This window comes from Schistocerca cancellata, chromosome 9 (genome assembly GCF_023864275.1).
Source record: "Schistocerca cancellata isolate TAMUIC-IGC-003103 chromosome 9, iqSchCanc2.1, whole genome shotgun sequence".
In the NCBI taxonomy this organism is placed as follows: Eukaryota; Metazoa; Arthropoda; class Insecta; order Orthoptera; family Acrididae; genus Schistocerca; species Schistocerca cancellata.
In genome coordinates, this window is record NC_064634.1 from 336,618,904 (window position 1) to 337,057,964 (window position 439,061).

Genomic DNA, 439,061 nt, shown 5'->3' on the forward strand with positions numbered 1-439,061 from the left:
ATGATCATTATAGACTGAAAGCTGCAATTTCTCAACAAAATATTTGTGACCATAGACGTAAATTAAAGGAAAGTTATTGTATATACGGGTCACTGTTTTATTCGCGACAATGTCGCAGCTTGTTAAAAACATACGGTAAAAATTTCAACAGTTTGCCACGATTGTAAATTATAGAAGTGGCTATCCCTACAACTGGTACTTTTCGTACCCAAAACTCGCAGTTTTTCGAGGTTTTCTCAGAAACCACCCCTGAACAAATCGTGTTGTTATAACCTGCCGCCGCGTGGGATTAGCCGAGCGGCCTAAGTCGCTGCAGTCATGGACTGTGCGGCTGGTCCCTGCGGGGGTTCGAGTCCTCCCTCGGGCATCGGTGTGTGTGTTTGTCCTTAGGGACTGATGACCTTAGCAGTTAAGTCCCATAAGATTCCACACACATTTGAACATATAACCTGCCTAATGTCAACCCTGGACAACGTCTAATGCAAAACAAGCAAGCGATTTGCTCAAATCGCCTCGACCGGAGGAAGAGTGTAACGTTTAAGTTTTGATCTTGTGCTGCAGGATAGCTACAGTATGTCATTCTTCCGATAGATATACAGATGGTCGCTAGGGCAAGGGCTGTCCTAAACACTTGCATCATTATCTCCGTGATCAATTGGACCCGAGATATGACCCCTGAAAAATCGCATTTCCGTGCATGGTTTTACGGGATATATTGGATCGTGCACGACAGGTGCACGGACCGATGGTAAGGAAAAGAAAGATATCACTGGTATACACATAAGTAAGTAAGTACAGAGATCTAACACACGTAAACAGTTTCACTGTAATACCCCACTCACTACACCCACCAACACCTAAGAAACAAACAATAGGATTGAAAGTATGCTTACGGGACAGATCTCCTTCTCCGTGGGCAAGTACAATTAACACAACAAAAATTAGCACATGAATTTGTGTGAGTACCTATTGTTGTATTCTCATCTTCTCTGCAGTAACAACCAAAGTTTATGCAACCAGTTCTGCCATTAAACAGCAATACATGCTGAAGATTTCTGCATCTCTCCCATCTAACGTGTCCGAAACAACAGATAAATGAGAAGGTAACGAACATCATTTTTTATGAGTAAAATATAAAGATCGGCTGCAGAGAATTTCTTTTAAATTTGTTATGTTAGGCCGGTATGAGGCCAGACGCCCGTCTTCAGTGGCACACTGTAATAACTGATGTCACCTGAACAGTATCTACAACGTGATGCCCAACATGACAATGCGACACAACACTGATTTGCCATAATAAATTTAAATTTATAATTAGTTTGATATTATATCTCTAAAATAATAAATCTAATGTAGCCAATGTCGACAGTCATCCGATATTGCAGTGTCTGTGTTGTTCCGAATTACGATGCAATGTCGTGGTTATTTGCCGACACCGGACAAGCGACTTTCAAGTAAAATACCCCGCCTGTGCGGGAATAAACATAATGGATGTACGAGTAAAGATTGTAGACATATGGTTGACGATATATGGAAGTCTGAGGCTGGCTATGAGTCTTGCACGGGTAGCCTAATTGTAAGGCGACCGCTTGCGATAAGAGGGCAATCCGGGTTCCAGTTTCCGGCCGTCACAAACTTCACTGTCGTCATTCCGTTACAGAACTGATAGTTGACCGTATTCGCAATTACGAATACATTTCATGTATTCTGGATTCTCTTTCCCTTGCCTCCTATCGGTGGATACTGCCACAGTTAGGTCAATTGGTAGAAAATAAATTACATCACGGGTAGCTGAAAATTTTAAATTTCAGCTCAGTTGGGTGCTATGTCATTAAACAATATGCAAAGGGGTTGGACAGGTGTGTGCGCTCGCAATGCCACTATCGGGAACAATAAATTGATCGACGGGAAATTTGAAGAAATGATTGGGTTTTTAAAGCATTATAGAATTCCCAAAAGGGTTCCCCCACCTTTGGTAGAGATCACGTCTGCACCCCTCCCCCCACCCCCTGCTTACCACATGACATAATGGAATGAAGTGTGGTAAAGTAGCCACCGACTGGGGTCTCCTGCATGTATGCCAATCGTCACGGCGCCACCGCAAATTTCAAAAGCGCCCAATAGCCAGATTATAAGATAACTTTAATAAATAACACTGACCACAGACTGGACATCGACTGCTTTTATCTCATAATCTCCAAACAAAGCTTCAAATAGCGACGTTCTGTCAAGGAAATTCCGGACTCGCTTCCTGTCTCTGTCTCTCTCAAGAGGCCACTTCCCATTTGTCTGGGTGAACCACAAAGCGAGGTGGTGCAGTGGTCAGCACACTGGACTTGCATTCGGGAGGATGACAGTTCAAACCTGTATATGGCCATACTGATTTAGGTTTTCCGTGATTTCCCTAAGTCGCTTCAGGCAAATGCGGGGATGGTTCCTTTGAAATGGCACCGCCGATTTCCTTCCCTATGCTTTCCTAAACCGAGATTGTGCTCACTCTCTAATGACCTCGTTGTCGATGGGACGTTAAACACTGATCTCCTCCTCCTGGCACTTTTATAATTGTAGCCGTGGATAGGTCTCCATCGGGAAATTTCCAACTGTTTTTTAAGAACTTCGATTCTTTGTTGTGCTATCTCTCAGACAGAGGAAACCAAATTATTGTTTGTGGGGATTTCAATCTAGATTTTCTGAAAGATTCCGATAGAAACATTGACCTTTAAGTATTACTTGGTTCTTTCAATTTGATATCAGTTATTGATTTTCCTAATTGAGTGGTATAGGAAAGCAGCACATTAATAAATAATGTTGTCGTAGACCAAGATAAATTTAATCAAATAAAAACTTTACCTGTTAAGAATGGTTTGTATGATCATTATGCACAGCTAGCTACAGTATGTGACATAGCTCCATATAATAATGCAAAACAGTCCTCCAAAATAATGCATTCAATTAACCATTTAACAATTCAAACTTTTAGGGAAAGCATGCAAAATTTAGACTGGGATTAGGTGTACAGGGATGATGCTAATTTAAAATTTAACCTATTTCATGATACCTTTGTGAGTATATTTGAAAACAGTTTCCCTAAGAAAACAGTGAAATATAATTTTAAGAAACCATCTAAAAAGCCATGGCATACTAAAGGGATAAAAATATCTTATAAACAGAAAAGGGAGTATCTTATAGTTACGAGGAGTGATGATCCCAAAACAGTGAAACATTATAAAAACTATTGCACTGTGTTAAGGAAAGTTATTAAAAAGTCGAAAAGTATGTGCATTATACCTGAGATTAGCACATATGATAATAAAATTAAAAAGTTTGGAACATTGTGGAAAGGGAAACAGGGCAACTGAGAGCACAAGAAAACTGTATTTCTATCATACACAATGAAAAGTTTAACAAGAAATCAGACGTAGAAAACATTTTTAATAATCATTTTTAAGGGTTGTAGTGAAAATATGATCCAGTTATTTATTAGAAAATGCAAGGCAGTATATGGAAGAGGCAGTAACTATGCAATTTGATAAAAATTGAAATTCAACCCACCTCTCCTACTGAAATTAGTAAAATAATAAATTCACTCACATGGAATTGGTGGCATTTCTAACAGAGAAGTAAAAGCTTGTTCCTAACAAATAAGTAGGAGTCTCAGCCACATACATAATTGCTCACTGAAACAGGGCATTTTCCCAGATAGACTGATATACACTATTGTTAATCCATTGGCAAAAAACGGGGGGGGGGGGGGGGTAGGTCTGATGTTAACAACTACTGCCCAGTCTCACTTCTCGCAGCTTTATCCAAATTTCTTGAAAAAGTAATGTATTCAAGAGTAATATCACATATTTGTAAAAATGAATTACCAACAAAATGCCAGTTTGGTTTTCAGACAGGCTTCTCAACAGAAAATGCTATATATGCTTTCACTGCTCAAATATTAAATGCATTGAATAACCGAACATCACTCATTGGGATATTTTGTGATCTCTCATAGGCTTTTGACTGTGTGAATCATGAAATTCTCCTAGATAAGCTTAAGTATTGTGGTATGAGTGGGACAGTGCACAAATGGTTTAATTCATACCTAACTGGAAGAATGCAGAAGGTTGAAATTAATGGTACAGATAGTCTGCAAAAATCAGCAGAGTCCTCTAACAGGGGAGGTATCAAGAATAGTGTCCCACAGGGTTCAGTCTTGGGTCCCTTATTGTTATTAATATACAGGGTGTTACAAAAAGGTACGGCTAAACTTTCACGAAACATTCCTCACACACAAAGAAAGAAAATATGTTATATGGACATGTGTCTGGAAACGCTTACTTTCCATGTTAGAGCTCATTTTATTACTTCTGTTCAAATCACATTAATCATGGAATGGAAACACACAGCAACAGAACGTCCCAGCGTGACTTCAAACACTTTGTTACAGGAAATGTTCAAAATGTCCTCCGTTAGCGAGGATACATGCATCCACCTTCCGTCGCATGGAATCCCTGATGCGCTGATGCAGCCCTGGAGAATGGCGTATTGTATCACAGCCGTCCACAATACGAGCACGAAGTGTCTCTACATACGGTACCAGGGTTGCGTAGACAAGAGCTTTCAAATGCCCCCATAAATGAAAGTCAAGAGGGTTGAGGTCAGGAGAGCATGGAGGCCATGGAATTGGTCCGCCTCTACCAATCCATCGGTCACCGAATCTGTTGTTGAGAAGCGTACGAACACTTCGACTGAAATGTGCAGGAGCTCCATCGTTCATGAACCACATGGTGTGTCGTACTTGTAAAGGCACATGTTCTAGCAGCACAGGTAGAGTATCCCGTATGAAATCATGATAACGTACTCCATTGAGCGTAGGTGGAAGAACATGGGGCCCAATTAAGACATCACCAACAATGCCTGCCCAAACGTTCACAGAAAATCTGTTGATGACGTGATTGCACAACTGCGTGCGGATTCTCGTCAGCCCACACATGTTGATTGTGGAAATTTACAACTTGATCACGTTGGAATGAAGCCTCATCCGTAAAGAGAACATTTGCACTGAAACGAGGATTGACACATTGTTGGATTAACCATTCGCAGAAGTGTACCCGTGGAGGCCAATCAGCTGCTGATAGTGCCTGCACACGCTGTACATGGTACGGAAACAACTGGTTCTCCCGTAGGACTCTCCATACAGTGACTTGGTCAACGTTACCTTGTACAGCAGCAACTTCTCTGGCGCTGACATTAGGGTTATCGTCAACTGCACCAAGAATTGCCTCGTCCATTGCATGTGTCCTCGTCGTTCTAGGTCTTCCCCAGTCACGAGTCATAGGCTGGAATGTTCCGTGCTCCCTATGACGCCGATCAATTGCTTCGAACGTCTTACTGTCGGGACACCTTCGTTCTGGAAATCTGTCTCGATACAAACGTACCACGCCACAGCTATTGCCCCGTGCTAATCCATACATCAAATGGGCATCTGCCAACTCCGCATTTGTAAACATTGCACTGACTGCAAAACCACGTTCGTGATGAACACTAACCTGTTGATGTTACGTACTGATGTGCTTGAGGCTAGTACTGTAGAGCAATGAGTCTCATGTCAACACAAGCACTGAAGTCAACATTATCTTCCTTCAATTGGGCCGACTGGCGGTGAACCGAGGAAGTACAGTACATACTGACGAAACTAAAATGAGCTCTAACATGGAAATTAACCATTTCCTGACACATGTCCACATAACATCTTTTCTTTGTGTGTGAGGAATGTTTCCCGAAAGTTTGGCCGTACCTTTTTGTAACACCCTGTATATTAACGACTTGCCGCTCTATTTTTGATAATGATACAAATATAGTAATCACACTCAACAAGCAAGAATCAGCTGAGGAAATTGCAAATAATGTCTTTCAGAAAATTATTAAGTGGTTCTCTGCAAAAGAACTCACACTAAATTTTGGGAAAACACAGTTTATTCGATTCTGTACAGTAAATGGCGTAACACCATTGATATATACAGACTATGAAAAGAAGTCTGTTGCTAACGCAGAATACTCGAAATTTCTGGGTGTGTGCAATGATGAGAAATTGAATTGGAAGAAACACATCGATGATCTACAGAAACAATTAGTTAGTTATGCTATTAGGGTTATTGCAAATTTTGGTGCTAAACATATCAGTGAATTAGCCTAATATGCCTATATTTTCATTCACTGCTTTTATATGGCACTATATTTTGGGCAATTAGTCATTAAGAGAGAAAGTATGCATTGCACAAAAGCGTGTAATCAGAATAATAGCTGGAGCCCACCTAAGATCACCTTCCAGACATTTATTGAAGAAACTTGGGATATTCGTAGTGCCTTTGCAGTACATATATTCACTTATGAAATTTCTCATTAATAACCCATCCCCATTCAGAAATAATAGTTAAGTGCACAGCTACAACACTAGAAGAAAGGATGATATACACTATTCTGGATTAAATCTCACTTTGGCACAGAAAGGGATGAATTATGCTGCCACAAAAATCTTTGGTCATTTGCAGAATACTATTATCAGTCTGACAGATAGCCAGCCATCATTTAAAAGCAAATTAAAAGAATTTCTGAATGACAGATCCTTCTACTCAATAGATGAATTAGGTTTTTTTTTGTCTCTCCTCAGAATATTGTATCCCTATTTGCTATCGCTGGAGACAAAGGGAAAGATCAAAAGTAGAATGAAATAACCTATTTGCACTACCCTACCAAATTAATTGTTTAAAAATTCACATGTGTCAAATAGATTGCTTAAAAGACTCACATCCACCTTACAATAATCCTTCTTAGCAATAAAACGTATTTTCAACGTATGAGTATCACATGCAAACACAGTGCAAATCAACTAATGGAACTTCCGCCACAAATAAATCGCAGCGCTAAATATATCCAAGATCTTGGAGAGAACAAACACTCTCCTCCATCACAATTTTTCCACAAAACATATCAGGTGAAAAAAATCCAATCGATCACATAAACTCGCGATTGTGAAGAGCGCGCCATCCGCCAATTGCAAGGAGCTGTGGTCCCACCAACCGGAGTATAGCGCCGTCTCGCAAGCGACAATGAGGAGAGACCCACACATGCATCGGCTATGCCGGTAGATCCACGTGCATCCCACAGCTTCCACACACCTGCCATACCGAAATGATCAGAGGTCAGAGAGAGACTGTCACCAAGCAGTCAACCAATCAATTTACACAGGGTGTAACACACGTCAGCACACGTCTGCTTCTATCGCCACTCATGCAGCACGCAGCACGCTGATCATTTCATTAGCCCCGCCGTCACAGGCAAGAGCAGACAGGTTGGTGCATTCCTTGTACCTAACTGCCCATCACAATCTGAGCTAATTCTTTACTTCCAGCCTTTAACTCCTCATAACCACTCCTGCTGCAGCACACTGTGAGTAGAAAAGCAGCAGCTTGAATGTATACAATAGTTCTAACAAGTTTCGCCCTGACATACTCCCCCCCCCCCCCCCCCCACCCTCCAGTTCAAAATTCCACGTTTTCCAATTCGAGACAGCGATGTTGTTGACCCTGCAACTGGAATTTCACACACAAAATGAAGATTTCTTCCCTTTTATACATTTTAGAAGACAGAAAAAAACGGGACATACATGCGTTTTCAAATCACTAAAGTATCATTACTTGTGAAAATCCTTAACAGTGTGGCATAGTCTATATTTCCTCTACGTATTCTTTCACCAGGTAAAAAAATCTGTTCTAATCAGCTTAATATCTGTTACTTCCTGTATCACATGACTAGAATATTAAACTCATTTTAGCTCATGATTGAGTGCTAAAATCTCCCTCTGTCACAGGACACCCCTTCACTTTTAAACTCTCTTAAAGTAACCAAATGCTTAGCTGCATATGAAGTCTCTTAAGGTAACAGCACAGAGAAGTTGTAAATATCATATTTATATTACGCATCACTATAAATTAGGTAATACACTACTGGTCATTAAAATTGCTACACCAAGAAGAAATGCAAATGATAAACAGGTATTCATTGGACAAATATATTATACTACAACTGACATGTGATTACATTTTCACGCAATTTGGGTGCATAGATCCTGAGAAACCAGTACCCAAAACAACCACCTTTTGCCGTAATAACGGCCTTGATACGCCTGGGCATTAAGTCAAACAGAGCTTGGATGGCGTGTACAGGTACAGCTGCCCATGCAGCTTCAACACGATACCAAAGTTCATCAAGAGTAGTGACTGGCATATTGTGACGAGCCAGTTGCTCGGCCACCATTGACCAGACGTTTTCAATTGGTGAGAGATCTGGAGAATGTGCTGGTCAGGGCAGCAGTCGAACATTTTCTGTATCCAGAAAGGCCCGTACAGGACCTGCAACATGCGGTCGTGCATTATCCTGCTGAAATGTAGGATTTGGCAGGGATCGAATGAAGGGTAGATCCACGGGTCGTAACACATCTGAAATGTAACGTCCACAATTCAAAGTGCCGTCAATGCGAACAAGAGGTGTAACCAATGGCACCCCATACCATCACATTGGCCGATACGCCAGTATGGCGATGACGAATACACACTTCCAATGTGCGTTCACCGCGATGTCGCCAAACACGGATGCGACCATCAGGATGCTGGAAACAGAACCTGGATTCATTCGAAAAAATGACGTTTAGCCATTCGTGCACTCAGGTTCGTCGTTGAGTACACCATCGCAGGCGCTCCTGTCTGTGATGCAGCGTCAAGGGTAACCGCAGCCATGGTCTCCGAGCTGATAGTCCATGCTGCTGCAAACGTCGTCGAACTGTTCGTGCAGATGGTTGTCGTCTTGCAAACGTCTCCATCTGTTGACTCAGGGATCGAGACGTGGCTGCACGATCCGTTACAGCCATGCGGATAAGATGCCTGTCATCTCGACTGCTAGAGACACGAGGCCGTTGGGATCCAGCACGGCGTTCCGTATTACCCTCCTGAACCCACCGATTCCATATTCTGCTATCAGTCATTGGATCTCGTCCGACGCGAGCAGCAATGTCGCGATACGATAAACCGTAATCGCGATAGGCTACAATCCGACCTTTATCAAAGTCGGAAACGTGATGGTACGCATTTCTCCTCCTTACACGAGGCATCACAACAAAGTTTCACCAGGCAACACCGGTCAATTGCTGTTTGTGTAGGAGAAATCGGTTTGAAACTTTCCTGATGCCAGCACGTTGTAGCTGTCGCCACTGGCGCCAGCCTTGTGTGAATGCTCTCAAAAGCTAATCATTTACATGTCACAGCATCTTCTTCCTGTCGGTTAAATTTCGCGTCTGTACCACGTCATCTTTGTGGTGTAGCAATTTTAATGGCCAGTAGTGTACATTCGATTTTATTTCGATGGTTGTCTCCCCCCACATAAGGGAGAGATCACCACTCCCACTACTGAATCATATCCACGGTACCCTAGCCCTCACTTTCTCCTGCAAAACGAGGTAGTAAAAAAGATAGTATGAGCAGTTACTGTGGTGTATCTTATTGGGAAAATAAGACAGACTCCACATCACAGGGGAACTAGGAGGAGAACAGGTACTGCAGTCTGAAGTCTCTCAGAATGCATTCATGTCTGTCACCTATACATTCTCTTCCTCCTCGTTATTTTGTACCATCAAACAGAGAATAACTACAAAAGCTCTGCTAAAGTCACCCAGTAGAGAACTCGATCAGATATTAGCATGTCCTTGTCTTCCGATATATCGAAAACAAATACCGTCTGCGTGCTGGCACTGAGTATATGTGGCGATCCTATTAAATATACAGGTATTGGTCCGTTCGAGCAGGTGGTCTTAGATCGAAGTTATGTCCATAAACCAGTGTAAAGGTTTCTTTTTCTTTTTGCTTTAACACAACCGAGCAGTGTATGACTACAGCTTTGCACACCTGTATACATTTTGTTTTTCCACAATGACTTCACCGTCTGCGTCAGGTGCTAAACTCACATTAGCACATTTGGAGCCATTGGATATCACATAAAATCGCAGGATGTATACTATACTGCTCTTGCAACACACAGGATGATGGAAATAAAAGACAGAGGCTGTATTTATTATTGACAAAACTGTAGAAGACATCATGACATTTGGAAACTGGAAGAGTTTACAGTATTGTGGGGCATTTCCAAACAGCTGCCTGAAGGTGATTGAAGATCTCTCCATTTAAACTCATCTTCCACATTGGCATGGTAGCCGACGTTTAGGTGTCTCATTTCGATTGACTCCTCATATTGCAGTCAAGTATGCGATCACTGTACACTGTACCAATAGATAGATGGGATGGAAAAGACACCCTTGATATGGGTGCACCAGAGTTGATAGTGCAATCAATTTTAGTAACTTTACCATTTTTTCTGTAATTTAAATGCTGACCAATGACATGACAGCATGGTTCCCAATTTCTGTATCATCACTAAACCGTGCTCAAACATATACACCAAAGTATATCAGACAATGCCCTATAAAGATGCAGTTAGGTTATCTATATACACTCCTGGAAATGGAAAAAAGAACACGTTGACACCGGTGTGTCAGACCCACCATACTTGCTCCGGACACTGCGAGAGGGCTGTACAAGCAATGATCACACGCACGGCACAGCGGACACACCAGGAACCGCGGTGTTGGCCGTCGAATGGCGCTAGCTGCGCAGCATTTGTGCACCGCCGCCGTCAGTGTCAACCAGTTTGCCGTGGCATACGGAGCTCCATCGCAGTCTTTAACACTGGTAGCATGCCGCGACAGCGTGGACGTGAACCGTATGTGCAGTTGACGGACTTTGAGCGAGGGCGTATAGTGGGCATGCGGGAGGCCGGGTGGACGTACCGCCGAATTGCTCAACACGTGGGGCGTGAGGTCTCCACAGTACATCGATGTTGTCGCCAGTGGTCGGCGGAAGGTGCACGTGCCCGTCGACCTGGGACCGGACCGCAGCGACGCACGGATGCACGCCAAGACCGTAGGATCCTACGCAGTGCCGTAGGGGACCGCACCGCCACTTCCCAGCAAATTGGGGACACTGTTGCTCCTGGGGTATCGGCGAGGACCATTCGCAACCGTCTCCATGAAGCTGGGCTACGGTCCCGCACACCGTTAGGCCGTCTTCCGCTCACGCCCCAACATCGTGCAGCCCGCCTCCAGTGGTGTCGCGACAGGCGTGAATGGAGGGACGAATGGAGACGTGTCGTCTTCAGCGATGAGAGTCGCTTCTGCCTTGGTGCTAATGATGGTCGTATGCGTATTTGGCGCCGTGCAGGTGAGCGCCACAATCAGGACTGCATACGACCGAGGCACACAGGGCCAACACCCGGCATCATGGTGTGGGGAGCGATTTCCTACACTGGCCGTACACCACTGGTGATCGTCGAGGGGACACTGAATAGTGCACGGTACATCCAAACCGTCATCGAACCCATCGTTCTACCATTCCTAGACCGGCAAGGGAACTTGCTGTTCCAACAGGACAATGCACGTCCGCATGTATCCCGTGCCACCCAACGTGCTCTAGAAGGTGTAAGTCAACTACCCTGGCCAGCAAGATCTCCGGATCTGTCCCCCATTGAGCATGTTTGGGACTGGATGAAGCGTCGTCTCACGCGGTCTGCACGTCCAGCACGAACGCTGGTCCAACTGAGGCGCCAGGTGGAAATGGCATGGCAAGCCGTTCCACAGGACTACATCCAGCATCTCTACGATCGTCTCCATGGGAGAATAGCAGCCTGCATTGCTGCGAAAGGTGGATATACACTGTACTAGTGCCGACATTGTGCATGCTCTGTTGCCTGTGTCTATGTGCCTGTGGTTCTGTCAGTGTGATCATGTGATGTATCTGACCCCAGGAATGTGTCAATAAAGTTTCCCCTTCCTGGGACAATGAATTCACGGTGTTCTTATTTCAATTTCCAGGAGTGTATTTGCAGCACCTTGGTCATAGTGCATAATTTACGATTACGTTTGTCCATCTTTCCCTATATGGATGGGAACCATAGAGTATTCTCGCTTTGTTAGGATAAAGTTGGAAACTGAGAGATCTTCCCACATCGTCTGTGACCAACCCCACTACAACACTATCTCCGATTTAATTTGCAGATGATCAGAAGAAGGAGGGTACTTTGCCCACTGCATTCCACATCTGATGAAGGAACAGAGTTCGCTGAGTCAATAACAGCTGTTCCACACCAGTCGTACTCACAGCATCCATGCAAGTGCACGAGCTCCCTCCAGATGCATTCATGTTGAGGAGGTTAGCTCCCTTATCGGTGTATAGTCGGTATGAGAATTTTGTGATGGTATAACACATAGTTAAGAAGAAATGTGTGGTTTATGCATGATGGAGCTCCAGACATAAGTAGTTTGAAACATTTTACTTAAATCAACTGTGCTATCAATTCGGAACCATTGTTCTCCACAGTTCTGCGCATAAACATACTATAATGCTAGAGTGGTGTGGTTTCTGACCTCTTAGTCATGTGGAACCCAATGCTGTTGATATTCCAATGTAAGAAATATATTTCCAGCACATGATCTACATTCTCCCTGCAAGTTTATCTATGATAAACTATGTTGACAAATTGTAAAGTGATAAAACAACTAGCTTGCACACCAAGGAAACCATATGCGCAGGTGGCTCAGGGTCTTCAAAAGTGATGTGTCCATCAGTGGCTATGCACCTGTGTCTGAGGGGTGCCCACTTGGGCCTAGCAACAGACAGACCAGATGTCGCACTACTCCCCCAACAAAAGCATCAGGTGGCGCTAACCCTTTTATACTTGATACCCAAGATATTCCTCTTGAGAGTGCATATGAAGAAGCAGTGACACCTCACAACGAAATAAAAGTCATGATCAGTAGCGAGAGGATACGTCACTGTCTTATCGCAGTTTACCACAGCTGCCGGATATCTTCCTCTTGCACACAGCATGGTCCCCATGTTAGGCTATACTGCAAATGTACAGGATAATATTGCCATTTTTCCTTGACAACACGAGAGTAGGGGGGCAAGGCCGACCCAAGCACAATGTTAGTGCAGGTTGCCTACATTGAGGGGCAAGCATACATTCAAGGGCAAACCTGTCAATCTCCTTTGACCGACAGGCACTTGATCTATTGTTCTGCTGAGAGGATTATGAACCCCTGAGGATAATCCTTCCTTTTGATTGACAAGTCCTTAATGTATTGCTCCCCACACTTCCCCTCCCCCCTCCTCATCCTCCACCCCCTCCTACTCCTTCTGCTCCTTCCCTCTGGAAACTCCCCTCGCCAATACAAGCTCACTATTGATATCAGTTTGATTGAATAGTTAATTAAATCGATAAATTAATTGAACCCTCTTCCCTCTGCTGAAACCCCAAACCTGGTAGGAAAAAGACTCAGTGCTGGAGAGGAAGGATCTCATGACATGAAATTAAAATCAAAGTCTTTAATATATTGATAAATATTCTTTATTTAATCAGTTCACAGGAGACATGGCTCCCCCACTTTGGTAGACGTCCTGCTGCACCCCCTCCCCCATCCTTGCTCACCATCACATAACAACTGAAATCACCATGCAATGGAATGTAGTGTGGTATAGTAGCCACTATTTGGGGTGTTCCACATGTGTGTCTATCGTCAGGGCTCCGCCACAAAGGTCAGAACAACCCAATGTCCTAATTACAGATCACTTTACTAAATACCACCGACCATGGACCAGATACCAGCCGCCGCCAAACACGACAACATCAAGTGGCGGCATTCTGTTGATTGGCAAATTCCAGACTCGCTTCCTGTCTCTGTGTCTCTCAAGAGGCCACTCCCCCCCCCCCCCCCTGCGGGTCTGGGGGTTAGAATAGGCCCAAGGTATTCCTGCCTGTCGTAAGAGGCGACTAAAAGGAGCATCCTGCCCGAGGGGCTCCCTGTTAGCAACCACCTCAATCTTGTCTGCCTCAATACTGGCGCCCCTACTTTTCTTTCGGACACATCTCACACCTATTCCCATTTAGACCTCTCTATGTGTACTACCCAACTTGCACGCCGGTTTGAGTGGTATGCACTGTCTGATACATATTCGAGCGACCACTTCCTGTGTGTTATCCATCTCCTGCATCGTACCCCTTCTCCATGCTCAACTAGCTGGAACATCTCCAAAGCAGACTGTGGGCTCTTCTCTTCCAGGGCGACCTTTCAGGATCAAACCTTCGCAAGCTGCGATAGTCAGGTCGCACACCTCACGGAAGTCATTCTCACTGCTGCCGAATATTCCATCCCTCACACTACTTCTTCTCCACGTCGCGTACCGGTCCCCTGGTGGACCGCAGCATGCTCGTCGACGTGCTTTACGCACCTTTAAACGCCCTACGGTGGCGAATTGTATCAATTATAAACGATTACGTGCGCAGTGTCGTCGTGTTAATAAAGAAAGCAAGAAAACCAGCTGGGCTGCTTTCACAAGCACCTTCAACAGTTTTACTCCTTCTTCTGTTGTCTGGGGTAGCCTGCGCCGGCTATCTGGCACTAAGGTCCACTCACCAGTTTCTGGCTTGACGGTCGCGAATGACGTCCTTGTGGCCCCTGAGGATGTCTCCAATGCCTTCGGCCGCTTTTTCGCAGAGGTTTCGAGCTCCGCTCATTACCACCCTGCCTTCCTTCCCCGAAAACAGGCAGAGGAGGCTAGGCCACCTAACTTCCACTCCTCGAATCGTGAAAGTTATAATGCCCCATTCAGCATGCGGGAACTCGAAAACGCACTTGCCCGGTCACGGTCCTCCGCTCCAGGGCCTGATTCTATTCATATTCAGACGCTGAAGAACCTTTCTCCTGCGGGTAAAGGTTTTCTTCTTCGTACTTATAATCGCATCTGGATTGAGGGTCATGTTCCCACACGCTGGCGCGAGTCTATTGTTGTCCCGATTCTTAAGCCAGGGAAGGATAAGCACTTGCCTTCCAGTTATCGACCCATCTCGCTTACCAGCTGTGTCTGTAAGGTGATGGAGCGAATGGTTAACTCTCGTTTGGTTTGGCTGCTCGAATCTCGACGCCTACTTACCAATGTACAATGTGGATTTCGTAGGCACCGCTCTGCTGTTGACCATCTGGTTACCTTGTCGACCTTCATTATGAATAACTTCTTGCGGCAGCGCCCGACCGCGGCTGTGTTCTTTGATTTGGAGAAGGCTTACGACACCTTTTGGAGGGTGGGCATTCTCTGCACCAAACATGGGGCCTTCGCGGTCGCCTCCCTCTTTTTATTCGTGCCTTTTTAATGGATCGACGGTTCAGGGTACGTGTGGGTTCTGTCCTGTCCGACGCCTTTCGCTCGGAGAATGGGGTGCCACAGGGCTCAGTTTTAAGCGTCACTTTCTTCACCATAGCGATCAATCCAATAATGGATTGCCTCCCAGCTGATGTATCAGGCTCCCTTTTCGTGGACGATTTTACCATCTATTGCAGCGCGCAGCGTACATGTTTCCTGGAGCGCTGTCTTCAGCGTTGTCTTGACCGTCTTTACTCCTGGAGTGTCGCCAATGGCTTCCGTTTTTCTGCCGAGAAGACGGTCTGTATTAACTTCTGGCGCTACAAAGAGTTTCTCCCACTGTCCTTACGACTCGGTCCCGTTTGCTCTCCCATTCGTGGAGACAACAAAATTTTTAAGTCTTACATTTGACAGGAAACTTAGCTGGTCTCCACATGTGTCATATTTGGCTGCCCGTTGTACCCGTTCTCTAAATGTCCTCCGTGTTCTCAGTGGTATGTCGTCGGGAGCGGATCGAACCGTCCTACTTCGCCTATATCGGTCGATCGTCCGATCCAAGCTGGATTATGGCAGCTTCGTATACTCCTCTGCACGGCCGTCCATCTTACGCCGCCATACAACATCGAGGTTTACGTCTTGCGATCGGAGCGTTCTATACTAGTCCCGTCGAGAGTCTTCATGCTGAAGCCGGTGAATTGCCACAAACCTACCGGCGCGATATACTGCTTTGTCGGTATGCCTGTCGGCTATTGTCGATGCCTGACCACCCATCTTATCGTTCCTTTTTTGACGACTCTCTCGACCGTCAATACGGGTTGTATTTCTCTGCCCTGCAACCCCCTGGAGTTCGCTTTCGTCGCCTCCTTCAGCACCTTGATTTTTCACTCCCTGCAACCTTTGGAGTGGGTGAGAGCCAAACGTCACCTTGGCTCCAGGCTCAGGTTCGCATTCACCTTGACCTCAGCTCGCTCCCAAAGGGGGTTACCCCCGGTTCAGTATACCGCTACCGTTTTGTCGAACTTCGTTCGAAGTTCATTAATATGATATCCATTTATACAGATGGCCCTAAGACCAATGACGGTGTCGGGTGTTCTTTTATTGTCGGGGCACACAGTTTCAAATACTGGCTCCATGGCCATTGTTCGCTCTTCACAGCTGAGCTATTTGCCCTCTACCAGGCTGTTCTTTACATCTGCCGCCACCGACGTTCTGCTTATGTCATCTGCTCCGATTCCCTGAGCGCCATCCAGAGCCTCAGTGATCCGTATCTGGTTCACCCTTTCGTGCACCGGATCCAACGCTCTCTTCAGCAGCTGGTGGACGACGGTTGTCCGGTTACCTTTACGCGGGTTCCTGGCCATGTCGGTATCTCTGGGAACGAAGCTGCAGGTGCCGTGGCCAAGGCTACGGTCCTCCAGCCTCGGACAGCTTCTTGTTCTGTCCCTTCATCAGATTGTAGCAGAGTCATTTGTCACCGCATTTTATCGCTGTGGCATGCCGATTGGGCTGCACTTACGGACAACAAGCTTCGGGCCTTGAAACCTCTTCCCGCGGCTTGGACGACCTCTTCACGCCCTTCTCGGCGGGAGGAGGTCGTTTTGGCCCGGTTACGAATTGGACACTGCCGGTTCAGCCATCGCCATCTGCTGACGTCTGCGCCGGCGCCGTTCTGCACATGTGGGCAATTGCTGACGGTACGCCACATTTTAACGTCCTGTCCGAATTATTAATACACTGCGCGTTGATCTTGGCCTGCCATGTACTCTGGATGCCATTTTAGCGGATGACCCAGGAGCAGCTGCTCGCGTTCTTCGTTTTATCAACTTGACAAACCTGTCTAAGGACATTATGCAGTTTTTTAATCCTCTGCCTCTCTGTCTTTTATAGTATTGTCCCTTTTAGTTGCTGTTTTCACCTTGTGCCTCACGGTGCATTCCTAACTTAGTCTGGGTGTTAATGACCATTGTAGTTGTGCGCCCTAAAACTACAAAAAAAAAGAGGCAACTCTCTGTTAGTCTGTATGAACCAATGTCTCCAGACACGTAAATGGGATTTTCATCTCTCCTCAGGATACTCTCTTCCTATTGGATAATGTTGGAAACAATGGAAACGCTGACACAATTACCATATCAAAAATAAAGTGAAATAATCCCATTGCACTACACTGTCACATTAATTGTTTAACAACTGACAGGGGTCTAATAGACACTCACTTCAACCTAACGATGACCTTCTTCATATATAACAGATTTTCAACTTTTGAGTATCACGTGCCAACATTATGCAAATCCAGTAATGAAATCACTTAATAAAGGCAAGGCCTCCGGTCGAGATTGTATACCAGTCAGGTTCCTCTCAGAGTATGCTGATAAAATAGCTCCATATTTAGCAATAATATACAACCAGTCGCTCACAGAAAGATCCGAACCTAAAGACTGGAAAATTGCTCAAGTCACACCTATACCGAAAAAGGAAAGTAGGAGTAATCCGCTGAATTACAGGCGTATATCACTAACGTCAATCTGCAGTAGAGTTTTGGAACATATAGTGTATTCGAACATTATGAAGTACCTCGAAGAAAACGATTTATTGACACATAGTCAACACGGTTTCAGAAAATATCGTTCTAGTGAAACAAACTGGCTCTTTATACTCATGAAGTGATAAGTGCTATCGACAGGGGATGTTAAATTGATTTCATATTTTCAGATTTCCAGAAGGCTTTAGACACCGTTTCTCACAAGCGTCTTCTAACCAAACTGCGTGCCTACAGAGTATCGCCTCAGTTGTGCGACTGGATTCGTGATTTCCTGCCAGAAAGGTCACAGTTCGTAGTAATAGACGGAAAGTCATCGAGTAAAACAGAAATAATATCCGGCGTTCCCCAAGGACGTGTTATAGGCCCTCTATTGTTCCTGATCTGTATTAACGACATAGGAGACAATCTGAGTAGCCGCCTTAGACTGTTTGCCGTCTTGTAAAGTCATCAGATGATCAAAACGACTTTCAAAATGGTTTATATAAGTTATCTGTATGCTGTGAAAAGTGGCAATTGACCCTGAATAAGGAAAAGTGTGAAGTTATTTACATGAGTACTAAAAGAAATCAGCTAAATTTCGATTACGCGGAGTTGTTGTTGTTGTTGTTGTTGTTGTGGTCTTCAGTCCTGAGACTGGTTTGATGCGGCTCTCCATGCTACTCTAACCTGTGCAAGCTTCTTCATCTCCCAGTACGTACTGCAGCCTACATCCTTCTGAATCTGCTTAATGTATTCATCTCTTGGTCTCCCTCTACGGTTTTTTACCCTCCACACCGCCCTCCAGTACTAAATTGGTGATCCTTTGATGCCTCAGAACATGTCCTACCAACCGATCCCTTCTTCTAGTCAAGTTGTGCCACAAACTCCTCTTCTCCCCAATCCTATTCAATACCTCCTCATTAGTTATGTGATCTACCCATCTAATCTTCAGCACTCTTCTGTAGCACCACATTTCGAAAGCTTCTATTCTCTTCTTGACCAAACTGTTTATCGTCCACGTTTCACTTCCATACATGGCTACACTCCATACGAATACTTTCAGAAACGACTTCCTGACACTTAAATCTATACTCGATGTTAACAAATTTCTCTTCTTCAGAAACGCTTTCCTTGCCACTGCCAGTCTACATTTTATATCTTCGCTACTTCGACCATCATCGGTTATTTTGCTCCCCAAATAACAAAACTCCTTTACTACTTTAAGTGTCTCATTTCCTAATCTAATTCACTCAGTATCACCCGACTTAATTCGACTACATTCCATTATCCTCGTTTTGCTTTAGTTGATGTTCATTTTATACCCTACTTCCAGGACGCTGTCCATTCCGTTCAACTGCTCTTCCAAGTCCTGTGCTGTCTCTGACAGAACTACAATGTCATCGGCGAACCTCAAAGTTTTTATTTCTTCTCCATGAATTTTAATACCTACTCCGAACTTTTCTTTTGTTTCCTTTACTGCTTGCTCAATATACAGATTGAATAGCATCGGGGAGAGGCTACAACCCTGTCTCACGCCCTTCCCAACCACTGCTTCCCTTTCATACCCCTCGACTCTTATAAATGCCATCTGGTTTCTGTACAAATTGTAAATAGCCATTCGCTCCCTGTATTTTACCCCTGCCAGCTTTAGAATTTGAAAGAAAGTATTCCAGTCAACATTGTCAAACGCTTTCTCCAAGTCTACAAATGCTAGAAACGTAGGTTTGCCTTTTCTTAGTCTAGCTTCAAAGATAAGTCGTAGGTACAGTATTGCCTCACGTGTTCCCATATTTCTACGGAATCCAAACTGGTCTTCCCCGAGGTCGGCTTCTACTAGTTTTTCCATTCGTCCGTAAAGAATTCGCGTTAGTATTTTGCAGCCGTGACTTATTAAACTGATAGTTCGGTAATTTTCACATCTGTCAACGCCTGCTTTCTTTGGGATTGGAATTATTATATTCTTCTTGAAGTCTGAGGGTATTTCGCCTGTCTCATACATTTTCCTCACCAGATGGTAGAGTTTTGTTAGGACTGGCTCTCCCAAGGCCGTCAGTATTTCTAATGGAGTGTTGTCTACTCCTGGGGCCTTGTTTCGACTTAGGTCTTTCAGTGCTCTGTCAAACTCTTCGTGCAGTATCGTATCTCCCATTTCATCTTCATCTACATTCTCTTCCCTTTCTATAAAATTGCCCTCAAGTACATCGCCCTTGTATAGTCCTTCTATATACTCCTTTCACCTTTCTGCTTTCCCTTCTTTGCTTAGAACTGGGTTTCCATCTGAGCTCTTGATATTCATGCAAGTGGTTCTCTTTTCTGCAAAGGTCTCTTTAATTTTCCTGTAGGCAGTATCTATCTTACCCCTAGTGAGATAAGGTTCTACATCTTTACATTTGTCCTCTAGCCATGCCTGCTTGGCCATTTTGCACTTCCTGTCAATCTCATTTTTGAGACGTTTGTATTCCTTTCTGCCTGCTTCATTTACTGCATGTTTGTATTTTCTCCTTTCATCAATTAAATTCAATATTTCTTCTGTTACCCATGGGTTTCTACTAGCCCTCGTCTTTTTACCTATTTGATCCTCTGCTGCCTTCACTATTTCATCCCTCAAAGCTACCCATTCTTCTTCTACTGTATTTCCTTCCCCCATTACTGTCAATTGTTCCCTTATGCTCTCCCTGAAATCCTGTACAACCTCTGGTTTAGTCATTTTATCCAGGTCCCATCTCCTTAAATTCCCACCTTTTTGCAGTTTCTTTAGTTTTAATCTACAGTTCATAACCAATAGATTGTGGTCAGAGTCCACATCTGCCCCTGGAAATGTCCCACAATTTTAAATCTGGTTCATAAATCTCTGCCTTATCATTATATAATCTATCTGATACCTTCCAGTAACTCCAGGCTTCTTCCATGTATGCAACCTTCTTTTATGATTCTTGAACCAAGTGTTAGCTATGGTTAATTTATGCTCTGTGCAAAATTCTACAAGGCGGCTTCCTCTTTCATTTCTTCCCCCCAATCCATATTCACCTACTACGTTTCGTTCTCTCCCTTTTCCTACTATCGAATTCCAGTCACCAATGACTATTAAATTTTCGTCTCCCTTCACTACCTGAATAATTTCTTTTATCTCATCATAAATTTCTTCAATTTCTTCGTCATCTGCAGAGCTAGTTGGCATGTGGACTTGTACTACTGTGGTAAGCGTGGGCTTCGTGTCTATCTTGGCCACAATAATGCGTTCACTGTGTTGTTTGTAGTAGCTTACGTGAACTATTTTTTTATTCATTATTAAATCTACTCCTGCATTACCCCTATTTGATTTTGTATTTATAACCCTGTATTCACCTGACCAAAAGTCTTGTTCCTTCTTCCACCGAACTTCGCTAATTCCCACTATATCTAACTTCCCTTTTTAAATTCTCTAATCTACCTGCCCGACTAAGGGATCTGATATTCCACGCTCCGATCCGTAGGATGCCAGTTTTCTTTCTCCTGATAACGACGTCCTCTTGAGTAGTCCCGGCCCGGAGATCCGAATGGGGGACTATTTTACCTCCGGAATATTTTACCCAAGAGGACGGTATCATCATTTATCCATCCAGTAAAGTTGTATGCCCTCGGGAAAAATTACGGCCGTAGTTTCCCCTTGCTTTCATCCGTTCACAGTACCAGCACAGCAAGGCGGTTTTGGTTAGTGTTACAAGGCCAGATCAGTCAATCATCCAGACTGTTGCCCCTGCAACTACTGAAAAGGCTGCTGCTCCTCTTCAGGAACCATACGTTTGTCTGGCCTCTCAACAGTCATTACGCGATAAGTCACACAAATCTGAAGGCTGTAAATTCAGGTAAATACTTAGGGATTACAATTACAAATAACCTAAATTGGAACGATCACACAGATAATATTGTGGGTAGAGCAAACCAAAGACTGCGATTCATTGGTAGAACACTTAGAAGGTGCAACATGTCTACCAAAGAGAGTGCTTACACTACGATTGTCCGCCCTATTCTGGAGTATTGCTGTTCGTTATGGGATCCGCATCAGGTGGCTCTGACGGATGACATCTAAAAACTACAAAGAAGGGCAGTTCGTTTTGTATTATCGCGAAATATGGGAGATAGTGTCACAGACATGATACGTGAATTGGAGTGGCAATCATTAAAACAAAGGCGTTTTTCGTTGCGACGGGATCTTCTCATGAAATTTCAATCACCAGTTTTCTCCTCCGATTGCGAAAACATTCTGTTGGCACCCACCTACATAGGGAGAAATGATCATCACGATAAAATTAGAGAAATCAGGGCTTGAACAGAAAAATTTAAGCGCTCGTTTTCCCGCGGGCCGTTCGAGAGTGAAACGGTAGACAGACAGCTTGAAGGTGGTTCATTCAACCCTCTGCCAGGCACTTTAATGTGAATAGCACAGTAATCACGCAGATATAGATGTAGAAATTTCCGTCACAAAAAGATCGTAGTGTTAAATATATCTGAGGTTTAGTATGCACCGACGTTTGAGAGCATAAACACCCTCCTCCACCGCAATGTTTCCTCTAAACATATCGTCAAAAAGAATCCTGGCGATCACAAAGCGCGCAATCCGCCGTCATCAGGGTACCTCCATTTGCACCAGCTGGGAGAGACAGACCGACAGCCGCGCCGGCCTTGCCCGCCTGTACCGAACACATGCGTGCACGTCCTATAACTATCGGAAACAATAAATCCATCAGTCGTGAAATTTTACGTCACGACTGGGTTTTTAACGTACTATAGGCTTGCTAAATTTGTTCTCTCCGCTACATTCGGAAGAAGGAGGTGGAGGAGAGTTCCACTACGTGATAGGATAGAGATAATAACAAATACCACTGCAAGACAGAGTCCACGACGATGTATTGAGAATTGTTAAACACGACACACTCAAACCACGATCGAATCCGTAGTAGTAATAGTTGTCGTGGCTACATGTCGGAGATTGTAGTCAATAGGGGAATTGGCGTCGCGACTAGATTTTTAAAGCACCATAGAATTCCTGAATTGGTTCTAAAATGGTTCAAATGGCTCTGAGCACTATGGGGCTTAACTGCTGAGGTCATCAGTCCTCTAGAACTTAGAACTACTTAAACGGAGTGGCCGAGCGGTTCTAGGCGCTACAGTCTGGAGCCACGCGACCGCTACGGTAGCAGGTTCGAATCCTGCCTCGGGCATGGATGTGTGTGATGTCCTTAGGTTAGTTAGGTTTGAGTAGTTCTAAGTTCTAGGGGACTGATGACCTGGAAAGTTAAGTACCATAGTGCTCAGAGCCATTTGAACCATTTTTGAACTACTTAAACCTAACTAACCTAATGACAACACACATCCATGCCCGAGGCATGATTCGAACCTGCGCGCGGCTCCAGACTGTAGCGCCTAGAACCGCTCGGCCACTCCGGCCGGCGAATTGGTTCTCTTCGCTACATTCGGAAGAAGGGTAGCTCTATTGCGTGAAAGGACAGACACAACAACAATACCACTGCAAGTCAGAGTCCACTGCGATGTATTCAGGAGCGCTAAACACGACACACTTAAACCACGGCCGAATCCGTAGCAGTAGTTGCCGTGGGTTCATGTCAGAGAACTCTGAAACACTCGCACATACGACGCACTCACCTCCCTGACAATCACACACGACGCGCCCGTCCACTCAAACACCGCCAACGCTGATGTTCAGGGACCTGAGGAAACTACAGCTGCGGCCACAGCCGTATTTGTGAATGGGTATTTATGAATCGTTCCAACGAAAAAAACGCCAAGTCAATAATCATATCTGTGGTGCCCTACCCATCACCTCCAGCCGCCAGGTGTCATGTCACTGATATCAAATGGATAGGGTAATTAATTAAATTGATCATGAAAGTCACTTCGCATGTCGCGAAATTTTTCTTCTACAGTAGTCGAATTACGTTCACCACGTAGTTCAAATGGGTCTTTTCGAAGAACACTTTATATGTCGCATGAAACCAGGGTTATCGGCAACAGCCTTATAAATTTTTATAAAGTGTCCTTAGCTACAATCTGAACTCCTTCCGCACAGGCCATGAAGGCCCAAAGGGACCGACCGGCCGCCATGTCATCCTCAGGCCATAGGCGTCACTGGCTGCTGATATGGAGGGGCATGTGGTCAGCACACCGCTCTCCCGGCCGTATGTCAGTTTACGAGACCGGAGCCGCTACTTCTCAATCCTTAACTAAAGAGCGTTGTATTATTGGCAGGGGTGATTGCAGTATACAGCTACAGAATGGATCGCGTGTTTGACCCTGTGCAAGACTGTTTAGGTGCTTTAAACCCTAACAAACAGTACAATGTGCTTCTCTGTACTCTCCGTCAATCACAACCTTGGGTATCAGCTAACAAACATTTTCTATAAGGAAACATTCTACTCTATGTCCATTTAGGTAATAATGATACATGCAAGATGACTGCTGTCTTCTACTTTCCTGGAAAAGAGATCCACCTGCCTCTAAACTTTCATGGATCTGCGTTAAAGGACGATAGGAAGTAGATGATCAGTTGAGAGGGAGAGAAGAAGGTATTGCTGCAGGTCATTTATCATGCATTTAACCATTTTTTCCATTGTTCTCTCGGGGTGCATTAGTTGTGATCGACTCGTATTCAACTACGCGTTCTGTGTGTGAATTAAAGCCTATCTATATGCGTAACAGCAAACCTATCTAAACCATTGTCATCAAAAGACTTCCAACTTCTGTGTGATGAAACATTTCCATCGATGGAAAAGCTGTTTCGGTACCTTTCTCTAGACAAACGAAGTTCTACGCAACACACTCCTTTTTTCTGCCACATCTTGGGCATCAAATCGAGTTTATTTCATAACTACGGTGATTCTAAGTTAACAACAGGTGTTTATGAGGCTGCAATCCCCGTGTATACATCTTCTTGACAGGTGTCCTGTCAATGGAGTTAGTGGCGGCATGACGTGTAATTTCACATGTCAAATACCGCTATTATGCGTTTGTCTCTTTCCTTACAAGAGACATTCTCTGTTACTAACAATCATTTTATAGGAAGTGATGCGAGCATACTATAATTTCTGAACCGTGATCGGATGTGAATAGTGTGCACTATGCAGAACCATGTAGCCTTAGGAGTGCATGTGTGTATGTTCTCTCTTACCAATACCTTCTTGCTACTGAGCCCAGACACTAGAACTATACTTTAGAATTGATAGCGCAATTGATTTAGGTACGATTCTTCAAACTCCATCCGTCTGGAGCTCCATCATACATGAAAACCACACTTTTCTTCTTCGTAAAAGTCTGTTGTATCACCACAATTCTTTCACGTCTACTGTACACCGATAAGGGATGCTAACCTCCTCAACATGCGCGCATCTGGAGAAATACTGTGCACTTGGATGGGTGCCATGAGTAAAATTGGTGCGGAACAGCAGTTACAGACTCAGCTCGCTCTGCCCCTTCACAAAACGTAGAATGTAGCGGTCTGCTTCTGGTCAGCTGCAGATTAAATCGGTGATTATACTTTTTTAATTTAATCGAATGGCTAGGGCTCCACATCGGGCAGACCGTTCGCCGAGTGCTGGTTTTCAATTTGACGCCACTTCGACGACTTGCAACCGATGAGGATGACAACACAGCACCCAGTCCCTGGGCGGGAAAAATTCCCCGACACAGCCGGGAATCGAACCCGGGCCCAGAGGATTGACAATCCGTCAAGCTGACCATTCAGCAACCGGGGGCGGACTTGATTATACTAAGAATGAGAGAATGCTCTGTGACTCCCATCCATATAGGGAAAGACGGACAATTGTAATAATAAATTACGCACTATGACCAAAGTGGTAAAAATATGTACACAGCTGTCTGGTATTCTTTGGCATAAATTTTAGAGAATTAACACTAAATGGATGTACTGCACAGTCATCTATCTGCGTTAGCAGTGGTACTCGCAAAGTAGTGGAGGGGCGGTTTAGCGAAGATACAGAAACCGGGAACTATGCTGCCATGACACTGGTTAGCGTTGAAATTAGAGAAAAAAACTGTCAAAGTTGCTAAAACTGTTTGCACTATCAGCTATGATTCTTATTACAGTACATCGACAGTGTCTTTTACATCCCATCCATGCACTGCTATGCTGTAGATTACTGCGTAATGATTGACTGACATCACTTGTTTGAGATGGGGAAAGAGTCTGTGTGGAGGTGCAACACCTTCTGGGGATGGCTAGCACCGAATTTGTGATCGCATACACGAGTGCAATATTATGAATCAATCTAAGTGGAACACCGAGCCGTCTTCTACCCTGTCACTGTGAAAGACGAGTTTAAATATAGAGGTCATCAATCAACTTAGTGTTTGGAAACGCTCCACAAAGTCGCAAAACTCTTCCAGTTTCCTTATGCTGTGACTGTATTTTATTCCAATCGTGTGTTGTGGAAGCAGCAGCGTAATTTACAACGTGCAATGTCCAGCTTTCAGTTAGATCCAATGGATCTAAACGTGTTAATGTCAGTTTAATACCTGACACAGACATCCAGGTTGTGGTGGAAAAAACAAAAAGTATGGTGGTGTAAAAGCTGTAGTCATACGCTGCTTGGACGTGTTACAGCAGAAAAAAAGCATGTCAAGCAACAACACAGGCACCCTATCTTGCGATTGAGTGTCTGTGGGATATGGTCCTCCTACAGTACAGGCGATGACACTTTACTCTGGTCTGTGCAAGTGACTTGGATCATGGGTGGATAAATACCTGTATATTTAATGGGGTCGGCGCATATGCTCGATGCCAGCATGCAGATGGTATTTGTTTTCGACATATATACCGGAAGACAGGGACGCAGTAACATCTTATCAAGTCTCTGTCAGATGACATTAATGGAGCTTTTATTGTTCGTAGTTTTTTATTCTCTGTTGGATGGCACAAAATAACGATAATAGAGAGAATGTTTGGGTGACACTCATGAATGCATCCTGAGAGATGCAGATTTGCTTCGAATTTTAGTAGCTGTATGTAGTTTGGAGATGCACAGCAATGCAGTAGCAAAATCCCCATCTTTCTTTCAGTTCCCATACTGTCTTTTTCTACTACTACCTCGTGTTGTAGGAGAAAACTGCGTTTTGGCTCTGGCCTTACACATCATACACCGCTGGAGGAGCTACAACAAAATATCTGCATTTACACCAAGTGGTCAGAAAAGAGGGTCCTGTCGCATTAACTCAACTCAACCTGTGTCTACATGGGATGCAGAAGGAGGTAGATATAGCGCTTTGCGTCTTTTGTTCAGTTCCAACTTAAATTGGAACGGTCATATGGACGAAGCTGCAGGGATGGTGGGCAGAGACTGAGGGACAATTACAAGATGCATAGGGACTGTCTAAAGCCACATTCCAGATATGTCAGAAAAAGGTTCGAGATATGAGAGTGCCACGAATATGACTCACTAGTGGCTGCAGTGATTGAAAGAGATCTCCATAGGATCCAACGCAGATAGATACATAAATGGAAAGACTTCATCCCAAATCGCTGACAGCATTTCTATAAAAAATCGTAACGCTATCGGCGACTCGTGTGTGTGAATGTAGAGCATGACCACTTTTTATTCAGGGTGACCTTAATATAGTGGTTGTGATTGTGTTTTTTAGCACTGTCCTTACGCAAAATGTACGTTGCTGGCGATAGAATACTTCTGTGGTCAACTTCAAATGTCAGATATCAGTAGTTTTCCTCAACAACAACAAAATCGTCTTTCCTCCAGGAATTCCCCTTTAAACTGCCTGGTGATTGCAATCCAACTACTGAAAGCCGGCCGTTGTGGCGGAGCGGTTCTAGGCGCTTCAGTCCGGAACCGCGCTGCTGCTACGGTCGCAGGTTCGAATCCTGCCTCGGGCATGGATGTTGTAATCTCCGTAGGGTAGTTAGGTTTAACTAGTTCTAAGTCCTAGGGGACTGATGGACTCAGATGTCCCATAGTGCTCAGAGCCATTTAAACCATCCGACCACTGAAAACGAAAATTTTGGCGCCATGCGAAGTGTCTCTTATGATCAATTTAATTAATTAGTCTATCAATATGATATCAGTGACATGCCACCTGGCGATTGAGGTGATGGCTGGGACACAATGGATATGATTCTTGACTTGGGGATTTTTACCTTGTGGCGATATCTTTTAACGATATTTGAATCTCTCACCTACAGAGGGAGAGACGACCATGGTCATAAAATCAGATGTACTATCGATTTTATAAAGTGATACGTAGGGTAAACCTTATATTTATACAACTTCTCTGTGCTGTTACCTGAGGGTCTGAAAGTGAGGAGGCGTCCTGTGAGAGTGGTAGATCTTAGTGCTCCATCATGAGCCAAAAATGAGTTGAATATTCTAGTCCTGTGATGCAGCACATGACAGACAGGAAAATATATTTTTCTGCCTGACGAGAGAATACTTAGTGGGGATATACCCTATGCTGCAGTCCTGTACAGAATTTTCGCAACAATAGCAATATGGAAATACGTGTCTGGTCCGATTTTTTCTACCTTCGAAAATGGCTCGTGTAAAAGGGATAAATCTACATTTTGCGTGATAAGTTCGAGGTGTATGGTCAGTAACATCACTGCCTCCGATTGGGTGAAGTAGATATTTTAACATGGTCGGTCTATGTTTGGGTGGAATTGCTTAGAACTGCTGTGTACGTTCAAGCTGCAGCTGCCTGTTTCGCGGCTGGCTGAAGCGGCGGTCACGAGCAGTCCGGAGCTGGAAGTAACGGAGTAGTACAGCCTGGGCCGGGTACAAAGTATGTGCCGCCCTGTCTCATCTGCCTCTGGCAGCAATGGCTGATGAAGTGACCAGTGGGCTAGGCGAGTGTGACAGAGGCAGAAGTGCGTGTGCTGCGTGAGAGAAGATTCAAAATGATGGATGTTTGCGCTGGGTGTATTTGATAACATCCAAATTTCTACCACTCCAATCATCTCTGGATGCCCTCCATGGCCAGGAATGGTGCATTCTGGCATACGCACGGGTCCATGACTGCGGCTGCGACAGTGGCTGCAATTTCTTCATGCAATAATTTACCAACAGCGGTATGTATTGTAGATATTTATTTTATTTTATGAACTTCTATGTGCTACCAGTTTCGGCATTACATTGATGCCATCTGCACGCCCCACTCGTCATAGTCGTAAAATCGCTATACACGGAAGGAGCCATATAAATGGATCCGTGAATCAAATCGTCCCGCAACAGCTCTTGGTGGCCAGGCGACACTGAGGGGGTGAGAGGGGGGGAGAGAGAGAGAGAGAGAGAGAGAGAGAGAGAGAGCACGTTTTAGAGAGAAATTTCCCAGGTATCAAGTATCAAAGAGCTGCCGCCAACTGATGCTTTGTTCAGGGATTAGCAGGACATTCAGTCTGTCACTCATGGGGCCCAAGCGGATGCCTCTTCGCCACCAGCACATGGCACGACCTCTGGCGGACACGTCGCTTTAGGAGACCCAGAGCCACCTGCACATACAGTGGCGGAAGCCACCACTGGCTGCAGGATGATGGACAGTGTGTTCTTCAAGATCGAAAGATTTTTTACGCTCTAATTACGTGTCATGGGTATTTCATGGTGGTATTCCTTGCGCAATCGGGATAAAAAAATAGCGATCGATTTAATTACTTCTTTTTAATGTATTTTACAAGTCCTGCAGCTTCCCAAACGATAATAATGAGCAAGAGAGATGCAACACCTACAAAATGATTTTTTTTATAAATAAACAATATACATTATGTGATCAAAAGTATCCGGACACCCCCAAAAACATACGTTTTTCATACTGGGTGCATTGTGCTGCCACCTACTGCCAGGTACTCCATATCAGCGACCACAGTAGTCATTAGACGTTGTGAGAGAGCAGAAGGGGTGCTCTGCAAAACTCAGACTTTGAACGTGGTCAGGTGATTGGGTCTGTACGCGAGATTTTCACACTCCTAAACATCCCTATGTCCACTGTTTCCGATGGGATAGTGAAGTGGAAACGTGAAGGGGCATGTACAGCACAAAAGCGTACAGGCCGACCTCGTCTGTTGACTGACAGAGACCGCCGACAGTTGAAAAGGGTCGTGATGTGTAATAGGCAGACATCTATCCAGACCATCACACAGGAATTCCACACTGCATCAGGATCCACTGCAAGTACTATAACAGTTAGGTAGGAGGTGAGAAAACTTTGATTTCATGGTCGAGTGACTGCTCATAAGCCACACATCACACCGATAATGCCACACGACGCCTCGCTTGGTATAAGGAGTGCAAACACTGGACGATTGCACAATGGAAAAACGTTACGTGGAGTGACGAATCACAGTACACAATGTGTGGCGATCGGATGGCGGGGTGTGGGTATGGCGAATGACCAGTAAACAGCATCTGCAAGCGTGTGTAGTGCCAACAGTAAAATTCGGAGGCAGTGATGTTATGGTGTGGTCGTGTTTTCCATGGAGGGGGCTTGCACCCCTTGTTGTTTTGCGTGGCACTATCACAGCACAGGCCTACATTGATGTTTTAAGCACCTTGTTACTTCCCACTGTTGAAGTGCAATTTGGGGATGGCTATTGCATCTTCCAACACCTGTGTCGGAGTGGTTACACGACAATAACATCCCTGTAGTGGATTGGCCTGCACAGAGTGCTGACCTGAATCCTATAGAACACCTTTGGGATGTTTTGGAACGTGGACTTCGTTCCAGGCATCACTGGCCGACATTAATACATCTCCTCAGTGCAGCATTCCGTGAAGAATGGGCTGCCATTTCCCAAGAAACCTTCCAGCACCTGATTGAACGTATGCCTGCGAGAGTGGAGGCTGTCATCAAGGTTAAGCATGGGCCACTACCATACTGAATACCAGCACTGCCGATGGGGGGCGCTGTGAAATTGTAAGTCATCTTTCAGCCAGGTGCCTGAATACTTTTGATCACATAGTGTACCTTCTGCTTTGTAGTTGAATTTCCTGTTATGAGATCCTTCCCCTCCAGCACAGAGCCGCAAATTTCCAGATACTGAAAAGGGAGAGAGGAGGGAAGGGTTGGGAGTTTACCAGTGGTAGGAAGTGTTAATTGATAGATTTAATTAAGCAGTCAATGAAATTGATATCAAAAGTGAGCTAGTATTAGCGAGGTGAGTTCCCAGAGGGATGAAGGTTTTGTGAAGGCTCCCAAACCCAAGATCCTCGGCGGTACTTTTGAGGCAGCCACCACAAATTTTATAAAGCGTAAGTAGTGACCAGGATGTAGCTATGTCTGTCGGCGGAAAAATAATTAATGACAAGAATTGCGCCAGCTAGAATGAAGAGATAACTTATCTTTATTTCTGATGAAATGTGCACCAGCAATACAAGTCCAAGTAATATCCAAGAGTAATCCGTGTACTGAGCCTAGTCAAATACAATAGCAAATATCATACTGCAATGACTCTGCTATAAACTCCACAAAAGGCCAGCAATAGACAATCGACAATAGACTGTCCATTTCAGGGCCAGTGCTCCTCCTTACATGCAAAAGGCAGAGGGCGCTGCAGACCCGAGCTCAGCCATGGCGCGACCTCTTCCGTCGGTGGTCACACCCTGAGACGCCGACGGCCGCGACAGGAATTGTCGCCAGCGACAGGAACTGTGGCCAGCAACGTCACGGTCAGGGCGTGCGTGCGCGAGTTGGTTGGTTGGTTGGTTGGTTGGTTGGGTCCATGGATACAACAGGAGCAGCATGAGGGGGAGCGGAGGAGAATGGGGAGGGGGATGTGTGGGAAAAAATAGCTTAAGGACCTATTAATCAAAAGGGAGAGTTATCCCCAGGGGCTCATAATCCTCTTGGCAGAATAATAGGTTGAAGACCTGTCAATGAAAGGATAATGATAGGTTTGCCCCTGTATGTTTGCTTGCCCCTGAATGTAGGCAACCTGCACTAACAAATTGTGCTTGTGTCGGCCTTTTCCCCCCTACTCGCATCTCTGGAATGCCTCCCCTTTCCGCTATTAAAGTGTATTCATATAGCATGAGTCTACTCTCCTCTTAAAGGAGATCCAATTTTATTGATTTCGCTCAGTACTAATTTAACTGTATTTTTCTCTAATTCTATGTATTCTCAATCAATTTTCATAATTTTATTATGTTTTTCGCTATATTACATGTTTCATTGTGCTCCCCCTCAATTTTTACGTATTTCACATTAATTTTTCGTTATTATACCAGATTTTCCTCTAATTTAACCGATTTTATTTCGTTTTTCGTATTTTTGCACAGTTTTCCATATTTATATGGTCATACTGCTCACATACCCATGTGATGTTTCATTTTTTACGAGAATATTTGCGCATGTTATACATTAGTCTACTAAAAAATTCTAGGACTTGCCCACTCCCTGATGATCCACAGCCATACATTTTGGATAGGATGATCATGGAAAGTATAGTAACAGCCACTTCATACCTATGTGAAACTAATGACTCTATGTCCAAGATGACAGAGAAATGAAGTACTTCACGTACATCATCATTCATCTAGAGGAGGGTGATGAAATAGGTTTTCCATCAATGAACATGATTCATCACACATGCATTGGAAACCCTCTGTTTGCAGCAGTGTGGAGATGTTTGCTGGTCCCGGCCGCCTACGGTGGACTGGATGGCCGAGCGGTGACCTCTCCAGTTGTGAGGATGCTAGGAAATGACTGTGGAGGCGTCAGAAACGCCAAAGAAACATTATTAATTCATAATACCTTTATTCCTGGCGAGTACAATGTGGCCTGGTGATATCAACGACCTTCCCGAGTCCTCGCTGACTCATAGCAATGACACCAGCTCCGGGCTGCACAGTCTCGCTAGCGCAGCGCCGCGTCCTGTGACGTAGCGAAGGAATGCCCTTACTTCGGCCGCGTGTGGCTGGCAGCATCTGGCTGGCCAGCCGGCTTGGTGGCGGACAGCAAGCTGCTGCATATGGAGGCTCCGGGTTGGAGTCCCGGCGCTGTCAGCACGAGAGGCGTTCTCGTAGTGCGGAGTGTATCCCACCCCATCTTCTTCCCTGCTCTTCCCGGTGGCTCGTCCGCGGTGGACGGGCGGAACGGGCTGCAATCCCCCAGCGTCGTCGGCTCACCCGGTTGTGACGGCGGATGCACAGGGCCTAGGCCCCGCACGATCTCGATGATGGCTCACTGATGTGGTCAGCATTGGCGGCGAGCGAGTCTGCCACGATGTCTGCTAATCCTGGGTTGATGATTGACAGCAGCAGCAGAGAGGACCAGAGCTGGTACTGTCCCCTCACGTCTGCTGCTGGATGGGCCGCCCTTACTGCAACATCTCCTTAATAAAGATTAACATGTCTATCACAGAGCTGAGCGCTACGCAGCGACCCAGTACACATCTAACCGCAACTCTAACTGCGAGTGACTTGTTGCTATCAAAGCTGGCGTATTTAAAGGAAGCACGAGCGACGTCATGACGTCATGCTCGTTTGTAATGAAAGCATTCGTTCCACTTATACTGCTGATACATCTGTCGTTTTCGCCCCTTAGGTGTTCTTACGACAGAGTTACGTGCTGTTACAGCAGACTTACGTGAAGTTGTGAAATGCAGTACAGCTGATGCTATACCTCTGTCTTGCACTCTACAAAAGGCTCCGTCTAACATAAACCTGCGTGCTAAGCAATCCTCTCTCACCTGTTGTGTGTAACCAGGCCATTACCCCTGCGTGACGACACATTCCAATATATGTGCAATCCTCTTACCCCTTGGGCTAACCTACTGCCTCTGGCTCTCGGCATAGGCAACGAAACTTTGACAATATTCCACGTTTCCAACTCTTTACTATTCCACAACACTATAGTAGATAGCGCTATAAGTCACACACAGAATTGTATACAAGTCGATCACAAATGTTACCACACGACTGATGCACCCAAAGAGAACAACGGAAAAAAGTGATTAAATTCGTGATAAATGATGTGCAGAATCGTGTCCCTCTCTCTAGAACGCATCATCAGTCCACCATTAAATCATACCTTGTTACAACCCGTCTCAACCGATCATTCCATCTACTTTCTGTCGTCCTTTAACGCAGATCCATGTCAATTTAGAGACAGATGTTTCTCTTTTCTAGGAAATCATCAAAGACAGCAGTCAACTGGCATGTATCACTATTATCTCAATAGACATACAGTAGAACGTTGTTTAAAAAATGTAGAAACTGTTCTGTGAGGTATTTATAATCTGATACCTCGTGATTGCGATTGGTAGAGAGTACAAAGAAACACATTGTAATTACCAATTGTAAGGGTTTAAAACACCTAAACAGTCTTTCGCAGAGTCAAACATGCAATCCATTCTGTAGCTGTATACTGCAGTCACCCCAGCCGATAATACAATGCTCTTTAGCTAAGGACACTTTATAAACATTTGTAACGCAGTTGCCAATAACTTTGGTCTCCACCTGGGCTTGTGATGCAACATACATAAATTTATTACTCTACATTTGATGGTCATCCTCATTAACCATTCTGTTCCAACAGTCTTATCGCTGTTGACAAAAATGACAGTTTCCCTAGTTCCCAGTGCTTCCATGTCACCCATTTCTCGTATTTTTTATACTGTCACATACTCATTCCCAAGTACATGAATTTTCTTGTACCAAGCAGAAGATACGAAAATACTCCCTCGTTCACCCTCAACTTCCCCCACGTTTTGGGGAATTTCCCCTCAGTTTATACGTATTTTCAATTTTTTGTAGTTTCGTCAATTTATGTCATTTCTGACCATGCGATCGTGGCATCACTCCTTGGCACTTATCCTAAAATTGCTTGTAAATGTAGTACAATTCTCAACATCTAGCGCAAATGTAGGTAATGTATTAGCTAAGCCTGTGACGGGTAGTTACGATTAAAGAATGTGATGACCTGTCTGCTCTTGCCTGTGGCATCGAGGCTAGTGAAATGTCCAGTATGCTGGGTGAATGGCGATAGAAGCAGACGTGTGTGTTGCGTTAGAAGATTAAAAAGGGCAGCTGTTTGTGTTGTGCAAATTGATCGGTTGACTGCTTGCTCACAGTCTCTCTCCAACCTCTGAGCATTTGGTACAGCAAGTGTGTGGAGGCTGGCGGATGCACATGCATCTGCCGGCATAGCTGATACATGTGTGGGTCTCTCCTCACAGTCGCTTGTAAGATGACGCGATGTCCCTGCTGTGGGGATGACGCGACTGTAGTTCCAGGCAGTCGGCAATTGGTGCGCTCTTAACAATGGCGATTTTATGTGATTGGCTGGAGTTTTTCATCTGATATGTTTAGTGGGAACATTGTGGTGGAGAAGGGTGTTTGTGCTCTCATACATTGGTGTATACATGGCCTCGGAAATATTTAGCACTACAATCTATTTGTGGCGCAAATTTCATTCTTGATTTGCATAATGTTTGCATGTGATGCTCAAACGTTGAAAATAAGTTTTATTGCGAAGAAGGATCATTGTAAGATAGAGATGAGTGTTTTAAGCAATCTACTTGACTCCCATAAATTTTTAAACAATTAATTTGATATGGAAGTGCAAATGGACTGTTACACTCGGTTTTTGATATGGAAATTGCTTGAGCTCTCCAGTATTAGCCAGTAGGAACACAGTGTTCTGAGAAGAGAAGGAAACCTCCGTCTGTGTGTTTAGAGACGTTGGTTCACACAGACAAACAATTAGTGGCATCTTGAGAAAGACAGAGACAGGAAGCGAGTCTGGAATTTCCTGAAAGTTGCTACTTGATGCTTTGTTTGGGGATCATGAGATCAAAGGAGGGTCTTGTACAGTCCATAGTCAGTGATGTTTAGTAAAGTGATGTGTTACTAGGATATTTGGAGGTTTTGGCAATCACAGTTGTGCTCTGACGATAGACATACAAGCAGATGACACCAAATGATGGCTACTGTACCGCACTTCACTCCATATCTCGATAATTACAGTTATTATATCATGGAAAGTGGGGGTGGAATGCAGACATGAGCTCCCCCCCAAGTAGGGGAGTTTCTTTAGCAATTCTATAGTGCTTTAGAAACCCAACCAATTTCAGATTGATCAATTTATTGTTTCTGATAGTGCAAGCACACACACCAGTCCAATCCCTCTGCATATTGTTTAAAGACATAGCTTGCAACTGAGCTGAAATTTAAAATTTTCAGCTACCTCCAACTTAATGGGTTTCCTATCAAATGACCTAACTGTGCCAGCACCCACTGACAGAAGGCAAGGGAGAAAAAATCCAGTGGGATTTGGAAACTGGGTGGTTGCCAGATCGAATCCCACCAATATTTCAATCCCAGTACCCATCAATAAGAAACAAGGGGAAATGTGATAAATGTGGCCACTTGAGATAGATAGAGAGAGAGAGAGAGAGAGAGAGAGAGAGAGAGAGAGAGAGAGAGAGAGAGAGAGCATGTGCTGTCACTTGTGCAGCCACTGACAGACATGTCGCATTGTGGGACCCCGAGCAGTCTATGCCTGCTTTGCCATCAAAAGATTTTTGACAGTGTAATTACACATTATGGGTTATGTCGATGGTATTCCTTGCCCAATCAGAATATAAAGAAAGCAATCGAATTAATTAATTCTTTTCGATCTATTTTACAAGATCTGCATCTTCCCAAGCAGCAGAGAATGATGAGGGAGAGAGATCCAACCTCTGAAAAAAATTTATAAGTAAACAATATATCCTTTGCTATATAATTGAATTTCCTGTCATGAGATCCATCCTCTCATGCACAGACCTGTGAATTTCCAGATGGTGGGAGGGGAGGGCTTTGGGATTTACCAGAGAAGAAGGGGTTAATTAATTCATCAATTTAATTGATTAGTCAATCAAATTGACGGAGTGGGAGGGAGCTATTCAAATAACTGAGGCCTGATAGTTAACTTGTATCAGCAAGAGGGAGGAAGGGGTTGGAGGTTTCTAGAGAGCATGGGAGGAGGAATGTGGGGGAGAGGGAGGGGTGGAGGGAGGTTTCTCATAAGGATGTATTATCTGCAGAAAGTCATAATCCACTACCCAAACAATAAGTCAAGGGCTGTCAATCAAAAGAAAACAATAGGTTTGCCCCTGAATGTATACTTGCCCCTGATGTGGGCAACTTGCACTATCAAAACGCGCTGTTTCCTGCTTTGCTCTACTACTCTGATTGCTACCACAGGTCCTCTGGAAGTCCAGGTGAATGACCCTCATAGAACATTAGTGTTCCACTAGCCTGTGTCTATTGCAGGATACATGTTTAGAACAGCAGTTCCCTGTATGATGGTGTATCCTGGTATGAATATCGACCTGGTGTAGCAAGGAACATAATTCATCTGAACGGGCGACAAGTTTCCATTGATCCAAGATACAATTTGATTATACCATGCCTGCTAGAATCATAACTGACGACGTCGTTGGGTTAACATGCGAACACATGGTCTTTGTCTGTCATGAAGCTCCATATTGAACAGTGTGTACTGAACGGTATGCTCCAAAGCACTGCATTGTACTCAGTCCTCACATCAGATGTTCAGCGTGCAAGAGAATCAAGTCAAATAAGAAATATTTGAGAAAAACAGGCATAAATCTTTTGCTCAGTAATTAATTAGAGGAAAATGTTCCCATCACTTTAAACACTTGAATCATGAAGATATTTTGTATAATGTATTCTCATATTGAATATGGATAAATTTAAGTGCTGGTACAGGCTACTGTGGATAGAAAAGTTAAAGTTTGGTGTTGATTGTTTTGTGCATTAAATGTATTGTACCTTCATTGTAGTCCTCACGTTTTGTTGTTGTTGTTTTTGTTGTTGTTGTTGTTGTGGTCTTCAGTCCAGAGACTGGTTTGATGCAGCTCTGCATGTTACTCTATCCTGTGCAAGCTTATTCATCTCCCAGTACCTACAGCAACCTACATCCTTCTGAATCTGCTTAGTGTATTCGTCTCTTGGTCTCCCTCTACGATCCTTACCCTTCACGCTGCCCTCCAATACTAAATTGGTGATCCCTTTATGCCTCAGACCATGTCCTACCAACCGATCCCTTATTCTAGTCAAGTTGTGCCACAAATTTCTCTTCTCCCTAATATTATCCAATAACTCCTCATTTAGTTATGTGATCTACCCATCTAATCTTCAGCATTCTTCTGTAACACCACATTTAGAAAGCTTGCATTCTCTCCTTGTCCAAATTATTTATCGTCCACGTTTCACTTCCATACATGGCCACATTCCAGTCAAATACTTTCAGAAACGACTTCCTGACACTTAAATCTATACTCAATGTTAACAAATTTCTCTTCTTCAGAAACGCTTTCCTTGCCACTGCCAGTTTACATTTTATATCCTCTCTACTTCGACCATGATCAGTTATTTTGCTCCGCAAATACCAAAACTCATTTACTATAAGTGTCTCATTTCCTAATCTAATACCCTCAGCATCACCCAATTTAATTCGACTACATTCAATTATCCTAGTTTTTATTTTGCTGTTGTTCGTCTTATAACATCATTTCAGGACACTGTCCATTCCGTTCAACTGCTCTTCCAGCTTCTTTGCTGACTCTGACAGATTACAATGTCATCGGCGAACCTCAAAGTTTTTATTTCTTCTCCATGGATTTTAATACCTACTCCGAATTTTTCTTTTGTTTCCTTTACTGCTTGCTGAATATACAGCTTGAGTAACATTGCAGATTGGCTACAACCCTGTCTTACTCACTTCCAAACCACTCTTTCCCTTTCAAGCCCCTGGATCTTATAGCTGCCATCTGGTTTCTGTACAAATTGTAAATAGCCTTTGGCTCCCTGTGCTTTACTCCTGCCACCTTCAGAGTTTGAAAGAGAGCATTCCAGTCAACATTGTCAAGAGCTTTCTCTTAGTCTACAAATGCTAGAAATGTAGGTTTGCCTTTCCTTAATCTATTTTCTAAGATAAGTCGTAGGGTCAGTATTTCCTCAAATGTTCCAACATTTCTACGGAATCCAAACAGATCTTCCCCAAGGTCGGATTCTACCAGTTTTTCCATTGTTGGTAAAGAATTCGTGTTAGTATTTTGCAGCCGTGGCTTATTAAACTGATACTCCGGTAATTTTCACATCTGTCAATACCTGCTTTCTTTGGGATTGGAATTATTATATTCTTCTTGACGTCTGAGGGTATTTCGTCGGTCTCATACATCTTGCTCGCCAGATGCTAGAGTTTTGTCAGGGCTGGCCCTCCTAAGGCTATCAGAAGTTCTAATGGAATGTTGTCTACTCCTGGGGCCTTGTTTTGGCTTAGGTCTTTCAGTGCTCTGTCAAACTCTTTACACAGTATCATATCTCCCATTTCATCTTCATCTACATCCTGTTTCATTTCCATAATATTGTCCTGAAGTACATCGCCCTTGTATAGACCCTCTATATACTCCATCCACTTTTCTGCTTTCCCTTCTTTGCTTAGAACTGGGTTTCCATCTGAGCTCTTGATATTCATGCAAGTGGTTCTCTTTTCTCCAAAGGTCTCTTTAATTTTCCTGTAGGCAGTATCTATCTTATCCCTAGTGAGATATGCCTCTACATCCTTACATTTATCCTCTAGCCATCCCTGCGTAGCCATTTTGTACTTCCTATCGATCTCATTTTTGAGACGTTTGTAATCCTTTTTGCCTACTTCATTTACTGCATTTTTATATATTCTCCTTTCATCAGTTAAATTCAATATATCTTCTGTTACCCACGGATTTCTACTAGCTCGTCTTTTTACCTACTTGATCATCTGTCGCCCACACTATTTCGTCCCTCAAAGCTACCCATTCTTCTTCTACTCTATTTCTTTACCCCATTCCTGTCTATCGTTCCCTAATGCTCTCCCTGAAACACTCTACAATCTCTGGTTCTGTCAGTTTATCCAGACCCCATCTCCTTAAAATCCCACCTTTTGCAGTTTCTTCAGTTTTAATCTACAGTTCATAACCAATAGATTGTGGTCAGAGTCCACGTCTGCCCCTGGAAATGTCTTGCAATTTAAAACCTGGTTCCTGAATCTCTGACTTACCATTATATAATATATCTGAAACCTACAAGTGTCTCCAGACCTCTTCCGTATATACAACCTTCTTTTATGATTCTTGAACCAAGTGTTAGCTATGATTAAGTTATGCTCCATGCAAAATTCTACCAGGCGACTTCCTCTTTCATTTCTTACCCCTATTCCATATTCACCTACTACGTTTCATTCTCTTCCTTTTCCTACTACCGATTTCCAGTCACCCATGACTATCAAATTTTCGTCTCCCTTCACTAACTGAATAATTTCTTTTATCTCATCATACATTGTATTAATCTTTTCGTCAGCTGTGGAGCTATTTGGCATATAAACTTGTGGTAGGCGTGGGTTTCGTGTCATCTTGGCTACAATAATGCGTTCACTATGCTGTTTGTAGTAGACCACCCACACTCCTATTTTTTTATTCATTACTATACCTACTACTGCATTAACCCTAATTGATTTTATATTTATAATCCTGTATTCACCTGACCAGAAGTCTTGTTCCTCCTGCCACCGAACTTCAGTAATGCCCACTATATCTAACTTTAAGCTATCTATTTTCATTTTTAAAATTTCTATCCTACCTGCCCGATTAATGGATCTGACATTCCTCGCTCCGACCCGTAGAACGCCAGTTTTCGTTCTCCTGATAACGTCCTGAGTAGTCCCTGCTCGGATATCCGAATGGGGGACTATTTTACCTCCGGAATATTTTACCCAAGAGAACGGCATCGTCATTTAACCATTTAGGCTGTAGTTCCCCCTTGCTTTCAGCCGTTCGCTGTACAGCACAGAAAGGCCGTTTTGGTTAGTGTTTCAAGGCCAGATCAGTCAATTGCCCCTGCAACTATTAAAAAGGCTGCTACCTTCTTCAGGAACCACACGTTTGTCTGGCCTCTCAACAGATACCCCTCCATTGTGGTTGCACCTACGGTAAGGCTATCTATATCGCTGAGGCACGTGAGCCTCCCCACCAATGGCAAAGGTCCATGGTTCATGGGAGGGGCACGTTTTACTACAGGAAGAGTAAAGAAATAATTTTTTTTAAATGCATAATTATAATTTTATTCCTTGTGTTTGCTTGTAACAAATATTTCCAAACAGGAATCTATGCATTTAAAATTGAAAGAAAAATGCATTTGGTTTCATCTGCTTGCTCTTGAAAAGCTGACGAAGTTCTTGTGGCAGTGTCACAGAGTAGGTTCTTGAAAAAATTGTGATATGCACGTGGAATGCATAGGAGTGAATCCTCCGTGTCCTTTTTCTTCATTTTTGTTACTGCACGACGTTGTCTATAAAGAGAGCCTTTCTGGATTTTGCAAAAGTATATCATGCACTTCTTTTTTAAGTCAACGTCGTCAAATTGCTCATGATCATTCAGAGTCTACTTAAACACTGGGGCAATAGCAAATTCTAATATCATAATGTAACCATCTCTTAATCAGCCAGCTGATGCCATAACCTTCAACCATTTCTTTTCTTAATAACTGGATTCTCCAAGTTTCTGGAGGATAAGAAGCCTGATAATTCCATTTCAATGACTGGGGAACGTTTTCTTTGCTTGCCTAACATATCCATCCACTCATTTGGTGCGTAAATGTAAGAAATTTTCCTACTGGCTTTCTCCACGAAACCAAAATCATTATCATTACGTATGGAAGAATGTCCTGATACCAATAACTTGGATCAGTGGCTGAAACTTCACACTTGGATCTTGACATGACGTCGTGGTAGACAACGATATTTTAATATTCTTGTTTTGGTCGGCACAATAGTGAATATAAAATTATTTTATTGTGACTAGACGCTTCACACCCTTACAGATCTCACTCCAAACCTCAAGAAGTATTTAAAGCTAGCGTCTTTGGAATTTTTTGGAACCAACTATTTTCCGAGATCTCATAATCACACATGACTAAACAAGTCATTTAACCAACCATTGTCACCAAGTTTCCAGAAGGAATTGAATATGATTTTTCTCTTCTTCTTTAATCCTATTGTGACATTGTAATTTGCAGAAGGAGGCGTTAGCAAGAAGGTTTTTATCACAAACACTCACACACGTCCTCATGGTATACCAGTGCTCACTTATCTGCTACCGTTGCCTGATACCCTTGTTCAATTTCTAAGGACGTCGCGAACTTCTTCTTCCTCTGCTCTCTGTTCCTCCTTGATTACAGACGTTATTGTCATCTCCTACAGAAGCCCCACCTTCCTCAGTATGTGTGTCCTCTCCTGCAAAAAAAAAAAAAAGAAAAATATGCTGAATATCATTCTATGGCTGTGAAAATGCTGTAAAATATTGTTACCATACTTTTAAGCTCAAAATCCCAGTCTGGTTGTTAAACCTCGTGTATCAAATTCACAAAGTAATTATTAGTTTACCTGAGCTGATATTCCGATGCATTGCCTTCAATATCCACAGATAAATCACCCACAATCATCAGTATGTCGTAATTAAGAGTTCACACTCTGACTAAACAAACAATGCAAACTGTGACAATGAACGTGTACCCATCGTGCTCTGAAGAAAAGACTGCTTCCATCAATGCACAAGCGTTGCCGACAACAGAGCAGTTATTTACATCATCAGGTTATGGCTGTTTTATTCTCTGCAAGCAGTTTCACAAAAAATACTTAAAAGTGGAGTGAATCTAAATTGACCAAAAATGGACCTGATTCCCTTCTGCTCTGAACACCCCATATCTGCCATAGAACTCAGCCTATCCTGCTTTACAGAGAGGACTAACCTCTCATGTTCTCTCGTCAGGCGTGTATGTCGAAGTCCTTGTCACTTACTCCAGTCGCTTTCCGTAGATGCTCACAATAGCATGCGAACATCCGAACAGCTTCGACTTTTCCGAGATGCTCATTTCCAGAGGCCAGAACTTAACAATCTGTCCTCTGTTAAAGTCCCTTACGTCAATTGATTTCTCTAGTTGCAGTGCATATCGTGTGTAAAATGTTTCCCCAGGCGTTTCTGCTCATCTTATGTACTTTCGTTACGAAGTCACGTGGCTGCAACGCGATTTGGCATCGATTACTCTCAACCTGAGCGGTGGTCATAATTTTCTGCCACATCGCAGTTCATAAACACATCTGATCAAAAGTATTCGAGCATCTGCTAGTGGACATTAATATAGGATGTGTCCATGATGGCTTGAACACTACTGAAACACTTTCTATGAGGTGTCTGAGTATCTGTTGAGGAATGGCAGCTCATTCTTCGTCAAAAACCATAACCAGAGAGGGTAGCGATACTGGACACTGGGGTCTGAAGCGAAGTCAACGTTCCATCTCATCCCAAAGGTGTTCCATTGGGTCCAGGCAGGAACTCCAGGCAGGCCATTTCAGGAATAGCGGATGGGTGTGTGTGTGTGTGTGTGTGTGTGTGTGTGTGTGTGTGTGTGTTGCTCTTAGCATAAGTTAGTTTAAGTAGTGTGTAAGTCTAGGGACCGGTGACCTCAGCAGTTTGGTCGCTTAGGAATTCACACACGTTTGAACATTTGTTCATATCCTTCCGCATCCAGTGTTTTTTTAAGCGCAATAAGGGAACTACACGTCTCTATTGTACACAGTACACAATGGTGTAGAATATGCTCGTATCCTTCCGCATACAGTGTTTTCCTAAGCGCAATAAGGGCATCAAACGCTTGCCATGGAAATACCTCCTCTGTACCTCGCTGTTGACGCTACACATTATGGCAGGTAACATCCTACAGTCATTCGCCAAACCCAAACGCTCCTGTCGGATTGCCACAGGCCATACAGTGTCAGCACTCCAAATCATTCGATTCCTATCATTCACTGTCCAGTAGAGTCCCACATTACACTCCCTCAAGCCTTTTTAACAGCTGGTCTGCTGGCACCCATTTGGAACTCACAAGTGATCCTTTCCGCCGATTTCGTGGATTTTTTTTCAACTCACTGTTGGCCGAGAAAGCGCGGTGGGACCAAACGCAGAGCGGCCTGCGAACAAACAAACGAACGGAAATGACGGAACAGAGACAACCAAACGAATCCAAGGCGTCCACTAGTAATGAAAACAAACAATGGGAGACACTATGTCTGTTGTCGAGGCGATATGTCAAGACGCACGCAACGATTAGACTCACTGGCTGAGCGAGAGGCAGGCGCTTAAATACACGATGGGAGGGAGCCGCTAATGGCCGCTGTGACCACGTGTTCCACTGTGGCGCCCTCACACAAAATACGAGCCAGAGGCGCGCCGCCACGGCTTACGGAGCGATGGTGCAGAGACCTCAATGGGTCTTCGACATTCATGATGTCTGGCGCGGATTCAAATTCCGCGGCGGGCGGTACCAGACCCACACTTCGCAATGATCGACGGTCCCTGCCCACCAGTACACGAGATCTGCATGGTATTGCTTTATCTATGGTTGTTCCTTCGCGTTTCCACTTCACAAGCACATCTCCAACAGTTGACTTGGGCAGTTTTGTGAACAAGTGTTGGAATGTCCCTGATGGACATATAATGGACAGTCCATTTTCGAAATCGGTGAGCTCTCCTGAGCGACCCAATCTCTCGTTTCTGCTTCTCTACTGAGAACCCAATACTCCCCCCTCGTTTTAGGCGGCCAGGTTTATGTCTCGTTACATCTAGTAACCATAGGGGTGTCTGGATACTTTTCATCACATAGTGTATGATCTGATGTATAATATCGCAAGCCGCATGAACCTGTTCTCAGTTGTTACGGTTTCATCTGGGAGGGTCGCAACGCTGGAAAATTGTGCGAAAGTCAGGCTGCCCTACAGAGAATCGACAGTAGGCCCCGTGACTGACAATTAACTCGCACATAAATACGCATAATTTGTTGTACTTAAATATACAGTAAGTGTATTACTGTTCTATAACCGTATTTAAACAGCAATAATCATTAAATACCTATGCAGCTCCTCGCAGTCGGCGCATTTTTCTCTTAGTTTACTTTCTGACTGTTTCACACTAACGACGCCTCTAGGCTTCCAGAACATTCATATGAGAATTATTGGCATGTAATTGTTAGAACAGACTGCTTCGATACATACTACAGAACATGTGGCCAAATTTGACTCGGTGGACAATATTAATTGCAATTTCATTAATTTGCATCCTGGAGATAACTGTAAAAGCTTAATAACGCTTCCGGGATGGAACCTGAACACATCAACTTAGCTCCTCGCCCTTGACATCATCGTTGACTAATTTCAAAAACTGCAAGGAGACGTGATGTCAGGATGATGAAATAAATTAAACATTTCAGGATCAAAATGCCTCCATATTTATTCCTTTATTGAAATTGTTCCTACATTGCAAACAAACGCCAAATATGTGCCACTAAAGTGCTTGTGAATCGTTTTAGACACTTAGTTTGGTAACCCTTTGTTTTATATGGCGCTTGTGCTCAGTACAACGCTCTGCAACAGTGCGAATTGTTTGTCGGATATACATGCTGCCTCATTCACAGGGTACACCATACGAGATATATTGCGCTCTGTTAAAGACATCATTGCTCTTCGAGTGTCCGGTGTGTATGGTGTACCCTGTACAAAGGGAGCTTGACAAGTCGGCCATAGCGGAGCATTGCCTAGAAAACGGACATAAAATACAGTTTGAAAATACAAAGTGTTGGCTTATGCGTCTACATATTGGGACTCTGTTATAGAGGAAGCGGCCTAGATTCGTTTAAACAACTTCAACAGAGACCAGGGGTACACACTCAGCAGGGCATGGGGACGGGCGTTGGACATCAAAAGAAAGCAGAGACAGATACGCGACGTGGGAGCGGCAGTCTCAAACATGGCCCCTACCCCTGGCGCCACCTGACGTCAACGGTGCTGCCACGGGCAATAGCTGCACTAACTGCCCGGGTCGACTTAACGCGCATGTGCGCCACATTGAGTGTATCTGATTGGCTGCTGATGTCATCATGCCTATATAAGCGAGAAACCGTAGCGGCCTGGCAGTCGGTGAACTCCTGACGATGGTGAAGATGGCCATCAAAAGCTCGAGGATTTTATTCGAATTGACGTGGCTTGAAAATCGAGAACGTTTTATTCAGATATTGCATTGTAAGGCGTAATCAGGAGCAGATATAGACTCCTAATTTACAATTTAATAATGACTGAAAAGCAGGATCATATTTAGAAACTAGTCAGAAAGAATCAATGATCAAATAAGTGGAATACGGAAGCACTAGGGATTGAAGAGATGGAGCAGCTCGCTTCATCTTATCTGACGCTATAGATACTGCGATAATGAACAGCCCAGTAGGCGGTTCAGAGAAGAGGAATGGATATCTCTAGAAAGGATAATCACAGAAGTTGGAAAGAAAACCGTAGGTACAAGGAAGGCAACTGTGAAGAAACCATGGCTAACAGATGGAAATACTCCAGCTGATTGACAAAAGAAGGAAGTACAAAAATGTTCAGGAAAACACAGTAATGCAGAAATACAAGTCACTTAGGAATGAAACAAATAGAAATTCAGGGAATCAATGGTGAAATGGCTACATGAAAACTCGGTAACATTAATAATGCAATGGTAATTTCTCTGTCAAATACAGAGAAGTGAACGGCTAGGTAGAAAGAGTAAATGAAGGATTTTGTGGTGGGGACCACTTGCCTGATGACGTGACGGAAGTAGAAACAGGTGCCGACAGGGAAAAGATAGGAGATCCAGTAATAAAATCAAAATTTAAGAGAGCTTTGGACGACTTGACATCCAGTAAGGCGTAATGGATAGGTACTATTGCATCGGAATTCCTAAAATGATTGGGGGAAATGGCAACGAAACGACTATTCACGCTGGTGTGTAGAATGTATGAGACTAGTGATATACGACCATCAGACTTTCGGAAAAACACCATCCACCTAATTCCCAAGATCGTACGAGACGACGCAAATTATCGCACAATCAGCTTAACGTTTCAGATGTCAGATGGTGCAAGGTGTTCGAAATACTGAGGCAAACAGGGGTGAGCTATAGGGAGAAACGGGTAATATACAATATGTAAAAGGAGCAAGGGGGAACAGTAACACTGGAAGAACGAAGTGCTCTGATTAAAAAGGGTGTAAGATAGTGATGCAGTCTTTCGCCCCTAGTGTTCAATCTACATGTCGAAGAAGCAATTACGGGAATAAAAGAGTCAAGAGTTGAATTACAATTCAAGGTGACTGGATATCAATGACAAGGTTCGTTGATGACGTTGCTATCCTCAGTGAAAGTGAAGAGGAGTTACAGGATCTGCCGAAAGGAATGATCAGCTTAATGGGTACAGAATATTGACTGAGAATAAATCGAAAAAGTTACAGGTATTGATAAGTAGCAGAAATGAAAATAGGGAGAAACATAATATCAGAATTGTGACTCACGAAGTAGATGAAGTTAAGGAATTCTGCTATCTTGGAAGCAAAATAACCCATGATGGATGGAGCAAGGAGGGCATGAAAAACGGTGCTGGAAAAAGGACTTTTCTGGCCAAAAGAAGTCCACTAATATCAAACAAAGGGTCTCAATTTGAGGTTAAATTTCTAGAATCCATTGTTTAGAAATGAAATTTTTATTGCAGGAAAACAGGAAACGAAGAGGGTCAAAGCATTTGAAACATGGTGTTACAAAAGGATGCTGAAAATTAGGTTGATTGATAAGGTAAGGAATGGGCAGGTTTTCCTCACAATCAACGAGGAAAGGAACGTATGGAAAACGCTGACAAGGAGAAGCGACAGGATCATAGGACATCTTTTAAGACATCAGGAAATAACTTCCACAGTACTAGGCGGAGCTGTAGAGGCTAAAAACTGTAGAGGAAGAAAGAAATTGGAATACGCACAACAGATAATTGAGGAAGTAGATTGCATTTGCTATTCTGAGATGAAAATGTTGAGACAGGAGAGGAATTAGTGGTCGGCCGAATAAAACAAGTCAGAAGATGAATCATAATAATAATAATAAACCCCATGGAGGCCCGGGAAAAGAATAGGCCTTCGGTATGTTCAGCCAGACGTAAAAGGCGACGAAAAGAACAAACCACTAATAGGGCTAACCCCCCCTTTTAGTGTGATTAGTTGGTTCAGGACAGAACTAATGAAGCCTCGGACAAGTGCTGTCATGGTCGGGGATGACGCTTGAACCCTATGCTCGTCCACAATGGTAACGGCACTGCTAGCCACACGGAAAATGATTTAAATCCAAATAGAGGTGTTTTGCAGGATACGCTTCCTGCAACCACTCTAGAAGGAAAACAAAGACAGATGATGAGATGGTTAGACGAAGTTAACCGACACCTCATGTTCTGTTATTACAAAGCAACAAACTTAAGAACCAACACAACTGGATACAATTCACAATTATACACAACATTTATTATCAGATACCCAGAATTAAAATTTTTAACAGAACAACGACTACCTGATCAGATCCGTATAATAATAAAAAATAACAGGATACCCCAGTCAGAATTAGAAAACAAACAACAATACAACAAAAACTGGAACAAAAAATGTGCAATCAGAAGAAGAAGAAAATACAGTAATGGACTCAAAAATCCCAGAGCAAACAAACAAAGAACAACACGCATCAATTAAACAATCAGAGGAAAACGAAAGCTTAATACAGGCACCAGAACAAGCACAAATAGAACACGAAGTGACACAAGTGTTAGATATAGAAGAAAAATTTCAGCTGACATATATAGAATACAAAGACACAAATACAGACATTCTTGCATAGACCACCAAATCACCCACAAGTCGAAACAATAATAACAACTATCAACACAATCATACACAACAAAATAAATGAAAATACAACTATGGAGGAGTTACAACTACTGGTTTATATAGGAGCACTCACTACACTAAATATACACACTAGACAGAGATCAGAACCAACCAACACACAGAAGAAACCCACAAAACCAGCATGGCAACACAGGCTACAGATCAGAATAGAAAAACTGAGAAAAGACATTGGACAGCTAACACAATTTATAAGAAATGAAATATCAGACAAAAAACGAAAAACGTTAGGTAAAATCTCACAACAAGAAGCAATAGAGCAATTAGATGAAAAGAAGCAGAAATTACAGGCATTGGCTAAACGACTTAGAAGATACAGAAAAAGTGAAAATAGAAGGAAACAAAACCAAACATTCAACACAAACCAAAAGAAATTTTACCAGACAATAGATAACACACACATTAAAATAGACAATCCACCAAACATAACACACATGGAACACTTCTGGAGCAACACATGGTCAAACCCGGTACAACATAACAGGCATGCACGGTGGATACAGGCAGAAACAGACATATACAAGGTGATACCACAAATGCCTGAAGTGATAATTTTACAACATTAAGTCACCCGAGCAATTAATTCCACGCACAATTGGAAAGCCCCTGGAAAAGGTAAAATTACAAATTTATGGCTAAAGAAGTTCACCTCAACACATTTACATCTAACTAAATTATTTAACAGTTACATTGCAGACCCATACACATTCCCTGATACACTCACACATGGAATAACTTATCTGAAACCTAAAGATCAAGCAGACACAGCAAACCCAGCAAAATATCGCCCCATAACATGCCTACCAACAATATACAAAATATTAACTTCAGTCATTACACAGAAATTAATGACACGTACAACACAGAACAAAATTATAAATGAAGAACAAAAAGGCTATTGCAAAGAAGCACGAGGATGTAAAGAACAACTGATAATAGATGCAGAGGTGACATATCAAGCTAAAACTAAACAAAGGTCGCTACACAACGCATACATTGATTACCAAAAAGCTTTTGATAGTGTACCCCACTCACGGTTACTACAAATATTGGAAATATACAAAGTAGATCCTAAATTGATATGGTTCCTAAAGATAGTAATGAAAAATTGGAAAACAACACTCAATATCCAAACAAATTCAAATAATGTCACAACCAAGCCAATACAGATTAAGTGTGGAATATACCAAGGAAACTCATAAAGTCCTTTTTGGTTCTGCCTTGCTCTGAACCCACTATCCAACATGCTAAATAATACAAATTATGGATACAATATTACTGGAACATACCAACACAAAATCACACATTTGCTATACATAGATGATCTAAAACTACTGGCAGCAACAAATCAACAACTCAACCAATTACTAAAGATAACAGAAATATTCATCAATGATATAAATATGGCTTTTGGAACAGACAAATGTAAGAAAAATAGCATAGTCAAGGGAAAACACATTAAACAAGAAGATTACATATTGGATAACCACAGCGACTGCATAGAAGCGATGGAAAAAAAAGATGCCTATAAATATCTAGGATACAGACAAAAAATAGGAATAGATAATACAAATATTAAAGAAGAACTAAAAGAAAAGTATAGACAAAGACTAACAAAAATACTGAAAACAGAATTGACAGAAAGAAACAAGACAAAAGCTATAAATACTTACGCTACCCAATGTTGACCTACTCATTTAGAGTAGTGAAATGGAGTAACACAGACCTAGAAGCACTCAATACACTTACACGATCACAATGCCACAAATATAGAATACATCACATACATTCAGCAACAGAAAGATTCACATTAAGCAGAAAGGAAGGAGGAGGAGGAGGATTTATCGACATAAAAAACCTACATTATGGACAGGTACAAAATTTAAGAAAATTCTTTATAGAATGAGCAGAAACCAGCAAAATACGCAAAGCAATCTGTCATATAAATACATCAGCTACACCACTGCAATTTCATAACCACCTCTACAACCCTTTAGATCACATAACATCAACAGATACAAAGAAAGTAAATTGGAAAAAGAAAACACTACATGGCAAGCACCCGTATCATCTAACACAGCCACACATAGATCAAGACGCATCCAACACACAGCTAAGAAAAGGCAACATATACAGTGAGATGGAAGGATTCATGATTGCAATACAGGATCAAACGATAAACACCAGATATTACAGCAAGCATATTATTAAAGATCCCAATACCACAACAGATAAATGCAGACTTTGTAAACAACAAACAGAAACAGTAGATCACATCACAAGCGGATGTACAATACTAGCAAATACAGAGTACCCCAGAAGACATGACAATGTAGCAAAAATAATACACCAACTACTTGCCATACAACATAAAATAATAAAACAACACGTTCCCACATACAAGTATGCACCACAAAATGTACTGGAGAATGATGAATACAAATTATACTGGGACAGAACCATTATAACAGATAAAACACCACCACATAACAAACCTGACATCATACTAACCAATAAAAAGAAGAAATTAACACAACTAATCGAAATATCCATACTCAATACAACAAATACACAGAAGAAAACAGGAGAAAAAATTGAAAAATACATCCAACTGGATGAGGAAGTGAAGGACATGTGGCATCAGGATAAAGTTGACATTATACCAATTATACTATCAACTACAGGAGTAATACCACACAATATCCACCAGTACATCAACGCAATACAGCTACATCCAAACGTATATATACAACTACAGAAACCTGTAATTATTGATACATGTTCTATTACCCGAAAGTTCCTAAATGCAATGTAACATGCACAGTTAAAAGGAAGTCACGCTTGATCGAGGTCCACGTCACTCACCATTTTTAACCAGACAAAACGTCTGAGAAAGGAAAGAACTAATAATAATAATAATAATAATAATAATAATAATAATAATTATAATAATGCTTTGTCGCAGCTTGGGACGACATCATCCCACAATTCTGGATTACTCATCATCAAGCCGATCTCCCGTATGGAGCACAAATAACATAAGAAAAACAACTGAACAAGAAACAATAGAACATCTACCCCCTGTAGAGAAGCTGTTCCGAACGTCCCCATAGAGTCAAATTTAAATTTCCTATGGGTTAAATTGAAAGTATCTGATCGTGTTTCGATCACGAAAATAAATTATTATTAAAAGTTGATTACTATTCCTACTATTTCCAAACAAAGTAATACTGATTACATAAAATACCAATAATTAATTTTTTTTGCATGCAAGTATAGATAAGCGACACAATGTGATCGAGTATGCAGTTTGTGAAGCGAATGTATGAACATCGTCCTCCAGTAACCCACCCACCACACACACACTTTGTACCATGCATCTATGACAGTAAAACTGAGACATACACATCACAGTTTAAATGATCCCGAAAATGCCTGCTCTCGATTGTAGATAGTCTCAGAATAAAGGAGAAATTGCTTCACTATTCACTTCGCCATAGATAAACGAATTACTTGACACCACATCACAATGGTAACGATGTAATTATTAGCATTATTAATTTTTTTTTTATTGCGAATAGGCCATCTGAGGACCAAGTTCCAATTTCATTTCTTCGTTCTTTGTTCTTTTCTTTTCTTCTAGTATGTCTTTAACTTTTCACTATGTTTCTTCTATCTGTCTTTAGACCATTATGAACCACTCATTTTAGGTACCCTGCCTTGAAATCCTTCCATTTTCAACACTTTTTCCGAAAAGCTTCTCCGTTGTTTATATTGTTTCTTCGTAAATCCTTTTTAACTTCGTCGACCCAGCTTGTTGTGGGCTTCTTACCTCACAAATCTTAGTAGTTAATCTACTGTCTTGCATTTGAAATATATGTCCAAGAAACAAGAGTCTTCTTTTTCTCATTATATTTGAAATATTTTCTATATTTTGATATATTTCAGCATTGCTTTGTAATTTCCAACGTAGTGCTTTCTTTTGTGGTCCTAATATTTGCATTGAAATTCGCCTCTCTAGTACTTATATCTACGAGATTATATTTTAGAGGCAGGCATTCGCTTGCATATAAGCATTCCGGCTTCTCTAATGTTTTGTAATGCTTTATTTTTGCATTTTTAATGGCGACCTTTTACTGTAGAGATCTTTGGTGATACCATACTCTCTCTCCATTTTTAAGCAAACTTTCCTCTATTCCAGATTTTTCCATAGCATTTTCTTAGATTATCTCCCCTAAATACTTGAATTTTCTTAATCTCTCTATTTGGCCAATATTTGTTTTCAGAAATTTTGGAGCATCCTTAACATTTATTACAATTTTTTTCTGCAGAAATTTTTAAGGCAGTTTGCTGTTTATTTCTTCCAGGAGATTTATTTGTGTTACTGGAGATGCCACATTTTCGGAAAGTATAGCAAAATCATCTGCAAATGCAAGACAGTTCATTTCGGTTTTTTTTTCTTTTTTTTCCTTCCTCTTCATAACATTGTAGGTGGCATGTTGAGTTCAATAAGTTTTCTTTCCTAATTCTTTCTATTTTCTCTAACATACTATTAATAATAATTGGGTATAGGCCGTCACCTTCATGTAGGCCTGTTTTTTATTGAAAATCCGAAACATTTCTCCCATAAATTTTACTTTACAGTTGTAACTGTAAATGTTTCAGGGATTAGGTTTGCCAATTTAGACTTTATGCCAAATACTTGAATTATTTTATCGATAGTTTCTCTGCCAACAAACTCAAAAGCCTTTTTGAAATCTACATACGTAACTAAAATATCCTTTAAGTAATTTGTGGCGCATTACTGACTTAAGATTAAATTTTTATTCTGAGAATGAACGTCCTTTCCTAAAACCATTTTGATATTCACCTAAATGATGTCTAGTGGTTTTTTTCCCATCCTGTTTAGTAAAATCTTGGGAAATACTTTATATGCTACTGGCAGCAAAGAGACTCCTCTGTAATTTTTTCCATTTATTACCTTTTTTGTAGAGTGGGTGTATCAAGGCAACTTTCCCTTCCTCTGAGATTTTTTCTGTTTTACAGATTTCTGCAAAGAGTAAATTTAGCTCCTTTCCTGTATTGGCAGGGAACACTTCAAAAGTTCAGCTGTAATAGAAGCTTCTCCACCGGCTTTGATGTTTTTGAGAGTCTTAATTACTTCTTGAATTTCTTCTATAGTTGGTGGAATATCATCTCCCCAGTAATATCTGAGAATTCGATTTTATAACTTCATTTAGGACATTTCAGGAGCTGATGAAAATATCTAGCTAGTGTTTCACAATTTTCAGTATTGCTTAACCCAATTTGCTGTTTTCGTTTTTGAAGTCTTCGGAGTTTGTAACTCCCTTAATATGTTCTTAAAAGTTTGATAAAAGAATGAGGATTATATCTTACAAAATCTTTGTCTGTTTCCAAAAGTTTCTCCTTCTCAAAGGCTTATTTGGTTTTCTGATTAAGCTGGCTATTTCCTATCTTTGTTGTTTAAGTTGATCATAATCTTCAACTTTTTTAGCATTTTCATTTTTCCCATTTTTTAATCCTCTCTGCTATGGCTTCTTCTCATATTTCATTCCACCGCATTTTCCCTTTATTTTAATTGACACAAATATTTTCTGTAGAGCATTATTAATTGCTTTGGTTATTTCATGCCAGTTGCCATTTACCCACTTCAATTTTTTCTTGGCAGTTTTTAACTGATTAAGCCTGTCTGTAGTATATTTTATTAACCCTTGTGACTTTCTTTGTTCTTTATCAGATAGGACTTTGACTTTAATCTTAGAGAGGTAATGATCAGAATCAAATTCACCATTCCTTACTACTTCCATATTCATAATTTCCATCGTACTTTTTTGCAAAGTAGCCACATGATCAACCTGAAATTTACTTAACATTGGTTTGGGAGAGATCCACGTTTTACCTTTTCTTGGGAATTTCCTAAAGAAAGTTGACATTAGTTTCAGGTGAGGGCTTTGACACAAGGTGATTAGTCTCAAACCAACTGCATTGGTTCTTCTATAAGCTGGGTAGTGTCCCACTACATTTCTAAATTTCTTTTCTCTGCATATTTGGCCACTGAAGTCGCCTAATAGTAATATGGTGTTCCTCTTTGGAAATTTGAATATTTCCGTTTCTAAAAGATCCCTGAATTCCTCTGTTTTTCCGTGCTGTCTTCATTTATTGGTGCATGGAGATTAACAAGTGTGTATATCTTATGTTTGCATTTTACTAATAGGGAAGATACTCTCTCTGAGGTGGATTTAAATTCCATAATTCCATAATATTTCCTATTATCCTCTTATGAACATAGAAAGCTGTACCCAATAATGGAATCTGATTCATAATTTTGATTGCTGGTTTGCCTTTGAAGATTCTATAGTTCCAAGTATCTGCTACATTTTCGTCTAGGAACCTCGTTTCTTGAACTACTAAAATCTGAATTTTGCTTTTATCTAAAAGTATTTCTAGTTCCTTTTTTACCAGTCTTGATTGGAGAATTTACATTTAAAGTGCCAAGAAAGAATTTGTTTTTGAATTTTATTTTAGAAAGATTTCAAGGTTGCTCTGATTCTACCTTCTGACTGCAGTTGTTGGGACTCCCCAGAACCCTTGGCCCAGTGCACTCCGTGATGCAATGGTGGATTTCTCTCTCAAGTTATCACCTGGGGTAGAGCATTGATTTTGCGGGCTTTCCATACTGCAATTGAAACTGTATTACATTCAAAGTAAGGAATTATACTCCAAGATACATCCCACTGTTAGTCCGAAATTTGATTTTTTGTTAGTGGTTCACTCCACTAGGGTCTTCCGTTCTCTCCACCATTGGAAATTAAATCAGACTTCCTCTTCCACCACCGAGGCCATTGACGGTATATCATCAGGAACTCTAAGCATGGGTCCTCACAGAATACTAACATCCAGACCCAGATGGACTCAGGATTTGTAATGAGTTTGCTACTCCTCCCCTGCTCCTCCCCTGTCACTTGCTAGATGGGGCTCCGGGCTTGGTAGCGGTAATAGAGGAGTTCATTATTATTATTTCTTTCCTTTCTCAGACGTCATGTCTGGTTAAAAATGGAAAGTGACGTGGACCTTGATCAAGTGTGACTTCCTTTTAAATGTGTGGCATATGTTTCATTGCATTTAGGAACTTTCAGGTAATTGAACATGTATCAATAATTACAGATTTCTGTAGTTGTATATATACGTTTGGATGTAGCTGTATTGCGTTGATGTACTGGTGGATATTGTGTGGAATGACTCCTGTAGTTAATAGTATAATTGGTATAATGTCAACTTTATCCTGATGCCACATGTCCTTGACTTCCTCAGCCAGTTGGATGTATTTTTCAATTTTTTCTCCTGTTTTCTTCTGTATATTTGTTGTATTGGGTATGGATATTTCTATTAGTTGTGTTGTATTGGTGAGTATGATGTCAGGTTTGTTATGTGGTGTTGTTTTATCTCTTATAATGGTTCTGTTCCAGTATAATTTGTATTCATCATTCTCCATTATATTTTGTGGTGCATAATTGTATGTGGGAACGTGTTGTTTTATTATTTTATGTTGTATGGCAAGTTGTTGATGTATTATTTTTTGCTACATTGTCATGGCTTCTGGTGTATTCTGTATTTGCTAGTATTGTACATCCGCTTGTGATGTGATCTACTGTTTCTATTTGTTGTCTGCAAAGTCTGCATTTATCTGTTGTGGTATTGGGATCTTTAATAATATGCTTGCTGTAATATCTGGTGTTTATTGTTTGATCCTGTATTGCAATAATGAATCCTTCCGTCTCGCTGTATATATTGCTTTTTCTTAGCCATGTATTATTATTATTATTATTATTAGTGGCAGCCGTCAGACACAAAGCACTGGCAACTTGAAGTTCTTCAGTTTCTTTCAGTACGGAAGTAAGAATTCCGGGAACCAAGTGATTTACAAACAATAAGTAAAACACACGCAATTTAACTTGGTTGAATCAGTATGATGCAATGTGTGGGTGAATCAGTCGTCGCTAGGGAAGCAAGATTAGGGATTAAAGTCTCGTTGATACAGAAGACATAAGAGACAGAGCAGAATCTTTGATTAAAAACCAATAAAAACAGTCTCGGTCATAATTTCAGATATTTTGTTTCTTATTTGTTGGCACTGCAGTGACAACCGTACTTCTACATACCTCGCTCCGTTTAACGGCCACCAGCAGTCATAATGGCAGTGTAAGCTTGAAGATGGTCTGAGGAAAGAGCCGAAAACTGTTGCCAACAAATAAGAAATAAAAAATCTAATAAAGCAATCGAGACAGTTTTTATTGATTTTTAACATTTTATACCGATCGCTGCTTCCTAAAATTTTAGAACCTCTGATTGTTTCAAGGATGGGGAAGGAAATCAGCTGTGCCCTTTCAAAGAACGATCTGGTATTTACCTGGAAAATCGTGCAAAACCTAAATCTGGATGCCTGGATGCAGACATGAGCTATACCCCTCCCAAATGCGAGACTATCGTGCCAACCTCTGCGCTCTGCAAGACATTCCTCCTGCATCTCTGTTTCGACGAATATAGGCTCCTTGACAAGTAAACAGCAATTAACACCCTACTGCATGTGCGGACGATACAGTAACTAAATTCCGCCCGTCACCTCGTAGTCATTAAGACACAACACGTGAAAAAAGTCCTCTTATAGCGAATTACAACAGGCCATACGAAACGTCGACTCAGCAGATTGGTCCCAGGACCAGTTTAACGTTTCAAAACCAGAGCCCATCTAACGCAACGGCAAAGGAATTCCTGTCTCACTATCACGATGTGTTCGTTGTGTGTACAAATGGGTCCATCTCTAGTGATGGCGCTGATTGTGCCCCGAAACTAATGACGAGCCCTACACATGCTGGGCCCAAACTCCACTGTTAAGACAGCCGAGCTGATTGCCTTTTTGGAAGCCCTGATACTCGCACAAGCGACCACAGCAGAAACAACAGTTATAATACCTGATCATATGTCAGCCCTACAACTGATTAGAAACCATCGTAACAGTAGTACAACCCCATAGTTGCTGCAGTTATAAACATTGTGTTTCCAATGCAGAGCAACTATCACATCATCATGATGCTGTGGCCAAAATGCCACTCTGCGATACCTGGAAATGAACAAGTGGGTGGCCTGGCAAAGCAAGCATCCTTCATGGAGCTGTTAAATATGAAAAACTCCCTCTCAGCTCTGAAAGCTGATGTCATTGGTCTGGTAAGAGGAATAACAAACCCCTCTATCGGCTCACCCTATGCACCACCGCTCTGTGTTTGCAGAAAGGAAAGAGATCCAAACCATATACTTAACACATACGACATCAGTGTGTGTGTGTGTGTGTGTGTGTGTGTGTGTGTGTGTGTGTGTGTGTGTGTGTAATCTAATGCTCTTGGTAATTAGAATGCTAGGATTAGAGCAAACCACACTTAATTAACTATATTTCCACATGCTACTCAACTGGATGTGGAATGTTCAGCCTATAACTGTATGTCACCATGTACCTCATACATGTATGTGACTGAATACTGGTGTATCAATAGGTATGGCCCCCTTACCCAAGTCTGGTTACTGTATGTCCGCAGCTCGTGGTCGTGCGGTAGCGTTCTCGCTTCTCGCGCCCGGGTTCCAGGGTTCGATTCCCGGCGGGGTCAGGGATTTTCTCTGCCTCGTGATGACTGGGTGTTGTGTGATGTCCTTGGTTAGTTAGGTTTAAGTAGTTCTAAATTCTAGGGGACTGCTGACCATAGATGTTAAGTCCCATAGTGCTCAAAGCCATTTTTTTTTTTTGTTACTGTATATTGTTTTCATGTTCTATATAGATGGTACATATAGACCTGCACAAATGTTCAGTTATCTACCTGCAGCTTTCGAAACAATTCTTGAAGGACATACAAAAGAACATTTTATTGTTAATTAGGATACTTACAAGGGAATGGTCAGACTTGTCATGTCGAAACCTGTGTTGCTTTTTTTACCACTGTGAGTTAACATTGCAAGAAGTCTGTATGCAGAATTTTAGCTGCTGACATGACCTGGAAGTCTGTAAACAATTTTATGAAGTAAGACATTATTGTCGCATGGTTTCCGCGCTTATAACTGCCTCTTGTACAACCCTGACGTCTCTCGCTACGTTATACCAACGCCATCTAGGGACAAGGTGGCGTTAGCTACGCGCCGCTCTCTTGCCACAGCATTGAGAGAGCTGATTCCCCAGTGAAAGCGATCGTATGATAATTCAACATTCGTTGACAAATATGGCTGATATGTTATCTACGACATTCTTTCCAAATAGCAATGAAATAGACACAAATAAATATACGGTTTAGAACACGTCCAAATTTTATTTCTTGTAATTACCGCAAAAATGCGAAATATTGATACAATGTTCAAAACCTAGGTTTTTTGTGCACCAAGAATATGCAAGCAAAGACGACCCTGCAAATCACAGACGTTGTTAGATGTCCGCAGACAAAACTGGGCTGGTGTTAGGAATGAATCAGGCCTAGTATCAGTATATTTCGAGGAGTGCCACGCATATTTAATCAAATTTTGAAACCGTGGGGAGGAAAATTGATAATGTACTACTGATTACGGCTTTAGAATATTGTTACGGTGATAGACAGGAAACTGCAGTGATCTGCACACAATAATTTTCTGTTAGTTTTCTGTAAAATGCCTTCCACTGACGGAAAAATTCTCTGTCTAAAGGTTGAATTACGTTCGTCGTGCCGGGTGGAATCTGAAGTATCTCTACTTCTTTGTCAGGGTGCGCTCGAAATACACCTTTAATGAATCAGACCTTTTATGACCTGACCACGAATCTAGGAGAAGAGATTTGTTCCCGCAGATCGGAATAAAAGCATGACGCATGAAAAGTGTAACGTTTTCATTTCCCATTTTTCCAGACTTCGATGCATCTACCGCAAGATTGTTTGCGTAGAACATTGTTCTTTTGACACGTGGTCCAAAACGTCCAGTTGCTTCTTGAAGACTCACATACACACTCCTGGAAATTGAAATAAGAACACCGTGAATTCATTGTCCCAGGAAGGGGAAACTTTATTGACACATTCCTGGGGTCAGATACATCACATGATCACACTGACAGAACCACAGGCACATAGACACAGGCAACAGAGCATGCACAATGTCGGCACTAGTACTGTGTATATCCACCTTTCGCAGCAATGCAGGCTGCTATTCTCCCATGGAGACGATCGTAGAGATGCTGGATGTAGTCCTGTGGAACGGCTTGCCATGCCATTTCCACTTGGCGCCTCAGTTGGACCAGCGTTCGTGCTGGACGTGCAGACCGCGTGAGACGACGCTTCATCCAGTCCCAAACATGCTCAATGGGGGACAGATCCGGAGATCTTGCTGGCCAGGGTAGTTGACTTACACCTTCTAGAGCACGTTGGGTGGCACGGGATACATGCGGACGTGCATTGTCCTGTTGGAACAGCAAGTTCCCTTGCCGGTCTAGGAATGGTAGAACGATGGGTTCGATGACGGTTTGGATGTACCGTGCACTATTCAGTGTCCCCTCGACGATCAGCAGTGGTGTACGGCCAGTGTAGGAGATCGCTCCCCACACCATGATGCCGGGTGTTGGCCCTGTGTGCCTCGGTCGTATGCAGTCCTGATTGTGGCGCTCACCTGCACGGCGCCAAACACGCATACGACCATCATTGGCACCAAAGCAGAAGCGACTCTCATCGCTGAAGACGACACGTCTCCATTCGTCCCTCCATTCACGCCTGTCGCGACACCACTGGAGGCGGGCTGCACGATGTTGGGGCGTGAGCGGAAGACGGCCTAACGGTGTGCGGGACCGTAGCCCAGCTTCATGGAGACGGTTGCGAATGGTCCTCGCCGATACCCCAGGAGCAACAGTGTCCCTAATTTGCTGGGAAGTGGCGGTGCGGTCCCCTACGGCACTGCGTAGGATCCTACGGTCTTGGCGTGCATCCGTGCGTCGCTGCGGTCCGGTCCCAGGTCGACGGGCACGTGCACCTTCCGCCGACCACTGGCGACAACATCGATGTACTGTGGAGACCTCACGCCCCACGTGTTGAGCAATTCGGCGGTACGTCCACCCGGCCTCCCGCATGCCCACTATACGCCCTCGCTCAAAGTCCGTCAACTGCACATACGGTTCACGTCCACGCTGTCGCGGCATGCTACCAGTGTTAAAGACTGCGATGGAGCTCCGTATGCCACGGTAAACTGGCTGACACTGACGGCGGCGGTGCACAAATGCTGCGCAGCTAGCGCCATTCGACGGCCAACACCGCGGTTCCTGGTGTGTCCGCTGTGCCGTGCGTGTGATCATTGCTTGTACAGCCCTCTCGCAGTGTCCGGAGCAAGTATGGTGGGTCTGACACACCGGTGTCAATGTGTTCTTTTTTCCATTTCCAGGAGTGTAGTTTAGGCAGCAATGAACCATCCAGACCAATTATGGACATTATAGTGTATGAATGGGTGAGTGAAGTCGTGGACTGCGCAATCGCCTCAATATGTTTTTCCCCTTTGAATGACAGTGTTCTTTTCGTACGCATTTCTTTTTGAAAACCTGACTGATCTGCATTGTACACGTACGATTCACTAAAACTAGCGATCTTCCTTTCTTGCATTCGTAAGAAAAGCTTCTATCATTTCGATTTTTGTCACTCCATTTTCCGACCTGTTTCTCGATACAAATTTTGTTATTTTTCGTGCCACAATTTTATGTGATCTTTTGAAGCGACTAATCCAACTTTGAGAAGCTGTAAATTCTTTAGCGCCTATCGCGTTGGCAAACTCTAACGCCCAATTACGCAAAGTTGTATTGCTGACACTAAATGACTGTTGTCTGGCATCGGTAAATAGCTCAAAAAGTCGCGCATTTATCTCCGTCGCAATTTCCAGTCGACTATTACGTCGTCGAGCGACTTCCTTTTTCCATCTATACAATTCACGTTCAGAACGGACAAAGCGATACTTATTTTGAACAGTACTGACACGTAGGCGTTTCTTACCACTTTTGTTCAATCAGTACGTCACCGCTTTTTCTTTGTCTGATAAGGTAATTGTAGTTGCTGGTGTTAATTTAGGAGATAATTGATTATGGTACGTGGCGCTATCACTAGAAGAGTCTTCATGAGTGCAACTTTCGTCGGTGTCTTCGCCGTCTGTAGATTCACAGTCTGCAATATCGAGTTTTTCAGTTGTTTCTAGCCACATGTCTGCGCCATTTACATGCTCGTCTAGAAGTTTAACAACTATGTCGCACAACACATAGTCTTCACGCGTGTTTTCTGTTGATTGCTTCATTTGGCGTCTGTGGTATATCTCCATGGCAAGCAGCAAACCATTTACAAGGTTCGCCATCACCTGTGAGGGGAGATTGAATGGTCACCGTAAAGTGGCTTGCGGAGTATAGATGAACATGTACAGAACATCTTTCACATCTCTAACCAGTTTCAGGACGGTATGTTTCGAAATACGTACCAGAAATTAAAAGGACGTACATGCCACAGAAGCGAATATTCGTTTCCCCTTCCCACCAAAACCGTGCAGCGATATTCCTCTTTAGTGAACGCCGCGATAAGACGGCCGCACTTGCCGACCATGCGCACAACGCTCGCGACTCGCCATTTCCAGGGGTGGCCAGCCGTCACTGCAAGCGCCAAGCAGGAAACACATCCATGTTCGTGATTTTTTTTAGGTGACTTCCAGTTCATGTCAGCAGCTACAATTTTGCATACGGACCTTTTTGCACAGTTAAATAACAGTGCTAAAAAAAGCAATACATGTTTCGGCATGACAAGTCTGACCATTCCCTTGTTAGTCATTAATATGGATTGAATTTGGAATATTCCGAATATGTACCAGTGATGTTTTATCATTTTTATCGTGATGCCAGTATGATTTTAAAAGCATACACCACTGCGTATCCTTGTTACATTTTGGTCTTGTTTACTCTTTTTAGTATACTGTGGATATAAAATTTGTTTTATGTCGGAATTTGTCCTTTATTAAGACTATTTAACTTCGTATCAGGGTACAACTCAATCTAATGTATGCTCTGGATTGTCAAAACAAACTTTAGAATCACAGAAGAGACAGAAGAGGAGTGGCGCAAATTTTAAAATTAAAAGTGTTCAAAGATAATTCTTTTTCATTCTAAAGTGTAGTTAGGTACTAGCAACGTGATTGCTCTCAGGGGCAATGGTCCGAGAAAGGTTAGGAACCACTGCAGTAGAGTCTTATAGGCCTACAGTAAAACTTGATGAACTGCCAGAAGTAATGCACAGCATGATTGGCCATGAGGAAAACTAGGTGCAAATACAACCGTTCCATCTGAGCGAACGCGTTGTGCTGTCACTTCACGTAATTACGGCAGGCGAAGCAGGCAAGTGCATACTACCGCTGTGCAACCGAAATTCTATTGGAGAGAGTTTGCAAAAGATTATACTCCGTTCATCATAAGAATAAACCTGATGTAAACATTGCACTACGTGTTCTCCAGCGTTTGCTGGAACCTCATTGGATTTCCGTTTCACGTAGGCCTGCAGCCAAGCTGTCTCGAGTACTGTCAAGTATGGTAATAAGGGTACGTTTTGTGATACGCGTTACGCGCACATCGACTTGGCAACAGTACGGAACAACAGCTTTACCGGCGCATTTAACTTGGACAGCACCGGCCGGTCAGCTGGTACAGCTAGACTGCAGTGACGTGGCCAACTGCAGTTTACACGTAAAAAGAGACGAGCAGAGGAGCAATACCACTTCGAATGGCATTTAATTTTTAAGCAAAATGAAATAATACACATTAAATCTCCCACAATAGGCTCCTTAGACGACTAGACGAAAACCGCAAGACGTTATCGTTTTTATCTAACGAACTATTGTAATTAAAAACAAGAATGATGAAAATTCCTGTCTTAACCACAGCGTAATTTTTCTGCATAAGCTGTATGTAGCGTAACAGAGTATTGAAGGATTCCACCATATACACTCCTGGAAATGGAAAAAAGAACACATTGACACCGGTGTGTCAGACCCACCATACTTGCTCCGGACACTGCGAGAGGGCTGTACAAGCAATGATCACACGCACGGCACAGCGGACACGCCAGGAACCGCGGTGTTGGCCGTCGAATGGCGCTAGCTGCGCAGCATTTGTGCACCGCCGCCGTCAGTGTCAGCCAGTTTGCCGTGGCATACGGAGCTCCATCGCAGTCTTTAACACTGGTAGCATGCCGCGACAGCGTGGACGTGAACCGTATGTGCAGTTGACGGACTTTGAGCGAGGGCGTATAGTGGGCATGCGGGAGGCCGGGTGGACGTACCGCCGAATTGCTCAACACGTGGGGCGTGAGGTCTCCACAGTACATCGATGTTGTCGCCAGTGGTCGGCGGAAGGTGCACGTGCCCGTCGACCTGGGACCGGACCGCAGCGACGCACGGATGCACGCCAAGACCGTAGGATCCTACGCAGTGCCGTAGGGGACCGCACCGCCACTTCCCAGCAAATTAGGGACACTGTTGCTCCTGGGGTATCGGCGAGGACCATTCGCAACCGTCTCCATGAAGCTGGGCTACGGTCCCGCACACCGTTAGGCCGTCTTCCGCTCACGCCCCAACATCGTGCAGCCCGCCTCCAGTGGTGTCGCGACAGGCGTGAATGGAGGGACGAATGGAGACGTGTCGTCTTCAGCGATGAGAGTCGCTTCTGCTTTGGTGCCAATGATGGTCGTATGCGTGTTTGGCGCCGTGCAGGTGAGCGCCACAATCAGGACTGCATACGACCGAGGCACACAGGGCCAACACCCGGCATCATGGTGTGGGGAGCGATCTCCTACACTGGCCGTACACCACTGCTGATCGTCGAGGGGACACTGAATAGTGCACGGTACATCCAAACCGTCATCGAACCCATCGTTCTACCATTCCTAGACCGGCAAGGGAACTTGCTGTTCCAACAGGACAATGCACGTCCGCATGTATCCCGTGCCACCCAACGTGCTCTAGAAGGTGTAAGTCAACTACCCTCGCCAGCAAGATCTCCGGATCTGTCCCCCATTGAGCATGTTTGGGACTGGATGAAGCGTCGTCTCACGCGGTCTGCACGTCCAGCACGAACGCTGGTCCAACTGAGGCGCCAAGTGGAAATGGCATGGCAAGCCGTTCCACAGGACTACATCCAGCATCTCTACGATCGTCTCCATGGGAGAATAGCAGCCTGCATTGCTGCGAAAGGTGGATATACACTGTACTAGTGCCGACATTGTGCATGCTCTGTTGCCTGTGTCTATGTGCCTGTGGTTCTGTCAGTGTGATCATGTGATGTATCTGACCCCAGGAATGTGTCAATAAAGTTTCCCCTTCCTGGGACAATGAATTCACGGTGTTCTTATTTCAATTTCCAGGGGTGTAGTTAAATACTGAATCCACTGATGGTATTACTTACACAAGTCAGTCGTCTGGTAATTTTTAGCTCCTTCCTTATCCGAATCCGAGAAATACATTTCAGTTGTGGAAGTGTTACCTGCTACGTTGATAACGAGCCTATCAACAACAAAACCCATGAAGCCAACCACGCGCAGCATTTTCTCTTCTCTTATGACGAGCCATTCTATATCCCGCCAGCGTTTGGCAGTAACGTGACAAAAAGCTGCGTGCGTTAGTTCCAGTACGTCTAGCAGCTTAACAGTCTTGTTACTTCTCGGGCCAAATCCCGCAGCTTGGCTCCAGATCAGTTCTGTTGGGTTCATATTGTAATGGTACAGTAGCAAATGTAAAAAATGTATCATTTGTATGACGTGCTCGATGCTGTGAAAATGATTGTTTTTCGTGTTTCTGCAATAGTTATCTATCTATGTGGTATAAAACGATGGACATGGTCCAAATAAAGAGGATTTGGTTTCTCATTTTTGCCTTAAAGAATTAACTGTTATGTTTTCTTAATTTAAACAACTTTTATGAACAGTCATTCATAAAACATCGATAATTAAGAATTTGTATTTGAAATGGAAACAGAAATTTCGCGTCCAATACGTAATTAGAAACAAGAAGACGTGAATTATTCATAAAAAAATTATGATGAGTTTTATAATTACGGGATGTATGTATTTCAAATTGAACGAGAAATAAATAGTAACATTGGGGAGACTTGAACCAACGAACGAATTACCAGGTTGTCGTACACATTCCATTACGCTACCGACTGCGCTATACGTTCAACACGACATGTCTCCCTCAATTGCAATATACTTACAGGTCTCGGAAAATTTCAGAGCCGAATATCTCCGTAAATTTATTAAATACACTAAGAACAGCCTATTTCTCGGCAATTTTTAACTGTGTTCCACGTACGTGTCTCACTACGGAACAGAAAGCAGCCTCAGTCATTTTCAGCATTAACAGCGCGACAGCCAGAGCACAACCATGCAGAGGCTGTGACTGTACAAGATTTTTGAAATAAAAACTACGTAGCTGAAGCGTGATTAAGAAAAAAGTTGATGGCTGTTAATACATTTGAATATCTTAAAGTTTCATTTAAAGTAACTTAGTAATAAGAAACCTCTTACATAAGTAGAACCCATTTCCAAGAGCGTAACAACACCAGTGTACGTGTGCTATGGCTTCTGACTAATCAAAGCGTTTGTGTTTGTTTAAATCAGGTTTATCCTAATGATGAACGGATTATATTTTCAAAGTAATGGAAAAAAAATCACGTTGAATATGACGACGCCAACTTGCGCCCTATCCCTTAGCGGGATGACGGGAGAGTGGAGGAGGAAAGATGTCCCGGTGTTTAAGTTGGACACCATGTGGTGGCCCTAGTAAAACTTCTCCCCCCATCTGAGGACAAGACTGAATGCAACATTACGTAATCTTGAGGCTTTCTTATTTTAACTGATATTAAAATTAATCTACCCCCATACTTAGGCAACACATTGGTAGTCTTGGCAAATTAATAATATAAGGTAAATTTGCTAATTAAGTCTTTCAACTTGTTAATTACGTAATTACACAAGTGGTCTGTAGTTATTAATTTTATCCTCTGTATTAATTTGTGATTTTAAACATTGTTTATTAAGTAATTAATCACAACATTATTCGCTGCATCAAACAATCAACAGATGATGACTAATCTGCTGTGGCACATGAAACACTAAGGATGTTATATTGCACATCAACTGTTAGTTGCCATTGCTTTAACTTGGGCTCAATGTCAGCTAGCATGCCTGTAACTTGAATAATATCAATAACAGCTCCTATTAAAACATTGCTCAGCGTCATGTAGCAGTGTCCTTACTATAATAGTTTATTATGGTATCATGAGGAATTCTTCGAGTTGATCTAGTTTGTATCTCCCCAGCAGGAGATAAGCGTGTCCATAAGAAAAAGTCTTTTACAAGTTTTTGACATCTGCACATGACACTGATCCCAAACGAAATCGCCGGCCGCGGTGGCCGAGCAGTTCTAGGCGCGTCAGTCTGGAACCGCGCGACCGCTACGGTCGGAGGTTCGAATCCTGCCTTGGGCATGGATGTGTGTGATGTCCTTAGGTTAGTTAGGTTTAAGTAGTTCTAAGTTCTAGGGGACTGATGACCTCAAAAGTTATGTCCCATAGTGCTCAGAACCATTTGAACCATTTTTGAACCAAACGAAATCGACCCCCCTTCCTGCTCACCCTATGAAAGTGCTTCCTTGAAACATGCGTTAATACTTGGTCTCTTCAACACTCATCTTCAACTATCAGCTGGAGTCAGAAAAATCCTGCACTCATCGGTGAAGAGAACCTGACAACATTGATACGGTTTGCATTGCTGATGTTCCATTACCCACCTTCTCCATGCACCACAGTGCTGGGGCCTTTGTGCTGTTGTTTGCAGCAGACGGCTAGGTGCTTCATATGTCGTATGGAGATGGTTGTCTACATTCTGCGTCGAATAACCCCCAAAGGGCAGTGTGCAGATCTGTTGCATTCTCCTTGAGGGTCCTATGAGCTATAACACACACATCAACGAAAGTGTTGTATCACCACGATATGCTGTGCAGCTGTGTTGCTATTGTGACTGTTTCTGTACCTATCAGGAAGATTGTCCCTGACGTTGTTTGTAACCATACACTCAGTTATAATGCGTGCTACTTACGGTACTGCACTCGAATGGACTCCAGCATTTCAGTTGAAAGTAAAGCACCAGTGGACATGTGGAAAAGTCTGTGGAACAGTAGAGTGCACATGGATCATTACACGAAGGACAGTTGTAACCAATGATCAGGGCTGCATCATCAAGTTACGTGCAGAAGGCTTGTCAACCAGGGAAGTTGCTCGACATGTTCTCTGGAGTCAAAGTGATGGGGTGCGGACACGAATTCGGTTCAAAATGACAAATGGTGTTGAAGACTTACACTGCAAAGGCTGTCCATCTTCGACAGGTGCACAGGATGATCGATATATACGACATTTGAGTCAAAGGAACCGTGGACCGACTGCTCCAGAACTAAATCCAACATTCTAAGAGGCTACAGGAAATCACGTATCGCATCAAACTGTTAGAAAACGACTGCATGATGTAAATCTCCATTCCCTACGACCACCATGTCGTATACCAGAACACCACGGACTTCGTTACAGATGGACATGAAATCATGCTGAATTGATGCCCCAAGATTGGCGTAAGTTGCTATTCATGGACGAAAGTCGGATCTGTTGTAACCTGCAGACAATCTCTGTAGAGACTATCTGCTAATATCTACAGCTTCCAGCACTATGTGTCACATCTAAAACAAAGTGGTGATGGAGTTATGTTCTGGTGTAGCATTACATGAGGCCACTGTACAGCTCTCGTGGTTGTTGATGGCAATCTCACTTTCTGCAGTGCAGGTATGAGATTCTGCAGCCAACAGTGGGATTGAGTCACTAACAGTTTGGTGAGAATTTCAGCTTGATGAACTGTAGCTCGCGCACTGCTTTCGTGGAAACAGTCCTTCAGCCCGCTGGTATCACCAGAATTGAGTGTGCTGCCTGTTTGCTGAGCATGAACCCAATCGAACATGATGCGTGAATATCGACAACAACCACATATTGTGTGCGACTTATACATAAGTGCATTGAGGAGTGGGACAATTGGGACAGGGCTTGATGACTTCAGTGATGGCTTGTCGTGAAGGATTCAAACCTGCATCTCGGCAAGGGGAAGTTCTACCACATATTGATGTTGCTCACGAGTCCCCTATGGAAACAGACGATTTTGTCAATACAAAAATGCTTGTTCTTTTGATTTGGTGATCTGTACACATTAAGAAATAATATAGGCACATGCCTCGGTGCTGGTTTTTTTGTTTTATACCGTGAATTTCGAAATAAAGTTCTGATGCAAAACTTTTGTTGATATGTGTATATAGGTAGAGTGTATCAATTGGTGTTGTGGACCACGAGCGATCTCTACAAGGAAGATCTTCAATATTTGGTGTCAGGTGAATTTTCAAGTGGCGTCAAATATAGAATACTCAATTCACTGTGTGCATAATTATTCCCATGTCGAAATCGTCCCTACACAGCAAACAAACGCCAAATATTGACCACTATGAGAATGACCTTCAGTGTTTAGTCTCCAACAATAGCAGCTGAATGTTCAGATGATGTCAATGTGGAGTACACTAATATGGTGTGCAGCTTCCCACGCTGACAAATCTCATTACTATAAAGGCTGATGGCCACATGGCATAATCTCAAACTCAGCCACTGAGACATGATGACAAACTAACTAGTGAACATAAGCCACATTGTCCCATTCACTACTGGAAACAGCACATACACTACTGCACTGCACTGATAATGCAGCATTAGTTTCACTGCCAAAACACAATTTGGCTGTTCATAGTGGTTTCTTTTAGTCAAACTACGTTGATAAAGAGGTGTCCAATTAAAAAAATAACCTTTGAAGGTGATGTATAAGTCTTTCTGTGTGATTTATATACATTATTTTTGTACCGTCGCCAAAATCTCCCTCATAAAAACTCCATACAATTCTATCACTTCATCAGACAAATCCTCGGTCTTGTAGAAGTCTTCATTGTACTCTTTCCAACTAACTGCTCTTTCCTTTCTGTTGAACAGTGAAACTCCGACTGCAATCTTGGGGTATGTTCATGCTGCAGACTTTCTACTGACACTTCACTGCTCACTGCCAGCACATTGCACCTCTCTGCTCACCAGGAGCCTTGTTACACTTAACGCTCCAGCCTGACTGCTCACTGATAATAATTACCCTGTAGCCTTTTATGTAGCTATCTGAATGCTTGCAGAATCAAACATGGCACTGCTGGAGTGACCTTGAAGCAGCCAATTATGACCTAAGTTTCAGACCATGCAGCGATGGTCACGGCGCAAAATAACAAACAAGCCGGATATCACCGTCTGGTGAAAATTGTAGGGAGCAGTTGGGCAAGCAGCAATAGATTGTTTTGACTTTTATATACGCCGAATCAGTCGTTGTTCTGTCGACCATTTCTTTTATGAAATCTTCACATTTTTCTTGCATTGATTGTGGCTTGACTTCCCCACACGTCCTATTTATTACATTCCTTAGTGACTCACATCGCTATATTTCTGTCTTTTGTTGGACGTCTTTGTACTTTGTTTTGTCAAGCAGTTTAATTAATTCTTCTGTTACCCAAGGTTTCTTCATAGTCACTTTCCATGTACCTGTGTTTGTCAGTCTAGCTTCTGTGATTATGTACAAAATTTTTTAATTGGATAGGTAAAAAATTACTCACCAAGCTGGTGCCGTTTGGTGAGTAGATTTTTTATCCAACCAATTAAATAATTTTGTCAATAATTATTTGTTTATGTGATTATGTGTGTTAGCGATGTCTTTTCCTCTTCAGCTTAACTGCCCAGTGTGATACTCATTAGGACAATATCTACAGCCTTAGAGACCTTCAAATACATCTCATTATTCCTTGGTATTACAATATCTCACATCTTCCCACATTGATTCTTCTGGAAGATTATTTTAAATTTCAGTTTACTGTTCATCATTACCAAGTTGTGATCTGAGTCTATATCTGCTGCTGGTTATGCCTTACAGTATAATATATGACTCTGGAATGTCCATCTGAGCATGATGCAATCTAAGTGTAATCTTCTCATTCCTCGTTCGCCATTCAGCATGCATAACTGAGCTATTGTTGTTGGTGTAGATTTTCTGTTGATTCTGATAAGAGCAACTCTTATCATCTTTCATATTAACTCACTCTGTGCCCGCCCCAGTTATATCATCTTCTGCTTCTGTTGGTATTACCTTATATTTGGATGAGCAGTACGTACTATATTCTTTCCATATCACTTCACTTATCCTCACAATATCTAGATTGACCTCTGCATTTGCCTCTTCGGACTTTCTAACTTTCCTGCCATCTGACAGTCCACACTCTGACATGTAGAATGAAAATTTTCGTTGCTTATTCAATCTTTTCTTCATGTTTTCCTCCCACTTGATTGTCCTCTCCCAGAGATCTGAATTGGGGACTAATCCAGAATCATTTGCCCATGGGAAGACTATCATGACACTTTTTCAATTACCAATACAGGTTACATGTCCAGTGAATACACACAATGTGGCTTTAGTACATTGATTCCAATTGCCTTCTGTATCCCCATGCTGTTGTTCATTGCTGATACTTCCACCTTTCAAGAGTAGTTTACTGCCCAAAATTTAAGCAGTGTCTGGAATCTAACCTCAGAAGTTTCAATTACTTGTCAAACACATTCCACCTTTTTTTAAATTTTCTGTATTTTTTTCCTTCCATAACTAAACTAATCCATCCCTATCTTCTGTCACATAATGTATTCAAACAGGGAGTAACACAAAGTGTTCTCGTAGACATCCCAGAAGAAGAGGTTTTGAATGAGATATGTTCCCCAGTAACAGTCCTTAATGTGAGAAGACTCTCAGAATGGTCTTACGAGAAAACAAAAAATAATGAAACTACAAACAAGTGTGTTAACCTTCTACTCTCAAACTCTCCTGCAATATGTATATTTATTTGGTACAAGATGTGAGGTGTCACATCAAGTATCACAAACGGTAATCCACCTCCATTTAGGGAAACAAAGATGAGTATAATAGACACACATTCTCAGACTTAGTTTCCACATATCAATGGCAGTGTGGCGACGTTCACAGAAGTAGTTAAACATCGACCGTCACCAGCTACGAAGGTTTGATTTCTCTTTGCCATGTTCTTTGGAGTGTCAAGCGTAGACCCACGTCTTGGCGCCCTTTCCTTAGTCTATGTGCTGTATACATTGTGCCATCAAGTACAACAAATCAGTGTTTTTAGTAATATGTGTATTATTTGGTATTATAGTACCTACTTATACCCCATATTGGTGACCCCGAGTTCGTTTTCCACCTTTTCGCACGAGTTAAGTGTTCGGGACTACCGCATCGTGAAAAACGCTATTTACATCCATCGACTCAACCTCATCACGGAGACCATGGCCACGGGCAACACACACCTGGAGTTCAGCGTCGACCAGCACAATGAAGAAAGAGTGTTTAACCCGCTGGATTTCCAACACCCTGCTACAGTGAAATCAGCTCACGCCACTTCGAGTACATAACCTAGAGAACAATCCGAGAGACTCTGGTTTTGTGACGCCATGCTTCCCCCACGTTACACCAAAATATGAATCCCACCAGCGGAACAACCCCTTCACATTTCCTACACCTACAGCAGTGCAACGAAACATTAATTACAGTGTGCAAGCAGACAGCATTAATTCCGTAGATGGCCCTGCTTCTGTCCCATATAGACTTCAACAGTATCCTTCCGTGAATGTGACACAGCAACAAGTTGCACAGTTCACGAACGCCCTTGTCGACTTATCAGGCAGTTACTCTAATAATGCGAGTGTTACCATACCTTCGCCAGTGAACGTACCTCAGTACTTTTTCGTACTAGTTCATGGAACCTCTTTTTATACGTGCCATGTGAACATTGTAAACGATGCACTGTGGTCACGTAGTACCGCACCACTCCAGTCGAGCACAGTGAACTATTCCGCCAGGGGACCAGGTAACATCAATTGTGAACGCTGGCCTAATGTTCAGCCATGTACCACAACACGTGTTGTGACAGCTGCGTCGATTGACTGCTTCGTTGCGCCAGGCTACCCTACCGCCCAACAGTGCCACCGAGCACGCCAGCCGCGCCACGGAGTCTAGAAGATACAGCAAACCCCCCCACATGGCACCTGACATCCGCGCCCGCACCTAACCTATCGGCCGCTTCCAAACCGCTGCCACCCAAGAGGCTACCGAAACTACCAGCGTTCACACTAGAGCACCCTGAATTCTGGTTCGCTCTCGCAGAACAAACTTTTCAGTACTATTCGCTCAATGATGACTCAAGATTCATCTGTCTGCTGACCAACCTCCACGACCGTGTAGACCTGATCCATGATTTAGTATGCACATCCCCACAGGTAGACAAATACACAACTACCAAGGAGATAATATTGGAAAGTGTCATCCAGACGTCAATGGAAAAGGTGCAGAACCTCATCTACAAGGAGCACCTCGGTGACAAAACTCCGTCTCAGATGTGGCAACACCTATGACTCCTCGTCAACAAGCGGGCCCTGCCCAATGACACCCTCATGTCGATATGCATCGAGAAACTGCCTCTCTCCATCCAAACTGCCATCGCCAGCAACGAAGATCAATCAACTGAAGAACGCATCCGCGCTGCTGCCCGAGCGCACTCCGCTCTCCAGCGCGAACGCCACGCGCAGCAACCCCCCCCCCTCCCCCTCGCGCTACAACCTTCCACCCCCCCCCCCCTAACGGCAGGCCGCAGACGACGCCACAACTTAGACGCTGGGCACAACTCACCAGGCCAGCCAAACCAACTACAAACCGCACAAACAGCAGTGACTACACCACCTCCGTCCCTTCCCCCTAGTCTCAACACTTCCGATGATCCAGAGCCCCAAGAGCACCCACAACACTACCCATTCTGCTACTACCATACCAAGTTCGATCGGGCGCTAAGAGATGCAGCCCTCCTTGCTACCACCCAAACGCACTGCGCAGGTCAGTCTAGGCGCCGCCACCTGCAACGAAAAAGCCAGGTGCCAGCTGTCCCTCCACTCAGTAGAGGAGCCACTCCCTAAGTGCACTCCCACGTACATCAGAGACTGTGTAATAGGCATTCGTTTCCTCATCGACACGGGCGCAGACGTGTCTTCGCTACCACTGTCGATGAAACCAGCAAACATCCGACCACACCGCACACAGCTACGAGCGGTCAACACTACGTGTCTAAAGTGTGTAGGCTCGATGTCATTTTCCGTACACCTTTCCCCCAAGTGCGTGCTTAAGTGGACTTTTCTTGTGGCAGACATTCCAGAACCGATTCTGGGTACTGACTTTCCTAAACACCATGTGCTTTCGCCTAACATAGGGTGCGATACTGTTTTTCACGAACTCTCGTGCAAACATTTCCAGTGCGCCACTACGAGTGTGTGTGATACCGACTTGAGTTCATACTACCACCTAATAAATTTGTGTGACTCGCTCTCAACCACTTTACAACAAACTACTGACAAACTGTTCGCCAAGACAGACGAGAGGACATGTTTACAACAGGAACAGCACAAGATCAAACGTCACATGGAAAAGGTTACACTCAAGCTTACGGCCACCAGACACCACATCGAGACGCTACAGGAATGCATCACAGAGGACGATACTAAGGTTAGTGCCAGTACCTCGATTTAGTGTGCGAACAGTGATTCTCCACCCACACACAGTGCTAATCTTCCCTCGGCAGACTCCGCACAGCTGCAACCCACAGACACAGATATTTGTAAACTTTCAGGTGTTACCATGACAACCGCGTGCACAAACAGTGATGTCTTGCGCACAGCAGTTGTCCCATCGCCACTAGCGCCAGTTTCCAACACCGCAGTTGAGGCTCGCACTCCCTCACCGCCAGCGACGCCTTCTGTGCCGGACCCGCTAACTAAAGACAAGGCCGCCACTACACACAAGCATAACGCATTTTTTTCGCCGACTCCAGAAGCGTTTGTCACCCCTGTGTGGCAGGCATCTTCCCTAGAAATGCCCGTCGCGCCACCAACTCAGATTATGGCCACACAGCACACTACGGCAGCAAGGACACAAACAGCTGACCCGAAGACAACCTAACAGCACCCTCGGAATACTTTGGACCTGCCGAACCACACCAGGCGCGTTGACCTCGCGCCACTCCAACAGACTGCTGCACAACACACGAGTACTCACAAGTACACAGTCGCACGCATCGACCAACAGTCTCAGTAGCTACAAACGGAACCATCGACAAACTGCTACTAACTGATGGACCTCCAATCTCTTGTAGAACTAGACGCTTAAAACCTGAACTCGTGCAGACCGCGAAGGAGCAAATTACTGAGCTTTTACAAGCCAAAGTCCTGGAGCCCTCCTCCAGCGCGTGGTCTATGCCGATACGTTTCGTAGATAAGAAAGATGGTAACAAGAGAATGTGCAGATGCTACAGACTACTCAACACCTGCACTATTCTTGACAAGTACCCTGTACCCAACATAGCAGATTTTGCACACGCACTTCCCGGCTGTAGTTATTTTTCGGTCATTGACTGCAAACGTGCGTATCATCAGATACCTATGGCACCCGAAGACGTTGAAAAGACGGCCATTGATGTCCTTAGGTTAGTTAGGTTTAATTAGTTCTAAGTTCTAGGCGACTGATGACCTCAGAAGTTAAGTCGCATAGTGCTCAGAGCCATTTGAATCAAAGACGGCCATTACCACACCTTTTGGCCTCTTTGCACACCGTTACATGCCTTTCAGTCTTCGTAACGCAGCCCAGACTTGGCAGCAATTCATAAATGAGGTTCTCTTTCACCTCTATTTCTGTTTCACCTATTTAGACGACATCATCGTGTTCAGCCCTTCACTAGAGGACAACAAGACCCATGTACAAACTGTACTCGATACCTTGCAGCCAGCAGGTATCGAAACTAACAGTAAGAAGCTGCAGTTGCACCTGACCTCCATCGACTTCATAGGGTTCGTGGTGTCATCAGCGGGCAGTGCAACCAGTGTTAGAGATGCAACGCCCGACTACTTACAAGGAATTGCGCCATTCCTTAGCAACAATAAACTATTACAGGAAGCACCTACCTGCCGCGGCAGGTCCAGGCTCCACTTACGGACGCGCTCGCAGGACGGTTAACCTTAGGCACACGACCCTCCCTTGGACAGAAGAAATGAACTCCGCTTTCGAGAAATTAAAAAAACTTTTGGCCTCAGCGGTTACCATAGCACACCCTCACACGGAGGCAGAACTATTCATAACTACAGACGCTAGCGAAAACGCAGTAGGCGCCGTCCTGAGCCAAACGGTCGGCGACTCTACCTCCCCCCTGAGTTTCTTCTCGAAGAAATTGAACAACGCGCAGAAGTAGTACTCCGCTTTCGTTCGTGAACTATTAGTGGTCTAAGATGCCATCAAACATTTTCGTCCAGAGATCGAGGGCTGAGGACTATATACTCATGGACCACAAACTGTTAGCTGATGCCATACAGAACCCCCCGAAAGACCCGCCCCCACGCCGTTTTCGATATTTCGACTTCATATCACAGTTAACCACTGATGTGCGGTATATCAGGGGCGCCAACAAGGTCGTTGCAGACTTCCTCGACCATTCAACCCACGTGCTTACAGCGCGAAGTGTTTCTCAAGCTCCACAATTTAGCACACCCTAGCATTCGCGCATCCACATGACTCATAGTGGAACGTTTTGTTTGGCACAACATGAAGCGTAACTGCCAAGAGTGGGCCCGCAACTGTACACCATGCCAACAGAATAAAATATCACGCCACTCCATACCCCCCACTGCATAGTTTCCCTACACCCACAAGCCGGTTTCAACATGTCCACATAGTGGGTCCCCTCACCCCCTCCGACGGCTACAGGTACATCCAGTAATTGACAGGACAACACGGTGGATGGAAGCACCACCCCTGCTGAACATTACCGCAGAGACTGTAGCACAAGAATTCTTCTCTGTGTGGACCGCTCGTTTTGGTTCCCCTGCCACTGTCACCACCGACCAAGTTCGCCAGTTCGATTCCACATTGTTCATCTCGCTCTGCACTCTTTGCAGTGTTGCCCGTGTTCACACCACAGCCTACCACCCCCAATCCAATGGATTAGTTGAGCGATGGCACAGGACGCTAAAGACTGCAATTCGATGCCACGGAAAGCTATGGACAGAGGCACTGCCATTCATACTGCTTGGCCTCCGTGCCACCTACAAGGAAGACTTGAAGGGCACAACTGCTGAGTTAGTGTACGGACAGACACTCGTCTTACCTGGTGAACTGGTCAATCTCTCACCTGAACCCATCCTCTCCGAGCTACCCACCTTACTTGAATGCATCAAACTGCATTGCTCTAAACTCCTACCACCCCACCCACCCCCCTCCAGCCACACTCCCCCGCACACATACATCCTGCGAACACTGGAAACCTGCACACACGTAATGCTCCATGTGACACAGTGTGGACTCCCCTAAAGCCTCCCTAAACTGGCCCACATAAAATTATTAAACGCAAAGACCAGACATTAGACATCAAGGTCAAAGGCAGCCCAGTCCACTTCACCGGGTAAAACCAGCATACGTGGAGCCGACGTCCACGCCCCCTCCTGTCGAGGATGCAATTCCTCTAATCACATTCACAGCTCACAATCGAGCTCCCTTATTTTGCCCCCAGCCGCTCCCACTTCTAGGCCCCCTGCAACTTGCAGCACTCCTGGCTCACCCTTCCGGGATTTCTCGCTCCGACCTTCACTGTCCAACTCATCCCAAGCCGAGTCCAGTGACACCAACAGCTCTCCATCAAGCTCTTTACCCCCCTCTCAGACCTCTCCCCCCACGCCGGGAACATCAAGGTACTCCCAACCAAGCACATATTATCCCCACACTCCCGTGCCCTCCTCGCCGGGTCAGCACAAACCACTAACCCCTCCCAGCTCGCTATTCCAAGGCTTCTCAGCACCCCTATCTAGAACTGATCAGGGCCTTCCAGCAGAGACCCACATGATTGAACTGCAGGTGGACATTTCCCCGGGGGATATCACGAACCTCTCTATCACCATCCTAGGTGATTCTGCTTACGTACTGTTATGAGTAAAACCGAGTGTGTCGCCCCCTACTTCCACACTAGCCACTTCAGTAGTGCGATGATTCCCACTCCCACCCTCCACATCTGTTGACTATCAGAGCATTCGTGTGCCCTAACGGGTTCGTGTTCCTGCGTGTTCCATGTGCGTCACAGATCTCCTCACCACACCCACACTCCAGGGCTGGCCAGCACCTTTGCTACCCTCAGAGATTCTACAACTACACCGTCCAGTGCCCCCCCCCCCCCCTCTAGCTGCGAGCACAGCCATCACCGCCGATCCCAGACGACGTCGAAGAGTTATCAATCACACATCTGCCTGTTGGCCCGCTGCCCCTGCCCACCGCACCGACGAGTACTCCATACACCAAGAATGGAGGGTGGGCTATGTGGCGATGTTCACAGAAGTAGTTAAACATTGACTGTCACCAGCTATGAAGGTTTGATTTCTCTTTGCCATGTTCTTTGGAGCGTCAAGCAGAGACCCACATCTTGGCACCCTTTCCTTAGTCTTTGTGCTGTATACACTGTGCCATCAAGTACAATAAATCAATGTTTTAGGTAATGGGTGTATTATTCAGTATTATAGTACCTACTTATACCCCATAGCAGCACCTCAAGCAAATCTTCTGAAGTCATCCATTGCATCACCAACAGATCAACAGTTACTACAGCACAAATAGTCAACATAATTTTGGATGAACAAAAAAATGGAATTCAAATACAAAAATAAATTCTTCCAAGTGTAACAAGAATCCACATAGACACACAATACAGTAGTTAGGATTTGATGCAAGAGGATTAACTGGACCTCATATTGGATATAATCCTTTTCAAGTTCAACATACTTCCCAAGATGATAATGAATCTTTATTAAACAACTCATTGCCAGATAAAATGTTGCGTTTCATTCTTTGTGTTATAGATCAGCTGTGGAAAAATGAACCAGCAGATACATAGCCCTTTAGAACCAGACTGCTTAAACTGATATAAGGAAGCTAACAAGGTCGCTACATGCAAAATCAGGAATTTTAGAGTTTTGCAATGGAATGTTAGAGCTGCTATGTCCAACAAAATCAGCCTGTAAAATGAATTTCATCGACAGAAGATTATGATAGCCTGCATGGTTCCAGTCTTCCTTACCTGTAACTTTCAAAGGATGTTCTTTGACAAGTTCTGACAGATTAGATGGAAAAGCTGGTGTGGCAATTTTGGTTCACAGTGGTATATCATATACTAATGTAAATCTACAGTCACACAATTCAAATTTACATGCATTAGCTTTTACTATTTCTTGTATCACATCTACCTTCTTTATAGTATCTGTTTATAATCCACTAAGAAATAAAACAGAAGCTGGGACATGGAATCGGATAAATATGCCAGTCACAGTATGTGGTGATTTCAACTCCCACTGTAAGAGTTTGGGGCAGTGATTACACAGACAGAGCAGGAAACAACTTATTGACAGCAATAGAAGATAGCCAAGAAACTAACCAACAAACTGTAACGAATGGTGGCCCACCCACCTTCATTCATCATCTGTTTGAAAAACAGTTCACCCCAGACATTATGCTGTATTCTCCTAGCATCGCCAATATTTCCAACTGGGAACTTTTAAGCGACCCACTAGGTTCAGACTTTGACAATCAAAAATTTATTTACATTTTTTGTGTGTAGACCATCCAGCTGATGACTTTTGCAAATGTCTTGCATAGGTTTAGCTAACACTTACATACAGTAGTAGTACATACATTCATCTTAATACCGAGCAAGGTGGCGCAGTGGTAGCACACTGGACTCGCATTCGGGAGGACCACGGTTCAATCCCGTCTCCAGCCATCCTGATTTAGGTTTTCCGTGATTTCTCTAAATCGTTTCAGGCAAATGCCGGGATGGTTTCTTTGAAAGGGCACAGCCGATTTCCTTCCCAATCCTTCCCTAACCCGAGCTTGCGCTCCGTCTCTAATGACCTCATTGTCGACGGGACGTTAAACATTAACCTAACCTAACTAATTCATCTTAATATTCTAATTATATTACTTGTTACAGAAGAGGGCAAGTAGATTAGAATTTACTGAGCGAATATAAACATTTATTCACTAAGATGGATTTTAACTACTTGTGGAACAGCTTTAGTTCACAAGTTTGCATAGCATGCGGCAGCTTGTTGAACCATATCTGCTCATTAATAAAATGACTATTGTCAGTTATTTTTAATTTTGTCCTCCACCTGAAGTAGTTACTCTTACTTCTAGTATCATAATTATGTGAATCACTGCATTTAGTTACTTTGTTTTTACAATTCATAAAAATATAGGAAGTTTATACAAATACAAGGAATATACTGTTAGATATTTGCATTCGACAAAGGTTTCACTGCAGACCTCTCTGGACTTTAGTCCATGCATTAATCTAATTGTTCTTTTCTGTAATACTAATATTCTACTCAGGTGCAGGTCTGCTGCACTATCCCACAACTCAATACCATAATTAAGAAATGGATAAACTTTTCCACAGTAAACAATTTTTAGTGTTTGGCTTGGGACTGTTTTTGCCAGCTGATTTATCAGACATAGACTACTGCTGATTTTCTCACATACAGAAGTAATGTGGTTTACCCAACCCAGATTTTTGTCAGGGAGGACGCCAAGAAATTTAATGTTATCTGTTTCTGCCTCATGAGAACCAGTTGTTTTAAATGTTAGTGGCTGGGATTTACTGATGGTATTTAGCCCCTGGTGTAGAAAATATGTGGCTACTTCCATTACATCCTTAGTTGCAGCTGAGTCTAATGTCTCCACATCTTTTTCATAAAATAAGCATAGGGTACTAGATGTGAGTTGAAGAGTTGTGTCACGTCATTGACATAAACCAAGAAGAGAAAGTACCAAGTATCGATCCCTGGGTTACTGTATCTCTAGAAGACTTGAAATCTGTAACCTTATTATCTATTTTACATGAAAGTTTAGTACACTGTTTGTAATTTGTCAAGTATGTAGTCAGTAATCACATAAATGAGAGTTTGATGTTGTAAGCCTTCAATTTCGTAATGAGCTATTCATGGTTGATTGAGTTGAAAGCTTTGGAAAGATCTAAGAATACGCCTGCTGTCTTCAGGCCTTGGTCTAGGAGGGTGTACACTAAATGGAGAAATTCAGCAACTGCAGTAGTTGTGCACCGATCTTTCCTAAAGCCATACTGGGTTTCTGTTAACAATTTGTTCTTTGTAACATAAGCAGGGATCTGAGAAAGGGTAACCATTTCAAAAACCTTACTAAACCTCACTGAGTGGTAGTTTCAAGTCTCTTTTTTATTCCCCTTCTTATGCTCTGGTTTAACAATGCTTATTTTTAGGCTACTAGGATAAGTGTTTTCTCCAACACTATAGTTCATGAGGTACATGAGTGGTGTAACTATTTGTTTTATGCATTTTTAACTGCTACTAAATTGCCAGTAACCATTAAAAACTAGGTTTTAGATAAAGCAGGGGTCAAACAGAGTTTGAAAGACTCTTTGATAGGCAACTCCTTCTTCTCTGTAGATTTATATCTTAACAGAGACAGTTAAGGGTATATGGAATGAGTTTTCGATGAAAAAATCGATTTTTGGGTAAATTCATTTTCGAAAAATTTAGACTCTCCCGCTTAATACCATGTATAAAATGTTTGTATGACGTGAATAGAACTATTTTAAATACTGTAATTTTTTAAAATAATTTCGACACACGATGTTCCGCACCTTGTATATGAGACACAACATATACCTGATATAGACAGCCTTGCCAGAGATATAATTGAGCACAAGAGAGTTAGCTTTTCTGTTGGTTACACTGCTAGACAGTTGACAACAGATTCTGCACCATTTGTATTGTTTCCTTTGTGAGTACATCCATGCCATTGTTGTGAAAGTCGTATGTGGAGAAGTCATTGAGTTTTCTTTCCTTCAACATGCCAAGACCTAGTCTGAAGGTATTTAGAAAGCGTGTACATTGGTGCAAGAAAGTAAAGTGTACTAAAAATTCGTCTGATTCATCTTCATCAGTATCTGATGTCCCAGTAGCGACTAACCTCAACACTGGTAGTGATACATTGAGTGATGCTGCTGCCACTACACCTGAAAGTGCTTCAAGAAGAAAACTAGCTGGAATTGAAGAAGAATACAAGAAACTAAATGCTGGGACTACAAAATATGAGGTAATTAACGTCTCTTTATTGTCAGACGTTTTGGAGAACAATATGTGCTGCAAACAACGTGGAAAATGTGGTGTTTCATTGAAAACAAACTTACATGTAGGACTTGCTTGTGAATTAGAGTTGATGTGCAGTTATTGCAAACACAGTGTTACTTTCTTCAATTCCTCACATGTTACTGCAGATACAGGTAAACTATACGATATAAACATTAGACTGGTTTATGGATTATGGTGTATAGGAAAGGGCAGGGCTGCAGGTGCCATGTTGTGTTGTGTGATGAACCTCCCTCCTCCACCTTCAAAATTTAACAAACACGTAATTGCAATAGGCTCTGCTGTAGAAGATGTGCCACAGGAAATCATGAAAGATGCTGTTGAGGAAGCAGTTGTTGAAAATAATAATAGCAGAGACCTGTCCATAGCTTTTGATGGAAGCTGGCAGAAGAGAGGCCACACATCTCTGAATGGTGTAGTAACAGCTACAAGTGTGGACACTTGTAAGGTAGTTGATGTGGCAATACTTTCCAAGCATTGCAGATGCAAGGAGAAAATGAAAAATAAACATGAAGAAGAGTGCATGGCAAATTACTATGGGTCAAGTGGTGGTATGGAAGTTGCTGGTGTAAGAAGTATTTATCAACGCTCAGTAAAATGGTACAACATTAGATACATAAATTATCTTGGAGATGGTGACTCAAAGGCTTTCAAAGAAATTGAGGAACTGAGACCCTATGGTAACGATGTGAACATTTCCAAACTGGAGTGTGTTGGCCATGTTCAGAAAAGGATGGGATCAAGACTTCGACGGCTCAAAGCTAGCATGAAAGGCAAGAAATTGAGCGATGGAAAAACTTTAGATGGGAAAAATAGACTGACAGATGCTACAATAGATCATATTCAGAAGTGCTATGGTCTAGCAATAAGACAGAATACAGCAGATGCAGAATTAATGAGAAGAGCAGTCTGTGCTCTGTTTTTTCATACAGCTTCAAACAATGAGAATCCCCAACATGGGCTATGTCCAAAAGGAGACGATAGTTGGTGCAAGTACAAGAGAGGCAAGGTAACTAAGAAACAACACAATCACCCTCATCACTTGCCACCTGCCATAATGGATGAAATAAAACCAATATTCAGAGACCTCGCAGTTATTAGTCTACTAAAGAAATGTCTTCATGGCCGGACTCAAAATCCAAATGAGTGTGTGAACCATGTGATATGGAATAGACTACCTAAAACTGTGTTTGTGGGTATAAACGCACTTCACTTTGGCGTTTACGATGCTGTCTCATCATTCAATCAGGGCAATATAACAAAGTGCAAAGTTCTGCAGAAGTTGGGGCTCTGTGTAGGACTACGAACTACTGCAGCTATGCTTTGTTTGGACAAGGAACAGCTCAGGTCTTCAGATAATGCCATAAAAGTATATTCAAATATGGCTAGACATCATAGCAGAGCCATCAAGAGAAGCTGTGGGACGATTCTAATGATACAAGCTATGGAGCAGGCTTGTACTGAAGTAAAAACTTTGAAGCTAATTTCCTGTAACTTTAGTTTTTTTGTGCATAAGGTACATTTTCTCAGGGGCTATTTATAGTAGAAAGATGAAATTTTCTGTAGTTGTTCCTTAATACCTTCTAATATATCTGAATTAAAAGATATGTGGAATTATTTTGTATTAATGGATGTAAATTTTAAAATACTTGTTAAAATGTATAACTTTTTTAACATTTACAAAAAATAAAATATCTGAAAAACTACACATTATTTTTTCAAAATTAATAATTCAGCATAAAAGCAGAACATATCTCTGTGTTCTGTGAAAAAATCAAGAGTATCGTCCAAATAACAAATGAGAAAATGTTCCTAACTTTTAGCTCAATTTAACATTGTAAGCATAGGGCGTTCTGTATACCCTTAAGCCAGGTTAAGTAAAAATGTTTTTTAGATTTCAGTTCTGATAGCAGTTGGTCACAACAGTCAATGGTGGTGGTGGTGGTGTGTTGGTGCTTATGGGTGCTCAACATCGAGGTCATCAGCGCCCTGACACACATTAAAAGGAACGAATGTGGACAGACCTAAGGAAACTAAAGCACACACTCAAAGAAAGCAGGAAAAGAAGAAAAATGCTACATAAGAAAGTAAAACCTAAGGAAAGGGGAAACATAGCAACAAGAATGTCACAGGAAATTGTTATTGGCTGGCCACTTACATAAAATATGGGCGAGCTTGGAGAAAGGGGAATTGTAGGCCTCAGAACTGTTCGACTGAAAGTCCAAGGTCGCTCTTTCGACAGTCCCACGGTAGCGATGAAACGCTGGATCCTGATTTGCAGTGGCAGTACTTTGTGCAAAATGCTCTGCCAGCGTCTGAGCAATGGCTCTGGGTGTCGTTTGGAGGCATCCCTGGTTCAGGACAGCAGCTATTGGTAAACGGCTATGTTTAGCGGAAATCCTCCGGATGGCTTCCCATACTTTTGTGGAACAAGTGGAACGGTTGATGGAGTCCAGGAACTCCTGCCATGACCTTTTCTTGCTCTCTTTAATGACACGGCGTGCCCTGGCTCTCGCGATTCGAAACGTGGTAAGATTGACCGCTCACAACAGTCAATAGTAGGTATTTTGTGTATGATAAATTTATTAATAGTGCATAACAATGTTTCACCCTGACTAGTGTGTTAAATCTGCAAATATTAGCTGTTTCAGTTTACTGTGAGGGAAATGTTCAGGTTAGTTACACCGAACAACCCCCATTTAGCAGTAGTTCATTTATTCACCCAAACACAAGCAAGGCTCACAAAGAACTGATATGGCAGAACAGGCCAAAGATAATCTTAGCTTAGTTCAAAGATGGATGCATTGATGTTGGTGTTGATTTCATCAGCGCCACATAGACCCCCCCCTCTCCGCCCCCCCCCCCCCGCAATATGGAGTACTCTTGAGAGGCTGGGGGGGGGGCACTATGGCGTCAGCAGGAGTGGTCTGCAGGAGCCGGACCACGGTCAGCTCGACAGTGTCATCAGGGAGCTGTGTGGGTAGATGTTGTGAAGGAAGGTTTGGCCACTGAACCTGGAAGTCATAAAAGTGAACTGGGCGTCGTACTGGGTGTGCAGTGACAGGTAGGTCGATGACAATGTCTCTGGTGGGCGTGGCGAACACACGAAGCATGTCTAGGTCAAGGAAGGGTGGGAGGGAAACACAAAGTGAACAGGGTATAATCGCACAGTATTATTGAGATGTCATGGATTATGTCCAGGGGTACAGGCGCAAACACCTCGAGCGAGGGCAAGATGGGTGGGGGGAGGGGGCATGAGAAACCTCGACAGGGCGAGGCAGGCGACGGTGGAGAGCTTGAAGAGACCGACGAAGGGCCCAGCGGCGAGGGTGTGATCATAGGTAAGCTCGACGTGGGGAGCATATGGTCACTCAATGGATTGCATGAGACCGGAGTAGAGGGCAAGGTCGGAGGAGAGCTCGATGATTGGAGCTGGAAGTCATTTGACTGAGTGTGTAAGTCCAACGTGGAGGGAGTGGTCGGAGCGTTGTGAGCCACGACAGTGAGTGGCGTGGTAGTGGCCTGAAGGGGGTAGAAGAAGGCTCGACATGAGCAGGCTTAAGTTTGTTGGGAGAGACTGTAACAGCTGAACCTTCATCTGGATGTCGTGTTGGCTGAACGCTGGAGAACTCGGAACGGGCTGGTATATGGAGGTTGGAAGGGAGCACGAACAGTGTCATCTCGGAGCATGAAGTACTCGCAATTGTCCAGAGATTTTGGGACGTGAACCTTAGGGCGGGAGTGGCTGGCAGGCGGAGGGATATGGTGGTTGATGAAAAGGCGTCTGACGTGGTCCACTAAGGAAGGTAAGTCAGACTGAGGGAAAGAAGCGGAAGGACTCACAACTTCGCCAGGGAGAACAATGTTCTAGCCATATACAAACTCGGCTATTGTGTCTTTGAGGTCTTCCTTATAGATCGCACAAATGCTGAGTAGCACAAGGGGAAGGGCCTCCATCCATAGAGAGTCATGGCATCGAAGAGCCGTCTTGAAAGTGCGGTGCCAGCGCTCAACTACCCCGTTGCTTTGCAGGTGATATGCTGTGGTATGGATGCGCCAGATGCCGCAAATGTTACAAATCTCGTTGAACAGGGCAGACTCAAACTGTCTGCCCTGGTCAGTTGTGATGATAGCTGGACATCCAAAACGCGATACCCATGACTAGACGAAAGCTCGAGCAACAGTTTCTGGCGCAATATTGAGGAGTGGGCAGCCTTGACCGAGCAAGGGGGAGGGGGGGCAACAATGTCAATATGAATATACTGGAAACGCCCAGGAGGGATCGAAAAGGCACTGAGAGGGGGGGGGGGTGAAGTGTGCTTGTATACTTTGCAGCGTTGACATGCGATGCAGAGAATACCCATTGCTGGCAGTCCTTGTTGACATTTCTCCACATGAAGCCCTCAGCTACGAGGCGGGCGGGCAGATGCACGAACACTGGGGTGGGCTAAATTATGCAATGCGTAACGTGCCTGTACTGTTGTCGCACAAGATCTCACCAGAAATGCCAGGGAAGGTGGTGCGGACGAAGTATAGTGAAGAGGTAGAATCTGAAATTAGGTTTTATGTTTCCCCGTCGGTGGGTTGGAGGTTTGGCAGTTCAGAGAGGTCTAACAGTGAATGGACTGCGTCGACTCGTGAAAGGAAATCTGCAAATATATTGTCAGCACCCTTTATGTGTCTGACATCGGTGGTGAACTGAGATATGAAATCCATGTATCTGAAGTGGCGAGGAGGCGGATCAGCTGGCGGGTTTGTAATGGCCACAGCCAGGGGTTTGTGGTCCGTTAAAACATAGAAAGGGCGTCCCTCAACGTCAGTCTTAAAATGCTTGATCGCTTCATAGACTGCGAGCAACTCCCTGTCAAACGCGGAATATTTCCGTTGTGCATTGGTGTGGTGAGCTTGCGCAAGAACAACTGCAGAGGCGAAGTTTGGCCGTCGATTGTCTGGATAAGGACAGCGCCGATGGCAGTATCGCTCATGACTGTGGTGATGAAAAGCTGCACATTGGGATGAGGATGTGCGATGGTGCAGGCCTCGGCAAGAAAATTTTTGAGGGCAGTGAAAGAGTTAGTCCTAGCAGGGGTCCATGGAATGGGCCGAGATCCAGAAATGTTGGTGCCTGCCAAGGCATCCGTCAGTGGAGCCTGAATCTCCACAGCCCGAGGTAGATGTTGGCTATAATAATTAACCGTCCCCAGATAGTGCTGGAGCTCTTTGAATGACGAAGGTCTGGGTAGGTTTAGTATTGTTTGTACTTTCTCAGGGGCGGTGAAATGCTGTCGGCAGAGACCCGAAAACCAAGAAAAGTGACAGCAGGCTGGTGTAGCTGCAATTTGTCCTGGTTGGTCTCAATGCCTGCTGCCGTGAGAGTGTTCATAACAGTTTACACATGTCGAATGTAGTCTTCAACAGAGGAGCTGAACACAATAATGTCATCAAGATATGCAAAGCAGAATTTTAGGTCGAATTGCACTTTGTTGATGAAGCATTGCCATGTCTGGGTTGCATTTCTCAGGCCGAAGGGCATGAATCGAAACTGAAATAACCCAATTGTGGTGGTGATTGCTGTCTTCTTGATGTCTTCAGGTGCCATGGGGATCTGGTGGTAGGCCCATTTGCAATCAATGACAGAGAATGTGGTCGCACCTGCGAGGGAACTGGTAAAGTCGGCAATGTTGGGTATGGGATAGGTGTCCATAATTGTTCATGTGTTTAGTTGACAGTAGTCTCCACACATGTGCCAGGACCCGTCTTTCTTGGGTGTCATATGAATGGTGGTAGACCAGCTACTGGCAGAGGGTTCAATGACGCTGGAGTCCGCCGTTCGTGGTCTCGCGGTAGCGTTCTCGCTTCCCGAGCACGGGGTCCCGGGTTCGATTCCCGGCGGGGTCAGGGATTTTCACCTGCCTCGAGATGACTGGGTGTTTGTGTTGTCCTCATCATTTCATCATCATCCAGGAAAGTGGCGAAATTGGACTGAGCAATGATTGGGTAATTGTACGGGCGCTGATAACCACGCCGTTGAGCGCCCCACAAACCAAACATCATCATCAATGACGCCGGAGCTTAGTAGTTCAGAAATCTGATTTTTAAGGTCAGAGAGGCGCTCGGGACAAAGTCGATGTGATTTACTGGAGATTGGGGGACCTGGCGTGAGGTGAAGCTTGTGAACCGTGCCATTGGTGACGACGGAAATGTTGCCGGCAGTGCGGGAGGCGGTTTGTTTACAATGTGTGGCAGGCGGGGCGGGCGAGGCATGGTTGTGGTGTTTGGAGCCACTTCGCGAGTCCGACAGGAGCCGAGGCAGCAAAGTGTGCCAGGAGTCAACGCGACAAGATGGCCCCCGGCCCGCAGCAGTGGCACTGTGGTTGGGTGAGCTCGGTAGAGGTTGTGAGCCGTTAGTGAGTCCATTGTCCGAGGGCGTGGCCTGTGTCAGCACGGTCGCGGGCGAAACGCTTGGCGTGAGTGCACTGTTTGTGTTGTCAGTGGTGGTCGCACGGCGGCGCGCCGGAGCCGAAGTTGCATAGTTTGAGGTGCCGTCCGCGAGGGGCAGGGTAGGAGCCGTCAATTCCGGAACACGTGATGCTCGTCATGCATGCGCACTTGTGTCCAGCCGAGTGTCAAACGCTGCTATGTTAGGATGGTGTGGCCCTGCGGAGCTGTCAGTACATGTTATGGCGGTCTTGATAGTACAGTTGCGAGGGGTACCGGGAGGTAAACACACAGAGGCCCGATTGCTGGGACTGCAAGCAGATTCGGCGCACTTATTGACCTTGCTTTGTCCTTGCTGTAGTGTCTGTAACTCCTTTGCTGCATTGGAGAGCTGGAGCTGAGATTCGTGGAGCCAGAGGGAGAGCTCAAAGTTTTCTTTGCGTAGGCGAGCGACGTTTTCAAGCTCGACAAGACACCTTTGCGTTGTTTCTTGTAACATCGTCGACAGAGATGAGCATGTACGGATGAGATGAGCCCGGACCGATGTGTCACAGGGGAGTTTGCTCGATGGAGCACAGGGGAAGTGAGTCTTGGACGGGTAATGAAACACGGTGTTTCGCACTAGGTCTGGTGAAAGTTTGTGGTGTCGCAAGAAGTCAATGCCTAGTATAGGTTCATCAATTTCGCACACTAAAAAGTCCACTCGATTTTGCGGTTTATCTGACCAGATGGCGAGGAGAGCTGTGTCAGAGAGTAGATCGGCGCTGACCAGGGCATGTAGCCGTCTCCAGAGCTGGAAAGGTTTGTCGTTGCCTAGTTGCTCGACGTGGAGCACTTGCTTTGTTGCTGCCTCAGTTGAGCGTGCAAGCCGACGTAGAACTGTCTTTTTGGCTAGAGTGTACCCGGTAGATGAGTCTGGGGCGTCGACCAGGTCAGCAATCAAGTCCTCCTGGTCGTGCAGGTGGGTGAGGAGACACAGAAACCTCGTTGATTCGTCGAGTTTGTAATGGTCGAACACTTCGTCCGCAATTTTGAACAAGGTTGTAGCTCTGTCGGGATTAAACGGCGGCAGCGTCGATAAGCATTGTAGAATGTTTGGGATGACAGGTAGAGTTGGTCAGGACACTGCCTGAAACGAGCTGTTGTTGCTGTAGTATTCCAGGAGAGTGTGCCTCCGGGGGATGTGGCAACGATGGCTGTTTGGGTGGCAGCGTGAAGGTGACACGTCGTGGTTGAGCGTGATCCGTCGTGATGCGGAAGGCCGACGCGGGTGAGACACCGTAATGTGTCAATTGCAGTTGTGGAAGCTCAACACGTTGCAGCTGTGTTCGGATTGACGTGTCGTGGAAGACCGACGCAGATGAGGCACCGAGATGTTCCGAGAACGGTAGCGGAAGCTCGACTGGACCCGGCGCGGGGGCAACAGGTGAGAAAAAGTTCAAAGTTTGAGAACGCGTGTTAGTCCGCGGAATGCTCGACGAATGATCAGAGCTGGGGCCACCGGTGTTGCAGGGAGGCTACGGAGGTGTGGGCTGTCCGAATGATCAGAGCTGGGGCCACTGGTGTTGCAGGGAGGCTACGGAGGTGTGGGCTGTCCAGAAGCACAGTGTGGGAAATGATGTCGAACGTGGGATGGAATGTGTGAATGTTCACTGTTCTTAGTCACTCCACTCAAAATGGTGTGCGGATAAGGTGAATGCCGTAGCACAAAACACTGAGGTGTAGCAGTGGGACGGAAGTGGAGGTCAGGCACAGATAACAAGTTATTGTTCCTGTTGCAGGCCGAGGTATCGAAGTAGGAAGGCATGTGCTGATGCTGAACCAAGGCAGGCGTGGGCATGGTCGAATGCTGAGGAGGTTGACCTGTGAACAAAGCAGTTCTGGCCACATGGCAGGTGTCCATGTGGTATTGCACGGATTGGGGCGTGGCAAATCGTTGTCCTGACGGCCGTAGGTTGTCCAACGAAGCATTTGCAGAAATCGGCATTGGTCCCGCACTGTACGGAAATCCGTAAGAGGTAACTGCACAGTCGATGAGGGAGGGCACATGTGGTGGAAACAAAGGCGTTTGATAGCCAGAGTCATGCACACTCGTAACCTCACTAATTGTTGCAGGCTCGAAAACGCCAAGCGAAATGGGCGCAATCGTCGAGAGAGAGGCATCGTGTTTCAGTCCTGGCAGGTGTACATCGCCCGCAACACGATGCATGTCGATCAAAAAATCCGGCGTTAGGCGCTGGGCCTAAATCATTGTTCGAATGCTGTGTCGATGTAATACAAGCGAAAATAAGCGACGTGGAGGTCGTGGACACAGTAAAACGGCGAAAACGGAAGACATTACAACTCGGTGTCACCAGTGAGGGAAATGTTTGGGTTAGTTACACCAAACAACCCCCATTTAGCAGTAGTTCATTTATTCACCCAAACGCAAGCAAGGCTCACAAAGATCTGACATGGCGGAATAGGCCAAAGATAATCTTAGTTTAGTTCAAAGATGGATGCATCGATGTTGGTGTCGATTTCATCGGCGCCACAACTGCACAGTATTCACCTATTTCTACAATCTCCTGGCAAATGATCAGGGTATATGTATTATATTCAAATACACAATTGTTTAGGCTTTCGTGGCCACTTGTTGACAAACTGCCTATTGGCTTCTGTCTCGGGTTCTTCGGCCGACGTTCATCTAATGATTTTTCTGACGTTTCGCCAGCACGAGTGGCTGGCATTGTCAAAGCTTCACCCTCCATTGCCGGTGGTGAACTGGAGGCGAGCTCGCGGCCGCAGGCTATATGTACCTGGCGCGCCAACGTCCGAGGGCTTCTCCGCGGTCATTTCCGGTGCGTTTCTCCTCTTGCTACCTGCGACGGTCGTTCGCTGCAGTACGGGAAGCCAGGATCCGTTTACCTTAAGGCTTTCCTCTTTCTTGTTCAAACTGTTCGCGTGTTTTTGGATTTCTACAGCTTCTCTGAACAAGCGCGTGTGATAGTGCTTCTCTACAGACAGAACTTCCGTGTCGGCGAATTTTATTACGTGGTCGGTCTCATTCAGTGCGTGCTCTGCCACGGCCGATTTCTCCACCTGCCCCAACCTGCAATGTCGCTTATGCTCTTTGATCCTGGTGTTAATTGATCGTCCAGTCATTCCGACATAAACTTTTCCGCATGTGCAAAGTATACGGTATATTACCGACATTGCAAGTGGGTCTCTTTTCTCCTTCGCCGATCTAAGACACTCTTTGATCTTCCTTGTCGGTTTGAAAATCGTCTTTACGCCGTGTTTGCGCAATATACGGCCGATTCTGTCCGTCACTCTGGGAATGTATGGCAGAAAGGCCGTACCCGACATTTCTTTTTCTGGTTCCTTACTTCGCCGAGTGTTTGGCTCTGTTACACTTCTAATGTAATTTGTGGAGTACCCATTGCTCCTCAGAACAGTTTACAGGTGTTGCATTTCTCGTTTGAGGTGTTGAGGCTCACATATTCGTCCTGCTCTCGTTAAGAGCGTACTAATCATGCCTCTTTTCTGGCTCGGGTGGTGGTTTGACAGTTTGTGCAGGTATCGGTCCGTGTGTGTCGGTTTTCGATACACGCTGTGTCCCAGGTTTTCGCCGTCCCTTGTGACCAGCACATCTAGAAATGGCAGTTTCTTGTCCTTTTCTACTTCCATGGTAAATGTTATGTTGGCATGGAGGCTGTTCAAGTGTCTCAGGAATTCACCGAGCTGTTCTTCACTATGGCTCCACACCACGAAAGTATCATCGACGTACCTGTACCACACCTTAGGTTTGCAAGTCGCCGAGTCCAGTGCCTGTGCTTCGAATTGTTCCATGAAGAAGTTGACCACCACTGGACTGAGAGGACTACCCATGGCGACGCCTTCCAGCTGTTCGTAGAAATCGCCATTCCACGTGAAATAGCTCGTGGTGAGACATGCATGGAAGAGCTTTTTGATGTCTTGCGGGAACATGGAACCGATGTGCTCCAGAGCGTCGCTGAGTAGCACTTTCGTAAATAACGAAACAACATCAAAACTGACCAGGATGTCGTTTGGCGCAAGTTTCAGTTTCTTCAGCTTCTCAATGAAATGTCCTGAGTCCTTAATGTATGTGTCGGTCTTTCCCACGTGTGGCTGGAGCAGAGAGGCCAAGTGTTTCGCCAGTTGATACGTTGGTGAGCCAGGAGCGCTAACGATCGGTCTCAGTGGAACGTTGTTCTTATGGATCTTGGGTAATCCATACAGCCGAGGTGGTAGGGCTTCTGTGTTGCGCAGGTTTCTCTGTATGTCCGCCGGCAGAGAAGATGCCTTGATTAATCGATTCGTATTCCGAGTGATACGCTGCGTCGGATCTGCGCTTAGTTTTCGGTACGTCGTCGGATCTAATAGGTCTCGGATCTTTTGCTCATAATCTTCGGTCTTCATTACGACGGTCGCATTCCCCTTATCGGCAGGCAGTACCAATATACTCTTGTCGGCGTTGAGATTCTTAATGGCTTGTACCTCTTCTTCCTTCAGGTTGCAAGCTGGTGGTTTTGCTCGGCGCAGTATCCTGGCTGTTTCAGTGCGTATTTCCTCTGCCCTTTCACAAGGAAGGGTCCGAATGGCTGCTTCGGTGTTGGCAATGATGTCCTCCATAGGTATAGTTCTCGGGATGATAGCGAAATTCCCTCCTTTTTGAAGAACAGACACTTCCTCTTCGGTCAATTGTCGTTCAGTGAGGTTGACCACTGTGTGTGACATGTCGGGAATCGCCTTGTCGGTCTGCTCCAGGCATCTTTCAAACTTCAAAAAAGCTCTGTCTAGATAATCTTCAATATTGTTGTCTTGGGATATGTATATAAGGAATGCAATCCACAGCCATAAATGCATTGTTGGCTGAAGCAGTAGGAAAGCCCCTTTCAGAAAGAAGGCTTCAAATAACAAAGAAGATCTTACAATGGAAGAGACAAGACTCAGGTCTTACTTCACATCGTCTCCTACACCAATTACAATCACTGGATGTGTCAGTGGTTCAAATTCAAATCAGTCTCACAACTGTAATCTTACCCTCCCACACATCACCATTAAAATTCACCATCGGTTCATTATTTTCAAAAGCTTCATGAGGCATAAGATTCACAAAAGAAAACCTTTTTAATAATCTTCATTATCTCGGTGTTGATGGTACCAAGTCTTGAGTGTAGGGTACGTTCTTGAGGCTGAAATTTTTATAACGTTGCGGGTTCTAGTTGAACTGAATAACTGATGAAAATTTGCTATGAATATCTTTATTTTATCCCATTCTTTTATATCACACCGACTTTAGAATTCCACTTCAGAACATGAATTCACTTTGTTGTTGACAAGATTAGAAATTCGTCTACTTCCATCAGAGGCATGCCCACTACTACTACATTTTGCAGTACTCACACTATTCCAAAGAGTTTACAAAGGAAAAGATGTTATGTATTGTTTTGAAAAAAGAAGAATCGTCACCAAGATATAACATTATTTTATAAATTAATCCAGAAATAAATTTAATAATTAGCATAAGATTGTGCAATTAATAATATGAATTTTAAATGTGCCAGAAATTTTGTAATTTCAAATATTTTTAAAACAAGAGTAATTTTAACTGTATGTACAGAGAAATAACAAATTAATGTCTTTTTACATATTTTAGCCCAAAACACAACACATCACATACCAAATCATTTGAAGTTCATTCAGTTAGACAGCAGATACAATGTTCACCTATACAATAAATCGAGAGAATACATAGCATAGGATATTTCTATAAAAAAAAAGGGTAATGTTAGAGGAGAGTGACCCATTACACAACCTCTCCTTTTATTAGCAGCCATTCAAGAGGTCCAATTAAATTTCCATTCAGTCGGCAGTTGAGTAATGCTACAACTTTTTATTGTAACCTGACAAGGTGCTCTTCTTATAAATGGAACAAGGATGCCATGAATTCAATTTTTGAAGTTTCTTCTAAGGCGCTGTTAATATTTACAGATGGGTCAAAAAGGAGATTCAGTGGTTCTGTTGGCTGTGCTTTCTTATACCCGTAAATAGAACTTTCCAAACAATTTATCCTTTCAATACATTCTTCCATCTACGTATATCACCGAAAAAATAGCCATGAAGGAGGCACTATTACTAGGTAGACAAACAGGATATGGCAACATTTCAGTTATTTCAGATTCAAAAAGTGTTATTCTAACCAACAAAAATTCATAATGGAACTATGATACAAACTTACATACAGCTGAAATTATTCACATGGTGATGCAAAGCAATGATAAAGGAATTCTATCTTCTTTCATTTGTATTCTCAGACTTTCAGACATCATAGAAAATGAATACGCAGATCAGGATTCAAGTCAGTAGGAATTTTATATCACTCAAGAGTTTCTAAATCCGACCTGAGTCCATGGATCAAGGAAAAAATTATTATTTATTCAAACGAATGTTGGAAGCCATCTGTAGCCAATAAGGACAGCTTATATGCATTAATACAAGAATCTGTCTCACATAAACCTTGATTCCAGGACAGAAATCTTTAAAGGAAATTAATAACTACTGTAATTTAGATGTGGTTCAATCACTGATATTTTCCAGCCCAAATTCACCAAATTGGAGTCTTGGATTCTCCTTATTGTGACAGTGACAATATCTCCTTGACAGCTCAAACCACATTTCCTTTGCTTGGCCAAAACACAGTATGCCCACTACCTTGTGGCTGCAAGACAATATTTAAATTTGTGACTTCAATTCAAATTACGGCATAGATACTTAGACGTTCAAGAAAGTACCATTGAAAATATATTATTTAATGATTAAAATTTTCAGTACATTATTTATGTAATATTAGTGGTTATGTGGTACTATTTACCAAGAGGTAAAGAAAACAAAAAACTAAAAAAAACCTTGTATTTTACTTTAGATAAAAACAAACATAGAATCATTTATTCCACATAATATTACAGATTTACGCAGAAATAAAGCAGAATGGAACAACGTACTGACAGCGCAACTCAAAGAGTGCGGTACACACAAGTACTCACAATCAGAAAACAATGCAATGAATCAAGAATTTCTGAATCTGACCTGTGACATGTTACGTCACAAAATTTTTAAGTTTTGACACATGCTATTCCACTCGATAATTGTCACAGAATCAAAATTGCGGTATTGGGTTTTAGAAATAAATAATTTTACAGTTAAATGGTGACCATGACAGCATGTACAAAATATTGCGTGACTGAACGTCAACTACGGGAAGTTGATTTATTTATTTATTTATTTCGAGTTCTATATATCCATATGAGAATATATCTCTGGATATAGAACGAGTCTGATTTTTACAAATTATTGTTTAGTGTACAAGTACATTGTTCTCATCATATAAATAATAGGAACAGAATAGTTAACATATAACATTATGTATGAGTTACCGTACTTGACTTTTGAATGAATATACAGTTCTACATACAGATATACATACATTTCAGTTTTCAAATTACACTGTAGATAGATTAAGAATGATAAAGAAATATAAATGCCGCAAAAAAAGCATACTCAGGAAGTATTATGCATTTTGGCTTAGAAATTCGTCTATACTGTAAAAAGATCCATCTAGAAGGAACTGCCTCAGCTTTTCTTTAAAGTGGGGTATGTTTCCAACCAGTTCTTCAATTATTGGAGGAAGGACATTAAAAATCTGGGTGCCACCATCTAAAGCCCCCCTCTGCACGATGCTCTTTGCTTTTAAATCACAATGAATATCAAGTTTTCTTCTGGTGATATAATTACGGTACAGACTATTGGATTTAAATAAATTGCTATTTTTTTTAAACAAAGCACATCAGGGAAAAATATATTGAGCAGTTGTTGTAAAGATTTGATCTCTAAATAAATTTCTGCATGAGTGCCTAGGAAGTACTCTGCACATAATTCTTATGGCTCGCTTCTGTGCATGGAACAATTTTCTTGTCGACAATTGATTTCCCCAAATATTACACTGTAGGCCATAAGCTTATGGAAATAGCAAAAGTATTCTGTTTCTGTTGTGGTCACCTCCCTACTGTCTGATGTGATTCTCAAGGCAAATGTTATTGAGTTTAACCTTTTCCACAGATCTTGAATATGGTAGGGCCACTTAAGTTTGCTGCCTATATGCAGACCCAAGAATTTGGAGGACTCAACCTTTGTATTAGAGGAAAAAAGAACACAATTTGTCTTTATTAGATTGATGGCAAGACCATTAGTCTCGAACCACTTGTCATATCTGCAAAAGCCTTATTTACTATCTCATTTTATACATTCCCCAAGGGATTATTAACTGCTATGGTAGTGTCATAAACGAACATGGTGAGTTTCCCATGTTCTGTGCATAGTGGTAGATCATTTATAAATATCAGAAAAAGAAGTGGGCCCAATACTGAGGCTTGAGGTACTCCAGTGGCAATGGAACCCCAGTTGGAATACACCATGCAGTACTTCCATGATTACTTTCTGGTTTTTACCACATAGACAGGATTCAAGCCATTTGCCTACTGTTCCACTCATTCCTAGGGTGTTGGCTTTATTCAGGAGAAAATGGTGACTTACACTGTCAAAAGCTTTTGACAGGTCACAAAATATTTGAACTGTCAGCATATTATTATTTATAGATTCTAAAACATTGTCAACAAATGCATCCCCAGTTGATACCCTTTTTGAAAGCCAAACTGGCAACTGCTGGGGGTGCAATATTTACTAAGATGCTCAACTACTCTGTTGTGCACCAATTTCTCTAGCACCTTAGGAAAAACTGAGAGTAATGAAATGGGTCGATAATTTGTAGCATCGATCTTTTCCCCCTTTCTATAAATTGGTCGTATAAGTCCACATTCTAGCATGTCAGGGAATACGCCTTCCTCCAGTGACATATTACAAATATGGCTGAGGACTGTACTTTTTCACTACCATAATATTTCTGTAATGTGGTTGAAATGTTATCAACTCCAACAGAGTTTTTACTTTTTAAAGACAGAATTACTTTTTCTATTTCTTTCACTGCCATTTTCCAAACATTTTGTTACTTAAGGTGTATCTTTATTTACAGTACCCAGGCACACCATTTGTTTTGTGACTGTATTGCACCCATTTCTTAAACTAGTAATTTCTTTGGCAGTTGATATTTTCCCAGTCTCACGTCTCACATATTTCCATATGGTTTTCATTTTGTTAACCGATTTATCAATTTTCTCTTTTAAGTGCATGCTTTTTGATTTCTGTATCACTTTCCTTAACATCTTAGAGTCCACTTACCTTACCTCTTCATGTCAGTATTGTTAGACAGTCTGGCTGACCTATAGAATTCTCTTTTTGTTTTACATGTGTACTCCATGACTTAAATGTAGTGTTAAACTTGTTTTCTGTGACTCTTTTCTTTGGCAACACTTCTTCAAAAAGACTTGTTATTTGATTAATAAAGACAATACATTTTGAGTTAACTTTTGTTGAATTATATATTTCAAACCAGGCTACTACTTGTTGCTCCTACCTATATGTCTACATTGTTTCTTTATTTTCTGGTCTCAGAGTTTTTCAGATAGGTTGTAGTTTTATCGTAAGATCTAACTGAGGGACAGTAAGAAGTACAACATCATGGTCTGACAGCCCACTTAAGTTAAGACTTGACTGACTGACAAGCTGCTGTGTCTAGACTTATTAACAAAACCATTATCAATAAGAGTACTTGAATGGTCAGGTAACCTAGTGGGAAATTCTACTATTTGCACTAAGTTGTAAGCACTCATCAATTGCTCTAATTCTATTCTATCACTTCTTTCAGTCAAGAGATTTAAATTAAAGTCACCTATTAATATGACTGAAATGTGTTTTTATACAATTTTGACAAAAGTGCTTCATTCTGTTTGAGAAAGATTCCGAGATCCCCTGTAGTTACTCTGTAAATTAACAATATCACAACTGGTCTCTTATTTGCTGTCAGCTCTATACACACACTCCAAAGTGTTGCTTAGTACAAATCAAGATTTCTCTAATATGTTACTTTGCAAGGTCACAAAACTTTTGTTTCCAGGCACGCAGTTTACTGCTAAAGTAAGACGCCCACTCGTAAAATATAAATGAAATATAGTGTCATCTACATCGTGTATTTAGTATTAAAAATACTGATTTTGGCGCCATATTTTCTTATATTCAAAGTTCACCGCCATACCACTAGGAGCGCTGCTGTCATTCTGTTTCCGTAGCGTTGTACTACTTATATTTTGATGTTCTGTGTCGTAGTGTCAGACTCCGTCAGAATGAGCAGATATTTGGTCTGCATCTTATTTATTATAGAGTTTATTTCAGTCAGAATGAAAATAAATTGTATTTAATGTCATAAAGACCTTTCGCAGGTTGATGTTTTATTTGAAAATTAATATCTTTGATGGGTTACGCCTATCATTGATTGGTGCTGTTTCGCTTTCATCAGAGGTGGAAGTGTATTGTGGATTTGGAGTATGGGAGTAAATACGTTTTATGTGGGTGTTGATGAGGATAACACGTACCCTCTTAATGATATTGAAGTGCAACGACAGCGAAAGTAAAGGAAGTGAAATGTTTGTACTGCGATTTAGGCTATACTTGTTTTTATGTAGCTTTCACAGTAGGTGCCTATGTGCTGCAGAAAATTACAAAAAAATACACATTGATAGGAATGGTTTCGTGAGATGGCATACGTCAACGTAGCGGAATGGAAACCTGAGCAAGTAACAGAATGGTTGAAAGGTGTGTAAAAACTTCAATTATCAGTAGAAATTAAATTTGTGTATAAACAACAGGTGTGTGTTTATGGTTCTACTGTGATCAGTAAATCTTTATTATTGGTGATCGTAGGACTCGACAACGCAGTTTTACCATATATCCATTCCTTTTTGAACAATGAAGTCAGCGGGCAGCAGCTATTGAACCTGAGACCTGACGATCTTGACCACTTGGGTGTACACAAACTTGGTCACCAGGAACTTATTTTGGAAGCTGTCGAACATTTAAGAGATTTTGTAAGTCCAGGGTTGAATTGTTTATTAAATACTAAAGCGGTTTAGTTATTGTATTGTAATATTTGATGTAAACCTCTTCAAATAGTGCGATTAGTAACACTGTAACAGATCTTCATTATTAAAAACTTTTCACTGCTGCTGTATTCAGTCACTTAATGAAATTTCTAGTGTGTAGATCGCATTCAGTAAAGTAAATAATGTGCAAACCATCACATGAATCTTGTGTGTTCAGTTATTATCCTCTCTTTCAACACTAATGAAAGGATGTATATTTGTATCTGGGTTGGTTTTTTTTTCTTATATGGTGTAATATACTGAGTAATAGCTCATTGAAACAGCACTGTCATTTAATATTTTTTGTAGCACTATGAACTCGACAGAGAAAACTTGCAGTTGCTTGCACTGCGTTTGTCCTGCTCTGCTAACAGCCTATACAAGGAACTATTGCAGAATACTGTCTCACTTCCAGTCAGTACTCAGACACTGGCAGATGTAGCCAATGTAATTAGTGCTGTGAAGCCACTTGTTTGCTGGCTTGACAGGTATGTTTGATTTTACATTCATTTTATTATTTTCAAAGGTGTTTAGAGCTATGTGTATTTATGGTAATTTTGATCCTAAATGTAAATAAAAAGAATCTTACCTGTTGCTCCTCATTGTTTATGTTCTGTCTTTCTTTACCTTATGTCTATATTTTTGGACTGGTGTTCCTGAACACTTGATGCATTTTGCCTTCCTGTTTTTGTCACCATATTTCTTTAACTTCTGAATATCAACATTATGCTTCTAAAGAGTTAAAAATTGTACTGACTTTCTCAAGTTGCTTCAGAATTTTTTTAGTTTCAACATTATGTAGTAGTTTTCTCTGTTTAAGGTACCACTGAATTTGTTTTTCTTTAAGGTATTAAAATAGTGCATACCACTTGAAACATCACTATAGTGGGATAAGGTTAAATTAAATGTACAGTATAGCAGAAAGAAAGAGCAATTTCTGTAGGGAACACACATATGGCTTTTAAGTTTAATTGCTTATCCATACATTTTTGTTTCTTACAGTTTTTTCCTTACCAACCTGACACCTGCCCTCCCCCCCCCCCCCTCCCATCCTGTGCCACCTCTCTCTGAACACAAGCAGAGTAAAGTCCAGATCAGTGCCAGTGTCAGTCACTGTGGAGCTTACATACAGCTCATAGGTTGGCAACATATCAGTTTTGTGTAACCAACATGAGGTGAGAACATGGACAATGTATTTCTAGCTGTGAAATTGAAACCATTGTCTTGTTTGCTTTTTATAAATCATCCTTCTTGGCAATCCTCCCATTATTTGATTTAAAAATAACATTAATCCTGCTATCTCCTCCCACGATTTAATGGTTTAATTAAAAACATTGATCCACCTATCTCCTCTCTTGAGTAAATTAAAAAAAAATTGATCCCCTTACTCTTTGTGCTTGGGCAGATCGATTACGTAGCAACATAGAACAGAGAAATATTTCATTGTTTTTCGAATACATCATGGGTTGGGACTAGTCCTTGCATTATGTTTATAATCTCATTTACAGCAATGCCCTTCTGAATGTATTCAAAGCACATCATCTGTTTGTTGCTCACTCATTGGCTATGTAACACAAACAGCTGACACCCTTTTGTTCCCATCATACTTCATGGCATGTGCTGTCAACATTCCTGTGCAAAACATGGAAGTACCCCACTGGCCCTGTTTAGACATTCACCACACAGGCCACCTCATACATAAATTCGATCTCCAGTGAGAAGAGCCAGTATTGTACACTGCAGATATGAGAAGGCGACCATGGTTTATCTGGGGATTTGCTTTCTATTTTGGTTGACAGCATTGGAGGTATAGAGCGTATTGTAAAATTTCTTGTAAAATCTACCCACATACTAAACAACCCACTAGCAGTGCAAGGCAGAGGGTGCTTCATACCACCAGTAGCAACTAACTCCCTGGCCTATTACTCTCATGAATATGCTATGAGGAACTAGGATTTTTACAGTGCCTCTTTACAGGTTTAATATAGGTCTAGAGAAGACAGTAGGGTCATTCCATGTAAAAAGACCCTCTGTACACAAAACTGAAGCAGTTCAAGATAAATGTAATAGAAACTTTTTACAGCAAAAGATCCCTCCTGACAATTAAACAACTTATTTTTTTAAAAAATAGTGCAGTATTTTATTTCTATAGATATTTCAGTTTCATCGTTGTAGAACTGTCCAGTAAAGGGAAATGATTTTATTTATATTATAGCAAAAGTAATGAAATTATCAGTTTGAAAGCTTCTGAAAGTGAGGTGTGTGAATGGGTTGCACTTTTCTAGAACAAATTTTCTTTATAGCTTGATTCTTTTGTGCCTAAAATTATGTTGGGTGTGTGACACTGCTTTACCGCATCATATTAATTTTTCCAATTCAGTGTTACACAGACTGATGACCATAGATGTTAAGTCCCATAGTGTTCAGAGCTCAATGTTACACAGTATGCAAACTAAAAATTTACTTAGTTATTTGCTTCTGAGGTGTCTAAACTATGTCTCAGTTTAAGAAAGTCATCTGCTGAGAGAGTACATGTGTTTAGCAAAAAACTTGAACAGGATCCAGTCAAGTATGCAGAATATCAATCGAAAGAGTGTGAAAGGTTTTAATTACGAAGGATGAAAGAAAACAAGCACTTCAAACTGATAGAAAGGAGTTAAAACTCATGTGTTAGCAAGATTGGGTAAGGCAGAATCAGCAGAGAAAAAGCTGAAATCATTAGACAAGACAGACAAAGCATCTCCACTAAAGGATTCATATAACAGTTGCAGATCATTAGGGAAAGCAGTTGCTAAGGTGAAGAGAAGTTGCCAAACAGCTCAAGGAAACTTTGAAAAGAACTGTGTGGGGAATGGTGAAATCGTATCAAGAGATATTACTTGCCTTATGAATTCTAGAAATGTGCAAAACAGAATTTAAAAAGGTGTAACACAACTGCACAGGAAATTAAAGCATCATTGTCATTTCAGGACGGACACTGGAAAAATCTACAGCCAATTCCATCCCTTCGTAAAGTTCATTGTGTGACAACCTGTAGTAAATAAGGAGTGTTGAAAGTATCTGTAACCTCTGAACAAGAGGAATCTTGAACAGAATGAACACCTCAATGTCAACCAGTATGGATTCTGAAAACATTAATCATGTGAAACCCAACTTGCACTTTTCTCACATTACGTACTGAAAGCTTTGGATCAAGGCAATCATATCAGTGCACTATTTCTTAGTTTCCGAAAAGCATTTGACTCAGTACCACATCCACATGTATTGTCAAAAGTACGCTCACATGGGGTAGCAAGTGAAATTTTCGACTGGATTGAGGGCTTTTTGATAGGAATGACACAGCATGTTAACTTGGATGGAGGGTCATTGTCAGATGTAGAAGTAACTTCAGGTTGCCCCAGGAAGTGTGTTGGGACACTTGCTGTTGATGCTGTATGTTAATGACCTTGCAGACAATATTAATTGTGGCATTGGGCTTTTTGCAGATGATGCAATTATCTATAATGAAGTACTGTCTGAAAGAAGCTGCATAAATATTAAGTCAGAACTTGATAAGAATTCAAAGTTGTGCAAAGATTGACAACTTGCTCTCAATGTTGAGAAATATAAAATTGTGCACTTCACAAAATGAAAAACTGTAGATCCTATGGCTACACTATCAATGAGTTATTTTTGGAATCACCAGGTCATAATAAATATCTGCGTATGACAATGTAGGAATATGAAATGGAGTGATCACATAGGCGCAGTCGTGGGTGAAGCAATTGGTAGACTGGTTTATTGGTAGGATACTGGGGAAGTGCAGTTGGTCTACAAAGAACACTGCTTACAAATCACTTGTGCAACCAGTTCTAGAATATTGCTCAAGTGTGTGGAACCCACATATTGAGTTATACAGGGAAGTGCAACTCAATTGGTAATAGGTATACTTAACTTGTCAGAGTCACCGAGATACTAAAGGAACTGAACTGGAAAACTCATGAAGCTAGATGTATACTATCCCAAGATAGTCTATTAACAAAGTTTTTAGAACTGGCTATAAATGATGACTGTAGGAATATACAACAGTCCCCTACATATCACTACATAGGGATCGTGAAGAAAAGATTACAATAATTACTGCAGGCACTGAGGCATTCAAATATTTGTTCTTCCCATACTCCATATGTGAAAGGAACAAGAAGAAACGGTAATAACTGGTACAATGGGATGTACCCTGTGCAATGCAACTAACCGTGGTTTGCAGAGTATAGATGTAGAGTCAGTGACAGTTTAGTTGTATCCCCAAGGAGGGGAAGCAGAAGAGGAAGAAGAAATGAAGGAAAAGTCCTCATCCAACAAAGAAAACAGTAACATTAAGCCAGGAGATTTTGTACTAGTGCTAGGAGGAAGCAGGACTGTTTTGCAGAAGTGAAGGAATATGAGGAAAATCTAACCAAGTCTTACTCAATGACGTGCATTCCAATGGGGAGTATTGTTTTTGCTCATTAAATGAAAACAAGTAGAGGGAAGACATATGAGTAAATGTGAAGACAGTACAAACTCCTAACCTGGTCAATAATAGAGGTAAGTTTGTGTTTAAGTTATAAATGCACATTTGCACACCTGTTTTCCCTTCTTTTGTATTGCCTATATTGATTTGTATGATTGTTAATTTCAATTGTTAGTTCCCATTTGTTTCTTTTTGTTCATACTATCATATATATATATATATATATATATATATATATATATATATATATATATATATATATATATATATATAAATAAAAACAAAGTGATGTGACTTACCAAATGAAAGTGCTGGCAGGTCGACAGACACACAAACGAACACAAACATACACACAAAATTCAAGCTTTCGCAACAAACTGTTGCCTCATCAGGAAAGAGGGAAGGAGAGGGAAAGACGAAAGGATTTGGGTTTTAAGGGAGAGGGTAAGGAGTCATTCCAATCCCGGGAGCGGAAAGACTTACCTTAGGGGGAAAAAAGGACAGGTATACACTTGCACACAACCACACACACATCCATCCACATATACACAGACACAAGCAGACATTTGTAAAGGCAAAGAGTTTGGGCAGAGATGTCAGTCGAGGCGGAAGTACAGAGGCAAAGATGTTGTTGAGAGACAGGTGAGGTATGAGCGGTGGCAAATTGAAATTAGAAATTAGCGGAGATTGAGGTATGGCGGATAGCGAGAAGAGAGGATATGCTGAAGGGCAAGTTCCCATCTCCGGAGTTCTGACAGGTTGGTGTTAGTGGGAAGTATCCAGATAACCCGGACGGTGTAACACTGTGCCAAGATGTGCTGGCCGTGCACCAAGGCATGTTTAGCCACAGGATGATCCTCATTACCAACAAACACTGTCTGCCTGTGTCCATTCATGCGAATGGACAGTTTGTTGCTGGTCATTCCCACATAGAACGCTTCACAGTGTAGGCAGGTCAGTTGGTAAATCACGTGGGTGCTTTCACACGTGGCTCTGCCTTTGATCGTGTACACCTTCCGGGTTACAGGACTGGAATAGGTGGTGGTGGGAGGGTGCATGGGACAGGTTTTACACCGGGGGTGGTTACAAGGGTAGGAGCCAGAGGGTAGGGAAGGTGGTTTGGGGATTTCATAGGGATGAGCTAAGAGGTTACGAAGGTTAGGTGGACGGCGGAGAGACACTAGGTGGAGTGGGGAGGATTTCATGAAGGATGGATCTCATTTCAGGGCAGTATTTGAGGAAGTAGTATCCCTGCTACAGAGCCACATTCAGAATCTGATCCAGTCCCGGAAAGTATCCTGTCACAAGTTGGGCACTTTTGGGGTTCTTCTGTGGAAGGTTCCGGGTTTGAGGAGATGAGGAAGTGGCTCTGGTTATTTGCTTCTGTACCAGGTCGGGAGGGTAGTTACGGGATGCAAAAGCTGTTTTCAGGTTGTTGGTGTAATGGTTCAAGGATTCCGGACTGGAGCAGATTCTTTTGCCACGAAGACCTAGGCTGTAGGGAAGGGACCGTTTGATGTGGAATGGGTGGCAGCTGTCATAATGGAGGTACTGTTGCTTGTTGGTGGGTTTGATGTGGATGGACGTGTGAAGCTGGCCATTGGACAGGTGGAGGTCAACGTCAAGGAAAGTGGCATGGGATTTAGAGTAGGACTAGATGAATCTGATGGAACCAAAGGAGTCGAGATTGGAGAGGAAATTCTGGAGTTCTTCTTCACTGTGAGTCCAGGTCATGAAAATGTCATCAATAAATCTGTACCAAACTTTGGGTTGGCAGGCCTGGGTAACCAAGAAGGCTTCCTCTAAGCGACCCATGAATAGGTTGGCGTACGAGGGGGCCATCCTGGTACCCATGGCTGTTCCCTTTAATTGTTGGTATGTCTGGCCTTCGAAAGTGAAGAAGTTGTGGGTCAGGATGAAGCTGGCTAAGGTAATGAGGAAAGAGGTTTTAGGTAGGGTGGCAGGTGATCGGCGTGAAAGGAAGTGCTCCATCACAGCGAGGCCCTGGACATGCGGAATATTTGTGTATAAGGAAGTGGCATCAATGGTTACGAGGATGGTTTCCGGGGGTAACAGACTGGGTAGGGATTCCAGGCGTTCGAGAAAGTGGTTGGTGTCTTTGATGAAGGATGGGAGACTGCATGTAATGGGTTGAAGGTGTTGATCTACATAGGCAGAGATGCGTTCTGTGGGGACTTGGTAACCAGCTACAATGGGACGGCCGGGATGATTGGGTTTGTGAATTTTAGGAAGAAGGTAGAAGGTAGGGGTGCGGGGTGTTGGTGGGGTCAGGAGGTTGATGGAGTCAGGTGAAAGGTTTTGTAGGGGGCCTAAGGTTCTGAGGATTCCTTGAAGCTCCGCCTGGACATCAGGAATGGGATTACCTTGGCAAACTTTGTAAGTAGTGTTGTCTGAAAGCTGACGCAGTCCCTCAGCCACATGCTCCCGACGATCAAGTACCACAGTCCGCCGGAAGAATGACGATGGATTGGTCAGCCTTCAGATCACGGATAGCCTGGGCTTCAGCAGTGGTGATGTTGGGAGTAGGATTAAGGGTTTTTAAGGATTGAGAGGCAAGGCTGGAAGTCAGAAATTCCTGGAAGGTTAGGAGAGGGTGATTTTGAGGAAGAGGAGGTGGGTCCCACTGTGACGGAGGACGGAACTATTCCAGGCATGGTTCAATTTGGATAGTGTCTTGGGGAGTTGGATCATTAGGAGTAGGATTAGGATCATTTTTCTTCGTGGCAAAGTGATATTTCCAGCAGAGAGTACGGGTGTAGGACAGTAAATCATTGACGAGGGCTGTTTGGTTAAATCTGGGAGTGGGGCTGAAGGTGAGGCCTTTGCATAGGACAGAGGTTTCAAATTGGGAGAGAGGTTTGGAGGAAAGGTTAACTACTGAATTGGGGTGTTGTGGTTCCAGATTGAAGGCTGACCAATCCATCGTCATTCTTCCGGCGGACAAGGGTTCCACAACTGTGGTACTTGATCGTCGGGAGTATGTGGCTGAGGAACTGCGTCAGCTTTCAGACAACACTACTTACATAGTTTGCCAAGGTAATCCCATTCCTGATGTCCAGGCGGAGCTTCAAGGAATCCTCAGAACCTTAGGCCCCCTACAAAACATTTCACCTGACTCCATCAACCTCCTGACCCCACCAACACCCCGCACCCCTACCTTCTACCTTCTTCCTAAAATTCACAAACCCAATCATCCCGGCCGTCCCATTGTAGCTGGTTACCAAGCCCCCACAGAATGCATCTCTGCCTACGTAGATCAACACCTTCAACCCATTACATGCAGTCTCCCATTCTTCATCAAAGACACCAACCACTTTCTCGAACGCCTGGAATCCCTACCCAGTCTGTTACCCCCGGAAACCATCCTCGTAACCATTGATGCCAATTCCTTATACACAAATATTCCGCATGTCCAGAGCCTCGCTGCGATGGAGCACTTCCTTTCACGCCGATCACCTGCCACCCTACCTAAAACCTCTTTCCTCATTACCTTAGCCAGCTTCATCCTGACCCACAACTTCTTCACTTTCGAAGGCCAGACATACCAACAATTAAAGGGAACATCAATGGGTACCAGGATGGCCCCCTCGTACGCCAACCTATTCATGGGTCGCTTAGAGGAAGCCTTCTTGGTTACCCAGGCCTGCCAACCCAAAGTTTGGTACAGATTTATTGATGACATTTTCATGATCTGGACTCACAGTGAAGAAGAACTCCAGAATTTCCTCTCCTACCTCAACTCCTTTGGTTCCATCAGATTCACCTGGTCCTACTCTAAATCCTATGCCACTTTCCTTGACGTTGACCTCCACCTGTCCTGTGGCCAGCTTCACACGTCTATCCACATCAAACCCACCAACAAGCAACAGTACCTCCATTATGACAGCTGCCACCCATTCCACATCAAACGGTCCCTTCCCTACAGCCTAGGTCTTCATGGCAAACGAATCTGCTCCAGTCTGGAATCCTTGAACCATTACACCAACAACTTGAAAACAGCTTTTGCATCCCGTAACTACCCTTCCGACCTGGTACAGAAGCAAATAACCAGAGCCACTTCCTCATCTCCTCAAACCCGGAACCTTCCACAGAAGAACCCCAAAAGTGCCCCACTTGTGACAGGATACTTTCCGGGACTGGATCAGATTCTGAATGTGGCTCTCCAGCAGGGATACGACTTCCTCAAATACTGCCCTGAAATGAGATCCATCCTTCATGAAATGCTCCCCACTCCACCTAGAGTGTCTTTTCGCCATCCACCTACCCTTCTAAACTCTTAGTTCATCCCTATGAAATCCCCAAACCACCTTCCCTACCCTCTGGCTCCTACCCTTGTAACCACCCCCGGTGTAAAACCTGTCCCATGCACCCTCCCACCACCACCTATTCCAGTCCTGTAACCCGGAAGGTGTACACGATCAAAGGCAGAGCCACGTGTGAAAGCACCCACGTGATTTACCAACTGACCTGCCTACACTGTGAAGCGTTCTATGTGGGAATGACCAGCAACAAACTGTCCATTCGCATGAATGGACACAGGCAGACAGTGTTTGTTGGTAATGAGGATCATCCTGTGGCTAAACATGCCTTGGTGCACGGCCAGCACATCTTGGCACAGTGTTACACCGTCCGGGTTATCTGGATACTTCCCACTAACACCAACCTGTCAGAACTCCGGAGATAGGAACTTGCCCTTCAGCATATCCTCTCTTCTCGCTATCCGCCAGGCCTCAATCTCCGCTAATTTCTAATTTCAATTTGCCGCCGCTCATACCTCACGTGTCTTTCAACAACATCTTTGCCTCTGTACTTCCGCCTCGACTGACATCTCTGCCCAAACTATTTGCCTTTACAAATGTCTGCTTGTGTCTGTGTATATGCGGATGGATATGTGTGTGTGTGCGAGTGTATACCTGTCCTTTTTTCCCCCTAAGGTAAGTCTTTCCGCTCCCGGGATTGGAATGACTCCTTACCCTCTCCCTTAAAACCCAAATCCTTTCGTCTTTCCCTCTCCTTCCCTCTTTCCTGATGAGGCAACCGTTGGTTGCGAAAGCTTGAATTTTGTGTGTATGTTTGTGTTTGTTTGTGTGTCTATCGACCTGCCAGCGCTTTTGTTTGGTAAGTCTCATCATCTTTCTTTTTAGATATATTTTTCCCACGTGGAATGTTTCCCTCTATTATATATATATAATCTGCACACATTTTCAAACTAAAATTTAGATGTGATGTATGTGTTTGAGAGGAATTTCCATAATGTTTGGGCACTGATGACATTGCTGTGAGCACCCTATACATACCACTATCATGATCTATTCTGTTGTCTCACGAGAAATTAATTTACAATAAAACAGTGTTTCAGTGAAACTTATGAGCCAAGAGAATGGAATTTTAACAAAATATCAACATGTCTGGATAAGAAATGTTCCCATTTGTGACACAGACAACAAAAATTTCAATTTGGTTCCATTATCTGTATTTATCTTAGCTAACTGGATCAAACTTGTTGCCTGACTTACTTAAGATGCAGTCTACTGTAATGTAAGAAATTAAAAGTTTTACCAAGTAAGGCATGATGCTTTTTTAAATGTATTTGTTTTTAAAATGTCATGCATGCAACCATGGAATGACCCAGTACACACACTTCCAAACCTCCCTTATTTCTGTGAAGGTCTCACCATTAGTTTGTTTTCTCTTTTTTAATAATGCTTTCATGTTGTTGGTAACAGCTTTCGAGGCTCAGCTGTCCACCATATTGATGATTTCAACATCGGCTGTCCTTTGGTTCAATATGTTAAGGCATTGTGTCATGTACTTCAGGTGTTGGAAACTGTTCTCTCTGCTAATGATTCCAGTTAAGCTATCTTAGCACACCAGACACATTAATAAATGCCGTATCTACCACATTAAGAGTTTATCAGCACATTTCTGAATTCTCTCAACAACTTCAGTGAGGTTGACTGCAGTCTAATAATGGGCTTCACCAACAGATCATTGCTGCATTCATCTTTTCCATCCTAGATTTCAGATGGTCACTCCACCTCGTATCACATCATAGTATCAGTCCCAAATAACCAAAATCGTTACAGACTTCTGAATACCCTCACTGGTGGTAAAATTTAATGTTATTTGGTTCATTCTCCAACCTCCTTCCCAAATTTATGAGAATTCCACGTTAGTTTTTTTTTCCATGCTTATATGCTAATGGCAGCTAGAGTGTAATATCGGAATCCCTTCCTTGAAATCTTGTTTGGGATGATAGACTGATTTTCAGCATAGCCCAAAGTTCAGGTTAGATCTGAAGGTGACAATTTGGTGCCAGTGAATGTGACTGAATGTTTACATTTTCACTGTGTTTGACTCACTGTGCTTCTCACTATAAAAATTAAAATGGCAATGCAGTTCAAAAAACCATATTACATAAACATGGACAAGTGGCCAGTAAGTGCTTTGATTCATATTATATACATATATTGTACATATACCACAACAATGCAAGGGAGGTCCATGAAGTAACTTGTACCCTAATGACAGCATAGAAATGTGCCCTTAATCAAAAAGTGACAACAAATCTGGAGATATATTTACTTTTGTACCTGCATATGTTGTGCAGACATATCTGGTGTTATTACATACATGTAGCAGAGTTCAGATATGACAACATACGAGGGTGAGTCAAATGAAAACCTTAAAATTTTTTTTTTAATATTATTTATTTATATGTTATTCAACATAATCTCCCTCACACTCAATGCAGTCGGCCGCGGTGGTCTCGCGGTTCTAGGCGCGCAGTCCGGAACCGCGCGACTGCTACGGTTGCAGGTTCGAATCCTGCCTCGGGCGTGGATGTGTGTGATGTCCTTAGGTTAGTTAGGTTTAAGTAGTTCTAAGTTCTAGGGGACTGATAATCACAGCTGTTAAGTCCCATAGTGCTCAGAGCCATTTGAACCATTTTTTTTTTAACACTCAATGCAAGTCCTCCAGCACTTAAAAAGTGCATAAATTCCGTTAGAAAAAATTTCCTTTGGTAGTCTGCGCAACCACTCGTGCACCACGTGGTGTACCTCTTCATCAGAACGGAACTTCTTTCCTCCCATTGCATCTCTGAGTGGTCCAAAAATATGGAAATCACTTGGGGCAAGGTCTTGGTGAGTATGGTGGATGAGGAAGACACTCAAAATGCAGGTCTGTGATTGTCGCAACTGTTGTATAGGCAGTGTGTGGCCTTGCATTGTCATGTTGCAAAAGGACACCTGCTGACAGCAATCCACGTCACTTTTATTTGATTGCAGGCAGCAGATGATTTTTTGGAGATCTGTGTATGATGCACTGGTGACAGTGATCCCTCTAGGCATGTATGGTCCAAAATAACGCCTTTTTCGTCCCTCAAAAGAGAGTCAGCATAACCTTCCCTGCTGATGGTTCGGTTCAAAACTTCTTTGGTTTTGGTGATGTGAAATGGTACCATTCCTTGCTCGCTCTCTTCGTTTCCTTTTGGTGGAAGTGAACCCAGGTTTCGTCCCCAGTAACGATTCTTGCAAGGAAGCCATCACCTTCTCGTTCAAAGTGCCAAAGAAGTTGTTCACAAGCATCAACACATCATTCTCTCATTTCAGGAGTCAGCTGCCGTGGCACCCAACTTGCAGACACTTTGTGAAACTAGAGCACAGCATGCACAATGTGGTGTGCTGACCCATGACTAATCTGTAAGCATGCTGCAATGTCATTCAGTGGTTTTCCTTCACTATGGCTTCAACTGCTAGGCAACAGCCTTGCTGCAGTGGATACACCAGTTCCTGTGAGATCACCAAAGTTAAACGCTGTCGGGCGTAGTCGGCACTTGGGCACTTGGATGGGTGAGCATCCAGGCTGCCATGCGCTGTTGCCATTTTTCGGGGTGCACTCAGTCTTGTGATGCCAATTGAGGAGCTACTCGACCGAATAGTAGCAGTTTCAGTCAAGAATACCATCATAACGCTTCGGGAGAGCGGTGCGCTGACCCCACGCCCCTCCTATCCACATAGAGGAGCATCTTCCACTGAAGTAACACCATTTGCGAACTTCTTACTCCATTCGTAGGCTTGCTACTGTGACAGACATGCATCACCGTACTGAACCTTCGTTTGTCGATGACTTTCAATAGGTTTCACACCTTCACTATGCAGAACCCGAATAACAGAACACTGTTGTTCTTCCCTGCTGAAAGTCGCAAGTGGGGCAGCCATCTTTATACTGATAATGCGACGGTATATGTGCATCTTCACTATCCTGCCACCTACAGGCCATTCTGCACTCTACTTGTTGCATGCTTACCAACTTACAGGATAACGGCCCGAAATTTCGCTTTGTCATTACAAATTTAAGGTTTTTATTTAACTCACCCTCGTAGCACCCCAGGAGTGCCAGAAGGTATTTAGTGGACACGGTACAGGAAAGTATTGTTGAAATTTAGCTTATCTTTCTGTTTTGGTTTCCATTTTTGAAATTTGTAACATACACTTTTTAGAGATGTTGCTGTAAGTGATTAGCCGTAAAATAAAGGAAAGCCACTCACCTACAGCAGATCAATGCGTGGAACATAGAAACACATAGCAGAAACCAGCATCCGCAATAGCTTTTGAACAATGACTCTTTTTCTAGCAAAAGCACACATTCACTTACACACATACGCACACACACATACTCCTGGGGCCACGCCAAGACTGAATAAACTAAGCTTTGTGAAGTTGCACTCTTATAATAGCCTGCAACTTTTTTGTGTGTTTAGTGTCTTTGAGAAGGAGTGCCCTAATCAACTGTCCATAACACGTTAGGTTTCTCCAGTGACAACTACAGTGCAATGTTGTATAACAGTTAGCACACTGGACTCACATTTGGGAGGGTTGTGGATCAAATCCGTACCCAGCCTTTCATATTTAGGTGTTATGTGGTGTCCATCACGCCTGCGTGTGTTCTGTTTATTTTGTTTGTTTGTTTGTTTGTTTGTTTGTTTGTTCATTTTCATTCATCTCAGTGCAGCACTGTCACCCTATGTCCTCAATTATTTCAGTATCTTCCTGCCTGTACAGTTTTTACTCTTTACAGCTCCCTGTAGTACCATGAAGCTTATTCTCTGATGCTTAAACATATGTTCTTAATCCTGTTCCTTTTTATTTTCAGTGTTTCCCATGTGTTCCTTTCTTCATTGATTCTGTGGGAAACCTCCCCATTCCTTTATATTACCAGTCCAATAATTTTCAACTTTCTTTTGTGACCCCATATGTTAAATGCTTAAATTCCCTTCTGTTTCAGTTTTCCCACTGCCCATGATTCACTACCATACAATGTTGTGCTCCAAATGTACATTCCCAGTAATTTCCTCCTCAAATTAAGGCATATATTTGACACCAGTAGACTTCCAATGCTAGGAACACACACTGTGCCTGTGTTTGTCTGTTTTTGTTTTCTGATTTCTTCGTCTGTAATAGGTTTCTTTTGCATCCAAAGTAGCAGAATTCTTTAACTTCATTTACTTTGTGACAGTTCATTTTGACATTAAGTTTCTAGTAAGTCACATTTATGTTAATCCTCATTACTATTGTCCTTTGGCAGTTTACTCTCATTCCATATTTTGCACTCATAAGACTGTTCATCCCATTCAACAGATTCTGTATTCTTCTTCACTTTCATTGAGGATAGAAAAGTCGTCAGTGAATCTTATCGATATTGTTTCACCCTGTACTTTTATCCCACTCTTGAAACTTTCTTTTATTTGCATAATTGCTTCTTCTGTGCATAGATTGGACAATAGGAATGGAAGACTAAATCCCTGTCTTACACCCTATTTAATCTAAGAGTTCTGCTCTTTCCTCTGCATAATCATCTTGAAAATTCGGGACCTTTGTTTTGATTTCTTTTTGGATGAATGTGTCTCCACAGGTTCTCTTTGATGTGGATCCCCTCTGAAATATCTGATATCCCATTTACATTACTTGGCCCAAAACTACTTGGTAGTATGCAGGTTGCACCCAAAACAACTGCCCAGCACATTTTAGTGTGTTGGACAATTGACCTCACATTAGAACATATTTTTCAACCATATACCATCATGTGAAGAAAAACAAGCCACTCGGAGTATACACACACTTGTATCTCAAATTTTCTGTTGTCTTTTCCTGTTGTCCTGTTTATTTGCAACTTCTGCCATTGAATGTCTGGTTTGCTACATGTCAGTGAATGTAATTTAAGATGCTCTTCAATCCTGCAAGAATTTGCAACAGTCTGTTTGTTACTTCCAGGCAGGTTGATGTCAGGTAAAATTTTTCATGACATTGACATTCAAGATTAATGATGGGATAATTACATGTCCTCAAAAAATTCCAACATTAAACCTGTAGCAAGCGGAAGCGTAGCTACTCTGTACACATATAAAGAAAACTGTGTTTGTGTTACCAAGGTAAACCAGTATGAGCAAAATCACAGTGTAATCTTAGTTTAATTAATTATATGAGCTCAATCACTGTTTTAATTAAATAATAACAAAAAACTTTCTTTATATCACTTTATTGCCACATACAAGTGTTACCACACAGTATGAAGCACTCTTAAGTATTAAACAGTGCTGTTGCATCAGATCCCAGCCAACCACTTGCATGATTACTAATTATGTTGTTGACACATTGTGCTGCTAGCTCATAACTAGGTCATTTTCTTACATGAATAATCAGTTTTTCTCACCTATGTCACTGTTTTATATTACTGACGCTCACATGGACATATGACAGCACAACTTATCACTGTGTAGCTGAAGGAATAGATATAGGCTCACAATTGTAAAATGGCAAGAAACAGTATGAGACAATATTCTTTGTGGTTGGCACACTTTGTACAGAGGCTCAAGGGTTAACATTAAATCTTAATTGAAGAAAAAAATATATACAACTTTTTGGATTTTACACATAGCTATGAAAATACACATAGTCACTCCTAACAACACTGTAAGTAGTGTCTAGTGAATGCTTATTGCCAGAAATTTGGAATCCACTGCATATTGGAAAAAACTGGGCATGTACACAGTCTGAAGTAACTTTTTACAAATTTCTGCAGAACTGATACATTGTGTTGACATGCTCTGCTTGCTAATGAATGACCAGCAATTCAAAATGACATTTGTGAAGAAAACATCTAAATTGTATTGTTGAACATTTCATTGTCTGCTAGCATTACCTCATCAGTTACTATCTTATTAACTCTAGACAACAGTTGTTTATCACCACTGCCACAGTAGGTAACAGATTTTCCTGTTACTTAACCTGGTGTGGTGTTAAACTGATAAATCTTATCAGTTGTACTGTGTGTAGGATATTTGATTCATATTTTGATGAAATAGGTTTAAAGTTCTTTTCCATTCATTCTACCAGGTTTCCCAAGATTTTCCTAGAATGGTGGCATGAGCCCATGAAAAAAAAGTCTTGAATGATTTCCTGCGCCATCTTGTCCAATAGAAGCTTGTGCTTTCACTGATATTGATAAGATAATAAACTCAAAATTACCTTACATCCAGGCTGTTGATTTCTTAATGTGTATTCTGAACCACAGTGCTGTTGACATGGTTTCTTAAAAAACTTGAGGAACTTGGCTCAGTAATTACAGCATTGGACTCACCTCTGGAAGAAACAGGCTTTAGATGTCTGTCTAGCCATCCAGATGTACACTGTTTGTAGGGTCCATAAATCACATAAAGAATATGGCAAGGTTGTTCCATTGTCAAGGGCATATCCAACCAATATCCTGCTTCATCCTTCTCCAATCTGACCATTAGCTCGTCTGTAATGACCTTGATGTCAACAGGTGTTAAGTCCAAAAAATGTCAGGAACCAATCAGGAATTGAGCCTCTGGCCCTTGGGCATCTGACATTTATCCATGGAACTACAAAAGTAACATCAGCACATCAACATTCCTCAAGTGTGTATTCGCTTAACTTGGGTTTTGAACACTTACAGTAAGGATACAATTTATCTTCAGGCACCAGTATGCTGTTCATTTCAGATAGCTTGACAGAAGAAAGGGAACATTGAATTGGAACAGGTACTGGTGATTTAGATTATCGTCTTGGCTACTGATACAAAATCAACAGTCTTTTATTAAGTTCCCTTAATAGTTGTGTAGCCTGTGTCTAAAAAAAAATTGCTCTAAGTTACTCAAGAAAAACTACTTGGCCCTCCATGCCCATAAATTAAAAGAGTAATTGCTCTAATAAAATTCATAATGAATAAGTTCCATAACCTGCTTAGGCAAGTAGTCCCATTCCAATACAAATTTTGTTAATGTAGGTAAGAAAACAAGTCCTGTATAAGTAAGTAATTACAGTATATCAGATTCAAGTAAATGATTCAGCGAGTAACATAAATTAAAACTGAGTGTATGAAGTAAGCAGTAGTCACCAAAAAGTCATACACGTTTCATTAACACACCTCATGCATCTTGAGCTTAGTATTTGAACTTAACAAATAAATCAACTGTACACCATGTTCTTCCTCTTCTCTTTGGATATTAGGTTCCAAGGGCGTGATACTATCTGAAACCCATGAAGAGTTCTGTGCAGTCTGCTCGAATGCTCAGTCGGCTACGAAGTAGCAACACAGTAGCAGGAAGTCAAAGAGCATCTCCTAATGGCTGTGATACAAATTGGCAAGTCTGCAGAACCCTCATTAGGCATCAAAATAGCGCCAGAAAAGTCGCATTAATTTTTCGTTGTTGGTGTATGTATAAGGATACGAGTTTTTTGACTGGAAATTCAAGTAGTGCTGTACCTATACCACTGTAAGCTATGTTTTTCCATATGCATTGTAACACTAACACCATTGATATAACCTCTTAGTCAACTAAAATCCTGATGTATTGGCCATGTCAGTTGGTTTTTAAGAAAAGTGAGTAGTAGTTTACACATAATTTCTAATCTAGCTTTTGTTATTGCTTTGACAATTTATCTCCTGTACAAAATACATTTGTACAGAGACTCCTATTTCTTGTGGTCCACTTCTCATTCCTAACCTTTGTAATGATGAGTCAGTCATTGGACAACAGAACTAACACTATGTTTAAGGGTCTTAACAATATCTTTAACACACTGAATTTTCACTGTCAGTGAATACTTCTGCCAAGGTCAACAGGCCTGATCTTACTGGCAATCCAGCCAGCTATTCTCTACCCTTTATTTCAGGCACTATATCAGAACATTGGTCAGTCATGACCAATTTTAGGTATACATTGGCCTTCTTAAGATTCTGAAGTGTGTAAAACATCATTTAATACATTAACCCTTTTCTCCACAGACAGACTGCTGTTTTCTCCTAATCCTGTTCTTGCTAGCTTGAGTTCTACCACTGTCCTTGTTGAGGCAGGTGCTATTGATAGAACATCACTGTACAACAATATTCCAAATGTAAATTGCTTGTATGCTCTGGAGAAAGCCCAAGCAATTGTTTGGATTAATATTTATTTAACTTTTGAGATCAGAAGAATAGCCTTGGGAATCAAAAAGGCTCTCTACTTTGACAGCCTCTTCAACAGGTTACGTGAAAGAGAATTTCTTGGGCCCTCAGAACTGGTATGGATAAAGTTCATATGAGACACTTTTGCCGTCTATATTCTTTTTCAGACTCAATACATTTGCTACATTTTGTTTTACTCTTTTTACAGATAGTTTTTTACTGTGAATACCCTTGTAGATCATGAACTTCAAATTATCTTTCTCCAAATTCCATAATATTTTTGTCAGTGTTGATATCCATGTGTATGATTATCTCCTCCTCCCTTTACTTTAGAAAAAATCCACCAGCAAGCAGCAGTGGCTTCCCTTTCACAGTAATCAGTCCCCTCACTTTAACTCTTGGGCTTTAGGGTAAACATCTGTCCTGATGCAAGCTCTTTCAGTAACCCATAGCTTAAAAAGTATGTTGGTATTTATTTGAATTTTTAAATATGTCCTGTTATTTTATTGTACTTTGTGTCACAATGTCTTATTTGTGTCATATTAAACTGAAGTGCATTATATATCTTTGCGTATGTATCAGTGAAACACCATTTTACTTTCACTGCTACGGTGTTAACATGGAATGTTAAGGAAGACTATTTCATTACAGGTCACCGTTTACAGGACAGCTTGAGTATCATGAACGCAAGGTTTCATTGCTGCGACTAAGTTTAAAGATAGCTACATGTGCCCATCTTGATCGGTTTGCTGAAAGACCTATAGAAGAGATTCGCTCTTCATGTCAGGAACTAGGAAAATTGGCAGATGGGATAATACAAGATATTGTGGATCCATTAGTTCTTCAACCAGCATCACTTGATCTTGCCACCCTGAGGAAAAGGCCTGGTGATGACCTTGTGAGTATTAGAAAGTATAGAAAAAAATGTGTGCTACCTGTAAACTCTATCTATAGTGATCATCTCTCCAGCTCTGAATCAGCAGAATTTTGAAGGTATTGGGCCACTAGTATTTTGTCTCTGGCCTTAGCAGTCAAACAATACTGTATGCATTAACTTTGTAGTAGTTATTTGTGCATTTGTTGCTTTTGAGAACTGATATGTATTTTATAGCAATAAGAACTATTATTTAGCATGCCAATAAGTCACTTTCCACTTTGGTGACATGAAACATCTACTATTTATTACCTGCGCATATCATTTCCACTTTCTTATATGGTCATTGCAGATAACAGGGTTTGCAGCTGCACTATGTGAAAAAGACAAAGCATGCCCCTCCTGCACAGCACCTTTCCCTGCTAACTTACATTACATCCACTCATTGCTGCCAGTTGTAGCAAACAACACAAATTCACCGTATTGATTGTTACTTAACTTTACTTCAGCAATGTCCCAATGGAGCTAACATCATTATTCGATCAATCTGTTGTGCCTCATTTTGCATTACACTCAAATTTAGATCCTGAACTTGTAATTGATTAACCCATTCCCAAGACAAAAAAACTCCTAACAGTGGCATATTTAGCTTTTTATGGCTTTTGTATGACCCCATTCAACAGTCCATGTGGCAAATCTGAAAAAAAAATATTAAAATTATACAAAGTAGACAGTTTCAGTGACCTAGTTTCATAATTGGCTACTCGTGAACTGGTTTTATTCTGTCAATGTAATTTCCTTCTTGTGTTAGCTGTCTCCATATAATTACTATTAGCACTGTTATAAAAATTTAACTAATAGCACACTTCCATATGTTGCTCATTGTCAGGTCTCAGCCTTTCATATTTTGCTCATGTGTATCCTGTCAGTTGTAATTCATTCTGCATTAGTTCGATTCCCATTCCTGCCACTGTGTGACATTCCAAATATTTTTCCAAATAGTGTTGCGAATATTTAATTTCTCATTGATGTTACCATTGTTTACTTACTATTATTGTTTAGCCATAAAGTTTTGGGAAAAGTCATGCAAGCAACTACTTTTCTAAAAAATTATCTTCATGTCTTGTCTAGATATAATGTGCACTAGTGCATCCTCTTAAACCACTTAATAAAGTGTCCTTGATATACTGCCATGGGAAGGCTGTTAAGGAGGTGAAGTCAGTTCCATCAACTTGTGGTACCAAAGAGGGATGCGGATAGTTGCTTTTTCTTTAAAAAAATGGTAAAAAGATATCATATCAATCCATACAGACAGATACACAGCTACAGCTATTTTTGTTTGATAGTTTTGAAAACAAACAAAAAGTAGAGGCATACTCCAACACTCCAATAACAGGAGTACAGCGAGTATGGTGGCAGCTACAACATTTTCTGAAAACAAAACCCATTTTCTTCGATAGCAGCTACTGATGGACCTCTGGATATACGTGTATCATAAAGAGCATTTTGGATCCCATGAATAAATTTAAAAAAAATTGTTACTGTGGAATGAGAATAATCCCAAGATGCAAAATGGGACTTGCTGTGGCCGCTTTACCCCGTTTTAAAAATGTAAATATCAGTTGTTCAGATGCTATCCTATTTCTAGTGTAAGAATATGTTCATGAAATTGCTATTCAAACTAACCTTGTTTCCAGTTATCCTCGCCCTCAGGATGTCTGAAGAAATACCTGAACATTGTGATATTATGTTTCTGTGTAGGATTAATCATGCTCACAATATTTTAATTCAGTGAGCACTTTAGTAAAAGCTGAGATCAATAGTAAACTTGTGCCACTACAACTGACACATGAACTTAAATTTACGTTAATTTTATATGTGCCTCTGAAGTATGTTTTTGTTATTGATGCTGCTGTCACCACTACCACCACCACTACTGTCCCTGCTGTTACTAACAAGGGGAGGATTTGGGACAGGGCCCATTGATTTGGCTCAAACTATGAGAGTGGAAGCAGACAGTAACCCGTTTCAAGTTCCTTGTGTATCTCACCATATGCCATAGGAAAAGATAAAATGAGCTCTCAAATTTTTCAGGTAGTTAGTGAGGGAATTTTGAACAATCAATTTCAAGTCAGTGTTGTGGCGCAGTGGTTTAGCACATTGATTGTCGGCTTGCTGCCTGGGTGTAGTTCCCACTGTTACCATGAATTATTATTATTCCTCGTGATGTTAAACTATTAATTATAAAATTTAAATTTATTTTAACACTTTAATTTATATATGTAAAATTAATATGTTCTATGTAGTTATGACTGATTAAATTAATTAATATATTTAAAAAATTAATTTACATAATTTGGTGGAGTTCTGAATGAATAAAATTTCTGAAAATTCTGGCAATTAATTATCTGCTTTTTATTTATTATTAGAAGTTACATTACATTTTGTAGAGTGATAATTGTCAGAGAAACACTTAAAACTTAAATATCATTCACGCTATGCACCTTTTTTGACAAATTTTTTTGAGCAAGAACATTATTTGAATTATGCCTTAGGGGAAAGCATAGTTCATTCTGGTTTTTAAATTAAGATTTTCTTATGTCATTTTTTATGCATACTGAATTACTGGGGTGAAAACAGGAGCACTGAATTGATGCTGCATGATTGAATGTATTTTAACTGCATGATAATTCTTGTTTCTGTTGTAGCAGCTCAGGAACACTTCGTAGTCTTTTAATTAACAATGTAAGAAAAAGATAGATTGCTACTTTCTATCTTTTTGTTACATGGTTGACGTTCCCACCTGGAATTTCCATTGTTTGATTTATGTTTTAATGAGATTTTTGACTTAACGATAGAAACATACATCACAGGGTTGAGGAGGAGGAGTACATTTGGGTGGAATTATCTTCACAGTACACATTAGTTTGCCTTCCTCATTGATGAATGTCTCATCATACAATGTCAGATCTGCTTGGTCACCTCAAAAATCCATCAACAGAAGGAATTTGTTGTTAGCAACATATGGTTTTAATGTTGTTTCCAAAAATTTTACGTAAAGCTCTTTTATTAGTTTCCCTGACTTGGAGCAAGTAATGACAACATTCTTATATCCTTCTTATTTCTTGACGGTACTGGCAACTCAAGGACCAAATTTATTGGCAGGCTCTTGCATACATAAAAATACACATATAGTCTGGGAGACGAGTCTTTGGTATTGACAGCTCGGTAGCGTCTTTCCATTGCCTAGCGACCGCAGGCAGGCAGCCAATGACGGCCTGACTTTGAGCGGGTAGCAAGGGCCACGTTGCCGCTCTGATACCTGGTCACGCGCGCTTATGAAACTTACCAGTGTCTCGCGTGCAGGCGGTGTGGTCGTTCGTCGTTTGTCTGAAGTTGAATTCGCAGTTTATTTCGTTTTTGTTGTTTTTAGTGTTTCTTTGTTTATGTTTCGTTGTAAACAATGTCTAGTGCGGCGGGTAGTACCAGCCCAACACAAGAAATGAAACGGAGGAAGAAAAGTGTGCTACACACCTAGGCCCGTGAATTCGTGTGCTCTGTGAGGGATTACTTTGAGAAAGAAAAGGACAAAGGTGGGCCCTTAATTCCTGTTGTTCAGGTTGTGAAGAGAACTGTAGCAGCATTGAAAATACGTAAGAACACTGTTGTAAAGATAGGGAAATAACAGTATAGTGTAGATTGTGACGAGAGTGGCACAACAAAGCTGCACACACCAGGAAAGAAGCGACCGAGAAATAAGCAGGTGACAGCTTTGGGCGATTTTCAGAAAGACGCTATTCATCGTCATATATACAGCTATTATAAGAGAAGGGAACATCCCACTCTATCTAAATTACTGGTGTCGCTTCAGAAAGACAGTCTTTTTAAAGGGAGCAAATTTTCATTGCGTACAGTGTTGAAAGACATAGGCTTCAGCTATTCACTGTTTAACGGACGCAAAATATTAATGGAAAGGACAGATGTAGTTGCATGGCGGTGCAGATTTCTGCGCAGGATCATGGGTGTGGAATTTGAAAGTATAGTGTGGTTAGATGAAACTTGGGGTCAATGCCAGCCATTCTTTACGTAGAGGCTGGAATGATGGAACGCCTGAGGGGACAATGGCAGTGCCTGTTGGCAAAGGAGGGCGTATTATTGTCTTACAAGCAGGAACATCGAAAGGTTTTGTGCCAAACTGCTTGAAAATGTTTCAGTCAAAAAAGACGGGAGATTACCATGAAGAAATGAACACTGTAGTATTTCAAGAATGGTTCGACACATCGCTTATGACGAATCTGACAAGTCCATCAGTGATTGTTATGGACAATGCGCCTTATCATTCCGTTGTACACGATAAGGCACCAACCTTGGCAACAAAAAAAGACTATATCATTCAGTGGTTGAAACGGCGAAAAGTAGATTTCAGAGAAGATTTAAGGAAGGCGGAACTGCTCGAAATTGTGGCACAAAAGAAACCCCAATTTCCAACATATGTAATTGACGAGATTGCTAAAAGGCACGGGCATGAAATCGTTCGGCTTCCTCCATACCACTGTCACTTCAATGCAATTGAAGGAGTGTGGGTGCAGATAAAAAATTACATTGCTGCAAACAATAAAAAATTCACGATCTCTGAAGTGGAAACTCTCCTTCCAGCAGCTATCAATAAAGTGACAAGCGAGACGTGGGCTAAAATGGTAAACAGCACTGCAAGTGCCATCAGAGAGGCAGCCGAAACCGAAGGGGTTGTGGAAGAATGCATCGAAAATTTAATTATACATCTGGGAGAGAGCAGTGATAGTTCGAGTAGTGCTGAGGAAGACAATGTCAAATCAGATTCTGACAGTGATGTGAGTGGTGTTTTTCCATTACAGTAACTACAACGTATTCAGGAATGTAAGGAGGAGTTTGCTATCGATCTACAACCAGATCATCGTATTGTGAGTACTTTCTTCAGATTATAACTCTTAATACACTGACCAATTATTCTGTAGCTTGTAGTAGAACAAATTAATAATGCTAATACTTAACAATGGAAACCAAAACTGCTAATGTTCAACAACTTGCGAAAATAGTTTTCATTTCTGTTGTGAAGTTTAACAAAAACTTTATTATGTTTCAGCATCTTAGATACTTGTACTAAATAGCTCGTATCAGTTTTCGAGTTAATATATTTCAAGCATCAACTTGAAATAAATTCACGCGTATCAATACGACTTGTATTTTGTCTCGCTTTTATTTCTGCTGCTAGAGAATGCGTGTACCAGACAGGGCGCCGCGTGCTGTGAGCCACGTTCGGCAACAGCGCCGTCTGCCCGCCAGAACTGTCAGTACCAATCACTCGTCTCACGGACTATAGGAACAGTTTCCCTGAAGCAGTTCAACTGTACTGAGCTGTATAAGAGTGGGTGGTTTTGGACAGATTGGGCTTTTTGCCAAAACAATCTTTGCCAATTGTCCTGTTATATGTTGATTCACACTGGCATCCATTCGATACACTGTTAATTATATAATCAGGGTTGAAGTTAGACTTAATGTGTCTCATATGTATACAAATGTAATCTGCTTCTTCCAGCGTTTCTTCCATGTTGCAGTTTTGTTGACAGTTGATGATTTTTCGCTGTCTTCTTGAATGTTGATATTCGAAACTTTTTATCCAGGTATCATTAGCAATAAACTGAAAATTTTCTGACAAATATGGAATGCGATCACCATTGCCCATTGTTGTAATGTTCTCATTGTCACTTGTTCGTAACACGTTGTTTATTCTGAAATCTTCCCATGTTTCAGTGTTGATGTCAGTGTTGGTGACTGCAATTTTGTCGTTACTAGTGCCACCTTTTTCTATTTCTTTCTTTCTTCTTATCAGCCAAGACATGTAAGTATGAGAGGGATATTTGTTAGGATTGTAATCAACATTAAAGCTGTACTTGAAGAAAGAACCTGTTACAAGTTAAATAGGATTGCATAGAGTAAAAGTGTGTGTGTGTGTGTGTGTGTGTGTGTGTGAGAGAGAGAGAGAGAGAGAGAGAGAGAGAGAGAGAGAGAGAGAGAGAGAGAGAGAGGGGGGGGGGGGTTAGTTTTGATACTTTCACCAGTCACTTCACTGGTAGAAAATTCTTGTTGGGTTTCCATTTCCCAATAAAATAAGAAGAGTCCCCCCAAGAAAATCGTGCATACATTTGGTGAGACGCTGTTCACTACTGTAGAGACCAGTACAGAATGTCTGGGAACTATTGAAATCACAATCTGTCAGAAATGTACCATTTAAGCAATTCCTTTTTAACTGTATTAATTAGTGAAATTAAAGTTGTTATAAATAAACTACATATATTTACTTTGCATATACAAATCAAACTGTTTAAATACATTCAGATTTTATAATTATCAGTTTAACATTGTGAGGAATAAAATAAAATTAAGGAAAAATAAAATAAAGATGCTGTAACTTACCAATCGAAAGCATTGGTATGTTGATAGGAGGCAATAAAAAACACACAAACACACACACAAATTTCGAGCTTTCACAACCCAAGGTTGCTTCATCAGCAAAGAGGGAAGGAGAGGGAAAGACGAAAGGATTTGGGTTTGCACGCCCCCCCCCCCCCCCCCCCACACACACACACACACATCCATTCGCACATATGCAGACACAGGCAGACATATGTAAATGCAAAGAGGTTGGGTAGAGATGTCAGTCGAGGCGGAAGTACAGAGGCAAAGATGTTGTTGAGTGACAGGTGAGGTACGAGGGGCGGCAACTTGAAATTAGCGGAGGTTGAGGCCTGGTGGGTAACGGGAGGAGAGAATATATTGAAGGGCAAGTTCCCATCTCCGGAGTTCGGATAAGTTGGTGCCAGTGGGAAGTATTCAGATAACCCGGATGGTGTAACACTGTGCCAAGATGTGCTGGCCATGCACCAAGGCATGTTTAGCCACAGGGTGATCCTCATTACCAACAAACACTGTCTGCCTGTGTCCGTTCATGCGAATGGACAGTTTGTTGCTGATCATTCCCACATATAATGCTTCACAGTGTAGGCATGTCAGTTGGTAAATCACGTGGGTGCTTTCACACGTAGCTCTGCCTTTGATCATGTTCACCTTCTGGGTTACAGGACTGGAGATTAGATACAGGCTCCCAAGTAGATGCTATTTTTCTTGACTTCCGGAAGGCGTTCGATACAGTTCCGCACTGTCACCTGATAAACAAAGTAAGAGCCTACGGAATATCAGACCAGCTGTGTGGCTGGATTGATGAGTTTTTAGCAAACATAACACAGCATGTTGTTATCGATGGAGAGACTTCTACAGACATTAAGGTAACCTCTGGCGTGCCACAGGGGAGTGTTATGGGACCATTGCTTTTCACAATATATATAAATGACCTAGTAGATAGTGTCGGAAGTTCCATGCGGCTTTTCGCGTATGATGCTGTAGTATACAGAGAAGTTGCAGCATTAGAAAATTGTAGCAAAATGCAGGAAGATCTGCAGCTGATAGGCACTTGGTGCAGGGAGTGGCAACTGACCCTTAACATAGATAAATGTAATGTATTGCGAATACATAGAAAGAAGGATCCTTTATTGTATGATTATATGATAGCGGAACAAACACTAGTAGCAGTTACTTCTGTAAAATATCTGGGAGTATGCGTGCGGAACGATTTGAAGTGGAATGATCACATAAAATTAATTGTTGGTAAGGCGGGTACCAGGTTGAGATTCATTGGGAGAGTCCTTAGAAAATGTAGTCCATCAACAAAGGAGGTGGCTTACAAAACACTCGTTCAACCTATACTTGAGTATTGCTCATCAGTGTGGGATCCGTACCAGATCGGGTTGACGGAGGAGATACAGAAGATCCAAAGAAGAGCGGCGCGTTTCGTCACAGGGTTATTTGGTAACCGTGATAGTGTTGCGGAGATGTTTAGCAAACTCAAGTGGCAGACTCTGCAAGAGAGGCGCTGTGCATCGCGGTGTAGCTTGCTCGCCAGGTTTCGAGAGGGTGCGTTTCTGGATGAGGTATTGAATATATAGCTTCCCCCTACTTATACCTCCCGAGGAAATCACGAATGTAAAATTAGAGAGATTCGAGCGCACACGGAGGCTTTCAGACAGTTGTTCTTCCCGCGAACCGTATGCGACTGGAACAGAAAAGGGAGGTAATGACAGTGGCACGTAAAGTGCCCTCCGCCACACACCGTTGGGTGGCTTGCGGAGTATAAATGTAGATGTAGAGTAGGTGGTGGTGATGGGAGAGTGCATGGGACAGGTTTTACACCGGGGGCGGTTACAAGGGTAGGAGCCATGGCTCTTATCAGAACTCCGGAGATGGGAACTTGCCCTTCAGTATATTCTCTTTTCCTGTTACCCACCAGGCCTCAACCTCCGCTAATTTTAAGTTGCCGCCCCTCATACATCACCTGTCATACAACAACATCTTTGCCTCTGTACTTCTGCCTCATCTGACATCTCTGCCCAACCTCTTTGTATTTACGTATGTCTGCCTGTGTCTGTATATGTGCAGATGGGTGTGTGTGTGTGTGTGTGTGTGTGTGTGTGTGTGTGTGTGTGTGTGTACCTGTCCTTTTTTTCCCCCTAAGTTAAGTCTTTCCGCTCCCGGAATTGGAATGACTCCTTACCCTCTCCCTTAAAACCCACATCCTTTTGTCTTTCTCTCTCCTTCCCTCTTCCCTGATGAAGCAACCTTAGGTTGCGAAAAATCGAAATTTGTATGTGTTTGTTCGTGTGTTTTTTACTGTCTCCTATCAACATACCAACGCTTTCATTTGGTATATAATGGTAGATAGGTAGCAGCAGGAATCAAACTTCAACCAGCAAATTGCCGATGCACCACACTACTGATTTGGTGACTATTCCCAAAAAATCCTTGCACTCTATTTGAAAAACTTTTGAGAACATTTTACGTTTACTATGGCCTACTCAGGTGACATATTCTGAGAACTTGAAAGGGGCATCTACCTGCTTATACTCACACACACAGTTTGAGGCAAATCGGGGAGCCCAGTACCAAGGTGTTTTCTTGTAAGTTGAGGATAAGTTTTCAGTGTGTAAATGAAGGCCGAATGCTCTCATTGGGATAAATGCTGTTATACAAAGTTGATGTAATCACCTACTGTATTGTTATTGTAGAAGTCCACAATTGTACGACATTGATAGCTCGTTCCAATTTTCATCAGAGCCTCTGCGGATGTCTGGCAGGTGCCCTCGTGTCATACTTATAGAAAACAACTAGTGGCTGCACTGCTGATGATTAGCATCATCTCTTTGTGGATATATAAAATTTTAATTAGTACAATTGATATGAATCTTTTACTTTTATGTGTATAATGCTCTCTCTCTCTCTCTTTCTCTCTCTCTCTCTCTGCTACTGTTGTATATGTATATGGTGAGGACTGTTTAATTTATTACTGGACTTGGAGAGCTTATTTTCTTTTCAGGGCTTTTTCCTGGTGCCTTCTTTTCATGGTATTCATCAAATAGGCGAGATTAAATTTAGCTCACCTGCACATCAATGTGGAAAGATTGAGGAAGGTGATGAAGTAGTTCAGGTCAACTATCAGACTGTGGTGAGTTGTGATTAGCTCATGTGAACACTTCTTCCACATGCCACTTTTGTGTTACAAATGACAATTGTTGGATTACAAAGTTATTTTAAAGAAAACATTTTAATAATCTGAATGTGTGTTGAAGACTAAATTCACTTTCAGCTCTACAAAAGTAATTTTTACCTCATGAGTTTGTTTTCAAATTGTGTTACAGAAATAACACAAGATATTTTTTATGATTGCATGTTCCATATATCCTGTAGAAGTCCTGTGTTTATATGTAGTACATTCTAATTACATTTGTTCGCATAGTGTGGTTTATGAAGACTGTATCTTATTCAATGCGCCACTACGCTTTAGAGAACCTAACAACTTTTATGACATACATTTGATTTTTGGTGCAGTATGGATAATTTCCTCCAACACCCCTCCCTTGTCCTCTACCCAACCCCTCTTTTTCACACTCATATTGTAATGCTTTTCATTCTGTGCAATCAATTATACATTTATGAAGGAAACATTGCTAATTTATTTTATTACATTCTAAAACAAGATAAAATGTCATTACCTGTTCCCTGACTCCATTTGTGTCAAAGAAAATTAAGTGAAAGTAGATCTTAGTTCATCAAAATCATGTTTTCTTATTAATATCATGTTTGGTCCAATGGGTCTGCAATTTCATTTCAGTGCTTATCAGCAACTGGCAGATGATATCATTTTATTGTATTCATTGATAGTTCCAATATCATCTTGTTCTCAGGTTATTTTTGTTTGCTTTAATAATGTAGTGGATGTATGTAATGCCTTTTTTAATAATTATAATAGAGACTAAGAAAGAAAATCCAATTATTATTGGCAAATCAGATATTTTGCAGCTTTTTGAAGAAGTATTTAATGCTAACCATTCCAGTATAGACATAGAAAGTAATGATGTTGAGGTTGACATTCGAAGGTCACAATTGGCAACTTCCTAAGAAACAGATGAAGACTTTGCAGACAATGAATGTTCAATAATGCTTTACTTCACAAAGAAATAGTTTCAAGAAGTATCATATACTACAAAATATTATGTTGTGAATTTTTTATTTTTTGTAATTTTTACTTTTTATGTTATATTTTGTATCTCAGTGAATGATGGTAATGAGACAACATTTAACAAACGTGTGGCCTTTGAACCATGAATAGTAAACTAAACTAAAGTGATGTTTTTAATTTGTGTGTCTTTTGTCTCATTAGCAACCTAATGTTCCAAATTGATACATGACATTCAACATTAAAAAAGCAACACACTAATGAAGATACTGGGTTATTCTATGATGACTTTATGCATTTTCAGGGATGATGAAATCCGCCGAAGCAATATGGTGGAGGCCATTTAATTTTTAGGTTTGGATCTTCATTTTTGTGTGGTGTTTTTCTTTCCATTCCTTTTTCCACATGCCTTGTTTAGATGTCTCCTATTCTTTCCATTGGGACTGACATATAGTCGTTCCCCTTGTCTCTGTGTTTGCTTTCTATTGTTTTGACTTAGGCACGTATGACCTCAGTTGTTATTTGGCCCTACAGTATTAGTACAGTAGTACTGGTACATGTATTACACTGTCAGAGATACCAAAAAGATTGCCATTTATAACTTTAGACTCATTTGTTTCCGGACCAGGATACAGTACTTCAAATTGATACTTTTACTCTCTTTCTATCTTTCCTGAAAGTTCGTAACACCACCACGCAATAACCTGCCTCCGTGACTGAGGTTGCTAACGCATGCTTGTGCAGTGGCCCTCAACGTGAGGGTGAACCAGTTCGAATCCCGGCAGCGGAAAAAATTTTCGCTGCCAATATTTGGCCGGCAAGTGAGAGGTGGTGACGTAAAGTTTCTGATACCAGACTTCACACCATTGTCCTGGTTTAAATACCAAAACTCTCCACGCTGTCTCATGAAGTGCGTCTGACACTGTTTGATGGTGATCCATCACTCGGATGGGGTCATTAAGCTCGGCAGCCCCCTTGATGCTATTTGTGAGTAGTATCCTATGTGTGGGCACTGGGCTTCACGCTCTCCCTTCTCTCAGCCTCATAATCACCATAAACATTCAACACAAACACATTACATTACACTCGATTCCTCCTCCCCCTCCCCCCCCCCCCCTCACTAAGTGCCTGAAACCAATTAAGAAATTAAATTTATTTTATGCAACTGGTTGCTAATTCTTTTGATATGTACAACCACAGATGCTGAAGGTGGATAAAATGCCATATTTTATTTCTATAAATAGGTAGGGTGGCAAGCAAAAAAAGTCATGATACTGTTCGAAGAGAGCCCTACAGATGTATTTTTGACTCTGAAGAAGCGCCCTCGGCATACGAAAGTATATGGGCAAATTTATATGAAGCCGTACAGATTGCCAAGTAAAAAACGTGCTGCACCATATTCTCGCTGGAATGATAATTTGCCATCACCAAGACCTGAGCTGCTTACAATTCCAGATTTTGAAATGCCATTGCCGAGGTAAGTGTCTATTTTTCCTTTGTACTACTTAACATGTTATTTCCTAACAGAACACAATTTTATGAAAACCACAAATTAGAGATATTTTAAATTTGACAAATTACTTGTGAAGTCTGCCTTTTGTATGTTTCCAGTGTCTCAAAAGTATGTTTTGATGAATAAATTTGTGATGGGTGGCATCACTGGATGCAACAAAGAACTCCTCTGTGAGAAAGGAATATTATTGATGTTTTTCATAGATTGCCCAATGAAAATGTGCTTTAATGTTGTGCAGCATTTAGTCTAGTTTAAAATGTTGGGTGGTTGCTACTGGTAGTTGCTGTACTATGTTGCAAACAGTTCTTAAAGTACCTTTTTTTTTAAAATAGATTATCTCATATAAGTGTAGAGTACTGCCCTCTGTGTTTAGTGAGCAATAACCACAAGAATTATTCAGAATTTTTCAGTTCTAATCTCCTCCTCTTGTTTTGAACTTATTTTAGTTTATAAACAACCGTGAAAACTAAAGAACCCCAGAGACATGAGGGTATTGTTAATACTGCCCGCAGATGGCACAGCGTCTTACAGGCAGCACTCTGTTTCTCAGATAGCATAATATATCTCAAAAGATTTTGATATTCTCAGTAATGTTGCAAGACCTCTCAAACTAATCTACATATCATCAATATTGTTGCTGATCTGGAAATATTGAGCAATAATATTGACCATCTAGAGGAATTAAACATTGAAGGGGGTAAATAATAAATTCAGTTGGAGCCATTAACTTGGTGGGAGTGCCAGTGGAGGGGGGGGAGTGTAGAGTGAGTGAAGGACGTATGAGATTGGACTCAAATAGAGAGAGATAAGATGGAGGAATATTAAGGAATATAAGCTCACTAGATGAAATGTTAGTAACCCTTAAAAGAGCACAATTACTTTGGAGCACTAAAGGTATTACTCTGGATACGGGCTGGTGCAGTAAGTGTAGACTACCTGCCAGTTGGCCTTATGATGCACATTCTGCATATTCTTGAGCCATGTGGTCACCTGTGCGTGTAGTCATTCAGCTAGGGCACTATGATCATGACAGCTTCATCACGAGTACCTGACTGTGCATCAGCAGTTTGCCCATTTTTATTTTTGTAACATCCCAGCACCTGAGACTGAGACATTTTATTTAATATCTGTTTAGGAAGCCGATCCACTTATGGGTTCAGTGAACTCTCTATTGTTTTAATGATAAATTTTGAAATATGGCTATGTGCCACTTTCCACCTGCGAGAGAGATATTTTTACCCTTTGGACTGTAGCTGATCCATGGATAGCAAAAAGCAGAAATAGATGACACCTTCTGTTGTATCCTAAGATTGTGATGCAGATTGACCAGCAAACATCACAAACCAACGGTCCTGAAGAAGCCTTGCACATACATTTACTCTTGGAAATGCACAGTTTATAAAATGAAACATGTTTAAATACCTTTTCAACACTGTATTATACCCTTGAGGAAAATTACAGTCTCTTCCCTTCAATACTTTTGACACATTTGTCACAATAGCAAAGTAAAATAAAATTGGTTTTAATGGTGGACAACAATGGCTCACAACTCTGTTCAAGATTTGTATATGTCGATACTCGATCTCATACCATAACAGTGTGTGTCACCCATCTCTGCTTCTTGCTGTAGATTTAGCTCTCTAAGGAACAACGCTAATAACATCACTGTTGAGCACCCGTAAGCAAGGAACACGCATCCAGGAAGTAACTACAGTCCAAAGAGGAAATGCATCTCCCTCGCAGGTGGAATGTGGTACATTTCAGAATTTATTGTTAAAACATTAGATAGTTCATTGAACCAACAGCTGATCGGGTTCCTAAACAGATATCAAATAAAACATTGTACGCTAGTGCACTCTTGGAAGCTGGGATACTCGGTCCTGCCAACAGCTACCTGTACAGGAAAACTCATGTTAGAACAGCGCTGGGTTGGGGTATTGCTGATAGAGATCAACATGTTAAATCCACATACACACCATAATATACCATGTGTTACCATAGTGATTATAATTATTGATACTGTGGCCTCTGCCATTTCATTTTAACATAGCAAATATATGTTACGGGCACACAGATACATATGTGTTATGAATACGGAAGTGAACTAGAGAGATTCTGCACAGTCTGGATAATGTTTCATGAAACTATTATGTCGCTACACATTATTATGTAAAAAATGCAGTTCAACTGAATTTAATAATGTATAAATAACTGAATAACTAAACGACAGTTAACAAAATAAAATAATAATAAACTTAAGCAATCTAGACATGTGCAGGAGATGTAACTCATATCTCTCATTACTGACACATTTAGGTGACAAAAGTCACAGTATAACTTCTAATATTGTTTCGGACCTCCTTTTGCCTGGCATAGTGCAACAGCCTCATGTGCCATGGACTCAACAAATCGTTGGAAATCCCCTACAGAAATATTGAGCCAGGCTGCCTCTATAGCCATTCATTATTGCAGAAGCGTTGGCAGTGCAGGATGTTGTGCCCGAACTGACCTCTCAGTTATGTCTCGTAAATGTTCAATGGGATTCATATCGGGCAATCATTCACTTTATTTGTCCAGTATGTTCTTCAAACCAAGCGTGAAGTATTGTGGCCGGTGATATGGCACATTATTATCCATAAAAATTGCATCATTGTTTAGGAACATGAAGTTCATGAATGGTTGCAAATGGCCTCCATGTAGCTGAATATAACCATTTCCAGTCAATGATCAGTTGAGTTGGACCAGAGAACCCAGTCCATTCCATTAAACAAAATCCACACCATTATGGAGTCACCACCAGCTTGCACAGTGCCTTGTTGACAACATGGGTCCATGGTTTTGCAGGATCTGCACCACACTCGAACCCTACCATCAGCTCTTACCAACTGAAATAGGGACTCGTCTGACCAGGCCATGGATATTGTCTTGAGCCCAGGAGAGGCACTGTAGGCGATTCCGTGCTGTTAGCAAAGGCACACATATCGGTCATCTGCTGCTGTAGCCCATTAATGCCACATTTTGCCACACTGTCCTAACGGATATGTATGTCCCACATTGATTTCTGCACTTATTTCACACAGTATTACCTGTCTGTTGGTAATGACAACTCTATGCAAATGCCACTGCTCTCAGTCATTGTCTGAAGGCCGTTGACCACTGCGATGTCAGTGGTGAGAGATAATGCCTGAAATTTGATATTCTTGGCTTCCTCTTGACACTGTGGATCTCAAAATATTGAATGCCATAATTTCCAAAATGAAATCTCCCATGCATGTAGCTCCAATTACCATTCCGTGTTCGAAGTCTGTTAATTCCTGTCATGCGACCATAATCTCATCGGGAAACTTTGCACATGTATCAGCTGAGTACAAATGACGGCTTCACCAATGTGCCGCCCTTTTATACCTTATGTACGCGATACTACACTGTCTGTATATGTGTACATTGCTGTCACATGACTTTTGTCACCTCAGTGTGTAAGTCTTGGCAGTGAAGTGAGGCGTGTGAGCCAATTGGTTGTATGGAATCAGCACAGTAAGATGGGTCAACTTGGATATGTGAAAGGATGACAGAAGAGAGCTATCTTGTTTGGAAGTGCCCATCACCTCACAATGAACGAAATTGTCCTATTTGTTGCTATATCAGTGCAGACTGCCCAACATGTCTACAAGGAATGGTGTATCACTCACAGCCATTTAATGCAGTGGAAGAACCATTGTAAAAACATCTTAACTGGCAGGGACTGGAGGCGAGTGTCATGCCTGTCAGTTATCCATCAGTTTCAGACCCAACAGAAATTGCTTCTCCTAGTGAATGCTGGTTCATATCAAACAGTTTGTGAACAAACATTATGAAGGAAACTGTATGCAATGTCCATTTGGAGTCTGGCACTTCAAAAGGCCATTGCTAACAGTAGCACATGAAACTATGCATCTTCTATTGGCCAAATAACACAGAAACTGGACAGTAGCTGACCAGAGGCACATGTGGTCTGATGAGTTTTGATTTTGCCTCTTTCCAAATGATGCGATATGTCAAGTGCACTGATGGCTCAATGAGGTGTTTTAACCTGCAGTGTGTGTAGAGTATAGGTAGACCAGAACTTGCTTTATAACGTTTTGGAGGATTTTTCATGATTTGACCCCATTTGTTTACATTAACGCGAACATGAATCATTAGCCTCATTCCACTCAGTCTTAACCGAACAGAAAATTTTTAGGACTAATTTGGAGAAGCCATTGAAACTTATCAATATCACCAGAATATGGTAGTTTTACCAGATATAATTATCAGTGAGTGGCTTTGGCTGGATATGGCATACCTGAAGAACCTTGTGGACTCTGTACCTCACTAAACTGTGATCATTATCAGGGCCAAGGCCAGAGATTGTGTTGCACAATATTAGTGTCATGTCTTTTGGGAATGACTTAATTTTTTGTCTGGTGTGCTTTTGTGCTTATGAGATGGAAAGTTGTAACATAATGGAGGTAAGAATAGGAAAGGAAGCAAGCAATTACTGCCATGAGCAATCACTAGTTATTCTTCATCCTGCATAAAAGTTGATGCACAACTAGGACTGGTAACGTACTGATCAAAATAATAAAATGTTCACAGGGATGCTTGGCACACACAATATTAAAAATGGATTGATGCCTAAGAAAAGAAATATTACAGCTGACCCAGTGTAGTTTGTATGCACACAATCATAGGTATTCAGTTTGTCAGTTCTCTATCTGTTTGTCCATATTGTATCTATCTGTTTTGGAACCTTTGTGCATCTATAACTTTTTTCTTTTATGTATTAATATTTTATACATATTTTCTTTTGCTTTTTTTTTCTTATCCTACATGAATGTGTTCAACCTTCATACATACAATTTTCAAATCATTTAATTTGTTCTATAAGTGACATGTCTGGATTTACAATGAAAAGATATTTTAACAAAAACAAAAAAGCTATACACCAGAGAAAATAATCAACTGGCAGCTGGGTAAAACACACAGTGACTCCTTCTGGCAGAATTGTTGAAGTGGAAGGAGGGGGAGGAAGGGAAGGAAGAGGGGTTAAGTAAAAGGACTGGCGAGGCTCAGGAAATGGGGAGAGTTCAAAAAATTTTCCAAGAACCACAAGTCAGATGAGATTTACTGGATGGGATGAAAAGGAAAGACTGATTGTTGCACTACACTGGACAAGATTTGAAAGCCTGATAACGTAAAGGTGGAAGATACGGCAATAAACAAGACAATTGCTGACAAAACATCATGCAAAGAAAAGAAATAGTTACTGGAAAGAAATGCAGAGACCAGAGAAATTAATGCTGATACCATAGAAATTAACTTAAATTTAGGCCAGATGGGTGGTGAGAACCAAGGACATATTGTAATGTCAGTTCCCACACAGAGTTCTGAAAAACTAGTGTCAGAGAGGGGAGGAGGGGGGTAAGATTGAGATGGCACATGCGGTGAATCGGGCACCAAAGTCTGACTCTCATGTTGTAGAGCATGCTTTGCAAAAAGTTGTTATGGGTTGCCAGTATACACCGTCTGTCTAATCCTATTCATCAAGACTGATAACTTGGTGATAGTCATACAAATGAAGAGGGCTGAACAGTGTTTACATAACACTTGTAAACACTGTTTGGCCTTCTGCATTGGTGTTGTTATCGAGTTATCAATTAGGGTGAATGGGAATAGACAGAGAGTGTACCGTATTTACTCGAATCTAAGCCGCACTCGAATCTAAGCCGCACCTGCAAAATGAGACTCAAAATAAAGGGGAAAAAAAAAAATCCCGAATCTAAGCCGCACCTGAAATTTGAGACTCGAAATTCAAGAGGAGAGAAAAGTTTTAGGCCGCACCTCCAAATCGAAACAAAGTTGGTCCATTGTAATAAGATGCACAATTTAGGTCGAATGAATGACGATACAGTTACAGTAGTTTGGTTCGAGTGGTAAGCTTAGCAGTTAAGCTTTACCAGGTAGCCATTGCTATGCGTCAGGCACTCCGTCCGTATTTACACAGGTACCCTTCCTTTTTCACGTGCTTCGTCTGGTTTGAATCGATTGCTTATTTTGCTTTGATCTGATAAAGTGCCGTTCTCTTTGTTATAGGTGTTTACGTCACTCGAAGCTGAAAATGCATTACTATACTGTGTCATGCATTGTTTGTCGCATTCTTATAGTGCGTGTTTACCGCCTGTTGCCGCTCACGGCATGGCTTGCTTTTGTGCGCGCTACCGCCGCCTACAATTTTATAAAAATAAAAAAAAAAAAAGGCGAAACAATGACAAGAGACTGCTATTTGCTGTTACTTACACTGCTGCTTTCTTTGATAATGATCAAGAACTAAATAATAGACTGCGTATGATAGAACATGTTCTGAACGAGAATTAGGCGAAAATTTTTCTCCGTTTGAAAATCTTTGCGGCCGCTTCTTTAGTACATCAAATTCTGCACAGAAATTAGTCATCTTAGATTTAAAAATCTAGTCAGTTGCCGTGCTTCGTTTCTGACTGTATCACTATTAGGCATAAGAATAATACAAATATAAACATGACACGATACGTATATTCTTCCGCGTTTGCCGTTGTCTCAATCTAGTTTCGTAGTTTATTAGGCAGACGGGATTTAAATGAGATAGCAGCAAACACGAAAGAATACATGACAAAATGTTTACATTCATATTATTCTTATGGTGAAGAGAATACTGCATGTGATTCACATTTCATCAGGTTCCTATTAGCAACCATCTCTTCTCACAGGTAGGAAAAAATTCAGAACGTAAGAGTTGGCCATATTGACAAACATCCTGAACAGTCTTGCCAGTCGGATTTTCGTAGTACATTGAAATTCTGCTACATTCGAAGATGAACAATACGGAATTTGTATTTACTTCGTTGGATAATGTATGAAAATGCATTTGTCGAAACTCGGGGCGGAGAAAAAAAAGCTCGTCTTCCACCCTTTTTTTAAAATTTATTTACTGGCGCAGAGGTTTTGGCACCAGTAATTTATCTTTGTGCCTACAAAGCGTGCCTGTGTAGCGCTACATATGTTCGACGGCAGAAGTTAGTTGTGGCGGCATCTACCAACATTTTTCAGAACTTCCGCTTGCTTTGCACTCGATCCTAAGCCGCAGGCGGTTTTTTGGATTACAAAAACCAGAAAAAAAGTGCGGCTTAGATTTGAGTAAATACTACTGGCAATGCACAATATCTTGTTGCAGAGCATGTTCTACTACAGAACAGTCATGACCTCGGAGTCCGTTCCACCACATGGCCATCTCAATTCTCCCCGTTGACGCCAACGCCATGCCTCTGTTTGCGTGTCACAATCCTTCCTCTGGTCCCTACACATGACAATATCCTGTCCTTTGCAGAACTCGAGGCTCTTCATTTCCTAAAAACTCCATCATTATCCTCCCAGCAGACAAGGGATCTATGACTGTGCTACTTGACCAATGGGACTGTATAAGTGAGGGTCTATGCCAGCTGCACATCTCTGTGCAGCATATGCCATTGAGGCCCCACCTCTTACCTCCTTCCTAACATTCACAAACCCAGTCGCACTGTCCATCCCATAGTTGCTGCCTTCAAAGCACCCACCGAACACACATCTGCCTTAGTTGATCAACACCTGCAACCTACAACACAAAGACTTCCCTCCTACAATAAAGGCACCAACCATTTCTTAGATCAACTTAAATCTGTGCCCGTCTCACTCCTAACACACGCCTTGCTCATCACCATTGATGCCACTTCCCTGTATATTGACATCCCCCACGTACATGGTCTCTCTCTGCTGCTGAACGTTTCCTCAGTCTGTCCCCCTCGACTCGACATGGACGCAACAAGTCATTGGTAGTTGCCTGCAGAAATATGCTATCTCTATAGTCGTCCATAATTGAAAAGTGTTGCCGGTGCGGGATTTTGTGTGCCAGCTGACCTCTTGATTATGTCCATAATTGTTCAGTGGGATTCATGTTGGGTGATCTGGGTGGCAAAATCATTTACTTGAATTGTCCAGAATGATCTTCAAACAATAGCCGAACATAACCATTTCCAGTTGGTGATGTGTTCAATTGGACCAGAGGACCCAGACCATTCCATGTACACACAGGGCACTCCATAAGGGAGCCAGCACCAGCTTGCACAGTGTCTTGTTGACAACTTGGGCCCATCGCTTCGTAGGGTCTGCACCACACTCAAACTCTACCATCAGCTCTTACCAAATGAAATCGGCTCTTACCTGATCAGGCCATGGTTTTCCAGCCATCTAGGGTCCAGCCAATGAGTCTAGGAGAGGCACTGCAGGTGATGTCATACTATTAGCAAAGGCACTCACTTTGGTTGTTTGTTGCCATAGCCTTTGAATGCCAGTTTTAACCACACTGGCCTAATAGACACTGTCATCGTATGTCACACATTGATTTCTGGGGTTTATTTCATGCACTGTAGCTTGTTTGTTATCTCTGACAATCCTACACCAATGCTGCTGCTCTTGGTCATTAACCGAAAGCAATAGAACAATGTGTTTTCCTTGGTAACAGGTAATGGCTGGAATTTGATGTTCTCAGCTTGACACCATGGATCTCAGAATATTGAATTCCCTAATTATTTCCAAAATGAAATTCCCCATTTGTCTAGCTTCAACTACCACTCCACATTCAGAGTCTGTTACTTCCCATCATGTGGTCTTAAATGTGTAGATACCTTTTCACATGAATCACCTGAGTACAAATGACAGCTCTGTCATTGCACTGTCCTTTTATACCGTGTGTATGCGATACTACTGCCTTCTGTATATGTGTATCTCACTATCCCATGACTTTTGGCATCTCTATGCAATTTAAAATAATTTTTTTTTTCAGTCTCGGCATTTCTTCGCTCTCTTGTAGTTTCCTGTATCTTTTATTTCCTGTCTATTCCCCCCCCCCCCCCCCCACACACACACACACACACACACACACATCTACCACATACAATGCCCTTAGCTTTCTGCTCTTACTAACTCATGCATAATGTTTTGTCACTAATCTCTGTCTTGTTACTGTAACTTCCACCGTTAGCCTCTCAGGTTACCAAATCTCATCTGGTGCAGTCCGCAACAATCAGTCTTTCCTTCTCATCCCGTCCACTAAGTCTCCCCCGACCCAGGGTTCTGGGTGACATTTCCTAACTCTCCCCATTTCCTAAACCTCACCATTCCTTTTCCATAACCCCTCTTCCTTCCCCTTCAATTCTTGTGCCAGAAGAAGAGATCTACTATATAATGTGTGCGTAATTTAAGAATAGACGTAAGAGTTGTTGACAGGCAGATAATCAAGACTGAAGATGTTAATAGCTTTGTGATGACTCCTTTTTTGAGCTACAAACAAGCGCGCGCACGCCCACACACACACACACACACACACACACACACACACACACACACACACACACACACACACACACACACAAGGTGCAATCTTGTAACTGGTCTGTGTGTGTGCGTGCGCGTGTGCGTGCGCGTGTGTAAAACATTTATGTGAAAGCCATATGCTTAACATCATTAACGAGTTTGAGACTGGTTCTTTGAGAATCTTAAAAAAAAAAGGCTTCATAGGCAGTTTAGTTCAAGTATTCTATAGTTTATATATGCTGAAATTTAATCCCATCCCGCCCCCCTTTTCTTTTGTAAAGGAACTGCAATTACATGTGCAGATTAGTTGTGATAGAATATGTCTCTGAAATCAGCCGTGACTCACATCTTGCACTACTTACGTGATTTGAAGAGCAACATTAATATTTCTCCTTTCTCCAGTGAAACTTGAATCAGTTAAAAATTTCAGGCAGTCAGAAGTTATTTAGGTGAAACAAGAACCATAGTCTCAGTTTAAATTGTTGAATTCATTTATCTAAATTGAATTCACTTATTTAAATTGTTGAATTCACTTATTTAAATTGTTGAATTCACTTATTTAAATTGTTGAATTCACTTATTTAAATTGTTGAATTCACTTTATTACAATAGCCATTTCAGCCTTCGAAAGGATTATGCTGGGATTGACAGAGTTAGAGGCACTGAAACTTCCGCCTTCCAATTGTGGTATTGAGGAGTTGCTGTAACATTTCAAGCTCATAACAAGATCATAGTTTTTTCCCTAAATTCAACATTAAATCAGTATGTTTATAATAATACTCTCCTTGATTTTAAGTAAGTTATTTTCTACTTCTTATGAGACTTTGACATGCGGATTCTACCTCGGCCCAACCAGGTAATTGAAATTTTTAGTGCTTCTAAGCAGTCATATTTTTGAAGTACTGAACATGTAAGCTGTGTAAACATTGTAAGTGTTTTTTCTTCTGTCAACTTATTATTAAACTCTTTTGGGATATTTATGAAGGTTTCCCCTGACTCTTTCCTGGTGTCAGTCAAGTGTTCAGATGGAACAGCCTCTGAAAGAAATTTATACAAGAAGTATTATCTGACTATGTAACTTTATTTGACTACTAGTCAAAATCAAATGATGACAAATCTGTGATGGAATAAGAACAGGATATGGATAAATTGCTACTCACCACATAAATGAGTCATTGAGTGGCAGACAAGCTCATTGGGAAGACTACTAAAAGTTACAAGACTAATACATATTATCAGCTATCGGACTAATGTGGCCGTGTGTGTGTGTGTGTGTGTGTGTGTGTGTGTGTGTGTGTGTTTACAGTATTATGGAAAGATAGTTGCTACTCACCATATAGCAGAGATGCTGAGTCGCAGATAGGCACAACAAAAAGACCTCTCAGAAAGTGAGCTTGATCAGAAATAGACAAAACACACACACACACACACACACACACACACACACACAAATGCAAAAGCTACTCACCACGTAGAGGCAATATTGATCGTTGAGTAGCAGACAGGCACGTTGAAAAGACTGCTAGATATTAGCTATCAGACTAATGTGGCCATTTGTGTATGTATGTGTGTGTTAAAAGGATTCGCACAAAAGTTAGAAAAGTTGTTTGTTTAGTTTGTGTGCCTTTTGACAACTCAGTGCCTCAACTACTACCTGTACTCCGCTAAATCTGTAAATGCTCTGTCCATCCAACCATACATTCTTTATAAGTACTTTAGACCTACAATTACATGATGTACATCCCTTTGGTGTAACTGTTGCTGCTGGTGAAAATCAACTTTCATTCCCTTCCAGATCTTCACCAAAGCAACAGTCTAGAGAAGCAGAGGAACAGCCAGAAGCTGGCTTGGATTCTGATGTGGATGAGGATGATGATGACGACGATGATGAAACGTTTCTACCTGGCTCTGCTGATGACGATGGTGGACAGGCATCACCGACATCTGCTAGACTGTATTTGCCAAAACAAAGGTCATCTGTACAAAGAAGAGCCACTGTTACTGGGGCAAGTCCTACAAGCAAGAGGTCACCAGTGAAATTAGAGGAGGTATGACTCCCTAAATTCTTTCACAGGATTACATACATATAAACTGTTCACAGCATTCAGAGTTTGCATGAAACTCATGGAGTCACATCTACTCCCTTTATCAGCCTTAAACTTAACTGTTGCTGTAATTGTGTACAGGTTGCAAAAGACTAAGAGGAAAGCCATGTAAGATCATTAAAAACCCCCTTTTAGGGTTTCATAGCTCAATCATTAAAAATAGGTCTGAGGTCTATGTCCTTTGGTGATGTAGAGAAGTTAAGTTTCTAAGACATTGCAATCAGAAAATATGGCCATTTATGTCATATATTTTGATATTCCCAAACTCACTTATCAAAACCCGTAGAATACTTCCCGTTGAAGTAGAATCATGAAATTTGGCAAGAAGCAAGGTTTCACAGTACAAGTAAAGAAAAAGAATCAGAAAATTGTGGTCACTTAAAACTTCCAGTCTATTAGGCCATGGTCGATGTTTAAAACTTTATCCTAACGTGCCCTCTCCGACTGCAGGAGACATCTTCAGAGGTAAAATGGCGAACTGCAAACAGAACTCAAGGGAGTGCCGAATATATAGGCAGTGTAGAGGGCACAACAGTCTTATTATGTGATGTGGCCTAAGAGATTATTGCTGGTAATGCCAACATTCGTGATTGAAAGTAATTGATGTCATTTGTACGTTGCAATGTTGACATCCAAATTTTATCTAATGTAAAATCTTCCTCTTTTCTGTTAAAATTATTACAGTGTTTATAAATCTCAGTTGCCTCTCAATACATATGCACATATAATGCAATGTTTTTGGTGTGACACTTGTCTCGGTGAACTTTATATCACAATCACCATCTTGGTAAAGATATTCCACTATGGCACAATTTATCCATGTGTCCCAAATGGCAATCCTCTTGTGTTCTATGAGACAGGTGTTAACACTTCTTTTTATGGTACTAATATAAAACAGTCCACAACTACAAGGAATTTTATATATACCTGGTGTAGCCAAAGGATGTCCTATATCTTTTGCCAATCTTAAACATGTTTTATTTCCTTGGTGGATCTGGAGGTAGTTTCCACACAGTACTTTCTCATACTTTCCCAATACAATCTGTAATCATACAGGTAAATGGAAGGAAAACTTTCCCTTTGGCCAGCAGTCATTCCTCATCAGTCTTGATTCTCTCCCTTGGGTGAAGTGCTCTATCTATGTATCTATCTCCGTGTTAGAATAAACATTCTTCTTGAATGTCAACCATAGGTGTTCAAAGTCATCTTTTAATTAAGTCGGTTCACAAATTTTGTGCACCCTATCTACCAAGTTTTTGATCACTCCTCTTTTTTTTTGTCTGGGGTGGTGGGTAGGATCTTTATACAGGTAACAGTCAGTATGCATTGCATTTCTGTGTATTCTGTGGCCCAATGTCCCGTCGCCTCACTTGATAGCAAACACATCCAAGAAATTCAGCTGGCCAGTATTCTCCGTCTCCATAGTAAATTGTATTTTCTGGATTGAGAGATGTATCAAGAAGGCATCCAATTTCTCTGCTCTGTGTGTCCATACTGTGAAAATATCATCGCATCGACATAGTGGTACTACCTGGCTGGTCTTTTCTGGTACTACCTGGCTGGTCTTTTCCTGGCAGTCTGCAATGCCTGTTGTTCAAAGTTCTCTGTAAACAAATTGAAAACACCTGGACTAAGAGGACTACCCTAGCCACTCCGTCAATCTGTTCATAAAAATCGTTATTATGTTGAAAATAGGTCATGGTGAGGCAGTGTCTGAATAACTCCAAGGTATCTGCTGGAAAAATATCCGCTATACATGAGATAGCTTTATTCACTGGAATCATGGTAAATAATGGCACATCAAAAGTAACTAGGATATCGCCTTGGCCCAAGTGCATTTCTTTTAATTTGTCAATGAAATGATATGAATTTTTAATAAAACTATTAATTCCACCAGCATGAGGTTGCAGCAGTGAGGCAAGGTGTCTAGCTAATTCGTGGGTGGGAGACCCTATAGCACTCACAATAGGCCTCAAAAGAATCTGTGATTTTTGCACCTTGGGTGATTCATAGAGCCTATCTGGGTATGGGTCTGTTTTGCAGAGTAGCTTCTTATCGTCAGAGGAGAGTGAAGATGCTTTCACCAGTTGATTAGTGATTTTAAAAATCTTTGTAGTTGGGTAATTCTTAAGTTTTTATAGTTGGTCAGATCCAATATATTGTTGGTCTTTTCATGGTAGTCCTCACTCCTCATTGGGATTACCAAAGATATGTTCTTGTGTCAGTCTTACTTCCAATCCTTTGCTACTGCTACATGGATCGTATCTGTATGATTCCCTAAGATGTAGAGACCTTATCCATGCACTAACCTCGCACATCAACTCCAGGCCATCAAAGGCATTTCCTACTCTATCAGAGGCAGGACTATGTAATATTTCTTCATTCCAGCCGTTCGTTCCACATTGCACCATACGAGAAACAACTTCCCTGGGAATGATATTTGTATGGATTTTACCTTCTTGTGATAGTTCTTTCTTAGATTAGTCTGTATGTTGGATGTTGTGAACTAATTTTTCTGCCAGGTTCAATGACAACCTCTTTTTCATACATCTAAAATATTGACATTGGACTGATCTTTTTATAATGTTCTTTATGTATTTTATTTTATTTTTTTAATCTAAAGTGTCTTGTGCATTTTCAACTTTTCATGGCATAATGAATAGTCCATTAAATTTCGGGCGTACAGCCATGCAAATAAAATTTCTTCCACTGATATTTCGGCTGCATACCATTCGGCCATCCTCAGAGTGACGCACAAGATTGACGTCAAGGTGCGAAGCATGGCCTTATATGCTTCACTGCCGTGGTATGCTTCTGCAAGTTACAGACAGACACTGGTCAGCAGCAAAGAGATACGATTACACATGCGCCACCTGTGGTGAAGGCGTACAGACGTTCGATTCGCTTATTGATGTACAAGGCCTGTCTAAAGGCATCAGACTGTTGGCCAGAAAAAATATTTCAAATACCTGATGAGGTTGGGACCCTAATCCCCTTCAAAGTAGGCCCCTTGTGCTTGCACACACTTAGCCCACCGAATCTTCCACTGCCAAAACACCTCTGAAAGTCTTCTTTTAGAATGGTGTTTAGCTCCGTTGTCGTGTTCTGCATTCTCTCTTCTCTACTCTTAAAATGGGATCCTTTCAGTGGCGTCTTCAATTTTGGAAACAACCAGAAGTCGTAAGGAGCCATGTCTGGAGAGTAGGGAGGTTGGCGAATGGCTGTAATTCTGTTTGGCCAGAAATTTTGGATCAAGTGAGATGAATGTGCCGGAGCACTGTAGTGATGTTGTTGCCAGTTTTTCGCCGTCCACTTGTCTTACCTTCTGTGCTGAACTGCATCACGGAGTCGCCGGAGAACATCTTGATAGTACTCCTTTGTCACTGTTTGTCCTTCTGGTGCGTATTCCTGATGACACCAAGGAAGACAGTCAGCATCACCTTGATTTTGCTTCACATCTGCCGCACTTTCTTCAGCCTTGGAGATTCAGGATGCTTCCATTGCGATGACTGTCTTTTTGTTTCTGGGTCATACCCATACACCCAAGACCCCTTCATAATACCTGGTTCAGGCCTTCCAGTTGACTCAGAACCAGGTGACCACGTTCAGTTCCAGGGATAATTCTACAGATTGTGGGCTTCATTGAAATTCCATGAGCAATTCTGGTCTACTCACCTTCTGGAATGAAGAGAAGTCCTCAAGGGTGGGATGCATTTTTTGAAACAATCTACATGGTGATATAGCTTAGGGTCCCAGGTATAATACCTTGCAGCCATTCGCCCTGGTGGGCCCTCCTTTGCGAGTGATCAATGAAAGAAAAAAAAATAATTTTGAGTGATGCACTAGAGTTTGAAAAATATAAGCTGTGCACAGACTGCTGGTGTAGTCTATTGATTAAGGTACATTCTTCATAAGCAGAAGGTTATGATTTTGTTGTTGACTATAATGAAGTACTCTCTGAAAAAAGCTGCACACATACTCAGTCAGATCTTGAAAAGATTCGGTTCTAGGAGCTACAGTCTGGAACCGCGTGACCGCTACGGTCGCAGGTTCGAATCCTGCCTTGGGCATGGATGTGTGTGATGTCCTTAGGTTAGTTAGGGTTAAGTAGTTCTAAGTTCTTGGGGACTGATGACCTCCGAAGTTAAGTCCCATAGTGCTAAGAGCCATTTTTGAACCATTTGAAAAGATTTCAAAGTTGTGCAGATACTGGCATCTGAGCTACCCAGCACGACTCACGACCTGTCCTCACAGCTTCAATTTTGCCACTACCTCGTCTCCTACCTTCCAAACTTTACAGAAGCTCTTCTGCAAACCTTGCAGAAATAACACTTCTGGAACAAAGAATATTGTGGAGACGTGGCTTAGCCGCAGCCTGGGGGATGTTTCCAGAATGAGATTTTCACTCTACAGTAGAGTGTGCACTGATATCTGTTAGTTACAGTCAGAATTAATCAGCACATACAAATACCTGGGTTAAAAATTTGTATGGCTATGATAACATTGGTTCAGTTGTAAAGCAGATGGCAGACTTTTCTCCTCATTTTTAGTTTTGTTATGTTTTGTTCCTTAAAAAAAAAAATTCTTGTCCTCCTCCCCCCCCCCCCCCCCCCTGCTCCTTACCCCTTACCACTCCATAGTGTTGAGACTTCATCTCTTAATGGAATAGTTCATGGCTGAATTGTTTTGATATTGTTGCAGAAGAAGCTGAGTAGCACCGTGGTGTAGTGGTTATGATACTAAACTGTTGCATGAAGGGTCGTAAGTTCAAAACTCAGCTGGACTGTACAATTTTAATTTCTATATTTGGTTCAAGTACATTCTAGAGGTATCCACAAATGTCGAGAATCATTGTACTGGAATGTTCTGTAGCTGTATATATACTGTATGTGTTCTGGCCGGAGGCAGTTCGCTCCACGCTCTTGTATGTGCAAGTGCTGAATATACCTTCATTAAGTGAAGTTTGTGTTAATCATTCATCTAATTACACCTTCTTCTACGTGACATTATTCTGGTGGAGACGCCAAGTATTAGAACTTGTGATAGCGCACATTATCGACGATACAGTGGCTTGGCTGTTGATATACTTTCCGGGATGTGAGGTCGTGGTCCAAGAACTTTTCTGCTCCTTACGTTTCGTCCAGGACTGTGCTGGACTTCCTCAGATGCGCTGCTCCGCTGAGTCTTGCCGACGAAACGTAAGGAGCAGAAAAGTTCTTGGACCACGACCTCACATCCCGGAAAGTATATCAACAGCCATGTCAACCGGTCGTGAAAGCCTTCATTCTACGATAAAGTGGCTCCCATCGGGCCACGACAGAGCCACCGTTTACGTGTCAAGAAACCTGAGTTCGAGCTATATTCAACAGATCACAATCTATCGGAGACAGAAGAAGAGGAGGATGTTACGATGACAGCAACTGTGTGCCACCACATGAGACATCCTTCCGGGTTCATTGGTGACGATGACCAAGATCCAAACAATTCGCTGAAGGTATATGAGTGTATAGGTAAATTTAACAAATGGGATGACACCGCGTGTTTGGCTAACATATTTTTCTACTTGGAGGGCACTGCCAAGCAATGGTATGAGAACAACGAGGAGAAGTTCACAAGCTGGGAAGTATTCCAGGCGGAACTGCGCAATTATTTCGGCAACACACACACGACAAAAGTGCAAGGCTGAAGATAAACTAAAGTGCAGGGCACAGTGTCCTACATTCAAGACGTCATGGAGCTGTGTAAAATAGTGGATCCTAGAATGAAGGAGGAAGATAAGGTTGCACATCTCATGAAGGGTGTTGCTGAGGACATGTATCAAACCCTACTCCTGAAGGAGGTTTCGACAGCAAACGACTTCATAAAATGTTGCCGGTATATCAAGACAATGCATCAAAAAATAATTACATGCAAGTAGTTTGAAAGGCTTCCAAACGTCATATCAATGTCTGTGATGGAGGAAGCAACTAATTTCACAAGTGGTCATCTTCAGACAGTGAGAGAGGAAGTTCAGAAGGCACTTGGATCGTCCTTAATTTCCTTTTAAAGCGGTGAAAAAGTCAAGACCCAGGCGGAGTTACTTTCCTACAATGCTGCATGCGGAATTTGTTTGGGCACCAAAGAAGACTGACATCTGGAGGACCCAGGATAACCAACCAGTATGTTTCCATTGTGGACGACCGGGACATGTGGTGCGCTATTGTGAAGAAAGGTGCGCGAGAAAACAGCAGACCAATCCTAGCCATCGCCAACTCCAGAATGACGAAGATGAAAAAGATGATGTGGGTGCAGAACGACGTAGGTCACCATCGCCACAAGCTAGCCGCTGTAGAGGACACTCCCCAACACGCCGATCAAGGTCGCCATTGCCGTTTAGAAGCTCCAGCTGATCACCTAGCCGCTGCAACCTGGAAAGCTAAAGGGTGCAGCCTTCCTTGGAGGTGAGGCCGCCGAATAGAAAAATCTTCTGCCGTCGATCACTACAAAAATGATAGGAAATTACGTTGGTATCCTCATGGATGGCCGACCAGCCCAATCTCTTGTATATGCTGGAGCATCATATTCAGTCATTTCGGAGGAATACTGTCGCCAGTTGCAGAAAATGGTTTTTCTCAACCATGGTCATGTAGTTGGGGTACTGGCAAATCAAAGTGGATGAGGCTGATAGTGAGAAAACTGCATTCGTCACCCCTGAGGGCCTGTATGAGTTTAAGGTAATGCCGTTTGATTTGTGTGACGCACCAGCAACTTTTGAACGTGTGATGGATAATTTTCTAAGGCACCTGAAGTGGATGATGTGTCTTTGTTATTTAGATGGCATTATAGTGTTCTCACAGACATTTGATGAGCATATAAGAAGACAGAGGGCCGTTCTTAAGGGTCTCCAACAAGGCGGACTAAAACTTAATCCAAGAAAGTGTCTCTTTGGAGCAAAAGAAATCAAAGTACTTGGACACCTTGTGTCAAATGAAGGTATGGGGCCAGACCCAGAAAAGGTGAGATCTATAACAGAATTTCTTGTGTCTAAAAGTATTAGAGATGTGAGAAGCTTCCTTGGATTATGTTCTTATTACCATTGTTTTACCAAAGATTTTTGTATCAAAGCCATGCCACTCCAAGGGTTGTTAAAAGCTGATGCTAAATTTACCTGGGGTGGTGCTCAACAAGATTCTTTCAATGTGCTGCGAAAAGCTCTGATGACTGACCCTGTACTTGGTCTGTATGATGAGAGAGCACCTATAGAACTACACACTGATGCCAGCGGGTATGGGATCAGTGCTGTTCTGGTGCAGATTTCGGATGAAAAAGAGAAAGGATACTTACAATAGCCGAGAGAAACTACTCAACTACAGAAAGAGAATGTCTTGCTGTGATCTGGACCATGTGCAGGTTCGGCAGTATCTCTATGGAAGGCCATTCACAGTTGTTACAGACCATCATTCACTTTGTCGGTTGACAGGTCTTAAGGATCCAACAGTACGACTTGCCAGGTGGGCACTATATCTTCAAGAGTATGACATTACCATAGTGTACAAAAGTGGAAGAAAACACCAAGATGCCGACTGTCTCTCAAGAAACCCTGTGCAAGACCATCAAGACTTTGATGAAGATGGTGACTGTCTTGCTGTACTCCAGGAACTCTCTGCCGAGCAGAAGGAGGATGCCAAGATATCTCAAATTATGCTTGCCTTAAATCAATCAGAGGATGTGAAAGGACAATTTAAGGTAGTTAATGGATTATTTTGTGAGAAAAACTTTGATCCTATTGGAAAGAGGTGGCTACTAGTGATTCCTAAACACATTCGCTTAGGTGTTCTACAGAAATTTCATGACACACCTGAGGCCAGACATTTAGGATTTATTAAGACATACGATAGGATCCGCAAGAGAATTTTCTGGCCTGGTTTATTTAGGAGTGTACGTCACTGTGTGTCCCACTGTCGAGAGTGCCAGAGGAGAAAGGCGGTTCCTCAGAAACCACCTGGCCGACTCATACCACTTCCACCAGCCAAAATGCCTTTCCACTGTGTTATGATTGACTTCCTTGGACGATTTCCAATGTCTGCTAGTGGCAGTAGATGGATTATTGTTTGCACTGATTACCTGACATGCTATGCATTTACAAAAGCCATGAAAACAGCCAAAGCATCCGAGGTAGCCAAATTCATCGTGAAAGACATTGTATTAAAACATGGTGCCCCAAGGTCGATATTACGGATCGAGGGAATGTTTTTAAATTGAATCTTGTGACAGAGATAAACCGTCGGTGCAACATTATTCATCACATGACAGCTGTCTACCATCCGCAAACTAACGGGCTTTCTGAACCCCTCAATAAGATCTTGGCTGACATGCTATTAATGTTCATCAATGTTGAGCAGAGCAACTGGGATGATGTTTGCCTACAACACCGCCAAACAAGACACCACAGGATTTTACCCCATTTTTCCTGGTGCATGGGTGTGACGCGATTACGATGATGGACACTTGTGTTTCCATTACATCCTGAAAACATGGACGATGACTACAATGGCCAAGTGTTAACCAGAGCTGAGGAAGCTCAGCAGTTCGCTCGACTCCGCACACTGCAGGTTCAAGAAAACGATCACCGAAGGTATGACGAGAGCCACCGCCCTGTTGCCTACCAACCTGGTGACCTCGTCTGGATCTTCACTCTTGTTTGGAAGGTTGGTCTCTCTGAGAAGCTCCTCAGGTGCTACTTTGGGCCTTATGAGGTTGTAAGACAGTTGTCTGATGTTACTAATGAAGTTGAAGATTTCGACCCCGACACAAGATGATGAAAGATCAGAGATACGGTCCACATCCTTCGAATGAAGCCCTATAAGGGTCCTGCAATCCAGGGTAAATTCAAAGCTTCAATGACAGGCAACAAGCGGAAATGTGGTGAAGAGTGTAGCGGCAAAAGAAGCTCTAAAAAGATCATCGCCAGGGTGAGAATCAGTCATCGGGAGTCGGAGTACGCAGGACTGATGACTCGGTCCCGGACCAAGACGACGCAACACCGAGATGCTGTTCTTGTAAGGAGGGAGCAATGTTGCAGAAGAAACTGAGTAGCATTGTAGTGTAGTGGTTATGATACTAACTGTTGCATGAAGGGTAGTGAGTTCAAAATTCACCTGGACTGTAAAATATTAATTTCTATATTTGGTTTAAGTACATTCTAGAAGTATCCACAAATGACAAGAACCATTGTACTGAAATGTTTTGTAGCTGTATATAGGCCTATAGTGTGTGTGTTCTGGCCGGAGGCAGTTCGCTCCACGCTCTTGTATGTGCAAGTGCTGAATAAATCTTCATTAAGTGAAGTTAGTGTTTGTCATTCATCTAATTACACCTTCTTGTATGTGACAGTATGCGGTATGCTGGGAGAAGCTGAATAATGAATTCATCCTTGGTTAGCTGTTCCTCAATTTCTGATTAAGCATGTGCCCTCTTCCCCACAACAAAATAAAACTTTCAAAAATTGAGCTGTTGTTATTTATTAGTTTCCATACTATCATGTCCTGATGTGATTTTCTTAACTTTGTGATCTCATTAGCATTTATTCCCCCTCCCCCCACCTCTCTCTCTCTCTCTCTCTCTCTCTCTCTTTCTATATCTCTCTTTCATTTAACTGTTATCATTTAGTCTTGCTGTGGAAGAAAGAATCTGTGGGCAGATAATGTAGTGATTTGCTATGCTATTATTTATATGTACCGAGCACTGTTTCCACTTGGCGCTCGAATATATACCGTATATACTCGAGTAATCCATGCTCTCGAATAATCCGTGCACCCCAATTTTGAGGAAGAGGAAAAAAAATATATTTTTTGCTTTAATTTGTTTTATTTACAAAAAAAAAAAAAAAAAAAAAAAAAATGTTCCAACATTATGATGTGTTCAAAAGTATGTATAATAACTACTGGTTTGAAGCAACGCTGCTGTACAGGTTGATACATTGTTGAAACACAACCAATTCAGCGGCGTGCAGCTGGCCATCCAGTGGGCGGGCAGCCATCGGCGTGCAGCTGGCCGGCTGGCCCATTAGACGGGCGGGTGGCTGGGGAACATTATCACCGCCAGCCGGGGCTCTACGCGTACCTACAATAGCTAAAAAAGACATGTGAATTATCTTGCTTAAGAATTTGTTAATATAGTATGTGCAATAAAATGTTTTAGTCAATACCGGTATGTTTCCTCTCTTACCACTCTATTCATCACTTTCATCATCATTGTCATCATCATCACTAGCAGGAGAATCATTGTCGTCTTCACCATCTTCCTATAGAGCGTCGTCCTCTGTTCCATCCAGTGAATTTGTGATTCCACATTTTTTGAAGTATTTTTCCACCTGTGGTTGTGGAATGGAGTCCCATGCACTTTTCACCCATTCACAAATCTGGGACAAATCCGGCCATTTGATTTTTCCACTAGGTGTGAACTTGCATATATCGCTGTTTAAGTGCAGCTTTGAATGGCCTATTTTTACACACATCTAGTGGTTGTAGGATGGATGTTGGCCTCCAGGGATAATGACCAAGTCAGTTTTCCCTTTTTGTAATTTGTCTCGCACTTTCTTAGTTGTATGTCTGTGGAAGCTGTCCAGGACCAACATGTTCCATAAATTCAGTAGCGCACCAGGACGACGTTGTCAAACGTGTGTCACCCAGTTAATTATAAGTTCATTGTCCATCCACCCTTTCGGATTCGCTCTCACTAATACCGGTATGCCTTTTACTGATATTTTCAAAATAGTTTTCCTTATAAATATCACATAAGGTAGTAGCTTTCATCTATTACCAGTTACACACATCACTGTACATCTATGTTTCTTACTGCTGCCAGTTCGTATCATGATGCTGGATTCTCCTTTCCTGTTCACTGTGTTGTCGAGCGGCATCTCAAAATAGACTGGCATTTGATCCGCATTACCAATTTGCGATAATATATAGGACTGTTTACAGTGCAGATTTATCACATAACGATGAAAATTCACTATTTTTTTCCTCATAACCGCCTGGAAGCTGCTGAGCGATATTAGTTTTCCTCTGGAATCCTAAACCATTTCGGTTGAAAAATCTTGATAGCCAGCCCCGGCTAGCTTTGAAACTGGTAATGCCTAGTTCTTTGGCTAAAGACAATGCTTTATAAGTTGGCACATTTCACTCATCACCGTGCATCTGTATTGTTTCTTCTCATCTACCTAATCGCAGAGCCTTTTCTTGAGGTCCAGATGCTTCGCTTTTCGGCTGCGAAATGCCCGGCGATTACTATTAGTTTCTTGAAGCTGCGTTTTATTTTTTCGCCAGTCGCGAATACAACTCTCACTCATGTTGTACTTTCTTCCTGCTGCATGGTTTCCAATATTCTTGGCTTCTTCAATAATTTTCACTTTTTCTTTAGCAGTGTACGAGTGATAACGAGGACTTGTAGCCATAATTAACAAGTTTGAAGACGTTAATACTTCACTCCTAACATGCTACTGATTCATCACAGACTGAGGTCACAACAATGCAATAGTATAATGGGATGTATTATTGGAGGCAGAGCAGTACCAACAATGTTTAGAATAATCTGTGCACCCCAGTTTTTCGTCCTAAAATTCGGGAAAAACATGTGTGGATTATTCAAGTATATACGGTAATTGTTAGCCTTTATGTAGTTCTGATTTTTCTTTTGTCCTTATTTTCATTTTTAACCAGTCAGTTATTAAATTTGTTTGCAGCTGCTTCGTGGTCTTCCACAAGAAGGACGCGTTCTGCGAGACAAATCAGCAAGTGTTGGCCATGGGTTGTCATCTGGATCATCTCGTCCAGCAACATGCCTTGGTATAGAAGGCCGTAAGTCAGGAACACGGGGGATCCTGGATAAGAGTCACAGTACTCCTGCATATGATCTGACAGACTCAAGAAGTGTTGTCGTGAGGGATGCTGTTATTGTTGACAGTGGTGGACCTCCAGACATCACAGTGATCCAGGCAGTCAACTTACCTCTTGTACAGGCAAATGTTTCTATGGATGTTCAGAAGTAAGCAAGTCCTCATCATGTAACAATGAGCACCACTATTTTAAGATTTGATTGCAATTAGGTAGTAAAACACTCTAACGGTCTAGCTAATAACATGGAACACACACATGAAAGAGGGATAGTAACAACAATAATTAGAAGGTAGCAGTGACAACAGGATGGGTGAGGAGTGTGGGGAGATGTAAACTAGGAAGCCAGTGGTTCAGGTTTAAAGCTGAGTAAAGAAAGCTATGGGAATAATTGTAAGGTGCATAGAAGGTATATTTTAAACTATGGAAGTAGGCAGTGCAGAAGGATGAGATGAAACTATACAAACAAAGTGGAGAGGAATGAAAATTAGGAGTGGCTGAGAATGACACTGAATTTTGTGAGAACAGTGTGTTCGCATATTTCTGAGAACTATATTTTATCCGTCAATAGAAAACTGTACTTTGGTTGCTTGAACAAGAGCATGTCTGGCAGTAGCAACCTTTTTTTGACAGTACGCTGTTTGCAGCAATTCAGTCAGTTTTATTCATAGTTGTCTGGAATTTTTCAAAGGTTTGTTGTCCATAGTATCAAAAATTTATCTCACTGAAAACACTACCTGTATGAAATTCTTGTGATGTAGTATGAGGATAAACGGGAAAATAATAAAGTGATATGCAAAGGACACATGTATTTGCAGCTCACTTTAGCATGCACGCCTTATTCAGGGAATGGATTGAAATTGTAAAGAGTTCATATTTATATAATTTGAGGGCTTTTGTTTATTATTCTCAATGATGATGGTGATGGTGATGGTGATGGTGATGGTGATGATGTGAAAGAAAGTAATTTTATTGTAAAACACTAATACAATTTTAAAAAATTTCCTTCCACAAAACTTTAAATACTCTATTAAAGAATTCCCATTTTCTTTTACAACCACACACTTATACATTTCATTTCTTCTTCTAAATGTGTTGTATTCTGCAATGTACATCATCATCTGCAGCATCAGGAAGAGCTTCCAGCCCCTGACCAGGGTCTTCCTCTGTCTTTCACCACTATTCGGTAACTATCCTGTTAAAGTCCTGACCTCGTTTCCCAATTTCTCTTCAACTTCTCTCAGCCAGCTGTCCCCTGGCCTTCCTCTCACAAGGGAATGGTCCAATAAGACATGTCTAAACCTACCTGGGAATTTTTTACACAGGAAGAAGGCGACTAAAGAAATGCACTGCCAGAATTTTAGCTGCTAAGACACACTGAAAGTATTTTGTTAAAAATGTTGAAGTTACACATTTTTGCCATGCAAAGAACAGCTTAGAACAACTGTTTGTACAGCCCTGCCCGCCTGGCTCATGACTCAGTGAATCACTCATGCAGCACCGCATAGCGGAATTATCTGGAGTTCACAGATGCCAATTTCAGGCACCTAAATCCTGATTTACAATAGAGCAAATGGAAGCAAACACATAAGAATGAGTATTTGCAGAAAATTTATTACCATTCACTTGTATATGGGTATAATCGTTTATACTAGAGGGAACCGGAGAGAACATGAGGTAGCGAACATGAATGCTGTGTTTTTAGTTTTTGGAGCTAATATTCAGCATACAGGATACAACTCTATCTTGTTAGAGCCACAATGCCAAACTTTGCTATTCAGTGAGGATTATTTTGCATGGCAAGTACACTGTTCTTGACGGAGTATGCAAAATAGTGCAAGGAAGGAAGAATTTAAGTGTCTCAATTTGTATGAAAGCGTGACATGCGTGGAGATCGTGCACTTCACATGAAATTGCATCTCCATCTCTCCTTAGCAGTGGTACAAAATTCTCCTTGTATGTCGGCTGACATTTCTCCCTGGCTTCTCATTATCATTAAGGGGAAATTTATAAACAGGACACTAATTACCAGTGTCAAGCATCATCTCAAGAGGCAACACAGCTAGCATTTCCACTATGTGTAAGGTAAAATGGTCATAATCTTCTTTTCTACAACAAAAATGGTGTAGTGGAAAAGCACATGCTTTGTGATCCAGACAGTGCGGGATCAAATCCCGTTCAGACCACAACTTTTTCACTGTGATTTTTAACTGAGCATTCGCTTCTCACAGATGTTGGAGTGGCCACGAAAGACATATGGTTTGGATTCCACATTAAACTACATGTCTCCATTTTCTGATTAGGTAAATGGGGAGGGTTAGGGACACATAAGTAGCTGCAGTGGTGTTCAGTCCAGACCTGCAAGAGGCCTACTGGGTACGCCTGACAGAATTCTCTTTTGAAACTTCCTGGCAGATTAAAACTGTGTGCCGGAGTGAGGCTCGAATTCGGGACCTTTGCCTTTTGTGGGCCAGTGCTCTACCATCTGAGCTACCCAAGCACGACTCACGCCCCATCCTCACAGCTTTACTTCCGCCAATACCTCATCTCCTACCTTCCAAACTTCATAGAAGCTTTCCTGTGATGCTGCAGAATTGTCTTTTGCTCATGCTTGTTAGCTTGTTTGCTCCTGTGAAACCCTGGCGTAACAATACAAACATTTTATTGAATAACTTCATATCGACAGTTCAGTTCTTGCACATATATTACTGCTAAAAGTGGCTAGCAGAGAAAATAAAATCATGGCAGTGTTTGATGTCAGAGATGACGTCCATCAGTGAGGATTTTTAATTTGTTGAAATGAAATGTGTCTTAAGGTACTACATTTTATAACAGTTCCTGTCTGCCATTCCTTATAAAAATGTTTGAATGTTGTACGGAATATAATAGAGGGAAACATTCCACGTGGGAAAAAATATATCTAAAAACAAAGATTATGTGACTTACCAAACGAAAGCGCTGGCACGTCGATAGACACACAAACAAACACAAACATACACACAAAATTCTAGCTTTCGCAACCAACGGTTGCCTCGTCAGGAAAGAGGGAAAGAGAGGGAAAGACGAAAGGATTTGGGTTTTAAGGGAGAGGGTAAGGAGTCATTCCAATCCCGGGAGCGGAAAGACTTACCTTAGGGGGGAAAAGGATGGGTATACACTCGCGCGCACACACACACATATCCATCCACACATATACAGACACAAGCAGACCTTTGCCTCTGTATATGTCCGCTTGTCTGTATATGTGTGGGTGGATATGTGTGTGTGTACGAGTGTATACCCATCCTTTTTTCCCCCTAAGGTAAGTCTTTCCGCTCCCGGGATTGGAATGACTCCTTACCCTCTCCCTTAAAACCCAAATCCTTTCGTCTTTCCCTCTCCTTCCCTCTTTCCTGACGAGGCAACCGTTGGTTGCGAAAGCTAGATTTTTGTGTGTATGTTTGTGTTTGTTTGTGTGTCTATCGACATGCCAGCGCTTTCGTTTGGTAAGTCACATAATCTTTGTTTTTAGATATATTTGCATGTTGTACGTTTGACTATCAGTGAAACAGTTTTCTGTTTATTCTCTATAGTTGTCACAAAAATGCGAAGTGTATTGAATGACAAAAACAAACATTTTTCTCGCTCCAGGCACACTGGACAAAGGAAAAATTGATGCAGTCAGGCACTTTGCAGGAAGCATTAGTTTTATTTAGACAGAACTGGAATGGAGTCGGAAACAGTCCTGTCTGTTGTTCCACATATTGCACTGCATACCAGGCATATGTGATCAAATTTGTAAATCGTGGTGGAGAAAACTGGTAATGCACAAATAGCTAGAGCTTAAGAATACTGATCCAGTGACAAATATGAAATGAGAGATGGGTATTGGAAATTATGTTGTCTGATAATTTCCCGAAAAATGTTTTTATGAGTCACACTAGTAGTTCCAGGCAGAATCCACATTACATCTACAGATTTTTTTGTCATTCTCCCCAGTAACAGAGGTGGTGCTATGTCCGGACCATGACTCCAACAAAAGCAATGAATTAGTTTCTGCAGCTGGTGGGAATATGTTTCGAACAAAATGTTGAAAAATATTCTTCCCCACTTTTCCAGATTTTGATATGTCGATTACAAGATTTTTGTAACTAAACAGTCCATTTTTTTATTTTTGATCCACATTTGCCTTGCAGTTCTTGAAGATAGATATATAGCTGCAAAAACAGTAAACCACTCGTACTTATCGCTGGCATTATCTTACGTGAATGTGTCAGTGCATTCATTCATTGGGCGGCCGACTCCGTCTTTTTTTCACCCCGAAATGGTGAGGTGCAGTGTGCGTGCAATTCTTTCACAAAATCTGACAGATCAGCTGTGTGGATAAAAGCAAGTCTCGTCTTTCTGTCAGCTATGAATTGCTCTGTACCATTGTCTATCACTGGCAGCTGCTCTACATGTTTATGTGACGTAAACTTCATAATTTTGCGACTTCCTATTCTGTAGATTTCTTGAACCTAGGTAGCCAGGTCGACAAGGCCTGAAAATTAGCAATGTTCATGTCAGATGCAATTCGGAGGGCCTAGTCTCGTAGATCTCCATCGGAAACGATGCATAGCCTCTCACGAACAGTTCTAAATCTTCATCAGGTTACCTTCCATTCAGAAGGCTGTTGCACGCAGCGACTGTTATATTGACTTGTAAAGAATAGATTTCAGCTATCAGTCGTCCTTTTGAAATTTTATTGGCAGATCTAGATTTCAACTGAAACTAGCCATTCGCAGTGCACTATCATTTTTGATCAATGCATGTACTGCCTGTTGGTCGGGCTTCATCCAAAGTTCATTTAATACTAAATCTTTCAAACAGCTTTTCATTCAGATGGTTTCGGATTTCTGTTTGGCGCATATTTCTTACTGCATGTAATTCATTCTTCCATTTGTACAGTTCATGCTCAGATTTTATGAAGCAAAAATGCCTTTGCACTCTGAATAACTTCAAGCATTTTTTCCCTCTTTCATTTAACCAATATTTCACACATTTTCTTTGTCGTTGAAAGCTATTGCAGAACATGGTTTTTTTTTAAGGCTTGGACGGTATTCTTCTTCAGAACTGTTACTGGCACAACTAATGTCATCCGAACCATGATTCATGGAATCGTCACAGTTTTTTCTTATTTCTTCTAACATATCCACAATTTCAAACAAAATATCGATATTCGATTGAATGTCAAGGAAATAAATTAACAAATGACACACATGTACGTCCTTTGGAGAAATAGGTGATTTCGGCTGGGAACCACATTCTTCATATTTCATAATTGCTAACTTGAGAATGTTAATTGAATTCCACATTACCGGAAAACTGGAAGAAGAAAAAGTACTATTAGCAGGCGTGCCTTATGAAAGCACAATAAATATTGTAGTAACACTGTTCACGTTACGTCGCACTTCACTTAGCGTAGACCGGGACTGTGTCCTAGGCATGCCCGATGTTGACTGACTGCGCACGGCCTGTCCTGCCGGAGTTGTTGTTGTTGTTCTTGTTGTTACGCCGGCAGAGGTTGCGTCCGAATTCTCGCGTGCCCTCTGGTGGATGGGACTCTACTGGCGGCGACCACCGTTCGTGACGCGCCGTGCCAATGTGCGCCTCCCGCGAACTTTCTGGTGGCTACTACACTCCTCCTCCTTCGGGGGGTGAAGCCACTGTGATCCACTGCGTCGGAAGGTGGAGCGTCGGGCAGGAGCGATGACCTCCACATCCATTGGATGGCCGGAGTCAAGGGGATCTGCCAACCCTCGAGCCGGAACCTTCGAATACGGCTGGAAGTGACCCACACGAAGAGGCCCCCGTCGTCCCACAACCGGAGCCCGGGACAGCACAGGCGACAAGCTGTCGAAGTCTGGATCCTGTTCCACCTCAGGAGGGGCAAGACCTAGTGGCGGGGACGAAGGGGAAGGGACGACCACAGGGGAACAAGCCCCCTGCGAAACCGGGCCAGCTAGGGGGGCCGGCTCTCGCTGGGGCATCTCGAATGACGGCGATGCCGGTGCTGGAGCCACTGGAGGCTGCCAAGGCTGAGAACCATCGCAGTGTGGCAGAGTCACAGCGGGGAGAGGAGGTAACGTCCCCTGTGAAACCAATACAGGTGCCGGCAATGGGGAAGCCGGTGTCCGAGAGGTCGGAGGGTGGGTGCCCGAACGTGGACGGAGCTGATTTTGGTGATGACGTACCACCCGGTCCCTCGCCTGCAAGGTATAGAGCCGGCGGCCATGGCGGTGCAGGACCACCGCCGGTATCCAATGTGGATTGCGACCAAACCCACGGGCCCAGACTGACATACCCAGTGGAAAGCCAGGTACTCCGTTTTGTGAAGACTGGCGAGGACCAGGCTGGAGGAGGTGCAGCAGAGTCCTAGGGTGACGCCCATGGAGGAGCTCTGCGGGGCTGCGGTCTCCCATTGGTGTGGTCCGGTATGCCGTCAGGAAAAACGTCAACGCCTCCTCCGCAGGAAATTCGTGCACATACTTTTTCATCTGTGTCTTAAAGGTGCGCACCATGCGCTCAGCTTCCCCATTCGATTGTGGATGGAAGGGGGGAGAGCAAACGTGCCGAATACCGAAGCGCCTACAAAAATCCTGGAAGGTCTGCGAAAGAAACTGCGGTCCATTGTCCGAGACCAGGGTGATTGGCAGACCTTCCACAGAAAAGATTTTTGCTAGTGCCTGGATTGCAACTTCTGAAGTGGTTGAGGAGCAGCGAACCACATATGGGAATCGGGAATAAGCATCAATGACAATGAGCCAAAAGCCATTGAGAAACGGGCCCGCAAAATCGATGTGAACACGTTCCCATGCCTGGGTTGCCGGCGGCCATGAAGAGAACGCTGCCCTGGGAGATGCTTGTTGACTCGCACACTGGGAACAGGCGGCCACCAAGTGCTCAATTTCTCTGTCAATACCGGGCCAGTACACATGTCTGCGAGCCAAGGTTTTAGTACGGGAAACACCCCAGTGCCCCGCATGTAATAACTTGAGGACCTCCCTTCGTAAACTTGCAGGAACAACCACGCGAGGAGCTGTATCATCGGTAGCCAGAAGGAGAACTCCTTCCAAGACCGAGAGACGGTCTCGTAGAAGAAAATAATTACGAAGAGGGTCCGAGGCCCGGCCCGGAGGGCGGGACGACCACCCCTGCTGAATGAGGCGAACTACTTGCCGGAGAACCAGGTCAGCCGCCGTTTCCCTGGCGACTCGAGAACTAGTGATCGGGAAGCCATCAACCGCTTGGCAGGACGCCACATCCAAATGAAAACACATAATCTCCTCTCGATCAAATGTAGGGTCCGGGCCCATCGGAAGACGGGAAAGAGCGTCGGCGTTGGCATGCTGGCCTGTAGGGCGAAAACGAATGTCATAATGGTATTTAGAGAGGAACAAGGCCCAGCGCTGGAGTCTGTGGGCTGCCCTATCCGGAATCTGAGAGGCGGGGCCAAATAACGATATTAACGGCTTATGGTCAGTGATTAACTGAAACTTCGTGCCATACAAGAAAGGGTGAAACTTGGTAACAGCGTAGACAATGGCCAAAGCCTCTTTTTCCACCTGGGAGTAATGGGCCTGCGCGGGACTAAGCATTTTCGACGCAAACGCCAGTGGTTGCTCGGATCCATCTGCGTTGCGATGGGCCAGGACCGCCCCCACCCCATACTGCGAAGCATCCGTAGCCAGGACCAACGGCTTATGGGGATCAAAAGTAGCCAAACAAGGGGCTGACGTGAGGAGGCCCTTCAACGAGGTGAACGCTCGCTCGCATGCAGGCGACCAATCAAAAGGAACACCCTTGTGCAGAAGGCAGTACAGGGGGTGGGCTATAGTGGAAGCCCTGGGAATGAACCGGTGGTAATAGGCTATCTTGCCTAAAAAAGCTTGTAACTCCTTCAGCGAAGTGGGCCGAGGAAGGTTGACGATACCTTGGACCAAACTTCCTAGTGGCTGGATGCCGTGCCGAGAGATGGTGTAGCCCACATACTCAATGGACGGTTGGAAGAAGGTTGACTTATGCAGGTTGCAACGCAAGCCCACAGACCTGAATTTGAGAAAGAGGGTGCGAAGGTTGTGCAAGTGGTCCGTCGTGCTGCGGCCCGTGACAATGATGTCATCCAGGTAATTAGTACAATGAGGGATTGTCGACGTGACATGCTCAAGATAACGCTGGAATATCGCCGGGGCACTGGATATCCCAAAAGCCAACCGCTGGTATTGGTAAAGGCCAAACGGGGTGTTGACGACTGCCAGCCGTTTGGAGTCCTCATCAAGTGGTATCTGATGATAAGCCTCTGACAGATCGATTTTCGAAAAATAGTGGCCTCCCGCCACGGCGGAGAACAATTCATCAGCACGAGGCAAAGGATAGGTGTCCACCACCAATTGGGAATTAATGGTGGCCTTAAAATCGCCACAAAGACGTAATTTTCCCGAGGGCTTCTTGACAATAACGAGGGGCGAAGCCCACTCACTGGAAGAAATGGGAAGAACGACCCCTAGGGCTGTCAGCCGGTCGAGCTCTTCCTTTACCTGAGGGCGGAGAGCCAAGGGGATCTGCCTCGCGCGTAGAAAACGCGGGCGAGCAGACGCCTTCAACGTTAAGTGAGCTTCAAAATCTGAAACACGCCCCAGGCCCTCCTCAAAAATATCTGGAAAGTCTGAGATCAAAGATTCCAATGAGGGATAGGGAACGTCTTCGGAGACTAACTGTATGGTGTCAGCGATAGAAAAACCGAAAGCTTGAAAGGCATCCAGGCCAAAAAGGTTGGCGGAGCTCGCATCACTGACAACAATAAAAGTAATAGGCCGAGTGACTGATTTGTAAGTCACGTCGGTAGTGAATTGACCCAGGAGGGGAATGAACTGTTTACCATAACCGCGTAGACGCCGGTAAACTGGCGCCAACGGGGGCGATCCAAGGTCGGAATACGTTTGTGCATTCAACAACGAAACTGCCGCGCCCGTATCTACCTGCAGTTGATACCGGCGCGACCGAACCGACACCTCAATAAAGAGTTTGCGTGCCGATGCGTCGGGAGCCTGGCCCGATGAAACTTCCTGAATGTCAACGTCCATGTCCTCTGTACTTGCTTCCTTCGATTCCTTTGAGGCTGAGCGGCAAACTTTAGCAATGTGACCGTTTTTATGACATTTGCGACAAACGGCCCAACGCTGGGGGCACTTTGACCGATCGTGATGTATATAGCACGACGCACAGGACGGCAACAGGGGCCGGCGGCCGGAATTCTGTTTACGCGCCGCGCGGGAGCGGCCGTAACGGCCGGATTGTACCGCTCGCACGTCGTCCACCCCGGACACAGTGGACGCGGCCGCGCTGCCCTGAACCTCCGCGACGTCGCACCACGCCTCCAGCTGTTGACCTGCTGCGTGAGAGACTTCATACGATTGAGCAATGGACAGGACTTCCTCGAGGGAAGGGTCTTCTAACTGCAGGGCCCGTTGCCGGACCTCCCGATCAGGGGCCGAACGAACAATGATGTCGTGGACCATAACATGGGCATACGACTCCCGCGACTGCTCCGTGACAAAATGACACTTGCGACTAAGACCGTGCAGGGTAGCGGCCCACGCCCGGTAAGACTGATGGGGCTGTTTCTTGCATTGATAGAACTTGACCCTAGCCGCCACAACATGCGTGCGGTGCCGATAATATGAAGACAGCAATGAACACAATGCGTCAAACGACAGGGACGAGGGTTCCTGCAACGGCGCTAGCTGCCGCAAAACTTGATACAGCGAGGGAGATATCCAAGACAAGAAGAGAGCACGACATACCTCCGCCTCGGCAACATGAAACGCCTGGAAATGCTGCCGAAGGCGATGTTCATATGCGTCCCAATCCTCTGCCGTCTCGTCATACGGGGGAAAGGGAGGAGGAAACTGCGCCGGAGCAGACGGCGTGGAGAGCAACGCCGGAAGCACTTGTTTCATGGTGGCCATGAGCTCCGTCTGCTGCGCAACCGCGATCTTTCTGGTGGCTACTACAAATATTAATTCAGCTTTATCTGCATTCTCAATACTTACCAATACTGCAAAAAGCAACTGATAATTTGTAATAGGTGTTACTTGAGTGGCTAATTCGAGAAAACCGTAACTGTGAACCGTAGTGTCAGAGAAACTATCAACGAATGGTAACCTGAAACATATAAATGTCTGTACCATCTGAGCCTTGCTGATTCTATCCATTACTGTAAGGACTTCACTATTTTCCTGATCTCTTAATTGTGCTATCCATTGATGGTAGTCCTACTCTGCTTCTGTAAAATTTCATACATTGTAGGATAGCTATATTATTCCCTTGATCTTATGTGGAACATTTTATTCCACACCAAGCTACTGATATTTCTCGAAGATGTTATTGCTTACCACACCATCTTGTTCATCATTTCTACCACTTGTTTCACAATATCTGAATCTGTTAACTTTTTACTTCTGTTTCCCCATCAGTGTGGGTCCTGGAGTATTCCTCCTCCTCCTACTCCTCCTCCTCCTCCTCCTCCTCCTCCTGCACTCACTCTTGCTCACATAAAATTTTGTAACCATATTAATCCAGTCAGTTTTATCCATGCATCTGTTTGCTGTAGCACTTCATTTTGTTTTTCTCAGATCCTTAGATCAGCAGCAAAGACCATTAACTTATCATTGTCCTCTCCAACTCTTTGAATCATGAAAACAGGCATGCAGCAAGGTTTTACAGTTCAAGTAAAGTGAAAGATTCAAAAATTGTTAATTTGTAATTATGTCACATAAAATATACAGGGTGTTACAAAAAGGTATGGCCAAACTTTCAGGAAGCATTCCTCACACACAAAGAAAGAAAATATGTTATGCGGACATGTGTCCGGAAACACTTACTTTCCATGTTAGAGCTCATTTTATTACTTCTCTTCAGATCACATTAACCATGTAATGGAAACACACAGCAACAGAACGTACTAGCGTGACTTCAAACACTTTGTTACAGGAAATGTTCAAAATGTCCTCCGTTAGCGAGGATACATACACCCACCCTCCGTCGCATGGGATCCCTGATGCGCTGATGCAGCCGTGGAGAATGGCGTATTGTATCACAGCCGTCCACAATACGAGCACGAAGAGTCTCTACATTTGGTACCGGGGTTGCGTAGACAAGAGTTTTCAAATGCCCCCATAAATGAAAGTCAAGAGGGTTGAGGTCAGGAGAGCGTGGAGGCCATGGAATTGGTCCGCCTCTACCAATCCATCGGTCACTGAATCTGTTGTCGAGAAGCGTATGAACACTTCGACTGAAATGTGCAGGAGCTCCATCGTGCATGAACCACATGTTGTGTCATACTTGTAAAGGCACATGTTCTAGCAGCACAGGTAAAGTATCCCGTATTAAATCATGATAACGTGCTCCATTGAGTGCAGGTGGACGAAACTAAAATGAGCTCTAACATTACACATGTCCACATAACATCTTTTCTTTATTTGTGTGTGAGGAATGTTTCCTGAAAGTTTGGCCGTACCTTTTTGTAACACCTTGTATATCTGTTTCTCTGGTAATCTGATGGAGTCACAGTCATTTACTTTTTCATGCAGTTTTTGGAGAAAAAACGCATAGTTTAAGTTTTGCTTTTATTTGTATTAGTTTGTCTTTGTGCAGCTACTGCGCAGGCTTATCAACCATTGTCATTTTTTCACTTTTCACCTTTTCTGCTTTGGGTTCAGTCGTTACAAGAGTTGTATCATCAGCATACATTACCCACTTTTTGTAGGGTGTAGACGTATGCAGATCATTCATATATATTGAGAAAAGAGTAGACAAAATGGGAATAATTGACAGGATATTTGATTTATGATTATTTACTGTAACGGCTGGTTACCTGTCCAACAGGTATGGTTTGAGTAATGGTAGTTCATTGTTGTCAAGACTACTTTGTTCCAATTTAGATATTAGGATACTATATGATTACAGAGCCAAATACTTTGCTTAGATCAAGGTGTGTTGCACAGGCAAAAAATTGGTTTCAAAACATCTGAGAATATCTTTCAACTAGATATTTCACAGCTTCAGTGGTGGATAGGCTGGACTCAAAGCCACACAGCAAAGAAAGGATAAGTTCATTGTTCTCCAAGTAGCTGCATAGTTGCTCTTTCATGCTGTGTTCAATGACTTTAGATATTATGGGAATAAGGGCTGTTGATCTTTAGTTATGAATGTTTTAATCTACCTTCTTATAAATTGGGACAACAGTTGCATCAAATTTTGCCTCTAGTGGGGTTGAGCGTTGCGCCTTGCAACACTTTTCACACTTTTGCTTCTAGTCAGCTCAGTAACAGAAGTGTAATCTATTTCCTTATTCCATATTTAAAAGATAGCATTCTCATTTTGAGTGCTCTAGTCATTTTTCTGAAATTACAAAAAACATTCTATAAAAGTATAGTTTTTCCAAATGTGAAAAAATGTTCCACATTACAAGATGGTCATGTACCTTGAAAGAGAGTTTAACAGTCTATCTTCTACCTTATTAGGTACTCTGCTGCATACCAATAATCTATATGTGAAATTGAATTAAGTAGAAGTTTCTCAAAAACCAGTTATAAATTGCATATGTTTTGAAATAGGAACTCTTGTAAACTAACATAAATTTCAATTTTCAATACTGATAATATTGTTAAGACATTAAAGGACATCAGTTCATTTACAGATATCACATTTTCCATATTAGAAAACCTCCTTCTGTTTCAAGATGAAAGATTGTACCAAACCAACAGTTTGTGGCTTAATGTCCTCAGCTTGTTTAACTAGTTTTAAAAATATACAGAATTTTACTCACCATAAAATACTGTAGCTGAAGAATTAACGATTATCTTACTTATAGCTGTAATGTATTATATAGCACTTAAAAATGTAGAACGTAAAATATTTGCAATTGCTGTGCAAAACACAATTTAATGTCCCACAACCATAAAAACAATAGAAAATGCTGTAAAACACACATGGCCATCTCTGTGTGCATTGGTTCTTGAGATTGTAAAATTGGTCACTAGATTGAAACACCCAAACACCATGTGTTCCTAGGTTCACTATCCTCAAAGTGCATACTCTGCCCTACCATGGAAGTTGTTGCCCAAGTCTTAACGCACAGCCTATCATCCCGTCCCTTTTTCTGTCTGTGTTTTCCAAATTTTTCTTTTTTCACCAGTCCTGCGGAGAATTTCCTTGTGTATCGTGCTACTAGTGTATGTGGATGTGAGTGCTCAGAGTGCAGTGTCGCCGCATGAGTGTACTTAAATCAGCCACCAACTGTATCAGTGTGGGCTGACCATTAGAAGCTGCCTGTAGGAAGCATGCACATGGCGTGGTCTTTCCCACGCTGTCTTTTGGTGGCTCGCACATATACATGTGTGGAGCAGCACTTACTTGTACTCACTATGTTCTTTTAGTTTGTAGTTTACGTTTTTATTCAGCGATTTGTGAATAAAGGCATATTTGTGTTACTTGGATCAGTTTCATGTATTGCCGACGAGTTTGGAAGGGTTTCCACATGTGCAGTCTTTCAGTGTGGTTACATCAGGTTTAGTCCTTTTGGACGCCATGCTACAATCTCTGAATGAACAGCTCACTTTGCAAGTGACCACTTTGTCAGCATCCATTGACAGACAGGGTAACATTCCACCAGCCTATCCACCCACTTTTCCTCTGTATGATGATTCAGCTGAGAATTAGGAAGCTTATGAAAAATGACTCAAGACAGCATTTTTCAGCTTTGTGTCACAGACCTGAATTTGTGCATAGCCCTATTCCTCTCGTTTATTCCACCTAAAGTGTATCAATTACTGTGTCATCTTGCCCATTACAAGAACCGGTAGTTCTTACCTTTGATCAGATGTGCAGTTTATTGTCCAGCTACCATCATAAATGAACGCTAGTCATAGCAGCACGAGTTGAATTCTACCGATGCCGCATGAAACCAAACCAGTCATATAGGGCTTGGGCAGCCAAACTTCACAGCCTTTGCCATAAGTGTCAGTTCGTTACTGATGCCCGTAATGACTCTTATGCAGACTCCATGGTGTGTGATGCAATAATCTGTTTAGCTCTGGACAAAGAAGTGCACCAGAAGGCTTCCCTCTGTGAAACCCTCACCTTTACAGAATCTTTGCAAATAGCACAATCTCTTGCATTTTCTCGGGCAGTGGGTGCCTAAACTGAAGCATGGAAGGGGGGGGGGGGGATGTGGCAGTCATTTTTTTTATCAGTTTACCTATTTTCAGCATCCTTCTAGAGCACTGCAAGTCAAACATTTCAGTTCCCTTTCTTTCCAGTTTTCCCACAGTCCATGGTTAACTGCGATACAATGCTGTGCCACACACATGCATTCTCAGATATTTCTTCCTCAGTTTAAGGCTGATATTTGATGCTGGCAGAATTCCCTCAACCTGTGATGGAAATAAAAGAAAGGTCCAAATGTGGGCCAAAAAATTTACCTGCACTAACATGCTTTTTATGTCCTTGCTTCGTTCAGCAAGTTTTGTTATACTTCTAAGGTAGCAGAATTCCTTAACTTTGTCTACTTGTTGGTCCTCAGTTTTGATGTTAAGTTCATCACTAACCTCATTTCTGCTGCTCCTCACAACTCTTTATCTTTCTTCAGTGTACTCTCAAATAATAATGTGAATTCAGTAAACTGTTCTTGCCATTCAATATGTCATGTAATTCTTTGTAACTTTACTGATAAAAACCATGTCATCAGCAAATCTTATCATAGATATCTTCTCATCCTGAATTTTAGGCCCACATTTGGACCTTTCTTTTATTTCCATCACTGCTTCTTCAATGTATAGCTGGGACACTAGTGGTTAAAGACTACTTCCCTGTCTTGCACCCTTTTTAATCTGATTCCTTCATTCTTGTTACATTCTTATTGTTCCCTCTTGGTTCTCAAACATATTGTGGATTTTCCAGATCCATAAATCCTATGAATGTGTCTTGATTTTTTTAAAGTCTTACTTTCATTATTAATCACAGTGTTAGAATGCCTCTTTGGTGCCCTTATCTTTCTGATAACCAAACTGATTGTCATTGAATAGACTAATGATTTTCTTTTCAATTTTTTTGTATGTTATTTTACTTCGGTGCATGATAGTTAAGCTGATTGTGTGATAGCTGCTCTTGCAAGATTTGGGGTTGTGTGCTTGGTATTTTTCCTAAAGTCTGGTGGTACGTTTCCATACTTACAGATTCATCGCACTGACTTCAGTAGACATTTGGTTGCTACTTCCTCCAGTGATTTCCAAAATTATTATCTATCCCTTCTGCCTTATTAGATTGGATCCTCCGTGTGTTCCATGTTGACTCTCATTTCATCCTCAGTCATGTCATCAGACAAGTCCTACTCCTTGTAGAGACCTTTCCCCATACCTACTCTCACTTCTGCACTTAACAATGGAATTCTCATTGCACTTTATTGTTGGTGCCTTTGCTTTTAATTTTAGAGATGGCTGTTTTGAGTTTTCTATGTGCCAAATCAGTCCTTCCAATGACCATTTCTTCTTTTATTTCTTTACATTTTTTTATGCAGCCATTTTGCCTTGGCATCCTGCACGTCCCATTCCCAAGTGACTGAATTACCATGAACATTTTTGTAATTTCTTCTTTCATTGATCATCTGAAATATATCCTCTTTTACCTGAGGTTTCTTTGCTGTTACCTCCCTTGTACCTGTGTTTTTCTGTCCAACTTCTGTGATTGTCCATTTTAGAGATTCCCATTCCTCTTCAATCGAACTATCTACTGTGGTACACAATCTATAAACTGACATGAATCCACTTGAAAGTAATTTGTGTACACTACTTTCAGAATTATTTTCATTGTGTATTTATCCATTTTGTGCTGTGCTGCACTGAAATATTTTGTTATAGCCTCAAGTTCAGTGCTAGCACCCTCCAGTACATAAATTTCATTGCTTAATGAAAATGTGCACCTTCTGGTAAGCTTTGTCACATGAAAGTGGTGTGGTATTAGCAGAAATCAGCTTCATGTAAAAGTGACCAGTTGCTGTACTTATTGCCTCAATTATTTTATTTACAATGGCTGAGGAACTTCACCTCTTAAGTATAAAATTTTTAACTATAGCATTTCAGAACTCCCATACATTTTCTGCAGTGTATGTTAATTATTGTTTCTGTTCCTTATTTGGAATGTCACATGTATCTGATATTAGAGGAAGGCCTCTTGCCTAATTATGCTTGCTGGTTTCACATACAATATAATATTTGTCAAATTTTCTAAATTTATACCACTTTCTTTTAGGAGTGTCAGGACTTACGATAGTTAACTTTGTGTAGACTGTTTGTTTTTGTTACTTGCCTGCATGTGCACTTTGTATTTGGTATTTTGGGTTACTGTCTTCCAAAAGCAAGGTTATAATAAACATCTTTGTAAAATAAGTATTTTATCCTTACATTTTGGTATATTTTTCTGGATCAGTTGATTAACAAAATTGTTTCTCCCTCCTCTAGCAGATCGGAAATGTCAGAAGTAGGAAACAGCACCGAACCTTCATCTTCTGCCGCTGTCACTGTGGAGCATACCACAGCTAATGCAAGAGACATCATTCCTTTTCCTCCAGGTGCTCAGTCTGTACCTTCAAGCAGTAATACCGAAAGAACACAGACACTTCCACTGCAAAATACTCACCCTTCAAATACACCATCTGAACCAGCACCTCCAACAAAGCCCCGTATACCTCTGCCCCTGCTTAGCCCGAGAACACAGAAAAAGAGGAATTTGTTGTTGTCAAGTGAGTAAACCATTTTTAACTTGATATTGTCCAATTTCATAGTTGACTTGTAAGAAGTTAAAACTTTTTGATGTTTATATTAATTTAGCTGTCGTGTATATACAACTCCATTTGTTACCTTTGCTCAGCAGCTATTCAGTTTTCCACATCTCTGCATGTTGTTTGTTTGGAAAAATATATTTGCCACCTGGGGCAAAAATTATAGAGGGCCTAGTCAAAAATAAATGTAGCCAGTTTGTCATGTTGGATTCTGAAGTGAGCATGCTAAATTTTACAATAATTAGTCATTTTAACGTTTTTGCTGTCTTACTTGCTAGCGTAATGCTACTTTTGGAGTGCGTGAGTGGGTTCCTTTTTTCATTAGTGTCTGTATTAAAGGTGCTGCAACAGTAAGCTGCGCATTCATCTGAATGTGTGTGTGTGTGTGTGTGTGTGTGTGTGTGTGTGTGTGTGTGTGTGCATCCGTCCGTCCTTCCGTCCGTCTGCCTATGTTATTCGGTAAACTCTTACCTTTATTCCTAAATTATTTAGAATAATAAATTATGTTGAATAACTCAGTAGTAGACTTCAGGTCTAGTTTATTATATTTGAGGAGGAGAAAATTATTGATCTGTGATACATAAATTTTGAGTTTACTTGTTGAATTTAAGTGGCCAGAAATTTTGTTAATAGTAATGGTTAGGAGAATGTCACTTGTTTCCCAGTAGGGCTCATTTCTATCAACAAATGGAAATGAAGTCTCATATTGACTCTTAAGATATTCTTCATTCACTAAAATTGTTACTAGGACGTCGCAACATACCAGCAGCTGAGGCTACTGTGGGTGCTGAAAAATCAGGATGGCTGGTGCGTCGATGCCGGCAAGGAGGTGCTGGTGCTGCATGGGTGCGGGCTTGGTGTGTGCTCCGAGCACCGGTCTTTTACGGCTTCCGTACACGTGAAGCAGCACATGCGGATATCATGGTGTCATTACCAGGATTTACTGCAGCACCTGCTACAGAGGTTAAATCGAAGAGCTTTGCTTTCAAGATATACCATACAGGCAAGCATTGCTCTGACTGTTACTCAGGTGTCACATACAAACAATGAATAGTGGCTTTTATACTACACAAACCACTTTTTAAGTTTTTTATATAATATATATATAATAAGAAAGCGCTGGCAGGTCGATAGACACACAAACAAACACACAAAATTCTAGCTTTCGCAACCAACGGCTGCTTTGTCAGGAAAGAGGGAAGGAGAGGGAAAGACGAAAGGATTTGGGTTTTAAGGGAGAGGGTAAGGAGTCATTCCAATCCCGGGAGCGGAAAGACTTACCTTAGGGGGAAAAAAGGACGGGTAAACACGCGCACACACACACATATCCATCCACACATATACAGACACAAGCAGACATATTTAAAGGCAAAGAGTTTGGGCAGAGATGTCAGTCAAGGCGGAAGTGCAGAGGCAAAGATGTTGTTGAAAGACAGGTGAGGTTTGAGTGGCGGCAACTTGAAATTAGTGGAGATTGAGCCCTGGTGGATAACGGGAAGAGAGGAAATATTGAAGGACACGTTCCCATCTCCGGAGTTCGGATAGGTTGGTGTTAGTGGGAAGTATCCAGATAACCCGGACGGTGTAACACTGTGCCAAGATGTGCTGGCCGTGCACCAAGGCATGTTTAGCCACAGGGTGATCCTCATTACCAACAAACACTGTCTGCCTGTGTCCATTCATCGAATGGACAGTTTGTTGCTGGTCATTCCCACATAGAAAGCGTCACAGTGTAGGCAGGTCAGTTGGTAAATCACGTGGGTGCTTTCACACGTGGCTCTGCCTTTGATCATGTACACCTTCCGGGTTACAGGACTGGAGTAGGTGGTGGTGGGAGGGTGCATGGGACAGGTTTTACACCGGGGGCGGTTACAAGGGTAGGAGCCAGAGGGTAGGGAAGGTGGTTTGGGGATTTCATAGGGATGAACCAAGAGGTTACGAAGGCTAGGTGGACGGCAGAAAGACACTCTTGGTGGAGTGGGGAGGATTTCATGAAGGATGGATCTCATTTCGGGGCAGGATTTGAGGAAGTCGTATCCCTGCTGGAGAGCCACATTCAGAGTCTGATCCAGTCCCGGGAAGTATCCTGTCACAAGTGGGGCAGTTTTGGGGTTCTTCTGTGGGAGGTTCGGGGTTTGAGGGGATGAGGAAGTGGCTCTGGTTATTTGCTTCTGTATCAGGTCGGGATGGTAGTTGTGGGATGCGAAAGCTTTTTTCAGGTTGTTGGCGTAATGGTTCAGGGATTCAGGACTGGAGCATATTCGTTTTCCACGAAGGCCTAGGCTGTAGGGAAGGGACCGTTTGATGTTGAATGGGTGGCAGCTGTCATAATGGAGGTACTGTTGCTTGTTGGTGGGTTTGATGTGGACAGATGTGTGAAGCTAGCCATTGGACAGATGGAGGTCAACGTCAAGGAAAGTGGCATGGAATTTGGAGTAGGACCAGGTGAATCTGATGAAACCAAAGGAATTGAGGTTGGAGAGGAAATTCTGTAGTTCTTCTTCACTATGAGTCCATATCATGAAGATGTCATCAATAAATCTGTACCAAACTTTGGTTGGCAGGCTTGGGTAACCAAGAAGGCTTCCTCTAAGCGACCCATAAATAGGTTGGCATACGAGGGGGCCATCCTGGTACCCATGGCTGTTCCCTTTAATTGTTGGTATGTCTGGCCTTCAAAAGTGAAGAAGTTGTGAGTCAGGATGAAGCTGGCTAAGGTGATGAGGAAAGAGGTTTTAGGTAGGGTGGCAGGTGATCGGCGTGAAAGGAAGTGCTCCATTGCAGCGAGGCCCTGGACGTGCGGGATATTTGTGTATAGGGAAGTGGCATCAATGGTTACAAGGATGGTTTCCGGGGATAACAGACTGGGTAAGGATTCCAGGCGTTCGAGAAAGTGGTTGGTGTCTTTGATGAAGGATGGGAGACTGCATGTAATGGGTTGAAGGTGTTGATCTACGTAGGCAGAGATACGTTCTGTGGGGGCTTGGTAACCAGCTACAATGGGGCGGCCAGGATGTTTGGGTTTGTGAATTTTAGGTAGAAGGTTGGAGTGCGGGGTGTCGGTGGGGTCAGGAGGTTGATGGAGTCAGGTGAAAGGTTTTGTAGGGGGCCTAAGGTTCTGAGGATTCCTTGAAGCTCCGCCTGGACATCAGGAATGGGATTACCTTGGCAAACTTTGTATGTAGTGTTGTCTGAAAGCTGATGCAGTCCCTCAGTCACATACTCCCGACGATCAAGTACCACGGTCGTGGAACCCTTGTCAGCCGGAAGGATGATGATGGATTGGTCAGCTTTCAGATCACGAATAGCCTGGGCTTCGGCTGTGGTGATGTTGGGAGTAGGATTATGGTTTTTCAAGAAAGATTGAGAGGCAAGGCTGGAAGTGAGAAATTCCTGGAAGTTTTGGAGAGGGTGATTTTGAGGAAGAGGAGGTGGGTCCTGCTGTGATGGAGGACGGAACTGTTCCAGGCAGGGTTCAATTTGGATAGTGCCTTGGGGAGTTGGATCATTAGGAGTGGGATCAGGATTATTTTTATTCGTGGCAAAGGGATATTTCCAGCAGAGACTACAAGTGTAGGACAGTATATCTTTGACAAGGGCAGTTTGGTTGAATCTGGGAGTGGGGCTTAAGGTGAGGCCTTTGGATAGGACAGAGGTTTCGGATTGGGAGAGAGGTTTGGAGGAAAGGTAAACTACTGAATTGGAGTGTTGTGGTTCCACATTGTGTTGGCTAGAATTTTGAGGTGTTGGGGGGAGTGGTGCTGGAAGTGGGAGGTTGAGGTTTGTTGGAAAGGTTGTGGAGGGTGAGTGAGTTGCCTTTCCGGAGGTGGGAAACCAGGAGATTGGATAGTTTTTTGAGGTGGAGGGTGGCATGCTGTTCTAATTTGCGGCTGGCCTGTAGGAGGATGCTATGAACAGCTGGTGTGGATGTGGGAGAGGAAAGACTGAGGACTTTGATTAGGGATAGGAGTTGACGGGTGTGTTCATTGGCTGAGTCGATGTATAGGTGAAGGATTAGGCGGGTGTGGGCTATGGCTTGTGCAGTTTGGAACTGTTATGGGGACTGATGGAAAGAAGGATTACAGCCAGAGATGGGAACTTTAAGTCTGAGGCCTTTGGGGGTAATGCCAAATGTCAGACAAGCATGAGTAAATAAAATATGGGAGCATAATCTGGCTATGGTGAAGGCATGTTTGCGGAGGGAATGGAAATTTCCTTTGTGGAATGTTTCCTTCTATTATATATATATATATATATATATATATATATATATATATATATATATATATATATATTTAAAAAGAAAGATGATGAGACTTACCCAACAAAAGCGCTGGCAGGTCGATAGACACACAAATAAACACAAACATACACACAAAACTCTAGCTTTCGCAACCAACGGTTGCCTCGTCAGGAAAGAGGGAAGGAGAAGGAAAGACAAAAGGATATGGGTTTTAAGGGAGAGGGTAAGGAGTCATTCCAATCCCGGGAGCGGAAAGACTTACCTTAGGGGGAAAAAAGGACAGGTATACACTCGCACACACACACATATCCATCCATACACACAAGACACAAGCAGACATGTCTGCTTGTGTCTTGTGTGTATGGATGGATATGTGTGTGTGTGCGAGTGTATACCTGTCCTTTTTTCCCCCTAAGGTAAGTCTTTCCGCTCCCGGGATTGGAATGACTCCTTACCCTCTCCCTTAAAACCCATATCCTTTTGTCTTTCCTTCTCCTTCCCTCTTTCCTGACGAGGCAACCGTTGGTTGCGAAAGCTAGAGTTTTGTGTGTATGTTTGTGTTTATTTGTGTGTCTATCGACCTGCCAGCGCTTTTGTTGGGTAAGTCTCATCATCTTTCTTTTTAAATATATTTTTCCCACGTGGAATGTTTCCCTCTATTATATTCATATATATATATATATATAAACAAAGATGATGTGACTTACCAAATGAAAGTGCTGGCAGGTCGACAGACACACAAACGAACACAAACATACACACAAAATTCAAGCTTTCGCAGCAAACTGTTGCCTCATCAGGAAAGAGGGAAGGAGAGGGAAAGACGAAAGGATTTGGGTTTTAAGGGAGAGGGTAAGGAGTCATTCCAATCCCGGGAGCGGAAAGACTTGCCTTAGGGGGAAAAAAGGACAGGTATACACTCGCGCGCGCGCACACACACACACACACACACACACAGACACAAGCAGACATTTATAAAGGCAAAAGCTTTTTTCCCCCCTAAGGTAAGTCTTTCCGCTCCCGGGATTGGAATGACTCCTTACCCTCTCCCTTAAAACCCAAATCCTTTCGTCTTTCCCTCTCCTTCCCTCTTTCCTGATGAGGCAACCGTTGGTTGCGAAAGCTTGAATTTTGTGTGTTTGTTTGGCAATAAATGACATTTGTGCATGAATTGTTTGGTAAGAATATCATCTTTGAGATTTTGCTGTGTCTATGGGGAGCCATGGTGGCTAATTTGATGAATTTATGGTACAGCATGCGAAGAAGATGCCATCTGCAGGATATAAGTTTCAAACATTGATAGTTTGGCTTCTCATGTTTGAATTTCTGTTAATAGGTATTTTCATCAGATCTGTTGTAGTTTTTATGTCCTTTTTTCTTTTTTCCCCCATGTGTGTTCTTGTGATGACATAATAGCTATTTTGCATGTAAATTGTTGGGTGAGGGTGAGGGGGGAAACAACACTACTATAATTGATTGTAGAGTATAGCAGTACTCATACCATTACACAAAGGGCAATTTATAATTTAACTACATCTTTTGTGTGGTTTAAGCATCTTGACGATAAGAACTTCATAAGAGATTATTAAAGCCTTTGTTCGCAGAATCACACCATACAGTGTTTAAAGCCAAGGTTTAGAGTTTGCATATCAGCTGCATCTGATAATTCAGTTTTTTTAGATCTATGAGTGCACTTCAAGTAGATCACTGTTTTTTTACTCTAAGGTTGAATGATTATAATATTACCTTCAAAATTAAACAATATACCTTTCTGTTTTACCACAGATATTGTTACAGTTAAAGCGATCAACAAATTGTTCTTCAAGTAAGAGACTGACACCAACAGGTTGTCACACATACAAATGGGAATCAAATTATTTTAATTCTGTAGAAGGCTTTTTTAATTACTACAATAATAGTTGTTCAGTAATTTTGTAATGCCTGCCAATATTTTCCCATATTTTCTTGTTCCATCACCACCATGATCATTTTCACAGCCCATCCCACAGAAAAGGTAACTGATGTGAAATAAAATAAGACATTGGTTGTTCATAGTGTACATGCATTTTTTATTCAAAATAGTCTCCTTGTGAGTCAATACACAACTGTAAGTGTTGGAAAAAATGTTCAAAACAATTCTGATAGTCAACAGTTGGAATTGCCTTCAGGACTATTGTCATAGCCACCTAGATATCGGAAATCATGTCGAAAAGCCATCCTTTCACCTCCCCCCCCCCCCCCCCCCCCCCATTTTCAGTTTGAGAAACAGCCAGAAGTCGCACAGAGCCAAATCTGACGAATATGGAGGGTGGTAAAGTGTAGTGATACCTTTTTGGAGGCCAAGAAATGATGTATGATCATACTTCAGTGTGCTGGAGTATTATCATGCAACAAACACCATGTTCTTTGGTTGCAGTATTCAGGCCTCGCCCAAACAGTCCTCACTTGTAAACGAGTTAGAATTCCCAAGTAATAATGTGTGTACACCATTTGATCTTCTGAAGCGAATTCTTTAGGAACAATTCCTTTGGAATCAAAGAAGACTGTGAGCAGTGTCGTGCGTGGCTTTTCTGCATTCAGACTTTTTTTGGTTTCGGAGATTCTGGTCCTTTCCATTCCAAGCTCTAGCGCATTGTAAGTGCCTCATACTAAAGACACCATGTTGCATCACCTGTTATGATTCACGACAAGAAGTCTGGATCCCCATCAGCAAATTGTTTCATTTCTCTGCAGTGTTTTTGATCGTCTATGAGCGAGTGGGGTACAAAGCGACATCAGATGTTCTTTTTGCCCATATTTTCAGTCAGAATGTGATGGACGGTTGATTTAGGAATTCCAGTGAGCTTCTGAATTAACCTGGTAGAAGCTCAACAATCATTTCAAAGAATTTCAACCACTTTTTCAACATTTTCTCTGACTCAAACAATAGCTGATGTTCTTGGACGTTGCTCACATTCAATGCTCTCTTGGCCATCAGAAAGTCTTGCATAACACTTAAAAATGTTTTTTATGACTCATTGCTTAACTACCATAAACACATTGTACTATTTCAAAAGTTTCTGTGGCACTCTTGCCCACTTTGAATTTGAAACAAACCTTAATGTTTGCATATTACTCCATTGCTCTTTTCACAACTGAGGTTCAAAATATACTAAGGCGGCAGGTAGTTGAAACACTCTGCATCACATCACAGGAGGAAGTAGTGGTTCTGTGAATATAAAATCAGTCACCTTCTCTGTGGGACGGACTATGTACTTCAGGGACTGTGAGAACTGCAGTGAAAGCACTATTGATAATGAAACTCCAGTTGAGATTTTTTTTTACTAGTTCTTTCCAGATACTTAATACAGAAATTTTCAATATCATCTGATGCCTTTGTCTGTGTCTGAGGTGTGCGTTTCCTGTTTCCAGGTACTGTGTTTTACTTTGCAGTGGAGTCAGAAGATGAGTTAACAGGCTGGTTGGACTGCATAAGTGCTGCCACAGTTGTCAGTGATTCATCGCAGGAACCGGAAGGTTTGTTTCTATAAAGTACAAATTTTAAGATTATATACAGTTCATTCTCATGATAAGCGGTGTAATTTCCTTCCTCCACCACTTTCCTTCTTTTACTGGCCATTGAACGTATGAGACGATTTTAGTTTTGTCATAGATGTGTCCACAGCCTTATTATAATTTCTGAATACTAAAGCAATTTCAGTGTCCACTGTAGGCTCTCAGATTCGTTTTATGTATGTGTAACAGTATTACTTTATCTGTACTTACCCTGTGAAACTTATGATGTACTTTCAATTAAGTTCTGGAATATTTTAGCCTGCACATACAACAACTAAGGCACAGGCTTTGCTAGAATTTTATCTTGTGTATTCATTAGAGCTACAGTTTAACTTGTCCTGCCTCAAAACAAAAGAAACAAGACTGCTTACAACATCAAGGAACTACTTGTCATAACATATTAGTGTGCAACCTTTTCTGCCTTTAACTGTGTCCTGTCTCTGTGACATGTTTCATTAAAATTTACCAACTCTGTAGCAATGGATAAGCAGTTTACTACAGTTGTGTTCTTGAGCCCCCTATGTAACCTCAGGAAAACAATATGGAGAAATATTTTGAGCAGTGGAAGGAATGGATGAAAACAAGCAACATACAAATGTCTCTGACATGAAAATCCTTGCTAGTAATTTGATAAGAACACAAATTTACTCCATAAGTCTCATTTCTTTTGTGTCAGACTTGTTCGCAGCTACTGGTCTGGTGGTTAGCCTCTAGATTGCAAGTTCCAGAGTTGGAGATTTTCTTCACTCGGGCTGGCTTTCAGGTTGTCCTCATCATTTATCTCATCTTGATCACAGAGACATGCAATTCCCCAAACAGGTGTCAGATAGAAAGACTTGCACCAGGTGGCCAATTGACCCCAGGTGGGGCCGCCCTGCCAACAACGCTCTTTTCTCTTGTGTTGAGGTAGTGGACATTGTTTCGTTACAGTCAGTTCACAAAACAAGGAACTTACTTTTGTGTACATGAAGTCAAAGGGTTAGATGGCACTTCAGAAAAACATGTGGCACTGTTCAATATTTATTTCAAAATTACATTGGTTAATAGATGCACAGAAACCACAGACATGAGTGGCACCAGTTCTTTAAAGTATGTAAGTGTGGTCTGCCAGTTAATAGTTGTAGACACAAATGTTTTTGAGTTCTGAGTTCTGTTCCGTCAGTGAAAATTGTGGGTGAACTTATTTCCTTTTTACATTTAAAATGTTATGTAATGTATATTTCCTCCAACAATTTTGATAAGTTACAATGAAATGAATACCCTTAGCTGCATACAGGCATTGATATAAGTCAACGGGGACAGTTGAAAATGTGTGTCCCGACTGGGACTCGAGCCTGGGATCTCCTGCTTACATGGCAGACCCTCTATCCATCTGAGCCACTGAGGATACAGAGGATAGTGCAACTGCAGGGACTTATCTATGTCACACCTCCTGTGAGACCCACATTCGCAACTTATTCTTCCACACTGTATTCATAGTGCCCCTGCCCGTCACACTCATTAGTCATGGCTTTACTGCCGATTCCCCAGTTTGTGCATCCACACAGAAGAAGATGGTCAAATGGCCGGTGAGCCATATATATATATATATATATATATATATATATATATATATATATATATATATATAAAAACAAAGATGATGTGACTTAGCAAATGAAAGTGCTGGCAGGTCGACAGACACACAAACGAACACAAACATACACACAAAATTCAAGCTTTCGCAACAAACTGTTGCCTCCTCAGGAAAGAGGGAAGGAGAGGGAAAGACGAAAGGATGTGGGTTTTAAGGGAGAGGGTAAGGAGTCATTCCAGTCCTGGGAGCGGAAAGACTTACCTTATGGGGAAAAAAGGACGGGTATACACTCGCGCACACACACACATATCCATCCACACATATACAGACACAAGCAGACATATTTAAATATGTAATTGGTCTTTAAATATGTCTGCTTGTGTCTGTATATGTGTGGATGGATATGTGTGTGTGTGCGAGTGTATACCCGTCCTTTTTTCCCCATAAGGTAAGTCTTTCCGCTCCCGGGACTGGAATGACTCCTTACCCTCTCCCTTAAAACCCACATCCTTTCGTCTTTCCCTCTCCTTCCCTCTTTCCTGATGAGGCAACAGTTTGTTGCGAAAGCTTGAATTTTGTGTGTATGTTTGTGTACGTTTGTGTGTCTGTCGACCTGCCAGCACTTTCATTTGGTAAGTCACATCATCTTTGTTTTTAGGTATATATATATATCCAAACAAAACCGCTGGCAGGTCGATAGACACACAAACATACACACAAAATTCTAGCTTTCGCAACCAACGGTTGCCTCGTCAGGAAAGAGGGAAGGAGAAGGAAAGACAAAAGGATATGGGTTTTAAGGGAGAGGGTAAGGAGTCATTCCAATCCGGAAAAAAGGACAGGTATACACTCGCACACACACAGATATCCATCCACACATACACAGACACAAGCAGTCTGCTTGTGTCTGTGTATGTGTGGATGGATATCTGTGTGTGTGCGAGTGTATACCTGTCCTGTGTCTGTGTATGTGTGGATGGATATCTGTGTGTGTGCGAGTGTATACCTGTCCTTTTTTCCCCCTAAGGTAAGTCTTTCCGCTCCCGGGATTGGAATGACTCCTTACCCTCTCCCTTAAAACCCATATCCTTTTGTCTTTCCTTCTCCTTCCCTCATTCCTGACGAGGCAACCGTTGGTTGCGAAAGCTAGAATTTTGTGTGTTTGTTTGTGTGTCTATCGACCTGCCAGCGCTTTTGTTTGGTAAGTCTCATCATCTTTCTTTTTAAATATATTTTTCCCACGTGGAATGTTTCCCTCTATTATATATATATATGTCTGCTTGTGTCTGTGTATGTGTGGATGGATATGTGTGTGTGTGCGAGTGTATACCTGTCCTTTTTTCCCCCTAAGGTAAGTCTTTCCGCTCCCGGGATTGGAATGACTCCTTACCCTCTCCCTTAAAACCCATATCCTTTTGTCTTTCCTTCTCCTTCCCTCTTTCCTGACGAGGCGGCCGTTGGTTGCGAAAGCTTGAATTTTGTGTGTATGTTTGTGTTTGTTTGTGTGTCTGTCGACCTGCCAGCACTTTCATTTGGTAAGTCACATCATCTTTGTTTTTAAATATATTTTTCCTTCGTGGAATGTTTCCTTCTGTTCATTTGGACACGTCCGAAAGAACAGATACTATCTTCATATGTATGATTTTGATAATCTTTGCCATATTTATAAGGAGATTACAAAACTATTTTTCTTCCGACATACCAGAAATTTTTTTCATTGGTTGCTTCAACAAGAGTAACTTTTTTAAATCAATAATGAATTCACTTAAAAAATATACATATCCTCCATTAGGTTATTAAAATAATATTGGAGTACAGAAAATTATTAGAAAAAGATGGTTTTGCAATTCAACCAGTGGGCAAATTCCCTGTGTATAAAATTCTGCCACTTGAAGATGCAGAAAGCTCATAAGTGTCTAGAAGGTCCTCATCAAAGATAAAATGTTTGAAGATAAGCCACTTTTCATGTGAGGAAAGTAGTAGATGGTTGGTTGGTTTGGGGAAGGAGACCAGACAGCGTGGTCATCGGTCTCATCGGATTAGGGAAGGATTGGGAAGGAAGTCGGCTGTGCCCTTTCAGAGGAACCATCCCGGCATTTGCCTGGAGAGATTTAGGGACATCACGGAAAACCTAAATCAGGATGGCCGGACGCGGGATTGAACCATCGTCCTCCCAAATGCGAGTCTGCGAGTCCAGTGTCTAACCACTGCACCCTCCACTCGGTGAAAGTAGTATAAATCACGTGGCGCTAAGTATGCTCTGCAGGGTGAATTTTAAAAATACCCTGTTTGAACAGATGCAATGGGGTATTGCATTTCCTGGAAAAGTGTGTGCACAAGTATTGCATTGCATATAAACATAATTCTTCATTTGGCCAAACCTTCTCAGGTTTTGTAATGTTTTACAAAACAAATAAGAATTTATCATTTCATCTTTTATAATATCCAAAAACAAAATTTTTTAACATCCCCACCCAAAATAAGTTAGTCTATAACCTTTGTGACTGACTGTTTTTGGCAGGTGTTGATTTCTTTGATTGACATCACAGTACCAGCCCCAAATCACAGACTGCTGTTTTGATCTGTTTGTTAGCATAGGAAATCCATGTGCCATTGCTAGTCACAATTTTCAGTAGGCATTCTTAAAATGTTAAACAATGGACTTAACGATCAGATAAACAGTCATCCATTGGGTTTTGTTGTTCTCAGGAAGGAGCTTTGGAACTCGTTGAGCACAGAACTTCTGGCAGTTTATTCATTTAGTCATGCTCTGACACACTTGTGGAGAGTTGAGACATAGTTAAATTATAGTTTTCATGAATTGTTTCACCAGTTTTCCCTGCCACTTAATTGCTGGCTGCAAATACCTACTCACTTCTGTTGCCATCATGAATATTCTTCATTCCATTCTTAAAACAGTGAAACAATGTAGGCACAGCACTTTTGCTCCTTTCATTCAATAGAGCACAACATTCATGACAAAATTTAGCTGTTTTGAGATTATTTGCAACTAATAACTGTATTACCGAACTGACTTCACATTTTGTTTTTAAATGGTTATTTCAATCCAACAATAAGCAGTTTTACCTTCCCATCTGTTGCAACATGAAGCACACTAGTTGTGAATCAGTGTCATAATTAGACTGCAGATTTTAGGTAAAAACCTATTTTGTTCCTGAGTTCCTATTTGCATAAAAATTTGTACTTATGCGTTTCATGACTATTTACACTTAATAGCGTTAATTCTATAGGACCTAAAAAAGCCTATTTTGACGTTAGTGCCTATTTTTGCCTATTTCGGCTTTAATATGCTAAAAAGTGCCTATTTCATCATATAAGACAGTGGCTCCAAGTTTTTCCACACTATACGACAGATGGAAAAAAATATTTTCTGCCCAGAGTGCAGCGAGGTTGCTAGTTGATATCCGCTCATGCTTCGTATTTGCCTAACACTTCGGTCTTTTTTTATTTTTTTATATCGCTATCCCTGTTAATACCAGATATTCTTTATAGGTGTTTTATTATTCATATGTAAAAAATAGATCACGGATCTTTAGGTTAAAACCTATTTCTTTTCCTAAGCTCCAAAACTACTGACAGTCTTGGCCGTAACATTGCAAACCTGATTATTGGCAAGCTAGATCCAGATGCTCCACCCAGGGCTCATTTGATTTACTCAAAACAGCTTGCAAAACCTAACCAACAAACAATAGCACAGTTTGTGAACAATGGGCTTAAGGTGCTATACCCAAACGGAGTGGATGAGAATAAGGTGTTTCTGGCCATCACTGATGCTGCTGCATATATGATAGCAGTGTTTCAACTATTAAAAGTATTCTGCCCATTGATGCTGCACGTAACTTGTGTAGTGCATGGGATCAACCGCATAGCAGAGCAAGTAAGGCTACAATTTCCTAAAGTAAATAAAGCAATATCTGTGGTGAAGAAAATTTTTGTTAAGGCACCATCAAGAATACAGGTATTCGAAGAAGAGCTTCCAGATGTCCCATTGCCGCCAGAGCCTGTTGTCACCCGTTGGGGCACGTGGGTGATAGCAGCAGAATACTGTACTACGCATCTCTCAGCTGTCCAGAAGGTGGTTGAAAGTATACCGAAGGATGCTGCATCCGTAACTGCAGCAATGGAGTTACTCGAAGATTCTTCTTTAAAACGGGACTTATCTTACATTAGGGCCCACTACACATTTATGGCAAGAATAATTTCACAATTAGAAGGCTCAGGGAGACCTATCTACGACAATATTTCTTTGCTTGAAGAAATCAAAATGAAAATTAATGAAGCTCCAGGTGAAGTAGGGGTAAAAGTACGGGCAAAAACGCAAACGGTTTTGCAGAACACTGGCCTGAAGGAGTAGTGTGCAGCTGCCAACATACTTAGTGGAAAATCCAGCACTCCTGACTGCAGCATTCCTGTACAACATGTGCCGAAAATGAAGTACGCCCCTGTCACAACTGTTGATGTAGAACGTTCTTCCACGCGGTTCTAGGCGCTGCAGTCCGGAACCGCGCTGCTGCTACGGTCGCAGGTTCGAATCCTGCCTCGGGCATGGATGTGTGTGATGTCCTTAGGTTAGTTAGGTTTAAGTAGTTCTAAGTTCTAGGGGACTGATGACCTCAGATGTTAAGTCCCATAGTGCTCAGAGCCATTTGAACCATTTTTTAGAACGTTCTTTTTCAGCGTATAAATTGTTTCTGACTGACAAGCGCCACAGTTTTTCACTAGAAAACCTAGAAAAGATTTTGGATATTTATTGTGAAGCCAACTATGGTCAGAATATGTGAAACTACGAATGCATTAATTAAACCATTGCCACATCTTTTTTACGGAGATCTTTATCTTGCAGGAGCTCAAAAATATTTGGAGCTATGTTCAAAATTAATGTTGTAGATTGCTGTGCTCTGTAGCTGTGTAAATATTCATTCTCCTTGTTTTAATGACTAATAAGATGTTCATACTGTCAACACTGTGTATTTTAATTTATTTTTATTTTCTCTGCATCATTTTTATTAGAGCCTATTTTAGGCTTTATATAGCCTAAATGAACTACTGAAGGAGCCTATTTTAGTTGCCTAAAACACACTTTTTTACGACCTAAAAATCCGTGGTCTAGTCATAATAGTTTCACCCCCCTCCTCCCCCCCAACCGTGGTCTCCACCTTCACCACCACCCCACCCCTACCTCTCCACTATTTGACATGTTGCATGAAACCAGAAATTGTGTTGTAGGTAGTCCTCAACATATATTTTTTATCCTTTTCTTGCTACCATCTTTGCCTCTTTTTTCATCTTTCATAAAAGTTTGATGCAACGGAATAGAGTCTTCCAGTGAAAATTATTTAGGCTGAACCGGAACTCCGCTGACAAACTTTCAGGTGTAATGTATAACTAACACTGCCGAGAAAGCAAGCCTGAGAAAGAGCCAAGCAGTATTGAGTGTTAGTCTGAGGGTGAAGAGTAAAGTCAACATTCGTGTTGACAACATGAGTTACCATGAGTGAAAGGAACAGTTTTTGTTTTCTAAAGAAGACATCTACAACTACATACATGATCTGCAAGCCACCATATAATGGCATAGCATTGAAATTTGCGCTGTTGTGCACTATTTTCAGTGCAGTACAGATGCAATGCTAACTGCAACGAAAAACCAGATGAAATGCAATGACTGTGTAATGACCCACTGGAGACCATGATCCCTTACACCAAAATACTCAGAAGGTATCCCTGAAAAATTGCTGAAAGTTTTTCAGCAGAGTTTCTGGTTCACCATGTATATCCAGTTCATGATCAAAATTCGTTTTCCTACATGCGCTGTTACATCTGAAGGTCAATAAAAACTGTTAAGTCCACATGTCATTGAGTGTTAGGCATTACCATGATCCGATGAAAACAAGTAACTGTGTTTATGAAACAAAGATCTTAACATATTTCTTTTGCAGTTGTCTTTAGTGAGACAGAAGAAGAAGATCCACTGACACCGCTACCAATGGACCAGGACAGCAATCACTCCAGTCCCAAATCTCGAAGATTTGCTGCATGGCTTGGAGGATCCAGTCAGCCTGGATCACCGCAGAATGCCATTACAACTTCCTCAACTGGAGAAGACTCAGGAAAAATTAGGTATGGTATTTATCACCTGGTACAATAACCGGTCAAAGATGGTGACTTCCCCATTGTTTTGATTGTTATCACCTATCACACTCAAAAATTAAATCTTAAATGTTGTGGGTGCAAAAATCGTACTGACAGTTTAGTAGGATTGATTATTTTTGAAGACAAACTTCTCTGCTGTTGCTGGCAGAGCCATAGATCTGAGAGCCATAGATCTGAGAGGTGTTGATAGCATCAAGTTATTTTGAAAATAGAGAAGTCGAAGTTCCTGGGACAGATGTATCACAATAATCTTTCTGGTCACATCGTAACCATGTGTAACAAATTTAGTAAATTGTGCACACACACACACACACACACACACACACACACACACTCACTCACTCACTCACACTCTTCTGGAGGTACATCATACCAGACGTCTGTGCGCACATCACACAATACCTTTAAATTATAGGCCAGTGGTTTGTAGGCACAGATTTGGTACCCATTTGTTTCCAGATGTGTTTCATTTGGCTCAGCTGTTTAAAATTGAGGAAGGATTGGTGGTCAATAATTACCTTCAGGAAACAAAATTTTTAGTACTTCTGATATACGCATATAAAAGTACATGAAACTGTCCCAGCTTGTAGAATTATAACAACAGATGAGCTCCTCTCATTCTGGGATGTTTGTTTAACTTTCCCATGCTGTCCCTCCTTCCTCCACAAGGAAGAAACTTTTTATTTCTGAAAACTAGGATAGTTTGATGTATCTTGAAGTGTGCGTATCAGTGCACTAAAAGTTTTGTTTCCTCAAAGGAAATACTGACGAGGAATTCTGTCTCAGTTTTTTATATTTGTCAGATGATTTTTCCTCTTTGTGAAATTAATTATAATTTTTCATGTTTTAATTGTATTTCTTGGTCAGTAGAACTTTGTTTTAACTTACATTCACTTTCTCAGTGCCGAGTCAAGAAAATTTGGTTCACTGAAAAAAGCATCCAGCAATAAGATTGCCAGTACTGCTGCAAATGAATCATCACCAAATCCATCGTCCAGCCTTGATCGGAAATATCTTCGCTTTCTTGGAGCACCACCACAGCCTGTTCCAACAGCACGATTCAGAAGTTACCGACGTGTTGTTCCTGCAGCACCACAGCGGCGACCTGTCACTAGTCAAGCAGGTTAGTTGCATTTGCTTTAAGTGCAAACATTTTAGATTAGGCTGTTATGAATGTGAGTTGAAAAATACAAATTATTGTAACCTATAAGGTTTGATGCAGATTTGTGGCATCAGTTCTTGTCACAAAGGGGCCAAAATTGTCATCCCTGTGAACATTCAGGAATTGGCGAAATTTGAGATTGACACACACTACCGTTAAGTCAGCCAGACAGCCAGTGAACAAATGAACTTCATCACATTGTCAGTTGTGATTGTATGACGTCCGCAGCTCGTGGTTGTGCGGTCGCGTTCTAGCTTCCCGCGCCCGGGTTCGATTCCTGGCAGGGTCAGGGATTTGCTCTGCCTCGTGATGACTGGGTGTTGTGTGATGTCCTTAGGTTAGTTAGGTTTAAGTAGTTCTAAGTTCTAGGGGACTGATGACCATAGATGTTAAGTCCCATAGTGCTCAGAGCCATTTGAACCATTTTTGATTGTATGACAACAATAACTACTGGTCATGTAATTGTACAACAGTTTTAATTTATTTTCTTGTACATGCAGCTAGTTTCAGTGTATCTCATGTTATGACTGAAGTTATGAGTAATTGTGTTTGTTGTACAGGTATCCAATGAGGTAAGTAATTATAACTTTTTATTATGATTTGGTTATGTACAGAGGAAATGCAAAAATCTGTAGTCATTGTTAAAAATAATTTTTCCCTCTCTGTGACTCATTTTTATGTAAAAGAATTTAATTTATGTGATCGTAAGTTGGATTTACTGACTCTGAAGTATGTGTAAGTGGCATAGTTACATTACTCACAAGCAAAGTACCAAAAGCAAGTGCAGAGTGATTTATGTAGGAAGTACACAACCAAATCAATGGACAGACAAAGGCTTAAAACTCTGTCAGAGTACCATTAATCCAGAAAAAATCCGGATAAATGCAAGTGAGACTTGCACACCAAGAGTGCCATACAAACTTAATTTTGTATTGTTACATAATTATGTATATAGGTAGTTCATATATCCCAGCAATTGAGAATCTCGATGATACTTGTCTGTTATCAATATTGGTTCTGGCAAGGTATCGGTCCTGGGAATTCCAAGACTTTCCAGAATATTTTAATTTCAAGTTTTAAGTGCATATTTTGTGTAATTTCACATCTGTTATGGTAATTTTTCATTTATTTGAGTTTTGGAGTTATATTAACATGCTGTGTTTATTAACTGTCAGTTGCATTTATGTCACTTATTTTGATACTTGAAAACTTAATCATCAAAATCTATAGTGTACTTCCTGATAACCTCAAATCATGAAATTTGGTAAGAATGAAAGTTTCCTAATACATACAAGTACAGGAGAAAGTCCAAACATTGTTAATTATGTCTCCAAGGGACCATAGACCTCAGGAAGTGATATATTTGATACGTCTACCCAATTGTAAGCATGAGAGGCACCCCAGGACATTTTAATTTCCACTGTCCTGAATATGGTTTGATGGCATCCTTTACAAAGTATACACGTTTCAATTCCACAGAGTGAAATACAGTGACATGCGATAGGAGAATGCTGTGTGAAGAGGTGTGGCACTGCACTTTGGCACACTTACGACCAAATAACATGCCTTACATTTCCTTGAACACACATGTTAAATGCATCAGACTCTTCAGAAAGATGTGCGCTACAAAATGAACATATTTTTGAAAATTCTTTTTTTCTTTTTCTTTTTTAATTTTTGACGTCCTTAGCATGGAGAGCTGCATCAAACCAGTCTCTGGACTGAAGACCACAACAACAACAACAACAACAACAACATCTCAAACACTCGAGGGAGTGGCGGTCTATTGCCCCGATTCGGAAATATTGTAGATCCGGGGCTGATGCGCAGAGCAGTCTGAGTTACAGTGGGGAAGTGCGTCGTCTCCACGAGACCCTTGCTTACATTTAGCGTTTTTGCTGTTTCCTCTTCGTGTACTGCTCTCATCATGTCAAATGAAAATAAAACAGATTTCTGTGGCTGGGGGCTGTCAAGTGAATTAAAATACATTCACACAATTATGGAGGGCTAAAATGTGTTGTTAGTTGCAGATTTTATTTTATTTCCATCTTTGACAGTCAATCGTTAATTGCCTTGCAGAAAAATGAAGTTCTTTTTGTCGGTTTGCTAAAGAAATTTTCCTTTATTAATCTTTTCTGCTGAGGCATACAATATACTTGAAACAAAGTGTTTAATTCCACACACTATTTGTTGCATTTCAAGTGCACGTTTTCAACAACTAGCACATGTGGCATTATGCCATAATAAAGAACCAAACATGAGATAACATAGTACTGGCACTCCAAGAAAATTTACATCCCGAAAACTACATTGAAAAGCTTAATATCAGGTCATTGCCTGCTTCACTGGGAATCTGGACATATGAATGTGCACTTTAAATTTACGCTTTAAATGTGCACATTTTAGTATGGGTCACGAAATTGCAATGCACTTGGAGTGTCCTCTGCCGACATTGTAGCTGTGCAAGTGCTGTGATGCCTGTCATCTGGCACTCTCTGGCAACTGCAAAAACAAACCTATTTCTAACAGGTCACGGGAAAATATTCCAAATGGTGGTTTGAAAAGCGTTACTATAAAAGTAAATTTCCTTTTACTCAATTTGAGCTATGTGCGAGAGTGTACGATGAATTTGACTCTCATTTAAAAATCAACTCTTTGATGCCGAGCCATTTAGATTAATTTCGAGCCCAGATGATCAGACATTTATGTCATTATTAAAAATTTTACTGACACATTTGTGTGATATATCTTAAACTGTAATACACGCATACAGGACCAACATTATATGTGAAATCTTAGCTTCTCTAGCAGCATATTAATCTTACAGATCAATATTATATGTGAAAGCTTTACTTTTCGTGTAGCAACACTATTAGCTTTTTCTGTTTGTGTGTTCGCGCTACTTAACAGTGATGTTGCTATTGGCTGACTACGTCACGTGTCCTAAGTTCTGAATACCCGCTGTCATCGGCTGGTGAGATCTATGAGCTATGCCTGGGTTACAAAGCGCGTCACAATCTCGATTTCATTGCTTCAGAAAGTAACATGCGGTGTGTGGTGGAATTCGGATTTATACTTCCGTAGTACAAAAATATGCAGCGTACATGGTGCAGTACATTAAAGATCTTTCCAAAACATGCTTTTTTCCCTTGTGTTTCGTTTTCTAAACCGCCAGGAAATTCTACGCCGTTTATAAAGCCATAACCATTCAAAGGACTGATAAGTTAAACAGTTCTGAGAGAAAATACACTGTCAGTTAACAGGGAAAAAGTATGTTTTCACTCGGGAGAAAGTGTATTTTTAATCAGAAAATCCGGTAATTTTTTTTCCTTGTCCGCATATACACCCTGACAAAGCTGCATATAGATTCCATGGTTCTTCTATACACACTTACTAACACATCTACTTTCTACATCTACATCTACATCTACATACTCCGCAATTCACCATACGATGCGTGGTGGAGGGTACCTCATACTTTCTTCCCGCGACGAATTTTAAACCTGCACACAACCGTGTGATGCACAGTAGGTAGGATTTTACCATCCCACATTCATATCTAGAATATCGTGTGTTTGAGATGGTAGAAGGCTGAGTGGTTCTAGAATTTACACAGAAATTCTCAAATCATTACATGTCCCCCCCCCCCCCAAGACCGAACATAAAATATTTTATACATAATCATTATTCACACAATATCAATCGTAATAACATTTCATATCTTAACAGTATACACTTCTTACATACATTTATATACATATCTTTCCTTCGAGTAACAATTTCTGTCCTTTCTTGCACAATCTTTTGCTTATTTTTTTCTCTGCGCTTTTCTTCTTTTACTTTCTTATTACGACATGAGCATTTATTTGTTGTTGTTGTCAGCTTTGTTAATATTCAGTAATTGTGAAGACTCTTTTATCTTTTATTTATTTATTTGTTTATTTATTTTTATTTATTTCCCCCACCCCCACCCCAATTGTAAATTTCAGGTGTTTAGGACACATGAGTAATCTTTTTCTCTGTTCTTATCTTTAATACTATCTTTTTCCTGGTATGTACTATTTTCATTGTGTGTAGCTTGGAAGAACTCTGGGTGAAGCTAAAGTGTTCTTTTGACACTCATTTACTTCCACGAAACATAATAATGCTAGTTGTTCATAGAATTTACACTTTCCAGAATAATTCCTATAAAATTTGTGTCTTTTGTCACGATACTGTCCCCTTCTTCTAGGATCAGCACCTATTCGTTGCTTGTGGGTTGACGTTATGGGAGCACTTGCTCTTTCCGTTCTGGCAGGTACGCCCCTTACAAAACATCTCTATTTTTTAGGCCACAGATCGTCCTATCTCCACGTAGGTACATCTGCCCTTTATACTTAGTGAATGCCTTGTACGCCCCCCTTATCTTTTCTGAGTAGACCTCATGGTTCGTTACCCTAATATACATTTTTATGTATACCATAATTAAGTATCTTCTGGTAAAGCTATAAATCTATTTTAAACTGAGCAGTCATTCTTTAATATATCATTCTCTCCCTAAGAGTCCTCCTCTACTTATCAACTTCTATACTTTCAATAGATATAACGCCCCACTATCCTTCAATTCGTTAGAGTTTTTATAGCACTGACGTAGCTTAATGACCAACCTGACTAATTCTACTCCTACTTTAGTTTTCTTTGTTTGCTCACGCCTCTCTCTTATTTATCCATTACTCATTACTACTTTGTAGTTATTCGTTATGTATGTGCACCTCTTCTTATGTATATTCAATCTAGAACCATCATAACTCCCCATATATGTGCGCATAATTCCCTATGTACACACCTTTTCCCCTACAGCACCGGTGGTTCTCACATCGTGACGGGCTTTGTTTTATATAATTTAATGTTTGTGTAGAAGTGTATGTATATTTGTGTATATTTGGATGTGTGTTCGTGTAGTCTGATTCTTCGGCCTTCTTATGTAAAGATAAGATGTAGGTTATTATTACCCACGGAAATAAGGAAGGACTTCAGTGATACTTTATGAATATGGAAAGAGGGAAAAGATAGATAGGTCCTCAAGATTAGAAGTAAGAAAGGAAAAAATAGGTATGGTTGCTAGGATTGAAGAAGAGAAAGAATATAGCCCCAAAGACAGGAAACCCTTCCCACCCCCCTTCCCCAGAATCCCTACCTCTCAGGTACTTGAGTGAGATGCCGGAGGAGGTTTGGGGTTAAATCGTCTACTACAGAACGGCCTTGTCCCACCTTCACCCTTTGAGGTCCCCGAAGGAAATCAAAGCAACCCTATGGAAATGGCAAATGAAGAAGAATCAGGCTCACTTATGAGGGTTGTTTGAAATGTGTGATGTGTGTTTTGTGTTAGTCATGATTTATCTGTTCTTGTAAATCAAGTTTTTAACTACAATTCCCACCCCTTTCAAAATTTATACAAACCCTCCCATCTATATCACATCTCATAAAAGGTATAAAATACTCTATACAAAATAGAAAACTATACACTTTGGTATAACAATTGTTCAGTTAGTCACATCATATTATATTTTCCACAAACATAATACTCTATTAAATTTATTTCGTCTAGACATAACTTTCTTTCTTTCTTCTTCTTCTTCTTCTTCTTCTTCTTCTTCTTCTTTTCAAGTTGTTCTCTATTTTATGTTCATATTCAGTTTTTTTATGCATTATCCTTTATGTTGTATTTCTCTTTTTCTAATCCTGTTGTGGGATCTACTAAAAATAAAGTATTAGGGTGGACCACTGTTTGTACCCGGGATGGTCCCTCATATTTTTGAAAAAAGTTGAGTCTCTTTCCTCAGAGTCAAGCTGGGAAGATGTTGTTTTATAAGAACCAGGTCATCGACTTGGTACTGAGGTTCCACAGCCTTTTCATGGCAGTATGCACGACATAAGTTCCCAATTTCCTTCATTACCCATTCACATGCATTTGATGACAGGTTATAAATGGATATTAACACTAGTCTAATACTTTCCCACACTAGGAATTCTCTAAATTTGTTGCCCACAAATTGTGGTCTGTTATCTGTAAGAAACCATTTTGGTTTACCTACTTCTAGAAAGTATTGTTGTAAACAGTGTATAACTGTCTGCATATTTGCTCGCTTAATAGGATATAGTTTAGCATATTTTGACCAGCATTCTATGATAACCAAAATATATTATACTCCTCCCTTTCCTTGTGGAACTGGTCCAAAAAAATCTGCTGCTGTAAGGTCGTGTAATGGCGTGGGGATAATAGGATACATTCTGTACTTCACGTGAGTATTACTCTCTGGCAAATTTCACGGGTTCCAATCATAGATACTATTTTATGTCCTAGCTTCTTGAAATAATAAAATTTATCCATATAAGATATGCATTTTTTGATTCCGAAGTGTCCAAACCCTGTGTGAACATACCATATAAGTTCGTTTTCCATTACCTTCGGAAGACATAAACGCCAACGCTGTAATGTTACACTGTCTCCCAAAAACAAGTTATGATCTACAATTTTCCATTTTCCCATTTGATTAGGACGTAACAAGTCCTGGATACACCAAGCAAATATTTCTGTGAAATAAGGATCATGATGGATATTCTCTGTTATTCTTTGAACCATCTCTTTTACCCTGATGTTCGGATATTCTGATGACATAAAATTAATGGCAAAAATAATTCTGGGCCCTTCCGTACGCTTAAAGTCTCCCATTCGTACGGGTAGCCTCAATAATTCATCAGTTACTGTATTTTTGGAACCTTTTACGTATCATATCTTGATATTGTATTCCTGTAGGAAAAGTATCCAACACATCAACCAACTGTGTTGTAATCAATTACTCATCAGAAAGGATAAAGCTTGCTGATCTGTATAAATATGGATTTCTGATCCCCATACTAGTGTTTGAAACTTTTTAATATTCCACACAATTGCCAATAATTCTTTTTCGGTAGCTGTGTAATTTAGTTCGTGCTTAGTTAGGCTACGGCTAACAAAAGCTATGGTTCTGTTCTACATTTATCGAACCCCATTCTCCTTGGGAAAGCTTGGCAGCAATATCGTAATCAGATGCATGTGTCAAAATTTTAAACAGTTCACCCATAACTGGATGATGTAATATGGGTGCCTCAACAAGCACTCTTTTAACATTTTCAAGTCCACCATTTGCACCTTGAGCCCAAGTCCACAGTACTCCCTGTTTTAGTAAACGTGAACTTCTCGGGTCATTTAACTACTCCCCTCGTACGTACCATCGATAGTATCCGGCCATACCTATAAGTCCTTTTAATCGTCTTACATTTCTGGGGTGTGGACATTCTTTGATAGCTTTCATGCATTCAGGGTTTGGTCTGATTCCCTCTGCCCCTACAATATGCCCTAAGAACTTAAGTTCTTGGCGCACAAAAAAGGATTTTGACAGCTTCACCGCAATACCTTTCTCTTTAAAAATTTTCAGAGTCTTGCACAAAGTTAGGCAATGTTCCTCCCAAGTAGCTGATATTATTAGGATATCGTCTACATATATTATCAAATCCTTCAATAAGTCTCTTCCTAGTGCTTCATCTAATGCATGTATAAGTATGGACACAGAGTTATTAAGTCCAAATGGCTATACATTGAAATGATATGATTTTCCATCAAACAAAAAGGCTTTATACTTTTTGGATTCTTGATGTAATTTTATCTGCCAATATCTCACGGTCAAATCCATAGTGCTAAAGAATGTTGCTTTTTCAAATTTGGATACATTAAACTTGGAATTTTCCACTGTCCCTGCTATTATAGGTTGTGGGTTATTAGTAGCTAAGCTTGGTTCTTCAAGCAATAACCATTCCTTTGTGGGTATTTTGTGCATAAAGTTAACATACTTATATGAAATATAGCCTCCTAATGTATTTCCACAACCTGGGACCCGGCCCTGGATCCAGGTCAAACAACATTTTCCTCATTACTACTAATTACGGGTTGGTTACCGTAACGAAGTACTACATTCCTTTTTTGTGTTTGTTGGTGTTACTTGGTAAAAATTCTTGAGAAGTTACTGGATCTAAATTTGAATGTGGATGCTTCTTTTGATAGTTACTGTTACAACTTTTCTTATTGCACTGGTGTACTTTTGCTAAATTTGCCTAATGCCTTTTAAAATTATTCCAGCTATTCTTTTTATAGTTTGAAATTTCACTTTGGTGTAAAATTTCGTTGCAGTCCTTATTTATTGCATCAAGTGCATCAACAAAAGACAACAACTCTTCTACCATTTTCCAGTCACTACATAAGATGTCTTTTCTCGCGTAGATGGGCAATCGTCTAATTAAAATACGTACCAATCCCTCTTCCTCCACTGGCTTATCTGAATACTTTGCTCGTGTTAAATGCCAATCAATCGAAATATTTCCTCATAATACCCCAAGTATTATTGTAATATTATGAGTCCCATAGATCTGATAACTTTTCTTGAGCACTGGCAGACCAGTATTTCTCTTTAAATTTCTTTTGAAAGTCCTCCCAAGAGGAAAAATTCTCAATATTTGCTGTGCCCCATTCTGAGGCTTCCACTTGGAGGTACCCCACAGCAAATTTGATCTTCTTAGAATCTTCCTAATTTTTTGGTAATGCTTTATTAAACCTTTTTAAGAAATGGGTCGGATGTACTTCTCCGTCAAGCTTAAATTTAGGGAATTGTCTACATAATCCTGTATTAGCTCTCCATTGTAAATCAGTCACAGCTTCACTAGTTAATACAACACTAGGTGAAGATACACTTTCTTCTACTTTATCTTGGATAAGCTTAATATCTTTCCACAGGTCGTCCATACCCTTCCTGGTATCATTAATTTCAGAAGGATTAGGCAATACATTCCTGGATGTTATTCCTTCGGTAACTTTTCGATCTATAATTTCCCCAAATTTTTTCTCCAAACTAATTACATTTATGATATCAGAATTAGCTATTTTCTCTTTGAAATTTCTTTCTACATTATCTACTCGTGCACCTGTAATCTGCGATTGAATGACTGGACATAACTCATTCTGCTTATCTACACAAGTATACAACTCATGCCTTACATCATTATACTTACTACTGTATACTTTTTCAAAAGATCCTAACTTTTCAATAAGTTCCGATTCTACACTATTACATTTGTTCTCAATGCTAAGTTCTAACCTTTTTGACAAATCCTGTTTCTGACTAAGGTTGGTAAACATATGATTTATGTGAGTAGGCAAAGAATTTGTCAACTCATTCTTTAAATCTACTTTTAAATTCTCTACTTTAGTACTTATAGTGTCAAACTCAGTCTTCAAAGCGCCCATGCCTTCGCACAGATTACTAAATTCTTCGCTTTGACAGTCAACCTTGCCACTTAACAAACCTAAATTTGTCATTAAATATTTAGAGTTTCCCTCTGCGCATTTAAAGCTTCACTCTGGGTATTTAATTGACAATTTATGAAGCGTGGTTCTTTACTTAGCGTCACACTTTGAGCTTTGGTTAAATTTACCAACTCAGCCCAGTTAGGCACTTTTTTGGTAATTTTCATAGCCAAAACTATTTTGTTTCATGCTCACCCGGCGTAGAATTCTTGTAGTGTAGGTGAGCAGATGTGGAGGCAGGCCTGCACTGTTGAACAGCAGCTGATGACGGCGGCATCGGGTGTATGTTGGTTTCCACGTCTGCTTCCCCGCGACCTGTGTGAGAGCTGTATACTCCCCACACTGGGTCTTCTTGGTTGAAGCGTTCTATGCATATTTCTTCTTAGTCAAATACGTCGAAATGTTCTTTGCTGTTTTATTGTTGTGAATTTTTCATGTCTTCACCATTTTTCATTCAGATTTTGCTCCATTAGATACTTGAACATATTCCAATGTCTCAGAGTAAATCCCTTGTCGTATTATGTTTGGTTGCTATGGCAACACACAACAGCTTCTTTTCTTGTTTTTTGACTGAAAATTCCTGTGTTTTTTGTCCTTTTACACAGGTCGCCACATTCTAGCGTTTTGACGACTTACAGTGTGAGTGTGGGTGTGGGGTATACTGATTTATTTCCCCAAACTACATTTCACTTCTTTACGAGATGACTTACTTGGGGTTTGCAACCACTCTTCTTTACTGGATAGCTGGCTGCTGGAAACTCTCTTGACTTCTTCTCCGTCGAATAACGCTAGGTACAGGAACTTTCAAGCCTCTTTCTACTAGTGAAATAAGTAGCGATACAAACTTTACGTTTCGTCAATCAACGATGTATTTGACTTTCAAGCACACTAAAAATTCTCACTTTCAACATAATATGTAACGTCATTAAGTCTCTTGTACAGTTATATGTTAGAAACAAATTGATTTACGTTCGAAAGAAAGTCTGCTTAAACACTACGACTTTCAGAAAAAGAGATTGAAAAAACATCTTGCATCTAACAAGGCTGAGTCAAGAGTCTATAAGAGTACTTTTTCAAGTGTTCTTGTTTCACATAACAATAGTCAGTGTCACAATCAGCACAAAACTGCATATAGATTCCTTGGTTCTTCCATACACACTCATTAATACACGTATGGATTGCCCGACAGATACTTGTCGGTGCTGTTTGACTTCTGCATCTACTTTCTTCCCGCAACTGATTTTAAACCTGCACACACAAACATGTGACATGCTGTAGGTAGGATTTTACCATCCCACACTCATATTTAGAATATTGTGTGTTCAAGACGGTAGAAGGCTCGGTGGTTCTAGAATTTACACAGAAATTCTCGAATCACTACCTCCTTCTGAGTTAGGCAGCGCGAGCACACGCGCGCACTCACACACACAAATACATCTCTTGCACACATGAAAACTGTCTCTGGCTGCCAGTGCCAGACTACGAGCAGCTGCTTATGATCCATCGTGGATTTTACATTGTTTGATTTTTAATACTTCAAATAAATAGTGACTGAATTCAAAAATCTAAAATGCTGACATGATCTGCTCATTAAGAGGTGTAATGTTATGTGAAAAGTTCCACCACAGTAAAATAAGTTTTACAGTTACAAACTGTGTATACTACTTGAGACAGTGAAACTCATTGCACTAATACCCAGACTGTGTTTATTTGGTATTAAAGAATAAGAGCACTTACTGGTGTGCAACAAACTTTATACATAGTTTTAAACCTTTATGAAACTTTTGCTCATTCACACCATCCACAAAATTATGAAAGGAAAATAGTTCCTCTTACTATATATTCACTGTTCATGTAGTAAAACTACCATACCATGCATGACACTTTAATTTCTTTCTTTTTTATTACAAACTGTATTTGCAATATATTTTGCAGACAGTGTCCACAAATAGCACTGAATGTACTTGCAAAATTATATCATTGTACGACACACAGTTCAGGAAATATGATGTTATAAACATCGAGAAGTGTGAAAAACTAGCTTTTGCATAAAATTGTGTGCAAATTACCCAGAGTGCACACATCCAGTATTTGATGATGAAACCACTGACTTCTAATGAAATTTAAATATAATTTCAAACTTTCTCTAAACTTTTCCTTGCTTGCACATTAGCTCAATTGAAAGGCAGTCAGAAGTTTGAAGCTGTTTTATACACAGGAATTTGTTTCTTTAAAGAACTGGAAGTTTACTGATGTATCAACTTGCTATACAACAATTACTGCTTCATCCAACAGGTCAGTGACCAGACAATGATCACATTACCAAAGAAATTGATAAAGCTTTTATGGATTACAGGATAATGGGCACGTAGCCACACCCCACTCTCAAGGGAAGGTTTCAGATGATTTAATTTTGCTAATCTGCAGCTGAGAATAGGCAGAAAAATATTTCCAGCCTCAATTAATGCCAGCAACAAACAAGAAGCTTTAATTCAAAGTAGTTTCATGCTCATCAAAAGCTGCTTGGATAAGTACCAAAACAGATATATAGTCAAACCCAACAAAAACTACTCATTAATAAGTTTTATGACCCATTGCATTCAAAGTGTAAACTATCTGAAAGTAGTGCTTGGCACAGCAGTTTTTCCCAGATGACCATACTGGCGCTTACATCTCAGACAAAGCACTAAAAGTCGCTGTAAAAAAAAAAAAAAAAAAAAAAAGCCATTTGAGTGGCTGTTGTGTTGCTCATACACTGCAGTTATACATTATGTAGAGTTGAGGATTTGATTTTAAAAAGTTATCAAAAATTGCATCTTTTCAGGGAAATTAACAAGGCCTGGAGATATTTGACCACATTTTGAAAAACATTGAATTTACCAAAACACACAATTTTTCAAGATATTGAAACACATTAGAATAGTGTGTGCTTAATGCTGTAACATTTGAATGAGTCAGTGTATGACTAAAATCTATACTGTATTAAAAAAGGAACAATGCAAGAAAATCATCAGTGAAGACTGGAAAACTGGGATTCCATAATAGATGATATTAGTGTGTTGCATTGCTTTTACCAAGTTACATTGGACATCGCAGCAGGCACATGCTATGTGTAGGTGGTGATGCTTGGTGGCAGTGAAAAATGGAAAATTAAATCCAACCGAAATTTCTCAGAGATCTACAATTAAAAATGGGGAAAATAGTGATCATCAAAATTATGCTGTTGGAGATAAAGAAAGACAGATTCCTAGTCACATTAAAATCAGAGGTTGGGAGCTCCTAATACAGCTTCTTTGCTTTTCTCAGTTTACAGAAAGGGTATGTAATGTAAATACAATCTGAAAAGGCAGCCCGTGACCACCAAAAACAGTACTACAGATATTGCAAAAAAGTCGTACATACATACTGTCTGTGCCTTATTAATTGAAATAAACGTGTAGGGGGTTGTTTTTCAGTTGGTATATTAATTGCAGTTTGTAGTTACATCAGGTATCATTTGCCTCCATTTTATGTTTTTGTTTTTCATCTGGGTGATTTAAACTTAATAGAATTAACTCATTTGTGCACTCATTGTATGAAATGTATGCCTCTGAGCTCTTGAGAAATTTCTACAACTTGTAATGGTGATATGTTTGTTTGATGGGTATTATGTGGACACTAATGTGAGTTTTAGGTGCGATGTGTTTTACATTATGGTTGCTTAAGATAGCTTCATAGATCAGACAGAAATACTTCATTTATGACACTACGAACATCAGTAAGCAGTAGTGTGGTCTTCATTACCACATAATTTTTGTGCTTTGTTTTGCTTTGAACTGTGTGTTGCTCATTGTGTTCATTTCTAATTTTGAAATGAGCGAAGAAACTAATCCTGATCCACCATGGAGTTGAGGATGACTCACATCATCAGATGGAATTGGCAGTCTCTTTGACCATGTACCAGTTCTGCTCATAAAGAAGCACAAATCATGGGTTTAGACTGCTAGTCCTGTGAGGAGGAGGCAAGGCTTGTTATCCAGTAGCACCCCTCCCCCTTCAGACTGACAAAGTTCCCTTTTGTTTATACGCATGGTTGACTGCCACGTCAAGATGTCACACTTAATCACAGTGCATGATAGCTTAAGGATTATGTTTTAGTACAGTAAGGATGGAAACAATAAAAAGAAATGAAGAAAGCCAACCACTCACCTACAGGTGATTGATCTATAATGCAGAGACACATGTAAGAGCACAGAGGCTAAAGTAGCTGTAGATTTACCTCTTTTTGTAGTGCGAGTACACATTGCCGTACACACAGAGACCTTGATGCAACCACCTTCAGGTTTGATAACATTGTTTATGAATGTACTGTTGCCTGTATCTAGTACCTAAAACTGCTTTGGGGAAAAAACGAACTATTAAATCATCATTTGGAATATTCAGTTAAAGTCCATCTAATCATAAAGTGTGAAGACAATATTATTAAAAGGAATTTTTGCTACTCACCATTTACCATATTTTATTGGCTATAAGACACACCTTTTTCTTCAAAAAATTGTCTCCAAACTTCAGGTATGTCTTATACTCGAAATTAATGTTAAAAATGTCCATTGATTGCTAAAATTCCCACCACTCTTAAAAATGACCATAAATTTGATGCCACAGGAAACTTATCTCTATCTGACACCATTGGATTCAACTTTGAGCAGTGCACCTATGTGACGAACATGAGTTGCGAGGATTCACAAGCTTGCAAACACTGTTCCCCTTCTTCCTTGCCATCATAGGCACAAAACACTGTCAATTTATGATGTATCATTGCAGTCTATGGCACCATTGAGCTTGAGTTGAAAGTGATGTATGTTATTGGTAATAGTACAATATTTTTTATACTAGCTAGTTTTGTAACGGAAAAAAATAAAAGGTTTATATATGCAGGCTGTAATTTGGAAGTAATAGTATATGCAGAACAACATGGAAACAGAACAGCTGAATGGCATTTTGGCCCTCCACCAACAGAAAAAGACAATTTGCAATTGGTGAACTAGTAAAAAAGAACTAAAAAAAACACTAAATATGCAAATAGAGGACTGAATGCAAAATGGCCAAAACTAGATGATGGCATATTGAAATGGATTCTGAAGGACACGCTCAAAATGTCATTATTAATACAAAAATTATTGAACTACACACTTAAGCTAGTGCTACAGTGGAACTTAACAGACTTTTAAAGAGTGGAGTTGGTTGATGCTAAAGGTTTATGAAGTGTCACAGACTTAGCACGCAAACAAAAACCAAAATACCTTAGGAAATGCACAAGAGTATGAGGAAAAATTATCATTTTTCCATCGCTTTATTATTCAAAATTGAAAGAAAACCAGTACAGAACTGAGCCAAATAGTGAATATGGACGAGACTCCTCTGACACTTGATGTGCCTAGTAACAGAACTTTTGCCATGGAAGGTTCTAAAACTGTAGCTATAAAAGCAAGTGATCATGAAAAAATGCAATACACTGCAGTCCTTTCATGTTTTGCTGACAGTGCTAAACTTAATCCAATGATAATTTTCAAGCGCAAAATGATGTCAAAACCTTGTGAACTATTGGCAGGTAGTGGTGTTCACATACATGACACTGGTTGGATGGTTGAGGATGGTAGGAAATAATGGATTAATGGAGTGTGGGAGAGAAATAATGGTGTTTTATTGAAGGTCAGTTCTCTTCTTGTGCTAGATTAGTGTACCAGTCACTTGAAAAATGCTGTGAAAGAGAAATTGTGCAAGGGAAATACAGAGTTTGCTGTTATTCCATGAGGACTTATTTCACAATTGCAACCCCTTTGATGCCTTGATAAATAAATCATTGAAAGTGTATATGGGAGAGGACTGGCACAAATGGATGATCGATGAAACCCAACATGAATTCATGTGAAGGGAGTTGTAAAACGACCTACAACCAAACAAATGTGTCAGTGGATAAAATAGTCATGATCTGGAGTGAGAGGGAACATTATTTTTAAATCTTTAATCATAAGTAACACTCTCAGTGACAGTGGAGACCATATTATATACAAAGAGGACAATGTTGATGACAACGAGGAGGAAGAAGAAGAAGAAGAAGAAGAAGAAGAAGCGGAAAGTCCAGATTTTCAGCAATTTTAAAGGTCAGTTCAGTTTTAAAAACTAAGAATTTTTTTTGTCTGGCTTTGCTATCTAATAACAAAAATTGTAAAAATATTGTGTTTTTTTAAACACATCATCTTACAGTCTGTTAAATACTGAAGTGGAGATGATGTGCTGCATACATGCACAATAGAAAGATCACTAAACAAGCTTTCGGCCAGCCAGAGACAGCGATCATTTGTGTATGAGTTGCCTAATAGCTTTTCTTCCACCCCATAACGCAATGCTGTTTTCTTCTGTTACAATTTTCTAACACAATACTATACTCAGTGTCCATCCTTTTCTTTCTCTATTTTACATATTGCATTCCAAACCATGACACACGCTCTGACTTATGAGCCACTCAGTATCAACTGCCTCGCCGAAGCACAACTCGGGGACAGCTACATGACTGCACCGACTGTTGATGCAGCATCCCATGTTCTACATTACTCCCACCAATATCATTAATCCTAGACTCTCAAATTGATCACTCTTCCTGCACCGGCCGGCCAGAGTGGCCAAGCGGTTCTAGGCGCTACAGTCTGGAACTGCATGACCGCTACGGTCACAGGTTCGAATCCTGCCTCAGGCATGGATGTGTGTGATGTCCTTACGTTAGTTAGGTTTAAGTAGTTCTAAGTTCTAGGGGACTGATAACCTGAGAAGTTGAGTCCCATAGTGCTCAGAGCCATTCGAACCATTTGAACCAATCCTGCACCACTCTTGCATATTTTTATGCGTTATTGTCTGTACCTTCCTGTCCGCATTCAGGAGGACGACAGTTCAATCCCGCGTCCGGCCATCCTGGTTTAGGTTTTCCGTGATTTCCCTAAATCGCTCCAGGCAAATGCCGCGGTGGTTCCTTTCAAAGGGCACGGCCGACTTCCTTCCCCGTCCTTCCCTAATCCGATGAGACCAATGACAACGCTGTCTGGTCTCCTTCCCCGAAACAACCAACCAACCTTCCTGTCCAAATGAACTTACACCACATCCCAGCAACCACCGATGTCTCCCCCCCCCTACCCCCCCCCCCCCCCCCTGAGGTTTTCTCCTCTATTATTCCAGTTCGCACGTACTAAACTCACCTAATCTAGTAACATCTGCTGCCCCTCTCTTCATACATATCTGCCCACCAACCTGCAATTCACATCTTCAGCATTCTTCTGTAGCACCACATTTTGAAAGCTTCTGTTCTCTTCTTATCTAAACTATTTATCGTCTATGTTACACTTCCCATACATGGCTACACTCCATGCAAATACTTTCAGAAAAGACTTCCTGACAGCTGACTCTACACTTGATGTTAGCAGATTTCTCTTTTTCAGAAATGCTTTCCTTGCCATTGCCAGTCTACATTTTATATCCTCTCTACTTCAACCATCATCAGTTATTTTGCTCACCAAATAACAAAACTCATTTACTACTCTAAGTTTCTCATTTTCTAATTCCCTCAACATCACCTGATTTAATTTCGCTACATTCCATTATCCTTATTTTGCTTTTGTTGATGTTCATCATATATATCCTCCTTTCAAGACTATCCATTCTGTTCAACTGCTCTTCCAGGTCATTTGCTGTCTCTGACAGAACTGCAGTGTTCTCGGCAAACCTCAGAGTTTTTATTTCTTCTCCGTGTATTTTAATTCCTACTCCAGATTTTTCTTTTGATTCCTTTACTGCTTGCTCAATATACAGCTTGAGTAACATTGGGGATAGGCTACAATCTGTCTCACTCCCTTCCCAACCACTGCTTGCCTGTCATGCCCCTCAACTCTTATAACTGCAGTCTGGTATCTGTACAAATTGTAAATAGCCTTTCACTCCCTGTATTTTACCCCTGCCACCTTCAGAATTTGAAAGAGAGTATTCCAGTCAACATTGCCAAAAGATTTCTCTAAGTCTACAAATGCTACAAACGTAGGTTTGCCTTTCCTTAATCTTTCTTCTAAGATAAGTCTTGGGGTCAGAATTGCCTCGTGTGTTTGAACATTTCTAAGGAATCCAAACTGATCTTCCCCAAGGTCAGCTTCTACCAGTTTTTCCATTTGTCTGTAAAGAATTCATGTTAGTATTTTGCAGCCATGACTTATTAATCTGATAGTTCACTAATTTTCACAACAGTCAATGCCTGCTTCCTTTGGGATTGGAATTATTACATTCTTCTTGAAGTCTGAGGGTATTTCGCCTGTCTCATACATTTTGCCCACTGAATGGAAGAGTTTTGTCATGGCTGGCTCTCCCAATGTTATCAGTAGTTCTAATGGAATGTTGTCTACTGCCGGAGCCTTTTTTTCAACTTTAGTCTTTCAGAGCTCTATCAAATTCTTCATGCAGTATCATATCTCCCATTTCATCTACATCCTCTTCCATTTCCATAATATTTCCCTCAAGTACATCACCCTTGTATAGACCCTCTATGTAATCCTTCCACATTTTTGCTTTCCCTACTTTGCTTACCCAAGGATTTCTACAAGCCCTCGTCTCTTTACCTACTTGATCCTCTTCTGCCTTCACTATTTCATCTCTCAAAGCTACCCATTCTTCTTCTACTGTATTTCTTTCCCCCTTTCTTGTCAATCGTTCCCTAATGCTCTCTCTGAAACTCTCTAGAAGCTCTTGTTCTTTCAGTTTATCCAGGTCCCATCTCCTTAAATTCCACCATTTTTGCAGTTTCATCAATTCATAATAAATAAATTATGCTCAGAGTTCACGTCTGCCCCTGGAAATGTCTTACAATCTAAAACCTGGTCCCGAAATCTCTGTGTTACCATAATATAGTCAATCTGAAACCTTCCAGTGTCTCTAGGTCTCTTCCACGCATAAATCTTCTTTCATGGTTCTTAAACCACATGTTAGCTATGATTAAATTATGCTTTGTGCAATATTCCACCAGGCGGTTTCTGCTTTCACTCCTTTCTCTCAGTCTATACTCACCTATTACTTTCCCTTCTCTTCCTTCTCCCACTATCGAATCCCAGTCCCCCATGACTGTTAAAGTTTCGTCTCCCTTCAATATGTGAATAATTTCTTTTATCACATCGCACATTTCTTCAATCTCTTCATTATCTGCAGAAGTAGTTGGCATATAAACTTGTACTACTGTGGCAAGGTTGGGCTTTCTGTCTATCTTGGCTACAATAATGCGTTCACTATGCCGTTCATAGTAGCTTACCCGTTTTTTTTTTTTTCTTTTAATTGAACCTACTCCTGCATTACCCCTATTTGATTTTGTATTTATAACCCTGTATACACATGACCAGAAGTCTTGTTCCTCCTGCCACTGAACTTCACTACTTCCCAGTGTATCTAACTGTAACCTATCCATTTCCCTTTTTAAATTTTCTAACCTACCTGCCCAATTAAGGGATCTGACATTCCATGCTCCGATCCTTAGAACGCCAGTTTTCTTTCTCCTGGTAATGACATTCTCTTTAGTAGCCCCCACCCAGAGATCTGAATGGGGGACTATTTTACCTCCATAATATTTTACCCTAGAGGACACCATCATCATTTAACCATACAATAAAGCCGCATGCCCTCGGGAAAAATTAGGCTGTAGTTTCCCCTTGCTTTCAGCCATTCACATTACCAGCACAGCAAGGCCAGTTTGGTTAATGTTATAAGGCCAGATCAGTCAATCATCCAGACTGCCGCCCGGGCAAGTATTGAAAAGGCTGCTTGCCCCTCCCCAGGAACCACACATTTGTCTGGCCTTTCAACAGATACCCCTCCATTTTGGTTGCACCTACAGTACAGCTATCTGTATTGCTGAGGTGCACAAGCCTCCCCACCAATGGCAAGATCCATGGTCCATGGGAATGGGGCGGGGCAGTCCACATTAGAATCTTTTTATAAATTGTTATCTTTGCTCACATTGTCTTTTCACATCAATTTCAGTTCATTGTCACCTTTCACTGTAACCCTACTCACTCAAGTTTCATCTTGCTTCCCCTTACTTCATCCATTCCGTCCTTTTTCAGATTGAGTCAGGCCTTGGCAACCGTCAACAGTGGTCGTGTGTGTGAGAGAGTTGTATTTATGTGAAAGTGTGTTTGTGTGTGTGTGTGTGTGTATGTGTGTGTGTGTGTGTGTGTGTGTGTGTGTGTGTGTGTGTTTTGTCTAATTCGGAAGAAGACCTTTGGACCAAAAGCGTACTTGTGTAACAATCTTTTTGTTATGCCTGTCTGCAACTCAGCATCTCCACTACATGGTGAGTAGCAGTCTATCCTTTTCATAATTTTCTCAAAATGTTTCTATGAATACAAAACGTCTTGAAATTTACCTGTTTTTAAACTTTTAGTGTTTATTGATTGTCAACATGTGAGTAATAAAAGAAGAAATAAAATAAAGAAAAAATAATTGTTCGCTTGCATTTTATCTTCACGATTTCTTTTTCCTTACTAATTCATGATTTCTTTTTGCTTACTAAGTAAGCCACTGCACCTGGCAGTCTTCTGTGTCTCAGTCAAGTCCCTGCACGCTCCCGTAGACAGTGCTTTTCTCTCTGCCCAACCGTACCTTGCTATCCCTCCTCTTCCCTTCCACTCAATGTGACAGTTACCTTCTGGTCCAAGATGCCAGAGATGGTGGTCATGTGTGCATTTGGTGCAATTGCTTGGGTGAATGTTTCTTTCTGCTTTCTTTTCTTAAGAATACCTTGGCCAAAAGTTAAATATGAACAGTCTTTTTGTTGTGCCCATGTGCAACTCTGCAGATTATCTTTACAGTGAGTAGCAGTCTGTCCTTTTTTTAATGTTGTTGATATTCCAACTTGGAGTTTCCATTGTTTCATCTTATTTTTAGATTCAGGCACATTACATTAACCAAGAAAGATTTTCCCCATCTCACTGACACATTATGGAGCTTGACGATCATCACATTTAATCATTCATAAGCAGGTAGCAGCATTTCATGTGGAAAGACCCGTCAGGCTGTATAGAATCTATTGCATTTGCCAATTTATACTAAAACCAGTTGTTGTAAAATACATGACCGTGGCCTTTACCCATGGTACATGGGTGCTGTTAATCCTTTTGACTTGTAAGCATTGTAGGGACCGTTGAGACTGTTAAGTAGAACATCACAACTGGATACATGAATGCCGTTGCATATATTAAAAGTGGAGTTACACCGCAGTAAAGAAAGTGAAAGAAAGCTGAGGTTGTTGTATGGCCATATAAAAAAGTTATATTTTCTCAGTACCTGTTGGGAAAGTATGCTAGAAATTTTCTGATTTTGAGAGCTGCACAAATCAGTGACATGGAGCATACATGCATAAACAGAAACAAACCGTTGAAAGTCCTCATTTTGTTAGGTACTGAAAAGCATCTTGGTGTACACCATTTTTACCATTCTGTGTACATTCATGGTTTGACTTTGGATTCACATATTGGTCCATTTAGAGTTTCTTTGAAGTAACATTGCCAATAATTGGCATATACACGCATTACAAGGTTTGCAACCTCTAACAAATATCACAGAATATATACTGAAGTGGCCCAACCTTCATTAAATAATACAAAAATATATTCACATGCACAGTTCATGCAAACAGAACTTTACAGTGTAAACAAGATGTGCAGTCGGCCCTGCTCAGTCGATCACCACTATCAGATGTACTGCTATCATGACAGTTGTAAATACTCTGGGAGAGCACATTCAAAGTTGAAGATGCCACTAGTACAAAGCAAGTTAAATGGAAAAATTCTTCACAGTCAAACCTTCAAAGTGGTTGGATAAGTCTACCAGTTTATTGACAAAGAAGCTGTGTTACATGCTCCACTGAGACTACAATCCACATTGAAATGAGTGGATGAAGCAACTGGTGTTTCATTTGCTTCCATCTGGCAAACCAAGAGAGAACTGGAAAGAGTCCACACTATTCTTGCTTGGTGTATGTAATTCCACGTCTTTTTAAGTTCCAGTGCATGTGTGTTGCCTTTGGCAATTAGTAAATTGCTTCAGTTTTATGGTCAGTACTGTTAAGCATGTGTCCAGTCTGTTTGCGTGTTTGATTATAAAAGTCTCCTAAACATATTATACGTGGAAGATATCTCCAAAAAATTTGGTAGTAAAAAATAATCTGCAACTGCTAACTTTTTTCACAAGTAAATCACCCACTCTTGTAGATTCACACAAATACTCTGCTAAGCTTTGAATGTCTACCTTCTTACATTTACACCCATAAACCTATTCATAGACAGAGTCCGTATTCCATTTCATATATACCAGAGTTTTGAAGAGGTGGTCCTCTCATAACCTATTATTAATGCTGTAGGGAAGTTCTTGTAGATTGTAAATACTGTATGATAAACTGGAGACTGAAAAGCAGAAGCATTGAGTCATTGATAGACACATGCAAAACAAGGGAAACTTGATAGGGTTCGTAGTTCTCCATTGACGAGGTACAGTATGCGTGTGCGCGCGCGCCCACACACACACACACACACACACACACACACACACACACACACACACAGGCGCGGGTGCTCACACATCCCAATGTCCCTATATGGTGCCAGCGCGCGCGTGTGTGTGTGTGTGTGTGTGTGTGTGTGTGTGTGTGTGTGTGTTTGTGTGTGTACTGTAGCTTGTCAAGGATAACTCTAAAAGCTAGCAAGTTTTCCATCTTTTGTTTGTGCGTATCAGCGACTCAGTGTTTCTGCTTTTGAGTGCGTGGTCTCCTTTACTCCTAAAGTATTTATATCCTGTTGTTATCTTATTTCTTGACTCCATCAAATGGATTTATTTGTTTTGTTTCCAACTGCTCTTGATTGAAGAGAGGAGAGAGAAGATGATAGACACATATTGAATTGTCGAGTTAGAGACAAAAGCTCTACATAATGTATTCACGTAATTACATTTTTTAAAGAAAATCCATTTTATTTGATCCTCTCGTTGCTTATTTAGTGCATATCCATATACCTGATGTTAATACAAAAGAAAGAGTTCAAGGTTAGAAACTAAGCAAGCAGTCATAAAAATGCACTATACTACAGAGACTGAGTTTGAGAGTAGGATTTCAAAACTGTAGGTAAATCCTTTAACACTCATAATTAAATACACATTGTTGTTACATAAATTGTTAATGGGGGCTGTCTTGTATTGCAGGCCATGCTCTTAGTGACTCTCCTGTCCGACCCCCACAACTTCACTCAAGCAATCCATCATTACCAGCATTACCTCCTGACATGGCAGATTATCGGTTGGCTGCAGATTTGCTGCGAGAGTTTGGTCGTGGCCGTCAGGATACTTCAGGATTTGTCACCCTTGAGGAGTTCATGTTGTCACGGCAAGAAGAGGATAGGAGAGCACTTCGTGGGAGCCACAACTCAGAGCGTGAACGGTCTGAACACACCCAACAACCTTCACTGACATCAAGTAAGGAATGGGATGTACCTATATAATAGCCTACAATAATGACAGAAGCTTTAGAATTGTGATTTGGTATTATTTCCAACAATACTGATTTTATTTCTGCAGTTGGTAGTACAGACATATTGCTTTGTCTTTCTTATGGGCACATTTTTTTTTCTATTTTTTCCCCAAGATAATCTCTGTGAACAGAAATCTTACAAAAGTGATTTCACTCCCTTAATATTATCATTTCATTTTTAATTTTTTTCTTTAACACAAAGGCAATCAAATGGTACATTGTAGAGCTCTTTCATCAGTTCATAAGGAAAAGTTAATTAAAAAAAAACACAATACATAGTCATATAATTATCTAAGAATGAACATGTACTTTCACACTTAGTTCTCTAAGTAGCGACATTAACACTTATGAAAGCCGCAACACCAGGAAGTAGAAATGCAACTGAAGTAAATTTTATACCACTGAGAAAGTATGTAACAGTATGTAAATAATGACTACAAAACTGCACATAGCGTCTGGCTTTTAGTATGGTGTTAAGTTCTCACATGCTGCAATCAGAGCTTCTAAAAATTGTAATGTGGAAACAAAAAAGGCTTAGGTATATTCCTGGGGCATCTGCCTCCACTTGGTTTGCAGCAAAAATGTTTGCTGGAGGATCACATTCAGTGACACATGTCGTATGAACTTGTGGGAGAGAAAAGGAAGCGGTTGTACACACATGGGTGGCCATTGTTCTCTTGAAATATGGAAATTTCCAAAGAAGCTGTGGAATCTTGGACTTTCTAATGTAGCTTTATCAGCTCAAATTGCCCATGATCCCCAGGACTCAAGATCACAATTTGCATCTAATGGCGTCAGAAATTATTGTACTAGGTATTTGTCCATTATGCTGCTTAATTATTGTAGATCTGTAGTCAAGGGACAGCTTCTTTGATCAGTAATCAAAACATCCTTGGTCCCAGATTCGAACCTCGCCACTGCTTACATTTTGAATAAAAAAATCATCACTAATGGCAGCCAAGTACTTCCAGCATAAGAAATCACCCTCATTCTGCCAACGACCTTGTCAAAGAGGGTGGAGGAGCGGACGAGATTCAGGGCACTCTCTAGCCCTTGGGGTAGGAAACTGCCCATAAAGGCAGAAAAACCAGCAAAGATCAATGGATGTGGATGCAGGAAGCAATGGAAACCACTGCATTAAAGATACTGTACATAATATGGATCCACAGAACACGTGGCCCGCAATTGATAAAGTGTCATGTTGATCTCTCCACTGACAAATCTCCAGGAGGAAACTGCCAAGTGGAAGGTGGCCATGAGAAAAAGTTTGAATAACCAACAAAAGGGTAACATTCTACTGGTCTGGGCATGGAATGTCAGAAGTTTGAATGTGGTGGAGAAGCTAGAAAATGTGAAAATGGCATTGCTGAGGCTCAGTTTAGATATAGTGGGGGTCAGTGAAGTGAAATGGAAAGAAGACAAGGATTTCTAGTCAGATGAGTACAGGATGATATCAACAGCAACAGAAAATAGTGTAACAGGAGTAGGATTTGTTATGAATATGGAGATAGGGCAGAGAATGAGTTACTGTGAACAGTTCAGTGGTAGGTCGACAGCAAACCAAAACCAACAATGATAGTTCAGGTATACATGTCGACATCGTGAGTGGAAGATGAATAGACAGAAAAGTATATGAGGATATTGAATGGGTAATTCTGTATGTAAAGGGAGATGAAGATCTAATAGTCACGGGGGACTGGAATGCGGTTGTAGGGGAAGAAATAGAAGAAAGGATTACAGGAGAATATGGGCTTGGTATGAGGAATAAGAGAGAAGAAAGACTAAGCACTTTGATAAATTTCAACTAGTAATAATGAATGCTCTATTCGGGAATCGTGAGAGGAGGAAGTATACTTCGAAAAGATAAAGACTACAAGAAGATTTCAGTTAGGTTACATCATGGTCAGGCAGAGATTCCGAAATCAGATACTGGATTCTAAGGCATACGTAGCAGCAGATATAGACTCAGATCACCATTTAGTAGTGATGAAGAGTAAACTGGAGTTTACGATACTAGTCAGCAAGAATTAGCGCACAAATAGGTGGATATGTCAGGAAGAATTAATGCACAAATTGGTCGATATGTCAGAAAGAATCAATGCGCAAAGAAGTGGAATGTGGAAATACTAAGGAATACCAACAATGCAGGAAAAGACAGACTGCTATGTACCATAAAGAAAAAAACCTTAAGTTCCAAACTGGCACAATTAAAAGACACTTACTTAAAGCTTTCAGCCACAGTCTTCATCAGTAGAAGAGAGACACAGACCATTCATACATACACACAAGCTAACACATCTCATGCACACAATAGCACCAACTCCTGCATCTCAGGTTGAATCACATGGGATGCAAGCAGCAGTCTGGAGGGGGTGGGGAAAGGGAAAGGATGAAGTGTACGAGTGGAGGGAGAGACAAACGCTGTATGGCAGAGTGTGGAATGACTAGAATGCCAACAGGTGCAGCATCAGGAGGTGGCGGGGCAGGGGGGGGGGGGGGGGGATGGAGCAAAAAAGGAAAAGAGTGGAGAAACACAAATAGATGCATTGGCAGAGGGCAACAAATAAACAGGGTGGGATCTGAGAATGGGGAGGAGTGATGGGTCAGGGGGTAGAACTGTTAGGTGGAGTGTGCAGGGACAGTGGTTACCATAGATTGAAGCTGGTATAATTACAGGAGCAGAGAATGTGTTCTGGGATAACTCCCATCTGCACAGTTCAGAAAACTTTTCTGCCTGCCTGTTGGCATTCTAGTTCCTGCACACTCCACCAAACAGCGTTCCTCTCTCTCCCCACCCATACACTACATCCTTTCCCCTTCCCCACCCCCTCCACATTTCTGCTTGCTTCCCACTTGATTGTAGCATTTCGTCCTGAGATGCTGGAGTTAGCAGTCATGAGTGCATGAGGTGTGCTTGCTTGTGTGAATGAATGGTATGTGTTTCTCTTTTACTGATGAAAACTGTGGCTGAAAGCTTTATGTAAGTGTCTTTTAATTGTTCCTGTCTGCAACTTTGTGTCTTCTTTATGGTAAGTAGCAATTTATTTTTTCTTACATTGTTGATATTACTACCTGGAGTTTCCATTGTCTGAAGTACCAAGGAATCAAGAGATATACTTGAAGTACTTCCAGGCTATAGATACTCCGATAAGGAATAGCTCTGTAGGCAGTTCAGTGGAATAGGAATGGACATCTCTAAAATGGCAGTCACAGAAGCTGGAAAGAAAAACTTAGGTACAAAGAAGTTAACTACAAAGAAGCCGTGGGTAAGGGAAGAAATACTTCAGTTGATCAATGGAAGAAGGAAGCACAAAAATGTTCTGGGAAATTCAGGAATACATAATTATAAGTCACTAAAAATGAAATAAATAAGAAGTGCCGGGAACCTAAGACAAAATGGTAGCATGAAGAATGTGAAGAAATCGAAAAAGAAATGATTATCTAAAGGACTGACTCAGCATGCAGAAAAGTCAAAACAACCGTCGGCAAAATTAAAAGCAAGGGTGGTAACATTAAGAGTGCATCGAGAATTCCACTGTTAAATGCAGAGGAGAGAGCAGATAGGTGGAAAGAGTACATTGAATATATATATATATATATATATATATATATACCTAAAAACAAAGATGATGTGACTTACCAAATGAAAGTGCTGGCAGGTCGACAGACACACAAACGAACACAAACATACACACAAAATTCAAGCTTTCGCAACAAACTGTTGCCTCATCAGGAAAGAGGGAAGGAGAGGGAAAGACGAAAGGATGTGGGTTTTAAGGGAGAGGGTAAGGAGTCATTCCAGTCCCGGGAGCGGAAAGACTTACCTTAGGGGGAAAAAAGGATGGGTATACACTCGCGCGCACACACACACACACACATATCCATCCACACATATACAGACACAAGCAGACATATTTAAAGACAAAAAAACTCTTTGTCTTTAAATATGTCTGCTTGTGTCTGTGTATATGCGGATGGATATGTGTGTGTGTGCGAGTGTATACCTGTCCTTTTTTCCCCCTAAGGTAAGTCTTTCCACTCCCGGGATTGGAATGACTCCTTACCCTCTCCCTTAAAACCCATATCCTTTTGTCTTTCCCTCTCCTTCCCTCTTTCCTGACGAGGCAGCCGTTGGTTGCGAAAGCTAGAATTTTGTGTGTTTGTTTGTGTGTCTATCGACCTGCCAGCGCTTTTTATATATATATATATATATATATATATATATATATATATATATATATATATATCTGCTTGTGTCTGTATATGTGTGGATGGATATGTGCGTGTGTGCGCGAGTGTGTACCCGTCCTTTTTTCCCCCTAAGGTAAGTCTTTCCGCTCCCGGGACTGGAATGACTCCTTACCCTCTCCCTTAAAACCCACATCCTTTCGTCTTTCCCTCTCCTTCCCTCTTTCCTGATGAGGCAACAGTTTGTTGCGAAAGCTTGAATTTTGTGTGTATGTTTGTGTTCGTTTGTGTGTCTGTCGACCTGCCAGCACTTTCATTTGGTAAGTCACATCATCTTTGTTTTTATATATATATATATATATATATATAACTCTTTGCCTTTACAAATGTCTGCTTGTGTCTGTGTATATGCGGATGGATATGTGTGTGTGTGTGCGCGAGTGTATACCTGTCCTTTTTTCCCCCTAAGGTAAGTCTTTCCGCTCCCGGGATTGGAATGACTCCTTACCCTCTCCCTTAAAACCCATATCCTTTTGTCTTTCCTTCTCCTTCCCTCTTTCCTGATGAGGCAACCGTTGGTTGCGAAAGCTAGATTTTTGTGTGTATGTTTGTGTTTGTTTGTGTGTCTATCGACCAGCCAGCGCTTTTGTTTGGTAAGTCTCATCATCTTTCTTTTTAAATATATTTTTCCCACGTGGAATGTTTCCCTCTATTATATATATATATATATATAAATCCTTGTTCCATAGATCATGGATAAGACATTTCGTAATGATGTCGAACGTACTATTTCATATCTAAGAATTCATCTATTGGGTAGGAGGAGTTGTCATTCAGAAATTCTTTTAATTTGCTTTTAAATGTTGGTTAGCTATCTGTCAGACTTATAATACTATTTGGCAAATGACCAAAGATTTTTGTGGCAGCATAATTCACCCCTTTTTGTGCCAAAGTGAGATTTAATCCAGAATAATGAATGTCATCCTTTCTTCTACTGTTGTAGCTATGCACTTCACTGTCATTTCTGCATTGGGATGGATTGTTAATGACAAATTTCATAAGTGAATATGTGTATTGCGAAGGTACTGTGAATATCCTGAGTTTTTTAAATAAATGTCTGCAAGGTGATCTTGGTGGGCTCCAGCTATTATTCTAATTGCATGCTTTTGTGCAATGAATACTTTCTCACTTAATGACGAATTGCCCCAAAATATGATTCCACAGGAAAGCAGTGAATGAAAATAGGGATAGTAGGCTAATTTACTGATATGTTTATCACCAAAATTTGCAATAGCCCTAATAGCATAAGTAGCTGAACCTAACCATTTCAGCAGATCATCAATGTGTTTCTTCCATTTCAATTTCTCATCAATGCACACACCCAGAAATTTTGGGTATTGTGCCTTAGCAGTAGACTTCCATCCATAGTCTATATTTAACAATGGTTTTATGCCATTTACTGTACAGAATTGTATAAACTGTTTTCTCAAAATTTAGTGAGAGTCCATTTGCAGAGAACCACTTAATAATTTTCTGAAAGACATTATTTGCAATTTCCTCAGCTGATTCTTGCTTGTTGGGTGTGATTACTATACTTGTATCATCAGCAAAAAAGAACTACCTTTGCATCTTACTGAATATAGAGTGTCAAGTCGTTAATATACAGAGGGGTCCAAAAAAATGTATCCACTGTTTAAAAGTCCATAACTGGCAAACTAATTGACGGAGTTGTCTCATCTTTGGTAGTGCAATAGTTCGTAGATGTGGCAATTGCCACACAAGCGTTTTATGTTGTTGTTTTGTTTTGTCAGATGACAGTCGCCAGATAGTCAGTGTTTTGTTCTTAGTTGCACCTAGTTACTCAAGTAAACAAGGCTGGTGCAAGGCTTACATTCAATGAAAGGAAGTCAGTTTTGTAGTGGTATTTTAAGTACGAAAACATTGAGGTTCAACGGCAATGGCGAAATGAGTATCAAACAGAGCCACCGACACGTTTAACGATTCGTCGCATTCAAGACAAATTTGAAGCCTAAGGCTGTGTTAAAGATGTACAGAAACAACGATCTGTAACAGTAACAAGTCCAGCTGACTCCCGTTGTGTGTTACAACAATTCACTCACTCACCACAGAAGTCTGTGAGACAGTGTGCCAGTGAACCTGGAGTGAGTCGCTCAAGTGTTCGGCGAATTTTTAAGACAGCAAAGTGGAAGTGCTACATCCCACAATTGCTACACACAGTGAGCAAGGACGACCCACATCATAGAATGGAGTACTGCGAGTGGTTTATGGTGCGCAACGATGAAGAGTTTGCAGTGATGATTGTGTGGTCTGATGAGGCACAGTTCAAACTCAGTGGTACAGTAAATCGCCACAATTGCATCTACTGGGCCGCCGAATGTCCATGTAGACAAAGCCGTGAATTTGCCAGGAGTAAATGTGTGGCGTGGGTTGTCTTACTGGGGCTTGATTGGGCCATTCTTCGACAGCACAGTTAGCAGTGAGGTGTACCTACAAAAGCTTCAGACATCCATTTTACCTGCCATCCGAGACTTGTATGGAGATGGAATAGTTTACTTTCAACAAGATGGTGCCCCAGCCCACTACCAAAATAGTGTTAGGGCGTATCTCGATGAAAATCTACCAGTAAGATGGATAGGCTGAGAGGTGCTGTGGAGTATCCACCACTTTCCCCAGACCTAACTGCTCTGGACTTTTACCTGTGGGGAACACGAAAGGACGTCGTTTATTGACAAAAGCCCCACACATTGGATGAACTTCGAGAATCCATCGTACATTCATGTGCAAATATCTAACTGAACACGTTGCAGTCAGTAGTTCGTGCTGCAGTTCGGTGGCATCGTTTGTGTGTGGATGTTAATGGTGACCATTTCGAACAACTACAGTGATATCTTTAAGTTGGACTTTAAGCTACACTTTCACCAAAAATGAGAACTCCTTCTATTAGTTTGCAAGTTATGGACTTTTCAACAGTGGATACATTTTTTGGACCCCTCTGTATTTTAAGAACAATAAGGGACCCAAGACTGAACCCTGTGGGACACCATTCTTGATACTTCCCCAGCTAGAGGACGCTGCTTGTTTTTTTAGACTATCTGTACTGTTAATTTCAACCTTCTGCATTCTTCCAGTTAAGTATGATTTAAACCATTTGTCCACTGTCCCACTCATACCGCAATACTTAAGCTTATCTAGAAGAAATTCATGATTCACACAATCAAAAGCCTTTGAGAGATCACAAAATATCCCAATGAGTGATGTTCGGTTATTCAGTGCATTTAATATTTGATCAGTGAAAGCATATATAACATTTTCTGTTGAAAATCCATTCTGAAAATCAAATTGACATTTTGTTAGTACTTCATTTTTGCAAATATGTGATGCTACTCTTGAATAAATTACTTTTTCAAGAATTTTGATAAAGTTTTGAGAAGTGAGAATGGGTGGTAGTTGTTAGCATCAGATCTATCCCCTTTTCTTATGCAGTGGTTTAACAATAGCATATTTCAGTCTATCTGGAAAAATGCCCTGTTTCAGTGAGCTACTACACATGTGGCTGAGAATCCTACTTATTTGTTGGGAGAAAGCTTTTAGTACTCTGTTGGAAATGCCATCAATTCCATGTGAGCTTTTACTTTTGAGTGAAATTATTTTCCTAATTTCAGTAGGAGAGGTGGGTTGAATTTCAGTTTTATCAAATAGCATAGGTACTGCTTGTTCCATATAACGCCTTGCGTTTTCTAATGAATAGCTGGATCCTATTTTCTCTACAACACTTAAAAATGATTATTAAAATGTTTTCTACTTCTCGCTTCTTGTCAACAAAATTTTCATTGTGTTTGATAGAAATGCAGTCTTCCTGTGCTCTTGCTTGCCATGTTTCCCTTTTCACAATATTCCAAATTGTTTTAATTTTACTATCAGCTGTGCTAATCTCAGACATAATACACATACTTCTGGACTTTTTAATAACTTTTCTTAATACAATGCTGTAGTTTTTATAATGTTTCACTGTTTCCGGAACATTACTCCTCCTAGCTGTAAGGTACATTTCCCTTTACAAGATATTTTTATCTGTCTAGTAAGCCATGGCTTTTTACATGGTTTCTTATAGTTATATTTCACTGTTTTCTTAGGGAAACTGTTTTCAAATATACTCATAAACACATCATGAAAAAGGTTAAATTTTAAATTAGCATCATGTTCCCTGTACACCTCTTCCCAGTCTTAACTGTTGCAAGCTTTCCCTAAAATTTTGAATTGTTATATGGTTAATTGAATGCACTATTTTGGAGGACTGTTTTGTATTATTGTATGGAGCTATATCATTTACTGTAACTAGCTGTGCATCATGATCAGACAAATCATTCTTAACAGGAAAAGTTTTTTATTTATCTTGGTCTATGAAAACATTATCTATCTGTGTGCTGCTTTCCTGTACCACCCGAATAGGAAGATCAATAACTGATGTCAAATTGAAAGAATCAAGTAATACTTCAAGGTCAAGCTTTCTGTCAGACTCTTTCAGAAAATCTACATTGAAATCCTCACAAACAATAATTTGCTTTCCTCTGTCTCACAGATAGTACAGCAAAGAATCCAAGTTTTTCAAAAATAGTTGAAAATTTCCTAATGGGGACCTATAGAGGGCCACAATTATAAAAGTGCCATTATTTAGTTTAAACTCATATGCACACGTTGCTCTCCGCAAAATTTTTTAGTTTCCAGATTTTAACATATATGGCAACTACTCCTCTCTCCATTTTGTCTCTACTTACATGTGCTGAAAGCTTATATCCACCTACATTTACCATTTCCATACCTGCAAAGGCCTCTATGAGGGGAAGACCTATCTGACGTGATAGAAGAAGAGACGAGTCACTATAGAATAGACAGGAGATCCCATATTAGAATCAGAATTTAAAAGAGCTTTAAAAGACTAAAGATCAAATAAGACAGAAGAGATAGTTAACATTCCATTAGATTTTTTTAAGTAGCAAGAAAATGGCTGTTCATGTTGGTGTGTTGAGTATATGAGTGTGTTGATATACCATCTGACTTTCAGAAAAACAATTCCAAAGATTGCAAGAGCCAACAAGTGCCAGAATTATCACACAGTCATCTTAACAGATAATGTGTCCAAGTTGCTGACAAAAATAGTACACAGAAGAATGGAAAAGAAAATTTAGTATTTGTTAAATGAGATTCAGTTTGGCTTTAGGAAAGGTAAAGGCACTGGAGAGACAGCTCTGACATTGCAGCTGATAATGGAAGCATGACTAAAGAAAAATTGAGACATATTCATAGGATTTATGGAGCTGGAAAGTGTTCGGCAATGTCAAATGATGCAAGATGTTAAAAATTCTGAGGATAAAAGGGTACCCTGTAGGGAAAGACAGGTAATGTATAATATATACAAGAGCCAAGAGAGAACAGTAAGAGTGGAAGACCAAGATTAAGTGCTTGGATTAGAAAGAGTGTTAGACAAGGATGTAGTCTTTCACCCCTTCTGTTCAATCTATACATTGTAGAATCAATGAAAGGTTCAAGAGTGAAATTAAAACGCAAGATGAAAGGACTTCAAGGATAAGACTCACTGATAATGTTGCTATCCTTAGTGAAAGTGAAGAAATAGTACAGGATCTACTAAATGGAATGAACATTCTGCTGAGTACGGAATATGGCTCAAGACCAAAAGAGAAAAGTAATGAGAAGTAGCAGAAACAAGAACAGTGAGAAACTTAACATCAGGATTGGTGATCACAAAGTAGATGGAAAAACTTTCTGAGAATGTGTGTTTGGAGCACAGCATTGTATGATAGTGAAATGAAGGCAACAGGAAAACCAGAGGAGAAGAGAATGGAAGTGTTTGAGATACGGTTCTATAGAAGAATCTTGAAAATTAGATGACTTTATAAGGTAAGGAATGAGAAGGTTCCCTGCAGAATTGGCAAGGAAAGGAATATACGGAAAACATGGACAAAAAAAAAGAAGGGACAGGATGGTAGGACATCTGTTAAGACATCAGGGAATAACGTCTATAATATTAGGAGGAGCTGTAGAGGGTAAAAACAGTATAGGAAGACAGAGATTTGAATACATGTGACAAATAATTGAAGATGTAGTTTGCGAGCGGTACTCTGAGATGTAGTAGTTTGCACAGGAGAGGAAAAAACTGCTGTATTTGTAGTCACTATACAAGCATCATTAGTGATTACATCGCAGTAGGGTAAGTTGAGGCAGGACTGTTTTGCAAATACACCTTCCGCAACTCCACAACCCTTTCTATGATATTCATGTACCTACTGCAGCATGAGACATCTATGATTCATAGGCAGTGGAAGTCAATGAAATGGCTCTATGATTCATAGGCAGTGGAAGTCAATGAAATGGCAAGTGTATCATCATTCATCATTTCCACCCATCCCAGATGCCATTGAGCTGTCAACACGACAGCTTTCTTGTAGCCATATATCTAAGAAGGTAGTCATCTCATGATGTAATCACATTGTGTGTCCTAATGTCTGCTTGTCGCATCACACGACTACCTCCTGTCTACAGTTTCCACAAATGTACTGTTGTCATCTTATTGGTGTGCCTAGTATGAGTCAGATTTTGCTGTATGATGTATCCATTACCTAGAGCGTGAGCACACACTCATATTCGAATTAATTTGCCTACTGGTATTTCACTCTTCAATATCAACAAGGCACATTGACAGTTTCCGGATTTCAACCTCGTGTCTGGCTCTACAAAAGATCTTTTAAAGCTAAAAACAGCAGGTGTGTATGGCCTCACACTTGTGTTGTAACAAGTCCACAGCCAAATGCAACATTGCATCTCGGAGATGTGATGAATACATGAGGAACCTTCAACTCAACTACTTGGATAAGTCAGCAGTAATGGAACATAGCATCTTAGAGGAAGACACATTCAACTTTAAAGACACAGAGGTGCTGCGTAGTGCCAGGAGTTTCTAGCATTCTATAATAAAAGAATGAGTGCTTGAAAATTCTGTAAACAGGAGTAGCAGCCTCCATCTGAACTTCAGTTGGGATGACATATTCCAAAAAAAATTGACAGATTGGAGCACCAACAACAGTCAAGACTAACTGGTGACCCTGGCACTCAGTTTGGGGCCACTCCCCATTATCTCTCCTCCACCACCTGTGACACTCATTTCTGAGTACTCACAGTATGCAAATCTGGTGTGTTTCCAGGAGATGAAAGATGTGACCCAAAACAGATAGCTGGATCCGACAGGATCCAGGCACTTTGCCAGAATATGACAAATAAGAAACTTACTGAAATGTTTCTATGAAAGGATGACATTACTCGGCTGATTTCTCAAGAAGAAAGTGCATAAACATTTAGTAAACAAATAATACATTGCTATAATCATATTCTGGATGTGATTCATAACATACCTGTGATGATGAGCAACAGACTAAAAAAAAGCAGCAATGTGGTAAAAAGCGGGGAAATTGAGAAATTGTTATGAAATAATAAGTTAAAGTGAAAATGGATAGAATTGTGACCACTTGGCTCAGTTAACATGTCAAGTGCTGTTCAGTGTGAAATGTAACTAAGGAGGAAACAATAAAATCCGTAAATGCAACTACCAATACAGCAAAGCTTCTTCATCTTTTATCTGTAAGATGTAAATGCAAAATCAGTATGATGCAGAAAGATTCCAATAGCATCGGTCAATTAGAAATGAAATCTGGCTAAAGGGAGAGAAGGAGAGATTTTTAATAATAAATGGTTGTACGGAAGACTGGGTACTGCCAAGAGGAATGTGAAATGCAATTTCACGTGGGACCCAAATGATTGAAAAACTCAACGGGTTCCTCCCATTTACTTCTACATCTGTACTCAGCAAATACCTGTGAGGTGCTTGTCAGAGGGTACATCCCATTGCCAAGTTATTAGGGTTTCTTCCTATTCCATTCATGTATGGAGTTCAAGGAGAATGATTGTTTGAATGCCTCTGTGTGTGCAGTAATTATTGTAATGTGATCTTCACGATCCCTATGTCACCAATACGTAGGGGGTTGTAGTATATTCCTAGAGTAATAATTTAAAGCCAGTTCTTGAAACTTTGTTAACAGACTTTTTCGTGGTAGTTCAAGAGTGTTCCAGTTCAGTTCCTTCACTATCTCCATGATACTCTCACACAGGTTAAACAAACCTGTGACCATTCGTACTGTCCTTCTCTGTATATGTTTAACATCCCCTGTTAATCCTGTAATACAGGCCCACATACTTGAGCAATATTCTAGGACCACTTGAACAAGTGATTTGTAAGCAATCTCCTTTGTAGACTGATTGCACTTCCCCAGTCTTCTACCAATAAAGTGAACGCTACCACCTGCTTTACCCACAACTGAACCTATGTGATCATTCCATTTCGTATCCCTATAAAGTGTTACACCCAGATATTTGTAAGAGTTAGCCAATGCCAACCATGACTCATTGATATTATAGTCATAGGATATTACATTTTTTTGTTCCACGTGGGAAAAATATATCTAAAAACAAAGATGATGAGACTTACCAAACAAAAGCGCTGGCAGGTCGATAGACACACAAACAAACACAAACATACACACGATATATATATATATATATGATGTAAATATAATAGAGGGAAACATTCCACGTAGGAAAAATATATCTAAAAACAAAGATGATGAGACTTACCAAACAAAAGCGCTGGCAGGTCGATAGACAAACACAAACATACACACAAAATTCTAGCTTTCGCAACCAACGGCTGCTTCGTCAGGAAAGAGGGAAGGAGAGGGAAAGACGAAAGGATGTGGGTTTTAAGGGAGAGGGTAAGGAGTCACTCCAATCCCGGGAGCGGAAAGACTTACCTTAGGGGTGAAAAGGACGGGTATACACTCGCGCGTGCACACACACACACACACACACACACACACACACACACGCCCATCCACACATATACAGACACAAGCAGACATATTAAAAGGCCTTTTAATATGTCTGCTTGTATGTGTGTGTGTGTGTGTGTGTGTGTGTGTGTGTGCGTGCGTGCGTGCGTGCGCGTGTGCTAAAAATAAAGATGATGTGACTTACCAAATGAAAGTGCTGGCAGGTCAACAGACACACAAACGAACACAAACATACACACAAAATTCAAGCTTTCGCAACAAACTGTTGCCTCATCAGGAAAGAGGGAAGGAGAGGGAAAGACGAAAGGATGTGGGTTTTAAGGGAGAGGGTAAGGAGTCATTCCAGTCCCGGGAGCGGAAAGACTTACCTTAGGGGGAAAAAAGGACGGGTACACACTCGCACACACACACACACACACACATATCCATCCACACATATACAGACACAAGCAGACATATTTAAAGACAAAGAGTTTGGGCAGAGATGACAGTCGAGGCAGAAGTGCAGAGGCAAAGATGTTGTTGAATGACAGGTGAGGTATGATTGGCGGCAACTTGAAATTAGCGGAGATTGAGGCCTGGTGGATAACGGGAAGAGAGGATATATTGAAGAGCAAGTTCCCATCTCCGGAGTTCGGATAGGTTGGTGTTAGTAGGAAGTATCCAGATAACCCGGACGGTGTAACACTGCGCCAAGATGTGCTGGTCGTGCACCAAGGCATGTTTAGCCACAGGGTGATCCTCATTACCAACAAACACTGTCTGCCTGTGTCCATTCATGCGAATGGACAGTTTGTTGCTGGTCATTCCCACATAGAATGCATCACAGTGTAGGCAGGTCAGTTGGTAGATCACGTGGGTGCTTTCACACGTGGCTCTGCCTTTGATTGTGTACACCTTCCGGGTTACAGGACTGGAGTAGGTGGTGGTGGGAGGGTGCATGGGACAGGTTTTACACCGGGGGCGGTTACAAGGGTAGGAGCCAGAGGGTAGGGAAGGTGGTTTGGGGATTTCATAGGGATGTACTAAGAGGTTACGAAGGTTAGGTGGACGGCGGAAAGACACTCTTGGAGTGGGGAGGATTTCATGAAGGATGGATCTCATTTCAGGGCAGGATTTGAGGAAGTCGTATCCCTGCTGGAGAGCCACATTCAGAATCTGATCCAGTCCCGGAAAGTATCCTGTCACAAGTGGGGCACTTTTGTGGTTCTTCTGTGGGAGGTTCTGGGTTTGAGAGGATGAGGAAGTGGCTCTGTTTATTTGATTGTGTACCAGGTCGGGAGGGTAGTTGCGGGATGCGAAAGCTGTTGTCAGGTTGTTGGTGTAATGCTTCAGGGATTCCGGACTGGAGCAGATTCGTTTGCCACGAAGACCTAGGCTGTAGGGAAGGGACCGTTTGATGTGGAATGGGTGGCAGCTGTCGTAATGGAGGTACTGTTGCTTGTTGGTGGGTTTGATGTGGATGGACGTGTGAAGCTGGCCATTGGACAGGTGAAGGTCAACATCAAGGAAAGTGGCATGGGATTTGGAGTAGGTCCAGGTGAATCTGATGGAACCAAAGGAGTTGCGGTTGGAGAGGAAATTCTGGAGTTCTTCTTCACTGTGAGTCCAAATCATGAAAATGTCATCAATAAATCTGTACCAAACTTTGGGTTGGCAGGCCTGGGTAACCAAGTAGGCTTCCTCCAAGCGACCCATGAATAGGTTGGCGTACGAAGGGGTTATCCTGGTACCCATGGCTGTTCCCTTTAATTGTTAGTATGTCTGGTCTTCAAAAGTGAAGAAGTTGTGGGTCAGGATGAAGCTGGCTAAGGTAATGAGGAAAGAGGTTTTAGGTAGGGTGGCAGGTAATCGGCATGAAAGGAAGTGCTCCATCGCAGCGAGGCCCTGGACGTGCGGGATATTTGTGTATAAGGAAGTGGCATCAATGGTTACAAGGATGGTTTCTGGGGGTAACGGATTGGGTAAGGATTCCAGGCGTTTGAGAAAGTGGTTGGTGTCTGATGAAGGATGGGAGACTGCATGTAATGGGTTGAAGGTGTTGATCTACATAGGCAGAGATACGTTCTGTGGGGGCTTGGTAACCAGCTACAATGGGGCGGCCGGGATGATTGTGTTTGTGAATTTTAGGAAGAAGATAGAAGGTAGGGGTGCGGGGTGTCGGTGGGGTCAGGAGGTTGATGGAGTCAGGTGTTAGGTTTTGTAGGGGGCCTAAGGTTCTGAGGATTCCTTGAAGCTCTGCCTGGACATCAGGAATGGGATTACCTTGGCAAACTTTGTATGTGGTGTTGTCTGAAAGCTGACGCAGTCCCTCAGCCACATACTCCCGACGATCAAGTACCACGGTCGTGGAACCCTTGTCCGCCGGAAGAATGACGATGGACCGGTCAGCCTTCAGATCACGGATAGCCTGGGCTTCAGCCTTGGTGATGTTGGGAGTAGGATTAAGGTTTTTTAAGGAGGATTGAGAGGCAAGGCAGGAAGTCAGAAATTCCTGGAAGGTTTGGAGAGGGTGATTTTGAGGAAGAGGAGGTGGGTCCTGCTGTGACGGAGGACGGAACTGTTCCAGGCAGGGTTCAATTTGGATAGAGTTTTGGGGAATTGGATCATTAGGGGTAGGATTAGGATCATTTTTCTTTGTGGCAAAGTGATACTTCCAGCAGAGAGTACGAGTGTAGGACAGTAAATCTTTGATGAGGGCTGTTTGGTTGAATCGGGGAGTGGGGCTGAAGGTGAGGCCTTTGGATAGGACAGAGGTTTCGGATTGGGAGAGAGGTTTGGAGGAAAGGTTAACTACTGAATTAGGGTGTTGTGGTACCAAATTGTGTTGACTGGAATTTTGAGGTTTTGGAGGGAGTGGAGCTGGAAGTGGGAGATTGAGTAGATGGGAGAGACTGGGTTTGTGTGCAATGAGAGGTGGTTGAGGTTTGCTGGAAAGGTTGTGAAGGATGAGTGAGTTGCCTTTCCGGAGGTGGGAAACCAGGAGATTGGATAGTTTTTTGAGGTGGAGGCATGCTGTTCTAATTTGCAGCTGGCCTGTAGGAGGATGCTATGAACAGCCGGTGTGGATGTGGGAGAGGAAAGACTGAGGACTTTGATTAGGGATAGGAGTTGACGGGTGTGTTCATTGGCTGAGTCGATGTATAGGTGAAGGATTAGGCGGGTGTGGGCTATGGCTTGTGCACTTTGGAACTGGTATAGGGACTGATGGAAAGAAGGGTTGCAGCCAGAGATGGGACTTTAAGTGTGAGGCCTTTGGAGGTTATGCCAAATATCAGACAAGCCTGAGAAAATAAAATATGCGAGCGTAATCTGGCTAGGGTGAAGGCATGTTTGCGGAGGGAATGTAAATAAAACTTAATGGGGTCATTGTGGGGGTGTTGTGAGGGTGACATGGTATTAGAAGGTGGAAAGTTTAGCATGAGGTTGAAATGAAAATGAAAGATAGAAATGTATGGGGAGAGACAAAGGTGAACTAGAAAGCAACTGGAGATCTGGTATGAAAAAAGGCAAAAAAGTGTTGGTGAAGCCTAGGTCTTTGTGGCAAACGAATCTGCTCCAGTCCGGAATCCCTGAAGCATTACACCAACAACCTGACAACAGCTTTCGCATCCCGCAACTACCCTCCCGACCTGGTACAGAAGCAAATAACCAGAGCCACTTCCTCACACTCTCAAACCCAGAACCTCCCACAGAAGAACCACAAAAGTGCCCCACTTGTGACAGGATACTTTCCGGGACTGGATCAGATTCTGAATGTGGCTCTCCAGCAGGGATACGACTTCCTCAAATCCTGCCCTGAAATGAGATCCATCCTTCATGAAATCCTCCCCACTCCACCAAGAGTGTCTTTCCGCCATCCACCTACTCTTCTAACCTCTTAGTTCATCCCTATGAAATCCCCAAACCACCTTCCCTACCCTCTGGCTCCTACCCTTGTAACCGCCCCCGGTGTAAAACCTGTCCCATGCACCCTCCCACCACCACCTACTCCAGTCCTGTAACCTGGAAGGTGTACACAATCAAAGGCAGAGCCACGTGTGAAAGCACCCACGTGATCTACCAACTGACCTGCCTACACTGTGATGCATTCTATGTGGGAATGACCAGCAACAAACTGTCCATTCCCATGAATGGACACAGGCAGACAGTGTTTGTTGGTAATGAGGATCACCTTGTGGCTAAACATGCCTTGGTGCACGACCAGCACATCTTGGCGCAGTGTTACACCATCCGGGTTATCTGGATACTTCCCACTAACACCAACCTATCCGAACTCCGGAGATGGGAACTTTTTCTTCAATATATCCTCTCTTCCCGTTATCCACCAGGCCGCAATCTCCGCTAATTTCAAGTTGCCGTCACTCATCCCTCACCTGTCATTCAACAACATCTTTGCCTCTGCACTTCTGCCTCGACTGACATCTCTGCCCAAACTCTTTGTCTTTAAATATGTCTGCTTGTGTCTGTATATGTGTGGATGGATATGTGTGTGTGTGCGCGAGTGTATACCCGTCCTTTTTTCCCCCTAAGGTAAGTCTTTCCGCTCCCGGGACTGGAATGACTCCTTACCCTCTCCCTTAAAACCCACATCCTTCCCTCTTTCCTGATGAGGCAACAGTTTGTTGCGAAAGCTTGAATTTTGTGTGTATGTTTGTGTTCGTTTGTGTGTCTGTCAACCTGCCAGCACCTTCATTTGGTAAGTCACATCATCTTTGTTTTATATATATATAGTTATAATACAGGGAAACTTTCCACGTAGGAAAAATATATCTAAAAACAAAGATGATGTGACTTACCAAATGAAAGTCTGGCAGGTCAACAGACACACAAACGAACACAAACATACACACAAAATTCAAGCTTTCGCAACAAACTGTTTTCTCATCAGGAAAGAGGGAAGGAGAGGGAAAGACGAAAGGATGTGGGTTTTAAGGGAGAGGGTAAGGAGTCATTCCAGTCCCGGGAGCGGAAAGACTTACCTTAGGGCGAAAAAGGGACGCGTATACACTCGCGCGCACACACACACACACACACACACACACACACACACACACACACACACACACACACACACATATCCATCCACACATATACAGACACAAGCAGACATACTTTAAATATATCTGCTTGTGTCTCTATATGTGTGGATGGATATGTGTGTGTGCGAGTGTATACCCGTCCCTTTTTCCCCCTAAGGTAAGTCTTTCCGCTCCCGGGACTGGAATGACTCCTTACCCTCTCCCTTAAAACCCACATCCTTTCATCTTTCCCTCTCCTTCCCTCTTTCCTGATGAGGCAACAGTTTGTTGCGAAAGCTTGAATTTTGTGTGTATGTTTGTGTTCGTTTGTGTGTCTGTCGACCTGCCAGCACTTTCATTTGGTAAGTCACATCATCTTTGTTTTAGGTATATTTTTCCTACGTGGTATGTTTCCTTCTATTATAACAATATATATATATAATACACTTACCAAACAAAAGGGCTGGCAGGTCGATAGACACACGAACATACACACAAAATTCATGATACATGAAGCATCTATAGCCTCCTCTTGCGCTTCTTAGGAATGGACACATGTTATCTCGGATGGAGAGCCATCATCAGATGTAGAAGGAACTTTGGGGTGTGCTCTAGGCCGCTGTGTTGGGACCATTGCTATTTGTGTTGTATCATACTTTTCAAACCAATTAAGGTGTTTTTTACGCATTTCAAAGCATGATCACCCATGAACAGATAAATTCAATCCACCAACACTTCTGATGAATTTCATTTGAGAATCTGTCTTACTGAATGGACACTTACAATAGGGTCTTTGAATTACACAATCTGAATTTTTTTATGACAAGATTATATTTCAGTGATTGTACTGAAATTCACGACTTTCTTTTCTTTGTAACATGTAAAGGGGCAAAATCAAATGATTACAATTCTCACAACCCATTTTGATTTCACCTAGACAGTTGACGATAATTGCTCATTTCTTTTCTTTTGCTAACCGTCTGCATTTTCCTAGAGGTCTGTCAACAACTCTTTAAATCATTCTATCTACTTACTTTACTTTACGCGATCAGGCCCAATGGACTGCACGTTGCTTTGAGAGATTGCCTCCACTTCAGCCTGTCTTCGGCTCCTTTCTGCCATCCTTCCAGGAGTCCCACTCTCTGAAGGTCTCTGGATACTAAGTCACTCCATTGAGTTCTAGGTCTTCCTACAGGCCTTCTGCCGTTTAGCTTGATGTTGAGTACAGTTTTTGGCCATCGGTTGCCCTGCATTTGAACAACATGTCCTGCCCACTGGAGTCATCATGTCTTCATTATAGCCATGATGATCGGCTGTTTGATTTGATTTTAATAGGGAAGCTAAAACAGCTTAGGTCTATCCCACCACTGCCCACACTGAAACTGAGTTTATTGTGTGGTATTGCTCCCTGTATATCTTGCAAAGCCAACCATTGCTGTTAAATAGTGCAAGGAAACCCTTTACCAGTTTTTTGTTAGACACAATTTCTTCAGGTCTAGTTGTCCCGAAGATTCTGTATCTTTTGCTCTCCAATGCCATGCATTCATAGATTAGGTGTGATGCACTTTCTTCACCCTCATCACAGATCCTACATTTAGGGTCTTCCTCCGCTATACTCATTGTGTGTAGGTATTTTTTGAAATTCCCATGGCCTGTCATCAGTCCAGTCATGAGTTTGATCTCTTTCCTGTTCAATCCCAGGATTACAGAGTTTCTTTTAAAACACGGCTTGGGCATCATTACCTTACCATGTTTTTGTTTATGGACCTTAGTCCAATATTCTGCGGGCTGTTTCCTAAGCCAGTTCCGTAGTTCTAGTTTGATCATAGCCTTGGTGATTGTCAGGACAGGTTCTGGTCCAATAAATGGAGTCATTGCCTCCATCCTGGCCAATCTGTCGGCTCATTTATTGCCACATATCCCTGAGTGTCCAGGGACCCACACTAGGTTTACCCTATTGCTTCCCCCTAGCTCCACCAGAGAGCCCTGTGGCATTCTGCAACAATCTTAGATCTTGTTGTAGGAGTTGCCAATGATTTCAGGGCTGCCTGGCTGTTTGAATAGATGTAGATGCTACAGTCATTGCAGCATCTACGCATATTCTCCTTTACACATGCCCTGATTGCATTTATTTCAGCTTAGAATACAGAGGCCAGTTTTCCTAGAGAGGTGATGCCCTCCAGTCTTGGCTGAACCCTGTACACCCCTGCCCTAACTCCTTGGTCTGTATTCGACCCATCGATGAACCAAACGATGTCCCCCGTACGGTGTCGAACTGTTTTTTTCCACTGCTCCCTGCTTCCAATTATTATATTGTAAGGCTTGTTGAAGCAGTTGGGAGTTATTATATAGTCCGCAGGCATTTCCCCCACTATTCCTATATTTACCTCACTCACTATGTTAGTGTGTGATTCTGGATATCCGAAAGAGACCCAGTTTTTGTCAGTTTTAAGTCTGCATGCCCCAGCTGCTGCCTCCATCTTGACCCAATGGTGTAGTGGAGGCATGTCCAGCATGGCTTCCATTCCAGTGTCTGGTGTGCTGCTAATTCCGCCTGCTATGGCTAAGCAGGCTAGTCTCTGCACCTTAGCAAGCTCCTTAGCTGCAACCCACTGTTCTACCTTCTTCCACCACACTATGGCCCCTTAGGAAATCGTATGTCTAACCACTGTGGCGTATATCCAGTGCATACCCCTGGGGCTTAGGCCCCAGTATTTGTCACGAGCCCTTCTGGTACTCGCTAGAATACTTTTTACCTTGGAGCAGATGCTCTTAATGTGAGGGGTCCACGTCCACTTCCTGTCTCCGCAGGCAGTGACTCAGGGCAGCAGAGGCCCCTTTACTATGCTGCAGATTAATCTGCAGCACCTCCAGTCTCCATCTTGCTGCCATCTTTGAGGTCTTTGAGAATCCTGATGATAACCTGCAAGAAGTCTAAAAACAGTTTCAGGTCCTGTTCCCACATTGCCTTCAGAGACTTCTCTCCGACCTCCACCACCAGGGTTTGTCCTGCCAGTACAACCTTCTGGTTGACCACTCTCCAGTCTCCAGTCTTCTGTCAAGACTTTTGGCTTCTGGGCACCTATTTTCTCGAACAGAGTCTTAGAAGAGACTTCATTAAGGATCTTCGGCATCCATATTGACACCTTTATGGTCTTACAGAGCCTCCCTGCTGTCTTGACCAGCAGCTTCGCCTCTTCCCAAGGGGATATCATGGGCACCTTGTCCTTAAGCCACTCCACCGTGTGCACTCCCTCGCAGACAAAAATGAGGGCACCACAATCTAGATAGACCATCCTGAAGTTGGGTCCTGGGCCAGCCCCCCCCCCCCCCCCCCCCCCAATATTTTCAAAGAGGGCCATCTGTACCAATTCCTCCTGCTGCGAGGTGATAGCTGCCAGTGGATAGCCTAGCTGGATAACTGCCATCCTAAAAACCGAGACTGCAGTATGATAGGTCTGTTTCCCCATTTCTTGCCTCTGTTTTTTCTGGACTCGCTTATCCAGGGAGGAGGTAGTCTTAGAGTCCTCCCTTATCCTCTTGCTACCTGTCTTTGATGTTGTGGGGGTCTGCATATCCCCTTCAAGTTGAGACAGATTTTTCCTGGGGGTCTTAGATTCAAGTCTCTTTAATTCCCACCACTTGTCTTTAGGAAACAGTTCTTTCCATTCCTATTTCCTCTGTTCTCTGAGTAGTTTCCTCCTCTGGCCCGCAGACAAGGCTTTGATCTTAATCTGGTCTAACTTCTCGGTTACAGGTTCCATTTCTGCCTCAGGTCTAGACCATGATTCAGTAGTGGAATTGCCTCCCATCGGTCCTGACCCCGATGTTTGGGTGTCTGAGATCTCAATTTATTTTCTTTAATCATGTCCATATTGGTCCCACGACATTTAGGGATCTACATGGTCCACACCACAAATACCCCACACTGTGTAAGGCTACTTACTCAGGGAGGTCGCCCAGTATCCATCTTCCCATGTGCCTCGCACCCCTTGGCGTGGATCGCATCACACCTTGGGTTGGAAAAAGGAATTGGGTAGGACTAGGAGCAGGTAGGGAAGATGGGACGTTGTGGGACACTCTTAGTCTGATCCATCGGCTAAGGCCTTTTCGGCAGTAGTTCCTCTACCTTCAATATAGCCCTCAGCTTCACGCAGATACGCAAGCCTCTCCACCCGCACGGACAGTGCTTCATCAAGTTAGTATCCCCCGGAGAGGACATCGGCTCTTTGTAAATATCATACAACTCTGTATTGTGCCGAATCCTCCATTTTTTTCACTCTCATTATTGTAAACTGGTCCAAAAATCTTCCGAAGGACTTTCATTTCAAATATCATCAGTCTGTTCAGATCTTGCTTGGTTGTACTCCAGGTGCCACATCCATATAGTACTACAGGCTGTAGGAGTGTTTTGTAGGTGTTTATTTTGAAATATCTTGACAAACTTCTGGTTTTGAGGAGAGCATTAAGGCCGTGGTAGCAGCAATTACCTGCCTGTAGTCTTGCCTGTATTTCCATTTTACTCGGCCTGTAGTCTTGCCTGTATTTCCATATTACTGGATGGTTCATCTCTGAATACTGTGCCCAGATATTTGAACTCCCAGACTTGACCTTCAGTTGTCTGTAAGGGCGGAAGTGGTTCTTGAGTTTCGTTATGTCCATGGTGTAGAACCATTGCCACAATTGATTTGAAGTCCAATTTTCCTCACTGTTATTTCCAGAATGTCAGCCATTTCCCCTAATTCTTCTTGCGACCCAGACAGTAGCACTATATCGTTAGCATATCCGAGGTACTTGATGTTCACATCCCCAGTCTTGGAATCCTGTGAATTCATTAGATGACATATCTCGCATTACCTTCTCTAATGTGAGATTGAAAAGAACTGGTGATAGTCAATCACCCTGCTGTAGCCAAGTTTTTATTTTGAATGTTTCAGTCACTTTATTTCCATTTTTTACCTTTGCTGTAGTTTCCATCAGTCAGGCCTTCATGAGGCTTACTAGTTTCTTGGCAAAATTGAACTCTTCCCGACACCTCAGCATACTTTCCCGATGAATGCAAGCATATGCTTTTCTGAAGTCAACAAACAGTATTTGTAGTTCTTGGCCAAACTCCCACCATTTTTCTACAATCTGGCGTAAGACAAAGATTTGATTGATAGTATATCTTCCGTGATGAAATCCTTCTTGATATTCTCCAATAATGGTGTATGCCAACGGTTGAATTCAATATATAAGATAGTTTGAGAAGATCTATAACAAATTTCTCTAAAATTGATTTTATAAGTTTATTCGCTTTGCATGTTTTGTGTAATGATTGGTTGATCACTAATCTTGTAATTAAATATCATGAATTTTTGTCATGGTTTTTAGGCTTACCATGCTTTTTGAATCATTTAAAAGGACCTACCACTAAATGCCAAGATGAGTAACAGCATGTACATCGCTATTTTCACCTTACTTTATACATGACTAGAAAAAGCTAACACCGCCATCAGGGAGTTACAAGGCTTACGTGAAAGTGTGAGAAAACAATATTCAAAAGAATCATCACTCCTCCTCGTGTCTTTCCCACTTAGGTTGTAATTTTTCCATGCATACATTTAAATTTTCGAATTTTTGTGTTAACTTTCCCCTATCTATTCTTCACATGTTAGTGGGTACAGTATTTTTGACCTCTTATATTTCTTGGTAACATCTTCAATGTGTGTGTGTGTGTGTGTGTGTGTGTGTGTGTGTGTGTGTGTGTGTGTGTTTTTGTGGGGGGGGGGGGGGGGGGGGGGGCATGCGTGTGTACTGTTTCATTGTGTCATAAAATTGTGGGCACGGGTGTTCATTATCAATATAAAAACATACAGTAGCACGTTACTGAGTTATTGTAAGTTATTATTATTATTATTATTATTAGTGGCTGTTAACCACGTAAAAGTTTATTGTGTTACTCAACTTGCTGCTGTGTAATAATGGCTCGATGAAGTTATATAATACCAATTGAGCTTTGAGGGAAGTTGAGTTGAAAAAGTATTGAAAAATAATAAGTTGCCCTTTCTTTCTTTCCGATCTACTTAGTTATCTTTCAGAGTTTTCCAGCAACCCACAATACATAGCTTTTGAAATTTAAGAATGGAGTGATAAGTTTCATACAACTGGTGATTTCTCATTATTTTCAAATGTACTTCCCATAATAGTGATAAGAATAGTCATTGAAACAAATGATTAGAAATTTCCCTTTTGTGTAATCCTCAGGCCTTGCTTGTATGTAAAACTTCTAATTTCTTGTGCATAGTTGTATGATGTTGATGGGAGAAGAGTATCAGTTCCCTAAACTGATATTCATGACATTGAAAACAATTTTGTAATGATACGTGCAGAACACAAACAACTTATTTACAGAACATGATTATTTTGGATGCATAAAGATATAAGAATCTATGAAAGTACTCTCGTATTTGAAATTTCTTATCTGCTTATTGTCTGTATGGAATGACAGTCTAGATGTGTAACGTACACCACACATTATATTAAAATTTTCCGTAGATACTGTATGAAAAATTTGATTTTAAAATAACACAAGCCCTTACCGAAGTACCACCACAGTGTACTATATGTTTATTTCATTATATAGCAGGTAGCAGTAGGCAGTGTGGATCTTCTAGTCGGAATTTGTCAGCCACGCCTGAGACAGCTGAAAGAAACAGTAGCCAAACATCACAACTAGCTTTGAACATAAGTACAAACAGTTCACGTCTGTGCTTCCCAAACAACAGGGAAGATGGATCAAACCAGCGTGACAGGTATGTGTTACTATCTTGGATGATAAATGCTTGTGACTTAAATATGTAACCATATTTAACTTCTCGTCAGTTTGCAAAACTGAGACTAACCTGTTTGAATTATTTCCTTGTCAAGAGAAACACAGGGTTAGGTGGGGAAAAACGGACTATAGGAAAGAAAAAGAAAAGTTAATCAAGGTAATGGAGTTACATAACCAGATCTGATTTGTAAGTAACAAGATGGAGAAGGGTCACAGAAACAAGTTTTGAAAGATAATTGTATAATTAGAAACAAAGAATTGTATTGGAGATGAAGAAAAATTTTTATTAAATAATTGAGAGGAACTGCACAAGGCTAAAACCAAATTAATGGATAGCTTGAAACTATAGATAAGTTGTAATTGATATTTTCATTTATGCCACACGGTTTTATTAATCTAAGCATCTGAAGATGAAATAAACATGAATAAAACAGTGAACAGAAAGTTAGTGTTAGGAAATAAACTAAAATGTCATGTTCAGTGGGAAATTAATAGCCTTTTCCTATGGTATAAATGATTGATAAGACAACACTGATTCCGAGAACACAAGTGTAAGTACAGTTTTGTGGTATTACCTTATACTGTTATTAATCTGCTGAAACATTCCAAATGTGATTGAACATAGAGAAAATGCTTCCCTGAAAGTAGTTATTCAACATTAAGGAAGACATGCATTCTAGCAGCGTGCTCCCATATGCTGCGTATGTTTCTATACTAGTGTTACTCAAGGAGAGAGAAAATGTGAAATTTTGTAATGTGGCAACAGGTGGAGGTACAGTACTGTATAAATCTGATTTAAAGGGCAAAGCAATCTCAGTGTGGTGTATTATAATAACTGAATGCCCAGTCCACAAATCTCATGCCTTAGATAACCTGTCTATGAAATGAATTATGTGCTCTGAAATTAAATGAATGGAATGACTGTGATGTAAACCATTTAGATATGCAGGATAATCTATGTATCTAATATGTAGTGACAATTGAAAATTTTGTTAGGCTGCAACTTGAGTTCAGGATTCGTGCTTGTTATGAGCGGCGACTTTAATCATTAGGTTATCTGGTAATGCCTCCAAATTTAACTTGAACTTTGTTAATTATGTCTCCAAACTACTGCCTGAGGCTTTCCCACTGGTATGTGGGAAGGGGGGAGTGTGGCGACGGAGTTGATAAAGGACACCCAGTGCCAATATTCCAGTGGCACTGTTGCCACATATTCCAAAGGAAACCTCTGCTATTAGGAGAACTCTGGTGGTAGTGTTTGGAAATAGGAAGTGGAAACAACAATGGCGATGAAAGTTTAAGTTGGGCTTCGAGGTATGTTCAGATGGCCTGATAGTTAAGATGACTGTTTGTGATATACATGAATTTAGAGTCTGAGTTCCAGCCTGCCACAGAGTTTCAACTATCAATACATATTCACCACACGTAGTATTCAGCATATCTGAACAGTTTGCATCCTGTGCTGGTTGCACATAGTAGATTATCTATTGGATAATGTGTGTCAACCATCTGAAATTATTTTGGTTACATGTATCATATACATACAACTATTCATTGTTGATTCATAGCAATTACAAGGACCAGATAATTCCACAAAGTTGTATCTAGGCAGTCCAAATACCATGGTTGCTCTGTATGAGTTACCTCTTAGATGTCTAATTCAAAGTCATTGACTTGTGTTAGAGCATGTAACCATTCAATGCTTGCCTTTCCTCGAAAAATTTTAATACTGTAGACCTTATATTTAATGGATCAGGGGCACAAAACAATCTAATACAAACAATTGGGAATATTCTTTTAGTACCTCTTATGAATGTTATGTGATATGATTTCAATGTTTACAGTTGTGTGACAATGATGACCAGCTTTTCAGCTTGCAGCATGTACGCCAGGAATTCCATTGTGTGCCTCTTTGTGACCTTAAGCAGATAAAACACAAACAAACACAGTATTTCATAAAAGACACTATCTTAATACTAACATCAATTACCATGTATCGTAGTGAGCATGAGTCAGGGTATTCTGACCATCTGAGTAAATATCAGCACAGTCAAAATCAATCACTCATTTCATTTAAATGCATTTAATTCATTTCATGGAGTGTTATTTGTGGGGTTTGTAGAAGCAGAATCCAAACTATATCTAAAACTAAATGATCAGAAAACAAAATACATGATAGAGCAAGGATGTTGAGAGGAAAGAGACAACCAGTTGTATTTAATAATTGCCAAACATAAACTCACCCGTGCTGAACAGTTCAGATTTCTGGGCCCAGAGATGGGCGAACAAAATCAGTAACAAATATAAATTAAAATGCTAACAGAGCCTACTACTCCACTCATAAACTTCTAAGGTCTAGGTTACTGACAATGAAAACAAAAATTAAGCTATATAACACAATTGTGAGACCAGTCTTAATATATGGAGCAGTAACATTGAGTTAAAATGAAATGGAGGAGCACCAGTTACAAGTATTTGAAAACAAAGATTATAAGAAAATCTTTGGTCCATACTATGATAATCAATTGCAAATTTGGAAGAGAAGAGACAATACAGAAATCCACATGCCATCAAACAAGCAACAATAATGAGGAGAAGACTTCAGTGGGCAGGTCATCTGATGAGAATGAAATGCTTTCAAGAATATTAATGGTGAAGTTATATGGTAAGAGACCAAGCGGCAAGACCGAGGAGTACACTGGTAACTGCAATTAAAACAATATGCAATAGGACAGGTATAAATGATTTGTGGGAAGCAGTACAAAAAAAAAGCATTTGGGGCAATGTGAGATTGGCACAGGAGCTTTGAATCCCTGAGAAACCAAGAAGAAGAATAGGTCATTATATCTTAGACATAAGTAACAATGTAAAGAAGTCACAGCATATAATAAAACAAGTAAACTGAATGTTTGTGGGAGGAAAAATATCGCAGGTATGTAAGTGGCTCTGCTGATACCTACTGTGACATTTTTCTCATTATTCAACTAAGTCTTCAGTGCTCACTGATTTGCATGCGAATCTACGTCTAATGAACCTACAAAAAGAAAAAAAGAAAGAGTAAACCAGTAATGCACCAAATTGAAATCCAGGAAATATTGACTTCTGCTACAAGCACATAATAAACTATGTAAACTAAAACTTTGCACGAAGTTCTGTTGCTCCTGATTCTGGCACTGTGTTTTGTCTTTTTCTTTTTCCTGGGCTTGCCCTGTGTGTTGCAGGGCAGCATGTTATTCTGGATTTGGCAGTGTCTGTGGTAGAGGATGGTCAGATGCCCTTCCTGTCACTGCCCTCCCACCCCCAACCCCACCCTCCACCCTGCCCCCTAGGATGGAATGTGTGTACCCTTTATGTATATGTGCTATCTCTCATGAAAATGCAAGAATGTTTTGTAAATATCAATGTGTCATGAAACTGAGGCAGACTGTGGGTACCAGCCTAGTATTTGCCTAGTCAGATGTGGGGAACTGCCTGAAAACAATATTCAGGGTTGTTTACACACCTGTTCTTATCAGGTGGATTCTATCTGGAGCCAGCACACGTCCTCGAATCCTGCGAGCAGCATGCTAACCCACTCTTCTGTCTCAGTGGGCCAATACCACTGCTGTATTATTTGACATAAATACTTGTATCAGATCATTTTCTCTTGCCTGCCCATCCCCTCTCAGCTAGCATTGGATTTTTTATGACAAACTTGTAAGTTTTGTGCAGTTTGCTTTAAAAATTGATTTATGCCCAAATTGTCCATGCAAGCAACACTGAGAACCCTGTTTCAGTGGAACATAAAAGCAGAGACCTATATACTTATTTTGTGTCTCGTGTCTTTTGAATCCCCCTTGCAGTACAGTTGCTTTCAAACTCTCCTCCCCCTCCCCTTCTTGTTCTTCCTCCTCCTCCTCCTCCTCCTCCTGCTTCTTCTTCTTCTTCTTCTTCTTCTTCTTCTTCTTCTTTTCCCCTTTCAGGCGAAAATCCAAATAAAAGTAACATTAATTCGATAATGTTAATAAAATGCTCTGGCTGTCAACATTTTGAAACTGAAGCTGAAAATTAATTTCTAAGGAACAGGAAAAGACGTAAAACGACAAAGGATATGAGGGGAAAAATTGCTTATTGTAAACTACCAGAGGAACAGTAGGAACAGTAGCTAGAAAGAAATCAGTGAATGCACTTCAGGCAACATTTGGTGTAGCATATCATATAAATATGGATGTCACAAATTTGAAAATTGGTAATTACCAACAAAATCCATGAAGATACAGGAAAAGGAGATAAGGATAGAAGAGCCAAATAATTGCTAGAGAAAGCGGTATGGGAAAATTCGTGAACTCTCTTTTTGAGTGTTTGTGTTCAACACTCTTTTATGTGTGAGAGCATTTGATGCTTTTGATTGAAGTAATTATCACCTTATCTCAGTGACAGTTTTTACCTATTAGTGCTTTAAAAGCAGAAGACTTTTCCTGAAATGGAATTCCGAAGAGGTTTCATATTCTTGTTCTGGCTGTCACTTAGCTTAACATGTAATGCTTCAAACACCTACATTTGTTTCGATACTTATAATCACATTAATGTGTAACTGTAAAACATATTAATGGCTGAAAGCAAGGAGAAACTACAGCTGTTATATTTCTCAAGAATGCAGCTCTACTGTGTGGTTTAATAACAGTGGCATCTTCTTGGGTAAAATATTCCAGAGGTAAAATAGGCTCCCATTTGGGTTTCCAGGTGGAAACAATTAGTGAGCTGTGATAGTAGGAAGAACAGGACTTCTGGTCAGGTGAGTAAAAGTTTATAAATGCAAAACCAGATAGGAATAGTTACAATAATAATAAGTAAGAAAATAGGAATGTGAGGGAGCTACTACGAACATTATAGTGATTATCATACCCAAGATGCTGCAATGCCAACACCTACCATAGTAGTACAAGTTTACATAATGAAGAGATTGAAAGACTGTATGATGAGCTGGAAGAAATTATTCAGATCATTATGGAAGATGGTAATTTAATTGTAATGGAGTACCTGGAGTTTGATAGATGGAAAAGAAAGGGAAAGAAAAATAGTGGGAGAACATGGACTGGGAAAAGCAGTAGAAGAGGAAATCAGTTGCATGGTGTATATGTACCAGGATAACCGGGAAATCCTGGAAAAACCCTGCAGTTTATTCATTTGGAGGGGGGGAACCATGTTATTGGTATCAGTATCAGCCAGTTTAATAGGCAGCTCGATAATATTTTGTAGGTGACATCTGGTAAGGCAATTCCTCTGTAGGTATCACAATCAAGTGGATTATTCTCCTTAAATATGGGGGACACAATTACAGTTTTCCAATCTGCAGGAATAGTTTCTGTCTTCCAAATTGTTTCTATTAACATCTGTATTTCTAATTCCAGTTGTGGGCCTCCATTGTTTTATAACTCAGCATATATCAGGTCTTCGCCACAAGCCTGGTTATTCTTCAATTTCTTTATTGCTTGCTGTATTTCATTTACTGATGGGGTAATATCAGCTTTATCAGTTGTATCAGGTTCTTCCAATTTAAAGTAAGAGTGTGGGTCATTGCAGTTGAGAAATTGTGAAAAGTATGTCTTCTTGTTTTTGTATGTCACTTTTGTTGGTCAATATTTTCCCATACTGTTCCTTTATAAACTGTTTCCTTTTACTGAATTTGCCTAAGGATTTTTTAAAATATATATTTTGATACATATGCCTTGGTCTTTTGATGTTGGAAATCATCCTCTGCTTCTCTGATCATATTGTTATAGTATTCCTTTTTCTTCTGTCTTAGGGTTCTTTGCATTTCTTGGTGGAGTTTATAGTAGCTGTCCTTTGATGTCATATCGTCCCTTTCTTTAATCCATGCATTCCTCGCATTTCTTCTTTCCAGCACTTTTTCATGACACTTTGTGTTAAACCAAATTTCATTAGGTCATTTTCTTTTACCTGTGATTTTGGAAACATCATCTTGAATAAAGCTCTTCAAGTGTCTCCATCTGCTTTCGACATCCTGTGGTTCTGTATTGGTCAGTCTCGGTTTTGTTAGATTGCTCTCAATTTCTTTTGTAAAATTTTCTTTTATATTTACTTTCGCCAGGTTTCCTATGTTATATCTTGTAATTTCTCCTCTATTTCTGTTTACTTTCCTTTTGAGTTTCATTTTCATTTTTGATATGATTAACATGTGGTCTGTGTCACAATCCGCTCCCCTAAAGTTTCTGACACCTTTAATACTGTTTTAGAATCGTTTCTGGATAGCTACATGATCTATTTGATTGACTACCTTTCCATCTGGTGATATCCATGTTCCTAAATGAATGTGTTTATGTTAAAATTTTGTGCTGCTTATAGTGAAACCATTTGTCATTGCAAAGTTTATAAGTCGAACCCCATTATCTGAACTTTCCTCGTGTAAGCCAAAATTGCCGATGGTTGGCTTGTAGATTTCTTCCTTTCCTACTTTGGCATTAAAATCTCCTAACACTATTTTCACATTGTGCCTACTTACTGAGTTGTACTTTTGTTCCAGTTGGCTGTAGAATTCTTCCTTAGTGTTATCATCCTTATCTTCTGTAGGTGCATGTGTATTTAGAAATGTCGTGTCTAACCACTTTGTCTGAATAGTTATGTTGCTTATCCCTGATTGATTATTGTCATCAAAATTCCTCCTACGATCTTCCACTGAGGGCTTCACCCTCACCACTTTATCAACATAATTCAAGAAATCACCAGTATTACTCCTAAGGGCAGGTACAAGCAATTCTCTTCCTCATTACCACTCTCAAACTCCATTTCTTCATTGGGGCTAATATTATCCTCCTCTATTCTTTCTTTATTTAGCACATTGCCATCATTATCAATTATAAATTCAAATACCTCATCCTCACTACTGGATTTGTCACTGCTATCATCATTACCACTACTGTCCGAACCAGACCCACTGTCACTTTCATTGTCCTCCCATTCATGGCTAATTAGTTGATCCTTGTTTCCAGGATTAGACCACAAAGCAAAACATCTGAATTCCTTATGTTCCCTTAAAAGTTATCGTCCATTTTGACACTTTGCACATCCTGAGCAAAGCAATGCACTCTGTTTCATCACTTAATTTTATTGTAGTAACTTCGTCCTCCCTTTTTACAGGATGAAGATTGCTACCCACACCATCATTAAACATCTCACTAGAATTAGACTCGTCTTACTACTATCATTTACATTACCATTACCTGTGATTACAGTACATTTATATACAAGTGGCTTTTCATCACTCCCTGCTCTAGTGTGAGCTAAAACTGGAGCATTATCTAGTTTAAGTGGTTGGGTCCAGAATTAAAATCATCTCCTCCGTTTCTTTTACTCTAATTTCTCCTACCATTTCCGTGCCCTTCTGGCTATCCTCCACTCAACCATTCCTTGAATTCCTACTGTAATTAATCCTGTTCATCCTATTTACCTGAAATTCTCTTCGTGATTGATTATTGTCATCAAAATTCCTCCTACGATCTTCCATTGAGGGCTTCACCCTCTCCACTTTATCAACATAATTCAAGAAATCAGTAATATTACGCCTGGGGGGAGGTACAAACAGTTCTCTAACTTTCTGAAGCAACTTAGTTTCTAAACCCATAATTATTGATTTGCTACCTAGCTCTTTGTCCAAATATTTCAGTTTGTTTATCCAAAGCTGACAGAAACCTTTCACTGTACCCTTCCTAGAGTCAGATCTCTCCCCTCCCAAAAATTCACTCAAAATTCTGTGCTGCTTCACTTTGGACCAATATTCATCTAAAAATGCTTTCTCAAAGCTTTGACACAAAGTACAGCTATCAGCTACCTGAGATGCCCATCCATAGACCTCCCACAAATGACATTTTCTCTCTGTCATTCCAGGTTTCAGGCAAATCATTAAATTATCTAATGAATTCCAGTGTATGCATTCCCTCATATGGTTCAAAATTATTAAATTTCTTTACAACCAACAAATGAAGAACTGTTTGGGACACTGCATACTCTTATGCTTTAGATTTTACACCACTTCCATCTTTTTCTCCATTTCAGCCAATTTTGAATCTACATTTTTATTTACTTTTACTAGTCTTTCCTCTACCACTACTGCACACTTGATTTCTACCTCTGTTTCTGAATCATTTGTAATCTGATCAATTTGGTTCTCAAGTTTAACCCTATTTTCAGCACAAAATTTCCTGGCAGCTTTGAATTTATCTTTACACTATTTCTCAAAAGGCTAGCAGTGTACAAAATGAACGATATAAATGAAAAATTCAACACTTTCATTGATACATTAAACCATTTCTTTGAACTTGCATTCCCACTGAAAACATCAACCATACGGGGAAACTCTAGAACAAACAGCTGGATCACAAAGGGAATAAGGGTTTCATGCCAGAAGAAAAAGACTACTTAATGAAATATGTAACTCAAAAAATTCCTCACCTGTAGTACGCGCATACTATAAAAAATACTCCAAAATATTAAGAAAAGTAATAAAAGCAGCAAAAATAATGGATAATGATGAAATCATTTATAAATCAGTTAATAAATCAAAGGCTATGTGGAGTGTTATAAAAAAAGAATGTGGAGAATACAGACAACCTTGGAAAAATATAACACTATCACATAAAAATAAAAAAGTAACAAACCCCTTAGAAGTAGCCTACACATTTAACAACTTTTTCACAGGTGTTGCTGAAAATATGTTACAATCAAACTTTAAGAGCATCCAGGCAAATGAATATAAAATAAGTGCATGTAGAGGACCAATGTACATCAGTTCTGTTTCACAAGATGAAGTAGCTAAAGCAATAAAAGGACTAAAAAATTCAAAATCGGCAGGTATTGATGATATACCTGCAACAATGTTAAAGAAGAGCACATCAAACCTAATTGAAGTACTCACTCATTTATGCGACTGCTCACTTCAGGCAGGCACTTTCCCTGATGTGTTAAAAACATCAAAAGTTATTCCTGTATATAAAAAAGGGGATAAAGACAATGTAAATAACTACAGACCCATCACAATTTCCTTCTGCATCTCTAAAGTACTGGAAAAAGTTACGTATGAGAAACTTATGAAATTTATAAATAAAAACAGCATCCTATGTAATGAACAACATGGATTCAGAAATAAGAGGTCAACGACAACTGCTGTCTATGAGTGCATCAATTCCATCCTAAATCTGATGGACAAAAAACAGGAAACAATAGGAGTCTTTATTGACTTGTCAAAAGCTTTTGACATGGTGGACCATAAAATTCTGCTATCAAAGCTAGAAAGATATGGTATTCGAGGTCTGTCCAACAAGTGGATCAGTTCCTTCCTGACAAATCGTATGCAGGCAGTGTGCGTCAAGCACACAAATATTGAACTAAAAACTGTATCTAATCACTTATCTGACTATAAACAAATAAAATGTGGTGTACCCCAAGGATCCGTATTGGGACCCCTTCTGTTTCTTCTGTACATAAATGATCTAAGCTTAAATATTGATGCACCCAAATCAATAATATTTGCAGATGACACCACGATTTTACTAAAAGGAGACGACGATGAACAGTTACAGCAGACAGTAAACACGGTCACGAAACAACTTAGCAGCTGGGCACAGAGTAATCAGCTTGTAATAAACAGTAAGAAAACCGTTGCTCTAAAATTCCACAGTGTTCCTAACAAGGACATGTTTATCCCATCAGTCTCTATCAATGACGAACCAGTTGGTAACAGTACTGAAACCAAATTTTTAGGACTTTGGCTGCAGAGTAACATCAGATGGAATAAGCATATTGAATATCTCAATGCAGAACTGAGCAAAACACGTTATCTTCTTTGTTCATTAAAATCATGCTGTAGTGAGAAAACAGTATTGAATGCATATCATGCGTACTTTCATTCTCGTCTTAGATATGGGGTCACCTTCTGGGGAAACTCTAAAATAGCTAATAGCACTTTTAAACTACAAAAAAGGGCCATTAGAATCATGTTTGGGTGCAAGCCTAGAGACTCTTGTAAACCCCTGTTTAAGAAATCTGGTATTCCCCCATTACCGTGTGTATACATTATGGAAACCCTTTTGTTCTTTAAATTAAATGTAATAGGCAAGGACCAGAGACTACAAAAAACTGTGATATACATGAGCACTTTACCAGACAAAACAGAAACTTACATATGACTCAAATCAGCACAGCACTGTGCCAAAAAGGTACTTTTCACATGGGAGTTAAGCTTTATAACAAACTTCCTGAAAACATAAAAGCTATCACTGAGGTCAATACATTTGGAAAATCTCTAAAGTCATATTTACAGCATCACTGCTTTTACTCCATTGAAGAATATTTAAATTTATGAAATGTATTATATAAATACTTACGTGTAAAGTGTATTATTGTAAGCTTAAATATGTATGCCTTGAAATTACTTTCAGCCTGTATATTTATAACTTGACTTGTCCAATGTCTTATGCATAAGCTGCTATGTAGACAACAGGACCAATAAAATACAATCTACAAGCCTCCACCTTCCTACTATAGTCATCACAAGGCTTCTTTCTCTCTTCTACACATTTACTACTCATTAATTTCTCATTAGTATTATGTGCTACCTTTGTTATCTTTTCATCACAGTCTTTAACTATAACCTCCATCTTCTTATTTAATTCTGAAAAATTGAGAGTTGACTACCTTAATTTCTTCTTTAATTTCTTTCTTCAGTTCATCCTTTAAGCTAGTCATGTCAGTTCTAATACTACTAATGTCTTCTTTCGTACACATACTACTCAGACTACTCATAATTTGCCTTAACATCTATTCCACTTTTCCGTCTGCCATAAACTTTTGTCTTTGCTGACTTTCACTACTAGGTTCCTCCCTCTTAACCTTAATGATTTCATCCACTTCAGTACTGTTTTCATCCATTTCGCTCACCTCACCATACAGTGTAGATGACACTTTTTCATTCCGTCTACAATACGACTTTCGTCCCCATCATTCAAAGTTACATTCATGTCTGAATTATAACCACTATCATCTACAGAACAAGCCCCCATTAAGTGTTTCTGTTCATTTAAAAACTTAACCTCCACAGCTTTGTTATCAATTTTCACATCACTTCCCTGTTGTCTATTCTTCTCCATCACACTGTTATGTTCGTTAAGGCCACTCATTATGTATCACTTAATATAAAACCGCTTTTGCTATGAAATTATGTTGTTCTTATTCACTCACCTGCTGCGACAGTTGTCATCTTGATTGTCATCTGCACAGCTGCTGCAAGTTGTAATTTTCTCGGTGAGACGTTTTGTTTATTCCAGTCGGCTGTGCTGATTGGCTGCTCCTGTACTCAATGGCTGCTTCCATAGAACCCTCTCGCTGATGGCTACTTTCCTACTGTGGCCATGAAACCCAAGCGCTGATTGGCTGTGGCATCTCCTTCGTTAAAATCACTGCACTGTAAACACTCTTGAGTTCACTGTTCAGAGTTCGTGAATCCTAGTTTATTGTGCTCAGTTACAATAGTCCTCACTGGCACCATATGTGACGTTCGCCTGCTTTATTTCCTTGTTGATTGTCCTCGGTGTCGACGTACTGCGTTGCTATACTGGCTGAAAAATGGGGGCGGTGGAAGTTGAACACTACTTTAAATGATGTAGCTATCCAATAGTAAACTATTGTATCAGTATGTTGATGTTTGCTCACAACCTATTAACGAGACTTATCAAAGTTAACCAGTAGTGGACTGGCCATATAACTGTGTATTTTGAGGGGAGGGGGGTTGTGAACAGTGAAAGTAAAGAACTGTGAAACGCAAACGTGCACCTGTCGGCTACAGCACTTAAAGTAGTCTGTATTGAACTTCCACCCCCCATTTTTCGGCCAGTATAGCAATGCAGTATGTTGACACCGAGGACAATCAAAGAGGAAATAAAGCAGGCAAACGTCACACAGTATATCATCTCTCCTACCTTCCAGACTTCACAGAAGTTATTCAGTGAAACTTGCAGGACTAGCACTCCCCTAAGGAAGGATATTTGGAGACATGACTTAGCCACAGCCTTGGGGGATGTTTCCAGAATGAAATGTTTGCTCTGCAGCAGTGTGTGCACTGATTTGGAACTTCTGTGAAGTTTGGGATGTAGGAGACGAGATACTGGCGGAAGTAAAACCCTGAGGACGGGTTATTAGTCATGCTTAAATAGCTCTGTTGATAGAGCCCTTGCCCAGGAAAGACAAAGGTCCTGAGTTAGAGTCTCAGTCTGGCATACAATTTTAATCTGCCAGTTAGTTTCATATCAGCATACACTTGGCTGCAGAGTGAAAATTTCATTCTGAAGAGTTACGTTAATGCCAGTGATATCCTAGCCTTACAGTATTTGTGGCCCCTTTTGGAATCTGAAACACTGCATTTAGAAGAGCAAGTCAAAGTGAACTTTTGCAGTGACCAAGTCCTCAGTTCCTTGCTATTACGTTCTTGAGTCCATTTAACTGTAGGATTGTTAGTACCTTCAGTTCTATCCTGTCATGCCAGTATAAGGAGCTACCAAAGATAATTAGAACCCTCTGGCGAATCACCCTGCTTTATGTAGTTTGCCACTGTTGATTCCAAATTGTTGTTTGAAAAGAAGTGCACCCTAATATTGGAAAGAGTCTACATTTTGTCACCACCAAGCTGAAACAGTTTGAAGGGGAGGTGTGTTAATGGATACTGAAGTACCTGAGACAGTGGCAGAAAATTTTGACTGTTGACATTTTATTTCACAGTATCATCAAACTTCAGAAAATACTTCACAGTATTCATTGTTGTAATACTATGGGGTTTTTTGTATGTTACGTACTTTTTTGTTCATTTTACCAGGGTCTAACATAGACTATCTCCCATCTGCTGTTTAATAAATCGCAAAACTCAATAGGATGGAAATTTTTCTTGTAACAGTGCTGGATATGTTTGTAAATAAATTATATGTTACACTAATTATAGTTTTATTTACCTCAGGCCGATTACTGCACTTCACTTACAGTCTGATGAAAGAGTACTAAGATGTAAAGGTTGTTGGAATGTAATTGCTTGGAATTTTTTGAAGGACTCATTCACTATATGTACCATTTCATATTCAGTTTTATAGAACTAAAATGGCTTTAGAAACATTCACAGTAATTCCCAATGTTATTTACGTGCCATAATGTGTGTTGATCATCATTGTTTGTTGTAATAATGCTATTGTAAATACTGTCTGCAAAGAAGCTACACATTTGAGTATATGGAGATGTTTAGTAGCGTTGCTACATAAAAAGAAAATGTGTTATTTTGTTTTCAGAAATGGCCATTCTGAGAGAATTCGACTAACATCAATGAGACAAGGAGGAAGTGAAAGTAGTGTTGGCAAGTCACAGCCAAGACCTCCTTTGAAGCCTGCAGCACAGTACCAGCCGCCACCAGCAGCAGTGGCAGCTGCATCCACCCTTGCGCCAGGCTTTGAGATGCACTTAGGTGAAAAGACACCAGAACAGCGGCGGCGTGTTGCAGATATCAGCCCCCCTCTTTCTTCAGCAACAGCAGCAGTGCCAGATCCAGGAAAGGTGAGTCGGTTGCTGATGGCCTTTTGCTGTCGGCTAGCCGAACGAGTCAAGAGTTCTCGTGTGCGCTGGCACCGTCTCATCAAAGGTGCTGTACATGGTGGAGGTATGGGCAGCACCAGTGGAAAGTCAGCTAGAGGTGGTTCTGAACCATAAAAGTGACCTTCTGAAACTTGTAATTTCATTGAATTTATTACATTCAATTTCAGTTGGGTTCAAAAGCTTTTTGTTGCTGTTTGAAGTCTACTGATTTCATGTAAATCATTAAACTGTTCATGGTGTTAAAGGAGAGGGATGGGGGCAAGTAGATAATATAAAGATCTTGTTTTTTAAACAAAGAAGCTGCTGCAAGTCATTGTCATTTGGGAACAAAACAGACAGTTGAAAATTAAGGAAGGAAACTAGTTGTTGGTTTCTGTGAGGAGGTCAGTTTCCATGTCTGCTTAACACAGTATTGTTAATTAAAATAAATGTTGGGAGTATTTTAACTTATATTTAGATAATAGATTCAAAAACAATGTTCTGTATTTGTATGTCCCACATTCCTCAGCCATCCTTCCACATATTTATAGTTTCCGTTTAGTGCTTCTTTGCGTTTGGTACATAGTGATGACACTGAGGTGCAAAAACATGCCCTTCTTGAAATTGATTTGTAGCAGTAATACATGGTAGAAAATTCTGTCCCCACAAATAAACCTGTGTCATGACTTTTTGAATAAAAAGTATGTGTTAATCATCTGCACTGGTTGTGTTATGTTTGATTAATAGAGTTCATGAAGGATATTTGTACATAGCACTTTAACTATGTAATAATTGGAAGAGGTACATTCTTCATTTGATTTGCAAGGCATAAGTTTCCTACCTGACATTGCAATGCATCCTCTTCTTCTATTTGATTGGCATGTGGTACTATAACTATAAATATATGAACAATGCCACATTCCTTGGTACTCAGTGTTTGTGCAAGTTGTTTGCCACATAATGTCTTCTATTTGATTGGCATGTGGTACTATAACTATAAATATATGAACAATGCCACATTCCTGGTACTCAGTGTTTGTGCAAGTTGTTTGCCACATAATGTCTTGGCCATATTTATCAGTTAGCAGTCGAGTTTTGTTGTTGATTATATTTTCAAATCTTCTACAATATAATCTAGAGGAATGATGTTCTTGAGGTAGAAATAAGATTAAAGCTTCTTTGAGATAAAGTGAAGGCTCAACGACATATTTTTTACAGAGGTCCAATAATTACAGTTTTGAAGGAAGTAAGCTTAGGATCAAGAGAATTAGTGTACCAGATTTATGTGCCAGAGATGTTAGTCATGGGGCTGAAATTTGGCAGTACATTATATATTATCAAGCTGCAATATTACCATGTTGCAGTGGTGATTTCACAGTACTTCCCTTAATTCAGTTTCTCTAAACATTCCACTAAAGGTTTATTAGCCATATATGTTGGAGTACAAAATTAATGTTATGATAAATTGTTCTCTGATGAATTTCACACTTTTATAGCATGTTGTTCTTGCTGTGCATCTACTTGTTTGTTCACTACAGTTTCAGCTAACAACATCTAGTTAAACACTTCAGAGTTATATTAGGTAAATTTAAATACGAAATGTGTGTTCCAAAAGCTTAAAGTTTGAGCTTCCTCCTCCTGTTCCTCCCTATCAAGTGTGTTACAAGATTTATTCGTATTCCTTTACTAGACATATCACACCTTGACCTAGTGTTTACAATGAACATTGGCTCCAAGCTATTACCTTTTACCATGGAAAATACAGGTTGTGTGTTTCAGAGAAAAAGAATTGACTGTAACCAAAAGTTACTAAATGCACATTTACAGAGTATATCACAAGAAAAAAGAAACATTTCTTGTAATTAAAAAACAGTGAATATCTTTTTTTCGTGTACAATAATGTTCTCTTTCAACAATTTTTAAATAGGCATTGTTTCATTGTGTATGTACAGCAACATTTTTCAGATTGCCAACATTTAAGAACTTTATTGAAACTGTAACTATAATAACTGTGTGCTAAGAGAGTCACAATACTTTTCTAAATTGTATTATAGATGTATAAGTTTACGTAAGTCATTCTTGGATGTTTTTCATCACTCTTTTTTTAATACAATTTGTGTCAGTTTGTGATGCTCTAAAATATCTTTTGGTCAGAGTTCATCTACCAGTTTCGCTCTTACAGCTAGCTTGCATTTGAATGCAGGTTTTCTCTGTCATTTATCCTCTTCCTAGTGACATGTTTCTGTGTGCATTTTTCTTTCTTGCTCTATCCTTTCTGCAAGCTGCCATGTGTGACAACACACAACTCTGTCACAAGGGCTGTCTTTATTAGAGCTTTATAAAGTATTCTTTATGTACAGATGTATATGAGATGCATATACCATTTTCTTTTTTTTTTTTTTTACACACAAATTTTATGTTTTATGTTTTTATTGTTTTTTCAGCCTACAATGGGGATCTCGATGCTTGGCAAAAAGCCGGGCCGCCGTGTGCCCCCCTCTCCCACTCCTGACTACCCTGGTCTAGAGTATCCCCCTGTGTTCGAGCCTGAGACGTATACGCTGAGCGACGCTAGCAGCCTGGCTCGCTCCCGTGCCAGGCAGCGTCCCCCCAAGTGAGATTCCCTCCTACACCCCATTTATTTGCACCAGTCAACTGTGGTACAAATCTAAACTAGCATTCCTTGTGTAGACATATCAAATTGATCAGTCACCTTTAACGGGTGGGCACTTTAATTTACTTAACGATGAAACTGGGCTGTACTATTCCAACAAATTGTGATAGGTGTGACATATTTAAAAAATGTCATGGGACTAGGTGTCATACAATTTGTTTGTGCATGTTGCATGTTTATTCAGCTGCTTCTGGACTTTTGCCTGACATCCAATTGAATAATTTTATTGCTGAGAATGAAGTAATTATGCGCTTTCTTATAATACTCCAAAACACATCCTCAGTAAAATTTCTGTAAGATGACTCACTTGATTTACAAGATTTTAATGACTGTAATTTTGCTTAATATTCAAGACTGGCAAAGGTGGTGATACACCCATATATTATATATAAAGAACAATGTAATTTTGTTACTTGGTCAAAATTTTCTGTTATGTATTTGTAGTTGTGGAGATACAGGGTACAGTTACACCTCAGTCTGGGAGAACTGAATTTCTGATAATTACTGCTATCTTTGTATACAAAGAGCAATTTACGTGAAACTGTGTAGTGATATTTTGGCTACATGTCTTACGTAGACTATTTAAATCAAATAGTTTATTGTACTTGTTGAGACATAGTTGTTATACAAACACAGTACTGCCCCACCATTCTTATCTGTAAATGTTTCAGTGTAATAATACTGGTACAGTAAAAGCAGAAGTTTGTAGTTTGAGAAGAGAGACGCAGATACGATCAGCATAAACTATATACAAGTAGCATTGTCCTGGCAAGAAAAATGATCACAGTCAGACTGACAGAATTCCCAAACACACTAAAAATGGAATGGAGATGATTCCTTCAATAAAAATCTAAAGACTGGCAAAGTATGAACACTTTAATGTGAGAACTATCTAAATATAAATTGTTGGGTCAGAAACTAGAAATGTGGAGTGCTAGAAATGTGCAAGTTTCAGAGTATAAGATCAATGCAGATTAAAAGATGAATTTCCAGTGTAACTAAATAAAATGTAAGGAGGAGGAATGGGTTGTACTTAGGTTTAGGGTTGCAAAGCAAGAAACTGGGACATGTACAGCTAAACAGTGGCATCAGGATTTGTCATTTCTCTGTACAGTGTGATCTGTAGTATATTAAGCACAGTTATTTTGTGAATTCTAATGGTTGTTATGGTATAAATTATTGTTGGACGCAACAAAAAGAGCCATACTTCATCACAAGTAATGAATCTCCATTGCTTCTCTGTCATATGCGTGTCTTGTCTTTCAATTCATTTTGTGATAATGTATCAGCATACTTTTGTGCCAATGAGCACATTATCTTTTGACAGCTAAATTTTCTGTAACAGCTTTGAACAATTTAGTCTGTTCAAATTCTAGAAATTTCATTGAATAAATGAACTCTTTAAAGTTTTACTGCACATATAAATCTGCTTGCACACAAAAGTTGAATTTCAACAAGTATGCCTGTTACCATCATAAATGAAACATTTGGACATCGTGCCTATACTAAACATTTCCACCAATCTTACTGTCTCTTATATTGAGCAACTGTATCATTCACAATACTCCACAAATTATATGATTGTTGATCTCAAAGTCATTATGTATAAAGATGAATAGTGTTGAATGCATGAAAGTTTATACTCAGATGGCACATATAACAAAAGGACTTTGTGCTGAGCTATTTTGTATAAAAATATAAGTCTTACTCATAAAATGTGTGCAATATCCCAAGAGAAATTTTGATAAAGATGTATTTGAAATACAAAATTATCATGCCACAAGGTTCCATACGCGTAATAGTTTGGGAGTAGACAAATGGCAGATAAGTTGTACAAAATTAGATTTTGTGCCTCTTTCTGAATATACTTAGTTTCAGTTAATGATTTTGATACACGTTATGAACTTGCCCACTTCCTCAGCACAGTTGAGGATAATTGAACTAAGGGTGCAAGTAAATTAAGTTTATTGCTACTTATCTCAACCTCACAAACAGAAGTACTTAGACCATCATGTACTGATGCAATATGGCTGTCACTTAGTTGTGTATCAGTTCTTCTGCTGAAAAGTAAATGGGTATTATATTCAGGCCAGTGGATATTATGGGAAACTTCTGCTTTTATGAATGTAGTTTTTACAAATACTGTGGCTGAACATTTCTGTTATCTCTCTAAAAATCTGAGAGACATTTAACAATACTACATCTATTGTCATGTTGATGTGAATTAATTTCATCAGGTTATTCAGTTCAACATAGAAGCAGTAGAAACCATTTGATGGGACAATTGAAATGTTCATGTTGGTACTCTTACTGTTTGTCTTTTGTCAGGCTGCAGTAATGATTGATTGCTTGCCTGAGATGCTGATCATTATAGCTCTGTACAGCTCATTTACAAACTTTTAAAGCAGCTTTAAGCATAGTACAGATCACTGTAAGGTGTACATTCAGAAACTTATGAAAATTATTGAAAAAACTTCTAAATACACATTTTGTCTTGAGATTAATTTCAATTTAGCGCAGGCTGATCAAGAACAGTAAATAATAAGTCCCTATTCTGTGAGAAGGTACCAAAATAAAATTTCAGGTATTGATGTAAATAATGGAAGACATGGTTTTAATTCCATGAGAGTTAACTGCAAGCAAACATGTTAGTACTGCACAAGGAGGTATTCCTACCAGTTTTCATTATAACATCAGTTAAAATATTTCATAACAGATCAGCATCTCAGAAACCTCAGACATTTAATGTTACTTATGTGAAACATCTGCATATTTATGTGAAACATTTGCAGACAACTTTTTATGAACAGTAATGCTTTCCCAGATATATATGTTTGCTTGTTGAAGAAAAGGCTCCACAATGATGTCCAAAATTGTCACACAGATATTACAGATGATGGAAGCATTGAACTTGCAAGTATAATAGAATAAATTTTTAGTACTGTAAGACAAAACTGAATATTTTTTGTTAGTCAGAATGTAAGTTTATTTTATTGACATTCATCTTCTACATTTAAAGATCAACTTGTGCCATATTAAGAGAAAAGTGCACAATGTGGTATTGCATCACATTTATCATATGTGCAGCATTGCCCAGATTATAAAAACCTACACTTTGTTATTTTTATACAGAATCATGTCAGCCTTATAAAATGAAAACAGTGAAGAAATCCCACTTAACGAGAATATCCTAGTGGAATAGGCTCTATGACAAAGGAAAAATGTCTAAGCTATGATGGTTTCAGAAGGTCTTAGATAACAAGTTTATTGTGAAGCAGCACTTAAGCTGTATCCTCTACACGATTAATATTGCTCAGTGTTCTTGGGTGTTAGAACTTCAGTAATTCCAAAGAAGAATTAAATAAGAAAAGTAGTGATGAAGAAATTAAAATGAAACTTTTTAATAAACGGTTCATGTGCCTACTTTTTGGTTTCTTTGCAATTGGCCATTTTCATAGCACTAAAAGGTGTAGGTTCCTCAGAGAAAAATATAGCCCTTTTGTGCAGCTTCTTTCGTCTCTCAAAGAAGTACCCCCCCCCCTTAAAAACTAATAATGTTTAATAAATTTACAATAGGTCTACAGTAAAATTAAGAGGGTTTTTCCTTTACAGTATTGTAACTTTGTGCCATATTGCCAGCAAGTTTTATCGTAACTTTGCCAAAATCATTTTGCTTCCATCATTTGTGATTTTCAAGTTAACTCACATTATGCTTTAGAAATAATTGATAACAATTAGCCTGTACATTTCTAGCTGCCATGTTGTATGTTCTCTGGGAAATGGATTGTGGAGAAAACAGTATCTTCTAAACATCAGGTCATCCATGATTAAAATATTCATAAAACTGTATTTTCTTTACTAACACATGTCTCAACAAGAAGCACTAAGCAGATTAATCAAAAGCTTCATTATGTAACAGATTTTTCATTGGTTTATAACGTTATTTTTTACTGCTTGTTTGTCAGATTTAACATTTCTCACTTCCCTTACATGAAAGAGATTCACATAAATGCCAATTAACGAGTAACATTGGATCTCTCCTAACCAAGATTGAGGCTAACATCACAATGTAAAGGAACTTTTGGATTTTACTTGCTGCTCCAAATACCTCCAGGATCTCCTCCTAATTTTCATTGTCAAGAGCGGGTGCTGATGACTGCACAGTTGAGTGCCCCAAAAACCAATCATCATCATCATTGTCAAGAGATCGCATCTTCTAATATGTATCCAGTGGAAGCCTGTCTTTGTTTAACACCTTCGGTTGTCTTTCCTGTTTTCTTTTATCTGCTGTCCTAACCATTTTATGAATAACTGGAATTAGTTTGCTGAATAATTATTGTGTAATTCTTCTATAGTTCAAGAAATAAATTTTACACACCAGACTTTGATGTAGTTTGGCTGATGCATGTAACTCAGTTTTGCATGATTTTTCTGCACGATGGAATATGCTGGTAACGTTTGACTTGGCTTTTTTATTTCCAGAGTTATGCATGCTGTATTGATAAAGACTCTGGTGCACGTGAGAGCCAAATGTCAGAATAATTTTCCACCCTTCATCGTCCCCATTGCAGATGTCTTATGAATGTAAATCTACGATGTTAATTTTAAAATGACTGTAAGAATCAGAAATGTATAGATATATTTACACTATAATATTGTAAAAAAAATTAAATAAATATGTTTTATTGTTTGAATTGTAAATGTTTAACCCACAATGACTATATTATGGTTGCACAGAAAGTATGTGTTTTGTTTCTTGTTATATATTGTGAAACTTTTACCTTAAATATGTATTGTGAAACCTTTACCTTACATATGCTTGCAAGCAATTTCACACTTGACATAGAAAGCAGACGGTAACAGTGCTTGATGATCACCTGTACATTACATTCACATTTTACATGCAGACACGCAGCAACGTGTATTGGTGAAGAAAGCATTGTGACAAACAATCTGAGCATCCAATGACAGGTAAGCTTATATTATAGAACTTGAGAACTGTTAGTTGAATGTTTATTTTCATATAAAACTGTAGAACATTCTTGACAACAGATTTGTTGTCTTGCTTGACACTGAGTATGCCAAGTTTGAGCTCCTTGTATCACTAATACCATAACCAAGTTCTAGTTTGACTCATTACCTGTACAACAGAGCAGTTACTGCCATGATCACCCTTGCTTACCCAGTGTAGATATTTACAGTTTTGTTCCACTAGCAAAATCTGCACACAGATTCGCTGATATGGAGTTTATAAAATTGCACACAACATAAGTCTATTTACAAAAGTCCTCAGGAACCATGTTTCTCTGACCTCTCAAAATGTACCCCTCCATTGGTTGCATCAATGGTATGGCTATCTGTATCACCGAGACACACAAGCCTGCCCACCAAAGGCAAGGTCCATTGTTTTGGACAGGACAGGGCGGGGGGGGGGGGGGGGGGGGGGGGGGGGGGTGTATAGGTTTAAAACAGTTCATTGAGATTTTCATAATAAAATAGAAAAATACGTAGGTCCACATCTAATTGATTATATTATGAAATCCTCAATGTACCATTTTAAATCTATAACCTACATGTGCAAACGAAAAAATTGTGTAGTATTTCTGGACGCCCAGCGAAGACACTTTGTAACTAAGGCAAAACTCTGGGTACCCAACATAAAGGAAGAACTTAATGTGCAACATGCAAAAAGAATTTTTCTTTTGAACTAATGTAATTTATATACAGCTTTTGCAAAAATGGCCAGCACATGAAACTTGTTAAAATGTCTATTGATGGAAAGTATATGCTCAGTGTGTTATGAGAACATTTGGAATTGTTCTTGCCATGAGTAATGAATTTCCAGTTCTTAGACAGCTCATTTAACTGACAAAACAAATAGTGGAGATGGAAGTTAAATAGCAAATCATGAATGCACCAAAACATACCACATCTTGGAATCTCTCACTACTAAGTAAAATAAGGCTCAAGATATTTCAAAAGTACAATAGCTTCATTCTCTGTGGAACAGGTAGCTCAACACAAATAGAAGAAGAAATACTTTCATTTTTTAGTGTTTGGTTGAAGAAATCTCTTTGGGCAGGGAAAAATGAAAATGATTAAGAGACAGGAAAAAAACTAAGTGCTGTATTACTTGACGAGTCAGTCATACATTTTCCAAATAATTAAAATCAGAATAATGTACAAGGCAAGTAATTCATGTTTGCAACCATAAAAAGGTGGACTCCTTCAGGAAACTGAAGAACAATTCCGATGGATGTAGTGTTCTTGGCTACTGTCAATGTTTGACGAATAAGAATTATGTGGTGCAAAATAATTGCCAGTTGAATCATTCTGGGTGTGAGAATTACATCAAAATGGTATTATGGGTGTTTATTTCTCCCTGCCGGAGCCACAGTTTAGGATCGGAACCAAACTTGGACAACACTCCAGCACAACTTGTAGTATACAGCCTACTCTATCTGAAGTCTATATTCCTGTAAACCTATATCTTGTTACCTTCAACCAGAAACTCGACTCTCTTGATAGTGTGATATAAAGACAAGTTATTCAGATGCAGTGGCCGCTAATAATATTTCTTGACAAAATACGTTTTAATGTAGTTTGTGCTTGGTACTAGATCACAAAGAGCCATCAAACATAACCAGAAGGTTAAACATGCTTTCCTTAAGTGTTCTATGCAATGTCATGGAACCTTTAGAGCTGTGAGCATTAAAATTACTCACAAAAATGCAACACTGTTAAAATTTTTTCTTTCACATTGATCTTTAAACAAAAAACCAACCACAAAATTTATAACAGATCATCTACTATAAGAAAATTCATTTTACAGACTTACAACAGTATTGCATATTCACAGGAATGCATCATGTGGTCATCAGCAATATCGTACTCGCATTGCGAAACAGTAATAAGGCAATCAAAACACAGGTGTATGTGTACTTACTTGATTTGGAGAGATATTAAGAATTTTTCACATGCAAATCAATCTTTTGACTTTGTTGAAAACTCACTTATAAATTAAACTTTGGGAAAATCTAGTACATCCATGGAGTTTCTTAAGATTGCCAGCGTGTTGGCCATGTCTCCTATGGCCATTGTTCTGTCTCTGCCAGCAGGGCCTCAACGCTCTCTCTGTCCCGGTGCATGTTGTAATGTTAGCCTCCAACACCTACACTTCTGTTCTGTTACACAGGAACAAGCCCTCATAGAATCTAGATAATCTCTGGTAGAAGTGGCAAATAAAGTTTGTATGTTTTTAATTTCTAGTATTCTGACTGACTTCCTAAGCTCATGCCAGACAGGAATGCACAGAACTTTGTATTACAATATGGAACCTCAGTTTGCACTCTTGACAATTATATCCATAGTTCATAGTCAAGCAATGTGAATTACAGTTCTTCTGAATGATTTTATTATGTTTAATGAATACAATTAAATAACAGTACTAGCAGAGTAGGCCTGTATTCTGATACAGTATTACACTTGCGAGAGAAAATTCTCTCGGGATTCTAAAATGAAATCTAACTTTTGAATTTTACAGTTTACTGCACATTATATTCACTTTCCTTATTAGTGAATAAAGATTTCTGCGTTCACGATTTGGCGCTTTCCGAAGAATCAGGTTGTATGTTGATACAATAATTAGTGTACATTTATTTCAGTTAGTGTGACTCAAAACTTAAGAACTAGCGATGCGAGGATATAATAGCCAAATCACAGAACATCAATTTTGCACACGAATTTTAATGCGTGAGGCAAGTCGTTACAGAATTTTCACGATACGATATTAACTAGACACTTCTAACAGCTGAGCAAATTATTAGCACGACGATCAGTAAGATACACTGGTGTGCTTGATGCGAACAAGCTGAAGTAACAAAATCCACTTCTTCAGACTTAATTTTCTTAATTGTGCCCGCAAAGAAGTTCTGCGTAGAATGCAAGTCTTAATTTGTATTTAATAAACGAATGACAATACGATATGTAACTTCGTGACATCCAGCTGACTATTAAATTTGTCGATTTTTTGATCACTCTAGTTTCGCGCAAGTAGTCTTTTGTTTCAGATTACTGCCAACTTTACAAATTATAGATAACAAAACCGGGTGCACTGTAGTTGCTATCTGAATGTCACGTTGCGCTGTTATGGAATTTGTGTTATGCAGTAATTCAACAGTGGGCGCTAATTACAACTCTTCGAGGAGGCGACTTACAGTAAAGACGCGAGTCACCTCTACTCGTGCAAATGTAAGGTACGAAGAACAAATCAAATCTGTAGTACCAGCACTGCGTGAGAAAAGTCGGAATATGTCCCCACAGCGACGCTACGTATTGGGCGTATAACAAAGTTTGACACCTTCATATCGTTTAACACTGAGAATAATTTATGTAATCTGTTTTACATGAATACGATATTCCTATTTAATGACATGCCTGAACCTCAAGCTTTAGTTTCACAACACAGCTTGCTCTCACTGCGACATAATCTGCTAATGTTGGCAGAAAGACCTTAATCCAAAACTGTTGTGGGAGCTCGAAGAGCATAATTTATTGAGTTTTCTCTTCATACACTATGAAGCTGATCTGCACTTGATAATAGTATATCTTTTGATATAAATGGTTTCATTTACCCAATGACCCGAGCAATCCCCAAATTGAGAGTGGTGACGAGTGATGCGTTTTGTACTTCAGTCGTGAAAAAAAAAAAATAGCATTATTTTATTATGATATTATCAATGCACACATTGTTGTGCACAAACCTGGATTCCAAAGCCATATCCTCTATTAAAGTTCAGAAATAAATAATTTCTGAAAGGTGGCAACACTTTCTTGTGCTGCGCACGTAAGATATTTATTTAACATGTTTCGCGGTATGAAAAAAATAGAAACTCATAGGAATGCTTATTAATTACATATATATGAGCGTTTTAACACGGGGAGGGAAACTTCAGGTAGTACTAACAGATTACTGCTAAGCCGAAATGTGCAGCTCAAATCTTGAAGGGGAAGTCCCGAATGACGAAAGGCATTGTGAGGTACGTGTTGGGGAATTTACTTACTGTGGCACTTGCTGATCTTTAAGGTCGAAACGTCCAGCAAAGTTGGTGTTGTGGTGGAAGGTAGGTATATATTTCGTTCATTGTTCTGGTGTATCAGTTAATGATTTAAACCTTTAGAAAATGGCAGGCATTCGTCACACTTTACACCCTTACATGATATTGTACGTTACTGGTGTAAGTGTGAGTAAAAAGGTTTCCTTGTTAGAAGGTGCAGAAACACATGCTGCTATGTTTATTGTTGCGTTGTAATATTTAGTGTGAAGTACTAACATTCACATAGAGCCATCCGTGAATTGTGTTATAATGTTAATTAATTTTTGTACTCATAGCATTCATGTTCGAAAGAATACTATCAACAACTCCTTCAGAACTATATTGGCGCAGAAACTAATTGTCATATAAATTGATATGAATATCTACTGTGTGACTTGCTATCGGCGCAGTTAATTTTAGATTAGGAAGGTCCTGTCTACAACCAATGGTTAGTGCAGGGACTTTGTTCCTACATGTTAAGAAACCTGCTTTTCTGGCAATAGTTTGAGAATGTGGATAGACAAAATCATTGGTCTTGTGTCACGCACAACTTTCCTGCATAAACGGTAGATCGTTTCTGGTCCAGATAAACTTATGAGTTCACTGCTTCTTTAATTTCTTGTCCAGATTGTGTGGATTAGCCTGATTTTTATAGAAGATTTAGCTTAAATTACCTTTTAAAAAACAAAGAAAAGGTAATCTAAATGGTACCAAACTACTGAAATGCTTGAAGCAAGAATTAACGAGGTGAAGGAGTCCATAGGAAACTGTTCAAACGAAGTGATACCATATGTTCTATTGAAAGGACATGTATATACAAATCAGTATGAAGTAGCTTCAGAATGAATGGATAGAGACTTGTTTAAGTAACATGAAAATATGTTGGTCCCCGGCGACGGTCATATGTTGAGTATGCTGTAGTATTAAAATTTCCCATGGCATTGTACTTCTGTGACAACAGTTTTAGATACTTTATATGCATTTGCTTCCTTTAATATTTGTAAGGGTGCTGATAACCTTGGCGTTGAGTGCCTGTAAGCTCCCAATGCTCCTACACACACTGCATTTCCTTTCATCTGACACCGAGGTTATATAGTTAATAGAATAACGGAGAAACTACAGCAACATTTATATATGGAATCATCTCGCAATGATATTTTAACCTTTTTGTCAATATAATACAATGATAAACATCTCACAAAAGCATATACACAGAATATGTCAGTATGTTTTTATGAGGATAGGGCACATGGTTGGCTGTGGCCTTGCTGAAGTAGCCATCCTGGCATTTGCCTGATAGGATTTAGGAAAACCACAGAAAACCTAGATCAGGATGGCCAGACAGACAAATCCCATCTTCCCAAATATAAGGTCAGTGTGTTAACGACTGTATTGTGAATATGGCTTAAAATAAATAAATTAATAAAAAATAATAATAATTTTGTGCAGTTTCTTCAAGTCTCTCAACATTATCACTGCAGATGCCATGAACATTCATTGGTGACTTTGCAACCATGATCATGCTGCTTGCCCTCACTTCAGTCCATTCTGAAAAATGACACCTGGCCTATAAATATGCTGCTGTGCCTCATGCACTTCACAATGTCCTCCCTTCTTTTTGTGTGGAAAATTTGAGCCAACATCCCCCTTAATGTGTAGCATGTTGATTTGACTAGAATGACAGGATGTTAAACGTCATGCACTCTCTTTGTAAAAACATTACATTATGATCATATCTCATAATGTTAAAGAGTGTTGTAGTTGTCCCCTTTCATTATTAACCCATAGTCTTATTTGTACAAGTAGCCTAATTTATAATTTTGTTGTATATACAATACTTATGTAGTACATTACTTCTGAATTATGTTTCACGTTTGTTAAATATTTGTACTGTATCATTGTATTCTGTAATGGGAGGAGAAAAATGTGGAAAGAGCACTGGCCATAGCAAAAATATAAATATGTAGCCTGCTACAGACATTACGAAATCCATATCTTTGTCATCAATAAATCATTTACTGTGTGCTAAAAGTGAAATTATGAGAATACAACTAAAATTTGCCTTGAGCAATAATAAACAAGAAACACGTGAGGCCTTAATTGCGATAGCTCCCCATCTGCATTCTCCATATCTTTTTGCAGTTATATGTGAATATGAAATAGTGTTTCATTTTTCTTTGATGTGTTTGGAGAGTATTTATATTTGTGCATATTTACTCCAAATTCAAAACAAACCTTCCTAGCTAAAGCATTAAAAATGGGGTTGTACCATTTTATCTTAGATCTGTTTCCTGTGAGAGAATCATGTACTCTCTCTCTCTCTCTCTCTCTCTCTCTCTCTCTCTCTCTCTCTCTCTCTCTCTCTCTACTTACACCCTTTCGTGTGAAGAAGAGGTGTTTTTTGTGCAGCAGACCAATCTGCAGCATAACCTGAAATCTTAAGTTTTTTATTGCTGTTGTTTGTACCACATTTAATAAATGCAGGTATGAAGACATGTGAGCCAAATCCATTATTACCAGCACTGACTTCACATTTAGTATGGGTTTGTGTGTGGATAACAAAAGTCCTGGACTAAATTCAGAAAACCTGTTTTACATAATATAGTAATTGCTTTTGAATATTTTGGTGTGTGTAATATTCATAAACCATAACACAAAGCAAACTGTAAACCTAAAGCTAATCCTAAGACATTAGAGAATTTGTAGAAAAAATGTAGTTTGCACATTTATTGTTTTCAAAATTAAGCCTATGACTCAGTTCCCAGCAAATCATGCTCCCAAGTATTGAAAGAACAAGATCTACATGTGAAAACACTTGCAGTCATAAAACGGACACTGACCAGATGAAACCAGTGGCAAGTGCTCGGAGAAACTCCCAAATCCTTTCGAAATCAAAGTAGTAGTTAGACAAGATGAACTGTCTCCATTACTTTTCACTTATGTCCTTGAGAAAGTGACACAAATACGGTGCAAATTGAAATCAGCCCATAAAACTGACCAACCAATCACTTTAGGTAGAAGCAAGTTACGTGTACGCTGTGTAGCATTCACAGATGGTTTAACAATAGTAACTCATGACATTGCATCAGCCCGAAATCAAATAGCTAGTTCCACAATTTAAATATGCAAGTGAAACCATTCAGGAAAACTACATCGATACAGAAGCAAACAAAATTAGATGCCAAAGGATGGAAACTGAATCTTGACTTAAAATCCAAAATATCTACAAGAAATATTGAAAACATAGAGAAAGGGAAGAAAAATTATAAGCCTAAAACTTGTAGACGAACAATACCGACTCGGGAAGTTTCCCATCCCTCCTCCCCTATCAACAAGAGTAAAATCAAAATGGACACGATGAAATAGGTTGGCAAGACAAAAACTAATCTGAAATACGTAGGAATTACTCCAGAAGTTCAACACCGTGTAGCCTTCAGGTCCAAAAGGAAAAACCAAAGAGGAAGACTTCAGTCTGAAGAGATAAATAAACACTGCAGGAAGAGAATGAAAAAAACATGGACACAAAGAAAGTCAAATGCCCACCTCTTAAGTATTTATGCGGTCCTGATAGTCTTATTTGCAAATAAGAATAATAAATCTATATTCACAACATGTCAGTTGTTGTACAAGAATTTCAGGAAGAGGGCATAATGTGAAATAAAATAATGTCAGTGGGTGATTCCCCTCACTGAGCATGTGTTACAAAGTAGTGCGTTAAGTCAGGGTGTTGGTGGTGTGAATTTACTAACGAAGCACTCAATTTCGGCTTTATGAGTCACAGAAGTGATGCGTTTTGTTCATTGCAGACAATATTACTGGCCATTTATAATCTTTATTACACACTCTGAAACAAAAACAATCTTGAAAATTATTCACTGGTTCTCTGCAAATGGACTTCCATTGAAACGAATACTGCAATTTTGTTCTGCAGAAGGCCTGACTCACCAGAAATAACTTGTGAGAAAATAACTGCTGAAATGGAAGTCACATATTACAGATCTTGGTCATATAAACTCTACAACTTCTGCCTCACAGGCAATAGTTAACTTGGGAGATAGAAACTGTCTAAAAGTTAACATGGCATTATTTGCTGGGGCAGCTGTTCACTGTGGAAGAAAGTGTTCATTTCACAGAAGCACATAAGGGTAATAAGTCTTGACCCTTTTGTAGATGGCACTTTAAACAGTTTGATATCATGGCAATGGCCTCAGTACATGTATCCCCCTTATATTTTGTTGCCAACAAAGACAACAGTATCATTCATAAAAATAATACCGTGTGTGTGTGTGTGTGTGTGTGTGTGTGTGTGTGTGTGTGTGTTACAGTTATAAATTAACATACATAATTTTGGAAAAAGAGTCTTCAATCTGCGCTGTTCTTAAAAAATATCTGTAATTGTCGTGACTTTGCTGTCGTGCTGATATTACAGCAATAATTGATGGCGTGGCTCTACGAAAAAACAAGTTGTGAGATTTTTATGAAGTTTATAGCTGAAATCCGTGGTGATTTTTAATATGTGCCTGTACTCTTAAATCAACATGGGGTATACAGCAGAGTCTACAGTGTAGCCTGTCACATATAAAACATTCATTCCATTCACAGGTGGAGAATGGTAAGGGTAAGATGGAGAATTGTAAAGGTAACTCTGTAAATGTTACTAGGGTTATTTTATATGTGAAGTCTCTGTCACAGCCTTCTGTAGGTGACTGAGCAGCATTTTATGATCCTGTCTCACAGACTGGTTTTGAAATATTTGCGGCAGGTTTTGTGAGAAGACTGCTAAAGGTCTTGTCTGTAATTCTAAAGTGGAAGACTATCATCACCTTATTTGTTGCTTTGCTGATGTGCAGTCATAAACTTAAAGCAACTGGCAGTAGGTTTTGACAACTCATTTAAAGTGCTGGCCACTCACAAGTAAAATATTTAGTTACCCTAACCACCACTGACACACATACGTAAAGGACATCTTTGCCATCTATATGTATTTGGCATTGTTGCAATTTCACCCATTTCATTTCTGAAGGCAGGTTAGGCATCAAGTCAGAACATGAATAAAAACAGAACTATACAGCATTCAGCAGTAGCAGGCCAGAAACAATGTTTCCTTTGGTCAGCAAACAATGTTTTGAGCTCGGTGTAAATAGCTTGAGAATCTGTTAATGAACATAGTTCTAGCTTTCATGAGCTTGATCTGACTTTCAACTTGCTATGTTGAAGATCACATTGGACACAACATGACAAATCATGCCAAAAGGAAGCTACCAACATCTCCAGTACAGCACTAACAGTTATATTTGTGAATCTGCATACTATCAGGTACAAGATTGCAATTTTTGTACAAAAATGTGACAAAGATACATCATAGTAGTAATTCAATGTTATGTCAATAAAAATAAATTTATCCTTGTGGTGATTCCAGTTAGACTCCTTAGAATTTTACACAGTGTGTGTCATTTAGTGTAAGACTATTAATGTTTACTTATGGTGATATTGCAATTATTGCTTTTTTTTTAATTGCATATTATTAATCTTCATGAGATTAAGGCTTCAACTGTAAGCTTTTTAAGTGTCTTCAGCTAAAACGTGATCTGTGTCTGCTAAGATTGAGTTTGGGCCCGTGCTTCATAATCACCAACATTAACAGTTTGCAAACTGCACTTTAAAGTCATGAGAAGATTATTTATGTAGATAAAGAACAAGAAGGCTACTTATGTAGGTTAAGAGTAAGAGAGGGCTAAGTACCAATCCTTGTGGCATTCCATCTCTTTGTTCCCCATTCTAAGATAAATTTTGAGCCTGTGATACAGTTTTCAGTGAGACTCAGTGCTTCCTATTTTGAAGGAAATACTATTGGTGCAAGAAGGACCCATCAGTGCTGTAACACTTTAGTTTTCCAAGTAGAATGTTGTGATTCACCTGATGAAAGGCTTTGAAGAGGCCACAAAATATATCAGCAAGATACTTTTTTCTTGTTTAGCTCTGCCAGGGCATCATTTGTGATGTATTATATTGCTTTCTGTGTGCAGAATTCTGTATAAAAGGCAAACAGAGATGCAGTTAATTATGCTCTGCTCTGTTCAATGAGCCAGTATTTTATCATAAGCAATTTCTCAAACACTTCTGAAGAGACGGGAAGGATAGTTAGCTCTATTATTAGGGATGATTTTTATATCTCCAGTATTCCAGATAAGTGTTGCTACAGTGTATTTAAGTCCGCCAGAAAATATGCCATGTGTCACTGCTTGATTACAGTTATAAGTAAGGTAAACCTCCCCAACTGAATGCCTCATCATTGGATGCGGTATGGAGGGGCATGTGATCAGCACACCACTCTCCTGGTCATTTTTGGGTTTCTTGGCTGTGGAACTGCTTATGATCAGTCGAGTAGCTCCTCAGTTGGCATCAGAAGGCTGAGAGCACTCCATAACAGTCCTCTCACCAAGGAAAAATCCCTGGCAGTACCAGGAATTGAACCTGGGTCACCCACATGGCAGATGATGACACTGACCTCTCAGCTACAGAGGCGGTCAATTGCGAAGATAGTTTAAGGGTAAAACTATATGAAGTCAGCCCTACATTTTAAAGTTATGCTTAAGAACTGGCATAAGCAGCATATGGTCACATGATTGTTGCTGGTGCATGCAGTATCTGCTCAAATGAATTTAATGTAGGTTATCTCTGTTAGGTTATTTTTTGTGGCTGCAACATTTCTTCACACTGTGAGGAAGTAATCATTGAATCTGATGGCCTGTGAGTTTCATCTGTTAACATTTCAGCCGAAGTTATTTTTACGGGCGGTCTCTTTGATTGCAAATTTGGTTTCTGTTTATTAATATTACTAATAGTTTTAGTGTTATCCTTAGACTTTTTTTTCCAGCAAAGTACTTGCGTTTTGCTGCTTTTATGATTGACGGAGGATTTTGTTATTCTGGTGGTAGTAGAGTTTCTACCATTGATTACAGCCTTTCCATGGGATTATGTAGACTACTCATGTCCTAGCACAAGATACTTAGATTCCAGGAGTTACTCATCCCTATCCTTCTCTGTTTGATTTTGCGCTTACTTCTTTTAGAGGTAAAGGACACCCAAAATGCTGTAGGAATGAGTTTGAGAAATGATTCCATGATACTTTTAGTTCTATGATCTGTACCTAGGTGGTCAGTATATTTTATGGTAAACAGTTGACCATTTTTGTCAGATAAACCATTGAGTATTGGGTTTACTGCTAAATCACTGCAGATTTTTGTATATAGAAACAAGTTATCAGTAGGTGTTCCACTTCACCCTTCAGTCCCCATAGAGAATTTTACAATGGAAAACTATCAAGAGGTGGGCACCAACAGTACTATGTGCCCATGGTCAGTACTGTCAGGCAGAAAAACAACACTGCAGACTCTGAAATCAGTGATCCTCCATTTAAATCTGGATAACCTTATTAAAAAATATCTGTTTGATGATGCTTAAGACTGTTCCTGCTGGAGACCTGTAAACCATCAACATTAAAAGTGTGTGTGTGTGTTTTTCCTGTTTTCCTGATCCACTATTGTGGCACAGCATTCACAAAGCAGTTCAACATAGTATTCATGAACGTGAAGGGCCTGCACACAATTTGCATCTATCCTTTCATCCTTCTGTACAAAATATGAAGTTCAGCCTTTTTATTTACGGGGCTTCTATTGTTTAATGGAGGACCCAAAATACATTTTCTTTAATATTGATGGCTTTGACCCTGCTGCAGTATTCTGTTTTACTAGTAACTACTTAAATTGTTAAGGCAGCCACACGCACTTGTAACAGCATGCTTGACAAGAGCACACATGTAAGCTTGCTTGCCCATGTGTAAGATGAATTTACGCAAGCATCACAGTTGCATACTTGTGCAAGCATGTGTATGATTGAGTGCTTGTATTCAAACTAGCGAGTTTTTTTTTTTATTATTATTTTTTTTTAATTGCATTATGCACCAAGGTTGTATTGTAATGTGGAACGAGTCAAGTAATAAAATGTTACATGGGGGAAAAAACGCAGTACTGTGAGGCATGTTCCTACTGTGGGTGGTCAATATGAGAGTATTCTTTTAGTTGGTTTTTAACCTCTCTTTACTCCACATATCATGTTTTTATTTATTTATTTATTTTCACAAGCAAAGAAATTGGCTGTCAAATCCTGCATATTGTTACCTGAGCTCAACAATTTCTGATAAACAATTCCGCTCATACAAGCACACTTTTACATGTGTGCTTGTCAGGCGTGCATTTATGTGTGTGACTACCTTAACTCCATTTATTGTGCAACTCTGTCTAATGCATGAATTTACCTCAGGAGGCATGCTGGAAATCACTGGAATTGGATGGATGTCGCTGTGGTCAGACTGGATGCTTCTGGCATTTAGATGTACAAGTAGCTTCTTATTTTAAGTCTTCACATGTGATCTATTTTGTGTATGATAGCACTGAATGAGGGACAGTCCATCAATCCCATCCAAGTGTGGACATCCTTCTCTCCTGAGCAATTTTGTGAGTTCCGCATTAACACCTTGAGAACATTTTATGCAGCACTTACTATATCGCTCAAAGAGTTACATGGTCTTCATGATGAACAATCTTAACAATTTTCCTATAATCCTCAATTTTATTATGGCAATGGTCCAAGCTGTTGCTTGCATCACCCTACAAGTATTACACAATCTTCTTTTCCAGGATCCTTCCCCAAAAAGTCTAAATCACAGGTAACATCTATGAGCCCTGCACTTGGCTAAAAAATACTAGTTACATGATATCTGTACTTGTTCTCTGTAATCACTTCTCAAAGAATTCTGCACTATTTAATATTGCCCTCCCATGCTTACAGCAATACTCACATTGTTTCTGAACTTCTTGGAATGCTTTTGTCCTCAGTTTCCAAAGCATGAATCTATTGGACACAGCTAGACTGAAACAATCAGACTTGCAACATCCCCTGGATCTTTTCACTGATTTGCAAGGCTTTACTGTAATCCAGTCTTCTGGTGTAGCCCTAACATTAACTACTGCAGCTTGCAAAACTGTTGTCTTCTTTTGCTACTGCCAAATCAGCTAGATAAATTGTTGCATAGCAGCAGTGAGAATCATTGCAACTCCATAAATGGCCAACATCATTCCTCATGTAGATCGTATTACAACAACCCACATGAAAATTACATGGGAAGTTCTCAAACTGATTGCCATTCCTGATAATTCTGTGGCAATCTGCACATTTGTCCATTATGACAATCAAGCTGTTCAGGTTTAAAGCTTTTTTCGAGGAAATTTAAATCGGAACAATTTTTGATAAAATTATTTGTAAATGAGAATACTCTTGATGGTTGCATTATGTAATTCAAAGGTAGCTTTAAGGCTTAAATACTTTGAGTTACAGAATTTTTTATGAAGGAAAATGAAAATTATTCTTAAAGTTAACTGTATTTACGTGTAAGAAATACAGTTATTTATGCAAGATTATGTTCACGGAATTTATAAGATTAGTTCGTTTAATCATTTGTGTCGATTAGCGAAGGTTTTTCCATAGCTGCAGACATTTACTGCCACAGCAACAGAGGTTAGGTTAATTCACAACCACCATACTATCGATACAAATTGTAATAACATGTCACTTACATTATACTCAAAACTGTATAATAAAATTATGTTCAGCTGTTGTATCGAACCATGGCTATTCAGATATTGGTGATGATGAGTTGAAACATTTAGACTATAGTCTTTAGGCTGTACAAGGTGTTTCAAGCCTTTAGGGTCAAATTGGAGTGCCCCACAACTGATTGTATTGAGTTAGGATATTGCTGGTCAGAAATGCATGTTTATTGTGTTGTGAACATGCAGTGCATAACAGCAGCAGAGCTCATAGTAAGTGTTCAAAGTGCTGACAACCAGTCTTAGTGCATGCATGGCAGTGGTGCCTGCATTTCTGCCGTACTCTGTAAAAAGATCCCTGGTGTCTCTAATTCTAGAAGTTGTGTACAGTAAGTCTATTTTTGGTGACCAGGTATATGCACTGTTTATCACCCGCTGCCTGTTCCAGTGGATAATAGACATGTGGGATCTTAACAAGAGTATGGCAGAAGAGCATTCACCACTACAATACATGCATTGAGACTAGCAGTCATTGCTCTGAACAAGTACTATTAGTTACATTCTTGTTATACTGTGTATGCTCTGTATGTCCATAACACAATAAATAAGCATTTCTTACCATTAGTTCTCTATCTCAATATAACTGGTTGTGTATCCACCATCATCTGTTTCAGTTTGACCCAAGAAGTTTGACATATGCTGTATAATCTATAAAAATAAGGAAACCATATGAAACTATACTATTGAAGAAGATGTGATTGAGAAAGAGAATGTCATTATTTAAAATATGTCTGCATACTACACTGCAAATGGGAGTAATGCTGCTACTAACATACATTGTCATGAAAATAGATATATAAGAATCTCAAAAAAATAATCTCATATTTGAAGATCGTAAGTGCCCCTCCCACACACACAACACAACGCAAGACACAGTTTGCCAGTGACTGTGAACATAAGGCAGTCTAGGCACTGCAGGCATCCCAATTGCTGTCATAAACATAATACTTCTGAGAATAGATTAGTAACTATACTTTACCATTGAATAGCTGAATAATTTCAGCAAGGAACCTATGACATTGGGAGCAGTTGTTAGGCGAAGACAAATACTGTGTCAGAGAGAGAGAGAGAGAGAGCACCACATTGATTTTGTGTGTACTAGAAATGCTTTAATAATGATTTAATTTACCAGTTATGTTAAATACACTTTATAAAACAGAAATTGTGTATGTAAGGGAACTTGTATAAAAATGAAACAGCATTTGCTTGTAGAATGATGCATTAGCTCTTCAGGAGAGTGAATTCTGTTCTGAAAATCAGTGGTAAATTAAACATCTGCCAGTCCAGGACTCAGATCTGGTATAAACAGCAATGGAGAGCATTATAGCAAGTAAATTAATAAAGGAAGATCAAATCTGCCATGGTACAACACAATAAGTCAGGGTACTGTGGTACAAGTTATGAAATAAACTTGCCAGGTTTAAAAGAATGCAAAATCTCCAAATTTTCAACGATTTACAGATGCTTGACACTAGTGTGGACTTCAGTGTGGGACACTTTTAATAGTTTCTACAATGAACCTGTCTCAAAATGTGATAGAAATTCCAAAGATCTGAGCAACAAGACATAACCAATATCTTACGATAACGGTGCCAGTGAAGTGGAGTTATTAAAGACTTTTTTCTGAAATTCCTTCACCAAAGAAGATGTAGTCAATATTCCAGAATTCAAATCAGGAACCGTTGCCAGCATGATTAATTTGGAACTAGGTACCCTTGGTGTAGTGAAAAAAGCTATGCCACTTAATAAAGGCAACTATTCTGCCCAGTTGTATACCACTTGTTTCTTTTGTAGTATGCTCATGAAATAGCTATATTTTTAGCAGTTTTACACAACTGCTCATTTTATGAATGATTTGTACCTAAATATTGGAATATTTGAATGGGTTGCACTAGTACACAAAAAGCAAATAAAATTAATCTGTCCAGTTATAGACCCACATCTAGGACATCAATTTGTAGTCAGATTTTGGAACATGCTGTGTTCCAGCACTATGAAATATGCTGAAGCAAACTATTTGTTGATACATAACCAGATGGATTCAGAAAATACTGTACTTGCAAAAGACAACTGGATCTTTATTGGAAAGTAATGGAAAGTAATGAGTAATTATCTGAAGAGGGTTGTAAATTTACAGAAGGTTTTTGACACTTCCACACAAGCGGTGTCTATCCGAATTACATGCCTGTGGAGGACTGTTTCATTTGTGTGACTGGATTCATGGTTTTTGGGCAGAAAGGTCACAGTTTGTAGTAACTGACAGGAAGTCATCTAGTGAAACTGAAATGATATCTAGGGTTTGCCAAGAACTGTTATAGGCCTTCTGCTACACTTACTACACTTAATCTATATAAACTATTTAGGAGGCAATCTCAGGAACTGTTTCAGATTTATTTATTTATTTATTTTTTCTTTGTTTTTTTCTTTCTTTTCATGTGACGCTGTTGTTAACTGTCTGACAAAATCATTACAAGATCAAAATGAATTGCAAAATTATTTAGACAAGTTATCTCCATGATACAAAAGTATGGAAACTAACACTAAACCATAACAGATTCGAGGACCTCCACATTAGTGCTAAAAAACTTATGTTAAATTTCAATTACACTATACATCACAATAACATCGACATAGAAAGGATAAATTGCTGCTCACCAAATAGCAGAGGTGCTGAGCCACAGACAGGCATAATGAAAAAGACAGCTAAAATATTAAGCTTTCAGACAAGATCCTTCTTTTGAAATAGAAACAAAACACACACAAGCACAACACATACACTCGGCCACTGTCTTCAAGCCTGGAGACAATGGTCATGTGTGTATGAGTTATGCTCATGTGAATGTGTACATTTTCTATTTCAGAACAAGGCTGTTGTCCAAAAGCTTAACATGTCGGCATTTTTTATTTTTATTTATTTATTTTCCGAAGTATTACTTAATGAAGGATCTTGAAAATTGCTGTCAAAAGCATTGTATTGAAAAGTTTCTACTTTGATTGTATCCATTCTTTTTAAAAATACAGCAGAAGAAGAATGGGTAGTTTTGAGAGATGAAATAGTGAAGGCAGCAGAGGATCAAGTAGGTAAAAAGACAAGGGCTAGTAGAAATCTTTGGGTAACAGAAGAAGTATTGGATTTAATTGATGAAAGGAGGAAATATAAAAATGCAAAAAATTTAGCAGGCAAAAAGGAATACAAATGTCTCAAAAATTAGATCGACAGGAAGTGCAAAATGGCTAAGCAGGGATGGCTAAGGACAAATGGAAGGATGTAGAGATGCATATCGCTAGGGGTAAGATAGATACTGCCTACAGGAAAATTAGAGAGACCTTTGGAGAAAAGAGAACCACTTGTATGAATATCAAGAGCTCAGATGGAAACCCAGTTCTAAGCAAAGAAGGGAAAGCAGAAAGGTGGAAGGGTATATAGAGGGTACAAGGGCGATGTACTTGAGGGCAATATTGTGGAGATGGAAGAGGACGTAGATGAAGATGAAATGGGAGATATACTGCGTGAAGAATTTGGTAGAGCTCCGAAAGACTGAAGTCGAAACAAGGCCCTGGGAGTAGACAACATTCCATTAGAACTACTGATAGCCTTGGGAGAGCCAGCCATGACAAAACTCTTCCATCCCGTGAACAAGATGTATGACAGGCGAAATACTCTCAGACTTCAAGGAGAATGTAATAATTCCAATCCCAAAGGAAGCAGGCATTGATAGTTATGAAAATTAGTGAACTATCAGTTTAATAAGTCATGGCTGCAAAATACTAACATAAATTCTTCACAGACAAATGGAGAAACTGGTAGAAGCCGACCTCGGGGAAGATCAGTTTGGATCCCGTAGAAATGTTCGAACACACAAGGCAGTTCTGACCCTATGACTTATCTTACAAGACGATTAAGGAAAGGCAAACCTACATTTCTAGCATTTGTAGACTTAGAGAAAGCTTTTGACAATGTTGACTGGAATACTCTCTTTCAAATTCTGATGGTGGCAGGGGTCAAATACTGGGAGCGAAAGGCTATTTACAATTTGTACAGATACCACTGCAGTTATGAGAGCGGAGGGACATGAAAGGGAAGCAGTGGTTGGGAAGGGAGTAAGACAGAGTTGTAGCCTATCCCCAATGTTACTCAAGCCATATATTGGACAAGCAGTAAAGGAAAAAAAATAAAAATTTGGAGTAGGAATTAAAATCCATGGAAAAGAAATAAAAACTCTGAGGTTTGCCGACAACACTGTAATTCTGTCAGAGACAGCAAAGGACCTGGAGGAGCAGTTGAACGGAATGGGCGGTGTCTTGAAAGGAGGATATAAGATGAACATCAACAAAAGCAAAACGAGGATAATGGAATGTAGTCGAATTAAATCAGATGATGCTGAGGGAATTAAATTAGGAAATGAGACACTTAAAGTAGTAAATGAGTTTTGCTATTTTGGGAGCAAAATAACTGATGATGGTCGAAGTAGAGAGAATATAAAATGTAGGCTGACAGTGGCAAGGAAAGCGTCTCTGAAGAAGAGAAATTTGTTAACATCAAGTATAAATTTAGGTGTAGGGAAGTCATTTCTGAAAGTATTTGTATGGAGTGTAGCCATGTATGGAAGTGAAATGTGGATGATAAATAGTTTAGACAAGAAGAGAATATAAGCTTTCGAAATTTGTGGCACAACTTCACAAGAAGAAGGGATCGATTGGTAGGACATGTTCTGAGGCATCAAGGTATCACCAATTTAGTATTGGAGGGCATGGTGGAGGGTGAAAATCATAGAGGGAGACCAAGGGATGAACACACCGAGCATATTCAGAAGGATGTAGGTTGCAGTAGGTACTGGGAGATGAAGCTTGCACAGGATAGAGTAGCATGGAGAGCTGCACCAAAACAGTCTCTGGACTGAAGACAAGAGTAGAGTTTACTAGAAGTGTAAGGTTGTAGGCAATAAACAAATTTAAGATTTTTTTTAAAGTTCTTATTTCTGTCCCAGTTTTCTTTTGGTAGCTGAAGTAGCTTCATAAATTTAGTGATCACTGCTCTACGCTTTTCCATGAATTTCAATTCTCAAAGATGTGGATCGGTAATGCTCGTTTGTGCTCACATGCAACATGTATTCACTTTTCATTTCATTCATGTCTTGGTCTTCTCCAATCTTTCAACATCCAATAAGGAATGTGTTTGGTTCATCTACCATTCATTCAGCTGGTTACTTGATCCACCTACCTACCGCCATTTAATTTTCATTATAGTCTTAATGGTTCTCTACTTCATTTGTTCATTTTGTGTCTTATCTTGCAATTGCCAACATAATTTCTTGATTATTTACTTAGCAAAACCAGTGTTTGAATGGTTTTCACATTAAAAGTTATAGTGGCACTGCCAGAAGTTAAAATCACAATGCAAACTTACTACAAATTTCTGTTTCAGACCTGTTGGAAGCTTTGTGTTGAAGTGCTCCAAACTGAGGTTTTGTTTATTTCTTTTACTGTACATTCAATTTTGATCTCTGTCTGCCCTAAGTTACAAAAATATTATGGAAGGAAAGGTGCTACTCACCATGTAGTGCATATGCCGAGTCGCAGGTAGGCACAACAGAAAGACTGTCACAAGTAAGCTTTCGGCCAGCACAGCTTTTGTCGAAAATAGATGAGAAACACACCCACTTATGCAAACACAAATCACACACACACAACTGTAGTCTCTGGCAACTGAAGCCACATTCGCAGATCTGCTATATGGTAAGGAGCAACTTTCCTTTCATAATATTGTTACATTCCCACCTGGATTTCCCATTGTTTGACGAAATTACAAAAAATTATTAACGGGTTGGGTAATATCATTGTTACTTTATTCAGTTTCCGGTTTGGTGTATTTCTTGTACACAAGTTTAATGTTATGATAACTGGTTTTCAGGCATGTTTTCAAACTTGCTCTGTTAAACTCTTCCATCCGTTGTTCACATTTATCAGCAGAAAATGTTGTGATCGTCTAAGGAAAAAGAAAGGTAGTTGTGATTATGATGTATACCTTCTTCATCTGCACAATTTTAAAATTGTAAAAACTTTATTGAGGACGCCAGAGAATAGTTTAAGGAATCTCCTTATCTGAATGCTCTTTTGATTATCAATTTCTCTCTACTATGACGAAGTCTAATGGAAACCCTTAGCTGGCTCTCAGTGACTACTCTAGAGGTTGCTACAGAAGTTCTGTTACAGTCACCTTGGATTATTCGGGTTAAGTCAAGATGTATTTTGAGTGTAAATTGTTCCAAAGTGTGGTTAGTGAATTGTTCCCAAACATGATTAGCCAGCCAGCCCACCTCTAGTCAGAAACTGTGTGGACTTTCATCAGTAAGCAGCACTGTGCCAAGTCTAAGTGATACTAAGTATGTCATTAAGTTAATGTTCTTGCTTGTCAGTCACCTACCATGTTGGTAGGATCCGTAGGAAGGATGAAAAGTTTGAACCTTGATTCCAATCCTCTCCAAACTTATGTGCAGCAGTGTACCAGTCACTGATAGGAAGTCGTCTGTACACTCTAGCTGAAGAATTAGATGCGACCCACCAGATTATCAACTTAGTACCACACTGTGCATTTGGATTCCACCATTGTTAGCATTATATGAACCGGAAAAACTGTATTTAGGGTGGGGGGTCTTAAGATACCCAAACGTATCCAATCAAATAATTTCACACATGCTTGTTGACATTTTATTCTCAAGATTTATCATACTATTCATAGGCTGACCTTAGATCCCCACTTTATGGTATTCCTATGACTGCCTTTGGTTCAGATGGATCACTAAACAGTGCAAGAGATTGACCAGATGCTCTAAAAGTGGTTCAGTTTTGTGGTGCTCCTGATATTAAATCTGCCAATTGCAACGATTAACATTTCGTGCACCATATAAGAATAATCACTAAGGAATTTAATATTATTCACAAAATCCATTGTAAGAAAGTCTGGCCTTCCAACTAGCAGCCAAATGTCAGCTGCCAGACTTGAAATATAGTGTCAAAAATGGTTCCCACCTATGCAGTGACCACTGCCACTACTTAACTGCACTGCAAGCAATATAGAAGCATGACTGTGGGAGTGCATGATTCAGTGCTATGGATTTCCTGCATAACAGAAAGTGAGATGAATAGTGCAATTAAGAATTAGGATGATAAACAATATGCATTTCACAATTCATCTCTCTTTCCCTTAATTTGTCTTTGCTTCTTATTCTGGACAGAAGCTTGCACAGTGTTTACCAGACTGCCACCTCTGACCAATGTCTCTGACACTTCCCACTTCGTCTTTGTCTGCCCTTGTTCTCACTAAAGGTGGTTCTCTCTCATCTTGTGGGGTCTGAATGACATGGCCTTCCTTTTCTAACCTCCCATAGCAAATGGCTCTCTCCTCCCCAGTGAATGAACTATTAGTTCTGAAAACCAAGTAATGTGTCCCTTTTGCTTTTATATACACTGATGGAAAAAAAATCACAACACTAAAAAAAATTAATGTAGAGTGTTGAAATTTTGGGGATACATTTGTCTAGATAACATATTTAAATGATTAACATTGCAAGAACACAGGTTAATGTTAGTGTGAGATAAGCCATTGCAAATGTGGAATTCTGGTACATTAATAACAGTTGTAACTGCCAGAATGTTGAATGTAAGTATGCAAATGTGCACACATTATGTTGTAAAGGTGTCAGATATCAGTTTGTGGGATGGGGTTCCATGCCTGTTGCACAGGAATGGTTGTGTATGATGCTGGAGTTGTCACCAGATGATGTCCCATGTGTGCTCAATTGGAGACATTGTGTGATCAAACAGGCCAATGCACCACGTTGACTCACTGTACAACATATTGGGTTACAAGAGCAATATGTGGGCGACTGTTACCCTGTTGGAAAACATCTCCCAGCATGCTGTTCATGAATGGCAGCACAACATGTCAAATCATCAGTTTCATATCAGATTTGCAGTCAAGGTGCATGGGATACTCATGTGAGTGCTCCTGCTGACTTAACAAAATCACATCCCATACTGTAACTCCATGTGTAGCACCAGTGTATTTAGCACACAAACAGGTTGGTTGCAAGTCCTCAACTGTCCTTTTTATCAGATAGAAACGTGTTGCAAACAGACTGTTTTCCAGATAGTAAATTGCAGTGTAAAATAACAAGCAGACAGAGTGTAGCTTTTGGAGGTAAAATTCCAATTCTTGCCAATAGAACACTTAAAATAATACAACAATAACAATTCCCAGTTTTCAGAACTTTTTTGTTTCTCCCTCAGCAGGAGAAGTTTTCTCAGCTGACTTGCATTTTGATAGAATTAAGAAGTTAGTTACTTAAATTCAGCTTATAAACAGCTGTTGTAATATAACATTATTTTAAATGTTATGTAATTAGATAGCCAAAAAGTTTACTCACCAACTGGGGACAGGAGAATACACATAAAAGGCATTTAAACTAGCAAGATTTCAGAACCAGTGGCCTGTTCGGCCTGTTCTTCTTGCGGAAGAGTTGAAGGGGAAGGAAGACAACTGGTGAGGTATATGAAAAGGGGACAGTCCAGAAAAGTCACCCAGAACTCAAGTTCGGGGTAGACTTATTGGGTGGGATAAGAAGGAAAGACTGTTTGTTGGGGACTGCACCAGATGAGATTGAAAACCTGACACCTTAAAGATAGGGTAATAACACAAGACAGAGATTACTGCGAAAACATAATGCACGATCTAATAAGAGCAGAAAACTAAACGCATTGTATGTGATAGAGGTGAGGGGTAGGAGAGGAGGTTGGCAGGGAAACATAGACAGGTCAGAAATAAAAGATGTAGAAAATTGAAAGGGAGTGAAGAAAGGACTAGTTGCTGTGAAGAAATGCTAAAAATCAAAGAAATTGATGTAGATTAAGGCCAGGTGGATGGCAAGAACCAAGGACATGTAACGTGAGTTCCCATATGCAGAATTCTGAGAAACTGGTGTCTGGGAGAAGAATCCACATGGCACATCTGATGAAACAGACACCGAAGTCATGACTGTCATGTTGCAGAGTATTCTCTGCAACAGGAAATTGTGTGTTGTGAGTATACACCATGTGCTCAAAATGGTTGAAATGGCTCTGAGCACTATGGGACTCAACTTCTAAGGTCATCAGTCCCCTAGAACTTAGAACTACTTCAACCTCACTAACCTAAGCACATCACACACATCCATGCCCGAGGCAGGATTCGAACCTGGGACCGTAGCGGTCGCGCAGTTCCAGACTGTAGCGCCTAGAACCGCTCGGCCACCCCGGCCGGCCATCATCTGCCTATGCTCATTCACTCCAACTGTTAATTTACCTATTTAAAAGGCTGAATAGCATCTGCATAACACCTGGTATGTGACATGACGTTTGACAGGTGGCTCTCCCTTCGATAGTACCAGGTGATCAAAAAGTCAGTCTAAATAAAACTTAATAAACCACAGAATAATGTGGGTAGAGAGGTAAAAATTGACACACATTCGTGGAATGACATGACTGTGCGTGACAATCGTGTATAAAAGGAGCTGTAATGAGAATCAGATGCACCTGCAGTCGCAGCATGTTGACATTACCTAAAAAGGCGCTTTTAGTGAAGCTGTATTATCAGAATGGGGAATGTGCTAGTTCAGTGTTACGATCCTATCGCCATAGGAAGGGGATTCGAACGGGTAAAGGTCCGTTCACAAATGCAGCTGGGGCGAGAATGATTTCGAGGTTCGAAGCCATGGGTTGTTTAGACGATAGACCCCGTAGTGGCCAACCGAGCACAAGGTGTAATGCTGCTGAGACAGTTCAGGAAGAAATGGAGACTGTAGTGGGTTCGTCTATGCACGGGGAAGTCAGCGCCCGTGCAGTCGCACGTCGCACCAGCATTTCATACACTACTTTTTGGTTGGCACTGAGGCGTACCCTCCGATACCATCCGTACAAAATCCATCGGCATCATGAAGTGTTACCTGGCGATTTAGTGAAGCGGAGGGCATTTGTGGTGTGGGCGTTTCAAAAGATGGCGCAAGATGACGATTGGTTGAGTAATGTGTTGTGGACCGACGAAGCTCATTTCACGCTCCGAGGGTCTGTCAGTGCCCACAACTGCAGAATTTGGGCTACCGAAAATCCTAGAACTGTCGTGGAAACTCCATTGCACGGTATGGGTTGGATTTACCACATCTACCGTTATTAGGCCTTTTTTCTTTGAGGAAATGCGTGATTCTGGTTTTGTAACTGCTACTGTGACGGGTGAGAGGTACGCCGATATGTTACAGAATCGCATCATCCCCAGCCTGGCTGATAAGCACCTTCTAGAACGTATGATGTTTATGCAGGATGGCGCTCCACCCCATATTGCTAGACGCGTGAAAGATCTCTAGCACATGTCATTTGGTGATGATCGTGTGCTCAGTCACCACTTTCGTCATGCGTGACCTCCCAGGTCCTCAGAATTCAGTCCATGTGATTATTGGCTTTGGCGTTACCTGAAGTCGCAAGTGTATTGTGATCGACCGACATCTCTAGGGATGCTGAAAGACAACATCCAACGCCAATGCCTCACCATAACTCTGGACATGCTTTACAGTGTTGTTCACAACATTATTCCTCGACTATAGCTATTGTTGAGGAATGATGGTGGACATATTGAGCATTTCCTGTAAAGAACATAATCTTTGCTTTGTTTTACTTTGTTATGCTAATTATTGCTATTCTGATCAGATGAAGCGCCATCTGTCGGACATTTTTCGAACTTTTGTATTTTTTTGGTTCTAATAAAACCCCATGTCATTCCAACCATGTGTGTCAATTTGTACCTCTCTGCCTACATTATTCCGTGATTTATTCAGTTTTCAAATTTATACTGACTTTTTGATCATCCAGTATATGTTTACCCAGTTGCAGGTCTGGCACAATTGATGGTAGGAGAGTGCATGGGACAAGTCTTACGGCAGGGGTGGTCACAGAGGCAGGAGCCATAGGGTAGGGACATGGAAGCAGAGGGAGCACAGGGTGTGACAAGGATATTGTGGAGATAGGGAGGGCGATGAGAAGCTATTCTAGGTATTGTGGACAAAATGTCATTCAGAATGTACTTCATTTCAGGGCATGATTTGAGGAAGTGATGTCCTTGTTAATGTAGCTGATTAGTACGTTCAAGACCAGGATAACACTGAGTGACACGAGGTGTAATCCTAAGCTGTTTTTTGGAGAGATCAGCAGTACCAGAATTGGTGGTTTATTGGTGTAAAGAGTCTGCATCTGAACAAACATGTTTATGTCGAACGCCCATGCTGTATGGGAGGATGGGAAAGAATGTTTGACAAGTAAATGATGGCTATTGTTAAATGTAAGAACTATTTGTTAGTTAATGTGAACAAAAGAAATGTGTTTCCTGACCCTTAGTGAGAATGAAATCAATGTCAAGGTATGTGGTGTGGGACTCGAAATGAAATTTAATTTGAAGGAGAGATTCCAAAAAATTTAACAGGTTAGCCTCACCATGAGTTCATAAGGCAAAGATGTCATCAGTGTATCAAAACCAAAGCAGGGGCAGAAGGGCATATGGACCACAGGAAAGCTTCCTCCAAGTGACTCGTGAAAAGGTTGACATAGGAAGAAACCATCCTAGTTCCCGTGGCTGTGCCTATGATTTTTTTGTATGTCTATCCCCAGAGGTAGAGTAGTTGTTGGTAAGAATAAAGTTGATTAATGTGAGTAGGAAGGGTATAGTGGAAGGTGACATCAATGGTGGTGGGAGTGGGATGGGCCCAGATTTCAGATGATCTGGGAAACAGTTGGTGTCATTAATGTAGGAGGAAAATCTTTGTCTTATAGATTGCACGTGTTGATCAACTAAGGGATATATCTGTTTGGTGGGTAATTTGAAGCCATCAGCTATGGGACAGCCAGGGTTATAGAGCTTGTGGATCTTAGTAGGAAAGTAACATGTGGGGGTGGGTGGTATGGGTGGGGGTAAGAAGTTGTATGGATTGAGTTGTTAGTCATTGTGAAGGGCCTGAGAGACCTTGATGGCTAATGCTGTATGTAGAAATGTCTTACAGCTGACATTGACCTTTGCTTATGTTCTCCCATCAATCAAGTACCACAGTGGTAGATCCCTTGTATGCTGGGAGAATTTGATAAGTCATCAGTTTTTAGGAAATGAAGAGCCTGGATGTCTGCAAAGGACTGGTCAGAGTCATGTTGTAGGGACCTGGGGAATGGCTGTGAAGCAATGCTAGAGTGTGGAATTCTTGAAGTGCTTGTAAGGGATGATTTTAGAGGTGGTGGTTATGGATTAAGTTGAAGTTGGGATTGTGGTCAGAACTTTTCAAGGCATGGGTCAGTGTCAAGTTTGCTGTTGGGAAGGTTTTGAGATTAGGCTGCATAATGGTATTTCCACCTGACATTACATGTGGAGGAAAGTAAATCATGAACTAAGCCCACATGATTAAATGCAGGTTTAGGTCAGAAAGGGAGACTCATGGACAATGCAAGTAATTCAGGAGGTGAGAGTGCCTTAGATGAGAGGTTGAGAATGCTGTACTGTTGCGACTGGTTCTTGTGATCATTTGTGAGGTATCTTAGGTCTAGGAGGTAGTGGTGAAGACAAGGGGTGTTAAAAGAGTTTGGCCAAGCTTGGTTTGTAGGAGAGAAGTGGTGGTTGTTATATGGTTATTTAGAAAGCTGCATAGGGACAGGAAGGGAAACACCAATGCTGAAGCAGTTTAGGAGGAGATTTGAATAGCTTTTTGAGGTGAAGTTTGGCTTGTTGTTCCATGAAATTAGCTTGGCAGATGAAACCATCCAAGGAAACATGAGAGACAGATAACTACAGGACTTTGTGGAAGGAGCAAAGTCTGTTGGACTGGAAATTTGGCAGATGAGGCACGTAAAGGAATTGTAAAAGAGGTAGGTGTAGAGTAGGATTACATCCAGAAACAGAGACTTCCAGTGTTAGACCTTTGAGTGTAACAAGCAGGTTTGAAGAAAACGGAATGTGGTACCTTAGTTTTGATAGGAAATATGTAAATATGTGATGGTATTCAGCATGGTAAAGAGGAGGGTTGGGAGTGTTAGGGATGAGTGTCAAAAAAGAAGCAGAGGATTGAAAAAGGTAGAAAAATGGAAGAAAAGCAAGGAAAAGGATTCAAAAAATTCAGATATGGGTTAAGTACCGTATTTACTCGAATCTAAGCCGCACTTTTTTTCCGGTTTTTGTAATCCAAAAAACCGTCTGCGGCTTAGAATCGAGTGCAAAGCAAGCGTAAGTTCTGAAAAATGTTGGTAGGTGCCGCCACAACTAACTTCTGCCGTCGAATATATGTAATATATGTAATTTGATTTTCTTCACGGTCATGGAATGGATAATTGTCCTGTGCCCCCTCACACCAAATACACATTTACTGCATGTGTAGTGCTGATAGATGCAGGCATGCTTTGTCGGCACAAAGATAAATACTGGCGCCAAGACCTCTGCGTCAGTAAATAAATTTTAAAAAAATGTGGAAGACGAGCTTTTTTTTCTCCGCCCCGAGTTTCGACCACTGCATTTTCATACATTATCCAACGAAGTAAATACAAATTCCGTATTGTTCATCTTCGAATGTAGTAGAATTTCAATGTACTACGAAAATCTGACTGGCAAGACTGTTTGGGATGTTTTTCACTACGGCCAACTCTACGTTCTGAATTTTTTCCTACCTGTGAGAAGAGATGGTTGCTGATAGTAACCTGATGAAATGTGAATCACAAGCAGTATTCTCTTCACCATTCACCATAAGAATAATACGAATATAAACATTTTGCCATGTATTCTTCCGTGTTTGTTGCTATCTCATTTAAATCCTGTCTGCCTAATAAACTACGAAACTAGAGTGAGACAACAGGAAACGCGGAAGAATATACTTATAGTGTCATGTTTATATTCGTATTATTCTTATGCCTAATAGTGATACAGTCAGAAACGAAGCACGGCAACTGACTATATTTTTAAATCTAAGATGACTCTAATTTCTGTGCAGAATTTGATGTACTAAAGAAGCGGCCGCAAAGATTTTCAAACGGAGAAAAATTTTCGCCTAACTCTCGTTCAGAACATGTTCTATCATACGCAGCCTATTATTTGGTTCTTGTTGATCATTCGCAAAGGAAGCAGCAGTGTAAGTAACAACAAATAGCAGTCTCTTGCCATTGTTTCGCTAATGAGACGATTCACCTCTTTTTAGTTGTAAGCGGCGGTAGCGCGTACAAAAGCAAGCCATGCCGCAAGCGGCGACAGGCCGTAAACACGCACTATCAGAATGCAACAAACAATGCATGACACAGTACAGTGATGCATTTTCAGCTTAGAGTGACGTAAACACCTATAACAGAGAAAACGGCACTTATCAGATCAAAGCAAAATAAGCAATCGATTCAACCAGACGAAGCACGTGAAAAAGGAAGGATACCCGTATAAATACGGACGGAGCGCCTGACGCATAGCAATGGCTACCTGGTAAAGCTTAACTGCTAAACTTACGACTCGAACCAAACTACTGTAGCTGTATCGTCATTCATTCGACCTAAATTGTGTGTCATATTACAATGGACCAACTTTGTTTCGATTTGGAGGTGCAGCCTAAAACCTTTCTGTCCCCTTGAATTTCGAGTCTCAAATTTCAGGTGCGGCTTAGATTCGGGAAATCTTTTTTTCCTTTATTTCGAGTCTCATTTTTCAGGTGCGGCTTAGATTCGAGTAAATACGGTAATGAGTAGGTGATCATTTCTTGCCAGAGAAGTGGCCTATATGGTAAGAAAAAAATATGATTTGAAAGGGGGGGTTGCAAAAGTCAGAAAAACAGACAAAATTTTGAAAACAGGAGAAACAGAAAGAGGAAGTTATTGAAGAAAATGTAATCTACTGTGTTTGGCAAATAAAATAATGCCGTGCAGGAGACAGCAGTAAAAGTCAATCAAGAGTTGTTTGGTGAAAAACAAACACAAACAATGTGAATGAATTGTGTACAAGCAAGGTAGGTGGAGAGTGGAAAAAGAAAATGCTGTCAAATTCTCAAGTAAATCTGTGAGAGATGATCAAGAGCAGGCCCTGCAGTGTAGTGAAGCGTAAACAAAGTTTTATATGCAAAGCTTTTGATACTGTGGATCATACAATTCTGTTGCATAAATTAGAAGCATATGGGATGAGAGGGGTAGCCTTGCAACTTCTTATCTCATATTTGCAAGACAGGAAACAGTGTGTCAAGCTGACTTATGAAAGGAATGAATAGTTGGTAACAACCAAATCAATCCACAAGATACTTCACTGTGGTGTGCCCCAGGGAAGTATGTCAGGGTCTTTTCAGTTTCTTGTGCACATTAATGATTTAATTGAACCCCAAAACTGCAAGGTTGTAAGCTGTGCTGACAACACATCTTTTGTCAGCTGGGGCCATGGTATGCAAACTACGGCAAACAGTAGTGAAACCAATTCTAATTTTCTGTCAAGCTATCTTACTGCAAATAAGCTACTCACAGTGGCAATCCAGTTTGTGCTAAGCTATAGTCAGAGCATAAATAGAAAACTATTCACACCTCCATTGGCCCTTAGTTACACAAATTATTTGGTATAATTGTTGACGAATGCCTGTCAAGGAAAGAATGTAACAATATGAAAAGAATCGTTGCTACTCACCATATAGCAGAGATGCTGAGTCGCAGACCATTTTTGTAGGAAAATGAGTACAAATGTGTATCTACTGAAAAGGGTCACAGCCTACTGAACAATGATAGCATGTGACAAATGTACTTAAGAGTGATACATCTACATCTTCAGTATGGTATTGAGATAGGTGTTTGGGCACCAGCTGGCTGTACAGAGAGGCTCTTCAGGCTACAAAAAAAGGCAAGGTAAACAGAAGAGTGCCTTCTAGAGAAATCTTCAGAAGATACAAAATGCTATAAATCTTCAGAAGATATAAAATGCTAACCATATTACAGAGATGCTGAGTTGCAGTTAGGTGCAGCAAAAGATTCTCACAATTATAGCTTTCCGCCATTAAGGTCTTTGTCAACAATACACACACACGCAAACGCAACTCGCACACACAACTGCAGTCTCAGGCAACTGAAACCACACTGCAAGCAACAGGACCAGAGCATGATGGGAGTGGCAACTGGGTGGGGGTACAGAGGAGGCTGGGATATGGGATTTGGAGGTGGAGGGATAGTATGTTGGGGTGGCGGACAGTGAAGTACTGCAGTTTAGATGGAGGTAGGGGAAAGTTGGGGGTGGGGGTGGGGGGGAGCTGTCATTTCACCACCACACCCAGTCTTTTTATTTCTTTCCTTTTCCGCCACACACCCCATCCCCCCACCCGTTCCCCCCTCTCCTCTGCCCTCTGTCTAAACTGCAGCACTTCACTGTCCTGTCCGCCACCCCCACCATACTATCCCTCCCCACCCCGGCCTCCTTCATTTTCTGACCTGTCTATTTTTCCCTGCCCACCTTCCCTCACACCTATCACCTATACCGCATACAGTGCTCCAACAAATTGTCTTTCCTTCTCATCCCATCCAGTAAGTCTACCCTGACCCAGGCTTCTGGGCGACTTTTCTGAATTCCCTCATTTCCTAAACCTCACCACTTGTTATCCTTCATCCCTCTTCCTTCTGCTTCAACTCTTCTGCCAGAAGAAGTAGCCATTGGCCCCAGAAGCTCGCAAATTAAAAAATTTTTTATGTGTGTTCTCCTGTCACTTGCTGAGTAGGTTTCTGTATCCATCCTATTTTCAAAAATTGATTATTTTCATTGGTGTATTAATTCATCTAACCATTCAGACAGTGTTTCCACTAGTAAGGCTGCAGTTGCTACTGACATTGTTTCTAAAATCACTTCAACTGAAACACTTCAAGCAAAATATTGGGCATGGGAGCAGATTGTACGCTAAAATCAGCAGCTTGAAATCTCTAGTGAAGCACACTTATTGCACAAATAAGTTTTCTGTTGGTGCTTCATTGTGAAATTTATACTGCCCGACAGAAGGTGAAGTACACACGCACTGATTCATTTGGAAAGAATGCAACAGTGCCGTTGTATCCACTCCTGAGACAAGATAGCCCAAAATGTTTTGAATGGTCCTTCCATTTCCTGTATGCCGGCACTGGAATAGAGTTGATGTTCGAACTGATCCAACACAGGTTCTGTAGAGGACACATCTGCGGATCTTGTTGGCCTAGAAGTACCTCAACATCATAGAGACATGCCATGTGTGGATGGGCATTTTCCTGTTGAAAAATGGCACCGTGATACTGTCGCAGGAGAAATTAAAGATGGGGGTGCATGATGTCTGTCACACTATGTTGTCTGTCAGTCCAGCTGAGACTAGAAGTCATAGCCAACATCTCGAATAGGACCTCTCCCTAGGTCACTGTCATACTCACCAACAAAGCTCATGCTGGGTAGTGCAGAACTGTGTTTCATCATTGAATATAACGCGATATAACTCATCAGCAGTTAATGCTACTAGGTCATGGCACCACATCAGTTTCAGCCATTTGTGTTGTGATGTTAATGGCAGTCTACCCGAAGGACAGTAATTCTCTGTCTAGCTGCTGCTAGTCTGCAACCAGAGGTGCAGGATGACACAGTATGTTGCACAGAGCTCATTACTTGTTCTCAGATGGAGGGTGCATATGTTTACAAAGTGCTAGGAGCACTTGTGGTGGTCGCCTGTGGTCAATCAATACCTTGATAATGAATGGGTCAGTCTGCACATTCCCATACAGTCCAACATCTGACCACTATCACTTTTGAACAATCCGCAAATCTCGATACTGCACGATACGGCCAGCTGGCTAAATGCAGACCCATAATGAGACTCCTTTCAAACTCTTCAGAAGCTGAAAACACTCTCTCAAATGAGTATACGGCATCTAATTGGGCTTCTGAGTGATCACTGAACATCTGATGCTGTCCACACCCCTGATATATTGTATCGAGTCTGGTAATAATGCTGATCCTTTCTTATGCCCATTCTATCTGTCACAGACAGTAAGTAAACTGTTCATTACTTCAGAAGTAATCATCATAACTGTTAATGCATTATCCCACTGTAAGACAAGACAGTCAGTGCCTTCATTGAAAAATGTTTGTGGTTGCCTGTTGAACCATAATTTTACCTGGACCTGTTTGTCTTCATCCAATTCAGATTGATGGCCACAAATGTAGGCTCCAGAAATATAGAAATCATGTGGGGAGAGATCAGTACTACAGGGAGGATGTGTAAGAGCCTCCCAGTGAAACTTCTGCGGTGTAGTCAAAACAACCCTGGCAGCATGTGGGTGGCCATTATCCGGCAACAAAATGATGCTGCCTGTCAACAGTGCTGCATATTTGGACTTGAGGGGGCACTTCAGTTTTTGCATACTGTCTACATACTGCTGTGTGTTAATTGTGGTGCTGTTTTCAAAAGTCAATGAGCAGTGTAACCTTGCAGTCAAAGAAAAAGGTTGTGCTTGCATTGCCATTTCAAATGCTTTCCCTCCGTCTCTAAATGATGATACCATGTTACGACATTACAGGACAAAACGTTACATTCTTCTTCATGATACTGTTCCAGGTCCTGCAGTGATGTTGACATTCTGTTCCTTCATCAGGCTGTGGGAACTCCACTATGCTTAGATTTTCCAGAACTTAAGATGCTCTGTCATGATGGCATGAGCAGTACCTTGACTGATAAACAACATGAGCCAAATATGAGATTGCAGGACTACTCAGCAAATCTCAATGATAAAATCTTCTCGGGTTGACAACCGAGACAATGCATTGTTCTCCAGCAATGTTTCAACAAGTTCCTTACGTGCTGTCTTCAGGCAAAGATGGTGACTTAGTCTGAAGATGGCAAGTAAGAAACTTGCTGAAACGTTGGTGGAGAACAACACTTTGACTCGGCTGTCAATCCTAGAAGACTTCATCAACATGAGCCAAATGTCTTCTGCCATTTGCCATCAGTCATTTCTGTTGGCATCATTCACTGTAGCAATGGCAGAAGGGGTAATTATACAATGAGCCTATCCCGGCGGATCACTGCCTTTCAATGAAACCCTGATCTTTTCGAAAATGTTTATTCCAGGTACACGCACGTGACATGCTGTGTTCGCCATACACAGCAAACATTTAAGCATAACAACCTCCCAATCTCCACAGTATTCTTCTCAGACCCTATGCTCCTTCTGCGCCATACCCTATGGCTCCTACCCCTGTGACCATACTCACTGCAAGACTTGCTCTATGCATCCTCCTACCACCACCTACAGCAACCCTGTAACTGGCAAAACATATACTACATAGGAAGTTCCACCTGCAAAACGACACGTCATATACCAGCTGTTATGTAAATACTGTTTGGCCTTCTACATCAGCATGACTACCCCCAAATTATTAATAAGGATGAATGGGCATAGGCAAAAGGTGTATACTGTCATCACGCAAAATCCTGTTGGAGAGCATGCTCTGCAACATAACAGTCATGACCTCGGTATCTGTTTCATCAGATGAGCCATGTGGATTCTTCCCCCAGACACTAGTTTCTCAGAACATCACAAGTGGGAACTAGCACTACAATATGCCCTTGGTTCTCACCAGCCACCAGGACTTAATCTACATTAATTTCTTCCATCTCAGCATTTCTTCACTATAACCACTCTCTGCTTACTCCATTTTAGTTTTCTACATCTTTCACCGCCTGCCTCTGTTATGCACAATGCACTTAGCTTTTCACTCTTATTAGCTCATGCGTGATGTGCAAGCAGTAATCTCTGTCTGCATATTAACCTGTCTTGAACCTTTAAGCTCTTAGGTTTTCAAATCTCGTCGGATGCAGTCCCCAACAATCATCCTTTCCTTCTCATCCCATATGGTATGTCTCCCCTGATTCGCTGTTCTGTGTGACTTTCCCAAAATCTACACCTTTTCCTAGACCTCTCCAATCATTTTCCTTCACCGCTCTTCCTTCCCCTTCAATCCTTCTGCCTGGAGGAGCCACTGGCTCCATAAGGTTGCAAATTACAACCGTCTTGTATGTGTGTGTTCTGTCGCCACTTGCTGAGCAGATTTTTTTTATCTGTCTAATTAAATCATTATATAAATATAATAGAAAGAAACATTCCACATGGGAAAAATATATTTAAAAAAAGATGCTGTGACTTACCAAACGGCAAAGCGCTGGTAGATAGACACAATAAAAAACACACAAACACACACACAAATATCAAGCTTTCGCAACCCACGGTTGCTTCATCAGGAAAGAGGGAAGGAGAGGGAAAGACGAAAGGATGTGGGTTTTAAGGGAGAGGGTAAGGAGTCATTCCAATCCCAGAAGCAGAAAGACTTACCTTAGGGGGAAAAAGGGACAGGTATACACTCGCGCACACACACACGCACATATACAGACCTCTATCTACCAGCACTTTCCCCTTTGGTAAGTCACAGCATCTTTTTTAAAATATATAAATCATTATATAGTCTGTTTCATTTTCATTTTACTGCCTGTTATGTGTACCTGCCAATTGTGTGTACAGGGATGCCACAGGTTCTGGAAATCGGAGAATTTCAAACACGTCAGGGAAATTTGAAAGAACACTGGAAAAATCTCGTTTTTGTCTCAGTAGGTGAAATGGTTTGTTTACTGAGGTGTCACGCATCGTCGCTGGCTGGGTGCAGCTGAGCACAAGCACTGCTTCCCTACTCCCTCATTACTACTGCTTCTCTCCTTCCTACCAGTCTCCTCATCTTGCAATCAGTGCTGCCACCACTTCTTGGTGGTAGCGTAGCAGCTGCTGACCAGAGGCAGGCAGGCATGAGGAGTGGTTTCTTTGGATCTGATTCTCAGAGACTGTCGATGCAGTGGCAGGGGAAGGTGATCTTGTATGGATGAGTTGTGTCTGAACAATTGTGTGAATGCGTGTGTGCTCTCATTTTCTGACAAAAGCTATGGCTGAAAATTTGGTTGTGAGAGTGTGATTGTCTTTTCTACACGCCTGTCTGTCCTCAGCAATCGTCTTTACAGTGAGTTGCTACTTATCCTCATTAGTATTGATTCTCAGAGTATTTGAATAAGTTATCTGTTGCATGGTTGATTTCCATAACGGGCCAAAACTGGAGGCTGTTTCTTTGGGCATCTGTAATGGATTGGGGCTGCAGATCCAAAGCCATTCGGTTTCCACTATTGGCAGGCCCTACCCAGCGGATCTAGTCTCACTAACCTGCCTGCAATCCAGGTCTGTCTGTGTGTGACATATTGCTGCAGATTTTCGTGGTTCCTTGGACCCAGGACTGTGGTGCTCCTCAGCAGGCCAGAGGCCATGGGCGATGGATTTTGTTAATTGCGACTGTCTCAGTGCAAGTATGTTCTACAGTGTGGTGCTTTATAGACATTTTATTTGTTCTAGTACATTTTGGCACTTTAAAAGTAGTTAATCTACAAGTATGGACAATAAGAAGAAAAAAATTGTGTCAGTCACTTACTGTGTGTATGCTATGCATTCATATATTTCTCAAAAGAAAAATCACAAAATAAATGTAAAATAATAGATATACCACTGTGGGTAATAACACACAATAACAAACTTAGTAGAACCAACATTTTATTGGTAGTCACAATTCTTCCTCACCTTATACACTTTTATTTCCGTAATCAGTGAAGTTATTTTAAATAGGTGTGGCGACTCCAAGGAAATGTGTATTTTCCACCAAATGTGTTTTGTTTTATTGAAATAAAATAAAATAAGTGGTCTTAGTGAAACACACATACCATTTGGCTTGGTTTCTCCATCTAAAAACAGTTCATTACAAAAGATGTTGATGATGTTAGTACTGAAGATTTTTCCTCACATCAGCAAATGCTACCTGCTTATATATCTTGGGGAAACTTGTGGCAACCCTGGTGTATGTGTATGAAGTTACATTGACCTGTGACCGTATCTCCTAGGTGCTTCACATTTTTTGCTTGGCGGTGTAGATTCAGCGAGCATTAAAAATGATTATTATAAATATAAGGTGCTTTCAGAATATGGCAGTTGCGCAATAATTGTATTTGTATTCAGTAAGTAATGCTTTACAATTTTTTTTCTGAAAGCAGGTTAGTTTCATTTACTATTCCAATACACCAAATGTTCCCCACTCTTTTTTTTCTGCAAAACCCTGTTTTTCAACATAATCTTGGGTCAGTCCAGGATTTTAGCACAGTACACTTCTGAGTTTCTCATTGCACAGTTAGGTAGGATATCAGACAGACATCAAACACAATAATCTTTTCAAAGTTTCAGAAGACTGTCTCCATGTCTTTATTGGCTGACAGTGCAACTTTTCTTCTGAGGGGAGATGGTGTGGTGCCACTCATGGATTGCAGCTTGTTTCCAATTCAAAGAGATGAACCTGTATTTCATTGCCTGTGAGGATGTTTTACAAAAAAAAAATTGTCACATTCAGCCTCATAATGTGCAAGTAATTCCACACAGATGGTCCTTAATTTCTCTTTATGGGCTTGTGTTGAGCGGCGAGAAACCCAGTGGCCACACCCCTTTGAGTACCCCAACAGGTGGACAAGCATGTCAGCACTACCAACAGAGACATCCAGTTGAGCAGTGAGATGTTTGATAGTGATCCATCGATCCTGTCAAAAATAAGAGCATCTACATGTTCCAAAATTGCAGGAGTCATAGCTGTATGTGACTGGATTGCTTGCAGGAGATCTGACAGATTTGTGCGGCCTTATTAGGATAATGACCCATGTCTTCCCCACTGACTCACAGTGCTTTTGTTCACTGCCAGGTCTCCATAGACATTCTGCAAGTGGCTATGAATATCTGTGATGCTCTGGTTTTCTGCCAAAAGAAACTCAATGACAGCTCTCTGCTTGGAATGCATCTTTGTTAGAGGTGCCGTTTTGAGGGGTGTGTATAGGACTACCCCCTATCGGAACTTCGTGAAACTGTAGTGGCTGAAGCAGGAATATTCCCCAATGTCCCATAGCAAATTCTGCATTTTTTCAACCGAAATTGGCTGATAAAACAAAAGTGTTGCATTACTTATTGTATGCCCCTTGTATAATATCCTTACAAAGTTTTTGGATTTGGCTTTGTTGATACAAATCCAGTTGCTCCATTCATACTAATCATTGATGAAAAGGAATGCCGAAGGCTACATGAAGTGTACATTTTGACTCTTTGCAAATTATTTAGCTATACTTCCTACATTGAAAAATACAGAAGGTAGGAATGGTAACTTCAAAACATCAGGAACCTCATTAATAAAAAAATGTGAACTTCTGGTATCCATACAGAAAAATGAATGAGCGACGAATTGTCTGCTGATGTGTTGCACTTACCAGAGCTCGAAAATAACTCTGAGATCAGAACATTATAAACAGAAGCTAATGATATACTTCTCTTGGACCGGTAAGAGGAAACAGAAAGTGGTTGTTGAGGGTATTCATATATTAAAAGTACAAACTTCTAGGATATTCTCACACCATCATACTGGAGCTTTAGTGACCTGCCCATCATCATCCTGGAGTTTTAGTGACCTGCCCCATCCCTTTTAACATTTCCAACTTAATCCCTCTTTCCTTATCAAGGAAGTAATTAAAACTGGTATAGTGTGTATACATATATACATGTCTATCAGTAGTACTTAACATTTCAGTTCATGGAGATAAGTGATGGCCAGGAGGTGCAGTTGTATCTGTGTTTCTACATTGTGTTATACAGCACAGTCCCGTTAATCCGAACGTGAAAAATGTTAGTCTAGGTATGGAAAACTGTGCAGTAAACTGCTGTACATACACACTATTTTAATTTACGCAGTACAGTAAACATTATTAGAAAAAACATTAGGTTTAAGCAATGCGTAACAATGAAAGAAAAGCTGTAAGACTTACTAAAATACAGCAGGCATTTTATCCCTACTTTCTAGATGACAAAAACTCAAGTCATTGTTTTTTGGCATAATGAAAACGGTCTGTTATATGACACATAGTTGCACCATCATCTCATAAACAGTAGGCTGTTGCTCCAAATAACGTAGCATGAGGTCAAGGGCTTCTGCTGCGTCACTGTGTGGTACCATCTCTCCTTTGTCACTTTCATACTCATTGTCACTTCCATCACAGCAGTCCACTTCTTCCTTGTCTTGAGTCACAGCAGCAACTAAATCAGCATCAGTAAGGTTCTCCAAGCATGCCCCATCCACTGCTTACCACTCATCTATGTCTCCTTCACATCCAGGGATTGTCTGTATCATTTGTAGTAGATTTTCCTCTTCATTTTCAACTAGGTTGTCCTGAAATTCAAGAGATGTCCACAGTTTTCTCCATGATTTTCTCAGACTATTTTCTAAAATACTCTGCCATGTCTGAACGGCCCAATAAACAACATCCTGCACATTGGTATTCTCTATTTTGTCCACTAAAGGATTGATGTCATCTTGGATCAGCCTTCTTAAATACTGTTTTCTGTAAATCAGTTTTAATGTTTGCAGTACCCCCTGGTCCATCGGCTGTAGAAGTGGTGTAACAGTCCGTCGGCTGTAGAAGTGGTGTAACATTCGGCAGCAAAAACTTTGCCGCAATTTCTCCATCACATAATTCCTCATTGCTGGGGTGAGATGGCACGTTATCAATCAAAAGGATTGCACGGGGAGACAAATGATTTTCCTTAGAAAACTGTCAAATAGAGTGAACAAACTGGCCGTGAAACGATTCTTTGAACAGCTTACCATCCATCCATGCTTCTTTCTGGTTGCGATAATATACGGGCAGGGACTTCATGTTGGAGTTTTTAAAAGCTCTTGGCCTAGCAGATTTGCCGATCAGCATTAAAAGCACCTTGTAATTACCAGCAGCATTGCTGCACGCTAATAAAGTAACACGAACTTTGCACATTTTAAAACCAGGAGCATGGTCTTCTGCTTTTGATGCCAGGCTTTTTGTGGGCAAAGCCCTAAAATTAAGGCCAGTCTCATCAGCGTTATAAATTTTTTGGGGAGAATACTGTCCCCCTCTTATCATTTTTTCAAACTCACCCAAGTATTCCTTCGCTGCATCACGGTCAGAAGAAAGCTTCTCTCCAGTACGTGTTAGCTGACAGATTCCATGACGTTTTTCGAATCTCTATTCTTCTTCAAATTACAAATGGTTGCCTTACCAACACTCAGTTCTATTGCCAGTTTAAGTAAATTCTCACCATTGTCTTATCTGTTTTAAAGCATTCAGTTTTTCTTTGAGAGTTAACATTGTATGTTTCCGTTCACTCATGAAGAAAATACGTGCACCACTACACCTGAACGAATACAATACAACTGTTACGTGTGCCAACGATCGATAACTAACATAACCAAGAGCTTTGCAAGCCAACTGGCAGTGCACTGACCTCAGATACTACAAAGGTCTCAACAGTGCACAACAACAAGGGCAGGGAGTGAGAGTGAGCCATTGTTCCCAAACTTGTTCCCATTTGTTACCATGGTATACCTACTTATCTGCTTGGTATACTTCATTCTAGCTACTCCTCACTGTAATTCCAGCTAATCTGAATAAATCGGTAATCCGAACAAGGTCTGGTCCAAATTAGATCAGATTAAAGGGACACTACTGTATATAGAAGGTTTTTGAACCTCTTGGGTGGTTGTGGGGAAGCAACATAATGTCTCTATGTAAAAACAGTTTGTAAATTTTTTATCGTGACAGCCAGCCATGCGTAGTCCTGCTAGGCAGAAAGGTGTTTCCAAAAGCAAGCTGGGTCTCAGGAGTCAGGAATGAGGCAGGGGCATATCGGTGTAAGTTTGCAATGTATGTGGAAATTATGTAATATGAAATTTGCAGTGTGTATTTATTACCCAAAATTCTTGATGACATGATGACTTATTTGGCATTTCATTGTGTTTCTTGTCGTTAGAATATCAAGCTAAAGAAATATGGTTTGAGGCCTCCTGTTACATATTCTAAAATTCCATTTTATCATATTTACTGCAGTAAATTTTTAGATAAGACATATTGCCCTTTGGATGCTACATTTTATTATGCATAGTTCTTTTTTAATTAGGTACATGTTTCTGTTTGATTGTGTGTGTAATTTACATTTTGGTTTACTTTTCAATCCAGTCTGCAGATTCTGGGACAATGAGCAAGAAATCAAGGAAAAACAAGCATAAGGCTGCTCCTGCTAGCGCAGAGCAGAGCTCGGAGTCAGTGAATGACAGTACAATCAATGGAAAATCTGAAAGGATTCTAGAAGATGCATCAGGCCCCAGTAAGAATAAAGACAATACAGACAAGCTGACGATGGAAGCTGACCCTCCAGAACCTAAACCAGGAAGGATTCTAGAAGACGCATCAGGCATGAGCAAGAATAAAGACCGCTCATCCGAGGTGTTACATGCAAATACAGACAAGCAGAAGATGGAAGCTGAACCTCCAGAACCTAATCCAGAAGACCTTTCACAATTAAAGAACACATGCCGTGCTTTGAAATCAAATCTAAATACCATTACTAAGAAGTATGAAGAGGAAAAAAAAGAAAAGGAAATATTACTTAATGAAAACCAAGGTTTAAAATCCAAATTGTCTTCTGTGGAAAGGGAATTGGAAGCTGCTAAAATGCAAATTGAAAAATTGAAAAATCAAGAAGCTCTTCCCCGAAAATCATGCGAGGCTCACGAGCCAATGGATCATGAAACAGTTGAGGTATGGTACTTGATTTTACTTATAAAACAAGCAATATGCGGTAACTTAAAACTTAATGTCAAGCTGTACTGTAAATTCTTCATGTTTCATAAGAGCTGGTCCATAGCGGCTTAGTTCTTGCTTTATTGTTTCCACATGAAAATAAATTTTTATCATTATTGAGTTTAATAAAAATAATATAGGCTCAAGTGAAAACTGTAGTCTTGTCATTGTCATTATTATTGTTGTTGCCCAAATAATTAATCTATCCCAACAGATACATATTTTTTGCATATAAATGTAAGCTTTCGTTACCGATGTTAATCTGATAAAAGTCTTCCAGGTGCACTGCCAGTTACTAAAATAGTAAAATGTCTGTCATTTTATCCACATACAACAATTGTTCTTTTAGTGTAGACAGTCTACGCTCTCAGGGAGGCCACTGCACTATAATCAAAACATTGGTTATTTTAGCATTTTAAGTAATTTAAATGATGATATTTGCAGTGTGGAGAAGGATTTTAATGAAAGCTCACTGCCACCCACCCACCCACCCACCAGTCTCTGTGATTAGAATTGTTGCAGTAGTTCTTGTATAAGTACATGGGGTTTGTACAACCCAGGAGATCCGGGAAAAACACAGGAATTTTTTCATCGGGGAGAAAATCGGGAAAAACCCAGGATATTTTTAGAATTTGGGGAATTTTTCATTGTTTGAGTTTTCAGTTAAATTTTTGTAATTTTGACTGGTAAGAACCGATACTCTAACAAAGTATATTACTGTATCCCGCTACTGCAGAATAATACTTCAACAATAAAACATAAACAAGAGAAAAGAACGAAAATAACTTAAATTGCAAAGGAATTGCACCATATACAACAACGACACACAGTGCTCATTCAAGTGCCTGCCAATTGAAAATGTGTCAAAGGCTTTAGGAAGACTATGCAGTGCTTCATAACAACAAATTGCCTCCAATGAGCGTGAAGTCGCAACTGTTTACATTCGATTTGTTTTTGCAGTTACATGCAGGCTCATGCACATGCGCAGTTCAGTCACGTTTGAGTAGTTGATTCTCCCGCTTCTGGCTACAGGAATGTGAGTGTTGGCTGTGCAAGCAGTCACAGCAAGCAGCTAGATGATACCGGAAAAAGGGGGCGCCAAATTCATATTCTTGAGGAAAAATAACTTGTTTCACAAAGCACCTAGCATCCAGGCACGTTTGTCTATAGATTATTCATATGCTTTTGAAAAGCTTCCCTGTTGGTTTTTGAACACATTTTAAGTTGATTTCTGAATGAATCGTAAGTTGACTTTTGAATGCATACATAGTGTACGTGATGCCTCTGTCAGGAGAATCTTCGTCGCATCTAGAAATAAACTTCTAACTGGAAAATTATCACAGGATAACTAAATCTGTGATTCTGACAGGGTTAATGAAGTTAATTGACGAACAAATTTCGACAATGGCAGCAATAGCTACAGAATTGGTGATGACAAGATTCTTAGAATGAGGAAGGAGAAGAAACGGGGGCATCACACAAATTATGGAAGAATAAGACAATTCCAAATTTATATAAAAATTTCGTAATACTACTTTTCGATCTCATGCTTGAGAAGCTGTTGCGCATGAATGAAATGTGAAACTCGCATGAATGAAATGTGAAACTATTTCCTAACATAAAGCTTTTTGTTTGTAGAAGGCCTAATAGGCATTTGATATTGGTATTTCAAGGATTATGTTCTATTGTGTTATAAAAATGGCCATTTGTGCCAAAACAGTCTCGTTTATTTGGTGTGTTACAAAATTGCTGCCATATTAGAAAGGCCTATTTTGTTTTATGTAGCAGACAGTGCCAAAATAGAGATAATCAGATCGAGAAACCACACCAGTCTTGGGTATTATTTGTATTAACAGCTTTTTCAGTATTAGATAACGACATTTCGATTTTTCATGTAGCAAAACGTTTGGCGAACTTTGATGAGGTAATAGATTCTTTCGCAGAAAGGAAAGCACGCCATGTAAAGCTGCAGCAAGATTGAAGAGAAAAAAGTACTAGGAGCTAAGGTTTGAAGAAATGTGTAATTTCTTGCTTATCTCTTGTCAGTATTGGTTTTATATAGCCTATATTTAATTTTATGTCACACAAAACAGCAAGTTATTAACTAAAAGGCAATAAAAAGTTCAAATTTTCTGAAGAGCTCTTGTTCTCTTGATTACAAATAATCCCATCCGCTATTAATTGCGAAATTTTTTTTAAGAGGGCCAGGCTGTCAAACCATCTGACTGGGAGCAGGAGAGGCACCACAGGACATTTCAATTTCCCCTCGCCTGAATATAGTTTGGATGTGCGGTAGAAAAATGCTTTATGAAGAGGCGTGGCACTGCACTTAAGCATACTTAAGACCAAATAATATGTCTTACATTTACTCAAATACATATGTTTTATGTTCCAGACTTTTCAGAAAGATGCGCGCTACAATGTGAACATGTTTTGAAAATTCGTTTTTTTTTTTTTTTAATATATATATATATATATATATATATATATATATATATATATATATATATATATATATATATATATATATATATAGTGTTGACTCGGTTCGCAAATGTCGTAACGTCGTAGATCCGGGGCTGATGCGCTGAGCAGTCTGAGTTATAGTGGGTAGTCTCCACATGACCCGTGTTTACATTTATTGATTTTGCTGTTTCCCCTTCGTTTACTCTCACGTCAATGAAAACAATACGGATATCTGTGGCCGGGAGCTATCAAGTGAATTAAAATACATTCACATCATTACGGAAGGCTAAAATATGTCATTAGTTTCAGATTTTATTTTATTTCCACCTTTCTGACAGTCAAGCATTAATCACCTTGCAGAATTATGAAGTTATTTTTGTCTGTTTGCTAAAGAAATTTGACTTCTGTTAACATTTTCCGCAGAGTCAATGTATTTGAAACGAAATATTTAATTCCACAGCACTGGCTAGTTTCAACTGTTCGCTGCATTTCAAATACACGTTTTCATTTTCTAGCACGTCTGGCATTATGTCATAATAAAGAACCAAACGTGATATAATACAGTACTGGTGCTCCAAGAAAATTTACATCCTGAAAAACACACTGAAAAGCTTAATGTCAGGTCGAGGTCTACTTCATTGGGAATCCGGACATACGAATGTGCACTTCAATTATGCACTTTAAATGTGCACATTTTAATATTGTTCACAAAATTCCGATGATCTTGCAGTATCCTCTGATGTCTTGTTTCTTTTATGACATAATGTATGATCTTTCAATGTTTTACACGTACATACATACGGGCTTCCTTCATGATAGCTACCCAAGCGTGGTGTCGCCTTTTATCTGCGCTTTCTGGCAACTGCTGAAACAAACCTATTTCTAACAGGTCGCGGGAAAATACTGCGAATAGTGGTTTGAAAAGCATTGCTTTCAAAGTAAATATTCTTTTACTTAGGTTGAACTATGTGCAAAAATGCACCATGATTTTATTAAATCACAGAGCGTTTGACTCTCATTTAAAAATCAACTCTTTGATGACGCGCCATTTAGAAGAATTTCGAACCCTGAAGAGCAGACATTTATGTCATTATTAAAGATTTTACTGGCACATTTGTGTGATATATCTTAAAATGTAACACATGCAAAAAAGATCAACAGTATATGTGAAAGGTTAGCTTCTCTGGCAGCTTGAGAACAATATTATATGTGAAAACTTGGCTTTTATTGTAGCAGCACTATGTATATTAATTTAAACTATGAACTTTCCCTGTTTGTGGGTTCGTGCTACTTAACAGTGATGTTGCTGTTGGCTGACTACATCACATGTCCTATGCTCTGAATCTCCGCTGTCATCGGCTGGCGAGATCATGTGACATGAGCTATGAGCGGCCTACAAAAGCGCATCGAAATCTCGATTTCAGTGATTTTAAAAGTAACATGCGGATTGGTGGAATTCCAGTGTATACTTTTGTAATACGAAAATATGCAGTGTACATTTTGCTGCACATCAAAGATGTTTCCAAAACATGTCTTTTTTCCTGAGTTTCATTTTTTAAAGTGCTGGGAAATTGTACGCCCGTGTATAAAACCATAACCATTCAAAGGATTGATAAGGGAAAATATACTGTCACCTGGGAGAAAGTGTATTTTTAACCAGGAAATCCGGGAATTTTTTTCCTTGTCCACGTATACATCCTGGTACACTCTCTCTTTATTTGAAGTTCTTAATGTGGTGTCCTGTTTAAAAGAGATTTTGATGTGTATTGTAATGAAGGCATCTTGAGCTGTTTATTGGAGTGGACTCTGTACATTGTACGATCTCAAAAAGGGTTTCACTTTCATTACTAAATGTGTCAGATGGAATTTACACGGTATGAGAAGGCTCCCATTCAACTTGGTGAAGTACTGTTTAAACAGTTAAGTAATGTTCTTACTTATAAACCTACTTGTTTTTTAGCAGAGTGTCACTGTATTATGAGACACAAAGTAGATTGGTGGTTACTCTCAGCATCTTGTCCCTCATTATCTGAAAGGCCGTTAATAATCTGCTTTGCAGCAGTGTTGTTGATTTTACTTTTATCTGCAAAGATGATTTCTATTGTTCTAGTAGGATTGACAGTAACTTGTAGGTAAGCACATTATGAGAACTGGATTAAAGGAAAACAAAGCAGTAGTCATTAACTTGCTACTCATTGGGATTTTGAGTCTGACCATACAGACACTTCTTCAATAATTCAGGATTTGCAGGTCTCTAAAAATAGGTTTTATGATGTCCATGACTGCTGCTGGGAAGGAATGTTTATGGCTGTATGAACTGTTGTAGATTGGACATTGTGGTAATTCCACCATGAATCGGGTCCATGAGGGCAAAGGTGGTGTACTGTTTTTTCATCAGTTGACAGTTTGTGGAAGAAGGTAGCCCATACTGCCTGCTTTATTTTCGACGAATCCTCAGTATTATTTCTAATGGCCATCCCATAATACTGCTGTAGTTCATCAATCATTTTATCTGTCAGCCTGCCTCTTATGGTTTTACCATCAGAAAGTTTTCTTCTTTCTCAAACTTTGTTTCAACTTCCTCGACCTGGTGCCCATCTTGATAACACAGCAAACCACAGCCTTCTATATAAAAAATTACCATTTTATTAGGTCTTGAAGTAATGCATGTAACAATTTTAATAGTTTCAACTGGTGTAGATTATATTTAAAAAATAAAATAATTTTTTTTCTGTTCTAACTCCCTTAATTTATCCTTTATCTCTCAGTGATATATTAAGGTTCATCAGGAATGTCCACCTCCGTAGCGTAGCGGTAACGTTATCACCTACCACGCAGAGGGCCCGGGTTCTATTCCCAGCAGGGGACTGGGTGTTGTGTGCATCCTTACATTGACTCACAAGTCGCCGAAGTGGCATCAACTAAAAAGGACTTGCAATACAGCAGCCGAATTCCCCTGAATGGGGCCTCCTGGCCAACAGTGCTATACGATCATTTCCATTTCATCAGGAATGATGGGTGGGTTGGATCCCATCTTAAACTGTAGGTCCCCTTTCCCCATAAGATTACTGGGTTAGGTTAGGGTCAAGCAAGGAACTGAAGTGGCTTCCAATTAAAATTCTTGCATTAGGCTATTGAGCCCCGTGGAATTATAGTGTAAAACAAATTAGCTTATGCAGTCTATTAACAGAATTCAGTTATAAGTTTGGGGTTCGGCACCAGATGGAAGCATCATCTGGAAAATGTGGAAAGAGAAGATTGGGGACATTTGAAATGCTGTTTTGTAGCAAAGCTCATGAAGTGAATAGGAATAATAATAAAAAAAAGGTCCCAACACAGAATGGGGAAGTGGAATAAGCAAGTGAGGTATATATAGAAATATGTGATATTAATTACATTTCTTGAAAAATATATAAGTTAAGAATGGGAAGTGTAAGGAGGTGACACGTATTACTAAATATGTTGATTTTAATAAATATGCACAAGTGAAAAGATCAGCCATTGTACATAAAGGTCTACACGAAGCAGTAAAAGAAGTGACCACATGAAAAAGTAAATTGTTTTTACCATGAGAAGTTCTCTTCTCTATTCCAAACAGTTGATATTTATATTGAGGACAGGAACCATACAACTGTAGATATAACTTTTTCCATTGCTATAATAATGTGTATGTATTAGTTAACAAATATAGCAATTTTCAAGATATTGAAAATATGCCTGATGCACTAACTTACTTAAAATAAGAATATAGAAACAAATTATACAATATTGTGAAATTTACATGTATCAGTAAGAAACTTGCAGCCAATCCATATTCTATGATTTGACACACATACCACTCTGATAATTGTGCCTTTCTTTATATATGGACTAAGCAAACAGCTTCGCATCTTCTCTCATCCCAGGGTTTGGGTCAGGATCTCTGTTTCTTTTGGACAATCCTTTCCAGTCGTGTGGTTTAAATTTCGTGACTATTTAGTGTCTATGGTTACCTATATTATACATTGCTGCCCCTATAGGCTGTTCCTAACTGCTGTCAAATGTAATCTTCATACTCTTTCGGTGGTAGTCCTAAACTATATATGATTTGTGTGTATTGTTTAAACATTGTCATTGAATGTTTCCTTTTTTTCTCAATTTGATTGCTTGAGATGGAAGTATAAGGTACAACATCTATAGTTCATTGTAATTGATACCATGGTTGTAAAATTCACAGTTGGTAAGTGAAATGTTTCAATTTTCTTTATGTTCTTATTTCATTTTGATCTCTCTCTCTCTCTCTCTCTCTCTCTCTATATATATATATATATATATATATATATTTACAAATGTCTGCTTGTGTCTGTGTATATGCGGATGGATCTGTGTGTGTGTGCGCGAGTGTAACCTGTCCTTTTTTCCCCCTAAGGTAAGTCTTTCCGCTCCCGGGATTGGAATGACTCCTTACCCTCTCCCTTAAAACCCATATTCTTTTGTCTTCCCTTCTCCTTCCCTCTTTCCTGACGAGGCAACCGTTGGTTGCGAAAGCTAGATTTTTGTGTGTATGTTTGTGTTTGTTTGTGTGTCTATCGACCTGCCAGCGCTTTTGTTTGGTAAGTCTCATCATCTTTCTTTTTAATTATATTTTTCCCACGTGGAATGATTCATATATATATACCTAAAAACAAAGATGATGTGACTTACCAAATGAAAGTGCTGGCAGGTCGACAGACACACAAACGAACACAAACATACACACAAAATTCAAGCTTTCGCAACAAACTGTTGCCTCATCTGGAAAGAGGGAAGGAGAGACATCATCTTTGTTTTTAGGTATATTTTTCCTTCGTGGAATGTTTCCTTCTATTATAACCATATATACCTAAAAACAAAGATGATGTGACTTACCAAATGAAAGTGCTGGCAGGTCGACAGACACACAAACTAACACAAACATACACACAAAATTCAAGCTTTCGCAACAAACTGTTGCCTCATCAGGAAAGAGGGAAGGAGAGGGAAAGACGAAAGGATGTGGGTTTTAAGGGAGAGGGTAAGGAGTCATTCCAGTCCCGTATCCATCCACACATATACAGACACAAGCAGACATATTTAAATATGTCTGCTTGTGTCTGTATATGTGTGGATGGATATGTGTGTGTGTGCGAGTGTATACCCGTCCTTTTTTCCCCCTAAGGTAAGTCTTTCCGCTCCCGGGATTGGAATGACTCCTTACCCTCTCCCTTAAAACCCACATCCTTTCGTCTTTCCCTCTCCTTCCCTCTTTCCTGATGAGGCAACAGTTTGTTGCGAAAGCTTGAATTTTGTGTGTATGTTTGTGTTCGTTTGTGTGTCTGTCGACCTTCCAGCACTTTCATTTGGTAAGTCACATCATCTTTGTTTTTAGGTATATATATATACCTTCCCGCTCCCGGGATTGGAATGACTCCTTACCCTCTCCCTTAAAACCCAAATCCTTTTGTCTTTCCCTCTCCTTCCCTCTTTCCTGACGAGGCAACCGTTGGTTGCGAAAGCTAGAATTTTGTGTGTATGTTTGTGTTTGTTTGTGTGTCTATCGACCTGCCAGCACTTTTGTTTGGTAAGTCTCATCATCTTTCTTTTTTTTTTGAGACCATTGTTGTAAGCATTTGTTTCTACTTCACAGGAACATGCGAGTGAGCAACCAGACCAAAAAGCAGCTTCAGATGGACTCATGCGGTATGTTAGAATACAGTCCCATCTTTTCCCTGTTCAATCACTTGTAACAGTTGACACAATGAATTGTATATATAAAATATGTAAAGAAATGCAGCTATAAGAGTTGAAGGTCATGAAAAGGAGGCATTTATTAGACGAGGTATAAATAGTGTCTCCACTGTATCAAGTTCATAACAGAGGGCTGTGATGTTTCAGCGCTTTACATGAAAGTGGTTCAGTTAGAGTGGCTGTTTAATGCTCTTCACAAAAAATGCTCTATCTTTTCTTATAACACCCACAATTTTTACAGGATTCCTAAAGTGTCCTATTTTTAAATTTCCTCCATAATACATACTGCAATAAATCATAAAATGATTCAACATGACTGATTGTGAAAAGATCAATACTTCTTGAGTTGTTTTGACTCTCAAAAGCAGGAGAGAGAACATAACCTCATTTGTCAAAATAGCATACCTACCTTATGTTAATATAAAGTCAGGACACGAGGACAAAACTTTTGCACCAAATACTGTTGGTTATACTGTGTTGTAGATTTTAGGAAATGGACAAAAGGCAAGCAGAAATCTTTACCATTTGGTATTCCAATGGTATGGAGAGAACAAGAAAACCATATAAAATATTGGAATTTTTGTATGATGAACAGTGTGAAAGGAATTGTTCATCCAAACAACTGTTTATTCCCATGCCTGAACTGCCCACTGTCTTGGGATCTTCAACATCACGAGATCCTGTTTATTACTCCACACTCACAAAAGAACTGAATGACCTCGTAAGTGGCATAAGTTGTCGGGTCTCGACTAAAGGAAAAGCATTTGCGTACCCAGTGCACAAAATTCTACTGGATCAAGAGAATCAGAATTTCATGAATGTTTCACTAAAGAAGGCTCTTTTGTTTATTTAAGAACATTGAAGGTGTTCACCAAGATACGGTGTTACATACAACATGAATGGATGGAGACTATTTATAGATTCTAACAAAAGAATGCTGAAGGCTGTACTTCAACACATTGGAAATAAGTATGGCTCTGTGCTGATACAATATTCTGTACCCTTAAAAGAAATTGATTATTCTAAAATAACCTTTGAAAATACGAAGATTCTGCTGAAGGCACTGAACTGCTTGAAACACCATTGGGTTGTATGTGGAGACCTGGAAGTAATGGGAGTGAAGTTTCCTGTGCCTCTGGGATAGTCATGCCCTTGAATCACATTGGAGTAGAATAGAATGACCTACCAGAACAATAATGAATCCTGGGCAGAAAAATGTGATAAGAGAGTCTTCTGTGAAATAAGAGAAAATCGTCCTGCCATCTCTTCATGTTAAACTGGGAATCATGAAACTGCTCATCAAAGCAATGCCTAAAGATGGTGATTGTTTTAAGTATGTAAGTTTCAGATTTTCTTTTCTGTCTGAGGCTAAACTTGAAAGAAGAAGTATTTGTGGGATCGAACATTTGAAGTTTGATGAAAAATGAACGACTGGCTTGGACAGGATTTAACAATGTGATTAACAGTGTAAGAAATATAAAACACACAAATTTCAAAGCCATGGCTGAATATATGATGATAGCTCTGGAAAATTTAGGATGAAATATGAGTATTTAAAACCCATTGTCTTCATACTCATCTTGCTTTTCTGTCTGACAGTCTTTGAGATGATGTGAAAAAGCATGGATAAAGAGCTCATCAAGACATGAAAAAAATTGAATCACGTTACCAAGGAAAATGAGATGAACAGAAGATGGGGCTGGCTACTGTTGGTCTCTAAAAAGAGATAATGCGGAACTACAGGACAGAAGAAAATCTCGATGACAAAATTTCAATATCAAGAGGAATTAGTACTTTAAAAGTACAGTGTCTCCGTAAAACTTGGAACAAGTTCAGCTAAAATTGTGATTACATCTGTGAACAAATGAGTGCTCTTTGATTTTATTTACTGCTTACATTTGTAAACAGTTTACAGGTCACTAGTATAGCTGTGTGTGTCTTAATTAATATATTAAAATGTCTTAATATTGTCTAATGTGATTGGATACATTAAAAAAATCTACTCACCAAGTGGTGGCAGGACAAACAAAAGAAGGTTACACTCAAGCAAGCTTCTAGAGGCAGTGACTCCTTCTTCCAGCAGAAGTTGAGGGGGAAGGAAAAGGACTTGAGAGGTTTAGCAAAAGGGTTAGATGTCACTCAGAACTGCAATCAGGGAGACTTACTGGACAGGATGCGAAGGAAAGACTGATTGTTATGAACTGCACCAGACAAGATTCAAAAACCTGAGAGCTTAAAGGTGGAACACAGGGTAACATGCAAGACAGAGAATATTGCTAAAACACAATTCATGAGTTAATAAGAGTGAAAAGCTAAGTGCATTGTACATAACAGAGGTGGGAGGGGGTGGCGAAAAATAAACAGGTTAGAAAATGAAAGATGTAGAAAACAAAAACAGAGTGAAGAAGGCAGTAGTTAGAGTGAAGAAATGCTGAGACAGAAGAAAGTAATGTAAATTAAGGCCAGGTGGGTGGCATGAACCAAGGACATGTTGTAGCACTAGTACCCAATTGCGGAATTCTGAGAAACTGGTGTCTCAGGGAAGATGGTACGTGAGGTGAAACAGGCAGCGAGGTCACGACTGTCATGTTGTAAAGCATGCTCTGCAGCAATATATTGTGTGTTACTGGAATACACTCTCTGCCTATGCCCATCCATCCTAACTGATAACTTGGTGATAGTCATGCCAATGTAAAAGGCCGAACAGTGTTAATATAATAGCCGGTATATGACTTGACGTTTCACAGGTGGCTCTTCCTTTGATAATATATGTCTAGTCATTTACAGGGCTGGTGTAGGTGGTGGTAGGAGGCTGCATAGGGCAAGTCTCACAGCGAAGATTGTCACAGGGAAAGGAGATGGTTGCAGGATGAGCATAGGGTCAGACAAGGATGTTGAGGAAATTGGGAGAGCAATGAAAAGCTATTCTAGGTGTGGTGGGCAAAATCTCTGATAGAATGGATCTCATTTCAGTGCATGATTTTAGGGAGTCGCGAAGTACCTGAGTGACAATTGGTGTATTCTAAATTTGATCAGATGGCCTAATAAAGCTGCATTTGAACAAGACTGGCGGGGTAATTACGTTCAGTGATGGCTGAAGTCAAAATGGTGATGTATTGCTGTAAAGAGTCTGCATCTGAACAAACACTTTTGCCTCAAAGCCAAGGCTATGTGGGAGGGATTGTTTGACATGGAAAGGATGGCAATTGTCAAAATGCAAGTACTGTTTGTTAGTTGGTTTAATGTGGATTAAAGTGTGTGGCTGGCCTTCGGTGAGGAATAAATCCTATTTATTTTTCTTCATCTTTCATTTTCTGACCTGTCATTTATTTCGCCGTCCCCCATCCACCTCTGCTATGAACAGTGCACTTAACTTTTCAGTTTTAATTTGAGCACAATGTCTCAGCAGTAATCTCTGTCTTGCATATTACCCTTAAGCTCTCAGGTTTTTAAATCTCATCAGGTGCAATTCCTGACAAACAGTCTTTCCTTCTCATCCCATCCGGTAAGTCTCCCCCGACGTGCAGTTCTAGGTGCTTTTCCGAAATTATTCCTTTTCGTAAACCTCTCCAGTCCTTCTCCTTCACCCCTCTTCCTTCCCCTTCAACCCTTCTGCCAGAAGAAGAAGAAGCTTTGCCTCCAAAAGCTTGCATATGTATACCTTGTATGTGTGTGTTCTCCTGCTGCCACTTGGTGAGTAGATTTTTTTACCCATACAATCACATTATTACTGCCCTGTGTAATTATTGCAATAAAGTCAAACAACCTACAATATAGATATATTGTTAAATGGAAGTAGTATATACATTCGTATGAGTGAAAGGATGTGTATAGGATACTAAATAAGTCTAATACCTTTTGGGCTCTGTCAACCTTATTAGGAGAACTCGACTCCTCTTATGTCAATCACATAAAACTGTTCAAATGCTGTGGAGCATAATACATCATTTTCATGGGGTGGAACCTGAACATATCATTAAACAAAATGAACCATAGATAAGGTAGTTAAAATATTTAATTGTATGGTAAAACAGTATCTATTTAGGGTTGAGTTATTATTTGTAATGTGGTAGGTTACAGATGGTTCTGTATAAGGTTCCCACCTGTTCAGATTTTGTAGGGATCATCCGTACTTTTCTGTGAATGTCTTGTGTCCTTTTAAGAGTATGACGTGACACCCTTGGGTCTCGACCTTTTTATGTTGCTTCTACAGTTTTATTTTTTTTATATCGCCTGATTTTTAATTTCATGTTCTTGTCACCCAAAGTTGGTGTGCGTAAAACACAGGAGAGAGCAACAAAACATTGGGTTTTAAAGTCAATTGTTCCGCTGCCTCATTATCATAGCAGTTAAGTGTTGAAGAGACAGTTATATTTATAGAGTAGCCGAGTGAAGGAGTATTGATATGTTTGACACTTTTCGCTGTTCCATAAAAGCAAAACATTATTAATAGTAGGTTGGTTTTAGGGTTTTCCAAAGTCTAACTCATTTTTTAAGAGCTCAGTAGATTAAGTGGAAATACAAATAGCAGTGGCAGTGATTGTAGTGCTGACAATTATGATGGTCAGAATGAAACCTGACAGAAAAGAATCTGCTCATTTCTTAAAAAATGATGAGAGGATGAACAGTTTAGAAGATGGTTAGCTAAAGATGATGATGAAGGAATATCTAAATGACCAGTACATATGTCCTGCCTTTTCAGTAAAAACTGAGGGTATTGGGGCCTTGAGAAATAACACTGAGCGTGATTGCTACCAGTAAATACAGCTGGTAATGATAACTTTACTGCATTCAAAAGAGGTAGTACAATGGATTCATTAGGAGCTCAGGGAATTAGATTAGAAAATGATATTCATGCCACCATTAATGTTAAGGCAGTTATTAACAATCAATTGTGAGAAAGAATTATTAAGATTGTGTATTATGTGTAAACTACATTTATTTCAATGATGTGAGAATTATAACAGTAGAAGTGGTAGAAAACAGAGAAAAATGTGGTTTCAACTTACCTTATTGCAGAGTCAGTGTCTAGTGGCAGATAAATTCCATTCAGATATTCTGTAAGTGAGGTTCAGGTTGGTTACAAAATCATTAAAATACTTTTCTTGAAATTCCACACCTTTTATTACGAACTTCAGTCATATCCAAAAAGCTCACAAATCTTTATGTATAACATGGCAAAATCTCGAGAAAGATACATTAATAGTATAAAATGTTCATTACAATTCATTAAATTGTCACCACAGTCTGTAATCTAACCACAACAACCAACAACTTCTCTCTGCCTCTGCAACACTTGGTGCTAAAGACAATCATTATACAAAGATACTTCAAGAATGTTCCACTGGAATGTCAAGTTTATTACAAAGTACAATTTGTATTAATATTTATAGTTAATATTTTAAGCAGTTAAGTTTGAACTAAATTTAAAAATATCTGGATGACTAGTTTTTCAGAATGTGCATAAATTTGTATAAGATTAATACCAATAATTTTTAAAATTATCCAATGGGATAAAGAAATAGAAATAATAAAAAACAGTGCCCCAACAAGAGCCGACAATCATGATGCAGATACCAACAAAAGTAGTATTTAGTTGATTCATTAAGCTGCTGTTGCTCGTACTTATTATTGTCACACGACAACTTTCGTGTTTGATTTTTTCTAACAAACTCTTACATAAAGGTATCCACAAATTATTGCAACCAGTTGCCTTTTGCTTTATTATTCAATTTTTATTTTCCCTTACCGGTTTCGAACCGCCTTATGATTTGTGATCAGATGATACATATTCATTGCTTTCTTTGGGATTGGAATTATTATATTCTTCTTGAAGTCTGACTAAAGTTCAGTAGTAATCATAACTGTGAACAGAGACCTCTTTAATTTTCCAAAAAGGGGCATCTATCTTTCCCCTAATCATACATGCTATTAGTGCCTTGCATTTGTGATAGGGTTATGTTCATATCCATTCTGCACTTCCTGTCCAACTCATTTTTTAGATGTCTGTATCCCTTTTTCCTACTTCATTTTCTGCAATTTTACATTTTCTTGTTTCGTCAGTAGTATAATAGTTATCCAAGAATTTTTAATGGACATTATCTTTCTGTTTGATCCTTTGCAGCTTTCATTATGGGGTGTATTTTTCCTTCTTTTCTTGCTGTTGTTTATTTTGTAAGATTTGTGGTGGGTCTTATACCAGCACTAGCAGGGAGTTGCATATCTGGCCGATATAATATTTTGCCAACCCTAATACACCACCAGATGAAAGTAGTATTACCTTTATCATATCTTCTCAGAGTAGTTATTTCTTCTTTGGTGGTCCAGATCCTTTGGTGCCACCTCCCTGTCGATCCAACTGCGGTGAAAATCCCTGGAATGCTTCTGCAAGTTCTCTCTATTGTGCTACTGAATAAATAGCCACACTTTGCACAAACAGGGGTATATTTTGTCCAACATTTTCATTATTACTTTTCACAACACAACTAACAATTGCTACAATCATACTGCTCTCTTGATTACATTCAAACGTCCAAATATGCATACCATAGGACGTGATGGGGGAGGGGGAAAAAATCAATTACCACTCTTCAGATGTTCATTACACCCTTGTTAGTGCATCATTTACTTCATGGCTTTCAGATTCAGGCATTGGTGCACCATAGGACAAATTACTCCCAGATGACCAGTGGTTGTAATACTGTTTTTACTCATCCCCTTCCTGCCAGCTCCACCACTGCTCCACATTCACTGCATATATCCTTAATAAATTTACTCACGAGCTTATCCCAAAACACTACAATTATTTATCTCTCAGTGCTACACATTTGTCCTTTCCCCTGTTTCAGTTAATCGTTGCCTAATTCTCCCTCTGAAAACCTCTACCAGTTTATCCAGATTCTTTTTCCTCGGTTTCATATCTTTCTGAAATTTATTGAGTTCTAATCTACTGTTCTTAACCAATAAATTATGGTCAGACTCCATGTCCACTGGTGGAAATGCTCTGCAGTTTAAAATCTGGTTACAAAATATCTGCCCTACCATTATTTAATCTATCAACAACCTTTGAGTGTCTCCAAGTCTTCTTAGTATACACAGTTTTCCTTCATGATTCTAAAACAGGGGGTTGCTATTATTAAATTAGGCTCTGTGCAAAGTTCTAACAGGTGGCTTCCTTTCTCATTCCTTTCCCCAAGCCCACAGTCTCCTACTATTTTTCCTTGTCTTCCTTTTCCTACTATTGAATACCAGCCCCACATTAGGATTCAATTTTCGTCTTCTATAAAGATCTGAATATTTTTTTAAATTTTTTTAATCTGTTCTTCGTCTGTTGACCTAGATGGCATATAAATTTTTAGTATTGTGGTAGCTTTTGGCTTCATATCTATTTTGTTTACAATAAAGTGTAAACTCTGCTGTTTGTAGTGTATTGACCATATTGCTCATTATCCGAACTCAACCACATCCTTTGCAAGAGCTCTGACAACAACTTATCATACCTTGAAATGAAAGACATCCAGATGAACATCCTACTCCCTTTGTCCAAAGTAATAATCTGTTATCAATCTTACCACTCCCACTATAACCTAGTACATCCCTGTGCCACCTCTGCTTCCAATCATGTGCCCCTTGGACCTGTCCCCTTTGGATGACGTAGGTGTGAGACTTGCCTTTTTGTACTGCAGTTTGTTCATAGGCATATCTTAGGCACTCTCAGTTAGGGGTGCATGTGAAAAAAGACTTGTCATGTATGATCTCTGCAGTATTCTATGTGGTTGCAACAACTAAGTGACTTCACATGAATGGTCTTTTCTAAACCTTGCCTAATGACAAACGCACGTATCTAGTTGCAGAACATGGGTGCTACAACAAGTAACAACTGCTTCTATAACTGTGCATTTGGGTTCTCATCTGCAGCACCAACTCTTCTAAACTGCATTTCTGTAAAATGCTGCTAGCCCACTTCCTTCCTCAAATCTCTTCACTCTCCTTTTTTTCTCTTGACATCTTTCAGCTATTTCTTCTGTTTCAGTGTTGCAGCTCCTTTCCCCCACAACTATCTCTCTCCCGTGCTCCATCCCCTCCTCAGTTTTGCACTTAACTAACATAATTAGTACTTACACCGTAGTTTACTGGCACTTTTGACAGCTATGTATCTCAAGTTTTCTAATACCTCCATAACTCCTTGCCACAATTGACTTCCCCCTGCCACAACCCTTTCTTTCTCCGCCACCCCCATCCCTGCAGACACACTGATCTACACGTCCAATCATTTACAATGTTTATAGCCACTGCATTTTGTGTATGTGTGTGTGTGTGTGTGTGTGTGTGTGTGGTGAGGGATATGTTAACACTAAAACACTTAAAAGTCCAAACTAAGCTTTTTCTCGTAGAAACTAACCATCTTTCTGTGTACTTCCTCACAAGAATGAAAAATCCAGGAGGGCAGCAACAATAAATTATGTAGAAAGACAACGATTCACTTAAGATAAAGGATGGGTGCATACAGGCATGTTTGAGAGATTAGAAAACTACGTGCATTTTTCATCTGCAGGTGGGTGTTAGCTTTTCCTCATGTTTCATTGTTGCCCTATTACTTTTTCATCCCTCATGTAGTTATCTCTTATGACTACTTTTGCTATCATGTCCCCAGCTAAAGATTCAAATTGGTGGTCATTAGAGTTGTTTGACCTTGTTTAACAACGAACTAATTATCCATCATTTGTTTCATGTCCTGTAAAGGAAGAAGAAGGAAGACTATTTGGTTCAGAACAATGCGGAAGGTAAGTGTGTGTTTTTCCTCTTTGTAATAATGAGTTAACATGAGATTCCAGAACACTTCTGTACCTGTGAAGTAAAAGGATTTTAAGTCAAATTTCTGCAATTTTTGGCTTACGGCTATGTCAGTTATACTCACATTGCTTAATTTGTGGGAGATATGACAGTAATTTTGTTGTCTGCAACCAATTTAGGCAGTGTTTAATGAGCACATGTCACTTAATGCTGTTCATGTCAACCATAGGTTGGAGGAGGAGTGCCATGCTTTGTTCACAAATGAAGCAGTGTATATGTGTCTCAGGTCAAAACTGCATTAGATTTCACACTCCAGAAGATCGAACGTCAATGTTTGCCTTTATTCAGTAGCCATATGTATTTTACCCTTTCAGTTTCAATGTGCATTTAATTTTAATTTCCACATGTGATTTCAGGTGGTTAGCTCATGATTCATGTAACATGTTTTAATTATTGTAAACAAGCATCTGCTTCTGAAGAGGATACTCAAAGTTGTATTACTCTTAGTAGTATTGAAAACTAAGCCAAGTTTAAACATATAAACTTCTGGGAACCGATTGATAGTTCACTTAACTAATCCAATTTGTCGGATTTATTCCAGTTTACCAGTCAGGTACAGAATTCTTGAGAAGTTTTTTTCCAATTCCTGATATTACGGGTTTTGTGTCAAATGGATTAAATTTAACACTTGCCAAAATACTGTTACTAAGCAACTGATAGTTACAAAGCATTTACAAAACCGTATGTGTACACTAGTGTCCAACGTGAGATTCGATAAACAGTACTTGGACAATCTTGCTATTTTCTGCTCCTCATCCCTTGCAGTTGTGGCTCTCAAGGGCAGCTAAGAGGTTGGTTGAACATGCTGATCACAGTGGATTTGTTAGGACAACAATTTTTCTCATAGTAGATTGTGGTTTAAAGTTGGTACATGAGGCACAACAATGTAAGTGAAATGTTGCCGTTCCTGTCTACCTCGTTCATAATTTCACTGTCATCTTCGGGGATCAGACATAAAACGCTGAGAGGCCGAACCTGACTGGGACATCCCAGCCAACAGTGCCATATGAACATTTCATTTTTTACTGCAGATGTGCTGTCCAAGGGTGGCTAGGCTGTATGGAAGAGCTCTTTTGGTGTGGAAAGGATGACAGATGTTGAAATGCAGGTACTGTTGGTGGTGAATATGTTTCATAAGTGTTTGATAGAACAGATTTGTCCATGGAGGTTACAGAACGGTCGAAGTCAACATCCTGGATTGTGGGACATGGGGTTGATGAGGATCGAGTTACGCGGTTGGGAGAGAAGGTGTTCAGGTTGTGAAAAAGAGTGAGGATAAGGTGTCTTATTTTGACATATCCATCCTTATTAACTAGGAGGAGAGGATTACGGCCAATAGGAATATTTCAGTTTTCATCACAATATTTCAGTTTTCATCACTACCGTCAGTTGTTGTTTCATTATTAATTTTTTGACAACTGGTTTCGATGATAGAGTTCATCATGGCTGTAGTAGTAACATAAAAGCAGCTGCATTAACAGCAGCGTGACATCAAAAGCAAAATGGTACTTAGAATTAAAATATGTAATACATATTTATTCTAGTGGTTAAAGCCAATTAATATACAACATTAATGAATGTATCACTGTACAAACAGTGTAATGGGGAAACAGAAATGAGAGCCCATTTACAATTAAGACCCATTACAGAACGAGTCGTGTATATTCTTGCAAGGCTAAAACAATGGAAACCAATATGTATCACAATAAATTACATAATTAAAATTCATGCAAATAAATATCCACTAATCTTGGGCAGGATCATCCAAACAGTATAATTACAAACATAAAATAATAGTATGAGGTACATACACCTGTGCAACTGGTCGGTCTTGTAACCAACACTAAAGATTAAAATCCATGTCTATATACAGTATTAGAAGCTAAAATAAAACACATAAAGAACTAATCAAATATAGAGAACAAAACCAATCATAAGCCTATAGAAGCTTGTATGAAGACAAGATAGAAAGAAGAGAACCAACTAATGAAAATAGAACCATTCATCAAAACTGCCACTCTTGTTAAGTTATGAGATACAAATCGATCATGTGATCTTATTACTAAAGTGTCAACACTATTGGAACACAGTAACAAATGAACTCTAAAATGTTTCAGTTAAATTTATAACTTTTGGCTCTGTATTTTCAGGAGGCAGCCTTACTGTACGTTGTCAGTTTACATAATTTGATTTGAATGATCTTCTGAATAATGATGTGATATATGTGAAATGAACATCCAGTAGCTATCAAAATTCAGAGTGCTTCTTCTTTTTTGAATAATATCAAAATTTTGGTAAAAATAAGTCCTGTATCAGCTGTCAGAAAGTGTTTTACATATTTAAAAATCATTGTTTGGACTACAATAGTTTAAGTTGATTTCCTATATTACCATAAGTCAAGAAATGTTATTAATTTTTTTCCCATGGACATAAATCCCTGCTATGACATCAGGGGAAATATGACAGTGATGTGTTAAAAATAAGATACTTTCTATTGATATTATTATTATTATTATTATTATTATTACTACTGTCTGAAGTAATGGAATCCAAACTTCAGTTGCGGCATTTACATTTGTAAAAAATTTCAATTTTTTCCTCTCTTCCTCTTAATTAATTACATGTCTAGAATGAAATTTTCACTCTACAACAGAGTGTGCGCTGATATGAAACTTCCTGGCAGATTAAAACTGTGTGCCGGACCGAGACTCGAACTCGGGACCTTTGCCTTTCGCGGGCAAGTGCTCTCCGCAATATCCTTTCTTCCGGGAGTGCTAGTTCTGCAAGGTTCGCAGGAGAGCTTCTGTGAAGATTGGAAGGTAGGAGACGAGGTACTGGTGGAATTGAAGCTGTGAGGACGGGGTGTGAGTCGTGCTTGGGTAGCTTAGTAGGTAGAGCACTTGCCCGCGAAAGGCAAAGGTCCCGAGTTCAAGCCTCAGTCCGGCACACAGTTTTAATTTGCCAGGAAGGTTCAATTACATGTCTGTTAAGTATTTGCTTCTCTTAATTCTTAAATAAAGTTCCAAATCAGAAGCTTCATCAACATCTGAGTTATGGATGCTAATGTAGATGCAGAGCCCAGTTATCAGAATATCACTACTTTTAAAATTCGATATAAAAAAAATGTTTTAATCTAAGAGCAAAAAGATTTTGCACTAGGAATGTTATAAGTATAAGCAAATGTGCATAGCTTCATGAAAATCTGAGATAATTGGTGACATGACTTGTATGATTTGACATGAAATGACCCTCCAAGCCTTGTTATTCTTTAATTGTTTTATAATATGCATGTAAATTCTAGTGCAAAGAAATTTGTAATCCATTTCCCAAATGAGGTGGCACTGTGGTAAGACACTGAACTTGTATTCATGACAATGGTAGTTCAAAATTTATGTTTTCTGTTCGTCATCAAAAGAACCCTAATCTTCCTTCCTTCTCCCTTCTCGTACAATTACATTAGTTGAGTTGTATTTTATTACCACTTTATTAATAGATTAGAATGCTCCTTTTTAAATTTTGTGTATGTTTAAAGGTGGTTGTGTAATGCGACTGAGAGGAAATAATTGGAATCTTATTTCAACATATCCTTCCTTTTTAACTAGGAGGTGAGGATTACAGCCAATAGGAATATTTCAGTTTTCGTCACTATTGTCAGTTGTAGTTTCATTATTAATTTATTGACAACTGGTTTTGATGATAGAGTTCATCATGGCCCTAGTATTTTTGATCTCTTACCGAGATTTGTCATTTATTTCACAATAGGTTAGAAGGTTATTAATAACAATTTTGATGCATGCCAGGAACCTTCAGTAATCACTGTCAAGAATAATTACACAATTATGTGTAGTTATGGAGTGTTTACAAATAAGTAAATTGCTTTACTGTTTCACTGTAATAATATTCTCAAGAATTGTGTCTGTAAAGGAATTATGATTCGGAAGAGGTTGTCTGTTGAAAGATAATCAGCCAATATTTTCATACTATAAAATGTCTTTCAGTAGGTAGGCTTCAAATTTCTATATGTATAATTTGCACTTGTTTATCACTTCATATGGAAGAGAATGTTATTCGTAATATCGTAATAACACATAAACATGGCTGCTTTCATAACTAATTAATATATGTGTATAGTTTTTATATTTTATGTAATTGAAAAAGTTACAGTTATAAACTATGTTAAAAAACACATAAAACTCCTTAACTACATATTTTGAACCCAGTTGCAATTACTATTGTGTTGTACAATTAATAGTGCTGAGATATTTATAATTACTTTAATGCAGGGATTTCTGAGGGACCTCGTGACATGTGGTATCAGGATGTTGAAATGGACGGCTCGTTCAACAGATGGGAATCAGGTGAGTGCAGAACCTGCAAGTTGAATGCAAAACATGTGGATTCATATGTTACTTTGCAGATGCACATCAATATGTGCCTCTTATTTTGGAAAGCAAAAGTACACTCTCTAGTCTGGTTATCGTGACCATCTGTCAAAAGCCTGACTGAGGTTATTTAATGTACAGTCAGGATGTGGAGACATGCTGACTCTTGTTTCATGGCCAGCTGTGCTAGGTTCCTTGGTTGAGGATCCATGGCACCTGCAGCCTGATAGAGGTGGTCCCACAGATTCTCGATTGGTTTAAGTCCAAATGTTTGGTGGCCAGGGGAATACATTCGTAATTTTGTGCCAATGGTGTGTTGAAGTGAAATGCAGTTGGCATCCCTCGACATCTGTAACTGCTGAAAGTTTCATTGTTGTCTGTCTGTTAGTTGTTGTTCAGTGCTGTATTTAGCAGAATGTTGTGTTGCACAGTTTGTAAATTTCAAGATGGCAGAGTTAGAGCAGCAACACATCTGCATTAAATTTTGCTGGAAACTCAAGAAAACATTTACAGAGACATACAAAATTATGCAGGAAGCCTACAGTGATGAGTGCTTAAGCCGTACACAGTTATATGAATGGTTCACATGGTTTAAAAATGGCCTGACAGAAGTTAAAGATGACTCTTCTTCAGGTTGCCCTTTGACATCTACTGACAACGCTGATGCCAAGAACATCAACAAAATTGTGCCTGTGAATCGAAGACGGGCTGTCCGAGTGATTGCAGAAGAATATTACATTTCAGTTGGATCGTGTCATGAAACCCTGATACAGCATCTTGGAATGCATCATGTTCTTGCCAGGTTCGTCCAACGGATCATGAGTCAAGACCAGAAAGACCTTCGCCTTGCAGTGTGTGATGAGCTTATGGATCGTGCAAATGAGAACAAGATGTTCCTTAAGAGAATCATGACTGGTGATGAGATGGGAGTCTATGGCTATTACGTTGAGACCAAGGTTTAATTTTCACACTGGGACGGGAAAGGTTCCCCAAGACCAAAAAAAGCCCATGAAGTCATGTCAAATGTCAAAGCTATGCTGATAGTTTTCTTTGACTTTGAAGGATGAGTTCAACATGAATTTGTGCCACAGCGATAAACTGTTAATCAATGGTACTATCGAGACATGTTGTGATGCCTGTGAGAGAATGTGAGAAGAAAATGGTCTGAATTGTGGTGAGAAGAAAATGGTCTGAAATGTGTTGAGACAATTCATGGCTGTTTTGCATCACGATAATGCAGCCGCACATTCATGTCTGTTGGTCCATGACTATTGCACAAAGAAAACAAGATCTCTCCCTCTTCCCCCCCCCTCCCCCCTCCTCCCCCAAATTGAAAATGCTGTTGAAAGAACAGATGTGGAATATCCACTTCTTTGACTTACAAATCATATTTCTTAACAACTTGGTGTTTTCCAGGTACAAGCATTTATTGTTTTTTTGTGCAATGCAGTGGGTGGCATTTTTTATCACAAGATCACACGTAAACAGAGAAGGAATATGCAAGAAAGTATTGGAGTTTCTATTCAGTACACTTGTTATAGTTCATAAAAATTCAAATAACATGAAGAAAATCTTTACCCCAAAGAAGAGGAACCTCACCAAGGTGTGCTGTATGCACTTCCAGAAGAAATACTTATGGGGGAGAAGTGCAGAAAGAAACAAGAACCTGGTGGAAAGATTGCAATAGGGATTTGTGCATGGAACTGTGCTTCAGCGTATACAGGGTGTTACAAAAAGGTGCAGCCAAACTTTCAGGAAACATTCCTCACACACAAAGAAAGAAAATATGTTATGTGGACATGTGTCCGGAAACGCTTACTTTCCATGTTAGAGCTCATTTTATTACTTCTCGCTTATTTTATTACTTCTCTTCAAATCAGATTAATCATGGAATGGAAACACACAGCAACAGAACGTACCAGCGTGACTTCAAACACTTTGGTACAGGAAATGTTCAAAATGTACTCTGTTAGCGAGGATACATGCATCCACATTCCGTCGCATGGAATCCCTGATGTGCTGATGCAGCCCTGGAGAATGGCATATTGTATCACAGCCGTCCACAATACGAGCACGAAGAGTCTCTACATTTTGTACCGGGGTTGCATAGACAAGAGCTTTCAAATGCCCCCATAAATGAAAGTCAAGAGGGTTGAGGTCAGGAGAGCGTGGAGGCCATGGAATTGGTCCGCCTCTACCAATCCATCGGTCACCGAATCTGTTGAGAAGCGTAAGAACACTTCGACTGAAATATGCAGGAGCTCCATCGTGCATGAACCACATGTTGTGTCGTACTTGTAAAGGCACATGTTCTAGCAGCACAGATAGAGTATCCCGTATGAAATGATGGCGGTGAATCGAGGAAGTACAGTACATACTGACGAAACTTAAATGAGCTCTAACATGGAAATTAAGCGTTTCCGGATGCATGTCCACATAACATCTTTTCTTTATTTGTGTGTGAGGAATGTTTCCTGAAAGTTTGGCCATACCTTTTTGTAACACCCTGTATAATCAACAATTTTCTCTACGTTTATAATGCTGAAACAACAATTTTCACATTTCCCACATTTTGTACCTTAAATCTCAGTTAAAATCATTTCTAATTCTGTTTTTTGTTTTATTATTACATTCCCTTAATTCACTTTTTGTAATTCTTCTAATTATTGAATAAAATTTGTCCTCAATTTTATACAGAAAAATTGGAAAATGAGGTGTGGCTGGGGTGTTAACTAAGACGGGATGGATTAGACTCGGTGACTGATTCTCTACCAGAGATGTATGTGGATGCCGGATTAGAAGGCAGCCTGTGGATGTAATTGCTCTTTATTATTTACAATAATTCAGTCTTCATAGCCACGAGTGTTGATCTCTGGACCTTGACAAGTGCAGCAAATGTGCAAACACAGCATTTCCCAGCATATTTTTCTCGCAGCGTCATTGTTGTCAGCGGCAGTACATACTGCTTGCCCATTAGTGCTATGTTAGGGCCACATTGACATTTTGTATTCCTGAGCCCATAGCAGACCCAGCTGTGGCATCTGTTGTTGTCCCAGAGAAGATGAGCAAGTGACGGCAGGTGACCCAATCTTCCAACTCCACATCAGAGGCCATGGCAGTTTGCATCTGTTCCCAGTGACTAAGGAGACCTCAGGTCAAGCCATGAAACGTGAAGGGCACTGGGACTTCGTGAGTAGACCTATGGTGGCAGCAAAGTGCAGGGGTACCAAAAGCAGCAGTCAAGGGTTCGAGGTCCAGTGACGGTGGTGTCAGCTGCGTCAAAAGTATGTTGTCTTCTTGGCAGCATCCATCATAGTGTGGGTGTCATAATATAGCCCAGCTGCCGAATGGTGACTGGCCGGCTCCAGGGGTATAAATAACTGCTGTCTGGTGGGTGCGGCAGCAGTAACGCTGACACATTTCTTCCTTCATGCAGAAGCTTCTCAAAGGATGATCAGTGTCTGAGAACTCACAGAGATAGTAGAAGTGCGACAGCAGCTCATTGCTGTGGGGGTTGGTGTCAGGATGAGTCACCAACCATGGTGATTAGTGCCTGCAACACAATGCTTCAGCTATTCACACTATTTGGCTCATTGCTAAACTGGAATGTGCAGTATGTTTGAAATACACTTCTTTATTATCAGTTACCTTCATCGCATTTTCTTGATATATATTAATGAGTGTTTGAGGGTGACTTCATGTTACTTTCATAAGAAGACACAGGATTTTTAGTTCTGATGATTTCACAGTTAAAAATGGTTGACAGTAGTGTGTATAACAATACAAAATTCGGTTTTTTTTTTTTTTAAATACCAAGTTGAAAACTGGATGACCTGAGGCTGAAATAAAGCTGCCGACATTGCCATTCCTGCTAAGTAATAATTTTAAATTGAAAGTAATTTGGAAACCATCGAGGTAAATCAAATGCAGAGTGTATCATAATTATTGGCGTAAATGCATAAGGTTGAAAGTACACAATACTAGAAGCAAAAAAGTCTGAGTAAACATAGGGTCGAAAATGCATACCTTAAGACCTACGAGCAATTTTTCATCTTCGATTCTGTAAAAGAAATCTCTTCTACTGCAAGTTCTTTGCCTTCCATATTTTGGAAACTGGTAGTATGGACCAAAACAAGAAAAAAAAGTCCAGTAAACATGTGCTCTAAAATGCATAACTTAAGGGTTACGAGCACTTGTTCATCTCTGCTATTTTAAAACGCAACTCTGTTAATGATCAAGTGCTCATAACTTCTAAGGTGTGCATTTTAGAGCACATGTTTGATGCACATTAACAGAGTTGCGTTTTAAACTAGCAGAGATGAACAAGTGCTCGTAACCCTTAAGTTATGCATTTTAGAGCACATGTTTACTGGACTTTTTTTTCTTGTTTTGGTCCATACTACCAGTTTCCAAAATATGGAAGGCAAAGAACTTGCAGTAGAAGAGATTTCTTTTATAGAATCGAAGATGAAAAATTGCTCGTAGGTCTTAAGGTATGCATTTTCGACCCTATGTTTACTCAGACTTTTTTGCTTCTAATATCGTGTACTTCCAACTGTATTTGCTTACACCATTAATTATGATACACCATCTATATGCAGCAAAATGTGCAACAAACAAAAGTTCTTCTAAAGTACAAACAATAAAAAGTGGAAGTTAATGTAGATGAGAGTTTCACCATACTTCTTTATTCGTTTACCTCTGATATAGTTATTAGACATAAAAAAATGAGCATCAACATTATCCAGGGGTCGGTGTGTGTATCTTCTGTTGAGGGTTTTGGAAGCTTCGCTGGATGTTTGTATACACACGGTTTTTCTGGTGATCTTCTAAAGAGTCGGATATTTTGCCCTTTCTTTTGCTGTAAGAAGCAACATTTCCTTCCACTTTGCTGTTTTGATTTAAATGTCTGTCTTTTGTAGTAGGACTATCATCGGCAAAGCCAACTTCTTTACGTTCTCTTCTTATGTTCATTGTTAGTGGAGTTTTTGTGGAATTTGGTGAAAGAACTGCCTTTTTGTGGCTTGTACAAGCCTCTATCACCATAATCATTTTTACTTTAAAACAAAAGCTTTTTTAATATGTCATTTTGCAAATCAGTGCCTGTGTGAGCTCTACTGTGTATATGAAAGTCTCTTGAAACCAAGTGTTCTGTTATTGAAGTTGTTTGAACTAATTTATTGAATTTTAAGGCTCCGCCAAGGTTGCTTACTGAGTCAATCAGGTGATCTGTGAAAGTATTCCCGTATATTTGGCTAGTCTTTAGGTGAGAGAATGCCAAATCATACCTCTGAACTATTAACTTTCACTCATAAGTGTAATTTGAGGCATTTATATAAAAGCTCTTATTTAGAAGATTCTCTGCCTGAGGTGCCTGACTACAGTACTGTAATAATGTAATGTACCATGGCAACAGAAAATACAGTGTATGCGATTTCTCTAATTCTAGTTCCTTAGATGCCTCTTCAAAGGGCAGTGAAAACCCCCTCAAGTTTTAAAGCACTTGTCATAAATTAAACATTACAGTAATAAAATTGCATACATATTGTGAGAGGAGAAATTTATTTGTTTATCAGTGTCGTATCAATTTCTTCCATTCGACCTATTTCTCTCTTGTCAGACAGGTTTTTGCACAAGGCCAAAATTGGTTTCTGTCAGTTCTAAAATAGTCAGCCATGTATTTCAGCAATTATCTTTGAATGGCTTCAGTGTTCTATCTAGAGCATTGAGCAGGCTACTCTTATTTACATGAGTGGCAAGTTCTGGCAAGTTCATTTGCCACAGTCAGAGTAGCATAAACTGTTGGACAATTGGCACATACATACTCTGCATTGAAAGCATTTTGTAGATCTGTGTTTAACATATGGCAGGAACACATCAGTTGTGAATAATGACACAGTTCTGCAATAATGTTGCCACTTTCATCAGTCATTAAAGGCATGTTGATACCAAGAGATATAAATTGCTCATTTGTTGCTCATCTGGAAACTGCATTGTAAACAAAACATGGTTTATGAGGTTCCAGTCAACTAAACAGGAGACTGTAAATGTTTGTTCTTGTGTTGCATGTCCACATATCTGTAGTAGGTGAGTGTTGATGTCTTGTTATGTAAGCAATTACTGCAAGCATAATTATATCTCTTAGACTTGTAATCACTTTCTGCCATATGCAGCAATATGGTTGTGGGGTAAGGTGGACATTTTTCCATAAGCCACGCCAATGTCGACTAATGTCTGGGAGAGACCCAGAAAACAAGGTAGGAGACAAGATACTGGCAGAAGTAAAGCTGTGAGGACAGGGCGTGAGTCGTGCTTGGGTAGCTCAGTTGGTAGAGCACTTGCCCGCGAAAGGCAAAGGTCCCGAGTTCGAGTCTCGGTCCAGCACACGGTTTTAATCTGCCAGGAAGTTGCATGCTATGCTGCTTAACAACCAATCTTCCTCACTTTCCAGAATGCTCATCCTGTCCACCACTCAAGCTGGAACCTATTAATGATGTTTAGACCCCTGTTTTTCTCAATTTTGAAGAAGAATCAAAGTAAAACTGCTTAGCAATTGGACTTCTAATCTTTGTGTGTGACTGTCCATAACTGCTCTTGCAAACAAAGTTTAACAATGAAAAAATGTTAATATTTAACTGGAGAAAATTAGCTGAGGAAGAAAATAAGGGAACAAAGATACAAACATTCTCTTAGTTTGGCTTGAAATTTAAAACATATTATTATCTTATTAACAGAATATTCCGTCGGTTCTTGGTAGAACAACATTATAATAATAAATGAAAAGCACCAGTTTGCTTTTGTTCTACAATATTAATATTATTATCTCTTTCCCCTTCTTTATTCTCAGTTTTCTTATACACCATTGCGTATTTATTAGAAGCAATTTCCATTGTATTAACTTCTTCATTTTTGATTGACATTTTATTGTTGATACAGGACCTGCAGCAGAACTTCCTCAAGGTAATGACAAAGATAAGGAGTCCAGTTGGCGCCAATCGGATCGGAAGCGGTGGAATGATGTGGCTGCTTCGGTTGAGCGTGCTGAATCTTTGAGTAGCAGCCAATCTTCGGATCACAGTAAGTTGCTTGTAAACTCGGGTGATGCATATTTGTATTGTACACCTATTGCTGACAATAATATGTGCTTAAACGATAACAATTTAATATTATTTATATTTGCATTTATTGACATGTGCAAAGACAGTTTCTGCCTGGAAGACATGTTATATAAGTTACTCCTGTCTAAAACAGTTCATTTAAATAAAATGTTCAGACTGGAAGACAGAAAATTCCTTTTAAATTAGAGCAGGTGAGGAACTTTCTGACAAAGTTACTGAAGACATGATAATCGAGTAAATGGGGAAAGAAGTTCCTCTGAGCATAAATGAAACTCACAGCAATGTAAAAATCAGTTAATCATGTCAGGTGGATAAAGACATCATTAAAAATGAAGTAAAGTGGATTTATGATGATGGCAAATGAAAGCAAATAATTTATTTTATTTGGCCTTGGGTCAAATTACAGAAAAAATAAGACATGTGTAACAGAAATCCATGGCATAAAACAATGTACTACATATTAATAAACTTACATAAAATTATAACAAGGGAACATTTAAAGATGTTATTAATGTCACAGTTCTGTCAGAGTGGGGATCTTAGCCATGTAATAAAATTTGGAGAGGGCGTTTTGAAGTAATCTCGGTTGCCCTAATATCTTATTGGATATTAACTAATAATGTGTTCCGTTATTTGTTCCATTACACCTCAGTACCATTCAGGATAGTGTGTACATTCAAACTAGGATGCTGTGCACTTAAATTCTTGTTACTAATGTGATTGAGGTGGCTTTGGATTTTTTTATGCAGCTGTACACCTGTAATCCGTATGGCACAGTCAGTCTAATTCTCTTGAGTGTGATTAGGTCAGTCTGATTCTTGGAGTGTTATCCAATTAGCTCTCTAGTTGACTCCTATTTTACGAGGAGTTGGTTGATGGAGACTCAGGATTTTATGGAGTTATTCTAGACTTACATGGTAGACGAAAGGAATTTTTGTTCATTGGCGAATTTATAGGAGCTGATCTGTTACGTATTTTATCCTATCATTGGGCTACTGTCTATCGTCATCAGAAATGTGGTGGTGGTTTATTAAATAACACATGTTGATACTAGCATGCTGGTGGTAAATGTTGTTGTGTCATTTAGCTGCACCTCAATCTTGTTGACCTGTTTGCTTGTAGCCACACAGGAACATGGTATCAGCAGTATGATACACAGTTGATTGTGCTGCTGAATGTTAGCTGCTTTTGCTTCCCAGCTTGTTCCAGCCAGTTCTCTGATAACGTTGTTTCTGTTCTTTGTTGTTTATCTCATTGCTTAAAGATGTTCCCTAAATGATAGAAAGTTATTGTGCATTATGCCTAGATGTGTAGGTTTTAGTTCAATAATGCTCTGCAGAAATTCTTTAAATCTATTCGCACAGTTTCATCACAACCTCATGCTGCCTTCAGGTCATTCGCTTATGAGCAGTAGAGTGGGGCAGCACCTTCACTGCCTAATTTGTTCGATGTTTCATTCAGGTTTACTCCCCTTAGTAGTGTGCTGTCGGTTGGGTTGTTATTACAAACAAGAGTTACCTGAATAATCAAGTCTTAAAGAAGAATTTAACTACATCATACAGAGTATACTAAAAATTAGCAAATCTCAGAAACACTTCAGCAATGGCATACTCGTGAAAGATTTTCCAACAGAAACTGTAAAAACATTTGGTTATGATGATGCCAATGAACACTTAAAGACAGCTGCTTTGGCACATAACACTGTAAAAAGTCAAGTTCTTGATATGGGATATAGCATAAAAAAGAAACTAAGCAATGTAATTGGTTAGTTAGATTATTCTTCGTATATGGATAAGTCTCATTTCCGGAGTTGCTGTCAATTGTAACAAGAACACATGGAAGTAAAATTTTCAAAATTTAAATCCATTATTGATAAATTCTCCTATGAGTATCACAGTAATTTTACAGATTTTAAATGTCTAAGAGTTGTATACCTTTTTCTTTAATAATGTAATGAACACATTAGTCACAGAAGTGGTAGAAGTGATCTTCAAGAAGAGTACAATACACAAAGTTATCCATTCATGCTATTCAAAACAAAAAGAAATGTTGCAGTTTTTGAACTCATACCACAAAATTGCTACCAAAAACTCATAAACTCCGCTCTTAAAATGGTATCCTTTTTCAGATCAACGTACATTTCTCAAAGTACATTAAATTTGCTCAGTGTGATGCAGTGCCCAGTGAGTCTTTGCAACATCACAAAAGTGCAAATTGAAATTGATTTTACAGAACTTGTCAAGACCTAGTTAAATAAAACTAACCTAAGTATTAAAATATCTCATTAATGTGTGTACAAGAGTTTGAGATAAGTAACTAAATAAAAATAAAAGTATTAGTAGTTAATGCCCCTTATAACTAGGGGCATCGAAATTTTGTGAAAATAATGTGAAGCTAGCAATTTTAAAATAATGCAGAAATGGCAACTTTTATGAGATATTGCAAAATACATAATTTTGTCTTACATAATGGTTATAAATTTTAGGATGGCAGTTTACTAATATTTGTAACTGATAATTGTTAAATGTTGAAATTATGTTTTGATTTCAGATTTCTCAAGGCTGAGATTTGTGAATAGTTTTAAAATGACAGTTCATTTCCTACAGATGTAACATTGAGGTGACGACAAAAATAGAACCAAATTTGACAAAAACAAACACCAAATTTAAAAATAAAAATTTGAATATGGCATAAAAATTACTGGTGGATGTACTGGCCCTCAAAGACATGAGACAGAAGAGGAAGTGTTCACTTAAGAGAGTCATTGAAGTTTGTTCCATGTGAGTCTTGGCACACTCTTGTTAGAATCAGACATCCCTCACATCCATTTTGGGAAGAAAAATCTCCTCTGTCATCTGGACATAATGCTCAAAAGTGACTATAACTGCCCTATCATTCTCTTTGAGAAACTGTGAGACAATAAAGCCAATTTTGGACAATGCATGCCAAACAGTCACATGTTTTGTATCCTGGGGCTGCTCATAAAGTTCATGGGGTTTCTTGCCACTCCAGTATCAATATTTTGTTTATTCACGCATTTAGCCAAATGAAAATGTGTCTAGTCACTGAAGAACTCAAAGGTGTCAGTAGGCAGGTTTTCAGTCAAGGCTCCATATGCATCTTTTCATTAAACAAATTTGTATGGATTAAGTTTGTGTGAATGAAATTTCAAGTCTTCATGAAGAATTCGTCTCATTGTGCAATCAGAAATTGCAACTGTGTGTTTGTGTGCAGATTGCTTGGGGGAGTTCACAACTGCCAGCCTTACTTTCTTGACATTTTCTGTTGCCCCTGTGGTTCTTGAAGGTGCTGGTTTCTTTTTATGTACACTACCAGCATTCATAAACATGTCAATCCTCATAATGATTGATTTTCAATCAGGAACACGGCCTGGGACGGTGGTAAACTGTCCCCTGAATTCACACTGGATTGCGATGATGGCCATTGGCAAAATTAGTCGTCATGGTGAACATGTGCTCCTCTTTCATCCATTAAATGATCACTACTAAACTACACTTATGTTCTGTCCTTTCGAATGCACTCAAACACTAACAACAATGAGTAACAGCCGCCTTGTGGCACTCATTCCAATTAAGGATGGTCCTGTGCTGCACTCTGTTTAAAATTCTATTTTGGTTACCATTTAGTTCTTAAGCATGTCTGTTGCACTTACGTGTAACTTATACCAGTCTGCTACAATTCTACCAGTACACCTCTGCCTTCGTTAGCATGTTGAATACCGTTTCCTTGATAGATGTACTACATTTTTTCGGAACATGCCATCAAATCCGTCGTCCATTTGACTTTCCTCTTACAGATTTTACTTGTTTGGCTTTTGAGTATTTCCCTAAAAATATAATAGTTGAGACTTGCTCCAGATTTTCACCACTGACCTTGTAATTTAATACTACCAATCTCTTTCTCATGTTACAATCATTATCTACTATTTATCTCCCTTTGATGAGAGTTGGCATTCATGACACAAAGTGGAAATTTTTATCCACATCCTTCTGCATTTCCTTGCTGCCCTCCCACACCACGTACCTGTATACAACATTAACACTGAATGATATTGCTGCTGAAAATAATGAAGAATTATTGATTAGTTATCTTTATAGGCTTCCTTGAGGCTTACCCAATATTACATGTGTTCCTGTTGAACATTAGCAGCCCAGTATAGTGTGCTGGATTCTATTAGTCAAAAATTCTTTGCGCCAATCGTATGATCTGGAAATATAGGAGCACAGAATAACCTACCTGTCCCCTGCACCTTTTATTCACAGGGTACAGTATGTGAACAAAGCAAATCATGTTTCAACCCTGTCTAATTCATTGAGAGGAGATTCTTTTCCTCCAGGAAAGGCATAATTTTCAAGCTTAGAAAGAGTGTCAGGGTATCTATGCCTCGGGACAACTGGGAAATCTGAGAAAAACCTGGTTAATTTTTTCATCCAGGAGAAAACCAGAAAAAAAACTGGAATTTTTTAGAATTCTGGGAATTTTTCAGTGTTTTAGTTTTCAGTTAAATTTTTGTAATTTTGACTGCTAAGAACTGATAGTCTAGCAAAGAATGCTATTGTATCTCACTACTGCAGAATTATAATGGAGCAATAAAACATAAATGAGAGAAAAACTAAAGTTGAAAAGGAAATTTACTATTTACAACAAAACACAATGTATAGGCAAGCGTTTGCCAACAGCAAAATGTGTTAAAGGCATTAGGATGAAAGACTATGCAATACTTAATAACAACAAACTGCTTGAGATGAGCATGACGTCAGAAGTGTTTAAACATTAGCTTCATTAGAGCAGTTGCCAGTGGCTCATGCACCTGCGCAGTTGAGTTGGGTACGAACAGTACATCCTCCCACTTTTGGCTACTTGAAGTGTGGCTGTTGGCTGTATTGGCTGTAGCAAGCAGCCAGATGCTACCTGGAAAAAATTTTCCAGCTCACAGTATTTACATTTAGAAATTTTGCTGTTTCCTCTTCGTTTACAGCTCTCACATCAAATGAAAACAAATTGGATTTCTATGGCTGAGAGCCATCAGCTGAATTAAAATACATTTACATAATTATGGAAGGCTAAAATAAGTTATTAGTTTATAGTTTTTGGTTTTAACTTATTTCCAGGTTTTTGACAGTCAAGCATTAATTGCCTCGCAGAATGATGAAGTTATATTTGTCGGTTTGCTAAAGAAATTTGGCTGTTATTAATATTTTCCACTGAGACAGTCAATTTATTTGAAATGAAGTGTTTCATTCCAGGCTGTTCAACTGTTTGCTAGATTTTAAATGCACATTTTCATCTTCTGGAACATATGGCATTACGCTGTAATATAGAACCAAACATGAGGTAATGCAGTACTGGTACCCCAAGAAAATTTACATCCCAGAAACAACATTGAAAATCTTAATATCAGCTTGGGGCGCACTTCATTGTGAATCTGGAGATACAAATGCGCACCTTAAGCGGAATTATGTATTTTAGTATGGTTTACGAAATTCTGATTCTCTTGGAGCATCATCTGATGTCCTGTTTCTTTTATGGTGCAATGTAATATATCTTTATACTTTAAACATACGAACATCCAGGCTTCCTACGTCATTGTAGCTGCACATGCGAGTACTTTAAACATACGAACATCCAGGCTTCCTACGTCATTGTAGCTGCGCACGCGCAGTAATGACTGTTTTCTGGTGGTCAATGGCAACTGCTGAAATGAACCTGTTTCTAATAGCTCGCAGGAAAATAATGGAAATGGTGGTTTCAGAAGCATCACTTTTCAATATAAATTTCCTTTTACGCAAGATGAATTATGTTGTGTATGAGAATGTGCGATGAATTTCTTAAATCACAGTGTATTTCGCTCTCTTTTAAAACTTAACACTTCGAGGACCAGCCACTTAGAAAAATTTTGAGCCCAGTGTCATTTAAAATTTTACCAGCACATATGTGTGATGTATCTTGAAGTGTAACACACAAAAAAAGACATATTTAAGCATGAAAGCTTAGCTTTCTAGTGGTTTATTGATATTCGAGGCCAGTATTGTATGTGAAAGCGTGCATCAGTTTCCTGTCCTGCCCGCAGTTGTTTGCTGATGTGCCAGGAAGTTCAAGCTGGTGCATAAAACCTTAAACCTTCAAAGAATTGATAAGTTTTACAGTTCCAAGGAAAAGTATACTGTCATGTAGCACAAAAAAAGCATATTTTCATCCAGAGAAGTGTATTTTGAACTGGGAAATCTAGGAATTTTTTTTCCTTGTTCACTTATACACCCTGTAACTGCACCGCACAGAATCGCTCATGTGCCACCACATCATGTAACTGACACCTATCGTGACGGGCACTGACTTCCAGTAGCAAACGTGACCCATAGTCCGATTGCAGTGAAATCCCCGCCTTTGTGGTTGTATGATCAAGTATTCTGATTCGCCCAACTCCAAAGCCATTTTGTTGTGGGCCACATCGCTTTGTGTGAAACTAAATACTGTTATGTGGCGGCTGCACTTAACCAGTAAATGGCTACGTAAGTACAAGACATTCTAGTTCCAAGCACTGAAAGATATGCCTCTCAAGCACACGCTTGTAATGCACTTGTTGCAGTTGGAACTTAAGTAACTTGAAAACTTGCCCCACACTGAAGAATGCAGCGACCACACATCATCTCGAACATTTTATTGTCATCGCATGCTGTCAGGCTGCGAAGTTGATTATCTGCAGAACACAGTGTGTTTCAAAAAGTGCTGTTTTGTCCAAACCTTTGGTTGCTGCTCCACGGCTTGGTTATTGGAGGAATGAATGCATTGTCTAGTTCATATTCATTGCTGTTAGGTATTTGTTGTCTTCTGCTTGCTTGGTTACCATCAGTGTTGCAAATTGGCTACTCTGCAGCAGAAATTATTTTGTGTTCTCATAACAAGTTTGTTTGCAGGGCCATCTTCCACAGAAAGTACAGAAATACTTGTTTTGTAAAGAAAACTACATACTGACATCACAAGATACAAAAAAATATAAAATTCCCAGTTGAAAGGGAACAGAACAATCAAATTAACTTTCTGGGTATAACAATCAAAAAACAAAACAAAAAGCATATGTTTGAAATTTACCATAAACCCCCAGCAACGGACATTATCGTTCCACAATCCTCGAACCAACGACAGTCACAATAGCAAGCAGCACTTCGACACATGCTCCATAGACTCAACACAGTGCCACTCACCAAAGAAAACTATCAATAATAATGCAGATAGCACAATACAGTGGTTTCAATAATAAGTCACAACAAACAACAAAATTTAAAGTAAAAATAAAAGCAGGAAGCACCAAACCACAGACAGCAACACATCAGGACCAAACACAAACACAGTCCCTTAACAACTACACAGATAGTAAGTGAGAGATGAAAGAAAACACAAAATAGCACACAATGACATACAAACACAAACTCACACATAAAATCACCAACATTTTCAAAAGACATGGAATAAACATAGCATACACAACAGACAATGCTATACAAAAATACACCCCAAAACTGACAAAAATAACAGAGACATATACCAGAAAGCAGGAATGTATATCAACTACAGTGTAACACCTGTAAAGGCAGATACATAGGACAAACAGGTAGAACATTTGATATCAGATACAAAGAACACTGAGAACCTGGAAATATCGGACCAACCACTCCACATTTGCAGAACACCTAAGAGAACATGACCACAAACCAACCACTAGAGAAGAAGACATGAAAATAATTAGAATCAACATTAAATAAATACCTCCTAACCCTGCAAGAAAATTACCACATACAGAAAACCAAAGCAGAAAGGAAAACATTGTTGAATATTGGGTACACATGCCAAACAATTCATTGTTTACACTAATAGATAAAGAGTAACATTTTCAAAGAGGATTAATAATACCACCCAACATCTTCACACTCACTATCCCCTCCACAGAACTTTGAAACAAAAAGCAAATCAGCTGTCACCAAAGCTTTCAACCACTTGCTAACAGCTAGTACATTCATATTCAACACCCTATAACTCAACCCCAACACACACACACACACACACACACACACACACACACACACAAACAAGATATGCTCTTCAGCTCACTCTCTCTCTTGTAAACACACATGATATAAACATCACAAATACAAGTTGGTTTTTAACATATACGTTGTTAGGTTGGCAACAAGTAGGTAAACACACCAAAGAGGAGGAAACACATAATGAAGTTGCAGTATTTACATTGTTAAAAGCACAGTGTCCAAAGAAATAGTTACATCAAGTGGCAAAAGAACAGTAGTACACCACAAAAATAAGGAGAAACATGGTGAACACTGTGAAAAAGGTCTGAATGCAAAATTGTGCTTCTATGTTGACAATAAAGTGGTAGTGCAACCTCTAGACCAGATGACAGAAAACACGGGTCACTGCAGATCATAAATAATTAATATTTTTTACATAAAAATTGCAATGTGAACTGTTTTACATTATAGAAATAACAAAACTGCATCATTATAGATCCCACTTATGATGCCTTAGAACAAGAAAAAGGCGAAACATGCCTAGGAAAAATATAGTGAGTGGCAGCAGAAAAAGGTGGTTCTCTTCACAAAACAAGTATTGTGTTCTCATGTTTGCATAATCTAATTCAATGATAGTTCTCCTTGTTTTGAGATGTCAGTTGTCTAGGAAACCGTACAAGTTGCAGCTGTTACAGGCACTACATCATGATGACAAATGCAAACGTGTGGCATTTCCTGACAAACTTTAAAAGGCTGTTGACAATGACAACATGTATGTACAATGTGTTATTTCAGTGATGAAACAACTTTCCACCTCAGTGGAGATGAAAGTAAACACAAAGTTCGAATCTGGGATGTACAGAACCTATGTGCACTTAGTGAACATGTACAATATTCATCCAAAGTCAGTGTCTTTTGTGCGATATGCCATTCATCTGTTTACAGCCCGTTCTTCTGTGATGGAAACATGATTAATGGTCAGCAGTATCTTGTTGTGTTAAAAGACTGGTTGTTCCAAAGGCTCAATAGAACCAACTTCATTTTTCAAGAAGGAGCACCCCTTCACTGGAATCACCAAGTGTCTGAATATCTGAAAGAAACTCAACCAAGCCATTGGATTGATCATCAAAACACCCGGCAGTGTAGCAGTTCTCTGCTGGCCTCAGTGGTCCCTGGATACACTCTTCGAGTTCTTCCTGTGGGGATTCATTAAGAACAACGTTTATGCGCCAACACTACCACAGACCCTAGAAGAGTCATAACATCAGAGAACACGGACATGCATATCTGAGTATAGGAGAAATTTGAGTATCAGTGTGATATTGTTCGTGTCACTGGTGGAGGACATATTGAATATCTGCAATCCAAACTTGAGAGATTCATACATGTGTGTCATAAGTTTTATAGTTGTATGTTTTACAGTTTTTAACTGTTGCCACCCACTTATGACCCAAAGTTGGTTCATTAATTCTTAAGTAAGATTAAATTTGGGGTGGTGGTCACAATTTTGCAGCGCTTGGCACACTGAGATAGTGACACACTGTAGAGAGAGGTAACAATTGTAGAATTTAAATAAACAGTTTTCATAGAACTCATCTGTTATTGTTCTTTGTTGTTGTCGAAAGTTGAAGGCTTGTAATCCATGTCCATGCTATATTATGAAAGGTAGCAATGGTAGAATTTAAATAAACAGTTTTCATAGAACTCATGTGTTATTGTTCTTTGTTGTTGTCGAAATTTGTAAGCTTGTATACCATGTCCATTCTATATTCTGAAATGCAACTTCATATACTGATCTAAGGGATACTTGGCTTCATGTTCTTAAATGATGTGAACAAGTATTGAGTTTCTGTTGTTGAATGGATATATTTTTAGTTGTTTCACTTCACAATACAGTTAAGTACTAACTCAACCCACATATAACGTGTAATCCATACTCGTACTGAACAAGAACAAATATTTACCTTAACAACATACATCAAAGGAAATGCTATCTTATATTGATCTATGCATGCAAAATCATCCTTGAAACATACGTTACAGAAACAAAGTACAAATAATTGTTTAAAATTGCCTGTCTTTTGAAGAATTCCATAATAATCATAATAACTACATAAAGTTTTTATATATGTTGGCATTTATATATTTTTGTAAAGTTACTTGGTAATGGATCTCTGGGTTTTGAATCTTTGGCTTGGGAATCAGTCATTTCATATTATTCAAGATTGGTTAATGCATTTTATCTCACCACAACCAGTCATACGACAATTACCCCCCCAGAATTTAGAAAGCATTAAATAAGAGAAAAAATTTTGACACAAAATACTTAAACTGGTTACACTAACAAGATTTGGAATGTAACAAATCATCATAATTTCTTCATAACATGATGCAACATTTTCAACTACCTTAGCGTCATTACTTCATTCAAATGAGGACTAGAGCAAAATTTCACCTTACTAAGTTATTATCTCACAAATTTTCAAAACAATTACATAGTCTGACTTTTTGTCTATCCTATTTCTCCCAAATTATTACCAAATGTCATATAACATACATAGGAGAAGCAAAAGATGGTACAAGTAACTAATATTTCTACTTGTAACTCTGTTCTTTGGCATAAAACTACATTCATGGATTTTATCACAGTGGCATGACAATAAAACCTATATTTCATGAAACTGTCTTTTAAACATTTCGGAAAACCCAAAAATACTGTGATCAGCAAGGACAAAAGAAAACGTCTTAGTCCATGTAGAATCTTTTGAAATGCTGTAAAGAAAATATAGCAAAATACTTGATCACAGAACAAAATTAAAGTAGTTAGGAACTTACTCTTTTGCTAAGAATGCAAATGAAAATGTTTTTACAACAACATTTTACAATGTCTTTTACATTTTTCAAAAATATATTAATGTCCTTCAAAGTACTTCACATCACCAGGTACACTATTTCAGAACCTAGTGTTCATCATATCTTAAGCTCATTTCTTCCGTGTGTGAGTCAATCATTTTCATCACTCGTATTGTCCTTTGGTCTCTGATTGCTGTAAACACTTTTCACTCATTAGTTTTCATGTCACATAACCGGTAATACAATAACATATGAAAAATTACTTTTCAAGCCTTTCAAATCATATTAACGTGCTGAGACAACTCTATCTCAAAGTTGAACTTCCTATTCTTACTTATTCATGTATAGAAATCTTTTCATACTCTTGGGTATGTATATGTTAATTATAAACAGATAAACACAAAATTTAGAATATAACAGAGAAAACTCTAAATTTTTAGCTTTGTCCCACATTGTCATAGCGGTTATTATGAACTAATTTTAACCTTTTCAAAGATGTAAATTTCTTTCAACATAAGTAGAATATTTTCAATTATAAACTCCCTGTAGTGAGCTTAAGTAAACTGAACAGGTTGTGGAGTGCTTTGTAATTATCACAAAAGGAAAAGTTTCTTAATAGATGCTGATATTTTTCTCACAGCTTATTCTTATGGTTTTTTATTTATTTATTTTTTTTTATTTAAAAAATTGAGCATAAGTTATGCCAAAAATGTCAGTATCACTGAAATTTATCTTTATAGTTCTGTTCATCAACTGTTTGTCACTGTCATACTTAAATTTCTTTTACGTCTACATAAATCACACTGATTCAATATCATAACATGAAAATTCAGTACATATACAAAAGTAATATTAAACATCAGAAAAAAACATCTTTAATAGAAAATACAAGTAAATTGTATAAAGCAAAAGAAATTGCAGTCATTTTGTGAGAAATGATGTGATTTTCACACAAATTCCCAAAACTAGCACGCAAGAAATATCATAGAGTTTCATATTGGATGACAACTAATTTTAGACAGCAAAAAGAAATTTTATAATGGTCATTTATCAGATTCCAGAATCTTTTCATGCAAGTATCATGACTAAACATTGAGGTGACACGTACTAAATCATTATATACTGCAATGAAAATTATATTAAGATTGGGATAAGTGCTCAGGAATTGACTGAGACTTTTGCCTAAACATTTACGAATAACAGTGTAAAAAGCTGATTACTTTTCATGAAAGGACATGATAAAATGCAAATCATGACTTATTTACAACATGTAGAAAAGTGACATAAGTAGAAGTAATAAGTTGCCACATTTAAATTGTTTACTCAAACTTTATGAAAAACTGTAACTACATACTTCGTTATATATGGTAGAAAGCATTTTGTTTCTACAACATTCCAGTGAGAATCCTTTTCATTAATTATCTTTGTCCTTTTGTCTGTATGGCTTCAATCAGTAGTGTTGTGGGCTAGGTATATTCCCAGTGGGAAGGAACTTATTAAATGGGAATATTGTCGGGAATATTTCTTTGGCCCTGGAAGATTCCCAGAAAATTGGGAATTTATGAAATTTTTTAGATTTTGTGTGTTTTAGCACTTATTAACAATTAAAGAACCTTAAAGATAGGTTAACTAAGTAAATTCATACATTTTAATTCAAGATTTACCATTCCATGCATTTATTTCCTTGCAAATTCCATGCAGAACGTCGTTTACTGTTAAGTCAGGTGTAAAAAATAATTTACTAGGCCTACTGTTTTTAGACAAGTTGAAACCCCGCATTTCTGTGAATGAAACCTAAACTTACAAAATACTTAATTGGAGGCGTAATTCTCAACTGGCCATCATCTCTAGTATTTTTTAATTTTTCCAAACAAATGACTAGAGGTGTTTCACTTTCAGAATTCAAAGACTCCTCATTTCCTGTGATGAATTATGATTTATAAATTTAATTTCAGAAATATTGCAATCTTTTTCACTTTTCGTATCATTAATTAATATTTTACCATGTTCTATGTCAATAAAATCACTTGTATTGTCAAGTAAATCATAAATCTCAGCCGGTTTATTTGTATAATTTTTCCTCAAAATGCCATTTTCAGTGACTTATGTTTACAGAATTCAAACGAGTTTATAACCTAAAATATCTCTGACATCAACAGAAAACTTAACATAAGAGTGTTTGGGTTTTGTTTTTTGTTTTTTTTTTTTTTTAATCACACAATTACCACATTGACCTATTAATTTGAGTGATTTCTTTTTTAAAGTTATATATTCCCAGGAATTTTATTTAGTTATAATTTTATCTTAATATATCTAAAAACAAAGATGATGAGACTTACCAAACAAAAGCGCTGGCATGTCAATAGACACACAAACATACACACAAAATTCAAGCTTTCGCAACCAACGGTTGCTTCGTCAGGAAAGAGGGAAAGAGAGGGAAAGACAAAAGGATGTGGGTTTTAAGGGAGAGGGTAAGGGGTCATTCCAATCCCGGGACCGGAAAGACTTACCTTAGGGGGAAAAAAGGACAGGTATACACTCGCACACACACACACACACATATCCATCCGCACATACACAGACACAAGCAGACATTTGTAAAGGCAAAGAGTTTGGGCAGAGATGTCAGTCGAGGCGGAAGTACAGAGGCAAAGATGTTGTTGAAAGACAGGTGAGGTATGAGCGGTGGCAAATTGAAATTAGAAATTAGCGGAGATTGAGGCCTGGCGGATAGCGAGAAGAGAGGATATGCTGAAGGGCAAGTTCCCATCTCCGGAGTTCTGACAGGTTGGTGTTAGCGGGAAGTATCCAGATAACCCGGACGGTGTATCACTGTGCCAAGATGTGCTGGCCGTGCACCAAGGCATGTTTAGCCACAGGGTGATCCTCATTACCAAGAAACAGTCTGCCTGTGTCCATTCATGCGAATGGACAGTTTGTTGCTGGTCATTCCCACATAGAACGCTTCACAGTGTAGGCAGGTCAGTTGGTAAATCACGTGGGTGCTTTCACACGTGGCTCTGCCTTTGATCGTGTACACCTTCCGGGTTACAGGACTGGAGTAGGTGGTGGTGGGAGGGTGCATGGGACAGGTTTTACACCGGGGGCGGTTACAAGGGTAGGAGCCAGAGGGTAGGGAAGGTGGTTTGGGGATTTCATAGGGATGAACTAAGAGGTTACGAAGGTTAGGTGGATGGCGGAAAGACACTCTTGGTGGAGTTGGGAGGATTTCATGAAGGATGGATCTCATTTCAGGGCAGGATTTGAGGAAGTCGTATCCCTGCTGGAGAGCCACATTCAGTGTCTGATCCAGTCCTGGAAAGTGTCCTGTCACAAGTGAGGCACTTTTGGGGTTCTTCTGTGGGAGGTTCCGGGTTCGAGGAGATGAGGAAGTGGCTCTGGTTATTTGCTTCTGTACCAGGTCGGGAGGGTAGTTGCCGGATGCGAAAGCTGTTTTCAGGTTGTTGGTGTAATGGTTCAAGGATTCCAGACTGGAGCAGATTCGTTTGCCACGAAGACCTAGGCTGTAGGGAAGGCACCATTTGATGTGGAATGGGTAGCAGCTGTCATAATGGAGGTACTGTTGCTAGTTGGTGGGTTTGAGGTGGACGGACGTGTGAAGCTGGCCATTGGACAGGTGGAGGTCAACGTCAAGGAAAGTGGCATGGGATTTGGAGTAGGACCAGGTGAATCTGATGGAGCCAAAGGAGTTGAGGTTGGAGAGGAAATTCTGGAGTTCTTCTTCACTGTGAATCCAGATCATGAAAATGTCATCAATAAATCTGTATCAAACTTTGGGTTGGCAGGCCTGGGTAACCAAGAAGGCTTCCTCTAAGCGACCCATGAATAGGTTGGCGTACGAGGGGGGCCATCCTGTTACCCACGGCTGTTCCCTTTAATTTTTGGTATGTCTGGCCTTCGAAAGTGAAGAGGGGGCCATCCTGGTACCCATGGCTGTTCCCTTTAATTGTTGGTATGTCTGGCCTTCGAAAGTGAAGAAGTTGTGGGTCAGGATGAAGCTGGCTAAGGTAATGAGGAAAGAGGTTTAGGGAGCCAGGTGATCGGTGTGAAAGGAAGTGCTCCATCGCAGCGAGGCCCTGGACATGCAGAATATTTGTGTATAAGGAAGTGGCATCAATGGTTACAAGGATGGTTTCCGGGGGTAACAGACTGGGTAGGGATTCCAGGCGTTCGAGAAAGTGGTTGGTGTCTTTGATGAAGGATGGGAGACTGCATGTAATGGAAAGAAGGGTTGCAGCCAGAGATGGGAACTTTTAAGTGTGTGGCCTTTGGGGTAATGCCAAATGTCAGACAAGCCTGAGAAAATAAAATATGGGAGTGTAATCTGGCTAGGACGAAGGCATGTTTACGGAGGGAATGTAAATAAAACTTAATGGGGTCGTTGTGGAGGTGTTGTGAGGGTGACATGGTATTAGAAGGTGGAAAGTGTAACATGAGGCTGAAATGAAAATGAAAATAAATGTAAAAAATATAAAAGTTTTGTATTTATTTCCATCTTTCCATCAGTCCTTATACCAGTTCCAAACTGAACAATCCATTGCCCTCACCCACCTAATCCTTCACCTACACATCAACTCAGCCAATCAACACACCCGTCAACTCCTATCCTTCATAAAAGTCCTCAATCTTTCCTCTCCCACATCCACACTGGCTGTTCAGAGCATCCTCCTACAGGCCAACCACAAATTAGAACAGCATGCCACCCTCCACCTTAAAAAACTATCCAATCTCCTGGTTTCCCACCTCCGGAAAGGCAACTCACTCACCCTTCACAACCTTTCCAGCAAACCTCAACCTCCTCTCATTGCACACAAACCCAGTCTCTCCCATCTACTCAGTCTCCCACTTCCAGCTCCACTCCCTCCAAAACCTCAAAATTCCAATCAACACAATCTGGAACCACAACACCCTAATTCAGTAGTTAACCTTTCCTCCAAACCTCTCTCCCAATCCGAAACCTCTGTCCTATCCAAAGGCCTCACCTTCAGCCCCACTCCAAGATTCAACCAAACAGCCCTCGTCAAAGATTTACTGTCCTACACCCGTACTCTCTGCTGGAAATATCACTTTGCCACGAAGAAAAATGATCCTAATCCTACTCCTAATGATCCAACTCCCCAAGACACTATCCAAATTGAACCCTGCCTGGAACAGTTCCGTCCTCTGTCACAGCGGGACCCACCTCCTCTTCCTCAAAATCACCCTCTCCAAACCTTCCAGGAATTTCTGACTTCCAGCCTTGCCTCTCAATCCTTCTTAAAAAACCTTAATCCCACTCCCAACATCACCACTGCTGAGGCCCAGGCTATCCGTGATCTGAAGGCTGACCGATCCATCGTCATTCTTCCGGCTGACAAGGGTTCCACGACCGTGGTACTTGATTGTCGAGAGTATGTGGCTGAGGGACTGCGTCAGCTTTCAGACAACACTACTTACAAAGTTTGCCAAGGTAATCCCGTTCCTGATGTCCAGGCGGAGCTTCAAGGAATCCTCAGAACCTTAGGCCCCCTACGAAACCTTTCACCTGACTCCATCAACCTCCTGACACCACCAACACCCCGCACCCCTACCTTCTACCTTCCTAAAATTCACAAACCCAATCATCCCGGCCGTCACATTGTAGCTGGTTACCAAGCCCCCACAGAACGCATCTCTGCCTACGTAGACCAACACCTTCAACCCATTACATGCAGTCTCCCATCCTTCATCAAAGACACCAACCACTTTCTCGAACGCCTGGAACCCCTACCCAGTCTGTTACCCCCGGATACCATCCTTGTAACCATTGATGCCACTTCCTTACACACAAATATTCCGCATGTCCAGGGCCTCGCTGCGATGGAGCACTTGCTTTCACGCCGATCACCTGCCACCCTACCTAAAACCTCTTTCCTCATTACCTTAGCCAGCTTCATCCTGACCCACAGCTTCTTCAATTTCGAAGGCCAGACATACCAACAATTAAAGGGAACAGCCATGGGTACCAGGATGGCCCCCTCGTATGCCAACCTATTCATGGGTTGCTTAGAGGAAGCCTTCTTGGTTACCCAGGCTTGCCAACCCAAAGTTAGGTACAGATTTATTGATGACATTTTCATGATCTGGATTCACAGTGAAGAAGAACTCCAGAATTTCCTCTCCAACCTCAACTCCTTTGGCTCCATGAGATTCACCTGGTCCTACTCCAAATCCCATGCCACATTCCTTGACGTTGACCTCCACCTGTCCAATGGCCAGCTTCACACGTCCGTCCACCTCAAACCTACCAACAAGCAACAGTACCTCCATTATGACAGCTGCCACCCATTCCACATCAAACGGTGCCTTCCCTACAGCCTAGGTCTTCGTGGCAAACGAATCTGCTCCAGTCCGGAATCCTTGAACCATTACACCAACAACCTGAAAACAGCTTTCGCATCCCGCAACTACCCTTCCGACCTGGTACAGAAGCAAATAACCAGAGCCACTTCCTCATCTCCTCAAACCCGGAACCTCCCACAGAAGAACCCCAAAACTGCCCCACTTGTGACAGGATACTTTCTGGGACTGGATCAGACTCTGAATGTGGCTCTCCAGCAGGGATACGACTTCCTCAAATCCTGCCCTGAAATTAGATCCATCCTTCATGAAATCCTCCCCACTCCACCAAGAGTGTCTTTCCGCCGTCCACCTAACCTTCGTAACCTCTTAGTTCATCCCTATGAAATCCCCAAACCACCTTCCCTACCCTCTGGCTCCTACCCTTGTAACCGCCCCCGGTGTAAAACCTGTCCCATGCACCCTCCCACCACCACCTACTCTAGTCCTGTAACCCGGAAGGTGTACACGATCAAAGGCAGAGCCACGTGTGAAAGCACCCACGTGATTTACCAACTGACCTGCCTACACTGTGAAGCGTTCTATGTGGGAATGACCAGCAACAAACTGTCCATTCGCATGAATGGACACAGGCAGACAGTGTTTGTTGGTAATGAGGATCACCCTGTGGCTAAACATGCCTTGGTGCACGGCCAGCACGTCTTGGCACAGTGTTACACCGTCCGGGTTATCTGGATACTTCCCACCAACACCAACCTGTCGGAACTCCGGAGATGGGAACTTGCCCTTCAGCATATCCTCTCTTCTCGCTATCCGCCAGGCCTCAATCTCCGCTAATTTCTAATTTCAATTTGCCACCGCTCATACCTCACCTGTCTTTCAACAACATCTTTGCCTCTATACTTCCGCCTCGACTGACATCTCTGCCCAAACTCTTTGCCTTTACAAATGTCTGCTTGTGTCTGTGTATGTGCGGATGGATATGTGTGTGTGTGTGTGTGCGAGTGTTTACCTGTCCTTTTTCCCCCTAAGGTAAGTCTTTCCGCTGCCGGGATTGGAATGACTCCTTACCCTCTCCCTTAAAACACACATCCTTTTGTCTTTCCCTCTCCTTCCCTCTTTCCTGACAAAGCAACCGTTTGTTGCGAAAGCTTGAATTTTGTGTGTATGTTTGTGTTTGTTTGTGTGTCTATCGACCTGCCAGCACTTTTGTTTGGTAAGTCTCATCATCTTTGTTTTTAGATATATTTTTCCCACATGGAATGTTTCCCTCTTATTATATTCATATAATTAATTTTATCTTAAAATATATTTCAGTTTTTGAATTTGATTTAACCATATAATTACTGCTTTTACCTATTAATTAACATTTTTGTGAGCTATCTTGGTACTTAATCATAAATTCCCAGGAATTTAAGAATTTTGGGAATATTGTCAGCAATATTACCTGGGAATATTTCTTTGATATTAAATTTTGGGAATTTTACAACACTATCAGTGAGGTAACATTTCTTTGCCCAAGAAGCGTTTTAGTCTTAGGCTAAGTCAACCGCTAAGCATTGAGGTGCAGGTTCTGTGTGACCTTAGATAGACTGTTACAGATGTTAAAGAATTTTTTAATTCCTGATGTTAACATTTTAGATTTCTCATGTGGTTTAACAAGAACATATTCTCCAATTTTGAACTTAGTTATTTTCACCTTACTATCATGTCTCCTCTTTCATATTTATTCCTGCTTTTTCATGGTTCCTCTCACAATTGCTTCTCGATCTTGAACAGACATGACAGAACATGGTTGAAGATCTACTAATTCAGAGATAAGATTTGCTGGTTTATTATGACACTTGACTTCAAAAGGTGAAAATCCATTATGGTGTTGCAAGCTATCCATTACATCTTCAAAATCACTGATGTGTTCTTAACATGTACGGTGCTTGTGGCTAGGGTATGTGTTGAGTTGTGAATTGTGTCTTATTCATCTCATGACATACATTTGCAACAATAAATAATAACACTATACGGATATTTCTTTGAATGTGTAACACATTGTATCCAGCTCAAATTTGCAGTTTGTCCCGCATGAATTCATCCACTGAGTAATAACACTTCAGTGTCTGTAATTCATATTGCTTTTTTTTTAAGTGAACCTAAATTCATCTGCATCAACTTGTTCCCTTTTAATTTATTACAAATTTTCATTCCCATGTATTGAGGTCCCTGGGCATACAGTCTGAGGTGATGGGTGGGGAACATAAAATTTTCTTTGTTTCTAGTATCATGTGAATTGACTAAATGGTTTCCCTCAAAAAATTCATGTCTGGTGTACAAAAATAGAATAAGCTCATATCTGTATAAGGGTGGCAGAGTTAATATTTTAAGTTTCCTGAATAATGGTCGACAGGGTTGTTTGTGATTTCCAGTTCACATTTTTCTGTATTTTTAGTATCCACACTATTTGTTGAGTTACCTCGAAAAACAATACCATATCTACTAATGGATTCAAAGTAGCTTGTATATGATACTTTTCATGTGTCCGTGTCAGTTACAGTTGTTAATATTTGCATTGCAAATGCAAAGCTGCTCAGTTTGTTTGTCAGGTATTCAATGTGTGCCTGCCAGCTCAAATTTTTATCTACATTTAAACCTAAGAATTCTTCTATATGTTGGTTGTTGTGTACAATATTAATGTGCTCAAATTTTGACTGTTTGGTTTTGAACTGCATCATGTTACTCTTAGATATGTTTCGATTCATCCCATTTAGTGGAAACCAAGTTTCTAAGGTAGTGAGGTTACTGATCACAAATTTGGTAATTTTTTCTGAATTCTAATCTTCAACTAAGACAATTATCATCTGTGAACAGTAATGATAAGGAGCCGATATTTAATGGTAAGTCATTAAGAAAGAAGAGAAATAGGACTGGGCCTAATATGAAGCCTTGTGGAACACCCTGAGATATTTTTTTCCAGTCAGAAAAGTAATATGTGCCATTTGAAGAGATGCTAACTCTTTACTTTCTGTTGGATAAGTAGGATTAAACCATTGTAGGACACTGCCGCTAATGCCATACTTTTTCAAGTTTGTAATCAAGCAATGCGTGGTCTACAGAATCAAATGTCTTTGTGAGGTCGCAGAAAATTTCTCCAACCTTAATTCTCTTGTCTAATGCTGTACTTATTTTCTCAATGAAACTGTTTACTGCATCTATGGCATTTTTCGCCTGCTGAAAACCAAATTGATTGTTTAGAATAACAGAATATTTTGCAGTGAAGTTTTGTATTTGTGCAACAGCAAGTTTTTCAGATATTTTAGATATGACTGGGAGAATTGAGATAGGATGATAGTTTCCCATGATCTCTCTTGATCCCTTCTTGAAGAGTGGTTTGAGTTCAGCATATTTCAGTACCTCTGGGAAACAGCCCTCTTCAAAACATTGATTTATTATTTGAGATAGTGGGATTGCAGTTCTGTTGTAAAGTACTTTAATAACTTTGGTGTGTGTTCCATCCCAGCCTGCAGATTTTTTTGTTTCTTAATGTTAGAATAGCATTTTCTACATCCTCCACAGAAACTTGTAAAGTTTTTTGTAAAGTTTTCAGGGTTTTCACCTAGGTCAAAGGGATTTACTTTGTTGTGATAATCTGTTATATCTACATCAGACTTTACTACATTTATAAAGAATTCATTAAAGTACTCTGGCATTTGAGGTGGATTTACAGTAGTATTTCCTTCAGTGTCAGTTTTTGAAAATCTTGGTTACGAGCTTTAACTGACCACACAGCCTTTGTCTTATCTGTATGATTTAAAATTAGCCTGTTATTTGCCAGTTGTTTTGCCTCCCTGACAACTCTTTTAAATATGGTTTTATAGGGAGTAATGTATTTAATGAAATTAATATCTTTATTGTATTTTAGTTCTCTGTGTAGTTGGTTTTTCCTTACAATGGAAGTTTTTATGCCCTGGGTAATCGACTTTATTTGTTATTTAATTGCTGCAGAGTATAGTTGGAAATGTTTCATTAAAGACACCAAGAAAACTGTTTAGCAATTTCACTTGAGTTACATTGATAAAAAGGCCATGTTTTCTCTTTTAGCTTCTCACTAAATGTTAGCAAGTTTTCTTTGTAAAAGTTCCTGCTCATACAGGTTCTCATACGTGAAATGTTCTTGTCTGTCTGTGGCAGCTCAATGAACAATGCACAATGATCTGAAATACCTAGATCTAGACAAAATTTATACACATCTTCACATTTAGTTAGAACATTGTCAATACATGTTGCTTATTTTACATTGTCTCTAATAGATTCAAAGAAATTCAATTTGAAACCATATTTCTTTACTAAGTCAGTGAATCTTGAAGTGTGACTACTTCACTTGTGATATCAATATTAAAATCAGCAGCTATTACAATTTTTTTTATTTTTTTCTCTACTAAAGTCTTTTAGCATAATTTGAAGCTTAGATAAGAATTGTTCTGTTGTTGATGTCCCTGTAATTGTGTATATTGAGATTATTATAACATTTGTTAGTGATTCCACTATTCCCACACAACAGCTCTCAAACACATATTCTTCATTTAAATAATTAAAACAGTTTCTGGTCTCATAATTTATATCACTATGTTGAAGTGTACATGAGCCTCTACGTACTTGTCTCTCCTGCAAAAGCTACTTGCTAATCTAAAGTTCCCTATTATTTTGTTTAGAATTTTAATTGTGTCCTCAGTAAACCAATGCTCATTTAAACAAACAACTCTAATAATTGCACATTCTGACAGAATGGGATCCAATTCATCTGTTTTAGAGCTTTTATTTTTTGAAGCATCAGTGTTTAAACCATTTATATTCCAGTGGATAACATACCTACTTTCACTATTAGTTATGCACTTTAGCATGTTTCTTGCGAGATAATGGTTTGATTATGTCTTCCTTAATGCTACGCAAGTTTTTCATCCCCATCACTACTTATCAGTTTTGTACACAATACCATTTATTATTATTCTGGAATTCGAGTAGAGTCTTCTGGCTGTTTGGATGAGGTTCCTTGTATGATTTTGCTGTTGTTTTGAAGTAAATTTATTCCCGCGTGGATAAAAACACCTTTTGAATTTTTGCTATGCTTATCTGCTGCGTTCTCTCTTGAGTTTAAAATGTTGTTTAGGTGTGTATGCAATTGATGCGTCCTGATTCTAGGTCGAATGTTGATTTCGGAATTTGGAAGGCAATATTTTTCAACAGTGAGTCACCTATAACAAAGAATACGCTTTCTGTCTTATTATAATGCTTCATGAACATAGACAATTAATTTCATGCAAATATCTCTTTGCTTCATTGGATGAAGGATTATAAACTGAAATTAAAATGTGTTTATACCAGTTTTTTTCTGTTGAATGGTTCCCAGTACTTTGATGCAAACTGTGATCCATTGTCTAACAGAAGCCAGCCGGTGTGGCCGAGTGGTTCTTGGTGCTTTAGTCTGGAACCGCGTGACCGCTACGGTCGCAGGTTCGAATCCTGCCTTGAGCATGGATGTGTGTGATGTCCTTAGGTTAGTTAGGTTTAACTGGTTCTAAGATCTAGGGGACTGATGACCTCGGATGTTCAGTTCCATAGTGCTCAGAGCCATTTCAACCATTCTTTTATCTGACAGAATGACTTTGGGTTTTCCTAAATTTTTGAAGAAATCTTTTTCAATTTTAGCAATAATCTCCTTACTTGTAGCTTTTCTTATAGGATATAATTTTATGTATTTGGAGAAAAGATTAACCATAGCAATAACGATTTTTTCTTTTTGGTAAACTTCCATAAAAATCCACAGCAAGTAAGTGCATAGGTTTCTGAGGCATTATGTTTTGCATCTCACCTTGACAAGTGCCGTTACTTACCTTCACTCTCTGACACTTGCCACAAGTAGGCAGTTCTCTCCCAACCTTCGTAGTCAATTTTTAGAAATAAACATTTTCTTTTAGCTTTGTATACATTTGTGACTATCACTGTGTCCATACTCAGGAGTATATACTTAGTCAACTTTCCAGTTTCCTTCTCTAGCCAACATAATTTCCAATCATCAGAATCCATATCTTTGTAATACCTGTCCAATTTTTCATAACATCTTTTGCCCAAACAACTCTTTACTGGCTTCCAGTTTGAATCGTGGTTTTGGTTCCTTCTAATTTTGTTGCACATTACCCCACCAATTTTTTCATCATTTATACCATTCTTTTATCTGATTTTGAAGTTTGTTTCCTCATTTTGATCAAAATTTTCATTGCACCCACCCAATGGCATCCATGACATAAAACATCTGCAACATTGTCTGGACGTTTAATATATTTAATTTCGCAATCAAATTGTTGCAAGTACATTCCCAAACTGTTAAGTCTGTTGTGATACAGCCTACATTGCTATAGGTAGCTTAATACTTTGTTGTCTGAATATATGATGACTTTATGTTCCCTTTGTGGTCTGAATATACAATTGCTTTATGTTCCAACAAATAGATTCTGAATTTAGTAAATGCCCAGTAAACAGGTAATAACACTTTTTCTGTAACAGTGTGAGATTTGTCATGTTTTAACAGCATTCTACTTGCAGAAGCAATTGTGTAATGTGTGACGTCCACATTAACTCCTCTTTCCTAAAACAGTTCTGCTCCCAAACTGTTATCACTACTATCTGTGTGAAAACAAAATGGTAGTCTGATATCTGACCTATGTAACAAATTCTGATTATTCAGTTGTTTCTTAATGCTTTCACATGTTTGTTGCTTATCATGTGTTCAAACCCAGTGTTCTTTTTAAGTAAACTGCTTAAACAGGGTGCATTCCAACTTTGTCCACTCATCAATTTCTTATAAAATCCACATAAACCATAAAATGACTTCAGTTGTTTCCTACTATGTGGTGCTGCAGAATCTGAAATTGCTTTAATTTTATCCGGATATGTCAAGATTCCTTACCTAGTAATTACATAGCCTAAGAATTTTACTTCAGGTACAGCAAATTTACAATTTTCAAATTTCGGAGTTGTTCCTACTTGCCTAAGTTTTTCACACATCTGCTTCAATAATTCAAAATGCTCTTTCCAACTTCATCCAGTTACCAAAATGTCATGAGTTACCAAAATGCCATCTACATGAACAGTAAGTTTTCATACCGAATCTTGTCCAAGTATGTAATCAAATGCTCTCATAAATTGAGCTTCAGATGAGGTCAATTCAAAAGGTACTACACAGTGTTGGTAACATCTTTGACTGTAAAGAAAAGCAGTTATTTATGAGATTCAGGAGCTCAAGATACCTGATGGGTTGTTATATGGACTTACACTTCTCTCAGTTATGTCACATGCTTCCATCTTAAGCAAATCTCTCTCAACTGCAGGTCTCTGGGCTATAGGTACACAGTATGGGCTTATGAAAAGTGGTTGGTGTGGATTTTGTTGTAAAGTACACTGATATCCTCACACTCCACCTGGAGTATTACTAAACACATCACTATACTCCCACAACATAGATTCTGATTCATGTTTCTGATTATCTTTGCTTCTGAAATTGTAGTACAAGTTATTTAAATAACACTTCATATGCGTCTAATTTGTGCATATCCTTAACTACAAATCCACTGTATTTTAAAAACAGTATACTGTTTATTTGATCCTCATTATAAGATAAAACTGACTGTTTAAAATTAGTACAAATACAATCCCAACAGGTGCATTAATAACCAACTTCTGCCCTCCCCAAGCAAAACCTGCATTCGCACTAGCTATCCATGACATCCTGAGTGTAAGATCTTCACTGAGATCTTGAATTACTGAGCATCCACAAGTAAAAGTTACTCTGTCAATTGTGAAACTTATTAAAGCCTGACTTTTAACCAATTTGCTATATTTCCTAGTTGCACCTTTAATCCAAACTCCAATTACAAGTAATTCCACATAGTTCTTATTATGTTTTAATTTTTTACTTAAGGATTCAGATCCTCCTGAAATTTGGCCACCTGTATCATCTGGACATATGCCTTTCCATGATCCTATTCTGACTCTGCTGAATGGATAACATACATCGATACATTTGTCAGTCTTATCATCCTCATATAACAGGTCATCTTCTATCTCTTAAAAACTAAAGCCTCCAAAATCACTATTGTTCTTACTATTTTTATCACCTGGGCACACTTCTCATTAAATTATTACAGATGTCATTATCACTTTCACTGAGGATTTCATCAGTCTATGTACACTTCTTGTTTCAGATAACATATTTAATTTTACGTGACCATTCTGGACATAAAGTTGAACACAGATTTTTAATCATCTTTCTAAATAGCATCACTATTTAACCATGCATTATATAAAAAAAAGATTCACTTTCATTCATATTATTAAGCAGACACTACCACTGTCATAGGGGTACTAAATTAGTATGATCATCTATACATGCTTCATTACTAGTAATTAAATCAAGAGTTCCATTTGCTGTGATGCTGTCATTAACATACCTTAATCATTTAACATTGTTCTTGATTACCTCTACAGCATCGTTGCCACTAATATACATTTCTTCACAAACATCTGATGCCTCCAGTTCTTCTTTGAAACGAACGAAATACTTTCCTTCTTCATTACTATGCTTGTCATCACTTACCTTCAATTCATTATATTCATTGTCATCCATGTTACCACAAACAACATCTATATCACCACATATATTACCAACAACATCATGTCCTACTTCATTACTGTTTAAATATGCAGTTTCACTGATGTTGCTGTCAACTAATACGGTATTCAATTTTCTTACCTGGTTCATTCATTAGTTTCTGAATACCAAAATTGTCACTAAAATCAGTTACTTCAGCATTTGCTAAAGTAAAAGTCTCTACCCAGTTACAAAATTCTGATAAATTAATTCATTCCGTATCCTCTTTTCCCAATTTCTGTGTGCTCACATACCTTATTTGCATGTTTTGCCTTACCTGGTGAACATATTTATTCCTCAACAGATTTAATTTTAATTGAAGAATACAAATCTTTAAGATAGCTATTGGTCACTTCACTAGACTGTTTTTTGTGTGTGTCAGTATTAGTGTAATTTCTCGTCCATTTGTTATTTGTTTCAAAAGCCCCTAACTTGTGGACCGACAATGGGGCCCAGGCTGCGATAATTGTAGCCATTGGTGTTACTGTGTTCACTCCTGTTGTGAGTACTAATGTGCCAGTTTTGATTACTAACTCCTTCAAACTTTGTGTGCCTATTATGGTTATATTTCCCTGTTTCTTTTCAATACTCTATCTAATTTATCTACATATTTAAAAACTGGTCTTGTTTCATCTGGGCCATAGATCCAGTCCCACTGTACGTCAGCTAGTAACCTCCTTCTTAAGGCATCTGTTTGGGTGACTTCATCAAATTTTCTCAAATAAGCTAATTTTGTAAGCTGATTTTTGCAAAACTGTTTCATGTTAATATTCCCTTTCCTGTAATTTGGTCCATTGAGGATTTTGCTTTTTATTCTAGCTTGTCCAGTCTCTGACCAAAACCTATCTGAAAATCCTTTCTCAGAATTTGCATATATTGTGTCATCATTAGTATACTGATTAGCTCAACTTAATGCTTCCCCTCCTAGAATTTTTTTTAACAAACTTAATTTTCATAATGTCAGTCATATTAGACACAAAATTATCTCTGCAATGCTGCAGGAAAGCTGCAGGATGTAAACTTTCTTCATCTGAAAAGTTTTTCACTGGAATGTTGGAAAACACAGTACCAACATTGTTAGCAAGATTTCTATTAAGTATATCACTGGACAATCCTTCAAGTTGTATTTCCTCATGCACTTCTTTGAAAGCAATTTTATTCTGTCCCTTAGTTTCATTGCGTTCATCTTTAGTATTTTTTACTTCAGTATTAAATTTAAGTTTGATTTTTTGCATCATGGACTCAATAGACTCTACTCAACCATGTAATCTATCGATTTTTTGGTTGATATCATTTAGTTGTGCTTTATTTTTACCAGTACAATCAAGTAAAGATCCTATTGAATGACCGAATTCTGTGAACTTTTTCTTACTTTCTTGTTTAAATTTTTGATCTGACCATTTTTAAGTTGCTCATTAATTTTTACAAACTGATCCTTAGTATCTTTATTCATTTTTGTTAACAATGTCAACATGGTACTTATGTCATTATTATCACCTTGTTGTTTTAATAGTTTACATGACAGTGTCTTTTTCCTGTTCTACTGCTTCATCAATATATTGACCAACTGGATCACATTAACAACTTCAGTTCCTCTTCTTCTGTTGTTGTTGTTTCCTATTTTTCCAGTATTCTCTCATTTTCTCCCAATGAATGTCTCTTCCTTTCTTCTGTCCATGTTATTCTCGATTTTTTATTTCTTCTGCTTTGAAAGGCTTCCAAATTTAGTATTTTATTTTTAAAACAGTTTCTTTCTGCTATTTCTTAGTCTTTGATGTTTGTTTCTTTCTAGATCTTTCTTTACTGCTGTAATCCATGCTATTGTTGATTTCTTCTTCCATAAATATAGGAGTATTTGTTTTGTTAGTCTATTTCCATCCATTCGGTAGAGGTGTCCGAAAAAGGTTAATCTTCATTTTTATTTTTAATCCTTTTCTTCTTCTTGATGTGAACTCCTTTTGCTGTTATTGTTGCTGTTTTGTAGCTGTGGTTCATGCTTGATTCATTGGCCATGTAAATTATATACTTAAAATTTTCACAGTATATAAAGTTTAAATGTGCAAGAAGAAAAATAGAAAATCCTGGCTGAGCCCAAATGACCAATTCTAAACATCTCCACCCTATTATAAGCCAAAGTCTATTCATTAATTGCAAAATACGTTTAAATTTGGGTTGTTGGTCACGGTTTCATAGCACTTGGTACCCTCCAATAGTGACACACTGCAGAGAGAGGTAGCAGTGGTAGAATTTGAATACACAGTTTTCATAGTGCTCATCTGTTCTTGTTCTTTGTTGTCAAAAGTTGTAGGCTTGTAATCAATTTCCATGCTAGATTCTGAAGTGCAACTTCGTATACTGGTCTAGAGGATGCTTGGCTTCAGTTCCTTATAAGAAGTCCCTAATAATCACATTAATTACATAAAGTGTTTATACATGTTGATGTTTATATATTTTTATACAGCTGTTTGGCAGTGGAAATATGGGTTTTGAGTCTTTAATGTGGGAATCACTGATTTCATGTTATTCAAGATTACTTAGTACATTTAATCTCACCATAATCAGTTTTATTACAAGTATAATAAAATATTTATTCCAAATTCATATATTCTTTCTGAAAAACCCTGTAGATGGCTGTCACACTTACATGTGGATATACAGAAAGTAGTCACAGTTTGATCTGGCAATATCTTGATACTCTCATTGTAACTGCTGCCCGAATAATCGAGATATATCCATCAACGGATGTTGCAGCAGTGTTGGCCAAAACACAAGACTTCTCTGGAAACATTGCAAGCACAAGTAACTGAACTGTCTAAGGAAGTCACGGCTGTACAAATATGGCACCCCACATGCACGTGATGATTATGACCCTCTTCCAGCAGAAACAGGTGTTTGGACACCAGGGAGAATATCAGCCGGTATCACAAAAAATTTGGAACTGATGCTCAGCAGTGTCAGCAATGCTGTGACAAGGAAATGCTGTCAGGAATCAGTAGCAATGGATGGTTGTTGACTGATTGTAACAGAACACTCTGCTAAGCGACAATATCTCATTGACACAGGTGCTGATATCTCAGTGTCTTCTCGTCTTCATAGCAGAATACCAACATAATCACATGTCTTGAATGAAAAACACCCCACAGTTGCATTAAATTAGTTTGATTTTAAACCTTGACCATGGTTCTGCTATAATAATACAGCTTTTTTTCAGAAGTCTTAAAAAATGATCAAAATTAGGTAAATGATAACATATTACATACACACTAATAAATTAAAATGTGTCTTATCCCAGCAGCTGCATCAAAACCAATAAAATAACTTTAACAGACATAAGCCTCTTTCGAACATAAGTAAAGTTTCATATGGCACCGTATGTCCTCCGGCACTACCTCTGTTATACTGGGCGCACGGTTGTCAAATGTGCACCATAGGTGGCGCTCACCACAGTGAGCTGTCGCACCATTTATCAGGCAACTAGTCAATATGTATGACAATAAATTAATAACAAGCCTACATGTGCAAATGATGGACCATACACTATTAACACGAACATCCCACAAATGAAATACTGTCACATACAATCAATAGAGTGGCAGAACATTAACAATTTCATATAACAAAGTTTGTCATATCACTATTTGATGCATGATTCAGAAACAAGACTATCATATGCAAATATAACTTAAGCGTACATTACATGCTCTAATAGCTTATAGGGCTAATTCTACCAGCTGACCGTAGTCATTGCACATAGCCACACTACCAATACCAATGACTGACATTATTTCTATGACTAGCTCCCTAGTGCATGAGTGTGGTAACATGGTACGAGATGACAAAAGGCAGATTAACATATCTGTCTCAATATAAACCACTGTTAATGAAAAAGCGGCTCATGACTCTATGACAAATTCCTACTGGAGCATTGTCCTAAAACATTAGTTTATCTAGAAAGATAATCATACCATCATATGGCAAAATCAAGTAACTACTAGTGCCTATGTGTGTCGCCCAATATGGGCTGAAAGCCTTCAAGGAAGCTGGAACTTTTCAAATAACACTGATCATTCAGTAAATTCGTACTATCAAACTTTTAGTGCTTGTATATCTGCACCTCCCCCAATAAATCTAATTTCACACCCTTAGCTTCTTTACACAATAGTTCGGTGCTGTTAAACAGGTTGCGGCGTATGTCCTTCTTCAATGTTTGCCCTATGTAATACGCTATGCAATCATTACATTTTAATTTATAACCTCCTGATTGCAGTAGCTTACTATAATTTTTATTGGTGAAACAAACAAAATTCCATTTTAAGCTATTATTGGTGGAAATTGCTACATTACAGCTGTGTTCATGGAGCATGCATTGCATTTTATAAGATATGTTTGCTAGAAGCAGAATAACTATAAATCAACCTGTTAACGACTATTGTGTAAAGAAGCAAAGGGTATGAAAATTAGATTTATTGGAGGAGGTGCAGATATACAAGCACAAAAAGTTTGATAGTAGGAATTTACTGAATGATCAGTGTTATTTGAAAAGTTCCAGCTTCCTCGAAGGCTTTCAGCCCGTATTGGGCATAGCAGATAGGCACTAGTAGTTACTTGATTGTGCCATATGGTTGGATGATTATCTTTTGAGATAAACCAATGTTTTAGGACAATGCTCCAGTAGGAATTTGTCATAGAGTCATGAGCTGCTTTTTTGTTAACAGTGGTTTATGTTGAGACAGATATGTTAATGTACCCTTTGTCATCTCGTACCATGTTACCACACTCATGCACTAGGGTGCTAGTCATAGAAATAATGTCAATCATTGGTATTGGTAGTGTGGCTATGTACAATGACTACGATCAGCTGGTAGAATTAGCCCTATAAGCTGTTACAGCATATAATGTAAGCTGAAGTTATATTTGCATATGATAGCCTCGTTTCTGAATCATGCATCAAATAGTGATATGACAAATTTTGTTATATGAAATTGCTAATGTTCTGCCACTCTATTGATGGTATGCAACAGTATTTCATCTGTTGGATGTTCGTGTTAATAGTATGTGGTCCATCATTTGCACATGTAGGCTTGTTATTAATTTATTGCCATACATATTGACTAGTTGCCTGATAAGTGGTGCGACATAGCTCACTGTGGTGGGCGGCACATATGGTACGCAGGGTGCAGCACATTTGACAACCGTGTGTCCAGGATAACAGAGGTAGTGGTGGAGCACATACGGTGCCATATGAAACTTTACTTACGTTCAAAACAGGCTTATGTCTGTTGAAGTTATTTTATTGGTCTTGATGCAGTCGCTGGGCTAAGAGACTTTTAATTTATTAGTATGTATGTAAGTAATATGTAATCACTTACCTAATTTTGAAGTTTATGTGTAGTTTGTATCACTGGTCTAGATGTTATTTTGATCATTTTTAGGACTTCTGAAGAAGGCTGTATTATTATAGCAGAAAACATGGTCAAGGTTTAAAATAAACATAATTTACTGCAACTGTGGGCTGTTTTTCATCCAAGACAATTTCGTAATGGTTGCTGTTGTCCCTGCCATGATGAAAATAATGTTATCATATGTATAAGGGTCATTCAAAAAGAAATGAGCCGGAGGCATAATTACAGAAACCAGTTCCTGTATGTTAGAAGTATTGGCCCTGGCTGTTGAGACGCTTGTCCCACTGTGACACAAGACAGTAAGTGGCTGTCTCTTAAATTTCCCGGGGCTGCAATGTTAACCAGCTCGGCACGTACAGCTGGACGTCATCATCCGAGGTGAATCGTCTGCTCCTATGCTGCTCCTATACTGACGTTCTTCTTTGACCAAGATGGCTCCCTTCTGATTCACTTCCTGCAGCATGGGACAACAGTGAATGCCCAGCGTTACTCACAAACCTTGAGCACCCTTCGCCAAGCGATCAAATCAAAACAACCAGGCAATCTCACCCTTGCGGTCATTTTGTTCCACAACAATGCAAAGCCTCATGTGGCCAACACAGTTGCAACACTCATGCAGAAATTTAAATGGGAGGTTCTCGGCCACCCTCCATACAGTCCAGACTTCTTTCCCTGTGATTACGCCATTTTTGGTCCCCGTAAAAAGGCTCTGAGGGGAAAACGATTCACCTTGGACGACAACGTCCAGCTGTACGAACTGGTTAACATCGCAGCCCCGGGAATTTTATGAGACAGCCATTCACTGCCTTGTGTCACAGTGGGACAAGTGCCTCAATAGCCAGCGTCAATACTTCTTACATACAGGTACTGGTTTCTGTAATTATGCCTCTGGCTCGTTCCTGTGTGACTGCCCCTTATACGTTGTAAATGGCTCTTCCACCAAGACTACAGCAACTTCCATCTAAACTTAAATCTTTGGCGTAAGTTCATACAGAGAATAATTTTGTGGCATGTGCTATACCTGACTGTTGGAGTGGGCTACTTATCTTTTTACAATTTCATCCAAGATCATAGCAGTCATTGCCTCAATGATTCGACAACACAGTTCTCTAGGCCTATGAACTTACACAATCCAAACCCTGCTGGCATCAAAGTTATTGTAGAATGATACCTGATCGTTATCCTGTGCGCCACACATCAAAGACGGCTGTGCACAATGATCAACTTCATCAATTCCTTGATATCACCTGTGCTTTGCCCACTCCAGCACCAGTAAGACACTCAATGGTACATCACATTGTCGTTAGGCCAAGATCACCAGTTCGTGCATGGCCTCATCAACTGCCCCTGAAAAAACTGAAGACTGCAAAGCAATCTTTCTCTTTTGTGCTAGAACAAGGGATCTGTTCCCCTCCAGATAGTGGACTGGCACTCTCCACTCCATATAGTTCCTTAGAAGAATAACGGGTGATGACGACCATCAGCTTAATGCTTGAATGGTACCTGATTGTTATCCTGTGCCACTCATCGAAGAATCTGCTGTGCACATTCATACTAAGAAATCTTTTTTCTACCATTTACCTCATCCATCCTTTTTTTTTCACATACCAGTTACAGCAAAAGCTATACTCAAAACCACTTCTTGCATTCCATTCGGGCTGTACAAATTTGTGCAAATGCCATTTGGGCTGAACAGTGCAGCCCAGGCTTTACAGCACACAAGGAATTCAGTCAACTCAAGACATAGTGGAACCTATTTCTCAGTTTCCGTAGCCCACTACAATATGAAAATTATGTTGTTTCTTGGGCTTGAGACTATCGGACATTGTTGGCAGCAACTCTCAGTGAAACCGTAAAAGGTTCACCTAAGCTTGGAGGCATACTACCCAGTGGAGTGATGAAAAGAAAGCAACCTTGTTCAAAGTAAAAGCTGCTGTAGCAGAAGCTGCATTGGAGATAGCTTTGTAGGGAGGGCAACCACAACCTAGAGACAATGTGAGTAACAAATTATCATAAAAATTGTAACATCTAAAAAGGCAAGAATGATGAGGTATTCGCTGTATGAAGATTCTTTATTCATATCTATCAGTTTCACTTCATTATAGACGCATCTTCAGATTTATCTGCCAAGAAAATAAATCACTGCGTGAAATTTATGAAATGGTAGAAATACAGAACCATAGATTGTTTTGGCATTCAACAATAAAAACATCACAAGTGCTCACTGTGGTTTTATTTTAAGGATCTATACAGACTATTATGAAGCCCCAACATTCCACGTTACGAGTCAAACCACATGGGTGGGTTGTCAGAATAAAACTGAGTACACCGAAAAGATGTTTGGCAGAAATGCGCAAAGAAGACTGCTGAATGAGCCACGCCTACAAAAATGTGCAGGGGGGGGAATAACAAATGTGACAGTAATGTGAATGGGGATAAAATGCCTAAAAATTAACTAACTTCTAGGGAATGTGGTACATGTACACAGGAAGGTATCATCCAAAAATTAATACTAGTGTGTGGAACTGATACATCGAGAATGAAAGAAATACGAAAAATAGCTTACCGGATAACACCCCTTCAGGATGTGTTGCAGTATTCAATAGACACCAGCTGTATAGAATCTACATAAATAAAACAAAATCCTGTATGATACGTATACATGTGCCTTATTGGTAACAGGTCAGTGTGGTGAAAGCAGCCTGTGGAGGCTAGCAATATAGTGGAAGATGGAAGGCAGAAGGCCATGTTGCCAGAAAGGAAGACGAACTATACACATGAACAGCTGCAAAGAGGAAATCATAACTACGAAAACAAGTGAAAGTTGGGAACCACATTACATAACTTTAAAAAATCCATATTTTATTATAGATGTAAAGTAAAAGACGAAACATAATCTGCTTTACATTAGTACTTCAATTTTATAAAATTACCAAAGGTGCAGTATTTTAGTATTATACACATGGTAGCTTAACATGTTCATATAATACAAATTCCATAGGATATTCTAATATCTCAATTCAATCTGATTATTCAGAGTTGATCCTGGGATTCAGTTTAATGCCTTTTGATGTATATTTCCTTTTTGTCGTTACGATTTCCTCCTTGCAACAGTTCATGTGTTCACTTTGTTTCCCTCATCAGAAACATGGGCTCCCGCATTCCAGTGGTTTTGCTGGCCTCTACCAGCTACTGTCACAACATGAGCCTGTTAGCAGTGTGGTGGATGTATGCAAGTCATAAAGGATTTTAAGGTTTAAGTAGGATGAAGTCACCAGTTTTGGCCACTACACCACTTATGGCCACTTTGACATAATTAATGAGTTTTTAACCTTCTTTTGGATACCAGCCAATCTGACAATAGCTTATTATACACAACATGAAATGTACTATTCAATTAGACATGGAATCATTTCTATGATTGTTCTTGTTTGGAGTTTTTTTGGAAAGGTCTGTGTTGAAGAAGATAAATTTCATAGAGTTTTTCTTACTTGACTGACAGGTGTATGTTATAGCCTGCTTCACATAGGACGGTGCTTCTGTGCATAGAGCCAGAGTGATAGGGAGGCGTGGAGAGGATGAGGTTTGCGCATGTGTGGCGGTAGAGAGCAGGCAAAGGAAGCCTGTGTCGCTGAACTGTGTTGCTGCGGACAACAGTCATGTTCATTTGCCTTCGATACATCGTTCATACGATGTCTTCGATACATAGTTCAAATCTGTGAGGAACTAATACATTATAGATGTCTTACTTGTCTTGTGGTTGTGTCTGCTGCTCCACAGCAATTACAGACGTCGGAAGGTGAGAACAGCTGATACAACTTTGTGAAGACATCAAGAACAATTTTTCTCAAAATGATGATTGTCTAATGACAAGATCATCAAAAACAGTTGCAATAATTGTCATTTATTGCAGTTTGGACTGTGTTATAAGTAAGAATGTAATGCATAACAAAATAAACATTAAACTAGAACTGAAATCATTATATTTGTTTGACAGCTGCTTCTACTCCATGTAATTTTTTAAATGTGTATATTGCGCATATGTGGGTGTGTTTCGCCACTGTTCAATGTAAATCCCTAAGTGTAAAAAAGAAGTACTGGTAGCAAACAGTAGTGCAAAAGACTATCTTAAAAATTGTCAGTATGTTATCATATTTTTCGGTGTCAATAAGCGTTACGAGTTTAAACTAACTCGTTCAACATCTTCTGTGAATAACTCAATGGAATGCTGACCTATAATGTCGAAAACCACTGATATCTTGACAGGTAACCCTCCCTTTCATTTTAAGGTGTTTTCCAGTTCGTGCCATGAAAATGAAAAGGGTTTATTGTCGAAATACTGGAGTTTTTGACGAATTTATCCAGCCACCTTCTCGTAAGTAATGCAATAGGTTGGGAAAAGCTTGACTTCTCCTTGGGCACAGTGATGAACCTTATAGTCTGAATACTTCACAGGCTACATATTGTTAATCAGTAAAAAGCTAGGAAGTTCTCATGTACAGTGTATGCAATGGATATGTTGACAAAAATGTTTTTAAACCATGAGTCTTTAAAACCAAGAAAGATCATTACGTTACTTTGTTACAAAGTCTACAGTGCAGTACCATCTGCTATCTGAGTCCATGTCTGAAACATCTGATTACTTTTCAGCATGATACACACAGGGTGCCCACACTGAAGAGGGATGCTGCCCATTGCTTCATGCATAATATTTTCAGTGTCTGTTATCGTGAATGTTCTGTTTTTCTCCCCCACATAGCTTGTAACCTGTGCACAAATTAATTCTATTGGATTATACTGACAATAATATGTGGATAAACACAAAACTGTGTGACTACATTCACATTTAAGAATGTCAGATTTGTACATTCTGTCGTGTGACTTTTGTAAATTAATGAGCTGCAGGAGTTCAGCATGAGTCTGGCTTATTGTCCGGAATAATTTTGTTTTTCAGCCAGGGCACAGTATCCCCTCTCCTGGTCCTTGTACTTCGTTATTTCTCTGTAGCAATTAAATGATAACTGGCACAGTAATTACAATGACCAACTACGAAGCTAGGCATGGCAAAACTTATTCAGTGAACCACTTCTTGAAAGTGATGGTGTTCATTTCAGAATGGTAGTCACTACTGTTTTTCTTACACCTAAATACAAGTTTACTCTCAGAAACCACATCAGAAGTAGAGCGAGCATGCGTAATAAGTATCCAAGAACCTTTTCCTAAGGGAAGTTAAAAACTGCCAGTACCATCACCCATTTTCCAGCAGGTATTCATGGAATGCTTCTGATTCACCCATGTTTCATCAGAGTAATACACTGTAAAACTACCTCCTCCTGTTGTATCATGCATCTTTATAACACATGTGCTTTGTACTGCTTCTATATCACTTCTTTCAACTAAAAACTCTCTTCCTAACATGTTTAAAACCAATGTATTTTGATATTATTTACATTGAAGCCAATTTGTTCAGGCATAATTGCAACAAGTTTTTGTGATGTTAGTGTTGTGACTCGCCGATCATTCAAAGCGCCGCCGCGCAATTACGCGCGTCCTCTACGTGTGGCGCTGACTGCCAGCCATGCAGCAGCTGCCCACCTAAGCGGCCAGTCGAGCAGCGGCCGCTAGACTGGGACTCAGTGCTTATTCGAATGCTAACGTTTACACATGTCTTGCTTGTCAACTTACTCTGTGACTTATATGTGTTGTGTCGTTCTGAAATATATGTGTTAAACTTGACGTTATAACAATTGGTGACAAGGTAGTGGATTTTTCCTTTTCACCATTGACCCACAGGGTTCCATGGCTACTGTCGAGCAACTATTGCAAAATCTCCTAATCTCTTTGAACAGCAAACGCTTCTAACAGCGGCGATTCGTGATTTTGTTGCGGCGTCAAATGCGGGGCGTTTCTCGTCGTTGGCTATACCTCCTTTTCCTCCTTACGACAAGATGGCGGAAGACTGGTCTGATTATGAAAAACGTCTTCGACAGCACTTCTTGGCATTTCATGTCACGGACGAACAACCATGTAAGTCTCTGATCCTTTCCTGGATTTCACCTCATATGTATCGGTTGTTGTCGCAATTGGCTCGTTTGAAGGATCCTGCGTCTTTGTCCTTTGCTGAAATGTGATCACTTCTGTCTGCCTATTTTCAAAAGCAAACGCATGTGGTAGCCTCTGGTATTGCCTTTTATCGTTGTCAAAAACAGCCGCATCAATCCTATCGCGCTTGGGCTGCTGAACCTCACAGCCTCGGTCGAAAGTGTCAATTTGTTACTGACGTTCACGAAGAATCCTATGCCGATTCCATGGTACGGGATGCTATTATCTGGTCGGCGCCCGACAAAGAAGTTCGGCAACGTGCCCTTCAGTTGGCGAATCCGACTCTAGATGAAGTTCTCTCCGTTGTGAGGTCTTTAGAAATTTCTCACACCGCTGGGGCGCAAATAGAGGCATGGGATGATGTTGGGGAAATACAACCTCTGTGCGCTGTTGACGACGCGTGCGGCGCGTCCCCGCCAGCCGACGTGGCCGCAGTGCGCTCCCACGTGCAGCCTTGGCCTAGCCGTAAACAACTCGCTAAGAAACTGCAGCAAAAACCCCGGCAACTTCCTTCATGTCTGCGGTGTTTTACGAAACATTCACGTGAGGATTGTCCCCAACGTTGGGCTGTGTGTCGCAATTGCAAAAAGAAAGGTCATGTGTCTTCCGTTTGCAAATCCGACCGCATACATGATGTTTATGAACATGACGCTGATTCTGATTCTGTGTTGTCTGTCAATTGCACTTCTTCCCTTTCAGGGAAGTTATTCCTCACTGTCCAAATCCTTGGTCGAGATTTTTCGCATGCAAGTGGATACCGGTTCTGCTGCCACTATAATTAATTCTCAGACGTATCTTCAGTTGGGTTCTCCACTCCTGTCACCTGTCACTCGGCAATTACGGACGTACAATAAACAGAAGATTTCTCTCTTGGGACAGTTTAATGCTGAGGTATCTGACAAATCTGTCGTTCGCACTGTTCCCATATTTGTGGTCGACCAGAGCAACGCAGAAAATCTTTTTGGTTTCGATGCCTTTCGCGTTTTTGGGTTCTCCATAGATGAATCTGTCAATATTTTCTCTGATGCTATTCCTTATGCTCAACTGGATTCCTTGTCGACAACATTTTCGTCCCTTTTTTCTCCTGGGTTAGGCCGTGCAAACGACTGAAGCTCATATCACGCTCAAACCCACTGCTCGGCCTAAGTTTTTTCAGGCTCGGCCCATTCCTGTGGCCCTTCGTGATTGGGTAAAACGGGAGTTGGATCGTCTCACTACTTCAGGGGTCTTGCTTCCTGTCACTTCCAGTGAGTGGTCCTCTCCTGTCGTTGTCGCTGCTAAGCCAAATGGTGATATTCGTTTGACGATTTCAAAGCCACTGTAAATTCTCGATGCCTCATCGACACTTACCCTATGCCCCGTCCTGAAGAACTGTTCACTAAACTTGCTGGAGGCCAGTATTTTTCTAAAATTGACCTGTCAGAAGCTTATCATCAACTTCCTCTCGACGCTGCTTCCCAGCAGTTTCTGGTCCTTAACACGCCTTTCGGCCTCTATCAATACCAACGCTTGCCATTCGGGGTTGCTAGCGCCCCTGCTCTCTTTCAGCGATTCTTGGAACAATTATTGCTCATGTCCCTGGGTGTATCAATTACATGGACGACATTGTTGTCACTGGCTCCACCACTGAAGAACATCTTCACAATCTCCGCACACTTTTTCACGTCTTACAGACTGCCGGTCTTAAGTGTAATCTTCAGAAATCACAATTTTTTCATCACGTACTTGAGGTTTCAACTCTCTCGGGATGGTATTCATCCGCTTCAGCAAACTGTCGTTGCGATCGATGCCCTTCCTTGCCCTACATCTGTTAAGGAACTGCAGGCCTTCTTGGGGAAAATAGCATACTATCACAAATTTTTACCATCTGCGGCTTTGGTGGCTCAGCCGTTGCATCGCCTGTTGCAAAAAAACGTGCCTTTTCACTGGTCCGCGTCATGCAAAGCGGCTTTCCAGAAATTGAAGACTATGCTGAAACAGGCCCCGTGCCTGGCTACTTATCGACCTGGCCAACATCTTGTTCTTGCCACAGATGCCTCTCAATACGGGGTCGGTGCAGTCCTTGCGCACCGTTTTCCTGACGGTTCGGAACAACCCATTGCTTATGCCTCCAAAACGCTCACGGATGCCCAACAAAAGTATTCTCAAATTGAGAAAGAAGCTTTGGCCATTATTTATGCTCTTCATAAGTTTGGTGTTTTTCTCTATGGCTCAAAATTTCATCTTGTTACGGATCACAAACCACTTGTTTCCTTGTTTCATCCAGCAACGTCACTTCCCGACAAGGCTGCACACCGCCTCCAACGTTGCGCTCTTTACTTGCCTCATTTCAATTATGAGATTCATTTCCGGCCAACGGCTCAACATGCAAATGCTGATGCTCTGTCTCGCCTTCCCATGGGTCCTGATCAGGCATTCGATAGGGACGAACTTCTGTGTTTCCACCTGGATGTTGCCGAGCAGCGGGTTATGGACGGGTTCCCCATCACTGGGGACAGGCTGGCAGCTGCTGTGGGTTCTGACCCTACCCTCCCCCGGGCTTTACGCTGTATTCAGAAGGGTTGGCAAGATCGCCCGTCCACTAAGACTTCCGATCCGTTGCGGAACTATTACGCTTTGCGCTACCGCCTCACGGCTAGGGATGGTATTATTCTCCTCTCCACTGACAATGCTTTGCCGCGTGTTGTGGTACCTGTGTCTTTGCGTGCTTCGGTCTTGCGCCTCCTTCACCAAGGGCACTGGGGTGTGTCTCGCACAAAATCTCTGGCGCGCCGTCATGTGTGCTGGCCTGGCATCGACTCTGAAACAGCACACATGGTCGCTGCCTGCGGCCCTTGTGCGTCACAGACTGCTGCCCCGAAGTCATCTTTGTCACCGTGGCCTTCGCCTGAGAAGCCCTGGGAGCGCATTCATGCTGACTTTGCGGGACCCTTTTTATGGCTCCTCGTAATTGACGCTTACTCTAACTTTCCTTTCATTGTCCATTGCACGTCGCCTACCACCGCGGCAACCACCAGTGCTCTCACCCGCATTTTTTCTTTGGACGGCCTCCCCTCTTCTCTTGTTACTGATAATGGTCCGCAATTTGCCTCTTCCGAATTTGCGGATTTTTGTGCTCATCGCGGCGTTATGCATGTCACAGCCCCGCCATTCCATCCACAATCCAATGATGAGGCTGAACGACTGGTCTGCACATTTAAGGCTCAGATGCAGAAACTTCTGACTTCTTCTGCTGCTGATGATGCGCTTCTCCAGTTTCTGGTGTCTTACCGTTTCATCCCCATGGGCGACCACAGCCCGGCTGAGCTCTTACATGGCTGACAGCCCTGCACGCTACTTCATCTTCTGCGGCCTTCCACCTCACGGTCGCGGGTGCCTTCACTTGGCCGGTTCACCGCCGACGACCTCGTCTGGGTATGGGGATATGGCAGGCAGCCAAAATGGAGCCCGGGCCGCATCTTAAGACACGGTGGCAGACGCCTGTATGAAATCCAGATGGACACGGGTGTTGCAGTGCGTCATTCGGACCAGCTTCAGCCTCGTGTGCCAGCAACACCTGTTCCGAATGCTGCTACACCACCTTTGGCTCTATCTGACGCTCGGGATCTTTGCATCTCTCAATACTCACGACGCAGCCCTCTCACCGTCATCGCGATGCCAGCACAAGAACGGACGCCACCAGGAGACGTGCCCATGCAGGAACCAGATGACCATCCTCTGTCAGAGCAAATCTACTCACCTCCTCCTCCAACGGACGCCGACACATCGCCCATGTCTCCTGTCATATCAACTGGACTTGCAGCAATGGGCAGATTGGTGCACGGGCCCCCAGCAGATTCGACCCCTACGTCTCCTGTCATCTTGACCCGTTATCTTTGGGGACACTTCCGTCCGTACAGGAAGCCTCCTACTTGAAACTTTACGGCGAGTCAAACAACGCCTATGGACGTTAGCCATCTTCAGGACACCTCCATCAAGACCAGTGCAACAATTTCAAAGGGGGGAAAAATGTTGTGACTCGTCAATCATTCAAAGCGCTGCCGCGCAATTATGCGCGTCCTCTATGTGCGGCGCTGTCTGCCAGCCATGCAGCAGCTGCGCCACCTAAGCGGCCAGCCGAGCAGCGGCCGCTAGACTAGGACTCAGTGCTCATTCGAATGCTAACGTGTACACGTCTTGCTTGTCAACTTACTCTGTGACTTATATGTGTCGTGTCGTTCCTTTTTTATATACATTTCAAACACGGAGCAATTAATACATTGTCATCACAACCATCTACTTGTGTTACAGGTTTCTTACGATTTCAGAGATTTTCAGGCAACACAAAAAAAAAAAAAAAAATTGCCTGAGGTTTCTACGGCTTTGACACTTTTCTTTACTATTCTCTGTACAGTTCTGTTGTCGTTGCGTGCTTCTGCAGTTCGTTCTTGAGTGTTCAAAATGTCAGAAATAGAAGTATCACTTTCAGACTCACTTTTGAAGAAATTACAAATGAGGGACATAAAACCTCCTCGACTGCTTGTGAAACATCAACATGATTACTCTGCCATCCACAATTAGTTCCTGGCAGAGCATTCATAGAAGCTATTTCTCCACCGTTTTTTCTCAAACATTGTGTAGGAAACATGAATGCTTTTTTCTTTCCTTGCGAGCTCTAAATTCTCTTATTTTATAATGAAGAACATTCCTTCCTATGTACGTGGGTGCCAACAAAGTATTTTCACACTCTGAAGAGAATGTTGGTGACTGAAATTTCATAAACTCCTGTCACAACGAAAAACATATCATATCCATGGCAGTCTCTTCCCTATTTTGCAAAAATACAAAACGAGCTGCCCTTCTTTGATCAATTATGTCTGCTGTGGATCCCACACCAGACAGCAATACTTCAGAAGACGGTGGAAAAGCGTAGTGTAAATAGTCTCTTTTGTACACTTTTCAAAGTGTTCTACCAGTAAATCACAGTCTTTGGCTTGATTTCCACCACAACATTATCCAAGTGATAGGTGCATTTTAAGTTATTCGTAATTATAATCCCTAAGTATTTAGTTGAATTTACAGCCTTTAGAATCGTGTGTTTTATCCTGTAAACTGAATTTAGTGGAAGCATTTTAGTGCTGATGTGGATGACATAAGACTTTTCATTATTTAGAGTCAATTGCCACTTTTCTCACTGTAAATATGTCTACATCATTTTTAATTTGTTTTAATTTCTGATGACTTCATAAGACAGTAAATCACAGCTTCATCTGAAACAGTCTGAGAGGGCTGTTCAGTCTCCTAAATCGTTTACTAGATCAGGAACAGAGGAGCACCTATTACACTACCTTGCAAATGCCAGATGTGACTTCTACCACTTCTGTTTGACTCGATTGTTTTCCATCAACTACTACATAACAGTGATGTTTCTGACAGGAAATCATGAAACCAGTCGCACGACTAAAATGATACTCCATGTTGTTGTTGTTGTTTTTGTTGTGGTGGTCTTCAGTCCTGAGACTGATTTGATGCAGCTCTCCATGCTACTCTATCCTGTGCAAGTCTACTTCGACCATCATCAGTTATTTTTCTCCCCAAATAGCAAAACTCCTTTACTACTTTAAGTGTCTCATTTCCTAATCTAATTCCCTCAGCATCACCCGACTTAATTCGACTACATTCCATTATCCTCGTTTTGCTTTTGTTGATGTTCATCTTATGTTCTCCTTTCAAGACACTGTCCATTCCGTTCCACTGCTCTTCCAAGTCCTTTGCTGTCTCTGACAGAATTACAATGTCATCGGCGAACCACAAAGCTTTTATTTCTTCTCCATGGATTTTAATACCTACTCCGAACTTTTCTTTCGTTTCCTTTACTGCTTGCTCAATATACAGATTGAATAACATCGGGGAGAGGCTACAACCCTGTCTCACTCCCTTCCCAACCACTGCTTCCCTTTCATGCATGTCCCTCGACTCTTATAACTGCTATCTGCTTTCTGTACAAATTGTAAATAGTCTTTCGCTCCCTGTATTTTACCCCTACCACCTTTATAATTTGAAACAGAGTATTCCAGTGAACATTGTCAAAAGCTTTCTCTAAGTCTACAAATGCTAGGAACGTAGGTTTGCCTTTCCTTAATCTTTAATCTTTCTTCTAAGAAAATTCGTAGGGTCAGTATTGCCCCACGTGTTCCAACATTTCTACGGAATCCAAACTGATCTTCCCCGAGGTCGGCTTCCACCAGTTTTTCCATTCGTCTGTAAAGAATTCACATTAGTATTTTGCAGCTGTGACTTATACTGATAGTTCAGAAATTTTCACATCTGTCAACACCTACTTTCTTTGGGATTGGAATTATTATATTCTTCTTGAAGTCTGAGTCAATTTCGCCTGTCTCATACATCTTGCTCACCAGATGGTAGATTTTTGTCAGGACTGGCTCTCCCAAGGCAAGTAGTTCTAATGGAATGTTGTCTACTCCTGGGGCCTTTTTTCGACTTAGGTCTTTCAGTGCTCTGTCAAACTCTTCATGCAGTATCATATCTCCCATTTCATCTTCATCTATCTCCTCTTCTATTTCCATAATATTGTCCTCAAGTACATCACCCCTGTATAGACCCTCTATATACTCCTTCCACCTTCCTGCTTTCCCTTCTTTGCTTAGAACTGGGTTTCCATCAAAGCTCTTGATATTCATGCAAGTGGTTCTCCTTTCTCCAAAGGTCTCTTTAATTTTCCTGTAGGCAGTATCTATTAGAGTGCTGCAACGCTCCATGTTTGACCGGTCACGGCTCGCCTGTTGACGGGGGGACCGAGCCGCTCGTGTCCGGCCCCACACGACTCGGCTCGGTCACGTACTCGCCCCATATCTGATGTCCGGATTCCGGACACGCGGATAACCGAGCATGACCAGTCACCACCGACGTCTCACCTAGCCTTGCCCCGGCTCGCTGCGCTGTACTGTACAATTCCAACGCCTCTCTCTCTCTTTTTTAAGACAAAAGTAACGTTTCCAAGAATGGGTACGTGACACAGCTAAATTCATAAAGCATTTGGAAAGTAAAATGATATTTCAATACAATCGCGGATAGAAGATGAGTGTCATTTCCAAACAGAAGATCTATTTTTCCTTTCATTAACAGGAAACATTGAATAAGTGCTGTCCCTGTAATCTAAAAGACAACCATCTTCACAAAGAAAGCATACAAAGAACATTCAATATTTACAGACGTAACTTGTCATACTTTTCACTTGTCTGCAACAGAAACAAAATTATAGTTATTGTTGATCAGTAAATCACTAACGCGTCCCGGATTTAACTGGCTGACATCTGCCATGTTAACTTCTCCATAATGCGCACCTAGATGTATTAATTCTTTGCCTAGTTCTCTGAAACCTTCACTGGAATCAGCATTAAAAGGTCTCACATCGTTAGCACAGATTGCAACACACTTTGCTGTAATACTATTTTTTTATTACTGCCGGTATCCCTGAAGGAGCTGTACCTTTGTGAGGTTTCTTGCAACTATGTTTCTTTAAATGAGTGGTTTCCGACTGGAAACACACTAATGTTGAGCAGTTTATGCACGATACGTACCCAGTAGACGCACTGTTTTCGTCTACAACTAACAGAAATGTACTCCATACTTGGCTTTTTAGACCTTCCCTTTCTTCAATGTGTAAACATTGGTTTCAATCTTACATCTTAACTGCACTGGCTTCCTCGCGCTGCATGATTGCAGAGAGAGAGAGAGAGAGAGAGAGAGAGAGAGACCACAAATGAGAAGCCCGTACTGGCTGCAGTCTCACACGGATAATGAAACGTATAAAGTGTTTGAAGTTATGTGCTACGTATTCGGTCACGGCTTCTATGCTCGGTCACTAGAACTAGTGCGGGCAGCCTATCCAGTTAGGGTGTGCTCGCCCCATCTCGTATTTTGTGCTCGCTTACTCGGTCATGCAGGACTCTAGTATCTATCTTACCCCTCATGAGATAAGCCTCTACATCCTTACATTTGTCCTCTAGCCATCCCTGCTTAGCCATTATGCACTTCCTGTCGATCTCATTTTTGAGACGTTTGTATTCCTTTTTGCCTGCTTCACTTGCTGCATTTTTGTATTTTCTTCTTTCATCAATTAAATTCAGTATCTCTTCTGTTACCCAAGGATTTCTACTAGCCCTCATCTTTTTACCTACTTGACTACAGGGGCGATGTTCTTGAGGACAATATTATGGAAATAGAAGAGGAGGTAAATGAAGATGAAATGGGAGATATGATACTGCATGAAGAGTTTGACAGATCACTGAAAGACCTAAGTCAAAACAAGGCCCCGGGAGTACCGAATTCCAGTCACCCTTGACTATTAAATTTTCGTCTCCCTTCACTATCTGAATAATTTCTTTTATTTCCTCATACATTTCTTCAATTTTTTCATGTGCAGAGCTAGTTGGCATATAAACTTGTACTACTGTAGTAGGTGTGGGCTTTGTGTCTATCTTGGCCACAATAAGACGTTCACTATGCTGTTTGTAGTAGCTTACCCACACTCCTATTTTTTTATTCATTATTAAACCAACTCCTGCTTTACCCCTATTTGATTTTGTATTTATAACCCTGTATTCGCCTGACCAAAGGTCTTGTTCCTCCTGCCTCCGAACTTCATTAATTACTACTATATCTAACTTTAACCTATCCATTTCCCTTTTTAAATTTTCTAACCTACCTGCCCGATTAAGGGCTCTGACATTCCACGCTCCGATCCATAGAACACCAGTTTTCTTTCTCCTGATAACGATGTCCTCTTGAGTAGTCCCCGCCCGGAGATCCGAATGGGAGACTATTTTACCACCGGAATATTTTACCCAAGAGGACGCCATTATCATTTAATCATACAGTAAAGCTGCATCCCCTCGGGAAAAATTACGGCCGTAGTTTCCCCTTGCTTTCAGCCGTTCGCAGTACCAAAACAGCAAGACCGTTTTGGTTAGTGTTACAGGGCCAGATCAGTCAATCATCCAGACTGTTGCCCCTGCAACTACTGAAAAGGCTGCTGCCCCTCTTCAGGAGCCACACATTTGTCTGGCCTCTCAACAGATATCCCTCCATTGTGGTTGCACCTATGGTATTGCTATCTGTATCGTTGAGGCTCGCAAGCCTCCGCACCAACGGCAAGGTCCATGGTTCATGGGGGGATACTCCATATACATGCAATTTAATTAAAGTTGCTTGTAAAACATTTACATATACACATTCACAGGTATACTGCTACAAGAAAGTTTAACATTGACATTTGAGTGAATAATTGCATCATTCTGTGAATGAAACTGTTTTGTCGCAAAATCGGCAATGGCACAACACGTGGGAGAGAGATTCTCGCAGTCCAGTTGATAACTCGCGGCTAGCTGCTCAGGAAGGGAATGAATCTTATTGGCTTCTAAGAGTTAATGGTGGGGGATGCACAGAACGACTGAAAACAGGGCTGCCTTCCAACATGACGCGAACTATAGTGAAGGTCTACGACAGCTTTTGATGCCTCCACCTACAGCATCTGCCATCAATATCCCATCCCTGTGGTTCAAACTTATCTGTGGTCCCTCCTTAAAATCTCAGGCCCCTTACAAGGACTAACAACTCAATCCATAGACTTTCTTACCCCATCCAAACCACGCACCCCCATCTTTTACTGTCTTCCTGATATCCACAAACCCAATCATCCCGGCTGTTTTATAGTTGCTGGCTTCAAAGCATCCGCCAGACATATATTTGCCTTAGTTGATCAGCACCTGCAACCCACAGTGCAAACACTTTCCTCCTGTATTGAAGACATCAACCATTTCCTACATTGTCTGAAATCTGTGCCTGTCCCACTCCTGCCATTCACCTTGTTTGTCACCATTGATACCACCTCCCTTTACACCAAAATACCTCATGAATATTGCCTGTGTGTTGTTGAACATTTCCTCAGTCATCGATCGCCTGATTCCAGACCTATGACATCCTTCCTGCTCACCTTAAGAAATTATATACTTAGCAACAACTACTTAACCTTCAAGGGGCAGAGCTACAAACAGATCAGGGGTATGGGAATCAGGTTGGCTCCTTCTTATGCCAACCTTTTCATGGGTTGCTTAGAGGGGGCTTTCCTGGGGTCCATAAGTCTTCAGCTCCTGGTTTGATTTAAATACATTGATGACATCCTTGCCGTAAAGAGTCATGGTGTGCCTGACCTGTTAAAATTCTTGTAATCTCTAAATACCTTCCCCCAGTTAAATTTCAAATAGTCCCATTTCAAATCCCGTGCCAATTTCCTTGATGTTGATCTCATCCTCACCAAAGGCCAGGTACACACTTCTGTCCACATTGAACCTACTAACAAACAACAGTGCTTACATTTTAACAGTTGCAGTCCGTTCCCTGTCAAATGTTCCCTCCCATACAGTCTTGGCATTCGAGGCAATCGTATTTGTTCAGATGCAGACTCTTTACAGCTATACATCACCATTCTCACCTTGGCCTTTACTGGATGTAATTACCCCACCAGCCCAGTTCAAAAGCAGATTCCTCAGGCCATCGCATCCAATTCTGTTACTACTGGTCCCTCCAAAAAACTACTTCAGAGCACACCACTAGTCACTCATTATTATTCTGATTTTGAATATATTAATCAGCTACTTCGACAGGGTCATGACTTCCTAAAATCATGCCCTGAAATGAGATCCATTCTGTCTGAGATTTTGCGCACCACACCTAGACACGCATCTCCTTATCTTATGGCTGTTACCCATGCTGCCTCCTACCACCACCTGTACCAGCCCTGTAACTGGCAAAAATATAGTATCAAAGGGAGAGCCACCTGAACTCCGCAGGTGGGAACTAGTGCTGTAATATGCCCTTATTCTTGGCATCCACCTGCCTTTAATTCACGTTAATTTCTTCTGTCTCTGCATTTCTTCACTGTAACTACTCCTTTCTTCATTCTGTTTTAATTTTTTACATCTATCATTTTCTGACCATTCTATTTTTTGCTGTCCTCCTACCTCCATTACATGCAACGCACTCAGCTTTCCGCTCTTACTAATTCGTGCAAGATGTTTTAGCAGTAATCTCTGTCTGGCATGTTACCCTGTCTTCCACCTTTGAAGATCTCATGTTTCCAAATCTTGTCTGGTGCAGTCCCCAACGATCAGTCTTTCTCCTGACCTGGGGTTTTGGTTGACTTTTCGTAAACCTCTCCAGTTCCTTTTCCTTCACCCCTCTTCTTTCCCCTTCAACTCTTCTGCAAGAAGAAGGAGCCATTGGCTCCGATAGCTTGCATAAGTGAAACATTTTTTTATGTGTGTGCTGTCCTGCTGCTGCTTGGTTAGTAGATTTTTTATCTACCAAATTACATTATGTTTCAAAAATTTATTATTTTAGTTGTTATACTTTTTGTATCAAGATAGGCCTAATTAATAAGTCTTCCATATGCATATGAATTATGAAAATATAATATTTTAAAAGTTTTTGAGATGACCAAAGGATAAGCAGCATGCTAGATGTCTACAGAGAATAAAGGAGCTCAGTATTTTCCCAGCAAAGTAAAAAATGCATGCTACTTTCCTTGACATTGACCTCCACCTGTCCAATGGCCAGCTTCACACGTCCATCCACATCAAACCCACCAACTAGCAACAGTACCTCCATTATGACAGCTGCCACCCATTCCACATCAAACGGTCCCTTCCCTACATCCTAGGTCTTCGTGGCAAACGAATCTGCTCCAGTCCGGAATCGCTGAACCATTACACCAACAACCTGAAAACAGCTTTCGCATCCCGCAACTACCCTCCCGACCTGGTACAGAAGCAAATAACTAGAGCCACTTCCTCATCTCCTCAAACCCAGAACCTCCCACAGAAGAACCCCAAAACTGCCCCACTTGTGACAGGATACTTTCCGGGACTGGATCAGACTCTGAATGTGGCTCTCCAGCAGGGATACGACTTCCTCAAATCCTGCCCTGAAATTAGATCCATCCTTCATGAAATCCTCCCCACTCCACCAAGAGTGTCTTTCCGCCGTCCACCTAACCTTCGTGACCTCTTAGTTCATCCCTAAGAAATCCCCAAACCACCTTCCCTACCCTCTGGCTCCTACCCTTGTAACCGCCCCCAGTGTAAAACCTGTCCCATGCACCCTCCCACCACCACCTACTCCAGTCCTGTAACCCGGAAGGTGTACACGATCAAAGGCAGAGCCACATGTGAAAGCACCCACGTGATTTACCAACTGACCTGCCTACACTGTGAAGCTTTCTATGTGGGAATGACCAGCAACAAACTGTCCATTTGCATGAATGGACACAGGCAGACAGTGTTTGTTGGTAATGAGGATCTCCCTGTGGCTAAACATGCCTTGGTGCATGGCCAGCACATCTTGGCACAGTATTACACCGTCCGGGTTATCTGGATACTTCCCACTAACACCAACCTGTCAGAACTCCGGAGATGGGAACTTGCCCTTCAGCATATCCTCTCTTCTTGTTACCCGCCAGGCCTCAATCTCCGCTAATTTCTCATTTCAATTTGCCGCCGCTCATACCTCACCTGTCTTTCAACAACATCTTTGCCTCTGTACTTCCGCCTCGACTGACATCTCTGCCCAAACTCTTTGCCTTTACAAATATCTGCTTGTGTCTGTGTATGTGCAGGTGGATATGTGTGTGTGTACGCGAGTGTATACCTGTCCTTTTTTCCCCCTAAGGTAAGTCTTTCTGTCCCGGGATTGGAATGACTCCTTACCCTCTCCCTTAAAACCCACATCCTTTTGTCTTTCCCTCTCCTTCCCTCTTTCCTGACGAAGCAACCGTTGGTTGTGAAAGCTTGAATTTTGTGTGTATGTTTGTGTTTGTTTGTGTGTCTATCGACCTGCCAGAACTTTCGTTTGGTAAGTCACATCATCTTTGTTTTCAGATATATTTTTCCCACGTGGAATGTTTCCCTCTATTAAATCCTGTAATATATCATATGTGGTGTTACCCAGTGAGCTATCTTTCAGATTTCTTCCATTCTCCGTGTTCCTGTTCCATGCTATTGTACTATTAATTTTTGAATCATATCTTCCCGTAGTATAGTACTCTTTCAAGGCATTAGTTAATTTTTAGGCATTTTATCCATGTTCATGTTAGTGTCTCATTCATTATTTGTTTTTTAGTTGACTTCTTTTAGGCCTGGCACATTCAGCAGTCATGTTTGTACATTTTTTACAAACATATTGTCTACTCAATTTTATTATGACAACCCACTGATGTTGTTTGGCTCTTGGTGTGGATAACTTCCCAGATGCTGGGCTCTGTAATTGCCCATCTACATTATGAAAATATAGCCATTTTGGGGACTTGTCATTGTTTCTGTAGAATACCAACACTGTCTATTGAAACTTCCTGGCAGATTAAAACTGTGTGCCAGACCAAGACTCGAATTCGGGACCTTTGCCTTTTGCGGGCCTGCGCTCTACCAACTGAGCTACCCAAGCACGACTCACACCCCGTCCTCACAGCTTTAATTCCGCAAGTACCTTGTCTCCTACCTTCCAAACTTCACAGAAGCTCTCCTGCAAGCACTTGTCCACAAAAGGGGAAGGTCCAGAGTTCGAGTCTCAGTCCGGCACACAGTTTTAATCTGCCAGGAAGTTTCATATTAGCACACACTCCACTGTAGAGTGAAAATTTCATTCTAACACTGTCTATTGTTCTATATTTTGAACATTTCCTGTATTTCACACAGTGATTAGTATTCTTGACAGATAAACCTGAAGATGCGTCTATATTGAGGTGAAACCAGTAGTTGCAAATAATGAATCTTCATACAGCTATGCAGCTTTTGGAAACACTTCGTCATTCTTAACTTTTCTAAATTTTGTAATTTTTATGTTAGTTAGAATGTCTTGTTTTTTATTATTGTTTTATACAGAGGCTGCATTGTTAGTTCTCCCTCTTCTAATGCACTTTTCTCAGTTATGGTAGATGCATCATCAACTGCAATGGGAGCCTTGTTACAACAATGTGAGCAAACAATTGACAGCCTTTAGTTTTTGTCAGCAAGAAATTATCATTTGCACAAGAGGTTGCAGCACTACAACACGTGTAATATAGAAGAAATGGAATTTGGCTCAGCTAGAATCATACGAATAGCTAGGAACAACGGGTATGACACACATGTAGTACACAGACTCAGTCAAATCACAAATATGAAACAAACTGATCATACCCAGAGTGCAGGTAGACTATGATGCACTATGCCAGAGACACATAAATTAACACATAGAGTGGCAAATCAAAACAAAAATATGAAACAAACAGAACATATCCACAATCCAGGAAAACTCAGAAGCTTCAAACCCACAAATAAACACAACATACATACACAATGATAACACCACAAAGAAAAGAAGCAGGTGGTACACTATGACTTACACACCTAAATTAACACACAGAATGGCAAATATGCTAAAGAAACAGCACTGCCAAATAGAATATAAAATTGTGCAAACCCTATAAACACTTAAGCTAACCAACAATCAAAAGACACAAATTTCAGGGATGAAGAATATAGAAACTTGAACTTTAAAATTACTGGTCCATTATACACAGAAATAGTACACAGGAATTTTAAAACATAGTAAAAGAACACTCTATGTGTTAGAAGTCTGAATCAAACCACTTCACATTTTTCAGGACACACAAAACACCACAACAGGCATACTCCAAACATGGAACAAAATATGAAAATAATCAGGATAAACAACCACCATAAATACCCTATACAAATGCAGGATAGCTGCAAGGGTTGCCCAGAAAGTAATGCACCACAATTTTTTCTTCGACAATTGTTTATTGAACATAATCAGAATTACACACACGAAAGAATTGAGTTTTATATACACACCCTATTATTTTTCCATGTAATCTCTACCCCGTTCTATTATCTTCCTCCTGCGCAAAACAAGGATGTTTATGCCCTGTCGGTACCAAATCTTGTCCTAGTGGTGGAGCCAGTGCTTTACTGTGTGAATCACCTCCTCATCATCCTCAAAAGTCTTCCACAAATGGCATCCTTTAATGGCCCAAGCAAGTGGAAGTCCGAGGGGGCTAGGTCAGGTGTGACAGCCACAGATGGTCTCTCCGACCGCTGCAAATCCTGGAGCTCCACCAAAACATCTTCAAATGACCTCACCCTCTGTGCCCAGCAGCTAACTGCACTTCTGTCGACAGCAGATGCTCCATAGACTTTGCACAAGTGTTTCTTTCTCTGCAGTGAGAAATTCAATGACACTATGTTGCTTGTAATGTACATCACCTACAGATGCCATTTTGAAACTGTCCTGCAGCTACGCTATCTATCAGAAGTGACGGAAACTTGGTGTACAACCACACACACACACACACACACACACACACACACAGGGTTAAAAATTGACCTGTGGGGATTTTGTTGCACAGCCATCTGGCAGTGGCATTGGCAGGGAGCAATTTCCCCTCCACTGTGAGGTCGTTGTTTATGCAAGTAACACACATTAATAAGGCAGTGCAATGCAGTGTATTGAATGAAAGTGTTTCAAGTGAAATGGAAGAATACAAGTATTTTATTAATCAACGAATATTGATAAGTGATTCATACTTGTGTGATAATCAGTGCCTGCAGTAAGGAAATCTTTGTGCAGGTAGCATGTGTTTGATATGCGATGTAATACAGAATGATGAGTGGAAGTGTTTCAAGTGAAATAGCGAAATACAAGTGAACTATTCACTAAAGAGTATTCATGTATAATTCATACATGTGTAAGAATTAGTGTGTGCAGTAAGGACATTATTTCAAGAGGATTTTGCTGATATTTAGGTTCATAATCAGAGTATGATTCGTCAATTGATCAATAAATTTCTTGAAACAGGAAGTTAACTTGACCGCCAGGAACATAGACAACCACATCCAGTACTCGTGAAGAAATTCTGGAAAACAGTGGTATGCTCTGTAAAGGTGTCCTCACATCTTTCTCAGCAAATAGGAATTTCCCATGGCTCTGTTCAAATGGCTGCGAAGTTACTGAAATTACTGCCCTACAAAATAACTGAAACTGCGTGACCAGGCAAAAAGGTTGTGGTTTTGTGAATGGATTGTAAATAGGGTGCATTACAAAGAAAGTGCCCCTCATTTAACTTTATTTTCATGTGAATCATCGTTCCATCAAAGTGGATACAATGTTCAGAAAATAACTATTGTTATTAGTTCTGAAAAACCTAATGTAATATAAAAGGCATCCCTGCATGATTAAAAAAAATAGCGTGGTTTGTTAATAGCAGTGAGAGAATAATAGGCCTCCTTTTTTTTTCTCCCAGGAAACAATTAACAATGAGAGATATGTGGCAACCATTTTGCAGCTTTTTTTGGCCAGTTAACAGAGAGATAACATTCTCTCACGACCCTTCACCAGGACTCTGTGATAGCACATATGGCCAACTTCTCATTACAGGAAATTCGTGACGTGTTTCAGGTTAGAGTTATTGCCAACAACAGATGGCCTCCTTGTTCCCACGATTTAACACTCGGTAATTTTTATGTCTGGAGGGGCATTAAAAGAGAAAAACATACAAATCAAAATCGCATATTTTAGGTGGACTTATAACTTAAATTTGTGAAGAAATTTCTGCTATTTACCAGAGGGAACTGCAGAGCATAATGAGCTATTCCTAAGCAGTGTCAGAAATGCTTGATCAATGAAGGGAGACCATTCCAGCATCTATTTCCTTAGTATACTTGAGTTATTTACTTTTCTTTTTAACAGTTTGTGTTATGTATGTTAGAAATGACTGATGTGACAAACCGTACTATATTTGCTGTGGACCTCCTGTCACCAGCACAGTACTCACAGGCCCACCCACCGTATTTTCCAGACATTGCTCCCTCTGACTATCACATGTTGAGATCAGTGGCACATGGCCTGGCTGACCAACACTTCTGATCTCATGAAGAAGTCACAAATTGTATCGATTCATGGATCGCTTCAAAAGATGAACAATTTTCTCGACGCAGGACTCATACATTGCCTGAAAGATGGGAGAAGTAGTGGCCAGCAATGGAAAATACTTTGAATGATACATGTGTAACCAATTTGTTTCATTAAAGCCTCAAATGTTGGGGAAAAAATGGCAGAAGCAAATTGTACACATTGTTTTTGATTTATACCTTTCCTTTCAACTAAATTTGTCAGATATATACCTTTGAAATTGGGTTATTATTCATCAAAGTCTTTTTATTATGGCTGGGGTGAAATATTAGATGGTCAAGGTATATATAGCTTGTTTCTTCTTCTTCATTGCATTGGATTCTGGATAATGCTTGTTTGTTTATTTAATTAGTTATATTCAAGGTTGATGTTACTCCAATTTTTAAGTTTTATCTTTCAACTTTTATTTTTTGAATATTTATTTTAGAAGTGTTCTTTTTAGTGGTGGATGTTCTCCCATGGACTTAACAATGAGCTGCCATTGGCCACAATTATTGTAACAGAATATGTTTGTGCATAATGATTGATTTTTGTTGTTTTAAATTTCTAGATACATTATTAATGATGGAAAAAAATATGTAAAACCTTTTATCAGTTATGGATGTGGAACACTGACTGTAATGAATAAGGGTTTTCACGAATTATTGCAACCAGTTGCCATTTGTTTTATTATTCATTTTTTATTTTCCATTACTGGTTTCAAATTGCCTAGCAATTCATCATCAGATGGTACATATTCCTTGCATGTTTGCAGAATTTTGGTGGTTGTGTAGCTGTGGCAGAATGTATAAACAAAACGTGAGCACTGGATGTGGCAAAAATTATTCACATTATCAGATCGATTTAGTTGCATTACTTACAATTAGTAGTATCTGTTGGTTTGTTGTTGGTGCACACAATGTTTTGGAAAACATGTTATACCACTCCATGATTTTAGCCACAGGTAACAACTTAACAACTTCCATATGCTTTGCAAAACGTAAGTAAACAAAGTAGCATGATTAAAGTTACATTCTAAGACTTTGTTCTGGAGCAGAGAGTTTCTTTGTTCAGCTTGTATTGCAGACTAGCTACAGTAAGTATATATGTATTTTTATTATATTCATTATTGGAAAAATAACATGTATTTACATTACAGACTTTGACATGTACTATTTACATAATGTATTAAACAATGAGTTTGATATTTCAACTACAATTTTAGTGCTTAAATTATTTTTGACTTTCGTCTTGATGTTTAATACACATTCATCATTACTTATGAGATAAACATTAGAGCTCTGCATGAAGCTCTCTCTCTCTCTCTCTCTCTCTCTCTCTCTCTCTCTGTGTGTGTGTGTGTGTGTGTGTGTGTGTGTGTGTGTATGAAGGGTTTTGTATGCTAGGTCAGTTTGTTCATTTAAGATGGCTTCGTTTGATTTGTTGTTATGGGTAAAAATCTGTAATTGTTCCACGAGCTTCACCTTTATTCAAAAATGGTTCAAATGGCTCTGAGCACTATGGGACTTAACATCTGTGGTCATCAGTCCCCTAGAACTTAGAACTACTTTAACCTAAGGACATCACACACATCCATGCCCGAGGCAGGATTCGAACCTGCGACCGTAGCAGTCGCGCGGTTCCGGACTGCGCGCCTAGAACCGCTAGACCACCGCGGCCGGCTCACCTTTATTCCTTTGTCTACAGTATGGAATATGTAGGTTTGTTTTGATGACTGTAATTGAATGACAACTTTATGAGGTGGGCCGCTAACTAAAATTTCATCCTGTTTGCCCCATGTAGCAGCAGGAGCAGCTGTCACGGGGAAATTTACATATACCACATTTGTGAAATGGTGGTTTAGCTCTTCTACTATTATGAACTATTTGGTTTTGTACTTAGTTGTTTGTGTTGAAACTTACTTTTGACTTTGTGTTTTGCAGATTAATATGAAATATTACTGAGGAAAGACATGGAGATATATTTAGTTTCTTCTGCAATTGAAAACTGTTTTGTTGATGCTACACACATCAAAACAAGTTTTGCATCACCCCGGTTGCCTGAAGTCTTGAAGATAGACATTGACTGTGGATATTGTTATCACAGACACAGTCCCTTTAACTGTTCAGAGATGTCATTAAACCCATCCAAAGATGCAAACAACCATGCATGAGCAATGCCTATTAGACGGATGGGGTCCAACAGCCGATCAGTTCGTCATTCCACCAGGAAAGAGATACACGGCCCATGTTGTCTGTAGTTCAACCATGCCTAGACTGTCAATACTGTGATTCGATTGCATCTGTATTGTTACTTTGTGCCAGGAAGGGCTCTCAACAAGGGAAGGATCAAGGCATCTCGGAATGAACCAAAGCGATGTTGTTTGGACATGGAGGAGATACAGAGAGACAGGAACTGTCGATGACATGCCTCGCTCAGGCTGCCCAAGGGCTGCTACTGCAGTGGACAACCACTACCTACGGATTATGGCTTGGAGGAACCCTGACAGCAATGTCACCATATTGAATGATTCTTTTCATGCAGCCATAGGACGTCATGTTACGACTCGAACTGTGCGCAATAGACTGCATGAAGTGCAACTTCACTCCTGACGTCCATGGTAAAGTCCATCCCTGCAACCATGACACCATGCAGCACTTTACAGATGGGCCCAACAACATGCCGCATGGACCGCTCAAGATTGGCATCACTTTCTCTTCACCGATGAGTGTCGCATATGTCTTCAACCAGACAAGTGCCGGAGACGTGTTTGGAAGCAATCCGGTCAGGCCTTAGACGCACTGTCCAGCAAGTACTGCTAGGTGGAGGTTTTCTGATGTTTTGAGGTGGCATTATGTGGGTCCACCGTACACTACTAGTGGTCATGGAAGGCGCTGTAATGGCTGTACGCTACATAAATGCCACCCTCCTACCAATAGTGCAACCATATTGGCGAGGGATTCATCTTCATGGAAGACAATTCAATCCCCCCATCATGCACATCTTGTGAATGACCTTGTTCAGGATAACGACATTGCTTGACTAGAGTGGCCAACATGTTCTCCAGACATAACCCTATCGAGCATGCCTTGGATAGATTGAAAAGGGCTGTTCGGATGATCCACCAACCACTCTAAGGGATCTACGCTGAATCACCGTTGAGGAGTGGGACAGTCTGGACCAACAGTGCCTTGATGAACTTGTGGATAGTATGCCACGACAAATACAGGCATGCATCAATGCTACTGAGTATTAGCGGTAGTGGTGTGTACAGCAACGTGGACCACCACCTCTGAAGGTCTCGCTGTATGGTGGTACAACATGCAGTGTGTGGTTTTCATGAGCAATAAAAGGGGCAGAAATGATTTTGTATCTCTGTTCCAATTTCTGTACAGAACCAAGGTGGTGCAAAGTGTTTTTTGATGTGTGTATTTTGGTGTTTTTTTTTTTTTATTTTTTCATGTAATACGTCAGCTATGGACAGGTCATAAGCATTGTTGTGGTTTATCGTTTTGAAAATATTTAGTTCTTTGGTTTTTACCTCAGGTTCAGTGTGGAATTTGTTTACATGGTTGAGTGCTTATCTAAAAAATACTAATTTGTTTTGATTGGTGTGGCTTAATGAGTTATTTATAATGACATTGATGTAGTGGGCTTCCTGTAAATTTGGAATTTGTGTTTACTGTCATGATGATGTCAACAACATAACAAAATGTTTATAATAAATGATTTTGTCATTTTCTGTTGTATTTGCTTTAAAAAAATTGTTTCTAGATCATTAATATAGATGTCAGCTAGTAGGCCAACTAAGCTACTGCCCATTGCTGAATATAGACTTTGTTACTAAAGAAAAAGTAATTGTAAGATAGCACCAACTCAAGCATATCCATTAGTTCGTAGATTCCTGCATTGCCTATTCAGGGTGTTTAAGTTATTGGTATGTTGGTGTAGAGGTCAACTATGTGAGGAATGTAAACTTTCCTGTGCTGGATACAGTGATATCTTGGGTGCTGTCAATCAATTTGTAACTTTTTTATAGAGTACTTGGTTGTAAATGCATTGTATTTAGTTTTTTGTGTCCAGGACTGTTTATTGATTTGACTAATGAATTTATTGGATGGCCGTGTTTGTGAATTTTGGATCATAATTAGTGGCATAAACACATACAGTTGAAAGTGTACAGTACTAGAAGCAAAAAATCTTAGTAAACATAGGGTAAAAATGCATACCTTAAGAACTGCAAACAATTTTTCATCTTCAATACTGTGAAACAAATCTAAATCTCTTCTACTGCAAGCTCTTTACTTTCCATATTTTGGGAAGTGGCAGTATGGACCAAAACAAGAAAAAATGTCCAGTAAACATGTGCTCTAAAATGCATGCCTTAAAAGTTATGAGCATTTGTTCATTTGAAGAGTTATGTTTCAAAGTAGAGAAGATGAAAAAGTGCTCATAGCTCTTAATGTATGCATTTTAGACTGCTTTTTTACTGGACATTTTTTCTTGTTTTAGTCCATACTGCCACTTCCCAAAATAATGGAAAGCAAAGAGCTCGCAATAGAAGAGATTTGTTTCACAGTATCGAAGATGAAAAATTGCTCATAGCTCTTAAGGTATGCATTTTAGATCCTATGTTTACCAAGACTTTTTTGCTTCTAGTATCATGTACTTTCAACTGTATGCCTTTAAGCCATTAATTATGATACACCCTGTACATTCTCATTCATTCATTATTACTGCTGTATTGCTTTTTTCTGCCTAACAACAAGAGCATTATTGTTAGTTAGTTTTTTATTAATTTGTTTCAGTGTTGTAGCTTCCTTATGGGTGTTCCTGTGGAGTTCTGTTTTAGGTTTTCTTCACTATTTTGATTCATGCACTACAGCATTTTGTTCTTTTGACTTAATTGTGCTGACAGGCAGGCTAGTTGAGTTTAGCAATCAGATATATAGCAGTCTTTTTATCAAGTGCGCACGCACACACACACACACACACACACACACACACACACACAGAGAGAGAGAGAGAGAGAGAGAGAAACTCTAATGTTCATTTCGTAAGTATGATGAATGTTATTAGGCATCAAGTTAAATGTCAAATGTAATTTAAGCACTAAAATTATAGATTAAATATTGTCCAAACTCATTATTTAATAGATTTTGTAAATACCACATGTCAAGTTTGTATTGTAAATTTATGGTGTTTTTGCAATAATGAATATAATATAAATAGATATGTACTTACTGTCACCAGTCTCCAACTCAAGCTGTGAACAGAGAAACTTGTCCAGCACAGAGACTTAAGAGCATAACTTTTAATCATGCTCCTTGGTTTATTTATGTTTTTTTGAGCATGTGGAAGTTGTTATCTGTGGCTAAATTTGTGAAGTGATGTACAATTAACATAACTGGAAAACATATATTATGTTTTCCAAAACAGTGTGTGCACGAAAAACAAAACAACAGGTACTAATAACTGTAAGTAATGCAACTAAATCGATCTCATAATGTGAATAATTCTTTCCACATTCAGTGCTCACATGGTTTGTGGATACATTTTGCCACAGCTACACAACCCCCACAATGCTGCAAACATGCAAGGAATATGTACCCCATCTGATGATGAATTGCTAGGCAATTTGAAATTGGTAATGGCAAATAAAAATTTAATAATAAAACAAAAGGTGAGTAGTTGCAGTAATTTGTGGAAACCCTTAATCATAAATTTTGTTGTTTATTTGATCCACTATATCATAGCATTTCAGTTATATTAGCGTAAATGAAAATTTTTTCTGTGTGAAACATTTTTAAGATTATTAATTTTGAGTGATTAAATAATAATGGTTCTTAATACAATTTTGTAGGGGGTGATACCAGATCACAAAATAGAAGAGGAAGTGATGTGGGATGGAAACGCAATGAAAGGTCTTTCTATCAGCCACCAAACAGAAATGACGAGCATGGCACACGTAATTTCCAAAATGACAGAGCCAATAGACATGACAACACTTATAGAGTGAGGGGAAGAGGAATGGATAATAGAGGTGATTGTGGTCAAAACTATAACCAGAATGTGAATGAGAGGGGAAGAGGAATGGATAATAGAGGTGATCGTGGTCAAAACTATAACCAGAATGTGAATAATCGCAACATTCATGACCACAGAATGAGAACTACAGGTGAACCACAAGTTGTCACAGAAATTTATGGTGATCTTTTTAATGCGCCAGCAGACTACTCCCTTGCACACTGTGTAGCAGAGGATATGCGCATGGGGAGTGGAATAGCTGTCACATTTAGGTATGTATGCTTCTAACCACATTTTTTTCCCACTTCATATATTAGCCTTTAAGGATTTTGTCTTTACAAAGTATTGGGTTATCCTTTAGAACATATGACATCTCCTGTCTTCTAATTTGTAAGCTAATGCAAATTTGCAAAGTCAGTGTTTTTCATCCTCTTGTATGTGTTCTTGCATAATCTACTCTTGAATAACCACTTAATCTTCTTATAAATTTCATTTATGAACAAGATTATTACCTCTTTTGCATAGATATCTATCATTCAGTGCAATCATGAACTACAGAAAGAGCCATATTTTAGTTTTTAATCTGTTCTAATTTTTTTTTAATTTTTGAATGCATAAAATATGAGAAAGCCAGCCACACACCTACGGAGATCAATGTGTGGAGCTGTAAACATGTAACAGAAAACAGCATTTGAGTTACTGATGGCACCTCATAAGCTTCCTAATAGCCAGTTTTACATTTTGATTATACGTGCTGCCTTGGTCATTTTGACATTTGAAATACCTGTCTCAACATCGTGTCGATATACAAATGATTCAAGTATAGAAGTGCACGTTTAGCAAAACTTAATGTGGTACTAACTGTTTTTTGTTTATCAGGCATGCCATGCCTTTTGCCTGTTTCCGTTGAGTTAATGTTTCACCTACCATGGTAATAATACCCAAGAGTTACATGCTGCTTAAATTTTTCAAAAAACTAATAACTTCTAAATCTCTTTTGTATTTTATACTTCATTTAATTTCAGAATTGTTGAGGTAAGAATATTACCTTTATTTCTCCAGGAAAAATATTTTGCAGGTGTTCATTCAGTTGTTCAGTATTATTGAGTTTAGTTATGTTACTGGTAGAAGTCTTATTGCCTCACAGTCGTTATTTCAGTGATTAATTTTGTTCTCAGATATGTTCGTACAAAGATAAATCACAGAAATTCAGTTGTAATTGAATATTTTCTTTTTTTATTGTTTGTGTGTATCAAAAGTAAAGTCATGATAGCTATTTAATTGTGAGACAGAATTGCTGACCAGTTCTTACGTTGAATAGGCAAAATTTTGGTACTAGTGATACGCACAGATAAAAATTGATGAGTTGTCCTAACTTTCAGAACCAGTATTTTCCCCTCAGTGAATATAAAGCAGACTCATCCAAGGATCACGCTTGGCAGGTGCAGGCACAAGGCAGTGTAGTTCTGGGCCCTCTACATGAGTCAGCATAGGAGCAAGAGAGATAGCTGCAGAGCAAGTGTGACCGCATGGCACTGCTCTGCACTGGACTCTCCCGTGGTGGTTTTTTTATGTTGACAATCTTCGCTCAAAGTGCCTCCTGGTGTATCAGACAATGGACTTTCGCGAATAAGGAACAGCCAACTTCAGCCATTTTTGACCTGACCTAATCCAGGAATCCAGTGCGTATCCCTTGTAGCGCAGGGTCTCCATTATTACATTGCTCAGACATTCCCATTTTAAATCCATTGACTCGAACATGTTTTCCATGTCTAGAAAAATATCCAAACCTGTGGTTGTGTCTTTTATTGGTATAAGGTCAAGAAATTCTTTGGTGACACGCAGATTGTTGTCGACACCCATAACTAATATGATGAGCTGAGATATGTCCGTAACGTCCATGGACTCATCAAGAACAACAGAAAATGAAACGAAGTTTGCCACTCAACATTAATTGGTCTTCCATATCTGGGGCCATATCTTTGACTCGGTGAGCAACAGTTTGAGGCGAAAGATTTATTTTCTCAAATTTTTCCGTGAGGTCTGCTGGACAAATACAAGCTGCCGAGTCAACCAGGCAATCCTTGATGAAAGTGTCAATAAATAACACAAATTTCTGCATATTTCAATGCTGGGCCATCAACAAGTGTCAGCATGTGAACCATTCAGTGAAGCTTCATCGATAGAGGTTTTCAGGGCTGAAGGCTCACTTGTGTACTCTTGACGACTGTGTGGCACAAAGCTTTACGCCTCACTTGGGACCATCAACACTGACATTGGACTGTTGATGAATGGAAACATGTTGCCTAGTCGGACGAATCTCGTTTCAGATTGTATCGAGGAGATGGATGTGTACTGGTATGGAGACAACCTCGTGAATCCATGGACCCTACATGTCAGCAGGGGACTGTTCAAGCTTGGTTGAGGCTCTGTAATGATGTAGAGTGTGTGCAGTCGGAGTTATATGGGACCCCTGATACATATAGATATGACTCAATACATCTAGATACAACTCTTGATAGGTGACACATATGTAAGCATCCTGTCTGGTCTTCTTCCATTCATGTCCATTGTGAATTCCGATGAACTTGAGCAATTTGAGCAGGACAGTGTGACACACCACACATCAAAATTGCTACAGAGTTCGTCCAGGAACACTCTTCTGAGTTTAAATACTTTTCCTGGTCACCAGACTCCTCAGACACTAACATTATTGGGTGTATCTGGGATGCCTTGCAATGTGCTGTTCAGAAGAAATCTCCATCGCCTTGTACTCTTATGGATTCATGGACAGCCTTGCAGGATTAGACATTAGTCGAGTCCATGCCACATTGTGTTGAGGCACCTCTGCGTGCTCATGGGGGCCCCTACATGATATTAAGCATGTTTGCCATTTCTTTAGCTCTTCAGTGTACCTATGCACAGATTCATTACAGGAGTTACGAAGATGAGTACTGATCAGCTGTTCTTTTGTGATAGTTACATCTTCTAGCATGTACATATGGGGGGTTACAAAATTTTCGTCTCTTTAAATAGTTGCCAGTAGATCTCAATTTAGCTCAGTGTAGTGATCTGTTGATTTCCTAGTCTGTGTGGTGAAAATGTCCACTGCAACAGTTTTTTCCAAGTTTACAAACAAGTTCTTAGCATCAGATTCATAGTTCTCAGTATTACTGTTACTTACAATATGAGAAGTGTAGATAGCTGGTATTGTTGGTGGTCGGTAGGTTTGTTATGGTTGAAGCACTAATATAGCCACCCTTAATATGGAGGTATTCCCATCTTCATGAAAATTTCCAAACACCAATAATACTTTCACATCAGAATCTGATCTCACTTCTGTACAGTCTAGCCACTTAGGGTCATTATAACTGTAATGATGAGCAGTCCCTCCGCAAAAGGTCTCAGTGAGGCCTTTTCATACAATATTCTCCATTACAGCCTATCTATTGCCTGCAATGTATCATCCAGAAAAAATGGCTATTCCAATTGATTGAACGAGATTTCCCACTATTTTGTCAGAGCCTGACGCTAAGGAATTGTTCAAAATGGTTCAAATGGCTCTGAGCACTATGTCAGCTTTTGTAACTGAGTGGTCGGCAAAGGTGACTGCCATGCGGAGGAACCAGGTTCAGTTTCCAGTACTGCCGAGGATTATTGTTTGGTGGAAAGATTGGAACAGGGTGCACTCAGCCTCATGTTGCCAGTTGATGAACTGCCTGACCGACTGGTGTCAGCTCCATGTCACGAAAACTGGCAATGGCTGGGAGAGTGGTGTGCTGAGCTTACACCCATCCATACCACATCCAGTGACACCGTTGGCAGAGGGTGACATGGCGATCATTTAGTGCCAATGAGCCTGCCAAGGCCTGTGGACATAGTTCATGTTTTACAACACTAAAGAAACTGGTCTGTTGCTTGTCACCATTCTGTGGCTGTCTTTCATTTTTGCAATTTTCAAGCGCTTGTGAATGAGACAGGCAGAGGGTAGATTATAAGACGATGTTATTTCTGCAATTTTTGTCATAATTAAATCAGCACATTATTCTTACAGAGTGTTTAATTTCTAGTAGCTTAATTTCTTGCTGTACATATGTTGTCATGAGAAATATTTTTTATATGTGCGCTCTGGTTTTGACCTCAGATGTATGTCAGTTTTATGGGTGGTACCAAGTGATCGTGATTAAACGGATGGTGTTCTAAGTGCTTCAGTGCAGGCTGTATATAGTACACTTAAGCATAATAGGTGTGTTTGTTAATTGGTGCACTCATGGAATACACTGAAGAAATAATAGTTCCACTTTCTGCCACCAGCTGAAAAATGGTGCTGTAAGTAGTCAGAATGTGGTGTGGATGCAGAAACATGGTAGGAATGATCAAACACACAATGATGGTGGCTCTGGCATGTTTGTTAGGATACAGTCACAAGTTGCACCTTGTGTTCAGTATGGTGTACTGACCCAGCAACAAGCAGCATCCGTAACACTGTATGGTGAACAGTTTCTCGCAGCATATTCAGTGTAATCAGAGCAATATGTTTTTGTATGCTGTCAGATATACACACACACACACACACACACACACACACACACACACACACACACACACACTTTCTATTGTACCAGTGCACCTGCATTGTACTTTTCCATTCCTGTACTTCTATCCTTTCCATTTTGCCTCCCCCCTCACTGTGCTACACCTAGCAGCTGCTTACGCCCACCCCCCACCCCTTTTTCTGACGTCAAGGATGTGGGAAGTTGGATTCCAACCTTCCCACTTCTTTTACACGAGTCAACTTACTTGTGAATGCGCAGCTGATCTTCTTCACTGGTTAGCTGGCTACTGGAATCTCTAAAACCTTCTTTCCCAAAGAATAATGCTAGTTAAAGGAACATATAAGACTTTCTTTCTCTCTCTCTCTCTACTTGTGAAATAAGTAGGTACTCAAAGAATACTTTTAGTTCACTGTCTGTATATTTCAACTTCCATAAAGAACAAATTGCCATATCTCACATAAATATTCGACTTCTTGTAAGTCATCTGTGTTGTCTCACATTAGACACAATTAAGACACATTTACAACAGAGTTGGTGTAACAACCACAGAAATCATAAACATGTCTTGCCTCTAGTAAGCCTGTGTTAAGAGTTCCTTAAAAGTCTTTCTCCACTCAACAGTTCTTTTGTCACTAACAATAGTCACAATTACAAAACATCACAGAATAACACAGTAGTTCCTTGGTTCTTCCGTGTGCTTTCACTACAACCTCCATGGATCGACTGACAAGTGCTTGTCGGTGCCGTTCGACCGCCGTGTCTACAGTCTTCTCACAACAAACTTCAGACGTACACACACAGACAGGTGACACGCAGTAGACAGGGTTCCTTTTTCCCATTCACATCTAAAATATCATGTGTTTGAGATGGTGGAAGGCCGAGTGGTTCTAGAATTTACGTAGAAATTCTCGAACCGCTACAACCCCAATTCATTGAATTCAGCTGGTTTACGTATACTGTTAACTTCCCATGATAACAAATTCCTGATTTGCTACAGAAAAACCTCAGACATTTGAGGCATTGGCACCTCTCTGAACTGAACATTCCTGAAATATCCTTTTACCTCAGTTTGTGGCAACTCAGACCAGTAAATTTTTAAATGGAGAATAACGGTGTTCCTGTTACCTGCTCTTTCAAAATCTACATACCCACAGCAGTGGTAGTTGAAATTGCTTTACATTGTTGTACACTCTGTACAGGATGGTCAGAAAAACCTGAAAAGCTTATCAAGATGTTGCAGGATAGGTTGTGCTGAGAAATAATAGTTAAGAATAAATTTTGAGAAATTGCAGCATTTCCAAGTTAATTAGCATTGAAGTTAGCCAATCAGTCCATTGATGTGCGCAAATTCAAGCAGCCTGTGAGATACAATTAGTGTCAGTTGCGCTCATAGCACAAATGATGGACACATGAAACTGCTTCACCTGTGGCTTGGTTACAATCCTTAATAGTACCCCATGCCCAATTTCTGAATTGGTCTCTTGTTTGGTTTTAGGAAACCAAAATACACCTAATGTTAGCCATTTCTCTACAGTTGTATTCTGAACATGATTTGCACTCTGATTTTAATAACACCACAACACATCAGCGATCATTCCACTAGATGCGGCATTGTTAAGGGATAAATATCATTTGAGTAATATTTGGTACAATTATTGTCAAACATTATTCTTTCCAATTAATGGCATATTCACATAGCTCAAGAATGCTTTGCTCAGTGACCAGCTAATGATATTTATTTTCCACAGCCTTTTAGTCAGGACCTAATTCCCATTTTACTTCTGTGAGCAACATTATTATTATTAAAAAATTATTATTATTATTATTATTATCATCATCATCATCATCATCATCCACCACCACAACCATCACAAAAAAAAATCAAGCTTCAGAAATATATGCTGAACCGTCATAACCTGTACTTAAACTGTATAGACATCGACAGTAACCTCCTTGTACTAAGTGAAATACTTCCTTACTATCATTAAATGACAAATGAATACAGCTATCCCTTCTTGTGTAACAATGCCCAGCTTCATAAAGGCAGGTGCTCTGTATTACCTCAATTTATTATGGTTTTTCTGTCGCTTCAACAAATTTCTATGTTGTAATAAAATTTACACATTAACGCACATCAAATGCTAATTCACAGTTAACGTAATGAATCCTAAACAAAAAAGGTGGATATTCTATCTCCACATAGGCCCGTAAGTAGTTTCCTTCATGATGCCTGTGTTTTCATTTTCGAGCATCACACTCTGTATTTGCAATTTCAGTCATATATACACATAAACAGTCATCATGTGTTCACAGAAAGTCATCCATTATGAATAGGATTTATTTTTGATCACTTTTCTAACAATCAGTGATTGCTTTTTGGCGCCGTCAGTCACTTGCTTATCACTTTCTTTACTTGACAGACTGTTTAATTAAGGCTTTTTGATGACAGTGAAGTGTGAATGCACTTTTTGTTGGCATCAGACTCCACTGTATATATTTGCCTCCCCTCTTAAGGCCTGAATAGGTAATAACAAAGGGAAATCATACACTTGCTTTTGACTAAAACATGACACTCCAAACTTCAGGGGGCACAGTTCGGTTTTCCTATTTTTACCGTATTTACTCGAATCTAAGCCGCACTCGAATCTAAGCCGCACCTGAAAAATGAGACTCGAAATCGAGGAAAAAAAAATTTCCCGAATCTAAGCCGCACCTGAAATTTGAGACTCGAAATTCAAGGGGGAGAAAAGTTTTAGGCCACACCTCCAAATCGAAACAAAGTTGGTCCATTGTAATATGAGACACAATTTAGGTCGAATGAATGACAATACAGCTACAGTAGTTTGGTTCGAGTCGTAAGCTTAGCAGTTAAGCTTTACCACGTAGCCAATGCTATGCGTCAGGCGCTCCGCCCGTATTTATACGGGTACCCTTCCTTTTTCACGTGCTTCGTCTGGTTTGAATCGATTGCCTATTTTGCTTTGATCTGATAAGTGCCGTTTTCTTTGTTATAGGTGTTTGCGTCACTCTTAAGCTGAAAATGCATTACTGCACTGTGTCATGCATTGTTTGTCGCATTCTGATAGTGCGTGTTTACGGCCTGTCGCGGCTCGCAGCATGGCTTGCTTTTGTGCGCGTACAATTAAAACAAAAAAGAGAGGAATCGTCTCATTAGCGAAGCAATGGCAAGAGACTGCTATTTGTTGTTACTTACACTGCTGCTTTCTTTGATAATGATCAACAAGAATCAAATAATAGACTGCATATGATAGAACATGTTCTAAACGAGAGTTAGGCGAAAATTTTTCTCCGTTTGAAAATCTTTCCGGTCGCTTCTTTATTACATCAAATTCTGCACAGAAATTAGTCATCTTAGATTTAAAAATCTAGTCACTTGCCGTGCTTCATTTCAGACTGTATCATCATTAGGCATAAGAATAATACGAATATAAACATGACACGATACGTATATTTTTCCGCGTTTGCTGTTGTCTCACTCTAGTTTCGTAGTTTATTAGGCAGACAGGATTTAAATGAGATAGCAGCAAACACGAAAGAATACATGGCAAAATGTTTATATTCGTATTATTCTTATGGTGAAGAGAATACGGTATGTGATTCAAATTTCATCAGGTTCCTATTAGCAACCATCTCTTCTCACAGATAGGAAAAAATTCAGAATGTGGAGTTGGCCATATTGACAAACATCCCAAACAGTCTTGCCAGTCAGATTTTCGTAGTACACTGAAATTGTGCTACATTCGAAGATGAACAATACGGAATTTGTATTTACTTCGTTGGATAATGTATGAAAATGCAGTGGTCGAAACTCGCGGCGGAGAAAAAAAACTCGTCTTCCACTTTTTAATTTATTTACTGACGCAGAGGTTTTGGCGCCAGTATTTATCTTTGTGCCTACAAAGCATGTCTGTGTCGCGCTACATATATTCGACGGCAGAAGTTAGTTGTGGCGGCACGTACCAACATTTTTCATAACTTCCGCTTGCTTTGCACTCGATTCTAAGCCGCAGGCGGTTTTTTGGATTACGAAAACCGGAAAAAAGTGCGGCTTAGATTCGAGTAAATACGGTAAACCCATAAATTTACACTTCCTTATAAGGGGGGCATTAACATTTTGCTATTATCAGTGCAACTAATTCTTTCACAAGTTGCAGCCACATTAATGCCCACATTCACTCTTTTTTAATGTTGTATTATAAACAAGGCTCTCTTGTAACTTCAAAACTTAATGAGTGTACTACTTTTCCTGTTGCAGGCAGATGTTCAGACGTGTGGAGGAGCTTCTTGATCAACGTAAACGACAAGGGCAGGTTGCAGTGCTGGAACTTGATGGCCGCTTCATTTATTACCTTGTGACTAAACCTGAGAGTAATGGGAAACCAACAATGGAAACACTAGAAAGGAGTCTTGTGGCTATGCGTCAACATGTTATTGAGAACAATGTGAAAAACCTTGCAATGCCTCGCATTGGTTGTGGTCTTGACAGATTGGAGTGGCGCCGTGTCAAGCCACTTATAGAAAGCATCTTTACAGGAACAGGTGCACAAATCACAGTTTACAATTACAATGAGGTATGTAATTTAATAGTGAGAGTTTTCCTTCTACTCTAGTTGATTTATAAACATTGCAAAAACTAGGCATCACTTTGTTTAAGAGATGGTTTGTAAATGGCACTGTCATTCCAGACATTGTTATGACTATTACTTTTCAGTGCCTAAGAATGTAAGAATTTGAATACAGTGAAGCTTCTCCTATGTTATTAATAGATACTTAAAAAAGGTTATGCTCTCAAAAACATTAACACATCAATCTCAAAATAAGTTACTTAATCAGTGTCCATTGGGATTTTGGAACAGTCTCTCCACAGAGCTTCCCTTGTTCTTGGCAAGAGTCAGATTATACAAAGTTAAAACAACAGATTATTACAGACTGTTTTTTTCTGTGACTGCTCAGCGGCATTTGTTAGTGATTTCACAGCGTTCTCTTAGAGAATCTCAAATATTATAGTATTGGAAATTTTACTGCTAACTAGTTTGCACCTATCACCTACAAAATGTATGAAAATATTTCTTGAAGAATTAGAAATGTATTTAACTAAATTTATCAGATAATTCCTATAGGTGTTAAAAGCTGGAGATACAAATATTAGTGCACTGAAAAACACTTGCCGTAGAGTTGTTTTTTTTTTTTTTTTTTTTTTTTTTTTTTTTTTTTTTTTTTTTTTTTTATCAAAATTGATAATTTGAAGTTAGAAGTAAACATCCCAACAAAATATAATAAAATGTCAAGTATGGCAATGCATCTCATTAAGAAATCTAGGCACTGTTAAAGAAAACAGCTTCTTCAGAGGAAGGAATAATTACTACAGCTGTACCCCTGGAATTAATATTGGCCCTGCATGTGTTTGTGTTATTTAAACTGGTTAAAATAATGTAAATGAAAGCTCCAAAACCAGCTGCAATAAGATAATATATTTAATATTTTACATCACAGGCCTGTTTTGGTTTACTGCAAATATCAAGTGACTTATATGTTAACAAACTTACCAGAGATGATTTTACGTTTCAATGTTCTTATTTTCCTTTGAATTTTATCTATGGTTTGCATGTTTTATTTCCATACGACATTCACTATTGATATTATGTCAATAAAGTTTTTGAGACAGTAAATTTTAGTTACGGCAGTGACGATGTAGTGAGCTGATGTTACTATATTGGTATCAAAATCATTTCTGAAGTCTATGTACCAGAGCGTTTCCAGTTTTTTTTTTTTTTTTTTTTTTTTTTTTTTTTTTTTTTTTTTTTTTTTTTTTTTTCCTAGAGGTAAATTGACTACTTTTTAAAATCATTCAGTGGAAGATGGCATGCTTTTGTGTTTTCGGGTGGCAAGTGTTGGCATTTATTATATTATCTTTGGTGATAGGTTTTCTTTATATGTCACATGTGTGGTGGATTTTATCTTTGCTAATTTTCAGGTCAAAGTAGTTTATTGAATTATCTGTTTCCAATTCCACAGTAAATTTGGTACTGAGATGTAGGTTGTTAAGTGCCTAAGGAAATTGTTGCTGTCTGTTTTGTTTCCCTCAATCAGCAGTAAAGTGTCGTCTACATATTTATAACATAGATGATTTCATTACGTATTGGCTGCTGTGAATTGAAAGCTTTTCTTGTAATGTGTTGAGAAATATATTTGCAGTTGTGCCAGTTAAACAGTTTCCCATAGCCACTCCATCTGTGTGGGTGCAAATTTCTCCTTTGAATTCAAAATAATTTTGGGATAGAGTAGTTTTTAAGGAGATCTATGATTTCGTAAGTTCCTGTGGTAAAAGTTTTTCCATGGTGTAAAAGATTTTGTTCTTTTGTTTCCTGTACTGGAATGTTGGTATATGGGTTTGTAATGTCACAAGAGACAATTTGCCATTAGGAGGAATTTGTATCTTCTATTGCTTTTGCTAAAGTACGCAATTTTTTTTTGTATATGTTGCAGTTTTTTATAGTTTCTTTAGTTGTGGTGTATAGTTGTTTGTTGCATTATGTGGTAGTTCTGCGATGTTAGTTTTGAAAAATGTCATAACCTTACATAGTTGTTGTGGTTTATTATAATGGTACCGTTTCCTTTGTCCGATTTTACTGCTATTGCATTGTTTGCATGTAATTTTTTTATTTGAGGCTTTGAGGGCAGTGTGTTCTGTCTTTGTTGTTTATATACATTCACTTTGTGTAATTCCTTTTCCACAATTTTTGGCATATTAACTGTTTGTTCATTTTGCTATTAACTGACAGACTTGTCATACCAATTGCCACATTTGTAGTTGCTATTAGATGTTTCACATTTGTAATTTAGGTTCTAAATTATATTTCAAGCCTTTTGTAAGTAGATTAGATTCATTGTCTGGGAAGTTAATGTTGGACAGATTTTTTATCCTTGTACAGAATTGGAATGGATATTGATAAGCCTATCAGTTTTTTGTATAGTGTTGGGTTTTCATCAACTTATAAGCTATCTGTGTAGTAAAGGTAAAACCTCTCTCACTGTGCACTTTAATAGTATGTGCTGTGCCTAGTTGTGTGTGGGTAAATGCAGCCTATGTGCACCGTTCAGCCTTTGTCGAGCCTCCAGGGGTCGTTTCAATTTTAGGAGATGTACACAGTGTCACCTTATGACAAGAAGGATTATCAGCACAGGAAGTTGCCCACTGAATTGGCATACACCACAGTGAAGTGATTGTTATGACACTCAAAACAGTGTTGAGCTGCCTCATAATGGTGGCTTGGTGTAACAATACCAACAGATAACCACTTTCAACAAATTTAAATTCTTAAAAAGAGGAAGCAACAGAACTGTACACTGCTTTTATAGATTAAACTGGGAGAGCTCAGATAATACTTGGCAATTAATATGTGATCAGTTTCACCTCTAGGCATTCATTATGAACAATATTACAACCCCAGCACCTTCATGTGCCTAAGGTGGACAGGGGAACACTTGGAATGGAATGTGGATTAGTGGCATGAGATTCACTTCACGGAATGCAGGTTTAGCATGCCTCCTTAACATTGTGCTTCCAGGTGTTCCGACAAGTTTTCATTTCTGTTTTATGCACAATATTTTGACGACTGACCCAGCCATCTTCTTCAGGTGCTGTGAATTTTGCTGTTATATGTACTCACTGCATGGACTCCACTCATTAAAGAGTGGAGGGGGGGTCAATTACTAATGCCCTTACCAAGTGTGCCGGCCATGGGCTTAGCGTGGAAGGGGGGCCGGCATTTTTTGGGCCAGTACCACGTGGGTAAAATACAGGGAGCGAAAGACTATTTACAATTTGTACAGAAACCAGATGGCAGTCGAGGGTCATGAAAGGGAAGCAGTGGCTGGGAAGGGTGTGAGACAGGGTTGTAGCCTCTCCCCGATGTTATTCAATCTGTATATTGAGCAAGCAGTAAAGGAAACAAAAGAAAAATTCAGAGTAGGTATTAAAATCCATGGAGAAGAAATAAAAACTTTGAGGTTCGCCAATGACATTGTAATTCTGTCAGTGACAGCAAAGGACTTGGAAGAGCAGTTGAACTGAATGGACAGTGTCTTGAAAGGAGGACATAAGATGAACATCAACAAAAGCAAAACGAGGATAATGGAATGTAGTCGAATTAAGTCGGGTGATGCTGAGGGAATTAGATTAGGAAATGAGACACTTAAAGTAGTAAAGGAGTTTTGCTATTTGGGGAGCAAAATAACTGATGATGGTCGAAGTAGACAGGATATAAAATGTAGACTGGCAACGGCAAGGAAAGCGTTTCTGAAGAAGAGAAATTTGTTAACATCGAGTATAGATTTAAGTGTCAGGAAGTCGTTTCTGAAAGTATTTGTATGAAGTGTAGCCATGTATGGAAGTGAAACATGGACGATAAATAACTTGGACGAGAAGAGAATAGAAGCTTTTGAAATGTGATGCTATAGAAGAATGCTGAAGATTAGATGGGTAGATCACATAATTAATGAGGAGGTATTGAATAGAATCGGGGAGAAGAGGAGTTTGTGGCACAACTTGACAAGAAGAAGAGACCGGTTGGTAGGACATGTTCTGGGGCATCAAGGGATCACAAATTTAGCATTGGAGGGCAGCGTTGAGGAAAAATCGTAGAGGGAGACCAAGAGATGAATACACTAAGCATATTCAGAAGGATGTAGGTTGCAGTAAGTACTGGGAGATAAAGAAGCTTGCACAGGATAGAGTAGCATGGAGAGCTGCATCAAACCAGTCTCAGGACTGAAGACCACAACAATAACAAACCATGGATGGAAGTTGGACACCTTCCATCACTATTGAGGGTAATGTGAAGTCTGTACAGAATCAGGACAGAATTGTCAACTTGTTGCCATCCCTATAGTCAACATTTATGCGATAGGTTCTTTCTTGAACATGATAATGCATGAGCGTAAAATGCCCAGCTACTGAACCCCTTGGCAGGAATCAGTTGAGTGGGATGCTATAATGGACTTGATCGAGCACGCATCAGACAAGTTGAGACTTACACAGTTTGGGGGACCACTGTCAATAATTGTTATAGGTTGAGCAGCAACATCTTAATCACCTTGTGGACAACACATTATTGGATAGCACTCGGCATCAGATTTTGATTTAAGAAGCGCGCTCTCTTGATCAGATTGCATTTATTTTTGTTTTTATTTCACGGTGAATGTATCTTTTCAGTTTCATAAGCCTTATTTTTTAGTTTTCCGGTCCTCTTGACTCTAAGCCCACACATGTTGGCAGATATTTAGGTGTTGCAAAACATTTTTAGATCAGTTTATAACTGATATGCCTTCCTGTATCCAAGAAGTTTGTATGCAAGGCATATTCAGAAAGTAAGTTTACTGTGAATTTCTGTTTTTTGGGGTTAGCAACACCTGAGTGGTAGGCGGGTAACCTCAGATGAGAGCGAGCATTGCAGGAACACGGTAGTACATAAACTCATGTTTTATTGCCCAGTTGCATGAAAGATGTCAGTAAAAAATATCATCAAGTGTGAGTCCCATGTTTTGACCCACTTCCTAATCATGGAGGGAATGACATCTACTGTAGTTTTTTGACAAATCGGAACGGTTTACAGCAAAGGTCTTATGGACAGAACAAGTTTGTTTATGTGGTGTGGGGTGTTTAGTGGAGGCAGAACAAATATTAAAAACAAACAGAGGAGTGGAATACTTTCCATTTTGACTGATGAGTTGGTGTGTCAAAAAAATTCGAGTAAATTGTTCGTGAAGACTGCCGATTGACGGTGGACGAAATTTCAGCAATGTGTCCCCAACTCTCCAGAACTCTTTTGTGAGACACTTGCAGAAACACTGGGGTACCACACACTGCATGCAAGACTGGCCCCAAAATAGCTGAAAGAGCAGCACAAGAAAAATGGGTGAGTATTGCCTGCAAGATTATGAGCGACTTTTTGAATTGGAAGGTGAGGATTTTCTCAACTCTGTGACTGGAGGTGGATAGCTCATTACAAGCCCAAGACAAAAAAACAATTGTCACAATGCTGTCACATGTACATCTACATACATACTTCGCAATCCACCATACGGCGCGTGGCGGAGGGTACCTCGTATCACAATTAGCATCTTCTCTCCCTGTTCCACTCCCAAACAGAACAAGGGAAAAATGACTGCCTCTATGCCTCTGTACGAGGCCTAATCTCTCTTATCTTATCTTTGTGGTCTTTCCGCAAAATGTAAGTTGGCGGCAGTAAAATTGTACTGCAGTCAGCCTCAAATGCTGGTTCTCTAAATTTCCTCAGTAGCGATTCACGAAAAGAACGCCTCCTTTCCTCTAGAGACTCCCACCCGAGTTCCTGAAGCATTTCCGTAACACTCGCGCGATGATCAAACCTACTAGTAACAAATCTAGTAGCCCGCCTTTGAATTGCTTCTATGTCCTGCCTCAATCCGTCCTGATAGGGATCCCAAACGCTCGAGCAGTACTCAAGAATAGGTCGTATTAGTGTTTTATAAGCGCTCTCCTTTACAGATGAACCACATCTTCCCAAAATTCTACCAATGAAATGAAGACGACTATCTGCCTTCCCTACAACTGCCATTACATGCTTGTCCCACTTCATATCACTCTGCAATGTTACGCCCAAATATTTAATCGACATGACTGTGTCAAGCGCTACACTACTAGTGGAGTATTCAAACATTACAGGATTCTTTTTCCTATTCATCTGCATTAATTTACTTTTATCTATATTTAGAGTTACCTGTCATTCTTTACACCAATCACAAATCCTGTCCAAGTCATCTTGTATCCTCCTACAGTCACTCGACGATGACACCTTCCTGTACACCACATCATTATCGGCAAACAGCCGCACATTGCTATCCACCCTATCCAAAAGATCATTTATGTAGATAGAAAAAAACAGCGGACCTACCACATTCCTTGGGGCACTCCAGATGATACCCTCACCTCCGATGAACACTCACCATCGAGGACAATGTACTGGGTTCTATTACTTAAGAAGTCTTTGAGCCACTCACATACTTGGGAACCAATCCCATATGCTCGTAACTTCGTTAGGAGTCTGCAATGGGGCACCGAGTCAAACATTTTCCAGAAGTCAAGGAATATGGCATCCGTCTGATACCCTTCATCCATGGTTCGCAAGGTATCATGTGAAAAAAGGGCAAGGAAATTCATTATATTTGAACTGAGAATATGTTCGAGAATCCTGCAACAAACCGATGTTAAGGATATTGGTGTGTAATTTTGAGGATCTGTCCTTCTACCCTTCTTATATACAGGCGTCACCTGTGCTTTTTTCCAGTCGCTCGGGACTTTACGTTGGGCAAGAGATTCGCGATAAGTAAGGAGCCAATGCAGTAGAGTACTCTCTGTAAAACCGATTTGGAATCCCACATCTTCCAGAAAATTAAAAACCACAATTCCAGTAAAAAAAAAAAATCATGGACTCAGTGTTTTAGGACCGAAAAGGCATCATTTTGGTCAAGTTTCTGCCTCTGTGGGAGACTATCAGTACACAATAATATTGTGAGAAAAATGCTCATAAGGAACATTCAAAACAAAAGGAGGGCAATGCAGGCACCCCTCTGTGTGCTTGTTGCACGACAGTGCCCATTCTCCCCAACCCTTAGTCACAAAGGTGCTCTTGAACTCATTTGGTTGGGATGTTTTGAACCAGCCCCATATTCTCCTGACTTCACGCCTTCAGATTATCATCTTTTCACCTCTGAGAAGGAATTAAATTTTTAACCAGTGAACAGATAAAGATAGAGGTTGCGTAGTGGGGGAAAGAGATGGGGGGGGGGGGGGGGGGGAGTTTTTCAAGGAGGACATAAAGAAACATTTGCCATGGCTCACCACTTGCACTGAATGAGATGGTGATTATATGGAAACATATTCTACAGTTTTTTCCCCCGAGTAGGCTTTTCCTTTTTTTAAAAAGTGGGGTCTAGTACACTTACTTTCTACATGGCTCAGAGTTCACATTGCTAATGATGCAAGTTTTATATGGCCTAATGCTGAAACTTTTAAGTGTTCCAGAATGTGGGTAAAAGTTATTTACTGGTTCTCTGCAAGTGATCTGTTACTGAACTTGGATTAAAAAACAATATATATTGCTTTTGTACTTTATAATGTCTGACCACACTGCAAGAAAAAAAAATAACTAGTAGAAATTCAATAACACTAAAGAGAATTTTTAAATATCATATGTTTTATTGACAAGATCCAGAACAGGAATTTACGTATTACAGATCTTAAGTGTCCACGCATTGCAACTTTTGCTTTATAGGTATGAGCAGACCCTGGAGAGAGGCATTGTTAAAGTTAACTGTCACAAATTTTATTTTTACACCATCATATTCTGGAGCAACTCTTCACTAAAGAAGAAAATGCACACTACTCAGAACAGTGTAATAAGAATAATAAGTGGTGCCCATTATAAAACCCCTTGCAGACAAACAGACTACACCCATACAATACCTTTACTCACTTGTGCAGTTTGTTCTCGACACTCGATCACAGGTCTTAACAACTGTCACATTCATAAATACAATACTGGAAGCATAATTACTTACACTATCCATTACAAAGCATTAGAGTGGCACAAAAAAGAGTGTAGTTTTCAGCTGGAAGCTTAAATTACTTACACTATCCATTTCAAAGCCTTAGAGTAGCACAAAAAATAATGAGGTTTTCAACCATAAAAAGCTTTGACCATTTGCCCATGTGAAAAATCAATTAGATAACGAAATTTACTTCAAACACAAACTGAAATCATGTGCTTAACAACTCCTTTTGTGCTTTCTGAATGTCTCATATTGCTGCGTATGTGTGTGCGTGTGGGCGCGAGCAAGAAACGCGCAAGAAAGAGAGAGAGGTGCACAGACCCAGTTGCAGTTTGCCTCTGACAATTTTAATGGACAAAAAATATTTCACTTCCAGTATTTTGTATAATTATTGACCATATTTAAAAGTTTTGAATGCTGTCATAATCTATTCATTAAGAGGTATAATCTTACATTAAAGGTTTAACATGTTAAGACAAATATTACAGTTAGAAACTGTGTATATGTTTTGAGTCTGATAATAACTTGCAAATTACCCAAACTATATTCGTTCAATATTTAAGAATGAGAACTCTTAGCCACTTCCCAATAAACTTGATTCATAACTTCAAACCTTTGCACAACATTTTCTCACTGATACATCCACAAAATTAAAAAAAAAATTTAAAAAATTTTAACCCTTAATACATTTTCACTGTTCATGCAGTAAAACTTCACCAAGAGGCATAACATTTTAATTCATTATTTCTTTGCTACCAACTCTTATTTACTACATATTTTGTAGACAGTATCCACATATACCACTGAATGTGCATGCAAACTTATATCATTGTACAACACACAGCTCAGTACATACAATGTTATAAACGCTGAGATGTGTGAAAAACTAGATTTTGTTTAGACTATTCTCCCCCAGTGTTTGATAATGAGAACACTTCATGACTTTCAAGAAACTTTTAATATAATTTCTAACCTTTTCTAAACTTTTTCTCACGTATGTGCTTAACATCAATGTAATCAGATATTGGAAATCGTTTATATGTGGAAGTTCAATTCTTTAAATAATTGGTGGTGGTAGTTTATTAGTATTAAACAACAAATGTGAATGGTGAGCCAGTTGCCATATTTTTCAGTGGTCAATTAACTGATCCATCCATGTTGTAGCAAGGGATTAGTATTGTGGTCCCTAAAACAGGCAAATAATCAACTTGTGATTACAGTATTTTGAAAAGGATAGATTGCTGCTCACGGTATAGAGGGAACACTTAAGTCACAGAGAGGCACAATGAAAAGACTGCTATATATTTAAGATTTTGGTCAAAAGGCCTTTTTCTAAAGTAGAAAAACTCGCACAACCACTGTCCCTGGTCAGTGTAATTGGGACTGAGTTGTAACTGTGACTGATGGGAGCAGCAACCCAGTGTGGGTGCGGGGGGTAAGGAGGAGGAATGACATGGGATGGGTGTAGTACTGCATCTGAGAGCATGCAAGAGCGTGGTCAGTGTGAGGATGCTGCATGTAGTTGTGGAGGGGGATAGAGAAGGGGAACAGACTAGTTGGTACATTTTTGGAATAGAAGCTGCTTTTGAGTAGGGAGAGTAGGTAAGTTGAGGACAAGATCTAACAAAGGTTGAGGCCAGGTTGCAGGGAGTGTTCATGACATTGTAATTCAGAGAAACTGATGTTGGTAGAAGGGATCAAGATAGCGCAGGCAGTGAAGCAGACATTGAAGTGAAGTACATTGTGTTGGGTTCAGCAACTGTGTGGTTCAGCTGTCTCTGGGCCACTGTTTTGTTGGTGTGGACAGCCAGCTTGTTAGTTGTTATGCCCAGGTAGAAAACAGCACAGTGGTTGCATCTTAGTTTGTAGACGACACGACTGCTTTCACGGGTAGCTCTGGCTTTGATGGGATAGGAGACCCCTGTGCCCAGACTGGAGTAAGTGATGGTGGTGAGGCTGGCCTTGCATGTAGATCTATTGCAGGGTTATGAGCTATGAGGCAAGGGGTTGGGAGCAGTTGAGTAGGGATGAATGAGGATATGTATGTTCGATGGTGACAGAATACCACTGTGCAAGGGGTGGGAAAGATAGGGGTAGGATATTCCTTATTTCAGGGCACAGTGAGAGGTAGTCGAAATTGTGGCAGAGAATGTGATTCAGTTGCTCCAGTCCTGGGCAGTACTGAGCCATGAGAAGTGTGCTTCTTTGTGCCCAGACAGTGGATATGTAGGGAAATGGTAGGGGACTGGCGAGACACGGCACGGGAGATCTTGTTTCTAGACAAGTCTGTTAGTATAATTATGATATGTGAAGGCTTCAGTGACACCCTTGGTTTATTTGAGGAGGGACTGCTCATTTCTGCAGATGTGACGATGGTGGGTAACTGTGATATATGGAGTGGGTGGTAGTCATCAAAGTGAAGGTATTGCTGGTAGTTGGTAGGTTCTGATGTAGCCTTCCTGAAGGTGGAAGTCAACTTCGAGGAAGGTGACTTGTTGGGTTGAGGGTGACGAGGTGAAGCAAACAGGGTTCAGTAGCAGCAACACCATGGGCATTGATGATGTAAGTGTAAAGGGAGGTGCTATCAAGAGTGATGAGCACAGTGCCGTATGGTAAAAGAATTATCAAGAGTTGGTGGAGGAAATGGTTGGTGTCTTTTATATAAACAGTCCAGTCACATTAGTGTGACCATAGCCTATGTTCAACTAGAGCATGCAGTAGTCAGTCGCAGATGGCAGATGGCTGCACTATCAGCGGAGGTTATGCATTGTGTTGGGGTGAAGGCGAATTACAGTCATAGTTTGGAAATGGAGTGATTTATCTGCTGTTCAAAATGCTATGATCATTGGCTTTTGGGCAAAGGATGGGAGCATTTTCAAAATGGCTAAGATTGTCAACTGCTTACATGCCACCATGCTTAGCAAAATGGCACTATCTGAAACCAGTGCTGCGTGCTGCAGCAACTTAGGTGCGCCATGGACCATAGATGACAGGTTAACAATGGCTGCAGAAAAGTGCATGGGTAAATAAACATGCAGCTGTTGAGCAACTGGCAACTCGTATGAACCAAAGGCCTACCAACTGTGTCACCTGAATGATCTTTCAGAAAACGTTGCTGCCTATGGGCCTCCGCATCAGGTGCCTGGTTCATGTACTTGTAACGGGTGTTGGTGTGCAACATGAAGTGTTTGGTGTGTACAGCAGGAAATGTTTGAAAGCAAATATCCCGCGACAATCCTTGGAAGGTCCAGGCTGCAGGAGGGAGCATTATGTTCTGGGGAGTGTTTCTGTGGCATTCCCTAGGTAATCTTGTCATTCTGGAAGGCACAATCAATCAACACAAGTATGCATCTATCTTTGGGGCCATGTTGACCCCTATATGTAGTTTGTCCTCAACACAATGGCGGCATCTACAATCAGGACAACACGATGTGCCACACAGTTTATAGTGTACGTGCTTTGCTTCAGAGAGCGCCAGGATGAGTATGATAATTTTCTGCTTACCCAACTCCCTGGATATAAACCCAGTTGAGAATCTGTAGAACCACCTCAATCAGGCTATTCGCACCATGAATCCTCAAGTGCTACTGACCACGACAGATGGAGTTGGCATGGCTACACATCCCCCCTTTCAGTAATGCCCAGAGCCTCATTAATTCTCGTCCTTCATGTTTCACAGTGGTCTATGATGCGAAGGTGGTTATTCAGGTTTTTGACAGATGGTCAAAGTAATGTGACTGGATGGTGCAGGAGGGCAGGTTACGGGTAATAGGCCAAAGGTCTTAGTCCGCAAGAGCAGTGCTTTTCTCAGTGAGGCACAGTAACAGGCCATAATGGGACATCCTGGGAGGTTGGTTTGTTGGATTTTAGAAAGCATGTAGATGGTAGGTGTGAGGAGAGAGAGAGTTTCAGGGGAGAGGTTATGGGCCGAGCCTAAGGATTTGAGGAGGGACTGGAAATCCCGTTGGATTTGTGGAATGGGGCCACTGTGGCAGGGTTTTTTCTGTGTTTATTTAGACTTCTTAATATTGTTTTATGTGCTATCTCTTTGCATTAATTTAACAGCTTCATGATCACTGATAAGACTATGTAAATTTTAGTACCTCATCATAATGAACTGGCTATATTTGAAAATTTATGGACTGATGACTAGTGAGTTTGATCTGTAAAGCACTTTAGCAACAAAAATTCATCACCAAAATTAAAAATGGCTATTGTTACATTAGTAAGATTAAGGTAAATGGTTTACAAGGATTAAGTGACAGTATGGAGTGCTCTCTCTCAATCTTCCCTCCCTCCCTCCCTCCCTCTCTCTCTCTCTCTCTCTCTCTCTCTCTCTCTCTCTCACACACACACACACACGCTTACTCTCACTCACTCACTTCAAAGATAGTACACATAAATTTAGAAACTAAAGAGATCCTATTCTACTGTCCGTTGCTATGGATACTGGAAAAGTTTTGAGAGTGAAATTGTTGGTGGCTGTTGTTTCAGAAATGTAGAAAATACTACAGTACTTGCATGAACTATACAAATGCTAGTGTAAAATTATTGTGAATGTATTTATAATGCTAATTTTACACATAAAAAGAAGCATAACATTGTGATGCATGTAGCACTCTACAGGACACCTTCCATGTAAATAAAATTGTAAATGTTGATTTGTTCAAATTCATAAATCTCCCGGAGTTCTTGATCAATTGATTTACTTCAACTTTTTACATGGTATTGTGACAATCAGGCAGTAACAGTGTGCAGGTTTTCAGTTAAAATCAGCTGGAAGAAATAAAATGCTGTGCTGCGAAAATGTGTGGTTTCATTTTCTTTACTGCTGTCATTTTTAACTACATTACCAGGGCATTTAAACCATTAGGTAAATAGTTTCTCTCATACATATTTGTTTTCCTTATATGTAATTATAAACAAATTGTTTTCATTTCATTAATCAGAACAGTGTGATGTTCTGTTTTCTCCCTTACAGTTGGTTTTAGCAGAATACTGGAAAGTTGTGAAGATAATGTCATTGAAACCGCTATTGTCACCCAGTGAATCAGGTGGAGAGGTTGCCAAAGACCACAACCAGTTTACCCATTCATTTTAAGCAACTTCAATTTGCATTCGAGGTTACATTTGTACTTACAAGGGTCTTGGTCAGGGGAGGGGGGGACATAGAAAGGGGGAAAGAGGAGATGGATAGAGAGAAAGGCTAGGAGGTGATGGACAGAGAGACAGGAAGGAGGATGGGATTAACTGAGAGAAGAGGGAGGAGGAGGGGATTAGTTTGTTTGTCCATTTCCGATACATACTTAGGAATTGCAAAGCATTGCTAGGCTTGCTAGTAAAGAATGTAATATAGCCAAATTCTTGTTTAATGAAGTTCATATACTTAACTGAATTTGTTGCATGAGTGTTCAGATAAGCAATGCTGGATCAGAGTGAGCTGAAACAAAGACGACTTATAACTAGATAGGACTCAGCACAACATAATTGTCTTATTCCTCACAAAATGGAATTTGTTAAGGGAAGTGGTTACTAATTTCAGTGGAGATAAACTAAGGATGGAGTATTTGTCAAGCTAAATGTAGATAACCTTCCAAACTTTTGACTGTAAAACTGAAAATTTAAAAGAAAAAGTTGATATCCCCAATAACAGAGAGTGAAAAAACCTGGCATCTTTATAAATATGTGTATTTGTCTCAAACTCCAAATATTTTGTAAGTACACTGTCAAAGAATACAAAGATGAATCAGTGAATATTGGATTAAACCACAAAAGTGCAGGGTGAAGTAGAAATAACTCCACATTTGGAAAGAAATAAAAGTCTGATTAATTGAGATAGGTAAGTTTGGCATAAGCCCATGACTGGGCTATTGGCGACTGGATGTACAGTGCAGTCTTTCTTCCCTGTGACACGAGGAGGTGGAGGGTAGTGGGCCCTTCACCCCTGCCATCCTTTCCCATTGGAAAAGATTTCCAGTACTCATTTGATATCAGGTTGAGTAGGCCTAGCACCACATGGATGGACTTGAATGAGGAAAAATCCCCATATCTACCCAGGGTTGATCCCGGGCTTCCAAGCTTAGAGTTAAGTGCTCTTCCTGGAATGTCACCATGACCACAGGTGAAGTGAGGAATAGAACTAAATCTCATATTTATGAAAACCATATATTTTTTAAAAAAATTTCAATTGCCACCTTTTGATAGAATGATATAGGAATATGTCTGTCACTTTGCTGGACATTGTTGACAGAATTGCAGACATTTTACATCATAGAGGGTCAACTGCTTAGGCAATTGAGGAAGGTTCATTGTTGTATGGAATCTTCTTTCCATGTTGGGTTAACACAGGTATTTAAGGGTAGTGAAACCACAACTGAAACCTTATTTAAATTCTGTGATGCCTTTGAACAGTTCCATGCCCCCAGGGTCATCATCTGCCAGTATTAAGTCATAAATAAAATAGAGGTAATGGAAGGATTGGAGGTAACCACTTCAGTATAGTTGGGCAGTTGCCAGGCCAGCAAACTAAATTAAAATGATTGCTCACATATTGGATGAAGTCCTTTCTCAAGGCTGTAACAAAAACAGACGCACGTGGTTACAGTGTCAGTCTGGGATGAGGATATATGTTCAGTGGAGTGAGTGAGAAGAACAAAGGAAGCGGAGTAAAGAAAGAAAGGGAGGTGTAGATGAGGGCTGGTGAGGCTGCCCTGATACACAGAGGAAGGAAATTGTATTATGCATATAATGACAGGTAGGAGTGGATTGAGAATTATCTTTTTCATTTTATTAATTATTTGGGAGGACGGGTGGAGGTGATACTACAAGGAAGATTCTGAAGAAACTAGTGTGGATGTAGAGTATTGGAGTGATTTGAGAGGTCTAGGGTCAGATGAATTTGGTTGTATGTTCAGGGAGTATTGTGGGCTCAAAGGATACTTTTTGGATAGTGCATGTCCGGAAAAGCCATGTTACGATGTTCGGCATAATGGGAAAGAGATTGCTGATCACCATAGATGCATTGCCCATAGGTCCTTCACAGAAATGCATTACCCTCCAGTTCTAGTGCATAAAGAGATCTCATATGTATGTCCACACATGCTCCTAACTCCCCAGTTACCCACAGACCAGTTGCAAATGAGCACTGTTCTCTGTACACAGTATCATCCTAGACTGGAACAAGTGAGTCATGTCCTCCACTGGGCTTGTATGGCCTGTCTTTCATTATGCCCTGAAATGAGGAATATCCTTTCGAAATGGATCAAATCCATGCTAAAGACCCCGGCATGATCTGTCCTATGCACCTACACAGCGCATCCTATTCCAATCTTATCAGTTTCATACTCTATCCTTATCAATGGGAGAGCCACCTGTGAACACAGTAATGTCATATGTAAAATCTAATCAACAGCATCTTATTGTAGCATTACCACTAACATGCCTTCCATCCCAGTGGTTGGCCACAGCCAAACTAACAAAGGGGAAAGTTGACAGTGTAGTAGCAGAACATGGCACTGAGCACAAAATGTTCGTCTTCAATTTATGCTTCACAACCTGTGGCAACACATTCTAAAAACACATCCTGATCCTTCAATCCCCTGGGCACTTATCTTCACTAGCTCCTTTGCGTACCCACCTCCACATCTGTCTCGATGCCTCCCACTTTACACCACTAACCTGCACCCACATTCTTCTCTGTAGTCCTTCCTCTGCTGTGTTTTCACCTCTTCCAACCCATTCCTCAACTTTGTGTCTTAGATGCAACTTTATCTTCCTGAGCAAGGACAAACTCACAAGTTTCCCATCTATCATGTTCCTGCTCTTCCTTTCCTTCCTTGCAACCAGCTCTCTGTCACTCCACCCCTTTCTTCATCTGCCCTCTTCCTTTTTCTGTCACTTACTCCACCTGACACACCCCACAGCCGAGTTGTTCTGCAACACTAGGACGATTTCACTCACTCACTCACTCACTCACTCACACACACACACACACACACACACACACACACACACACACACACACACACAATGCTAGCAATGATTGGAATCTTTTTCATGTGCCTGTTGATTGCTCAATGCCTCCTGCCACCATAAAAATTGTGTGCTTGAGAAACATTTTATCAAAACAACAATGTTCCTGGAAACAACACTGTCATGTGGATTTTTGTTGTGAGCAGTATTCCCACTCATTGTTCCATATTTGTGGATAACAATTTTTCTGTTTTTCTTCTTCTAGACTGGCATAGATTTTGTTCTTAAATAATAAAATATAATGCACTAATTACTGATCAAAACATTCAGTAAACTGAATTTGAAAAATATATTAGTGATTGAAACATCGCAGTGCTACAGTCAGTATGAATGTTGCTATTCCTTACAGGGTCATGGAAAGCATAAGCCTAAAGATCGCAGTAAATCAGGCAGCCGTGAGAAACGTCAGTGCCCAAATAACAAGAAATTTAAAAACCAAAAAGGAAATAACAAGAAATCAGAAAAGAAACCAGAAAAGTACAATAAAAAAGGAAACAAGAAACATAGAAATTAGCCTCTTTACTATTGAATGGTAAACTTTAAAGAATTTTTTTGTGATTTTATTCTCGTTGATCAATTATTTAATAAGAATTTAAACTATTTTAAAGGAGGCTGGCCTTACTTGAGATTGGGCATTGCAAAACTCGTTGCGTGGTCCAAGCAAGTGAATATCAGTTAGTTGTTAGAGTGTAAAGGTATTCGGGATTTGATGTCGCAGACATACGACATAGTCTTCTTCTTCTTCTCTTTTTTTTTTTTTTTTTTTTTTTTTTTTTATGGATGTACGATGTGTAATAGTGTGAAATACCATTCTGTTGTATAGTTTAGATGGAAGGATGCCTGAATCTGAATATACATTATTAACTCAAGAAACAAATATATTAAAATGCTTCATTTTTAGTACATAGGACAATACTCCAGGCAGGAGTTTTCATTACATGTTTGCGCAAAAGTGTAATGTTTTCACTCAGAAATTATCTGTGGCTTACAATGAACCATGTTCTGTGACTTATGAGATTTTTATCACCATTTTGTAGACTTTAATGTACTTGAAACACCTATTTTCTATATATCAGAGAAGGAAAATTGCTACTCACCATATAGCAGAGATGCTGAGTCGTGATAGGCACTACAAAAAGATTCACACAATTATAGATTTCAGCCAATAAGGCCTTTGTCAGCAGTAGACACACACACACACTCACACAAACGCAACTTGCACACATGTCTGCAGTCTCAGATAACTCTACAAAATCATAACATCAATTTCCTTCTTCATAACAATTTCAGTTTCAACAGCCTCGATTGGCATTGGGAATCAGTAGTTATTTTTCCTTTTGCGTAGATAACACAAATTGCAGAAAGATAACAATACTTGGCAATGTTTCAAATTAGTGCAGGTATTTTGAACTCGCATTTGAAGTGTAGCATTGCCAGAAATGAGGTTTGTGGATTTTACTTGGGGCCTGTCACCCATCCTAGAGATAACAGCAGTGCCGCGTTTTCATTTTATGGCCAACACTTTTTTGTTGAGTTAAAGACAGTCTGATCTGTAGAATCCAAAAAAAGAAGCAAATCTTAGAAATTAATCTGTACTCCGTATCAGGAATACACTCTTGCTATCGTGTTTAGTGTATCTTGCTAATTCCAGGTGAATTTAAATAAGTATTAGGAATGAACTAGTGTTATACATTTTAGTGTTATTCTTGCTAACACCATACAAATTTAATCAAGTAAACTAGAAGCAAAGCCACTTTTATATAAAAAAATTAATAAATAAATAGAAATAAAATAAAATAAAAACCTGCTGCTTCCTCAGTTATATTAAATAGCTTCTATTTGTAACTAGTTGGTTGCTTAATGTTTACTTTGGTAACTTTCAAAGAAAATAGTTTCCCTTATCTCTAAAAGTAAAGCCCTGTTTACAGTACATTACTATTTTACATGCAGCTATACAACAAACACCACCAACTGTCATCTGGGCAAGTAAATGTGTTGGTAAGAGAGAATAAGAATTCCAGTTCACATTCTGCTGAATTGCTTTATTTCTGCTGAATTGCTTTATTTACTATAGATGCATTGCCCCAGAAGGTAATTCCATAAGGTATAAAAATTAAAAATATGCAAAATAACCCAACACTGTTCTCTTTATATCAGCACAGTAAGAGATGCTTCTGCACTGTCCAGTCACATTAATTTGACCACTATGTATGTTTTGACATCAACAAGCAGTAACCACTCACAGATACAGGTGGCAGCTTTAGTAATTGAGGGGATATTAAAAGTGTCAGGGGAACACAGAAACAGTGCAGTCATAGTCGTAATGTGGATAAATGATGTATCTGACATCCAAAGGGCATGCTCATTAGTTTTTGGCCCAGGGGTGGAAGCATTTCCAAAATAACCAAGTTGGTAAACTGTGTGACACTGTGCTTAAAGTATACTTCTTCTTCAGTAGCACTACAGCCCTTGGTGAGCCTTGGCTTCTTCAACAATCTTCCTCCACACTTCTCGGTTATTTGCTGCTCTTTTCCACCCCCGGACTCCCATATTGGTGATATCCATTATTACCTCGTCAATCCATCTTCTTCGAGGTCTCCTTTTTCACCTAACTGAATGGATCATACCTTTCATCATTTTCTTTGAAATTCTATCCTCTGCCATTCTCTCGAAGTGTCCTAGGCATCGTATTCGCTGTGATTTCACAAATTTTACTATGTCCCTGCCTTGTATTAACTCTTGTAATTCAGCATTGTAGCATATTCTCCAGCCTTCTTCCTCCCTTATTGGCCCATAGATTTTGCGTAGTATTTTCCGCTCAATGCTTCTTAGTGCTTGTTATCGTGTTCTGTCAACATCCATACCTCTGAGCCGTATGTGATAACTGGATGGACTAGGGAATTATATATTAGCAGTTTAGTTTTTCTTGTAACAAGGCTATTTTTGAAAAGCTGCATGTTTGCAAAGTAAGTTCTGTTTCCTACTTGTATTCTTTCCCTTATAGCCTTTCCAATACTGTTTGTTTATTAGGGCTCCCAAGTAGTTAAAAGAAGACACTCCATTGAAGCATTTTCCATTGATGTTTAGGTTTTTAGGAGTTCTTCTGGCCTCAGATTGTGCCATTACCATATATTTTGTTTTGTTTTCATTTACTATGAGGCCAATTTTTAAGGCTTCTGTTTCCATTGTCCGGTATGTTTCTAGGAGTGTATTGATGTTTCTTCCTGCTGTAACAATGTCATCAGTGTATGCACATATCTGGCAAGTTTTCATAAATATGGTGCCTCGGTTAAAGTATACTGTGAATGGCAAAATGGCGCTATCCCAAAGAGGCAGCTGTGGTGCACCATGGACCACAGATGAAATGAAATGAGCGTTTGGCGTCATTGGCCGGGAGGCCCCTCGCGGGGCAGGTCCGGCCGCCTTGGCGCAGGTCTTATTACATTCGGCGCCACATTGGGCGACCTGCACGCCGGATGGGGATGAAATGATGATGAACACAACACAACACCCAGTCCCTGAGCGGAGAAAATCTCCGACCCAGCCGGGAATCGAACCCGGGCCCGGAGGACAGCAATCCGTCACGCTGACCACTCAGCTACTGGGGCGGACATGGACCACAGATGACGGGTGAACAATGGCTCTAGAGATGTGTACAGACAAATAGCCTTGCAACAGTTGAGCAACTAACCACCCAGATGAACCAAGGGGCCACCTACAGTGTCTCCTCAGTCACCGTTCAGCGAAGGTTGCTGTGTATCTACCTGATTCACGCACTCATGTCGACTGCTGTATATCAGCAATGAAGGCTGAAATTTGCAAGCCAGCACCACAACTAGATGCCCACAGAGTGGCAACAGGTGGATTTTTGAGATTAATCACGTTTTATGTTCCATCAGACCAAGGGCCATTGGCATGTATGGCACGAAATATCTGAATACAAATACCTTGCAACATCATTATGGTTTGGGGAATGTTTTTGTGCCATTCCCTGGGTGATCTTGTCATTCTGGAAGGCACAATGGAGCAACAGAAATATTCACATGTCCTTGGCGACATTGTCCACCCTTTTATGTACTTTGTTTTTCCTCATCACAATGGCATCTAGCAGCCGGGCAAAGCAATGTGTCACACAGCTCGCAGTGTACGTACATAGTTCAAAGAGCAGGTGGATGAGTTTACTGTACTCCCCTGGCCACCGAACTCCCCAAATTGAAGCCCATTCGAGAATCTGTGGGAGCACTTCGATTGGCCTGTTCATGCCACGGATTCTCAACCTTGAAAACTAGTGCAGCTGGCCATGGCACTGGAATATCGATGGCTGCACATCCCTGCCAGTACCTTCCAGAATACCACTGACTCTTCTACTGCATGTCTCACAGTGGTCTGCACTATCAAAAGGACTTTTGACATGTGGTCACATTTATAATGACTCCAAAAGTCATACACCATTTCGAGAGAATTACTATCTAGTTCGCTGCAGCTGGTGCCACCAGTATCAGTAAGAATTTCATAATAAATGCTATATTGCAGGTGTTTAGCTCACACAACCTCTTGAATTTTAAAAATTTACATTTTTGTTTCTTGTGTCAAGTAAGCAGCATACTGCAATCAAATGACTATCTTCAATTTGTCCAACTTTTGCGTTCAGTTATGGAAAGTGCTGAAATTGAGTCGTGGCCAAATTTTTAGGTCAGTAATAAAAATGTAATAAACAATGAGCAGGATCACTTCATACGATACCTGCTGTAAAGTAATGGCTGTAAGTAAAAGTATTAATTGAAGAGTATTGAGTAAAATAATATCGATGTCGAAATGAAACTACTTGATACTATACTGAGACGTAAGAGTACTTTTTCCATGTGTCTGTGTCTAGCAGTGTGCTGCAGTACTGTAGCAAGGAGATTTCAATGTTCACCAATACTACTGACATGTACCTCCCAACAAATAAAACATTAATTATATAATTTTGTTTTTTTTGGAAGTTACAATTAAAACTTCCACTACCCCTCATAGATTTGAAAGCTTTGTCCACAAATGAGAATAATATTGACTGCTCAGTTTTCATTTATGCTGTGTATAAGGCCACCACAGTATAGCAATGTACTGCCTTTTGTCACCTGGCACACATATTGCTGGATCATACTGTGAGCTGTACAAGGATAAACATCATTTTACATTCCATATATTGAGAGACAATAGAAGATAAAACCACTAGTGGTGGTACATTCCTTGGGTGCCTAAATCTGGTAGTACTGAGTACAGAGTTGAAGAGAATGAGAATATTCAAGGATAGTGTCAAAATGAGAGGCAAGCCAATAATAATACATCTGGTACAGACATGACCTGTAAACAAGTATAAGTTAGAGCATTTGAACAGAATTCACAGTCTAATCTGTCTCAGACCAGGATGAATAGTGGAACTTCCTGGCAGACTAAAATTGTGTGCCGGGCTGAGACTCGAGCTCAGGACCTTTGCCTTTCGTGGGCAAGTGCTGTACCATCTGAGCTATCCATGCAAGACTCACTACCCGTCCTCACAGCTTCAGTTTTGCCAGTACCTCATCTCCTATCTTCCAAGCTTCACAGAAGCTCTTCTGTGGTAGAGCACTTGCCTGTAAAAGGCAAAGGTCGCGAGTTTGAGTCTCGGTCCGGCACAGAGTTTAAATCTACCAGGAAGTTTCATATCAGGTTCTCAGAAGAGCGTCTGTAAAGTTTGGAAGGTAGGAGATGAGGTACTGGCAGAACTGAAGCTGTGAGGACAGGATGTGAGTCATGCGTGGATAGCTGCCAGGAAGTTTCATATCAGTGCATGCTCCGCTGCAGAGTGAAAATCTCATTCTGGAAGGATGAATAATTATCGTTAAACAAAATATTGTTCTTGATTAAATACAAGTGTGGATTACAAACTTCCATCATGCTGCAATAGCTATGAATCAGTAACTTCTGTTAAATAGTACAACGAAAAACCAGTCTGAAGTTGAAAAATTCACTTTATTTCTATTTATTTATTTATTTTCACTCAGTGACTAGTTTTGGGCCGAGATTCATTTTCAAATCATCATAACATAATCAAAAATAATATTCCCGAAAATATACACCATGTCAAAAATGTTATCTGTATGCACTGTAACTGTTTGTTTGCAAATTTTTAACTTGCTTTTTACATTTTCGGAAATATCATTTTTGGCTGTGTTACAGTGATTTGAAAATGGGTGTCAGCCCAAACGTAGTCTTTGAGTGGAGTTTGCAACATTGGACGTTTTTTGTAATATGGATTATATGGAGTAGTTACTCATGGCAATATTCTCCTATACTATAGATGATTAATGGAAAATCTCATATAAAGATGTGAAACAAATACTAACAAAGAGATAGAGGGGCTGGCCAGTACTTACCTCAGCTCAGTACAGCCGATAGATACACATAAAACAGAACCGAAAATTTACATTCCTAGCTTTCGGAACAAATGTTCCTTCATCAGGGAGGAGAGAGGGGAAAGAAAGGGAAGAAGGGAAAGGAGATTCAGTTACTCACAACCCAGGCTATGAAGCAACAGGGAAAGGAAAATAGGGAGGGTAGCAAGGATGGAGGCATGCCCTCAGTCGTTTAATAAACAAAGTAAGAGCATATGGACTATCAGACCAATTGTGTGATTGGACTGAAGAGTTCCTAGATAACAGAACACAGCATGTCATTCTCAATGGAGAGAAGTCCTCTGAAGTAAGAGTGATTTCAGGTGTGCCGCAGGGGAGTGTCATAGGACCATTGCTATTCACAATATACATAAATGACCTTGTGGATGACATCGGAAGTTCACTGAGGCTTTTTGCAGATGATGCTGTGGTGTATCGAGAGGTTGTAACAATGGAAAATTGTACTGAAATGCAGGAGGATCTGCAGCAAATTGACACGTGGTGCAGGGAATGGCAATTGAATCTCAATGTAGACAAGTGTAATGTGCTGCGAATACATAGAAAGATAGATCCCTTATCATTTAGCTACAAAATAGCAGGTCAGCAACTGGAAGCAGTTAATTCCATAAATTATCTGGGAGTACGCATTAGGAGTGATTTAAAATGGAATGATCATATAAAGTTGATCGTTGGTAAAGCAGATGCCAGACTGAGATTCATTGGAAGAATCCTAAGGAAATGCAATCTGAAAACAAAGGAAGTAGGTTACAGTACGCTTATTTGCCCACTGCTTGAATACTGCTCAGCAGTGTGGAATCTGTACCAGATAGGGTTGATAGAAGAGATAGAGAAGATCCAACGGAGAGCAGCGCGCTTCGTTACAGGATAATTTAGTAATCGCGAAAGCGTTACGGAGATGATTGATAAACTCCAGTGGAAGATTCTGCAGGAGAGATACTTAGTAGCTTGGTACGGGCTTTTGCTAAAGTTTCGAGAACATACCTTCACTGAAGAGTCAAGCAGTATATTCCTCCCTCCTACGTATATCTCGCAAAGAGACCATGAGGATAAAATCAGAGAGATTAGAGCCCACACAGAAGCTTACCGACAATACGAGACTGGAATAGAAGGAAGAACCGATAGAGGTACTCAAGGTACCCTCCGCCACACACCGTCAGGTGGCTTGCGGAGTATGGATGTAGATGTAGATGTAGCTGTGCATTGTGATCCAGAAGACCAATCTTAACAGGAGGTTTTTATTTGGTTACATTTATCTTATTCTATAAAAAGATTATATACCAGTGAACTGTTTTTGCATTTTGTGTACTTCATGAAGTCAGAGAGGCAGTGTTGGTTCTAAAAGTTCAGAATTTTTGTGTTCAAGGTATCTTTCAAATTTCGTGTTAACTAACAGGGTAGATAGCATACTCCGAATAACATTACCACCTCAATCTCGTATGAGATTTTGGAATAGCTTCGTTCATTAATTGGTAATACTATGGCAACTGCCAGCAATGCTTTACTTGAAGAAATACAGCCACCAGCCAATTTTTGTGTATGTTTATTTATGCCAAGACCTATTTTTTACTGATGTAATATATTTTTGTCACTATAAGATTGTTATTGAATGTGTTTTGAACCTGTGGTTACCTTCTGTTCTGTAATTTGTGACTTCATTTCCCACCTGCGGAAGATATAAATGTATTATGTGACTTGAATTGAAGATGAGTGAAAGCCTGAGCTATGTTGTTGTTGTCTAAAAACTTTACTAAAAGTTGCTGGCGTCTGTATTTCTTCAACTGATTCTGTTCACAGCCACAAAGTTCAACCACTGTTACCATCAAGAAACTAATGCCTGTAGTACATTTCACTATTTATTCACTTGCATGATTTGTTTCTTTATTCTAGGATACGGCAGAATCATCAAAACCTAAGCACACCAGTAATGTTTGGTTGAAGACCGCACAGATGCCAGTAGCTGACATTGATGTAGGTACTGCTATTTTGTGCCTTTGTGCAGCAGATCGCTCGGTCAACTCAACATTAGAATTATTGGACAGAAAATTCAGAATAATGCCGCAGTATCAGCAAATGGACAGAAAGCTTGGCAAATTTATTAATATACAAAAAACAAATTATTACATTTTCCTTTTAATTGTTAGAGAGAGCAAAAGCAGTCCACTTTCGTTTAGAGCACTTGGAGACTGTATGCGGCAAGTCTGTAAGTTGATTGACAAGGACAGATATGAATATGTTGCTGTAGAAGCTTTTGATGACGAGGATGATCCACTTCTATTTGAAAAAGTCATAACTGTAATAAAGACAGGACTCGATACAAAGTATCCAAAAGAGTTGTGGTTATGTTATCCTGCAACAGTTTCAAGAGTACCCAACACAAGGCCAAGCAGTGAAACATAATGATCTTTCATATATTATAGTTCTTTGTAATGATATTAAACAAGTGAATGTAAAATAAAAATGTAAGAATATTTTCATAAATAAATGTGATTGGTGTATATTCGTAATTTTATGATATTTAAAGTGTCAATAACTTGAACCTATGACATTTCTGCATCCCATTAACTTTTACAACAAGATATTTTACAGGAATGAATAGGTGTCAGACTGACAGTTGTTGCTATGAACACTTCTCCTCCCATCCAGAAAGAGGAGTGTTCGTAGCACCAACCATAAACATCAAAAGTAACCCGGATTACTGTCATCAATGTGTAACTACTGCAACCTACATCCATTTGAACCTGCCCCACACTTCACACCATTACTAAATTGGCGATCCCTTGATGCCTCAGGGTGTGTCATATGAACTGATACCTTCTTTTAATAAAGTTGTGCACTCAACTTTTCACCCAGTTTATTCAGTATCTCCTAAAGTTATTTTATCTGCTTTTTAGCATTCTTCTGTAGCTCCAAATTTCTATTCCTTTCCTGTCTGAACTGTTCATTGTTCACATTATATCTCTGTATAAGGCTACACACAGATAACTTCAGGAAAGGGTTCCTAACACTTGAGATTTATATAAAAGTAACAAGTTGCTCTTTTTCAGAAACACATGTCTTGCTAAATCTAAGTTAAATACTTTTTTAAAAAAATTAAAACAATCTTGATCTGATATAAATGTTTATTAATATAGTGACTGGTTTCAGTCTATTTTTAAGACTGTCTTCAGACCATTCGCCAATGGTGACAGGTTGAGGTAGTGAACGGTATAATATAATAAAAAAAAGTTAAGATGTATGGAATTAATGAGATCAATTTTTTGGCGCTCGGACAAGCACAATAAGCTGGGCTATGCCTGTAAATGAGTTCATATTAGTTCTGCACGGACGAAATAATCTTACTCTTACTATAGATTTATGCTTACCAGTTAATAATACTACGTACGATCGCTGTATCCACCTACAAAATCTTGACTGTGTCCATGATACGGTAATCAAATCTTCATGATAACTGAAGTACACAAGTGGGCTTCTTCAATTCTTCTCTATTACAGTACTACTTGGAATAATAACACAATTTCTCACTAATGAAATATGAATGTATTATTAATTCTACACACATCAAAAGTACAGGCTTTTCACTTACTCTCATAACCAAAATTGCTACTGCCGATTATGCTCTAAAATAACATGCGTCTGCCTTCGTTCATTAACGGAGTGTGAGTCCTTCCCCTTGCCAAGAAACATGAAAAATGTCTTATGTTTTTTAACATTTGAAAATAAAAAATACATTATGGTAGGCGCAGGCTCTACGCTGGGCTACCACTTCTTCTTTTCTCTTTGCCTTTATTAAATGAAAACATAAAAGCAAGAAATGCAAAAGGTACGTCACAAATGCCCCCTTACTGTATACTGTCGTACCACCCACCCCCCCTTCCACCCTCTCCCCACTGTATACTGTTGGAAATAAGTCTCTTTATTTAGGGAGACAATATACAGTAGCCATATTTATGTTGGGTATCATAATTTGGTCATTTAGTGCACCTCAATGGAGTTTTAATACCCTTATGCTACGACAAGTGTATCTACAAATTCATGCACATAAATACATTCACATATATTTATATTACATAATTGCATGTCCATGTTGTGCTTCTGTCTTAGTTTATTATTTATCCTTACATTCGTTAAGCTGTGTGGTGTGAACAGGGAAAAAACTTTAAATTTCTTAAATGGCCCTTTCGAGCTGGTTTAAAAATTGTTTTTCTCACTTGCTTTTGGTTCATTGGCAATTCTGAGAATGTGTCCTTTTGGCACATGCTATCTCATTGTTCGCTGTACATATGGCCTCAAGCAGCTCATTGCTTACCGCGCCCATCACAGTGACGTCAGTGCCACATGAGCACCAGCACTGCCTGCACATCCACTGTAATGTCGCTCCAGGCTTACGAAGTCGGCGTTGTATATGCCGTCCAGTCCGGAGACGGGTTACGACAGATTCAGCTCCAAAGCTCAACCCCAAGAACACCAATACCTCATCTCGCACCTGGACAAAGTTTTCTGCCAGCGAAATTGTAGGTAGGGGCCACACTGCAGGACTCGGCATTATGTTCTGTTGTGCATTGCAGTTCGGCAGTCTTCACATATCATTTAGTGGTTGTATGGATTTCCTCTGATTTCTCCGTCGCACATGCATCTCACTGTTGTATTCACTTCAGTAGACTGTAGTGTCTACTCTTATCAAAGCTCAGCCATTATTTTCAGTTATCAGGCCTTACTATTTTTGTATCACTTCATTCCATTTTACACAGTTATATATGTAAATCAGAAGGAATATTGTATTTATTCTGAATATTTGCATTTTCTTTTCTTGTCTTGCAGGAGTGACTTTCGCATTATTACCTTCACAACTACACATAGAAAATACGGTCCAGCACTATTCACTACATCGAAAAAAGAGGATTTGCTAGGGTTTGCTTCAGAGATCAAGCTACTTCTAGGATTGCTACTTGTAGTGTTTTGTTAGTGTACTTATTCTATCCTTGGCATTTGATGAATCTTCATACTATGTACAATAGTGACACGTGCCCGTTTGTGAGCAAGTATGGGGAATGTTTTATACCTTGACAATCCTAACTTCATCACTGCTTGTTAATCGTCGTAATATTTCACATTCATGTACACATATTTCAAGCCGTATATCTGCCTTATTGATGCAACGAAATATACATGTTTACCTTCGTAACATGTGACTGGTAATTTTACTGTATTTTTGTCATGTAATTCCACTTATAATTCTTTCCCGATGAAGAAAAAGGTGCTTATGTTAAAGTACTGCTTTCACTTCTGCGTGTGTCAAGAACTCAGTGTAGAAAATATTGTTTCACTGCATTTTGTGTTCATGCCTTGTATGAATTGTATATCATATTTTCATTTATATTCACCTTATAGTTGCTGAAGCTGTAACAGTTAGTCGCTAAGGAAATATTTTTCATACTAAGTTGTTTTACATTCTGATGTATGTGTAGCAAATTACTGTGCTGTGGTGTACGTTAAATGTACTGTGTACCCTTGTACTACTGACTTCACTGTCTCTTCTTTACTCTTCACTCCTTCTTCAAGATGTTCATTTTCACAATTATTTACCATACATGCATCATCATACTTCGCCCTCGATGCTCATATAATCATTCATACTGAGACTTAAAACTATATCATCTATTCTTTCTTACATCTTCGTGGTCCTTTCCTAGGCACCCCTGTAATATTCATCTTCATATTCATCGCTGTATACCCATATAATTATTCATTAAAAATCTTCCACATAAATATCTATTTATATGCAGGCATTACCTGTGTGGTTTTGACACTAGCATCACCACCCTATTTATTTCTTCCCACAAATATAAATAAATATTACTCTAATGCACTTTCATTCTCTTCCTAGTTTCACTCCATGTATGATATGTCACCACAAACATGGATTAACTAATTAATACCTCCAGTTGAATCTAAAATCTTTCACACTCTCTCTACTTCCAAGTATTATCCAGCAGTGAAATTTCAATTATTTTTCCATATCGCTTTTTAAACATACAGTACTTACCTCAGTTTTTTGTTTAAGTTCATGGAATTACATTTTGCATGTATTGGTTGGTTTTCATATTTACTTAGCTTATCTCCCATGTGTTGCACCTTGTGAACACCTTCATACCAAGTATACAGTAAAATAATAATAATAATTAACAGTTCACTAGAAGTGTGTCTACCAACAAGAAAGTACACTGCAAAATTACACCACATATGCTGAGGGGTATGCTGGCCTGCAATTTTATAACTTTAGATTTACTTCCCATCTCCGTTATGATTTTACAGTTCCCCACAGGTAGTGTGAGTACATTTACTTCCCATGCTATCTCTTCAAACATGCCGGTTGACATCAGGCTTGTTGACGTGCCAGTATCCAAAACAACTGGTACATCTAAGCTTCCCACCTTTACCTTTATTGTTGCTTGAATAATTTCACTTACCTTGCATGTTGTGTCTTTCTCTTCAGTAAACAAATCTGCTTTCATTTCTGCTTCTTTATCTATCATACCTCAAAAGCAGATTACGGATATTCTGTATGTGTAAGTTTGTTTCAGTGTCTACTTCCTCTTCATTATTTCTCTTCATGTTAGTGTTTATATTGCTAATATTATTACTGTGGCACACTGACAGTTCATTACCTTCTTCTTCTAGTCATGCTTGATTATTGTTATTTCTTGGGGGCAGTAAAGGTATTGTTTCATTTTCTGCCGTCACTTCTACTACGTTCACCGTATGTTCGCGTGCTCACCAGTTTATGTCCTGGTTGTTTCAGTCTGGCTGTACTGGCTGCTGGTTCTCTCTCGGATCCCTGTGTTCCATATTCCGATTCTGGTATTATGCATTTCCTTGTCGCCTAGTATCAAAGTTTTCTCTCGAATTTCTCCTGTCTCGTCCATTGCTGTACAGACGGGGTTGATATTTATTTTCGTACCTTCGGCCACCCTGTGGCTAACAGGTAAACCAATTGTACTCATTTCAGCTGTGGTACGGCGGTGCATAAGGATGCCATTCATTCATACACACATAACCATTATAGTTTCCAAAGTCATTGCTGTTACCATGGTTGCTCCTCCCATTTAGGTTGTGTTCATTACCATTACGATAACTAGGCATGGCTTGCCCATCCTCATGAATTAGATCTATTGAGTCGAGCACTGAGAGAAAATACTCGAGATCATATTCGGGAATGGTTACTAATTTTTCCCTAACATTTTCAGGCAACTTGTTCTTTAAGATTTTCAATACATCGATATGAGATATCAGATTATTCCAGTAGCGGGCCCTGTTATATGTCTCATAGAGTTCCAACATCTCTGTTGCCCACAGAAGGGCGTCGCCTTCTGTGTGTCCTACCAGATAGTTGATCTTTTGAGCTTCTGTCCAAGTCGTCGGCAGTACATTCATAAAGGCTAAGACAAACACTACCAGGTGCGTTCGCTTTGTTTCATTTGAAAATATAGGAAACTGTTGATGTTTTATTAAAATCATCCATTAACAATGCTGTCCAGCAGGACGGAACAGCATTTACATGCAGTGATAATGTATCTATCATAAAAGTTTTGCCCATTGCTCGCATCGGCATGCGGTCGTGCGGTGTGGGTTGGACATTGTTGACTGCGCCACTGATTTCTCTCACCAGCAGATGACTCTTTATAGCTCTGCTTGTGCTCCCGGTGATGATATTATCATAGTTTGTTTGTTAACTGTTTCGTCTGTTAATCTTTGTTCTACCTGTTTGATATCATGTTCTACACGTTTTAAAATTTCTCCTTCCTTGTCCCCCATTACTTTCTCTACCGCTTCCACATAAGTACGCTGTTCATATACGCATTTTCCGCGAACATTGTGTTTCAATCTTTTTTATTCCCCTTTACTGTTTCGTAAACTTGCACAATGTCTAAGTTGATTCTTTTATGCTCTTAACTTAAGTAATCCTATCTCCACTGTGATTTTCTCTACATTTTCTGGTAAGTCATCACAGAAAGGATGTAGCTTCACTACTTCTCATTGTACATTATCTATGTTAACCTGTGTATTCTTTTGCATTACATGTAAATTATTCTGAGTTTCTCTGATTCCGGATATTTCCTGTCCATAAATGCATGTTAGTGTTTCAATTTTTTCTTCCACTATGCCTTTTAATTTCTCACTCATATCGTGACCTGAAGTTTGTTACTCATTCATTAATTTTCCTATCCACTTCCATGGAGATTTGCGAAATCTGCTATGTGAAATTCGTATCCAGATTATTGAGTTCTGTGCGCAAATTTTTTACCTCTCCTGAAATGTGTGTCATGTTTGTATTTACCTTCCCTATCTTGGACTTTACTGTGGTCATTTCTGCTTTCATATTATTCATGTCTGTTTGTATTGTTTCTAAACTTGACATTTTTTAATTTAATGTGTTCATGTCTGTAATCATTGCGTTCATGTCCGTTTGTACTCCCGTTAACGCTTGCGTATCTTCCCTAGTCATTTCTGGCATACACCTGTCAGTATCTGCGTCTGTGCTTTGCGTACTACTTTCATTTAAAATATTCCTTTGCCTTGAAGTGTCATTAATTTCATCTACTGTAATCAACATATTGCTTATAATGAAATGTTCGATTCTGTCATGGTTGCCACTTTATAATATAATAAAAAATGTTAAGATATGTGGAATTAATGAGATTAACTTTTTGGTGCTTGCACAAGCACTATAAGCTGGGCCATGCCTGTAAATGAGTTCATATTAGTTCTGGACAGATGAAGTAGTCTTTCTCTTGCTGTATGTTTATACTTACCAGTTAATAATACTACATCCAATCACCGTATCCACCTACAAAATCTTGGCCGTGTCCATGATATGGTAATCAGATCCTTGCGATAACTCCAAAGTACACAGGCGGGCTTCTTCAATTCTTCTCTATTACCCTACTACTTGGAATATTAACACACTTTCTCACTAACAAAATACGAATGTGTTATTTCTTTACTCACATCAAAAATACAGACTTTTCACTTACTCTTATAATCAAAATGGCTACCACCGATTATGCTCTAAAATAACGTGTGTCTACCTTTTTTCATTAGCAGAGAGAGAGTCCTTCCTCTTACCGAGGAACAGGAAAAACAACTTACGTTTTTTAACATTTGAAAATCAAAAATACATGCTGGGCTGCCGCTTGACCTTTTCTCTTGGGCTTTAAAAAAAACGAAAATATAAAAGCAAAAAGTGCAAAAGGTACATCACAACGGTGCAGCTACTGTCTGTTGATACACAAAAGTCAACTGCTCTGTGCAAAACTGTGTTGGGCAGCTTCCCCTTTCATTTCTTTCTTCCAGTCCTGCATTTTTTCCCCTTTTCTTTCTTTTTCTCACATCTGTTTCCATTCCCTCATCACAAATTTTCATCTCCCTTAAAGTTCTGAATAACTTTTGTTTTCTCACCATATATTTTTAAATCTCTCCATTATCTATTAAACATGTGGAGAGGAGAGTCTTAAAAGAGGATTCACAACAAATTTTCACATCTCTCGTAGAAAGCAGTGACCACCACCTTCATACTAGGATATGAAAAGGTAGTTGAAACCTGAAGTAGAAAGTATGGATAGTTTCAACTATAAGTGTAATTTATGTCACAAAGATGAATTAGACTTTCCAGAAGGAGGAGTGTTCATAGCAACAAGCAAAAACATTACTTGAATTCCAAAATTAATTCAACCATATGGATAAGAGTAACAAGGATCAATGTATGTAGATTCGTAGTTGAATGTGTATATTAACCACTATATTCAGATCCATTGGTCATAGAGTTTGCCTAAACTTGAAAGAATGGAAATGCCATGATTGTGTGAAGGACTTATTTCAATAGTGGTACACCTCCAGTTTAGTTCATTTTGAAACACTGAGACTTAAACATAACTCTGTGATTGAGATACCTGAAATATTGAAATCCTTTACTTGTTGCATGGGATACCATTTCTTTCTGTGTGTATTGTTATTACAATTACATTTAACACCTTAAAAGATTACAAGGAACATCAATCTGTACCACTATTGAAATAATGCCTTATATACACTGAAGCATCAAAGAAACTGGTATAGGCATACATATTCAAACACAGACATATCTAAACAAGCTGAATAGGGTGCTGTGGTCGGCAATGCCTGTATAAGACAACAAGTGTCTCGTGCAGTCGTTAGATTGGTTACTGCTGCTACAATGGCAGGTTATCAGGACTAAAGTGAGTTTTAACGTGGTGTTATAGTTGGCACACAGCATCTCCGAGGTAGCAATAAAGTGGAGATTTACCCATATGACCATTTCACAAGTGTACCGGGAATATCAGAAATCCGGTAATACATGAAATCTCCAACATCGCTGCGGCCGGAAAAAGAACCTGCAAGAACGGGACCAACAACCACTGAAGAGAATTTTTCAACGTGGCATAAGTGCAAATTGCTGTAGATGTCATTGTTGGGCCATCAACAAGTGTCTGCATGCGAACTGTTCAACAAATCATCATTGATATGGGCTTTCAGGACCAAAGGCCCACTCGGGTACTGTTGATGACTACACAGCACAAAGATTTACACCTCGCGTGGGCCCGTCAACACCGACATTGGACTGTTGATGGCTGGAAACATGTTGCCCGTTTGAACAAATCTTGTTTCAGATTGTATTAAGCACATAGATGTGTAGACAACCTCATAAATCCATGGACCCTGCGTGTCTGCAGAGGACTGTTCAAGCTGGTGGAGCACTGTAATGGCCTGGGTCGTGTGCAGTTGAAGTGATATGGGACGCCTGATATGTCTAGATATAACTCGACAGGTGACACGTACGTAAGCATCCTGTCTGATCACTTGCATCCATTGATGTCCATTGTGCATTCCGATGGGCAGTTCCAGCAGGACAATGTGACACCCTACACATGCAGAATAGCTACAGAGTGGCTCCAGGAACTCATATGATTTTAAAAACTTCCGCTGGTCACCAAATTCCCCAAACATGAACATTATTGAGCATATATTGGATGCCTTGCAGCGTGCTGTTCAGAAGAGATCTCCACTCCCTCGTACTCTTACGGATTTGTGGACTGTCCTGCAGGATTCATGGTGTCAATCCCCTCCAGCATTACTTCAGATATTAGTTGAGTCCTGCTACATTGTTTTGTGGCACTTCTGTTTAAGTCTAGTTTACACGATGACACTGGCTTGCACCACTCGTTGAGTGTAACGAGTTGTCCGCAATTCTGCGTACGTGTCTGTAGACACAGCACCAACAGTGTACACTTTAAGTTTCATCGTTTTGTGAGTGCTGTAGTCGTGTGTAAACTGAAAGTTTTGGCAGCTATAATAGTTGTGAGGAGTTAATCTTGTTCACATGAAATACTTGCACAAGACAAAAGATAAAAAATAAAGATTAAAGTGTTTGGCTCCGTGACTGCATAAAAAAAAAGACGTCAGCTCTGTTGCTCACTGACCTTTCTGAAAGATATTATACTGGAAGACTAATCATTTGTACGACAATTTGTGAATGAGAAGCAATTCTGTGACTAAATAAATTAATATTGAGTAAAGAATTCAGACTTCCAGATTTCTGTAGCATTTTCTCTTGTTTTCCTTAAAAAATAATTGGCCAACTCGAACCATGGGATTGTAGCCTTGTAGATGTGGGCTGTTCCTCAGCTAGACGTTTTACTTGCCCGTGTTTCTCTTAATTCATTTGTGCATGTGCTGCTATAATTTTAACTGAACGGACTTCGTTCTGCAGCTCAATTATTGTCTGTGAATCCATGTTCAGACAACTGCCTCGAACATCTAATTAAAAAACACCATGCAGAATTCACACTTTAGGTCTCCTGGCTATAAACAGACCATCTCTTTTCAAAAGTGTCAGAATTGAGAGTGGGATTAGCAACCATATTAACAAAGGTAATATGATCATAAAGAAAAGTAGGAGAGTATCTGTGGGTGGTTGAACTAATGGAAATATACAGACAACGTACTTCAAACACTAACTGAAAACATTTAGTTCAGACCAAGAAAATGCAGAACAATTGTATTGCAATTAACTGTAGCAATCCAAGCTTCACAACCGCAAACAAATATTGTTCCATTTGCAAACCGCATCACTGTAAAACTGTGTAATAGCTGCCATTTTCAAAATTGGTGCAAGTTAAGGCAATTACATGTATTGTATTAAGAATGTTAGTGTTCAAAATTATTATATACTTATGCACCATTTTGTTAAATGCCTTTTGGCTCATTACCACTTAGTTAACAAACTAATATTCTGGGTTCGGCAACAACAAATCACCCACTACGAGGTGCATTCAAGTTCTAAGGCCTCCGATTTTTTTTCTTATTAACTACTCACATGAAATCTATGAAACTGGCGTTACTTCTCGACGTAATCGCCCTGCAGACGTACACATTTTTCACAATGCTGACGCCATGATTCCATGTCAGCGGCAAAGGCTTCTTTAGGAGTCTGTTTTGACCACTGGAAAATCGCTGAGGCAATAGCAGCACGGCTGGTGAATGTGCGACCACGGAGAGTGTCTTTAATTGTTGGAAAAAGCCAAAAGTCACTAGGAGCCAGGTCAGGTGAGTAGGGAGCATGAGGAATTACTTCAAAGCTGTTATCACGAAGAAACTGTTGCGTAACGTTAGCTTGATGTGCGGGTGCGTTGTCTTGGTGAAACAGCACACGCGCAGCCCTTCCCGGACGTTTTTGTTGCAGTGCAGGAAGGAATTTGTTCTTCAAAACATTTTCGTAGGATGCAGCTGTTACCGTAGTGCCCTTTGGAATGCAATGGGTAAGGATTACGCCCTCGCTGTCCCAGAACATGGACACCATCATTTTTTTCAGCACTGGCAGTTACCCAAAATTTTTTAGGTGGCGGTGAATCTGTGTGCTTCCATTGAGCTGACTGGCGCTTTGTTTCTGGATTGAAAAATGGCATCCACGTCTCATCCTTTGTCACAACCGACGAAAAGAAAGTCCCATTCATGCTGTCGTTGCGCGTCAACATTGCTTGGCAACATGCCACACGGGCAGCCATGTGGTCGTCCGTCAGCATTCGTGGCACCCACCTGGATGACACTTTTCGCATTTTCAGGTCATCATGCAGGATTGCGTGCACAGAACCCACAGAAATGCCAACTCTGGAGGCGATCTGTTCAACAGTCATTCGGCGGTCCCCCAAAACAATTCTCTCCACTTTCTCGATCATGTCGTCAGACCAGCTTGTGCGAGCTCGATGTTGTTTCGGTTTGTTGTCACACGATGTTCTGCCTTCATTAAACTGTCGCACCCACGAACGCACTTTCGACACATCCATAACTCCATCACTACATGTCTCCTTCAACTGTCGATGAATTTCAATTGGTTTCACACCACGCAAATTCAGAAAACGAATGATTGCATGCTGTTCAAGTAAGGAAAACGTCGTCATTTTAAGTATTTAAAACAGTTCTCATTCTCGCCGCTGGCAGTAAAATTCCATCTGCCGTACGGTGCTGCCATCTCTGGGACGTATTGACAATGAATGCGGCCTCATTTTAAAACAATGCGCATGTTTCTATCTCTTTCCAGTCCGGAGAAAAAAAATCGGAGGCCTTAGAACTTGAATGCACCTCGTACATTGTGGATATTTCAATATTGGTAATATGATTATAACAAGCACATGTATAAAATAATACATTTTCCAGCAAAATTTATTTGTTTCATACTAAAGTAAATGCAATATGGAGAGAGTTAATATGAAACGTGCTGAATCAAATGTTCTGTTTTGCACTTATGCAATGTTTTCGGCATAATTATCTATCTTCTTGAAAACTGACTACACCATCAGACCCTTTGATGCCACAAATGACTTGACCATCTCCAATAAGAGAATGATAAAAGTGTTTGGCATCACTGGAATCAAGTGCAACATAGACTTCAGGTTTAGGTCTAGGTACAAGGGTTGTTTATGAATGCGAAATGTTACATATGTATTGTTTGAAGTCTTCTGAGTGAGCGTGCCAAGTTTCTGTCACTTCCGACAGGTAGCATAGCTGGAGGACAGTTGCAAAATGGTATCTGTAGGTGATGTACATCACAAGCAAAGTGCCGTCACTGAATTTGTCACTGCAGAGAAAAAAATTGTGCAGAATATTCACAAATGCTTGTGCATAGTCTGTGGAGTATCTGCTGTCGACAGAAGTACAGTTAGTCGCTGGGCACGGAGGGTGAGGCCATCAGAAGGTGGTTCGGCGGAGTTCCATGATTTGCAGCAATTGGGAAGACCATCCACAGCTGTCACACCTGACCTAGCCCCCTTGGACTTCCACTTGTTTGGGTCATTAAAGGATGCCATTCATTGAAGACATTTTGAAGATGATGAGGTGACTCACACAATGAACACTGGCTATGCCACCAGGACAAGGATTGGTACTGACAGGGCATACACATCTTTGTTTTGCGCTGGAGGAAGGCCATAGAACGGGATGGAGATTATATGGAAAAATAAGATAAAACACCATTCTTTCGTGTAATTCTCATTATGTTCAATAAAGAATTGTCGAAGAAAATGAAAGCGGCACATTACTTAATGGGTGACCCTCATAGACGACTTTCCCTTGAGACCATAGTGGTTCAAAAAGTCCATAAAAGTTTTTTCTTCTATAGATCCACAGGGACATAGGCATCATCATTATTGTCGGCTTTTACGTACAGCTTGAATGGATCTTGCTTTTTCAACATTATTTCATGTATTTGTAACCAATTAATTTTTTTTTCCTTGTGGTATCAACCTTATGATTCACAATGCAATTCTCCATTTTAGAACGTCCAACAAAATCGCTTGTCTCCATTAAAGTTGGATCAAGAGGATTTCTTTTTTTACAGGTTTCCATAACATTTAGGTACTAACTTGGTAGATAAATGCATTTGTGAATTTTTAAAGCTCATTCAACATCACTGAAATCCGCATCATTTGGCAGAAATGTGTGCCCAGGTGTCAGTTATCTTAGAGAAACTGAAGTAAGAAATGGGCAAGTTTCCCTTATAGCCTCCAACATCAACGGTTTTTTGGTTTTGGCCACTGCAAGATTCTACCCACAAAATGAACTCTGTAATGCTTTCTTCACATTTTTCTAAATATACTACTTGAGACATGAACCTGCTTCTTGGGCAACTTGAATAGTGGTAGCTTTGACCCAAACAAAGCAAAACCTTTTTCCTGTTGTACCAGAGTAAACACTATATTTATACACCCATAACTGTCTTTCACAGAATGTAATGTTGGTTGGGATTCTTGGTAACAGCAATGTCGTCTCAAGACCAGATGTGGTCATTTCAAGTCCTTCACCCTATTTTGATCCCTTTCATATTTTGTTTCATCTTAAGTGATTTTTATATTCTAAATGCAGTGTTTCTTTTTGTATTTTATCGTTCTCTGACTACGTTTTGTGTGGAGTGATTCGCAACTGTTAGCATGTATCCTTTCTCGGTGCTTGCATTTTTATGTTGAAGTACTTGTAGAACATGGCTTTATACTTTGACATGCTTACTGGTTTGTTATTTCTAACTTGTAGTGTTCACACATAAGTCCTATTGTTAAGCAGGTTTCAAAATATTCCTTATGATCTAAATTTCAACAGAAATGTGATTTGTATCTAGGAGTTTTATTTTTTGGTTTATCACTTACTGAATACACTCATCATCAACTTTATTATGACCACTTTTCCATCTTCCGTTGCCAGAAATACACTCCTGGAAATGGAAAAAAGAACACATTGACACCGGTGTGTCAGACCCACCATACTTGCTCCAGACACTGCGAGAGGGCTGTACAAGCAATGATCACACGCACGGCACAGCGGACACACCAGGAACCGCGGTGTTGGCCGTCGAATGGCGCTAGCTGCGCAGCATTTGTGCACCGCCGCCGTCAGTGTCAGCCAGTTTGCCGTGGCATACGGAGCTCCATCGCAGTCTTTAATACTGGTAGCATGCCGCGACAGCGTGGACGTGAACCGTATGTGCAGTTGACGGACTTTAAGCGAGGGCGTATAGTGGGCATGCGGGAGGCCGGGTGGACGTACCGCCGAATTGCTCAACACGTGGGGCGTGAGGTCTCCACAGTACATCGATGTTGTCGCCAGTGGTCGGCGGAATGTGCACGTGCCCGTCGACCTGGGACCGGACCGCAGCGACGCACGGATGCACGCCAAGACCGTAGGATCCTACGCAGTGCCGTAGGGGACCGCACCGCCACTTCCCAGCAAATTAGGGACACTTGCTCCTGGGGTATCGGCGAGGACCATTCGCAACCGTCTCCATGAAGCTGGGCTACGGTCCCGCACACCGTTAGGCCGTCTTCCGCTCACGCCCCAACATCGTGCAGCCCGCCTCCAGTGGTGTCGCGACAGGCGTGAATGGAGGGACGAATGGAGACGTGTCGTCTTCAGCGATGAGAGTCACTTCTGCCTTGGTGCCAGTGATGGTCGTATGCGTGTTTGGCACCGTGCAGGTGAGCGCCACAATCAGGACTGCATACGACCGAGGCACACAGGGCCAACACCCGGCATCATGGTGTGGGGAGCGATCTCCTACACTGGCCGTACACCACTGGTGATCGTCGAGGGGACACTGAATAGTGCACGGTACATCCAAACCGTCATCGAACCCATCGTTCTACCATTCCTAGACCGGCAAGGGAACTTGCTGTTCCAACAGGACAATGCACGTCCGCATGTATCCCGTGCCACCCAACGTGCTCTAGAAGGTGTAAGTCAACTACCCTGGCCAGCAAGATCTCCGGATCTGTCCCCCATTGAGCATGTTTGGGACTGGATGAAGCGTCGTCTCACGCGGTCTGCACGTCCAGCACGAACGCTGGTCCAACTGAGGCGCCAGGTGGAAATGGCATGGCAAGCCGTTCCACAGGACTACATCCAGCATCTCTACGATCGTCTCCATGGGAGAATAGCAGCCTGCATTGCTGCGAAAGGTGGATATACACTGTACTAGTGCCGACATTGTGCATGCTCCGTTGCCTGTGTCTATGTGCCTGTGGTTCTGTCAGTGTGATCATGTGATGTATCTGACCCCAGGAATGTGTCAATAAAGTTTCCCCTTCCTGGGACAATGAATTCATGGTGTTCTTATTTCAATTTCCAGGAGTGTATTAGTAGAGGTAACCTTTAGTAGTGCTGTGTTTACTTTTTGAGAAGAAATGCGAAATGTCTGCACAAAAATATCACAACAAACCTCTGAACGGTTGAGAATTTACTTCTTTCGGACAGTGCATTTTTTCCATTTAATTGGCTCCTGGTGTATCATAGAAGTCAATAACAAAGTCTTAGCATCTTTTGTAGTTCATTGTCCTCCTCAAAATCTGTACGTCATGTTTCGTTGTTCACAGCATCTGGACATTTTTTACACATTTGCAGGCAAAGAATCTAAGTTCCATTGACAGCTTCAAAACATACCTAGCACAGCAGTAATCTTCATTTCTGTTCCTTTTTAATTTCCTTATTTTTGCAGTTTGCTCAGTATACCTTTTTTAACGCTTTTTTGCCTATTCCATTTCTGGTATATACACATTGTCACTGGGAACCATATTTCTATCTGTTGTTGTTGTTGTGGTCTTCAGTCCTGATCCTGGTTTGATGCAGCTCTCCATGCTACTCTATCCTGTGCAAGCTTCTTCATCTCCCAGTACCTACTGCAACCTACATCCTTCTGAATCTGCTTAGTGTATTTATCTCTTGGTCTCATCTACGATTTTTACCCTCCACACTGCCCTCCAATACTAAACTAGTGATCCCTTGATGCCTCAGAACATGTTATATCAACCGATCCCTTCTTCTCGTCAAGTTGTGCCACAAACTCCTCTTCTTCTTTCCAATCCTATTGAATACTTCCTCATTAGTTATGTGATCTACCCATCTAATCTTCAGCATTCTTCTGTAGCACCACATTTCGAAAGCTTCTATTCTCTTCTTGTACAAACTATTTATCGTCCATATTTCACGTCCATACATGGCTACACTCCATACAAATACTTTCAGAAACGACTTCCTGACACTTAAATCTATACTCGATGTTAACAAATTTCTCTTCTTCAGAAACGCTTTCCTTGCCATTGCCAGTCTACATTTTATATCCTCTCTACTTCGACCATCATCAGTTATTTTTCTCCCCAAATAGCAAAACTCCTTTACTACTTTAAGTGTCTCATTTCCTAATCTAATTCCCTCAGCATCACCCTACTTAATTCGACTACATTCCATTATCCTTGTTTTGCTTTTGTTGATGTTCATCTTATATCCTCCTTTCAAGACACTGTCCATTCTGTTCAACTGCTCTTCCAAGTCCTTTGCTGTCTCTGACAGAATTACACTGTCATCAGCGAACCTCAAAGTTTTTATTTCTTCTCCATGGATTTTAATACCTACTCTGAATTTTTCTTTTGTTTCCTTCACTGTTTGCTCAATATAGAGATTGAATAACATCGGGGAGAGGCTACAACCCTGTCTCACTCCCTTCCCAACCACTGCTTCTCTTTCATGTCCCTCGACTCTTTTAACTGCCATCTGGTTTCTGTACAAATTGTAAATAGCCTTTCGCTCCCTGTATTTTACCCCTGCCACCTTCAGAATTTGAAAGAGAGTATTCCAATCAACATTGTTAAAAGCTTTCTCTAAGTCTACAAATGCTAGAAAAGTAGGTTTGTCTTTCCTTAATCTAGCTTCTAAGATAAGTCGTAGGGTCAGTATTGCCTCACGTGTTCCGATATTTCTACGGAATCCAAACTGATCTTCCCCGAGGTCAGCTTCTACTAGTTTTTCCAATCGTCTGTAAAGAATTCGGGTTAGTATTTTGCATCCGTGACTTATTAAACTGATAGTTCGGTAATTTTCACATCTGTCAACACCTCCTTTCTTTGGGATTGGAATTATTATATTCTTCTTGAAGTCTGAGGGTATTTCGCCTGTCTCATACATCTTGCTCACTAGATGGTAGAGTTTTGTCAGGACTAGCTCTCCCAAAGCTGTCAGTAGTTCTAATGGAATGTTGTCTACTCCTGGAGCTTTGTTTCGACTCAGGTCTTTCAGTGCTCTGTCAAACTCTTCACGCAGTATCATATCTCCCATTTCATCTTCATCTACATCCTCTACCATTTCCATAATATTGTCCTAAAGTACATCGCCCTTGTATAGATCCCTATGTACTCCTTCCACCTTTCTGCTTTACCTTCTTTGCTTAGAACTTGGTTTCCATCTGAGCCCTTGATATTCATACAAGTGGTTCTATTTTCTCCAAAGGTCTCTTTAATTTTCCTGTAGGCAGTATCTATCTTCCCCCTAGTGAGATAAGCCTCTACATCCTTTAACATTTGTCCTCTAGCCATCCCTGCTTAGCCATTTTGCACATCCTGTTGATCACATTTTTGAGAAGTTTGTATTCCTTTTTTCCTGCTTCATTTACGGCATTTTTATGTTTTCTCCTTTCATCAATTACATTCAATATTTCTTCTGTTACCCAAGGATTTCTATTAGCCCTCGTCTTTTTACCTACTTGATCCTATGCTGCCTTCACTACTTCATCCCTCAAAGCTACCCATTCTTCTTCTACTGTATTTCTTTCCCCCATTCTTGCCAATTGTTCCCTTATGCTCTCCCTGAAACTCTGTACAACCTCTGGTTTAGTCAGTTTATCCAGGTCCCATCTCCTTAAATTCCCACCTTTTTGCAGTTTCTTCAGTTTTAATCTACAGTTCATAACCAATAGATTGTGGTCAGAGTCCACATCTGCCCCTGGAAATGTCTTACAATTTAAAACCTGGTTCCTAAATCTCTGTGTTACCATTATATAATCTATCTGAAACCTGTCAGTATCTCCAGGCTTCTTCCATGTATACAATCTTCTTTTATGATTCTTGAACCAAGTGTTAACTATGATTAAGTTGTGCTCAGTGCAAAATTCTACCAGGCGGCTTCCTGTTTCATTTCTTACCCCCAATCCATATTCACCTACTATGTTTCCTTCTCTCCCTTTTCCTACTGACGAATTCCAGTCACCCATGACTATTAAATTTTCGTCTTCCTTCACTATCTGAATAATTTCTTTTATTTCTTCAATTTCTTCGTCATCTGCAGAGCTAGTAGGCATATAAACTTCTACTACTGTGGTAGGCATGGGCTTCGTATCTATCTTGGCCACAATAATGCGTTCACTATGCTGTTTGTAGTAGCTTACCTGCATTCCTATTTTCCTATTCATTGTTAAACCTACTCCTGCATTACCCCTATTTGATTTTGTGTTTATAACCCTGTATTCACCTGACCAGAAGTCTTGTTCCTCCTGCCACCGAACTTCACTAATTCCCACTATATCTAACTTTAACCTATCCATTTCCCTTTTTATTTTCTAACCTACCTGCCCGATTAAGGGATCTGACATTCCACGCTCCGATCCGTAGAACGCCAGTTTTCTTTCTCCTGATAACGACATCCTCTTGAGTAGTCCCCGCCCGGAGATCCGATAGGGGGACTATTTTACCTCCGGAATGTTTTAGACAAGAGGACGCCATCATCATTTAACCATACAGTAAAGCTGCATGCCCTCGGGAAAAATTATGGCCGTAGTTTCCCCTTGCTTTCAGCCGTTCGCAGTACCAGCACAGCAAGGTCGTTTTGATTAGTGTTACAAGGCCAGATTCGTCAATCATCCAGACTGTTGCTCCTGCAACTACTGAAAAGGAACCACACATTTGTCTGGCCTCTCAACAGATTCCCCTCCGTTGTGGTTGCACCTACAGTACGGCTATCTGTATCACTGAGGCACGCAAGCCTCCCCACGAACGGCAAGGTCCATGGTTCATGGGGGGCCAGCAGCCTCTGTCGGCCACAGATGTTGATGTCAGTGGTACACAATGTTGTGCTGCAATGGTGGCACGTGGAGTTTGCTGTACACGGGACTCGACTCACTGTCCATCTACTACTGAAAAAATATATATAATTCCATATAATTTTACCAAAATCATAGTAATGTAATA

General features: G+C 40.3%; 2 protein-coding genes across 7 annotated transcripts; both read left to right on the top strand.

The window, feature by feature from the left end:
• Window positions 1-98,869: 98,869 nt before the first annotated feature.
• On the top strand, window positions 98,870-256,477 carry LOC126101604 (connector enhancer of kinase suppressor of ras 2). Of its 3 annotated transcripts, XM_049912281.1 has the most exons (19): window positions 98,870-99,186; window positions 99,283-99,355; window positions 99,464-99,627; window positions 99,991-100,169; window positions 118,316-118,562; window positions 128,002-128,130; window positions 130,386-130,618; window positions 141,849-142,101; window positions 153,884-154,185; window positions 170,570-170,850; window positions 171,638-171,892; window positions 178,544-178,648; window positions 186,221-186,401; window positions 187,337-187,557; window positions 210,227-210,496; window positions 235,322-235,490; window positions 248,830-249,091; window positions 251,554-251,723; window positions 256,266-256,477. In XM_049912281.1, exons 2-19 carry the CDS (start codon window positions 99,298-99,300, stop codon window positions 256,363-256,365), a joined length of 3,579 nt encoding a protein of 1,192 aa, XP_049768238.1. In that variant the 5' UTR covers window positions 98,870-99,186; window positions 99,283-99,297; the 3' UTR covers window positions 256,366-256,477. The 3 variants fall into 3 exon arrangements, with proteins under 3 accessions (XP_049768238.1, XP_049768239.1, XP_049768240.1); XM_049912282.1 differs by having other exon boundaries at window positions 98,870-99,355; window positions 170,573-170,850; XM_049912283.1 differs by lacking the exon at window positions 251,554-251,723 and having other exon boundaries at window positions 98,870-99,355.
• A 3,405-nt stretch (window positions 256,478-259,882) lies between these two features.
• On the top strand, window positions 259,883-420,490 carry LOC126100257 (GATA zinc finger domain-containing protein 14-like). Of its 4 annotated transcripts, XM_049910846.1 has the most exons (10): window positions 260,625-260,905; window positions 296,703-297,284; window positions 305,437-305,489; window positions 314,280-314,320; window positions 318,674-318,748; window positions 325,709-325,849; window positions 386,194-386,629; window positions 395,190-395,505; window positions 411,906-412,088; window positions 419,881-420,018. In XM_049910846.1, exons 2-9 carry the CDS (start codon window positions 296,721-296,723, stop codon window positions 412,068-412,070), a joined length of 1,791 nt encoding a protein of 596 aa, XP_049766803.1. In that variant the 5' UTR covers window positions 260,625-260,905; window positions 296,703-296,720; the 3' UTR covers window positions 412,071-412,088; window positions 419,881-420,018. The 4 variants fall into 4 exon arrangements, with proteins under 4 accessions (XP_049766801.1, XP_049766803.1, XP_049766802.1 ...); XM_049910844.1 differs by lacking the exons at window positions 260,625-260,905; window positions 411,906-412,088 and adding an exon at window positions 259,883-260,038 and having other exon boundaries at window positions 419,881-420,490; XM_049910843.1 differs by lacking the exon at window positions 411,906-412,088 and having other exon boundaries at window positions 260,626-260,905; window positions 419,881-420,490.
• Window positions 420,491-439,061: the final 18,571 nt, after the last annotated feature.

Coding starts and splice junctions, on each gene's coding strand:
- LOC126101604 (XM_049912281.1), top strand. CDS start 99,298: ATGGCATACGTCAACGTAGCGGAATGGAAACCTGAGCAAGTAACAGAA. Junction 99,628..99,990: donor TCGAACATTTAAGAGATTTT/GTAAGTCCAGGG, acceptor TATTTTTTGTAG/CACTATGAACTCGACAGAGA. Junction 178,649..186,220: donor TTCATCGCAGGAACCGGAAG/GTTTGTTTCTAT, acceptor TTTCTTTTGCAG/TTGTCTTTAGTGAGACAGAA.
- LOC126100257 (XM_049910844.1), top strand. CDS start 296,721: ATGAGCAAGAAATCAAGGAAAAACAAGCATAAGGCTGCTCCTGCTAGC. Junction 314,321..318,673: donor GGTTCAGAACAATGCGGAAG/GTAAGTGTGTGT, acceptor ACTTTAATGCAG/GGATTTCTGAGGGACCTCGT. Junction 325,850..386,193: donor CAGCCAATCTTCGGATCACA/GTAAGTTGCTTG, acceptor ACAATTTTGTAG/GGGGTGATACCAGATCACAA.